Source organism: Musca autumnalis, unplaced genomic scaffold, assembly GCF_047663935.1.
Source record: "Musca autumnalis isolate F117 unplaced genomic scaffold, ASM4766393v1 scaffold_5, whole genome shotgun sequence".
Taxonomy (NCBI): Eukaryota; Metazoa; Arthropoda; class Insecta; order Diptera; family Muscidae; genus Musca; species Musca autumnalis.
Window position 1 is genome coordinate 44880609 of NW_027412088.1, and position 576716 is coordinate 45457324.

At 36.9% G+C, this 576716-nt stretch overlaps 6 protein-coding genes across 7 annotated transcripts; 2 read left to right on the plus strand and 4 right to left on the minus strand.

Annotated features, from left to right (window-relative positions):
• Window positions 1-26502: 26502 nt before the first annotated feature.
• Hs3st-A (Heparan sulfate 3-O sulfotransferase-A) lies at window positions 26503-320774 on the minus strand. 2 transcript variants are annotated; one of them, XM_073956413.1, is made up of 9 exons: window positions 319773-320774; window positions 307931-308207; window positions 224631-224662; window positions 136872-139227; window positions 91567-92053; window positions 78741-78956; window positions 34710-35191; window positions 27424-27617; window positions 26503-27039 (listed from the first exon to the last, which is right to left on the minus strand). In XM_073956413.1, the coding sequence occupies exons 4-9, from the start codon at window positions 137378-137380 to the stop codon at window positions 26816-26818; spliced, it is 2112 nt and encodes a 703-aa protein (XP_073812514.1). In that variant the 5' UTR covers window positions 137381-139227; window positions 224631-224662; window positions 307931-308207; window positions 319773-320774; the 3' UTR covers window positions 26503-26815. The 2 variants fall into 2 exon arrangements, with proteins under 2 accessions (XP_073812514.1, XP_073812513.1); XM_073956412.1 differs by having other exon boundaries at window positions 27424-27620.
• Window positions 320775-375973: 55199 nt separating this feature from the next.
• On the plus strand, window positions 375974-398357 carry LOC141404857 (probable multidrug resistance-associated protein lethal(2)03659). Its single transcript, XM_073988639.1, has 9 exons — window positions 375974-376544; window positions 383777-383862; window positions 390780-390939; window positions 391019-391394; window positions 391463-392187; window positions 394261-395127; window positions 395189-395652; window positions 396647-397425; window positions 397495-398357. Exons 1-9 carry the CDS (start codon window positions 376468-376470, stop codon window positions 397948-397950), a joined length of 3990 nt encoding a protein of 1329 aa, XP_073844740.1. The 5' UTR covers window positions 375974-376467; the 3' UTR covers window positions 397951-398357.
• Window positions 398358-416286: 17929 nt separating this feature from the next.
• On the plus strand, window positions 416287-464981 carry LOC141405223 (probable multidrug resistance-associated protein lethal(2)03659). Its single transcript, XM_073989316.1, has 9 exons — window positions 416287-416789; window positions 425005-425090; window positions 442190-442349; window positions 442409-442784; window positions 442891-443609; window positions 450595-451458; window positions 451532-451995; window positions 463257-464035; window positions 464105-464981. Exons 1-9 carry the CDS (start codon window positions 416713-416715, stop codon window positions 464558-464560), a joined length of 3981 nt encoding a protein of 1326 aa, XP_073845417.1. The 5' UTR covers window positions 416287-416712; the 3' UTR covers window positions 464561-464981.
• Window positions 464982-476932: 11951 nt separating this feature from the next.
• LOC141386629 (carbonic anhydrase 9-like) lies at window positions 476933-478324 on the minus strand. Its single transcript, XM_073955542.1, has 5 exons — window positions 478253-478324; window positions 478009-478047; window positions 477501-477916; window positions 477195-477434; window positions 476933-477133 (listed from the first exon to the last, which is right to left on the minus strand). Exons 1-5 carry the CDS (start codon window positions 478284-478286, stop codon window positions 476933-476935), a joined length of 930 nt encoding a protein of 309 aa, XP_073811643.1. The 5' UTR covers window positions 478287-478324.
• An 8868-nt stretch (window positions 478325-487192) lies between these two features.
• Window positions 487193-497803, minus strand: LOC141406809 (carbonic anhydrase 1-like). The gene is made up of 5 exons (XM_073992858.1): window positions 497717-497803; window positions 497106-497144; window positions 487838-488253; window positions 487539-487775; window positions 487193-487468 (listed from the first exon to the last, which is right to left on the minus strand). The coding sequence occupies exons 1-5, from the start codon at window positions 497763-497765 to the stop codon at window positions 487277-487279; spliced, it is 933 nt and encodes a 310-aa protein (XP_073848959.1). The 5' UTR covers window positions 497766-497803; the 3' UTR covers window positions 487193-487276.
• A 3223-nt stretch (window positions 497804-501026) lies between these two features.
• LOC141386426 (carbonic anhydrase 6-like) lies at window positions 501027-511989 on the minus strand. Its single transcript, XM_073954886.1, has 5 exons — window positions 511908-511989; window positions 511454-511498; window positions 501605-502020; window positions 501298-501534; window positions 501027-501236 (listed from the first exon to the last, which is right to left on the minus strand). The coding sequence occupies exons 1-5, from the start codon at window positions 511954-511956 to the stop codon at window positions 501039-501041; spliced, it is 945 nt and encodes a 314-aa protein (XP_073810987.1). The 5' UTR covers window positions 511957-511989; the 3' UTR covers window positions 501027-501038.
• Window positions 511990-576716: the final 64727 nt, after the last annotated feature.

The following is a 576716-nucleotide window of genomic DNA, read 5'->3' on the forward strand; positions in this document are numbered from 1 at the left end:
TACTCTTGCCCAGATTCCTTGAAGTGTTCGTAACTCTTGGAACTCCTTCGCGTACTCTTGCCCAGATTCCTTGAAGTGTTCGTAACTCTTGGAACTCCTTCGCGTACTCTTGCCCAGATTCCTTGAAGTGTTCGCAACTCTTGGAACTCGTGTAATCTTGCCCATATTCCTTGAAGTGTCCGCAACTCTTGGAATTCCCTCGCGTACTCTTGCCCAGATTCCTTGAAGTGTTCGTAACTCTTGGAACTCCTTCGCGTACTCTTGCCCAGATTCCTTGAAGTGTTCGTAACTCTTGGAACTCCTTCGCGTACTCTTGCCCAGATTCCTTGAAGTGTTCGCAACTCTTGGAACTCCCTCGCGTACTCTTGCCCAGATTCCTTGAAGTGTTCGCAACTCTTGGAACTCCCTCGCATATTCTTACTCAGATTCCTTGAAGTGTTCGCAACTCTTGGAACTAGTGTACTCTTGCCCAGATTCCTTGAAGTGTTCGCAGCTCTTGGAACTCCCTCGCGTATCCTTGCTCGGACTCCTTGGAGTGTCCGCATCTCTTAGGTCCCCGCGTGACCTTTGCAGGTTCCATGAAGTGTCCTTAACTCTTGGAACCCCCCTTCGCGTGAGTCCTCTTCCCCGCTCGTCCAGTTAGTCAAGTAGTTCGGAGAACTTATCGAGGTCTCCTGCGAAGCCTACAGAAACCTTGCCCACATCCATCGTTTAGCCCATACTTCCACGGCAACCTGTCTGGAGGAGGACCCGACCGGTGGGCGAACTTATCCAGGTCACACAACAGGCCGGTATAGACGGAGAACTTATCCAGGTCTCCCACACAACCAATATTCGGAATCTTCTCGGGTCTCCCATCGAGGCTGGATCACCAGCGGCGGGCGGATAGGTGAACTTAGCCAGGTCACCTCGAACGAGCGGTCGGAATTTCAAACCTTTGTATACACTTAAAAATTTACCTTTGTGCCCTCCTTAAAAGAAAACGAAATAATAAAACAGTGTTGTTTAAAACCCAACAAGAAACCCGTGTTATCACTCTCTCGGTCTTTTCACTTATAAATTTCTGTGACAGACTCTGGACCCCCGCGAGCTATCCCAGCAACCGGAGGGAACTTGTCGTTACAAGCTGTCATAAATAATCATAAATTACCTTCGCCCAAATAAGACAACAATAAATACAGTTTAGTTTTTATTATTTTTTAAATTTTTATTTTATTTATTTTTTTGCTTGGATTTGTTTTTACATTTATTTGAATTTCATGCTTTAGAATTAATCTAAAATTGTATATAATTTTTTCTTTAATTTTTCGACTTCATAGTTGTATTTTCTTTGCTTTCTTTGGTGCCGTTCTTTCCTTGGCCATGTGTTATACAATGATTTTTTCTTTTTTTTGAAAGTTATTACACTGAGAGAAAAAAATAATAGTATAACAATACAATAAAAATAAAAATTCTTTTATTTATAGCTTTCGTTATAGACAGTAAAATTTTGAGTTTCGAATTTACCACAATAATATTGATATGTATCGTTTTATTTCCATTTCGGACGTGATGTGAATTTACGAGATTGAGATTAGTATGTTGTAGTAAATATGGAATAAGTTAGTTAGGTTATGTTGATGTATATATGTATGTAGGTATGTATATAGAGATTAATTTCGTTATCATTTTGCAAGAGAATGATTCTTCAATTTATATAGATTGATATATATAAATATACATATGTATGTATCTATGTTTGTATGACTGTATAAGAGAGAAGAATTAGTTAAGGTACATCAATGTTACAAAGTATTTTATTTTGTTTATTTATTTTTTTTTATTTTTGTAGATTGAATATGAATTTTGTGTTTTTGGTTTGTGATGAGAGATAGGTAGAAAGGAGATAACAATAAAGCGAATAAGGGATTTGAAGAATAGTAAGAATTTTTATCAATAGAAAAAAGGACTGAAAAATAAATTACATTAAAATAAAATTTGAAAATATCTACAAACGAGAAAAGGGAGTATTTAAAAGTTTTTAGTCCATATGTTTTATAAAGGAAACAAAATTAGTAACAAACTATTTTACACATTTTCCATCACCTTTCTCTTTCCATTTTCAATGATATGAATATCTTACAGTTCTCTTTTTGAAGGGATTTATAATAATTTTGTTTTGTTTTTTTGCTTTGATATGTTTTTATGTTTGCATATTTTTTATGTTGTTATTACAACTTTCTTTTCATTGAAAAAAATATAAAAAACATATATATTTTTTATGTTTTGTATTACGGTTCGGTACAAAAGAAAATCATAAAAAATAATATTGATTATTTGTTCGTTGTTTTAAATAATTGGTTGGGTTGGTTTTCAATTGAATTGTTGTTGTATTTTATTGGTTATTTTGTCTTCTTATGATTGCTTAGATTGTTGTTGTTTAGTTTTCGGTATATAATTTGACTATTATTTTGTTTATTTTTTTCCTATCAAAAACACAGATAGTTTACACATTCATGCAACAATCATTGTACATTCATTTATTTGTTATTTTTATTATGTATATTGTTTTTAATTCGGATTTATTTTTATATGAATGTGGGATATGTTAAAAAAAAAAACAAAAAAAAACTTAATATGAAAGTTAGGCTTTTAATTATTAGGATAATTGAAGAAAGAGAAAAACTTTAGTAGTGGAAAAATAATTCGCTAATACTCGTATTTGATGCACAACACACGCTATGTCCGTCCTATTTTGACACAATAGAAATAATTTTAATTATATTAAAATCGGTCCAAATTAGAATATAACTCCCATTTAGCTCCTTTTTATTCGATTTCATGTGTTTGATATTCGAAACATGGTACTAAAATTTTTCTCCACACTTAAATTTTCAAAACGTGGATAAGCGATTTTTTTAGAATTATCCTTATAATTAAAATCCTACACATTTCGGATTTAAAAAATGTATATATCATTTTTCTGTTTTATATGTATGTATATGACATGAATTTCATGTTTACTTAATAATTTATTTAACTCTGCTAAAGCATTGTTTTTGTTTTAGATTTTGGTAAAATTCCAAAATTAATTTTGCAATATTTTTTATTTGTTCAAATCTAAAGTAATTCTGTGTGTGTATTTTTCAATACACTCGCTTCTAAATTTCTAAGACCAATAAGTTTTTCATTATTATTTTTTTTTTAAATTAATGTCTACTTACAATATTTATATATATAAAAACAGCAATATAAAAATGTTTTCTACAAAAATTATAATAAAAAATGTGCAATTATTTTGTTATATTTATTTTTTATTTCACAATATATTTACTATCCATGAAGGTAATAATTGCAAACAATGCAAAAGTATTTTTAAAAAGAAAATTTCTTTAAAGGTGGATATTATAAATTACGGAGTAGAGTTGTAGATACTTTCTAGTTCACTTCAAGTGAACTTGGTCTTTATCTTCGTTCAATCGTTTTTAAGGGGTTATGACCACCGGCAACATTTTACAAAATCGAAAATGATTTTATTGGCTCTTGTTAAAGTATAGGTAGAATAGAATATATTGCAAAAATTTCGAGTCGATCGGACAAAAATTAGTTGAGATATGAGAAAGATAATTCATTGTAATTTGTGTGTAACATCGAAGTTTTCTCAAATAGGGCTTTTGGAATACGGTGTTACAGTGGCCGGATGATCCGAGAAAATTCACTGTGATTTGTATGTGACATCGAAGTTTGAAATGAGGTTTTCTCAAAACGGCATTTTGGAATGCGGTGCCCACTGTAGCTCGAAACCGGATGATCTGATTTTCATTATATTTGATTATATTATATTATGATCTGATTATATTATACACATAAAAAGTTGGTATTAAGGCGAGAGATTTAAAAAAATATATATTCAGTGTTGTTTTGGTTTTACCTTTTTCAAATTTATTTAAAGATAGACTTTTAAGCATGCTGCTTATTGTTATCGCCATCCCACACAAAAAAATCCCCTGAAGGTGCACTGTATCTCATTGGGAAATATTGAAAAATAATAAAAAATAAAATCAGGCTTCAAGTCTTTTGACTTGATGATGATGAATTTATGAAAAAAAAAACTATAAATTTTTTTTTAGCAAAAATCGTAATTTTTACTTGACGGTTCACAACTTTTTTAAATAGACATTTCTTAATTTCACTTAAGTACAATATTATTAGGTTCTTAGTGATCACACAAAAATATATGCTGATCGGTTTATTCCTTTTGGAGCTACAGTGGGCACCGCAAACAGCTTTAGTAAAATCTGTGTTTCGTATTCGGGCATTTTATAGCAGGCCTGCTCAAGGTGCGCACCTGAGCTGTCGGTGTGTGTCAATTTTCTCACACACACAATTTAAAAAGAGAGCTTTTGTTTTTGTTTTGAATATTTTCAAAATTAAAAATCAGTCTCTATTGAACATTCAATGAGGAAGGTTCTGTTTTCGAATTTGTCTATGAATTTATATGCGTACACTGAAAAAATGAATGAAGATACTGAATATGAATTTTTATTTGCCTAAAATTTTTACGGCAAATTAGAGTGTTTGGTTTGTCAACGCACTTTGGTTTGTCACGAACTTGATTTGCAACAAATTATAACATCAACAGTCACATTTGGTCAAAATAAAATAATTATTCTACTCTATATTTTGAAATATAAAATAAAAAAAAACTGTTACGATATTTCTCACAGTATACAGAGAGACAAAGGAAAATTGAAATTTGTGTATTTCAAAACCAACACAATTACAAAATGTGTTTGTATGTGTCTGAGCAGGCCTGTTTTATACCCAATAGAAAATGTCTTTAAGACAACATTGATGACTCGTGCACGACATTTCCAATTCGTTCACGACTCTTTGCAGACAGCCCTTTGGGATCGTTGACGACTTTTTCACACAAGTGTCCCAGTATTCATTCACGACAACTTGGGCGACAAGGTAAGCGAAGCTGTCGTCGACGACGACTTCGAAGACAAAAACCCGTTATTTCGTTGACGACTGCCTTGGAGACACTGTCTTGCTATTTGTCATTGACGACCTTACTAAAGACAATTTGTTTTGTTGTCGTGTGTTAAATTTTATTTTTATTACTTTATAAAAATTCATTATTTTACAACTTTTATCCTACATTAATAACAATTAGTTCTTGAATATTCTCTGATCCACCATTTTTGAACTTATCCACGCCTCATTTTCCCATCACAACCGATGGAGAGGTGACCTCCTTTATTTATGAATTCTGAAAAAACATTATTAATAAATACAATAACCGCTAATATAATCTATAATCTTACCATATACCACTCCCGCATCTTTTAAAACATCTTCAATTTACAGCATTCTTCATAACTTCAACCTACATATATGTATTAAAAGAATGACTTAAATAATTTTCAATGTTCCTTAATATAATTGTTCTTACTTAACGTTCTTTGGTAAAAGGAAAATCTTTAATCATTGACGCGATTTCAGAATTTGATGACTTTATTATCTTACATTTATTACAAAATAAAAATTGTATATTCAAATCAATATGTGAACAATCAATTCATAGCACGCTTTTTTGAAAATTTTTAGGTTTGTTGACATGACACATTGCAAGACATGGTCATGCACCTTGTCGTGCATGACAATTTCATAGATTTCGTTAAAGAATCGTCGACGAAAATGTCATCAACGATTCGATTTTCTATTGGGTAGTTTCGTGCAACAGGAAATAATTTTTGAGAAAAAAATATATTTTTTTCAGTTCATACATTCTTTCAAGAAAATTTTTTTTAATCGATTTGTGCTTGGACTGTTTTTATATTTCAAAGGAAAAAACGTTATTTTAGCTATTAGTAGGCAAAAGTTCATTCATCCGTGCTACAGGAAATCATTTTTGAGAAAAAATTTCGAAATGTCATAACCTTAGTACACACCGTAGAGGAACAAACAACAGAAAAATATTTAACTATTACTGAAGCAAACAAGGTTACAATTGGATATTTTTATTCGTTACGAATATATATATATATATATTTTTTTTTTTGAAAAATATTTCGTCTGCGTATTAAGTGATTAAAAATCGAGTGTATTTGAATTTTTAAAGCAATTTTATATGAAGATCTCAATATTACAAAGATTAGTTTTGTCTATGTTTTCCTTTTTTAATTTTCCTGTTTATACCCTCAGTCTTTATTAGACTATATGTATACACTTTCATACGGGCCAAATGTTCCTCATCGAAATAATTATTTTAGACCTCAAGTTTCAGATAATTGGAAGTCGATTTAGCAATATCGGCCCGGCTGCCTGTATGGCTGGCTGGAGCTCACGATAACTCTCAAAACACGATATTTTGTCCAAACGTAGTTCATTTTCGAAGATAGGTCATATCGGTCCACTCTTGAAGTTACCTCCCCCACAAAAGTTCGAAAATGTTTGGAACAATTGTGTGCTTGATAACTCTTGATGTGAGTAACCAATTTGTCTATACTATGCACATCATGAAATTTCCAACTGGTCGGTTCACTCCTTCGGGTACCTCCCACACAAAATTTCGGAAAAGTTCAATTTAATATCTGCTATCGAATCGCTTTGCTTTTTTTCATATTTCCTGAGAAAATAAATGGTCCGAAAGCTGTAAAAAGCACTACAGCACCATGTGTAATGGCTGGAGCGTACGATAACTCTCGAACGGACCAACCGATTCGGTTCGAAATTTGGCCTTCGTGATATTTTGTTTAAACCTAGTTTAAGTTCGAAGAAGGTTCATATCGGTCGACTCCATCCGGCACCTCCCTCTCAAAAGTAAAAAGAAAAAAATCACTAAAATTGTTCGCACGATTATATTGTTTGGAGCAGTCGATTTGGTCCAAACTTTGGATCTCCTAATATTTTGTCCACATTTAGTTTAACTTTGAAAATGATCCATATGAAAAGTTAAACATTTTTGTATAAGTGCATTTAAGGGTCTTTTCGATGATCCTTTAGAATGTATACCAATGCTACTCCTTGTGGTCCTATTTGCAATATAATGTTTTTCGTGCGCAAATCCATGACGGTGACCTACTAAAATGACAGGTGGGCGCGATCCATTTCCAAAATGGTACCTCCTCCGCAACACTTTTCTGTTTTAATTCAAATCCATATTTTTGTCGGCAAGTTCATACATCCAAAAAAGGCAACAAAATTCATTAGGGAAAATGCCGCTTTTCGATCTATCCGTAGATGAAAGTTTCAATTCATATAGGCTGAGGTTATATCTCTGTCGGAAAAGCCGACTGATACTTATTTCCACGTCCTTTTTTTCCGTTGTTTCTCTTAAAATTAGAAATAAAATCGCGATAACTTTTTTCCGCAACAACCAAAAAATAGGCTCGCAAGCCTATATTGATGTAGCACAAAAAAAAAATTTAAATCTTTTGGCAAAAATATGCATCATAATTACTTTGAGAGTTTCAGCCGGACAAGTACGCTTTGCCCCTGTGACCTCTATGTAAGCGGATCTTTGTTTACTGAATAGTATCCTTGTATTGTTTTCTTTTCCACTGTTGGCCACCAAAAGAGTGACTCATAAGTGAGTATTAGCCTAAGTATGCTGGTGTACATCAATAACACCATTTAAGTATTTGGCTTGATGTCAGTTATCTGGTTTTACCCCTAGAGTGTGGTCAAAGTGTCCAGTGATTTCAGGGCACCGTTCATTAAGTTACTTCGCAGGGACGAAAACAAACCAAAGACAAGTACAACCACATCTTCCGCATAAGCAACCATTCCAATTCCAATGTAGTCAGGCTTGGCTAGGATTTTGTTGATAACAAATAGCGAAAGCAGTGGTAAAATCACCCCATTCTGTGGACTTCTTAGATTTCGCTGCATTCTGAATCCACGGCGAAGTTACCTAGAGCATGTTCAATTGCTGAGGCACTGAAGGTGGCTAAGGTGACTTCAATGTTTATTGATTGTTGGTAATATGAGTTTGGTCTTTGGTGGTTCTTTCGGTGCAACTGGGGAAGTGCGTCGTTAGAATAATTTCAAGAGATTCGGCAAATTTTTCTTCTCTTTACATTAGTTGCATTTAGATGACCTTTTGTAATTACTTTATTCAGTATGGTTGGATCTCGGGTGCTATCTAGCTATCCACCGAATTCAATACAGGATTGTTCCTTTGGAGAGTCTGTGCCTCTTTTGTACTGCTTAAGCTTATCATTGTATGTCTGCCAGGATCCGCTTTGGAAGCGGCATTGAGAGTTCGGACATCCTCTTATTTTTAAAAAGCTGTATCTAAGGATTTCTATAGAATGGATAAAGTTTCTTCTATATATGCTCTTGTGTCATCTCAAACTCTCAAACTTTTAACAGTTCGTTGTTTTAGTGTTGCGGAAGCATTTAATGTTAAAAAAATAATCTTTAATATATATATTTTTAAATAGGTATGTATAACTATCTGAGGATATGTCTTGAAAACGTCAAGTTGTTTCCAAAAAAGTTTTTTAACTAACATATGACATTTGAAAGGGAATAATTTTTATGAATAAAGATCAAATGTCGTTCGTTGGTAATTGCATCAGTTGAAAACGACTGGATCGATTTAGATATGTTTTTTAAATGTTCGCTATAGATCAACTTAGGTTTTCAAGGAAAAAAAATTTGACCACGCCTGTTTTTTTTTAAATTTCAATTTTTTTTAGAAAAACTACTGAAACGATTTTCTGAAATTGTTATGAAATGTACAGAGATGAAATTAGGCTACTTATTTTGTTGAATTTCGGAGGGAGCGGGCAATCTAACCTATACCCTATTTTTTTTTATCTTTATGAATAAAAATCAAATGTCGTTCGTTGGTACGGTCGTTGGTCAGTTGAGAACGGCTGGACCGATTTGGATAATTTTTTGAAATGTTCGTCATAACCAAACGTAGGTTTTTATGGAAAGAAATTTTGACCACGCCCACTTTTTAAAATATGTTACATCTACAAATCTGCTAAACCTATTTTGAAATTTTCAGGGAATGTACAGGGATGGCCAACGGTGTATATAGGCTGCATATTTTGTTGCTTATTAAAAAACGCTACATTTGCAATATAAGCATTGTATCTGTTTAAAAATTTACGAATTAATCTAGAATCTAGGTACTTCTTTGGGACCTAAAGACACGATCACGCCTACTTTTTATACCCTCCACCATAATATGGAGGGTATAATTAAATTTGTCATTCCGTTTGCAACACATCGAAATATCCATCGGAGACCCTATAAAGTGTATGTATTCTTGATCAGAGTAAAATTCTAAGTCGATATAACCATGTCCGTCTGTCCGCCGGTCCATCCGTCTGCTGAAATTTGGTACTTAGTTTTCGTTGGGGGTATACAACCTTCCCCCAGACTTTTGTTGATATAGGTCAACAGTAAGAACGCTACCTCCCGATGTTCGGTATTTTGAAGGCTGTGGCCTCAATATTGCTCCGAAATGACTAAAATTTAGTATTTAGTCTTCGCTGGGGGTATAACATATTCTCCCAGAATTTTGTCGCTATAGGTCCACGCCTTCATATAGCCCCCATAGAACGGTACCTCCCGATTTTCGGTATTTTGAAAGTTGTAGCCTCAATATTCAACCGAAATGGCTAAAATTTGGTATTTAGTCTTCATTTGGAGCATAAAACTTTACCCCAGAATTTTGTTGGAATAGGTCCATGCCTTCATATAGCCCCCACAAAACGGTACCTCCCTATTTTCGGTATCTTGGAGGTTCAGGCCTCAATATTCCACCGAAATGGCTGAAATTTGGTATTTAGTCTTCATTTGGAGTATAAACTTTTCGCCCAGAAATTTGTTGGTATAGGTCCACGCCTTCATTTAGCCCCCATAGAACGGTACCTCCCCATTATCGGTATTTTGAAGATTGTGGCCTCAATATTCCTCCGAAATGGCAAAAATTTTATATTTAGTTTTCGTTGGAGGTATTCACCTTTCTCCTCTTATTTTGTCGGTATAGGTCCACGTCTTCATATAGCCCCCATTAAACGGTACCTCCCGATTTTCAATATTTTGAAGGTTGTGGCCTCAATATTCCTCCGAAATGAATAAAATTGGTGTGTTGTCATCATTTGGGATATACAACTTCCCACTTGAAAATTGTGGGTATAGGTCCACGGCTTTATATAGCCTCCATAGAACGGTACTTCCCAAATTTCGGTAATTTGAAGGTTGTTGCCTCAATATTCCACCGAATTGGCTGAAATTTGGTGTTTAAGTCTGCATTTGGCGTATTAAACTTACCATATGATATTTATCGTTATAGGTCCTTGCCTTATATAGACCCCATAGAACGACGGTACCTCCCGATTTTCGTAATTCTAAAGGTTGTGACGTCAATATCCCACCGAAATGACTGATTGTTTTATTTAGTCTTCCAAAGGGATATAGAGTATTCCTGAAAAGAATTATTAGTAAATATACACGACTTTATTTATCCCCCATAGAAGCATAACTCTTAATTTTTGGTATTTTTTAGGTTTTAGTCACATTATCTTACCGAAATATCGGCAATTGGGTAATTAGTCTTCTTTGAGTCTAAAAACTGTCCGCAGGCATTTGTCGGTATAGATCGACGAAATTTGGTAATTAGTCTTCTTCATAAACGAAAGGAAACTAAATGTTCCATTTTACTTGAATATAACACGTGGTGGAGGGTATAACAAGTTCGATATGTTATATCTACAATACTACTGAACCGATTTCCATGAGATTTGCAGCTAATGCTCAAGGTTCGCCGTTGTAATGTTAATTTTATGAATTTCGAAGGAGGTAGGGTACCTTTTCCACGCCTTTCTTTTAAACGCTATTTCTATATGCCCTACTTCTGACTATATCGGTATCAGCAATATGGCCTGTTTCTCTAAGACGATTCGAATTCAAATTCGTTCGAATTAATACCAAACTCTTGTTGGAAATGTTTGTTTGATGGAAAATAAAAACAATTCCAATATTTTAAAAAAACAAACAGAAGTTTGATAGTAGTTCGAACGAATCTGTATTCGAATCGTCTTAGTGAAACAAACGATAATTTTGGGAGAAAATAGGGTTGTGTCTCCGACCCTAGGTACATATTTGGAGCCAAAATACCGGAACACGCCCACTGTTTTAAATATTTTGCATCTTGAAAACTGATGACCACGCCCACTCTTTTCAATACATTATCTTTCCAAAACTACTGAACCTAATTTCATGAAATATTTAGAAAATCTTTAGGAATATTTGTTTGACAATGGACACGAAGAAATGAGGTAGAAAATACCGTTTTTTTGGAGTTGTAAAGCATAAAGTCCTTAAAAAGTTGTTATTAAAACTCAATACTAAAGGCCAGCAACGCGGGCAAGAGTCTGCTAGTCTGAAAATAAAATTCTAATTTCATAAATCAAGATAACTCGCACACTAATAAACATATCTTGTAGGAGTTTTGAAGGGGCATTTCATTCGTAAAAATTAAGTCTTTAAAAATGCCGTTTTCATGGTAAGCCTTTTTTCGATAAGTTTATATTTTTTTTAAATTCTTCGACAAACAACTAGATTATATTTATAAAAATCCATTAATCTTTTCCGTAAACGTCAATTTGAAACAATTTTAAAATTAAACATTAAAACAAAAATTTGTTTTGCATTGTTTGCACCTTCACAGCGTAGTTTTTTTTCATTCTTTTTTGTTTAATTTTCTAATTTAAGGCAGTGCAGTATACTAAAATAAATAACAAAAAAACATGAGGAAGGAAAAATTTAATTTTTCTCCAAAATAACAAAAAATTTGTGATTTAATTTTATCTTTTGCTTTTTTTAAGTCATCCATAATTTTCTAATAAATTTTACATAAAGAGGCAAATAGTTTTTAAGGACCAAAAATGTATTTTCTTTAATTTAAAATTTAAAATATGTTTTTTTATGTTCTTATATAAAGCTTAGTTAGACTAAAAGAGTAAACCGATATGTATGTTATTTTTTTCCTTTCTTAATATATAGCTCATTTCAAAAGAAAATATATATGTATGTATGTTTTGTAAAGTTATGCCTTAAATAACTAGAAAAAATCTTTTACGTTGGAATAACCCAACTGATATGTATCGATTTCTTTGGTTGTTTGCCGTTTTGCCGTTTTGGGGGAGGGTAAGGGAATTTGATGGGGGACATTTGTTGTTCTCAAAATGGTGGTAACTAACGGCCGTAGACCCACCATTCTTGTTTCTTTATTTATTTTCTTACTAATAATTGATATGTTTAGTTTTGAGTTTGGTTTGTTTGGTTGGTTTGTGGCCACTATTTCTAGGTGTTGTTAGTAACTTTATTTAGTTTGTATATTTATCTGCTAGAATCTTTTGTGTATATCATAAGTTAGCAATAATTCTATGACTAATTATATGCCTAAGTTGTAATGCTTTCTAAATATAATTAAACTAATAGCTGTTGTTGTTTTATGCCCCACCAAGGGGCGTATCTACAACAGTTTTTGTTTTATTCTGCACTCATTTATTCAGCCGTTTATTTATTTTGTGTTTTTTAACAGTTATTTTTTTTCGGTATTTTTATTTAAGCATATGGAACATTTTAAAAATGTTGTTGTTTGGTTTTTGTTTGCTACTCTTTTCATTTTCTTTTTTAATTTAAATTTTAACTTAAATTCTAAAAAAATCACATTGAGTTGCTTAATTTTTTTTTTAATTTCTCTTGACTTTTTTATTTATAATTTTATTTCTCTTTCTTAACATATAGTTAAATTTGTTTTCATTAACATATTTTTGTGTCATGTCTTTAGTTGATATGTTTCGGTTTCAAATAATTGTTTTTGGGCGATTTTATACTCTTAAAAAAAATATTGCTTCTTGAATTTCGCATCGTTTTTTTGAATGTTCTTATTTTTTTGGAAGTAAATAATTAATGAAACATTATTTAATATTTACCACACCAATACAAACAAATAAATAAGACAATTAATTAAAAACAAAAAATAAAAAAATAAAAATAATAATAAAGGCTTTATATGTATTTGAAACACCAAAAGAATCCATTTTGAAGTTATGTGTCCTTTTCCCTAGTGGCGAAGTTCAAATCTACCGGGGAAAGTTCCGAAACACTATATATATGTATGTGATATATATAGAAACACCCTATAATGTTTTAAATCTTAAAATTACTCCCAGGCAACTACTCCGAAAATATAATCTATCTATATTTCCCTATTTTTCATTTCATCGCTTTTTAGGAAAATTATTGAGAAGTAAGTCTCGAATGAATATACCCTCAGCCCTTAGGTTATCGAAGGTACATACATTTTCGTGCGATCAAAAATATGCCTCATTAAAATAATTGTTTTAGACCCCAAGGATGTTTGGATGAAATCTATCCCACCGTGTTTGTTTGTCTGCCGCACGATACCTGTCGAACGGATCAACCTCGTAGCGTAATATCCAAACTCTCCACTCCTTCGGGTTCTTCTCTAGCAAAGACTCTACCGAACATATACTATATCGGATCAATCCTTGTCTCAGAGATCGTTTTGAAAATTTTTGCAGCATGTTGTCTGCGTAGGTCCACTTTTCCTGAGATAATGACCCTAAAGCTCTGAAAATCTCTGCCGGCATCAACTTAACTTACTGATGAGCACGATAACTAGCGAATTGAATATCCAATTTGGCAGCAACTACACATCATAAAATTTCTTCCAAACGAACATCAAATTTCGAAAAGATCTACATCGGACAACATAATAGTTCAACATTTTACATTAAATGCAGCATAAGGACGGTTCGAGGATCTTTTTGAAAATTGTACAGAAGTTGGGGATGAAAGACACATTGCAAAGCCCAGGATTTATCTTGGTCCCTCTTTCATCTCAAGTGGACACTGACCACCCCGTGGTGTCACCTGGGGAGCTACTTTTAACACTCGTTAAGGGTAGTGAGCTAACATGTGCCACACGTTCACTCATAAGAACAAATTTGGGTTTAGGCATCGGGTTAGTAACCCTCCCCTGGAAAAAAAACAATGAAAAGAAAAACAAACCCCTCTAAAGTTGACGAAGCCAGCAAACGTTTTAAGAACCATGATCTGCTAATCTGCACCTGGAATGTTCGCCCTCTTTACTGAGAAGGTGCAGTCTACGCTTTGGCAGATGTACTTGAAAAGTACAAGGCCGACATTACTGCCATACAGGAAATACGATGGATTGGGAAAGGCGTCACAACAACAACTAAAGGTGAGGTACTGTATTATAGCTGCCATGACACAAAGCACGAGTTTGGTTGCGGATTTGTAGTTAGTCGGAGATTAAAACATATGGTCTCCAGCTTCACACCAGTGAAAGAAAAACTCGCCACAATTGGATTTAAAGCAAAGTTCTTCAACATCAACTTTATTTGCGCTCATGCTCCCACTGAAGACAAGGACGAAGGCTGATAGTCTTTGCAGCTGCAAAAAACATGGTAGTTAGCAGTACCAGATTTTAGCATCTCGATATTCATAAGGGCAGCTGGCTGTGTCCAGATCAAAGAACAAGTAATCAAATTAATCATGTTGTGATAGATGGAAGACATTAATCGAGCGTTTGGATGTACGATCGTTCCGAGGAGCAAACATAGACTCGGACCACTACCTTGTTGCAGCAAAGGTACGTACCCGTCTAAACGTTGCAAATAAAGCACGAAGAGGTACAACGGGGAAGTTGGACATCGAAAGGCTGCAAACACAACAGATAGCCACAGCATATTTCACTCAACTAGCCCAATTGCTTAATGAAAGCACTCCTCGTCCCGATAACATATCAGCACAATGGCAAAATATTGTCCATTCCATGCAAACATCCGCAAAATCCATATTTGGATACAAGAGACCTCCACCAAGGAACGCGTGGTATGGCCAGGAGTGGCGTGCTACTACCGAAGAGAAAATCGAGATGTACAGGAGGCAGAATGAAGTCCGAAATTTCTACCAAAGAGTGAAACATCAAACTGATGGATTTGGTACAGGCACATCCTCCTGTAGAGACCAGCAAGTAAATTTGGTAACTGATACAGATAGTGTGGGATATGGAAGGTACATTTTTCCAAACTGTTGGTATCCGATAGTAGCGAAGACGGCGAAGATACCACAGATCCAATCCCAGAAGATGGTATTGAACGTATACCGCCCAGCCAACATGAGCTAAAGACAGCAATAGACCGGCTGAAGAATAATTAGGCAGCAGGAGCCGATGGCTTACCAGCCGAGATGTTCAAAACCTGCACCATCAGGCAGGAAGAACGAGTACGCGACGATTGAAACCTGAGCATCCTGTGCCCTGTCCACAAGAAAGGAGATCAGACTGTATGCTCTAACTATAGGGGCATAAGTCGTCTCCCTATTGCCTACAAGATCGTGTCAGGGATATTGTGCGAACGACCAAAGCCTATGGTCAACGAGATAATTGGACCATACCAATGCGGCTTTAGACCTGGCAAATCCACCATTGGCCAGATATTCACCCTGCGGCAAATCCTGGAGAAGACCCAAGAGTTGCAGATCGACACCTACCACTTTTTGTCGATTATAAAGCAGCCTCCGACAGAGCCCCACGTTCAAAGGTATTCCAAGCCATGTCTGAATTTGGTAACCCCGCAAAGCTCATTCGGCTTTGTAGTATGACATTAACTGATACTCGGACCTCAGTTAAAATAGGAAAGAACCTCTCCGAAGTGTTTAGTACCAAAAAAGGTTTAAGACAAGGAGACGGCCTCACGTGTGACTTATTCAACATTCTGCTGGAAAAGGTCAAAAGAAGTGGCACGATACACACAAACAGCCATACATTACTTGCATATGCCGATGACATTGACATCGAGGGTCGTTCGGTAAAGGAAGTAACTGATACCTTTGCAAATGTCGAAAGGGAATCTGCTAAAGTGGGTCTGGCGGTAAACGATGAGAAGACCAAGCTGATGGTGTCGACGCGCAATGCGTCCATAGAGATCGGACTCTTGACGTTGGTTCCTATAATTTTGAGGTAGTAAAAGACTTCGCCTATATCTGCACCTCCATAAACACAATAAAAAACATTCGTTGCGAAATAAAAAGAAAAATTGTATTGGCCAGCATATGCTACTTCGGCTTATGTAAGTAACCACATCTCGTCAAAAAAAAAAAATAAATAAATAAATAACGCTTTACAAAACACTGATACTACCCGAGCTGATGTATGGTTCCGAAGCCTGGGTACTTGCGCAAGCAGACAAGGCAGTGTTTGGTGTGTTTGAGAGAGAAAAATTCTTCGAAAGATCTATGGGCCAATCTGCATCATTATAGTTAAACGTATCGAGATGCAGCGATTGCGTTGGCTATGCCATATAATAAGAATGAGCGATGATGAATCCGCAAAAAAAAGGCGTATAAATACGTCCCACATGGCGGTGCACGCAGAATTGGCAGGCCTAATCTTAGATGGAGCAAACAAGTGGATAAAGTGATGAAAAGGTGCGGTATTCTAGAAAGCGAAGCAACAGACAGAGAGAATTGGAGATCCTTTCTTAGTTCGGCTTACGGAACAAATGTTCTGTAATGCGCCAGTTAAGTAAGTAAGTACTCCTTGTGTACATCTATATAATATTCCGATTCTTTTGGTCGAATTAAAAAAAATCTGCGGCTTAATTCGGGACCAATTCGTACTGGGTGGCTGCAGTGCGCTAAAACCATTCGAGTTTGCCTTGGCAGCTTGTGTTTTTCCTTTGCGATGGCTGGGGGTAGTCTCCGAGTACTGTATATCTTTGGACTGCCTGCACAATTGCATCAATGTGAAAACCACACAATACCGACTGATAGGGTCGTTGATCTAGAGATTCTTGTTTATATCTAGTCTGTCTTGTATGCTAGCCTCTCGTGTATACCATCCACAATATATTTTAGGACTGCTTGCACAACTACATAAGTGCGAATGCTATCCTAGCCTGCCACATAAAGTCGTTTATACCTCTCTCTCTAGTTTATGAAGATCTTTATGCAGTAACACCCAAGCAACATTTTGTTGTACTGATGAACCTCTGAAATTGTCGCTGGTGGTTTTCAGCTGATATTCTTGTGCTGCGATGGATGGCGGGCGTCTCCGACTACAGCATCAACAATATGCCTGCTTAACTCAATCTGTGCGAATGCCTGCCTGATAGGCTCGTTATCTAGATGCTTTCCGTTTATACTTTTGGACCCCTCTCTAGATAGATCATGAAGATCTTTCCTGACGTGCCTAAGTGGGGGAAGCCTGTCCCCCATATTGTGGTAGGGATGCTCGATAACACCTAAGCCGTTACTGTATCGACAACATATAGTTGTCCTGATGCAACTGAAATCTTCGTCTCTTCATTAAGATGTTCCACTGGTGGCACTCTTCTACCGCCATCAGGTCGGCATTTTGGCAGTTTGAACATTCATCAACTGCGTACCGCTAACATTTGCATATCACTCTGACAAAGCATAGCTTACCACAACATACCAGCCTATTGCTTCACAAGAGGTGAACATGGTTACCTTTTCGCTGCAGCCAACGAATTGAGGCTCTATTTCTACATCTCATATTATCATAAATAGCTATGGCTTACGCGAATGACTTAAACATGCTACCGAACGGTACACCCACGATCGCAGGCGAGTAAGTGGTCGTTATTAGGACGCCATCGACCAATTTGTTCAGGGATTTCCTCAAATCAACCGTCCATGTAGTTAAAAGTGTGGCGGTTGATATATGTAGCTTCGGATTTTTTCATATTGCTCAGAAGGAAGAACTGTACTAAGCCAGCTATGTAGATGTTTAAGCTATCAGGTATGTCATGAAAGATATCACCTAACGCCATGATCGCACACTTTTCCGCATACATTACGATCTCTATTCCGACCGAAGGGTGTGGTAATTCAAAAAAGCTGAGGTTAAACAGTTCCGGAGATATCACCTCGCCTTGGGTAACTCCACGTATCACTCTACGGGTTTTGGAATTATCATTTCTGAATTCTGCAGACGACTGGCGTCCACACAGCAAGTTTATTAACGAGGTCGAAAGTTTTCGATAAGTATAGGGGCACCATAACTGCTCGGTCGCACGTCCTGCTCCGGTTCACTCCACGACTGATATGTGTGGATATGGGGTGTAATGCTGATGGTGGGAAACTGATTCTCATCTAGGGCAGGAGCATTGCCTCAGGAATTTCGCTACTGTTAATAGGAGGGAAATCGGTCTGTACGATCTCGCTGGCTTCCTTGCCTGGCTTTAGTAGCGGGACCATTCTGCCAACTTTTCGGCTTGCGGTACAATATGAGTGGTTAAAGATAAATTTAAGACACTTGAGTAGGTTGTTCCTGCTTCTGAGATTATCGGAAATAGCCTATGACAAATAGCTGATGACCCAATCTTGGTGTAGTAAGTGGTCGTAATCAACCGTTACCATCAACCAAAATGTTCGGAGGAGCCTCATTCCAAGTAGCGAACAGTGTGGCGTTAGATGTCACTTCGGATGTATTCATATTCCTGGAAAAAAAATTTACTAAGTCCACTATGTATTTCCAACAAGAGCCAACATGACTCTTCTGTCACAAGGCCAGTTCTGTTCAGTCCTCGACTGGTATTTGTGGCATTAATGCTGCTGTGCTACTATGCATTTTGCGGAATCTATGCTGATGTTGGGCAACTAGGAAACAGATTCTCGAGAATCTTCCCTATTGGCGAAATCGGCCTGTACGATTCGCATTTGCTGTCAGTCTTTCCTGGCTATAGTAGCACCATTGTGATTCCGTGTGGCGCTAACTGTTTGGATGATTTCGCGTTTCGTAAATCGTAAACTGTGGTGACTCCTTGACTGAGACTGCTCTTATACGACATTGCATATTCCTCCACACTCTGTCACTCTCCGGTGGCTCTATAACCTGCCGGTTAAAATAAAATTCCCGCCCCTTCGGCTTCGTTACTCTGACTTAGTTTAATGTAAAAGTAGTTCTATCATCAGGGAGCCACCGTGGTGAAGTGGTAATTACGATCACCTTGCAATCCCCGAGCAGAACATCAACATTTTCAGCAATGGCAAATCCTCTCAGTGTAATATAGGTGACATTTCCTGAGTATTTCAGCCATGAAAAACGTCACTACAAGTGGTGTCGCAAGGCGTTCGGACTCGGCGATATAAAATAGGTCCCATATCAGTCAATATGAGGCAATATAAATGGGCGTGCACCCATTGATATGAGAGAAGTCTCCCTTGTCCCTTCGGGGATGTTGTGGCAATATATGTATGTGTGTATGTAGTTCTATCATCCTTCTTTCCCGGATTCGAGAGCGATTGAAGGGTTGGTAATCTCTAGAGTTGTGCCAAAGGAACTATATGGAACTATCTAGTTCACTTCGCAGTTCCAATGGCCCACATTTTTTCTTTGAACAAACTGCGTATACTTACTATCGCACGTTATATTTCATGATGTTACTCATACGTTTTGGAACTAGTACAAGGAACTAGGAACTAGATTACCCAACTCTAGTAATCTCCTATTATCTTCGTAGGAGCGACTTAGTTCACCATGCAAGATGTCTAGCTATCATTTTGCTGGGCCAGCGCCAGTCATTGCCTAGGACAAAATGCAAAAGCTCATGGAGAGCGTTAATTGTTTTCCAAAAGCGAACTAATATCAGGCATGGTCTAGCTATTCAACGGCGGTATGTACACTAGGGTTATGACTTTTTTACCACCTCGTATCCCTGTATGATATTTTGATGAGTTTTTACCTAAGATTGCATAAAACCTTAATTAAAAAGTGATTCGATAAAAAAAGCTTCCGCGCAAAAAGCTTTTAAATTTTTTATTTTTCAGGACTTTTGAAAATATTTTAAAATCACTGTAAGCAAATATTTAACTGAAAACAAGATATAGGGCCACACGACATAACAAAAAGGCCACTCATTCGTGCAACAAAAAATCCTTTTTTAGGAAAAAAATTCATTTCATAGAATTTTTTTTAAAGTGATTTGTGCGGAACCTTTTTTATAATAAAATGGAATTAATGTTATTTTAGGCATCAATTTCAGAAAACATTTCAAAAAGTCATTACCCTAATGTACACATTAAGCACCTGTATCTCGACAGTCCCACACTTTACTGCTACCTACATCACATGCCATGTTTGGATCAGTAGAGTCAAGCCCAAACGAGTTAGGTCTGTACTGGACAGATTGGTGTACTAGAAGGGTAAGTCCTCTTCCTCCGTTTCTTGTACAATCCTTGCGCAAAACGTTGTAACCGCGCAAAGTTGCAAGCTACATGTGATGTCAATTTCGCTGACATTGTTGCAGAGACCGTTGCAATTAAATTGCATTTCCGGGGCGCTGAACTACAATAAAAATTCTGCGTATTTTTGCTGTTTGGGAGGCTACGAGGGTGCTTAGTATTTCAACGACAAATTTGCAGACATGATGGTGGATATCCTAAGCCCCAATAAGCAGCAACATAACTCCTATTGCAGTTGTTCTGAATGTGGCTAAGATAGTAGTCTTGAAAGTGCACCCATTCTCTGTATCCATTACACCTTACCGATGTTGAACTGTGGTGGATGCGGATATGGCAAATGGAAAATATCAATGACCAGGGCTTGTTTTCAATCTCAGCACACCAACCAACACTAACATATGAACACTTTAGTGCACACATCGATTAACTCCACTTTTTTAAAAATCTTAAATTTAAGTGTCAGGGCATTGATATAGTCGTAACTTTATATATTAAAAACAACTTTCATGAATAATAAATTGCAAATAAACAATGGCAAATATACAGATATACAATGGCAAGCATAAATTTCATCATCGCTTTTCTCAACTTTTCGTTTTATGGAGTTAATCGATGTGTGCCCTAGGCGGCTCATATAATTGTAGAAGTCACTGGTCGAAGATTCCTCCAATGCTATCCGGTGCATAGAACACGGCCACCGTGGGATTGACTTATTTGGTGCAAACAAATGGGTTAGTAGGTTGGATTTTAACCATAAGGGCATAAAAATATGTTGCTGCCATTGGAAAATAACAATAAGAATTGTTCGCATTTTTTTCATATAAAAGGTCCCAATGTGGTTGGAAAAGAAACATTTTGAGGAAACAGTTAAAATCAGAAAAGTTGAAATGCCCATGGGACATAAACTATGAACCCAACAATGTGGGTCTTTCTTAATATCGGTATAATTGATTGGTGCTGGTTATTCTCTTTGTTTATTTTCAACCCTTCTTCGACTTTACATCTTTAATCTGTCCATATAATCTCATGACAATTATAACATTTTAATACTATGATTTTTCGTTTCGTTTTTTTTATCGTAATTCTTCAAATATCAGTAACACGACGGAAGAGTTTCTTCAAACCGATCCCTTCCCAATTGCATTGAATGCCACAGGAAATTTTTCACACAACTTAATTAAAAAAATATTATTTATGTATGCATATCTCTGTTGTTATTTAAAATATAAATTAATCAAGTAAAAATGTGTCATATGAAAAAATCAACAACAACAATAACAGCAACAAAATTATAAAGATAAAATCAATATTAAATTTCAATTTCTTTTTGAATGTGGTAAATATTTTTTTTTTTGTGAAACTGATTTTGTTATTAAAAATGTTTTCTATGATGGCATGATTCTGATATGAATTCATGGAGATATGAATCTGTATTTAATCTTACTCATATATGTATTCCCACACACATACTCATTCACTCAAATGCATTCATACATACGACAAAAAACATATGAATAAACACAACATTCATCCATTCAAATTAATATCTTTACTGACAATCGCAAACACACATTTATGCACATACATACAATCACATTCACCGCAAACTCATTTATTCAGATAGTATTTTGTTGACATTGATAAACTCGAATGAACTTTTCAAATAGTAGAGTAAAAGAAGACAACAAAAAACAATGAAACAAAATAAAAAAATTTAATTAAAAAATAAAATAGTACATTGTTCTGCAGTTGAGATGTCCCTTACAAATAAACAAGAAAAAAAAATAATAATTGGAAAATAAGACTATGAGGAATTTTCTTGTGCAAACAAATATTCCCATTATAAAATGGGATTTTTCTCATTTCATTGGACGGGTAGGGCAACACAATGTAACATAATTTTATTTATAAATAACTCAGATTCAAATTATGAATGCGACAAAAAAATATAATAAAATAAAATATTATTTAAAGTATACCATATATAATTCGCACCCTGAAAAATTTTAAAGCTCAATAATTCGTAATAAATTATAGGTCGCTTAAAGCTGACTTTTTCGACTGAAATGGTGCCCAAGTCTAATGAATAAAAGGCATAGGCTGTTCGATGCCCATAAGATTGAATCTCTTTCTTAATTCTATTCGATAGAACCTGCAACCCGGTTAAGATACTGCAGGAGCCTTAAATGACTATGGGACGGCTCATTTCAGATCATCTTACATTCAACTAGTTTCTTCTCCATAATTTATGGGTTGGGAACAATGTGAAATACAATACATGTATAAAATAAGTCATATTTCAGATTAAATACCGACGCATTTGGAAAAATATGTTATGAATGGGGTGACGCAGGAGGTGGAAGATACCAAACAACTGTCCTAACTGGTCTCAACATGGCAAAGCCCAGGATTTACATATATTGGTCCATCCTTCATGTCAAGTGGACACTGACATCTCCGTGGTTTTATCTGGGGAGTTGGCTTTAACACCCTGCAAAGGTAGTGGCTAATATAACATATTATGTAATCTATAACCTTAGCTAACCTAACCCATTAGAACGATAAAAACTTGGGTTGGGCTGGTAACCCACTCCGTCAAAGGACAACTTACTATGAAAAATAAAAAAACTAAAAAAAGAATAAGAACAAAGTTGTCGACCCCCGCAAACGATTTAAGGGCCATGATCTGCGAATCTGCACTTTGAATATCCGGACTCTCTATAGAGTAGGTGCAGTTTGGGTACTGGCGGATGTACTTGGTAAGTACAAAGCTGAAGTTATCTCCTTACGGGAAGTGCGATGGAATCGGGCAGACGTAATGACAACAAACGATTACGCACTGTATAATAGCTGCCATGAAACGAAACATGGACTAGGTATTGGATTTATGGTAAATCGGAGATTTCATAATTTCTTCTCCAGATTCACTCTGGTTAAGAATTGCAACAATCCGTATAATAGCAAAGTTTTTAACACCAATCTCATCTGCGCGCATGTTCTGACCGAAAAGAAAGACAACGGAATGAGGCTGATCGATTTTGCAGTGGAAAAATAACATGGTATCGAGCAGCACCAGGTTCCAACACCTCGACATACACTAGGTCACGTTGATATCCCCAGGTTCCATACACGGAAGACATTCTTCCAGTATTTTAGACGTCCGATCGATTCGAGGAGCGAACATCGATTCGGACCATCTCCTTGTAACAGCCAAGGTACACACTCGTCTTGATGTTGCGGCAAAAGTGCGATCTAACAAACACAGGACAGAGCTGGATGTCAAGAAGCTGCAAACACTACAGATAGGACAAGTATATTCCTCTTAACTGACTCACATGCTGCAGGAAGACACTCCTTGTCCAGATAATTTGGATGCACAGTGGCAAAGAATAGCTCACTCTCTTCAAACTGTCTCACAATCTTTACTTGGGTATCGGAAACTACAACCTAAAAATTTGTGGTACGATCAGGAATGTCGTAAGGCTACTGAAGAGAAAAAAACGGCATACAGAGTTACACTGCATTCCGAAGAAACACGAAGCGACAGAAGAAAGAGCAAAAAAAAACGCTCAACTGACCCAGACGCTGGAAGACGGCACTCCTTGTCCCGATAATGTGCAAGTGCTATTGGGCTCGAGAGTTATCGTGAACACCAGCCACTACACTTCCTGGCCGTAGGGGGTTTTTACAGTTTTCGGGTCATTTTTCCAGGAAGTATGGACTTGCCACTGAAAAAACTTGTACCATCGTAATATGGGCCTTGAGTGCAACCTGCTCCAGGAAAGTCAAAACGATTCGAGGGGAGGTCCTAACCTGCCCTTTTCCGATATTTGGCGTGGCAGGTACCCGAAGGAATTGACATTTATAGTCCATATTATAACCTGATCTATGCCTGGTACAAATATTACGATGTTCAAATCAGTTACTGCCTTTGAGAGTTATCGTGCGCTAAAATGAAAAATTTTGCAGTTTTGTTGGGGAGGTACCCTAGGAGTGGGCAGATAAGGCCCATCATAGAACATTATTTAAGTTTGCGTAAAATATTACTATTGCCAAATTTTGGGTCGAATTATTTTATCGTTTAGAGTGTTATCGTGCTCTACATCCACTACACATGGTGCCTTAGCGGATTTTTACAGCTTTCGGGCCATTTTTGCAAGAAGTATAAACTTGCCCCTGAAAAAATTTGTACCGTCTTAATGGAGGCAGCGAACACAAGTTGTTATAATAAAAATAAAAACGATTCGAGAGGAGTTCTTAAAGTGAAGTTTTCTGAAATTTTGTGTGGTAGCTACCCGAAGGAGTGGATCAATATAGTCCATACTCGAAACCAATCTATATCTGGAAGAAATAATAGGATGTACCAAATTTGGGCCAAATCGATTGCTCCCTTTCAGAGTTATCGTTCACACGATTTTATAGACAATTTTGAATTTTTGTCGGGGAGGTACCTGAAGCAGTGGACCGTTATGGTCCATCTTCATACTTAAACTAATTTTGAGCAAAATATTACGAAGTGCAAAATTTGTTTTGAATCGGTTGATCGGTTCGATAGTTATTGTGCGCACATGGCTAAATTGACTCCAAATTGTCTGATACGAATTTCGTCCAAACATACTTGGGGTCTAAAACAGTTATTTCGATGAGGCACACTTTTTCGTCGTATCAAAGTGTTATACCCTCGTTAGCCTAAAGGCTGAGGGTATAAAAAGATCAAACATCAATAATAAACCATAAAAATACAAAAAAATATTTTTTGTTAAATTTTTTAAACATTTTTTTCAAAATATTTAAAATTTGTTAAAAAATTAAAAAAAACTCATGTAAAAACTCAAAAAACACAGCATGTAATTTAAATAAATTTAATAAAGTGTTAAACGGACGGGTACAAAAATATACATGGCCTGAAATAGAACACTCTCTGGCATCTTTCTGTGAAACCGAAACATTGTTCCATGCTGTTACCTAAAAGTTCTAGTCAACTAAAATTAAAATTCCAATAAAATTTTGTACCTGAAGAAAAATGAAATAGCTCACTGCGTGTAAACGCTACGATAAGTTATTGAAACGGTTCTTAAAGACAACAATCCTACCTACCTAACAAAAACATTGAACACACATCCGTTATAGTTACCGAGAAATTGCTTTTTATTTCTCCAGAAATTTGCAGAAATGACGTATTTTCCAAAATTGTGGAAAAATATGGTCGTCTTTAGGAGCACGTCACGCCCACACCTTTACGATTGCGTTGATTGGGTCATGTCAATAGGATGGATAAAGATGCCCTCGCTAGAAGGAAAGTCCTTCTCAATATAGCTGGCAAAATATCGATATTCATAACATTAGATATTTTCGATATTTCATTTCAAAAAATCTATATTTCATTTCAATTTGACATAACCATTAATTTGGAAATAATGCCGAAAATGTCTATTATTTTGTTGACATTTTGCACAAGTACTTCACAGAAATATAAAGGAGAAAAAACAATTGCTCTTATTTAATAAAAATACACAAAATACAATTGATTTTCCGAAAAATTTGTACGTGTGACTACGGACTTACTTTCTCACATCCACAATACCGAAAAGCCGCGTAATTACTATGCATTTCATTAGATTTTAAGTTAGCTGTGTTTAATCCGATTATATCGACAAACAAAACTATTTGTTGATATTGAATTTTTAAAAAAATTTCGATAGTTTCCATCGATGTTTTGTTCTATTTCTCAAGGGAAGGTCAAAACTTCGATGGAAAGACCGAGTGGAAGATCATGCCTCAAAGCATGGCAGTTTAGAATATAAATCCATCTAAGTAAGTAAGATTGGACTTTTGAACAAATATTCTTTCTGTGACATTCCTAAAAATCTAGTTACTCAAAAATGTGTTACATTGTGTTACCTGTATAGGAATTCTGTAACTTTTATCGATTCAAAAGTTGTTAAAATTGCTTTTGTTATTGTAACAACTACAAAACAAACAAATGAAATTGTTGTAAAATAAACAATGAGTAAAGTGGTTAAAAAGTTACAGAATAGGCCCACTGGGCATAAAGTAATAATCAAATCAAACGAAAAACTAAAAAAAATTATTTCAATTCTCCAAAATAATGTTTTCAATCATTTTAACTGCATTTATATATCTTTACATACGGCACTGCAATTATTCAACACACACACCCACAAATTATGCATTTCATACAAAAAATCAAATAAAATCAATATTAACTTTTATATAATACAAAAAACTGTAATTAATATTAACTTAAATTATACACTGTACAGTCTGAGTTAAACTCAATTTGTCATTTCACCCCATTTCATCTATCTTTTTACAAATGTTCACTTTAACTTTGCAATACAATACAGTGAAATGTCTAACTACAGAACAGAATTGATTTACATACACAACTTACACATTATTAGCTGCGAAATAATTTTTACACGCACACATTTACCATTTGATTTTGTTGTATTTATACATCAAGCAAGACATCAAGTCTTAACTTCGTGCCTTCGTCTATTCTCGGAATCACTTAATTTTATTCTTCGGGCCAGCCCAAATCTTCACCAACCAATTCATAGAACCGTTGATTATGTTCAGCAAAGAATTTACGTAATTTTGATATGACAACCGGATCGACATGAGGATGTTTTCGCCCCTTGGTTTCACGTAAACATCGATCACCGCTATCATAGCGCAAGCAATAGAATCCTTTCGTTTCGTTGAAGTAAAAATGATTGTTTGTGATGCGATGTTCAATGCCTGAATGAGAAGAAAAAACATTAAAAAATAAATTGAATTTAATTATATACAAATGAGATTATTAAAGTAGGAAATCAAAACAAAATATTTTCAGTTCACTCCACACTACTGTAATATGTGGAAACGAAAACATTTCATAAATTTTTAGCACCCTGTTTTAGCGATATTTGTAAATCGCAATCGAATTGGCAGAAATTTTATTCGTTCAATTATTCATATTATTTGATTTTTTTCGATTCTGTGACAATCTATATATATTTGCAATATTTTCGCATGCATAAAAGCTTTCGGTTATGTTGCAAGAATAACCATGTCGCTGCAATTTTGAATTGTACACTTTAAAGCTTCAAACGTAAATTTTAAATTCAACATTTCTTTACTTACCCAAAAATGTTTCAATTTTCTTTAGCTGCGATACCGGGTCATCTATCAAACGATCACCATTGACAACCAATATCTGTTCTCTAGGGAAGACTTCCAGCCAACGATGTAAATGTAAATGATACATGGATATGGTTAAGGGTCGATAGGATTCGTTAACTGTGCCATTGGGAAAAATGGCCAACTCTTCAAAGGATCTGCTGGAAAAGAGACATGAAACAAAAGTTGTTTCCGTTGAAAAACAATATTTAAAGTGAAACAAGGCATACGCATAACAAACATAAATAAAAAAGGGCTATATTCAGGTGGAGTCGATCATATGATACCCAACACAAAAATCACTGAGCAACGAAAGGAAAGGAAAACGAACCCCTCTGAAGTGGACCACCCCCGCAAACGTTTTAAGGACTGTGAATGTTCGCACTCTTTATAGAGAAGGTGCAGTTTACGCATTAGCAGATGTACTTGAAAAATACAAGGCCGACATTACTGCCATACAGGAAATAAGATGGATTGGGAAAGAAGTCACAACAACACCTATAGGTGACGCACTGTATTATAGCTGCCATGACGTAAAGCATGAGTTTGGTTGCGGATTTGTAGTTGGTCGGAGATTAAAACATCTGGTCTCTAGCTCCACCCCTGTGAATTAAAGACTCGCTGCAATTCGATTAAAAGCAAAATTCTTCAACATCAGCTTTATTTGCGCTCATGCTTCCCCTGAAGACAAGGACGAACAGACCAAAGATATATTTTAGGAGCGCCTAGAAGAAACTTATGACCGTTGCCCTGCCCATGACATTAAAATTATTCTTGGCGATTTTAACACCAAAATTGGAAATGAGAACTATGAGACTATGAGGAGCAAACATAGATTCGGACCACTACCTTGTTGCAGCAAACGTTGCAAATAAAGCACAAACAAATACATCGGTAAGCTACAAACACAACAGATAGCCACAGCATATTCCACTCAAGCAGCCCAATTGCTTAATGAAAGCACTCCTCGTCCCGATATCATATCAGCACAATGGCAAAATATTGCTCACTCCATGCAAACAGCCGCAAAATCCACACTTGTTTACCAGAGACCTCCACCAAGGAACCCATGGTATGACCAGGAGTGTCTTGCTGCTAAAAAAAAAAACATTGTTCCACAACATCCCATACGGGACAAGGGAGACTTCTCTCATATCAATGAGTGCACCCCGATTCATATTAAGCTCAATGATATGGGACCTACTGTTTATCGCCGAGTCCGAACGGCGTGCCTTAAGACACCACTTGTAGAGAAGTTTTTCAAGGCTGAAATACTCAGGAAATGTCGCCAACATTACTGAGGGGTATTTTGCCACCGTTGAAAAATGTTTGATGTTGCCTGGCCGGGGAATCGAACCACTGACCTTCTGCGTGCAAGGCGGGCGTGCATACCATTGCACCACGGTGGCACCCAGTGTCTTGCTGCTACCGAAGAGAAAAATGCGGCATATAGGGATACTCTACCATCAGTAGCAACGAGAGAGGTATCTGGAGAAAAGGAGAGGAGAAACGTCTTTTCCGCAGGAAAAAGAGAGAAATGGAAAGGCGGGAGTGTGAAAAAATCGAGATGTACAGGAACCGAAATGAAGTCCGAAAGTTCTACCAAAGAGTGAGTGGTAATTGATACAGATAGCGTGCTCAGGATATGGAAAGAACATTTTTCCAAACTATTGGTATCCGATAGCAGCGAAGACGGCGAAGATACCACAGATCCAATACCAGAAGATGGTATTGAATGTATACCGGCCCGGTCTAGATGACGTAAAGAAAGCAATAAATCGGCTGAAGAATAATAAGGCAGCAGGAGCTGATGGCCTACCAGCCGAGCTGTTCAAAACCGGAGGTGACACGCTGATAAGGTGTATGCATCAGCTAGTTACCACTATCTGGCAGGAAGAACGCGTACCCGACGATTGGAACGTGAGCATCCTATGTCCAGTCCATAAGAAAGGAGATAAGGCTGTGTGTTCCAATTACAGGGGCATAAGTCTGCTGCCTATTGCCTTTAAGATAGTATCTAGCATATTGTGTGAGAGACTAAAGCCTATGATCAATGAAATTATTGGACCCTATCAGTGCGGCTTTAGACCGGGCAAATCCACTATTGACCAGATATTTACCTTGAGACAAATCCTGGAAAAGACCCAAGAAATGCAGATCGGCATCTTACATCTTTTCGTCGTTTATAAAGCAGCCTTCGACAGCCCTATACGTTCAAAGGTGTTCCAAGCCATGTCTGTTTTTGGTCTTCCTGCAAAGCTCATTCGGCTTTGATACTCGGTCCTCAGTTAAAATAAGAAAGAACCTATCCGAAGGGTTTATTACCAAAAGAGGTTTCAGACAAGGAGACGGCTTGTCGTGTGATCTCTTCAACATCTTGCTGGAAAAGGTCATACGATACGCGAAGGTCAAAAGAAGTGGAACAATATACACGAACAGCCATATGTTACTTGCTGATGCCGACGACATTGACATCATGGGTCGATCGGTAAAGGAAGTAACTGACACCTTTGCTAAAGTGGAAGGGGAATCTGCTGGGTCTGGCGGTAAACGGGGAGAATACCAAGTTGATAGTGTCAACGAGCAATGCGTCTATAGAGATCAGGCCAACTGTTGATGTTGGTTTCTATAATTTTGAGGTAGTAAAGGACTTCGTCTACCTCGGCACCGCCGTAAACACAACCAACAACATCAGTTGTGAAATACGAAGAAGAATAGTGTTGGTCAACAGATGCTACTTCAGGCTGAGTAAGCAGTTTAGAAATAAAGCCACATCTCGTCAAACAAAAACAACGCTTCACAAAACACTGATACTACCCGTGCTGATGTATGGTTCAGAAGCCTGTGTACTTGCGCAAGCAGACAAGGAAGTGCTTGGTGTGTTTGAGAGAAAAATTCTTCGAAAGATCTATGGACCAATCTGCGTTGTAGATGAATATCGACGTCGTATAAACCACGAGCTGTATCTGCCATACAACGATATCAGTATAGATAAACGTATCGAGATTGCGTAACGATTGCGTTGGCAGGGCCATATCATAAGAATGAGCGATGATGAACCCGCTAAAAAGGCGTATAAATACGTGCCACATGACGGTGTACGCTGAATTGGCAGGCCTTACAAACGAGTGGATGAAGATATGAAAAGGTGCCGTATTCCAGAAAGCGAACCAGTAAACAGAGAGAGTTGGAGATCTTTTCTTAGTTTGGTTTATGGAACTAATGTTCTGTAATGGGCCAGCTAAGTAAGTAAGTATTTATTTTGTTATACCCTCAGCATTTATGCCAACGAGGGTTTATACACTTTCATACGGGAAAAATGTGCCTCATCGAAATAATGGTTTTAGACCCCAATTATATTTGGACGATATACGTTTCAGACAATTTGGAGTTGACTTAGCCATATCCGTCCGTCTGTCCGTCTGGTTTTCCTTATATTTTGTCCAAACTTATTTTAAGTTCGAAGATGGGTTATATCAGTCCACTCCTTCCGGTACCTCCCCAACAAAAGTCCGAAAATGTGCGCACGATCACTCTTGAAGAAGTAACGGATTTGGTCTATACTCAGCACGTCGTGAAATTTCTACCAGACTTAGATGAGGTTCCAATATGCACTCATTAGATCCAGTCCTTCGGGTACCTCCCACACAAAATTTCGTAAAAGTTCAGATTAGGACCTGCTCTCGAATCGTTTTGATTTTTGTTGTAACAACTTGTATTCACTGCCCCAGGGGCAAGCTCATACTTCCTGAGAAAATAGCCTGAAAGTTGCAAAAAGCCCCAATAACACCGTGTGTAGTGGTTGAAGCGCAATATAACTCTCGAACGGATCTGCCGATGCGGTCCAAAATTTAGCCTTCGTGATATTTTGTCCAAAATTAGTCGAATACAAACCATATTTGTCCACTCCTTCAGGTACCTCAACCATAAAAAGTTCAAAAATGTTCGGAAAAATTGTGCGCACGAAAACTTTTGAAAGGAGTGACCTATTTGGTCTGTACTTTACACATCCTAATATATCTAATATTATATCTACTATATGTGTCCACTCCTTCGGGTACCTCCCACACAAAATTTCGGATAAGTTTTGCTTTAAGACCTGTTCTCGATCTCTTTGATTTTTGTTGTAACAACTTATATTCACTGCCCTCCATACAAAGGTACAAGTTTCATCAGGGGCAAATCCATACTTCCTGAGAAAATAGACTGAAAGATACAAAAAAACCCCTATGACACCGTGTGTAGTGGTTGGAGCGCAAGATAACTCTCGAACAGATCAACCGATTTGGTCCAAAATTTGGCCTTCGTAATAGTTTGTCCAAACATAGTTTAAGTTTGAAGATAAGCCATATTGGTCCACGCCTTCATGTACCTCCCCCACAAAAGTTCAGAAATATTCGGAAAAAAATTCGCACGATAACACTTGAAGGAGTGACCGGTTTGGTCCATACTTTATACATCCTAATATATCTATCAGATATAGATCAAGTTCGAATATGGACGATATTTGTCCACTCCTTCGGGTACCTATCATACAAAATTTCGGATACAAGACCTGCTCTCCAATCACTTTGATTTTTGTTGAAGCTACTTTCATTCGCTACATCATTTACGACGGCAAAAGTTTTTTCAGGGGCAAGTCCATACTTCTTGAGAAAACAGCTCGAAAGGTGTAGCAAACCGATCAATCGATTTGGTCCAAAATTTGGCCTTCGTCATTTTTTGTCCAAACTTAATTTCAGTTCGAAGATAGGCAATACCGGTCCACAACTTGCGATACTTCCCCCGAATATTTAAAAAATATCACTCAAATGGTATGCCCGATATCTCTTGAACAAATTTGGTGCAAACTTTGGATCTCTTAATATTTTGTCCAAATTTAGTTTAAGTTCTAAAATGGAGGTACCTGAGTTCAACATTTGTGTCTAGGTTCAGTTTAGGTCTGTTCGAAGATCCTTTGGAAATGTATTCCGATGCTGTTCATGGTGGTCTTGTTTACAGAGATATTATATTTTCCGTGGACAAGTCCATGCTTCTTGGCATACTGGTCCAAAAGTTATACGATGACCCACTGAAATGACTAATGAGAGCGATATCTATCGAAAAGATATGACTCCCAAAATAAGATCCACTTCCATAATGGACTATGTCGGTCAAAGGTACTTCCTCTGCAACACTTTTGAACTTTCATATACATACATACATACATATGTATACATACATACATACATACATATGTATATTTCTATATAATTTTTATACCCTCCACCATATTATGGACGGTATAATTAAATTTGTCATTCCGTTTGTAACACATCAAAATATTCATCGGAGACCCTATAAAGAATATATATATTCTTGATCAGGGTAAAATTCTAAGTCGATCTAACCATGTCCGTCTGTCCGCCCGTCTGTTGAAATCAAGATACACCTCACAATTTTTAAGATAGAGCTTTGTAATTTAGTATAGAAGTTTCTATTACTCCTAGGATGTTTGGTATTGCAAACGGGCTATATATGTCCACGCCTTCATATAGCCCCCATAGAACGGTACCACCCGAGTTTCAGTATTTTGAAGGTTTTGGCCTCATTACCACACCGACATGGCTGAAATTTGGTACATAGTCTTTTTTGGCAGTATAACATTTCCCCCCAGAATTTTGTCGGTATCGGTCCACGCCTTAATATAGCCCCCATAGAACGGTACCACCCGATTTTCGGTATTTTGAAGGATTTAGCTTCATTATCACACCAAAATGGTTGATACTTATTCTTCGTTGGGGGTATAAAACTTTCCCCCAGAAGTTTGTCGGTATCCGTCAACGCCTTCATATATCCCCTATAGAACGGCACCTCCCGATTTTCGGCATTTTGAAGGTTGTGGCCTCAATATTCCACCGAAATGGCTGAATATTGGTATAGAAACTTTGTTGAGGGTATAAAATTTTCCCCTTTAAATTTGTCGGTATAGGTCCACGCCTTCCTATATTACCCATAGGACGGTACCTCCCGATTTTCGGTATTTTGAAGGTTGTGGCCTCAATATTCCTCCGAAATGGTTGTAATTTCGTATTTAGTCTTTGTCGGTATAGGTCCACGCCTTCATATAGTCCCCATTGAACGGTACCTCCCGATTTTCGGTATTTTGAAGGTTGTGGCCTCAAAATTCCTCCGAAATGGCTGCAATTTGGTATTAAGTCTTCGTTGGTGATATAAAACTGTTACCCAGAAATTTGTCGGTACAGGTCCACGCCTTCATATTGCTCCCATTTTCGACGGTATAGGTCCACGTTTCGATATAGTCCCCTTAGAGCGTTACCTCCCGATTTTCGTAATACTGAAGGTTGCGACGTCAATATCCCACAGAAATGACTGAAATTCGTTATTTAGTCTTCCAAGGGGTTGTAGAATATTCCAGAAGAGTATTATCAGTATACCCACGTCTTTCTATATCGCCATAGAAGCGTACATCTTGATTTTTGGTATTTTCTAAGTTTTAGCTACTTTTTCTTACCGAAATACAGGAAATTTGGTATTTAGTCTTCTTTGAGTCTAAAAACTTCCCGCCAGAAATTTGTCGGCAGAAATATATCGATCTCATTGTTTTACCGTAATTGCTGAAATTTAGTATTAAGTCTGCTTCATACACGGAAGAAACTAATTATGCCATTTTACGTCATTACAACTCGTGGTGGAGGGTATAACAAGCTCGGCCCGGCCGAACTTAACTCCGTTCATAGTTGTTTCTTTTTAAAACTGTGACTTTTTATACATTATTTCATTCAGTTCTTCTTTTATTAAAGTCTGTTATGAATTTTTTTGAAATTTTAATGCACATATGTGTCTGTTGTTGCTTTTGTGTTTGGTATTTCTATGTTATTGGTGCTCGCTTCCTTACGGTAGCGTAAAAACAAACCACACGTATTCTCTCTTTATTTCTGATTAACCATTGCTTAGCAATGTGGACATTTGTTATGTGTGGGAATGATTGCAAACAAATATAAGTTTGCTGCAGAATATGTTTGGGACATATGTTAGGGAAGCCTTTTTTCTCCGTGTACATATTAACACGTTTTTCTTCAATTTGAAATTCAATATTTAGAAATTGCAATTCCGCTCCTGGTGTAGTGTAACATAAAATCGGCCCCGCCAAACTATTACCACTTTCTTACGTGTCTCATAGACTCAAATGAATACCATATTTTTTCAATATCAAACGAATTAAAAGTAAATACCTGCATACGACTTACTTTGATAAAATTTGAGCAGCTGCCGATGCTGGATTTGGTGTTGTCGTTTCATACTGGCGCATTGAATGTGAATTTTTATTATAGTTTGCCTTTAGACTGCCACCACCTGAACCGTAAATATAACGTCCTCCTCCACTACCGGCGGCGGGGCCTCCACCGCCTCCTATGGAATTGTCGTATATTTGCGATGAAGAGTAACCGGCATTTAATTTGTTATAGAGCAGTGACGATGAGTGCGAGGACAATTTACCCGCATTTGCTGTTACCGGTGATGATGCTGAAGATGAGTGTTGTGGCTGCTGCTGTTGTTGTTCTTGTTGCTGATGCGGCTGTTGGTTTTCATTGGCGTTGGCCAGTGGTAATGTGGCCGTTGCAGCATGACTACGTAATTGCGTATAATCAGAAATGGCTCTTGTCACAGGCTCTCGGACAATTAACAAAAGTTTTATGCTTGCATTCATGGCTCGTACACGTTCTGGCACCTGCAAAACAAAAAATTGCCAACAGATAGACATGAGCATAAGAGATAGACGCAGAATGGAAAAAAAACTCAACACGACACGACAACATCAGACAATGAAGCAATACAAATGGAAATTTAAACATAATTTATCCAATATTCGTTTAAAACACACATCTACATACTAACATACATACATCGGTACTCACACATACACACATTTATTGGACAATATGTTCACGGGGCATTCACACGTGGATTCGAGGATATACTCAAAACCACACACACACACAAATGTTATTTTGCAGTAGTAAGCACAACTGTGGCATTAGCAATTGCACGTTGATGCCACAAACTTCAATTATAGCGGTAATAAATATTGGAGAAGATAAAGAAGTAAAGATTACTGTATTTTAGGGAAAGTGCTGAAGTTTGTAGAAACAATGAACGAAAAGTAAATTTAATTGGTGGTTTTCGTGGCAAAGTACCCCTAATACCTCTCATAAAAGATAGTTCGCCAAATCCCCTCTCTTTTTTGCCCCTCGCTACCCTATCAACCCCCTTTTTCTCTTTACTGTCCTAGTTTCCAGGAAAATTATTTGTCCTGAAGACATACGATTAAGGAATTCACAATCACAATTCTGGGTTAACACTAGTCACGGTGCGCCGGAACTAACACTAAATGGAAGGTGCCTACACCTGGGAAGTTATTGCTACTGAAACTACAATGTTCATAGATGAGAAAAATAAAAAAAATAAAAAAAACAAACAAAAATAAATCGCGGTCAAAGTCCCATTTCGATAGGACTTGCCGTTTCCAAGCAAAATCCTTATAACCCAAAAAACATAAAACGGTGAACTTTGACGGCGATTTATGTAAAAATCCTTCCAGCGATTCTTCTTGTTTTCTTGATTTTTCTCATCTATGAACATTGCTGTTTCAGAGTCCGCAAAAACTTCCCCAAGTTAGTTAAGGCGCTCAGTACATGACATTGTTTTATAAGGAGGCGATGCAGTCAGTCCATTTTCCCAATTTGAACTTCCATATCTCAAAAACGGTAAAACCTATGAAAATATCATACAGGCCAATCTTGTAGAGAATTTTCACTGCTACAACAGTTAATTTAGTCTCATTTCGATAGGATTTGCGATTTCGGAAAAAAAACGCGAAAATCTAAAAAAACGTCTTAAATGTAAACTTTGACCGCCATTTATTTGAAAAGCTCTCCGCCAATTTTTATACCCTTCCCCATAGTATGGAGGGTATATTAAGTTTGTTTTTCTGTTTGTAACACATTGAACTAATCATTTGCGACCATATAAAGTGTCTATATTCTTGATCAGGATAAAATTTTAAGACGATGTAGCTGTGTCCGTCTGTCCATCTATCCGTCTGTTGTAATCACTCTAGCGTTCGCAATAATTGAGGTAGAGCGCTATATTTTTGCACCCGATTGTCTTTTTTCCATAGGCAGGTCAAGTTGGAAGATGGGCTATGTCGGTCGGACCACCTTTTGGCATAGCCCCCACACAACGGTACCTCGCGATTTTTGGTATTTTGAGGATTTTAGATATATTTTTTGACCGAACTACCTGTAATTTCACGTTTGGGGTTCCCAGTGGTCACAAAATATCTCCACTTAATACCGTCAACATAGTTACATATTTTGGTATAGCCCCCATATAACGGTTGCTCCCGATTTTCGGTATTTTGAGGATTTCAGCTAAAAATTTTTGACCGAACTACCTGTAATTTGACAGTTGAGGTTCCTAGTAATCACAAAGCATTTCCACAAAAAACTATCAACATAGGTCCATGTTTTGGTAAAGCCCCAATATAACGGATCCTCCCGATTTTCGGTATTTTAACTACATTTTCTAACCAAACTACCTGCAATTGAACATTTGAGGTTACCAGTGGTCACAAAACATCTCCACCAAAAACTGTCAACATAGTTCCATGTTTTGGTATAGCCCCCATATAACGGTACCCCGCGATTTTCGGCATTTTGAGGATTTTAGCTACATTTTTTGACCAAACTACCTGCACTTCAGCATTTATGATTCACAGCGGTCACAAAATATCTCCACCAAAACTGCCAACATAGGTCCGTGTTTTGGTATAGTCCCGATATATAGGTACCTCCCGATTTTCGGTATTTTGAGGATTTTAGCTACAGTTTTTGACCGAACTACCTGTAATTTGACAGTTGAGGTTCCCAGTGGTCACAAAACATCTCCACCAAAAACTGTTATCATAGGTCCATGTTTTGGTAAAGCCCCAATATAACGGTACCTCCCGATTTTCGGTACTTTGTGGATTTTAGCTACATTTTTTGACCAAACTACCTGCACTTGAGCATTTATGATTCACAACGGTCACAAAATATCTCCACCAAAAACTGCCAACATAGGTCCGTGTTTTGGTATAGCCCCGATATAAAGGTACCTCCCGATTTTCGGTATTTTGAGGATTTTAGCTACAGTTTTTGACCGAACTACCTGTAATTTGACAGTTGAGGTTCCCAGTGGTCACAAAACATCTCCACCAAAAACTGTTAACATAGGTCCATGTTTTGGTAAAGCCCCAATATAACGGTACCTCCCGATTTTCGGTATTTTGTGGATTTTAGCTACATTTTTTGACCAAACTACCTGCAATTGAACATTTGATGTTCCCAGTGTTTGTGTAAACCCCCCCTATATAATTTGTCAACATACATAGGTCCATGTTTTGGTATAGCCCCAATATAACCGTACCTCCCCATTTTCGCTATTTTTGACCGAACTATCTGTAATTCGAGAAACTGTCAACATAGGTCCATGTCCTCTCGATTTCAGTTTTTTTGGATTTTAGCTACAATTTTTGACCCAAGAATATGCAATTCTTCACTAAAAACATAGGTTCACACTTTGATATAGCCCCATATAAGGTTCTCAGTGGTCACAAAATATCTCCGCCTAAAGTAGTGGACAGGAAAGAAAATAATTATTCTCTTCAGAATATTTTATGGTGGAGGGTATAAAAAGTGCGACCCGGTCGAACTAAACACTTGTTTGCTTGTTTTTTTTTTTGTGATTTTTCTCATCTATGAACATTGTAGGTTTAGAATCCGCAAAAACTTCCCAGGTGGAAACCCCCTTTCATTTAAAGTTAGTTGAGGCGAAAATATATATATCGTATCATATCTCCGCCTAGTGCCAAACTAGGCAATAGAATGTAGAATCAGTTAACAAACATGCCGACGAAGTCAACCCCAAGGCGGCCGGTTATATGCACCGGGTTGACTCAGAGGAATATATAGGCATATTTGCTGCTTGTTGCGGCAGAACATATTCCTGGGTATCTTTGTTGTCGGTAGGGCCTTCTTGCCTGCCTTAACACGTTCGCGGACGCAAGCAAATTCAGAGAGGTGAAAAAAATGACACCCAATTATTTTCGAAATTAGTTTTTTTGCTTTTATTTATTAATTATTGATTATAATTATTATTTTTTATTTATTATAGAATGTACCTTGTTGAAATAAATCGTATTATGTATATTAATAACCAAAACTTAAGATTGTATACAAGTAAATTAACAAAAAATGGCTGACAATGTGAATGCTATGGCATTCACGTCATTTTGCATCGGAATGCTATAGCATTCACGTCCGCGAACGTGTTAAACATCGGTCTGTCTAGTACAGACCTATCTCGCTTATGCTTCACTCTAATGAGCCGTAAAGTATGGGACTGCCGATGTAAAGGTGCTTAAAGTGTATATACCGTAGCTGAATAGTTGGACACTGCGTTGTATGTCTGATATTACTCCGTCTTTGGAGGGCAATCTGGTGCTAGGGGATTTCAATGCTCATTCCATCCCATGTAATGTGCAGAGGGGTACAGCGCTTGCGAGCAAATTTATAGCTTCACATTTGCACGACGAACAAAGAGGATCCAACGAGGAAAAGAGGAGATCACCACAGCTAGCCTAACATCGCTATTGTGGTGTCATGGCAACCCGTAATTTCCTTAGGCTCAGAACATCTTTCTATCATCGTCTTCGTTTACAGACCACTCGACTTCAAAACTGCTGCCTTCCGAACTTTCTAAACCACGGAAGCGTTGATTTGTAAGGCTTCCCAGAATTTACCAATCACAGCTTCAGAGAGCTGCCCAATTATATATAACTGATGGTCGAAATAAATTTTACTGAATTTCTCAGATTTTAATGAACCCTTAGGCCCAAAATTTAGGGAACTTATTCTTGAAGTCAACAGGCTAGTAGACGAACAAAAGCGAAACCCGTGGATAGACCACCTGTAGTAAGTAAATTGTAGTAAGTAAGTTGTAGGCAACGGTTAAATCACTCTCGAATCTGGGAAAGAACAATGATGGAACGGCAGTTACTTTCAATGTGGTTACAGATCCAAAGAGTTGCGAATGTTATTTTAAGCGGCAATTTATAGAGCACCCTAAGAGTAATAGGGAAAAGAGGAGAGTGATAGTGCCCTATAAGAGCCCCTATGCTGAGGAGGCCACTACAATTGATGATGAATGATGTTGCAGATGTCATCCGAAATAAGAAATCATCCAAAGGGTTGGGTCCACACGGAATCTCAATGGTAATACTTAAGCACATGGATGAGCCCAAAATTGAGTAATTGACAAGTACCCTCAAATTATCCTTAGCTACCCATATTGTCCAGAAGTATGGAAAATTAACAGGGTGGTGCCACTAATGAAACCAGCCAAGGATGACATAAGGGGCGAATCGTACAGGCCGATCTCCCTTCTATAACCAACAGCGAAGTTTCTAGAAGCACTACCCCTCTCCATGATGAAAATTAGTTTCCCAATTGCCAATATTTCAAGCCATATACGGTGCGCCTGGACTTACTTAAAATGAAAACCGCTTACACCTGGGAAGTTTTGTGGATTCTGAAACAGCAGTGTTCATAGATGAGAAAAAACCAAAAACAAGAAAAAATCGGTGGAGGGATTTTTAATTAAATCGCGGTTAAAGTTCAAATTTTTATGTTTTTTAGGTTTTCAGGATTTTGCTTGGAAGCGGCAAGTCATATCGAAATGCGACTGTAACAGTGAAAATTCTCTACAACATTTTCTTTAGTCTTATTTCGCCCTCCGGCGATTTTTTTGTTTTTTTTTTTCGATTTTTCTCATCTGTGAACATTGTAGTTTCTGAACCCGCAAGAACTTCCTAAGTGTAAGCACCCTTCATTTAAAGTTAGTTCAGGCGCACCTTGCATACCCACACATATCCCTCCCGGACTGAAACAGAACATACAGTGGGATCGAGGCCTTCTATACTCACAACCATACCAAGCTGTTTGAGGACATGGAGAAGATTTACCTCCAGCCGTGCTTTAAACTTTGGATATTGAACTACGTGTGGGTCACCAGTCGTTTGTTAATTTAAAAAAAGGCGAAGTCTATGGAATTTTTTAACATCTACCTTTCTGAAATTACACACCCTAAAGACGACATAGAGATAGTAAGGTATGCGGATGATTGTACGATCTCGGCGTTGGGTCCTATCGCCGATGACATATGTAGTAGGTTTTTCTATTCTTCTATCTGAGATATATGAAAATATCCGCAGCTAAATCCATTGCCACACTGAAATGCTTTAAACTTTGGATATTGAACTACGTGTAGGTCACCAGTCGTTTGTTAAATTAAAAAAGGCGAAGTCTATGGAATTTTTTAACATCTACCTTTCTGAAATTCCACACCCTAAAGATGACATAGAGATAGTAAGGTTGCGGATGATTGTACGATCTTGGCGTTGGGTCCTATCGCCGATGACATATGTATGTAGTAGGTTTTTCTATTCTTCTATCTGAGATATATGAAAATATCCGCAGCTAAATCCATTGCCACACTGAAATGAGGCTCCCCCTAAACATGTTGGTGACGGTGTCCTGATCCCGAATACAAACTAACCCAAAGTATTGGGTATAATGTTCGATGAAATGATTAAGCCATCCACAGATATTTGCAAAAAGATCAAATTTGGAACAAGGTCTTCAAGTCGCAGTCTCGCAGAACTTGGGATGCACAAACCACCTTCACCTCTTACAAAGCAATAAACCGGTCTGTGATAAGCTATGCGGCGCTAATGTGTTATGCAAATGCTAGCGCTACACAGTAGTGGACTATTTTAAACTGCCAGAATGTAGCCCTAAGGACTGCAACTAGGTGCCTTATTATCCTGTTTGCCATGGATGCCAAGGCAAACGGGAGTGGTTTTAGCCACATCAATTCTTATTGGGCTAGAATTGATAGCATGATACCTAACACATTTCTTGTACAACACGCAGCATTTGTTAAAGTGTCCAACTAAACCCACTCACCTGTCTCCTGATTTTTTTGAACACAGAAAGTCCGGGTTGTAGAATTTTTGAATCTGTACACAAAGGAACATTTCTCGGTATAGGTATAGGATACTGGTCCACGTTTTCATACTTCCTTAGTTGGTCCTCTACAGAACATTTGAGTTATAAGCCGAACTAAGAAAAGATTTCCATTTCTCCCTATTTTTTCTCTACATAACTGTTGTATACGTTTCTTCTAGGCGCTCGTAAAATAATTTTTTGGTATGCTAGATCTTGTCTTCAGTGGCAGCATGAGCGAAAATGAAACTGAAGTTGAAGCTGGAGACCAGATATTTTAGCCTCCGACTACATTGCTTGGTATATTTCATTCCTTATGTCAGCCTTCTTTTATTTGTTATCATTTCTTCTTATTTGTTAAATAGCAGCATCTCAACTGCTTTACACGTCCTTTAAGATTTTCTTTCTTACCAATTCCCAGTCGAATATGTTGCAATATTTCTGAGGTTAGCAATCAGGACGTGAGTTTACCTTGCCTTGGCTAACACACAATAAGTCTTCGAAGTAAATAAAGCAGAGCAACACATCAACAGAGCAACTCAAGCAACACATAAAAATTATTATTTCATTCTTTTTAGCCAAGTAACAAAAAGGAAACCCATTCATTATTTAAACTACGGACATTTAATTAAATTCCTATTCAACTTTCAAACCCCATTTATTTATTACGTGAAAACAAGAACTAAAATAAAACACCAGAGGCAGAGAGCCGGAGAGAGAGGGAGGAGAAAAAACATGCTTAATTGCATTACTTTCGCCTCAATTTGTTGCAGGCCAAACAGGATCAGTGATGGTGGGTCCTATAATGGTAATGGCTATTGCATCTACAACACAGCACAGAGAATTGCACCAAATCAACAACGACAACAACACCGGCCATAGACAAAAACCCCCTATAGAGTTAAACAGTCGTTATGGATGAGAACGGATGTAAGTTGGCTAGATGTGATTATTTGCTAGGAGTTCATTCGGCAAGAGTGGCTGCCGCACAACACAAAGCCGTCCGTGGCATTAATATGAAAGGACACAAAATTGTTATCAGACACAAAAAGCCTGAAATTATATGTACGTACTCCTCCTATAATTGTTCGATGGAGTGAATGAAAGAGAGGACATTGTTTGTAGTTAGGCCAGTTACCCATTGCATATTGCAAATATCTCAACCATGACAAAGGCTGTAAAAGTAACCAAAACCAACTGCATCTATGTCGGTTTTGCTTTACAACAGGGCACAGTAATAAAGTGACTGTCATTATGCATTTACTTCGATTCTTAAATAGCATTTCTACCATGGGGGCATGATGGCCATTGCCATTGAGACCATTTACTCGATGCCATAGGAACGTTTCGTCGAACAATTATGTATATTGGTTGTATACAACGTCAGCTTCCACTTGGAAAAATACTGATAAAATGTTTATTCATGCAATAAAAAATCAAGTAAATATCAGTTTCAGGATAATAACTTCAAGGAGCCTTAGACCAATAAACGTGGATTTTTTAAAGAATATTTTTCACGGACGCTTAGACGAACAACCGTGGTTTTTTAAAAAATATTTTTAAACGACCCTTAGACCAACAACATGGATATTTTAAAGAATATTTTTAAAGGACCCTAAACCAACAAACGTGGATTTTTTAAAGAATATTTTTCAACGAACTTAGACAAACACACGTGGATTTTTTAAAGAATATTTTTCAACAACCCATAGAGTAACAAACGTGGATTTTTTAAAGAATATTTTTCAACGACCCATGGAGCAACAAACGTGGATTTTTTAAAGAATATTTTTCAACGACCCATAGAGCAACCAACGTGGATTTTTTAAAGAATATTTTTCAACGACCCATAGAGCAACAAACGTGGATTTTTTAAAGAATATTTTTCAACGACCCATAGAGCAACAAACGTGGATTTTTTAAAGAATATTTTTCAACGACCCATAGAGCAACAAACGTGGATTTTTTAAAGAATATTTTTCAACGACCCATAGAGCAACAAACGTGGATTTTTTAAAAAATATTTTTCAACGACCCATAGAGAAACAAACGTAGATTTTTAAAGAATATTTTTCAACGACCCATAGAGCAACAAACGTGGATTTTTTTAAAGAATATTTTTCAACGACCCATAGAGCAACAAACGTGGATTTTTTAAAGAATATTTTTCAACGACCCATAGAGCAACAAACGTGGATTTTTTAAAGAATATATTTCAACGACCCTTAGACCAACAAACGTGGATTTTTTAAAGAATATTTTTCAACGACCCTTAGACCAACAAACGTGGATTTTTTAAAGAATATTTTTCAACGACCCATAGAGCAACAAACGTGGATTTTTTAAAGAATATATTTCAACGACCCTTAGACCAACAAACGTGGATTTTTTAAAGAATATTTTTCAACGACCCTTAGACCAACAAACGTGGATTTTTTAAAGAATATTTTTCAACGACCCTTAGACCAACAAACGTGGATTTTTTAAAGAATATTTTTCAACGACCCTTAGACCAACAAACGTGGATTTTTTAAAGAATATTTTTCAACGACCCATAGAGCAACAAACGTGGATTTTTTAAAGAATATATTTCAACGACCCTTAGACCAACAAACGTGGATTTTTTAAAGAATATTTTTCAACGACCCTTAGACCAACAAACGTGGATTTTTTAAAGAATATTTTTCAACGACCCATAGAGCAACAAACGTGGATTTTTTAAAGAATATATTTCAACGACCCTTAGACCAACAAACGTGGATTTTTTAAAGAATATTTTTCAACGACCCTTAGACCAACAAACGTGGATTTTTTAAAGAATATTTTTCAACGACCCTTAGACCAACAAACGTGGATTTTTTAAAGAATATTTTTCAACGAACTTAGACAAACACACGTGGATTTTTTAAAGAATATTTTTCAACAACCCATAGAGCAACAAACGTGGATTTTTTAAAGAATATTTTTCAACGACCCATGGAGCAACAAACGTGGATTTTTTAAAGAATATTTTTCAACGACCCATAGAGCAACCAACGTGGATTTTTTAAAGAATATTTTTCAACGACCCATAGAGCAACAAACGTGGATTTTTTAAAGAATATTTTTCAACGACCCATAGAGCAACAAACGTGGATTTTTTAAAGAATATTTTTCAACGACCCATAGAGCAACAAACGTGGATTTTTTAAAGAATATTTTTCAACGACCCATAGAGCAACAAACGTGGATTTTTTAAAAAATATTTTTCAACGACCCATAGAGAAACAAACGTAGATTTTTAAAGAATATTTTTCAACGACCCATAGAGCAACAAACGTGGATTTTTTAAAGAATATTTTTCAACGACCCATAGAGCAACAAACGTGGATTTTTTAGAGAATATTTTTCAACGACCCATAGAGCAACAGACGTAGATTTTTTAAAGAATATTTTTCTACGACCAATAAAGCAACTAACGTGGATTTTTTAAAGAATATTTTTCAACGGCCCATAGAGCAACTAACGTGGATTTTTTAAAGAATGTTTTCAACAACCCATAGAGCAGCAGACGTGGATTTTTTAAAGAATATTTTTCTGCGACCAATAAAGCAACAAACGTGGATTTTTTAAAGAATACTTTTCAACGACCCATAGAGCAACAAACGTGGATTTTTTAAAGAATATTTTCAACGACCCATAGAGCAACAAACGTGGATTTTTTTAAAGAATATTTTCAACGACCCATAGAGCAACAAACGTGGATTTTTTAAAGAATATTTTTCAACGGCCCATAGAGCAACAAACGTGGATTTTTTAAAGAATACTTTTCAACGACCCATAGAGCAACAAACGTGGATTTTTTAAAAAATATTTTTCAACGACCCATAGAGCAACAAACATGGATTTTTTAAGGAATATTTTTCAACGACCCATAGAGCAACAAACGTGGATTTTTTAAAGAATACTTTTCAACGACCCATAGAGCAACAAACGTGGATTTTTTTAAAGAATATTTTCAACGACCCATAGAGCAACAAACGTGGATTTTTTAAAGAATATTTTTCAACGGCCTATAGAGCAACTAACGTGGATTTTTTAAAGAATACTTTTCAACGACCTATAGAGCAACAAACGTGGATTTTTTTAAAGAATATTTTTCAACGGCCCATAGAGCAACAAACGTGGATTTTTTAAAGAATATTTTTCAACGGCCCATAAAGCAACTAACGTGGATTTTTTAAAGAATGTTTTTCAACAACCCATAGAGCAACAAACGTGGATTTTTTAAAGAATACTTTTCAACGACCCATAGAGCAACAAACGTGGATTTTTTTAAAGAATATTTTTCAACGGCCCATAGAGCAACAAACGTGGATTTTTTAAAGAATATTTTTCAACGGCCCATAGAGCAACTAACGTGGATTTTTTAAAGAATGTTTTTCAACAACCCATAGAGCAACAGACGTGGATTTTTTAAAGAATATTTTTCTGCGACCAATAAAGCAACAAACGCGGATTTTTTAAAGAATATTTTTCAACGACCCATAGTGAAACAAAGTGGATTTTTAAAGAATATTTTTCAACGACCCATAGAGCAACAAACGTGGATTTTTTTGAGAATATTTTTCAACGAACCATAGAGCAACAAACGTGGATTTTTTAAAGAATATTTTTCTACGACCCATAGAGCAACAAACGTGGATTTTTTTGAGAATATTTTTCAACGACCCATAGAGCAACAGACGTGGATTTTTTAAAGAATATTTTTCAACGAACCATAGAGCAACAAACGTGGATTTTTTAAAGAATATTTTTCAACGACCCATAGAGCAACAAACGTGGATTTTTTAAAGAATATTTTTCAACGACCCATAGAGAAACAAAGTGGATTTTTAAAGAATATTTTTCAACGACCCATAGAGCAACAAACGTGGATTTTTTAAAGAATATTTTTCAACTACCGATAGAGCAACAAACGTGGATTTTTAAAGAATATTTTTCAACGACCCATAGAGCAACAAACGTGGATTTTTTAAAGAATATTTTTCAACGACCCATAGAGAAACAAAGTGGATTTTTAAAGAATATTTTTCAACGACCCATAGAGCAACAAACGTGGATTTTTTAAAGAATATTTTTCAACGACCGATAGAGCAACAAACGTGGATTTTTTAAAGAATATTTTTCAACGACCCATAGAGCAACAAACGTGGATTTTTTAAAGAATATTTTTCAACGAACCATAGAGCAACAAACGTGGATTTTTTAAAGAATATTTTTCAACGAACATAGAGCAACAAACGTGGATTTTTTAAAGAATATTTTTCAACGACCGATAGAGCAAGAAACGTGGATTTTTTAAAGAATATTTTTCAACGACCCATAGAGCAACAAACGTGGATTTTTTAAAGAATATTTTTCAACGACCCATAGAGCAACAAACGTGGAATTTTTAAAGAATATTTTTCAACGACCCATAGAGCAACAAACGTGGAGCAACAAACGTGGATTTTTTAAAGAATATTTTTCAACGAACCATAGAGCAACAAACGTGGATTTTTTAAAGAATATTTTTCAACGACCGATAGAGCAACAAACGTGGATTTTTTAAAGAATATTTTTCAACGACCCATAGAGCAACAAACGTGGATTTTTTAAAGAATATTTTTCAACGAACCATAGAGCAACAAACGTGGATTTTTTAAAGAATATTTTTCAACGACCCATAGAGAAACAAAGTGGATTTTTAAAGAATATTTTTCAACGACCCATAGAGCAACAAACGTGGAGCAACAAACGTGGATTTTTTAAAGAATATTTTTCAACGAACCATAGAGCAACAAACGTGGATTTTTTAAAGAATATTTTTCAACGACCGATAGAGCAACAAACGTGGATTTTTTAAAGAATATTTTTCAACGACCCATAGAGAAACAAAGTGGATTTTTAAAGAATATTTTTCAACGACCCATAGAGCAACAAACGTGGATTTTTTAAAGAATATTTTTCAACGACCGATAGAGCAACAAACGTGGATTTTTTAAAGAATATTTTTCAACGACCCATAGAGCAACAAACGTGGATTTTTTAAAGAATATTTTTCAACGACCCATAGAGCAACAAACGTGGAATTTTTAAAGAATATTTTTCAACGACCCATAGAGCAACAAACGTGGAGCAACAAACGTGGATTTTTTAAAGAATATTTTTCAACGACCCATAGAGCAACAAACGTGGAATTTTTAAAGAATATTTTTCAACGACCCATAGAGCAACAAACGTGGAATTTTTAAAGAATATTTTTCAACGACCCATAGAGCAACAAACGTGGAGCAACAAACGTGGATTTTTTAAAGAATATTTTTCAACGAACCATAGAGCAACAAACGTGGATTTTTTAAAGAATATTTTTCAACGACCGATAGAGCAACAAACGTGGATTTTTTAAAGAATATTTTTCAACGACCCATAGAGCAACAAACGTGGATTTTTTAAAGAATATTTTTCAACGAACCATAGAGCAACAAACGTGGATTTTTTAAAGAATATTTTTCAACGACCCATAGAGAAACAAAGTGGATTTTTAAAGAATATTTTTCAACGACCCATAGAGCAACAAACGTGGAGCAACAAACGTGGATTTTTTAAAGAATATTTTTCAACGAACCATAGAGCAACAAACGTGGATTTTTTAAAGAATATTTTTCAACGACCGATAGAGCAACAAACGTGGATTTTTTAAAGAATATTTTTCAACGACCCATAGAGAAACAAAGTGGATTTTTAAAGAATATTTTTCAACGACCCATAGAGCAACAAACGTGGATTTTTTAAAGAATATTTTTCAACGACCGATAGAGCAACAAACGTGGATTTTTTAAAGAATATTTTTCAACGACCCATAGAGCAACAAACGTGGATTTTTTAAAGAATATTTTTCAACGACCCATAGAGCAACAAACGTGGAATTTTTAAAGAATATTTTTCAACGACCCATAGAGCAACAAACGTGGAGCAACAAACGTGGATTTTTTAAAGAATATTTTTCAACGACCCATAGAGCAACAAACGTGGAATTTTTAAAGAATATTTTTCAACGACCCATAGAGCAACAAACGTGGAATTTTTAAAGAATATTTTTCAACGACCCATAGAGCAACAAACGTGGAGCAACAAACGTGGATTTTTTAAAGAATATTTTTCAACGAACCATAGAGCAACAAACGTGGATTTTTTAAAGAATATTTTTCAACGACCGATAGAGCAACAAACGTGGATTTTTTAAAGAATATTTTTCAACGACCCATAGAGCAACAAACGTGGATTTTTTAAAGAATATTTTTCAACGACCGATAGAGCAACAAACGTGGATTTTTTAAAGAATATTTTTTAACGACCCATAGGGCAACAAACGTGGATTTTTTAAAGAATATTTTTCAACGACCCATAGAGCAACAAACGTGGATTTTTTAAAGAATATTTTTCAACGACCCATAGAGCAACAAACGTTGATTTTAAAGAATATTTTTCAACGAACCATAGAGCAACAAACGTGGATTTTTAAAGAATATTTTTCAACGACCCATAGAGCAACAAACGTGGATTTTTTAAAGAATATTTTTCAACGAACCATAGAGCAACAAACGTGGATTTTTTAAAGAATATTTTTCAACGACCCATAGAGCAACAAACGTGGATTTTTTAAAGAATATTTTTCAACGACCCATAGAGCAACAAACGTGGATTTTTTAAAGAATATTTTTCAACGACCCATAGAGCAACAAACGTGGATTTTAAAGAATATTTTTCAACGACCCATAGAGCAACAAACGTGGATTTTAAAGAATATTTTTCAACGACCCATAGAGCAACAAACGTGGATTTTTAAAGAATATTTTTCAACGACCCATAGAGCAACAAACGTGGATTTTAAAGAATATTTTTCAACGACCCATAGAGCAACAAACGTGGATTTTAAAGAATATTTTTCAACGACCCATAGAGCAACAAACGTGGATTTTAAAGAATATTTTTCAACGACCCATAGAGCAACAAACGTGGATTTTAAAGAATATTTTTCAACGACCCATAGAGCAACAAACGTGGATTTTAAAGAATATTTTTCAACGACCCATAGAGCAACAAACGTGGATTTTTAAAGAATATTTTTCAACGACCCATAGAGCAACAAACGTGGATTTTTTAAAGAATATTTTTCAACGACCCATAGAGCAACAAACGTGGATTTTTAAAGAATATTTTTCAACGACCCATAGAGCAACAAACGTGGATTTTTAAAGAATATTTTTCAACGACCCATAGAGCAACAAACGTGGATTTTTTAAAGAATATTTTTCAACGACCCATAGAGCAACAAACGTGGATTTTTAAAGAATATTTTTCAACGACCCATAGAGCAACAAACGTGGATTTTTTAAAGAATATTTTTCAACGACCCATAGAGCAACAAACGTGGATTTTAAAGAATATTTTTCAACGACCCATAGAGCAACAAACGTGGATTTTTAAAGAATATTTTTCAACGACCCATAGAGCAACAAACGTGGATTTTTTAAAGAATATTTTTCAACGACCCATAGAGCAACAAACGTGGATTTTTAAAGAATATTTTTCAACGAACCATAGAGCAGCAAACGTGGATTTTTTAAAGAATATTTTTCAACGAACCATAGAGCAACAAACGTGGATTTTTTAAAGAATATTTTTCAACGACCCATAGAGCAACAAACGTGGATTTTTTAAAGAATATTTTTCAACGACCCATAGAGCAACAAACGTGGATTTTTTAAAGAATATTTTTCAACGACCCATAGAGCAACAAACGTGGATTTTTTAAAGAATATTTTTCAACGACCCATAGAGCAACAAACGTGGATTTTTTAAAGAATATTTTTCAACGACCCATAGAGCAACAAACGTGGATTTTTTAAAGAATATTTTTCAACGACCCATAGAGCAACAAACGTGGATTTTTTAAAGAATATTTTTCAACGACCCATAGAGCAACAAACGTGGATTTTTTAAAGAATATTTTTCAACGACCCATAGAGCAACAAACGTGGATTTTTTAAAGAATATTTTTCAACGACACATAGAGCAACAAACGTGGATTTTTTAAAGAATATTTTTCAACGACCCATAGAGCAACAAACGTGGATTTTTTAAAGAATATTTTTCAACGACCCATAGAGCAACAAACGTGGATTTTTTAAAGAATATTTTTCAACGACCCATAGAGCAACAAACGTGGATTTTTTAAAGAATATTTTTTCGACGACCCATAAAAAAGAATGTTTAAAAGAATATTTTTCAACCATCCTTATTCCAACAAACGTGAACTTTTAAAAGAATATTTTTCAACGACCCATAGAGCAACAAACGTGGATTTTTTAAAGAATATTTTTTCGACGACCCATAAAAAAGAGTATTTAAAAGAATATTTTTCAACCATCCTTAGTCCAACAAACGTGAACTTTTAAAAGAATATGTTTCAACGATCCTTAGACCAACAAACCTGAATTTTTTTAAAGAATATTTTTCGACGACCCATAGACCAACAAACGTAGATTTTTTAAAGAATATTTTTTAAAGATCAATAAACAAATATTCGAATTTTGTTACTACTCGATTTTTTAAATATTTAAGTCTTGTTGACTCCCATACAATAGCTTGTTTAAAGATTGTTCTCTTAGTAGATGGCAGTAATGCGAACAAAGTGGATTTTTAAAGAATATTTTTCAACGACCCATAGAGCAACAAACGTGGATTTTTTAAAGAATATTTTTCAACGACCCATAGAGCAACAAACGTGGATTTTTTAAAGAATATTTTTCAACGACCGATAGAGCAACAAACGTGGATTTTTTAAAGAATATTTTTCAACGACCCATAGAGCAACAAACGTGGATTTTTTAAAGAATATTTTTCAACGACCCATAGAGCAACAAACGTGGATTTTTAAAGAATATTTTTCAACGACCCATAGAGCAACAAACGTGGATTTTTTAAAGAATATTTTTCAACGAACCATAGAGCAACAAACGTGGATTTTTTAAAGAATATTTTTCAACGACCCATAGAGCAACAAACGTGGATTTTTAAAGAATATTTTTCAACGACCCATAGAGCAACAAACGTGGATTTTTAAAGAATATTTTTCAACGACCCATGGAGCAACAAACGTGGATTTTTTAAAGAATATTTTTCAACGACCCATAGAGAAACAAACGTGGATTTTTTAAAGAATATTTTTCAACGAACCATAGAGCAACAAACGTGGTTTTTTTAAAGAATATTTTTCAACGACCCATAGAGCAACAAACGTGGATTTTTTAAAGAATATTTTTCAACGACCGATAGAGCAACAAACGTGGATTTTTTAAAGAATATTTTTCAACGACCCATAGAGCAACAACCGTGGATTTTTTAAAGAATATTTTTCAACGACCCATAGAGCAACAAACGTGGATTTTTTAAAGAATATTTTTCAACGAACCATAGAGCAACAAACGTGGATTTTTTAAAGAATATTTTTCAACGACCGATAGAGCAACAAACGTGGATTTTTTAAAGAATATTTTTCAACGACCCATAGAGCAACAAACGTGGATTTTTTAAAGAATATTTTTCAACGACCCATAGAGCAACAAACGTGGATTTTTAAAGAATATTTTTCAACGACCCATAGAGCAACAAACGTGGATTTTTTAAAGAATATTTTTCAACGACCCATAGAGCAACAAACGTGGATTTTTTAAAGAATATTTTTCAACGACCCATAGAGCAACAAACGTGGATTTTTAAATAATATTTTTCAACGACCCATAGAGCAACAAACGTGGATTTTTAAAGAATATTTTTCAACGACCCATAGAGCAACAAACGTGGATTTTTTAAAGAATATTTTTCAACGAACCATAGAGCAACAAACGTGGATTTTTTAAAGAATATTTTTCAACGACCCATAGAGCAACAAACGTGGATTTTTTAAAGAATATTTTTCAACGACCCATAGAGCAACAAACGTGGATTTTTTAAAGAATATTTTTCAACGACCCATAGAGCAACAAACGTGGATTTTTTAAAGAATATTTTTCAACGACCCATAAAAAAGAATATTTAAAAGAATATTTTTCAACCATCCTTAGTCCAACAAACGTGAACTTTTAAAAGAATATGTTTCAACGATCCTTAGACCAACAAACCTGATTTTTTTTTAAAGAATATTTTTCGACGACCCATAGACCAACAAACGTAGATTTTTTAAAGAATATTTTTTAAAGATCAATAAACAAAAATTCGAATTTTGTTACTACTCGATTTTTTAAATATTTAAGTCTTGTTGACTCCCATACAATAGCTTGTTTAAAAATTGTTCTCTTAGTAGATGGTAGTAATGCCCTGCACGATTTTAGGCCTGTTTTATTTTCGTTTAGAATAAATTAATATGCCACCGTGGTGCAATGGTATGCACACCCGCCTTGCACGCTAAAGGTCGTGGTGTCGATTCCCCGGCCAGTCAACATCAAACACTTTTCAACGATGGCAAAATACCCCTCAGTAATGTTGGCGACATTTTCTGAGTATTTCAGCCTTGTACAACTTCTCTACAAGTGGTGTCTTAGAAACGCCGTTCGGACTCGGCGATAAACAGTAAGTTCCATATCATTGACCTAATATGAATCGGGGTGCACTCATTGATATGAGAGAAGTCTCCCCTGTCCCGCCTGGGATGTTTGTGGAACAAATATTATTATTATTATTATTATTATGCTTTAAATTATGACATCTAACATAGCCTTCTTGACTTTTATTCCCCAATGTGGCACCATCCCCTCTATTGTATTTTCAAGGTTTAATTTCTCTGTCCATTATAACTCACTTTTTTGTTTACCGAAATTAGGTCATATTGACCAATCATTAACTGATTAGTATCTACTAAATTTTGCATAAAATAACTCACAGCTGAATAAACAAATACATACATAAGGGAATAAAGGGTTTTAATTAATTTACAAAATGCATCACGAACGTCATAGAATTTCATCGATGGTCATCAAATTTCAATTTGCTAAAACCATACAAACCCGGCATATAGACATGTTTATTCTACTTGATTACGGCATAAACACTGCGCTCAGTTTTTATGATAAAAAAATACACACACACAAAAAAATAAAAACATAATATCCAATCATATATTCTGAAATGTAATTGCAAGAACAACCAACTGCTACATATATCAATATTTTTCCATCTAAAAAACAATTATAAATCCATTTTTTCACCATTTGCTGGCAGCAATTCTAAATAAAAACGAATTCCAAAAACAAAACAAAAATGCAATGATAATAACATTCAAATGGAGGGATAAAAATCTAATTGACGGAGTATTTGTGTAACAGCTATTGGCTAGTTAAGTATGAAACACCTAAATATATAGAGAGATAGAGAGTGGGTATTAGGGACATGCATTTTTTACCTTTTTTCTCAAAAATCATTTCCTGTAGCAAGAATGCATGAACTTTTGCCTATTAATGACTAAAATAAGGTTTATTACATTTAAGTATTAAAAAAATTCACGCACAAACAGATTTGAAAAAATTATGAAAAAAAAAAATCTAAAATTTGGTCCAAACCAAGAGTTGTTATATTTTGTACAAAATTAAATCAATTTCGAAAATGATGATGATATGTAAAGTTTGGACCACATCGGAAACTCCCTTTTAGAGTTATTTTAGAGTTATCTTGCGCACTAGCAATAATAACTGTATAAGGGAGTAACCGATTTGGTTGATGCGTGGCACATTATTCCAAACTTACATCAAATTCGATGATGAGCTATATCGGTCCACTCCCTTTGGTACCTCCCCACAAAAGTTCACATATTTTTCTGTTAACATTTCTTTAGGATAGTTCTCGATGTTATTACAACAGTATACTTCTTTTCTTATAGCTACAAATCAGAATTACGATTATATTTTTATTCTCTCAGCCTTATGTCTAATTTAACGCTAACTTTAGATTTCACGTGCGTCTGTGGTAATCACTCTAGCATCCAAATACATTGAGATATGTCTTTATGTTTCTTTTGTTTGCGGGTAAATCAAGTTTGAAGATCTAACATATGGACCCATGTTTTTCAATAGCTCCCGTATAACTGCACCGACCGACTTCAAGTATTTTGAATTTTTAGCTACGTTTTTTTACCGAATTAGGTGTAATTTGCTATTTAGGGTTATTGAGGGTCAAAAAACGTTCCACAAAAAACATTTGGACATAGACATGTCGAGTTTTAATCAAAAATTTCCTCACAAATTGGATGTCGTTTGGCATTTTGTGGTCAAAACCCTTCTCTACCAAAAAATTGTGCACACGTTTGATATAGCTTTCATAAAACCACCGGATTTCACGTATTTTAAAATTTTATAGACGTTTTCGTTTCAAAAAAAGAAAAAACTTCTCCATCAAAACTTATGGTCATAGATCCAGGGTTTGTAATAGCCTCCATATATGGGTACCGCCCGATTTCTGGTATTTTGAAGTTTTACTGACATTTTCGGCCCAGATTGGAAATTATTTGGTATTTAGTTTTTTTGACCACAACTTCTCCACCAAAAATTATGGACATAGGTCCACGTTTTGGTAACTCCCATTTCATGGATGATATTGGATGATTTTTCGCGAATTAATATTTTGACAAATTTATTTGTAGACCAATTTTCGTCACTCATTGCAACTTTCATTAAAATCGGGTATATTAAGCGTTTTTGGTGCATCAAATACATGAAATCGGACGAAAATATATATGGGAGCTATATCTAAATCTGAACCGATTTCAATATAATTTGAAAAATTTATTTCTAGACCCAATTCCGTCACACATTCCGAATTTCATTGAAATTGGACATACATAGCGTGTTTAATACATACAATACATGAAATCGGCCGAAAATATATATAGGCGCTATATCCAAATCTGAACCGATTTCAATTCTAGAATAATTTAGACCGACTTATTTCTAGACCAAATTCCTGCACACATCCAAAATATGGAGACATTATCTGTTACCATTCTATAGATACTTGCATAAAAAACCTAAATTTTTTGGAGGTACCTCCGATTCTGATGCTATATCTCCGGATCAACGCGGAATTTCAGAAATTTTTATGTAGTGATATACTCTGAAAATTTCAGGAAGATCGGTTCAACGGTTTTTGAGTTAATAAACTTCAAACAAACAAACGTACAAACATTTGTCTACTTTATATATATTGATTTATTACATATTATTTCCAATATTTCAAAATTACAATGAATTTCATCTTCAGAGATTTTTCTGTCGATTACTCTTTAATAAAACCAGAAGAAAACGTCATAGAAACCCACAGCAATTGTATTTTGGGAAGTACTTTCAATAGATGCACATTTCTAGAAATGTGAATTTTTCCTGCTTCTGTAAAGGACCTTGTGACGACAAACGAAATCTAAAAACTGATAGGAAACAGGTTCTTCTTCGTCAAAATCTCAACAAGTACCACTCGACTTTGCGGACAGTAATATACCTTGAGCCTGTGTGAATTGACAGATCGAATAGCGGCTACACAGCCAAAATCCTTAAACCCAAAAACTATGCATTAGGAGATTTTCAGAAATTTGTAGCCATTTTCGGACGTATGAACTTGCAAACAATATATGGATTTGTATCATTGATCACAAGTGTTGCGGAGGAGGTATGGGGAAATGGACCGGACATAGTTCATTTTTGGAGTAGATCTTATTTTGGGAGTCATTCCTTTTAAAAGATATTACGCCCACCAGTCATTTCAGTTCGCCACAGTACAATTTTCACCTTTTGACTCTTATCTCAGGAAATATGGACTTGCCCACGAAAAACTTAATACCGCTCTAAACTGCACTTAAACAACTATTTTGAAGGTTTGTGGCCCATTTTCGAGCAAAAACTAAGTTTGGAAAAAATATTACTAAATCCAAAGTTTGGACCAAATCTGCTGCTCCGTTCAAGAAAACTCGCGCATATCACTTTAGCTAAAATGGGGGTAAAATACCAGAAGTAGTACACCGAAAAGCACAATCTTCGAATTTTGTATATATAAGGCTCGCTGAAATATTGCGATAAACAAAGTTTGGACCAACGCAGTATACGGTTCGAAAGTTGTCGTGTGCACTAGCCACTACACATGATTGCCTTAGGCGTTCTTTACAGATTTCGGGTCATTATCTCTGGAAGTATAGACTTGCCTCTGAAAAACTTGTACGGTAGTAATAGAAGCCCCGAGAACACTTGTTGCAAAAAAGCAAAGCGTTTCCAGAGAGTTTTTTATTTATTAATTTATTTATTTCATATTTTTACGTATAACTAATTATTAGTATAAAGGAAGTGAAGCTATGACCATTGAGTTCTTAAGCTTATTCAGAGAGGTCTTAAACTGCACTTCGCTGAAAATGTTTGAAATACTCTGCGGAAGTTTAGAAAGAGTAGATAGATCAAAATATCACGAAGGCCAAATTTTGGACCGAATCGGTTGATCTGTTTGATAATTATCGTGCCCCCAGGCGGCTACCCAGACGAACGGACATAGCTAAATCGACTCCAAGTTTTCTGAAACAGATTTCTTTCAAACACACTTTGGCCCTAAATCCATTATTTCGATGAGGCACATTTTGGCTAAAGGCTGAGAGTATAAAATATGTAGATTGGGAAAAATTGTGTTTATGGATTTTTGCTAAAAGAATGTATACATGTATAGGGCTTGGATTGGGCGACATAATTTCATTTTAAACTAAGTTAAGACTGGATTCCAGAGATTCCCTTGATCCTGATAAATTTATGAGAAGATCCAGAATTTCTATAAGTGAAGTCCGACGATTGGACGCCAAAATTAGTCTATTGACAGATGCACGATGTGGCGACAGAATTTGTCATTTACATAACCGCGATTAGGTGCTAGAATTTCTTGATGGACAGACTAACTATTGCTCAGCATTAGTTCTCGGCCTTCAGAAATTCTTTGCGATATGTAGACATCGGATTTTTGCATATTTTTGAAAATTATAATGTTAAGATATTTTCTAAATGTTTAATGTTATGATATTTCTAAGGTTTACCATTGTATTCGCTTTCTTTTGGCCTTACCGAAGTGATATCACTGAATTTCATAATATTTACTGTAGTTGTGAATTATTTGATAACTGATACACCCAAAAATATATGGCATTATTAACATATTTATTGTTTTAACCATATATTAACTGTGACATATTGTCAAAAAAGTTCTAAAAACAAGATAAAATTGGCCAAGAAGTCTTACGTCATATGAACTAAAATATAGTATTGAAAATTATTTCATCAGTAGAATAAGTCAAAAATAAGGTTTACATCTTTGCTAAATAAGACATTTTCGCTAACATGAACTTTCAAAATTTTGGTCGGGCAGGCTAAGTTGGAATATGGGCTATATCGGTCCACGTTCTGGTATAGACCCCATATTACTCGTACATTACCTCCAGATTTTACATATGAGTTTGGTTGCGGATTTGTAGCTAGTCGGAGACTAAAACATCTGGTATCCAGCTTCACCCCAGTGAATTAAAGACTTGCTGCAATTCGAATAAAAGCTAAATTCTGCCACTGACGTACAGACCAAAGATATATTTTACGAGCGCTTAGAAGAACCATATGACCGTTTCACTGCCCATGACATTAAAATTTTAATGCCAAAATTGGAAAGGAAAATATCTTTGGCCCAACAGTTGGGAATTTCAGTCTCCACAGTGAAACATCTGGCTGATAGACTTTGCAGCTGCAAAAACATGGTAGTTAGCAGTACCAGATTTAATCATCTCGATATTCATAAGGGCACCTGGCTGTCTCCAGATCAACAAGTAATCCAATTGATCATGTTGTGATAGATGGAAGACATCAAGCGTGTTGGATGTACGATCGTTCCGAGACGCAAACATTGATTCGGACCACTACCTTGTTGCACCAAAGGTACGTACCCGTCTAAACGTTGTAAATAAAGCACGAACAGACACAACGCGGAAGTTGGACATCGATAGGCTGCAAACACAACAGATAGCCACAGCATATTCCACTCAACTAGCCCAATTGCTTAATGATAGCACTCCTTGTCCCGATAACATAACAACACAATGGCAAAATATTGCCCACTCCATGCAAACAGCCGCAAAATCCATACTTGGATACCAGAGACCTCCACAAAGGAATTCATGGTATGACCAGGAGTGTCGTGCTGCTACCGAAGAAAAAAATGCGGCATATAGAGCTTCTTTACATTCAGTAGCAACGCGTAGCGCACGAGAGAGATATCGGGAGAAAGGAGAGAAGAGAAACGTCTTTTTCGTAAGAAAAAGAGAGAAATGGAAAAGCGAAGAATGAAGTCCGAAAATTCTACCAAAGAGTGAAACATCAAACAGATGGCTTTGGTAAAGGCATAGCCTCCTGTAGAGACCAGCAAGGTAATCTGGTAACAGATACAGATAGCGTGCTCAGGATATGGAAGGAACATTTCTCCAATCTGCTGGTATCCAATAGTATCGAAGACGATGATACCACAGATCCAATCCCAGAAGATGGTATGGAATGTATACCGCCCAGCCAAGATGAGGTAAAACCAGCAATCAACCGGCTGAAGAATAATAAAGCAGCAGGAGCCGATGGCTTACCAGCCGAGCTGTTTAAAACCGGAGGCTGATAAGGCGTATGCATCAGCTAGTTAGCACCATCTGGCGTACCCGACGATTGGAAACTGAGATAAGACTGTATGCTCCAACTATAGGGGCATAAGTCTTCTCCCTATTGCTTATAAGATAGTGTCAGGGATATTGTGCGAACGACTAAAGCTAATGGTCAACGAAAATATTGGACCATACCAATATGGCTTTAGACCTGGCAAGTCCACCATTGACCAGATATTTACCCTGCGGCAAATCCTGGAGAATACCCAAGAGATGCAGATCGACACATATCACCTATTTGTCGATTATAAAGCAGCATTCGACAGTCCCCTCCGATCAAAGGTATTCCATGCAATGTCTGAATTTGGTATCTCCGCAAAGCTCCTCCGGCTTTGTAAGATGACTTTAACTGATACTAGGTCCTCAGTTAAAATTGGAAAGAACCTCTCCGAACAGTTCGGTACCAAAAGAGGTTTCAGACAAGGAGACAGTCTTTCGTGTGACCTATTCAACATTTTGCTGGAAAAGGTAATACGAGATGCAAATGTCAAAAGAAATGGCACAATGGCACATAAAAGAAATAGTCACATGTTACTTGCTTATGCTGATGACATAGACATCATGGGACGATCAGTAAAGGAAGTAACTGATACCTTTAGGAAGGTCGAAGCAAATCTGCGAAAGTGGGTCTGGCGGTAAACGGCGAAAAGGCCAAATTGATGGAGTCGACGCGCAAAGCGTCCATAGAGGTCGGACAAACTGTGGAAGTTGGTACCTATAATTTTGAGGTAGTTAAAGTCGTCGGCTACCTCGGCACTGCCATAAACACAACAAACAACATAATTGTGAAATAACAAGAAGAATTGTATTGGCCAACAGATGCTACTATGGCTTAAGTAAGCAATTTAAAAACAAAGTCACATCTCGTCAAACAAAAATAACACTATACACAACGCTGATACTACCAGTGCTAGTGTATGGCTCCGAAGCATGGGTACTTGCCCAAGCAGATAAGGCAGTGCTTGATGTGTTTGAGAAGTAAATTCTTAGAGGTAGTTTACACTATCTATCAATGTCATATAACACGAAATAAAAACATTCCATATCTACCCACGCAGGCAATGTGGAGACGTAATTTTATTACAATTTTGCTGGTGTGGACGCACAAAGTAAATGCCGTAAGAAAAATCCCCAATATTGCACGTATTAGCGATTATATAATGATGGAAAGTGTCATGTCATATGACATTTACATATAGTGTAAACTAGCCCTTAGAAAGATCTACGGGCCGATTTGCGTTGACGGTGAATATCGACGTCGTATGAACCACGAGCTATAGTAGCTATACAAATACATGAATATAGTTAAACGTATCGAGATGCAACGATTGCGTTGGCTAGGCCATATCATGAGAATGAGCGATGATGAACCCGCTAAAAAGGCGTATGAATACATGCCACATGGCGGTGCACGCAGAATCGGCAGGCCTAAGCTTCGATGGAACACACAAGTGGATGAAGAAATGAAAAGGCGCGATATTCCAGAAGGCGAAGCGAAAAACAGAGAGAATTGGAGATCTTTTCTTAGTTCGGTCTATGGAAGAAATGTTCTGTAATTGGCCAGCTAAGTAAGTATGTCTCGGATTTGCCATAAATCCAACACCTAGCTAATTTTTCATGGCAGTTATAATGCAGTGATCTTTATATCGGCCTGATTCCATCGCACTTTCTGTAAAGCGATAATGTCAGATCATTGTCCATAGAACATTTGCGGGGGCCGTCAACTTAACGGGGTTCATTTTTCTCTTTCTTAGTCGACGTTCAACGCAAGTTGTTACCTTTCTTATGGATAAAAGCGCGGCACATGTTTGATTACTGCCTTTAACGGGTGTTGAAAGTTGTTCCCCAGGTGACAACACGGGAACATCAGTATTCACATGAGATGAAAAAGAGGGACCACACAAATCCTGGTCTTTGATATTTTCATGAACCGTTTCTTGATATCTTCGTCTCCCCTCTTTTCAGGAAAATATTTGTTAGAATAAAAAGTATTCCGAATTCAAATACTGGGGCAAATGAAAACGATTTCAAACAATATCATTGCTCTGTTCCAAAACCTGCAAGAATTTAATATTTTTTATTTAATATTTCAAAACTAGTAACTTTTCCCTTCTGTAGATTTTGAGTGAGTCATAAAGTTGAATTGAGTATTTGTTGTGTTTTTGGTGACCCTATATATAAGCTATTGTTTTATTACAGCTGTATATTTTTATTTCACTCTTTAACCTCGACAAGAGTAAGAGTGCCAACAACCGGATATCCGTTGGTGGTTGTTGCTATTATTTGTTGTGCCCTTTGTTGTTTTCATAAAATTGTATTTACAGAAAATAGAAAATAGAAATGTTGAAAATATTTCACGACATTTGTGTGGGTGTGTGTTTGAGCTGTGCTGGTGCCAAAACCTGTAGAATTTGGTTTATACTTGGCATCCGGTGGATTTCAATTGAAATTGATTGTTATAAAATACTAACACTGACATTTAATTGTTAATTAGTAGAGGGTTTATTATGTGGATATTTGTGACAATTAGTAGCATTATTGGCAACATTGTAAACTTAATGGGATTATAAAGTAGCTAAATTCTAGTTAAATTAGGCTTTTAACAACTATTCGAAGCTAGAGTTATTGAATATGAAATTATGATAAGGGTTATACTGGGGGAATTTTCAAAATGCAACAATGGTGGTGATGTGGAAGGGTTGCTGTTTAAAAAATAAACAAATAAATGCAAATCAATGATAATGAACTCAGTTTTTTGTTAACTTTCAAAAATGAATTTCCCCTAGGGTGGCCTAGGGTAAAACACACAGAATCTGGTATATAACTCATAATATGATAACCAAGTAAATACTAACCCTTCACTGATGTGATATGGTATGCATGGAATTAAGTCATAAATCTTCAATATTGACATTATTAATATTTATTGAATGGCATGGAAACACACACACACTTGCATTCATATTCAATGCACCCAATATGCGTGATAGCCACAAGAGTTTGGACAAACCAAACAACGAACCAACCAGCTTTAAGGATAAAATTATCTAAAAAAAACGAGCAAAGCAAACATGGCAGACAAATCGTTACAAAGTCCGTCCTTTCGGGCCATAACCAATTTTGGTGAGTAAAATACCGCAGGGATGGATATATGTGGTGTTGTGCTATCGATGAACCACAAATGCCACACATCACATGGTGGCTAATAGCGACACAAAGTGTGATGTTGATTCGCTGATGATACCAAACCAACCACCCACAAAACACATTGTCGAAAAGGTGTAGAGTTGATTTTATTTTTCACTTCTTCTACTGTTTCTTGTTTTTCTCTTCCCTGCATCATGCCAACAATGAATGAAACAAGAAAAAAAAACGAAAATTGACTGCAGTCTTGTGAAAAATTTATTGCAAATATTCTTTTAAATTGACACTATCAATAAGGATTTCCAAGTTCGTAAATGAAATTGATATAAAAAGGACATGAGAGAGTGGGAGGTTTTACTACTTGATGATGATCTCATAATTTCTAAATTCTATTGCCAGACATATGAAATTGATACATGAAAAACATATAAAAAACTAAGCAATTGAAAAAAAATTGTATTTCGAAAGGATATTTGGAAATTGGGATGATGAACATCATTTATAGGGATATATGTATATGGGGATTTCGGACACTTCTTCAAAATAAGGTTTCAATCAATTACTAAAGTTTTATGTCCTAATAAATAACTCGAATATACAATTTTCGAATGATTTGTGGTATAAATACTAGTTACCAAGCTTAGCCTTCGTCCATCCACTAAAAATGACATTCTAATATGCCTGATGATCGGATTTAACCACCCGTGAAACGTAGCATAATGGTTGAATGTGTGGGACTTCGTGGGATTCCTAATTTTTAATGTACCTCTTATGTCTAAACAGCTCAACTCGAAAGAGAATTAATTAAAATATTACTTTAAAATAACCTTCGCCTTAATAAGGCAACACAAAAAAATTATTTTTTTAAACATTTGTTTTGTGGTTTTATTTAGGAAAAAGGCGTCGTTTTTCGATTGTGAAAATAGATTAGCAATTATCTACAATAAACGGACAATACACTAACTAAATTGATGATCAAATAACTACAATTAGGGAATTATACGACAGGGCATCCGAGCCGAATAATCTACCAACTATTAAAGTGATATTTTCTTCCGAAGAAGATTTTTTAAACACGAAAGGGGATTTGAATTTGAAATGTGCAATGGCTAAACCTATCGCGGGCACAAAACAAACTTCATTCAGTAATACCCAATAATGTTGGTACAATAATTGCTGAATCTTTCTGAAATTCGCAAAATGAAGATTTTTTAATATGTTTAAGATAAATTTATAAATAAAACAACAACAAAAATATAAATAAATGCAACGTATTAGTTTTTGCTAAAATAACATAGATTGCACAGTGGTATATAGAAAAATCTTTATTGACATATTTTAAAAAATTTAGAATAAATAGACATTTTTCGAACCCCACTACCAAATAGGACTTAAAATAGTTGTAATTAATCCTAGTTTAATGCAAAAAAATATCAAGAAAATCGAATAGTACAATCATTGATAAAAATTGATTTTAAATATTAAATCGCGAAAATTGCATCCAAGCCCACTGTGCAAATTTTTTGTTTAATTTTTATTAGATAGCTAATAAAAAATAATAAAAAAAGAAAAAGATTTTTTCTATTTGGACCAGTATTAAAGAAGTTGTGAGTATTTCTTTGCATATATGTACACGGTGCTCTTGAATCAAATTTAAATAGAAGGTGCTTACACCTGGGAAGTTTTTGTGGATTCTGAAACTACAATGTTCATAGATGAGAAAAATCAAAAAACAAAAAAAAAAAATCGCCGGAGCGCTTTTTAAATAAATCGCGATTCAAGTTGACATTTTTAGGGGTGGTTCAGGTTTTTGCGATTTTGCTTGAAAACCGCAAGTCCTATCAAAATGGTAATAAAGAAAATGATGTAGCTATCAAAATTCTCTACAAGATTGACCTTATTGATATTTTCGTAGGTTTTACAACTTTTGAGATATAGACGTTGAAATTGGCACAATTCAAATTCAATTCAATTCTGTATCGTCTCATTATAAAACAATGTCATGACTGCAATTTCCCAACGTAAACTTATATATCTAAAAAAATGGTACAACCTAGGAAAAAATTCATAAGCCAGCCTTGTAGAGAATTTTCATAGCTATACAATTTTCTCAGGTCCCATGCCGATAAGACTTGCCGTATTCAAGCAAAATCGCGAAACCCTAACAAAAAAACCTAAAAATGTAAACTGAGCTTCTTTATCTCAAAAATGGTACAGCCTGAGAACAAATAATAAACGTAAATCCTGTAGAGAATTTTCACAGCTACAACATTTTATTTAGCTCTATTTCGATAGGACTTGCGGTTTCCAAGCAAAATCGTGAAAAGTTAAAAAAACCTAAAAATGTGAATTTTGACCGCTATTTATTTAAAAATCCCTACAGCGATTTCAAAGAAATACATAACACACTTTAATAAAAGAAAAACTAATTGAAATAATTTGTAAATAATCACACTTTTAAAAAGGAAAAATATATAGAAACGTAGTTGAACGCTTCTCCTTAGTTGTGAAATAAAACAAATTGTCCTCATAGTTGAAATCATCAGCGGGGAATCGGCATCTAGAATCAAATGATTATGTATGTAATGTATTAAATAAATACCCAGCAAAATGTTCGATGCCAAAGATGTCATTCAATCATGGGTGAAAGTGATCTGGCATGTCATCTTTTTAGCATCTTCATCCATGAATTTTATATGAGCGTGGACCCCAAAAGATTCTATTCATTTTTGGATCCAAAGCATGTCATTTACACCTATGCTTTCACATGTCATTTTCACCAATGCGTTGGCATGTCATTTCCATCAATGCTTTGGCATGTCATTTTCACCAACCCTTTGCAATGACATAATCTTTAGGACGAGAGTTTTAACAAGTTTGGTTTTGATTTCGGGTCTCCGACAACATCAAGTCTATTGAAAATAATTAATCTTATATATTTAGAAAAAATGGGTATAAATAAAAACACAAAATTCATATATTGGATAGATGGAATGGGTTCAAATGCTGATGAAAAGATCGGATCTTTCACGACATCCTTTGCATGGGTTCAAATGCTAATGAAAAGATCGGATCTTTCACGACTTTCTTTAAACCAATGCAAAAGATGCCATGAAATCACGTCATCGCATTGAACCCCTTCCTTCACATTTTGCTGGGTATGGATATGACATATTTCAAATATACATAAGTATGAATGTAATTACCAATATTAAATGCGATTTCTTCTTTGCCCAATAAAATAATTCCATTTAACTTTCCGATTCAATTATAAAATATATTGGGTATTTAATTTACTAAAAAGCACAATTTCTTTAAGAAAACACAAAACACTGATTTATATAACACTGAAAAATATATAATTCATATCATTTCTTCTTTTCTTCTTCGCCTGCTAAGTTGGTTAACAACAACAAAACAAGAAAAGCACGAGTTTGTCGCACACATGCCACCAAAGCCCCCTTCTTCGCTTCTACGTCTTCTATTATACAATACACACAACTCTTCATTATAAAACAGCATTCTACAGCCGCGAGAGCACTGTTATTACTCTCGTTGACAAACATCCTCTCTACACCCATGAAAAAAATGTTCTAACATAAAAAATATGTTTTACCCAAACATATCAAATTGAGATATGTTACAAAATGTTGCAAGCATATATTTGTTTGCAACCGGTCCCAAACACATATTTGTTTGGATCCAAACATATTTCTAACATAAATTTTTCTGCGTGTACATATAATCACTTTCAGAGTCGATTTATGCATGTCTGTTTCTCTCTCCGTCTGTCCATGTATTTTTGTTCCCAACGTACAGCATTTTTGTCCGATTCAGCAGAACATTGGCTAATATATTTATTTATCCGTAGGAAGACGCTATTGCTTCTGGGGAAAACGGGTTAGATTTGGATATAGCTCCCATATATGTATATATTTTCGGCCGATTTGACGTATTTGCTGCACCAAACACGCTATATACGTCCGATTTTTACGACATTTAGAGTGTTTGTCTGAATTCGCTCTAGAAGTAAGTGTTCCAAATTATATCGAAATCGGTTCAGATTTGGATATAGCTCCCATATATATTTTTCACGTATTTACTGCACCGAACACGCTATACATGTTTGATTTCGATGAAATTTGGAATGTGTGACTGAATTCGGTCTAGAAATAAGTGTGCCAAATTTTATCGAAATCGGTTAATATTTGGATATAGCTCCCATTTATATTTCATGTCTGTTCCTCTCTCCGTCTGTCCATGTATTTTTGTTCCCAACGTACAGGTCGCATTTTTGTCCGATTCAGCAGAACATTGGCTAATATATTTTTTTATCCGTAGGAAGACGCTATTGCTTCTGGGGAAAACGGGTTAGATTTGGATATACCTCCCATATATGTATAAATTTTCGGCCGATTTGACGTATTTGCTGCACCAAACACCCTATATACGTCCGATTTTGACGACATTTGGAGTGCTTGTCCGAATTCGGTCTAGAAATAAGTGTGCCAAATTATATCGAAATCGGTTCAGATTTGGATATAGCTCCCATATATATTTTTCACGTATTTACTGCACCGAACACGCTATATATGTTTGATTTCTATGAAATTTGGAATGTGTGACTGAATTCGGTCTAGAAATAAGTGTGCCAAATTTTATCGAAATCGGTTAATATTTGGATATAGCTCCCATTTATATTTTCGCCCGATTTCACGTATTTGTTTCACCAAATACGTCCAATTTTCATGAAATTCGGAATGTGTGACGGAATTTTGTCTAGTAATAAGTGATATAGAAATCAGTTTAAATTGATATATATCTCCTAAATTTTACATATTCACATTGGTGTAGGGTATAATATAGTCGGCCCCGCCCGACTATGATCCTTTCCTTACTGTTTTTTTGTGATGATAAACTCTTTTTATTTATTTATTGTTCTTACAGAAGAACGTGGTAAAACATTTTTAAAGGGCACCAAAGACTCCCTTTGTCAATCCAGGAATCATAAGAACAAGGACATTGACTCTGAGGTTCCATAACTTCCACAACTATATTCGGTTCACAGCCACCTAATATATATATACTGGATATTTTACACCCCACAATCTATGGACGCACTGGACAGAACTCACCTACTCTTCTATGCAAAAGCGCCCAATTGTCGGCTATGAAATAATGACATGGATTATTGTTGTAATGCAAATTTAATTATTGAGTCAAACACCTGTGCTTGCAACTTATATATTGAACACTTTTTAAATTCAATATATAAACCAATGGTTAGCTGAGAATATCCATAGAAAAACTATGCATTTATTTGTATGTGTGTACACATACATACGAGTGAGAATATGTTTTCAAACCCAGTCATACATGTATTTGTAAGCACACACATACATATAACATACATAGATCCATATATGCTTTGGCGGTATGAACAATTATTGCTCATTAATTAATTAGCTAATTGAGATGAAATTTTTAGTTTTGTTTTTCTCTCGCTTTGAAAACTAACTGAATGAGCAACGAACGACACATTCATCCATTCATAACCAGACGAAGCTTAACATTTGCCACAAAGCGAATGAAATTATAGCAAGCAGACACATTGAACTTGCAATCATTCACGATAACATACAAACATACATGCACACACACACACACACATACCCACTTGCGTTAACAATTATTTATACCATTTTACTGGTGAATAGCGATAATTATTGCAATGAAGTTGCTTTGATTTGAAGTTGAATAGTTCGTGGCTTTTGCAGAAAGGCTGGAAAAGGACTTTTAAAGTTGTTCAAAATGATAATGAAGTGGGTTAGTCTTTTCATATATAGTAATTCATAATATGGAATTATTATTTATGTGCAATAATTCGGTTAGTTTTGTAGTTGAGGCAAATTGTAGGTCATAGCTTTCTCTATCCTTTGGACTGATTTTTTGGATACCATCATAACTTATGGGATTTTTTGTAAACCCGCATGCGGGTATACATACATGAAACAATTTTCCACGGACCCATGAAACGGAGTTCGTTGGAGACCTCAGGGAAAAGTTCGGCGTGTTGCACCAGGTAAAACGAGAAGAGGGTTGTTTGATGCATATCTGCAAACCACTATTCGTGGAACGATGTTAAATAAAACGAGACGCATTCAAAGAGACTCATGATTAATTAAGTTTTGGTGAAAATTAGATTTAGAAAGAATATTGCTGACGAACGGTATGAAAGATACCAAGCAACGGCCTGACCGTCTTTAACTTGACAAAGCCAATAACTTGTCTTGATACCTCTTTCATCCCAAGTGGACATCGACCATATTCGTGGTGTCCCCTGGGAGCGGCCTTTAACACCCGTTAAAGGTAGTGAGCTAACGATAAAAACTTGGGTTGGACTACCTTCACCTCACACCTTCAAACTATGAAAACAGACAAAGAAATCACTACAAAATGTTGACGAACCCCGCAAACGTGGCACCTGGAATTTTCTTACTTTTTATATGGAAAGTGTAGTTTATTCACTGACTGATGTACTTGAAAGATAAGGGCCGATATTTTTACCATACAGGAAATACAATAGACTGGTAAAGGTGTCATAACAACACATAAATCTAACGCACTGTGTTATAGCTGCCATGGCAAAAAAATATGAGTTTGATTGCGGAATTGTAGTTAATTGGAGGTAAAAATATCTGGTCTCCAGATACACCCCCTGAATTAAAAACTTGACATAATTCGGATAAAAGCTAAATTTTTTAACATCCGTTTTATTTGCGCTCATGCTCCTACTAAAGACAAGGTCGAGCAGACCAAATACATATATTACGAGCGCTTAGAAGAAACATTTCACTAATGTCCAGCCTATGACATTACATTTATTCCAGGCGATTTTAAAGCCAAAATTGGAAAGGAGACCCAACAGTCGGGAAATTCTGTCTAAACAGTGAAATATCTGACAATGGAATGGGGCTAATAGACTTCCCAGCAATAAAGAACATGGTAATTAAGAATTTCGACATTCATAAGGGAACCTGCTTGTCATACATACATATCTTCCCAAATATCAATGCCGACTTATATTGGCTCAATTACATATGACATACTTTTTATCGCCTAGTCCGAACGGCGTGTCTTATGACATACCTTGTAGAGAGGTTTTTCATTCCTTAAATATACAGGAAATGTAAGCAAACATTTCGCTGAGGGGATGTACCACCGCCGAAAATTTGGATGTTATGGTTAGAGATTGAATCGCAAACATTCTGAATGCAAGACGAACGTGATTAACACTACACCACGGTGGCACCAGGCTGTATACAGACAAAAAAAAAACAAGAAATCAAATTGGTCACGTTGTAATAGATGGAAGATATTTATTGAGCGTGTTGCAGCAATGGTACCTGCCCGATTGAGCACAGCAAATAAGGTACGATGTTAGACATCGGTAAACTGCAATCACAACATAGCCACAGCATATTCTACTGAACTGGCCCATTTGCTTAATCAAAGCACTTCAGAATTGTCGAAGAATGCGGCAGTAGCAACGTGTATCATCGCACTACAGAGTTATCGGTAGAAATAAAGACGAGAGAAACCTGTTTTCTACCAAAGAGTAAAACATCAAACTGAATCTGGTAACAGATAGAAATAATGTGAATTTTTCTAAACTGCTACTATCCAATACTATCGAAGACGACAAATATGTAGTACTAGCCGAACCGGTCCGCATTGCTGGCCCTTGAAGCAGTTTTATGTTACCTTAAGTCAGCGATTGTATTTTTATTGCATCTTCAGATTTGTTTGTGTCGATATGCAATTTTAATATACCGCCAAAAAGCTGATGACTTGAGGCATGCATTTATTTTATCTGCTGGAATAGTATAACTGGAATTGTTTGTCTGAAATCTAACGGTGAATTGCTTCTTAAATTATTTTGTACCATTGCAAATTCGTTGCAGATGATAACTTATATTTAATATTGCATATGTGCCATTCACTCACATGAATGTTCAGTGGCTTAAGGGCCAACTGTGTCGTCCTTCCACCTTCTTATAATGTACATCTTATATACCTGATGAAGCTATAGCTATCGATATGTTGCCTTCTAATATAAATACTTGCTTTCCAATAAGACCAAAGCTTCGCTATGCATAACATCTGGTATTTCCATTGATTTGTAACATATTTAAGAAAGTAGGAGTGGTCGGGTCTTATGGTTTGTACATTTTACACATATAGCGCATTTAAAAAAATAGGACGCAGAGTATAACCAGCACCTCCGAAATTTAACAAAATTTATAGCATTTTTTCACCAAGAATAATCCCCGTACATCATCAGAAAATTACATGGAAATCGGTTTAGGAGTTTTGAATTCCACACAATATATAGTTTATTTTCACCGAGCACCAGGGGACATATATGCAGCCTATTTTCACCAGAATTATCCCGGTACATTCCCTGAAATTTGTAGGAAAATTGGCTCAGAAGTTTCAGAAATAGAAATTGGGCGTGGTCGGGTCTTAAGTTCCCAAAATGAGTACCTAGGGTCGGAGAATCGAATGGTGGAAGTTCGGAGCAGGGTGGTTCGTTGCAGAGTTGTTCGGAGCGGGGTGGATGGGTGGGCGTGGTTCGGAGAGTGGAAATTCCGAGCGGGGTGGATCGGAGGGTGGAAGTTCAATGCGGGTTGGTTCCGAGGGTGGAAGTTCGAAACTTGGTGAATCGGAGGGTGGAAGTCCGCAGCAGGGTGGAAGGTCGAAGGAGGATGGATCGGAAGGTGGAAGTTTGGGCGGGGTGGTTCGGAGGGTGGAAGTTCGGAGCGGGTTGGTTCGGAGAGTGCAGGGTGGTTCGGAACGGGGTGGTTCAGAGGGTGATTGTTCGGAAGAATTAGTTCAATCACTCGTTTCATTTTTGCTTAAATATCAGTTTTATTACATCAGACATAGTGGAGGTACCAAACCCCTCCGAAATTCAACCCAAAGTATAGCCTATTTTAACCACGGGTCCTCCCTGTACATTCTCTGAAATTTTCAGGAAAATCGGTTCAGTAGTTTTGGGTATGTAACGTATTTAAAAAGTGGGCGTGATAAAATAGGGTTTTTATAAAAATAGGGCATGGGGAGGTACACGCCTTCTCCGAAATTAAAAAAAAAATGTATAGCCTATTTTCACCACGGGTGTTTCCTGTACATTCTAGAGTTGGGTAATCTAGTTCCTAGTTCCTTGTACTAGTTCCAAAACGTATGACTAACATCATGAAATGTAACGTGTGTTGTTAAGTATACGCAGTTTGTTCAAAGAAAAAATGTGGGCCATTGGAACTGCGAAGTGAACGAGATAGTTCCATATAGTTCCTTTGGCACAACTCTAGTACATTCCCTGAAATTTTCAAGAAAATCGGTTCAGCCGTTTTTGAGTCTATACGGAACATACAAACATACATACATTGTCTTTTAGATATTAGATATCATTTTTAAAGACATAGGCATAGGCATAAAACCCAAGTCGGTGCGCACATTTTACCGAAAGAATTATCGAAATCGGTCCAGCCGTTCTCTACTGATGTCATTACCAACGAACGACATTTGATTTTTATTTATATAGATATTCCAGTCTCAGAAGATGATATTGAATGAATACCGCCCGGACAAGAGGGGATCGACAGCAATAAAACGGCTGAACGGTAATACAATGGCAGGAGCCGATGACTTACCAGCCGAGCTATTCAAAATCGGAGACTACACACTGAAAAGGTATATGTATCAGCTAGTTAGTATCATCTGGCAGTAAGAACGCGTACCCGATGATTGGAATTTGAACATCCTATATACCGTCCACAAGAAACGAGATAAGACTCTGTGCTTAAACTAGTAGGTAGTATCTGGGATATTGAGTGAACGACTAAAGCCTATTGTCAATAAAATATATAAATTATAAAGAAGCTTTCGACAATCTTATACCGCCAAAAGTATTCAAAGTCATGTCTGAATTTTGTATACCCGCCAAGCTCATTTGACTTTGTAAGATGACATGAACTGAAACACGGTCCTCAGTTTAAATGTGAAAAAAAATCTCTCTGAACAGTTTAGTACGAAAAGAATCTGCTGGAGGAGGCAATGGAAGTCAAAAACAAGTAAAAAATCATTAAATTCGCCCTAGCCAAACTCCATTATAAAATATTTATATTTAAAATGGAATAATTAGTTTCCTTTCCTGTCCACAATATTAGGTGCAAACATTTTTCGATCATACATACCCCTAATGCCTAAATTATCCCTATACATTGGGATATATCAAAGTATGGACCTACAATTTTTGGCAAAAAAGTTTGGTGACTGCAGGGAAACTCAAACTTCAAATAACGGGTATTTTCTTAAAACAATGTAGCGTAGACCCTCAAAATAACGAAAAATGTATATGCTTTTTGGTAAAGATTTTTTGCGACCACTGTGAACCTCAAATGTGAAATTATAGTCCAAAAACTTAGCTTAAATCCTCAAAATACCGAAAATTGGGTAGTACCGTTATTTGGGGGCTGTACCAGAACATAGACGATTTTTTGTGGAGATTTTTCGTGATCACAGAGAACCTAAAAAGTCAAATTACAGCTAGTTCGGTAAAAAATTGTAGCTAAAATCATTAAAATACCGAAAATTGGGAGGTACCGTTATATGGAGGCTATACCAAAATAAGCTAATAAGCTGGTTATAGCTTTGTGTTGCTGAGCAGATTATTTTAAGAAACCATGAGCGTATTCTCCCCTCTTTCCCCTCTTGAGGGTGTAAACTGTAAGAATTGTTTTATGCTTTTAATACAAAATGCCATGAACAAGTACCGATTACCTTAAGATGCAACAAGTAAAGTATCAGTCGGCTTTGACGACAGATATATACCCTCAGCCTATGTGAATTAAAACTTTCATCTATGGACAGGGTCTTTTCAGAATTTTGTGGCCCTTTTTGGACATTTGAACTTGCCAACAAAAATTTGAATTAGGATTAAGGTTCTGAAGTGTTGTGGAGGAGGTACTTAAAGAAATGGACCGACATAGCCCATAATGGAAGTTGATCTTAGTTTGGCAGTCATATCTTTTCAATAGATATCGCGCCCACTAGTCATTTCAGTGGGTCATAGTATAACTTTTGGATCGGTGTGTCAGGAAGTATTTTTTTAAATATTTGGGGTAGTACCGGAAGTTGTGGACCGGTATTGCACATCTTCGAATTGAAACTAAGTTTGGACAAAATATGACGAAGGCCAAATTTTTGACCAAATCGGTTCGAGAGCCATCGTGCTCTCATGTCACATATGGTGCCACAGGGTTTTTTACACCTTTTAAGCTGTTTTCTTAAGAAGTATGGACTTGCTCCTGAAAAAAATTTTACCGTCGTATTTGAGGCATCGAATGAAAGTTACTTCAACAAAAATGAAAGTGATTCGAAAGCTGGTCTTAAAGTGAACTTATCCTAAATTTTGTGTTCGAACTTCATATATATCTGGTAGATATATTAGGATGTGTAAAGTATGGACCAAATCGGTCACTCCCTTCAAGAGTTATCGTCCGCACAATTTTTCCGAGAACACCTTTTGTGGAGGAGGTACCTGAAGGAGTGGACCGATATGACTTATCTTGGAACTTAAACAAAGTTCGAACTATATATTACGAAGACCAAATTTTGGACCAAATCGGCAGATCCGATCGAGACTTATCTTGCGCTCCAACGACATCACAAGGTGGCATAGCGGTTTTTTGCAACTTTCAGGCTACTATTTCAGGAAATATGGACTTGCCCCTGATGAAACTTGTACCGCCGTAAGGGGGCAGTACACACAAGTTGTTACAATAAAAATCAAAGCGATCGGAGAGCAGCTCCTAAACTCAACTTTTCCGAAATTTTGTGTGGGATGTGCCCGAAGGAGTTGGCCGATAAAGTCCATATTGTAACTTCTTCTAATTCTGGTAGAAATTTCACCAGGTGCAAAGTATGGACTAAATCGGTTTCTCCCTTCAAGAGTAATCGTGCCCACAAATTTTCCGAACATTTTCGAACTTTTATGGGGGAGGTACCGGAAGGTGTGGACCGATTTAACCCATCTTCGAAATTAAACTAAGTTTGTACAAAATATTACCAATTCCACATTTTGGACGTAATCGGTTCACCCGTTCGAGAGTTATCGTGAGCTTCAGTCAGACAGACAGACGGACGGACATGGCTAAATCAACTCCAAATTGTCTGAAACGGATTTCGTCCAATGAGGCACATTTTACCCGTATGAAGTGTATATACCGAGAGTATAGCATAATGCTAAGGGTATAAAAATAGACATGGGGAAACGAACCAATCTCTCCAAAACAACATAAAAACAAAATTGGTAGAATTTTTAATATTGTTCTTATAGCGTTCTTCGTGAAAGACTCGCATCATCCACGTAAGTCATATTTGGAATAAGAATACCTGACCTTTTTATTGATGCCAATTATGTTAATGTACGTGGGCAGATAACAGAGTTAATATACATATCTGTTGAAACCATAGTCTAGGGCAGCTTCAGTCTGCAACCCACCATTGAAAGTCTGGCACTGGATGGCAGCATATATTAATACTGGATAATCTTAAACCCATGATCTTTTTTTGAAAATTATTCCCGAAGTGGGCACTGGTGGGCATCATGACTAAAACCTTAGATTCAATTTAAGTAGATGATCGAATTGACATTACAAAATACACTAAGAAAACCAGAATTCCACAACCCGTTAAAACACTTTTTTTAATTGAGGTATTACCCATTTCTTCAAAATCCATTAAAAAATATTAATTTCGCGATATTTTGAATATATTTACTTGCACGTAAATTGTAAGTTGTACTCACAACAAAAAATATTAGTCAAATGTTCCGATTTTAGAGCTATTCTAAAGATGAACGCTTCCGAATGAAACAAAAACTAATATATTTTTAAAAAGTTCCATGTCGGAGTTGCCGGATGTTGTACCAAAAATTTGACATTAAGTTTTTTTATGTTGACGATTTTTGGTGGAGAAGTTTTGTGACCACAGAGAACGTTAAACGTCAAATTACAGTTCGGCCAAAAAATTTTACTAAAACCCTCAAAATGCCGAGAATCGGGAGTTACCGTCATATGTGCGCTATACCATAACATGGACCTGTGTTGACGATTTTTGGTGGAGATATTTCGTGACAACTGATAACCTCAAATGTCACATTACAGCTAGTTCGGTTAAAAATTGTACCTAAAATCCTCAAGATGCTGAAAATATGGAGCTATAAAAAACATGGATATAGACTCATATTTCAATAATTTCAGCGTCCTATCTCAATTTTAGTGGATGCTAGAGTGTTTTACCACAGCCGGATGGTGGCAAATGATTCAATACGTTACAAACTGAAAAACAAATTGAATATACCCTCCATGCTATGGTGGAGTGTATAAAAAATGACGATGATATTGACATCATGGGTCGATCAGTAAACTAAGTAAAAACGTGGGAAGAGAACCTGCTAAAGTGGATCTGACAGTAAACGGCTAAGAGACCAAGTTGATGCTATCGGCGCGCAATGCGTCCATAGAACTCGGACCAACTGCGGAAATCTGCGTCGACACCGCCATAAACACAACAAAAAACATCAGTTGCGAGATAAGAAGAATGGTATTGGCCAACAGATGCTACTTTGCCTTAAGTAAGCAATTTAAGAACAAAGCCACATCTCGTCAAAAAATAATAGTTTACAAAACCTCCATACTACCCAGGCTAATGTATGGTTCCCAAGCCTTGGTACTTGCGCAAGCAGGTAAGTTAGTGCTTGTTGTGTTTGAGAGAAAAATTCTTCGAAAGATGTATGAACCAATATGCGTTGATGGTGAATATCGAAGCCGTATGAACCACGATGTGTATCGGTTACACAATGACTTTAGTATAGTTAAACGTATCGAGGTACAACGAGTGCGTTTTCTAGACCATGTTGTAAGAATGAGCGACTATAAACCTGCTATAAATCGTATAAATACGGGCCTCATGGTGGTACTCGAAGCACTGGATCGCCAAGGTTTCAATGTAACTAATACATTCAATATAGAAAGCTTTGGAAAGCAAAAATCAAGGCTATCCCAATTGCATGACAGGCAAGGCGAGGCTATTTCGAAATGACATTTTTTAGACATTTTTTGTATATTTTACTCACAAATCACGTTTTGTCCGTTGGGGCCCCGAGTAATCGTGTCGAGATGCATTTCTGACTACGTCCCTGGGCTGTTGAATGCACATATAAAACATTTTTCAGCCTTTTCTTGCAATTGCTCGCCATAAAGTCCAAATTACATCATGCATTTTTATACCCCCCACCATATGGAGGGTATAATTAAATTTGCCATTCCGTTTGTAACACATCGAAATATTCGTCGGAGACCCTATAAAGTATATATATTATTGATCAGCATAAAATTCTATGTCGATTTAACCATGTCCGTTTGTCCGTCCGTCCGTCCGTCTGTTGTTATCAAGATACAGCTCGCAATTTTTAAGATAGAGCTTTGTAATTTGTATAGAAGTTTCTATTACTCCTAGGATGTTTGGTATTGCAAATGGGCTATATCGGTTCACGTTTTGGTATAGCCCCCATAGAACCGACTTGGCTGAAATTTGGTACTTAGTCTTCGTTGGACGTGTTGAACTTTTCCCCAGAATTTTGTCGGTATAAGTCCACGCCTTCAGAACGCCCATAGAACGGTACCTCCCGATTTTCGGTATTTTGAAGGCTGTGGCCACAATAATCCACTGAAATGGCTGAAATTTGGTATTTAGTCTTTATTTATGTTATAAAACTTTCCTCCAGAATTTTATCGGTATAGGTCCACGCCCTCATATAGCCCCCATAGAACGGTACCTCCGGATTTCCTGTATTTTGCAGTTTGTGGCATCAATATTCCACCGAAATTGTTGAAATTTGTTATGAAGTCCATATGAAATTGTCGGTATAGGTCCAAGCCTTCATGTAGCCCCCATAGAACAATACCTCCCGATTTTCGGTATTTTGAAGGTTGTGGCCTCAATATTCTTCGGAAAGGGCTGGAATTTCTTCCTTGGGGGTATAAAACTTTCCCTTAGAACTTTCTCAGTACAAGTCCACGCCTTCATATATCCCCCATAGAACGGTACCTCCCGATTTTCAGTGTTTTGAAGGTCACCATAATCCACCGAATATTGAACTTTTGTCCAAGCCTCCATATAGCCCCATATAACGGTACCTCCCGATTTTCGATATTTTGATGGTTGTGGTCTAAATATTCCACCGAAATGGCTAAAATTTTGTATTTAGTCTTCGTTGGGGGTAAAAAACTTTCTACTTGAAATTTTAGGTATAGGTCCTTACCCTCATATTGCCCTTATAGAACGGTACATCTCGTTGTGGCCACAAACCTTCAAAATACCGAAAATCATACACAGAAATGGCTGAAATTTGGTATTTGTCCTCATTGGAGGTAAAAACCATCGCGACTGCAATTCGTCGGAATAGTTCCACTTCTCCATATAGCTCCCATAGAACCGTACCTTCCGATTTTCGTAATTCTGAGGGTTATCACGTCAATTTCCCATAGAAATGACCGAAATTTGTTATTTAGTCTTCCATGGTGTTATAAAAAATCAATAAGAGAATTATCAGTAAAGGTCCACGTTCTTCGATATCCCCGATAGGAGCGTACCTTTTGATTTTCGGTATTTTGAAGGTATTAGCCACATTATCTTCTCAAAACATCGGAAGTTTGGTATTTAGTCTTCCTTTAGTCTAAAAATTTCCGCCAGAAATTTGTCGATTTAGATCGAAATTTTATTATAGCCCTCATAGAATGGTACCTTCCGTATTTCGGTATTTTGAAATTGAGTCTTTTTGGTATTTAGTATTTTTCATAAACGAAAAGAAACTAATTGTTCCATTTTACTTCAATACAACTCGTGGTGGAGGGTAGAACAAGTTCGGCTCGGCCGAACTTAACGCCGTTCTTGCTTGTTTAAATTGAAATAATATAGGGCAACGTTACACCTATCTCATTACACCTATCTCATGTATTTGATAAACAACAACGATATACATATGTTTATTCACAACCACACACATTTCCACATTCAAAAACGTACTCACTTACAAGTGTGAAATAAACACTTTGTAATTATCTGTTTTCAGATTCACACCAATATCTGTTATTTTATTATTATTATTTACTTACCTCAGGCGATACAAAATAACTGGGAGATTTTTCTATTGTAATTTGACCGCGAAATGAATGGGGCATTTTTTTACGATACCATTCCAGACCTTTCATATAGTTTTCATCACGATCGAAGAAATGAACTTCTCCGCCAGCTTTCTGAATGCGCGGATGTAAATACAACATTTCTAGTAAAGCTCGAGTACCGCATTTTCGTATGCCAATGATGAGAGCCTGAAAAAAGAAGCGATTTATTAGAAGAAATTAGTACATATTGTATTATTACATTATTATAGTACATATTATATTATTAGTGTATGCTGTCAATAAGCATTGAGCTATAAATAAAATCGAATTGCCCTCTTTGATATGAAAAAGTAGTCTCTTGTCCCTCCAGGGATATTCATGGGAAATATTTAGTAAGTGCTTTCACTATGTCAAATACATTTTTATCCAAAACAGGGCATCTCCAATATTTTGTATTATTTTTGCCAAAAACTAATACACAATTTCCACACAAAACCTCAAAATCGTAAAAAATCATCTCTTTCTTATAATATGCGGTCTTATTATAGGTATGTCTATATTGTAAAGTCCAATTTTTCTCTTTAATTGCACCCTTAGCATACACCTTTATTCCCATATTCGCCCACTGTAATTGACATTTGATTGTTGTCCATGCTAATTTCTTCACCTACTTCAAACTCTACTCAAACCAAGCGAAATTAGGAAAGGTAGAGAAAATTAAATTGCAAATTATAGCAATTATTTTTTGTGAAATAAAAGTCCATTGTCCTTTTTGTTGTTGTCGTCACAGCCGTCCATTGGCCGCCATTCATTTCTTTCTGTTTTCTATTGCCCACATTTTCTTCGTTTACTGTTTTACATCTACCTTTACCTGCGGAGAAGTATTTCTTGATTTGTTTTCGCATAAAACTTCCATTAATTTTGATGCTCATTATCCTGACATTAGACTAATGAAGAGGTGGAGTCAAAGCAAGAAAAAAAACCGACATTATTTCATTGACCAAAAACAAGGGTTCTCCAGTTTCTTTTTTTTTCTTCTTTGTTATATGGTGCTACGGTTTGCCGGACAATTTCATTAAATTTGTAGCAACACAACTAATTACAATGACAATGTTTGTGTATGGCATAGCAAAAGTTACAATGACTTTTTCAAGTTTGACCAGAGGGTGAACAAATGTAACACTGAAGTGATTCGAGTACGAAGTGTAAAGGAATGTCCAAAAAGGGATTCTAATTAATTAATGGTCTTGAATTGCAGGCAAAATGTTGCATTGGGAATGAAATGAATGAATTTATGAAGTGGTTTTGAAAGTTGAAAGTTAAAGCCAAGGTTTCTAATATTCAAAGTAGTTAAAAATTCCAGTTAGCGCCACCTTGAAGTAATATTTATACCCTCAGCGTTTATGCTATCGAGGGTATATACACTTTGATACGACCAAAAATGTGCCTTATCGAAATAATGGTTTTAGACTACATCATAGATGAACAAGATGAGCACTCGCCTTTACGTTTTCGTACGATTCCCCATACAAATACTCTCTTCTTGTTCATGATTGGGCTACATGTATATTTGGACGAAATCGAACGCAGATAACTCTCGAACGGAATAACCGATTTGGCTTTCGTAATATTTTGTCCAAACTTAGTTTAAATTCGAAGATGGGCCAAGTGGTCCAAAATTTGGCTTTCGTAATATTTTGTAAAAACTTAGTTTAAGTTCGAAGATGGGCCATGTGGATACAGCGCACGATAACTCTCCAACGGATAAACCAATTCGATCCAAAATTTGGTAGTCGTAATAATTTGGAAAAACTTAAATCAAGTTCTAAGATGGGCCATATCGGTCCACTCTTTTGGGTACCTCCCCGAAAACAGTTCAAAACTTTTGCTAAGGTAGTCCATACGTTGCACATCGTGATATTTTTACGAGAAGGGTACCTTACTTTACTTAGCTGGCCTATTAAAGAACATTTGTTCCATAGACTGAACTAAGAAAAGATCTCCAATTCTTTCTGTTTAGTGCTTCGCTTTCTGGAATACCGTGCCTTGTCATCTCTTCATCCACTTGTATGCTCCATCGAAGCTTAGGCCTGCCGATTCTGCGGGCACCGCCATGTGGCATGTATTCATACGCCTTTTTAGCGGGCTCATCATCGCTCATTCTTATGATATGGCCTAGCCAACGCAATCGTTGCATCTCGATACGTTTAACTATATTCATGTCTTTGTATAGCTTATATAGCTCGTGGTTCATACGACGTCGATATTCACCGTCAATGCAAATCTGCCCGTAGATCTTTCGAAGAATTTTCCTCTAAAACACACCAAGCACTGCCTTATCTGCTTGCGCAAGTACCCATGCTTCGGAGCCATACATTAGCACGGGTAGTATCAGAGTTTTGTATAGTGTTATTTTTGTTTGACGAGATGTGGCATTGTTTTTAAATTGCTTACTTAAACCATAGTAGCATCTGTTGGCCAATACAATTCTTCTCCCTATTTCACAACTGATATTGCTTGTTGTGTTTATGGCAGTGCCGAGGTAGACGAAGTCTTTAACTACCTCAAAATTTTAGGTACCAACTTTCACAGTTGGCCCGAGCTCTATGGACGCTTTGCGCGTCGACACCATCAATTTGGTCTTTTCGCAGTTTACTGCCAGACCCACTTTCGCAGATTCTGCTTCGACCTTCCTAAAGGTATCAGTTACTTCATTTACTGATCGTCGCATGATGTCTAGGTCATCAGCATAAGCAAGTAACATGTGGCTATTGGTGTAAATTGTGTCATTTCTTTTGACATTTGCATCTCGTATTACCTTTTACAGCAAAATGTTGAATAGGTCACACGAAAGGCTGTCTCCTTGTCTGAAACCTCTTTTGGTACTGAACTGTTCGGAGAGGTTCTTTCCAATTTGAGTTAAAGTCATCTTACAAAGCCGGATGAGCTTTGCGGGGATACCAAATTCAGACATTGCATGGAATACCTTTGATCGGAGGGTACTGTCGAATGCTGCTTTATAATCCACAAAAAGGTCATATGTGTCGATCTGCATCTCTTGGGTCTTCTCCAGGATATGCCGCAAGGTAAATATCTGGTCAATGGTGGACTTGCCAGGTCTAAACCCACATTGGTATGGTCCAATTATTTCGTTGACCATTTTCACAATATCCCTGACACTATCTTGTAGGCAATAGGGAGAAGACTTATGCCCCTATAGTTGGAGCATACAGTCTTATCTCCTTTCTTGTGGACGTCGGGTAGGCGTTCTTCCTGCCAGATGGTGCTAACTATCTGATGCATACACCTTATCAGCGCATCGCCTCCGGTTTTAAACAGCTCGGCTGGTAAGCCATCGGCTCCTGCTGCTTTATTATTCTTCAGCCAGTTAATTGCTGCTTTTACCTCTTCTTGGCCGGGCGGTATACATCCTATACCATCTTCTGGGATTGGATCTGTGGTATCATCGTCTTCGCTACTATTAGATACCAGCAGATTGGAGAAATGTTCCTTCCATATCCTGAGCACGCTGTCTGTATCTGTTACCAGATTACCTTGCTGGTCTCTACAGGAGGATGTGCCGGTAGCAAAGCCATCTGTTTGATGTTTCTCTCTTTGGACTTCATTCTGGCTGCTGTACATCTAGATTTTTTCACACTCCCGCTTTTTCATTTCTCTCTTTTTCTTGCGGAAAAAACGTTTCTCTTCTCTCCTTTTCTCCCGATATCTCTCTTGTGCGCTACGTGTTGCTACTGATTGTAAAGTAGCTCTATATGCCGAAGAGAAAAATGCGGCATATAGAGCTACTTTACAATCAGTAGCAACACGTAGCGCACAAGAGAGATATCGGGAGAAAAGGTCATACCATGAATTCCTTTGTGGAGGTCTCTGGTATCCAAGAAAGAATTTTGCATGGGCAATATTTTGCCATTGTGTTGTTATGTTATCGGGACAAGGAGTGCTCTCATTAAGCAATTGGGCTAGTTGAGTGGAATATGCTGTTGCTATTTGTTGTGTTTGCAGCCTATCGATGTCCAACTTCCGCGTTGTGTCTGTTCATGCTTTATTTGCAACGTTTAGACGGGTACGTACCTTTGCTGCAACAAGGTAGTGGTCCGAATCAATGTTTGAGCCTCGGAACGATCGTACATCCAACACGCTACATGAATGACTTCAATCTATCACAACATGATCAATTTGATTACTTGTTCTTTGATCTGGGGACAGCCAGGTGCCCGTATGAATATCGAGATGATTAAATCTGGTACTTCTAACTACCATGTTTTTTGCAGCAGCAAAGTCTATCAGCTTCATACCATTGTCAGATTTTTCACTGTGGAGACTGAAATTCCCGACTGTTGGACCAAAGATATTCTCCTTTCCAATTTTGGCATTAAAATCGTCTAGAATAATTTTAATGTCATGGGCAGGGAAACGGTCATATGTTTCTTCTAAGCGCTCGTAAAATATATCTTTGGTCTGAACTCAAACTCATGCTTTACGTCATGGCAGCTATAATACAGTGCGTCACCTTTAGGTGTTGTTGTGACCCCTTTCCCAATCCATCGTATTTCCTGTATGGCAGTAATATCGGCCTTGTACTTTTCAAGTACGTCTGCCAATGCGAAGACTGCACCTTCTCTATAAAGAGTGAGAACATTCCAGGTGCAGATTGGCAGATCATGGTTCGGGGTACGTCACCTTTAGAGGGGTTCGTTTTTGTTTTCTTTCGTTTTTTCATAGTAGGCTGTTTTTTCTAGGGTAGGGTTACTAACCCGACGCCCAAACCCAAGTTTTTATGGGTGAACGCGCGACACATGTTAGCTCACTGTCTTTAACGGGTGTTAAAGGCAGTTCACCAGGTGACACCACGGGGAGGTCAGTGTCCACTTGAGATGAAAGAGGGACCACGATAAATCCTGGGCTTTGCCATGTTAAAACCGGTCAGGACCGTTCCTTGGTATCTTCCATCCCCTACATCACCCACGAGAAGGGTACCTCCCACACAAAATTTCGGAAAAGTTTAGTTTAGGACCTCTTCTCGAATCGTTTTGATTTTTTTTGCAACAGATTGCACTCAAGGCCCATATTGCGATGGTAAAAGCTTTTTGAGTGGCTCTGAAGAAACCCTACGGCCAGCAAGTGTAATGGCTGGAGCGCACGAAAACTCTCGAACCGAATACTGCGTTTGTTCACACTTTGCGTTTCTTTGAATATTAGATACAATTCGAAGGTGGTGCTTATAGGACCACTTCTTCCGTACCTCCACTATAAGAATTCAAAAATATTTCCTAACATGGTACGCGCGATATCCCGAAAAGGGAGCAACCGATTTGGTCCAAACCTTGAATCTGGATATATTGTGTCCAAACTTAGTTTATGTTCAAGAGTGGTACTTATCGGTCTACTGCTTGGGCTACCACCCACACAAATGTTTTCGCTTGTTGAACATTAAGGGTCTGTTCGAGAATGCTTTGGAAATTTTTACCAAAGGCAAGTCCATGTTTGGTGACCAACTGACATGAGTGGTGGGCGTGATATCTATCGAGAGGAATGTCTCTCAAAATAGGACCCACTTCTATTCATTTAGGTACTTCTTCTCCAAAAATTTTGAGCTTTAATCAAAATCCATATCTTAGTCGGCATACATACGTTTCCATTATAAAAGCTGGGGGTATATCTCAGTCGGCAAAGCCGACAGATTCTTTTTTACTTGTTACAAAAACATACAAATATAAAGGTGGGACAACTCATTTTTCAAAAATTTTCAACAGTTGGAGTTAACATATGTATATATAATAACAAGATACAACTCGCAATTTTTAAGACAGCGCTTAGAAGTTTACATTACTCCCAGTATGTTTGGTATAGAAAATGGGCTATATCGGTTCACGTTTTGATATAGCCCACCTCCGGATTTTCGGTATTTTGAAGGTTTTAGCATCATTATCCGACCGATATGGCTGGAATTTGATACTTAGACTTCGATGGGGCTTCAAATCTTTCCATCCGAAATTTTTCGGTATAGATCCACATCTTCATATAGCTACCATATAACGGTACCTCCAGATTTTCTGTATTTTCAAGGATTTGGCCTCAATATCCCACCGGTATTTGGTATTTAGTATAATGGTATAATAGTATATATAATATATAATATATAATATATAATATATAATATATATATAATAGTATATTAGTATAATAGTATATGGGAGTATAAAATTTTCCACCTGAAATTTGTCAACATATAGCACCCATAGACGGGCCCTCTCGATTTTTAGAATTTTGAATTTGTGACCTCAGTATACCACTGTAGAGAATTTTCACTGCTACAGCACTTTCTTTAATCCCATTTCGATAGGGCTTCCGGTTTCGAAGCAAAATCGTGAAAACCTAAAAAATCCCTGAAAATGTGAACTTGGTCCGCGATTTATTTAAAAATCCCTCTGGTTTTTACACCCTCCACCATAGTATGGAGGGTATATAAAGTTTGTCATTCCGTTTGTAGCACAACGAACTAATCATTTGCGACCCTATGAAGTATATATATATTCTTGATCAGGATAAAATTCTAAAACGATCTTGCCATATCCGTCTGTCCGTCCGTCCGTCTGTTGTAATCACTCTAGCGTTCGCAATAAGTGAGATAGAGTGCTGAAATTTAGCACCCGAGGGTCTTTTTTTCATATGCAGGTCAAGTTCGAAGATGGGCTATATCGGTCCACTCTTTGGTATAGCCCCCATATAACGGTACCTCCCGATTTGAGGTATTTTCACGTTCTTCGCCACATTTGCAGACCGAATTAGCTATAATTTGGCATTTATGGTTCCGGCAGGCCAAACAACATATCTACAAAAAATTGTGTAGATAGGTCTAAATTTTGGTATAGCCCCCATATAACGGTACCACCCGATTTGAGGTATTTTCACGTTTTTTGCCACATTTGCAGACCGAGTTAGCTATAAGTTGGCATTTAGGGTTCCTGGAGGCCAAGAAACATATCTACAAAAAAGTATGTATACAGGTCCAAGTTTTGATATAGCCCCCATATAACGGTACCTCCCGATTTGAGGTATTTTGAGTTTTTACGCCACATTTGAAGACCGAATTAGATATAATTTGGCATTATGGATACATGGAGGTCAAAAAACATATCTACAAAAAAATATTGATATAGGTCCAAGTTTTGGTATAGCCCTCATATAACGGTTCCTAGCGATTTGAGGTATTTTGGTGTTTTTCGCTACATTTTCAGACCGGATTAGATACAGTTTGGCATTTAGGGTCTCTGTAGGTCAAAAAACATTTTATCAAAAATTCCACGTCCACGTTTTGGTATAGCCCCCGTATAAAGATACCGCCTGTTTTCAGGTACTTTAAAGTTTTTATTTACTTTTTATACCCTCCACCATAGTATGGAGGGTATATTAAGTTTGTCATTCCGTTTGTAACACATCGAACTAATCATTTGCGACCCTATAAAGTATATATATTCTTGATCAGGATAAAATTCTGTGACGATCCATCCATGCCCGTCTGTTGTAATCACTCTAGCGTCCGCAATAATTGAGAGAAAATTTTACACCGGAGTGTCTTTATATCCTCCACCATATAGAGGGTACAATTAAATTATTATTTATCAGCATAAAATTCTATGTCGATTTGACCCTGTCCGTCTGTCCGTCCTTCTGTCTGTTGAAATCAAGATACAGCTCGCAATGTTAAAGATAGAGTCAAAATTTGGTACAGAAGTTTTTATTACTTGCAGGATGGTTGGTATTGAAAATGGGATATATCGGTCCATGTTTTGATATAGCCCCAATAGAACGGTACCTCCCGATTTTCGGTATTTTTAAGGTTTTAGCTTCATTATCCTATCCTGGCTGAAATTTGGTACGTAGTCTTCCCCCGAAATTTTTTCGGTATCCGTCTACACCTTCAGATAGCCCCCATAGAACGGTACCTCCCGATTTTCGGTATTTTAAACGTTGTGGCCTGAATATTCCACCGAAATGGCTGAAATTTGGTATTTAGACTTCGTTGGGGTTACTCAAACTTCCCCTTTACATTTGTCGATATAGGTCCACGCCTTCATATAGCCCCCATGGGAAGGTACCTACTGATTTTTCATATTTTGAAGGTTGTGTCTTCAATATTCCACCAAAATGGCTGAATTTTGGTATTTAGTCTTCAATGTGATATAAAACTGTTCGCCAGAAATATGTCTATACAGGTCAACGCTTTTATATTGCCCCATTTCTGACTAAAAATCGTCGGTATAGGTCCACGTTTCGATATAGCCCTCATAGAACGGTACCTCCGGATTTTCGTAATACTGAAGATTGTGACGTCAATATCCCACCGAAATGGCTGAAATTCGTTATTGCGTCTTCCAAAAGTTATAAAATATTCCAGAAGAGTATTATTAGTATAGGTCCACGTCTTCCTATATCCCCATAGAAGCGTACTTCTTGATTTTCGGTATTTTTTAAGTTTTAGCCACATTCTCTTACCGAAATATAGGAAATTCAGTCTTCTTTGAGTCTAAAAACTTTCCGTCAGAAATTTGTCGGTATAGATCGACGTTTTGAAATAGCCCTCATAGAATGGTGACTCACATTGTTTTACCGAAATTGCTGAAATTTAGTATTAAGTCTTCTTCATACACGAAAGGAAACTAATTATTCCATTTTACTTCAATACAGCTTGTGGTGGCGGGTATAACAAGTTCGGCCCGGCCGAACTTAACGCCGTTCTTACTTGTTTTGATTCGTCTCGTCTATGAACATTGTAGTTTCAGAAACCACAAAAACTTCCTAGGTGTAAGCACCTTTCATTTAAATTTAGTTAAGGGGCAGCGTGTCTTACAAACGTCATTTGAAGCTCCGCGATCGATTTTATTCACAATTTCTTTGCACCAATCGACAAGATCCTTTTTTGAGCAATTGTCAAATTGTGCTGGATCTAACGAGAAAAACCCAGTTTTGCGGCCAGATATTCATGTAATATAAAATGATGATCTATATCACGGTATGTAACATGGTAATTTGGCATTATCTTTCACGCACGGTTTAATTTTGGTATGACACATTGTCCGATTTTAGACGACTCTCACGACCTTCGCTTTTTGGCGAGTGTCGGTCACGATTGAACTCATTAAACCACTTTTTTCACTCTTGCCGCGATTTTTCACGTCGAACACTTGCGAGTAAAGTACTCAAGTAAATTACATTTTTTTCCAAAAAGATTTTTTTCAAGTCACTGCACTATAGGTAATTTGCCCAGTTTTTGAGGCAAAAAGTCGATTTTGCAACTATTAATATAACATAATATTTTTTTAGTTGGCATTGAAAAAAGAAAATGCAAAATTTATTAATATGAATGATATTTTTCAAAATAGCTTCATTATCGCGGTTTAAATTGCAGTCAAAGTGAGAATTTCGAAGAAGAACTAAAAATATATATTGTAAGTCATATTTCAATGTATTTAAAACCGCGGAAAAATAAACCAAATATAAATATATGTAAAATGGAATAGGTTGGCAATTACGAGAGGAATTTATTTGATATATAATATAGCTTAAAAATTTTCGGTAGCGTCCAAAAAACACAAAAAGTCAGAAATAAATATTTTATTTTTCTTAAACTCACTGCATATAGACTTATACTAATTTGGCCATGTTTGGCTGTGATTTTGCCACCTAGAACACATTACTGAAAGTATTCTGCATTGGCATTACTAAGTTTCAAAACCCGATTTTGCCCGTTTTTTATACCCTCCACCATAGTATGGAGGGTATATTAAGTTTGTCATTCCGTTTGTAACACATCAAACTAATCATTTGCGACCCTATAAAGTATATATATTCTTGATCAGGATAAAATTCTAAGACGATCTAGCCATGTCCGTCTGCCCGTCTGTTGTAATCACTCTAGCGTCCGCAATAATTGAGATAGAGTGCTGAAGATGGGCTATATCGGTCCACTCTTTGGTATAGCCCCCATATAACGGTACCTCCGGATTTGAGGTATTTTGACGTTCTTCGCCACATTTGCAGACCGAATTAGCTATAATTTGACACTTAGGGTTCCAAGTGATCGAAAAATTTACATCCCAAAGGTTATGGACATAGGTCCATGTTTTGGTATAGTCACCATATAACGGTACCTCCCGATTTTCGGTATTTTGAGAATTTTAGCCACAATTTTTAACCGAACTATCTGCAATTTGACATTTGAGGTTCTCAGTGGTCATGAAAAATCTCCACGAAACATCGTCAACATAGGTCCATGTTTTGGTATAGCCCCCATATAACGGTACCTGCCGATTTTCGGTATTTTGAGAATTTTAGCTACAATTTTTAAACGAAGTAGCTGTAATTTGCCATTTGAGGTTCTCAGTGGTCACGAAATATCTCCACCAAACATCGTCAACATAGGTCCATGTTTTGGTATAGCCCCCATATAACGGTACCTCCCGATTTTCGGTATTTTGAGAATTTTAACCACAATTTATAACAGAACTATCTGCAATTTGACATTTGAGGTTCTCAGTGGTCATGAAACATCTCCACCAAACATCGTCAACATAGGTCCATGTTTTGGTATAGCCCCCATATAACGGTACCTCCCGATTTTCGGTATTTTGAGCATTTTAGCCACAATTTGTAACCGAACTATCTGCAATTTGACATTTGAGGTTCTCAGTGTTCATGAAACATCTCTACCAAACACCGTCAACATAGGTCCATGTTTTGGTATAGCCCCCATATATCGGTACCTCCCGATTTTCGGTATTTTGAGAATTTTAGCTACAACCTAACTAGCTGTAATTTGTCATTTGAGGTTTTTAGTAGTCATGAAACATCTCCACCAAACATCGTCAACATAGGTTCATGTTTCGGTATATCCTCCATATAACGGTATCTCCCAATTTTCTGTATTTTGAGAATTTTAGCTTCAATTTTTAACCGAACTATCTGTAATGATCGGTATTGCGAGAATTTTAGCTACAATTTTGTCTTTTCAAAAATAATTGGCAATATAGGTCCATGTTTTGGTATATCCCCCCATATAACTGTACCTCCCGATTTTCGGGAATTTTCAGTGGTCACGAAATTTCTTCACTAAAAATCGTCAACATGGGTGCATTTTTGAGAGTCTACATTGTTTTGATAAAACTACCCTCAATTTGACTCTTGAAGCTCACAGCAGCTATAAAACTTTTCCGCCAAAAAAATTTAAAGATAGGTTGACTCTTTGATATAGCCCCGTAGGTGGTACCTTACACCTAGCTGAATACATTTTTTTAGATTAGATTAGATAACACTGTGCAACAAAATGGAGGTGAAAGTCTGGGGCACGGAAAATTCCTCTTGGGGAAGAAAGGCCTTGGTGAGTATATTATGAACCCCGAAGGACAGATCCGCCGTGAGTCGAACTTCCGCGTTATGGCGTGATGAAATTTTTGTTAGAGACCCTGTGGGCCATCAGGAATTAGCGTTATATCTTTGTTCGCTGTTGCTTAAGTGCTCTACAAAAACAACAAACAAAGATATAATGCTAATTCATGATGGCTTACAGGGTCTCTTGCAAAAACATAATCACGCCATAACGCGGAAGTTCGACTCACGACGCATCTGTCCTTCGAGGTTTTTAATATACACACACCAAGGAATTATCTCTGCCCCAACATTTGTGTTCACAGTGCAATTTAAGCAATAGTGGGAGGCAGTTGGTGTATATCCATTGTCGAAAAGTTTTTCCACCTAAAATTGTGAAAGGACCCTAATTATTCCATTTTAATTAAGACTATTTTATGGTGAAGCGTATAAAAGGTTCGACCCGGCCGAACTTAACGACTTTTTACTTGTTGACATTTATGAGATTTTATTAGATTACTGCTCAATAAAAAGTCTTAAAATAGCGGAAGTTTGGCTTGAGGAAATAAATAAAAAATAAAAAAATATTGTTGTTTACAATTTAATTGGAAGTAAAATAATTAATGGCGACAAATTATTCGGTATATCCCTGGTTTTCTATAAACGGCGCGGCAGTAGTAAGCGTTATTTCATCTCTCTCTTACATATTAATCATTGGTACGGTTTAAAGGAGTACTAAACTCGTCCCGTGATCGTTTTCGAAAGTTTTTTTTTTGTATAATAAAACTAATGAAAATGACATTGGAAAAAGTAGCTTTGTTCGTTATATACCTAGTTACTTATAACCGTTGTTCGTTATATCGGAATTTATCTGTAAAAATCGTTGTTTCATCTTAATTTTACACATAAATAATTTAAAATGTTTAAAAATGCTTTAATTCCGCTTTTATTAATTTTTGTCTCAAAAACAGGGCAAATTACCTATAGTACACTGTAAAGAACACAACACGTGGTTGTACGTCCCACGTTTAGGTTAAAAACTATCAAACTTTCCAAAAAAGAAAATCAAATGGCGCCTGACAACACTCAGTGTTGCCTAGGCCCGAAAGTTATCCTGCATCCCTCGTAAAGAGCGTATAATTCATGTAATTAGATATTTTTTCAATTTTCATACGCCACCTTCCACTATTTAATAAATTTTTGTGATTTAATTAAACTGCATAAATAATAACAAATTCCAACCATGCTTAAAGGCAATTTCAATGAGTAAACATAAGCTCTTGGGTATTTCTTTGAAATTTCCCAGAACACAAATCGCAGCATTAAGCCGATAGCTTATGTTAACAATCGATACGAGGTAACTTTTAGTTTATTGAAACAATATGTCTCTCTGTCGTACAACAATTACAACAACACATTTACATTAACTTACCTGTGGCAAACGACGACTTGTTTTGGGAAAATGTACACGATTGGAGGGGAACACCATTGGATGACTTATTTGTTGATTGGGCGTTGATAAGGACGACGATGATGACGAAGAAGATGATGATGCCGCCGCCGCCGAAGATAATGATGATATATCACCCGCATGCTTGTTATTGTGCCCGTAATCCTCGGGCAAATGATTATAGCGATTACCAGTGCCAACTCCACTGACTGCCCCCACACCTGGCGGCATGCCACTAATACCATTGGAATTGATTAAAGCCAAACGACGATGTTCATGCACCGCCTGGGCCGCTTGAATATTATAAACCGCACTGTCGTACAGAACATGAAATGTCAAAAATAATGATATCAACATAACGGTAAGAAAGGCTACGGCTAATTTAGGACGGGAAACACCAACGACCAGTATACAGTCATTGTGTGAGGTATCGGGGCCCACCGGCCTCATAGCGGATTTGGGTAACCATCTGCAAGAAAAACGAAAAAACAAAAATAAAACGAAATTAAATTTTCATCAAGTGGAACAAGAGCAGCAAACACACAAAATTTAATAACAACAGCAATACCAATTGAAATTAATGATATTTTCAAAGAAATAACGAAAAAAGTAACAACAAGAAAAACATGTTTTGTTATGCACAGGAATGCGACGACAAGTACGATGATTACCACCATCGTAGTGAAATAAATTAAAGTTAAATAAATTTCATTTTTTATTGGGCATTGCGGTGTGTGCATGACGTGACAAATTGTTATTTTAATGGATTTTATTGTTTTTTCTCTGTTTTATTTTGATATTTTATTTTATGATATTTATTTGGGAGGACTATGAGTTCCACAGACTAGTTAATAAATATAAATATGTTTGATGGGTGGTTGGAGAAAATCTCTTTGGAAAATGATTTCGTCTATTCTTCATATTACTGATACAAACTAAACAAAAACGTTTTTTTAATATTGACAGAATATGACACCTGAATATACACTGTTTTCCAATTTCACTAAAATGTAGCAACACTTGAATGTCCATAGAGCACAAGAGATATATCCGCTGAAAAATATTTTGATTTTTAAATTGAATTTATATATTTTTATTTTATTATACCTCCATAAATACCATAGCCGGCCAGTATGATATGCAGTAGCATAAAGGTGTTTTTTCGATATGTGTACATTAGGCCGGGGCGATTTCAAAACCTTAATGGGCCCTTCGCATTTCTGATTCCTGGGATTGAACTGAGCAAAAAAAGTCCACTAGACCATATGTCTACGTTGAAAATCGAGCCTCCCGATTTTGACTTGAAGTTTTTTATTAACGTTTCTTAGATATTTTGGCATATAACAGCCAAACCATTAAGATTTGCCATCCAACACAACACTTTGTGAAAAAAGAAGATATTCCCGTTTAAATTTGAAAATGTAAGAAACACAGATTTTCACTACTTTTACCGTTATAAAACAATAAACGAAGTGACCCAAACGAACCAAAGGTATTTTTGTTGTCTATGGACCCCGACGCGATAGGATTTTGTAACGGAACGCTTGAATATTTTTCTGGTCAACTTTTGTAGCACAGTGCCATTTATCGATATTTGTCGAAAAATTTGCGCAGTCTCAAGTCCAAAAGCGGCTGAAGGAGCATTCCAATACTTTTGCGATGTACTAGAGAGTTCTTAATTATTGTGTTGGCTACAATCTTGTACTATGTATTGGATCGCAAGTCTTAATGGTTTGGCTATTATATGCCAAAATATGCAAAAAAAGTGGATAAAAAACTTTAAGTCCAAATCAGGAGACTCTATTTTCACGGTAGATATAAGGTACAGTGGACTTTTTGTCTCAGTACAATCCCAGGAATCAGAATCACGAAGCGCCCGTTAAGGTTTTTTCCTTCCATACAAATCGCTCCGCCTTAATGTGCATACATTCATATCGTCACCATAAATGCCCGAAGACGTAACCGACATGAAAATCGAAATTCGTTTTTTGACGTAACCTGATACATAAAGCTTAAATACAAGCTCTGGCAAAATTTCAAGCTTCTACGTTCAAAAACAATGGTCCTATTCAAGAAATGGCATTTCGGAAAATGGGATAATATTGCAGATTTTGTTGTAACGGAGGATCTCAAAACTAAGGACTTCGGCGGTTTTGGTTTCACTACTTATTCCCCTTTGTATATGATCTATAATATCTCATATACTCGCCTTCATAAGATTAATATTCTGTAAAACAGTTTTAAATTTTATAAAGTTTTTTGCTTTTCCTGTAAAGTTTTGGTTTTGTGGGTTAAGTCTTCGGGCATTTATGGTGACGATATATAGTTTACTGTCCCTTATATATATTTAACTGTCCCTGATATAGTTAACTGTCCCTTAAAACTCAAAAAATTTATCGAAGCAAGTAAAGTATTTCAAGGTCCAATGTTGAAATGTCAAGTTTTTAAAAAGTCGTGTTATCGCACGTGGTGGCAGCATCAATTGTCCGCCAATGGTATCATTTAAAAAATATATTTCGAGACAAGGGTTGCCCGATAACTTTCTGACCTAACATTGAAACCGCGAATATTTCCTGTAGTCTCCAGTATGATTTAGCCACTTTTTCATGTCCTCAAACCAATTGTTGAAGCACTTTTTCCACTCCTATTGAGACATCTTCTGACTACGAAAACTGTTAACCACGCCTTTTTTCTTGATATACGGGAATCATATGATGTCATTGGATACCAAGTTAGGGTTGTGCGGCGAATGACCCTTCAATTCCACTTTTTGTCCGGTCAAAAAGCACTGAGGCTTCAGGCAATTAACCGTCCAACGTTGCTCAAGCCATATAATCAGCACATGGTCAGTTTTGCAGAAGAAACAGGTGACAATTTGCTTAGAAATGATTCTTCCATTAAAAACTTTCTTTGGATTTGGCTCATTTTCGAAGATCCCCACGGTCGATTGCTGTTTTGTTTGGGACTCATGCGCATAGATCCAAGATTCGTCGCCAGTGATGATCTCATAAACGTCGTTGCAAGCACCGCGATCGTATTTATTCACCTTATCTTTGCACAAATCGACAAGAGCCTTTTTTGGGCGATTGTCAAAATGTGCTGGATCCATGGCACAATAATACAGGTGCAGCGGCAAAAACAGCTGATCTTCATTCCAGTTGTCAAAATGCATTATTGTGAATAAAATCGCATACAAAATGTAAACAAGCAATTCAAGGTAATGCATCATTGTGAGAAAATTTGACGTTTTGCATGATTTGATGTAACATCTTCTTGTTCCACCATGACTGGATCTAACGGTGGAAGAAATGCCAAAGGATGCCTCAATCTCACGGTATGCAATATGGCGATCTAGCATTATCCGTTCACCCACGGCACAACAGCAAAAACTGGCGACACTCACCACCTTCGTTTTTAGCGAGTATCGGTCACGATTGAATTCATTAAACTAGTTTTTCATGGATGGTCCTTTATCGACACACAAAGATTTAATTTGATCGACGCACCCTTGCTGTAATTATCTACGTCGTAGTTTGTGAAAAATGATCGGACGAAAATGTTAATAAAGTAATTCCATTTTGCTTTGTACAGTAATTTTGTCAAGTCTCTGTAAACAACACAATACCTGGTCGTATGTCAAACTGCCCTGAGTGCATTTAGGCTAAAAACTGTCAAACTTTAAAAAAAATGTCAAATGCCTCGCAAAACGCAGTCTTGCTTAGGCCAGAAAGTTATCGAGCAGCCCTCGTAAGTCAACAACAATTCAAGAGCTAAAAGTGAAGATAAATACATACATTACTGAGTAGGAGGAGTAGGACTTGCATTCCTTATACACCATTATGTATACCACATACCTATTTCGCTTGAACTTGATTTATGGGGGTAGAAGAAAAGTGCATGGTCTGGTATATAACGGGCTATCCAAGTAGATGTACACCTTTTTTCGACAGGATAAAATTCTGAGTATAACCTTGTCCGTCTGTCCGTCTGTTGTAAACACTCTAGTGTCCAAAATAATTGAGCTAGAGCGCTCTATTTTAGCACCCGAATGTATTTTCTCTATATATACAACATAGGTCAAGTTCTAAGATTGGCTATATCGGCCCACGTTTTGGTATAGTCCCGATTTTTGGTATTTTGGGGATTTTAGCTATATTTTTTGACCTGTAATCTGACGTTTTGGGTTCCCAGTGGTCAAAAAACTATTTCTGTAAAATTTTTAAAGGTAGGTCGAGGTTTTGTTCTAGCACCCTAGGTTCACAGTGGTTACAAAATATCTCCACCAAAAACGTCAGCATAGGTCAATGTTTTGGTATAACCCCCATATAACGGTTCCTCCCGATTTTCGGTGTTTTAAGGTTCCGTGGTCACAAAACATTTCCTCAAAAAATTGTTCACATAGGTTTACCTACCTGTTATTTGACGTTTGGGGTTCCCAGTGGTCAAAAAACTACTTCACTAAAATTTTAAAGATTGATCCAGGTTTTGGAATAGCCCCCATATAACGGTACGTTCCGATTTTCGGTATTTTGTAGATTTTAGCTAAATTTTTTGACCAAACTAATTTAATAGTTAAGGTTCTCAGTGCTCACAAAAACGTCTCCACCAAAAATCGTCAACATAGGTGCATGCTTTGGTATAGCCCCCATATAACGGTACCTCCCGATTTTCTGTATTTTGAGGAGTTTAGCTAAAATTTTTAACCAAACTAGCTGTATTATTACATTTGAGGTTCTCAGTGGTCATAAAATTTCTCCACAAAAATCGTCAACATAGTTCCATGTTTTGGTATAGCCCCTATATAACGGTACCTCCCGATTTTCGGCATTTTGATGATTTAAGCTACAATTTTTAACCGAACTACCTGTAATTTGACAAAGAATATCCTTCAAAAATTGTCAACATAGGACCATGTTTTGGTTTAGCCCCCATATAACGGTATCTCCCGATTTTCGGTATTTTGAAGATTTTAGCTACAACTTTTAACCGAACTAGCTGTTATTTGACATTTGAAGTTCTCTGTGGTCATTTAACTTAGCCCCACCTAAAATTGTGAAAGGAAACTTATTATTTCATTTTAATTAAGACTATTTTATGGTGGAGGGTATAAAAAGTTCGGCCCGGCTAAACTTAACGTTTTTTTTACTTTTTTATTTTGATATTTGTAGGAGATTTTGGCAGTTAGAGCCGTAGCAAAATAAAACACATGAAAAGTTTCTTAAAAATTTACAAAATGAATGGGGGCAATTTTATTTGTTTTCAAAATTATAATTAAATATAATTTGTCAATAATTTGCTCCCTTTTGGGACACTTAATTAATATTATAAAATGTTTAATTTAAACGATTATAATATAAACGCGATTGGGGCTGGTTTAAAATTAATTATTAAAAAATTCGATTTAGGTTAATTTGCAGCGCGGCAGAAATAAAATTGTTTTTAATGTTGACGATCGATATGTTCGCAGCAAGGCAGATAATAATCGTAACTAATAACAATCGATCAAGCAAAGGTATTTGGCGGCATCATATATATATATATATATATACTTGTTCCACAACATCCCATAGGGACAAGGGAGACTTCTCTCATATCAATGAGTGCACCCCGATTCATATTAGCTCAATGATATGGGACCTACAGTTTATCGCCGAGTCCGAACGGCGTGTCTAAGACACCACTTTTGTAGAGAAGTTTTACATGGCTGAAATACTCAGGAAATGTCGCCAACATTACTGAGGGGTATTTTGCCACCGTTGAAAAGTGTTTTGATGTTGCCTGGCCGGGGAATCGAACCCACGACCTTAGGTGTGCAAGGCGGGCGTGCATACCATTGCACCACGGTGGCATCATATTCATACATATTTGTTTACATATGTACATACATAAAGCAGAATTGTTTTCTTACTGTCTCTGTTGGCGTAGCTACCACTGATCGCTGATTCGTTGGTTGATGTACATACATGCATTAGAAAGCGCATCAACAACAACAACACTACGCAACAGAGTCAGTAATGCAGATCAAAGTACTTACGCACATATGATGGCCTTGAAATCGACGGACACGATTAAAAAGGGAATGGGCAAAATATTAAAATATTAGGCATTACAAGGAATTAGGGATGCCAGTTATAGAAATATAATACATATGTGGGGAACATTATAATTTAAGGGGAAAAGTAACAAAGTTAATAGATTATGAGGGAGAAATACATATTAATAGTTTTTAGCAATAACAATTAAAAATACATAATAATTTGTTCTCCAACAATATTTATTTAGGTATTTCATCGTGAAAACGTTTACAAATAGTTCAACTTCAGATTCAAGACCTGTCATTTCACACAAAAAAGTGTTCGCGTAGTTCATCCACCGGTGGAATCATCATACCATATTTCTTTAAAAGTGATTTCGGTGGCGACCATTATCGTGCCATGATAGCCGACAATTTAATGCCTGAAAATTAAGCTCCTGATCTCGGCGACAGTTGGTGTCAACAAGACGGCGACAGTTGGTGTCAACAAGACGGCGACAGTTGGTGTCAACAAGACGGCGCCACTTCCACAACATGACATCAATCAGTGGAGAACACTTCGGTGAACATGACTCGATGGCTAACAAGGCGAACTGTTCAAAACAGGAGGCGCGACGCTGATAAGGTGTATGCATCAGCTAGTTGGCAACATCCTACAGTAGAAATGATTACTCGACGATTGGAACCTGAGCATCCATACTGTGTCCCGTCCATAAGAATGGAAATAATATTTTGTGCTCTAATTATATGGGCATAAGTCTACTCCCTATTGCTTATAAGATAGTGTCAGGGATATTATGCGAACGATTTAATCCTATGGGCAACGATACAATTTGGCCATACCAATGCGACTTACCATATTTTTCTCCATTACAGAGCAGCCTTCGATAGCCCCTCGCGCTCAAAGTTATTCCAAGTCATATCTGAATTTGATATTCCGGCAAAGCTCATTCGACTATGTAAGATTACTTTAACTGATACCCGGTTCTCAGTTAAAACAGGAAAAAATCTTTCCCAACAGTTTAGTACCAAAAGAGGTTTCAGTTACTGGCCTAGGCATCTTGGGTCGATCAGTAAAAAAAGTAACTCCTACTTTTTTCTTAAAGGTTAATTAAGATTTGTTTTGACGTCTTTCCCTAAAAACTGGAATATATACTTGCGAAAGTTGCATGGTGCGCACAGGTTGCATGACGGCACAAACAGAACGTAAAGGCCAAGACGTTGAAGAAGTAAACAAGTGGAAGTAGAGAGGAGTGGAGATATTTTCTTAGTTCAGTTCATGTAATTCGAGGAATGGAAGGTATAATTAAATTTGTCATTCTGTTTGTAACACATCGTCGTAGACCCTATTAAGCATATGGGGATTTCTAAGTGAAATCGGACACTTTTTCAAGATGAGGTTTTTGATTTCCTTTATTTTTTACTGTGGCGATGCTGCTGATTAACAAAACATTTTAGTATATTTTCAAAATTTTTTTTTGATTAACGGTTCCAGAGATATCGCGCCTTGAAAAAGTCAAATTCTGTAAAAACTACATGCAAAGAAATACTCATAACTTCTTTAATATTGGTCCAAATGGAACCATCTTTTTTTATTTGTTTGTTTTTTTATCAGCTATCGAAAGAAATATTTAAAAGAAAAATACACCGTGGGCTTCAATGCAATTTTGGGGATTTAATATTTAAAATCAATTTTTAAACATATTTGCACCCTTCGATTTTTTCAAAAAAAATTTATGTTAAACTACGTTCAATTACAAAATTTTTAAGCCCTATGTGGTAATGGGATTCGGAAGATTACTATTTTTCTGAATTTTTTAAAATTTGTCAATACAATTTTTCCTTTATACCTTTGTCCAAAATTTATTATTTTATTAAAAAAATTAAAAGTTTCATTTATAAATATTTGTTTTTATTTTATATTTATGAATATATCTCAAACATATTAAAAACTGCGTCATTTTTCGATTTTGAAAATGCATCAGCGAAAATTCCACTAAAGTCCACTGTGGATTTTTTTCTATTTTTTATGATAAATATATAATATATAATGATAAATATGTACTCTTAGCTTCAAAAATACAGGAAATACAAATTTTGGACAAAGGTATTAAGGAAAAATTGTATTGACAAATTTTAAAAAATTCAGAAAAAATAGTAATCGTCCGAATCCCATTACCACATAGGGCTTTAAATTTTTGTAATTGAACGTAGTTTACCATAATTTTTTTTTGAAAAAATCGAAGGGTGCAATCATGTTTAAAAATTTATTTTGAATATTAAATCTTAAACTGCACTTCTTTGATTTTTGAAATACTCTGTGGAAGGTTACCGAAAGAGTGGATCGATATGGTCCATCTTGGAAGTTGATTAAAATATCAAAATATCACGAAGGCCAAATTTTAGACCGAATCGGTTGATCGGTTCGAATTATCGTGTTCCCCAGACAGCCACCCAGATGGACGAACATAGCTAAGTCGACTCCAAGTTTTCTGAAACAGATTACTTCCAAACACACTTTGGCCATAAAACCATTATTTCGTTGAGACACATTTTGACTAAAGACTGAGAGTATAAAAGAATGTATACGTGTATAGACCTTGGATTGGGCGCCAGAATTTCATTTTAAAAGAATTCAAGACATGTTGCCAGAGTTTTCCTTGATCCTGATTCATTTATGAGAAGAACCACGAAAGGAAACCCGAATTTCTATAAGAGAAGCCAAACTCCAAAATAAGTTTATTAGCAGATGCACGATTGGGGACAGAATTTGTCATTTACATACCCGCTATTGGTTGCTAGAATTTCGTGATGGACATCCTCACTATTGCTCAGCACTAGTTCTCTATCAAGAAAACCACTATCGGCCTTCAGAAATTCTTTGTGGTAAGATCTACGATTGGACACCAACATATCTTTAGGGAAATAACTACAATTGGGTTCTTTATGATAATAACAACGATTGAACACCTGAATTTTCTAAATTGAAAAATTTACCATATTCTGACACCGCAGCGTGATAAAATACCAAAGAAAGAAGACACGTGTCTTTGCATTTTTTCCTTTATTTACATAACTCCTAAATTCTACCTGTAAATATAAAAAAAAACTAGTGGATAACGCCATGATATCCAAACGTTCCCTCTGCATAAATCAATTCTCTACTAATCCCATTTTCCTTCCATAAATAATAATATAATAATTGTTCCACAAACATCCCTCAAGGGACAAGGGAGATTTCTCTCAGAGAAGAAGTCCTTCCATAAATTACTCAATAAAATTGGAATTGAAAATTGAAGCCGCGATTTTGGACTTTTGTGAAGTAGGAAACAAAGGAAAGGTCCTCAACATTCCATGTAATCAAAAAAATTAAATGTTAAGATATTTCTAAGGCTTTCCGATTGTATACTCTTTCTTTTGGTCTTACCGAAGTGATGTCACTTAATTACTTAACATTCACCGTAGTTGTGAGTTATTATAATATATATATATATATAAATGATACACCCAAAATATATATGAGATTATTAATATATACATTGTTTTGAACATATATTAACTCTGATATATTGACACCAAAGTTCTGAAAACGAGGGGAAATTGGCCAAGAAGTCTTACGTCAATTTAATTAAAAATAGTAATGAAAATTATTTCATCGGTAATATAAGTCTAACATAATCTTTAAATCATTGCTAAATAAGAAATTTTCGCTAACATGAATTTTCAAAATTTTGGTCAGGTGGGCCCCCCCCAAAATGAAATCCTGGCTACGTCCCTGTATCAGATATAGATCAGGTTCGAACGTAGACTATATTTGTCCACTCCTTCGGATACCTCCCACACAAAATTTCGGATAAGTTCACTTTAAGACCTGCTCACTTTGATTTCTTTGAATCAACTTGCATTCGCTGATCCATTACGACTATGAAAGTTTTTTTGGGGGTAAGTCCATACTACGGCACCATTAGTAGTTGCTGGACTTCCGATACCGATCCTTTTCGTTGTGGTCCTATTTACAGCGATATTATGTTTTCCGCGGACAAGTCCATACTTCCTGGCGTACTGATCAAAAAGTTATACGATGACCTACTCAAATGACTAGTGGGCGCGATATCTATCGAAAATATAAGATGTCCAGTGCTATGTTATGTTTACTGATGACTACATTTCTTATCTGTTAAATAATATAACTTAAATATTTTTAGATTTGAAATGAACTATTTTACTATACACCGTTTTGTTTAACGATTATGTTCTAATTGTTGTAATTTTTTGTAAGGCTGAGATGAGATTTTTATAACTACCCATAAGAGGTAGATATGCGGTATTTGCGTAACAGCCTTTCCCGCATAACTGCCTCATTTTTTTGGACTTTTGTGAGAGGAAGTTAACCGGGGTGCAGTGTATATTTCCGTCCAAAGTATGGGCACAGAATTTACTTTACTTTAATCTTCGACGGCTACGATCAATCAATTATAATAATAAAGCCTTCCATTCTTTAAAAAAAAATCGGCTCCGTCTAAACTAATAGAGTTATTTGCCACATTTTACAAATTCTCACACAGCACAATTTTCCCATTCTGCATGTGGACAAATTTTGCATTTATTTTTCTTAGGCTTTTATTTTGTAGTTCATTTTATGCAAATACAAATGTGTTTGTGTGTGTACAAAACAAAAACTCAAACAAAACAAATGCCTCAGATTCTTTGCATAACATCTACAAAAGGAAAAAAAAATCAAAAGCATTTGCCTGTATCTTTTCTAGTCTAAAAGTAAATTTGTCGGAATATCTATGCTGCATAATATTGTACTCGTTGACAGTTTGGTTTCTGGCATATCACTTCAAATCTGATCTAGTGTTGGAATAATATGGGGCATAGCCTTAGAAGATTATCTGTAAATTTATACAAAACTAAAAACATGACAAACAGCAACATCTTACCAAATGTTATCCTTTTATCTTTGTTGTGATGCTGTGACATGCCGTATAAACAAACAACCGGAGGAGAAGTTAAATGTTTCAAAGAAGCCATGGGGGCAGTCACAGGCGGACATGTGTGTATGTATATAAGGCAAGATAATTTTAGCAAGAAACATGACACATTTTCTAGTTATTTATGTAAAGAAGTGTTAAGTTATGAGATGTTAGTTGTACAAGTCAGCGTAATGTTAAAAAATATATGTCACTCAAGATAGTTTGTCAAATGCGTGTGGACGGGCTTCTCTTTAAATGGAAAATATATTTTACACAAATATCTACTCTTCTGTTTGGTCGAATATATAAATTATGCACAGTGGTGTAAAGCTAAGCCATCATTAATTTATAATCTCATGTTTTTAAATAGTGGGATAACTTTAAGGCGCTCTCAGTGGGATATTAGAGTTTTTAAAAATTTTATTATTATGACATCGTACTATGTTTGGAAGTTCTACCTAACTCGTCTATAACAAGCGGGATATCAATATTTGTATGTACTTGGTCATGGAAGATAATAAATTAATTCACAACATAAATGTTGCCCTAGTCCTCAAAAGAATTTTAATACGCCCTCATTAAGCATTGCCATTTACGGCAATTTTTTAATATCCACGTCTTTTTATTTCGGTCTCAGAAAATTACTTTATGACTCAAATGTAAACAATCATCATTTATAAAACATCTTAACAAAGTTTCCCTAAGAAAAGTTAACTTCTTTTAAATTTTGTGTTCTCTTTGGATTACAAAAACAAAAGACCCCAACATCCCATGTATGTACTTTAGGGTTATGACTTTTTGACGTTTTTTCAAAATTGATTTCTTGTAGCGGGAATAAATGAACCTTTGCCTATTAACGACTAAAATGACGTTTATTCTATTTAGGTATTAAAAAGTTCTTTTTAGAAGAAATACGATGAAATGATTTTTTTTTTCAAAAAATTTGACGAATAAATGAATTATCTTTTCCTATTATTGACTATAATAACTTTTATTCCATTTAAATATTGAACAAGTACATGGTCGTTAAGTTCGGCCGAACTGTTTATACCCTCCACCATAAAATACTCTTAACTAAAATGGAATAATTAGTTTCCTTTCCTGTCCACAATTTTAGGTGCAAAAATGGTTCAAAAGGACGACCCAAATGCCTAAATTATATAACCTAATCTAAAAATGTGTTCAATCAGGTGGTACCTTTATATGGGGGCTTTATCAAAGTGTGGACCTAGGTTGAACATTATTATTTACACTGAGAATTTCAAATGTCAAATTACAGCTTGTTCGGTTAAAAATTAGCTTTGACGAAACCGAAATACCTTGGTATAATTCTTGACAGAACCCTATCTTTCAAACAGCATCTAGAAAAATCGGCCCAAAAACTGAAGACAAGAAACAATTTAATCCAGAAACTCGCTGGAACAACTTGGGGAGCATCCACCAGCTGCGGCAGCTGAGCTGCCTTTGTACGTCTGCTCTGGCCCTGGTGTATCCGACTGCTGGAAATGGTTCTCCGATCTGGCTGAATAGCCCTCACGTAAGACGCATCGACACACAATTGAACACCTCCATGAGAATCATATATTTAAGAAGAAGACAATCTCGGCTCCAAGAGTATACAAAAATAGTGGAAAACCCCAGTATCCCCCTTAATCAAGACTTATCGATAAACTACGCATCGAGACTCAAGTCAAGAAAACCACCATTGCTGTTAGCTAAGCAACTCCATATCGAGAATTATAATATACAACAAGAATGGTCGATGCGGTGGAATGATTGCGGCCGCAGCAGTCCTCTATTTAATCCTGATAACCGGACAACAGAATTCAACCTTCCCAGAAAAACATGGTGCAACCTAAACCGTTTACGTACTTCCACAGCCAAAACATCAGAGTCTCTAACAAGGTGGGGCCTTTCCGATGACGCTAGCTGTGTATGTGGTGCCCCTTCCCAGACTATAGAACACATTATCCACACCTGCCCTATCCTTTCATTCCCAGGACGCATTGAGGAAATCCAATCCCTTACACAAGAAGCAATATCCTGGCTCAATTCATTAAATCTTTAAAATCTATATATCTGCTAAAAAAATTATATAATATATAATTTGTATTAACTCTGTACATATCTTCGAAAAATCCATACGCTAAATAAAATAAATAAATAGACCGAACTAAGAACAGATCTCCAATTCTCTCTGTTTAGTGCTTCGCTTTTTGGAATACCGCGCCTTATCATATCTTCATCCACTTGTTTGCGCCATTTATTCTTTGGCCTGCCAATTCTGCGTGCACCGCCATGTGGCTCGAATTTATACGCATTTTTAGCGGGTTCATCATCGCTCATTCTTATTATATGGCCTAGCCAACGCAATCGCTGCATCTCGATACGTTTAACTATATTGATGTCGTTGTACAACAGATACAGCTCGTGGTTCTTTCGAAGAAATTTTCTCTCAAACACGCCAAGCACTGCCTTATCTGCTTGCGCAAGTACCCAGGCTTCGGAACCATACATCAGCACGGGTAGTATCAATGTTTTGTAAAGCGTTATTTTTGTTTGACGAGTTGTGGCTTTGTTTTTAAAGTGCTTACATAAGCCAAAGTAGCATCTGTTGGCCAATACAATTCTTCTTTTTATTTCGCAACTGATGTTGTTTGTTGTGTTTACGGCGGTGCCGAGGTATACAAAGTCTTTTGCTAGCTCAAAATTATAGGAACCAACTTCAACAGTTGGTCCGATCTCAATGGACGCATTGCGCGTCGACACCATCAGCTTGGTCTTCTCACCGTTTACCGCCAGACCCACTTTAGCAGATTCTCCTTCGACCTTCATAAAGGCGTCGGTTACTTCTTTTACTGATCGGCTATTGGTGTAGATTGTGCCACTTCTTTTGACGTTTACCTCTCGCATAACCTTTTCTAGCAGGATGTTCAAAAGATCACACGAAAGGCTGTCTCTTTGCCTAAAACCTCTTTTGGTACAAAACTCTTCGGAGAAGTTCTTTCCTATTTTAACTGAAGAGCTTGTGTCAGAGTCATTTCACAAAGCCGAATGAGCTTTGCGGGGATACCAAATTCAGACATTGCTTGGAATACCTTTGAACGTAGCGGGCTGTCGAAGGCTGCTTTATAATCGCAAAAGGTGGTAGGTGTCGATCTGCATCTGTTGTGTCTTCCCCAGGATTTGCCGCAGGGTAAATATCTGGTCAATAGTGGACTTGCCAGGTCTAAAGCTGCGTTGGAGTAGACCAATTATTTCGTTGACCATGGGATTTAGTCTTTCGCACAATATTCCTGACACTATCTTGTAGGCGATAGGGAGAAGACTTACGCCCCTATAGTATAAAGCCTTATCTGCTTTCTTATGGACGGGACACAGGATGTTCAGGTTTCAATCATCGGGTACGCGTTCTTCCTGCCAGGTGGTGCTAACTAGCTGATGAATACACCTTATCAGCTTGTCGCCTCCGGTTTTAAACTGCTCGGCTGGTAGGCCATCAGCTCCTGCTGCCTTATTATCCTTCAGCCGGTTTATTGATGGCTTTAACTCATCTTGGCGGGGGGTATACTTCATTCTGTCTCCTGTACATCTCGATTTGTTCACACTCCCGCTTTTCCATCTCTCTCTCTCCTTTTCCCCCGATACTTCTCTCGAGCGCTACGCGTTGCTACTGATTGTAAAGTAGCCCTATATGCCGTATTTTTCTCTTCGGTAGCAGCACGTCACTCCTTGTCATACCATGGATTGCTTAGTGGAGGTCTCTGGTATCCAAGTACTGATTTTGCGGCTGTTTGCATGGAGTGGACAATGTTTTGCTATTGTCCTGATATGCTATCGCGACGAGTAGTGCTTTGATTAAGCAGTTGGCCAGTTGAGTGGAATATGGTGTGGCTACCTGTTGTGATTGCAGTTTACCGATGCCTAACTTCCGTGTTGTGTCTGTTCGCACTTTGTTTGCTACGTATAATCTGGTACGTACCTTTGCTGCAACAAGGTAGTGGTCCGAGTCTATCTTTGCACCTCGGAACGATCGTACATCCAACACGCTTGATGCATGTCTTCCATCTATCACAACGTGATCAATTTGATTTCTTGTTCTTTGATCTGGCGACAGCCAGGTGCCCTTATGAATATCGAGATGCTTAAATCTGGTACTGCTAACTACCATGTTTTTTGCAGCTGCAAAGTCTATCAGCCTCATACCATTGTCACATGTTTTACTGTGGAGGCTGAATTTCCCGACTGTTGTGCCAAAGATATTCTCCTTTCCAATTTTGGCATTAAAATCGCCTAGTATAATTTGAATGTCATGGGCAGGGCAACGGTCATAAGTTTCTTCTATGCGCTCGTAAAATATATTTTCGGTCTGTTCGTCCTTGTCTTCAGTGGGAGCATGAGCGCAAATAAAGCTGATATTGAAGAATTTAGCTTTAAATCGAATTGCAGCAAGTCTTTCATTCACTGGGGTGAATCTGGAGACCAGATGTTTATACCTCCGACCAACTACAAATCCGTAACCAAACTGATGCTTTGTGTCATGGCAGCTATAAAACAGTGCGTTACCTTTAGGTGTTGTTGTGACGCCTTTCCCAATCCATCGTATTTCCTGTATGGCGGTAATGTCGGCCTTGTACTTTTCATGTTCATCTGCCAATGCGTAAACTGCAACTTCTCTATAAAGAGTGCGAACATTCCAGGTGCAGATACGCAGATCATGGTACTTAAAACGTTTGCGGGGTTCGTAAAAATTTTAGATAAAGCCCTCAATATACCGAAAATCTTGAGGTACAGTTATATGGGAGCTATAACAAAAAATTAAACGATATTGACGATTTTTAGTGGATGTGACCACTAAGAACCTCAAATGTCAAATTACAAATAACGGTTAAAAATAGAAGCTAAAATCTTCAAAATACCGAAAATCGGGGAGTATGGTTATATGAGGGCTATTCCAAAACATGTATCTATATTGACGATTTTTGGTGGATAAGTTTCGGGATCACTGAGAACCTCAAATGTCAAATTACAGCAAGTTCGGTCAACAAATTTAGGTAAAATTCCAAAAATACCTTAAATCGGGAGGTACCGTTATATGGGGGCTATGCCAAAACCTGAACCTATCTTGATAATTTTTTGTATAGATGTTTTTTGGACTGGAAAAATCAAATGTAAATTTTGAGATAATTAGGTCAGAAAATGTAGCTAAGGCTAAATCGGGAGGTGCCGTTGTATGGGGGCTATACCATAACGAGGATCCATCTTGAAAATTTTTAGTGGAGAAATTGTTTTACAATTAGGAACCTCAAACTTCAAATTTCAGCTAGTTCGGTACACTCGGGTGCAAAATGATAGCATTCTATCACACTTATTGCGGATGTTAGCGTGATTACAACAGACGGACGGACATGGCTAGATCGTCTTAGAATTTTATCCTGATCAAGAATATACATACATATGTATGTACTTTATGTGGTCGCAAATGATTAGTTCGAAGTGTTACAAACAGAAAAACAAATTTAATATACCCATCATGGTATAGGGTATACAAATTTGTCTTTCTCAAAAAATTATTACTTGTTGCACGAATGAACGGCCTTTTGGCTATTATTGACTCTAACAACTTTTATTCCATTTAAATATTGAAAAAGGTTCCGCTTTGGTGTCCGTTTAGTTCAAATCTGGTAACTTTGCACACTTTTAAGATTTGGATGACAATACATGAATATGAAACCAACACCAATATGGATCCATTTTTTCCTACCGCCCGGGCGGTAGGGCGCGCCCAATAGAACAGTACCACCCGAATTCAGGTAATTTGAGAGTTTTGTCTTCGTTTTTAGCCCGAATTGGCTCTAACTTGGCATTTGGAGTTCAAGATGGTCCAGGAATTTCCCCACTAAAAATTGTGGACATAGGTCAAGGTTTAGTATAGTCTTCATATAGCGGTACCACCCGATTTACTTCAAATCTAGTAACTAATTTTTAACACAGTTGCAGTTGACCAATGGAACTGAAACTTTGCACACTTTTCAGATTTGGATGACAATACATGAATATGAAACCAAAACCAATATCGGTCTATTATTTCATATAGCCCCCAAATAGCGGTACAGCAGATTTAAGGTGTTTTGAGGATTTTGTCTTCATTATACCCTCAGCATTTATGCTAACGTATGTCTGTCTGGCTGGTGCGCATGAAAAAATAAACTCAATAAATATATTCTTCCACATGATGGAATCACTCAAATAAAACGCTTTCATTTAAATTAAAAATGTTGGCAAAATGAAACGGCAAGCGTTTTATTTGAGAGATTCCATCATGTGGAAGAATATACTTATTGAGGCTAAGCGACAAATTATTTTCTAGTTTTAAGTGCATTTATAAATAAAACACTGAAACTTAATTTTTTAATTATCTTTTACTTTATAGCTTTTTTATAACATCACCTAAAAACTCATCAAAACATGATACAGGGATATGATGTTGTAAAAAAGTCATACCCCTAATGTACACACATATAACACTTTGTCACAATATGTATGACATTTCTTTATACCGAGTGCGACATAACTCTCTTTGCTCCATTATATTCATTCATCACTTCAAAGTAAATGACTTCATTTTCTTTAAGTCAACACTTCATTCAAAATGTTAAAGATATGAATTTCCATTTAAAAGAAAAAACAAAAGGGGGCAAAGGGGAAAACGTTGCATAATTCTTCTTCCCTTGGGTCATTATTTACTGAAAGTGGGTTTTAAGGTTGTCATGCATATACAAATCCACTGACCCATTTCTTACAACGTTGCAACTGTCGTGACGTTAATGCTTTTATAATAGCCAACATGCATGTCTTTAAATTTAGAGGCTAATAAAAATGGTATGTTAAGCTGCAAGTAAAATTTTTTAAGATTTTGAATCGTAAAAAAATCTCTTAAAATTTTATATGCTTTCGTTTTGTTTTTGTAAATAAAAATTGGATTAAGCAGAATGTGGAGCGGTATATTGAGTATTTTGGACTATAAAAAATGGTTCATAAAATATTTCAAAGGAAGTGTAGCCATGGCTAACCGTACGTAGCTGATTGTATTTCCATTTTTCAAATTTATTGCCACAAAGTTTTGAATAAATTAAAATCCAAACTTTTTGGTGTACCTCATAATTTGGGTTTCATAATCAACAACAAATAGACTAAATTTCGAAACGGTCCGAATACGAAAATCAAAGGTGAATATGTAGTTCGTTTTGCTTACAGTTTTTTATACCCTCCACTATAAAATGGAGGGTATATTAACTTTGTCATTCCGTTTGTTCATTGTTACGTCCATCCGTCTGCTGATGTCTTGATACAGCTTACAATGCTTAAGATAAAACTTAATAATTATTCCCTCAGCCTCCTTGCTAACGAGAGTATGTACACTTTTATACAACCAAAATCTGTCTCATCGAAATAATGTTTTTAGACCTCAAGTTTTTTTTTGGAGAAATCAGAAAATTTGAAGTCCATTTGTCGGTCCGTCTGTCTTGCTGGCTCGACCGCACGATAACTCTCGAACGGATCAATCGATTCCATCCAAAATTTGGCCTTCGTAATATTTTGTCCAAACTTAGTTTAAGTACGAAGATAGGCCATAACGGTCCACTCCTTCAGGTACCGTCCACACAAAAATTTAAAACTTTTCATTAAAATGGTGCTCACGATAACTCTCGACCGATTTGGTCCATACTTTGTACATCGTAATATTTCTATCGGACATAGATCAGGTTCGTAATGGACTATATCGTTCCACTTCTTCGGGCACCTCCAGCACAAAATTTCAAAAAAGTGCAGTTTAGGAACTACTCTCGAATCGCTCTGTTTTTATACCATCAACATTTAGGCTTAAGAGGGTATGTACACTTTGATAAAACCAAAAATGTGTCTCTTCGAAATAATATATATTTGGACTAAATCAGTTTCAGACAGTTTGGAGTCGAAGTTCGTCCGTCTGTCTGGCTTTTGAACGGATCAATCTATTCGAAGCAAATTTTGCACTTCTTAATATATTCCTCAAAGTTGTTTTAAGCTCGAAGATGTGCCATATCGGTCCTCTCCTTCAGGTACCTCCCACACAAAAGTTCAAAAATTTAATTAAAATGGAGCGCACGTATGGTGATATTACATTGAGGTACAGATTGGGTTCGAATATGGACTATATGGGTCCATTACATTGGGTACCTCCTTCACAAAATTCGGAAAAGTGACGTTTTAAGAGCTACTCGTACTCTCGGATCATTTTGAAATTTTTCGGCAGATTGCCCTGGCGGCCCGCTTTACGACGGTACATTTTTTTTGGGTGGCACATCCATACTTCCTGATATAATGGCCTAAAAGCTCCAAGAAACCCTGACGGCAATAACTTAAATTGCAAATCCGCAAGATAACTCGCGGAAGGAGTTTCTGATTGGTCCAAACTTTGCACATAGTATTATTTCATATAGTCCCGTCCTTCGGGTACCTTCCACACAAAATTTGGGAAAAGTGAAGTTTAACAGCTCATCTCGGACCGTTTTGAATTTTTTCCAAATCTCCTCTTGCTGGCACTATTACCACGAAGTAATTTTTTTCGGGTGCAAGTCCATACTTTCTGACTTTCATACTTTCTCAAAAAAATTCTACCGGTACCAACTAAATTGGGTAGTACAAAAAATAACCTTCGAATGGTGAAATCAGATTGGTTCAATCGTTGTATACATATTGTATTATATCTTACAGCCCCGAATTATGTATATCTGAATATCGACTACATCGGATCAGTTTTTCTGGTACCTCTAACACAATTTTTAAAAAGAGTGCAGTTTGAGGACTCGTCTGGGATAGTTTTAACATTTTTGGCAGCGACCCTAGTTACGACGGTACATTTTTTCGGGGGCAAATCCACATTTCCTGTGAAATTGGCGGAGGATATATTTCTGTCGACACAGCTGACTGATACTTTCTTGCTATTTTTTGCAACAACTTGTATTGTAAAAACCCTAGGACCACCATATGAAGTGGCTGATGCGCATGATAACAATTTCGTCCAAACCTTGGATCTCGTAATATTTTGTCCAAACTTAATTTAAGTTCAAAATGGGATACATCGGCCCACTTCTTAGGGTACCTCCCTTCAAAAGTTCAATATGTTTGTTTATATTTTGGAAATCTTTAGAGAAGGTACTTCTTGTGGTCCTGTTTACAGCGATGTTATATTTTTCGTGGCCAAGTCCATGCTTTCGGATATAATGTTCAAAAGTTCTAAATTATACGGTGACCAACTATAATAACTGGAGCGATTTCTATCGAAAGGAATGACTTCCAAAATAAGACCCACTTCCATAGTGGACTATGTCGGCCCATACCTTCAGGTACTTCCTCCGCAACATTTTGAACGTTATTCCAAGTTTATATGATCAAAACCTACTAATTATGTACGTTATTTTTCAGGAAAAAACGAGTTTTTATTTACACAGGCTGGGGGTATATCTCTGTCGGCAAAGATGACTGGAACTTTTTTTTATATTTTTGGTACATACGTTTCTATCACCCCTTTGATGTCTGGTATTTTGAAAGTCTTAAGGCCTGGATTCATGTGTAAGCTGTCTCGCCTACTTGCCTTGCTTGTCTGCTTCTTTTCTGACATAACTAAAATAAAAGAATAAAGAAGGCCAAGCCAATTTCGAACTGGGTTGCCCTTTTCTTTTTATTCCTTTATCAGAAGCAAGCAAGGCAATCAGGCGTGGCTGCTTATGTACTCAGGCTGTTAGCCTCTTTATCGCATCAAAGTTTTGGAATTTTTAAGGTATGCTCACCCGCCTTGTACTCAGAAGGTCTGCGGTGGTGTCATAAGACACGATAAACCGTAGGTCCCATATCATTGAGCTAACATGAATCGGGGTGCACCCATTGGTATGAGAGAAGTCTCCCTTGTCCCTTCTGGGATGTTTATGGAACAATAATTGTAATCTACAGAAATTTGTCCTATAAGCCGAACTAAGAAATAAATTCCATTCCTCCCTATTTGTTGCTTTACCTTTTCTATTTGGCGCGCACAGTGTCACGACCGTGGCCAAAAATGGTAAAAACTAAATACTTCGTTGAACAAATTTATTAATGGGGAGTGATAGAAAACATATTAATTAAGAAGAATCTGAATTTTGGTACTGATACGTGAAGTAGTTTTTGCTATATGAGGATTTAAATCCGACAATTTTAGTTAATACGTATTTTTGTGTTTTTTTTTTCTAAAATTAATAAATTATATTATGCGTTAATATTTAAAATTTAAAAGTAACGGTGGCTGCAAAATTGGTTCCTAAGTTCTCTTGGGATGTAATAAACTTGGCTACACTTTTGTTTGCATGTAAATATTAATCATATGGTGTTTACATTTACCCAAACATGTATTACTAAGATTATTAATTTTCTGAAGCAAATTTTAAATTGAGTGGAGTGGGAAAAAAATTGTATAAAAAGGTATATCGATGCTTTTGCTTTACTCGTATGAGTAGTAAAAAGTGAGTACTTTAAATATATAAAGGTCCCAGCTGCAGAGGTTTGCAGACGAATGTGTCATTTCTCTTTTTCAGAGACCACCTCACTGAGATGATACCCCCTTTTTAACAAATCGTTTTGTGGTGTTGGCTATAGAGCGAAAACGAATGAACCGATCATCATATATTTTTGTGTGCTTATTAAGTACCTAATAATCTTGATTTAAAAGGAGAGAATTTTAAAAATATCACTTTTTAAAAAAATTGTGAACAGAGATAATCAAAATTCGATTTTTTACAAATTGACCGTTTTTTGACCACTAATCGGTCAAAAAAATATTTAAAGGAAATTTCTCATATACAAAGACAAGAGTTTGATATATTCAATATGCTCACAAAAAATATGAAGACTTAACACCAAATTTCAGTCATATCGGGTGGATATTGGGGTCACAACACTCAAAATACCGAAAATGAGGAGGCACGGTTCTATGGGGGCTATAGGAAGACGAGGACCTATACCGACATATTTCTGGTGGAAGGTTATAAGTCCCCCAACGGAGACTTTATACCAATTTTCAGCCATTTCGGTGTGATAATCAGGCTAAAACCTCCAAAATACCGAAAATCGGGAGGCTATATGAAGGCGTGGACCTATACAGACAAATTTCAAGGTGAAGGTATAATGCCTTCTACGAAGACTAAATACCAAATTTCAGCAATTTCGGTCTAATAATGAGGCTAAAATCTTCAAAATACCGATAATCGGGAGGTACCGTTGTATGGGGGCTATATTAAAACGTGGACCCAAGCCCACAATTCCCTGTTGGAATGTTTGATAACTCTGCCGAAGACTAACCACAAAATTTGAATACTTTCGGTTGGTCATTGTGTCTAAAACATTCAAAATACCGAAAATCGGGAGGTACGGTTCCATGGGGGCTATATCAAAACGTTGACCGACCAACCCAATTTTTTGTCCTGAAGATTGTAAGTCAATAATAGGAGCGTGTACCAAAATTGATGCACCTACGACAACTCCTTCTATTTTTGGCCACAGTTAATATGAAATCGCGACATTGTGGCGCGTATCACGATCGTGATACTAAGCGCATCTAGACTTTAGTTGTTGTTAGGTATCTCGATTGTGACACGCGCCCATTTCTAATCGTGTTTTTCGTTTCCGTCTTCCACTTGTTGACTCCATCGAAGCCTTAAACGTTCAGTTCTGCATGTACCGCCATGCGGCCACCTTTTTAGTGGGTTCATCATCGCCTTGTCTTATGGCATGGCCTAGCCAACGCAGCCGTTATATCTCAATATGTTTAACTATGCCGATGCCGTTGTATAGACGATAAACTCGTGGTTCATACGACGTCCATATTCACCGCCAAAGCGCTGCCATATCTGATTGCGCAAGTACCCAGGCTTCGGAAACATACATTACACGGATTGTTAAATGTGGTTTTGTTTTTAAGTTGTTTACTTAAGCTTAAATATCATCTGTTGGTCAATACTATGCTTCTCATATCACATCAGATGTCGTTTGTTGTGTTTATGGTGGTGCCGAGGTAGACGAACTAACTACATTGAAATCATGGGTACGGTTGGCCAGAGTTCTGTGGAAGCGTTTCGTCGATACCATCAGCCTGGTCTTGCCGCTCCTTACTGCCAGACTCACTAAAGCAGATTCTCTTCGACTTTTTAAAGGTATCAATTACTTATTTTACTAATAAACCATGATGTCGACATTCGCAAAAAATATGTGACTGTTGGTGTATTTTGTGTTATTTCGTTTATACTTTGCATCTCGCAAGTCACACTTGACGCTGTCTCCTTGTCTAAAGCCTCTTTTGGTACTAAACTGTTCGGAGAGGTTCTTTCCTATTTTACTTGAATCACTTAACGTCAGAATCAGTTAACGTAGTCTCACAAACCCGAATGAGATTTTTAGGTATACCAAATTCAGACATGACTTGAAAAACTTTGGACTGTCGAAGACTGCTTTATAATCGTCAAAAAAGTTTTTAGGTGTCGACCTGCATCTCTTGGGTCTTCTCCAGGATTAGCGCGCAGGGTAAATATCTGGTCAATGGTGGGCTTGTCAGGTTGGAAGCTGCATAGGTATGGTCCAATTAATTCGTTGAACTTTAGTCGTTCGCACAATATCTCTGTCACTATCTTATAGGCAGTAAGGAGCAGACTTATGTCTCTATTGCTAAAGCATACAGTCTTATCTCCTTTATTGTGGAAGGGGCACTGGATGCTAACTAGCTGATGCATACACCTTGTCAGCGTACCGCCTTCGGTTTTGAACTGCTCGGCTGGTAAGCCATCTGTTCCTGATGCCTTTTTATGCCCTCTAATATAGTATGGAGGGTATATTAAGTTTGTTTTTCCGTTTGTTACGCGTTGAAGTAATCATTTGCGACCATATAAATTGCATATATTCTTGATCAGGTTAAAAATCTGAGTCCATCTGCGCATGTCCCATCTTCCGTCTAGCCTCCACCAAAATTTATATAGGACGCTGAAATTTTTGAAAAAATAGTATTTTCTTTGCAAGCATGTGAAGTTCGAAGATGGGCTATATTGATCCACGTTTTCGTGTAGGGTATAAAACCTTTTATATTATATTTCATGGTGGAGGGTATAAAACCTTTTTCTTTCTGTTAGAAAGAAAGTGCCACAATTTGTTGTGGCAAATTACAGAAAATTTGGGCCAAAAATGAAACTAATTGATATAATTTCTGACCTCTAAGAACCCCAAATTAGAGCAAATTCGCTCTGAAAATATAGCTAGCCCGGCTGAACTTATCGTTATTTATTTGCTTGTTGTTTATATTTTTGGAACAATTGGCTACTGAACCAATGATCAGCAGCCCATGAGTAAAAAATTAATTCAGGCATCAGAATAAATGCAAAAAGAGCTAGAATTGCACGATATTTTCAGTTTGTATTGCTGATGTTAGGAATCTGTTCTTAAACTGCACTTAAGTAAAATTTTTGAAATTTTGTGAGGGCATTCCGAAGATGTTTTCCAATATAGACTTATTGGAACTTGATGTAGTTTTGAAGGAAATTTTACGATGCAATGCAATGCTTTGGATAAATCGGAAGTTTTCGTGCTCAATAGCCATGCATAGAGCTTTTGGGACATTCTCTCAGGAAGTATGAACTTGCCCCCATAAAAATAGTAACGTCGTGTAAGAGGACGCAAGCACAACCTGCTGCATCATGACGATCTATTTAAAGTCCTTAAACTGCACTGGTGGCAAACATTTTTGAAAATTTTTAAGGGATATACACGAAGGCGTGGACCGATATAGTCCATATTGAAACCTAATCTGTGTCTGGAGAAAATATTGCGACATGCACAGTTTACTGCCCACGAGAGTCATCGGACGCACCATTTTACCTAAACTTTTTGAACTTTTATGGGCGAGGTACCCGAAGGAGAGGATCGATATGGCCAAACTTCGAACTTGATTTAAGTTCGGACAAAATATTACCAGAACCAAATTGTGGATCCAATCGGTTAATCCATTCCAGATTTATCGTGAGTTCTATCTAGCCGGACAGGCAGACAGAAGGGCGGACATGGCTATATCGACTCTAAAGTGTCTGAGACTATTTTGGTCCAAACATACTTATAATAAAAACCTTTACACACCCTTCACTAACGCTGTAGAGTGCAATAAAAGACTAAAATACTTCCAAGCCAAACATCATCGTGAAGGTATGTCATTAAAAGCATTTTCAAATGTGTTAATGTCCCTCACTCTCACCAGTTATTTTGCGTTTTATGCTGTTGTTACTGCAGCTGCTGCTGTTGTTGCTGATGTTGTCGTTGTTAATTTCCTACATTGAAAATAACACTTTAAGGCGACACCAGCTAAAGTCGCTACACTCCTTATAGCGTGTCATTAAGAAAGGAGTTATGTGTGTGAGCATAGAATAACTAGACAACCAACCGACCAACCCTTTCTTCTTTATCATTAAACATCAAGCATTTATAAAAATAGTCCACACACACACTGAGGAGGAAATGCCGGTAATAGTGACAGCCTATTTTCAGCATGGCAAACGGTTGAGCTGCACTTAAAAAATAATATGAAGTAATAAACTGTGCCACTTCCTTCAAAAATGGCTATGGCATGACACAGTGAATGAAATGTGTGACTCCAAACTGAAGGCATACAAACACACTATTTGCTACTTGAGGTATTTCTTCCCGACTGGGATACCAAGGAATGAATATGTGGCCATAAGCACTTTGTGGTGTAGAGAGTGTGTCATGTTTTGTCATGCTCTTTTTTGTTTGGTTCTTTTTATTTTGTTGAGTTAAGTGACAGTTTTACCATAGACCACATTTACTTCAGTTATTTTTTTTATTTTGCTTCGAGTATTTTCATCGTCTTTAACAACCTGCTTTCATGTTACACTACTCAAAATTGTTGACTGACATTCCTGATACTCCCTTTTTTGCCGTCGTCGTTTCAAAGGAAAAGCAAATGTAGGGGAATATAAAAGTGTAGCATGTTATTCAAGTGTAATTATGGGGAATATGTAGGATTGAATCCTTAGGAGAAGAACAAAGTGGACATTTTTCATTAAAATATGACACAAACAAGTCGACTGTCAAGCAGTGAAACACTCGAGGAAAAGACATACTTGCAAGGAAAACGTCTTTTTAATATGTCACTTAAGATATTTCCGTTAAATGATGTTTTCTTTTCCGACAGGAGAACAAGGAAGTTAGGAAGAAGTAAGGAAAAACCTAGATATTTTAATGATTCACCGTGGTTCTATAGTTATTATGCCAGCCATGTATATGGAATCGTTGTGAGTTGAGAACTTGTACAAGACAACATCATGCCAACACTTTTTATACCCTCCACCATAGCATGGATGGTATATTAACTTTATTTTTCTGTTTGTAACAAAAATATTATTCTACACTACTTGTTTTTTTTGTGGACTGAATAACTACTGAAATGGAATAAAACGATTGGAAATGTTTGATTCTTTTTACAGATTTTAAAGTCATTCAAAACTAAACATTAACCACATTCTTCCAACAGTATTCGCCCATGTAATGGTGCACATTGGGTGACGTAGGGGATCAATGATACCAAGCAACGGTCTTGACCGGCTTTAACATGGCAAAGCCCAGGATTTATCTTGGTCCCTCTTTCATCTCAAGTGGACACTGACCTCCCCGTGGTGTCACCTGGGGAACTGCCTTTAACACCCGTTAAAGGTAGTGAGCTAACATGTGCCGCGCGTTCACCCATAAGTACGTTAAAAACTTGGGTTTGGGCGTCGGGTTAGTAATCCTCCCCTAGAAAAACATCCTACTATGAAAAAACGAGAGAAAAGAAAAACAAACCCCTCTAAAGTTGACGAACCCCGCAAACGTTTTAAGGACCATGATCTGCGAATCTGCACCTGGAATGTTCGCACTCTTTATAGAGAAGGTGCAGTCTTCGCATTGGCAGACGTACTTGAAAAGTACAAGGCCGATATTACTGCCATACTGGAAATACGATGGATTGGGAAAGGCGTCACAACAACACCTAAAGGTGACGCACTGTATTATAGCTGCCATGACGTAAAGCATGAGTTTGGTTGCGGATTTGTAGTTAGTCGGAGACTAAAACATCTGGTATCCAGCTTCACCCCAGTGAATGAAAGACTTGCTGCAATTCTAATAAAAGCTAAATTCTTCCACATCAGCTTTATTTGCGCTCACGCTCCCACTGAAGAAAAGGACGAACAGACCAAAGATATATTTTACGAGCGCTTAGAAGAAACATATGACCATTGCCCTGCCCATGACATTAAAATCATTCTAGGCGATTTTAATGCCAAAAATTGGAAAGGAGAATATCTTTGGCCCAACAGTCGGGAAATTCAGTCTCCACAGTGAAACATCTGACAATGGTATGAGGCTGATAGACTTTACAGCTGCAAAAAACATGGTAGTTAGCAGTACCAGATTTAATCATCTCGATATTCAAAGGGCACCTGGCTGTCTCCAGATCAAAGAACAAGTAATCAAATTGATCATGTTGTAATAGATGGAAGACATTCATCCAGCGTGTTGGATGTACGATCGTTCCGAGGCGCAAACATTGATTCGGACCACTACCTTGTTGCAGCAAAGGTACGTACCCGTCTAAACGTTGCAAATAAAGCACAAACAGACACAACGCGGAAGTTGGACATCGATAGGCTGCAAACACAACAGATAGCCACAGCATATTCCACTCAACTAGCCCAATTGCTTAACGCGAGCACTCCTTGTCCCGATAACATAACAACACAACGACAACATATTGCCCACTCCATGCAAACAGCCGCAAAATCCATACTTGGATTCCAGAGACCTCCACAAAGGAATTCATGGTATGACCAGGAGTAGAGCTACTAATAGAGCTACTTTACAATCAGTAGCAACGCGTAGCGCACGAGAGAGATATCGGGAGAAAAGGAGAGAAGAGAAACGTCTTTTCCGCAAGAAAAAGAGAGAAATGGAAAAGCGGGAGTGTGAAAAAATCGAGATGTACAGGAGCCAGAATGAAGTCCGAAAATTCTACCAAAGAGTGAAACATCAAACAGATGGCTTTGGTACAGGCACATCCTCCTGTAGAGACCAGCAAGGTAATCTGGTAACAGATACAGATAGCGTGCTCTGGATATGGAAGGAACATTTCTCCAATCTGCTGGTATCCAATAGTAGCGAAGACGATGATACCACACATCCAATCCCAGAAGATGGTATAGAATGTATACCGCCCGGCCAAGATGAGGTAAAAACAGCAATCAACCGGCTGAAGAATAATAAAACAGCAGGAGCCGATGACGTACCAGCCGAGCTGTTTAAAACCGGAGGCGACGCGCTGATAAGGTGTATGCATCAGCTAGTTAGCACCATCTGGCAGGAAGAACGAAGAAATTCAGTCTCCACAGTGAAACATCTGACAATGGTATGAGGCTGATAGACTTTACAGCTGCAAAAAACATGGTAGTTAGCAGTACCAGATTTAATCATCTCGATATTCAAAGGGCACCTGGCTGTCTCCAGATCAAAGAACAAGTAATCAAATTGATCATGTTGTAATAGATGGAAGACATTCATCCAGCGTGTTGGATGTACGATCGTTCCGAGGCGCAAACATTGATTCGGACCACTACCTTGTTGCAGCAAAGGTACGTACCCGTCTAAACGTTGCAAATAAAGCACAAACAGACACAACGCGGAAGTTGGACATCGATAGGCTGCAAACACAACAGATAGCCACAGCATATTCCACTCAACTAGCCCAATTGCTTAACGCGAGCACTCCTTGTCCCGATAACATAACAACACAACGACAACATATTGCCCACTCCATGCAAACAGCCGCAAAATCCATACTTGGATTCCAGAGACCTCCACAAAGGAATTCATGGTATGACCAGGAGTAGAGCTACTAATAGAGCTACTTTACAATCAGTAGCAACGCGTAGCGCACGAGAGAGATATCGGGAGAAAAGGAGAGAAGAGAAACGTCTTTTCCGCAAGAAAAAGAGAGAAATGGAAAAGCGGGAGTGTGAAAAAATCGAGATGTACAGGAGCCAGAATGAAGTCCGAAAATTCTACCAAAGAGTGAAACATCAAACAGATGGCTTTGGTACAGGCACATCCTCCTGTAGAGACCAGCAAGGTAATCTGGTAACAGATACAGATAGCGTGCTCTGGATATGGAAGGAACATTTCTCCAATCTGCTGGTATCCAATAGTAGCGAAGACGATGATACCACACATCCAATCCCAGAAGATGGTATAGAATGTATACCGCCCGGCCAAGATGAGGTAAAAACAGCAATCAACCGGCTGAAGAATAATAAAACAGCAGGAGCCGATGACTTACCAGCCGAGCTGTTTAAAACCGGAGGCGACGCGCTGATAAGGTGTATTCATCAGCTAGTTAGCACCATCTGGCAGGAAGAACGAGTACCCGACGATTGGAACCTGAGCATCCTATGTCCCTTCCACAAGAAAGGAGATAAGACTGTATGCTCTAACTATAGGGGCATAAGTCTACTCCCTATTGCCTACAAGATCGTGTCAGGGATATTGTGCGAACGACTAAAGCCTATGGTCAACGAAATAATTGGACCATACCAATGTGGCTTTAGACCTGGCAAGTCCACCATTGACCAGATATTTACCCTGTGGCAAATCCTGGAGAAGACCCAAGAGATGCAGATCGACACCTACCACCTTTTTGTCGATTATAAAGCAGCCTTCGACAGCCCGCTGCGTTCAAAGGTATTCCAAGCCATGTCTGAATTTGGTATTCTCGCAAAGCTCATCCGGCTTTGTAAAATGACTTTAACTGACACGAGGTCCTCAGTTAAAATAGGAAAGAACCTCTCCGAAGAGTTTGGTACTAAAAGAGGTTTCAGACAAGGAGGCAGCCTTTCGTGTGACCTCTTCAACATCCTGCTAGAAAAGGTTATACGAGAGGCAAACGTCAAAAGAAGTGGCACAATCTACACCAATAGTCACATGTTACTTGCTTATGCTGATGATATAGACATCATGGGACGATCAGTAAAGGAAGTAACTGATACCTTTAGGAAGGTCGAAGCAGAATCTACGAAAGTGGGTCTGGCGGTAAACGGCGAAAAGACCAAACTGATGGTGTCGACGCGCAAATCGTCCATAGAGCTCGGACCAACTGTGGAAGTTGGTATATACAATTTTGAGGTAGTTAAAGACTTCGTCTACCTCGGCACTGCCATAAACACAACAAACAACATCAGTTGTAAAATAAGAAGAAGAATTGTATTCGCCAACAGATGCTACTATGGTCTAAGTAAGCAATTTAAAAACAAAGCCACATCTCGTCAAACAAAAATAACACTATACAAAACGCTGATATTACCCGTGCTAATGTATGGCTCCGAAGCATGGGTACTTGCGCAAGCAAATAAGGCAGTGCTTGGTGTGTTTGAGAGGAAAATTCTTCGAAAAATCTACGGGACGAATATCGACGTCGTATGAACCACGAGCTCTATCAGCTATACAAAGACATGAATATAGTTAAACGTATCGAGATGCAACGATTGCGTTGGCTAGGCCATATCATGAGAATGAGCGATGATGAACCCGCTAAAAAGGCGTATGAATACATGCCACATGGCGGTGCACGCAGAATCGGCAGGCCTAAGCTTCGATGGAGCATACAAGTGGATGAAGAAATGAACAGGCGCGACATTCCAAAAAGTCAAGCGAAAAACAGAGAGGAATGGAGGCCTTTTCTTAGTTCGGTCTATGGAACAAATGTTCTGTGATGGGCCAACTAAGTAAGTAAGTAATGGTGCACATTTCAAGTTTACTCCTAAATACAGCTGACTCCTAAATACAGGTTTTCCACCAGACCAATATCTCCTTGAAATAAACAATTTTCCCCAAGTGTAGAAAACAATGTTCTGTAATGCCTTCATAAACAAAACAATTTTCATTTTGTTAGGCATAAATGTTGGAGCGTTGTAAAAGTAATTATTGTAAAACGTTTACAGTTTAAGTTGTTGCGTTTGTAGCAACAAAAAATGTAACACAAGGAAACAATAACACAAACAAGGCACGAAATATTATGTCGCACACACACTAAAACATATACGCACGCTTTTAAAACAGTGTGCCAATCTTTGGGTACATATTTCACTTGTTCAACCACATTCGCTGCCAAAAGAAAAGGGCAAGTGTATTTTTGTAAGGGTAATTTTGCACCAAGTATATATTTCATAATAAGTTCGACAAAAAACAACCTCGGTTATAATAACACCGGTTGTTATTGCCACTTATATTGGGTGCTGGAAAAATCGAAAGAAAAAACTGAAACGCTTCCATTAAAGCCCTTAATAACATTGTGTGTGAATAAAGGTGAATTATCGCACTACAAGGGGTCGTCAAATTATGGTGTGAATGCAGTCACCATTTTACAAGACGAGAACGCTTGCACAACATAACCTCCCAAACTAATAGTTTAAGAAATGGTTGTGGCCGGCGACGACGACAACAATATGCTTGACCTAGTTTTCTTTATTTTTCCATTTTTTTTTTTGGTTAAATCCTACAAAACTATGCTGCAAGTTGTAATATGTATTGGGGTGTGGTTATCAATGTCAAGGAATAGGGGAGAGTGAGTGAAAAGGCTGAAAAAACACAATGTAAACTAGTTGCTACTACCTTTAACGATAACGGCAAATCCGGACAGATCGAATGTATTTAAGGTCTCTTTAGAATTTTGTGTCCCTTTTTAGACATTTGAACTTGCTGACAAAAACGTGGATTAGGAATTAACTGCACTAATACACAAATATTGAACTTTTGTAGGGCAGATACCCTTAGGGAGGACAGATATTGTCCATTTTAGAAGTTAAACTAAATTTTCATAAAATATTAGGAGATCCAAAGTTTGGACCAAATTGGTTGCAACATTCAAGTGATATCGTCCTAGCATTTTAGTGATTTTTTTTTAAATATTGGGGAGAAGTACCGATAGTTGTGGACCGGTATTGCCCATGAATCTATGTTTGGATATAATATGACGAAGACCAAATGTTGGACCAAATCGGTTGAACAGTTCAAGAGTTATCATGCTCACCGACCGCCACATATCGTGACATAGGGGTTTTTTACACCTTTTGGGCTGCTTTCCCAAGAAATATGGACTTGCCCCTGAAAAAACTTTTACCATCGTTATGGAGGTAGCGAATGCAAATCGCTTCAACAAAAATCAAAGTGATTCGATAGCAGGTCTTAAAGTGAACTTATCCGAAATTTTGTGTGAGAGGTACCAGAAGGAGTAGACAAATATAGTCCATATTCGAACGTGATCTATATCTGGTACATATATTAGGATGTGCAAAGTAAACATTACATCGGTCACTCCCTTCAAGAGTTATCGTGCGCAAAATTGTTTCGAATATTTTTGAAGTTTTGTGGGGGAGGTACCTGAAGGATTGGACCGATACAGCCCATCTTCAAATTTAAACTATGTTTTGATAAAATATTACGAAGGCCAAATTTTGGACCGAATCGACAGATCCATTCGAGAGTTATCTTGCGCTCCAACCACTACACAAGGTGTCATAGGGGCTTTTTGCACCATTCCGGTCATTTTCTCAGGAAGTATGGACTTGCCCCTGTTGAAACTTGAAAAAAAAGAAGATATGTCCGTTAAAAATTGAAAATGTAAGAAACACAGATTTTCACTATTTTACCTTTATAAAATAATCAAACGAAGTGACCCAAACGAACCAAAGGTATTTTCGTTGTCCATGGATCCCAACACGATAGAATTTTGTAACAGAACGCTTGAATATTTTTCTGGTCAACTTTTGTGGCACAGTGTCTTTTATCGATATTTTCCGAAAAATGTGCACTTTCCCAAGGCCAAAACTGCCTGAAGGAGATTTCCAATACTTATTCAATGTACTAGAGAGTTCTTAATTATTGTGTTGGTTAAACGTTTGGTCTTTCTGTTGGATCGCAAATCTCAATGGTTAGCTGTTATGTGTCAAAAACTCCAAAAACGTCAATAAAAAACTTCAAGTCAAAATCGGGAGGCTCGATTTTCATCGTAGACATATGGTCCAGTGCACTTTTTTTCTCAGTTCAATCCTAGGAATCAGATACGCGAAGGACCCATTAAGGTTTTTAAATCGCTCCGGCCTAGTAGACATATATTGTCTGGATTTTTTGAGAGGCATGCTTTGTATCTGTAGAAATGTTTTGTACCTTAAGCGAAGAATAAATAACAAATTTCAGTTATTCCCGTTGACTAATGTGCCTCTAACTATGGGCTATGTGAAGACGTAGGCCTATTCGGACACATTTTTCGTAGAAAGTTTTATACCCTCAACGAAGACCAAATTTCAGCCATTTTACTGGGATATTGGAACCAAAGTCTTCAAAATTCCGAAAATTGGGCCATATGAAGACGTGAAGCAACACCGAAAATGTTCAGGGGGAAGTTTTTTAACCCCAACGAAGACCAAATTTCAGTCGTTTCGGTGGGTTATGACGTCACAACCTTCAAAATACCAAATTGGGAGGTACTATTTTATGGGGGGGCTATTTGAAAATATTGAAATATGCTGATAATTCTCTGCTGGAATATTTTATACACCCATGGAATACTTATTACCAAATTTCAATCATTTCATAATTTGAGGCCACAACTTTCAAAATAACGAAAATGAGGCGTACCGTTCTATGAGCCTATATGAAGACGTTGACTTTGACCGACAAATTTCATGTTGTAAGTTTTATACCTCCAACAAAGACCAAATACCACATTTCAGCCATTTCGGTGGGATATTGTGGCACACAAGCTTCAAAATACCCAAAATCGGAAGGTAACGTTCAATGAGGGCTATATAAAAACGAGGCCTTTGCCGAAAAATTTCTGGTGCAAAGTAGTATACCCACAACGAAGGGTAAATACCAAATTTCAGCTATTTGAGTTTGATAATGAAACCACAACCTTCAAAATACCGAAAATCGGAAGGTACAGTTCTATGGGGGCTATATGTGGGCCTGCACCAACAATTTTCAGCTGCAAAGTAGTTTACCCACAACGAACGGTTGAATATTGGGGCCAAAGCCTTCAAAATGCCGAAAATCCGGAGATACCCTTCTATGGGGGCTGTATAAAAGCGTGGATTATGTATACCGAGAAGTTTCTAGCGCAAAGATATATACCCACAACGAAGACTATGCACCAAATTTCAGCCATTTCGGTGGGATAATTAGGTCATAACCATGAAAATACCGAAAAATCTGGAAGTACAATTCTACGGGGGCTATTTGAAAACGTGGACCTATACCGAAAACTGTGGAAGCGGAAAGTTTTATATACCCAACGAAGGATAAATGTTAAATTTCAGCCATTTCGGTGGGATATTGAGGCCACAACCTTGTAAATACCGAAAACCCGGAGGTATGAAAACGCGGACCTATACCGACAAATTTCAGGTGCAAAGTTTGTACGCCAAACGAAGACTAAATACCAAATTTCAGCCATTTCGGAGGGACATTGATGCAACAGCCTTTAATATACCGAGTATCGGGAGGTACTGTTTTATGGGGACTATATTAAAACGTGAACCTATAACGACAAATTCCAGGTGGAAAGTTTAAAACCCCAACGAAGACTAAATACCAAATTTTCATCTATTTCGGTGTGTTAATGATGCTTCTGTCTTCTATGGAGGCTGTATGAAGGCGTGAACCTATAGCGACAAATTTCTTGTGGAAAATTTTATGGATATAGGGTATGGGTGCACTTCCGATGCTGCTCTGGTCTTAGCGATCTCCATGACTACTGCGATAAGAGTTATGTCGATACATGCTGTTCCCACTGTGTCTCCGAAAGTAGCGTCTTACACCAAATGTTGTTGTTCCGCGACCCGGGAATACATCGTTCCTGCAATTGAGTTGCAACAGTCTTCTCAACTAAGTCTGCGAAATTGTAGACTTTATGAGCCGTTGCGATGGTAACAAAGTTTTGGCTACCGGTCTGATAAATTATGTGTCCTAACAACCCGTGGGTGCCACCGTGGTGCAATGGTATGCACACCCGCCATGCACACAAAAGGTCGTGGGTTCGATTCCCGGCCAAGCAACATCAAAAATTTCAACGGTGGAAAAATACCCCTCAGTAATGTTGGCGACATTTCCTGAGTATTTCAGCCATGTAAAACTTCTCTACAAGTGGTGTCTTAGGACACGCCGTTCGGACTCGGCAATAAACAGTAGGTCCCATATCATTGAGCCAAAATGAATCGGGGTGCACTCATTGGTATGAGAGAAGTCTCCCTTGTCCCGTATGGGATGTTTGTGGAATAATTATAATTATTATTATAACATCCCGTCATTTCCCTTGGCTCCGTCCGACTCCCTACTATCGTCAACGTTAACGAACCATTCATTACCTCTGACTGAGCTTTTCCAAACCACGCAAGAGCTATGTGGCAAGGGTTGAGCAAATGTTCCAATTAGCGTTTCTTGATCGAATACCCGAAATTATATCAATCAAGGCGAAGAGAGTAGCAACTGAGGGTGATAAGCTTCGTCTTAAGAACCCTGAAGACCAAAGAGTTCGGGAACATGCTCTTGATTGCTGGTAAGCAGATGTGGAAAAAGTGGATTGACCAACTGAAGCAATGAAACATTGGCACAGGATTAATATAATTGTGGACAACGGTAAAATCACTCTCGAATTGTTGAGAAAAGGATGATAGAACGTCTGCTACTTTCAACGGCGTGACAGTGACTGATCCGCTATTAGCTGGAGTCGGATCCTATCGTCTATGACATTGGTGAATTTGTGCACTAAGAAATATAAAAAATCCTCGGCTCAAACCGCTACCACCCCGTTCACTTGTTGAACGGTTGAAATGAGAACCGACCACTTACTACGCCAAGATATTGGATGTAACGTTCGATTGAATGTTTATGTCGCCCACAGCTATTTCCTACAAGATTAGAATTAGGAACAAGGACAATGCAACCTTGTTGACTCTTACAAAGCAGTATGCCGCTTTGTTTTAAGCTGTGCGTCGCCAGTGTTGTGTGCAAATGTTAGTGCTACAGGGTGGAAACATATTCATGCCAGAATGCCACCCTGAGGACTGCTTCTTTGCGGCACCAGTGAACCATCTGCGTCAAGAGGCGAAGATTTTACCAGTGTATCAGCAGAAAAAGATGCTGATAATGAAGTACTTGCTTGGGTGTTATCGCCGCAAGTGTCCTAGCAATAATCTAGTGGACAGGCTTTCCACGCTCAGACACGTCGGGTGAGTTCATCATGATCTAGTAATGCATCCAAAGGTATAAAGGAGAACACTTAAATTGAGCCCGAATTTATAGCACGATACCCAGCACATACCCAACATATGGACGGAGACCGCAGGGCACGATGCTGAAATTTTGAATGTCGAAGAACCCCAAACCAGATAACTGAACAGATATAAATACAAACGAACATATTTGCGTTGCTACAACAACGCAGTGTAGACTAATTAAGTCCATGAATAGGGTTTTGGGTAGGGAAATCCCGCACCGGGAGTTCCCGGGAATTCTCGGTTTTTTGGTTACGGGATTTTCCCGGGAAACAAAATTTTAATTCTCGGGAAATATCCTTTTACATTTATCGCACCTAATATTGAATTAATGAATAAACTATGCACGTCACTTTTATACAATAGAATCAGAATTCGAATAGTTTTTACAGAATCAATAAATTACAAAATATTTGGAAATAACTTCAATCTACAAAAGTGTTTTCAGGGAAAATGTGATAAGAGCCGCACCAAAACATTGACTATAAGGACGGATTTTTATTCTGTTTTATTTAAGTGCGAAATAATATTTTCTAAAGAGGGCCCGGATTGCTGGCTTGTGTGCACAATACCTTTCGAACGAAGCCACTGGTCAGGTCAAAAATTTGGCATTCGAGATTTTTTTCAAACTTAGTTTATGTTCGAAGATGGACCATATCGGTGGTCCACTATTTCCGGTACCTTACCCACAAAAGTTCAACAATTAACGCTAAAATGGTGCGCACGATAACTCTCGAAGGGAATAACCGAATCGGTTATAATTTTGCATATGGTAATATTAGTTCCAGGCATAGAACGGGTTTGACACAAAATTCGAAAAAAGTGAAGTTTTAGAGCTCCTCTCAGATCGATTAGCAATTTTTTCAGCAATTTGACCTTACGGCCCCCTTTACGACGGTAAAAATTTTGTCGGGGACAAGTCCATACTTCCTGGCATAATATCTTAAAAGCTCCAAGAAACCTTGACGGCAACAACTAAAATGGAAAATTGGCAAGATAACTCCCGCAGGAAGTTTCTGATTGGTCCAAACATTATGGACTATATCGTACCAGCCCTCTTTCCAAAAATTTATACTTTAAGGCCCAGTTACGACGGCACAACTTTTGTTGGGAGGGCAGGTCCCCTCTTTCTGAGGTAAAGGCACAAAAATCTCAAAAAAAAAAACCAGCCGATACCAACTACATTGAGTAGTACGTAAGATAACCGTCGAAGGGAGAAATATCCCACACTCCCTCTTTTAAATGTTTGGCAACATGTTTTCTGTGTGGCCCTAATTAAAACAGTACAATTTTTTTAGGGCAAATCTATTGGCTCAAAACTCAAAAAGACCCTGGAAACGTCAAAAGTATTGTGTTTGCTTCTTTTCTTTAGGTCCGAGGCTGAGGGTATATCTCGATCGACACAGCTGACTGATACTTTCTCACTTGTTTCAAGCAATCTTAAGCATAAGAATAAAGCATACGATTTTCGAGGTCCATAAAATTGGAATTTCAGATCAAAAACTTCATTGTTTGAGCCAAATCACTTTCCATAGAGCGATATCATTAGCTTTGAATAATGGAAATGGTCAGTGTGTGCAAAAACCGGGCAACATGGTGCATTTTTCCATATTTTTTCGTTTTTAATCGATAGAGCGAAAACATGCCATTTTTTAACCCGCAACACTTTGAAAATATTGAATTACATATATGTTACTATCATCTATCTTACTATCTATCTATCTATCTATCTATCTATCTATCTATCTATCTATCTATCTATCTATCTATCTATCTATCTATCTATCTATCTATCTATCTATCTATCTATCTATCTATCTATCTATCTATCTATCTATCTATCTATCTATCTATCTATCTATCTATCTATCTATCTATCTATCTATCTATCTATCTATCTATCTATCTATCTATCTATCTATCTATCTATCTATCTATCTATCTATCTATCTATCTATCTATCTATCTATCTATCTATCTATCTATCTATCTATCTATCTATCTATCTCTCACGTCAGTCATTATACCCTAAGCCTTTATGCTAACGTCTGGTTGGCAGGAACTCACGATAACTCTCAAACGGATCAACCACTTCGATCCAAAATTTGACCTTCGTAATATTTTGGCCAAACTTGGTTTAAATTAAAATATGGACTATTTCCGCCCACTACTTCGGGTAGCTCCTACACAAAACTATGGTAAAGTGTAGTTTAAGAACTGCTCTGAAATCGCTTTGTTTTTTATTGCAGCAACTTGTATTCGATGTCCCCATTACGTTTTAAGGGGCAAGTCGATACATCTTGAGAAAATGCCCTGAAATCTTACAAAAAACTCAACGGCCAGCAAAGCTCGAAGATGGTACTTATCGCCCCACTCCTTCCGTTACCTCCCCCATTAAAGTTCAAAAATCTTCGCTAACATGGTATGCGGGGTATTTCATTAACGGAAACCGATTTGGTTTAAACTTTGATTTCGTATTATTTTATCCAAATTTAATTTAATTTCGAAAATGTGTCATATTGACCCACTTCTTAGGGTACATCCCTTACAAAATTTCAACATATTTGAAGTGCAGTTTAAGGTCTGCTCGCTGTTCCTTTCAAAGTTTTTAGAGAAAGTACTCCTTGTGGCCCTGTTTTCGTGGGCACGTCCATCTCCTCCTGACATAACAGTCCAAAAGCTCTAAATTAAAGGATGACCAATTGAAACGAATAGTGGGCGGGATATCTATCAAAATGAATGACTCCCCAAATAAGACCCACATCCAAAATGTCGTAAGGCACCTCCTCCTCAACACATTTGAGCTTTAATCCAAATTCATAAGTACAAAATTATGTCGGCAAAGCCAACTGATTCTTTTTTATTTGTTGTGTAACACCGGCCACTACTCTCCCATATATGCCCCTTTATATGTATATTTTGGGCAGCAAGGGTCTCAACATATGCAATGAGGCACATTTCTGATCGTGACAAAGAGTATACAAATACCCTCTGAAGCCATAATTTATTTAATTTACTTAAGCAATTCATAATGGATTATGTTAATTTTTAGCATTTATTTGCCAAACATACCTAGCTCCAGCATCATAAAATTTCGCGAAAAGCCGCAAAATACCCTGGAGCCTTTTTGCGTAATGTAAACAATAATTACAATAAATTCACATGAAAAATAAGCATTGTTTGTAAACTTCGTGTTCATCTAGGCGCCTAAGACTACAACTGGGTGTTTTGTTTTCTGTCAAACAAACTTAATTTCCCTCTCTCTCTCACACACACAATCTTAAAGAACGTTTATTTGATTTTACCATCAATGGCATTTCACTTTCATTCATGTGGCAATTTAAAAATAATAACAATAAAAATAAACTTAATTACCGCAACACATGCCAACAGAATGGTTCAGCAATAGAGACTCACTTCGTTTGAGAGGCATTGCCACCAGCCAGCCAGCGTCAATTTAATATGCACAACATTGCGGATTGTAAAGTTAAACAAACCGTTACAATGTGATGAGATGGAAGTTTTCGATATGGTTTCGATTTAGAAGTAATATCCCGCGATGTGTGTGTGTAGTTACGTGGGAGAAAGGCTAAATAATTTACAAGGTACTTGGCGGAACTTGTAATGTTGGTGGTATTACGATATACACTTATCCATGTTTAAATTGGTATTTGTTTTGTGCAGAATAAAGAATTAAGCATCTGTAATTGAATGCTGCTGCCAGTGTGAGTAAACACGATGTAAAACAATACAACAAATAGATGCACCAAGTTCCAATGGGAACTGGCGAAACCTTTTACATTTTCCGCCATAAGAAAAGAATTCAAGTTTTTTAATTTGAAGTTGCAGATAACAAATGGCGGGAATGTCTTGGAAAAGTGATTTCAAATTAGGTCTATCCTTTGGCTCCAGCATGGTTCCCATACACTCTAACCTGAGATCATTTTTTTGATAAGCTGTCTGGTACAAACTTCAAGAAACTACGAACGAAATATTGAAGTCCATAACAAGGAATTTCCTCATAGATTTTATGGCATTCTGGATCGATAAGAGTGTCCCAAAATTCCAGTAGCTGATCGAAGGGCAACATGAAATTTAACAGACAAGAAAATCAAAGTATGATGGTGACCCAGTTCACATACAGGACATGTGTAGGATGTTATCATGTCAATTCAAGCGCCATAAAACCTGAGGCGGCTAAAACCACTCGTGTTTGCCTTTTGAGCTGACGGTATTTTGCTGTAGTGGACGGGGTGGTTTCCGAGTACAAAATTCACCATAGAGACCGGCGCGTGTCACGATCGTGACACCTTACAACACGAACTAAGAACTTTAGTGACAACAAAGTAGTAGCCACTTTAGTTGTTTGGTTTCATGATCGTGAAACGCCCCCATCTCCAATACACACTATATGTCGTTCTACAACATCAGTGCAAATGCTATTCAAGCCTGCCTGAGAAGCTTGTTGATAAAGAAGTTTCCGTTTATACTTTAGAGTATCGGCAATAGAAGTACCCTTTCTTTCAGAAAGAGTCTACAGAAGCACCCTTTCTTTCAGAAAGGGTCTATAGAAGCATCATTTCTTTCAGAGAGGGTCTTTTCTGAAAGAAATGGTCTATAGAAGCACCCTTACTTTCAGGAAGGGTCTATAGAAGCACCCTTACTTTCAGGAAGGGTCTATAGAAGCACCCTTTCTTTCAGGAAGGGTCTATAGAAGCACCCTTTCTTTCAGGAAGGGTCTATAAAAGCACCGTTTCTTTCAGAGGGGTCTTTGGAAGCACCATTTCTTTCAGAGAGGTATTATAGAAGTACCCCTTCTTTCAGGAAGGGTCTATAGAAGCACCCTTTCCTTCAGGAAGGGTCTATAGAAGCACCCTTTCCTTCAGGAAGGGCTTATAGAAGCACCCTTTCCTTTAGGAAGGGTCTATAGAAGCACCCTTTCCTTCAGGAAGGGTCTATAGAAGCACCCTTTCCTTCAGGAAGGGTCTATAGAAGCACCCTTTCCTTCAGGAAGGGTCTATAGAAGCACCCTTTCCTTTAGGAAGGGTCTATAGAAGCACCCTTTCCTTCAGGAAGGGTCTATAGAACCACCCTTTCCTTCAGGAAGGGTCTATAGAAGCACCCTTTCCTTCAGGAAGGGTCTATAGAAGCACCCTTTCCTCCACAATCCGTGTAAAAGCAGAGATAGTTGAACAGGATATAATTTACGAGCGCCTAGAGAGAGCATATGACCGCTACCCTGGTCAAGATATTAAGATTGTTCTAGGAGATTTTAATGCTGAAATTGGGTTGGAAATATATCTTTGGTCCCATGGTCTGAAAGTTCAGCCTTCATGAGGTAACATCCGACAAAGGAATGAAGCTGATCGATTTTGCAGCGGCAAAAAGCATGGTAGTGAGCAGTACTAGGTTCCAACACCTCGACATACACAAGACCACGTAGATATACCCAGATGGGAAAACAAGAAACCAGATTGATCATGTTGTGATAGACGGGCGACATTCGTCCAGTGTGTAAGATGTCCGATCGATTCGAGGAGCGAACATCGATTCGGACCATTTCCTTGTAGCAGCAAAGTTGCGGCAAAAGTGCGATCTAACCCAGGACGGAAGCAGGATGTCGAGAATCTGCAAACACAACAGATAGCACAAGCCTATTTCGCTCAACTGACTCACATGCTGGAAGACGACACTGCTTGTCCCGATAATGTGTAAGCGCAGTGGCAAAGAATAGCCCACTCACTTCAAACTGCCGCAAAATCTGTGCTTGGGTACCGAAAACCACCACCTAAAAATCTATGGTACGATCAGGAGTGTCGTTAGGCTACTGAAGAAAAGAACGCGGCTTACAGAGCAACCCTGCATTCAGTAGCAACACTAAGTGTGAAAGAAAAATATAGCGAAAAGAGGAGAGAGGAGAAGCGTATTTTCAGAAGAAAAGAGATAGAGCAAGAAAAACGTGAGCGAGAGAAACTCAAGATGTTCAGGAGTCGGAATGAAGTCCGAAAATTTGACCAGAGTGTAAAACACCAGACTGAAGGCATATTCTCCTGCAAAGATAATGAAGGGAATCTGGTAACTGATACAGATAGCGTACTGAGGATCTGGAAGGAGCATTTAATGAAGCTCTTAATATCGAATATGGGCGGCGATGAAGATACACCAGAACCAATCGCAAACGACGACGTTGAATATCTTCCACCCAACCAAAGCGAGGTCATGACAGCAATTAATCGTCAGAAAAACAATAAAGCAGCAGGAGCTGATGGGCTGCCCGCCGAACTGTTCAAGACCGGTGGCGAAATGCTGATAAGGAGTATGCATAAGTTAATTACCGAAATTTGCCAGGAAGAAAGCATACCCGATGATTGAAACCTCAGCCCCCTATGTCCCGTACACAAGAAAGGAGACAAGACGGTGTGTACAAACAACAGAGGCATAAGTCTGTTACCAATCGCATACAAAGTGCTGCCGAGCGTACTGTGTGAACGTTTAAAACCCATGGTCAATAACATAATCGGGTCATACCAATGCGGTTTTAGACCTGGTAAATCGACAATTGACCAAATCTTCAGACGGCGCCAAATACTGGAGGAGACCCACGAAAGACAGATCGACACATACCATCTGTTCGTCGACTGTAAGGACGCCTTCGACAACCCAATGCGATCAAAGGTGTTCCAAGCCTGAGTTTGATATCCCTGCAAAACTTATACGATTATGCAGGATGACATTTGCTAATATAAGATCAGCTGATAAAGTAGGAAAGAACCTCTCGGAACCTTTTGAAACAAACCGAGGTTTAAGACAAGGTGGAAAACGTCATACGAGAAGCGAATGTATATATCGATAGAGATAAAAATAGCACTATGTACAATAAGGATATAATGATACTGGTGTAACGTGACAAATTGATCACGTACATAAAACCAACAACAGCGACGCCCACTACCACAACAACAATACAACCGGCCAACAGAGAACAACAAGGCTCCCCTACCCAACAGCGTCACAACCTGTCACTGTTGGGTTCTCTTGCATTTCTGTGGGATGTGTGTGTTACAGTGCAATTTCAGGCAAGCGCCATCATAACAACTGCAGAGTAATTCTCAATTGCTCTGTGAGACTGTACACATTAATATTCCAGTTTCGTTGGGGAAAGACAGGCTTGTTACTGCAGGGAGCCAGCCATACGGGGTTGAGTACAGTTGTGTGTTCGTGGTCCACCAACCGACACGAAAGTGTAGAGAGGTTGGGAAGAATTTTTGGGAGCTACCGCTTTGCGCGGTGGCTAATACATTCACTCCACCTTCGGGTGTTGTTACACTCCACCTTCGGGTGTTGTTCCATTCCAACTCCGAGTGTTGTTCCACTCCACCTTCGGGCGTTGTTCCACTCCACCTCCGGGTGTTGTTCCACTCCACCTTCGGGTGTTGTTCCACTCCACCTCCGGGTGTTGTTCCACTCCACCTTCAGGTTTTGTTCCACTCCACCTTCGGGTGTTGTTCCACTCCACCTTCGGGTGTTGTTCCACTCCACCTTCGGGTGTTGTTGTACTCCACCGGATTATCCCGATTATCTTAAAATCGCCTACTACTGAACTGCGAATCACCGAGTACCCGATCATCATCAAATCATTTACTACGATTCCCGAAGCCGGTCTTTCTTCCGCCAATTACTGAACACCGAGTCATCCAGCTCCAGGGCATCTGCGAATGGCCACTCCACCAGTAATATATCTCGTACGATGCTTCCAACCACAAATACTGAATCCAAGTTTGCCGATTCCCCAGTCAGTTACCCGATCTACCAGTTGCTATTTAAAACCTTCGTATCGTATTTGAACATCAGTAGATTATAAATTAGTTTTACATCAGTAAATATCCGATTTAACCCCCCAGGAAAGGGAGAATACTTGTCTTATTATTCCGTAAGGTTTAGTGGGCCCTTATGGCGACCCTGGACACGACTAAGTCTACCCCAGCCTACGACAAAACCACGTTACACTGGCCTACGCAGACAATATTGATATAATAGGTCGATCAACTCGATCCATAACAGCCACCTTCGCGAAAATTGAAAAAGAGTCTGCCAAAGTGGGTCTGACAGCCAACGGCGATGAGACCAAATTTATGATATCAACACGCAAGATGTCCAGTAGACTCGGACCAACTGTTCATGTTCAGAATTACAATTTAGAGGTTGTAAATGACTTTATCTACCTCGGCACCGATATCAATAAAGCTAACAACATCGGTTATGAAATCTAGAGAATAATAATATTGACCAACAGATGCTATTTTGGTCTAAGTAAACAGTTCAAAAGCAAAACCACCTCTCGTCAGACCAAACTTACACTCTACCAGACGTTGATACTACCCGTACTTATGTATGGATCTGAAGCATGGGTCTTTCGAAAACAGATGAGTCAGAACTTGGCGTTTTTGAGAGAAAAATTCTTCGAAAGATTTATGGACCAATATGCGTTGACGGTGAATACCGGCGTCTTATGAATCACCAGCTGTTCTTACCGACCGACTTCGATATAGTAAAATGTATCAAACTTTGTACAACGATTGCTTTGGCTGGGCCACGTCAGCAGGATGGATAGTGATGCCCCCGCTAGAAATGCATTTGAATACGAACAAAACTCCGATTGAAAGACCAAGTTGAAGAAGATATAACAAAACATGGCATCCAAAATTGGAGAAGTAAAGTAAAAGATCGGTGCGTTTGGAAATCTATTCTCAGTTCGGCTTATGGAACAAGACGTTGTGTTTAGTATAACAGCCATCTAAGTAAGTAAGTATCTATTACTTCCTTTTTTTTTAAATCAAAATTTAACATTTTACTTACAAAATATCCAAGGGTAATTTCACCGAACATTCGCCGCGCATAATTGAGGCTGCTGTTGATGATGATGAAGACGCGGTTGCTGTATTTGTTGTTGAGCTGCTGTTGTTGTTGCTGTTATGATGTTGTTGGTGGTGGTTTGTTGTGCCGTAGTTGGTGATGGAGGAGGTTGGGCCGCTACCAGAGTAACGTTGTTGATGATGGAAACTATGGCCAACAGATGATAGTGAAGTCGTAGCTGATGATCCCGCTGTTTGTGGTTCCTGTTGCAATAGATGCTGATGTTCATGCTGATGCTGTTGTTGATGATGGTTGTGGTGGTGGCTATGATGATGATGCTGGTTACTGTAGTATTGGCGGTTATGATGTGATTGGGTTGCTGGAGATTGTGCCTGTTCCTGGTGCAGCTGTTGCTGTGTTGGCTGTTGATCCAATGAAGTGTAATGATGACTGCTATTGTCGGCAACAAATGTCGCACTATTGCTGCTAGTACGTCTTTTGGCAGCTGTCATTAAGGTGGCCGGAGAAAACCAAAATTCTTAGTGAAAAGAATTGGTTTCTTTTTGGGAGAGGAGAAAAGATGGAAGAAAAAGGTGGGAGACGAAATAGACGTTTTGGTTGCCAGGTGCAAAGAAGTTAGTTAATAAAATTTGTCAGAATATGAAAAATTTGGAATAGTTGGAGAAAATAATCCTTTTGCAAATAGTTGCAATTTCTTGTGGATATCTTTCGCTGATTGGTTATAATGTGTGCGTGTGTATGCGAGTAATAATTTTGAAAATTTCTATCGTTCTAATAAAATATCGTTTTCATTTGCAATTTCCGGTTTCCGCGACAGTTGATACCGACATCAATTCCGGCCTTGGCTTTATTCTTCTTGTCAATTGTTTAGCAGTGTTTAAATTCAATATCCGTTTCGTGTTACAATAACAGTATAAATGGCCAGCCGGTCAGTTCATGTGAGTTTGAGCCAAAGAGGACAGCAGCAGAGAATTTAAGTGCAGAAACAGGGTATCAGGATTTGATATGATTTGATCATCAATTCAATGCATTTCCGTTGGAAAACATCACCATCAGCAGCAGCACCATGTGTTGCCGAAATTGTGGACATGTTACAATGCACGAGTAACCTTGACACGACCCCGTGCCCAACAACCCTGACAGAGGATGCAATGACAACGATGATGATGGTGGTTGTGGTGATATTTGACTGGCCAATGTCCAAATCTGTGTGGATGGCTCACTTGTGGTGGCTATGGCCAGAATATTCACACTGTTGCCGTATTTTGAAGTTGCCAATAGTCGTATTTGTCGTTTCCGTCAACTATTTCCGGTTGCAAGAAAATTGCATTATAGCCCAGCTGTGCCAGTAGTGTCAGGTAGTAAGCAGTAACCTGCTGCTTTAGATGTAATTTTCTTTCTTCCTTCCTTTTTTTGTTTATGCACCGCCTATGGTTTCAGCTGTCTGTTGTTTTTCTGCTTCAAAGAAAAGCTGTTGCATGTCGAACTGTTGTTGTTGTTACTGTGCTGTTAAGGTAATGGCTTGCCTTTATTGTTCAATCCAGCTGCAATTACCAATAAATTGTTTGTCTTTCAAAGGCAATGTTGAGGAAACTGTTTTAGAGCTCTCTTCTGCTTGTCTCTGCCCCCCTATTTAATACTTTTTCCTTTCTTCTTTGCTTGCTTGCTTACTTCCTTCCTTTGTATTGACGTTACGCTAAAAGTTGGACAAAGCCTTAACAAGGTATTGATGTTGGTGTTGAGCTCCAACTGTTTGTAGTGCCAGTGGCACGTTGTATCCTTTTATGTAGATGGCTTCCTTGCCATAAACATGTTAATTTTTTTCTAGTTAAAGTTGTTGCTTTTTGTTGTTGTTGCCTTTTCAAATTGTAATTACAGTTTGCTTTGTCGGAGTATTATTTTCTCATAGTAAAATGTCTGTGTTCCCCCCTCATCAGCATAATGCCACCACTACTACAGTAACCTTGCCCGACCTCAATGGTTTTGCGTTGGCCTTTTCATGTCTTCTCCCTTTGGTATTTTCATTATTTCCGCTTTGACATTAAAGACCATGTCTAAAATTTGTTCTTTCATCTAAATGTGTAGAGACTGTTGTGCTTATGTTTTTGTTGTTGTAATTTTCGTTTTTTGTTCCACTGATATGTATTCTTTGCACACGGGGAGGGATGGTTTTTCGACTTAAAATTCTAAAGTTGATGGCACAAGTTTTGATATGTTTTGAGTTAGTTTATCTTAAATTAGATTTGATATGACAAAGGATAATTTTGTTTAGTTTTGTTCTCTGCTACATTTCCCAAAAAAATATGGTTGGAGGTTGTGTTCGGCTGGATATTGTAATCTGAAAATGAAAAACAATAAAATAAATTATTATTTTATATGAAGAAATAATGCAAATAAAAAGAATTGGAATCGGCTAATCGTTATCGTTGTCCCGATTGTTATTTTTTAAGTTTTATTTGTTGTTTGTTTCGAAAAACTCGGAAGTTGACTTTACCTCGGCTTTGGGACTAACCCCCAGTTTTTGTAACTATTTTTTGTTCGTTCGTCTATATTCGTAATAATTTGGGCATGCATTTCTCAGCGCATAGATGACATACAGACCTAATTTTTCGTAGACACATTTTATATATAGTTAAGAATTCCTCATTCAAAAATCAGCGTTCCACATTTGCGCTAAGGCGAGTAAATCGATTTACAAAATTTGAGAATTCGTGAGAGAACAATAATTTTTTTTACAAAAACAGGGGGTAACAGCCTGTTTTTGTAAAAAGTTTTTGCAAATTCGTTCGTCGATTTCATGAACCAAGACACAATTTGGTTTTCATAGTCCTTGACGTTTGTATTCGTGTGACAAATAAATTAAGACCAGTACACACATTGTCAGTTTTGAATGTCGATATTTCGCAATTATCGATTAGTGTCCAACCGTCCAGCAACCACAAAACATTTTGTGATTGTATGATGAATGTCAACAAGTAAAAAGTCGTTAAGTTCGGCCGGGCCGAACTTTTTATACCCTCCACCATAAAATAGTCTTAATTAAAATGGAATAATTAGGGTCCTTTCACAATTTTAGGTGGAACAACTTTTCAACAATGGATAGACTCCTACTGCCTCCCACTATTGCTTAAATTACACTGTGAGCACAAATGTTTTGGGGCAGAGATATTTCCTTTTGAAGATGAAAGCCCTTGGTGTGTGTATATTAAAAAACCCGAAGGACAGATGCGCCGTGAGTCGAACTTCCGCGTTATGGCGTGATGAACGTTTTACAAGAGACCCTGTAAGCCATCATGAATTAGCATTATATCTTTGTTTGTTGTTTTTGTAGAGCACTTAAGCAACAGTGAACAAAAATTTCATCGCGCCATAACGCGGAAGTTCGACTCACGGCGGATCTGTCCTTCGGGGTTCGTAATATACTCACCAAGGCCTTTCTTCCCCAAAAGGAATTTTCCGTGCCCCAGACTTTCACCTCCATTTTGTTGCACAGTGTTATCTAATCTAATCTAAAAAAATGTGTTCAGCTAGGTGAAAGGTACCACTAACGGGGCTATATCAAAGAGTCAACCTATCTTTAAATTTTGTTGGCGGAAAAGTTTTATAGCTGCAGGGAACTTCAAGAGTCAAATTGAGGGTAGTTTCATCAAAACAATGTAGACCCGCAAAAAATGGACTAATGTTGACGAATTTTAGTGAAGAAATTTCATGACCACTGAAAATTACCGAAAATCGGGAGGTACAGTTATATGGGGGGATATCAAAACATGGACCTATATTGACGATTATTTTTGAATAGACAAAATTGTAGCTAAAATTCTCAAAATACCGATCATTACAGCAAGTTCGGTTAAAAATTTCAGCTAAAATTCTCAAAATACCGAAAATCGGGATATACCGTTATATGGGGGCTATACCAAAACATGGACCTGTGTTGACGATGTTTCGTTGGAGATGTTTTATGACCACTGAGAACTTTAAATGTCAAATTACAGCTATTTCGGTAAAAACTGTAGCTAAAATTCTCAAAATACCGAAAATCGGGGGTACCGTTATATGGGGGCTATACCAAAACATGGACCTATGTTGACGATGTTTGGTGGAGATGTTTCATGACTACTGAGAACCTCAAATGGCAAATTACAGCTTGTTCGGTTAAAAATTGTAGCTAAAATTCTCAAAATACCGAAAATCGGGAGGTACCGATATATGGGGGCTATACCAAAACATGGACCTATGTTCAAGATGTTTCGTGGAGATGCTTCATGACCACTGAGAACCTCAAATGTCAAATTACAGCTAGTTCGGTTAAAAATTGTAACTAAAATGCTCAAAATACCGAAAATCGGGAGGTACGGTTATAAGGGGGCCATACCGAAAAATAGACCTATGTTGACGATGTTTGGTGGAGATGTTTCATGACCACTGAGAACCTTAAATGTCAAATTGCAGATAGTTCGGTTACAAATTGTGACTAAAATTCTCAAAATACCGAAAATCGGAGGTACCGTTATATGGGGGCTATACCAAAACGTGGACCTATGTTGACGATGTTTGGTGGAGATGTTTCATGACCACACAATTGCAGATAGTTCGGTTAAAAATTGTGGCTAAAATTCTCAAAATACCGAAAATCGGGAGGTACCGTTATATGGGGACTATGCCAAAACATAGACCTATGCCCATATCCTTTGGGATATAAGTTTGTTGATCACTAGGAACCCTAAGTGCCAAATTATAGCTAATTCGGTCTGCAAATGTGGCGAAAAACGTCAAAATACCTCAAATCCGGAGGTACCGTTATATGGGGGCTATACCAAATAGTGGACCGATATAGCCCATCTTCGAACTTGACCTGCCTATGGAAAAAAACCGTCGGGTGCAAAATGTCAGCACTCTATCTCAATTATTGCGGACTAGATCGTCTTAGAATTTTATCCTGATCAAGAATATATATACTTTATAGGGTCGCAAATGATTAGTTCGATGTGTTACAAACGGAATGACAAACTTAATATACCCTCCATACTATGGTGGAGGGTATAAAAATGAACGGCCACACTAGCAAGCAACAACAAAGCTGTCATTCAAAACTGACAATGTGTACCCAGCTTAAAAGCTTTTCATTTTCGTAATTATTTTGGTTTTCGTTGCCGATCGATAGCACAACAACTGCGCTGCAAGCCATCTCAACACATATTAGTCGAGGTTTAAATCAGAGCAAGTCGTGCGATAGAACAGTGATAGTGGCGCTTGATTTATCAAACCCCTTTGATACTGTCAACCACTCCACGCTGTTTGAAGTCATCGAGCAGACTACGCTTCGACCAAGTTTGAAACGGTGGATAATAAATTATATGTGTGGACGACGGTTGTACGTAGAATTTAGGATCAAGAAGTCCAAGAACCGTAGAGTGAAACAGGAAGTTGTCCAAGGTGGGGTGATATTCCCTGATGATATTTGTGAAAGGCTGAACACATTTTTTCTGATCTTACCACATTTTTCCACGCGAGGATTATAAAAATCAGTCAATAAATCTACGGCCACTCTGTTCACCACCTGGGCTGCAGAGTTGAGAACAAGTGAGTTGAATGTCATGGTCAATGGTAGCAGAATTCGGACCGCAGACCCAGGCAAGCCAGGGGGTCTTCGTGATCTAGAAAGAGACATCCAATGCTACAAGAGATAACCCCTAGATTAACAAGCCTATCGTGTGAATGCGGTCCTCGGAGAACATCCATCATCTATCGCAGCTGAGGAGCGTCAGCTGTCAAGACAAACCAGAGTAGTTTTGGCTCAATACGTTCGGTGTGGAGCAGCCGTCTAAATTCCTATAGGGCAAAGATTGATGACACCGTGCAAAACATCTGCCCAGCATGCGGCACAGGCACCTTTTCAACTGCCCTACTAACCTATTAACAAACTTCAGTATGTAGCTTTGTGGTTACAAAACCATCCAAATAGCCACATTCTTACAACTGATAGACCCAGAGTCAGATTAAGCAGAAAAATGAACATACAAACATATAAATTGCTGTTACAACAACAACAAACTGCAATTATGGAAGTAAACTTTTAGATGATAATTAAATAAGAGTGATTTCATAAATTCCTTTGAATTAATAAAAAACATGAAATCATATTTCAATACAGCATTTTCCATTTTCCGAAAAAGACGTGAAAATTTCATGTAAAATCATTGGTGAAAATCACATGTCAAACCATTGCACGATGGGGCCGATTACTGAAAGATAGGTTTTTTGGTTGTGGGCATTTCAAGTTCGAAGATGGACTATATCGGTCCACATTTTGTTATAGCCCCCCATGTAATAGTTACTCTCGATTTCAGGTATTTTCACAGCAAAAATTCGGATTCGTTAGTCATTATGCAACCATTTAAAAATGTAATGTAGAAAGTTAAATCTACTTACTTAACTACTTACTAAGTAATAAGAACAGTGGCTCAGCGCCTGTGTGTCCGACTATAAATCCTAGGGTTGTGTGTTTAACGCTCTCTGTCGTCAAGCTAATTTTCTAATTATTTTCTCCTTTGAATCGAGCTTAATTATCGTTTATTTTTGCAAATGAAAAAGGAAAGACGAACATTCGAACCCACACAACCACCACTATGTGACATACATGTTTCGCTCAATGCATGTTTCGCCTTTGGTAGAAGCTCTTCAGACATATCGGCTGTGGAGCGGCTTCTCTGTCATCGAACTTTTCTTATTTCGCATGTAATTTTTTGTTTTTACAACAACAATGGGTATTTGCCCATTTAGTTGTGCTCTTTTGCGGTGCTTTTTTTTCAATTTCAAAAATGGCCCTAATACAGAAAGGCCCCAAACTAGGAATTTTGGTACCAAAAAAAAAATATTACATTTATGCCCCAAAATTTCATTGGGGCAATATCACCCCAAAACACCGACAATACAATGAGGCATCAAATTATCCATTTACGCCCCAAACTGTTTATTCACTTAAATTTGGGAGTAAATGAAGCAATAAATTTCGGGTGTATTTGCAAAAAGTATTTTTAAAAATCTTCATACAATAGTTTGTAATAAGTTACTAATTGATGGCTATACTTTTTATACCCACAGCATTTATGCTAACGAGGGTATATACACTTTCATACGGGCAAAATGTGCCTCATCGAAATAATGGTTTTAGACCCCAAGTATGTTTGGACGAAATGTGTTTCAGACAATTTGGAGTCGATTTAGCAATGTCCGTCCGTCTGTCTGTCTGGCTGGTGCGCACGATAAATCTCGAACCGATCTGCCGATTTGGTCCAAAATTTGGCTTTCGCTCCACTCCTTCAGGTACCTCCCTCACAAAAGTTCAAAAATGTTCGGAAAAATTGTGCACACGATAACTCTTGATGGGAGTGACCGATTTGGTCCATACTTTACACATCCTAAAATATCTACCAGATATAGATCAGGTTCGAATATGGACTTTATTCGACCACTCCTTCGTCTACCTCCTACACAAAATTTCGAAAAAGTTCACTTTAAGACCTGCTCTCGAATCACTTTGATTTTTGTTGAAGCAAATTGCATTCCCTGACCCCCTTTACGATGGTACAATTTTTTTTCAGGAGCAAATAAATACTTCCTGAGAAAACAGCCCAAAAGCTGTAAAAAATCCCTATGGCACCGTATATAGTGGCTGGAGAGCACTGGTCAACCGATTTGGGCCTTCGACATATTTTGTCCAAACTTAGTTTCAGTTCGATGATGGGCTATACAGGTCCACCACTTCCAATACTTCCCCCCAAAATTTAAACAAGTAAGAAAAGCGTTAAGTTCGGTCGGGCCGAACTTTTTTTACCCTCCACCACAAATTTCAGCCATTTCGGTGGATTAATGTGGCATCAACCTTCAAAATACCGAAATTCGGAAGGTACCGTTCTATGGGGGCTATATGATGGCGTGGACCTATACCTACAAATTTCTGGGGGAAAGTTTTATATGCCTAAAGAAGACTAAATACCAAATTTCAGCCATCTCGGTGTGATAATGAGGCTAAAGCGTTCCAAATACCGAAAATCGGGAGATATTGTATTATGGGGGCTATATCAACACGTGGACCTATATAAACATTTTATGGTAGAAATGTTTCTTAGCCTTTGGAAACACAAAATACAAAGTTACAACCGATTCTTTGGTCAAATGGGTCTAATACATTCAAAATATATTAAAATGACGCGTACTTTATAAGGGGCCTTATATGGGGGCTATACCAAAACGTGGACCTATATAACCCAACTTTGGTAGGACTGTTTTCTGGCCTCTGAAGACACAAAATATCAAATTACAACCAATTCTGTGGTCAAATGGGTCTAATACATTCAAAATATATTAAAATGACGCGTACTTTATAAGGGGCCTTATATGGGGGCTATACCAAAACGTGGACCTATATAACCCAACTTTGGTAGGAATATTTTTTGGCCTCTGGAGACACAAAGTACCAAATTACAACCAATTCGGTGGTAAAACGGGCCAAATATCTTAAAAATTCCTTAAAACGACGACGCGTCACGTGTCATTTTGTATGGGGGATATACGAACGCGTGGACCTACGTGGACCCGCTTTCAATACCAAAAGTCCTACGTAAATATAACATATTTTCCCAAAATTTCATCAACCTACGTCAATCCGTTCGGACGCTAGAGTGATTTCCACAGACGGACAGACAGACAGACGGACGGACGGACATTGCTATATCGATGTAGAATTGCACGCTGATCAAGAATATATATATTTTGTGGGGTTTACAATGATTATTTCGAGTAGTTACAAACGTAGTGACAAACTTAATATACCCACATCCTATGGTGGAGGGTATACAAATTTCAATAAAATGGTATGCACGATACACTTTCTTGAACGGCGTAACTAATTTGGTCCAAACTTTGGATCTTCTAATATTTTGTCCGAATTTAGTTTAACTCCCAAAAAGAACCCAAATTGGTCCTCTCCTTAAGGTATCTTCCCTGCAAAAGTTCAAAATTTTTGTTTAAGTGCAGTTTAGGGTCTGTTTGAAGATCATTTGGAAATTTATACCGATGCTATTCGTTGTGGTCCTGTTTACAGCGGTATTATGTTTTCTGTGGCAAGTTCATGCTTCCTTGGCTACTGGTCCAATTGTTATACGATGACCCACTGAAATGACTAGGGGTGCGATATCTATCGAAATGATAAGATTCCCAAAATATGATCCACTTTCATAATGTACATGTCGGTCCATTTCTTTAAGTAATCCAAATGTTTGTCTGAAAGTTCAAATGTTCAAGATGGGTCTCAAAATTCTGAAAATACCCTAAATATATTCGATCTGTCCGTAGCTGAAATTTTCAATTCACATAGGCTGGGGGTATATCTCTAATACTTTTTTTCTTGTTATAATTTTAACATAATTAAACCGCTTCTACTCTCTAATTATACCATCCACCATAATGTGGAGGGTATATTTAAATTTGTCATTCCGTTTGTAACACATCGAAATATAGGGTCTCCTATAAAGTATATATATTCTTGATCATGGTAAAATTCTAACTCGATATAACCATGTCCGTCTTTGTGTCCTTCTGTTGAAATCAAGATACAGCTCGTAATTTTTAAAATAGAGCTTTGAAATTTGTTATAGAAGTTTCTATTACTCCTAGGATGTTTGGTATTACAAATGGGCAACATCGGTCCACGTTTTGATATAGCTGAAACTTTGTTTTTTTCGACACCAAACGCACTGTAGTTGTTTGGTTTAAACCAATTAACAATTGGTAGTTAACTAACAACAATTGTTGCGGCAGTGGTAGTTGTTGTGTGTGTTGTGGTTTGTTGATAAAGTCTCAATGTGATGGTGAGACGATGGTGGGGGTTGTGCCGTGGTTTTTGGATGGTGGGACGATGAGACCGTACAAAAGAAAACGAGAACAAAGTAGAGAGCTTTTACCAAACAAGAGAGGAAATGTGAGAGAATGTAGGGAAAAATAAAAAAGTGATTTTGGATATCATGAATATCGTACATATTTTTGAAAAAATAGTGCCTTTCGGATGGATATAAGAAAGTGCACAAGAGTCTTATGTGAGGTACCTGTACAGTATGAAAAAACTACATCACGAACGAAAATATGTAAAAATTCTTGAAATATTTTTTTCTGTGTAGAAGTTTCTATTACTCCTAGGATGTTTGGTATTGCAAATGGGCTACATGGTTGAAGGTTTTATTTTCGTTATCACACCGAAATGGCTGAAATTTGGTACCTAACCTTCGTTAGGAATATAACATTTTCCCCCAGAACTTTGTTGGTATGGGTCCACGCCTTCATATAGCCCCAAGAAACCTCCCGATTTCAGGTATTTTGAAGGTTGTAGCCTCAATATTTCTTCGATATTGCTGAAATTTGGTATTTAGTCTGCATTTGAGTTATAAAACTTTCATTTTTAATTTATCGGTATAGGTCCACGCCTTCATATAGACCCCGTAGAACGGTACCTCCCGATTTTCCTTTCTTGAAACAGAAATGGCTGAGATTTGGTATTTACTCTACGTTGGAAGTAAAACCCTTTCCGACTGAATTTCGGTATAGGTCCACGTTTCGATATAGCCCCCATAGAACGGTACCTCCCGATTTTCATAATTGTGAAGGATTTGACGTTATTATCCCACCGAAATGACTGAAATTTGTTATTTTGTCTTTAAGGGGGTTATAAAATGTTGCAGAAAAGAATTACCAGTAAAGGTCCACGTCTTCCTATACCCCCCATAGAAGCGTACCTCGTGATTTACGGTATTTTTTAGGTTTTAACCACATTACGAGGGCGGTTCGGAAACTTCTTAGCCTATCAAGAAAGAGAATAGTTAGTTTTTCAAATATATTTTTATTTTTCAATATATAATTTCCTGAAACTTCAATAAACTAAGTTCAACGCTTTTCTAGCAATTCTATCCCTTGATTAAAATAGTTTTCCTCAAGGTCTTCAAAATAGTGGTTTACAACTGTAATTGCATCTTCATTTGAGGTAAAACGCTTGCCAGCAAGGATTTTTTTAGATTTGGGAACAAGTAAAAGTCACTGGGAGCTAAATCAGGAGAATAAGGTGGGTGGTCAAGCAACACGTACTTTAATTCGTTGATTTTAGCCATTGTTAAAACTCTTGTGCGCTGGTGCGTTGTCTTGATGAAAAATTATTTTTTTGTGTTGTAAGCCAGGACGTTTTTCTCGAATTTGTACATTTAATTGATCCAAAAGGTTGCAATAGTACTCTGAATTTATTGTTTTACCCTTTTGCAGATAGTCAATCAATAAAATACCTTTGAAGTCCCAAAAAACCGTTGCCATAACCTTACCAGCCGATTGAATTGTTTTTGCCTTCTTTGGGGCACTTCCTCCAGCTTCAGTCCATTGTCTCATCAACAGTTATGAAACGATCCAAACAAGCTTGAGAAATGTTCATTCTTATGCGTTTTTGATCGTCTGTTAGCAAATGCGGCACCCAGCTTGCAGAAAGCTTTTTCATCTGTAGTTCTTCATGCAATATTAAATGGACTCGATCATTTGGGATGCCCATGATATTAGCAATTTCACGCACTTTTATTCGTCGATCAGTTAATACCATATCATGCACTTTGGCTACAATTTCTGTTGTTGTTGCTGTTTTTGGACGTCCACTACGTGGTTCATCTTCAATGCTTGTACGACCACGTTTAAATTCATCAACCCATGTTGCATATGAAGGAGCACTTTCACCTAACACATTCACTATATCATTATGTATTTCTTGTCCCGATAAACCTTTTTTATGTAAATATTTAATGACAGCACGCATTTCTAATTTTTCCATTGTAAAAAAATTGCGGATGCGTCTTTTTTGAACACCTGTTTCTATGTGAAGGAGTTGCCAGATCGAAACAAAATTTAACATGTGTTCATAACAGAGATGGAAGTTTCCAAAACACTTAACTTTTTTCTGTTTATACCGCGCTTTTTGTGCTAGGCTAAGAAGTTTCCGAACTGCCCCCGTAAAATGGTATGCACTATACACTTTCTTGAACGGCGTAACTAATTTGGTCCAAACTTTGGATCTTCTAATATTTTGTCCGAGTTTAGTTTAATTCCCAAAAATTACCCAAATTGGTCCTCTCCTTAAGGTACCTTCCCTGCAAAAGTTCAAAATTTTTGTTTAAGTGCAGTTTAGGGTCTGTTCGCAGATCCTTTGGAAATGTATACCGATGCTATTCGTTGTGGTCCTGTTTACAGCGGTATTATGTTTTCTGTGGACAAGTTCATGCTTCCTGGCCTACTGGTCCAATTGTTATACGATGACCCACTGAAATGACTAGGGGTGCGATATCTATCGAAATGATAAGACTCCCAAAATATGATCCACTTTCATAATGGACATGTCGGTCCATTCCTTTAAGTAATCCAAATGTTTGTCTGAAAGTTCAAATGTTCAAGAAGGGTTTCAAAATTCTGAAAATACCCTAAATATATTCGATCTGTCCGTAGCTGATATTTGTTGTTGTTTTCCATATACTTATTTTGGGGCCTATATACCTTTCGGGGCCTTAATATCACACTTTAATTTGTATGACGTTGCTCATACGCTTTTGAACTAGAACAGTGAACTAGGTTGTTCCATTGCCCAACTCTACTTTCATAGTTGATTTAATTTACATTATAGGAAGAAAAAATCCTTTTAGTAGCAACTCTAAATTTTTTTAGCTTCGAAAAAGGATAGACATCTGTTGTTCCATTGTTTTATTTATCATAATAATTTCAAATGACTGTGGTAACGTCTGCCTGTCCGTCGTTCTGCCTCACAGGTCAAAGATTTGTTATGGAATAGATGAAATGTCCTTAAGCACGTACCAAAACAAAAAGAATAGTATTCAGATGTACAATATAACACATACAAACAGCATGGTATACATTTACGAAATACCTGGATTTGTAGGTATAAACCCAACAAACCAAGCCATGGAAGTTCGATCGTCGTGAGACTGAAAGAAGTACTGCTCGTAAAGTTCTTGCACAGAGATGTTGAATGGACATCTAGTAATTACAAACTGATTATTTTTGAACTCTGAATTTGGTTTCATTTTCCTATATATCTCTGAATTTAGATGTGTTACGAAAATATGATGTGTTTGTTCTTTATAAAGAAGTCAAAGAAAAATAATAAATTTTTTTTTTCTGGAAAAAAACTATCCAAATTTTTGTTTGTTGGTTAATACATATGTATGTCTATATATGTTGTGTTGTTGTTTTTGAGAGAATTGTATTATTTGTTTTGAGAAAATAACACATAGACAATTGAATAGTGGCAAATCACAGTAGCAGTTGGAAAGACATAGAAAGACATAGAATGGAGCAGTATAATATTACCTCAGGAGGTACATTATGGATGTCTGTAAGTCAATCTTTGAGCAATGTCTGTAACACAATTTGTTTTGGGTTTCTCGCAGAAAATGTATGTGGGCAATGCAAATAAGAATTTTAGTACTAGTATAACTGGTACTAGGAAAAATGGGATTCAAGCACCAATTATCCTTTGCCTTCTATCCTTTGCATTTCCTACATTAGATTATCGGTTCCAATGAATGACATCTTAAATTAAAATAATAAAAAATTAAGTTTAAGATTGAGTTATTTACAACAATTCAATTTAAATATTTTCCTAACTATTGGTAAACTTTTTCTGTACCGCCTCATATGTAGTTTCGTTGTAATGGAAAATCAACAAAAGACAGAATTGCAATCAGTTTTCATTTCATTCATGCAGAGAACGAAAAAAACAAAAATGCCACAATAAAACCACGTTTGTAATGTGAAGACAAAATGCGGAAAACAAAATGGAAATGAGAAAACACAAACACATATGGAGGACCGAAAAACACTATGACGAGAAAGACAATAACAGAGTTCATTCACATTGGATTTTCATGTGGTTTATAATTTAAGTCAATTTCATTACTATTGTGGTCTGTAAAGTCTATCAGCTAGGAATTGAATTTCATTTCCCAAATTAAAAAGGTTATTACAGGAAAAATAAAATAAATACTTAGATCATATTTTGCAAAGAGTTAGCCAGATATCAGTACTTAATTTCTGTGCAAAATATATCATGATTTGAAGTGCTGTAGTGCACCATACGACCTCCGCTGGACCTCCGACCAACCACCTCCGCACTTCGAAACTACCTCCTTTGTACTCTGACCACCCTCCTCCGAACTTTGGAACTACCTCCACTGGACCACCGACCACCCTCCTCCGAACTTCGAAATTACCTCGTCTGGACCTCTGACCACCCTCCTCCAAACTTCGGAACTACCTCCTCTGGACCTCCGACCACCCATCTCCGAACTTCGGAACTACCTCGTCTGGATCTGCGACCACCCTCCTCCGAACATCGGAACTACCTCCTTCGGACCTCCGACCACCCTCCTCCGAACTTTGGAACTACCTCCTCTGGACATCCTACCGTCCTCCTCCGAACTTCGGAACTACCTCCTCTGGACCGCCTATCACCCATCTTCGAACTTCGGGATAGCCTCCTCTGAACCTCCGCACAACTTGCTCTTTTCACATTCAGTCCACAGGAACATTAAAACCTGTGCGCTACTACACACGCAAAAACACACAAACGGCAAAAAAATATGTTTCACTCGATTTTACTCTACGAATAAACTCGTACTCCATTTCGAGTATTTTCACTCGCACTCTTATTTTATACGAGACCAAAAATACATATCTATTAAATTTTTAATGGCGGCCGACGTTAGGAACCATTTAGAAACTGGCATGTTCTAATAGTCGGCATACCTATGCCGACTATTGGAACAACTGTGATTTTATTGTTCCTATTGTCGGCATACCATAAATACGAAGAATTCGCATTTTTTATAAACATTTATCACTTCTGCCTTATTAGTTTTAATAATATATAATATGGCAGTCACTTATTTCAAAACAAGATATGAATTAATAGGTTTTTTACTTATTTTACTTTTATTTATAAACTAACAAATTTCTTAAAAAATGCACTTCAACACGTGTTGACAAATCAGTATCGTTAGAAACGACTGTAAATGCTAAAATACCGTTCCCAGGACCATGACAAATTGTATAGAGGGAGAAGGGAGTATATTTTATGTAAATGTAATCTTATTTGACTATACAAATAACGGTATTCTTATTTATTCGTGTTTATATACAAATGTGGCCGAATACTGCAACCGGCCGACAATAGGAGCGTTTACCCTATGTTCTAACTATTAAAAAAGGTAAAACGCCAATAAACAAACCATAAAAATAAAAAAAATTAAAAAAAGAAAATTTGGAATTTTTTTAAATTTTTTCAAACGTTTTTTAAATTTTTTCTTTAAATAAAAAAATACCCCTTAGGTTTTCATAGAACTCATATAACTTCTATAAAAACTCATACATTTAAATAAATGTCCATTTGTGTAAAAAGCTATCATTTCAAAATTTTAAAAAAGTTTTAAACGGACTGTACGGGACGGTACAAAAGTATATATGGACACTCTCCGGCATCTTTCTGTGAAAACAGTAAAAGTTCGAGTCCACTAAATATGAAATTTCAGTAAAATTTAGTACCTGAGGAAAAATGAAATAGGTCACTTCGTATAAAACAACGGTAATTTATTATTATTATATTTATTATTATTATTAAAGAAAACTATCCTTCCTATCTACCTACAAAAAACAATGAACACAACATCTCTTATAGTTTCCGCAAAATAAATATTTCTTTCTCCAAAAATTTGAAAAAATAGGATATTTTCCAAACAACAACAACATTGTTGTTTTTAGGAGCATGCCACGCCCACACCCTCCAATATTTTGACTTATTTTTTTGGTTTCATTGGTTTCAATATGTTTACTATCGAATCCCATATAGAAATTACCAATTGGTGGCGACAAAAAATTGGGATTTTGGTCAGGAAAATCCATTCCTGAACCACTGTGCGGCGGTGCCGGGGTAGACGAATTATTCAACTACATACATATTTAACTACTACAATTAAAGGAACCAACTTCCACAGTTGGTCCGAGCTCTATGGACGCATTGCGCATCGACACCAGCCTAAATATCTGGTCAATGGTGAATCTAAAGGCTCATTGTTATGGCCCAATTATTTCGTTGAACATAGGCTTAAGTCGTTCGCACAATATCCCTGACACTCTCTTGTAGGCAATAGGGAGAAGACTTTTGCCCCTATAGTTAGAGTATGTAGAGTATTGAGTGCCAACGTGGTGCAATGGTATGCACACCCTCCTTGCACGCAGAAGGTCATGGGTTCGATTCCCCTGCTAGGCAACATCAAATTTTCAATGGTGGCAAATACCCCTCAGTAATGTTGGCGACATTTCCTGAGTATTTCAGCCATGTACAACTTCTCTAAAAGTAGTGTCTTAGGACATGCTGTTCGAACTCGGCGATAAACTGTAGGTCTCATTGATACTAATATGAATCGGGGCGCATCATTGATATGAGAGAAGTCTCCCTTGCCCCGCCTGGGATGTTTGTGGAAAAATTATTATTAGTATAGTTAGAGTATACAGTTTTATCTCCTTTCTTGTGGACATGGTACAAGAGGCCTAAGTTCAAATCGCCAGGTACGAGTTTTTCCTGTCAGATGGGGCTAACTAGCTGATGCATACACCTTATCAGCTTATCGCTTCCTGTTTTGAACAGTTCGGCTGATAGGTTATCGGCTTCTTCTGCCTTATTTTTCTTCAGCCAGTTTATTGCTGTCTTTTCCTCATCCTGGCCGGGCGGTGTACATTCCATACCATCTTTCGGGATTGGATCTATGGTCTCTTCGTCGTCTTCGGTATTATTGGATACCAAAAATTTGGAAAAATACTGTTAACATATCCTATACTGTATCAGTTACCAAATTACCTTGCTAGTCTCTACAGTAAGATGTGCCTATACCGAAGCCATCGGTTGAATGTCTCACTCTTTGGTAGAACTCATTCTGATTCCTGTACTTCTCATTTTTTCACACTTCCGCTTTTCCATTTCTCTCCTTTTCCTGCGTAAAAACGTTTTTCCTCTCTCCTTTTCTGCCGATACCTCTACCGTGCGCTACGCGTTAATACAGGTTGCAGAGTAGCCCTATATGCCGCATTTTTCTCTTCGGTGGCAGCACGACACTCCTGGTCATACCATGGATTCCTTGGTTGTGGTAACTGTTATAAGTATGAATTTTGTGACTGTTTGCATGGTGTTGGCAATATTTTGACATTGTGCTGATACGTTAGCTAGACGAGGCGTGCTTTGATTAAGCAATTGGGTCAGTTGAGTGGAATATGCTGTGGTTATCTTTTGCGAGTGCGAACATTTGAGGTGCAGATTCGCAGATAATGGTCCTTAAAACGTTGGCGGAGGTCGTTAACTTTGGAGGAGTTTGATTCATACCAGAAATTCAGTTTAAATACAAAGTAATTGTATTGGTATGAATCAACCACTATAATTTAGCTATTTATTAACCGAAATAATAGCTTATTCGGAAGATATTATTCACCCCTTTAAAAGGAAAAGGGATCAATAGAAATCCGTAGTGAAAAAGAAGATATGCCCGTTTAAAATTGAAAATAAAAGACCCAGATTTTCACTACTTTTACCGTTATAAAATAATAAAACGAAGTGACACAACCAAACCATAAGTATTTTTGTTGTCCATGGACCCGAACACGATAGAATTTTTTAACAGAACGCTTGAATATATTTCTGGTCAACTTTTGTAGCACAATGTCATTTATCGATATTTTCCGACAAATGTGCACTTTATCAAAGCCAAAACTGCCTGAAGGAGCATTCCAATACTTTTGCGATGTACTAGAGGGTTCTTAATTATTGTGTTGGCTACAATTTTGGTTTATGCCAAAATATCCAAAAAAACGCCAATAAAAAACTTTAAGTCAAAGTCGGGAGGCTCGATTTCGGCGGTAGACATATGGTCCAGTGGACTTTTTTCTCAATTCAATCCCAGGAATCAGAAACGCGAAGGGCCCATTAAGGTTTTCAAATCGCCCCGGCCTAGTGAGCATGTTAGTTCACTACCTCTAAGGGATGTTAAAGGCAGCCCCCAAGTAACACCACGGGAGGTCAGTGTCCACTTGAAATGAAAAAGGGACCAAGATAAATCTTGGGCTTTGCCATGTTAAAGCCGGTCAGAACCGTTGCTTGGTATCTTTCATCCCCTACGTTATCCAAAACAAAAATACTTGGCTTCACTTCATGTGCTTGTTGTTTTTGACGCGTAAAACGACACTCAATGGAGCGAATGTGTGTGTCGTGTTATAACTCCCTCGGAGGCTATATTCTTCTTGATTACTTCAAAAATACAACAAATACAATTTTTGCACAGTGGTATATAGAAACAAATTTCTTGAAAAATCTTTATAAATAAAAATCAAATGTCGTTCGTTGGTAATGGCATCAGTTGAGAACGGCTGAACCGATTTGGATAATTGTTTTTGTGGAATGTTCGCCATAACTCAACTTAGGTTTTCACAAAAACTAATGAACCGAGTTTTCTGAAATTGTCAGGGAATGTACAGGGATGACCCACGGTGAAAATAGGCTACAAATTAAGTTTCGGAGAACGCGGGATAATTTCCCTATACACTATTTCTTAAAAAATGCTATATCTTTATAATTAAAAATCAAATGCCGTTCGCTGGTAATGGCATCAGTTGAGAACAGTTGGACCGATTTGGATAATTCTTCTTGTGAAATGTTCGCCATAACCCGATTTAAGTTTTTGTGCAAAGAAACTTTGACCAAGACCACTGTTTTCAATTTTAAATTGTAATCTGTTCTACAAAAACTACTGAACTGATTTTCCTGAAATTGTCAGGGAATGTACAGGGATGACCCACGGTGAAAATAGGCTACAAATTTAGTTTCGGAGAGGGCGGAGTACTTCCCCTATACCCTATTCTTAAAAATGCTATATTTAAAATAATTACGAATGTATCGGTTTTGAAATTAATTTGCGAGACAATTACATTGTAAAACAAAATCGAACTTTTTTTAAAATTACAAGAAACCCCGCACAGATTATGAAAGAGGACCGAAAAAAAGAAGACACGTGTATCGGCGTTTTGAAAGTTTACGTCGTGAAGTAACCTAAATAGGCGTGGCAAGTTCAGCCCATTTGTACAGGTTTTGAAATATTCGACATCAGATTCCTTGGAATCCTTGCATTTTAGGTATAAAGTGCTATATACTATAGAATATTTCTTCTTTTAACACCTTTCGTCTAGAACTAAATTTCATGTTACTTTCATGCATCAAATCGAAAAACGAACAAAACAAATTTATTCAAAAAATATTTGGGTGTTTTGTTGGCAACCTTGATGTATATATTTTCTTGATATATATTGCAAATACATATTTCATTTATTCGGCGAATTAATTTGATGGAGATTATTTTGGTCTTTGACGTCTTGTATCTAGAATGAAGTTTTGTGGGACAAAACTTAATAAACTCAGATAAAGTACAACATTAACCCTAAAACGTGATTTTACTTTTGGCAGATTCCTGGCGTTTAGGTACGATTTAGAGTTTTGGTGTATTCGGGGACCTATAGTAAAATTTTATGACAAATAATTTTGTGGAATATTTTAATCTGATACGATCACTTTTTAAAGGAGTTTTTAAACGTTTTTGAAAAAATTTTTTTTTCATAAAAAGATACCCCGCATTGTTGTCAGTAATATTGCCAAAGACACTTTATACCTAAAATGCAAGAATTCCAAGGAATCTGATGTCGAATATTTCAAAACCTGTACAAATGGGCTGAACTTGCCACGCCTATTTAGGTTACTTCACGACGTAAACTTTCAAAACGTCGATACACGTGTCTTCTTTTTTTGGTCCTCTTTCATAATCTGGTCGAATTATCTTGTAATTATTTTTTGTGTTGTACAGTGTTATGGTTGTGTCTCCGACCTTACCTACTTTTTTAGGACCCAAAGACTTGACCACGTCCACTTTTTAAAATATGCTACATCTACAAAACTACGGAACCAATTTCCCTGAAATTTTCAGGGAATATACAGGGATGGCCTCCGATGGAAATAGGATGCCATTTGCCATATTAAAAAAACGCCGTATCTTTATTTTATGAAAGCAAAATTTTACCGCGCTCACTTTTTTAAATTTTCACCTCAATTTAAATTCTCAATTTAAAGTTTTTCTGCAAAAACTTCTGAACCGATTTTCCTAAAATTGTCAGGGAATGTACAGGGATGGCCCCCGAAAACAGGCTACATATTATAGTGAATTCCAGATGGGGCGGGGTACTTTCCCTATGCGATATTTAAAAAACGCTATATTTGCAAAAGTTACGCATGTATCGGTTTATAAATTTGGGGATTAATTTACAATTTAGGTACTTCTTTGGGGCCTGAAGACCCGAACACGCCTGTGTTTTTAAATGTTATATCTCCCATACTACTCAACCGATTTCGATCAAAATTGCAGGAAAAGCTCAATGTTTTCCGTTGTTATGCATATTTTATGAATTTAAGAGGAGGTGTGGTACCTTCCCCACGCCTTTCTTTTAAACGCTATATGTATGTATAAGCCAAACTTATGATTATATCGGTTTCAGCATAAATTTTGGGAGGAAGTGAGTTTATGTGTACCCTAGGTACATATTTGGAGCCAAAATAACGGACCACGCCCACTTTTTTTAATATGTTATATCTTGAAAACTGGTGACAACACCTTCTCTTTTCAATACATTATTTTTCCAAAAATACTGAACCTAATTTCATGCAATTTTCAGAAAATGTTCAGCAATGTCCCGTGATCCAAAATGCTATATATTTGTAAACGAATTTCAGGGGCCTATTGTTTTACAATCGCTATATTTGTTAAAGTTATGAGTGCATCGGACTGCAAATTAATTTTCCAGACAACCCCCCCGATCAAGAAAAACTATATATTTACAAATTTCCTTAAATGGGGAGGTTCAAAGGTCCATGGCTGATGGCTAAATTAAAAATGAGGTAGAAAATACCTATTTTTGAATTATCAAGAATAAAGTCCATAAAATGTTGTTATTAAAACGCGTTCCGGGGTCTGCTAGTTTTAAATAATTAATAAAAACCAGTATTTACTCTAATTGGTCTTAAAATTTTTGTAATTGATCGTAGTTTAATATAAAAAATTTCAAGAGAATTTCAATCAATAAATTACATTGATAAAAATTGATTTTAACTATTAAAAAGTGCATCCAAGCCCACTGTGTTAAGTTTTTTCTATTTTTAATTAAATAAAAAAAATAAAAAAAAATCTATTCGGACCAACATCAAACCATTTATGAGTATTTCTTTGCATATAGTTTTCATAGAATTCGAATTTTTCAAAGGGCGGAATCTATGCAACAGTTAGCCAAACAATATCTGAAAATGTACTTAAATGTTTTGTTGGAGAGCAGCTTCATCACGGCATAAATAAAGGAAATTAAAAACTACTTTTCTCCAAAATGTTCGATTTCACTCAGAATTCCCCACATGTACTTTGTAGGGTCTTAGTTGATTACTTCGGGTAGTTGCAAACGGAATTTCACAATTAATATTTTACTTGTTATATGATGGAAGTTATAAAATATACTTTTCAATTTAATATGTTTTATACCCTCCACCATAGAATGGGGGGTATATTAAGTTTGTCACTACTCGAAATAATCATTGTAGACCCCACAAAGTATATATATTCTTGATCAGCGTGCAATTCTACATCGATATAGCCATGTCGGTCCGTCTGTCCTTCTGTGGAAATCACTCTAGCGTCCGAACGGATTGACGTAGGTTGATAAAATTTTGGGAAAATATATTATATGTACGTAGCACTTTTGGTATTGAAAGCGGGCTATGTAGGTACACGCTTTCGTATAGCCCCCATACAAAATGACGCGTGACGCGTCGTCGTTTTAAGGAATTTTTAAGATATTTGTCCCATTTTACCGAATTGGTTGTAATTTGGTACTTTGTGTCTCCAGATGCCAAAAAACATTCCTACCAAAGTTGGGTTATATAGGTCCACGTTTTGGTATAGCCCCCATATAAGGTCCCATATTAAGTACGCGTCATTTTAATACATTTTGAATGTATTAGACCCATTTGACCACAGAATTGGTTGTAATTTGGTATTTTGTGTCTTCAGAGGCCAGAAAACATTCCTACCAAAGTTGGGTTATATAGGTCCACGTTTTGGTATAGCCTCATTAGAAGATTTTAGCCTCATTATCACACCGAGATGGCTGAAATTTGGTATTTAGTCTTCTTAAGGCGCATAAAACTTTCCCCCAGAAATTTGTAGGTATAGGTCCACGCCATCATATAGCCCCCATAGAACGGTACCTTCCGAATTTCGGTATTTTGAAGGTTGTGGCCACATTAATCTACCGAAATGGCTGAAATTTGTGGTGGAGGGTATAAAAAGTTCGGCCCGACCGAACTTAACGCTTTTCTTACTTGTCTTTGCTTATGACCTCTTCCTTGTTGTGTCTACATTCATAACCACTGTAATTTAATTTGACCTGGTTTTTTCGAATAAAAATTTGTCAACAACATATATAAAGAAATATTCTTTGTGTTTACTGTTAATTAAAAATAAACATTTTTTGTTGTTGCCTATAATAGTACACAAATAACACAACACCTACATGCAAACAAACAAACACAAATTCTCTTCTATCTCTGTTTAATTTTACATTTGCACAAATATTTGAGAATAGCAACAATAACAATGATAACAACAAAGGCAACGTTGAGAACGTCAAGCTGTCTGGTATGTCATTTTTTGGCATCATTTCTCGTCTTGCAGTTTATTTTTATATGTACGTATGTTTGTATGTATGTGTTTCCACCAAAAAAACATCATGACAACGACGTCGTCCATTGAGACACAGTGTGTCTACCGTAGAAAGAAACACTTTGTCATTTCTATTACAACACCATAATATCTTGGGCAGCACCGATGATGCTATAAAAAGAATATTTGGTGATTTTTTGAATTGGGAAATTTTAAAAATATTAAAAAAATGATGATTTATACTTTCCATCTTGAAATACATATTAGTTCATTTTCCTTCCTGTCTACAATTTTAAGTGGATGTATTTTGTGACCATGGAAATCCAAATGTCTTTATGAGGTCAGAAAATGTAACAAAAATTTTTTTTCGATCTGGCGCAACCTTTGTATAGGGGCTGTATCCAAGTGTGAACCGACGTTGACAATTTTGTGGTGGAGAAATTTTGTGACCACTGGAAACCTCCAATGTGAAATTCCAGATAGTTCGGTCAACACATGTAGCTAAAATCCTGACAATTGGCAATTTTGTTGGAGAAGGTTTGTGATCACTGGGAACTTCAAATATCAAATAACAGGTTGATCGGTCAACAAGTAGCTAACTTTCTCAAAGTACTTAAAATCAGGTGGTACCGTTATATGGGGCTATACCAAAACATGGACCTACATATATTGAGAAATTTCAGTGGATATGTGCTGTGACCGCAAGGAACCTCGAATGTCTAGTTCGGTTCAAAATTGTGTGTAAATCCTCAAAATAACGAAAATCGGGAGGTACTGTTATACATATGGGATCTATACCAAACATGAACTTATATAGACGATTTTTGGTGGAGATGTTTTGCGACCACTGAGAACCTGATATTTGAAATTACAGAAAGTTCGGCCCAAAAGTGTAGCTAAAATCCGAAAATATCAACATCGGGAGGTACCGTTATATGGGGGCTATACCAAAACTTGGACCTGTGATGAAAATTTTTGGTAGTGATATTTTGTGAACACTGGGAACACAAATGTGAATTTACAGGTACTTCGGTCCAAAAGTGTAGATAAAATCCGTAACCTACCGAAAATCGGGGAGGTACCGTTATATGGGGACTAACAAAACATTGACCTATATTGGTGGACCTATGTTGAAATATGTTCATATTGATATTTTGTGACCACTGGGAACCTCAAATGTAAAATTACAGGTAGTTTGGTCCTCAACATATCCTCGAACATATCCCTAAAATACCGAAAATCGGGAGGTACCGTTATATGGGGGCTATACCAAAACATGGATCTATGTTGAAAATTGTTGATCGATATGTTTTGTCACCACTAGGAACCTCAAATGTGAAATTACAGGTAGTTCGGTCAAAAAGTGCAGCTAAAATCCGCAAAATACCGAAAATCCGGAGGTACCGTTACATAGGGGATATACAAAACATGGACCCAAACGTGCGCCGATGTAGTCCATCTTCTTTCCACCTGAAACTTGTCGGTATAGGTCTTCGTCTTAGGACGATACCTTCTGATTTTCGGAATTTTGAATGTTGTGGCCTTAACATCCCACCGAAGTGGATGAAATTTACTATTTAGTGTTAGTTAGGGGTGCAAAACTTTCCACTTGAAATTTGTCAGCATAGGGGTACGTCTTGTTATAGCCCCCATAGAACGTTACCTCCCGATTTTCGGCATTTCCAAGGCTATAGGCCCATTAAAACACCGAAATGGTTGAAATTTCGTATTTAGTCGTCGTTGGCCGTATAAAACTTTCCACCAGAAATTTGTCGGTATATGTCCTCGTCTTCATATAGCCCCCATAGAACGGTAACTTCCTATTTTCAGTATGTACTTTGAAGATTTTTGCCTTAATATCTGACCGAAACATCTGGAGTTTGGCATTTAGGCTTTGTTGGGGGTAACAACTTTCCACATGGAACTTTTCGGTACTAACCCCGGTAGAACTGCCCCTCACAAGTTACGGTACTTTTATTTTTTTTTTTTTGAAGATTAAATTTGGTATTAAGTCTTCGTTGGGTCATAAAACTTTCATCCAGAAATTTGTCGGTATAGACCCGTGTCTTCATATAGCCCCCATAGAACGGTACCTTCCGATTTTCGATGTTTTGAAAGTTTTAGCCACATGATTCAACCGGAATAACTGAAATTTGGTATTTAGTCCCCGCTAAAGGTACAAGCCATTTATACATGAACAAAACATCCCTTGCAAAAAATCAGGCAGTAGCCACCATTTAAGATTTTTTGAAGATTTTAATCACATTTTTCTAATGATTTGGTCGTTAATTGTGTTCCCAGAAAATAGAAAACTTTCGTAAACGAAATGTAAATAGTTATGCGTATTTACTTTAACAAACTTCGTGGTACAGGGTACAAAAATTCTGCCCGCCCGAACTTAACGCCGTTCTTACTTGTTATTATTTTAAGATTATTTTTTTAATATGAAGTTAATTCTTATTCGCCCCAAAAATTGAGTTTTTGAAGAGAATTTATTAGTCTTTTTAAAAACACAAAACTGGTGATGGAATAATTCCGAAATTCGAAATAACTCTAGCTAAGATAGTTGAGTGCTTCAAGGTATTTTCCTGCTTATACATCCGTTTTCTAATTTATTTCTTTTTTCAGAATTTCATTGGTCTATCCCAGAACTGCAAGAATGTACTAATTTGTAATATTTTTTTTTATTTTATAAAGGAAGAAATTGTATCGTAGCAAAAATTTGTTCTGAAACAAAATATGAACTCTATTACCTTTTATTTTTATGCCACATTTTCAATTAACCACTTTGTGTTGCAGCACCACCACATGTGTCTGTCACCAGCATGTATATTTGCACGTTTTTCCTTTATGTTCGTCTTTTCTTTTTTATTTCCAACTACACTTGCATATTGCATCTGTGCTCTCTTTCTCTTATGTGGCAGCCGAACTGTCTGCTTTCACATAAGATTGGCCCACAAATAGACAAAATTGGCAATAGGCCAAAAAATTCTTTTGTGGCATATTTTAGCATTTGCTTCTACAACTTCCCAATTGTCTGGTCTATTTTTGTCCCAAGCATACGCCAGAGTGGAGGGGAAATAAACATCACAGAAATGCATCCGTAGCAAAGAATGCATGAAATTGCGTTACCACATAAAACTGTGCAGACAGACAACCAATAAAATAATTGAAGTTGACCTAATGTGCATTATAAATCGATCAGCAGTAATAATTTAATAATAATATGATTTATTAAAAACAATAAACTAATTAAAAAATAAAATAAACAAACTTAGTAATATAATTAAATCAATTTAAATTAAATTTATTATTCCCTACACCCCTATGTGACGAGGGTGTTATACGTTGTTTTTGGCTCCAATATCATCATCATCCACCTTCAAATAGACCAAATTGAATTTATCAAGGAGCAGAAGCGTTCTGTCATAAAACTGTACCTCCCGATTTTCGATACATTGAAGGTTGTGGCCGCGATATTCATCTGACATTTTTTTAATTAGTCTTCGTTGGTGGTATAAAACTTTCCCCCACGACTTCATATAGCGCCCTTAGAAAGGTACCCCAAGAATCGGTATTTTGAAAGGTAGCCATACTGTTTTACAGAAATTTCTGGAATTTGGTATTTAGTCTTCTTCATAAACGAAATGAAACTAATTGTTCAGTTTTACTTTAATACAACTCGTGGTGGAGGGTATAACAAGTCCGGCTGGGCCGAACTTAGCACCGTTCTTACTTTTTTTTGTTAAACTGCGTGTAATTACAAAAATTGTAAGTCCTGTTTGATAAATAAATAAAATTTTTTTCTAAATTTTTTTTTAAAATTGGTCAATAAAGTTTTTCTCTTATACCAGTGTGAATCATTTTATATTTTAAAAATCGTAATTTAATAAAAAAAAAATTGCTAAAAATTTATTATAAATATTAAATCGTGAAAATTTCATCCAATCCCACTGTACAAAATTTTGTTCTATTTTTTTACTAGATAGCTGATAAAACAGCAAAAACTACGAAAAAAGTTTTTTTTTTCTATTTGGACCAATATTAAAGTAGTTCTGGGTATTTCTTTGAATATAGTTTTTACAGAATTCGACTTTTTCAAGGCACGATATCTCTGAAATCGTTAGTCAAAAAGATCTAGAAATATACTGAAATGTATTGCTGATGAGCAGCATCAACACAGCAACAAATTAAGGAAATGTAACGTGGTTTTATGGGGTGCCAACGTGGTGCAATGATATGTACACCCGCCTTGCAAGCTGAAGGTCGTGGGTTCGATTCCCCGGCCAGGCAAACACCAAAATTTTCAACGTTGGCAAAATACCCCTCAGTAATGTTGGCGACATTTTCTGAGTATTTTCGCCATGTAAAACTTCTCTACACGTGGTGTCTTAGGACACGCCGTTCGGAATCGACGTAAACTGTAGGTCCCATTGAGCTAATATGAATCGGGGTGCACTCATTCATATGAGAGAAGTCTCCCTTGTCCCGTATAGGATGTTTGTGGAACAATAATTATAACGTGGTTTTATCGTAGGCTGGGGTAGACTTAGTCGTGTCCAGGGTCGCCATAAGGGCCCACAAAATCGGATATTTATTGATGTAAAATTAATTTATAATATACTGATGTTTAAATACGATAAGAGGATAATTGGCTGGGGGTTCGGTTGTAGGCGATTTGAAGATAATAGGGAACTCGATGATTCGCTGTTCGGTAGTAGGCGATTTGAAGATAATCGGGAGCTCGGTGATTCGTGTTGCAGATGTTCGGCCACTCGGTGTTCGTATGTTTTCGGGCACTCGGTGATTTGTGTTGTAGATGTTCGGTGTTTTTATGTGTTCGGCCACTCGGTGATTCGGTGCTCGGAGTTCGGCCACTCGGTGTTTGTATGTGTTCGGCCACTTGATGTTCATCGACTACTCAGTGATTCTTGTTATAGATGTTCGGCCACTCGGTGTTCGTATGCTTGCTCGGGCCCTCGGCTCTCGTGTTGTAGGGGTTAGGCTACTCGGTGATTCAGTGTTAGATCTTAGTTAACCTCTACAGTATACTACGAGTACTGACTAGTAGAACAACACCCGGAGGTGGAGTGGAACAACACCCGAAGGTGAAGTGGAACAACACCCGAAGGTGAGGGAATGCATTAGCCACCGCGCAAAAGGGTCACTTTTAAAAATACTTCCCAACATCTCTAAACTCCCGTGTCGGTTAGCGGAGTACGAACACGCAACTGTACTCAAGCCCGTATCACTGGCTCCCTGCAGTAGCAAGCCTGACCTTTCCCCAACAAACTGGATTATATGTGTGCAGTTGCACAAAGCGATTGAGAATTACACCGCAGTCGTATTCTGTCGAGCACCTCCAATCGCACTGTAACACACTCCTCACTAGGTAATGCATGTACACCCAACAGTGTGTATTGGTCGACTGGCTGTGACGCTGTTGGGTAGTTTGGGCCTTGTTGTTGGTTGGCTAGTTGTGATGTGGGGCGTTGCTGTTGTTGGAATTATGTACGTGATCATCTTGTAACGTTACAGAAATCAAAAATTACTTTTTGAAAAAGTGTCCGATTACACTCAGAAATCCTCATATATACTTTATAGGGTCGCAAGTGATTATTTCAATGCATTACAAACGGAAGAATAAACTAAATGTACTTAATACACTATGGTGAAGCCTTTAAAAAAGTAAAATATCACAAAACCCAAACAAAAAGGAATCTGTTGACTTTGCCTATAGTTAAGAACCCTGAGCCTATAACTGCACAAGAAAAAATAAAATGAATGGTGCACGTAAATATACTATAAAAATATCACCAATTTGAAAAGTTAATATAGTCTTTTAAATGACAAAGATGTTTTGAACGTTTCTAGCGTTCTTTTTAGGAGTTTGTGTGGTAGATATCGTATACAGTGGACCTTATTATTCAACTGACAAACCCAATAAACATAGCCACAGTTAAAACAGGCTTTTGTATATTTCAAATAACCACTGTAGTATATGTAAACATATCGTAGCAAACTTCTTTTCAATATTAAAGTACTCGAACATATTTCGCTGGAATTTCGAGTTAAGTTAATTTGCAATATGACTTGTTTTTGCCACTGGCTGTGCATGTATTGTGCGCATTCTTATTCGAGGAATCCGAACTCTTTGAAAAAGTGTGGTGGTGCAGTTATAAGTGGAAAATGTTATTAACTCGTTTCTTTGTTCTTCGAATTTCTTTCTCTTCCACCCCAATCAGGTTACAATTAGCAAATCCTGGAAAAAGAACACACCCTCACACTTTAAAATCGCTTGTGTAAATTTAAGGAATTCAAGAGGGTATTAAATTTTCTTTATTTACAACACTACACCTTAAACTAATTTTACAATAGGACCTTAAATAATAGCCATCAATTCGCCATTGCTTAGCCATGTTATTGTTGTAGACATTTTATTTATAATTTTTAAAAGTCAACTTTAGGACCATACAGCAAATTTCTCATTTTGTTTGTTTGTTTAATTTGCTGGATGGGCTTATTGACCTGTTTCTCGGCGGCACAGGGAACTGATGAAATTATTTGGTGACAACTGAAATTATAGTCTTCCCTACTTCCACTCGCAACTAATCAATATCCACTGTAAAACATTTTGCCGTTATTCAAATGTTTGAACACAACAAAATATGGACTCGAGCTGAAATAAACATAAAGATGATTTTTAAAAATATTCAAAATTCAGTGTGTAGAATTGTAACAGTAAACTTATTGATTTTCTAACAAACTCTTGAAAAAACAATGAAATGTTCAGCTAATTTTTTTAATAAAAATCAAATCAAATGTCGTCGGTTGGTAATTGCATCAATTGAGAACGACTGGACCGATTATGAAATGTTCGTCATAACCCAACAACTTCACCACGCTTACTTTTCCCAATTTCGATATTTTTCTACAAACACTACTGATCCGATTTTTCTGAAGTTGTCAGGGAATGGATGACCCCCGGTGAAAGTATGATACATATTTTGTTGAATTTAACAACGTATCGGTTTGAAAATTCATTTGCGAGACATTTTTGATTGTGTCTCCGACCTTACGTACTTATTTGGGTACCAAAGGCTTGACCACGCCCACTTTATAAAATATGTTAAATCTACAAAACTACTGAACCGATTTTCCAGAAATTTTCAGGGAATGTATAGGGATGATCCCCGATGAAATGTATTGGTTCGAAAATTTACGAATTACTCTAGCATCTGGGTACTTCTTTGGCGCCTAGAGAACCTACCACGCCTGCTTATTTATACCCTCCACCATAATATGGGGGTATAATTAAATGTGTCATTCCGTTTGTAATACATCGAAATATTAATGGGAGACCCTATAAAGTATATATAAAGTATATATTCTTGATCAGGGTAAACTTTTTAAGATAGAATTTTCTACTTTGGTATTGAAGTTTTTATTACTCCTAGGATGTTTGGTATTGCAAATGGGCTATATCGGTCCACGTTTTAATATAGACCCCATAGAACGGTACAACCCGCTTTTCGGTATTTTGAAGGTTTTACAATCGTTATCACACCAAATTGGCTGAAATTTGGTACTTAGTCTTCGCAGACGGTATAAAACTTTCCCCCAAAAATTTGTCGGTATAGGTCCACGCCTTCATATAGCCCCTATAGAACGGTACTTCCCGATTTTCGGTATTTTGAAGGTTTTAGCCTCATTATCACACCGAAATGGCTGAAATTTGGTACTTAGTCTTCGTTGGCGGTATAAAACTTTCTCCCAGAAGTTTGTCGGTAAAGGTCCACGCCTTCATATACCCCCATAGAACGGTACTTCCCGATTTTCGGTATTTTGAAGCTTGTGGCCACAATAAACCACCGAAACGGCTGAAACTTGATATTTCGTCTTCATTTTGGGGTATACAACTTTCCCTCGAAACTTCTCGGTACAGGTCCGTGCCTTAGTATAACCCCCATTGAACTGTACCTCCCTTTTTCCGGTATTTTGAAGGTTGTGGCATCAATATTCCACCGAAATGGCTGAAATTTGGTATTTGGTCTTCACTTGGGGTAATAAAAGTTCCATATGAAATTTGGCGGAATAGGTCCACACCCTTCTATAGCACCCTTAGAACGGTATCACCCGATTTTCGGTATTTTGAAGGTTATAGCCTCATTATCACATCGAAACCGTGAAATTTGGTACTTAGTTTCGTTGGGGGAATAAAACTTTCTCAGCATTTCTGACAGAAATTGGTCGATTTCCGTAATTCTGAAGTTTGTGATGACAATATGCCATCGAAAGACTGAAATTTGTTATTTAGTCTTCCATGGGGTTATCAAATATTTCAGATGGGAATTATCAGTATATTTCCGCGGGAACCTATAACCCCCATAGAAGCGTACCTCTTGATTTTCGGTATTTAGAAGGTTTTAAGAAAATCGGACATTTCGTATTTAGTCTTCTTTGAGTCTAAAAACTTTCCACCAGTAATTTGTAGGAATAGAACGCTACCTCTAGAATTTCGGTCTTTTCAAGTTTTACCGAACTTGCTTAAATTTCATATTTAACCTTCTTTATAAACGAAAGGAAACTTATTGTTCCATTTTACTTTAATACAACTCGTGCTGGAGGGTAAAACAAATTCGGCCTGGCCGAATTTAATGCCGTTCTTACTTGTTTTAATATGTAATATTTCCTAAACTACTAAACCGATTTCCATGAAATTACCTGCAAATGCTCAAGGTTTGCCGTGATAATGTATATTTTGTGAATTTCGGAGGAGGTGGGGTGCCTTCCCCAAACGCAATATGTATATGCCAAACTTATGATTATATCGGTTTCAGCATTAATTCTGGGAGGCAATGAGGTTGTGTCTCCGACCCAAGGTACATATTTGGAGCCAAAATCCCGGACCACGCCAACTTTTTAAATATGTTAATCTTTAAAACTGACGACCACACCCACTCTTTTAAATACACTATTTTTCCAAAACTACTGAACCTAATTTCATGAAATTTTCAGTATTAACCCGTGGTTTAAAATGCTATATATTAGTTGACGGATTTCGAGGGCATATTGTTTTAAAATCACTATCGGCCTGCAAATTAATTTTTAAGAAGACAGTGGTTAAGTCCGATCAACAGGCATATAAGAATGTTATTCTAGTGGGTAAACGAAGGCTAAGCTTGGAAACTAGCATGTATAACACAAATCATTCGAAAATTGTATATTCGAATTATTTAGTTATTTTAATGTCAGTTATTTAATTCCAAACTTTTCCTATAGTCCGACTTGGATGGCAAACCTATTTTTCAATGCTTTATTATTATGGCAACTGCTTCCACCTTTATTAGTATTTGTCCTTCTGTATCAGAAGATTTGATCATCAATATTTGTCATCGGAAGCTTTGACAAGTTGACGGTGGCTTAGAACGCTAAGACGCCGGCAACCGTGTCACTTGGTTGTCGGAGACCCAGGTTCGAATTCCAGCCTGGCTCATGCTGAAATAATTTTTCGTTTTGCCTTATTATTTCATGAAAAAAATCTGACAGAATAAACCCAGTGGAAACGCCTTTAAGCAATCATTAAAGCCGGTAAGCCGTGTTACAAAAGAATTGATGATTTTCCACTGATTTAAATCTAGACATTTTAAGTTTTATACACCAAGAAGTTAGCTGGCTACCAAGGGTCATTATAATATGTATTTATCACTGTCGCTGTTACGACAACAACAATTGCAACAGACACAATTCTGATTAAATTTTAAACAAACTTTTGGCAAAGTATTTTTTCCATTAAAAATATTCTTTTTTTTTCATTATAATTGAATTTTTGTTACTACTCTCAACTACTTAATGTCTGGACCAGACTCCCATTGACCTTGTTAATGGTTCCCTTCTGCATATACTACATATATATACATACATATATACAGAGTCTACCATTAGTGGGGTTGATTAAAGTTGATTTTGTATTCCATTCAATGTTTGTTCCCAGTGAATAGCAGCGCCACAGTCAACAATCTCCTTGCCTGTTTTACAGTAACATTTTGAAGTCATTGACATTTTAGATGACACGCGCTGTGCTTGGGATTCTCTTTTGTCTGTGTGCGGTAAAGCAAACAAAAGCATAAAGTAATGCAATAATTTGTTTTTGGCCTTTCTCTTCTTTTGTTTAGTCGATGTTGTTTTAGGCCCAACAACATTTTGGTTACGAGCCTTGATTAAAATCCTATTAAATTGAATTGCCATTATTTGATAATGTCCCTCCTGTCTGATAAAGACAATTCAATAAGAATTGATTGTTCCAACTTAGACACGAGTATACTTTAACGTAATTGTGTTGTGGTTCATGGTGGCGTATAACGCATTTTGATTTGTTGCGTCACATATTAACCATACGTTGAGTGGTACCATATGTGTGAGAATTCTTTGGAGAAAGTTAAAGATGAGTATTTTTGCGTACACTACACATTACCATAATACTACCAAATATGAAGGTTGTAGGTTTGTATGATTCTTATCAATATATATATAAAAGAACACAAATTATTAAATTACTGACTAAACAACGCCCAGAAGAAACCCCTAAACCTAGATCCCTGACATTAGTAATGTGGATCAATGCTGGCGCGTAACTGCGAGATAAGAGTCACTCTTGGTGCTTAAGGAAGATGAACGAAACAATTTTGGAAAATTCGCCAGCTATTTGTAGAAAAAAAATCGCCGGAGGGATTTTCAAAAAATCGCGGTCTAAGTTCAAATTTTTAGGGCTTTCTTAGGTTTTCACGATTTTGCTCGGAAACCGCAAGTTCTATCGAAATGGGATTAGAGCAAATATTGTAGCAATGAAAATTCTATACAAGATTGGCCTGAATGTTATTTTCGTAGGTCTTACCATTTTTGAGATATAGAAAGAAGATCAAATTGGGACAATGCACTGACTCTATCGTCTTCTTACAGAACAATGTCATGAAGGGTGAACCTTAACTAACTTTACGTGAAAACCGCTACACCTGGGAAGTTTTTGCGGATTCCGAGACAGCAATGTTCATAGATGAGAAAAATCCAAAAGCAAGAAAAAATCGCTAGAGGGATTTCCGAATAAATCGCGGTCAAAGTTCACATTTTTAGGTTTATTTTAGGTTTTCAGGATTTTGCTTGGAAGCGGTAAGCCGTTTCGCAATGGGACTGAAGAAAATGGTGTAGGAGTGAAAATCATCTATAACATTTTCTTTAGTCCTATATCGAAAGGACTTGCCGTTTCCAAGAAATATCCTGAAAACTTAAAATAAACCTAAAAATGTGAACTTTGGCCGCGATTTATTCCGAAATCCCTCTAGCGATTTTTTTGCTTTTGAATTTTTTTCATCTATGAACATTGCTGTCTCAGAATCCGCAAAAACTTCCCAGGTGTAAGCGGTTTTCACGTAAAGTTAGTTAAGGCGCACCATGTATGACATTGTTTTATTAGGAAGTGATAGTCAACGTATTGACCCGATTTGAACTTCTATATCTCAAAAATGGTAAGACCTACGAAAATAACATTAAGGTCAATCTTGTAGAGAATTTTCACTGCTACAACATTTGCTCCAATCGCACTTCGATACAACTTGCGGTTTCGGAGCAAAATCGTGAAAACATAATAAAGCCCTAAAAATTTGAACTTTGACCGCGATTTATTTGAAAATCCCTCTGGCGATTTTTTTCGTTTTTTTAATTTTTTCTCATCTATGAACATTGTTGTTTCAGAATCCGCAAAAACTTCCCAGGTGTAAGCACCTTTCATTTAAAATTAGTTAACGCGCACCGTGCCAATGCTTCGTGAACACCAGTCTGTAAAACAGATTTATTCTCATTGAATGCAGCACAAGTTGACAATCGCTCAAAAGGAAGGATCGCTTCAGAAATGGAGGTGGGGGATTAGCATTCCTATTGCACCAGTCTGTCCAGTACAGACCTATCTCGCTTGAGCCTGTCTCTAATGACGCGTACATGGAATGTATCGGGGTAGCAGTCAGGTGTGGAACTGCCGAGATAGAACTGCTGAACGTACATCCCGCCGAGAAATAGCTGTATCTCAGATTACGAGCCTGATATTAACCCGGTTTTGGAAGGTCATCGTCTGGTCCTGGGGTACTTTAATGCGCATCATGAGTTGTGGCATTCGGCCCTCGGAAACGACCAGAGAGGTACTGCGCTGGTTGAGCAGATTGATAGCTCTACGTTTTGCACGGTCAATGAGGACGCCCCTACCAGAATTAGAGAAGAGAGTCACAGTTCGCCAGACATAACCATCGTGTCACCTGGTCTGACAAATGACGTCACCTTGCAACCCGTCATTTCCCTTGGATCAGACCATCTCCCCATAATTGTCTCCATTAGCAGACCACCCGATTTCATCACCTCTGAGCGCCGCACGTTTGCCAATCATAGGAAAGCTGATTGGCCGAGTTTCAGAGAGTTCACGAATCACCGCTTCATAGAACTGCCCAAATACTTCTGATGTTCGGGTAGCGTAAAAGACTTTCCGAGACATTATCACTGCTGCAGCCGATCGCCATATCCCTGCAGGTCGATTAACCAAAGTAAGACCAAACTTCCCAGCAGAGGCGACGGGATTAGCAAATGAGCGCGAGCCGACCCCAATGACCCAAGAGTCAGGGAGCTGACACTGGAAGTTAACAGGCTGGTCCGCGAACATAAGCGGAACAAGTGGTTAAATCATCTGAAGAGTTGCAACAATGGAGCCGAAATAATTTAATTGTGGGCAACGGTTAAGTCACTCTCGAGCCCTGGAAAGATGGAAGAAAGTGCCTAAGTCACGTTTGGCGACGTTACGTTGACTGACCCGAAGAGGTGCTGAAGTTATTTCAATCGACAGTTTGTCTAGCACCCCGAGAGTGACAGGGCGAAGAGGAGAGTATTACGTCGCATCAGATCTCTTCCTGCCGAGGATGAACCACCACAGCTTACAATGGATGATGTTGCGAATGCCATCAGGAACGCTAAGTATCCAAAGCGTTGGGCCCTGCTGGAATTTCTATGGTACTGCTGGAACAGTAGTCTCGAAAATGGGCAGGGTGGTCCCACTACGGAAGCCATGGAAGAATGCCAGCATATGTAAATCGTACAGGCCGATTTCGCTTTTGTCGCCCGTAGAAAAGACCCTTGAGGCCTTAGTCCTTCCCACTATTAGGAATAGTTATCAAGTTGCCAATCATCAACATGGATTCCGTAAGCAGCACAGCACGACAACAGCACTGCACGCCATCTCCACGTGTATTTTTCAAGGACTCAACCAGAGACTGTCGTGTGATAGAACAGTGATGGTGGCGCTTGACTTATAAAAAGCCTTTGATACAGTCAGGCACTCCACGCTGTTTGCGGACATTGAGCAGACAACCTTCAGGCCAAGCTTGAAACGTTGGATAGTCAACTATATGTGTGGACGACAGTCGTACGTGGATTTCAGGAACAAGAAGTCCAAACCCCGTAGAGTGTTCCCCAAGGTGGGCCACATGAGATAACCAAACTGACATGAGGTTTCTTTCTCACTAATTTTCTTTAATTCTTAAAATCATAAAAATGTCGTACATGGTTTTTATACCCTCAGCATTTATGCTAACGAGGGTACATTCACTTTCATACGGGACGAAATGTGTTTCAGACAATTTGGAGTTGATTTTGCCATGTTCGTCCGTCTGGCTGGAGCGCACGATAACACTCGAACGGATCAACCGATTCAGTCCAAAATATGGATTTCGTAATATTTTGTCCAAACTTAGTTTAAGTTCGAAGATGGGTTATATCGGTCCACTCCTTCCGGTACCTCCCTCACAAAAGTTCGCAAATCTTCGGAAAATATGTGCGCCCGATAACTCTGGAAGGGATTAACCGATTTGGTCCATGCTTTGCACATCGTGAAATTTCTACCAGACTTAGATAAGGCTCCAATATGGACTCAATCGGTCCACTCCTTCGAGTACCTCCCACACAAAATTTCGGAAAAGTTCCGTTTAGGGCCTGCTCTCGAATAGTCATAATTTTTATACCTTCAGCATTTATGCTAACGAGGGTATATACACTTTCATACAGGTAAAATGTGCCTCATCGAAATAATGGTTTTAGACCCCAAGTATATTTGGACGAAATGTGTTTCAGACAATTTTGAGTCGATTGAGCAATGTCCGTCGGTCTGTCTGGCTGGCTGGAGCGCACGATAACTCTCGAACGGATAAACCGATTCGGTTCAAATTTTGGCTTTCGTAATATTTTACCCAATCTTAGTTCAAGTTCGAAGATGGGCTATATCCGTACATCCCCCACAAAAGCTCGAAAATGTTCGGAAAATTTGTGCTCTTGAAGGGAGTAACCGATTTGGTCCATACTTTGCCCATCGTGAAATGTGTACCAGACTTAGATAAGGTTTTAATATGGACTCAATTGGTCCACTCCTACGGGTACCTCCCACACAAAATTTCGGAAAAGTTCAGATTAGGGCCATCTCTCGAATCGCTTTGATTTTTGTTTTAGCAACTTGTATTCACTACCCTTTATACGACGGTAAAAGTTTCATCAGGTGCAAGTCCACACTTCCTGAGAAAATAGCCTGGAAGTTGCAAAAACGCCTATGACACCGTGTGAGGTGGTTGGAGCGCAAGATAACTCTCGAACGGATCTGCCGATTCGGTCCAAAATTTGGCCTTAGTAATATTTTGTCCAAACATAGTTTATGTCTGAAGATAATCCATATCGGTAAACTCCTTCAGGTACCTCCCCCACAAAAGTTCAAAAATGTTCGGAAAAATTGTTCGTACGGTAACTCTTGAAGGAAGTGGCCGAATTTGTCTATACTCCACACATCCTAATATATCTACCAGATATAGATCAGGCTCAAATATGGACTATGTTTGTTCACTCTATCCTGTACCTCCCACACAAAATTTTGGATAAGTCCACTTTAAGAAGCAACTTGCATTCGCTGCCTCAATTGCGATTGTTAACGTTTTTTAGGGGCAAGTACATACTTCTTGAGCCAACAGCCCGAAGAGTGTAAAAACCACTTATGGCACCATATGTTGTGGTTGGAGATCCACTTTCATAACGGTCAATGTCGATCCATTCCTTTTAGTATCTCCTCCGCAAAACTTTTGATCTTTAATCCTAATGAACATTTTTGTCGTATCAAACGCCCAACATTTTGAAAACCCCCTAAATACATACGTATTTTGGGAAAAAAATTTTTTTCAATATACACAGGCTGAGGGTATATCTCTGTCGGCAAAGCCGACTGATACTTTTTTACTTGTTGTAGTTGCAACTTGTGTTCGCTGTCCTCTATATGACGATGCAAGTTTAATCAGGGGCAAGTCCATACTTCCTGAGAAAATAGCCTGAAAGGTGCACAAAAAACCCCTATAACACCGAGTGTAGTGGTTGGAGCGCAAGATAACTCTCGAACGGATCTGCCGATTCGGTCAAAAATTTGGCCTTCGTAATATTTTGTTCATACCAAGTTTAAGTTCGAAGATGAACAATATCGGTCCACTCCCTCACAAAAGTTCAAAAATGTTCGGAAAATTGTGCGCACAATAATTTTTGAAGAAAGTGACCGATATGCTTCATGCTTTACACATCCAAATATATCTACCAGATATATTTCAGGTTCGAATATGAACTTTATTTGTTTTTTAGGGACAGGTCCATACTTCTTGAAAAACAGCCCGAAAGTTGTAAAAAACCCTATGGACCATATGTAGTGGTTGGAGAGCACGATAGCTTTCGAACTGATCAACCGATTGATCCAATATTTGGCCTTCGTCATATTTAGTCCAAACTTCAGTTTCAGTTCGAAGATGGACAATTCCGGTCCACAACTGCCGGTACTTCCCCCCAATATTTAAAAAAATTTCACTAAAATGGTATGCACTATGTCTCTTGAACGGGTCAACCAATTTGGTCCAATCTTTGGATCACCTAACATTTTGTCCAAATTTAGTTATACTTCTAAAATGGCCCATATTAGGGATAGGTAAGTCGACTTTCGGTTAATCGATTAATCGACTTTTTGCAGTAAAAAATCTACAAATCGTAGTCGACTTTTGTCTGGAGGGAAAATCGCATAATCGATTATCTTGTGATCGATTTTCGAGTTTGCTCATAGATAGTTGACTTAGCGATTTTACACTCGAAAATCGACAAATAGAGAATTATAATCGATTTTCTGCGGTATTAAAAAGCAGAGCTCCGAATACTCGACTAAATTTGCTCGAATTCCCCTCGCGAATGAAACTCTTCTCTACTTCGAGTTGAGGGGGAAACTTGCCCCCTCCCCAACACCAAACAACAACTTATCCCACCCCAAAATAAACCTGCCCCACAACCACCAAAAATATTTCACAAAAAAAAAAAAAAAATACCATCTCCCCCCAAATTTTCACTCGCGAGTGAATCGGAGCTCTGTTAAAAAGTCGTAAGTCGGGTTTTAATACAACTGAAATAATCGCAAGACCGAAAAAACGCATTTTTAGTTTTAGACCAAAATCGTAAGATCGATTATTGCTTTTTATTACCTATACCTAGCCCATATTGGTTCTCTCCCTAGGATACCTCCCCCACAAAATTCAACATTTGTGTCCAAGTGAGTTTAGGGTCTGTTCAAAAATAAGATTCACTTCCATAATGGACTATGTCGGTCCATTCCTTTAAGCATCTCCTCTGCATCACTTTTGAAATTTAATCCTAATCCATATTTTCGTCGGTAAGTTCAAATCTCCAAAAAGTGTTTCAATCCACATTGGCTGAGGGTATATCTCTGTCGGCAAAGCCGGCTGATTTTTTTAGTGGTTGTAATGTTATTGTGTCTTGGACTTCAAATTTGTTCAATGTATTTTGCAATATTGTATAGGGGTCCTTGGTCTCCATAGCTGTTGTTGGTCCAATAATCTTTCCCATATTTGATGTTGTTTCCGCGCTGGATAATATACTCGTAGTGGATTAATATTCTCAATTCAAACTCCAGAAAAATTGTCCCACTCCTGCTAAGAACCACCAGTTATAAATAGTATTAGTTTTATTTGCCAAGCTTTTTGAACTCCACCAATAACAATTCATTTCTAACCAACGACATTGTCCAGCCCTTTCATATTCACCCCCAACGCAACAATACCCATCAAGTATTTCTTTAAATAAATATCTATTTCTAACAAAAATGAATGTTCCATTTAAAAGACAAAAGAAACGAGATTGTAATATTGCCTTCAGCAAACAAGAACAAAACAAAAACAAAAGGGACCAACCAATTTGGTAAACGTCTCCCCTATTTTCCATTAAATGAGATTTTCCCCCATTGAAGTCGACAACATCCAGACATATCCGTTTGATGCCAAAGGGTATTCGTTTTATTCCGAGAATGAGAAAATTAACCCAAAAACAAGAACAAAAGCCAGAAGTAAAGACAACGACATGTAAAACAAAATGGTTGTCGAAATATGTTCGACGACTGACGGCGACTACCTCTTTTCTAACACAAAAATGCGTTTTGTATACACATTAGACCCAAGGGGGCGAAATGTTAAATAAACAACTTTTCAAAAAAGGAAAAATCGACACAAACTAAAAGATACAAATCTACTTTACATTTCAATGTTTGGACCATGACATCGTGTTAGCAGCAATATACGAGCGTGTATCAGGTTAAGGCAATTCTTGACAGTAAAACTTTAAATGACATGGGTGGTTGTTATATTTAACTTTTAAGACAGACTTTTATTCCCACCCACTTACTGTCAATTTCTAAAATAACCCCAAGAATAAAAAAATCACGAATTTTAGGAATATAAAAATCTCTTGTTTGAAATTGATACAGACAAATTTATCTTGAAATCATTAGAAAATTGTTGAAATTAAACAACATGTCTCATGTTAAAATGTCTCAAGGGGTTTGTAAAATTAAAATGGCGTCTAATGAGCAGAATAGATCATGATAGCATTTGGTTAAGTTGAATGGATGTGAAATTGCAATGTTAGTAACGACAGTCAATACAAGGACTTCTCATCATATTATGTTTGACCTTGCAACTGAAACTTTAAGTGACACCGTTACCATAACCTTCAAGTATCATAATAAACTGCTGTTGATTTATTTGTATACCGTAATTCATGATAACCGAAGCAAAATAGATATGCGTATAAGGGGGAAATAGCAAAGAATTGCCACAGATATAACATTTTGTGGAGAAGTAGGGTTCGTCATTAGAAGTAATGTTCTGAAAGTCATCATTAATCACGTATGTAAATTATTCGGGGTCAAAAAGAATTTGTGGATGTTCCAACTTTTTTTTTGGATTTTATCAAAAATTGCTGAATTAAAGGTGTTAGATTTAACAACTAAGAACGGAGTTAAGTTTGGCCGGGCCGAACTTTTTATACCCTCCAACGTGAGATGTCACGGTGCGCCTGCATTAACTTTAAATCAAAGGAACTTACAGCTGAGAAGTTTTTGCGGATTCTGAAACTACAATGTTCATAGATGAGAAAAATCAAAAAATGCCGTAGGAGTTTTAAATAAATCGCGGCCAAATGCTTTTCAGGATTTTGCTTGGAAACCGCAAGTCCCATCGAAATGTGTCAAAAGAAAACATTATTTTCACCATTATTCAACATTTTTTAACCTCGTTTCAGTAGGGCTTGCGGTTTCCAAGCAACATCCTGAAACCCTAAACCAGTAAGCAAAGGCTATAGTCGGAGCCGACCATGTGATACCCTACATCACTACCCCTGGGAATTAGCTTTCTTCTCTTCTTCTTTTCCGTTTAACTCCTTGAGGAGCATAGGTCCTTAAGAGGTTTCTGAAACACTGTCTGAACATGAAGTGCTCCCTCCCAGACACGTGGAGCTTGCCGCAGTTGCGGGAGGATTTGGTATGTGCCTGTGACCTCCTGGGAGATTAAAATTTCTTCTCGTTATTTCTTTCATGTTTTTGGTGACAACATTTGTCAGGATTTCTTCTTTGCTTGTGCGCACAAGGAAGAGCTCGTCTAAGCACGAGCGTAAACTTCTTGGAAGCCTGTGGGCGCCACCGTTGACCTATATGGGCTCATCCGCTGCCGTCCCTACTGCATTGTCCGCCATAACAACGCAAATATCTGTAGACCCTATTCCTCAAATACTTTGAGTTGGCTCTAACAGATATGTTGGTAGTGTTGCAGGTATTTCTTCCATGCATCGGGTTAGGGTTATACCGCCCATGATCGGTCGCCAGAGCCTCGTTTGCGTGAACAGAGGGCACCAAGTCTCAAGTGGACAGTGGGTGAGGTTGACGTTTGAAGAGGATTGGCTATGTGAACAAATACATTATTCGTGTTTCGCATCACTCTTCCGATAGTCCTTTCAGCAAATAAAAATTCTTTTATGGAACACATAAACTTATTGTAAGAAATAACTTTGTGGATTCTGCCACCTTATCTTATCAATAGACATCGGATTTTGCATATTTGCATATTTTTTATTAATAAAGATCCGAAAATTCTGATTGGACCAAAATTCGTTTTGAAGAAAACTGAATGCAATGACAGGCTCATATTTTTTAATTTTTTGCATATTTGCATATTTTGCATATGCACAAAATATGCAAAAAATATGCAAAATATGCAAAAAATATGCAAAATATGCAACTAATTTTTTTGACAAAAATCGTCAAATTAAAATTGGAAAGTCATCAAAAAGTGTTCTAAATTAAGTTTATTGCCTTTAAACGTCGATTTCTTAGCAGATTATCATGTTATTAATTATTATTCCGCCACAGCAATAAATCTGGACTAAACATGACGATTTTTAGGTTATGGGCGAATCGTGGGCGCTATGAATTTTATATTATGTATTTGAATACAGGACTAGATAGTAGACACCCTGAGCATATCCGGAATGCCATATGAAGCTCCTATGACTTCCCCCGATGACGTAATTACAGCTTAAAGTACTCAAAATATGCAATTTTTACAAGATGCATCGTATGTTTTCTATATTTTTTGATATATAAATCCGATGTATACTTATCAAGCTAAAAAAATAATATAATAATTGTTCTATATATATCCCAGAAGGGACATGGGAGACTTCTCTCATATCAATGAGTGCACCCCGATTCATATTGGCTCAATGATACCTACACAGTTTATCGCCGAGTTTATTGAACACTAATTAAAACTATAACAAGTATATTTATTTAGTTTGTCACTACGTTTGTAACTACTCGAAATAATAATTGTAGACCCCACAAAGTATATATATTCTTGATCAGCGTGCAATTCTACATCGATATAGCAATGTCCGTCCGCCTGTCCGTCTGTCTGTCTGTCCGTCTGTGGAAATCACTCTAGCGTCCGACCGGATTGACGTAGGTGGATGAAATTTTGGGAAAATCTATTATTTGAACGTAGGACTTTTGGTATTGAAAGTGTGCTATGACGCGTGACGCGTCGTCGTTTTAAGGAATTTTTAAGATATTTGTCCCATTTTACCACCGAATTGGTTGTAATTTGGTATTTTGTGTCACCAGAGGCCAAAAAACATTCCTACCAAAGTTGGTCCACGTTTTGGTATAGCCCCCATATAACGCCCCATATAAAGTACGCGTCATTTTAATATATTTTGAATGTATTAGTCCCATTTGACAACAGAATCGGTTGCAACTTTGTATTTTGTGTTTCCAGAGGCTAAGAAACATTTCGACCATAAAATGTTTATATAGGTCCACGTTTTGCCCCCATAGGACGATATCTCCCGATTTTCGGTATTTTGAAGGTTTTGGCCACATTATCACACCGAGATGGCTGAAATTTGGTATTTAGTCTTCGTTGGGGATATAAAACTTCCCCCTCAGAAATTTGTAGGTATAGGTCCGCGCCATCATATAGCCCTAATAGAACGGTAACTTCCGATTTTCGGTATTTTGAAGGTTGTGGCCACATTAATCCACCGAAATGGCTGAAATTTGTGGTGGAGTGTATAAAAAGTTCGGCCCGACCGAACTTAACGCTTTTCCCACTTATTTTATCACACTAGCCTACGAAGAACAGAATATCGCTGTAAACAGGGCCACTAAGAAAACCTTCGGTAAAAATGTCCAAAAGATCCTCGAACCACACAAAAATGTTGAACGTTTGTGTAATTGGTACAACAAGGATTGGACAGATAGGGCCCAAATTTGACCATAAACTAAGTTTTGAATATATTTAGAGATCCAAAGTTTGGACCAAATCGGTTGCTCCGTCTATGGGAAATCCCGTGTAGCCTTTTAGCAAATATTTTCGAGCTTTTGTGGGAGAGGTACCGGACGGAGTGGACCTATAAGCACCACCTTCGAATTTCATCTAATATTCGAAGAACTATTACGATATCCAAATAGTGGATGAACGCATTATTCGGTTCGAGTTCTCCAGCAACTACATATGGTGCCATAGGCGTTTTTTACAACTATCGGGCTGTTTTTTCAAGAAGTATGGACTTGCCCCGGAAAAAACTTTTACTGTCGTAATTGAGGCAGTGAATGCAAATTGCTTCACCAAAAATCAAAGTTATTCGAGAGCAGGTCTTAAGGTGAATTTATCAAAAATTTTGTGTGGGAGGTACCCGAAGGAGTGGATAAATATAGTACACATTTGAACCTGATATATATCTGGTAGATACATTATGATGTGTAAAGTATGGGCCAAATCGGTCATTCCCACCGTGCGCACAATTTTTCCGAAAAATTTTGAACTTATGTGGGGGAGGTACCTGAAGGAGTGGATCGATACGGCTTATCTTCGAACTTAAACTATGTTTGCACAAAATATTACGAAGACCACATTTGAACCGAATCGCAGATCCGTTCGAGAATTATCTTGCGCTCCAACCACTACACACGGTGTCATAGGGGTGTTTTGTACCTTTCAGGCTATTTTCCCAGGAGGTATGGACTTGCCCCTGATGAAACTTATACCGTCGTATGGGGGGCAGTGAATACAAGTTGCTACAAAAAAAAAAAAAACATAAAGCGAATCGAGAGTAGGTATTAAACGAACTTTTGCAAAATTTTGTGTGGGCGATACCCGAAGGAGTGGATCGATTTAGTCCATATTGAAACCTCATCTAACTCTGGTAGAAATTTTACGAATTGCAAAGTATGGACCAAATCGGTTACATCCTTCAAGAGTTATCGGGCGCACACATTTTTCGAACATTTCCGGAAGTGAGCCGATATAATTCATCTTCGAACTTACACTAAGTTTGGACAAAGTATTACGAAAGTCAAATTTTGGACCGAATCGGTTGATCCGTTCTAGAGTTATCATGCGCTCCAGCCAGACAGACAGACGGACGGAAATGGCTAAATCAACTCCAAATTGTCTGAAACGGATTTCGTCCAAACATACTTGGGGTCTAAAACCATTATTTCGATGAGGCACATTTTGCCATTATGAAAGTGTATATGGCAAATAACAAAATTCCTTTGCAATTCCATTTGAAAAAAATTAAAAAAAATTTTCGCGAGCACATCTACGATTTTTGGTATAAAGTTATAGGAAAAAAATCTGGTTTCAAATCTGCTCGCGTTCACGAAATTGGCCGATGCGCGCAAAAGTTATAGCGGATTTTATCCTCATATAAAGAAAAAATATTTTAAAATTTCTTATTTTTTGTATTGAGAAAATGTAAGCAAATATCAGTAACAGCACTTGATATCCATCCGTAGATGCACCAAAATTTCCAAAATGTGTTTTTATTTTCGCGGAAAATCAAAAAAATTAAAAAATCTGGCAATAAATTTAAATTATACTAACTCAGAGTCCGTATAAACCTCTAAAAAACTAAATTGAAAATACATACAGAAACTAGACAACGCGTAAAAAATGTGAAACCAAAATTATAAACATTGGCTTTATAAATTGCATATTATAACAACAACAAAAGAGAAACAACTCATTGTTGGAAAATATTGTTACAAATATATTTTTTGGTTTGTTTCGAAAAATTAGAAAAAAATATTTGAGAGTTATCCAACTATTTCGCTAAAATCTAATACATAAATTAAAGTATTCTGCTAAAATTTTATCAAAATATATGGTTTACCATCGTGAAAGCTTAACTGCTTACTGTGATAACTTATAAGGATAGGAAATTAAGAGTAATATTGAAATTACTTTCATTTAAAAGATATGAAAATTAAAAAGCCTGTAATTCGCGAATTAGTTAAAGTCGGTTGTTGCGCATCCGATTTTGGATAAAGCGAATCAATCTCTTTCAATATTTATGCATATTTCGATGTTTCACTCAGCGGCCATTGTGTGCCGCCAGTTGCATCATGCACTGCAAAAAACCTTAAAGTTGGTAAAAGTCGCGCAATGTGCATACGATTTTGATGCGCATCCGGTTTTATCAGCGCCCATCAAAAATACTTCAATATACACCTATTTCAAATAGATTCTTCAAAAATCGCGGATGTGCCTCCACATTAAATTTTTGGCGAAATACCCATATTACTCGCGTATCTCTGTTTTTTATGACACGTGTTTTCGCAAATATTATAATCGCGAGTAAAGGATTCCATTTATGTAAAAAATTTTAAAGAAAATCGCGGTTTAGTACGCGGATTTGTCAAAATATATTTTTGCTGATTTTCCGATTTTCAAGGTATCTATATCCGCGGTTTTAGTAGATGGATTCGATCGCGGAAGGCTCCATTAAAACCGTCGCGTAAAAAAACTAAATTCACGCGAGTTTCAATGGAAATGGAATGACAGTTGTAAATTTTACACGCAAAAAATAGGTTTTGTAAGAAGAATCACGCATCAAATTTTGGCCTTTCGACTCCAATTACTAGGATACTGTAGGGAGCACACTCATGAGATATGCACCAAACGACGTAAAATCACGAGTTCTATAATCATGTTATGAGTTTGGAATATTATCTTCTTGCGCGTCCGGATTATTAAAAAAATTCAAAAAACCCCAAAATTCCGGCTTCAAAATGTCAGCATCAATTTTAGGTGGATGCAGTGGATATATCGAAAAATCATACACTGCTATCTTATTGCCCATGGAGTATTCTGTGATTCATTCTTTGGGAAAAGGTCAATAAAATGTAAGGTTAAGCCAGAAATCACATGGGAACATAAAAAAACTTGTTGGCTTCAACCCATTTTTACCCATTTTTCTACATTGATGCCAACACAGCTTCCACGAAAATTAATTTTAATGGTCGACGTTATGGGATCCCTCCTAAAACACTTCATTTTAAAGAATTGTAGTCATACTTTATGGAATATGTTAACAGTTCGCGAATTCTGAAAGGGTGAAACTCGGATTCATCGATTGCAAAACATTTTTGTTATTTACCATATACCCGTTAGAATAAATGCTGAGGGTATATCTCATTATACTCTAGCAGACACATTATCGCAATTTGTAGAAAATTTAAATCTTTATATTTTTAATACAAAAGTAATGATACATTTCACCCACTAAATAATATCAGATCATCATCCAAAATTGTAGGCACCTCCTTCGACTTAAACTCGCACATCGTGCAAAACTTTGTGACTACTACGCTATAATTGCGAGCTCCAGCGTGCTTCTGATTACACTACAAACATATAAGTGGACATATCAAGCTGTAACTCTGAGCACGTAAATCAACATAATTGGCAACAATGGAAAGGTCAAGAGTTGGCCTTCCAAATATTATTTACGTGGGTGGAATGTGTCTTTTAGGAATAATGATATAAGCTGTATATTAAAAATTTTCACAATTTTCACACAGAAGATGTGGTCCATTTAACCCTCCAAATATTATTTGACCACTATCTCAAAATGTAAGCTCCTTCTTTGTCATATACTCTTACTTTTTTTAACATTTCTAGGGGGACGGACTATTATTGCGACCTGCAGAGCGGCTACAAAGTCGGCTGAAACTTAAGTTTTTGGTCCATTTCACCCCCAAAATAATTCACGATCATTATTAATAATATATCTATTCAAGTCTGAACCCGACCTCCATGCAAAATTACGTGACGATCGGTCCATAATTGCGGCCTGGAGTTTGACGGACGGACACCCATCTCAAAATCGCTTTATCTCGTCTAGATATGAAGATTGGTATACCACATTGGGGGTCAAGAACCGATATTTCGAGGTATTACATGATTTTTTTTAAAACAAACCCTTTTCACTTAGAGGTGTAGGGTATACAAACCCTAAAAATATGGTCTTTAATGTCTGGGGAGGCACATGCTTTCTCACCACCTTCAGCGCACTGCCATTTAAAAGCCTATTAAATGTATGTATGTATCTGAAAAGGGTTAGTTACATGAAATGAACTGCACGAATTTTAATCGCTTAACAAAGCTTACATTCTATTCTTTGTTTTATATATGTATATTTTAAAGGAGTATTTTAGATTTCCTTCCATGATATCACCTCTGTTAATTGCCCTTTACTTTTCACAAAAAATATTAGATCAATATCTACAACGGATTTTTTGAGAACATATTTGTTTTTAAAATTTCTTTACACATCTTGTTTTCAGTGAAATTGTGTATGGAAATTTGTTACACAATGAACATATGTATGTATGTCATTTATGAGAAATAATTGTAAGTATCCAACAGGACTCAAGGGAAATCACAATACAAAAAGATGAAATTAAAAATAAAATCGATTCGAAATATGACAATAGAGATAGAAAGACATGTACATTACACAACAAAATATATTGAAAAGAGTTTTTTTTATAGCCATTTGGAAAGTTATCGCAGCAGTTTGCATGTCACCGAGTAATTTGTAAACTACCAAATCATTTTTAGGTATTTATCGGAATCAATGGCCGTCATGTAAATATGACATATTTACGTACATACCTACATATTTGTATGGTTATTTCAAAATCCAGTTTAATTTTTGTTTATGAGAACATGAATGTCTGTCTGATTGATGGCAGAGTGTGAGGGAAGTTTTTAAAGAAGACATTTTCCCAAAAGTTTGCGTAAGATTCTTAGAACGTGGACAAGTCCAATATTAATGTTGGTATCTCTCGTATTTGAAGTAGATACAAATCTTCTTTATTAGAAATCAATTTCAGGCAGTTGACCGTCGTGTCGAGTGACATGTAGAGATCAAATGCTATCAGTATTGCCTGTTCGGGGTGTGGTCGCTTATTTATACAATTCGCAATATTTGTAACTACAAATCTTCGGAAAAGTTCTTGTCTCCCTTGTAGTCACGTTGATGTGGAGGAAATATGAAAATAACGGCACCGACGAGTACCATTCCTGAAGGAGTGGACCGATTTGGCTTATCTTCGGACCGAAACAGCAGATCCGTTCGAGAGTTATCTTGCGTCCACTACACCAAATCGGTTACTCTTTTCAAGCGTTATCGTGAGCACAGATTTTCCGAAAATTTTCGAACTTTTGTGGCGAAGTACCGGAAGGTGTGGACCGATATAACCAATATTCGAACATAAACTAAGTTTGTCTGAAACAGACTTCGTCGAAACATACTTGGGGATTAAAACTACTATTTCGATGAGGCACATTTTGCCCGTATGAAAGTGTGTATAACCTCGTTAGCATAAATGCTGAGGGTATAATGAAGATTTTTTTCCTTATCTATGTAGCGAAAATCATTGATGTAGAACCAAAAACAGTTTTGGATTTCATATACCCTCAGCATTTATGCTAACGAGGTTATACACACTTTCATACGGGCAAAATGTGCCTCATCGAAATAATGGTTTTAGACCCCAAGTATGTTTTGACGAAATTTGTTTCAGACAATTTGGAGTCGATTTAGCAATGTCCGTTTGTCTGTCTGACTGGTGTGCACGATAACTCTCGAACGGATTGGTCCAAAGTTTGCACATCGTGAAATTTCTACCAAACTAAGATTAGGTTCCAATATGAACTCAATCGGTCCACGCCTTCTGGCACCTCCCACACAAAATTTCGGAAAAGTTCAGTTTAGGACCTGCTCTCGAATCGTTTTGATTTTTGTTGTTGCATCTTTTATTAACGGCCCCACATACTCCGGTACAAGTTTCATCAGGGGCAAAACCCTACTTTTTGAGAAAATAGCCTGAAAGTTTCAAAAAACCCCTATGACACCGTGTGTAGTGGTTGGAGCGCAAGATCTGCCCATTCGATCCAAAATTTGGCCGTCGTAATATTTTGTCCAAACTTAGTTAAGGTTCGAAGATAAGCCATATCGGTTCACTCCTTCAGGTACCTCCCCCACAAAAGTTCAAAAATGTTCGGAAAAATTGTTGACACGATAACTCTTGAAGGGACGGACCGATTTGGTACATACTTTACGCATCCTAATATTTCTACCAGATATAGATCAGGTTTGAATATGGACTATATCAGGGACGTAGCCAGGATTTCATTTCGGGGGGGGAGGGGGGGGGGGGGGCACCTGACCAAAATTTTGAAAGTTCATGTTAGCGAAAATGTCATATTTAGCAAAGATGCAAACCTTATTTTAGACTTATTCTTCTGATAAAATAATTTTCAATACTATTTTTTAGTTCATATGGCGCAAGACTTCTTGGCCATTTTTATCTTTTAGAATTTTTTTGACAATATGTCACAGTTAATGTATGATCAAAACAATGAATATATTAATAATGCCATATATTTTGTCGGTGGATCATTTATCAAATAATTCACAACTACAGTGAATGTTATGAAATTCAGTGATATCACTTCGGTAAGGCCAAAAGAAAGCGAATACAATGGAAATCCTTAGAAATATCATAACATTTAATTTTCAAATATCTTAACATTACAATTTTCAAAAAATATGCAAAATTCCGATGTACATATCATAAAGAATTTCTGAAGGCCGAGAACCAATGCTGAGCAATAGTTAGCCTATCCATCAAGAAATTCTAGCACCTAATCGCGGTTATGTAAATGACAAATTCTGTCGCCAAATCGTGCATCTGTCAATAGACTAATTTTGGCGTCCAATCGTCGGACTTCACTTATAGAAATTCTGGATCTTCTCATAAATTTATCAGGAACAAGGGAAACTCTGGAATCCAGTCTTAACTTCTTTTAAAATGAAATTATGTCGCCCAATCCAAGGTCTATACATGTATACATTCTTTTAGCAAAAATCCATAAACACAATTTTTCCCTATCTAAATTTGTTATACTCTCAGCCTTTACCCAAAATGTGTCTCATCGAAATAATGGCATTAGGGCCAAAGTGTGTTTGGAAGAAATCTGTTTCAGAAAACTTGGAGTCGACTTAGCTATGTCCGTTCGTCTGGGTAGCCGCCTGGGGAGCACGATTATTTCTCAAACAGATCAACCGATTCGGTTCAAAATTTTGCCTTCGTGATATTTTGATCAATCTACTCTTTCGGCAAACTTCCGCAGAGTATTTCAAAAATTTTCAGTGAAGTGCAGTTTAAGACCTCTATGGATAAGCTGTGTAAGCTTAAGACCTCAATGGTCATGGCTTCCCTACCCTTATGCTAATAATTAGTAATAAGTAAATATAAAATGAATTAATAAATAAAAAACTCTCTGGAAACGCTTTGCTTTTTTGCAACAAGTGTTCTCGGGGCTCCTATTACTACCGTACAAGTTTTTCAGAGGCAAGTATATACTTCCAGGGAAAATGGCCCGAAAGCTGTAAAGAACACCTAAGGCAATCATGTGTATTGGCTAGTGTACACGACAACTTTCGAACTGGATACTGCGTTGGTCCAAACTTTGATTATCGCAATATTTCAGCGAGCCTTATATATACAAAATTCGAAGATGGTGCCTTTCGGTCTACTTCTTCTGGTATTTTCCCACCAAATTTCAAGAATTTTAACTAAAGTGGTATGCGCGAGTTTTCATGAACGGAGCAACAGATTTGGTCCAAACTTTGGATTTAGTAATATTTTTTCCAAACTTAGTTTTTGCTCGAAAATGGGCCATGCTGGGGTACCTCCCTCACAAACCTTAAAAATAGTTGTTTAAGTGCAGTTTAGTTTTTCGTGGGCAAGTCCATATTTCCTGACTAAGAGTCAAAAGTTGAAAATTATACTGTGGCGAACTGAAATGACTGGTGGGCGCTATATCTTTTAAAAGGAATTACTCCCAAAATAAGATCTACTCCAAAAATGAACTATGTCGGTCCGGTCCATTTCTCCATACCTCCTCTGCAACACTTGTGATCAATGATACAAATCCATATTTTGTTTGCAAGTTCATACGTCCGAAATGGCTATAAATTTCTGAAAAGCTCCTAATGCATAGTTTTTGGGTTTAAGGATTTTGGCTGTGTAGCGGCTATTCGATCTGTCTATGGATGAAAGTTTCAATTCACACAGGATCAGGGTATATTCCTGTCCGCAAAGTCGAGTGGTACTTGTTCAGATTTTGACGAAGAAGAACCTGTTTCCGGTCAGTTTTTAGATTTCGTTTGTCGTCACAAGGTCCTTTACCGAAGCAGGAAAAATTAACATTTCTAGAAATGTGCATGTGAAAATACTTCCCAAAATACAATTGCTGTGGGTTTCTATGACGTTTTCTTCTGATGTTATTCAAAGAGTAAATCGGTATAAAATTGTCTAGAATTGAAATCGGTTCAGATTTGGATATAGTGCCTATATATATTTTCGGCCGATTTCGTGTATTTTATGCATTAAACACGCTATGTATGTCCAATTTCAATGAAATTTGGAATGTGTGACGGAATTGGGTCTGGAAATAAATTTTTCAAATTATATTGAAATCGGTTCAGATTTGGATATAGCTCCCATATATATTTTCCTCCGATTTCATGTATTTGATGCACCAAACACGCTTTATATACCCGATTTTAATGCAAGTTGCAAAGAGTGACGAAAATTGGCCTACAAATAAATTTGTCAAAATATATTTTACCTTATTCGGGGTAGCGAAGCACACCAGGGTCAGCTAATAAAATACAAACATTGACCTCAAGCTTAATAATCTTAACATTCGAAAGGTCGAACAAAACATAAAAATTCGACAGAAAAATCCTTTTGTCCAATAGACATTTACGACACTGTGGTGGAACAGAAATTATATCATATTGCAAATTTCAAACATAATAAAGAATTTGTAATTGTTATGAATTTCAAAATAGTTCATTATAAAAACGTGTTAGAGAAAATATACAAACAATTAAAACCACAAAGATTAAGCAACAGTTTTACATTTTATTGTTGAATTGCTCTTATAAAAACTTCAAAAACAAAATGGTGCAAAATTTTTTTTTCAATAAATACAAATAAACGTATTGTTCTGAACTCAGTAACACCGTCAGCCTAAAATTCCGATTAAACGCTTAAACAACACCCTAAAACTTAACAAGATCTATGCATAAAATTGCTCAAAAAGCCTAACTTGTTCATTATTTTTATATTTTCAAATATGTTGAACAATAAGTATACCAATGTAGTTAAATAATTCTATGTAATGCTTCCAACTACTTTAAATATTTCTTGAACAATTTTAAACAGTTTAAAATTTTACTCACAAATTAAAAAATGTGTAACATAAGCTAATATGTCTACGTCGGTGGACTATATTTGCCCATTTCTTCGGGTACCTCCCAAACAAAATTTCGGATAAGTTCACTTTAAGACCTGCTCTTGACTAACTTTGATTTCTGTTGATTTATTGCAATCACTGTCTCAATTACAACGGTAAAAGTTTTTTCAGTGGCAAGTCCACACTTCTTGGGAAAACAGCCCGAAAGTTGTAAAAAACCCCTTTGGCACCATATGTAGTAGTTGGAGAGCACAATAACTATCGAACTGATAGACCGATTTGATCCAAAATTTGGCCTTCGTCATATTTTGTCCAAACTTAGTTTAACTTGAAAAATGACCCACATTGGTCATCTCCTTAGGATACCTCCCCCACAAAAGTTCAACATTTGTGTCCAAGTGCAGTTTAGGGTCTATTCGGAGATCCTTTGCAAAGTTATACCGATGATGTATAGCCATATCATGTTTTCCGTGGACAAGTCCGTGCTTCCTGGCATACTGGTCCGTGTAGATATAGACTGATACTTTTTTACTTGTTTTTTTTTTTTTTTTTTGACCCAACTACCTGTTTCTTGACATTTGAGGTTCCCTGCACTAAAACTTGTCAACATAGGTCCATGTTTTGGTATAGGCCCCATATTATGGTACCTCCCGATTTTCGGTGTTCTGAGGGTTTTTGCTACGTTTTTGACTACTTTAGGGGGTGTCATTGTGTGAGTGCTATGTTTTTTCAATTATTAGAATTGTGTTTGTGAGAAATTTTTACACACACAATTACAAATGGGAGCCCCATTGCTGTTATATTTTTTTTTTATGAAGTGGACTTCAAAAAGATATCCAGACAACATAAACATAATGTGGACTTGTCCTTTCACATATTTTTTGGGGATTTAATGATATGATGGAAATTTCCATCTGTATGCAAAGAAGGGGTTATTACTTGTAAATATGTAAGACCTACCCCTTTTTGCAATTATATCTGAGATTTCTCATAATGTTAAATAATAAACTTCCAATAGATTAAAGTTTCCCCAAATTCCCAGAAGTTAAAACAAATCAATAAATTGTCATATTGTTATATACTACATTGTATAGCACTCATGTTAAAAACTCCAATATTTTACAATATCAGCTAAAGCATAACAAAGCTCTTCGTGGAATTCTGCAACATTAAATCTATAGGAGAATTTCATTAAAAATAAAAGCCAAGGGCAGAAAAGAAGAGAAAAGAAAGAATAACAAGGAACGGAAGATATGGCAACAATTTATTGCAGTTCCCTTTCGCAAAACCCTAACATAAATTGCCGGGATATCAAGTAAGCCGTAGAGTCAGTCATACATACAAACAGGCAGCCATGCATTCATCCATCGATCCATCCATCCATCCATTGGTAGTGAAGTATTGGCATCATGTGTTTATAAACATCACTGCTATTCCTGGATATCTACTATTCCCTACATTCCATCCAAGTTCCATATGAGTGTGTATATATTTTCCAACTATTGACTGAATCCTGTCTCAATGTAGCAACATTGAATAGTTGGCCTTTGTTTGTTATGTGAGTGGGTCTTATTAAAAAACGAGAGGGAAAAAATAATAAAATGTTGAAACACAAACAAAGCATACAAACATTACTATGTCGAAGGTAGAATGTGTATGTGTGTTGTATTTGTGTGTAGTAATATTTGCACACAACCACACCAAATGCACCGTTAACTGTCGGCACAGCTTTTCATTGTTGCAGGCACCTTTGGCGCCAATAGTAAACGCCCCCACTTGTCTAGTAAACATGCCGCCCGGCAATAATAAAAACAATGCATCTATACTTTTTTACAACATTCACAACAACAAAAAAGTGGTCCTTTGTATGCATTGCTATTTTATGGAGAATTGTATGTATACATGTACACATTTACTTATGTATGTTGGTGTGTGTTTTATTTTCGTTTGCTTTGTATTTTGCATACATTTACATATCGCAGACAGGGTTTTTCCAGCATTATTATGATAGAAATATGGAAATTTAATAGACATGGCGTTATAACATCGGAAACAAAGTATAATCTTGTTGTACCATTTGAGGATGATGAGATCCACGTACTTTCCAAGAAGACACGATCACTAGCGAAAGATATTAACTTTGAAATTTTAATAGCTTTTTAAACATTCTTCTTGAAAAAATTGACTAAGTCCATCTTAGGACTTGATCTAAATTTTTGTACTCTCAGCCTTTGGGCTAATGAGGGTATATCTGAGATACTGTGATGCGAAGAAAATATCCCTTATCGAAATAATGGTTTTAAACCTCAAGTATATTTAAACGTAATCCGTTTCCGAAAATTTGGAGTTCATATAGCCATGTCCGCCTGTCTGGCAGGCTGGATCAAGGATTTGGTCTAATTGGGTTTTGTAATATTTCCTTCGGGTACCTCCACACAAAATTTCAAAATTTTAAGAACAAGTCCACTTTAGGAACAGTTCTCGGATCGTCATGAAGTTTTTCAGCAGGTTGCTTTTACGGTATATACGAAGTGAGTATACGATTTTCGGTATTTTGAGGGTTTTAGCAACATTTTTTGACTTAACTACCAGTAATTTGATATTTGAGATTCCCTGCAGTCACGAAACTTCTCCACCAAAGATTAGGTCCATGTTTTGGTATGGCTCCCATAGTACGGTACCTCCCGATATTCGGTGTTTTGAGGGGTTTAACTACATTTTTCAACTAAACTACCCTTAATTTGGCATTTGAATTTCCGAGTGGTCACTAAATTTTTACACCAACAATTCTCTACATACTACATATGTCCATGATGTGTTATAACCCCCACATTACGATATCTGCCGATTATAGGTATTTTGAACACTTTGGCTAAATTTTTTGAGCGAACTAGCTGTTATTTGACATTAGCGGTTCTCAGTGGTCACAAAAATTCTCCATGTCCAAAAAATGTCAATATATTGAACTACCCGTAGTTTGGCATTTGAGGTTCCATGCAGTCACGAAACTTCTACACCAAGAATTTTCAACATAGGTTAATATTTTTCCCATAACTCTCATAGGACGGTACCTCCCGATTTTAGGTATTCCTAGGTTTTTAGCTACATTTTTCGACCGAACTACATGTCATTTGATATTTGAGGTTTCCAGAGGTCTGCAATAAAAGTTGTCAGCATATGTAGATCCATCGGATTTCCAAACGTACATCAAGTTTCGAAAAGTTCTATATTGGAAAACGTATTCGTGGGTCCACACTCAAAATTCGACATTTTTGCTTAAGTGCCGCTTAAGCGAAGCTCGAGGGTAATTTTCACATTTTTAAAGAAAATACTTCTTTTGGTCCTGCTTACAGCAATATTAATTTTTCGTTGACAGGGCCACGCTTCCTGATATAGTGGTCCAAATGCTCTAAAACGTGATTGATATTGGTACAGCCTTTGCGTTGGTAATATTTCTTTCACACTTACATTGAAATCGTTTACCCAAACTTACGTCATATTTGAAGATGCACTATATCGGCCCACTTCTTCCACTTCATAAAAACGAAAAGTGCAAATATGCAGGAAGTTTCTATGGAAATTGGTAAAAAAAATCCTTCCCTTTTTCTGAAATGATAAGGTACACAGCCCAACTCGATCTTACTCACAATTATTTTCATCACTTATTGTAAAAATTGACATTAAAACTTATCGACAATTATTAAAATACGCGCACTTCATTGGCAACACTGAACATTTTAAATTCGTTTCACATACCTTTCATTACCATTATTTTCGATATTATAACATTTTAATAAACAACTTAAATATTGAGAAAAAACATTTTTCCACATAGGATCCCTTTGACCTGCTTTTATACCCCTTTATTAAACAAGAAACGTATATATTTTTATTAGAGTTGGGTAATCTAGTTACTAGTTCCTTGTACTAGTTCCAAAACGTATGAGTAACATTATGAAATGTAAGGTGTGATATTAAGTATACGCAGTTTGTTCAAAGGGAAAATGTGGGTCATTGGAACTGCGAAGTGAACTAGAAAGTTCCATATAGTTCCTTTGGCACAACTCTAATTTTTATATAACTACAGGCACTGGGATCCTATAAATAACATTTGACACAATTTAGGGTAAATTGATAAATTTTTTTTTTCAATTTTTAACCAAGTATCAGTCGGCTTTGCCGACAGAGATATACCCTCAGCCTGTGTATGTTGAAAAAAATTTTTCCCAAAATACGTTTTAACAATTTTGGGCGTTGGAACCGACAAAAATGTTGATTAGGATTAAATATCAAAAGTTTTGCGGAGGAGATACTAAAAGGGATGGATCGACATTGATCGTTATGGAAGTGGATCTCCAGCCACAACATATGGTGCCATAGGGGGTTTTTACACTCTTCGGGCTGTTTGCTCAAGAAGTATGGACTCGCCCCTAAAAAAACTTTTACCATCGTAATTGAGGCTGCGAATGAAAGTTGCTTCAACAAAAATCAAAGGGATTCGATATTAGGTGTTAAAGTGAACTTATCCGAAATTTTGTGTGGGAGGTACCGGATGGATTGTACAAATATAGTCCATATTTTAACCTGCTCTATATCTGCTAGATATATTAGAATGTGTAAAGTATATACCAATTCGGCCACTCCCTTCAAGAGTTACCGTACGAACAATTTTTCCGAACATTTTGGAACTTTTGTGGGGGAGGTACCCGAAGGAGTGGACCGATATGGCTTATCTTCAAACTAAAACTATGTTTGGACAAAATATTACTAAGGCCATATTTTGGACCGAATCGGCAGATCCGTACGAGAGTTATTTTGCGCTCCAACGACCTCACACGGTGTCATAGGGGTTTTTTGCAACTTTCATGCTATTTTCTCAGGAAGTATGGACTTGCCCCTGATGAAACTTGTACTGTCGTATGGAGGGCAGTGAATACAAGCTGCTAAAACAAAAATCAAAGCGATTCGAGAGATGGCCCTAAACTGAACTTTTCCGAAATTTTGTGTGGGAGGTACCCGAAGGAGTGGACCTATTGAGACCATATTGGAACCTCACATTACTCTGGTAGAAAGTTTACGCTATACAAAGTATGGACCAAATCGGTCACTCCCTTGAAGAGTTATCGTGCGCACAAACTTTCCGAACATTTTCGAACTTTTGTGGGGGAGGTACCGGAAGGAGTCGACCGATGTAGCTCATCTTCGAACTTAAACTAAGTTTGGACAAAATATTACGAAAGCCAAAATTTGAACCGAATCGGTTCATCCGTTCGAGAGTTATCGTGCGCTCCAGCCAGCAGGACAGACAGACAGACAGACGGACGGACATGGCTAGATCGACTCCAAATTGTCTGAAACACATTTGGTCCAAACATACTTGGGGTCTAAAACCATTATTTCGATGAGGCACATTTTCATCGTATCAAAGTGTATATGGTAATATTCAAAAAAGTTTTACAATCGTTGAAGTTGAGGTTCACCATTTAATAAGTCGCGAACTGTTAATATATTTTATAAAATATGAATACATTTATATATATTGAAGTGTTTTAGCTACGATCTCATAATATGGACCATAACAAATAATTTTCGTGGAAGCTGCGCTGGTGGTAATATAAAAAAATGGGAAAACTGTGTTGAAGTTTACAAGTTTTTTTGTGTTCTTTCTTGATTTCTGGCCAAACCACGGAAAATTCAAACCTATGCTCAAAGAAAGAACTAAAGAATACCCCTTAGGCAATATGGTTTTAGTGTATGACTTTTCGATATATACACTGTATCACCCTAAAATCGATGCTGACATTTTCAAGTTTTGATTTCAGTGTTTTTCGAATTTTTCTTATAATTAGATGGTGCAACTAGATAATAATCGAAACTAGTTTATAGGATTGTAGAACTCGCGATTCCACGTCGTTCGATGTATATCTCATGAGTGTGCTCCGTACAGCTTCCTAGTAATAGAAGTCCAAAGGCGAAAATTTGGTCCGTAAATTTTCTGAAAAAACCTATTTTTTGGCTTTAAAATTTACAACTGTCGTACAGGTACCCCTGAACCCCGCGTGATTTTAGTTTTTATACGTGCGGGATCTAATGAGCTCTTCCGCGGTCAAATCCATCCACTAAAACGCCGGATATAGATACCTTGAAAGTAGGAAAATCTGCAAAAATATATTTTGACAATTCCGCGAATTGAACCGCGATTTTCTTTGATTATTTTTACATAAATGTAATCCTTTATACGCGATTATTATATTTGCCAAAAAGGTGTGTCACAAATTACAAAGATTCAGGAGTAATATCCCTAGTTATCCCAAATTAGAATGCGGTGGCACATCCGCAGTTCTTGACGAATCTGTCGAAAATAATTTATATTGACGTATTTTTAATAGGGGGCCATTGAAATCGGATGCACCTTATAATCATATGCACATCGCGTAATTTTTACCCGCTTGAAAGTTTTTTGAATAGTAAGATGCAACTGATGGCACACTTTGGCCGCTGAATGAAACATGGGAAAATCCATGCATATTGATAGACATGGACTCCCTGTATCCGAAAAGCACATGCACCCCAACTGATTTCAACGGATTCGCGAATTACACGCGAATTTAATTTGTGTGTTTTTTCTTTGGTTGTAATTTCAATATTACTCTCTACTTCTTATTTCTATTGCTTATCACAGAAAGCAAATATACTTTCACGATGACTAATTACTTTTCTCGTAGAAGTTTAAGCAAAATACTTCAGGATTTGGATCGAAATTTAGCGAAATAATAGAATAACTCCCAACATTTATTTTTCAAATTTTTCGTATTTAACCAAAAATATATTTTTGAAAAAATTTCCAACAATAAGTTTCCGTTCTTTGTTGTTGCTGTAATATGCAAGTAATAAACGCGATCTTTATAATTTTGGTCTCACATTTTTCTAGGCGTTGTCTAGATTCTGTACGTATTTTTAAATTATTTTTTTAGAGATTTTTTGGACTTTGATTTAGAGTAAATAAAATTTATTCCAAGATTTCATCAATATTTTTTGATTTACCGCGAAAATAAACATAAATTTAGCAACTATTTTAGCATCTACGGATAGATATCACATTCTGCTAACGATTCATATATACATGTTCTTATTACAACTCAATAGGAATTTTTAAATATTTTTTCTTTACAAGAGAGTAAAACCGCATATAACTTTTGAGTGCAGCATCCAATTTTGTGAACGCGAACAGATTCGAAACCACGATTTTTTTCTTAACCCATGTACCAAAAATGGCGGATGTGCTCGCCAAAAAAGTTTTTAATTTTTTTTTTCTATGTTATTGTAAAGGAAATTTGAAATTTACCATATACCCTCCTTAGCCTAAAGGCTGAGGGTATAAAAACACAAAATTTAATTTTTTAAGTTGTTTTGCCTATTAGGGCGAAGTTCATTTTTTTAATATTCTTTTTAATTAATTTCTCGTTCGAGTCGAGCTTAATGACCAATGAAGCAAGTGAAAAAGGAAAGCCGAAGATTGGAACCCACACAGCCACCACTATGTGACATGCATGTTTCGCCTTTGGTAGAGGCTCTTTATAGAGACTCATGTCACATAGTGGTGGTTGTGTAGGTTCGTTTCACTTGCATCATTGGTCATTAAGCTCGACTCTAAGGAGAAATTAATTTAAAATAATTTTTTTAACAATTGTTTTGTTGTCTTATTTAGGGATTTATCTTAAACATTTAAAAAAAAATTAAAAAATTTTGAAAATGATTTAGCAATTAGTGTACCAGCATTAGTTAGGTAATAAAGTTTTTTTTTCTGTGCTCGCGATAAGTTTAGATATTGTATATTTGAAATTCAAATACTTTTCGTATTTAAAAAATCATCTTCTGAAAAAATATGACTCTAATATTTGGTAGAATGTTCGGCTCGGATGCCCACTCATATAATTCCCAAGCTGTATTTATTTGATCATCGATTTAGTTAGTTTATTGTTCGGCCGCTACAATAATTGCTAATCTTCAAAAAATCAAAAAAAAAATACGAAGTTTTTAAGATGTTAAAGATGAATTCCTAAAAACATAACAAAAAACAAAAGTTAATAAATGTAATTTTGTACTTTTTTTGCTCAAATAACAAATGTTTCACACTGGTATAAAGGAACAATTGTATTGACAAATTTTAAAAAACAAGTAAAAAGTATCAGTCGGCTTTGCCGACAGAGATATACATACCCTCAGCCTATATGAATCGAAACTTTCATCTACGTATAGAATTGGCTCTTTTTTGGACATTTGAACTTGCCGACAAAAATATGGATTAGGACTAAAGTTCAAATTGTTGCGGAAGAGGTACATGAAAGAATGGACCGACATAGTTGATCTTATTTTTTGGGTCATATCTTTCCAATTGATATAGCGCCCACAAGTCACTTTAGTGGGTCATAGTATATCTTTTGGATCAGTATGCCAGGAAGCTTGGACTTGTCCAAGGAAGCATAATGTCGCTGTAAACGGGACCACAACGAACAGCATCGGTATACAGTTACCAAGGATCTTCGAACAGACCCTAAACTGCACTTAGACATAAATGTTGAACTTTTGTGGGGGAGGTACTCTAAGGAGACGACCGATATGAACCTTTTCAGAAGTTAAACTAAATTTGAACAAAATATTTGGAAATCAAAAGTATGGACCAAATTGGTTGCCCCGTTCAAGATATATCGTACATACAATTTTAGTGACATTTTTTTAAATATTGGGGGAAATAGCGAAATTGTCCTTCTTCGAACTGAAACTAAGTTTGGACAAAATATGACGAAGACCAAATTTTGGACCAAATCGGTTGATCCGATCCAGAGTTATCTTGCGCCCAACCACTATACATGGTGCCATAGGGGTTTTCTGCACATTACAGGCTATTTTCTCAAGAAGTATGGACTTGCCCCTGAAAAAGCTCTTGCAGTCGTAAAACAGGCAGCGTATACAAGTTGCTTCAACAGAAATCAAAGCGATTCGAGAGCGGGTCTTAAAGTCAAGTTATCCGAAATTTTGTGTGGGGGTACCAGAAGGAGTGGACAAATACAGTTAATATTCAAACCTGATCTTTATGTGGTTGACATATTAGTGTGTGTTAAGTATGGACCAAATCGGTCAGCCCATTCAAGAGTTATCGTGCGCACAATTTCTCCGAACATTTTTGAACTTCTGTGGGGTAGGTACCTGAAGGAACTTCGAACTTAAACTATGTTTGGACAAAATATTACGAAAGCCAAATTTTGGACCGAATCCGTTGATCCGTTCGAGATTTATCGTGCGCTCCAACCAGCCAGACAGACAGACGGACGGACATTGCTAAATCGACTCCAAATTGTCTGAAACGGATTTCGTCCAAACATACTTGGGGTCTAAAACCATTATTTCGATGAGGCACATTTTGCTCTTATGAAAGTGTATATACCTTCGTTAGCATAAATGCTGAGGGATTTATTAAGAAACAAGTAAAAAAGTATCAGTCGGCTTTGCCGACAGAGATATACCCTCAGCCTGTGTATATTGAAACAATTTTTTTTCCAAAAAACGCATGTATTTAGGGAGTTTTAAAAATTTTGTGCGTTTGAACTGACAAAAATGTTGATTAGGATTTAATATCAAAAGTTTTGCGGAGGAGATACTAAAAATAATGGATCTCCAGCCACTACATATGGTACCATAGGGGTTTTTAGACCTTCAGGGATGTTTGCTCAAGAAGTATGAACTTGCCCCTGAAACAACTTTTACCATCGCAATTGAGGCAGCGAATGCAAGTTGCTTCAACAAAAATCAAAGTGATTCGAAAGCAGGTCTTAAAGTGAACATGTATCCGAAATTATGAGTGGGAGGTACCGGATGGAGTGGACAAATATAGTCAATATTTGAACCTGATCTATATCTGGTAGATATATTAGGATGTGTAAAGTATGGACCAATTCGGCCACTCTCTTCAAGGGTTATCGTACGCACAATTTTTCCGAACATTTTTGAACTTTTGTGGGGGAGGTACCTGAAGGAGTGGACCGATATGGCTTATCTTCGAACTTAAACTATGTTTGTACAAAATATTACTAAGGCCAAACTTTGGACCGAATCGGCAGACCTGTTCGAGAGTTATTTTGCCCTCCAACCTCCTCACACGGTGTCATAGGGGTTTTTGCAACTTTCAGGCTGTTTTCTCAGGAAGTATGGACTTGCCCCTGATGAAACTTATACCGTCGTATGGAGGGCAGTGAATACAAGTTGCTAAATCAAAAATCAAAGCGATTCGAGAGATGTTCCTAAACTGAACTTTTCCAAAATTTTGTGTGGGAGGTACCCGACGGAATGGACCGATTGAGTCCATATTAAAACCTGATCTAAGTCTGGTACACGCTCCACGATGGGCAAAGTATGGACCAAATCGGTTACACCCTTCAAGAGTTATCGTGCGGACAAATTTTCCGAACATTTTCGAACTTTTGTGGGGGAGGTACCGGAAGGAGTGGACCGATATAGCTCATCTTCGAACTTAAACTAAGTTTGGACAAAATATTACGAAAGCCAAAATTTGAACCGAATCGGTTCATCCCTTCGAGAGTTATCGTGCGCTCCAGCCAGCCAGACAGACAGACAGACAGACGGACGGACATTGCTCAATCGACTCCAAATTGTCTGAAACACATTTCGTCCAAACATACTTGGGGTCTAAAACCATTATTTCGATGAGGCACATTTTGCCCGTATGAAAGTGTATATACCCTTCATAGCCTAAAGGCTGGGGGTATAAATATAGTAATCATTTGAATCCCACTACCAAATAGGACAAACAAATTTCAATAAAATCGAAAAGTACAATCATTCTTAAAAATTAATTTTAAATATTAAATCGCGAAAATTACATTCAAGCCCACTGTGCAATTTTTTTTCTATTTTTTATTAAATAGCAGATATAGCAGCAAAACATACAATTTTCAAATTGGACCAATATTAAAAAATTATTAGTATTTCTCTGCATACATATATGTAGTTTTTACAGAATTCTATTTTTTCAAGGCGCGATATCTCTGGAACCATTAGTCAAAAAATCTAAAAATGTACTGAAATGTTTTGCGGATGAGCAGCATCACCACAGCAAAAAATAAAGGAAATCAAAAACCTCATTTTCAAAAGTGTCAGATTTCACCCAGAAATCCGCATATACTTGATATGGCCACAAATGATTAGTTCGATGTGTTAGAAGCGTAAAAGCAAACACCATACTATGGTGGAGGGAATAAAAATGTATGCTTAAAAACAGGCTGAGAACTATTCGCGGATAAATTTTAAACTTTATTTTGGTTGGTTCTCGCAATACCCATTACAAAAGTGCTGTGGATACGGATACGGACGTTGCCAAAACATAAAAAATATACTTTATCCGGCATGACACTCTGTGGACCAATGTCATCATCATTTTGAATCATTCCTTTCCAATAGTTTTCCCTTTTATCATTTTTTTTTTACATATTACATTTAATGGTATAACCTAACTGCTTATACGAATTATTGTTGTTTTATTTGCAAGCTTATTTTTCAATATTGTTTTCAATCTGGTTAGCCTTTTTTGTTGTGTTTTTGTTGTGTCTATGTGGCCAAAATAAATACGATAACAAAGGCAATAGCAGCGACAACATCAATTCCAAAGTTTTCGTTACAATGGTAAAGGCTAAGCGGAAAGGGTAGAAGGATAAACGCCCCTTTTAACCATCAAAATATGTAATGTTAACATTGACAAGAAAAATAAAACAACAACAACATCAACAAAAATGCTAAGTACTAACAGTAAATACTAACAACAACGACGACAACAATAATACAAATACACAAACAACACATTCTGGCAACGTAACAATGTGCCTTTTTTTCAAAATAAAACTAAAGATGGGAGAGGTGGTAGGGGTATCCGTCATAAGTGGAGGTGGAAATATGACTAACGAACAACAAAAAAATGTTATGGTTACAAAAGCATAACACAAGTGTTTGCCTTGGGCTAAGGACATCAATATTGATAAATCAGTCCTTGGTATGTTACTAACTGACTGACACGCACACACACATACACACAGTCAAACACCCACTTAAGTTTCACAAACTACCGAATAACACACACACAACATACGAACAGCTAAATGTGGAAAATTTCCACAGTCAACATGAATAAAGGAATTGTTTGTCTGTGAGTGGGAAAAAGATTTAGACCCCAGACGATGGTTATTTTGTCGGTTATTAAGGCGTGTTGAGGTGGTTTTGGTAGTCAGTTTTTTTATTATTCCAAACAAATTTGTACGTCGATTCCATTGAACTGTACAAAATGGCTAACATTTTAGGCGCCAAAGGCGAAATTAAATTCCACTAACATTTAATTTTTAAAAAACAGAAAAGAAGAACATCGAGACCAACAGACAATACGACATATAGGTCATAAATAATTGGTTTGGTAAGGATAAATTTAGTATTCCCGTCTAGAAACACTATTTTAATATTTTAATAATTCATGGGTCATTTACTTAATTTTTTACACCATCTGCATTTAGGATAACAAGGGCATATATACACTTTGAAAGGATCAAAATATGTCACAACGGAATGAAGGTATTGGTCCCCCATGGACATGGATTCGTCACCTCTCTTACAAATTTCAATTTTTTGCAAAAGTGCAGTTTCAGAACATGCCTCAGATAGTATGGATTTTTTAGCAGGTAGCGCTACCAGCCCTTATTACTATGGTACAGAACATATTCCAGTGTGTCCCCAACTTCGTTGTAGGATTTATCGTCTTCATCCATAAGTCACCAAATCAGCAACAACCGCAGCAGATTACACCCCATATCGTTGTTCAGGTCGGGAAATGTATTACACCTACAATTTAATTGTATCGGTCTCCGAAACAAAGTCAGCAAAATTGTAGACTTTATGAGACGAAGAAACATTATGGTCGCCGATATAGAGGAAACAAAGATCACATTCACCTTGTATCTTTTAACGTTGCGATGGTTACCATGTTTTCCTGTCCAGTACCGACTTATCTCGCTTGAGCTAGACCCTAGTGGCAGATACATGGAATGTATGAATGTAGCAGTAAAGCATACCACCGATGAATATTTGTATCCTGCGTGATATGCCCGATATTAGTTCACTTTTGGAGGGCAATAATCGTCTGGTGATAAGGAATTCAGTGTTCATCATGATCTTTGGCATTCAGTCCTAGACAATGGAGTACAGCGCTGGTCGAGTTAATTAGCGGGATCAGCTTCGTCTTACGAAACGTTGGATTATGACATATATGTTGGACGCCTTTCGTTTCGGGATTTCAGAAATAAGAAGTCGAAGACCCTCGAAGAAAAACAGGGAGTTCCCCAAGCTTAGTGATATCTCAGAAACCGTTTCACATATACCTTTCAAAAATTCCATCCCATCCAGGCAGCATTCAAATCGTAATGTATGGGAATGATTGTACGATCTTGGCGTCGAGAAAATGTTAAAGCAACGCTGTTGAAGAACTGCAACAAGGTGCCTCCATATAACACCAGTAAACCATCTATATGAGGAGGTTAAAATTTTACCGGTGCATCAGTAAAAGCGAAGGTCGTACAGAAATAAGGCCCCATGAAATAACACCTAAACTGAAAATGAAAATAGGACCAAAACAGGTATTCGAAAACAACCACAAAACTTTTGTAAATCGAAGTAAATCGAACATTTGAAAATCAAATTTGGGTCTAAATGATATTGGTGTCTAATTGCATTTTTCATTGAGGCCTTTTTGCACATGTTTAGGGCCCAAATGCAACAGAGAAAATAAATTGGGGTGAATTTTCGAAAGTTATTATGAAGAAAACGAACAAAGATTAGGGAAATTTCACACATTTTATTAAGAACAAAATAACTCCCAAAATTCGATGGAAGTATGTCCGTGAAGCAAAGCTAACTAAAAAACGCGGACATAACTCCCAACGATTTTTTCTTCATTTTTTTTGCGAAATTTTCCATTATTTTCTATTGATCCAAGAACTGTTATAAATTTTAGAGAAGAAGTTAGAATTGTACATTTGGGAAGGCTTAAGTGCCAAACAATACCGAAGTCTCCACAAAATCTTCCAGATTTCATACAAGTATTTAAAAATGAAATTATATCTGAATACGTCAGTAGCAGTTCGGAGAAATTTTATTAGACTACGGTATTTGACGAAGACAGTTCGTATATAGAGTATATTAATTATTAAAATTAAAAAACAAAAACAAATAAATATGTGTTTTAATTTTTTACAAAAACTCTGTATTTTTTAAAATAGCAACAACATTTTTGTAACAAATCGCGCAGTTTTTTTCAAAAATATGTACCCCTGCGGCTTTTCTCGGCTTTAAAAAATTATTTGCAACTTTTTAAAAAAACTTTGTATTTTCTAAAATTGTGAAAATATTTTTGTAAAAAATCATGCGATTCTGTCAAAAAAGTTTTTTGCAATTTTTTAGAAAAACTTTGAATTTAGTAAAGCTGTGAAAAATTTTTTAAAAAAATCTCGCGATTTTTTCAAAAAATTTTTCGCCTGTGGCGCATTTTTATAGAAGTATTTGCAATTTTTAGAAAAACTTTATATTTAGTAAAACTGTATTTTCGCCTGCGCCGCTTTTTGGATTAATAAAAATAACTTGCAATTGTTTAGAAAAACTTTGTATTTTATAAAATTGTGAAAATATTTTTGTACAAAATCGCGCGATTTTGTCACCTGTACTGCTTTTCGGTTTTATAAATGTAATTTGCAATTTTTTAGAAAAGCTTTGTATTTAGTAAAATTGTGAAAATATGTTTGTAAAAAAATTGCGCGATTTTTTCAAAAATATTTTCGCCTATTGCGCTTTTCGGTTTTATAAAATTATTTGCAATTTTTAGAAAAACTTTGTTAGAAAAACTTAAATTGTGAAAATATTTTCGTACAAAATTGTGCGGTTTTTCAAAATAATTTTAGAAATATTTGCATATTTGTACAAAAACTTTGTACTTTCTAAAAATGTTTAATAAATATTTTTCCTCTGCTACTCTCCAAATCAATTCAAACAGAATCAGAGAAAGGAGGGTAGAAGTGGTTTCAATATGTTAAAATTATAAAAAAGTATAGCCATCAATTAGTAAGTTATTACAAACTATTATATGTATATCTTAAAAAATCCTTTTTGCAAATACAGCCCAAATTTGTTGCTGCATTTACACCCCAAATTTAAGCTAATAAATATTTTGGGGTGTAAATGGATAGTTTGGGGCCTAATTGTATTTTCGGTGTTTGGGATTATATTGCATTTGCCAAATGCACCCCAATTTCAAACATGCATTTTGGCCCCAGTGAAATTTTGGGGCATAAGTGTAATATTTTTTGGGGCCAAATTTCCTAGTTTGGGGCCTTTTTCAAATTGAAAAAAACACCCCAAAAATTATGGTCCATTTTCATTTCCGTTTGGGGTGTTATTTCATGGGGCCTTATTTCTGTAGGCCAAAGCGAAGACCTTATCGCAGTGACCATCTCTGCCGTACTCTTGTGGTATGGTTTTCAAGTAAGGTTTGAGTTTATGACGAAGAAGAAGCTTGCAATACAACAGATGATCAGATATTATTTAGCGGTTTAAATGGACCAAAACTTTTGTGTAAAAATTGGGAAATTTTTTGATATATATCTTATATCTCTATTCGTGGAAGGCATATTTCGCCCACGCGAGTTATACTTGGAAGACGATGTGTTGACCTTTCCATTGAGGTCAATTATGTTGATATACGAGGTCAGATAACAGAGTTATAGCCTAGTATATAGAGGGACCCCACAGTTTTAATTGTGTGTAGTGTAACCATAATAACGCGAGATGTCTTAGTTATTTATTTATTTATTTATTTTTTTTTTTTTTTTTTTGATGCTATCCCAATTTAATGGGTGGTATTTATCATAACTTTTGTAGGAAAAATATCTATATAAAGATTTCGGTCCATATATTAATTTCGTGACCGGTTACATAACGGAAGCACTGTCTAATACGAGTATATATGTAAATGGTTTTTTATTGTTTTTGTTTGTTTGCAAAGAACTACATTTAAAACTATTGCCAGGGATAGTGTTGTAGGGTATCACATGGGCGGCCCTGTCAGACTATAGATATAATATCATTATTTTCATAATATATCACTACGGGCGTATGATTGCTGGCATATCGTATACGTCTACACTAGAGTGGTTTTAACTCCAAGGGAAAAAATTGACATCGGATTTTTTTATGCGGCATACCCCTAAATTGTTTAGTTTTGTTTGGCCTCAAAGTTCCCATAGTAATTTGTATGGGGCCAAAGTTGAATTTTCACGAAATTGCTCTAAAGGCCACATTTATTGTCCAATCGAAGAAAAAATTTTACCAGTTTATTTCTGTGGCTAAACATGTAATCCTAAAGAAATGGTGAAAATCTGCTGGATTTTAGGGCTATATTATAGTGTCCCAATTTAGAACTGGCAAAATATCGATAGCACTATCTATATTTTATTTTTATACCCTCAGCATTTATGCTAACGAGGGTATATACACTTTCATACGGGCAAAATGTGCCTAATCGAAATAATGGCTTTAGACCCCAAGTATGTTTGGACGAACTCCGTTTCAGGCAAATAGGAGTCGATTTAGCAATGTCCGTCCGTCTGTCTGTCTGGCTGGTGCGCACGATAAATCTTGGACGGATCAAGCGATTCAAACCAAATTTTGGGTATCGTAATATTTTGCCTAAACTTAGTTTAAGTTCGAAAATAAGCCACATCGGTGCACATCTTCGCGTACCTCCCCCACAAAAACCCCACAATAACTCTTGAAGGGAGTAACCGCTTTGGTCCATACTTTGCGCATCGTGAAATTTCTACCAGACTTAGATAAGGTTCTAATATGGACCCAATCGGTCCACTCCTTCGGGTTCCTCCCACACAAAATTTCGGAAAAGTTCAGTTTAGGACCTGCTCTCTAATTGCATTGATTTTTGTTGTAACAACTTGTATTCACTGCCCCCCATACGACGGTATAAGTTTCATTAGGGGCAAGGGCCTGAGAAAATAGCCTGAAAGGTGCAAGAAACCCCTATGACACCGTGTGTAGTAGTTGGAGCGCAAGATAACTCTCGAACGGATCCGCCGATTCGGTCCATAATTAGGCATTCGTAGTATTTTGTCCAAACTTAGTTTAAGTTCAAAAATAAGCCATATCAGTCCACCCCATCAGGTATCTCCCCCACAAAAGTTCGAAAATGTTCGGAAAACTTCTGCGGACGATAACTCTCTAAAGGCATTAAACGATTTGGTCCATACTTTTCATATCGTAATATCTCTACGGGAAAAAGATCAGGTACGAAAATGGACTATGTCAATCCGCTCCTTCGAGTACCCACCACACAAAATTTGAGAGAAGTGCAGTTTAATGTCTGTTCTCAAATCGTTTTGCTTCTTTTTGTAACAACTTGTGTTCCCTGTCCAAAATTTGGCCTTCGAATCCCATTAATTTTTGTTATAACAACATGTATTCGTTTTCCCCATTACGACGGTACAAGTTTTTTCGGGGGCAAGTCCTTACTTCTTGAGGTAACGACCCAAAAGCTGCTGGCACCAACTAAACTGAGTAGTACGCAAGATAACCCTCGAAGGGAGAAACTGATTTGATCCAAACGTTGTACACGCAGAGAAAAAATATGTTTGATCCAACAATATTCCAAGAGCAAAATATATATTGTTAACATATTGTTGGATTCCTTATGTAGTATTGTCAATCCAGCAATCGTTATTGTCACACTGAACTATACTATGTGTTCTACTTATAAATATGTATTGTCTCTTCGACACTATAACGTTTTGGACCAAACATGTAATTACGATAGTTTTGGTTAGAGGTAACAATATTTATTGTTGCATTTCACAATAGTTTTGGTCAAAATAGACAATAAATATTGTTAGAACTTACAATAGTTTTGGTCAGAAGTAACAATATTTATTGTTGCAATTCACAATAGTTTTGGTCAAAATGGACAATAAATATTGTTAGAACTTACAATAGTTTTAGTCAGAAGTAACAATATTTATTGTTGCAATTCACAATAGTTTTGGTCAAAATGGACAATAAATATTGTTAGAACTTACAATAGTTTTGGTCCGAAGTAACAATATTTATTGTTGTAATTCACAATGGGTTTGGTCAAAATGGACAATAAATATTGTTAGAACTTACAATAGTTTCGGTCAAAAGTAACAATATTTATATTTGCAATTCACAATAGTTTTAGTCAAAATGGACAATAAATACTGTTAGAACTTACAATAGTTTCGGTCAGAAGTAACAATGTTTATTGTTGCAATACGAAATAGTTGGAATAAAAATTGTATACCTACCTTTTTAATGTGTTACATTTAAATAAAATATAAAAAGTTTGATTTTATTATTTATTTCATATATGATTTTTTAAAAAAAATTAAATAACACTGATTTGAGATAATTTTAATTTCTATTGACGCTTACTTTATTTAGTTTAATAAAGATTCGTCTCTTGATGTGCAAATAAAGCATGTTGGTAAACTATTTCTTGTGATTTATTCGGTCAGGAAAATTGCGAAGTCGTTAGTTGAATTTGAAGCTAAATTAGAAAAAGAGAATGTGTTAGAAATATCGCTTAGTAAAAGGACAAAAAGAAGAAGATACTTACCAATTAATTTTATACCCAAAACAAAATCGGTTGAAGAAATGTATTGTTGCACCAAATTACTGAATATAAATGGTTTTAGAGAGTATTCTCATTAAAAAATTCCACTTCAGCTGTCGGTGATTAGTTTTATGTTTTCTTAACTAAATTTAAAAAGTCTGCAGCAAAACAATCCTTAACCCGCTAATTTAAAAAATAGCATCATGAAGTTAGTTAAAAACAGACACACAAAACTACGCAATAAAATACAAGTGCCAGCAGTATTCGTTTCTTTGGTTCTCATTGAGCATACGATGCAAAAATTATTAGACTGTTGTCACGCGCTCTTCATATTTTAAATTAAAATAGAATTCCGACAATTCGTTCACAAAAGCACAAATTAAAAAAAAAAATATATTTCTAATGTCTCTTCGTATAATAAGTTTCAACCAACTTTTTTGTTTTTAGCCCTCCACAAAACACACACACATAACAACTTACATACGATAGTAGAAGAAGAGATTCAAAAGAGGTGGTGTCGAACAACAATGAAAAATAGTTTTGGCCAAATGGACCATAAATATTGTTAGAATTCAGAACAGTTGGGGTAAAATTAACTATATTTACAATAGTTTTGGTCAAAACTACAAACGCGTGTTGTAAACATTATTTAGTATAAAAAGAACCCAAAAGGGATAGAAGTTTTCAAGAAAATTTAATTTATTGTATCAAAGGTGTATGAATTATCGGAATTCATCTTTAATATCGCCAATTCTGCTTCAACCACCACTTTTATATTTAGCGCTTCACAAAAACACATGAGAAAACAAAAAAACTACATTGCATTTTAAAAGTAGATAACGCGATAAAGAATGAAAACACCGACAGTTTTAAAATAATAAAGAATTCAATAGATTTAATAATGTATGACACTTTTATTTTTAGATTTTTTGCATTATTGTGTTTGACAGCCTGTTCATGTATGTCGATAAGAAAATGAATGCGCAAGAAAAACTACCAAATTTGAGTGTGTTTTTCAAATTTGTTTTTTGTTTTGAAGTAAAAGCAAAGGCAATAATATTTCAAAAACTAAAGTTTGGGTGTGTTTCATGCGCACACATTTTCGTTTCGAAATACATAAACTGGGGGTGAATGTTGTTTTTATAAGTTTATAATCACTAATGTTTTACTTTTTTTGATCCACTTTCTTCGACTGTTAAACAAAAACTAATTAGCGACAAAGAATGCACAAACACAAATAACTTCACCGGCTGCCACACATAAACTAAAGAGAGCAAACCAAGAATGCAGCTACTAGAATTCAGAGCAAATACTCAACAAGTTAACGGGAGAGAGTATAGTCAAAAATATGTATTTTTGAACAAATAATAGCAATTTTCAATTCAAAATTGTGTATCTACTGAAAAAAACAAAATAACAATACGTATTTAAAACTGCAACAAAAGTTAATTTTTTAAATGACAATATGTTTTGTAAAAAGTCTAGATTATGATAGTTCCTACCAATCGGTATTGTTAATGATTTTTACAATATTGCGGAATTTCGCAAGTTGTTTTTGTTTTTTATGTTTGGAGCAAAAGATTGTATTTTTGGATTTGCAAACAATGCATGAACAAAACAAATAAAATGTTGGAACAAAATTTTATATTTTTGTTCCAACAAAAGCGAAAAATATTTTTTCTCTGCGTGTACATCGTGTTGTGTAGACGTCAGAAGTATTGTGTGTTACTTCTTTTCTTTAGGTTCAAAGCTGTAAGAGTAAAACTGAAAAAACAGCAAAAGAACAACTCCAAAATCAACTCAAATCAAAATCGCTGTCTTTCCATTTTCACTTGCATCATTTGTCATTCAGTGTAACGAGAAATTAATTAAAATTAATATGAAAAATTATCTAAGAGGCAAAACTTTCAAATAAAAAATAAAATCAGCTGGAGCCAGGCTGGGGTTTGAACCCACGTCCTTAAGAAACACATGGAAAAAAGTGTTGTCATGGCGTGCTAGTGTTCAGAGCCAAACTCATAACTTTAAAATACTACGCTATGCGTTTGTCATGAAAGACGTACAATGACTGAACAAATTGCATTTGAAAAAGGAAAAGTTAGATGATAGCGAAGCCACTCCACAGCCGACATGTCTGAATAGCCTTTACCAAAGGCAAAACATGTCATATAGTGGTGATTGTGTAGGTTCGAATCGTCGGCTTTTTCTTTTTCACTTATATCATTGGTCATTAAGCTCGACTCTAACGAGAAATTAATTAAAATCAAAATTGTTTGTATCAATCAGAATTAAATAGTCTTCAGTTATTCTTATTTTTATATTTTTCATACCATACAATGACACTACGAAGCAATTTTTCGTTTGTTTTGTTCATTTAATTTGTAAAATAATAGTGCGTTTATGTTATCAAGGAACATTTTTTAACACTTTTTCTCATACAATGTCTGTTCCAGAGCCGGAAAGAAGCGACTAATTTTACTTCGATAAAATTTTTTCCTTTATGTTATTGAAAAAATAGTAGATTGTTGCCTTTCTGGAATAGACCATAAATTTGAAATGTTTTATGTGCCGTTTCCACGGTACGTTGTTCTGAGCCAAAACAGGGTAAATGTCAAAAATGACCATGAAAACGCGACAAAATCGATTAGTTTTCAATGAGAGCCGTACCTAAAATGTTCTAAGCGATATTTTTGCAGAACATCTCGAAGTTGAAAAACGTCATCTTGTGGTACTTTTATAGCGGTTCTTAAAATAAGGCACGAAAAGGACAATTAAGGAAGCGAGTTAGAAGGTCGAAAAGCTCCACGAAAATAATCCTCATTCGATTTGACTGAAGACATGTCATCTTATAAATAAGTTAAAACAACAGTTAACAATAATCTAACGCTAATTTCAGATGCCTTACGGGGTCTTCTGTAGAAATTTCATCACGCCATAACTCGGAAGTTCGACTCACGGCGGATCTGTCCTTTGGATTTCTTAATATACTCAACAAGGGCTTTTATCCCCAAAAAAGAATTATCTCTGCCCAGATTTTCACCTATATTTTGTGTCACAGTGTAATTAATAAAAAAGAAAAACTTTCCTTTAGAAACCGATTATTAACAAACTAAGATAACTCTTGCAAAAAAATGTACTAACTTTGACCAAAAAATATGTTCCCAATATACTACGTGTCCTCGTGCTATCTCAAAAAACCAAAAAATATTTAACAAACATAACAAAGTAATCGTAGTGAGGACTATTCAAACAATTTCATTTAAACACAAAAAATACTCTTCCATAACACACACACACTCAACAGCAAACCAAATACAATTTAAAGTTTTGTGACAGTTACTAACAATCTAAAACTAAAAACGAAGAACAAAATTGGGTTACCTTGTGGACAAAGTTTAATTAAATTAAGCGGATAGAAGTAAAAGGTACAAAGGAGAGCACAATGGATGATAATAACTTTACTTGGCATTTTCGTTTAACAAAGAACAATCCCTTTGGGTTGTGGTGAAGAAAACAAAAAATAACAAAATTTGCACTATTATCTTTGGAAATTTAATTAGAATATATTTTCGTTGTAAATAGGTTTAGATAAAATATTTCTTTTGTCAAAAGTGTAAAAATAACAGAAATATCAAGGAAAGATGCCTTAGTCTGCATCCAATCACAAAGCCACAACAAAAGTGGTTCTTGCTTCATGGAATTATTTACTAAATATCCTGAAATAAGTACTTGTGTACAATTTATTTTAGGAAAACACTTGATGCATTATAACATATAATATGCTCCCAAATTATATTCCTCATTAATGCACATATTTCTTTTTACCACTTTTCTTTAACAAAACTTTTCTCCTCACACATCAACTGCAGATTCTTCTTCCTTGCCACACACGCTCCATTGCAACATTTGTAGTTTAGCGGTAAACAAAGAAAAAAACTTTTCTAATGAATTTATCACACACACACACACACAAACACCGCCATATTCGCTTTTGTCTTAATTTATTTAAATTGAAATTTCAGCACAGGTGGAAAGTGGCGAAACGGCTCACTGGAGTGAACTAAATTTCATTAAAAATACAAACAACAGCAGAGGCAGCAGCTTCTGCAACACAAATGGCAAAATTGCATCACACTTATACATCTCTTGCAGCACAAGAGGCTGTTGCAAAACTTCCTTAACAACTTTGCCAACCCATGAAACATTTCCGAAAATGTATTGTTGCCCATAGAGGCCAACAATTATCTAGGCTTTCAGGTACAGGTAAACTCCAACGAAGCAAACAAACAAAAACGGGAACGCTGTTTTTGATGTCAAAACTTTTTTTCACGGATAAAACATGGATATGGTACAGATGCTGGATACTGGATGCTGGTTTAAAATATGCTGCTATACCATACCTGCATATGTATGTATACAAAAATATGTTAGTGTGAAGTATTAGTACTTGAATAGATTATCCTTCATGCTTAAATTCCCACATGGAGGAAAGAAAACCCTTCGTACTCTGCTTGTAACGGTATTCAAAAGTGTATCCTCGCTTCACGCTAAAGTCTTTAACACAAACTACACTTGTTATGGCTTCATAAATTAGATAAAGTGATTTATTTTCCAGATAATGTAATAGCGTGAGTTTAGAAGATTAGAAGAAGTGCAAAAGGGTTGGTTGCCTTTTTAAACAAGCTAAGAAGTAATTAATCTAATTGTGCTGTCATAATGGTATGCTAAAAAGAATTTTTATGGTCAGCAACAAGATTGCAACAATGTGAACTTTTGAATAAGTTGTTTAAATGTATTCAAATACATACTTCAATATGACATGATGCAATTCCAGATATAAAAGTCAAGAGAGTAAAATGTATGTTCACTATTGGTAGATGAAACCAGGGTTTCAGAGTCGGAGTCTATGTTAGTTATACTAGAACCTATGCAAATATTACACACGGTGCTCTTGAAACAATTTTAAATGGAAGGTGCTTACACCTCGGAAGTTTTTGCGGATTCTGAGACTACAATGTTCATAGATGAGAACAATCAAAAAACAAAAAAATCGCCGGAGCGCTTTTTAAATAAATCGCGATTTAAGTTGACATTTTTAGGGGTTGTTTAGGTTTTCACGATTTTGCTTAGAAACCGCATTTCCTATCAAAATGGGACTAAAACAAATATTGTAGCTATGAAAATTCTCTACAAGATCGACCTTTATGGTATTTTCGTAGTTTTTACCATTTTTGAGATATAGAAGTTCAACTTGAGACAATGCACTGACTGTATCGCCCCCTTATAAAACAATGTCATGTAGGGTGCGCCTTAACTAACTTTTGATGAAAAACGCTTACACAGGGAAAGTTTTTGTGAATTCTGAATCAGCAGTCTTCATAGATGAGAAAAATCCAAAAACAAGAAAAAATCGCTGTAGGGATTTTTAAATAAATCGCGGTCAAAATTCACATTTTTAGGTGTTTTTTAGGTTTTTACGATTTTGCATGAAAACTGCAAGTCCAATCGAAATGGAGCTAAAGAAAATGTTGTAGCTGTCAAAATACTCTAGAGGATTGACTTTATGATTTTTTCCCAGCTTGTACCATTTTTGCGATAAGGAAGCTCAGTTTACATTTTTAGTTTTTTTTGTTAGGGTTTCGCGAATTTGCTTGAATACGGTATGTCGTATCGACATGTGACCTGAGAAAATCTTAAAGCTGTGAAAAATCTCTACAAGACTGGCTTAAGTAACTTATCCTTAGTTGTAAAATTTTTTTAGATATATAAGTTTAAGTTGGGAATTTGCAGTTATGACATTGTTTTATAAGAGGGCGATACAGAATTGAATTGAATTTGTATTGTCCCAATTTGAACTTCTATATCTCAAAAACGGTAAAACCGACGAGAATATCATAAAGGTCAATCTTGTAGAGAATTTTCATATCTACAATATTTGTTTTAGTCCCATTTTGATAGGAAATGTGGTTTCTAAGCAAAATCGCGAAAACCTAAACAACCCCTGAAAATGTCAACTTAAATCGCGATTTATTTAAAAAGGGCTCCGGCGATTTTTTTTTGTTTTTTGATTGTTCTCATCTATAAACATTGTAGTTTCAGAATCCGCAAAAATTTCCGAGGTGTAAGCACCTTCCATTTAAAATTGTTTCAAGAACACCGTGTACACTGTGCAACAAAATGGAGGTGTAAGTCTGGGGCACGGAAAATTCCTCTTGGGGAAGAAAGGCCTTTGTGAGCATATTAAGAACCTCGAAGGACAGATCCGCTGTAAGTCAAACTTCCGCGTTATGGCGTGATAAAGTTTTTGCTAGAGACCCTGTAAGCCATCAGGAATTAGCGTTATATCTTTGTCCACTGTTGTTTTAGCTTATTTTTGAGATGACATTTATTCAGTCAAATCGAATGAGGGTTATTTTCGCAGAGCACTTCGACCGTCTAACTCGCTCCCTTCAATGTCCTTTTCGAAATGTTCTGCAAAAATGTCGCTCAGAAAATTTTAGGTACGTGTCTCGTGGCCGGTTTGTGTATTTACCCTGTTTTTGTTCAGAAAAGACTATGTTTTGTCTTTTCGTCAGTTTTTTTCTATGACTATGAAAACGCGAAAAAATCGATTAGTTGTGAATGAGAGTCGTACCTAAAATTTTCTGAGCGTCATTTTTTCAGAACATTTCGAAGCTGAAAAATGTCATCTTGTGGTACTTTTATAGCAGTTCTTAAAGTAAAGGACGAAAAGGACATTGAAGGAAGCGAGTAAGAAGGTCGAAATACTCAACGACAAGTAAAAAAGTATCAGTCGGCTTTGCCGACAGAGATATATATACCCTCAGCCTGTATATATTGAAACAATTTCCATTAGGATTATAGACCAAAAGTTTAGCGGAGGAGATACTAAAAGGAATGGATCTACATTGACCATTATGGAAGTGGATCTTCAGCCACTACAAATGGTGCCATAGGTGGTTTTTACAGCCTTCGGGATGTTTGCTCAAGAAGTATGGTCTTGCCCCTGAAAAAACGTTTACCATCGTAATTGAGGCAGCGAATGCAAGTTGCTTCAACAAAAATCAAAGTGAACTTTTCCGAAATTTTGTGTGGGAGGTACCGAATGCATTGGACAAATATAGTCAATATTTGAACCTGATCTATACCTAATAGATATATTATAATGTGTAAAATATGGACCAATTAACCCCTTCAAGAGTTACCGTATGAACAAATTTTCCGAACATTCTTGAACTTTTGTGGGGGAGGTACCTAAAGGAGTGGACCGATATGGCTTGTCTTCAAACTTAGACTATGTTTGGACAAAATATTACTAAGCAAAAATTTTGGACCGAATCGGCAGATCCGTTCTAGAGTTATCTTGCGCTCCAACCACCTCACACGGTGTCATAGGGGTTTTTTGCAACTTTCAGGCTATTTTCTCAGGAAGTATGGACTTGCCCATAATGAAACTTGTACCGTCGTTTGGGGGGCAGTGAGTATAAGTTACTACAACAAAAATCACAGTGATTCGAGAGTTGGCCCAAAATTTTGTGGTGGAGGTACCCGAAAAGGTGGGCCGATTGAGTCTATATTAAAACATTATCTAAGTCTAGTACACATTTTACGATGGGCGAAGTATGGACCAAATCGGTAACTCCCTTCAAGAGTTATCGTGCGCACAAATTTTCCGAACATTTTCGAACTTTTGTGGGGGAGGTACCGGAAGGAGTGGACCGATATAGCCCATCTTCGAACTTAAACTAAGTTAGGACAAAATATTACGAAAGCCAAGATTTGAACCGAATCGGTTCATCCGTTAGAGAGTTATCGTGCGCACCAGCCAGCCAGACAGACAGACGGACGGGCATTGCTCAATCGACTCCAAATTGTCTGAAACACATTTCGTCCAAACATACTTGGGGTCTAAAACCATTATTTCGATGAAGCACATTTTGCCCGTATGAAAGTGTATATACCCTCGTTAGCATAAATGCTGAGGGTATAACAATAACTCGGTGTAGTTCCACGCCTTCATTGAGCCCTCATAGAACGGTACCTCCTGATTTTCGTTATTTTCAGGTTTGTGGCATCAAAATTCCACCGAAATTGTTGAAATTTGTCATTTAGTCTTCAGTTGGTGTATAAAACTTTCCATATGAAATTTGTCGGTATAGGTCCACGCCTTCATATAGCCCCCATAGAACAATACATCCAGATTTTCTGTATTTTGAAAGTTTTGGCCTCAATATTCCTCCGAAATGACTGAAATTTGGTACTTAGTCTTCGTTAGAGGTGTAAAACTTTCCATATGAAATTTGTCGATATAGGTCCACGCCTTCATATGGCCCCCATACAAAGGTTCCTCCCAATTTTAAGGTTATGGCCTCGATATTCCTCCGACATTTTCGGTACCGGTTCACGCCTTAATATAGTCCCCATAGAAGGCTACCTGCCGATTTTCGGTATTTTACATCAATAATCCATCGAAATGGCTGAAATTTGGTATTACGTCTTCGTTAGGGGTATTCAACTTTCCCCATAGAACGGTATCCCAATTTCCGATATTTTGAAGGTTGTGGCCTCAATATTCCACCGAAATGGCTGAAAGAAGGTAATAAGTCTTCGTTGGGGGTACAAAACTTTCAACCTGAAATTGTTACGTATAAGGCCACACCTTCATTTTGCCTCCATAGAACTGTACCTCCCGATTTTCGGTATTTTGAAGATTGTGGCTTCAATATTCCACCGAAATGGCTGAAATTTGGTATTTAGCCTTTGTTGGTAGTATAAAGCTTTCCCCCCGAAATTTGTCCATAGGTGTGGACCTGACCTTCATATAGCCCCCATAGAACAGCACCTCCCACGTTTCGGTATTTTGAAAGTTAGCCACATTGTTATACCGAAATTGCTGGAATTTGGTATTTTGTCTTTTTCATAAACGAAAGAAAACTAATTGTTCAGTTTCACTTAAATAAAACTCGCGGTGGAGGATATAACAAGTTCGGCCGGGTCTAACTGAACGCCATTCCTACTTGGTTTTAGGTTGATAAATGATTTTTGACAACGATAGGGTTCCCGCTTATTTTATAATAAAGAGCTGTGTGTATGGTGCAATAAAATACGTAGTAGCGACGAGCCCCCATAAAGCAGTACCTCCTGATTTTCAGTATTTTGAAGGTTGTGGCCACAGCAACCCATCGAAATGTCTGAAATTTGTCGACATAGGTCCACGTTTCGATATAGCCCCCATAGAACGGTACCTTCCGATGTTCGTAATTCTGAGGATTCTGACGTCACTATCCCCACGAAATGACTAAAATGTTTATACCCTCAGTATTTATGCTAACGAGGGTATATATACTTTCATACGGGCAAAATGTGCCTCATCGAAATAATGTGTTTCAGACAATTTGGATTCGATTTAGCAATGTCCGTCCGTCTGCCTGTCTGTCTGGCTGGTTGGTGCGAACGATAACTTGGTAAAATATGGGATTTTTGTTTAAGTATTCTATTAAAAGTGGACCACCGTTATATGGTACAAAAACTAATTGTGGGTGTTTTCTTCGGAGTATGAAGAACATTTTAATGCTGAAAACTGAACAAAAATTGGTATTTACAAATATTATAGCGCTAAAACTAAATTGTATGTGTCAGTTGCAAATGTTTTGTCCGATACTGTATCTGACAGATATAGATCGAGTTCGAATGTGGACTATATTTGTCCACTAATTCCACACAAAAGTTCGGATAAGTTCACTTTAAGATCTGCTCTCGAATCACTTTGATTTTTGTTGAAGCAACTTGCATTCTCTGCCTCAATTATGACGGTAAAAGTTTTTTCAAGGGCAAGTCCATACTTATTGAGAAAACACCACCATATGTAGTAGCTGGAGAGCACTATAACTCTCGAACTGATCAACCGATTTGGCCCAAAATTTGGAATTCGTCATAATTTGCGGAAGCTTAGTTTTAGTTAGAGGATGAGCAATACCGGTCCACAACTTCCGGTACTTCCCCCAATATTTAAAGCATGTCACTAAAATAGTATATCGATATATCTTGAACGGTGCAATCAAGTTCGGACCAACTTTATATCTCCTAATATTTTGTCCAGATATAATTTAACTTCTAAAATGGCCCATATCGGTCCTCACCTTAGGGTACCTCCACCGAAGAACCTTTAAAAATGTACACTGATGCTGTTCGTTGTGGTCCTGTTTGAAGCGATATTATGTTTTCCGTGGACAAGCCCATTCTTCCTGGCATAATGATCCAAAATGTTTACGATGACCCACTGAAATGACTATATGATATATGATATGACTCCCAAAATAAAATTCACTTCCACAATGGACCAAGTCGCTCCATTCCTTTAAGTACCTCCTCCGCAACACTTTTAAGCTTTAATCCTAATCCATATTTTTTCGCAAGTTTAAATGTCCAAAAAGGGCTACAAAATTCTGAAAATATCCTAAATACATTCGATTTGTCCGTAGAAAGTTTAAATTCATATAAGCTGAGGATATATCTCTGTCGGCAAAGCCGACTGATACTTTTTCATTGTTTATTCAGTCTTCCATAGGGTTATAAAATATTCCAGAAGAGAATTATCAGTATAGGCCCACGTCATCCTATATCCCCCAGTTAAGCGTACCTCTTGATTTTCGGTATTTTAAAGGCTTTAGCCACATTATCTTACCGAAATATCGGAAGTTTTGTATTTAGTCTTCTTTGAGTCTAAATACTTTCCGCCAGCAATTTGTCGAAGTTTCGATATAGCCCTTATGGAACGGTGCCCCCCCCCGAATTTCCGTACTTTGAAATTACTGAAATTTGGTATTTAGTCTTCTTCGTAAACGAAAAGAAGCTAATAGTTCAATTTTACTTCAAAACAACTCGTGGTGGAGGGTACCACAAGTTCGGCTCAGCGGAACTTAACGCTGTTCTTACTTGTTTTACTTTACTTTTATAGCCACAGAAATGAACTGTACTTCCCGATTTTCGGTGCTTTGTAGATATTAGCAAAATGTCGAAGAGAAGTAATTCCCACGGGAATTTATGGGTTGTCAAGTCACGTTATTTTTCACAACAGATGTTACGATGGATATGTCAGGCGAATTATGACAGTCTCCAATAATACTGGTATATGTATCTCTTTGGAACAAACGGTTATCGCCTTCCAACACTGACCTCATGTCAGGCGAATAACTCGAGACACAGCTTTTAATCGGCGGGATAATCGTGGTTCCACACTTGTTGGCTACCCCTGTTCACCTATCAGCAACACCCTCCCTAAGAAGTACATTACACCGGCAAACATCCTAGATCAGGTGGTCCGAGCCCATCATCCTCGGCCTGAGGCAATCCACGCTTCAAAGCATTTTACAACCGAAGACAGACGGGTGCGCCATATGTTACACAGGCAACGAACAGTCCAACATACACGACACTCAAGGAGCCAGATTCTGCACGCAGAAAAATATAATATATATAATAATATAAAATATATATTGGATCCAAACAAATATATGTTTGGGACTGGTTGCAAAGAAATATATGTTTGGTTGCAAACAAATATATGTTTGCAACATTTTGTAACATATCTCAATTTTATTTGTTTCGGTTCCAACATATTTTTTATGTTAGAATATATTTGTTATGGGTCAAGAGAGGATTTTTGCCAAAGAGCGTAACAACAGGGCTATAGCTAATTTTATAATAAAGAGCTGTGTGTATGGTGCAATAGAAGACATAGAAGCTAAGACGGGAGGGTGAAAAAGTTTGTTTTTGCTTTTGTGGTGTGTATGCGATCTACGGCCAAACTGCTGTGTTCTGTTCTTTGTTGTTGCTATTTATTCATCAACAAGCAGTCATTTTTTCTGTAACAGCTAACAAACATAGCAAGCGAAGAGGAAAAGAAAAAAATCGTATGAATTAGTTTTGTTCTTTGTGCGAGAAAGATATTTTTCTTCAGTTTCCCCAAGGCAGTCGTTGACGCTACAGGTCGCAATTTTGATCGGATCGTCACGAAATTTCGGATGTTGATGGGGTCCCGGAGGGGAAGAAGCCTATTGAATTTGGGTATGGTCGGATAATATTTAGGGGTCAAAATGGGCAAAAAACGTATGTGGATAAAAAGACAACGTTTTCTTCCAAAGCGAATATCTCAGCTTCTGTATGGGGTATACCAAAAGTACAACCTAACAATGAAAGTAGAAAATATCACCTTTCTAATGATATAAAGTAGGTTCTCGTAGGTGATCAAACAACGAAGATGTTACAATAGTCGCAAATAAAACCCAAATTTTCAGTTTTGCGATTTTAATTACATTCCATTTATCCATTTTTTTGGAAATCACGCTACAGGTCGCAATTTTGATCGGATAGTCACGAAATTATGAGGGACGGGGGTCTCGCAGAGGTAGAAGCCTATTGATTTTGGTGATGGTCGGATAATATTTAGGGGCCGGAATGGCCAAAAAACTTTTTTGGATAAAAAGACAACGAAATATCCCAGCTTCTATAAGGGGTATACCAAAAGCAAAACCTGACAATTAAGGTAGAAAATATCACCTTTCTAATGATTTTAAGCAGGTTCCCGTAGGTGATCAAACAACCAAGATATCACAATAGTCGCTAATAAAACCCAACCTTTAAATTTTGCGATTTTAATAATAATGACGGATATCACACCTTTGGTTGGGGACCATCTAAAGGCAAAGCCTGACTGAGGAAGTAGAAAATCCCATCTTTAAAATTATGCAAAGTAGGTTGGCGTAGGTGTTAATATTTTAATATTTTATTAAAACAACTTTAATTTATTAGTGGGAAAAAATTGGCGATGTTTACCAAGGGGTAAGGCAGGGAATATTATAGTTTCAGATCTCGCCACAGATCTTCATCAGTTCCCTTATTTCTTGTTTTTCAACAAGAAACTTTTTATACCCAAGTGTCAATTGCTAGCTCAAATAGATACGTGCGCAAAGAAACACTCTGATCGAGAATTTCTTTGGCACTACCTAAACTCTAGCAACTTCACTTGCAAACAAATCCAAATTTTTCCCACTGCTATGCGTTCGTCGATTCTCGATTTTCCCACTAATAAATTAAAGTTGTTTTAATAAAATATTAAAACAACGACTATGGGATTAAGCCTGACTATTTTGAAAAACAAAATAGAAGTCGTCATCCCAAACAAAAAACGCCAACCCTCCTAATTGTGAGACCGGGCACCGTCAAAATGTTGTTTATTGCTGTAGTATGCAATACCAACAAACTAGTTATGTGCTTTTTCGTCGAGAATCGACGAACGCATAGCAGTGGGAAAAATTTGGATTTGTTTGCAAGTGAAGTTGCTAGAGTTTAGGTAGTGCCAAAGAAATTCTCGATCAGAGTGTTTCTTTGCGCACGTATCTATTTGAGCTAGCAATTGACACTTGGGTATAAAAAGTTTCTTGTTGAAAAACAAGAAATAAGGGAACTGATGAAGATCTGTGGCGAGATCTGAAACTATAGTATTCCCTGCCTTACCCCTTGGTAAACATCGCCAATTTTTTCCCACTAATAAATTAAAGTTGTTTTAATAAAATATTAAAACAACGACTATGGGATTAAGCCCGACTATTTTGAAAAACAAAATAGAAGTCGTCATCCCAAACAAAAAACGCCAACCCTCCTTATCCTTTTTTCTACTTTTTCTGCAATCACACTACAGGTCGGAATTTTGATCGGATCATCACGAAATTTTCTCACAGAGATAGAAGCATATTGATGTCGGTGATGTCGATAGTAGTCAAATATCAAATTAAAAATTATTAATTATGTTGGTTCAGTTCGCATTAAGTCATTTGGTATAAAAGCCAGATAGGTGAAAACTTTCGTATCTCCCTAAAATAAATGTTTTCGAGTGAAAAGATAATGCACAGAGGTAGTGATGTAGAGTATCACATCGTCGGCCCCGTACCGACTATAACCTTTTCTCACTTGTTTTTTACTAAATCCCGAATCAAAGTAAATCCAGCCATGTGGAAGAGTAACGACAGATATGCATTACAGTGACAATAACGACCATGTAATAACCGGAGTTTTTTTTTTTTTTTTGGAAAATTAATAAAAAAGTTTTGTACTAAAACGTGAATGAGTAAATCAAACAACTAGTCAAATGGCAATGGTAGGTCAAGTATGTGTGTATTCGGCTGCACTTACGACAGTAAGAAAAGTCATTTCCAAAATATATACGATATACAAAAACTTCTTTGCCATACATATTATAGACATCATGAAGGTGTGGAAATCAGCAGTGAGAGTGAAGGTCACACATTGCGAACATGCACAGAACGCGCACACACTCACCAGCATTTTGCTTGCCTTACAAATTTCATATTATTTTGTTTTTGGTAACTTTTCGAATTCACATCAAGGAGAGAGATAAACACACTATTCCGTTTTGTAAAATATCAAGGATATTTCATTTTGTTTGTGTTTAAGTTCAAATGAGCACAGCACACACATACACAATGAATGCCCCCACCCACCTGCTCTTAGACATGTTTAACTCACACATTTATGTGACCGACTAGTTGTAGTTTTCTTTCATCTTCCACCTTCAACTTCTTTATTCGTACGTATGTATTTATTCTATAACGTCTCATTGACTTTGTTTTTGTCTGGCACTTTTGTTGTATTCATACTTAGATACAGACATACGACCATACATATGTATGTCTGAGTCCAAATGCCATGGCGTGTGACTGGGTGTGGGCATAGTTTGGTCAAAACTTTAGCTTTTATATAATTCGTTGAGTTGTTTTGTGTGTTCCTCTATAGATGCCCACGTAGTTGTTGTAGATTCGCTACTTTGTTCATTTTGCTTATTGTTGTTGGCGGATTTTGTGCTATGCCTTTTCAATGACTATTAACATTTTCTCTTCTTTGCTTTCAATGCTTCCGTTTCCTTTTCAAATAAAAAAAAAAATTGTTTAAAGGTAAGCGGAACTGAGTCAAAAGAGGAGCAAAGTCTAGAGAAGTATACCTTTAGGGTAGGATGTGTATTGTTTGTTGTTGCTGGTATGGTTAGATGGGAGGGTGTGATAAAGGTCATGGCTGAGCATAGAATAACTTTACAGTTTGAAAAATAAAATACGATTTCTAAGAATAAATACTATAATTCGTATTAAAACTCTTTGCGTAGATAATGTGAACCTAATGCCAGTAAAGGGTTTATATTTTTGTATTACAAATATAAATTAACATTTCACAATTAATAGACGAAAATTTGATAAAAGCGTTATTTTCCAACTTTCTCAGAAAAACTACTTATTACAAAACTCTTTACTAACCAATTATTTAACTAATGGGTTAGTTTATAGTGTGTATTTTTGCTGTGTTTACATAGGTTTGATCCCAAAAACGAAGTTGTATCATGGAAACAAGTTATTTTAAATTACAATCCATAAATGGCGATCTCATGACTTTCTATGGACTGTCTAAAAATCAATGGATGTACTCCTTTTTCTGGAACCAGAGTTCAAGGCATTTGATATAGATTCATAAAAAAAAAATAATATAAACTTACCCGTCAAATTAGTTACAAATCCCAGATATTTTCTGCAAAACAAAAGAAAAGCATTTTAAAATAAGAATTTATTAAGAACAAGTAAACAAGTGTTGGTCGGCTTTGTTGGCCTGTGTGAATTTAAACCATTCATCTACTGACAATATCGATCCAGATTTTGTGGCCCTTTTTGGAGGTATGAACTTGCCGACAAACAAGTAAAAGGGGGGGTTTTCAGAATGTTGGGCGATGAACCGACAAAAGTATGGATAGAATTTAAGCTCAAAAATTTGCGGAGATATCGATAGATAGGGCTTTTTATCACTAACGTACTAAAACATAATATCGCTGTAAATAGGGCCAATAGGAAAACCTTCGGTAAAAATGTCCAAAGGATACTCGAACCACACAAAAATGTTGAATATTTCTGTTGGTTGGACCACAAGGATTGGACAGATAGGGCCCAAATTTGAACATAAACTAAGTTTCGACAATATTTAGAGATCCATGTTTGCCCCAAATTGGTTGCTACGTCTATGAGAAATCGGGCGTACCACTTTCGCAAATATTTTCGAACTTTTGTGAGGAAGGTACGGGAAGGAGTGGACCTATAAGCACCACCTTCGAATTTCATCTAATATTCAAATATTACAATATCCAAAGTGTGGGCGAACGCAGTATTCTGTTCGAGCTCTCCAGTTCTACATATGGTGCAATAGGGGTTTTTTACAACTTTCGCGCTGTTTTCTCAAGATGTATGGACTTGCCCCTGAAAAAATTTTTACTGCCGTTATTGAGGCGGCGAATGCAAGATGCTTCAACAAAAATCAGAGTGATCCGAGAGCAGGTCTTAAAGTGAACTTAGCCGAAACTTTGTGTGGGAGTTACCCGAAGGAATGCACAAATATAGTCCATATTCGAACCTGATCTATATTTGGTAGAAATATTAGGATGGGTAAAGTATGGACCAAATCGATCACTCCCATCAAGAGGTATCGTGCGCACAATTTTTCCGTACATTTTTGAACTTTTGGGGGGAAGGTACCTGCAGGAGTGGGCTGATGTGGTATATCTTCGAACTTAAACTAAGTTTGCACAAAATATTGCGAAGGCCACATTTTGGACCGAATCGAGAGTTATCTTGCGCTCCAACTACTACGCACGGTGTCATAGGGGTTTTTTTTGTAACTTTCAGGCTATTTTCTCAGGAAGTATGGACTTTCCCCCCATGAAACTTATACCGTCGTATGGGGGACAGTTAATACAAGTTGCTACAACAAAAATCAAAGCGATTCGAGAGCAGCCCCTGGATTCATGTTCTATGAAAATTTAAAACGAAAACTATTTTCAATAAGTGACGACGGTAGTGATGCTACTCTAGTTTTAAGTAAATATGTTTGATTGTTTTTACGTGATTATTGCCAATTATTGATCGATTTCCTGATGAAGCAATTCATGAAAATTGCGAAATATTGAATAAAATAAAACAAAAATGAATACATGAAATTGACCTCGAGCTTGATTAAATAAATAATTTCTAAAATAAGTATAAAGGTCGAATAAAACCAAAAAAATCATGAAAACTATTTTCTTTATAATTTTTTTCTTTTGACAGGTTTCTCCTTTATAAAAGTTTTCATTTCATATTTTCATAGAAACAGAACTTTTCCGAAATTTCGATGAGGCACAAGTCTTCGTATAGAGGACAACAAGATCTTCGTATAGAAGACCACAAGGTCTTCGCATAGAAGAACACAAGATCTTCGTATAGAAGACCACAATGTCTTCGTATAGAAGACCAAAAGGTGTTCGTATAGAAGACCAAAAGGTGTTCGTATAGAAGACCAAAAGGTGTTCGTATAGAAGACCAAAAAGTGTTCGTATAGAAGACCACAAGGTCTTCGTATAGAAGACCACAAGGTCTTCGTATAGAAGACCACAATGTCTTCGTATAGAAGACCACAAGGTCTTCGTATTGAAGACCACAAGGTCTTTTTATAGAAGACCACAAGGTCTTCGTATAGAAGACTATAAGGTCTTCGTATTGAAGACCACAAGGTCTTTTTATAGAAGACCACAAGGTCTTCGTATAGAAGACTATAAGGTCTTCGTATAGAAGACCATAAGGTCTTCGTATAGAAGACCATAAGGTCTTCGTATAGAAGACCATAAGGTCTTCGTATAGAAGACCACAAGGTCTTCATATAGAAGACCACAAGATCTTCGTATAGAAGACCAGAAAGTCTTCGTATAGAAGACCACAAGGTCTTCGTATAGAAGACCACAAGGTCTTCATATAGAAGACCACAAGATCTTCGTATAGAAGACCAGAAAGTCTTCGTATAGAAGACCACAAGGTCTTCGTATAGAAGACCAGAAAGTCTTCGTATAGAAGACCACAAGGTCTTCGTATAGAAGACCACAAGGTCTTCGTATAGAAGACCACAAGGTCTTCGTATAGAAGACCACAAGGTCTTCGTATAGAAGACCACAAGGTCTTCGTGTAGAAGACCACAAGGTCTTCGTGTAGAAGACCACAAGGTCTTCGTATAGAACACCACAAGGTCTACGTATAGAAGACCACAAGTTCTTCGTATAGAAGACCACAAGGTCTTCCTATAGAAGACCACAAGGTCTTCATATAGAAGACCACAAGGTATTCATATAGAAGACCACACGGTCTTCGTATAGAAGACAACACGGTCTTCGTATAGAAGACCACAAGGTCTTCGTATAGAATACCACAAGGTCTTCATATAGAAGACCACAAGGTCTTCATATAGAAGGTCACACGGTCTTCGTATGGAAGACCATAAGGTCTTCCTAAAGAAGACCACAAGGTTTTCCTAATGAAGACCACCAGGTCATCGTATAGAAGCCAGCAAGGTCTTCGTATAGAAGACCACACGGTCTTCGTATAGAAGACCACAAGTTCTTCGTATAGAAGTCCACAAGGTCTTCCTATAGAAGACCACAAGGTCTTCCTATAGAATACCACAAGGTCTTCATATAGAAGACCACACGGTCTTCGTATAGAAGACCACACGGTCTTCGTATAGAAGACCACACGGTCTTCGTATAGAAGACCACAAGGTCTTCGTATAGAAGACCACAAGGGGTTCATATAGAAGGTCACACGGTCTTCGTATGGAAGACCACAAGGTCTTCCTAAAGAAGACCACAAGGTATTCCTAATGAAGACCACAAGGTCTTCGTATAGAAGACCACAAGGTCTTCATAGAGAAGACCACAAGGTCTTCGTATAGAAGCCAACAAGGTTTTTGTATAGAAGACCACAAGGTCTTCGTATGGAACACCACAAGGTCTTCCTATAGAAGACCACAAGGTCTTCGTATAGAACACCACAAGGTCTTCCTATAGAAGACCACAAGATCTTCATATAGAAGACTACACGGTCTTCGTATAGAACACCACAAGGTCTACGTATAGAAGACCACAAGTTCTTCGTATAGAAGACCACAACGTCTTCCTATAGAAGACCACAAGGTCTTCCTATAGAAGACCACAAGGTCTTCATATAGAAGACCACACGGTCTTCATATAGAAGACCACAAGGTCTTCCTAAAGAAGACCACAAGGTCTTCCTAAAGAAGACCACAAGGTTTTTCTAATGAAGACCACCAGGTCTTCGTATAGAAGACCACAAGTTCTTCGTATAGACGACCACAACGTCTTCCTATAGAAGACCACAAGGTCTTCCTATAGAAGACCACAAGGTTTTCATATAGAAGACCACACGGTCTTCGTATAGAAGACCACAAGGTCTTCCTATAGAAGACCATAAGGTCTTCCTATAGAAGACCACAAGGTCTTCATATAGAAGACCACACGGTCTTCGTATAGAAGACCACAAGGTCTTCCTAAAGAAGACCACAAGGTCTTCCTAAAGAAGACCACAAGGTTTTCCTAATGAAGACCACCAGGTCTTCGTATAGAAGACCACAAGGTCTTCATATAGAAGACCACAAGGTCTTCATATAGAAGACCACACGGTCTTCGTATAGAAGACCACAAGGTCTTCGTATAGAAGACCACAAGGTCTTCATATAGAAGGTCACACGGTCTTCGTATGGAAGACCACAAGGTCTTCCTAAAGAAGACCACAAGGTCTTCCTAAAGAAGACCACAAGGTCTTCCTAAAGAAGACCACAAGGTTTTCCTAATGAAGACCACCAGGTCTTCGTATAGAAGACCACAAGGTCTTCATATAGAAGACCACAAGGTCTTCCTATAGGAGACCACAAGGTCTTCATATAGAAGACCACACGGTCTTCGTATAGAAGACCACAAGGTCTTCGTATAGAAGACCACAAGGTCTTCATATAGAAGGTCACACGGTCTTCGTATGGAAGACCACAAGGTCTTCCTAAAGAAGACCACAAGGTTTTCCTAATGAAGACCACCAGGTCTTCGTATAGAAGACCACCAGGTCTTCGTATAGAAGACCACCAGGTCTTCGTATAGAAGACCACCAGGTCTTCGTATAGAAGACCACAAGGTCTTCGTATAGAAGACGACGACAAGGTCTTCGTATAGAAGACCACAAGGTCTTCGTAGAGAGGACCACAAGGTCTTCGTACAGAAGACCACAAGGTCTTCGTACAGAAGAACACAAGGTCTTCGTATAGAAGACCACAAGGTCTTCGTTTAGAAGATGGCCTCAAGGTCATCGTATAGAAGAAGGCCACAAAGTCTTCGTATAGAAGACAAGAAGGTCTTCGTTTAGAAGACGGCCACAAGGTCTTCGTATAGAATACGACCACAAGGCCTTTGTATAGAAGATGACGACAAGGTCTTTGTATAGAAGACGACCTCAAGGTCTTCGTATAGAAGACGACCAAAAGGTATTCATATAGAAGACGCCCATAAGGTCTTCGTATAGAAGATGACCACAAATTCTTCGTACAGAAGACGACCATAAGGTCTTCGTATAGAAGACGACCATAAGGTCTTCGTATAGAAGACGACCATAAGGTCTTCGTGTAGAACACGACCACAAGGTCTTTGTATAGAAGACCACAAGTTCTTCGTATAGAAGACCACAAGGTTTTCGTATAGAAAGCCACAAGGTCTTCGTATAGAAGACCACAAGGTCTCCGTTTAGAAGACCACAAGGTCTTCTTATAGAAGACGACCACAAGGTCTTCGTATAGCAGACCACAAAGTCTTCGTTTAGAAGACCACAAGGTCTTCGTATAGAAAACCACAAGGTATTCGTATAGAAGACTATATGGTCTTCGTATAGAAGACCACAAGGTTTTCGTATAGAAGACCATATGGTCTTCGTATTATGAACACAAGGTCTTCGTATAGAAGACGACCACAAGGTCTTCGTATAGAAGATCACAAGGTCTTCGTATAGAAGACCACAATATAAACAGAAGCTTGCAAGCTACCCTTATAAAAACATAGCACAGTTATAGAGGTTTACAATAGGGAACACCACAAGACCAGACCTTGTCGTCTTCTATAATGGAACACAAGATCTTCCTATGGTCTTCTTTAAGAGAATACCACATAGGTCTTCTCACAGTAGGTCTCATGTTTCCTGGTAAAAGACCAAATAGCCCAAAAGGACTTCGTTTAGAAGATCACAATGTCTTCTTATAGAAGACAACAATTTCTTTTTATGGAAGACCATTCATTATTCATCATGATGAATATTTCATTGTCACATCAAACTTAAATTCCTAGGAAACAAAATACATTAAAATTCCAAATTCAATGAAACTTCTAGCTTCATTAATTACTTTACCATTGATCTTCATTTCATGCAAATATTCGATGAAAATTAGTGCGATAGACAAACGAGAAACAAGTTCGTTTTTTTAATTTAGTTATTCATCGTGTAATTGAAACTTTAATTTCCGTTGCAATTGTACACTTCAATAAAGTCACATTCACACACATTATCACGCTACAGTCTCTCTCAGACTTCCTCGAGTAACGACGACGTAGTAGAGACAACATTTCCATTTCAAGTTAATTAAGGTAAAATACATTTGTCTTTGTGTGAATGGAGATGGAGATGTGGATGGGGATAATGTGGAGGTTCCTTATTGGTGATGAAGATGATGGTGAACATACTGAACCGATAAAATTCATTACAGATGACTCGATTATGTTTGTTTTTGTTTCCAATTTCGTTAGCATAATGAAAGTTGATACCATTGAGAGACGACAACGACGACGTCTTTAGTATGCAAGAGCAACAGCAAGGGAAAAACGGAAATTGTTATTGTCACACAGCAGATAAATGATATTATTTTCTGGAATTTTATAAGCGTACATTACGAAGTTTGCTAACTCAATTAGTTTAGTAATTACAACGAGAGGATATTGGTAGCGATATATGGCAATTTGGAAATAAACTTATAAAAATAATGTATGTTTATTATGGTGGTCATTTTGGAAATAATTTAGATTTTTGTATTACAAATGTTTGTCATTTACAGCCACAATGCTCATTTTCCTTTTGCATTTACTTTTCCATTTCAAGGAGCCAATAATTTTGTGTAAAAAATTATAGTATTACGGGATTGTTGTTATTAACCTCTATTCAAAATTCATTGTGAACCTTCACTGTTCCATAATTTTTCCATTTGTTTCTCACCCACTCAAAAACATGCCAGAACTCAATTAGCATGAGTATATATTACCCAAAATTGTTTTGTAGTTAATCATAAATATTTGACCTCACCACCAGTCATTTGCCATTTATCCTTGAAATTGTTAATGAAACTATGATGGAGTGCGAATGATATTTATTTCCATTATTTTTTTGATGGGAGTCGTGGCTTTAATAATGAATTTCCTTTTTTTAGTTTGTTTCCTGTCTCAATGCCAACAAATATTTGTAAAAGTAATTTCGCGTGAGGACGTTTGTTTGTTGTTGTTGTCGTTAAAAGGACAATGTTAGTGGAAACCAATTATTTTACAATTAACTTTGATATACATTTAATGGTTGCCAAATATAATTTATTGTTTGATTGATACTTCTGGAAACTTAAGTAATTTGGAGAGATTTCAAAGAGGTCATTATCTTCAAGTACAAAGAAACTGAAAGAAATGTTTTTGATATGAATTTCGAAAAATAAATTTCGTGTCACTAAGCAAAAAGTAAAATTGATCAGCTCTGATGTGTGAGAAGTCTCCCCTTGTTACCTCTGGTATGATAGAAGAACTTCAGGGTCACGTAGATGCATAAGCTACGAATGAAAATTACAATTTATATAATTCTAATCAAGACAAAGGGCTATGTGTAAAATTATATAAGATCAATATCTTTTCACCTTTTTTCGCGCAAGGCATAAACAAATATCCCCCACTAAATCTACGGTCACTCGTTACACCACATGGACTGCGAAGATGAGCACAGTGTTGCAGTTTAAGGATTTTCTTAGGGTCATAGATGGATGGTATTACACACAGTTTTGATCGTATGGTTTTATACCTTGTGACTTCTTCCTTTGGGCCTACGTGAAAGATAAGGTTTGCATAAACAAACCAGTATCGATTCAAGACATCAAAGATGGCATTCGTAAGTCTATCGACAACATAGGGCTGTCACTTTGCGATTAGGTTATGTAAAATTTCATGAAAAGGATATAATCGTGGCAGATATTTTTTTATTACTATCGGCATACCTTCCTCTTATTATGAAATAAACATCCGATCATGGAACAATTAGTTTCCATTCGTGTATTAAAGTACAAAGCATGGTAGAATAATGTATAAGGTAAGCCACAGCTAATAGCTGATTAAATTTTTATACCCTACACCACTATGTGGGGAGGGTATTATAAGTTGGTTTTGGCCAAAAAGTTTGTAACGCATCGAAATAATGGTCGTAGACCCATACTTATATATACCAAAATAAATGTCTCGACGAGCTGAGTCGATCTGGCTATGTGTGTCCGTCCGTCAGTCCGTCCGTCCGTCTGTCCGTCTGTCCATCTAAACCTTGTAATCACGCTACAGGTCGCAATTTTGATCGGATCGTCACAAAATTTTGGATGTTGATGGGGGTCCCGGAGGGGAAGAAGCCTATTGATTTTGGTGATGGTCGGATAATATTTAGGGGTCGGAATGGGCAAAAAAACTTATGTGGATAAAAAGACTTTTTTCCAAAGCGAATATTTCAGCTTCTATACGGGGTATACCAAAAGCAAAACCTGACAATAAAAGTAGAAAATATCACCTTTCTAATGATGTAAAGTAGGTTCTCGTAGGTGATCAAACAACGGAGATATCACAATAGTCGCAAATAAAACCCAAATTTTCATTTTTGCGATTTTAATTATAATGACGAATATCACAGCTTTGGTTGGGGACTTTCCAAAAGCAAAACCTGGCTGTGAAAGTAGAAGATCCCATCTTTACAATGGTGTAAACTAGGTCGGCGTAGGTGACCAAATAACGGAGATATCGCAATAGTCGGTAATACATCCCATTTTTCCACTTTTTTGGAAATCACGCTACAGGTCTCAATTTTGATCGGATCGTCACGAAATTTTGAGGGTTAATGGGGGTCACACAGATGAAGAAGCTTACTGAGTTTGGTGATGGTCGGATAATATTTAGGGGTCGTAATGGGCAAAAAAACTTATTTGGACAAAAAGACAACGTTTTTTCCTAAGCGAATATCTCAGCTTCAATATGGGGTATACCAAAAGCAGAACCTAGCCATGAAAGTAGAAAATATCACCTTTCTAATGATGTAAAGTGGGTTCTCGTAGGTGATCAAACAACGAATATATCGCAATAGCCGCTAATAGAACCCAACTTTTTTATTTTTGCGATTTTAATAATAATGACGAATATCATAGCTTCGGTTGGGGATCTTCCATAAACAAAGTCTGACTATGATTATCCAGGGTTCGGAATGTGACAAAAAAAACTTATTTGGAGAAAATGCCAACGTTTTATTTCAAAATGAATATCTCTCTTCTGTAAGAAGTATATCGAAAGCAAAACCTGGCAAGGAAAGTAGAAAATATCACCTTTACAACGATGTGAAGTAGGTTGTCATAGGTGGTCAAACAACAAAGATATCGCAATAGTCGGTAATGCATCCCTTTTTTCATTTTTGTGCAATCACACTACGAAATTTTGATCGGATCCTCACGAAATTTTGGGGGTTGAAGGGGGTCTAACAGGGAAAGAAGCCTATTGATGGTTGGCATACATCTGGGCATACATTTGGGTTGTACTGTCGATGCACTTAAATGCGTTCCAAAAAAAATTGACCTGTGTTAATGAAGACATTCAGAGCAAAGGCGCTAAGCTATCCCAATTTTAATGTTTTGAATTTTATTAGTCAAAAGGTTATGAACAGGGGTAGTGGTGTAGGGTATCACATAGTCGGCCCCGTCCCGACTATAGCCTTGGCTCACTTGTTTTCTTGTTATGGCCTATTCTGTCAAAAGCAGGGTTGACATCTTTTACTGTTGTTAACATTATGCAATTATAAAGGTAGATGCATTGGTGAATTGTTACAAACACTATATCTTACTTACTTACTTAGCTGGCCCATTGCAGAACATTTGTTCCATAGACCGAACTAAGAATAGATCTCCAATTCTCTCTGTTTAGTGCTTCGCTTTTTGGAATACCGCGAATTGTCATCTCTTCATCCACTTGTTTGCGCCATCTATTATTTGGCCTGCCAATTCTGCGTGCACCGCCATGTGGCTCGAATTTATACGCCTTTTTAGCGGGTTCATCATCGCTCATTCTTATTATATGGCCTAGCCAACGTTTAACTATATTGATATCGTTGTATAGCTGATACAGCTCGTGGTTCATACGACGTCGATATTCACCGTCAACGCAGATCGGTCCGTAGATCTTTCGAAGAGTTTTTCTCTCAAACGCGCCAAGCACTGCCTTATCTGCTTGCGCAAGTACCCAGGCATCGGAACCAGGGCACGGGTAGTATCAGTGTTTTGTAAAGCGTTATTTTTGTTTGACGAAATGTGGCTTTGTTTTTAAATTGCTTATTTAGACCATAGTGGCATCTGTTGGCCAATACAATTCTTCTTTTTATTTCACAACTGTTGTTGTTGGTTGTGTTTATGGCAGTGCCGAGGTAGGTATAGGTACCAACTTCCACAGTTGGTCCGAGCTCTATGGACGCTTTGCGCGTCGACACCATCAACTTGGTCTTCTCACCGTTTACCGCCAGACCCACTTTAGCAGATTCTACTTCGACCTTCATAAAGGTATCAGTTACTTCTTTTACTGATCGTCCCATGATGTCATCAGCATAAGCAAGTAACATGTGGCAGTTAATGTCATTCTACAAAGCCAGAGGTGCTTTGCAGGGATACCAAATTCAGATATGGCTTGGAATACCCTTGAACGTAGGGGGCTGTCGAAGGCTCTTTTGTAATCAACAAAAAGGAGGTAGGTATCGATCTGCATCTCTTGGGTCTTCTCCAGGATTTGCCGCAGGGTAAATATCTGGTCAATGGATGACTTGCTAGGTCTAAAGCCGCATTGATATGGTCCAATTATTTCGTTGACAATGGGCTTTAGTCGATCGCACAATATCCCTGACACTATCTTGTAGGCGATAGGATGACTTATGCCCCTAAAGTTGGAGCATAAAGTCTTATCTCCTTTCTTATGGACGGAACATAGGATGCTCAGGTTCCAATCGTCGGGTACGCGTTATTCCTGCCAGATGGAGTTAACTAGCTGATGCATACACCTTATCAGAGTGTCGCCTCCGGTTTTAAACAGCTCGGCTGGTAGGCCATCAGCTCCTGCTGCCTTATTAGCTTTATTGCTGACTTTACCTCTTCTTGGCCGGGTGGTATACACTCAATACCATCTTCTGGGATTGGATCTGTGGTATCTTCGTCGACTTCGTTACTATTGGATACCAACAGTTTGGAGAAATGTTATTTCCATATCCTGAGCACACTATCAGTATCAGTTACCAAATTACCTTGCTGGTCTCTACAGGAGGATGTGCCTGTACCAAAGCCATCTGTTTGATGTTTCACTCTTTGGTAGAATTTTCGGACTTCATTCTGACTCCTGTACATCTCGATTTTTTCACACTCCCGCTTTTCCATTTCTCTATTTTTCTTGCGCAAAAGACGTTTCTCTTCTCTCATTTTCTCCTGATAACTCTCTCGTGCGCTACGCGTTGCTAGTGATTGTAGATTAGCCCATTTTTCTCTTCGGTAGCAGCACGACACTCCTGGTCATACAATGGATTCCTTGGTGGAGGTCTCTGGTATCCAAGTATGGATTTTGAGGCTGTTTGCATGGAGTAGGCAATATTTTGCCATTGTGCTGATATGTTATCGGGACGAGAAGTGCTTTCATTAAGCAATTGGGCAAATTGAGTGGAATATGCTGTGGCTATCTGTTGTGTTTGCAGCTTACCGATGTCCAACTTCCGCGTTGTAACTGTTCGTGCTTTATTTGCAACGTTTAGACGGGTACGTACTTTTGCTGCAACAAGGTAGTAGTCCGAATATATGTTTGCTCCTCGGAACGATCGTACATCCAACACACTCGATGAATGTCTTTCATCTATCACAACGTGATCAATTTGATTACATGTTCTTTGATCTGAAGACAGCCAGGTGCACTTATAAATATCGATACGCTTAAATCTGGTACTGCTAACTACCATGTTTTTTGCAGCTGCAAAGTCTATTAGCCTCATACCATTGTCAGATGTTTCACGGTGGAGACTGAATTTCCCGACTGTTGGGCCAAAGATATTCTCCTTTCCAATTTTGGCATAAAAAAGGCCTAGAATAATTTTAATGTCTTGGGCAGGGCAACGGTCATAAGTTTCTTCTAAGCGCTCGTAAAATATATCTTTGGTATGTTCGTCCTTGTCTTCAGTGGGAGCATGGGCGCAAATAAAGCTGATGTTGAAGAATTTTGCTTTTAATTGATTTGCATCGAGCCTTCCATTCACTGGGGTGAAGCTGGAGACCAGATGTTTTAACCTCCGACCAACTACAAATCCGCAACCATACTCATGCTTTGTGTCATGGCAGCTATAATACAATGCGTGACATTTAGGTGTTGTTGTGATGCATTTTCCAATCCATCGTATTCCCTGTATGGCAGTAATGTCGGCCCCGTACTTTTCAAGTACATCTGTCAATGCGTAAACTGCACCTTCTCTATATAGAGTGCGAACATTCCAAGTGCAGATTCGCAGATCATGGTCCTTAAAACGTTTTCGGGGTACGTCAACTTTAGAGGGATTTGTTTTTCTTTTCTTTCGTTTTTTCATAGTGGGCTGCTTTTTCAAGGGGAGGGTTACTAACCCGACGCCCAAACCCAAGTTTTTAACGTTCTTATGTATGAACGCGCGGTACATGTTAGCTCACTACCTTTAACTGGTGTTAAAGGCAGCTCCCCAAGTGACAGCAAGGGGAGGTCAGTGTCCACTTGAGATGAAAGGGGGACCAAGACAAATCCTGGGCTTTGCCATGTTAAAGCCAGTCAGGACCGTTCCTTGGTATCTTCCATCCCCTACGTCACTCTTAACGTGAACTTATCCGAAGTTTTGTGTGAGAGGTATCCTAAGGATTGGACAAATATAGTCTATATTCGAACCTGATCTATATCTGGTACGTATTTTAGGAGGGGTAAAGTATGAACCAAAACGGTCAACCCCATCAAGAGTTATCGTGCGCACAATTTTTGCGAATATTTTGGAACTTTTGTGGGGGAGGTACCTGAAGCAGTGGACCGATATGGCTTATCTTCAAATTTTAACTTAGTTTGAACCAAATATTACGAAGGAAACATTTTGGAGCGGATCGACAGATACGTTCGAGAGTTATCTTGCGCTCCAGCCAGACAGACAGACGGACGGACATGGCCAAATCAAATCCAAATTGTTTGAAACGGATTTCGTACAAACATACTTGGGGTCTAAAACCATTATTTCAATAAGACACATTTTGCCCGTATGAAAGTGTATATACCGTCGTTAGCATAAATGCTGAGGGTATTAAAACGATTCTGAACCACTGCACGATGGGGCCGATGGCAGGTTTTTGAGGCAAAAAGTCATTTTTTCAAGTCGGCGATTGAAATCAAATAATAACGGAATTATATTCTTAACATTTCAAACCTCCAAAACCAAAAAATTACAATCTGGCAACGACCCACGGCGATATGCCAAGCTGTCAAAGATGTCATAATTATGATTCCGTTTATTTCTGACATTCAGTCGTAAGGCCGCCATCAGACCATCTGCTTTTTCACATGTATGAATCAGCTGTTCTGTATATTAGTATACCCAAAGTGACAACATACATATGAAAAAGCAGATGGTCTGATGGCCGCCTAATTAAACAATTTAAGTATTTTGGCGCCAAAACCTGATCTGTTGACATTATCTATTTTTTTAAAAAATGGAAAATACGGGTAATGGTATGTAAATTAAGATTATTATTAAAAGTGTAAATGTAATATTAGATGTGGTCAATAATTTGTTGTGTCAGTAAGTGATAGTTTTTGATGTAGTCTGTGGTATCGTCCATGTGTTCTTTGGAGTAGAACTTTCGGCTTCAGGGTGCTTTCTCGTAAAAATATGTATCTGGTGAAAGGTGACAATGTCGGCTAACAGATTTTGAAAAAAAATTTTTGCGTATACTTGCGAATAAAAAAATTATCAACTTCCAGATTTCGTAAAACTTAAAAATTTGGATATTTTTAATTTTTGGTTGGAAAATCAGCGAAAACCTAAACACCTTATAGAATGGATTTCTGCAAAATTTAATCGAGGTGTCAAAGACAACTTCATGACCGAAGTTAGAAAGCAAATTTAAAATATTTGTGCACGCCTTAACCAAAAATGGATAAAAAATTGGAGGTCAAAAAGTCGTGTATTACAATTTGAAAGCTTATGGTTAGCTAGCGACACAGTATTTACGCTAGAACAAGGTAATGATAAAAAGAAGAGAGGGCGCCCTAATGTGGATTATAGTGAAGGAAGAAAACTTGCTTCGGAAGTCTGCTATGAACACGGCAACAATACCAAACCCTTGATTCATGCCGCCTCTGTTTCGGCCAATTTGTCAAAAGAAAAATATTTAAACTATGTTCTCAATGAAGTTTGGTATCAACCAACTAAATTGAGAAAACAATTAACTTCGACAGAGAAATTTTATGAACGATATATCCAAATCTGAACCGATTTCAATATGATGTCTCAATAATGTTTTCTAGACCAAATTCCGTCACACACTTTAAATTTCATCACAATTGGACATATATAGCGTGATTGCTGCACGAAATACCTAAAATCGGGTGAAAATATATATGGGAGCTATATCCAAATCTGAACCGATTTCGATATAATTTGGCATACTTTTTTTCTAGACGTAATTTTGACACACATTTTAAATTTCATCGAAATTGGACAGAATTTGCGTGTTTGTTGCACCAAATACCTAAAATCGGGTGAAAATATATATGGGAGCTATATCCATATCTGAACCGATTTCAATATAATTTAGCAAACATATTTCTAGACCAAATCCTGTCACACGTTTCAATTTTTTTCGAAATTGGACAGAAATTGCTTGTTTGTTGCACGAAATACCTCAAATCGGGCGAAAATATATAAGGGAGCTATATCCAAATCTGAACCGATTTCAAAATAACTTGGCAAACTTATTTCCAGTCCGAATTCCGCCACATATTCCAAATATCATCATAATTGGACAGAATTTTCGTGTTTGGTCCATCAATTACTCGAAATCGGTCGAACATATATATGAGAGCTATATCTATATATGAACCGATATCAACCAAATTTGGCAGATTAGCTTCTAGGCCGATTATAAACATCTGCACGAAATTTTGAAGGTCTAGCTTGCCCCTGTGATTGTTTGCCTCAAAAACATGTCATCGGCCCCATCGTGCACTGTGGGACCGTCTCTCCGTCCCTTAGTGGTTCAGAATCTTTTTTCCTGGTCATGGTTTTATTGATTTAGAATTTTTTGATTGTTTTTAGGTTTACCTTAACGTCCAGAATTTTGCATTATGTTGAAGTTCATGCTAAAACGCACAGCCAAGGCCCATCGTTGCTGTTGTTATCGCCATATTGTTTTTTTTTTAACTTTAGAGGCTCGTTTGTAGCATTATTGTTTCTATTCCTTCCTTCTCTCGACTTAGACTACCTTATCTTTTGGCAATTTAGCCAGAAATTATTGTACTTAAGTAATTTAATGTTTTCCTAATGAATTCATTTAAGTTTAAGACATAATTGCTCATTTAATGAACATATTCTGTACCTACCAACCTAACTTAGCACAAGCAGGCAGTCATTCATTCATGTTTAAGATTTGCCAACTCTTAGACAACAATTAAAATGTTTCATTCAAACCGCAACAATTAACTGATGGTACAGTGTTTAGCTAACTACATTTATACTTACATATGAGAGTTTATATGTTTGTGTTGCTGTCTGTCCGTCTGTCTGTCGGTTGTATGAGAAAATAAATCCGTACCGGTTGTGTAAAGATACCAAATGTGGTGCTCATGAAAATGCCAAAAGTTAAACAACAATAAAGGACCTAGGAAACAACAAAAAACACACACAAAAAATAACAAACAAACAACGATTATTTTTCATCAGCAACCACAAAATGTAATTAAAAATAATAGTCAACAATTTATATTTAACATTCTATGAAGAAAACACATTGTAGAACATCCAGACACACTACAGAAAAATATGTGCATGTATGTGTGTTAAATGTTAAAGTATTGCGTTGCATGCCACCACAGGAGCTAAGGTTTCCAACTGTGTTGGTGTGTTTAAAGAAACCCACACTGGGAATTCTTACAGTCTTCAATGTGGTGATAGATGTTGTCACAAACACAAGATACACCAAACTGGCTGACTTCTGAACCCGATGATGGCAAGGGGCTTTCTTGGGTGGTTCTTCCAGAGTCCATCCGTTGTGTGTAGGTGCCTGCCTGCCTGTTGATATAATGAAATTGCTTAATATCCGTTTTTGCTTAGAACATCAACATCAAGTAGGGCAGGCAAACATTCAAACTGTAGCAAATACATTAATGCATCCTGACAGTGAGTCTTTCAACCGTGGTCGTTTGTGGTAGTTGCGCCAAAGTGCCAGCCACCCAACCGGCCACAACAACTGTTATAATAGTAGTCAAATTGCTATTACAACTGTTAGTGGTTTCGTCCAACGCCAAAGATAAGCCACTCAAGTGATGACAATTTCTTAGTCCGAATGTAAGAAACAATAAAACACAAAACAATTTGTTACGGTGATGGCGTAACTATTAGTCATAGACATTTGCCCCCAGCTACCACCAACAAAGGCAATGTGTTCTTTCTCCCCACCTCCATTCAATGGATGAGTATTGCTTTTATTGACCAATGGTCATTTGTTTTTTGTGGTGTAATCATGAAAGTCTTCGAAATGACGTAAAAATTTAGTTTAGACGGAAATAGGTAAAACAGAAAATGTGACGACAAAGAAAACCCGAGAAAAAGACAACGTTAATGACCTTAATGGGTTTTTATTGCTTTCATCAAATCTAAGCAAGAAAAAAATCAACCAAAATAAAAACATATTCCATCAATTGTTTGAGAAGACTAGTCAGATCACTTGTATTTGGAGTCAACTGGACGGCCACGGTGGTACAATAGTAAGCAAGGCCACCTTACTCCCAGTAGTTCACGGATTGGATTTTCCGGCCAGACAATCACCAGATTATATGATCAACGGTACGCCGCACAATGTTCCCTGGTTAAAACCCCAATATATATACATATGTATATTAGGTCGGGGCGATTTGTGTGGAAGGAAAAAAAAAACTTAATGGGCCCTTCGCGTTTCTGGTTCCTGTCCACTAGACCATATATCTACGGTGAACTTAATTTTCTTGATTTTCACTACTTTTGCTGTTATAAAACAATAAACAAACCGGGTGACGTAGGGGATGGAAGATACCAAGCAACGGTCCTGAACGTTTTTAACATGGCAAAGCCCAGGATTTATCTTTGTCCCTCTTTCATCTCAAGTGGACACTGACCTCCCCGTGGTGTCACCTGGGGAACTGCCTTTAACACCCATTAAAGGTAGTGAGCTAACATGTTCTGCGCGTTCACCCAAAAGAACGTTAAAAACTTGGGTTTGGACGTCGGGCTAGTAACCCTCCCCTAGAAAAAAACAGCCTACTATGAAAAAACGAAAGAAAAGAAAAACAAACCCCTCTAAAGTTGAGGAACCCCGCAAACGTTTTAAGGGCCATGATCTGCGAATCTGCACCTGGAATGCTCGCACTCTTTATAGAGAAGGTGCAGTCTTCGCATTGGCAGACGTACTTGAAAAGTACAAGGCCGATACTACTGCCATACAGGAAATACGATGGATTGGGAAAGGCGTCACAACAACACCTAAAGGTGACGCACTGTATCATAGTTGCCATGACGTAAAGTATGAGTTTGGTTGCGGATTCGTAGGTAGTCGGAGGCTAAAACATCTGGTATCAAGCTTCACCCCAGTGAATGAAAGACTTGCTGCAATTCGAATAAAAGCTAAATTCTTCAACATCAGCCTTATTTGCGCTCATGCTCCCACTGAAGAAAAGGACGAACAGACCAAAGGTATATTTTACGAGCGCTTAGAAGAAACATATGACCGTTGCCCTGCCCATGACATTAAAATCATTCTAGGCGATTTTAATGCCAAAATTGGAAAGGAGAATATCTTTGGCCCAACAGTCGGGAAATTCAGTCTCCACAGTGAAACATCTGACAATGGTATGAGGCTGATAGACTTTGCAGCTGCAAAATGCATGGTAGTTAGCAGTTCCAGATTTAATCATCCCGATATTCATAAGAGCACCTGGCTGTCTCCAGATCAGAAAACGAGAAATCAAATTGATCATGTTGTGATAGATGGAAGACATTCATCGAGCGTGTTGGATGTACGATCGTTCCTTGTTGCAGCAAAGGTACGCACCCGCTTAAACGTAGCAAACAAAGTACGAACAGATACAACACGGTAAGCTGCAATCACAACAGATAGCCACAGCATATTCCACTCAACTAGCCCAATTGCTTAATCAAAGCACTCCTCATCCCGATAACATATCAGCGCAATGGCAAAGCATTGCCCACTCCATGCAAACAGCCGCAAAATCCATACTTGGGTACCAGAGACCTCCACCAAGGATTCCATGGTATGATCAAGAGTGTCGTGCTGCCACCGAAGAGAAAAATGCGGCATATAGGGCTACTTTACAATCCGTAGCAACGCGTAGCGCACGAGAGGGATACAGGGAGAAAAGGAGAGAGGAGAAACGTCTTTTCCGCAGGAAAGAGAGAGAGAGAGATGGAAAAGCGGGAGTGTGAAAAAATCAAGATGTACAGGAACCAGATTGAAGTCCGAAAATTCTACCAAAGAGTCAAGCATCAAACTGATGGCTTTGGTACAGGCACATCCTCCTGTAGAGACCAGCAAGGTAATTTGGTAACTGATACGGATAGTGTACTCAGGATATGGAAAGAAAATTTTTCAAAACTGTTAGTATCCAATAGAAGCGAAGACGACGAAGATACCACAGTCCCAATCCCAGAAGATGGTATTGAATGTATACCGCCCAGCTAAGATGAGGTAAAGACAGCAAAAATAAATCGGCTGAAGAATAATAAGGCAGCAGGAGCCGATGGCTTAACAGCCGTGCTGCTCAAAACCGGAGGCGACACGCTGATAAGGTGTATTCATCAGCTAGTTAGCACCATCTGGCAGGAAGAACGAGTACCCGACGATTGGAACCTGAGTATCCTGTGCCCCGTCCACAAGAAGGGGATAAGACTGTATGCTCCAACTATAGGGGCATAAGTCTACTCCCTGTTGCCTACAAGATCGTGTCAGGGATATTGTGCGAACGAATAAACGAATAAAGCCTATGGTCAGCGAGATAATTGGACCATACCAATGCGGCTTTAGACCTGGCAAGTCCACCATTGACCAGATATTTACCCTGCGGCAAATCCTGGAGAAGACCCAAGAGATGCAGATCGACACCTACCACCTTTCAGTCGATTATAAGGCAGCCTTCGACAGCCCGCTACGCTCAAAGTTATTCCAAGCCATATCTGAATTTGGTATCCCCGCAAAGCTCATGCGGCTTTGTAAAATGACTTTAACTGACACGAGGTCCTCAGTAAAAATAGGAAAGAACCTCTCCAAAGAGTTTGGTACCAAAAGAGGTTTCAGACAAGGAGACAGCCTTTCGTGTGATCTCTTCAACATCCTGCTGGAAAAGGTTATACTAGAGGCAAAAGTCAAAAGAAGTGGCACATTCTACACCAATAGTCACATGTTACTTGCCTATGCTGATGATATAGACATCATGGGCCGATCAGTAAAAGAAGTAACTGATACCTTTATGAAGTTCGAAGGAGAATCTGCTAATGTGGGTCTGGCGGTAAACGGTTAGAAGACCAAGTTGATGGTGTCGACGCGCAATGTGTCCATTGAGCTCGGACCGACTGTGGAAGTTGGTTCCTATAATATTGAGGTAGTAAAAGACCCCCGTAAACACAACAAACGACAGCAGTTGTGAAATAAAAAGAAGAATTGTATTGGCCAACAAATGCTACTTTGGTTTAAGTAAGCAGTTTAAAAACAAAGCCACATATCGTCAAACAAAAATAACGATCTACAAAACACTGATACTACCCGTGCTGATGTATGGCTCCGAAGCCTGGGTACTTGCACAAGCAGACAAGGCAGTGCTTGGTGTGTTTCAGAGGAAAATTCTTCGAAAGATCTACGGACCAATCTGCGTTGACGGTGAATATCGACGTCGCATGAACCACGAGCTGTATCTGCTATACAACGACATCAATATTGTTAAACGTATCGAGATGCAGTGATTGCGTTGGCTAGGCCATATCATAAGAATGAGCGGTGATAAACCCGCTAAAAAGGCGTATAAATACGGACCGCTTGGCGGTGCACGCAGAATTGGCAGGCCAAGGAATAGATGGCGCAAACAAGTGGATGATGAGATGAAAAGGCGCGGTATTCCAGAGTGCGAAGAAACAAATAGAGAGAAATGGAAATCTTTTCTTAGTTCGGCCTATGGAACAAATATTCTGTAATGGGCCAGCTAAGTAAGTAAGTAGACCCAAACGAACCAAAGGTATTTTCGTTGTCCATGGACCCCATCACGATGGCATTTTGTAACAGAACGCATGAATATATTTCTGGTAAACTTTTGGCCTCAAGGCAAAAACTGCCTGAAGGAGCATTCGAATTCTGTTGGCTACAATTGCGGTCTTTGTGTTGGATCGCAAATCTCAAAGGTTGGCTGTTATATGCCAAAATATCAAAAAACGTCAATAAAAAACCTCAAGTAAAAATCGGGAGTCTGGATTTTCACCGTAGACATATGGTCTATTGGACTTTTTTACTCAGTTTAATCCCAGGAATTAGAAACGCGAAGGGTCCATTCCACACAAATCACAACGGCCTAATGTATATACAGCTCTTGAGTCAAAACGAAAAATCCTTTTGTTAGCTCCCTAAGTTGCAGTGTGATAATAAAATGGCCAAACATTTTACACAAATGTAATTGAGAATATTTATTGCTGTAGATTTCCAAGAAAATCTCAAAGTATAGGCATCAATTTCACTTAATGCAGATATTAATTATGAGAATTCTACATATTTATTTACATATGTAAGTTCATATGTTGTTATTACTTCAATTATTACCATATTAAATTACTTTATTCATTTCATAATTCCTTGAAATCGAATTAAATATTTCTACCTGGTCTTTTCAAGCCATTTTGCAATTAAAGTTGTTTTCATAGAAAAACAAAAGCACTAAGGGAACAAAAGAAAACACAAACACACAAAACCCACTATTACTAATGGTAAGAGAAAAGGAAAATATCAAAAACTACCACTCACAATTACGTGTTACAGAAAAACGGCAAACAAACATTGCCACTAACAACAGTTCAACAGTTACAGAAAGAGTTTTTAAATACCAAGGACAAAATCTTGATTTGAAATCTTCAAATGTCATTAAAGCTGAAGGTTATCTTCACTTTTTTCAGTTACTATTTTCCTTTCGAATTTTTGCAATCGTCATTTTAGAGATTTGGCTTCTAAATAGCATTACATCAACCAACAAAAAAACAACAGCAACAAAAGAAGAGTAACAACAAAATGCTAATGTTACCGTGTGTTGGTGTATGGGTGGTTGTTGTATATCATTCACAATGATGTACATATGTACATATCTTAGTTTCGAAGTAAGATGTGTTTTTACAATCATTCTCATCACCATCATCGTTGTCAGGGTTGAACAGTGGTTTTAAAAGGGGAATATTTAAAGAATTTTAATTGGTTATGTTTGGGTTTAACTCCTGTATATTTTTAGTATTTTTCATATCAACAAACTACATCAGAATTAAAGACTTGATTTCAGTTAGGAATAAGTAGCGGTTTATAACGTGCCCATTACTTACTTACTTAGTTGGCCCATTACAGAACATTTGTTCCATAGACCGAACTAAGAAAAGATCTCCATTCCTCTCTGTTTTTCGCTTGACTTTTTGAATACCGCGCCTTTTCATTTCTTCATCCACTTGTATACTCCATCGAAGCTTAGGCCTGCCGATTCTGCGTGCACCGCCATGTGGCATGTATTCATACGCCTTTTTAGCGGGTTCATCATCGCTCATTCTCATGATATGGCCTAGCCAACGCAATCGTTGCATCTCGATACGTTTAACTATATTCATGTCTTTGTATAGCTTATAAAGCTCGTTGTTCATACGACGTCGATATTCACCGTCAACGCAAATCCACCCGTAGATATTTCGAAGAATTTTCCTCTCAAACACACCAAGCACTGCCTTATCTGTTTGCGAAAGTACCCATGATTCGGAGCCATACATTAGCACGGGTAGTATCAGCGTTTTGTATAGTGTTATTTTTGTTTGACGAGATGTGGCTTTGTTTTTAAATTGGTTACTTAAACCAAATGTGTTCTTCTTTGACACAGCCGTGCCGAAGTTTTTCGGCAATTTACACACATACGACCCGAATGCATAGAAAGAGCGTACGAAAAAGAGATAATGTTTTGATTTGTTTTTGTTTTGTAGCGTGCGTGCATAAAAACACACTAACACAAAGTCATAAGTTGCCAATAGTTTGAATACATTCACATTTTGGGCTGTTCTCTTTTTGGTCATGTCTGACTTAAACCATAGTAGCATCTGTTGGCCAATACAATTCTTCTTCTTATTTCACAACTGATGTTGTTTGTTGTGTTTATGGCAGTGCCGAGGTAGACGAAGTCTTTAACTACCTCAAAATTGTAGGTACCAACTTCCACAGTTGGTCCGAGCTCTATGGACGTTTTGCGCGTCGACACCATCAATTTGGTCTTTTCGCCGTTTACCGCCAGATCCACTTTCGCAGATTCTGCTTCGACCTTCCTAAAGGTATCAGTTACATCCTTTACTGATCGTCCCATGATGTCAATGTCATCAGCATAAGCAAGTAACATGTGGCTATTGGTGTAAATTGTGCCATTTCTTTTGACATTTGCATCTCGTATTACCTTTTCCAGCAAAATGTTGAATAGGTCACACGAAAGGCTGTCTCCTTGTCTGAAACCTCTTTTGGTACAAAATTCTTCGGAGAGGTTCTTTCCAATTTTAACTGAGGACCTAGTATCAGTTAAAGTCCTCTTACAAAGCCAGATGAGCTTTGCGGGGATACAAAATTCAGACATTGCATGGAATACCTTTGATCGAAGGGGACTGTCGAATGCTGCTTTATAATCGACAAAAAGGTGATATGTGTCGATCTGCATCTCTTGGGTCTTCTCTAGGATTTGCCGCAGGGTAAATATCTGGTCAATGGTGGACTTGCCAGGTCTAAAGCCACATTGGTATGGTCCAATTATTTCGTTGACCGTTGGCTTTAGTCGTTCGCACAATATCCCTGACACTATCTTATAGGCAAGAGGAAGAAGACTTATGCCCCTATAGTTGGAGCATACAGTCTTATCTCCTTTCTTGTGGACGGGACATAGGATGCTCAGGTTCCAGATGGTGCTAAGTAACTGATGCATACACCTTATCAGCGCTTCGCCTCCGGTTTTGAACAGCTCGGCTGGTAAGCCATCGGCTCCTGCTGTTTTATTATTCTTCAGCCGGTTGATTGCTGTTTTTACCTCATCTTGGCCGGGCGGTATACATTCTATACCATCTTCTGGGATTGGATCTGTGGTATCATCATCTTCGCTACTATTGGATACCAGCAGATTGGAGAAATGTTTCTTCCATATCCTGAGCACGCTATCTGTATTTGTTACCAGATTACCTTGCTGGTCTCTACAGGAGGATGTGTCTGTACCAAAGCCATCTGTTTGATGTTTCACTCTTTGGTAGAATTTTCGCACTTCATTCTGGCTTCTGTACATCTCGATTTTTTACACTCCCGCTTTTCCATTTCTTTCTTTTTTTTGCGAAAAAGACGATTCTCTTCTCTCCTTTTCTCCCGATATCTCACTCGTGCGCTACGCGTTGCTACTGATTGTAAAGTAGGTCTATATGCCTCATTTTTGTCTTCGGTAGCAGCACGACACTCCTGGTCATACCATGAATTCCTTTGTGGAGGTCTCTGGAATCCAAGAATGGATTTTGTGGCTGTTTGCATGGAGTGGGCAATATGTTGCCATTGTGTTGTTATGTTATCGGGACAAGGAGTGCTCGCCTTAAGCAATTGGGCTAGTTGAGTGGAATATGCTGTGGCTATCTGTTGTGTTTGCAGCCTATCAATGTCCAACTTCCGCGTTGTGTCTGTTCGTGCTTTATTTGCAACGTTTAGACGGGTACGTACCTTTGCTCCAACAAGGTAGTGGTCCGAATCAATGTTTGCGCCTCCGAACGATCGTACATCCAACACGCTGGATGAATGTCTTCCATCTATTACAACATGATCAATTCGATTACTTGTTCTTTGATCTGGAGACAGCCAGGTGCCCTTATGAATATCGAGATGATTAAATCTGGTACTGCTAACTACCATGTTTTTTGCAGCTGCAAAGTCTATCAGTCTCATACCATTGTCAGATGTTTCACTGTGGAGACTGAATTTCCCGACTGTTGGGCCAAAGATATTGTCCTTTCCAATTTTGGCATTAAAATCGCCTAGAATGATTTTAATGTCATGTGCAGGGCAACGGTCATATGTTTCTTCTAAGCGCTCGTAAAATATATCTTTGGTCTGTTCGTCCTTTTCTTCAGAGGGAGCATGAACGCAAATAAAGCTGATGTTGAAGAATTTAGCTTTTATTCGAATTGCAGCAAGTCTTTCATTCACTGGGGTGAAGCTGGATACCAGATGTTTTAGTCTCCGACTAACTACGAATCCGCAACCAAACTCGTGCTTTACGTCATGGCAGCTATAATACGTTGCGTCACCTTTAGGTGTTGTTGTGACATCTTTCCCAGTCCATCGTATTTCCTGTATGGCAGTAATGTCGGCCTTGTACTTTTCAAGTACATCTGCCAGCGCGTAAACTGCACCTTCTCTATAAAGAGTGCGAACATTCCAGGTGCAGAGTCGCAGATCATGGTCCTTAAAACGTTTGCGGGGTTCGTCAACTTTAGAGGGGTTTGTTTTTCTTTTCTTTCGTTTTTTCATAGTAGTATGTTTTTTTCTAGGGGAGGGTTACTAACCCGACCCCCAAACCCAAGTTTTTAACGTTCTTATGACTGAACGCGCGGCACATGTTAGCTCACTACCTTTAACGGGTGTTAAAGGCAGTTCCCCAGGTGACACCACGGGGAGGTCAGTGTCCACTTGAGATGAAAGAGGGACCAAGATAAATCCTGGGCTTTGCCATGTTAAAGCCGGTCAAGACCGTTGCTTGGTATCATTCATCCCCTACACAAATCAATTAATAAAGAAGAGTCGTCAGAGAAATTTTTTTCCCTTCGATATTCATACATTCATACATTATTCCAAAATCGTTCAGAAATCTTTACGAAGATTCGGAAGGTTCCTCAGATTTTCATACGACATTATCCGGAAGAAAAATTTCGCTTTCCGAATTTCCCAAAGATTTTCTTCCGATTTCTGGCCGAAATCTATCCGATTTCGCTCCGACAATTCGTTCTGAAATTATGTCAACCACTTCATACAACTTAAGATATCGTTACGATTTCGGATCCGACATCGGACGTAGCGTCCGAATTTTGTTCCGATTTCGTTACGATGTCGGTACGATTTGTTTGCCGAGATACTTTAAAAAACAGGCGTGGTCGCGTCTTTACGGGCCAAAGAAGTACATTGATTGTAGATTAATCTGTACATTTTTAAACCGATACATGTGTAATTTTTGCAAATATATCGTTTTTAAAAATATTGCATAGGGGAGGTGCCCGCCTTCTCTGGAATTCAATAAAATATGGTCGGGGGCCATCCTTGTACATTCCCTGACAATTTCAGGTTCAATAGTTTTTGCAGAAAAAATTTAAATTAAATATTGAAAGAAGTAAAAATGTATCAGTCGGCTTTGCCGACAGAGATATACCCCCAGCCTGTGTGGATTGAAGTACATTTTTCCCAAAAAACTTATGTATTTAGGAGGGTTTTCAAAATGTTTGGGCGTATGAACCGACAAAAGTAAAATAGGATTAAAGCTCAAACATTTGCGGGGATATCGATGGATAGGGCTTCTTTGTGACAGGGCCACTAGGACAACCTTTGGTAAAAATGTCGAAAGGATCCTCGAACAGACCCTTAACCACACAAAAATGTTGAACATTTGTGTAAGTGGTAGCACAAGGACTGGACAGATAGGGCACACATTTGAACATAAACTAAGTTTTGACAATATTTACAGATTTAAAGTTTGGACCGAATCGGTTGCAAAGTCTATGAGACATCGTGCGTACCATTATAGCGAATATTTTCGAACTTTTTTGGTGGAGGTACAGGAAGGAGTAGACCTATTAGCACCACCTTCGAATTTCATCTAATATTCAAAGAAATATTACAATATCCAAAGGGTGGACGAACGCAGTATTCGGTTCGAGCTCTCCAGCCACTACATATGGTGCCATAGGCGGTTTTTTTTTTACAAATTTCGGGCTATTTTCTCAAGAAGTATGGACTTGCCCCTAAAAAAACTTTTACTATCGCAATTGAGGCAACGAATACAAGTTGCTGCAACAAAAATCAAAGTGATTCGCGAGCAGTTCTTAAAGTGAATTTATCCAAAATTTTGTGTGGGAGGTACCCGAAGGAGTGAGCAAATATAGTCCATATTCGAAACTGATCTATACCTAGTCGATTTATTAGGATGTGTAAACTATGGACCAAATCGGTTACCCCCATCAAGAGTTATCGTGCGCACAATTTTTCCGAACATTTTTGAACTTTTGTGGTGGAGGTACCTGAAGGAGTGGACCGATATAGCTTATCTTCAAACTTGAGCTAAGTTTGCACAAAATATTACGAAGGCCACATTTTGGACCGAATCTACAGATCCGTTGGAGAGTTATCTTGCGCTCCAACCACTACACCCGGTGTCATAGGGGTTATTTGTACCTTTCAGGTTATTTTTATACCCTCAGCCTTTGGGCTAAAGAGGGTATTTACACTTTGATACGACCAAAAATGTGCCTCATCGAAATAATAGTTTTAGACCCCAAGTATGTTTGTACGATATCCGTTTCAGACAATTTTGAGTAGATCTAGCAATGTCCGTCCGTCTGTCTGTCCGCCTGTCTGTCTGTCTGGTGCGCACGATAACTCCCGAACGGATCAATCGATTCCGTTAAGATTTTGGGTATCAAAATATTTTGTCCAGATTTGACTTAAGTTCGAAGATGGGCCATATAGGTCCACTCCTTCCGGTACCTCCCCCACGAAAGTTCGAAAATGTTCGGAAAATTTCTGCGCACGATAACTCTTGAAGGGAGTAACCGATTTGGTCCATACTTTGCCAATCGTGAAATGTGTACCAGACTTAGATAAGGATTCAATATGGAATCAATCGGTCCACTCCTTCGGATACGTCCCACACACAATTTCGGAAAAGTTCAGTTTAGGGCCATCTCTCGAAACGCTTTGATTTTTATTTTAGCAACTTGTATTCACTGCCCTCCATACGACGATACAAGTTTCATGGGGGGCAAGTCCATACTTCCTGAGAAAATAGCCTGAAAAGTGACAAAAACCCCTATGACACCGTGTGAGTGGTTGGAGCGCAAGATAACTCTCGAACGGATCTGCCGATTCGGTCCAAAATTTGGCCTTAGTAATATTTTATCCAAACACTGTTTAAGTCTGAAGATAAGGCATATCGGTCCACTTCTTCCTTCCCCAACAAAAGTTCAAAAATGTTCGGAAAAATTGTTCGTACCGTAACTTTTGAAGGGAGTGGCCAAATTGGTCTATACTTTACACATCCTAATACATCTACCAGATATAGATCAGGTTCAAATATGTACGATATTGGTACACTCCATCCGGTAACTCCCACACAAAATTTCGGATAAGTTCACTTTAAGACCTGATATCGAATCACTTTGATTTTTGTTGAAGCAACTTGCATTCGCTGCCTCAATTACGATGGTGAAAGTTTTTCTAGGGGCAAGTCCATATTTCTTAAACAAACAGCCCGAAGAGTTGCAAAACCACCCCCCCCCATGGCACCACATGTTGTGGCTGGAGATCCACTTCCATAACGGTAAATGTCGATCCATTCCTCTTAGTATCACCTACGCAAAACTTTTGATCTTTAATTCTAATCAACAAAATTTTTAAAAACATACGTATTTTGGGAAAGAATTGTTTCAATATATACAGGCTGAGGGTATATCTCTGTCGGCAAAGCCGACTGATACTTTTTTACTTGTTTTTGTAGAAATAATACGATGTGAAAAGTATGGACCAAATTGGTTACTCCCATCAAGAGTTATCGTGCGCACAAATTTTCCGAACATTTTCAAACTTTTGTGGGGGAGGTACCGGAAAGAGTGGACCGATATGGCCCATCTTCGAAATTAAACTAAGTTTGGACAAAATATTACGAAGGCCAAACTTTGGACTAAATCGGTTCATCCGTTCGTGAGCTATCGTGCGAACCAGCCAGCCAGACAGACAGACAGGCGGACGGGTATTGCTAAATCGACTCCAAATTGTCTGAAACACATTTCGTCCAAACATACTTGGGGTCTAAAACCATTATTTCTTTAGCATAAATGGTATAAAAAAACCTTAAACTTTAAATGTTCCAAATTTTGTGTGGGAGATACCCTAAGGAGTGGTACGATGTACGATGTACGTTCCATATTTGGACGTAATCCAAGTATGTACGCGAGTGCTATGTTAGGCACAACCAAGTTTAGTTAGTGCCGGCAGATTTTTTGGAGCTCCAGGGCTATTATCTCAAAAAGCACTGTCCCCGAAAAAGAATACACCGCCAAGGAAAAGCATACAAAGTCAAAATTTCGATTTTTAACAAAAAATGTGCCGTTTATTGACCATTAATCAGTCAAAAAAATTTTAAGGAAATTTCTCTTATTTGAAGGTACCTCCCCGACAAATGTTCAAAAATTGTCGTAAAACTTGTGCGCACGATAATTCTAAGGGAATAGGGAATAACCGATTTGGTCCATACTTTGCACATCGTGTAATTTCTACCAAACTTAGATGAGGTTCCAATATGCACTCAATCGGTCCACTCCTTCAGGTACCTCCCACACAAAATTTCGGAAAAGTTCAGTTTAGGACCTGGTCTCGAATCGCTTTGATTTTTGTTTACGCAAGTTGTATTCGCTGTCCTCTATACGACGCTGTATGTTTCATTAGGGGCAAGTCCATACTTCCTGAGAAAATAGCCTGAAAGTTACAAAAAACCCTATGACACCGTGTGTAGTGGTTGGAGAGCAAGATAACTCTCGAACGGATCTGCCGATTCGGTCCAAAATTTGGCTTTCGTATTATTTTGTCCAAACTTAGTTCAAGTTCAAAGATGGATTATATCGATCCACTCCCTCCGGTACCTCCCCCACAAAAGTTCGAAAATGTTCGGAAAATTTGTGCGTACGATAACTCTTGAAGGGAGTAACCGATTTGGTCCATACTTTGCACATTATGAAATTTCTACCTGACTTAGATGAGGTTCCAATATGGACTCAATCGGTAAACTCCTTCGAGTACCTCCCACACAAAATTTCGGAAAAGTTCAGTTTAGGACCTGCTCTCGAATCGCCTTGGTTTTTGTTGTAACATCTTGTATTCACTGTACCCTATACGAAGGTACAAGTTTCCTCAAGGGCAAGTCCATACTTCCTGAAAAAATAGCCTGAAAGTTGAAAACCAAACCCTATGACACCACGTTTATGGGTGGATGCGCAAAATAATTCTCGAACGGAAATGGCGATTCCGGCCAAAATTTGGCCTTCGTAATATTGTTTCCAAACATATTTTGAGTTCGTAGATAAGCCATATCGGTATACTCCTTCAGGTACCTACCCCACAAAAGTTAAAAAATATTCGGAAAAATTGTGCGCACGATAACTCTTGATGGGAGTGACCGATTTGGTCCATACATTACACATTCTCATAATATCTACCAGATATAGATCAGGTTCGAATATGGACTATATTTGTCCACTCCATCCCGTACCTCCCACACAAAATTTTGGATAAGTTCACTTTAAAACCTGCTATTGAATCACTTTGAATCACATTTTTGTTGAAGCAACTTACATTCGCTGCCTCAATTACGATGGTAAAAGTTGTTTCAGGGGCAAGTCCATACTTCTTGAGAAAACAGCCCGAAGGGTGTAAAAACCCCCTATGGCACCCCCATGGTCTATGTCGGACCATTCCTTTAAGTACGTTTTCCGCAAAATTTTTGAACTTTAATCCTAAATTTTGAAACCCCCTAAATACATAAGTTTTTTTTTTGAAAAAAGTGTTTCAATTTGCACAGGCTGAGGGTATATTTCTAGCCGACTGATACTTTTTTACTTGTTAATTCAAATGTAAGCGTTTTATTTGAGAGATTCCATCACGAAAAAAAGTTTAAGGTACATTTATAAATAAAACACTGTAACTTAACTTTTTTTAACTATTTTTTTATTTTTAACTTTTCAGTAATTAAATTTGCTGACCACTGAGAACGTCATAACAAAATTATAACCAATTTAGGCCGAAAATGTAAATAAATCATTAAAATATCAGAATTTGGGTGGCTGTATGGAGGCTATACCAACACCTTGACCAGCCAATTCGGCCTAAAAATGAAGATAGTATTCTTAAGTTACTTTAAATCAGGTGGTACCGCTATATGGGGGCTATAAGAAAAAATAAATCCATATTAGTTTTGGTTTCATATTCATGTATTGTCATGCAAATCTAAAAAGTTTGCAAAGTTTTAGTTCGATTGGTCAAGTGCAACTGTGTGGAAAATGAGTTACTAGATTTTAACTAACAAAACAAGTTAAATAAAACACTGTAAAAATTATCCACCCGCAAAACACTGTACTTCGCGCGTGTGTCCCAAAAGTAATACCATCGAATGACTTGTTGTGACTATATTTAGAAAAAGGAAATGATTGTTATTTTTCCGGATTCTTCTAAAAACAGGGGAAGTTTTTTCTGTGTATTGTGTATTACGTGTATGGACCATAAATAACATGGTATCTATGACATTGTTATACGAACAGAATGCGAACGAACAATGAAATTTAGAAAAACAACATCATCAGCGACCAGAACAATAGCAACAACAAGACCAACAAAATTGAATAAAAATCGAATTACAACAACAACTAAACATTTATTTGTGAACAACAAAATCCTACTTTTGTAACACACAGATTTTACAATTGTTCGCCTACGCACATCCATGCACAAAAACATACCCACAAAACAATAGAATCGATACAAACACCCATGGATAATAATATGATACGCATTCAGTTACTCCATGTGTTTGTTGCCTGGAAAAGGGTGGGGGGGGGGGGGACAAATACACGCTTAATGATGGTTAGGTAGGGAAAGCAAAAAAAAAAAATCAAAAAAACTTGATACACATACACGTGTCATTTGTATTTAAAAAGGCATTTAGATGAAATACCAGCATAAATCCTTAGTGTTGTGTAATGTAACAATTTTTATGATGAGATTTATTTGCCTCCTATTCCTTCGTCTTTTTTGCTGCTTCTTCCTTTTGTCCACTTTCCTTTGCCTTCTATTGTTCGGCTAACAAATACTCCAGAACAGTTGCTTTGGCAATAAAATGCTTAAAGTAAATCCCAGGATTATGGCACTTAGTAAAGTTAATGTGCCAAACATTTTTTCAATAGAAACATCTGGAACATTTAGGATTTAGTATTGCTGTACTAATATGACTATATAAAAATATAATAAAGGAAATAATGAGGAATAACTTCCGTATAGAAGTTATGTTCATGCATATAAAAACCATCCATAATAAGGCATAGTCATCCCTTTTCGAAGAAGAATATATTACATTTTTAATTATAGCTAAACTTGTTGTTCATACGCCGATATTGATAGTGAACGCAGATGGATCCGTAGATATTTCAAAACTCTAGGTAAAAACTCCGATTCATACATCAGGAAAACTTTGGCCACCAATAAATGCAATTTTTATACCCTCCATCGTACTTCCAGCATGCTGGAAGGAAGGTCTCTACCTATTACATCATGATCAATGTGGCTTTTTGTTACACTCTCCACCATAGTATGGAGGGTATATTATGTTTGTTTTTCGGTTTGTAAAGCTTTGAAATAATCATTTGCGGGTCGCAAAGTATATATTCTTGATCAGGGTATTTCTGAGTGGATTTGTCCGTCTGTTGTACTTACTCAGGTGGACGCAATAATTGAGCTTGAACGCTATATTTTATACACTCTGTATTTTTCAATAGGTCAAGTTCGAATATGGGCTATATCGGCCCACGTTGAGGATTTTTGCTTTTGGATAAAGTTACATTTTTTGACCGAACTACCGGTACTATGACATTCCTAGTTCAGAGAACTTATCCACTAAAAATTGTCTACATAGGATTTTAGCAAAAAATTTTTAACCGAACTAGCTGTAATTTGACATTTGAAAGCTTCTACACCAAGAACTGTTAATATATTTTGTAATTTTATATCTGAAGTTACCAGTAGGCATAAGCGGAACAAGTGGTTAAATCATTTGAAGAGTTGCAACATAGGAGCCGAAATAAGTGAATTTTGGGCAACGGTTAAGTCACTTTCGAACCCTGGAAAGAAGGAAGATAGGACCTGAGACCGATCCGAAGAGGTGTGCAAGGTGTTTTAATTGACCGTTTGTGCAGCATTCATGGAGTGACATGGCGAAGTGAAGGTTACTACGTAGCATTAGATCTCTCCCTGCCGGGGATGAATCACCACAATTTACAATGGATGATGATACCAATGTCATAAGAAATGCTAAATAAACCCTAGCGTTTGGCCCTGATGGCATCTTCTCACTAAAGTTGTCAACCTGTCTATTGCCACTCACATCGTTCTCGAAGTCTGGAAAATGGGCAGGGACATTTCCGCCATTTTTATACCCTCAGCATTTATGCTAACGAGGGTATATACACTTTCATACGGGCAAAATGTGCCTCATCGAAATAATGGTTTTAGACCCCAAGTATGTTTGGACGAAATCCGTTTCAGACAATTTGTCCGTCAGTCTGTCTGTCTGGTGCGAACGACAACTCTCGAACAGATGAAGCGATTGGGTACAAAAATGGCTTTCGCAATATTTTGTCCAAACATAGTTTAAGTTCGAAGATGGGTAATATCGGTCCACTCCTTCCGGTACCCCCCCCCCCCCCACAAAAGTTAAAAAATGTTCGGAAAATTTGTGAGCACGATAACTCTTGAAGGGAGTAACCGATTTGGTCCATACTTTGCACATCGGGAAATTTCTACCAAACTTAGATGAGGATCCAATATGGACTCAATCGGTCCACTCCTTCGGTTAAGTTCAGTTTTGGACCTGCTCTCGAATCGTTTTTATTTTTGTTGTAACAACATGTATTCACGGCCCCCCATACGACGGTACAAGCTTCATCATGGGCAACAAAATACTTCCTGAGAATATAGCCAAAAAGGTTCAAAAACCCCTATGGCACCGTATGTAGCTGTTAGAGCGCAAGATTACTCTCGAACGTCTCTGCCGATTCGGTCCGAAATTTGGCCTTTATAATATTTTGTCCTTACTTAGTTTATGTTCGAAGATAGGCCATATCGGGCCTTTTATTCAGGTACTTCCCCTACAAAAGTTCAAAAGTTCACGATAACTCTTGAAGGGAGGGACCGATTTGGTCCATACCTTACACATCCTAATATATCTACCAGATATAGATCAGGCTCGAATATGGACTATATTTGTCCTTTCCTTCGGGTACCTTCCACACAAAATTTCAGATAAGTTCACTTTAAGACCTGCTCTTGACTAACTTTGATTTCTGTTGAAGCAAGTTGCAATCGCTGTCTCAATTACTACAGTAAAAGATTTTTCAGTGGCAAGTTCATACCTCTTGGGAAAACAGCCCGCAAGTTGTAAAAACCCCTATGGCTCCATATGTAGTAGCTCCAGAGCATGAATTCTCTCGAACTGATCAACCGATTTGATCCAAAATTTGGCCTTCGTCATATTTTGACCAAACATAGTTTAACTACTAAAATTGTCATATGGGTCCTCCCCTTAGGATACCTCCCCCACAAAAGTTCAACATTTGTGTCCAAGTGCAGTTTAGGGTCTGTTCGAAGATCCTTTGGAAATGTATATCGATTATGTTCTTAGTGGTCCTGTTTACAGCCATATTATGTTTTCCGTGGACAAGTCCATTCTTCCTGGTATACTGGTTCAAAAGTTGTACGATAACCCACTAAAATAACTAGTGGGCGCGATATCTATCGAAAAGCTATGACTTCCAAAATAAGATCCACTTCCGTAATGCACTATGTCGGTCCATTCCCTCATCCCCAACACTTTATAACTTTAATCATAATCCACATATTTGTCGGCAAGTTCAAATGTCCAAAAAGGTCCACAAAATTCTGAAAAGACCATAAATACATTCATTTGTCAATAGATGAAAGTTCCAATTCACCTAGGCTGAGGGTATATCTCTGTCGGCAAAGCCGACTGATACTTTTTTACTTGTTATTTCTAAATTAATGCTGATGACAAATTAACGATAATATCTGCAGCTATAGATTTTTTAAAGGAAATATCGAAAATATCTAATGTTGGGAATATCGATAGTTTACCAGCTCTAGATCTGTCCGGACCTGTTTAACCCATAACTCCTCAAGTCGGCATTGAGATTGTAACGTATGCAGATGATTGATCTTAATTGATTTTACCGACGTTTTCCACACGAGATATATACAAAAATATCAGCCTCTAAAACTACGGCCACCCTGTTTATCACATGGACGACTGAGGTGAGAACAGCGTTGAATATAATGGTCGATGTTAGTAGAATTCCGACCACAAACTACCCCAAAAATTCTAGGGGTCACATTCGAAAGCATGTATACAGCTACCTGCGATAAGTTTAGATGTAGAAACAACACCCTCAAATCCCCAGTAGCACTTGGGGTGCAGATACATACAACGTACATGTGGTCCGCGAATATACATATGTATGTAAATGCATCGCGATGGAAAAAATATTCAAATCTGTCATAAAGCCGCCTTTATAACTTCAACGGGGTGCCTCCTCATGTCTTCAGTGGAACATCTACATGAGAAGACAACAATTCTTCCATTATAGGAAAACAATGGGATACTTTCGTAGCAGTGCTTGCTCTGGTGCTAACGTGAGAGCCTTCCTAATCACCATATGGTGGATAGGACCCCCAATATCAACAAGCCTATCAAACATTTTTTTATAGCATTCACAAGGACGCAGTCGCAGATGCCACAAACAATTTTAGTGTACCCCAAGAAAACATTACACTATACGTGGTCGAAGTGACCACATCCGTTGTCAATAGTGTATCAACATTACTTATGGTCTAAATGAGCACGCCGTTGTCACTTTGGCAACGAGATGGTGTCAACGGTTTCGAGAATTGACAACGTACCGTCCTTAAAGTGATCACATTTGAGGTCGAAATATTAAAAATTGGGCAAGCCTGTGCTCATTTTGACACCACTAGTGGTCAGATTGAAAAAAAATGACAACAGCCGTGGCCAAAAAAAAAAAAAATCATTGAATCAGATATCGGTTTTCCTAGCCAAAACACAATTTTTTTGTCGTCACCGATTGTTAGTTTCTTATTGGATTCGATTTTAGGCATATTGATACTTGGGAAACCACAAAATTAGGTCAAAATGTTGGAAGGTGTGGGCGTGGCGTGCTCCTAAAGACGACCATTTCTCGCAATTTTGGAAAATACGTCATTTTTGCAAATTTGTGGAGAAACAATAGCTATTTCTGGGAATCTACACCAGATATTGTGTTCATTGTATTTTCTTTAGGTAATTTGGAGTGTTGTCTTAAGTAACAATTTCAGTAAACAAGTACAAAAGTTTCAGTCGGCTTTGTGAGCAGAGATATACCCATTCCCATTTGAATTTAAACTTTCATCTCCGTACACATCAAATGTATTTAGGGTATTTTAAGAATTTTGTGGCCCTTTCATGACATTTTGAGATTGCCGACAAAAATGTGTATTAGGATTAAAGTTCAAAAGTGTTGCGTAGGATGTACTAAAAGGAATGGACCGACTTGGTCCTCGATAGATGTCGCGTCCAACAAGTCATTTCCGTGGGTCATCGTATAGCTTTTGAACCAGTATGCCAGAAACCATGGACTTGTCCACAGAAAACATAACATCGCTTAAAAAAGGACCACAACGAACAACAGACCCTATACTGCACTTAAACACAAATGTTGCACTTTTGTGGGAGAGGCACCCTAAGGAAAGACCCTATATTGGCCATTTTAGAAGTTAAACTAAATTTGGACAAAATATTAGGAGTTCCAAAATTTGCACCAAATTGGTTGCCGCGATCAATAAATATCCTACATACCATTTTAGTGACTTTTTTAAGTATTGGACAAAAACTAAGTTTGGACAAAAGATTACGAAGGCCAAATTTTGGATCAAATCGGTTGATCAGTTCGAGTGCCATAGGGGGTTTTTACAGCTTTTGCCCTGATTCCTCAAGAAGTATGGACTTGCACCTGAAAAAACTTTGACCGTCGTAATTGAGGCAGCGAATGAAAGTTGCTTCAACAAAAATCAAAGTGAATCGAGAGAAGGTCTTAAAGTGAACTTATCCAAAATTTTGTGTGGGAGGTACGAGATGGAGTGGACAAATATAGTCCATATTCGAATCCGATCTATGTCTGCTAGATATATTAGGATGTGTAAAGTATGGACCAAATCGTTCACTCCCTTCAAGAGTTATCGTGCGCAAAAATTTTGCGAACATTTTTGAACTTTTTAGGGAGGTACCTGAAGGAGTGGACCGATACGGCTTAAACTAAGTTCGGACAAAATATTACAAATTTTGGAACGCTCCAGCCACTACACACGGTGTCATAAGGGTTTTTTTGCACCTTTCAGACTATTTTCTCAGGAAGTATTGACTTGACCCTGACGAAACATGGGCCGTCGTATAAGGGACAGTGATTACAAGATGTTACAACAAAATTCAAAGCCATTCGAAAGCAGGTCCAAAACTGAACTTTTACTTTGTGTGGTCTAGAACCCCATCTAAGTCTGGTAGAAATTCCACGATGTGCAAAGTATGGACCAAATCGGCTACTCCTTTCAAGAGTTATTGTGCGCACAAATTTTCCGAACATTTTCAAAGATTTGTGGGGGAGGTAGCGGAAGTAGTGAACCGATATAACCCATCTTCGAACTTAAATTAAGTTTGGACAAAATGTTACGAAAGCCAAATTTTTAACCAAATCTGTTAATCCGTTCGAGGGTTATCGTGCGCACCAGCCAGCCAGACGGACTGACGGACATGGCTATATCAAATCAATTGTCTAAAAATGATTTCGTCCAAACATACTTGGCGTCTACAACCATGAGGTACATTTTGCCGTATGAAAGTGTATATGGTAATATTCAAAACAGTTTTACTATCGTTGAAGTTGAGGTTCACCATTTAATAAGTCGCGAACTATTAATATATTTTATAAAATATGAATACATTTATATTAATTGAAGTGTTTTAGCCACGATCTCATAATATGGACCATAACAAATAATGTTCGTGGAAGCTGCGTTGGTGGTAATATAAAAAAATGGGAAAAATGTTTTGAAGTAAACAAGTTTTTTGTGTTCTTTCAAACCACGCAAAACTCAAACCTGTGCTCAAAGAGAGAATTAAAGAATACCCCTTAGGCAACATGGTTCTAGTGTATGACTTTTTGATATATACACTGCATCCCCCTAAAATCGATGCTGACATTTTGAAGTTTTGATTTCAGTATTTTTCGAATTTTTCTTATAATTAGAGGGTGCAACTAGATAATAATCCAAACTAGTTTATAGGATTGTAGAACTCGTGATTCCACGTCGTTCGATGTATATCTCATGAGTGTGCTCCGTACAGCTTCCTAGTAATAGGAGTCCAAAGGCGAAAATTTGGTGCGTAAATTTTAGAAGAAAAAAATTTATTTTTTGGCATTAAAATTTACAACTGTCGTACAGGTACCCCTGAACACCGCGTGATTTATTATACCGGATCTAATGAGCTCTTCCGCGGTCGAATCCATCCACTAAAACGCCGGACATAGATACCTTGAAAGTAGGAAAATCTGCAAAAATATATTTTGACAATTCCGCGAATTGAACCGCGATTTCCTTTGATTATTTTTGCATAAATGTAATCCTTTATACGCGATTATAATATTTGCCAAAAAGGTGTGTCACAAATTACAACGATTCAGGAGTAATATCCCTATTTATCCCAAAATAGAATGTGGTGGCACATCCGCAGTTCTTGACGAATCTGTCTAAAATAATATATATTGACGTACACGCAGAGAAAAAATATTTTTCGCTTTTGTTGGAACAAAAATATATGTTTTGGTTCCAAAAATGTATTTGTTTTGTTCAAACATTGTAATCCAAATCCAAAAATACCATCTTTTGTTCCAAACATAGAAAACAAAAACAACTTTCGAATTTCCGCAATATTGTTAAAATCGTTAACAATACCGATTGTAGGAACTATCATAATCTAATTTTGTTTACAAAAAGTATTGTCAATACAGAAAACCAGCCCAGAAATTTTTGATTTGAGTGCATATACTTCTCATATACACTTTTCGCATAACTTGGATATAAATGTCGCGTATAATATTGCAATCATTGATGAACACAATACATGGTTTGCTGCATTGGCTGACAACAAAGACAAACAAAAAGCCACAAGAACCCACACAACATAAGGAATAATTAAACACCATAACAAACACGAAAAGGAAAGAAGAATGAAACAAAACAGAAACAAATAAAAACAAGGGTCTCACAAGTACATACACACAAAAACAAAGGTAAAGGCAGCATGTCATACAAACACACCACAACTCACCAAAATTGTTTTTCGAATTTTCGAAGAAAAGAGAGAAATATTGTTCAGTTGACACAAACTATTTTTGGATTTACAATACTACATGAGGAATCCAACAATATGTTAACAATACATATTTTGCTCTTGGAATATTGTTGGATCAAATATATTTTTTTCTCTGCGTGTATTTTTAATAGGGGGCCATTGAAATCGGATGCACCTTATAATCATATGCACATCGCGTAATTTTTGCCCACTTGATGGTTTTTTGAATAGTAAGATGCAACTGATGGCACACTTTGGCCGCTGAATAAAACATGGGAAAATCCATGCATATTGATAGACATGGACTCCTTGTATCCGAAAAGCACATGCACCTCAACTGATTTAAACGGATTCGCGAATTACACGCTTTTTAATTTTTGTGTTTTTTCTTTGGTTGTAATTTTATTATTACGCTCTACTACTTATTTCTATTGCTTATCGCAAAAATCAAATATACTTTCACGATGACATATTATTTTCCTTGTAATAGTTTTAGCAAAATACTTCAGGTTTTGTATGGAAAATTATCGAAATAGTAGAATAACTCCCAAAAATATTTGTCCAATTTTTTGAAATAAATTTCAACAATAAGTTTTCGTCTTTTGTTGTTGCTGTAATATGCATGCAATGAACCCAATCTTTATAATTTTGTCTATGCGTTGTCTAGATTCTGTACGTATTTTTAATTTATATTTTAGAGATTTTTATGGACTCTGAATTAGAATAAATAAAATTTACCCCAAGATTTCTTCATTATTTTTTATTTTCCGCGAAAATAAAAATAAATTTTGCAAATATTTTAGCATCTACGGATAGATATCAAATTCTGTTAACGATTTATGTATACATTTTTTTATTACAACCCAAACGGAATTTTTAAATATTTCTTCTTTATAAGGAAACAAAACTCCTATAACTTTTGGGTGGAGCATCCAATTTTGTGAACGCGAACATATTTGAAACCACAATTTTTTTTTTCTTAACGTAAGTAGCAAAAATCGCGTATGTGCTCGCAAAAAAAATTTAATTTTTTTCAATGGTATTGAAAAGGAAATTTGAAATTTACCATCTACGTATGTACACTTTGATACGAAAAATGTCTGTCGGCCTGGCTTGTGCACACTATAACTCTCGAATAGTTCAACCGATTCGAACCAAATTTTGGGTATCGTAATATTTTGTCCAAACTTAGTTTAAGTTCGAAGATGGGCCATATCGGTCCACTCCTTCTGGTACCTCCACCACAAAAGTTCAAAATTTTTCTGTAAAATGGTCTGACCGATAACTCTCGAAGGGAGCAATCGATATGGTCAAAACTTTGCACATCGTATTATTCCTTCCAGATATAGATCTGGTTCGAGTATGAACTATATCTGTCCACTCCTTCGGGTACCTCCCGCACAAAATTCGGATAAAGTGAAGTTTAAGGGCTTCTCTCGGATGGTTTTGCAATTTTTTTCAGTTAGTTTTCCTTGCGACTCCTTTTATGACGGTACAATTTTTTTTCTTGCGGAAGTCTATACTTCCTGAGATATTGGCCTAAAAGCTCCAAGAAACCCTGACAGCACCAACCAAAATGGCAAATCCGCAAGATAATCCTCGCAGGGAATTTCTGATTGGTGCAGGCTTTGCACATCGTATTATTTCATCCAGTCCAGTATGGGATTGAAATATAGGCTATATCGGTCCACTCCTTCGGGTACCTCCCACACAAAATTCGGATAAAGTGAAGTTAAGGAGCTCCTCTCGCATCTTTTTGACTCTTTTTCAGTAGATTGTTGGAGCGGCCTCATTTACAATGGTACATTTTGTTCCGGAGTAAGTCAATACTTCCTAAGATAATGGCCCAAAAGCTTCAAAACCCTGTCGGATATTGTACAAGATAACTCTAAAACTTTTTCAAAAATTTCTTTCAAACTTATTTTAACATAATTTAATATTTTGAGTTCATTATAAGGAAGTTTGGTTGCCAAAAATGTTTGGTATATGTCAATGAATTGGTATAATCCCACGTACCTTCAGATTTTAAAGCAAACTCGTGATATAAAATCAATATATTTTATATACGGCATAATTATTGTGTTTGGTTTGGTTTTGTTGTTTTTTTCTTGGTCAGTGGCTGAGGGTATTTCTCCGTCAGCACAACTGACTGATACCTACTTACTTGTTAAAACATGAATTTTTATAAGTGTTATATGAGTTTTATGAAAACCCAAGCAGTATATTTATACCCTATACCACAATGTGGAAAAGGGTATAATAAGTTTGTTTTCCCAAAAATTCATGTAACGCCGCGAAATATTCGTCGTAGACCCCTCATGTGGTATACCAAACTTCATATCTCGACGAGATAAAGCGATTTAGCGATGTGTGTCCGTCCGTCCGTCCGTCCGTCTGTCCGTCCATTAAAAATTGTAATCAAGCTAGAGGCCGCAATTATGGACCGATTGTCACGAAATTTAGTATGGAGGTCGGGTTTGGACCAGAATAGAACTGATTAGTTTTTGGCGATGATCGTGAAATGTTAAAGGGATGAAATGGACCAAAAACAAAATTTTTGCTCGATTTTGTAGCCGCTCTGTAGGTCGCAATAATAGTCCGATCGGCGCGAAATTTTAAACGTAGTTTTGGTTTGAGATGAAGAAGTAGCGTGCAAGTCAACGGTATGATCGGATAATATTTAGCGGGTTAAATTGATCAAAACTTTTGTGTGAAAATTGGTAAAATTTCTAATGCACATCTTATAACTTTATCCCAAGAAGACGCGTTTAGTGGTATAGGGTATCACATGGTCGGCCCCGTCCGACTATAGTCTGTTCTTACTTGTTTTTGTTTTAATTTTGTAAAAAATTTGAACTTAACAAAAAGTATGAAAACTCAAAAACACTCATATTTTGATGCAGGAATTCCTCTGCAAATAATAGACCTAATTTGAATTATAAAAAAATCTCTGTCCGTTCAGAGTTTGTGAATAGCTAGAAGACAAAGACTGATTTTTATAACATCTATTCTTCAAACATTATTGCAAAATTGCAGTTATAAATTTTTTTATAGTGGAGTGCATAAAAAGTAAGGTCCGGCCAAATTTAACGATTTCTTACTTGTTTTTATATAACAGCCATTCTGGTATAAGAGTACTCATCCGCCTAATCAGTTTGCCGTGCACACTGATTACCCGCGTTTGATTCTCAGGTGAGACAACATCAAATTTTAAGCTGTGGGGATTTTAGTCTTCAGTATAATGATGGCTGCTGTCGGTCATGTACATTTTCTAACTTCGATTCGGCGTTTTGTCTGCTTAAAAAATAAACTATTATATCAAAAGGCTTAAAACAGAATTAATTTCAACTCATAAATAAGGGAGAATTTTTTCTTGTCACTTGGGGGAAGTTCGTACAAATATTATTTAGCAAAAACATCCACACATAATTTTCAAAGAAATATTTCCAAAAATATCCAATGCTTCTGAGCCGTATAAAAAGTCTGATTACAAAATTCAATCGCTTTTTATTTTATATTCAATACACTTTACAATTTTATTATATTATAAAATATATTCACATTTCGATATAAATAATAATAAACAAAAGATATCAATTAGATAATCGAGATAATTGCATGTCTCCTTGAAAACAGTTGAACATTTGATTTCGGACGTCATTACATGATTGTGCGGAGGAACTATTCAAGTATGCGTGTACATTAACACTGTAACCAATATTGCAATACATTGTCGAAAGACATACATACACTGCCTGCCCTGTATTGGTGTGTGTAAATATAATGACGTTGAATCTTTCTGTGTGTGTGTGTGTGCAGAATGCAAAAGAGTTCAAGGATACTTTTACGTTACGCAAAATGTTAAAAACCAAGACAAAAACATATCAAGTATACACACCCATACATACATTTACACTGCACATGACATTCATACATACTATAAACTAACGAGTACAAAAACTACAACGTCACCGAAATGCATTTCGTCGTTCTTTTCTATCTATCCACCGCTTTAGCTTACATTGCCTTTCATCTCACATTCCGACATACACATTACAAACACAGGATGCTGACAGCTCTTTAACTTTATCTCTGCTAACTGTTTCGTTGATAAACTTTGACTTTACTCCATCCATTCATATGCCCACCGCATACATTTGCAGTGTCCAATTACTGTCACTGCCACAATTCAGAGCTACACCAACTAGGTTTTTCACACCCCCATACACATACAAACAAAAGTGGAAAAAAGTTTTTGTGTGTGAGTGGGTGCATGGGAAAAAATCAATTCATTCGATGGTTTTTATTAGAAAATATTATACGCAAAAAAACACAGTCATAATGTTGACCATAATATAATGTTTCCTTAAATATATATTCTGTCTAATAAAGAAATTAAAAAAAATCCGCTGTCTAAATAATACCTTTAAAGGTCTTCTATCCATAGATGACACTAAAGCTGTCTTCGTATATCGATGTTCTTCAAAACGATTTCTGTAGAAAGTATTTTGGCTTTACAAAACTTGGACTTATAGAAGGCTTGTAGAAGACTTACACAAAATATTTTGCTTTTGGAAGATCTGCAAACGTTTTCTGGCTATGGAAGGGCTGCAAACGTTCTTTCGCATATAGAAGACCTTTAGAAAGCCTTCAGCCATAGAAAAAATACTAAAATTCCAAAAGGTATCAAAACAAGTAAAAAAGTATCAGTCAGCTTTGCCGACAGAGATATACCCTCAGCCTGTGCAAATTAAAACACTTTTTTTCACAAAAAACTTATGTATTTAGGGGGTTTCAAAATTTTGGTCGTATGAACCGACAAAAATGTTGATTAAAGGAATGGACCGACATAGACCATGGGGGTGCCATAGGGGTTTTTACACCCTTCGGGCTGTTTTCTCAAGAAGTATGGACTTGCCCCTGGAACAACTTTTACCATCGTAATTGAGGCAGCGAATGTAAGTTGCTTCAACAAAAATCAAAGTGATTCAATAGCAGGTCTTAAAGTGAACTTATCCAACATTTTGTGTGGGAGGTACGGGATGGAGTGGACAAATATAATCCATATTCGAACCTGATCTATACCTGGTAGATATTATGAGAATTTGTAAAGTATGGACCAAATCGGTCATTCCCATCAAGGGTTATCGTGCGCACAATTTTTCCGAATATTTTTTACCTTTTGTGGGGTAGGTACCTGAAGGAGTGGACCGATATGGCTTATCTACTTAAAATAAGTAACTTAAAGTAAGTTTGGAAACAATGTTACGAAGGCCAAATTTTGGCCGGAATCGGCATTTCCGTTCGAGAATTATCTTGCGCTTCCACCCAAAACATGGTTTATTTTTCAACTTTCAGGCTATTTTTTCAGGAAGTATGGACTTGCCCCTGAGGAAACTTGTACCTTCGTATAGGGGACAGTGAATACAATATGCTACAACAAAAACCAAGGCGATTCGAGAGCAGGTCCTAAACTGAACTTTTCCGAAATTTTGTGTGGGGGGTACTCGAAGGAGTTTACCGATTGAGTCCATATTGGAACCTCATCTAAGTCTGGTAGAAATTTCATAATATACAAAGTATGGACCAAATCGGTTACACCCTTCAAGAGTTATCGTACGCACAAATTTTCCGAACATTTTCGAACTTTTGTGGGGGAGGTACCGGAAGGAGTGGACCGATATAATCCATCTTTGAACTTGAACTAAGTTTAGACAAAATATTACGAAAGCAAATTTTGGACCGAATCGGCAGATCCGTTCGAGAGTTATCTTGCGCTCCAACCACTACACACGGTGTCATAGGGTTTTTTGTAACTTTCAAGCTAATTTCTCAGGAAGTATGGGCTTGCCCCTAATAAAACTTACAGCGTCGTATAGAGGACAGCGAATACAACTTGTGTAAACAAAAATCAAAGCGATTCGAGACCAGGTCCTAAACTGAACTTTTCCGAAATTTTGTGTGGGAGGTACCCGAAGGAGGGGACCGATTGAGTCCATATTGGAACCTCATCTAAGTTTGGTAGGAATTACACGCTGTGCAAAGTATGGACCAAATCGGTTATTCCCTACAAGAGTTATCGTGCGCACAAATTTTGCGACAATTTTTGAACATTTGTGGGGGAGGTACCTGAAGGAGTGGACCTATATGGCCCATCTTCGAACTTAAATCGAATCTGGACAAAATATTTCGATACCCAAAATTTGAACCGAATCGATTGATCCGTTCGAGAGTTATCGTGCGCACCAGCCTGCCAGACAGACAGACAGACAGACGGACGGACATTGCTAGATCTACTCAAAATTGTCTGAAACGGATATAGTACAAACATACTTGGGGTCTAAAACCATTATTTCGTAGAGGCACATTTTTGGTCGTATCAAAGTGTAAATACCCTCTTTAGCCTAAAGGCTGAGGGTATAACTACAGGAGACCTGAGGAAAGTCTTCTGCTTGCAGAAGAAATTGGGAGGTTTTCTGCCTTCAGAACGTCTTCTGCCTATAGAAGAGTCTTCGGCCTATAGAATACCTTCAAACGGTATCCAGCCCATATAAGTCCTGCAGAAGGTCTTATACATATAGAAGACCTGCAAAATGTCTTCTGCCTATGGACGACCTGCAGAATGTCCTCTGCCTATAGACGACCTGCATAATATCTTCAGCCTATAGATGACCTCCAAAAGGTATCTAGCCTGTAGAACACCAGGCGGAGGTATTTTGCCTATAAAATACCATTCAAGATCTTCCTCATATAAAAGACCAGCAGAGGGTCTTCTGTCTTGCAGTTGCATCTTGCAGTCTTCTGCTTACCAAAAAAGTAGGGAGGTCTTTCTTATACCGAGGAAGGTTATCTGTTTAAAACAAAACAAGTAAGAACGTCGTTAAGTTCGGTCAGGCCGAACTTGTTATACCCTCCACTACGTGTTGTATTGAAGTAAAATGGAAAATTAGTTTCCTTTCATTTATGAAGAAGATTATATACCAAATTTCAGCAAGTTCGGTAAAACAATGTGGCCAACCCTCAAATAACCGATATTCGAGAGGTACAGTTCCTTGGGGCTATATCAAAACATCGATCTATACCTACAAATTTCTGGCGGAAAGTTTTTAGACTCAAAGAAGACTAAATACCAAATGTCTGATATTCCGGTAATACCTTAAAAATACCGAACATCAAGAGATACGATTCTATGGAGGATATAGAAACCCGCGGACCAATACCGATAATTCCTTCTGGAATATTTGATAACCCCATGGAAGACTAAGTAACAAATGCCAGTCTTTCCGTGGGATATTATTTACGTCACAACCATCAGAATTACGAAAATCGGTAGGGGCTTATCGAAACGTGGGGCTATATGAAGGCGTGGACCTATACCAAAAACTTCATATGGAACGTTTAATTCCCCAAATTCCAAATTTCAGCCTTTTCGGTGTTATATTGAGGCCACATCCTTCAAAATACCGGAAATAGGGACGTACCGTTCCATGAGGCTATACTAAGGCGTGCACCTATACCGACAAATTTCTGTGGGGAAGTTTTATACCCCCAACGAAGACAAAATACCAAATTTCAGCCATTTTGGAAGAATATTGAGGCCACAATCTTCAAAATACCGAAAATCGGGAGGTACCGTTCTATGGGACTATCTGAAGGCGTGGACCTACGAATTTTGGGGGGAGAGTTTTGTACCGCTAACGAAGACTAAGTACCAAATTTCATCCATTTCGGTGTTATATTGAGGCCACATCCTTCAAAATACCGGATATAGGGTGGTACCGTTCCATGAGGCTATACTAAGGCGTGGACCTATACCGACAAATTTCTGGGAGAACGTTTTATACTCCCAACGAAAACTAAGCACCAAATTTAGCCCTTTCGGTGTGACAATAAGGCCAAAACCTTTAAAATATCGATAATCGGGTGGTATCGTTCTATGGGGGCTATATGAAGGCGTGAACCTGTTCCGACAAATTTCTTATGGAACGTTTAGTTCCCCAAATGAAGACCAAATACCAAATTTCAGCAATTTTTGTGGAATATTGAGGCCATCACCTTAAAAATACCGGAAATAGGGAGGTGCCGTTCTATGGGGGCTATCCTAAGGCGTGGACCTATACCGACAAATTTCATATAGAACGTTTAGTACTCCAAATGAAGACCAAATACCGAATTTCAGCCATTTCGGTGTAATATTGAGGCTACATCCTTCAAAATACCGGAAAAAGGGAGGTACCGTTCCATGAGGGCTATACTAAGGCGTGGACCTATACCGACAAATTTCTGGGAGAACGTTTTATACTCCCAACGAAAACTACGCACCAAACTTCAGCCCTTTCGGTGTGACAATGAGGCCAAAACCTTTAAAATATCGATAATCGGGTGGTATCGTTCTATGGGTGCTCTATGAAGGCGTGAACCTGTTCCGACAAATTTCTTATGGAACGTTTAGTTCCCCAAATGAAGACCAAATACCAAATTTCAGCAATTTTTGTGGAATATTGAGGCCATCACCTTAAAAATACCGAATTTCAGCCATTTCGGTGTAATATTGAGGCTACATCCTTCAAAATACCGGAAAAAGGGAGGTACCGTTCCATGAGGGCTATACTAAGGCGTGGACCTATACCGACAAATTTCTGGGAGAACGTTTTATACGTTTTATCCCAAAGAAAACTAAGTACCAAATTTCAGTCATGTCGGCGTAATAGTGAGGCTAAAATCTTTAAAATTCCGAAAATCTGGTGGTTTTTGTGAGGTTTTTGGGGGAAAGTTGTATACCTCCAACGAAGACAAAATACTAAATTTAAGCCATTCTGAAGAATATTGAGGCCACAACTTTCAAAATACCGAAAATCGGGAGGTTCGTTCTATGGGGCTATACTAAGGCGTAGACCTATTAGGACGAGTTTTTGGGGGAAAGTTTTATACCCCCAACGAAAACAAAATACCAAATTTCAGCCATTTCTTAAGAATATTGAGGCCACAACCTTCAAAATACCCAAAATCGGGAGGTACCGTTCTATGGGGGCTATCTGAAGGCGTTGACTTATACCGACGAATTTCGGGGGGAAAGTTTTATATCCCCAATGAAGACATAGTACCAAATTTTATCCATTTCGGTGTGATATTGAGGCTAAAACCTTCAAAATACCGAAAATCGGCTGGTACCGTTCTATGGGGGCTGTATCAAAACGTGGACCGATAGAGCCCATTTGCAATACCAAACATTCTAGGAGTAATAGAAATTTCTATACCAAATTACAGAGCTATATCTTAAAAATTGCGAGCTGTATATTGATTTCAACAGGCGGACGGACGGACGGACAGATAGACATGGTTATATCGACTTAGAATTTTACCCTGATCAAGAATATACATACTTTATAGAGTCTCCGACGAATATTTCAATGTATTACAAATGGAATGACAAATTTTATTATACCCTTAAAATTATGGAGGAGGGTATAATTACTGAGGTCTTCTGTCTGTACAACTTTGCAAAGGTCTTCAGAAGACCTTTAGAAGCTCTTTTTTCTATAGCAGACCTGTAGAACATCTTATGTCTATGGATGAAATGCAGAATGTCTTCTGCCTACTGGAGACCTCCAGAAGGTACTCCGCATATGGAAGCCATGCTGGTTTATAGAAAAATAAGGAGGTATTCGGTCTATAGAAGAGGTTTGGAAGGTCTTCTGCCTGTATAAGACAGCTTTGGAAAAGCTGTAGAACTTCTTCTGTATATAGAAAAACTTCAGAACGGGCGATAGGGGATTTGCAGTTTGTTCTGCCTATAGAAGACTTCCAAAAGGCATCCCACCACCCACAGAGGACCAGGAGAAGGTCTCCTGTATACAGACTACCTGCAGCTGTTTATGGAAAGTCTGGGATAGAGACTCCGCTTATAGAAAAAATAGGAAAGGTTTCTCTCTATATAATATCTTTGGAAGGTCACTTGCTTGTAGATGAGACCTTCTGTCTATAGAAGAAATGCCTTCTCTTTATATAAGACCTTCAATAGGTATCCGGCATATTGAAGACCTGCAGGTGGCTTCTGGTTGACAGAAGACTGCAGAATGATGCAGAAGATCTTCTGTCGATAGAACGCTTTTGTCTTCTCCTTATAAAAGACCTGCAAGAATACCTGCAGAACTTCTTATGTCTATAGAAGACTTGCATAACCGAAGACTTGCGGCCGATAGAATACATTTGGAAGGTCTTCTGCTTGTAGAAGATCTGAAGAATCTCTGCTGTCTACTTAAAACCCCCTAAAGGTATACCGCCTATAGAAGACCTTCCAAAGGTCTACTACAAATAAGTGACTGCAAGGGATTTCTGCATGTAGAAAACCTGCAGCTGAACTTTGGAAGGTCTATAGAAGACCTACATAACGTCTTCTGTCTATAGAGGAAAGGTATCCCACTTAAAGACGACTTGCAGAAGTTATTTTGTCAGTATAAGACCTGCAGCTGATTTTCTGTTTATAAAATACCTGAGGAAGGTCTTCTGGCTACGAATAAAATTAGAGAGGTTTCCTGAAAGTAGAAGACCTACAGCAAATTTTCTGTTCATAGAAGCCCTGAGGAAGGTATTCTGCTTATAGCAAAAATTAGTAGTTTTATACCAACAGAAGACCTGCAGAACGTCTTCTGTCTATAGAAGACCTGTAGAATGTCTTCCGTCTATAGAATACCTTCAAACTGTGTCCCGCATATGGAGGATTTCCAGGTGGTTTTCGCTACCTCCAAATTTGGTGCCTATAGAAGACCTCCAAAAAGTATCTCTCCTATAGAAGACCTGCGGGGGTCTTCAGCCTGTATAATAACTTCCAAAAGTCTTCCATATATAGAAACCTGCTAAAGGTCTTTTGTCTGTAGAATACCTTCAGTTGATTTTCTGTTTATAGTAGACCTGAGGAAGGAAAATATTAGGGAACTTTTCTGCCAATAGAAGACCCGCAAAAGGTCTTCTGGGTACGGAGGACTTGCAAAAGTTCCTACGCAGGTGGTTTTCGGCCTGCAAAAGGTCTTTTATCTGTAGAATACCTTCAGTTGATTTTCTGTTTATAGTAGACCTTAGGAAGGAAAATATTAGGGAAGTTTTCTGCCAATAGAAGACCCGCAAAAAGTCTTCTGGGTAAGGAGGACTTGCAAAAGTTCCTACGCAGGTGGTTTTCGGCCTGCAAAAGGTCTTTTGTCTGTAGAATACCTGCAGCTGATTTTCTGTTTATACACAAATATATAGAAACCTGTTAAAGGTCTTTTGTCTGTAGAATACCTTCAGTTGATTTTCTGTTTATAGTAGACCTGCGGAAGGAAAATATTAGGGAAGTTTTCTGCCAATAGAAGACCCGCAAAAGGTCTTCTGGGTACGGAGGACTTGCAAAAGTTCCTACGCAGGTGGTTTTCGGCCTGCAAAAGGTCTTTCGTCTGTAGAATACCTGCAGCTGATTTTCTGTTTATACACAAAAATTGTGAGATCTTTTGTCCGCAGAAAACCTACAGAAGTTCTTCTGTCTATAGAAGACCTCCAAAAGGGCCTATAGAACCTTTTTGTATATAGAAAAGATGTATCTCGCATAAGGAAACCCTGCAAAAGATCTTCTGTCTACAGCTGACATTATGTTTCACAGGCCTTCTGCTTATAAAAAATTAGGAAAATTTTCTGCCTGTAAAAGGCCTGCCTAACGTTAAATTTTAAAACAAAAGCATAGGTCTTCTGCATAAGGTCGTCCGTCTAGAAGACATCTTGTGCCCATAGAAGGCCTGAATAATGGCCAGAAAAAACTGCTGAATATAGTCTACCTATAATACCTTAGAAGACAAGCAAAAGTAACAGAAGTCGTGCAGAAGGTCTCCCTCTTATTGCGGTCTATAAAGACCCTCAAGACGTCTTCTACTTATGAACCTGCAGAAGTCTTTTAATCTATAACAGACCTGTGTACGCTCTTCTGCAAATGTTCAGACCATCAGTAGGCTTTCTATCTACATAAGACCTGCAGACATTCTTCAGGCTATAAAAAACCAACAGATGGTCTTTTTGTCTATAGAAAACATGCAGCACGTATTCTGTCTATATAAGACCAGCAGAAGGTCTTCTTTTTATAGAAGACCATCACTCGGTCTTCTGTAGAAGGTCATCTGTCGAGAAGACATGGAGAACTTATTATAGATTTTAGATACATATGTATGGACACAACTTCCTCTCAGATACCTCGCATATTACTTGCTGACATTCGAACAAGAAAAGGCTTAACATTTTTGTAATGCTTGTCAGAAATGTCTGAGTTATAAATTTGCGCCGCAGGAGAAACGGGCAAATGTGGTTAGAGGGTGTCTAAAAAACAAACCAATATTAAATCTTTTTATGGCATTTCATTCTCTCTCCGAAGCAGTGAAACACGCAAACACACACACATACAGCAGAATATTCTCACTAACTGAAAATAACCGGATATAAATGTAAGAGAATATCCACAAAGAAACACGAATGAGAGAACCTCAGAGAGCGGGGAAAAAACTCCCAAGTTTGGTGGCATTTACGAAATGCGCTCTAAAATGGAAACCAACAAAATATGAAAGCAACAAAACGAAAATCAAGGATAAAAGGGACGACGAATACCATACACAAACCGAAAACGAAATACAAAACCAAAAGAAAACACGCACATTTAGCCTTGAAATTCACACAATTTTCACTTGCCTTTCTTCATTCCGTGTATCATGTCATGGATGGATGTCAGATGGAAATAAAAAGTCAACCCACTAACCAACACGACCGACACGACACACAGAAGCGAAAAACGGAAATCAAATGAAATGTTTGTCTAGCTCAACCAAACCAAAAAAATAAAAAAAGTAAGTGAGTAAACATTCATAAAAAACAAGCCAAATACAGCTTTATACGAAAGAGGAAACACGAAAAATACATTATCTGAAAAAAAAGATGGCAAAATGAAACGATTTTTTTGGTAGTTCTTCTTGTCAGGACACACAAGGGCCATTATATCATTCGCATTACCTTGTCACTTTTGGGGATAGAAATCAATGACTAACCAACGAAAAATGAAAAACAAACGTGCTTGAAAAAAGGTGGTATCCATCATCATGGTGGTGGTACCTCCACAAACTCTTTCCATGCGTAGTTGGCGTTTTGATTTGTTTGGTTGCCATCAAAATGATTGGGCGCCAAAATGTATTCCCAATTTATTATCACAGTCTGTTAAGGCAATAATCTTCTTTTTTTTTGCGAAAATTCAACAAACCATAATTGAAAGCAAATCATGAGTAGAGGAGGTTGTGGTAAATTTCTTTGTAAAGCAAAAAAAAAAAATTAAAAGATTTTCAGTGTTTACTTTCCATTGGAATCTTTGTTAAGGTCTTTATCAGTGGTTATTGGTCAAAAAAGTCTGTGTATGTGTTGTGTGTTTATGTATGTATCTACCGTGTGAATGTTATTTTTGTTTACTTTCCTTTATCCAAATCTTCTGTTATGCTTTTCATGCCGCTTTTGTTGTTTTAGGAACATTTCAAGGTATAAGCAGATTTTGATACATTTCAAAAGCCGAACTATTAAGGGCCTAAACCTGGCAACATGTAAATGTAGGATTTTGTGAGAATCAGAAGAGTACGGGAAATTTAAATACGGTCAGAAGCGTCCGTAAACAGTAATAACACTGATGAAACAAATGAAAACATTGGATGTTTCATTCCTTCCTTCGAAGTTTTTTTTCCATCAGCTCTTTTTTTCTAAGATATAGCTCAGAACCTTTTTTTGCGATTTTTACCCAGATTTTCGACATCCTTGGTCACCACGAATATTTTATGGGTGTTTTATAACCTACACCATACATAATATGGAGGGTATAATTAAATTTGTCATTCCGTTTGTAACACAACGAAATATTCATCGGAGACCCTATAAAGTATCAGGGAAAAATTCCAAGTCGATATAACCATGTCCATCTGTCTGTCCGTCCGTCCGTCCGCCTGTTTAAATCAATATACAGCTCGCAATTTTTAAGAAAGAGCTTTGTAATTTGGTTTAGAAGTTTCTATTACTCCTAGGATGTTTGGTATTGCAAGTGGGTTATATCGGTCCACGTTTTGATATAGCCCCCATAGAATGGTACCACCCGATTTTCGGTATTTTGAAAGTTTAAGCTTCATTATCACACCGAAATGGCTGAAATTTGGTACTTGGTATTCGTTGGAGGTATAAAACTTTCCCCCAGATGTTTGTCGGTATAGGTCCACGCCTTCATATAGCCCCCATGGAACGTTACCACCAAATTTTCGGTATTTTAAAGGGTTTTAGCTTCATTATCACACCGAAATGGCTGAAATTTGGTACTTAGTCTTCGTTGGGGGTATTAAACTTTCCATATGAAATTTGTCGGTATAGGTTCACGCCTTCATATAGCCCACATAGAACAATACCTCCCGATTTTCGGTATTTTGAGGGTTTGTGGCCACAACCTTCAAAACCCCGATAATCAGCCACCGAAATGGCCGAAATTTGGTATTTAGTCTACGTTGGAGGTAAAAACCGTTCCGACCGAAATTCGTCGATATAGCTTCACGTTTTGGTAATTCTGAGGGTTGTGACGTCAATATCCCACCTGTCTAAAAACTTTCCCCAGAAACTTGTCGGTATAGATCGAAGTTTTGATATAGCCCCCATAGAAATGTACCTCCCGAATTTCGGTATTTTTAAATTGCTGAAATTTGTTCTTAGGCTTCTTCATAAACGAAAGGAAACTAATTGTTCCATTTTACATCAATACAGTTCGTGGTGGAGGGTATAACAAGTTCTGCACTTAACTCCGTTCTTTCTTGTTAAAACATGAATTTGTTAAGGACATGTCGTGTGATCGACCCAAACTGGGAAGAGAAGTGTACTACGTTGGATTAGATCTTTTCTGGCCGAGAAGGACTCACCACAATTTGCAATGGATGATACCATTAGGGACGCGTTGGGCGCTGATGATATCTTCATGGTAATGCTGAAAAATCTGGATGGACTGGGGGAGTTTAGTAACTCACCAAAGTTCTCAACCTTTCGCTACCCACCCACATCGTGAACGAAGTCTAGAAAAGGTGAGGTGTATACCACTACTGAAGCTAGACAAGGATATCTATAAAGGTGAAACTTACCGCAATCACTGTTGAGACTTAATTCTTCTCCAGGGTCAGCTGTGGATATCCAGTTGCACTCCACTCTGTTCGAGGACATCGAGCAGACTATCCTCCGGCCTGGAATTTAGAAACAAGAAGTCGAAGCCCCGTAGAGTGAAACAGGGAGTTCCCCAAGCTGTAGTGGTATCTCCGGAACTAACTTCTAGCTTTCCTGTATTCAATATTCTCCTGATGGAATTGTGTTGATTAAACAAACTTGGCTTCGGACACCTTCCCAAAGTCATTTGTGTATTGAACTCTTATTTAATCGATCTTTTCACCTTTTTTGCGCAAGGAATATGATACACAGGGGAACAGAGAGTTCCCCGAGTTGGAATGATATCTCCAGAACTAACCTCTACATTTCCGGTATTTCAGCTCCTCCACATGGGATTGTGTTGAATAAACGACCTTTCCAATGGCATTTGTGTACTGAACTCCTCTTGGATAGGAATATGAAAATATCCATCTAGAGTGGGCGTAGCATTCTGTTCACCACATGAAAATAAACACGGAGTTTCCAGGAGTAATTCTAGAGTATATTTATATTGACAGCGCAATGCACAGCTATTTGTTTCAAGCTGAGATGACTCCTCCTGTCATCAGTGGATCTCGTTGCCCTACTTGCTCGGTTTTTACTGTGAGAATCATACTAATCACCATATGGTGGATAGGACCCCCACCCCCAATCATGTCAGGAGAAATCTGCATGACCTAGAGAGAGAGAGAAAGAAGTCCAACGATACAATAGTGAAACCCTAGATCAGCGTTTTGGCTTAACTATGTTTGGGATGGTGTAGCCGTCTAAATTCCTTTAGGGTAAGTCTTGATGACACCGTGCAAAACATCTGCTCAGCATGCAGTACAAGCTTGAACAACAAACTTCACATTTCCAACTGCCCTGCCAAATATACTCAACTAATTCCAGCAATAAGAAAGCTGTTACAAACAATCGAAGCCGTCGCATTCCCGGACATATCATATGCTGTAACTATAAATACAGATGAACACAATAACTTACATATTGAGAATATAAAATTCCTTCCCAACGTACGTCAATTTCCAATAAGTTTGTGGCCTCAATATACCAACGAAATGACTGAGATTTGGCATTAAGTCTTCGTTGGGGGTATGAAACTTTCCACCTGAAATGTCTCGATATAACTCCACGTCTTCGTATAGCCCCCATAGAACGGTACCTCCGGATTTCTGGTATTTTAAAGGTTGTGGCCCCATCATCCCTACGAAATGCCTGAAAGTTGGTATTAAGTTTTCCTTGGGGGTATAAAACATTCCACCGGAAACTTCTCGGTATAGGTCCACGTCTTCGTATAGCCCCCATAAAACGGTACCACTGGATTTCTGATATTTTAAAGGTTGTGGCCTTAATATCCCTACGAAATGACTGAAATTTGGTATTAAGTCTTCCTTGGGGGTATACAATTTTCCACTTGAAATTTCTCGGTATAAGTCCACGTCTTCGTATAGCCCCCATAGAACGGTACCTCCGGATTTCTGGTATTTTTAAGGTTGTGGCCTCATCATCCCTACGAAATGGCTGACATTTGGTATTAAGTCTTCCTTGGGGGTATAAAACTTTCCACCGGAATTTTCTCGGTACAGGTCCACGTACCTCCCTATTTCCGGTATTTTGAAGGTTGTGGCCTCAATATCCCTCCAAAATGGCTTAAATTTTATATTAAGTCTTCCTGGGAGTATACAACTCTCCACCTGAAGTTTGTCGGTATAGATCCACGTCTTCGTACAGCCCTCATAGAACGGTGCCTCCGGATTTCTGGTATTTTGAAGGTTGTGGCCTCAATATGCCACCGAAATGACTAAGATTTGAAATTTAGTCTTTTTTGGGGGTATACAATTTTCCACCTCAAATTTGTCGGTATAGGTCCACGTCTTCATATAGCACCCATAGAACGGTACCTCCGGATTCCTGGTATTTTGCAGTTTGTGGTCTCAATGTGCCACCGAAATGGCTGAGATTGGTCATTTAGTCTTCGCTTAAGGGTATACAACATTCCAACTGAAATTTGTTGGTATAGGTCCACGTCTTCGTATAGCCCCCACAGAACGATACCTCCGGATTTCGGGTATTTTAAAGGTTGTGGCCCCATCATCCCTACGAAATGCCTGAAAGTTGGTATTAAGTTTTCCTTGGGGGTATAAAACTTTCCACCGGAAACTTCTCGGTATAGGTCCACGTCTTCATATAGCCCCCATAGAACGGTACCTTCCTATTTCCGGCATTTTCAAGGTTGCGGCCTCAATATCCTTCCGAAATGGCTGAAATTTTATATTAAGTCTTCCTTGAGGGTATGTAAGATTCCACCTGAAATTTGTCGGCATATGTCCACCTCTTCATATAGCGGTACCTCCCCATTACCGGTATTTAGAAGGTTGTGGCCGCAATATCCCTACGAAATGGCTGAAATATGGTATTAAGTCTTCCTTGGGGGTATAAAACTTTCCACTTAAACGTCTGACATTTGGTATTAAGTCTTCCTTGAGGGTATATAAGTTTCCACCTGAAATTTGTCGGTATATGTCCATGTCTTCATATAGCGGTACCTCCCCATTACCGGTATTTAGAAGGAAATAATTCAATTCTTTGTGAATTTCAGCTTAAACAATCATTCCTAGAAACTTCTTATGTTCTAAAAAGTTGTTCACTTTAATCTTAGGTACATTTTTATAGTTGACGGTATCCTTAAATATTGGACGGTTTAGTATCTATGGACCAGAATCTGAGAAAACAATACAAAAAACAAATATTTTCAAAAGTTTTTCGCTATTTTCAACATTATGAAGCGTTCATAGACAGTTCGTATATTCCAGAAAGTTGTTAACTGATATTATTGCTACATTAATGTGGTTAATTCTTTTCTTGAATTTTCAACGGTTTAGTATCTATGGAGCAGAAACTGATAAAAGAGGATACAAATCGCAGTAGTATTGCTATTTTGGCCATTAAGAACAGTTTCTAAAAAGTTCGTATGTTCTAGAAAATTTTTCATTGAGATCTGAGGAACTTTTTGCTAGTTGGTTGTTTGCTTCAATTTTGATCGGTTTGATATCTGCAGATTAAGTTCCGAGAAAAAAAATATAGGGGAAATTTGACCTTGACGGACCTTGAAGATGAGGCTGAATGGATTTTATGTGTTCACAATTATTATTCATTAAGTCGAGAGCTACAACTTTGCCTGATAAAATGATCCCTTTTGACATCAAGGCCTCAGGTCTTTGGGGGCTTATAACAGCGAAAGTGGAAGTGATAGGAAAAGCGACAGTACACTTGTCTTCTTATTTTTGGTCTTCCATCACGCTGCGGTGTCAGAATATGGTTAATAATTTTCGCGTTTGCATAGTGTAATAGTCTAATTTCAAATATATAAGCACTGAAAAAAAAAACATTTTATTGAACATACAAAAATACTTTAAAATATTCCAAAATATATAAATTCAGCACCAAAAAACCTAGTTCAACTTTTGGCCATAACTGCCAAAACCGAAAATTTCCGAAAAAAGTCTAAACAGTTTTGAAATCTACAGACCCTTAGCTTCAATCTGGTATTGGTGGCGATTCTTGCATATGCTTGGAAAGTAACTAAAACTTAAACTTTTTAATTTATTTTAAATATTTTCATTTTTTCCAATATTATAACCAAAATACTTGGCAATCCTTACCATTTAGAGGAATTGTTATAAGTAGAAATGTAAAGCTAAGGAAATCTACTACATGATTCAACTTAAGTTAAGGCGTGAATGATAGTCCACTGTTTCAGAAATTCGCTTTTAAACTAACTATTTTTTTCTGGTTTTCAAATGCAGCTTTTTTTCCAAAATTGGTCAAATTTGTAAGGCTTTTTCTCCTTAAAAACCTCGAAAAATGGAAAAACAAAGTTGAGTTTGGATAAATTTGGAATGTTTAGAAGCGATTGGCATCTTTAAATTCTCAAAATGACATGTATTTTTTGTTGTTGTAGTTGTAGCAACGCATGTATGTTCGTGTATTATTATAGTTATCAAGTTCCTCTGCATCCAGACTCAAGAGTTCCGCAACCGCTCGCTGCGGTAACACCCAAGCAGGTACTGCATCGACAACATCTTACTGTGCTGACGCACCGGCAAAACCTTCGCCTCCTCATGAAGATGGTCCACTGTTGTCATGAAGAGGCACCTTGTTGCAGTCCTCAGGGCGGCATTCTGTCAGGTTTGAATCTTCTTCCACTGCGATGCGATAAACTTTGCAGACCACGCTGGCGCCGCATAGCTTACCACAGACAGGCCTATTGCATTGTAGGTGGTCATGAAGGTTTCTTTATCAGCACCCCAAGTGCTGCCGGCCAGTGACTTGAGAACCTTGTTCCTACTTCTGATCTTATTGCAAATAGCTGTGGCATGCGCGGACGACTTGAACATGCTATCGAACGTTACACCCAGTGTTTTGGGGTAGTTAGTGGTCGGAATCAGTGCACCATCGACCAATATGTTCAGTGGGAGCCTCATTTCAGCCGTCCATGTGGTGAACAGCGTGCCTGTGGATTTAGCGGCGGATATTTTCATATTCCTGAGATGGAAGAACTGCACTAGGTCAGCTATGTAGACATTTAACCTATCACATATGTCATCGACGATAGGACCCGACGCCAACATCGTACAATCATCCGCATACATCACTATCTCTATGCCGTCTGGAGGGTGTGGAATTTCATAAAGGTAGAGGTTAAACAGTTCCGGAGATATCAGCCCTCCTCGGGGAACTCCCTGTTTCACTCTACGGGTTTTGGACTTCTTGTTTCTGAATTCTACAAACGACTGGCGTCCACACATAAAGTTGATTACCCAACGTTTCAAACATGACTGGAGATTAGTTTTCTCTATATCCTCAAACAGCTTGGCATGGTTGACGGTATCGAAGGCCATCGATAGGTCAAGAGCCACCATGACTGTTCGGTGGCACGGCCTTTTCTGGTTCAGTCTTCTACTGATATGTATGGATATGGCGTCTAATGCTGTTGTAGTACTATGCATTTTCCGAAATCCATGTTAATGTTGGGCAACTGGAAAACACCTTCTCATCGTGGGGAGGAGTAGAGCCTCTAGGATCTTTGGCGACAGGAGTGAAATCGGCCTGCACGATTCACCTCTGCTGTCATCCCTGCCAGGCTTCAGTAGCAGGACCACCCTGCCAACTTTCCAGGCATCTGGTACAACATGGGTGGCTAACGATAGGTTGAAAACACTTGTTAAATACTCAACTCCAGGTTCATCCAGCTGCTTAAGCATTACCATCGATATTCGGTGCGGGCCCAACGCTTTGGATGATTTAGCCTTTCGGATGGCATCTGCAACATCGCTCATCGTAAATTGTGGTGGTACCTCCTCGGCTGGAAGAGTTCTTCTTATACGGCGTAGCACACTTCTCTACGCCCTATCACTCTCGGGGTGCTCTATGAACTGCAGGTTAAAAAAACACGCGCACCTCTTTGGGTCAGTTACTGTCACGCCGTTGAAAGTAACAGCCGTTCTGTCATCCTTCTTTTCCGGACTCAAAAGTGATTTATCCGTTGCCCACAATTTACTTATTCCTGCACCAATGTTGCATTGCTTTAGATGGCCTAGCCACTTTTTCCGCTTATGTTCGCCTACTAGCCTGTTGACTTCGATAGTATGTTCTCTAACTCTTGACTTTTCGGGGTTCGTACGACGAAGCTCATCACGTACATTTGCTAGTCCCGTCGCCTATGCTGGGAAATTTGGTCTTATTTCGGGTATTCGACCAGCAGGTATGTAGCGAGGGGCTGCTTTAGTGATGATATCTCGGAAAGTTCTCTCAGCTACCCGAGGATCTTTCCCATGGTTCAGAAAGTACGGCGTTCAGAGGTTATGAAGTCGGGTGGTCTGTTTACGGAGACGATGATAGGGAGGTGGTCCGAACTAAGGGAAATTATGGATTGCCAGGATGCCTCATTTATCAGGTCTGGTGCCACAATGGTGATATCTGTTGAGCTGTGGCAGATTCCTCTAATCCTCGTAGGAGCGTCTTCATTCACCGCGCAAAACGTGGAGCTATCGATTTGTCTGCCAGCGCTGTACCCCTCTGATCATTACCTAGGACGGAATGCCAAAGCTCATGATGAGCATTGCAGTCCCCTAGCACCAGACGGTTATCGCCCTCTAACAGCAAACTAATATTGGGCATATAACGCCGGGCACAGCTATTCATCGGCGGTATGTACACATTAAGCAGCTCTACCTCGGCAGTACCACACTTTACGGCTACCCCCATACACACCATGTACTGGAAAGACTGGTGTATTAGGAAGGCAAGTCTTCCTCCTCCGCTTCTTGTGCGATCATTCCCCAAAACGTTGTAACCATCACAACGTAAGCTACAGGTGGCGGTGAGCTTTGTTTCCTGGATCGCGGAGACCATGATTTTTTTCCGACTCATAAAGTCCACAATTTCACTGACCTTATTGCGGATACCGTTGCAATTGAATTGCAGGAATGATGCATTTCCGGGCCGTTGAACAACAACATGTGGTGTTAGATGCTGCATTTGTTGTTGTTGCGGAGACTGCGGGGGCGTCTCGTATTCCGACGACGACGACGTAGAAGACGGACTGGGTAATGTGCTGACGCAGCAAGCAGCAACATACCTGTCGCTGTAATCCCGGGTGCTACTAAGGCCAGAGCACCCACGAAAATGCACCCACTCCATACATCCATTACATCTCACCATACTGGCCCGGGGTTCATTTCTATTCCGGCACGGACCAGAAGAGCTCAGAACAGGCATTCCGGGATAAATTGCCGCTCCCATGGTGAAAAAAATACACGAACACAAACACATAATTGTTGAGGCGACGGCCCCTGGTCGAAGATTCCTCCGAGTCAATCCGGTGCAAAAAACCGGCCGTCGCGGGTTTTTTTAATTTTTGTCTATGGGCGCATCCACTGTGCAATGGCTGTAACCAATGTGCTATGTGGCGTATGCAAATATGTATACATATACGCCACATGGTTCCAATGTTAAAAGTATGTACCTCAATGTGTTCTATAACAAGAAAAATAATATTCAATTATTCTAAAGAAAAGAAACGCGATAGAAATCCGTTGTGAATAAAATAAGTTATGGCCGTTTAAAGTTGAAAATCCACAAACAAATTTGACAGCAATTTGACCGAACTTACATATGCAAACGCCGCAAATTTGACAGCAATTTGACCGAACTTACATATGCAAACGCCGCGATACGGGTCTTTTAATTTATCCTCTATTTTCACCCGCTACTCGCAGAATGAACTTAATTTTGCTAAACTAAAACTGTTTCGCAGTGTAATCACAGACCCTTTTAAGATTTTTCATAAACGAGAACTTTTTAGGAACTGGGCATCATTAACTTGACTGCCATTGACTTAGTTTTTTAAATCTATAAAACGAAAACCCCCTGTTAAAGACTTCAATGATCTTCTTAATTCCCACAAAAAAACTGAACATGCTTCTATTTTCCTTTCTCCAATATCTTATCATATCCCCATCTTATACCTCAATGTGTTCTTAGTCGTCTGCTTTTCCTTCGTGTCCTTCACATCCTGTCCGGTAAGTGTCTAAGTTTAGATTGATGAGTGTCTTTCAATGTGTATATACTGGCATTGTGTGTGTTAGTGTGCGGGAGTTTGAGAGTTGCCTTTAAATGTATAGGAATTTAACATTTGTTTCTTTAGGTCTAAACTAAATATTTTTGTTGCCTCTGCCATTGGGCTTTTTTGTTGGTTTGTAAAAAACAATCTCTAGACGACAAGTATTTTGAGGGTTTTATTTTGATTTGTGTTAGTATGTGTGTGATTACAATATTAAACAGGATTTGTTACGATTTGTGGGTGAGTTTATTTCTCTTACTCTTTAATTTGCACTTGTTTCGGGGTTTTTTGTTGCTGTTTTTTTATACAAGAACAAAAATGACAGAAAATTTTAAACGATTGTTGACTTTTAAGATTTGCGCACAACAACTGGGTCAGGCTGTTGTGGTTGATTGAAATCAAGTGAGTTTGTGCGTTTGTGTGTGCTTTTGTATGACAGCGTTGAAATGTTTCTGTGTGGTTATTTTTTATTAATTTTTTTTTCGTCCTATGATGTTTGTTTCTTTTTACTGACTGTTGACGTTGTCCTATAAATACACTTTGCTAAATATGTTTTATTTTACGCAAATAAACAAAACTGTTTATTTCATTCAACACTTGTCAGCAACATCATCACCACAGTATCGCCGATGTTGTACAGATTTTAGGCCACAATGAGCTTGTTGCAAATTAAGCTTATGTATTTTTTGCAAACTAGCAAACAATTGAATTGAATTGTATCGTTATACCGGGATATAGGGATAGCCCGATTCTATTTTTAGATAGAAAAAAATTAGATATCGTCAAGTAAAATTATCTGTGGGCAACGTTACTCGAAAAAGATATACCACAATGGACACATGAGAACTCGACCTTCTGTGTGAAAGCATGTCACGGTGCGCCTTAACCAACTTTAAATGAAAACAGCTTACACCTGGGGAATCCGAAACTACAATGTTCATAGATGAGGAAAATCAAAAAACTTAAAAATCGCCGGAGCCTTTTTAAATAAATCCAGGTCAAAATTCACATTTTTAACCAGAGTGAATTAAAGATTTCCTATGGAAATCACTATTCAGCCAGGCTGACTTGAAGATTTCCTATGGAAATCACTATTCAGCCAGGCTGAATTGAAGATTTCCTATGGAAATCACTGTTCAGCCAGGCCGAATAGAGGATTTCTTATGGAAATCACTATTCAGCATGGCTGAATTGAAGATTTCCTATGGAAATCACTATTCGGCCAGGCTGAATTGAATATTTCCTATGGAAATCACTATTCAGCCAGGCCGAATAGAAGATTTCCTATGGAAATCACTATTCAGCCAGGCCGAATAGAAGATTTCCTATGGAAATCACTATTCATTGAAGATTTCCTATGGAAATCACTATTCAGCCTATGGAAATCTATATTAAGCCAGGCTGAATTGAAGATTTCCTATGGAAATCACTATTCAGCCAGGCTGAATTGAAGATTTCCTATGGAAATCACTGTTCAGCCAGGCCGAATAGAGGATTTCTTATGGAAATCACTATTCAGCATGGCTGAATTGAAGATTTCCTATGGAAATCACAATTCAGCCAGGCTGAATTGAAGATTTCCTATGGAAATCACTATTCGGCCAGGCTGAATTGAATATTTCCTATGGAAATCACTATTCAGCCAGGCCGAATAGAAGATTTCCTATGGAAATCACTATTCATTGAAGATTTCCTATGGAAATCACTATTCAGCCTATGGAAATCTATATTAAGCCAGGCTGAATTGCAGATTTCCTATGGAGATTACTATTCAGCCAGGCTGAATTGAAGATTTCCTATGGAAATCACTGTTCAGCCAGGCTGAATTGATGATTTCCTATGGAAATCACTATTCAGCAAGGCTGAATTGCAGATTTCCTATGGAAATCACTATTCAGTGAAGATTTCCTATGGAAATCACTATTCAGCCTATGGAAATCTATATTAAGCCAGGCTGAATTGAAGATTTCCTATGGAAATCACTATTCAGCCAGGCTGAATTGATTTCCTATGGAAATCACTATTCAGCCAGGCCGAATAGAAGATTTCCTATGGAAATCACTATTCAGCCAGGCCGAATAGAAGATTTCCTATGGAAATCACTATTCAGCAAGGCTGAATTGCAGATTTCCTATGGAGATCACTATTCAGCCAGGCCGAATAGAAGATTTCCTATGGAGATCACTATTCAGCCAAGCCGAATAGAAGATTTCCTATGGAAATCACTATTCAGCCAGGCTGAATTGAAGATTTCCTATGGAAATCACTATTCAGCCAGGCTGAATTGATGATTTCCTATGGAAATCACTATTCAGCCAGGCCGAATAGAAGATTTCCTATGGAAATCACTATTCAGCTAAGCTGAATAGAAGATTTCTTATGGAAATCACTATTCAGCCTGGCTGAATTGAAGATTTCCTATGGAAATCACTATTCAGCCAGACTGAATTGAATATTTCCTATGGAAATCACTATTCAGCCAGGCCGAATAGAGGATTTATTATGGAAATCACTATTCAGCCTGGCTGAATTGAAGATTTCCTACGGAAATCACTATTCAGCCAGACTGAATTGAAGATTTCCTAAGGAAATCAACAATTACGCCAGACTGAATTGAAGATTTCCTATGGAAATCACTATTCAGCCAGGCTGAATTGAAGATTTCCTATGACAATCACTATTCAGCCAGGCTGAATTGAAGATTCCCAATGGAAATCACTATTCAGCCAAGTTGAATTGAAAATTTCCTATGGAAATCACTACTCAGTCAGACTGAATTGAAGATTTCTTATGGAAATCACTATTAAGCCAGGCTGAATTGATGATTTCCTATGGAAATTACTATTCAGCCAGGCTTAATTTATGATTTCCTATGGAAATTACTATTCAGCCAGGCTTAATTGATGATTTCCTACGGAAATCACTATTCAGCCAGGCTTAATTGATGATTTCCTACGGAAATCACTATTCAGCCAGGCTTAATTGATGATTTCAAATGGAAATCACTATTCAGCAAGGCTGAATTGAAGATTTCTTATGGAAATCACTATTCAGTCTGGCTGAATTGATGATTTCCTATGGAAATTACTATTCAGCCAGGCTTAATTGAAGATTTCCTATGTAAATCACTATTCAGCCAGGCTGAATAGAAGATTTCCTATGGAAATCACTATTCAGCCAGGCTGAATAGAAGATTTCTTATGGAAATCACTATTCAGCCTGGCTGAATTGATGATTTCCTATGGAAATTACTATTCAGGCAGGCTTAATTGAAGATTTCCTATGGAAATCACTATTCATAGAAGATTTCTTATGGAAATCACTATTCAGCCTGGCTGAATAGAAGATTTCCTATGGAAATCATCAATTAAGCCTGGCTGAATAGTGATTTCCGTAGGAAATCATCAATTGAGCCTGGCTGAATAGTGATTGCCGTAGGAAATCATCAATTAAGACTGGCTGAATAGTAATTTCCATAGGAAATCATCAATTCAGCCAGGCTGAATAGTGATTTCCATAAGAAATCTTCTATTCAGCCTGGCTGAATAGTGATTTCCATAGGAAATCTTCAATTAAGCCTGGCTGAATAGTAATTTCCATAGGAAATCATCAATTCAGCCAGGCTGAATAGTGATTTCCATAAGAAATCTTCAATTCAGCCTTGCTGAATAGTGATTTCCATTTGAAATCTTCAATTCAGCCTGGCTGAATAGTGATTTCCGTAGGAAATCATCAATTAACCCTGGCTGAATAGTGATTTCCAGGCTTAATTGAAGATCCTATGGAAATCCGTAGGAAATCATCAATTAAGCCTGGCTGAATAGTGATTGCCGTAGGTAATCTTCTATTCAGCCAGGCTGAATTGAAGATTTCAAATGGAAATCACTATTCAGCAAGGCTGAATTGAAGATTTCTTATGGAAATCACTATTCAGCCTGGCTGAATTGATGATTTCCTATGGAAATTACTATTCAGCCAGGCTTAATTGAAGATTTCCTATGGAAATCACTATTCAGCCAGGCTGAATAGAAGATTTCTTATGGAAATCACTATTCAGCCTGGCTGAATTGATGATTTCCTATGGAAATTACTATTCAGCCAGTCTTAATTGATGATTTCCTACGGCAATCACTATTCAGCCAGGCTTAATTGATGATTTCCATAGGAAATCTTCAATTAAGCCTGGCTGAATAGTAGTTTCCATAGGAAATCATCAATTCAGCCAGGCTGAATAGAAGATTTCCTATGGAAATCATCAATTAAGCCTGGCTGAATAGTGATTTCCGTAGGAAATCATCAATTAAGCCTGGCTGAATAGTGATTGCCGTAGGAAATCATCAATTAAGACTGGCTGAATAGTAATTTCCATAGGAAATCATCAATTCAGCCAGGCTGAATTGAAGATTTCCTATGGAAGTCACTATTCAGCCAGACTGAATTGAAGATTTCCTATGGAAATTACTATTCTGCCAGGCTGAATTGAAGATTTCGTATGGAAATCACTATTCAGCCAGACTGAATTGAAGATTTCCTATGGAAATCTTTATTCAGCCGGGCTGAATTGAAGATTTCCTATGGAAATCACTATTTGTGTTATTTTTTTTCTCTTCTATGATTATTGTAGTTTCAGAATCCGCAAAAACTTCCCAGGTGTAAGTACCTTTTATTTAAATTCAGTTCAGGAGCACCGTGATATCTAATGCAATCTCTATTTTTCAACAAATTATTGCATTTTGTGCAGTATGAGTATACTTTTTGATATTGCTCATACGCCACATATGTAATGTAATGTATCAGCCACCCAAATAAGCAATATTTTGGTTTTGAATAATAATGTTAATATTATTATTACTATTGATCCAAATTCTTTATTAATTACACAAATAATTATTTCTTAAATTGAAACATTTTTTCCTTGTTCCAAAATTATTTCTATTGAAATACACAGGCAATAATAATCATCATCATCTTAAGTTTGCAAACATTCGCAATGGCAAGTGGTCTGGACAAATGTGAAAATGGCTGGTATTTTGCCAAAAATGAAATGAATGAAAACAAATAATTTGCACATTTCAGCAATTAATTTACAAATATTCCTCAATGAAGTGAAAACAAATTGCTTGCCAAATAAGTGCATTAACAATGTTGTGCTCGAACATGAGGATGTAATGAACAAAAAAAAAATAAAGAATCAGTTTTGGAATTCCAAAAATAATTCCTTGAATTTTGCTACTGATATTTCTTCATGAAATTGGCTCGCAACAGAATTGGTCAATAAGACTTCTTGTCAATGGCAGATTCTATACATACCCAACACCACTCTTTTACCCTCATTAATACATAGGGTTTGGCTCAAAAGTTTGTAACATGTCGCAATAATGGTCATTGAACCACCTTATATTAAACCAAAATGAATGCAGCGAGGAAGAAGGTCAGTCTGAATATGTGTGCCTTTTCGTAGGAAGAAGATTGGTGAAGATCGGGTTCACATCTTTCTACATGGTTTTTACAAGGACGTGGTACATTTTCTGAGTGTTTTTGGTATAAAAATACAAAATCTGTAGAATTAAAAAGTGAAATAAAATTTCCTTATCACGCTTTAACGCGTTGGAATTATATATAAACATGTAAAAATTCATTGAATTCCACATAGCAAGTAATAAAAGTATCAGTCGTCCTTGCCGACAGAGTTATAGCCTCAGCCTGTGGATTGATACACCTTTTTCAAAAAAAAAAAAATAATAAACGTATGTATTTAGGGGGTCTTCAAATGGGGGACGTATGAACTTGCCGACAAAGATATGGATTAGGATAAAATCACAAAAGTTTTGCGGGGGAGGTACCTAAAGGAATGGACCGGTATAGTCCATTTTGAAAGTGTGTCTTATTTTGGGAGTCATTCCTCAAGATAGCACCATTATATCAAAAAATATGGATTTGCCCACGAAAAACATCATATCGCTGTAAACAGGGCTACTAGGATTACCTTCGATAAAATTTTTCAAAGGATTCTCGCACAGACTTAACCGGACTTAAACAAAAAACATTTAACCAAACGATAGTCGCATAGCGGTTGATGTGTAGGACATCGCTGCATATCATTTATAAATAACTAGCAAAGTGCCCGCTACTTCGTATGCGTTAAATATACAAAACAAATAAACAATATATAATATAGAATTGTGGAAACATTTTGTGTACTAATACGTACCACTTTAGTTCGATTTTCGTCACGCCTACACATCAAGAGCAATCCACATTTTTTGAGATATTTTAATTGAGGTTTTCAGCGCAAATACGGCCTAACCCAACAACCGCCATGTACATGTAAATACATAAATACGAACCTCCTCCTATTATTTCAAAATTCCCTTTACATAATAACAAATTGTACCAAATCCTGTGCCATTGACAACTTTTCGTATATTTATGGCACATATTTCTTAAATCGGACGTTATAAGCAAATGATAACAGTAATCTTAATTCCAAATCTCACGAATCCAGATCTATCCGTACATCCAATACAAAATGGTACCATACATGGAACCATTTCGTACCCCTAAGTGTACCTAATTCCACATTTTAGGATTCGAGCGCTATAATTTCACCCAAATCCTAATTGTACAAAATCTAGTACTTTTTGTAAGCATAAGTACGCAATTCCAAAACTAAGTACGCATTTCCAAAACTAACCCCAACCGTAATATTAACTCCAAAATTCAAGATTCCAGCTCTAACCGTTCGCTCAAATCCAAGTTGTGCCAAATTTACTACCGTTTAGTACTTTTCGTACATATAAGTACGAATTTCAAAAACTTCCTCAATCCTACATCCCAACAGTAATCTTAATTCCAAACTTCAAGATTCCAGCTCTAGCCGTTCGCTCAAATCCAAATTGAACCAAATTTAGTACTTTTCGTACTCATAAGTACGAATTTCCAAAACTTCTTTCATATCTCAATCCTACACTCCAACAGTAATATTAATTCAAAATTTCTTGATTTCAGCTCTACCCGTTCGCTCAAATCCAAGTTGTACCAAATTAAGTACCGTTTAGTAGTTTTCGTACATATAAGTACGAATTTCCAAAACTTCCTCAATCCTACACCCCAACAGTAATCTTAATTCCAAACTTCAAGATTCCAGCTCTAGCCGTTCGCTTAAATCCAAATTGTACCAAATTTAGTACTTTTCGTACTCATAAGTACGAATTTCAAAAACTACTTCCATATCTCAATCCTACACTCCTACAGTAATCTTAATTCCAAATTTCTTGATTCCAACTCTATCCATTCGCTCAAATCCAAATTTAGTACAATTTAGTAATTTTCCTACCCATAACTAAAAATTTCCAAAATTTTATCAATCCTACAATTCAACAGGTATTTTAATTCCAAACTTGAGGATGGCAGCTACATCAGATCACCGAAATCCAAATTGTACCAAATTTAGTACCATTAAGTACTTTTCGTACCCATAAGTACAAATTTTTAAAACTACCACAGTGCTATGTTCAAACAATAAGCATAATTCCGAATTTCAGGATTCCAGATATATCCGATAACTCAAATCCAAATTTGGTACCATTTAGTACTATTCGTATCCATAGTGCGAATTTCTAAACCCACCTCTATCAACACTCCAACATCAATTTTAATTCCGAATTTCACGATTCCAAATGTATCCTATCACTGAAATCCAAATTGTACCAAATTTAGTACTATTTAGTACTTTTCGTACCCATAACTACAAATTTCCAAAACTTTATCAATCCTACACTCTAACAGTACTCCTTATTCCAAATCTCGGGTTTCCAGCTATATCCGTTCACCAAAATGCAAACTGTACCAAATTTGGTACCATTTAGTACTTTCGTACCCATGAGTACGAATTTCTACAACTACCTCAATCCTACACGCCAACAGTAATCTTAATTCCAAATTTCGGGATTACAGCTGCATCCGATCACAGTAGTCCAAATTGTACCAAATTTGATACCATTTAGTACTTTTCGTATCCAAAGTACGAATTTGCAAACCTCCCTCTTTCAACACTCCAACAGCAATTTTAATTCCGAATTTCACAATTCCAAATGTATCCCATCATTGAAATCTAAATTGTACCAAATTTAGTACTTTTCCTACCCATAACTAAAAATTTCCAAAACTTTATCAATCCTACACTCCAATAGTACTCCTTATTCCAAATCTCGGAATTTCAGCTATATCCGTTCACCCAAATCCAAATTGTACCAAATTTGGTACTATTTAGTACTATTCGTACCCAAGAGTACGAATAACCACAACTACCTCAATCCTACACGCCAACAGTAATCTTAATTCCAAATTTCAGAATTACAGCTGCATCAGATTACCGTAATCAAAATTGTACCAAATTTAGTACAATTTAGTACTTTTTTCCCATAGGTCCGAATTTCCAAACCTACCTCTATCCAGAACTTCAAAAGTAATCTTAATTTCGAATTTGAGGATTCCAAATGTATCTGATCACCCAAATCCAAATTGTACCAAATTTGGTACCATTTAGTACTTTTCGTTGCCATAAGTACGAATTTCCAAAAGTATCCCAATCCCACACTCCAATAGTAATCTTAATTCCAAATTTCACTATTCCAGCTCTATCCGATCACTTAAATTCATATTGTACCAAATTTGGTACCATTTAGTACTTTTCGTACCCAAAAGTACGAATTTCCAAAATACCTGTATCCTACACCCCGACTGTTATCCTAATTCTAAATTTCAGAATTCCAGCTGCATCCGTTCCCCCAAATCCAAATTGTACCTTATTTGGTACTATTTAGTACCTTTCGTACCCATATGTACGAATTTCGAAAACTACCTCCATATCTCAAACCTATGCTCCAACAGTAATAGTAATTCCAAATTTCAGAATTCCAACATTATAGGTTTGCCCAAATCCAAATTGTACCAAATTTAGTACCATTTAGTACTATTCGTACACATGACTACACGTTTTCAAAACCACCTCCTTTATCAACTCATCTTCTAAACCTTGATTTTCATTCCAAATTTCAAGATTTTAGATCTATCCGTTCACGTAATACCAAATAGTACTAAATTTAGTAACTTTTAGTACTTTTCGTACACTTATAGTTCGAATTTCCAAAAACCATTTGGTACACCTTTCTAACTCTCCATCAGTGAACCTCATTCCAAATTTCAGAATTCTAGCTCTTCGCGTTTGCCTAATACAAAGGGTACCATATTTAGTACCTTTTAGTACTTTTAGTACAGTTCTATTTCGAATTTCCAAAAATCCAGCCTTATCTGACACCTTCTTACCAAGAGTGACCCTCACCCAAAATTTCAAGATTCTAGCTTTAGCCGTTTAGTCTGGGCGTTGATTATCAGTCAGTCAGTCAGTGAGTCAGTGAATCAGTGAGTCAGTGAGTCATCATTACTGAACTCTTTTATAAGTATAGATAATAAAAAAATGTTGACCATTTGTGTGGATGGTAACCTAAGGAATGGACTGATTGGGACCACGTTTAATCATAAACTAAGTTTGGACAAAATATTTGGAGATCCAAAGTTTGGACAAAATTGGTTGCTACGTTTATGAAATATTGCGCTTAACGTTGTAGTGAATATTTTTGAAATCTTGTTGGGGAGTTACCGGAAGGAGTGGACCTATAAGCACCATCTTCAAATTTCATCTAATATTCGAAGAAATATATGCATATAGTAGCAAAGTGTGGACCAACGCAGTATTCGGTTCGGGAGTTGTCGTGCACAGCAGTCACTACACATGCTGGCCGTAGGGGTTTTTTACAGTTTTCGGGTCATTTTGCCTCTGAAAAACCTTCTACCATCTTAATAGGGGCCTTGTGTGCAACCTGTTGCTAAAAAAATCCAAACGATTCGAGAGGGGGTCCAAAGCTGAACTTTTCCGAAATTTGGTGACGGAGGTATCCGAAAGAGTTGACATATATAGTCCATATTTTAACCTAATATGTGTAACGTAGAAATATTACGATGTCCAACGTATGGATCAAATCCGTTACTGTCGCGCGCAACATTTTAGCAAAAATGCTTGAACTATTGTGGTGGAGATACTCAAAGGAGTGGACGGATATGGCCCATCTTAATACTTGAACTAGGGCTAATTATTAAGAAAGCCACATTTTTGACCAAATCGGTTAATCCGTTCGATTAACCAACACATGGAGCCATAGCGGGTTTCTACAGCGGGTTACTACTTCCCCTGAAAAAACTTTCACCGTCGTAATGGAAGCAGCGAATACAAGATATTAGAACAAAAAACAAAGGGATTCGAGAAGAGGTTTTAAACTGCACTTTTCCGAAAGTTCCTCCTGCATTTTGTATATAGAAGGTCTCCTTTAGAGGATTCTTTCTGTCTCTCTTGTCTACGAAATATATTTATAGGCTCTTCTCCGTAATATTCTTTGAAAGTTTTCTGCCAATAGGAGCAGCCACATTTCAGACCTGGACCAACCTAAATCTGCGACGAAGTCCACTTGGGATTAGCCTTAGGCTGATATAATCCCAAACATCACTAAGCTTAGCTTTGGTTATTTTTCCAGGAATCCTTTTGAGAATATATATTTCAAAACATGGACCTGTACCGACGATTCTCTGCGGAAGTGTTTAATTCCCAGACGAAGACGTTATACCAAATCTCACCTATTTCGGTTGGATGATGTGGTTAGGCCCTTATAAATTCCAAAAATCGAGAGATACCGTTCTATGGGGGCTATATAATAAAACGTGGATCTATATCCACAATTTTTTGGGGAAAAGTTTTTAATCACTGAGAACCATAAATACCAAGTTACTGACACTCTAAGCTGAAACTGTTGATAAAATAAGTAAAAAAGTATCAGTGGGCTTTGCCGACCGAGATATACCATCACCTTTACGGATTTTGTGGACCGGTTTGGACGTACGAACTTGCCGACAAAAGTATATATTTCGGAGTTGGTATCTGAATGAAAGCATCGGCATGGTCCATTTTGGAAGGGATCTTTATTTGGGAGTCATTTCTTTTCGTTAGATAATGCGTCCTCCAGCCATTTTAGCTGGTCACCGTATAACTTAGAGGTTTTGGACCACTACGACAGGAAGCATGGACTTGTCCACGAAAAACATAATAACACTATAAACTCGACTAGAAGGTATAGCATCGGAATAAATTGTCAAAGGATATTCGAACAGACCGTAAACTGCACTTAAACATATGTTGAACTTTTGGTGGTGAGGTACCCTAAGGAGAAGACCGATATGCAAAATTTTCGAAGTTAAACTACATTTGGACAAAATATTAAGAGATTCAAAGTTTGGACCAAATCGGTTGCTCCGTTCCACAGGTATAGCCCGTACCAATTTAGCGAAAGTTTGGAACTTTTGTGGGAGAGGTACCCGAAGGCGTAGACTGATATGGCTTATCTTAGAACTTATACTAAGTTCGGTCAAAATATTACAAAGCCCACATTTTGGATCAAATCGGCTGATCCGTTCGAGAGTTATCGTGCGCTCCAGCCAATATACATACATGGTGTCAAAGGGATGTTTTACAACTTTCGGGCCATTTTCTTAGGAAGTATAGACTTGCTCCTGCAAAAGCTTGTACTATAGTAATGGCTGCGGCGAATACAGGTGGCTGCAACAAAAATCAAAGCAATTTGAGGTCAGGTCTTAAACTGAATTTTTCCGAAATTTTGTGTGCAAAGTATGGACCACCTTGGTTACAACCTTCGAGAGTTATTGTCCGCACCATTTTAGCAAAAATATGTGAACTTTTTTGGAGGAGGTATCGGAAGGTATGGACCTACATTTTCCATCTTCCAATTTAAACAAAGTTTGGCAAAATATAACGAAGGCCAAATATGGAATCGAATTGACTGATCCGTTCGAGCGAGATAATAGGAGTTGCTTGCAGCTTTCGGGCTATTTTCTTAGGAAGTACGGACTTGCCACTGAAAACAAAACATGTTTCGCCGTAGCGAACCGATATGTCCCATTTTAGAACTTGATTTAAGACTACGCAAAATACTACGACTGCCAAATATTGGACCGAATCGGTTTAGTGGTTCGAGAGTTATTATGGAATGCATACATGCATGTTTTTACAACTTTTTGACAACTTTCTCAGGAAGTATGAACTTGGCCCTGAAAAAACTTGTACCGTCGTAATGGGGCAGCGAATACAAGATGCTACAACAAAAAACAAAATGATTCGAGAGGAGGTCTTAAACTGCACTTTTCCGAAATTTTGTGTGGTGTTAAACGAAGGAGTGTACCGATAAAGTCAATATTCAAACTTGATCTATATCTGCTAGAAATATTACGATGTGCAACGTATGGATCAAATCGGTTAGTCCCTTCAAGAGTTATCGTTTGCATAATTTTTGCGGTAATTTTTGAACTTTTGTGGAGGTTGACCGAATTGGCCCATTTTCGAACTTAAACTAAGTTTGGACGAAATAGTACGAAAACCAAATTTTGAAACAAATCGGTTAATCCGTTCGAGAAATATAGTGCGCCCCATCCAGCCAGACCGACAGACGCCGCACAGTGGTTCAGAAATCGATTTCCTGGCCTAAACCCAAATTTTTGTCGTCACCGATTGTAAATTTCAATATGGGATTCGATAGTAAACATATTGAACCTAAGGAAAGCAACAAATTAGATCAAAATATTGGAAGGTGTGGGCGTTGCTTCCTCCTAAAGACGAAATTTTTTTTCCCAATTTTGGAAAATACGCAATTTTGGCAAATATCTGGAGAAGGAAGGAGCTATTTCTCAGAAACTATAACAGATATTTTGTTCATTGTTTTTTCTTAGGTATCCTACCTACCTTTTGCCTTTAAGAGTAGTTTTAATAAATAAACGTGGCGAGTCAACTTGTAGCTCTTGCTCTGGTCGGTTGTATATTCGAACGTTCAAAGTCGTAGTCTGTTCAGGCGCACTAACTTTTGTTAAAAAAAAAACAAAAGTGTCTCTTCTATTTCAATAATAGTAATCTCGCACATACTCCACTAATCAAGTGAAAAGTCAAAAGTAAAAATGCCCCGCGCTGCCAAATCTTTGGCACGCCAGAAGGGGCGAACAACTTTCAAAAAACCTAAGCTCCATTCAACCTCTTTCACCTTAGGGTCATCAACTGGAGCGACTACAACAAGGTACAATAGATTTAGCGATCTATCCAGTATTGTAGATATGGACGATAATCCAGAATCAAACATCAATTCTGCGGAAGTTCCATCAAAACCTCCGCCAATTGTCGCGGACAACAGTGTATCACTACTTGAGATAAAACATTTACTAGGAAATGATTGCCTATACAAACGTACATCAATTGGTACCAAAGTGTTTCCCCTAAACAAGGAAAAATATGATTTTTACATAAACTCGTTGAATACAGCAAATATTCCGTTCCACACTTTTAATTCTAAGGAAGATAAACTCTACACCACATTTATTTATGGCCTGCCAAGGGTCTCAACCGATGACATTATTGAAGAACTCAAAGCCTCTAATTTGGCTCCTGTATCTGTAACTGAAGTTATTACTAAACATAGCACCAAGCATGACGCTATATATAAAGCTCAATTCTTACGAAGATCATTTACTCCAAGTTCACTAAAAAGTGTAACAACGTTATGTGGTATAATCATAACATGGAGAAAACAGACACCGAAGAAAAGTAATAAACCCACGCAATGCTGGAATTGCCTAATGTTTGGACACGGCGGACAGCACTGCAAACGTAAGCCGGCATGTATGACATGTGCCAATTGCCATCCAACAAAAGACTGCCCATTTACGCAGAACAACAAAAAACCAGCAGCATTCACCTGTTTTAACTGCAGAGAGAATGGATTAGAGAGAATAGATCATTCGGCAAATGACATAAATTGTCCCATGCGCTCCCACTACCTAGAGATCAGAGCTAAGGCAACAGCCTCAACATCATCAAGGCATGTAAGGCCACGTGGTAGCAGCACTAACAACAACAATACAACTACATTCACCCCCACCTCTAGAATAGTAGAACCAAGATCAATGCATAGGCAAAATGATAACAAAACATACTCTAGAACGTTAAGAAATGAGAGCAGTGGTCTTTTCAACATTGACGAGCTCTTTAATATTTTTTCATCTGCTCTTGATGAATTGAGTCTGTGTACGACCAAAGTACAACAGATTCGTGTTGTTATGTCTCTTTTAAAATATGCACATGACATCCGATAATTCATCATTTAACTTGCTTCATTGGAATGCCAATGGCATTACTTCTCAATCTCACCAGATTCAACTAGAACAACTATTAACATCCAATAACATCAGTATTGCTAGTTTGAACGAAACATTTCTTAAAGAAATCCACAAACCTTTCTTCGAGAATTATTTTCTCTACCGTAACGATCGAAACAGTGGAAGAGGGGGTGGTGTCGCTCTTCTTGTTCACAAATCTCTTAAACACAAGTTACTACCGATTGCTAAAACATCACACATTGAGAACCTCTCCGTGGAAATTTCTCTTAACAAAACAAATGTATTGGTGACAACAGCATACTCTCCCAAGTATACTTCTCAATTTACAAGAGATATAAAAATTTTAACACCATGTAACAGAGATTTTATAATTCTTGGAGATTTTAATGCAAAACACCAGGCATGGAATTGTTACAGCCGCAACTCTTCAGGTGCATCTCTGAATGATTTAAATCAATCAGGTAACTTTTTATATATTACCCACCCAATCATACACTATATCCGCACCAAGCAAACAGAAGGCCATCTACAGTCGACATCGTGCTTAGCAATATTACTATGCCCATCAGCTTAGTGACATTAGATAATGAAATTCCATCTGACCATCTACCCATTATGTGTTCTGTACGCTGTTCAACTGTTCATAATACTGAGCGACGATACTTTTCATATAGTAATACTAATTGGAACACCTTTCGAAGAATTTTGGACAATAGAATCACTTTATCAACTGAAAGATATACCACCAAGCAATCGATTGATAATGAGATTGAAGAATTTAAAAATCTTCTTATTATGGCCCGCAATTCCGCCACGCCTACGTTCTCAATAAACAAAAAAAGATACAGTCTCCCCCAAAATATCGTTCAGCTTATAGGCCAAAGGAAAATGTATAAAAGAAAAGAACAACGAGCCAGTTGCATGCAACAAAAGCTATTTTACAAAAACTGCTCTAATTTCTTAGCTCGAGCTATTGACATTAGAATTAAAGAGACCCAAAATGAAAAATGGACAAATCTTCTGCAGAGATTAAGACCTGGTGATAAAAAGTTTTGGAAATTAAGCCGTTCCCTACGAGGGAAAGGTAAAAATGTTATATCCCATTTAGTGCACAATAACTCCAAGTTAATAACAAGTCACGAAAAGGCAGAACTACTTGCTAACACTTTTTCGAAATCTCATGTTCTGACGTCAGAATACACTCATCCGATAGATTCTGTAGTTGAAGCCAAAATAAGGAATGTAAAAAGCGAACCCCCGAACATAGATGAAGCAGTTTTCGTTACTAATGCTGAAATCACTGCAATACTAGTCAAATTAAAATCATCCAAAGCTCCAGGATTTGATGGAATTTCAAATATACTTCTAAAAAACTTATCTAAGAAAGCAATTAAGTTATTATGTGTGATATTCAATAGCTGTCTTCACTTAAATTACTTTCCAATAATATTCAAAAAGGCCAAAGTAATTCCTATAGTTAAACCAAACAAACGAGTCCACGATCCCAACAGCTACAGACCTATAAGTCTGCTAAGTAACATCGGCAAGATGTTTGAAAAAGTCATTTTCACCCGATTAAACCAATTTGCTTCAGATCATAATATAATATCCGAAAAACAGTTTGGTTTTAAAAAAGAACACAACACAGTCCTTCAAGTCAGCAGAATCAAAAACATTATTAATAGGAATAAACAAGTCCGTAAGTCCACAGGTTTAGTGTTGCTAGACATTGAAAAGGCGTTCGATACTGTCTGGCACGACGGTCTTCTCTATAAACTTGTAGCTGTGAACACACCAAAATACATACGCAATATAATATCGAATTATCTCGAAAACAGAACATTTGCAGTTTCAATAGGCAATTGTACATCTTCGTTCAAAAATATACCAGCAGGATTACCACAAGGATCTATTTTATCTCCGATCCTGTATTCTATATATATATCCGATTTCAAACCCCCCAGAGGCATTGATGTTGCATACTACGCTGATGACACGGCTCTTATATCATCCAGCAAACTCACAAATGCTTTAATTAAAAAAATGGAACAAAGTCTTTCAGCATGCAATAAATATTTCCGGAAATGGAAAATAAAGATCAATCATTCAAAAACTCAAACAATAATCTTCCCATGGAATAAATCACCAAAGAGAGCTCCAAATAGAATGGTAATGTTTGACAATACCTCAATTGAAATTAGAGATGAAATCAAATACCTTGGTGTTACTTTAGACAAAAAACTAACTTACCGCAACCATATCAATCTTTCATGTGAAAAGGCCATCAAATCATTTAGATCACTGTGGCCTTTGTTAAACAAAAGATCTTCACTCTCTCAGCAAAATAAAAACCTAATTTACAAATGTGTGATTAGACCTATACTAACATTTGCTTCTCCAATATGGTATAAGGCGGCTAAAACCCACATAAAAAAGTTGCAGGTAGTCCAGAACAAATGCTTAAAGATGATAAACAAGAAACATTGGCGTTATCCCACAAGATTGCTACACTCGGACACGGGTTACGAATACATTATGGAATTCATTAGCCGATTAAATGATAATTACTTCAATAAAATTGCAAACTCCTCTTATGAAATACTAAGAGAATGTATCGAAATAACTTAACACATACAAAGAAATTCACCAAACCTAAAAAAATGTCATAGATTATTATTCACAAGAATAATAAATCTATGTTCTTTTTTTTTCTTCTAATGTTTGAAATTCCTAACTTATATTCAAATAAGGTTTTTTTTATCCTTTTTACCTTAAACCAAAATCATAATAAATTGTAATCGGTTTTGCAAATATATAAGGAAATAGTCATAAATGCTGAAATATCATATTGATAAAATCTCATACTACTGTAACATATCTATATTTTAAGATGTAATTTTTTTGATGGATAATAAATATTATAAATAAAAAAAAAAAAAAATAAATAAATAAACGTGGCGTTTCGAATTTGGTGGATTTTAATGTGTCTGAAAGTGTTACTGTCAAACAAAATGAAAATATCTCTATCCGTTCAAAAGTTACAGAGTTTTGGCCAGGAAAAAACGATTCTGAACCACTGTGCGCCGGAAATTGCTAAATCGACTCCAAATTGTCTGAAACGGATTTCGTCCAAACATACTTGGGGTCTATTATTTCGATGATACACATTTTGCCTTTATGAAAGTGTATATGGTAAAAACCAAAAATGTTTTACAATCGATGAATCCGAGTTTCACCCATTCAGAATTCGCGAACTGTTAACATAGAATATAGTTAACATAGATATATAGTATGACTGAAATTGTTAAAAATTGAGTGTTTCAGAAGGGATCCCATAATTTCGACCATTAAAATTAATTTTCGTGGAAGCTGTGTTGGCGTCAATGTAGAAAAATGGGGTGAAGCCAACACGTTTTTTAAGTTCACTTCCGATTTCTGGCTTAACCTTACATTTTATAGACATATGTCCAAAGAAAGACGCAAAGAATACTCCATGAGCAACATAATACTAGTGTATGATCCACGATATATCCACTGCATCCACCTAAAATTGATGCTGACATTTTGATGCCGGAATTTCGGGATTTTTCGAATTTTTTTAATAATCCGGACCCGCAACTAGATAATACTCAAAACTCATAATAGGATTATAGAACTTGCTATTTTACATCGTTTTATATATCTCAGGAGTGTGTTTCATACAGCAACCTAGTAATTGGAGCCTAAAAACTAAAATTTGAAGCGTGAATTTTGTTTAAAAAAAAAACTATTTTTTGAGTGTAAAATTGGATTTCCTTTGAACCACGCGTAAATTTATTTTTTTTACGCGACGGATCTAGTGAGCTCTTCCTCGACCAAAGCCATCCACTAAAACTGAGGATATAGATACATTGAAAATAGGAAACTCAGCAAAAATATATTTTGACACATCCGCGTACTAAACCGCGATTTTCATTGACATAACATTTAACATTTTACGTAAATGGAATCGCGATTATAATATTTGCGAAAACGCGTGTCATAAATTACAGAGATACGCGAGTAATATGGGTATCTTACGCAAAATAGAATGTAGAGACTCATCCACGGTTCTTGAAGAATCTTTTTGAAATAGGTATATATTGAAGTATTGTTGATGGGTGCTACTGAAACCGGATGCGCATCAAAATCGTATGAACATTGCGCGAATTTTACCCACTTTTTGCATTGTGTGATGCAACTGGCGGCACACTTTGGCAGCTGAGTGAAACATCGAAATATGCATAGATATTGAAAGAAATTGATTCGCTGGATCCAAAAGCGGATGCGCATCAACTGATTTTAACTACTTCGCGAATAATAGGCTTTTTAATTGTCACATTTTTTGAATGATTGTAATTTTAATATTACCCTTAATTTCCTATTCTTATAAGTGATCACAGTAAGCAAATAAGCTTTAACGAAGGTAAACCATATTTCTGGATAAAGTTTTACAGTACACATTAATTAATTTATGGGATTTTAGCGAAATAGTTGGAGAACTCCCAAATATTTTTTTCTAATTGTTCGAATCAAACCAAAAAATATATTTCCACTAGTATTTTCCAACAATAAGTTTTTTCTCTTTTGTTGTTGCTATAATATGCAATTTATGTACCCAATCTCTATAAATTCGGTTTCATATTTTTCTACTCATTGCACTATAGGTAATTTGGCCTGTTTTTTAGGCAAAAATTAATAGCGGTGGATATGTGGGCTTTTTATACATTTTTAATGCTTATATGCAAAAGTAAGATAAAACAAAGAACTATACCGTAAAATTCGGATATAGCGAACATCGGTTATAAGAAACTACATTTATAGCGAACAAAGTTTTGTGTTTCCATGGATTTTTTTAACATTTGTACACACATTCAACATCTTAAGACGACCACGATTATAACAAACAAAAATTTTTACCCCGCGAGTAGAATTTTTACAATTTGTTAGGATTTTCAGACCCGCATTTAAACACAAGCGCATAGCGACGAATTTAAGCACTGTTTCAAATATTTTAGCATAAGATATATAAAAGTATGTTTTAATAATAATTTTACAGACGAACACGTTTATAACGAACGCCGGATATGAGAACAAATTTTCTTTTTCCTACCCCCTATTCTCATTTACCTATTTTATTCGTTCCAACCCAATGAAGGCGGTTAAAACAAAAGAAAAACGGTTACAATAAACTAAAGATTTTTATAAACATTGCTATGTTTAAAATATTGATTCGTGAAAAGATCTTTATAAATATTATTTTTTTTAAAGGACCAAATAAATCACGCTATCATGATTCCTAGTAAATACATATTACGGCTATAATTAACAAAAATGTTGACCACAACACGTCTGTACATTTTTAGAACACATGGTGAATATTTCTTTACAGAAAATGTATTCTTAGTTAAAATCGGATGATTTTTTATGTTTAATATTTCCTTCACCAAACAAAAAAATTAAAAAAAATATATTTTTTTCTGCGAGGAGGGCACCCCAAAAAAAGTGATATAACTCAAAAAACGCAAAAAATCGCAACTTGGTAATTATGTAGTTGATTCAAACCCCTTTGCTGAAGATATTCCCGGTGGCAGAATTTCGGTCAAAGTTCGGACAATTTTGTAAAAGTCTATAATATAAAACTATAATTTTGTAAAAAAAAAATCTTAGGTGGTATTCTATATGACGATTTCTTCTGCTGTAACAAACACTTTGAAGAAAATTATTTCTTAAAACAGAAAGTACACACCGCCACCATTTCACTGAAAATCATATCTTCGTATTTGATTATTAAAAAACTCTTACAAATTGCGTTTAAATTCTGCTCTGAATTTTAATCTTTTTTAAAATTTTTTATTTTGTCTTCGAAATTTTGATTTTAACTTCGAATTATACCGTGAGTTTTTAATATTTTTGAAAACAAATTGCACATCCATAGAATTTGACATGTTCTTTCTTCGAATCAAATTAGAAAACTCGCGTTATTAAAAGTTCAAAAATAGACTTTTTGCCTAAAAACCTGTCCAAATTACCCATAGTGCATTGTCTAGATTCCGCACATATTTTTTAATTTTTTTTTTTTGAGGGTTTGTACGGACTCTGGGACAGGATAATTTGGATTTACTTCAAAATCTTACATCTGGCAATAAAAAGATCCAAATTGCAACCAACCCGGTGGTCAACTGGAGCTAATACCTTCGTCGCGTTATATGGGGAGCTATACCAAAACTTGGATCTACATAGCCCATTTTCAGTACAAAAATGTCTACAGACCTAACAATACCTTTGACAAACATTTTATTTACCTACTTCAATTCCTTCGGACGCTAGATATTTTACGAGCCCTAACACAATTAATTCATACACAGAGCATATTCCAACAAAGTGCTATTAAAGTATGTATATTAGGGCGGCCCAAAAAACAATTTTTGTTTATTTTGGAGTTCCTACCTTATATATGAAGTTTTACGGCGATCGGTAAACGTTAACCCTTGCCAACCTAACGATCTTTGTTTTCATAGTAATTTGTATGGGGCCAAAGGTTCATTTTCTCGAAAATTCTCTAAAGGCCGCAATTATAGTCCAATCGACGGAAAAACCCTAGAAGTTCATTCTTGTGGCTAAAAAACAATTTCTACGAAAAATTATGACGATCGGTTAAAGATAACCCGTGACCCCTGGTCGCCCTTTATTTTTCATAGTATTTTGTATGGGGCCAAAGGCAAATTTTCAGAAAATCGATCTACAGGCCACAATTATTTTTTAATCGATGAAAAACATTTACCAGTTCATTGTTGTGACTAAAAAAACAATCCAACAAAAATTTACGAAAATCTATTCTCTTTAGACATACATTTGATGTTAATTAAGTTTCATATTAAATAGTGAAAAATCGGATTGACAAACCTAGTATACCCTCTATTAAGCGGTGGAGGTTATAAAAAGAAATCTGCCTTTAGAAAGTCTCTTATAAGTTTAGATGATGGCGACTAAGAACTAATAAGCCATCCAGGTGAAACGCTTATGTCTTATACATATGTGTATAAAGACTAAAAGCTAGGCGTTATAACCAGAATTAGGCCTTATTTATTCGATGCAATTGCAATATTTATTCCATATATTGGCACATCGTTTTAGAAAGGATTGCCTCTCTTTTCAATCCCCATTGGATTATAACAAAATATATCTTTCAGTCTTTTAATGTATGACGATAACATATATTTAAGTTACAATTTTTGTGAAAGGTTTATGTAATTTTTAACTCTTTTGAGATGAGCTTAACAGCCGATAAGATTTCCTGCAATTGAAAAAGGTTTAGCCAAAGTGAAATTGCCAACCACACAAGCTGCAATTACTTACGGAAACTTTAAAACATTTCAACTATTTTGCATTCCATTCGAATAAACCGAAAACGAATCCACCACCAACTAAATTTGCAGTTGGTAGCTAAAAATGTATACCATTAAAAACTTACCTTTAATTTGCACTCCTCCAAAGTGTTTAATTAGGAAATGAGAACATTTCGAAGATGTAATGATTTCACATGGAGTGCTGTTGACGTCGACTGTGTGCGGCGGTGTGGTGTTGCAAGCTACTGCTGCACAACAGCACTTGGTTTGGTTCGCTTCAGTTTGTTGTGTTGTTTAAACGTTTATAATAAACACGGTTCACACACGCACATTATGAAGGCCGGTGTGCCTCCGTATTGACCCACTTTCGTGGCATAAGTACCAAGAACAGCAACAAACATTCTGCAATTGAGAAAATAAAAAAAGAGTTAGTAAAGAGAAGCAAAAAAACAACATATAAAACGAAATGTTTTCCATTGAAAGAAACTTCAATGCGATGCGAAGAAGAATAATGCATCAAGAAGGAGCAAAAGAAGAACAATAACAACACCAACACCAGCACATAATATCAAAGGAATATGTTTTGTTTTTATTTTCTAAAAAGAAAATACAACAAGGATTGAATGGAACACAGTGTATGCTACATATGTACATAGTGCCACTAGTTCACACGCACCCACACACACACCAAAGAATTCGATACTCGTTGGCGCTTTCACAATGTAGAGTTCAACATAAAATCTGTGAGTATTTCACTTCTATGTAGATTCAATTGAGTGTATAAGTGCGTGTGTGCGTGCATTTGCATACTCATATGTAAATACATGCATATGGATGTATGTATGTTTGTATGTATGTATGTTTGCACATACCGCCATTCATGTAAATATAATGATTTAAGGTAGAAAGCATACGTCCATCAAAATCAGTTGCTGTTTTATTTTTTTGCTCTTTTGTTCTTTTGTGTAAATATCCATATATTTCATACATATTTTACATTGTTTGCTGTTGTTGTTGTTGTTTTTTTTTTCTGGCTGACATTTCTACAGTGTGCACTTCAACAATGACATGGCATATTTATCAATAACTGAAGCATAATTTCACTCACAAGAGTTCATTGTGATTCGTTCGTGAAGTGGTACAATGAGGCATTGAATTGGATTTTATCGGACCAATGCATTGGTAATGTGGTCTTCATGCCAGCACTTTGCAATTGTAATTAAAACATGGAGTCGTAGGACGAATTTTGTGATGATGCTATGCCGTGCCACATTTTCTGATGGACATAGCTTCCAAATCAATTGTAAATATATTATTTTCTGGCTATTTTTGTTCTCAAAAACATCGCTTAAGGGACAAGGGAGTCTTCTCTCATATCAATGAGGACACCCGGTTTATATTAGCTTAATGATATGGGACATAATGTTCATAGCCGAGTGGGATAGGCGTATCTTACGTCACCACTTGTAGAGAAGTTTTACATGGCTGAAATTTTGAGGAAATGTCGTCTACATTACGCTGAGGGATATTTTTGCCACCATTGAAAATGTGATGTTGTCTGGCCTCGTAACCACAATGGGACATAGAGAGTGCAAGGCTGGTGTGCTTAGTAGACAGTTACGTTTTGCGCATATCAGACTTTACCGAGTTTTAGTACTTTGCACACTGTCAGATGTACTTAAAAAGTGCATACCTAATATTACCAACTTACAGATAGGGCGATCGAATCGGCCTGACGTAATGCGCACACATTATAGCCATCATAAAGCGGGGCATAGGCTAGGTGTTGGATTTGTGATAGATCGGAGAAAATTGAAGAATTGTCACAATCCACAGACAAGAAAATGCCTTTACCTTCTGTGTTAACAGGGGTCCCAACCCCAACTGATGAGAAAGATTAAGATATCGAGGATATATTCTACGAGCGCCTAGAGAAAGCATATGACCGCTGTCCATGTCATGGCATAAGGATAGTTCTAGCAAATTTGAATGTTAAAATTGAGAGGGAAATATTTTTGTAGAAAATTTAGATGCTGAAAAACCTCATCTTGTGGTACTTTCACTACGGTTCACGAAATAAAGGACGAAAAGGACATGGAAGGCATAGAATTAGAAGAATGAAATGTTCTACAAAAAAATTCGCCAATCGATTTAACACGTTCGCGGACGCAAGCAAATTCAGAGACGTGAAAAAAATGACACCCAATTATTGTCGAAATTAGTTTTTTTGTTTTTATTTATTAATAATTGATTATTATTATTATTTTTTATTTATTATAGAATGTATCTTGTTGAAATAAATCGTATTATGTATATTAATCACCAAATCTTAAGATTGTATACAAGTAAATGAACAAAAATTGACTGACAATGTGAATGCTATAGCATTTACGTCGTTTTGCATCGGAATGCTATAGCATTCACGTCCGCGAACGTGTTAACTGAAGACATGTCACCTCAAAATGAACGCCAAACAGAGATATGGAGCTATTTTCCCAAGTACTATAGGGAAAAAATCAAAAACTTCATCGCGCTATATCTCATAAACTTGACCTATGGCGAAAATTTCCTTTTGGCTACTTCACAGTGTATTTCCTTCACCAAACAAAAAGTAAAAAAAAATATTTTTCTGCAAGGAGGGCACCTTATTATTTTATTATTTCTTAGGCCCATACCTATATACGGACGCATACCCAGGGCGTGTGTGGTGAAAAAAGTAGAACACATGTATTCTTATTAATACTACCGAAATACGTCGAACGCACGAAATGGAAAGTTAAACTTTTTCAACTTTGACAGAACGTACATACGTACATTGTTTTTACCCATACTCATAAATAAAATTTGATTGGAAAATGGTAAGCAAATTTTTTTATGGAAAATATTTGATTTTTATCAATTTGTATCTTATTACAGATGGAAAACGGCTTACGAAAATCTTGTTGAATGCGTACGGAACCAGCCACACTTATGGGATAAAAGGAATTTTCTGTACAAGGACATACATTTTAAGGAGAGGACATGGGAAACAATTTCGATTGAATTAAGTAGCACAGGTTAGATGACATTGAAGTTCAAGGATCCTTTGGTTATCGGTGGTATGGCCCACGATTTATGAGGCCACAATACAACAGGATAAAAGTTATGTGTCCTATCTGTTGCGAATGTTTTGGATTTCACTAAATCACCGTTATGAAACCAAAGGATCCTAAAATATATCTAATTTCTAATTGTTCTGAATTAATTATATTTATCTTGCAGCATTGCAGTGCAAGACAATGTGGAAGACTTTACGCGATAAATATAGAAGAGAGCTTAATGCAAATAATAGGCCATCACGATCGGGTGCAACTTCTAGAAAACAATGGCCTCTAATGGAGACAATGAGTTTCCTTCAATCCTCGATGGAGGAGGGAAGGTGCGTTTATGTTTTATGTTAATATACAAACAAACTCTAAGGTGAATTTATGTGTTTAGCACAACATCCAATATTGATGAATCTAGCAGTGATATTGAGAACACACATGACACAGGTAAACAATGTATTTGTGTGTATATCCATATGTTTGAATTGGTTGCACTCAATTTCAGATACATCCAGACGTCGTTGCAAGAGAAAAGCGAATGACGATCTTCTGTCCGATGTACTCAAATGTATGAAGAGAAAGTATGAAGATGTATCACAACAACAGACTGAATTTAAAAGTTTTTTTTGATCTGTTGCGAAGCAACATGCTGGAGCTCCCGAAACCACTATGGATTCAAACACAAATGGAAATATTAAACCTTGTTTATAACAAAAAGCAGAATGTTAGTGAATAACTGTTTTATGAGAGATTTTATTAATAATAAAGAACATCACACATTTTTTAAAACGAGATGTACAAAATACAATGTATATTTTTACTGGACTATTAAAAATTGGGCAACAGTTAGAAAAGAATAGCTAGTAGTTTACATGTTTTATCGTAAATATTTATTTTGTTAAGTAGTATATGCAAAACAAACTTTAACATCATTTAAATATTCACACAAAAAGTTGCGATTTGATATGGCTGTGCGGGTTGAGTTATTTGATAATGCGGTATCCACTGGTTGAATACTTGTGATTGAAGAATTAATTTCTATAGATCCATCAAGTCGTGTTTACCGCAGATAATTGTGTAATATCACTGTCGCCAAAACAACCTAATTAGAATATAAATAATTAGTGAACAGATGCACTTCTGTTTAATTGGTGATTACTTTTGTTGCATTTTTCGGTGAAAATCCTATTGATGTTTGAAGTACCCTCCATTTTGACGACAATATTCCAAAGGCTATTTCAATTCTCACTCTCGCTCCACAAATAATATTATTGAACTTAAGCATTTGATCATTATTCACCATGGGGTAGGATTTAATAATATTATTTGAGAGAGGAAAAGCGGCGTCTCCAACCAAATAATATGGAAAGTACACATGGGAACCCGGGAGCTTGCTTGGTGGAGGGAAATTGAAGGTTCCATTTATTATATGTTGACCAAAGGAAGTGTTGCGGAAAACTCCCCCATCACTTATACTACCACAGTTTCCTACATCAACTAAAGTGAAACAATATTCAGCATCGCAGGCTGCCATTAACACCTCCAAGAGAAAAAATACAAATATTTTTAATCAATAATGGCTTTATTCCTGCATGCACTACTTACGATGCTGTGGTACTTTTTATAATTATAAAATTGTGAGCCAGAATTTGGGGGACAACGAATTCGTATGTGTTTCCCATCAACGGCACCTACACAATTCGGAAGCCCACATATCCTATAGAACCCTGCTGAAATATCCAGCCAATGATTTGCAGACGGTGGTGCTAGATAAAACTCCTTTAAAACCTCCCACAACACTTCACATGTATTTAATATTATTGACCTTGCAGTCTCCAATCCAATACGGAACTTCATACATAGTGTGTGCAAAGTACAACCATGCGCTAGAAAGCTATATATTTGAAATTTTTGAAAAATATCAAAAAACTGAGAAAAAGTCAGGGGTATTTGTCCGAAACGATTATCTGCTATATATAGAACAAAAATGTTCATAGCTATCAAGACGGTGCAAAATCAAAAGGACATAATACCCTGACCGACAAATTTATCTTACTAGAGCGTTATATAGAGGCGGTTCTCAGCCTCGATAGGTTTTCTATGATACGGGTTTTTCTGCAGAGAGAACCCGACCAGGTTATACAAAGCCTTGAACATTTCTTGATTGATTGGATTGATTTTTCGAAGAGGAGTAAAACCCATATTCTTCTCTGGTCCTAAAAAGCTTCTTGTTAGGTCCTCGGAATCTTGAATGGCTCAATATATGTTGTATTACAACTATATCTTCAATATCTTCTAATATTTCTTCTTCCATAATGGCATAACTTTTTTTTTAATTGTGACAATTTGATTTAACGTATTTTGGTAATACGTGCGTACAAAAAGCTTTGTCATGGTAAAAAGTTGAATATATTTGTACGCCCAGTCGTTAGTTAGGTATAGCTGTTAAAACAGAAAACACGTTCATTCCATTGAATATCTTATCTATGTATTTGATTATTATCAAAATCTTTTATTTATTTGGTTTTCTAAATATTGATTTTAACTTCGAATTATACCGCGAGTTTTGAGTATGCTTGAAAACAAATTGCACATCCTTAGAATTTTGCATATTTTTTCGAATTAAATTAGAAAACTCGCATGAATAAAAGCGCAAAAATCAACTTTTTGCCTAAAAACCTGTCCAAGTTACATATAGTGCATGAGAGCTATTCCAAAAACTTAGATCGATGTCCATAATTATAGCTAATTCGGTCTAAAAATGTAGTTAAAAAATTCATAATACCTGAAATGGGACGGTCGCGTTATATGGGAGCTATATCAAAACGTGGACCCATGTCCACAACTTTTGGCGGAGACGTTTGTTGGCCACTGAAGAACCTAAATGCTAAATCACACCCGAATTTAGGACTAAAATATAGATAACTTCCAAATACAGTCGAAATTCGATTATCCGGGAATCGATTATGCGTAAACCTCCATTATCCGGGAAAGGAAAACATAGATAGATTAATCCATAATTAAATAAACTTTCATAAATAATTGGCCTTCGTCCTAAAAAGACAATAATAAAAATAAAAATTCACAGCAGAGCCCGGCTGCCCCGGCTGAGGTTTGAACCTGGGTCCTCTCCAACAAATAGACAATGTTGTCGAGGTCCTAGCGCTCTAGGCCACAGCCAATCTATCATCATAACTACTGAAAAAGTAGGCATTGCAATTCATAAAGGAAAACCCCCTTTGATTGTACGTGTGTATGTATTGAGAAATTGATTTCTAGACAAGACACTAGGGTGACTTGATAAAGAAAAATACTTCATATCTACACATTTGTAAAAATGTTTGTATAAATAGAAGGTATCAAAATCAGCCTTTGTCTTCTAGCCATCAATTAACATTCAAAATACCCCTGACGAGCTTTGGCAACCACCAAGCGAAACGGTCCGTAGGGTAATTGGTTGAATGTGTGTTGTGGTATAACGCTAGAATTCATTTTTCAATACAAAACTCCTTAGGCCATGTTAGCTCGATTAATCCATAATTAAATAAACATAGATCATTAGGTTCATTTTATACCGATTAACCATGAAAATCTTTATGATCCAGGATTATAAGTCATTCGACAAAAGTTCAATGAACAAAAACAATGCACAAATGAATTAACGTCCATGTGAAAAACAGAAAACAGACCAATCATGCGCTGACAAACGAAAGGCGGCCATCTATGGACTTAGATGTCGAATAGATGATTTTAGCTACAATTTGTATGGGTGCTATACCAAAACACGGACCTATATTGACACTTTTCTGTGGAGAATTGCTGTGACCACTATGAACCTCAACTGTAACATTACAGTTAGTTAGGCTAAAAATGGTAGCTAATACCCCAAAAAAAACCAAAATCGGGAGGTACTATCATATGGGGTCTATACCAAAACATGGACCTATATCGACAATTTTTAGAGGAGAATTGTTCTAAACACAAGGAAGCTTAAATGTCAAATTACAGCTAGTTAAAATCATCTAAATACCGAAAATCAGAAAGTACCGTTATATGTTGGTTGTGCCAAAACATGGATAATTGATCATTTTTGGGAGAGATGTTTTGTTACTGCTGGAAACCTCTACGTAAAATCTACGTATGTTCGGTAAAAAAAAATAGCTAAAATCATCAAAATACCTAAAACTCAGGCTCAAACATATAGCGTTCTAGCTTAAAATTTTGTAGACGGCACACCATGGTACAATCATTACAAGGTAGGACATAGCAAACAGCTGGTTACAATTTTTTTATTGGTTTGCTTATCCTTTCAAAGCAGCATAGACAAATTTTATATGGGGATTTCTGAGTGAATTCGGACACTTTTTTAAAACTAGGTTTTTGATTTCCTTTACTTGTTGTTGTGGTGATGCTTCTCATCAACCAAACATGTCAGTATATTTTCAGATTTTTTTTTGACCAACGGCTCCAGAGATATCGCGCCTTGAAAAAGTCGAATTCTGTAAAAACTATATGCAAAGAAATACTCATAACTTCTTTAATATTGGTCCAAATTGAAAATAAAATCTTTTTTGTTTATCAGCTATTTAATAAAAAATATAAAAAAATTTAACAGTGGGCTTGAATGCAATTTTCGTGAATAAGACATTAACTATATCTCCAACAGTTAAATATCTGGGGGTTATCCTAGATAGGAAACTCAAATGGAAAGACCATATCCAGGAAAGGGCTGCCAAAGCACACAGATGTTGGTCAACTTGTAGAAGGGCTATAGGCTCAAAATGGGGTTTTAATCCTAGAATGATACACTGGCTATACAGAAGCGTAATAAGACCGATTCTTGCTTACGCATCTGTTGTATGGTGGACAGCTATGGACAAAAAGTACAATGTGGAAACATTGCAAAAAGTCCAAAGAATGTGTTGCCTAGGCATTAGCGGGGCGATGAGGACTACACCAACTAGGGCTTTAGAGACAATTCTATTTGTCAAACCCGATAGAAATACAGGTAAGGTTTGAAGCAGCCATCGCGGCTATAAGACTGAAAGCGATGAGCGAGTGGATCGAAAGAGACCACCAAACATACCACCAATGCATATTACGGTTCACAACGGGTGAATCTATAAATCAAATAGTATCGGACTGGATACCAGAATCAAGTGAAGTAGCTCTGTGTGAAGTTCTAATACCGGACAGAGATATGTGGATCGACGGAACCCTTGCACAGATTCCCGCTGGAAGCTGCGGGTTTACGGACGGGGCTGTGTTAGGGGGGAGAACGGGACTGGGTCTTTATATCGTAGACACGGAAACGAGGATCTCCCTTCGTCTGCCGGATTATAACACGGTCCTCCAGGCCGAAATCCGAGCGATCACAGAATGTCTGAACTGGTTTAAAACAAATACAAGGCCACTCACAGTTAACATCCTTACGGATAGTAAAGCACCAATTAGAGCTATAACAAGTAAGGCAACAATATCGAAAACTATCTTAGAGTGTAAAAATGCAATTAACGACTATTCCCATTATGGCTCGGTAAACATTATATGGGTGCCAGGACACATAGGGATTACGGGAAACGAAGTAGCAAACTCCTTAGCAAAACAAGCCAGGGAGCTACCTACAGTAAGTCTAGACAATGCCAAACCTTTAAAGGCGGCGCGTATAGAACTAAAAGCTTGGGCAAAGAATGCTCATGTACCCCTATGGAATAACCAGGAAAAGGGAAAAACTATAAAAATCCTATGGGGAAACCCAGACCAGGACAAAACAAGTGACCTCCTAGTGATGAGTAAAAAGGATATCAGTAGACTGATCGGTGTCCTCACAGGGCATCTAGGACTACAAGCGCATCTGCACAGGATAGGCTGTGCAGAGAATAGTGAATGCAGGGCATGTGGCGAGGACAACGAAACTTTGGAACACTATCTCTGCCACTGTCAGGCTTTCACAAACTTGAGAACTCAACTAATGGAAAACGACATAATTACAGGACTCGACCATATCAAGGACATCGGGTTCAAAAACTTGAGGGACTACGTCAATGGGACGGAACTCCTAAACTAACAACAACTTCCAGGACACATAAAATTAGAGCGCACAACAGGCCTCTTCTGGCTTCAGTGTATGCCCTTTCTTTTTAAGGACATGTGGTGATCTTGAATCACCCCTCTTTTCAACCTAACCTAACCTAATTAGAACTTATATATCTCAATAACGGTAAAAACTACGAAAATATCATTAAAGTCAATCTGGTAGAGAATTTTCATAGCTACAATATTTTGTATATTTTGTGTAGTTCTATTTCAATAGGGCTTGCGGTTCCCAAGCAAAATCGGGAAAACCTAAAAAAGCCTTAAAAATGTCAACTTGAATCGCGATTTATTTAAAAAGTGCTCCGGCGACTTTTTGTTTTTTGATCTTTCTCATGCATGAGCATTATAGTTTCAGAATCTGCAAAAACTTTCCATGTGTAAGTACCTTCCATTTAAATTTGGTTCAAGAGCACATGTGTAAATTGACACTTACATATATCACGATATCTTAAGAATGGTGACTCCTATTTAAACGTCATAAAGATTATTCTTGTAGACAATTTTTAAGCCTACAACTTTTACTTTGGTCGATAGGTCTTACAGGTTTTTAAAATGTTTCTAAGCAAGTAAAAAAGACCCTCAACTATAAAAATGTGTTGAACATTTATATGAGTGGTACCCTAAGTATTGGTTCCATAGGGCCTAAATTTGAACATAAGCTAAGCTTGGACAAACAAATTTCGAGATCGAAAATTTGGACCAAATCGGTTGCTACGTTTGGGAGATATTGCGCTTATCATTTTAGCAAATATTTTCAAACATTTTTGGGGGAGGTAAATATATTAGGATGTGTAAAGTATGGACCAAATCGATCACTCCCATCCAGTGTTATAGTGCGCACAATTTTTCCGAATATTTTTGAACTTTTTTGGGGGAGGTACCTGAAGGTTTGGACCGATATGGCTTATCTTCGAACTTAAACTAAGTTTATTACGAAGGCCACATTGTGGACCGACTCAGTAGATCCGTTCGAGAGTTATCATGCGCTCCAACCACTACACACGGTGTCATAGGGGGTTTTTTGCACCTTTAAGGCTAGTTTCTCAGGAAGTGTGGACTTGCCCCTGATGAAACTTGTACCGTCGTATGGGGGGCAGTGAGAGCAGGTCCTAAACTGAAATTTTGTGTTGGAGGTACCCGAAGGGGTAGACCGATTGTGTCCATATTTGAACCTCATATTACTCTGGTAGAAAGTTTACGCTATACAAAGTATGGACCAAATCGGTGCGCACAAACTCTCTGAACATTTTCGAACTTTTGTGGGGGAGGTACCGGAAGGAGTGTACCGATGTAGCTGATCTTCGAACTTAAACTAAGTTTGGGCAAAATATTACGAAAGCCAAAATTTGAACCGAATCGGTTCATCTGTTCGAGAGTTATCGTGCGCTCCAGCCAGCAGGACAGACAGACAGACGGACGGACATGACTAGATCGACTCCAAATTGTCTGAAACACATTTCGTCCAAACATACTTGGGGTCTAAAACCATTATTTCGATGAGGCACATTTTCATCGTATCAAAGTGTATATACCCTCTTTAGCCTAAAGGCTGAGTGTATAAAAACTGAATAAAATCTTCAAAAAATGGCTTTTGACCTGAATAACTTCCTTTGCGTACATGGGATTGAGGGGGGATTTTAGGAGGTTACTTATAATGACTAGCTTTCCACCAAAATTTAGCTTTGTGGGAATTTTTGGTATTTCCCCGTTATACTCATGTCTATTTTGACTGGACTATATATGAACACGCTAACTTACGAATTGAGTATTTGGGCAAAAAGCGTATATCAAGTTCCACGAAAAGCTATATGAGAAAACACCTTCGGGTACCTCCCTCAAAAAAGTTAAGAATGTTCGCTTCAGTTCAGTTTAAGGACTGTCCAAGGAATTTTTAGCAAATGCAGTTATTGTGCTTCTGTTTACAGCGGTGTTATGTTTTTTTGTTGAGGTACCGGAAGGAGTGTGCTGGGACGTCTTTCTGGAAACCAGTAATATTAATTACACTGAGTTACATGAAAATTATTCAGGGTTTTGGTGTACCAATTCGGTTTTGTTGGAGTCTATGGGAGACGAAAATACCTTTGATTTCTTTAGGTCACTTCATTTTTATATCCTCCATCAGAGTATGAAGGCTACCTTAGGTTTATTTTTCCATTAAATAATCATTTTATATATAATTCGATTAAATAATTTTAAATTACAGCATTATTTATTGTAACATAATTAACCAGTAATATTTTTATTTTTACACAAAATGCATTTTCCTGGGAAATTACAGTAATTACACAAAGGGAAATGTAATTCAAAAGGATTCCATGAAAACATTTTCACATTTATTTTCATTTCATGTTCTTAGAAATACATTGACATAGGCGAAATAACGTGTGGGGAGGTTGGGGCAAAATGTTAAAGGACTTTTCTTTATCCTCTATTATGTTTGCTGGATTTACTGTTGCTGTATGTCCTTTGTGCAATTTACTTTTTATTTCACACTTTTTTTTCGTTTACTTCAAGGCGAAAAATAGCATAACGGCTTAAAGTATGCCAAATGGTGGAAGGGAGAACGACATTTCATTACAACGTTTTGCTCGTTACTTTTATGCCACACGTTGCTATTGTGGTTCTTCTTGTTATTATTTTTCTTTTTTGCTCTCTTTCTGATTCTTTTGAATCCTTTTTGTGGCAGTGTCCTTAATACATCTATTATATGTGTGATGCAGGTGTGGGTGTGTGTTGGTTGTTACGTTTACGTTTGTGCGTATTTTTTTTACTGGGATTTACTTACATACACTACACACAACGCTGGTTGTTTTGACTTTTTGTTTTGCTTGGATCTTTGTTTGTTAGTTGGTTGTTAATGCTTTTGTAGTCGTTGTTAAAATATTGTTGATGTGCGGGCGTCTGTGTATACATTCATATGTATGTCATAATACACTTTCTCTTTTGGCCTTAACTTGTGTCAAAGCATATTAAACACAACAAAAACAATACATTTTATTTTCCCACCAACTCTTTGTGAAGGCATGCAGGCAGAGGCGGACACAATCACACACTACGGAGTATTGTCACTACTACTATGAATTATATACTCATTGACACACATACACCGAGCTTCAAACACGTCGTCGTATAGAACAAAGACAATTCTGCTTACGCATACACACACATTTGCAAATTTATTAGGAAAACGTAACAAACGTAACGAACGCAACGGACAAAGGATAATAACAATGAACGCGAAGAAGACGAAATGAACGAAGGAAAATAATGACAACGATTACCGATAAAAATAAGTAAAATAAGTTTGAAGACAAAATTTTTATTTATTAGAATTTGTTAAAACACTTGTCAATAAATATTGCAATCAGCTGGTCTTAATTGCCAAATTATTTAATGTATAAGCAAAACATGTAGTATATTTTTAGGCGCCTCCAGAAGATTATCAAAACTTTCACTTTCCTTTAAAATTCTTTAGAATTTTGTTTTCACTGCGTTTCGCATTATATATATTTTTTATTGTTGTTTTCTTTTCATTTTCTATTATTCTTTTTGCGCTGCTTTGTGGAAAATAATATTATTCTTTTTTAGTGAATTGGCTTTTTTTATTTCCTTTTATTTTAGCTTTATGTAAAATGATTATGATTTAACACACACACACTGACACTCAAACTGCAGATTTAGAAAATTTAGTCCATTCGTCCGCGTTAGACATCCGCCAACCGAGAAAGTTTGTGCTTAAAAGAGTTGCTTGCCAGTTGCAGACAAGTCGGTATCCCCTTATGCCATTAGACAAGAGGTGCTCTCATTTATTTGCTCTCAGCCACACCAACACTCACTTACATGGATGGACATTAACAAAAAATTGTGGCGCGCTCGCTCTTATTTGGGATTTTTTTCGTCTTTTTCGGGGGAAATTTCTCATTTGGGGCCATTTGCAAACATCTGTTTACATTTGCCTTTAGTGCAACATTTGTTTATGTGCGCCCACATTCCCACACAAACGGCACAAGCTATGAACGAACATACATCATACTGCCCACTCTTCTTCTTCTTCTTATTGTACAATGTAAAGGAATTTATTTAGGGCGCATGTCCCTCTCCCACAGCCATTGTTGAGAGTCAGTGCTAAAATTTAGTACTGACTCACCTGTATACACTGGCGTTAATGTTACTGTTAAATGTCGACATCTCATGGCGTATTCTTTCTTTATTTCCTTTAGCAGAGAAAGTTGTTCTTTCTGAACATAGGGGTCTTTTTTTGCTTCCAATCCAAAACATTTGCCAAACAAAATAAACCTGTTAAGCAAATTGTGTTGATTTTCATTACATTGTAAGCATGTACTAATGGATTAGGGTGGATTGGTTTAATGTTGCAATAATGCCCTCAGTCTTATGGGCAAAGAGGGTATTATATCCACTTAGATAAGATCACAGTGTGACGTAGGGGATGAAAGATACCAAGCAACGGCCCTGACCGGCTTTAACATGTAAAGCTCAGGACTTATCATGGTCCCGTGGTGTCACCTGGGGAGCTGCGTATAACACCTGTTAAATGCAGCGAGCTAACATGTGCTGAGCGTTCACTTATAAGAACGTTGAAAACTTGGGTTTGTGCGTCGGATAAGTAACCCTCACCTAGAAAAAGCAGTCTACTATTAAAAAACGAAAAAGAAACACAAACCCCTCTAAAACCCCGGAAACGTTTTAGGGACCATGATCCTGGAATGTCCGAACTCTTTATGATTGCGGTTTTATAGTTAGTCGGAGGTTAAAACATCTGGCCTTCAGATTCACTCCTGTGTGACTTCCAATAATTGACATAAAAGCTAAATTTTTCAAACTACGCTCATGCATTTTACTAGCGCTTAGAAAAAAAAAAACATATCGTCTGCTACGCAAGAAAAGATCGTAAGTCAATTTTTAGACATTTTTCAAGAGGAAGAAAAAACATTCTAACAGTTGATCAAATTTCATCGCGTTTGGGAGATAATTGGTTATTTTGACTTACGACCTTTTCCTAGTATAGTTTTGAATTTTTGTTGGAACTTCAATTTACGGATTTTTATACCCTCAGCCTTTAGGCTAAAAAGGGTATATACACTTTGATACGACCAAAAATGTGCCTCATAGAAATATTGGTTTTAGACCCCAAGTATGTTTGTACGATATCCGTTTCAGACAATTTTGAGTAGATCTAGCAATGTCAGTCCGTCTGTCTGTCTTGCTGGCTGGTGCGCACGATAACTCTCGAACGGATCAATCGATTCGGTTCAAATTTTGGGTACCGAAATATTTTGTCCAGATTTGATTTAAGTTCGAAGATGGGCAATAAGGTCCACTCCTTCAGTTACCTCCCCCACAAATGTTCAAAAATTGTCGCAAAACTTGTGCGCACGAAGGGAGTAATCAAATTGAACCAAACTTAGCGTATGGTAATACTACCTCTAGGTATACATCAGGTTCGAATATGGATTATATCGGTCCACTCCTTCAGGTAACTTCCACACAAAATTTGAAATAAGTGGAGTTTAGTGACACCTCACGAATCGTTATGAAATTGTAATAGGATGTTCGTGCGGCTCCGTTACGTCATTGTAATTTTTTTTCAAGGGCAAGTCCATAGTTCCCGAGATAATGGCGCATAACCTCAAAAAAATGCTGCACTATGTCGCGAGTTCAAATAAACGGTGGCCAAATATAAAAGGAGTTGGCGTTGGCAGATGAATTTTGGTATAAATACTTATAGTTCACTGACAAGGTCGAGAGCAAAAAATTGGGAAGGTCGGACAACGTTTTGGGATAGTCCCCATGCAACGGTACTTCTTAATGTTTCGGCATTTTGAATATTTTAGCCAAACTTATCAACCAAATTGGTTGAATTTTGAGATGCGGGGTTTTCACTTTACAAAAAACTTTTCCGATAAAAATTATGGACATAGGTCCTCGTTTTGATATAGACCCCACATTACGGTACCTCCCGATTTTCGGAATTTTGAAGATTTTACATATGTTTCACGCCCAAATACGCTGAAATTTTGCATTGAGGGTTCCCAATGGACCAAAAAACTTTTCTGATAAAAATTATGTACATGGGTTCAAGTTTTGATATAGCTCCAATAGAACGGTATCGCCCGATTTTCGTTATTTTCAAGGTTTTAGCCACATTAAACAACCAATGTAGCTGATATTTGGTATTTAGTCTTCGCCAGGTCTTGCGAAATATTTTTACAGAGAATTGTTGGTATTGGTTCACGTTTTAATATAACCTCCGTGGAACGATACCGCCCAATTTTCGGGGTTTTAATGTTTTAGCCACATTATCCACCCAAAATTACAGAAATTTGGTGTTCAGTCTTCATATATTTTTGTGAGTTTGTTGAATACATCAAAATTTTGTCTTCAAAAAAAAGAGAATTTTCCTTAAAATTTTTTTGACCGATTAATGGTCAATAAACGGCACATTTTTTATTAAAAATCGAAATTTTGACTTTGTATTATTTTCCTTGACGTTGTATTCTTTTTCGGGGACAAGTCCACACTTTTTGAGATAATGGAGCTCCAAAAAATCTGCCGGCACTAACTAAACTTGGTTGTGCCTAACATAACACTCGCGTACATACTTGGATTACGTCCAGACATGGAACGTACATCGTACCACTTCTTAGGGTATCTCCCACACAAAATTTGGAACATGTAAAGTTTAAGGTTTTTTTATACCCTCAGCATTTATGATAACGAGGATATATACAATTTCATACGGACAAAATGTGCCTCATCGAAATAATGGTTTTAGACCCCAAGTATGTTTGGACGAAATATGTTTCAGACAATTTGGAGTCGATTTAGCAATGTCCGTCCGTCTGTCTGTCTGTCGTTGGAGCGCAAGATAACTCTCGAACGGATTTGCCGATTTGATCCAAAATTTGGCCTTCATAATATTTTGTCTTAGTTTAAGTTCGAAGGTGGGCCATATCGTTTCACTCCTTCAGGTACCTCCCCCACAAAAGTTCAAAAATGTTCGCAAAAATTGTGCTCCCAACAACTCTTGAAGGGAAGGACCGATTTGGTCCATACTTTACGCATCCTAATATATCTACCAGATATGTATATATCAGGTTCGAATATTTGTCCACTCCTTCGGGTACCTCCCACACAAAATTTCGGATAAGTTCACTTTAAGACCTGCTCTTGACTAACTTTGATTTCTGTTGAAGCAACTTGCAATCGCTGCCTCAATAACGACGGTAAAAGTTTTTTTCAGTGGGAAGTCCATATAATATAACCCACTGAAATGACTAGTGGGCGCGATATCTATCGAAAAGATATGACTCTCAAAATAAGATCCACTTTCGTGCACTAAGTCGGTCCATTCCCTCCTCCGCAAAACTTTTGAACTATAATCTTAATCCACATTTTTATCGGCAAGTTCAAATGTCCAAAAAGTGCCACAAATTTTTTAAGAGAACGTGTCCGTAGATTAAAGTTTAAATTCATATAGGCTGAGGGTATATCTCTGTCGGCAAAGCCGACTGATACTTTTTTATTTGTTTAATTCCGTTTCGCTTAAGGACCAGATTATTAGATTCTTAATAATCGCACAAAAACATATGCTGATCAGTTTATTCGTTTTCGATCTAGTGGGCACGGCAAACTACTTAAGTAAATTCCAGTATTATAATATGCAATGTTTGGACGAACGCAGTATCCAATTCGAAAGTTGCCGGGCGCACCAGCCAAAACACATTGTGGCTGTAGGATTTTTTACAGCTTTAGGGCTTTTCTCTCAGGAAGTATGGACTTGCCCCTGATTAAACTTGAACCTCGGTAATCGAAGCGCCAAGAACAACCTGCTACAAAAAAATCAACGCGATTCTACAGCAGGAATTAAACTGCGCTTTTCCCAAATGTTGTATGGTACACGAAGCAGTTTACCGATATAGTCCATACTTGAACCTCACCTATGTATGTCGTGTACAAATATTACGTTTGTGAAGTATGGAAAAATTGATTATTAACTTCGAGAGTTATCATGTGTACAATATTAGCGAAAAGTTTTGAACTCTTGTCGGGGATGTGTCCGAAGCAGTGGACCAATGGGCCATCTTCGAACTTAAACAAAAATAAATATTGGGCTCAATCATTTCGAGAGTTATCGTGCGCTAAAGCCAGACTGACGAATGTACATTGCTAAATCGACTCCGAATTGTCTCAAAGGGATTTCGTCCAAACATACTTTGGGTCTAAAATCATTATTTGATGAGGCACATTTTGCAAATGAATGTCTAAACACAAACATCCCAGAAGGGACTAAGGAGACGTCTCTCATATCAATGAGTGCACCTTGATTCATATTAGCTCAATGATATGGGACCAACAGTTTATCGCCGAGTCCGAACGGCGTGTCCTAAGACACCACTTATAGAGAAGTTGTACATGGCTGAAATACTAAGGAAGTGTCGCCAACATTACTGAGGGGTCGCGAAGTTTTGCAGTATTCGAATCGTCTGCGTGTACCAGGCCATAAATATCTACATCCTTTGAAAAGTTACGGAATGTAGGCTAGGAAAAAACGATTCTAAATTACAGTGCCTAGTACCATTATCGCAACTACGCTATGGATAAATTGGAAGATATTTGCATTTCAATATCACGAACGAAATTAGGAGGATTCATCTGATCATTGAAGGATTAAAATAAATTGCAGTTCTTTAATTACATCTGTTTTTACCTTCGTTCAACAATTTGGAGAAAAGTTCTATTGAATTTAAAAATGATTTAGAAAAAAAAAACATTTTTCCAAAGTGTCGATGTAAATTGCTCTGCTTTATGTGTAACGGCTCCTAAAAATATATGCTTCAATCATTTAAAACTTTTGGGAATATTCGATTTTTTCTATTGAAAGTTTCTCCATTAAGAGAAAAAAAGGAAAAACATGACAGTGAAAAAAGTGAGAAACCTAAATTGGAAATGAAAACGAAAAAAGTTATTTTTTCGTGTGGGTTGTTGTTGATGCTCCATGGTTGTTGTTGCTCCTTATTTGAATACAATAAATATGGAAATGTGCTCTTTTGAATGTATGTCTATCCGACATACATACATACGTACGTATGTATGAGTGAAACACAATTGTAAAAAAATCGACAATAGAAAAATAAATATACACCAACGCACATTATGTAAAACAATGTATTTACGTACCAACAAAAGAAAGGCACTTAAGAGCCTGCGATACCAATCGCAAAAACCAAAATTAACAAAGACAATATTTCTTGGAATAAATGTTGTTGGTACCCACACAGGAACAGCTAAAAGGTAACAATAACAACATTTTGGGTTAAACGCTCCAATAAATTAAAAGGAAACACTTTTATATATGCAGGAGGATGCAATTAAAGGGAAGATCATGAACATGATAAACCTAAACAAATAGAATACGAAACTCCTACGCATAAGGTTAGAATACATATGTCGTGTATGGATGGCACGTGGAACTACTTACATGTGTTGAGTAATTTGTGGAAACGTAAATTGACAAATTTTAACACAACGTATTTTTTCAAAGAGATGGGCAAATTATTTCATGTCTAATTTTAATCTATGGGGTAAATGATACCAATGACCATGGCTGGCTTTAACATGACAAAGCTCAGAACTTATCTTGGTATCTTTTTCATCTCAAGGGAACACTGACCTCTCTGTGGTTTCACCTAGGCAGCAGCCTTTAACACCCGTTGAAGATAGTGAGCGAATACCCATAATATCATATAAACCCTGGGATGGGCGATGAGTTAGTAACTCATCCCTCCAAACCATCGTACTATGAAAATACAAAACCCCTTTAAAGTTGACGAACGCCACAAACGTTTTAAGGACCATGACCTGCGAATCACATTGGCAAATGTACTCGTAAAGTACATAGGGAACTAGAAATGTTTCTGGCCTTGGCCATTTGACTTTTTTTGAAAGTTTGTTTTGTTTTTGGTTGAAGTTTCAATCTCATTTGATTGTTTTTATGACTGGAGTGTTACCCCCAATGGCTTAAACTTTATCATTACCCTCTATTACAGAGAGTAATGTTTTTCAAAACGAACTGACAGTGTGGCAAAATTTTACAGATCTATCAATTGGCTTCTCAGCTTTTGAAATGATGCCTTTTGAAAGTTTGACAGTTTTTACAATGACTTGAAAAAATCACTTTGCAAAAAAAAATTAATTTACTTGTGAACCCTTTCGTCCGATCATTTATCACAACTTTCGACGTGGATAGTCACGACAAGAGTGCATCGATCAAATTAAGTCTTTGTATGTCGATAAAGGACCATTCTATAGCACTATGAAAATTGGTTTAATGAATTCAATCGTGGCCGACACTCGTCAAATGAACGAAAGAAATTAAGCCGTGCTTGAACGTATAATGCAAGATCGTCATGAGATAGAGGCATCCTTGGATATTTCTTCCATCAACTAAATTTTTATATTGTAACAAGCAAAAAACATCAGTCTGCTTTGCAGACAGAATGAATTTTATGTGAATTTTAACTTTCGTCTACGGATAGATCGAATGTATTAGGGTCTTTTTCAGAATTTTGTGGCCCTTTTTGGACATTTGAACTTGCCGAAAAAATTTGGATCAGGATTGAAGTTCAAAAGTGTAGCGGAGAAGGTTCTTGAAGGAATGGGCCGACATAGTCCATTATGGAAGTGGATCTTATTTTGGGAGTCATATCTTTTTGATAGATATCGCGCTCACTAGTCATTTCAGTGGGTCATCGTACAACTTTTGGACCAGTATTGTAGGAAGCATCGACTAGTCCACGGAAACCATAATATTGCTTTAAACACGACTACAACGAACAGCATCGGTATAGATTTCCAAAGGATCTTCGAACAGACCCTAAACTGCACATAGACACAAGTGTTGAACTTTTGTGAGGGAGGTTCCTTAAGGAGAGAACCGATATGGGCCATTTTAGAAGTTAAACTAAATTTGGACAAAATATTAGGAGATCCAATGTTTGGACCAACTTGGTTGCCCCGTTCAAGTGATATTGTGCATACCATTTTAGTGAAATTTTTAGTTGTTGGGGGAAGTACCGGAATCTGTGGACCGGTATTGATCATCTTCGAACTGAAACTAAGTTAGGAAAAAATATGACGAAGGCCAAATTTTGAACCAAATCGGTTGATCAGTTCGAGAGTTATCGTGCTCTCCATCCACTACATATGGTGCCATAGGGGTATTTTGCACCTTTTGGGCTGTTTTCTCAAGAAGTTGGACTTGCCCCTGAAAAAAAAAAACTTTTATCATCGTAATTGAGGCAGCGAATGGAAGTTGCTTCAACAAAAATCAAAGTGATTCGAGAGCAGGTCTTAAAGTGAACTTATCCGAAATTTTCTTTGGAAGAGTGGAAAAATATAGTCGATATTCTATTATCTCAGGAAGTATGGATTTGCCCCTGATGAAACTTGTACCGTCCTATGTGGGGCAGTGAATACAAGCTTTTATAAAAAATTCAATGCTGTTCGAGAGCAGGTCCTAAGCTAAACTTTTCCGAAATTTTGTGTGGAAGTTTCCCGAAGGGGTGGACCGATTGAGTCCATATTGGAACCTCATCTCGTAGAAATTTCACGATGTACAAAGTATGGACCAAATCTTTTACTCCCTTCAAGAGTCATCGTGCGCAAAATTTTCCGAATATTTTCGAAATTTTGCTGATTGGGGGGAGGGGATGTGGGAGTTGTTTTCCGGAAGGGTTGAAGCTTCAAACGACGTTTACAAGATTGACGAATCTTAAATCTATGCGTATGAGCCCGAAACAAAACATCAATCGACAGTGGGGATCTTCGAAGGCAAGCCAAATCCCACGAAAATTGTTGATGGAAGAAGCACATCGAAGCAAATGGTCGCCTGTCACGGTGCTCTTGAGTCAAATTTAAATGGAAGGTGCTTACACCTGGGAAGTTTTTGCGGAAATCAAAAAACTAAAAAAATCGCCGGAGCGCTTTTTAAATAAATCGCGATTCAAGTTGACATTTGTAGGGGTTGTTTAGATTTTCACGATTTTGCTTAGAAACGGCAAGTCGTATCAAAACGAGATTGAAGAAAATGTTGTAGCTATAAAAATTCTCTACAAGAGTAACCTTTACGGTATTTTGGTAGGTTTTACCATTTTTGAGATATTGAAGTTCAAATTGGGACAATGCACTGACTTTATCGCCCCCTTATAAAACAATGTCATGAACTTAAGTAACTTTTAATGAAAACAGCTTACACAGGGGAAGTTTTTATGAATTCTGCAACAGCAATGTTCATATATGAGAAAAATCCAAAAACAAGGAAAAATCGCTGTAGGGATTTTTAAATAAATCGCGGTCAAAATTCAAATTTTTAGGTGTTTTTTAGGTTTTCACGATTTTGCTTGGAAACCGCCAGTCCAATCGAAATGGAGCTAAAAAAAATGTTGTGGCTGTGAAAATTCTCCACAGGATTGACATTTATGATTTGTTCTCAGGCTGTACAATTTTTGAGATAAAGAAGCTCAGTTTACTTTTTTAGTTTTTTTTGTTAGGTTTTCGCGATTTTGCTTGAATACGACAAGTCTTATCGTCATGGGACCTGAGAAAATCTTATAGCTGTGAAAATTCTCTACAAGACTGGCTTATGTAATTTTTTATAGGTTGTGCCATTTTTTAGATATATAAGTTTAAGTTGGGAAATTGCAGTCATGACATTGTTTTATAAGGAGACGATACAGAATTGAATTAAATTTGAATTGTCCCAATTTCAACTTCTATATCTCAAATGTTGTAAAACCTACGAAAATATCATTAAGGTTAATCTTGTAGACAATTTTGATAGCTACAACATTTTCTTTATTCCCATTTTGATAGGACTTGCGGTTTCCAAGCAAAATCGCAAAAACCTAAACAACCCCTAAAAATGTCAACTTGAATCACGATTTATTTAAAAAGCGCTACGGCGATTTTTTTAGTTTTTTTATTTTTCTCATCTATGAACATTGTAGCTTCAGAATCCGCAAAAACTTCCCAGGTGAAAGCACCTTCCATTTAAATTTGATTCAAGAGCACCGTGCTGTTTCTTCGACTTAACTGACCATGTGGCTACTATACGGCTTTAGGAACGTAGGACGGTTAATTCTGACGTCTCCGGACAAATCATTGTTCACCATGACAATGTGAGCTATCACACATGGATTCAAACCAGCGCCTTTTTGATCGGACAAAACGTGGAATTGATGGGTCATCCGCCGTACATCCCTGACTTGGAACCCAATGACCTCATTTGATTTCAGAGTGGAAAAAGTGCTTGAACTATTGGTTTGAACGCAAGAAAAAGTGTATAAATCATGCTGGAGACTACTTAAGAAACCAATAAAACTATGTTTGATGGTAAATATTCAGCATATTCCATTCATTATTAGGCCAGAAACTTTTCTAGTTCCAAGGCCGATATTACTGCAATACAGGAAATACGATGGATTGGGAAAGGCATCACAATAAAACCTAAAGGTGACGCACTGTCTTATAGCTGCCATGACACAAAGCATGTGTTTGGTTGCGGATTTGTAGTGGGTCGGAGGTTAAAGCACCTGGTCTCTAGTTTCACCCCAGTGAATGAAAGGCTTGCTACAATACGGATAAAAGCAAAATTCTTCAACATTAGTTTTATTTCCGCTCATGCTCCAACCGAAGACAAGGACGAACAGAATGAAGATATATTCTACGAGGGCTTAGAAGAAACATACGAATATTGTCCTGCCTATGACATTAAAATTATTCTAAGCGATTTTAATGCCAAAATTTGAAGGGAGAATAGTTTTGGCCCAATAGTCGGGAAATTCAGTCCTAGATCTGGTAAACCATTGATATTCCCAACATTAGATATTTTCTATATTTCATTTAAAAAAATCGATAGCTATCGATATTATCGTTAACTAGTCACCGCCATTAAATTGGAAATAAAAATGGCGGAATTATCTATATGCTTTTGTTGACATTTTGCACAAGTACTTCACAGAAATATTAAGGAGAAAAACAAATGTGTTTTTTTAAATAAAAAGACACAAAAATACAATTTATTTTTTCGAAAAAGTTGTAAGTGTGACTACGGACTTATTTTCTCACATAGTCAAAACCGAAAAGTCGCGTAATTTCTATTCATTTCAATAGATTTTAAGTTAGGGGTTTTTAGTTTAATAATATCGATAGACAAAACTATCTATTATATTTTAAAAAAATAATCGAATCTCCACAGAGGTAGTTAGCAGTACCAGATTTAAGCATCTCGATATTCATAAGGGCACCTGGGTTTCACCAAACCAGAAAACAAAAAACCAAGTTGATCACGTTGTGATAGATGAAAGAATTCATCGAGCGTACTGAATGTGTGATCGTTCCGAGAAACAAAGAGCTGGAAAAAAGAGGGAAATGGAAGAGGGGAGTGTGACGAAATCGTTATGTACAGGAACTAGAATGAAGTCCAAAAATTCTAACAACGAGTGAAACATCAAACTGATGGCTTTGATACAGGTACATCCTCCTGTAGAGACAAGAAAGGAAATTTGGGGTGAAAATTTCTTTTTGGGGATGAAAGCCCTTGATAAGTATATTCAGCACCCCAAATGGCAGATCCGCCGTGAGTCGAACTTTTGAGTTATGGCGTGATGATTTTTTCACTGAAGACCATCCGAAATTAGCGTTATATCTTTGTTCGCTGTTGTTTTGGCTCATTTTTGGTATGACATGTCTACAGTCAAATCTAATGAGGATCTTTTTCGTAGAACCTTTCGACCTTCTAACTCGTTTCCTTCCATGTCTTTTTCGTCCTTTAATTCAATAACCGCAATAAGGTACCACGAAAACGCGACAATATCGATTAGTTGTCTATGAGAGCCGTACCTAAAATTTTCTGAGCGACATTTTTGCAGAACATGTGAAAGCTGAAAATGTCATTTTGTGGTACTTTTATTGCGGTTATTGAATTAAAGGACGAGAAGGACGAGTTAGAAGGTCGAAATGTTCTACGAAAAAGTTCCTCAATAGATTTGATTGAAGACATGTCATATTAAAAATAAGCCAAAACAACAGCGAACAAAGATATAACGCTAATTTCTGATGGCTTATAAGGTCTTCAGTGAAAAATTCTTTCGTTCTGAATATACCCATCAAGGAATTTTCCGCCCCCAAAAGGAATTTTCCGATCTGTTCAAAACCGAAAGCGACATGCTGAGAAGGTGTATGTATTACCTGGTTAGCACCATCTAGAAGGAGTGACGCGTAAAATTAGTTTAACTTTTAAAATGGCTCATATCGGTCCTCTCCTTAGTGTAGATCGCCCATAAAAGTTCAACATTTGTGTCTAAGTACAGTTTAGGGTCTGTTCGAAGATCCTTTGGAAATGCTGCTGCGAAAATGCTTTGGAAATGCCGATGCTGTTCGTTGTGGCCCTGTTACAGCAATATTATGTTTTCCGTGGAGAAGTCCATGCTTCCTGGCATACTGGTCCAAAAGTTATACGATGACCCACTGAAATGGCTAGCGTTTGCGATATCTGTCGAAAAGATATGACTCCCAAAATAAGATCCACTTCCATAATGGACTATGGTGGTCCATAATGGACTATGCCCGTTCCGCAATACTTTTAAACTTTGATCCTAATCCACATTTTTGTCGCAAGTCCAAATATCCAAAATGGGCCACACAATTCTAAAAAGACCCTAAATATATTCGATCTGTCCGTAGATAACAGTTTCAATTGGCATGGGCTGAAGGTATATCTTTGTCGGCAAAGCCGACTGACACTTTTTTCCTTGTTTTGTAGCAATTTGGAACTTTTCTTCCATTTAGACAGTACAAGCTTTTTCTTTTTTTAGACTTGACCCATACTTCCTGAGAAAATGGTCCGAAAGTTGTAAAAAATCCCTATGGCACCATGTATAGCGGCTGGAGCGCACGATAAATCTCGAACGGATAAGTCAAATCGATATACAATGTGGACTTCAGTCTCTTTGATTTTTGTTGTAACAACTTGTATTCGCTTTCCCTATTACGACGGTACGTGTTTTTTCAGGGGCAAGTCCTTACTTCTTGAGATAACAGCCCAAAAGCTCCAAAAAGCCTGCAGAGACCAACTAAATTTGGTAGTAGCTAAGATAACCCTCGAAAGGGAGGAATCGATTTGGTACAAACGTTGTTCATCGTTTATTTAGACGTCAAAAGTATTGTGTTTTACTTCTTTTCTTTTTGTTGTTGCCTGGCCGGGGAATCGAACCCACGACCTTCAGCGTGCAAGGAGGGTGTGCATACCATTGTACCACGTTTGCACCTGTGAACTTTACGACTACTTTGAACACCAACGTACACAGAAATTCATTTCGGGGGCACTAAACCAAATATGACTTTTGGAAGCAAAATGTTCAAAAAGTATATACAAACTTTTCATTTAGGGGGACCGGGCCCCCATGGCCCCCCTCCCTACGTACGTCCCTGACTTTGAATTTTATGACTACTTTTTTTCGCTAATTCACCGAAAAATATCGTTAAGTACCTAAATTATAATAATTTAAATTTAACCGATTTTTCTCGGTAACTCAAAAAATTAATTAGAAAATCGCACTACTGAGCTGTTGCTAGGTATTATCCTTTTACATATTCTCCTTTTATATTTCGGCATTGAGATAACCTAAAACAACTTTATTGTCAAGTCCAGACAACCATAATATGCCCACCCTAGGCGCTTAACTTGCTCGTCCTTATTTTGACCGAGACATGTGCACCAAATATACATATGTTGTAGAATAAAGAATTTATGTGGATTGTCGCTATTTCATTGTGGAGATGAAATGTCTCCGACTTACTATAAACCCTTAGCTAGCACGTGTTTAATTTCATGGCAGCAATAATACAGAATCGCATTTAGGTGTCGATTTGAAGCCTTTCTAATTGCATCGTATTTCCTGTAAGGCATAGTATTTCCAAGTACAGTCTGTGAGTAAATTTCACCTACTTAGTGTTTTGCAGGTGCAAATTCGCAGCGGGACCCATTCTTTTTTAACACCTGTCCTGACAGCTCAACCCAATTTGTCATGGGGCCACTGCAAGTGCAAATTCACACCGTGTCTTTAAACGATTGCGGGACCCATTATTTTTTAACACCTGTCACCTGACACCTCAAAACAATTTGTCATTGGTCCTTTGAGCCAACCGCAACATGACTCTGTGGGATAATAGTGACTAGAGAAACACATTTATTAGTTTCCTACAAACTAATAAATCGCTGATTGGCTTTATTGTAACCCATTTGGGCCATAACAATACACACAGATAAACTATCGACAATTGTTAATTGTTTAGCAAATAATGAGAAATGAATTCATTAAATTTATCAACAGATGCAAATAAGTTAAACCATTTTAATGTTGTCATCAGACATTTAAGTAATGAGCTCTTAATTTTTACATAATAAATGTAAAAAAAAATTAAATTATTTTCACAATATAATAAGCATACAAATATAAAATATAAATTATGTTCATAAAGAGATAGGAAAAAGTAATAATAAATGATATAGATTTGGTCAAAATGTGTGCTTACATACACACATACATATTTATATTTCGTGGAAATCATTTGGTTAAATGATATACATGTATGTATATATTACAAAGTTACTGGGAAAGCAACATACATGTATGTTGATGAGGTGCTACCTTGGGAACAGAGAAGCCGAGATTCATTACGTTCACCTTACATATGACTAGGCACAACAATTTAATAGCCCTTTGTGGAATTAGGTATTTTACTTATGATATATGCAAACATATTTTCATACACATATGTATATGTATGTATGTTTATTTTTATATGACGGACTCACATTTGTACTTACTACAACATTTATCAAAAATCATGAAATGTGTGCATGTATGTATGTATAATATATCATATGTATATGTATGTATATAATATATGTATGTTCCTGTTTGTTCATTTGTAAATGCTTATATTTATGTAGGCTGGTACAATAAGCAATCAATAAATTTATGCAAATAAATGAGCTTAAATTGTAAATTATGCATTTCATCGAAAGGTTTATAAAATTCTACCGTTAACATTACTCTTTCACATTGAATGAATTTACATTCATTTATATGTATACATATATCAATGTATGTATGTATATAACATTTAAAACAAAATGTATTTAATACATGTTACTATGTATTTAATTCGATGGTTTCAGCGCTAAAGCAAATGTTTAATACTTTATAACAATTTAGCAGATTCCACATAATATAAGTAAACACGGCGTTAAGTTCGGCCGGTCAGCACATTTTACCGTCTTATGGGCCATGAAGACGTGGAAGTTTTATACCCCCGACGAAGAATAAATGCCACATTTCAGCCATTTCGGTTGGATATTCAACAACCAAAATTCGGGAGGAGCCATTCTATGAAGGCTATATGAGGTACCGTTCTATGTAAGGGGGCTCAAAATACCGTGAATCGGATGTAGGGATGGCGATCCCGAAATCCCGGATTTTTTGGGATTAACCAAATCTCAAATATGTAAAGTCTGTTCGATAACTTTGCAATTAAAAAGGTGCCTAATTACGACATTCGATTTGATCGAGTATTTGCTCGAGAATGAAAAAAATCAAACTAAGAAAACCTATTCGCGCCATTTACATTGTTTTTGTTACAGATGCATTAGCAATTTGTTACAACAATGTCAAAAATGTTTACAAAAATAAATTATTTCGTACAGTTTTCTAGCACAACTTCATTCCGAAATTATTACCCAAAGTATTATTCAACAATTTCAAAAAAAAATTACATTTTTCTACCCTACACCACAATGTGGAAACGGTATTATAAGTTTGTTTTCGAAAAATGCATGTAACACCGCGAAATATTCGTCGCAGAACCCCCAATGTGGTATACCAAAATTCTGCCCGTCCATAAAAAATTGTACGCACGCTACAGACCGTAATTATGGACCAATCTTCACGAAATTTTTATGGAGGTCGGGTTCAGACCAGAATAGACCCCTATTTTTGGCGATGATCGTGAAATATTTAGGGGGTGAAATGGACCAAAAACAAACATTTTATCCAATTTTGTAGCGGCTCTGTAGGTGGCAATGGTGGTCTGATCGGCGCAACATTTTATCTAAGGTTTGGGTTTACGACAGAGAAGTAGCTTGCAATTGGACCTATACCGACATATTTCAGATGGAAAGTTTTATACAACCAACGAAGACTAAATACCAAATTTCATCCATTTCCGTGGGATATTGTGGCCACAACCTTCAAAAACCGCAAATCGGAGGTACCGTCCAATAGGGACTACGTGAAGACGTGGACCTATACCGACAAATTGCTGGTGTAAAGTTTTATACCCCAACGAAGAATAAATGACAAATTGAAGCCATTTCGGTTGGATATTAAAGCCATAACCTTCAAAATACCGATAATCGGGAGGTACCGCTCTGTGGGTCTATATAAAAACGTGGACCTATACCAGCAAATTTCAGGTGGGAAAATTTATAAGCCCAAAGAAGACTAAACCTCAAAACACTGAATATGGGGGCTATATGGAAAACGTAGACCTATACCGAAAAATTTCAGGTGGAAAATTTTATACCCCAACGTAGACCAAATATCAAATTTCTGTCATTTCGGTTGGATATTGAGGCCACAATTTTCAAAACACTGAAAATTGAAAGGTACCATACTATGGGGGTTATATGGAAAACGTGGACCTGTACCGAAAAATTTCAGTTAGAAAGTTTTATACCCCAACGTAGGCTAAGTATCAAATTTCAGACTTTTCGGTGGCACATTGAAGCCACAACCTTCAAAATACCGAAAATCGGGAGGTACCCTTCTACGTGGGCTATTTCATAACGTGAATCGATGTTCGATACCAAATATTTTAGGAGTAATATGTACTTCTATACCAAATTATAAAGCTCTACCTCAAATAATGCGACCTTTATCTTGATTTCAATAGACAGACGGACTTACGGACATGGTTATTGCGACTAATAATTGTATGCTGATCAAGAATATATCTACTTTATAGGGTATCCGTCGAATATTTCGGTGCGTTACAAATGGAATGTTAGATTTAATTATACCCTCCATAAGGGAGGTTATAAAAAACTTCAAAGTAAAGACATCGATTGTTAATAAAACCCGTTAATGCCTAAAACTATACTACAATAAATATGACAAAAAACATTTCGTAAAAGTTTAACCTTACATTTTCCGTGTAAGACAAACCTTCGGACATAGAGATTGAGATTTTCATCTATGGGCCACATGTATATCACCCTATAGCGGTCACCTTTTCCCTTTTCTCCAAAAATGATATATTTGGAGGCATTTCAGAATTTTGGGTTTTTGAAACTGGCATGCCTTTTTTGACAAATGTGGACCTTTGCCGATATATTTGATAGGATATTTCCTACCCAAAGGAAACTTTATATCCTCTAAACCCTCTTCGCTTGGAAGACGCGGCAATTACTAAAAAAAAAACTTCACTAGAGAGGTTGGTGTTTTTACGGTTTTTAAAGCCTAAGTGGCATTTATGGTATGGTTCTCGAAAAAAATATACCGTAATAATTGGACCTGCGTTGACTATCTGCTGTAAAAATTTCAAAACGCTGCGCGAGCTGACCTTAATCCGCACTTTTTCAAATTTTGAAATTTTGTATGAGAGTTACCCAAATAAACGGCGGGTTCTTCGACACCAGACTGACCAGGCTGCCACATCAGTAGTGCGATTCTTTAACTCATTTTTTGAGTTACCGACAAATGTCGGTAAAATTATAATGCTTATAATTTCGGTAATTAACGATGTTTTTCGGTAGATTAACGACGAATAAAAAACAATCGTAAAGTTCTACCGATAGCATGAGTGCTGTCAACTTTTCTATGAACTTTTAATTTAATTTTACCGAGTTTTGTCGGTAACTCAACAAGCAACGAAATGCCTACTCCGGATTATTTTGGTCCGTGCCGGGGCGTAGGAAAACCTAGTAGCAATATGGATGTGATCGGTTTGTAACATTCGCATCCACCACACTATAGCATCGGTGAGATGCAATCGTTGCCGGGAATGGGTGCATCTTAGGGATTGCTCTGGACTCGTCCATGTGAAAGACTACGACAGACACCATGTTGTTGCGTGAATGCAGCCTCCAGCCAACCGTCATCAAAGTACGAAACTCTCATCAATCCCCATAACACAATATCTGAAACTGCATAATTTTTGCAATTTAGTTATAAAGGACTCCGAGAAAAGATCGAGGAAATAGTGGACTTTATGAGTCGAAATAATATCATGATCGCGACAGTGCAGGACACCAAGCACAACAACAACAGTAGTTGCACCTGTCTGTTATATACAGACCAATCTCGCTTGAGCCTGACTCTTATGATCCGTACATTGCATATATGGGGCTAACAATCAGGTGTGGAACTACCGAGGTAGAGTTGGTAAACGTATATATCCCGCTGTAGTTTAGGTTATATACCCAACATTAATCCGCTTTGGTAAGGCCATAATCGATTTGTCTTAGGGAACTTTTATGCTCATCTTGAGTAGTGGCATTGGATCCTCGGAAATGATCAGAGGGATATTGTGCTGGCGGAGTAAATAGATAACTTCACGTTTTGCACGGTCAATAATGACGTCCTACAAGAATAGGCGAGAGTCTCAAAGTTTCCCTGATAGAGTGTCAAAGTTTCCCTGGTCTGACAAATGGCGTCACCTGTAGACGCATCGTTTCTCTTGGGTCAGACCGTCTCTCAATAATTATCACCATCAGCAGAGCGCCCGATCCCATAACCTCTGAAAAGAGCACTTTCAGAAATTGTGGAAAGCTGATTGGCCGAATTTCAGAGAGATCACCGATTCATAGATCTGCCCAACCCAAGGACATTTCCAGAAATCATCACTGCTCTAACCGATCTCTATATACCTGCTGTTCGAATACCAGAAATGAGACAGAATTTCCAAACAAACTCAGCGGGCTTAGAAAATGAGCGTGATGAACTTTGTCGAGCCAACCCTAGCTACCCAGAGTTGGGGAGCTGATACTCGAAGTTAACAGGTTGGTCGGTGAGTATAAACGGAACAGGATTAAGTGAATTATGGGCAACGGTTAACCTGGGAGGAAGATAGGTAGGACCAGGACAGGACCGTCAAATATGGGACGTTACGCTGACTGATACGATGAAATGCGCAAGGTTTTAATCAACATTTTATCGAGCAACTCGAGAGTGACATGGCGGAAACAAGTAATACGTCGCAGTTCATCACTTCCTGCCGTTGAGGAAACACCACATATTATAATGGATGATGTTGCGAATGTCATCAGAACGTTCAAAGCGTTGGACCCTGGTGAAATCTCTGTGGAAATACTGAAACGGCAGTAGACACCGACATCGAGCCAGAAGTGTGGAAAATGTTCAGGGTGGTCCCGCTACTGAAGTCTAGCAAGGATGGATTTCGCTTTTGTACCCCTAGCAAAAATTCTTGAACCTTCATTCCTCCCCACCGTCAGAAACAGTTGCTAATCATCAGCATGTGTTACGTAAGCAGCACAGCACGACAACAGCGCTACACGCTATCTCTACACATATTCGTCGAGAACTCATCCAGAACAAGCAGTGCTATAGGACAGTGTTCGGGGCCCTTGACTTATCAAAAACATTTTATACTGTGAAGCACTCCACGCTGTTTGAGGACATTGAGTGGACTACCTCCGAAAGAGTTTTAAACGTTGGATAATATGTGTATGTACGTAAGTAGCAAGTAGCCCAAAGCCCTGTACAGTGAAACAGGGAGTTCCTTAAGGTGGGTTGATATATCCGCAACGGTTTAACCTCTACCTCTTCCATCCCCCAGACGGCTTTTATACGTATGCGTAACGATACGTATGAGGATGATTTACGATCTAGGCTCCGAGTAACTTTTCTGATGTCATTTGTGAAGGGCTGAACTCATATTTGTCATTCTATTCACCAGACAGACTACGAAGATGAGCACTGTGCTGAATTTGTTGATTGATGATAGACGAATTCCGACAGTTAGTCGGACCCACAATTCGAAGGGTTACATTCGACTGCATGTTCACGTCGTCCGCGAATGCCACAGGTATCTGCGACAAGCTGATATGTAGGAACACAGTCCTTAAGTCCCTAGCCCGTAGCACATGTGGTTCAGATAAATGAATTTTGTTGACCATATATAACGCGATAGGCCGGTCTGTGCAAGTGTGCGACGCAAGTGTGGTCCTCGAATATAAGTGAAACGCGAAAATATTCACACCTGTCAGAATGCCGTCATCAACTATGAGGAGACAAAGACTATTCCAGTGCAGCAAAAAATTGCATGCTCTCGTTGCAAGTGGATGTTACCGTTAAGGTCACTCTAATCAATATATGGAGAATAGAACCTCCGGACCCAGGCATGTGACGAGGGATCTTCATGATGAAGAACGAGAGGTCCACCGTTAAATAACATTAACACCGGGGCAGACGAAGATGCCATAAACAGATATTGTGTGAATGCGTTTCTTGGACTACGTCCCCATATATCACAGCAGGGGAGCGGCAGCTACCACTAAAAAATTTGAGTAGTTTTGGCTCCACTACGTTCGGGATGCTGCAGTCGTCTTAATTCCTACAGGGCAACTATTGATGATACCGCGCGGGCCTGTGCCCGCACCTTTTCAACTCCCCTGCCAAATCTGCTCATTCACTTCAGTAGTTTTGTGGTTGCAACCCATCGAATCAGCCACATTCCTAGAACTGGAGATAGACCCAGGGTCAAATTAAACAGCACACGTAAGAACGGCATTAAGTTCGGCCAGCCGTACTTCTTATACCCTCCACCACGAGTTGTATTGAAGTAAAATTTAACAATTAGTTTCCTTTCCTTTACTGACAAATTTCTGGCGGAAAGTTTTCAGACTCCAATAAGACCAAATACCAAACTTCCGATATTTCGGTAAGATAATGTGGTTAAAACCTAACAAATACCGAGAGGTATGCCTCTATGCAGATATATGAAGACGTGGACCTATACTGATAATTCTCTTTCGGAACATTTTATAACCCCATGGGAGACTGAATCACAAATTTCAGTCATTTCGGGGTTCTGTGGGGGCTATATCGAAACGTGGACCTATACCAACAATTTTCAGTCGGAAAGGTTGTTCCTCCAACGTAGACTAAATACCAAATTTTAGCTATTTCGGTGGGTTGTTGTGGCCACAACTTTCAAAGTATCGAAATTCGGGATGTACCGCTCTAAATACCAAGACTAAATACCAAATTTCAGCCATTTCGGTGGAATATTGAAGCCACAATCTTCAAAATACCGAAAATCAGGAGGTACCGTTCTATAGGTGTAACATGAAGGCGTGGACCCATACCTAAAAATTTCAGGTTGAATGTTTTGTACCCCCAACGAACAGCAAATGCCAAATTTCGAAGACCAAATGCTAAATACCAAAATTCAGCCATTTCCGTGCAATTAGTTACCGCTTTCTGGGGGGCTATATTAAGGCGTGTACTTGTACCGACAAATTTCTTGGGGAAAATTGTTTACCCCCAACGAAGACTAAATATTAAATATCAGCCATTTTGGAGGAATATTGAGGCAACAACTTTCAAAATACGGAAAATCGGGAGGTACCGTTCTGTGGAGGCGTGGACATATACCGACAAAATTATGGTGGAAAGTTATATATATACCCCCAACGAAAACTAAATTGGAGGGTATAAAAAATAAACTTGCAAACACCAAAGCTCATTGGCTAGACACGTCGCCTGTTAAGTTAAATTGTTGGTACCAACAAAATCATAAAAAAAATCACGAAATCGTTTTATTGCTCTCCAAAACTGTCTACGTATGACGCTTTCTATGAAAATCTCAGAAATATTACACTTTCAGAACAGCTAACAAACAAATAAATTAAATGTGAATATTTTTGTATTACATCATTAAAGAGAGAATATTTACTCAGACTGAATGTGTAAATTTAGGTGTAAATATAGATAAACCTTATCGCCAAGATTTCCTAAAACCATAAAAAAAAACAAACGGCAACAGTTTTAACTTTCTTCATTTCACAAATGTGCGACACAGTCACATCAAATCTTAAAAATTGCCCCTAACTTACCATGTTTTCATGAATTTGCTGCAATCCCAGAGCTCAGATATGCCACTTTATTTGATTACCATCAAAAGACATTCATGGGTACAAAGTTAATGGCATTATTTTGGGGAAATGGAAATGTTTAGGCAAATGGAGATGGGATTTTTTGTAAATTAAATAAAATGAATTTTATTTCTGGTACTAAGTGTATCTATCCTGCCCCTTGTCAATGTTTGTGCGTCGGATGGGGTTAATGAACAGTTGAATATTTATTCATACATTTTTATTATGTAGAAATTTGCAATGTTTACCCATTTCATTCATAGCTAAGTATCTTTGCATTCTGTTATTCTCTCTATGATTTAGTTTGAAATAAAGTTTTGTTTTAGTTTTCATTTGAACAACTTTGTAAATTGACTTGAGGTAAATTTTCTGCAAGTCACAGTAGTAGCAAAAGTTATTTAAACATTTTATTTTATTTATTTGTTTCTTTTTTTTCATTCATCTTATCTCTTATTGTGACAGTTTATGACATATTAAGATACCATAAAAATACAATCCCAGACATGTAATTAAAATGTACAATATTTTATTTTTAATGTGAGTGATGCGAATAAAAAACTAGTAAACATCGGTTAAGCCGTTCTTGCCGACTACAGCATACTCTGAGTGCACGGCAGTAAAGTACCTTAAACAAATATTTTACTCCTGGCGTCTAAAAAAAATATATCAATTTTAAATCAAGGCTTTCTATTTCTACGAAGGAGTCTGCATTTTCATGTACATAAGTTCATTTTAAAAGATACACCATTGCCGTTCTATGATTTTTATAGAGATCGTCCGAGAATGGGCCTTCTTGGGGCGGCATTGAAATGCCAATCACACAATCGAAATCCATTTTTTCTGGTAGTATGAAGTAGTATGAACTTGTTCGAACACTATAAGGTTTTTTCGGAATTTTAGGACCTTTATTTTGACAGATGTGGATGTTCAGATAATAAATAAATACATAATAAATATAAATAAATATAATAACAAATAAAAAATAAATGAATAAATAAATAAATTATTTATAAATAATTAATTAATTAAATAAATAAATATATAAATAAATAAATCAATAAATAAATAAATAAATAAATAAATAAATAAATAAATAAATAAATAAATAAATAAATAAATAAATAAATAAATAAATAAATAAATAAATAAATAAATAAATAAATAAATAAATAAATAAATAAATAAATAAATAAATAAATAAATAAGTAAATAAATATATAAATAAATGAATAAATAAATAAATAAATAAATAAATAAATAAATAAATAAATAAATAAATAAATAAATAAATAAATAAATAAATAAATAAATAAATAAATAAATAAATAAATAAATAAATAAATAAATAAATAAACAAATAAATAAATAAATAAATAAATAAATAAATAAATAAATAAATAAATATATAAATAAAAATAAATTAATAAATAAATAAATAAATAAATAAATAAAATAAATAAAGAAAGAAATAAATAAAGAAATAAATAAATAAATAAATAAATAAAAAAAAACTAAATAAATAAATAAATAAATAAATAAATAAATAAATAAATAAATAAATAAATAAATAAATAAATAAATAAATAAATAAATAAATAAATAAATAAATAAATAAATAAACAAATAAATAAATAAATAAATAAATAAATAAATAAATAAATAAATAAATAAATAAATAAATAAATAAATAAATAAATAAATAAATAAATAAATAAATAAATAAATAAATAAATAAATAAATAAATAAATAAATAAATAAATAAATAAACAAATAAATAAATAAATAAATAAATAAATAAATAAATAAATAAATAAATAAATAAATAAAAAAATAAATAAATAAATAAATAAATAAATAAATAAATAAATAAATAAATAAATAAATAAATAAATAAATAAATAAATAAATAAATAAATAAATAAATAAATAAATAAATAAATAAATAAATAAATAAATAAATAAATAAATAAATAAATAAATAAATAAATAAATAAATAAATAAATAAATAAATAAATAAATAAATAAATAAATAAATAAATAAATAAAAGTTAAGAGTTTTTATTCGTAATATCGAAATAAAAAAAGCACTCCGTCAACAGACGGAAAATTAATTACACCGTTTTTAAATTTCACAAGTTTATTTAAAATTACAAAAAGGATTTTTAATTTCACAATCAGTATATGAATCACAATTATTTCACAATCAGTATATTAAGTATAAAATTAGAACTAAACACGCACGACTCCCGAACAACACTGCCGTTTCCAAATTCTCCTTCTTAGCTTTAAGTCTCCATATCTTGGCAGCGACGCCGTTATTACTCTACCAAATATGTTTCCCACAGGTGAATTATGTTGACAATGCAACTCGTGTTAAAGTTGAGTGCCTGTGGGAACATATCATGTTGCATTTTCGCAATACTCCGTAATTGCTTACTCGGCAACACGTGTAGCAGAAAAGTATCGCAAGACAGTGGCTCGTGAAGACTGCAGTGTGTTAACTCCTCCCCCTTTAAAGATCTGCGTCCCGCAGATTCGGATTTGAGGACGAAGTTTGTTGTAGTATTCGCAGGTTGAGTTTAGGGAGGTCGGTCTTTGTTGTCAATTTCCTCCAGATTATGAAAATTAGGCCCATTAATAGGAACAGGGCCAATGATCCAGATGTCATAAACCATGAAGTTTTTTCCTTTAGGTACCCCAATAACTGTATATTTGTTGAAGCCATTTCATGGATGAGATTAAGGTTTACTGACAGGCTCTTCTTTGTGATGGTGGTAAGTACAGGTGGGAGAACTTGCACTCCTGAACTAGCTATACTCCAATATAATTTATTGTCGATCGTCAAGGATTCATTTTCCATTTGTAAAATGAAGGAGCCATCTAGGTGATGGGACGTTCCGTTAGACCAAATGCTACCATTAAAGTTGTCCAGGAATAATGTGTCTTCTTTGAGTAGTTCTATCCTTGATTCCCCACCAGTTACATAGCGGCAAGCTGTTTGACCATCCTTCAAAAGTCGTGGTAAGCAATCGTCCTCTGGCAACAGATCAAGCATTTCCTTGTTGCAAACCATGGCTGTGCTTAAACGTAGACAATTGCCCTTGATACCATAGGTTTCGTCCTTGTTCATCAGTATGGTTTTATAATTTAGATCCACTTTCTGGCCCTTTTTTAAGACTGCTCGTACGATCAGGTGGTTGAATTTGGTTTCCTCTACTTTTGGCATCGACAGTATGTAGAGCAGGGTAGTACCATTGGTGTAAATAGAAGGTTCGCTATATTCAATGGCTTCAATAAAATTACTATAAGGAAGAACTTCTATTTCACCTATTAATTGATTTATCTCTTCTCTGTTCAATAGGTTGCTATTTACAACTTTAGCCTTGGCCATTTGGCAAGCTAAGACTAATTCGCCCACTTCATCCTTCAGAATCATAACCTTGTGTTGTAACTCTTGTGAAAACTTGGCCTGAATGCTGTGTCCCAGAATATCATTTGTTGTAGTAACAGCTCCATTAAGGGTTCGCAAGATCTCTTGAGTTTTCATGGAAATTTCGGAGTTGATTTTGTATTGCTGGTTGTTATTAGAAATAATTGTGTCTTGACTTCGCAGAATCTCATCCCAATCTGATGCATCAGGCGAGCCAGCTATCCATTTCCACGCGGAACCGATCCAGTTAATTGAGCGTTTAAATCTCTCGACTTTAGGTCCCTTTAGTTCATCAAGTTGAATTTGAATTCTTTCCAGGTGAAAGTTGATAACATCCTTGATGCCGGTAGTCTCATTCATCTTATCGTTTTCGTCCTTTAATCGATTTAATATATTCTCATAACGTTTTAAGTCGATGTTATGAATTAATTTGAAGTGTCCATTGATCATCCAGCCATAGTCATCACGAATAGTTAGAAGAGGAGAGTCCAGATTAAATACGACATATGCTTGTGCGGTTGCACAGAGGCATAACCTAAGAAATAATTATAGTCTAATGGCTTAAGTCTATCGTATCAATTAAAACATAAAAGTGTTCAAAAGAGGAAAATGTTACGTTACGTAAATAAATCTTATTTCATAGAAAAATTTAAACACATTAAAGTATGAAAATTATAGCAAATTATTCGAATAATAATGTATTCTAATCCTTCTAATTCTAATCCCTCAATAACAATATTAAATTTTACTGTTGGAACTCCAATATATTCGTAAGGCTACAAATTTAAGAATATAAATTGGTGTAAATTTTTGAAAATGAATCAGAAATTACATTTAGTAATTGTTTGGTATTTGATGTTTCAAATCTAATTATTCAATAATGTATTTTAATATTGAAATGTAATAAAGAAAAATTAGCCTTTCACAATTTATATTGTAAGAGAAATTATCAAATGTTTCTATTTTAATGTGTTAGTAGTTAGTTAATTGGAGTGAGAGGATTTCGGGAAGGCGGAAAAGTTTCTATATGAGCGGGATATTTGTTAGTAAGGGTTAGTAGGCTTTTTCCTTTTTTTTTTATTTTGACCCTTTGGGTTCCTTTTTGTTTTGTTTTTATCTGTGATCCAATGGGTTCTTTTTGTTTGTAATATTTTGTGTTTTTGACCCAATGGGTTCCTTTTATTTTTAATATTTTATATTTGTGACCCAATGGGTTCCTTTTATTTGTAATATTTTGTATTTTTGACCCAATGGGTTCCTTTTATATTTTGTATTGTGACCCAATGGGTTCCTTTTATTTGTAATATTTTGTATTTTTGACCCAATGGGTTCCTTTTATTTTTAATATTTTATATTTGTGACCCAATGGGTTCCTTTTATTTGTAATATTTTGTATTTTTTGACCCAATGGGTTCCTTTTATTTTTAATATTTTATATTTGTTGACCCAATGGGTTCCTTTTATTTGTTTTTTTCTTTTTGAGGTATGTCACCGTACTTCCAACAAAGCATGACTAAATGTACAATGTCACTACCTATGCCTCTCAACCTTATGCCATTGCTGAGCTGCCAGGGCATTGACATTGTCATTACTTGCAGAGGCTTTTAGTTCACTTTCGGGTGCAGTTCCAATTGTTTGTATAAGAATTTCTTTATCTTTCGATTTTGTTCTTCATACATTTTTATGTAAAATAATGTGAATTCATAAAATTTTAACATGGAAAGGATTCTAAGGATTTAACTTTCAAGAATTTGATATCGTTTGATATGAGCGTTGCTTAGCATGTTTCTCGAACTTGCCATGGGGAGATCGTAGTATTCCGTTTTAGTCGAGGACAGGCATGCCTTCCCCAACCTACTAAGGTACGATTTATCTCGCTTACAGGCATGCTCTTGTTAAGCTAAGCAACCTCGATCGAAATTTCTGTTAGTTTTTTTTTTTTTTTTTTTTTTTTAGCTAGAAGAGCTTGGCAGAATTTCGTTTCTAATGTGATTTTAATGAATTCTTCGACCACTTTCGGTTGACACAGTAACCTTATTATCTTTTAAAATCCTTTCTTTTACGTAAAGAGGTTTCTGTTTACCCTTCCTCTGTCTGTAAGCTACATAGACTGTTTGCCCTTTTTTGAATTTTTTTGGGCTTTTGCGGTTAGCATTATGCCGCTCTAGCTGAAGTTTTTGTACTCTTTTCAATTCCGTGGAGAGGTCGTTATTGATTTTTTGCTTGAAGTTTAAGAGCTTCTGAAAGTTGATCCTTTCGGATCTATTAAAAAATACGTCATTCGGTTTTCTCTTAGTGGTTGTATGTACTGTGTCATTGTATCGATCCACTGCAATATTTAACAGCTCTCTTAGCTTGAGGTCTTTATACTCAGCGTTTAGACAACGATAAATTTCCAAGACTGTTGAATGGAATCTTTCTACCTGACCGTTCACTTCACTGCGTTGCGTTGGTGTGCGGTACAGCTGGATTCCCAAAATTTTAATGAAATTTTGAATTATAGGACTCAGAAAAGCACTTTCATTATCTGTAACTAAAACTTTTGGAGCCGTGAAATAATGCAGTAGTTTTATAATTTTTTCACGCAAATGCAACGTCGATCGATTTTTAATATGGAAGAGTTTGGCAAATTTGGAAAATTTGTCTAAACATGAAATGAATTTTTCGCCCTGAATTTCAAAAATGTCTATATGAAGGATTTCGCAGGGGTATGACGGTATCGGGGTGGCTTGTAACAAAGGCACGGATGGATGCCTGTCGTATTTATTTAGCTTGCAAATTTCACACGTTGCCACGAATTTCCGGATCAGGCTGCTCATTCTGGGGAAATAATATTTTTCCAAAATTTGCTGCCTGTTTTCAGCAATATTTCGGTGAGCTCTTTTATGTTCTTTGGCAATTATCTCAAGAATATTGTCAATGTTCCTTAGATCCTCAACAGTTCTCTGTGTAATTCTTACTTTGTATTTTGAAAAATGATCACGAAACACTTCTTGAAGAATTGATAGTTTTTCCTCTGGCATTTTAATTCCATTAAGTATGTTTGGTCTGAGTTTTTCTTTCAGTATTTTTGTCAGCTCTTCCCTGCAAAGACTATTGACGGGGATATAGTGGCGTGTGTATCCAGGATGCGGTTCTTCATAGGCGTATGTACTTCCGCTAAAGATCAGTTGGTTTCGAAAGACGTTAATGGGGGCTTCCACGTGTGGTATAAATTCTGAACTATCTTCTTCTGCGCTATGCATTGTTGCTACAGTATCACTGTCCCTTGGTTCGTTGTCATTTGCCTGATTCTCGTCGCGACCCTCGAGTGCCGATTCTGTTGCTGAATCGCTCGGAACTCCTTCCGAAGCGGTTTCGGTTCTTGAGTCGGCACCCTCGCTAGCAGTATCTGTTCCTGAAGTTAGATGGTTGATTTGGGTTTTCAGACGTGATAATGCGTCAGCCACGTGATTTGATTTACCTGGCTTGTAAATCAATTCGTGGCTATATTCCTCAATGCGAGCCTTCCATCTTTTCAATTTCGCGTTGAAATTCCGGTTACCCAAAGCATAGGTAAGCGGTTGATGGTCTGTATAAATTTTAATCTTTTTTGCGCCGTAAAGATAGTTTCGGAGGTTGTCAAGTGCCCAAACGATAGCAAAAATTTACCTTAAATTTGATATAGCTTGAGATTTCTTTTAACAAATTTGTATTAACAAATATTTCCTTAATGCGGATAAAAGAATAAAAAGTATTTCGAATGCGAGATAAGCAAACAATCGGTAGCAAAAATAATATTAAAAACCTTTTTTCTAAAAATTCATTACTTAAAACATTAGCGGTCTTGTAAGAATGACTCGCCTTACCTCCAACAACATATAGAGGTAGAATAGTAGTATGTTAAAACAGTCGGCAATAGTTATGAATATAACGTTTTTATTTATATTTCGTGGAAAAACTCAATTTGACTTATGTATCTTTAATTGGAGAACCAATTGGAGTTCGGGAGTGGATCGTGATAGTCTGAATCTTAATATAAACTCATTAAATAAGTGTCATTGGAATAGAAGTGTTAAATTAGTGTCATTGAAAAAATAATTCCTTTCCGTCTACTCTCTGAGACATGCCTGCGACCCCACTATTGAGCGTATTCAGGGCTTGAGTGTTTTGCCCATTCATTTGCTCAATACTGCCCAGGCGTACCTCTACGCTCCGGATATTACTTATTAGGGCGTTTACAGCACCCGACAATTCAGTAACTGACTTCTTTAAATCTTCCATTGTAATAGTACTTACGTGAAAATTAAGAGTTTCATATGCAGGATATTTTTCTTTTTTTCTTTTTTTTAAATATTTTTAATATTTTTTCAATATTTTTATTTTTAAAAATTTTCACCCTCTTTTAATTTTGAATATTTTCACCTTTTCAATATTTTATTTTTTAAATATATTTAATTTTTTCAATATTTTTAAATATTTTCAATATTTTTATTTTGATTATTTTCACTTTCTCAATATTTTATTTTTTAAATATTTTAAACTTTTCCAATATTTTTATATCTTAAATATTTTCAAAAAAAAAAAAAAAATTATTTTAAGTATTCTCACTTTTTCAATATATTGTTTCTTCAATGTTTTTTTAATATTTTTAAGTTTTCTTCAATTTTTCTTTTTATTTTTTAAGGACCTTTTGCAGGGTCCCTGCTCGGGCGCCAGTTAAGAGTTTTTATTCGTAATATCGAAATAAAAAAAGCACTCCGTCAACAGACGGAAAATTAATTACACCGTTTTTAAATTTCACAAGTTTATTTAAAACTACAAAAAGGATTTTTAATTTCACAATCAGTATATGAATCACAATTATTTCACAATCAGTATATTAAGTATAAAATTAGAACTAAACACGCACGACTCCCGAACAACACTGCCGTTTCCAAATTCTCCTTCTTAGCTTTAAGTCTCCATATCTTGGCAGCGACGCCGTTATTACTCTACCAAATATGTTTCCCACAGGTGAATTATGTTGACAATGCAACTCGTGTTAAAGTTGAGTGCCTGTGGGAACATATCATGTTGCATTTTCGCAATACTCCGTAATTGCTTACTCGGCAACACGTGTAGCAGAAAAGTATCGCAAGACAGTGGCTCGTGAAGACTGCAGTGTGTTAACTTAAATAAATAAATAAATAAATAAATAAATAAATAAATAAATAAATAAATAAATAAATAAATAAATAAATAAATAAATAAATAAATAAATAAATAAATAAATAAATAAATAAATAAATAAATAAATAAATAAATAAATAAATAAATAAATAAATAAATAAATAAATAAATAAATAAATAAATAAATAAATAAATAAATAAATAAATAAATAAATAAATAAATAAATAAATAAATAAATAAATAAATAAATAAATAAATAAATAAATAAATAAATAAATAAATAAATAAATAAATATATAAATTAATTAATTAATTAATAAAATAAAATAAAATAAAATAAAACAAGTAAAAAAGTATCAGTCAGCTTTGCCGACAGAGATATCCCCTTAGCCAGTGTATATAGAACAAATTTTTCCCAAAAAAAGGTTAAATACTTCCTTTTTTGGGGTTTTAAAAATTTTGGGCGTATGAACCGACAAAAAAAGTTTTGCGGAGGAGATACTTAAAGGAATGGATCGACATTGACCATTATGGAAGTTGATCTGTACATATGGTGCCATAGGGGCTTTTTACAACCTTCGAGCTGTTTGCTCAAGAAGCATGGACTTGCCATGGAAAAAATTTTACCATCATAATTGAGGCAGCGAATGCAAGTTGCTTCAACAAAAATCAAAGTGATTCGATTGCAGGTCTTAAAGTGAACTTATCCGAAATTTTGTGTGGGTGGTAAGGGATGGACTGGACAAACAAACATTTGAACCTGATCTATATCTGGTAGATATATTAGGATGTGTAAAGTATGGACCAAATTGGTCCCTCCTTTCAAGAGTTATCGTACGCACAATTTTTCGGACTTTTTTTTGAACTTTTGTGGGGGGCTGGTAACTGAAGTAGTGAACCGATATGGCTTATCTTCGAACATAAACTATGTTTGGACAAAATATTATGAAGGCCAAATTTTGGACCGAATCAGCTGATCCGTTCGAGAGTTATCTTGCGTTCCAACCACTACACACGGTGTCATAGGGGTTTTTTTGCAACTTTCAGGCCATTTTCTGAGAAGGTATGGACTTGCCCCTGATGAAACTTGTAGCGTCGTATGGGGTACAGTCAATACAAGTTTCTACAACAAAAATCAAAGCGATTCGAGAGCAGGTCCTAAACTGAACTTTTCCGAAATTTTATGTGGGAGGTACACGAAGGAGTTGACCGATTGAATCCAAATTCAAAGACATAAATACAACAAGATAAGACATTTCTTTTGCTATCATTCTTCAGTGAATGGCTTTTGAATTTAACATAATGTTATGTTACGATATGGTGATATAACATTTTTTTCTTTTATACATTTTTACGTATTTAACCGAATTTACCGATCCAATTGACATGGAATTATTCTTGAATAGATCCTTGAATATATAAATTTCGTTTCTGATACCTTTACAAGAAATGTTCCTCCTTGGTTGCGATTTTGAATTAACTGCAACCTGTTAAGGGTAATGTTTCTATACAAAGTATCGTAAACATTTTTTTGTTGCATGCATTTTGTCAGGTCTTTATTACTTTATGTCTTTGCCAAATTGTAACTTCATCTAAGTCTGGTAGATATTTCACGATGTGCAAAGTATGGACCAAAGCGTTTACTTCCTTCAAGAGTTATCGTGCGCACAAATTTTCCGAACATTTTCGAACTTTTGTGGGGGAGGTAACCGTATGAGTTGACCGATATGGCCCATCTTCGAACTTAAACTAAGTTTGGGCAAAATATTACGAAGTGCAAAATTGGGTTCTAATCGGTTCATCCCTTCGAGAGTTATCGTGCGCACTAGCCAGACAGACGGACGGACATTGCTTAATCGACTCCAAATTGTCTGAAACGGATTTCGTCCAAACATACTTGGGGTCTAAAACCATTATTTCGATTAGGCACATTTTGCCCGTAAGAAAGTGTATATGTATACCCTCGTTAGCATAAATGCTGAGGGTATAATAAAATAAAATAAAACAAGTGAGAAAAGGCTATAGTCGGTACGGGGCCGACTATGTGATACCCTACACCACTACTTCTGTACATTATCTTTTCACTCGAAAACATTTCTTTTAGGGAGATACGAAAGTTTTCACTTATCTGACTTTTATACCAAATGACTTAAGGCGAACTGAACCAAAATAATTCATATTTAATTTCGTGATGATCCGATCAAAATTCCGACCTGTAGTGTGATTGCACAAAAAGTGAAAAAAGGGATGTATTACCGACTATTGCGATATCTCTATTATTTTACCACCTACGCCAACTTTCTTTGCATAATTTTAAAGATCGGATTTTCTACTTTCTCAGTCAGGCTTTGCTTTTAGATGGTCCCCAACCAAAGGTGTGATATCCGTCATTATTATTAAAATCGCAAAAATTAAAAATTGGATTTTATTTGCGACTATTGTGATATCTTGTTTGTTTGATCACCTACAGGAACCTACTTTACATCATTAGAAAGGTGATATTTTCTACATTCATTGTCAGGTTTTGCTGAGATATTCGCTTTGGAAAAAACCTTGTCTTTTTATCCAAATAAGTTTTTTGCCCCTAAATATTATGCGACCATAACCAAAATCAACAGGCTTTTTCATCTGTGAAATCCCCATTAACCCTCAAAATTTCGTGACGATCCGATCAAAACTGATGTAGCGTGATTTCCAAAAAAATGAAAAATGAGATGTATTACCAATTATTGCGATATCTCCGTTGATATCTCCGTTATTTGGTCACCTACGCCGGCCTAGTTTGCATCATTGAAAAGATGGGATCTTCTACTTTCATAGTCAAGCTTTGCTTTTGGAAAGTCTCCAACCAAAGCTGTGATATTCGTCATTATAATTAAAATCGCAAAAATGAAAAGTTGGGTTTTATTTGCGACTATTGCGATATCTTCGATGTGTGATCTGCTAAGAGAACCTGCTTAACATCATTACAAAGGTGATATTTTGTACTTTCATTGTCAGGTTCTGCTTTTGGTATACTCCTTATAGAATCTGAGATATTCGCTTTGGAAAAAAACGTTGTCTATTTATCCAAAAAAAGTTTTTTGCCCATTCCGGCCCTAAATATTATCCGACCATCCCCAAAATCAATAGGCTTCTTCCTCTGTGAGACCCCCATTAACCCTCATAATTTCGTGACTATCCGATCAAAATTGCGACCTGTAGCGTGATTTCCAATAAAATGGATAAATGGGATGTATTACCGACTATTGCGATATCTCCGTTATTTGGTCACCTACGCCGACCTAGTTTTCATGATTTAAAGATGGAATCTTCTACTTTCATGGGCAGGCTTTGCTTTAGGAAAGTCTCCAACCAAAGCTGTGATATTCGTCATTATAATTAAAATCGCAAAACGGAAAATTTGGGTTCTATTTGCGACTATTGTGATATCTTCGTTGTTTGATCACCTACGAGAACCTACTTTACATCATTAGAAAGGTGATATTTTTTACTTTCATTGTCAGGTTGTACTTTTGGTATACCCCATACAGAAGCTGAGATATTCGCTTTGGAAGTAAACGTTGTCTTTTTATCAACATAAGTTTTATGCCCATTCCCGCCCCTAAATATTATCCGACCATCACCAAAATCAATAGGCTTCTTCCCCTCCAGGACCCCCAACAACATCCGAAATTCCGTGACGATCCGATCAATATTGCGACCTGTAGCGTGATTACAAGGTTTAGATGGACAGACGGACAGACGGACAGACGGACGGACAGACGGACGGACGGACTGACGGACGGACACACATAGCCAGATCAACTTAGCTCGTCGAGACATTCATTTTGGTATATATATGTATATATACATGGGTCTACGACCATTATTTCGATGCGTTACAAACTTTTTGGCCAAAACCAACTTATAATACCCTCCCCACATAGTGGTGTAGGGTATAAAAATAAAATAAAATAAAATAGAATAAAATAAAATAAAATAAAATAAAATAAAATAAAATAAAATAAAATAAAATAAAATAATGTCGTTTGTTGGTAATGGCATCAGTTGAGAACAGCTATATAATATAATTTTGTTTTTGAAATGTTCGTCATAACCAAACTTAGGTTTTCATTCAAACAAAATCTAACCACGCCCACTTTTACGCCCACATGTTTTCAATTTTAATATATTTTACAAAAACTACTGAACTGATTTTCCTGAAATTGTGATGGAATATACAGGGATGTCCCACTCTGAAAATAGGCTATATATTTTGTTGAATTTCGGAAGGGGCGAGGTACTTCCCCTATACCCTATTTCTTTAAAAATGCTATATCTATATAAATAAAAATCAAATGTCGTTCTTTGGTAATGGCATCAGTTGAGAACGGCTCAGGTTTTTATGCAAAGAATTCTTCAACTTTAATCTTTTCTACAAAAACTACTGAACTGATTTTCCTGAAATTGTCATGGAATGTACAGGGATGGTCCCAGTCTAGGCTACAAATTTTGTTGTTGTTTAAATATGTTATATTTAAAATAATTACGAATGTATCGGTTTGGAAATTAATTTTCGAGACAACTGTGTTTGTGCCTCCGACCTTTTTTAAACCACTTTTTAAAATATATTACATCTACAAAACATCTGTACTGTGATACATATCAATAGATACCCACATGATTTCTTAATTGTTTTACCTAATTTAAAGAGTTTTTAAAATAGCAGTTAAATTTTGCAACCGAATTGCTTGTAAATAGGAAATGTTTATTTTTAAACTCTTAAATTCCTGAAAAGTTTTTTAAACACTTCTATATTTTGCATTTTAAGTTTACTCTAATCATTGTTAATTTATACAAAATTGTTTGTTTAATTAGTTTTATAGCAAACAGTGGCATTTCAGTTGAAGCAAATAAATTCAAATATGCCTGAGAGCATCATTTTGACAAGAACAACAACAACAACTTAAATGGACGTGTTCTGTTTATAAATTAACTATCTCCTATAAAGTTTTGCATATCTACCTTTATTACTTCATGAAGCTTAAAGCCCTAAAGCGTCATTTCATCCCACCCTCCACTTACCTCCTCCTTATTTTCATAATTCATGATTATGGCTATATCATGAATTTATGCAATAGTATTGTTTAAAAAATTAACTTATCTATTTATTAAATTAAATTCATCATTTAGAAAAATTACGAGCCATTAACTGAATCAACTTACTCTTGTTATCGGTTGAATTTTAAAGAGCCAAAAATAAACTAATTTGTTATTTTTGAAAATATTAGTGAAACAAAGGGACAATTATCCTACAATATGGTTAAATGTGACATTTAACTTTAGCATAATGGAAGAATGGGTGCTACCATAGTACAATGGTTAGATTATTTGCCTTGTCCACTAAACACCTGACTTAGAGTCCCAGGCAGGACATCGTATTTTTAAACGGCAGTTTAATCCTTAAGTGAGCTTTTAACTGCTTCTGCCGTCAAAAGTTCCTTCCGGAAGGTCTCTAGAATATCTTTAAGTTAAAATAAAATCTAAAATTTTTATATCCTATACAACTTTGCGATACCCGACATCACTTTTTGCGTACATTAATAATTAATAATATGGACATAATTCTCTAAAGGGGATAATTTAAAAATTTGCCGCGTCACAACAAATATTATTGATCTTCCCGTGGTGTCTCCTGGGAAACTGTCTTTCAGTGTTTTACAGCTACCATGATATAAAGCACGAGCTTGTTTGCGGATTTGTGATAGTCGGAGGTCAAAACATTTGGATAAAAGCTAAATTCTTTTGTCGTTATTCTAGGCGATTTTAGCGCCAACATGGGAAAAAAGCATAAATTTGGACCAACAATTTCCAAAATGCAAAATCTGACAAAGAAATGAGAGGGACAGTCTTCGCAGCGACAAAAAAGTGGTAGTTACCAGCTCCAGAGGGTGACGTAGGGGATGAATGATACCAAGCGACGGTCTTGACCGGCTTTAACATGGCAAATCCCAGGATTTATCTTGGTCCCTATTTCATCTCAAGTGGACACTGACCTCCCCGTGGTGTCACCTGGGGAACTGCCTTTAACACCCGTTAAAGGTAGTGAGCTAACATGTGCCGCGCGTTCACCCATAAGAACGTTAAAAACTTGGGTTTGGGCGTCGGGTTAGTAACCCCCCCTAGAAAAAACATCCTACTATAAAAAAAACGAAAGAAAAGAAAAACACACCCCTCTAAAGTTGACGAACCCCGCAAACGTTTTAAGGACCATGATCTGCGAATCTGCACCTGGAATGTTCGCACTCTTTATAGAGAAGGTGCAGTCTTCGCATTGGCAGACGTACTTGAAAAGTACAAGGCCGATATTACTGCCATACAGGAAATACGATGGATTGGGAAAGGCGTCACAACAACACCTAAAGGTGACGCACTGTATTATAGCTGCCATGACGTAAAGCATGAGTTTAGTTGCGGATTCATAGTTAGTCGGAGACTAAAACATCTGGTATCCAGCTTCACTCCAGTGAATGAAAGACTTGCTGCAATTCGAATAAAAGCTAAATTCTTCAACATCAGCTTTATTTGCGCTCATGCTCCCACTGAAGAAAAGGACGAACAGACCAAAGATATATTTTACGAGCGCTTAGAAGAAACATATGACCGTTGCCCTGCCCATGACATTAAAATCATTCTAGCCGATTTTAATGCCAAAATTGGAAAGGAGAATATCTTTGGCCCAACAGTCGGGAAATTCAGTCTCCACAGTGAAACATCTGACAATGGTATGAGACTGATAGACTTTGCAGCTGCAAAAAACATGGTAGTTAGCAGTAGCAGATTTAATCATCTCGATATTCATAAGGGCACCTGGCTGTCTCCAGATCAAAGAACAAGTAATCAAATTGATCATGTTGTAATAGATGGAAGACATTCATCCAGCGTTTTGGATGTACGATCGTTCCGAGGCGCAAACATTGATTCGGACCACTACCTTCTTGCAGCAAACGTACGTGCCCGTCTAAACGTTGCAAATAAAGCACGAACAGACACAACGCGGAAGTTGGACATCGATAGGCTGCAAACACAACAGATAGCCACAGCATATTCCACTCAACTAGCCCAATTGCTTAACGCGAGCACTCCTTGTCCCGATAACATAACAACACAATGGCAACATATTGCCCACTCCATGCAAACAGCCGCAAAATCCATACTTGGATTCCAGAGACCTCCACAAAGGAATTCATGGTATGACCAGGAGTGTCGTGCTGCTACCGAAGAGAAAAATGCGGCATATAGAGCTACTTTACAATCAGTAGCAACGCGTAGCGCACGAGAGAGATATCGGGAGAAAAGGAGAGAAGAGAAACGTCTTTTCCGCAAGAAAAAGAGAGAAATGGAAAAGCGGGAGTGTGAAAAAATCGAGATGTACAGGAGCCAGAATGAAGTCCGAAAATTCTACCAAAGAGTGAAACATCAAACAGATGGCTTTGGTACTGGCACATCCTCCTGTAGAGACCAGCAAGATAATCTGGTAACAGATACGGATAGCGTGCTCAGGATATGGAAGGAACATTTCTCCAATCTGCTGGTATCCAATAGTAGCGAAGACGATGATACCACAGATCCAATCCCAGAAGATGGTATAGAACGTATACCGCCCGGCCAAGATGAGGTAAAAACAGCAATCAACCGGCTGACGAATAATAAAGCTGCAGGAGCCGATGGCTTACCAGCCGAGCTGTTTAAAACCGGAGGCAACGCGCTGATAAGGTGTATGCATCAGCTAGTTAGCACCATCTGGCAGGAAGAACGCGTACCCGACGATTGGAACCTGAGCATCCTATGTCCCGTCCACAAGAAAGGAGATAAGACTGTATACTCCAACTATAGGGGCATAAGTCTTCTCCCTATTGCCTATAAGATAGTGTCAGGGATATTGTGCGAACGACTAAAGCCAATGGTCAACGAAATAATTGGACCATACCAATGTGGCTTTAGACCTGGCAAGTCCACCATTGACCAGATATTTACCCTGCGGCAAATCCTAGAGAAGACCCAAGAGATGCAGATCGACACATTTCACCTTTTTGTCGATTATAAAGCAGCATTCGACAGTCCCCTCCGATCAAAGGTATTCCACGCAATGTCTGAATTTGGTATCCCCGCAAAGCTCATCCGGCTTTGTAAGATGACTTTAACTGATACTAGGTCCTCAGTTAAAATTGGAAAGAACCTCTCCGAAGAATTTTGTACCAAACGAGGTTTCAGACAAGGAGACAGCCTTTCGTGTGACCTATTCAACATTTTGCTGGAAAATGTAATACGAGATGCAAATGTCAAAAGAAATGGCACAATTTACACCAATAGCTACATGTTACTTGCCTATGCTGATGACATAGACATCATGGGACGATCAGTAAAGGAAGTAACTGATACCTTTAGGAAGGTCGAAGCAGAATCTGCGAAAGTGGGTCTGGCGGTAAGCGGCGAAAAGACCAAATTGATGGTGTCGACGCGCAAAGCGTCCATAGAGCTCGGACCAACTGTGGAAGTTGGTACCTACAATTTTGAGGTGGTTAAAGACTTCGTCTACCTCGGCACTGCCATAAACACAACAAACAACATCAGTTGTGAAATAAGAAGAAGAATTGTATTGGCCAACAGATGCTACTATTGCCTAAGTAAGCAATTTAAAAACAAAGCCACATCTCGTCAAACAAAAATAACACTATACAAAACGCTGATATTACCCGTGCTAATGTATGGCTCCGAAGCATGGGTACTTGCGCAAGCAGATAAGGCAGTGCTTGGTGTGTTTGAGAGGAAAATTCTTCGAAAGATCTACGGGCCGATTTGCGTTGACGGTGAATATCGACGTGGTATGAACCACGAGCTATATAAGTACGGTGACCAACCGTACTCTATTATAGAGTACAGTACTCTATTTAAGGCGTACGTACTCTATTTTTTTAACGTACTCTATTTGTCCTTTATTTTCAGTGGACGTACTATATGTCCACTATTTTTGAATTGTTTTACGAATACATGTGAATACACACATACGAAATCATTTATTATACCCTACACCACTAGTTGGGGAAATAATGGTCGTAGACCCATACTTATATATATACTTATATATAAAAAAATTGTCTCGACGAGCTGAGTCGATCTGGCACACGGACGGACACACATGTCCGTCTGTCCATCTAAACCTTGTAATCACGCTACAGGTAGCAATTTTGATCGGATCGTCGCGAAATTTTGGAAGTTGATGGGGGTCCCGGAGGGGAAAAAGCCTATTGATTTTGGCGATGGTCGGATAATAATCAGGGCAAAAAACTTATTTGGGAAAAAATCAAAGTTTTATTCTTATGCGAATATCTCCGCTTCTTGTAGGGGTATTCCAAAAGCCAACGAAAGAGGGAAAAATCATCTTTATAATGATGCAAAATAGGTTGGCGTTGGCGGTCAAACATCGGGGATATCGCAATAGTTCCTAATTTAGCCCAATTTTCAATTCATGGAATTTTAACTGTAAAGGCGAATATCACGGTTTGGGCTGGTTCCGTATCGTCAGTTGCTTTGCAGTCATGTATGAAACTAGGTGTTTTTAGGTCGAGTTTCATACAAGATTAATTTTATGAAATAGCAGTAGTGGGGAACTCGAACAAGGAACCCCAAGTTTCATGCACTACTGCAAAGCAACTGACGATACGGAATACAGGGGTTTTTTTACAGAATTCGACTTTTTCAAGGCACGTTATCTCTGGAGCCATAATAGAGGAAATAAATGATATCAAAAACCTCATTTTGAAGAAGTACCCGTTTTCTCTCAGAAATCCCCATATGTACTCTATTTTCATCCAAAAATATTGGTCACCGTATATATAAGCTATACAAAGACATGAATATAGTTAAACGTATCGAGATGCAACGATTGCGTTGGCTAGGCCATATCATGAGAATGAGCGATGATGAACCCGCTAAAAAGGCGTATGAATACATGCCACATGGCGATGCACGCAGAATCGGCAGGCCTAAGCTTCGATGGAGCATACAAGTGGATGAAGAAATGAAAAGGCGCGGTATTCCAAAAAGTCAAGCGAAAAACAGAGAGGAATGGAGATCTTTTCTTAGTTCGGTCTATGGAACAAATGTTCTGTAATGGGCCAACTAAGTAAGTAAGTACCAGCTCCAGATTTAATTAACAGGTGAAATCGAAGTTAAGTTCGGCCGGGCCGAACATTGTATACCCTCCACCACAAATTATTTTGGAACCAGATTTCTGCGAAAATCAGACGATACTGTTCTGCACTGCCTAACTAAAACAGACCGTTCTGTGCAAAAATATGTTATAGCTCAAACGGAAATTAAATAATATGTGTGATAATAATGTGGCTAAAACCTTCAAATACTGAAAATGGGGAGGTACCGTTCTGTGGGGTACACCAATTTCTGCGGGAATATTTAATCCCCCAATGAAGACTTTATACCAAATTTCTGCTAGTTAGGTTAAGACCTTAAAAATTCCCAAAATTGAAAATGACTAGGCACTATATAAAAACGTTGACCCGCTCCGACAAGTTTCTGCAGAAAAGTTTTTTTAGCCCAAACGAGACTAATTACTAAATTTGAGGCAACTCGACGGGATAATGAGGCTAAAACCTTAAAAGTTCCAAACATTGGAAGATAGCGCCCTATGGAGGCTATAACAAACGTGAATCTGTGTCCACAATTCATGGTGGAGAACTTTTTAACCACTGAGAAGCATCAATGCTAAATTACCGTCATTTTAAGACGAAACTGTAGAAAAAACGTAAAACTACCTGAAATCAGGTGGTATCGTTATATCGCTCATTTAGTCAAAGAGTGACATAACTCAAAAAATGCGTTTTCTGAATTAGCAATTTCTATTTTTTCTGCGACTTCAAATCATGCTTGATCTGGCATGGAAATTTATCACTGGCATCTGGCTACCCGTTTGCAAAATAGGGTCCAAGTAGTTTTTTTTTTTATTTTTTGGATAATAATCTTTTTAAATTGAGAAGTTAAACTTCGATCGCCAACTTACAACGCGTTTTTCTCGAAACTGCGTAACTTAAATAAATGAGCGATATGGCGGCTATGTGTCACAACGTGGTAAAAATGTTTTTTAGTTTTCGGAAACACAAAATACCAACTTACGTTGGTTAAATGAGGCTAATACCTTGAAATTTTCTTTGTATTGGGGGTATACCATAAATTGGACCTATATAACCCATTTTCAATACCAAAAGTTCTACGGACTTACAATACTGGTTAACATTTTATCCACCCACTTCAATCCGTTCGGGCACTATAGTGCCACAGATGGACGCAACACGGAAGTTGATCGCCGGAAAGCTGAAATCACAACTGATAACAGCAGCTTATTCCACTCAATTTTACTCCTCGTTCCGATACCATATGAGCGCAGTGACTAAGTACATATTACACCATACATATTACATACCGGACTTTATACATCTAAAACCATAGAAAAAATGGAGTAAATTGGCCCCAAAAGATTTTTCGTTTTCTCATCCTGCTGACCTTTTTAAGGACATTCAAATTTCAAATGTCAACATTTTTCAAAAAAAAGCATTTTAAGTACTAGTACTCATTGTGCTATGATGGTGTTGGTGTCATATTAAAGAGGAGAATATTTGCTTTATATAATAATACTCATTTATTACATTCCAGGATAACAAGGACATCAAACATTTCCTTAAAAAAATTAAATAATAAAAATTCCTTTGAAATATCCAGCATTTTTTTTTCAAAAAAATATATGTTAATATCCTTTATGTAGTGCAACACTTCCCGAAATTTCAATATCCTAGCTTTGTAAGTTATTTTTATACCCTCAGCATTTATGCTAACGAGGGTATAAACACTTTCATATGGGCAAAATGTGCCTAATCGAAATAATGGTTTTAGACCCAAAGTATGTTTCTACGAAATGCGTTTCAAACAATTTGGAGTTGATTTAGCCATGTCCGTCCTTCTGTCTGTCTGGCTGACTGGAGCGCACGATAACTCTCGAACGGATCAACCGATTCGGTCCAAAACTTGACTTTCGTAATATTTTGTCCAAACTTAGTTTAAGTTCGAAGATGGCTTACATCGGTCCACTCCTTCCGGTACCTCCCCCACAAAAGTTCGAAAATGTTCGGAAAATTTGTGCGCACGATAACTCTTGAAAGGAGTAACCAATTTGGTCCATACTTTGCACATCGTGAAATTTCTACCAGACCAAGATGAAGTTCCAATACGGACTCAATCGATCCACTCCTTCGGGCACCTCCCACACAAAATTTCGGAGAAGTTCAGTTTAAGAGCTGCTCTCGAATCGCTTTGATTTTTATTGTAGCAACTTGTATTCACAGCCCCCCATACGACGGTACAAATTTTATCAGGGGCAAGTCCATACTTCCTGAGAAAATAGCCTGAAAGGTGAAAAAAAAACTCCTATAACACCGTGTGTAGTGGTCGGAGCGCAAGATAACTCTCGAACGGATCTTGATTCGGTCCAAAATCTGGCCTTCGTAATATTTCTCCAAGCTTAGTTTAAGTTCGAAGATTAGCCATATCGGTCCACTCCTTCAGGTATCTCCCCCACAAAAGTTCATAAATGTTCGGAGAAATTGTGCGCGCGATAACTCTTGATGGGTATGACCGATTTGGTCCATACTTTGCACATCGTGAAATTTCTACCAAACCAGGATGAAGTTTCAATACGGACTCAATCGATCCACTCCTTCGGGCACCTCCCACACAAAATTTCGGAGAACTTCAGTTTAAGAGCTGCTCTCGAATCGCTTAGATTTTTATTGTAGCAACATGTATTCACAGCCCCCCATACAACGGTACAAGTTTTATCAGGGGCAAGTCCATACTTCCTGAGAAGATAGCCTGAAAGGTTCAAAAAAATCCCTATGACACCGTGTGTAGTGGTAGGAGGACAAGATAACTCTCGAACGGATCTGCCGATTCGGTCCAAAATTTGCCTTCGCTATATTTTGTCCAAGCTTAGTTTAAGTTCTAAAATTAGCCACATCGGTCCACTCCTTCAGGTACCTCCCCCACAAAAGTTCAAAAATGTTTAGAAAATTGTGTGCACGATAACTCTTGATGGGAGTGGCCGATTTGGTCCATATTTTGCACATCCTAATATATCTACAAGATATAAGTCAGGCTCCAATATGAACTCTATCGATCCACTACTTCGGCTACCTCCCACACAAAATTTTGGATAAATTCACTTTAAGACCTGTTCTCGAATCACTTTGATTTTTGTTGAAGCAACTTGCATTCGCTTGGGGCCACCGTGGTGCAATGGTTAGCACGTCCGCCTTGCACTCAGAAGGTCTGCGGTTCGAATCCCAGGCCAAGCAACATCAAATTTTCAACGGTGGCAAAATTCCCCCTCAGTAATGCTGGCGACATTTCCTGAGTATTTAAGCCATGAAAAACTTCTCTACAAGTGGTGTCGTAAGACACGCCGTTCGGACTCGGCAATAAAAAGTAGGTCCCATATCATTGAGCCAATATGAATCGGCGTGCACTCATTGATATGAGAGAAGTCTCCCTTGTCCCATCTAGGATGTTTGTGGAACAATTATTATTTACTTACATTCGCTGCCTCAATTGCGACAGTAAAGGTTTTTTTCAGGGGCAAGTCCATACTTCTTGAGAAAACAGCCCGAAAGTTGTAAAAACCCCCTATGGCACCATATATATTGGCTGAAGAGCTCGAACTGAATACTGCGTTCGTCCTCACTTTGTATATCGTAAAATTTCTTCGAATATTAGATGAAATTCGAGGGTGGTGCTAATAGGTCCACTCCTTCTGGTACCTCCCCCACAGAAGTTCGAAAATATTAGATAAAATGGTACGCGCGATATCTCATAGACGTAGCAACCAATTTGGTTCAATCTTTGGATCTCTAAATGTTGTCGAAACTTTGTTTATGTTCAAATTTGGGCCCTATCTGTCCAATCCGTGGGGTACCACCCACACAAATGTTCAACATTTGTGTGTGTTTTTAAGGGTCTGTTCGAGGATCCTTATGGCATATTTATCTAAGGTTTTCCTAGTGACCCTGTTTACAGCGATATTATGTTTTTCGTAGGATAGTATGTTAAAAAACACCTATGTATCGATATCCCCCCAAATTTTTGAGCTTCTGAAAACCTTCCTTAATACATAAGTTTTTTTTTTTTTTTTGGAAAAACATTATTTCAATCCGCAGAGGCTGAGGGTATATCTCTGTCGGCAAAGCCGACTGATACTTTATTGATAACAACAAACTATTAGTTTTATTTAAAAGACGCGAAGGTAGTCTTCGTTGATAAAAAAATTAAAAATGTGCAATATTTGCAGCGCAGAATTCTTGTGGAACTGTGTAAAAATCCTTGATATTTGTGAACAAAATAAAACGTAATCTCTATTTAAGGTCCTCAAGAGGATATTAATTAGCTTTTATGACAGTTATAGTACATATAAAAACCAAAACGGAAATTGAGGTTCTTCTACTATTTATTATACCCTATAGCACAATGTGGAAAAGGGTATTATAAGTTTGTTTTGGTAAAAATTCATGTAACACCGCGAAATATTCGTCGGAGACCCCCAATGTGGTATACCAATCTTCATATCTCGACGAGATAAAGCGATTTTGAGATGTGTGTCCGTCCGTCCGTCCGTCTGTCCATTATAAATTGTAAACACGCTCCAGGCCGCAATTATGGACCGATCGTCACGAAATTTTGCATGGAGGTCGGGTTCAGATCAGAATAGATCCCTATTCTTATTGGTGATGATCGTGAAATATTTAGCGGATGAAATGGACCAAAAACAAAATATTTATGCAATTTTCTAGCGGCTCTGTAGGTCTCAATAATAGTCCGATCAACGCGTAATTTTAAATAAGGTAAGAGTATATCACAAAGGAGAAGCTTGCAATTTGAGATGACGATCGGATAATATTTAGAGGGTTAAATGGACCAAAACTTTTGTGTGAAAATTGTGAAAATTTTTAATATACAGCTTATATCTTAATTCCTGGAAGTGACATTCCGGACAAGTGAGATATACTTGAAAGTGGAACGCTTGACCTTTCAATTGGTGCCAATTATGTTGGTGTGCATGATCAGATAACAGAGTTGCAGCCTAATATATTCGGTTATTTGTTTGTAGTGTAATAATAAACTCGCTAGAAGTCGCAATTATACACCAATAGTCACGAAATTTTGCACCGAGTAAGAGTATAGGTCGAAAAAGATGCCTACAATTTTGAATTATGATCTGATGTTCTTTAGCGGGTGAAATGGACCATTACTTTTGTATGAAAAATATAAAAATTTTATTTTTGGTCGATAATTTAATTCCTTGAGGACATATATATTTCGCAAAGTAGCCTACATATGGGAAAAAACTACTGACCTTTCCTCTGATGTAAATTGCAATAAAGTGTTTGCTAGATAACGGGCCTACTGGGTTCTGTGTAGAGAACCAAATTTTTATCCCATGCCACATATTGTCACTCCAAAAGTTTATGTAACACCACGAAATATTCGTCCTTGACCCCTTATTTGGTATGCCAAAATTCATATCTCGACGAGATAAAGCGATTTAGCGATGTGTGTCCGTCCATTACAAATTGTAAACAAGCTTAAGGCCGCAATTATGGACCGATTGTAACGAATTTTTTAAGGAGGTTGGGTTAGGGCCAGAATAGAAATGATTAGTTTTTGGTGATGATCGTGAAATGTTCAGGGGATGAAATGGACCAAAAACAAAATTTTAAGCAATTTTGTAGCGGCTCTGTAGGTCAAAATAATAACCCGCAAAATTTTAAACAAAGTTTGAGTTTATGATGAAGATGAAGCGTACAAACCAACGTGAAGATCAGATAATACTTAGCGGGTTAAATGGACTGAAACTTTTGTGTGAAATGGGTAAAATTTCAATAACGTAGCGGTTAAACAACGGAAGTAGTAGCACTACATAAGTGGGTTTTCTAACATTTTAGTTTGAGTGAACTAAATTTTCCTTTCCTGCTACAAAAATGTCTTTGTCATGCTACATAACTTTTTGGTTTTAGTCATAAGTATTATACATTACATCTCTGATATTTGATAATTCAATTTTCACAATCATTGAAAAGAAGTTCCGTGGAGAGCGATTGTCCAGGGATAGTGGTATAGGGTATCCCATGGTCGGCTCCGTCCGACTATAGACTTTTCTTACTTGTTTTTGTTGGGAATTTTCAACAATTTGTGAGAAAATTATCTCAAAAGGAAAGTTCTTATGTGTAATAATTAAGGATTATTACAATTTTCAAAAGGAAAATGGCCCCAAAAGTACGGGTTTCCTTCAATAATTTTGGACGAAATTCGTTTCAGACAATTTGGTGTCGATTTAGCCATGTCCGTCCGTCTATCTGACTCGAACGAATCAACCGATTCGAACCAAGACGGGCCTTATCGGTACTCTCCTTTGGGTACCTCCCCCACAAAAGTTCAAAATTTGTCTGTAAAATGGTGTAAACGATAACTCTCGAAGGTAGCAATCGATCTGGTCCACACTTTGCACATCGTATTATTATTTCTTCCAAATATAGATTGGGTTCGAATATGGACTATATTGGTCCACTCCTTCCGGTACCTCATCATATTATTATATCCAGTCATATAACAGGTTGGAATATGGGCTATATCGGTCCACTTCTTCGGGTACCTCCCACACAAAATTCGAAATAAAGTGAAGTTTAAGAGCGCCTCTCGCATCGTTTTGATTCTTTTCCAGTAGGTTGTTCTAGCGGTCTCATTTTCAAAGAAACAATCTTTTTCCGAAGTAAGTCAATACTTCCTGAGATAATGGTCCAAGCGCCAAAACCCTACCGGCACATACTAAAATGGCTATTGTGCAAGATAACTGTAAAACTTTTTCAAAAATTTCTTTCAAACTTAGTTTAACATATTTCGAGTCATTTATAAAGAATATTGGTTACTAAAAATGTATGGTATATGTTAATGATTTGGTATAGCCCCACATTGCGGTATATACAGATTTTAAAGCAAACTCATGATACAAAGTCAATATATTTTATATACGGCATAATTATTGTGTTTGGTTTTGTTTTTTTTTTTTTTTTTTTTGGGTCTGTTGCTGATACTTTCTCACTTGTTTTAATAAGTTATAATGCTTTTTATCCCCAATACATTTAGATTTCAAAGTTGCATACTAACTTTTGCGACAGATTGTATATATGTTGGGTGCAACATATGTTCGAGCATATGTTAAAGTGGCCTTGTTTTCCTCCGTGTAATATATTGCATTTCGGCGATAATCGGAATAAGCAAATTATACGTTGGGAGCACGCTAGCATAACAAATCCGGTCTCAAAATAAAAAATTTAAACAATCATTAATACAATTTCAATCCACCTCTATCCTTAATAAAAACTCCTTATATTTCTATGAACATTTTTTAATAATTTCTTTAATATTCAAAACTTGATTAATCCAGGGTTTGTACTAACACGGCATATTTAAATAAGTTTAAGACAATTTGGCTTTTCACTGACACAAACAATCAGAAAACAAACAAAAACACGGACAATGTTCCCTCAAGACTGCTGGCATATCTTTTTTGGAAATATTCTCACGATTTTACCAAATTAAATGGCAACATGAAATAAAAGTATCTCTAAGATACACTTGGAAATCTCGTTCACACATACCCACACACACACACTTTTCACTTGGCTTTCTCATGGAAATACTCGTAGATGCTGCATAGATGAGCATAATGATGAAGAAGTCTTCATCCTTCTTGCCTAGAGAATAATGTTGGCGCAAAACATTAAAAACTTTAGCCACGTACAATATTTGTTGCCATATTCAAAGTTTTATTTAGGACTTTCGTATTAGAAGATTCGGAACATTTTTGGGGTCACAAAGATGAAACGAAAAAAAAATTGCATCCCAAAAAGAGAAAGTCAAAGAAATGAATAATGCCAAGGGATATAGAAAAACGATGGCATGCAATGTAAAAAAATGAAAGAAATCTTCAGGGTTAAATATGGATTATGTGTATATAGGCCACATATTTTTTTCAGTGGACTGTCATTGGTGTCAATAGGCTGCAGAGATGTATTTATGAATGTATGAATATTGGTACTGGTTGTCACAACCAATACGAGTACGTTACATGTGTACTTTTGATTTATATTTACAAAGTATCGCACGGTTTTATTGGGTGTGCAAAAGATAATATTATATGTATACCCAGTCACTTCCTGCTTTTTAAATCACTACCACCTATTTCAATGGATTAATTGCTTTCCTAGCTTTGGACACAAATCTCTGTATTCAACATTTTGTTATCACCAAAAACCAAAAGAGAGAAAACCTCTTTCGCCGAACATTGACACCTGTAGATAAGATTTCACACATAATTATTACGACTAAAAATGACTATAGTTATGACATTGACAATTTAAAAAATAAGAGATAAGTGAAATAATTACAACAACCATTGTTTTGATAAATGACAGATATAGTGATAAGACATGAACTCTATTTTAGTTGAGTGTATTTTTGACATTGGGCCAACAGAAAAATGAACAACCTTCCATTTCATTGACATTCAGCAGAAAATATTAAATGAAAAAGAATTTCTAATCTAACAGCAGAGCTTATCACGCCTAGATAACAACGTTAGTTGAATGTTAGATAAAATAAAAGTTTTTCGAATATTGCTAAAATGAAATGTGCTGTGAAAAAGTTCAATGTGATACGTCATCCAAGCTGATTATAGCCGGTACGGCTAGATTATATAAAATTTTGTACGATATTTCCTTTGCAGTGGAATCTTCAATTCTTAATATGTGTATATCATCATGACTTGCCCAACATAATCGAATAGGGTATATATGAATTATTATATGATATGGATTGATTAAAATTATTAAAAAAAAAACAATACGAATTAACTAGTCATCATACCAATGAGACTTTGATGTTTTCTACCCATTCAGAATCCGAAATATGTAAATTGTTACAGTCATTCCATTTGGATGATGGAGGAATGTACCAAAGTATGAACTATATGGATGAATTTCTTCGTGGAGTTTTTCTACCCATTGAGAATTCGAAAATTCAAGTTAAAGTTTCCACAGTAGAAAAATCCTTTAAAAGACTTCACATCGAGGTGTTTCGTAATACCTTCCAATGTGAGAACCAGCAATACCTCTTCTACGGGGGCTATATTAAAACGTACATCTATACCCACAATTCACTGCAGGCATGTTTTATACCCATATAGAATACTAAATACCAAATTTCAGTCATTTCGGTAGGATAATTTTCTGAAACCTTAAAAATCGGGAGGTACCTCTCAATAGTGGCTATATCAAAAAGTGGAGCTATACCTACAATTCTCTGCAGGAATGTTATATATTCCCAACGAAGACTATTTTACCCATTTTTGTAGGATTTCAATTTATTAACAATATTCTGACCAGGGTTTCCAGACGGATTTTTTTCACGACTCCGGCTCCGACTCCGAGGTCAATTTCCTATACCACTAAAATTAATACAATTTGCACAAATGTTTAACTTTTTCCTATATTTGACTCATATAGGCTAATTTATTGGCTTTTAGAAAGGGCATTAGTACTCAACTACGGAAAATAAATATGAAGTAACATTCATATCTATATTATTTCTACTGAATCTTACATAAAACAAGTAAGAAAAGCGTTAAGTTCGGCCGGGCCGAACTTTTTATACCCTCCACCTCGAACTGTATTGAAGTGAATAGGAACAATTAGTTTAATTTCGTTTTATTACAGAGTAGTACATACATATACTCAACTGATAATACTCCCATCAAAACAGCTCATATGGGGCGACATTTTTAAACGGGCATATCTTATTTTTTCCACAACGGATTTCTTTTGATCCTTCTTCCTTTTAAAGGGGTGAATAATATCTTTTGAATAAGCTATTATTGTTTTAAATCGTTTAACAAATAACTAAATTATAGTGGTTTAAGTCTGAAAAATGCCACAAAAAAACTTTAACTGAATTTCTCACAATTTTCAAAATAAATATTGAACAAAACAAAAAAAAAACATTATATTTTTTAAAATTATGAGAATTTCGAAATTCTTGTGGGCTTTTTCAGACTTAAACCACTATAACTTAGCGATTTGTTAACCGATTTAAAACAATAATAGCTTATTCAAAAGATATTATTCACCCCTTTAAAAGGAAGAAGGATCAAAAGAAATCCGTTGTGGAAAAATTAGGATATGCCCGTTTAAATTTGAAAATATAAGAAAGCCAGATTTTCACTACTTTTACCGTTATAAAAAATAAAACGAAGTGACCCAAACGAACTAAAGGCATTGTCGTTCTCCATGGATCCCAACACGATGGAATTTTGCCTTAGAACGCTCGAATATTTTTCTGGTCAACTTTTGTAGCACAGTGCCATTTATCGACATTTTCCGAAAAGTTTGCACCTTCTCAAGATCAAAACTGCCTGAAAAAGCGTTCCAATGCTTTTGCGATGTATTAGAGAGATCTTAATTACTGCCTCGGCAACAATTTTTGTCATTGTGTTGGCTCGAAAATCTCAATGGTTTCGCTGTTATATGCCAAGATGTCAAAAAAACGTAGATAACAAAATTAAAGTCAAAATCGGGAGGCTCTATTTTCATGGTAGACATATGGTCCAGCAGACTTTTTAGCTCAGTTCAATCCCAGGAATCAGAAACGCGAAGGGCCCATTAAGGTTTTCAAATCGCCCCGGCCTAATCGATATATTGCCTAATACTTGCATTCCAATAAGACCAAAGCATAACATCTAGTATTTCCATTGATTTGTAACATATTTTAGAAAGTGGGAATGGTCGGGTCTTATGGTTTGTAAAATTATTATCTGAAAATGACATTGAAATCGGTTCAGAAGTTTTAGAGACATAACATATTTAAAAAAGTGGGCGTGGTCGGGTCTTAAAGCGACAAATAAGTGCCTCGGGTCGGAGACACAACCACCATTGTCTATCGAATTAATATTCAAACCGGCGAAATTCAACAATATATATATATAACTTATTTTCACCAGGTGTCATATATGCAGCCTATTTTCACCAGGATTATCCCAGTGAATTCCCTGAAATTTGTAGGAAAATCGGCTCAGAAGTTTCAGAGATATAACACATTAAAAAAGTGGGCGTGGTCAGGTCTTGAGGAGTACCTAGGGTCGGAGACACAGCGACCATTGCCTCGCAAAATAACTTCCTCACTGATACGTGAGAGTTTTTAAAAAATAGGGCATTGGGGTGGTACCCCACCCCCTCCGAAATTAAAAAAATATATATAAAATATAAAATATATATAATATTTTCAGCACAGAAGCAGGGTGGTTCGGAGGAGGATAGTTCGGAGGGTGGAAGTTCGAAGCAGGGTGAATCGGAGGGTGGAAGTTCGGAGCAGGGTGGAAGTTTGCAGCGGAGTGCTTCGCAGGGTGGAAGTTAGGAATGGGGTGGTTCGGAGGGTGGAAGTTCGAAGCAAAGTGGTTCGGAAGGTGGAAGTTTGGAGTGGGGTGGATCGGAGGGTGGACGTTCGGAGCGTGGTGGTTCGGAGGGTGGAAGTTCGGAAGAATTAAAGAAATATAGGGCATTGGGGTGGTACCCCACCCCCTCCGAAATTAAAAAAATATATATAAAATATAAAATATATATAATATTTTTAGCACAGAAGCAGGGTGGTTCGGAGCAGGATAGTTCGGAGGGTGGAAGTTCGAAGCAGGGTGAATCGGAGGGTGGAAGTTCGGAGCAGGGTGGAAGTTCGCAGCGGAGTGCTTCGCAGGGTGGAAGTTAGGAATGGGGTGGTTCGGAGGGTGGAAGTTCGAAGCAAAGTGGTTCGGAAGGTGGAAGTTTGGAGTGGGGTGGATCGGACGGTGGACGTTCGGAGCGTGGTGGTTCGGAGGGTGGAAGTTCGGAAAACTTAATTTAATCGTTCGTTTCAGTTTTTCTAAAACAGCGTTAAAAAATCAAGCGTAGGGGAGGTGCCCCTCCGAAATTCAACAAAATGTATAGCCTATTTTTACCACGGGTCCTCCTTGCGCATTCTCAAATTGTCTTTTATACATCAAATGATTATTTCGATGTTATAGGAAAAGAAAAACAATCTTAATATATGAAATGTTTTAATTATACCCTACACCGCTATGTGGAAAGGGTATTATAAGTTTGTTTTGGTAAAAATTCATGTAACACCGCGAAATATTCGTCGGAGACCCCCAATGTGGAATACCAAACTTCATATCTCGGCGAGATAAAGCGATTTTGAGATGTGTGTCCGTTCGTCCGTGTGTCCGTCTGTCCATTATAAATTGTAATCAAACTACAGGCCGCAATTATGGACCGATCGTCGGTTTCACATCAGAATAGATCGATATTTTAATTGGTGATGAACGTGAAATATTTAGCGGGTGAAATGGACCAAAACATAATTTTTATCCGTTTTCTAACTGCTCTGTAGGTCGCAATAATAGTCCGATCGCCTCGAAATTTTAAATGAGTTAAGAGTATATGACAAAGATGAAGCTTGCAATTTGAGATGACGATCAGATAATATTAAGAGGTTTAAATGGACCACAACTTTTGTGTGAAAATTGTGGAAACTTTTAATATACACCTTATATCTTTGTTCCTAGAAGAGACATTCCGGGCACGTAAGCTATACTTGGAAGAGGAACGAGGTAAAAGTTTAGGTAGAAGAAGATGCTTACAATTTTGGATGGTGATCTGATATTATTTAGCGGGTGAAATGGACCATTACTTTGAAAAATATAAAAAAAATAGCCTTGGCTTACTTGTTTTTTTTTTTTAATATGAAAATAAAAAACCATAAAAAATCAAATTTTGAACTTTGACCTTGAATTCTTCAGTATCTTCTGAATCGATTTTCATATGCCTGTTGAGGTGCTTAACCACGATTGGACACAATAATACACTCACCCTATTGAGGCAAACATAAAACTAAAGTATTTTGCAAATTTTCGGTGCTTTTTAAATCTCTATCTTGGGAACCACTGCACACTGGTCCCAACCTGCGACAAAAATCGAAAGATCGATATCAGCAAATCTCTGCGACAATTCAGCAAATTGTCTCTAAACATATCATATTTTAATATTCCAGCACTGTTTTTGTAATTTATAACGGTATTTAACAAAACAAAACACAAGAAATTGACATTAACGTATGATCTCTTAAAAGCTTTAAAAACATAAGTAAGGTTGTGACTTCTTACAAGGCAAGTAAGTCAAAATTGAAAGGATAAATTTATTTTTTGTTTCGAAATGGAAGTTTTGGTACAAGGTTTTCTAATTACTTTTACATAAAAATTTTTACACATTATTTGCATAAAATGTACTAGAAATCACATTTTTTATAATACTTTTTTGTTGATTTTTTTCCAAGTCCTAAACATTGAAGTTGAGTTTTACTAACTTCGCCATCCTTCGCCACTCTCCAAATTTTTTGAAGAATGTTCTAAATAGTGTCAAGTTTACAAAAAAATTGGTTCCAACTGCATATATTTGCATTTCCGTGTGTGACATAAAAAATACTGACGATTCCTCTGGTCGTTTCAGGGTATATGCCGTATTACTGTATTCTCAGTTACTTCTTTGTTTTAATTGTTTGTTTTGTTTTTTTTTTTTTTAAGATTTAGACATTTTTGTTTTGGAATCTACTTATGAGTGTATTTTTTTATATTTGTATATTTTTGATATATGTATGATACTACATAAAATATGAAAAACAAGTAAAAATGTAAAGTTCGGTCTCACCGAACCTTATTATATCCCCTACCATGAAATATTCTGACATCAAATGGAATAATTTGTTTCCTCCCTACCCACGATTCTATTCGGAGAAGTTTTTTGAACACTAAAAACCCCAAATAGCAAATTACAACCAATTCGAACCGAAAATGTAGATAAAAGCCTCAAAATAACTGAAATATGGAGGTACCTAATATGAGGGCTATACCGAAACCTGGACCTAAGACCACCATTTTTGGTTTTTGATCATTGATAACTCCAAGTGACAAATTTCAACCAATTCGGGCCAAAAATGTTGATAAAATCTTCAAAATACCTGAAATCGGGAGGTACCGTAATATGAGGGCTATACCGAAACCTGGACCTAAGAGCACAATTTTTGGCGCAGAAGGTTTTTGATCATTGGGAACCCCAAATACCAAAGTACATCCAGTTAGGGCTGAAAATGTATATAAAAGCTTAAAATACCTGAAATCGGGTGGTACCGCTACATGGGGGCTATAGAAAAAATTGGACCCATATTGATGATTTTTTTGGCTAAAGTATTTTTTACTTATTTTTAGCATATACTGGAAAAATCAGATTGATCCGACGATTATAAATATTTTTGTCTCACCTTCCCATACAAGTGGGACCACTGTGCACTGTGAAGTTATTTATCAACTGCGAAAACATTATTTTATGATAAAAATAGGCAACACCTAACATGCCCGATATTATGAATATCATTCTAATGGAACGAAATATTGAGTATGACGAACAGTAAAACTAGAAACGATTGACATTTCACATATAAAACAATATGCTAGCATGAACATACATACATACATATACATACGAGTATATGTATGTTTGTATGTATATACGTTGTAACACGTGACAATAATAATATTATAATTATTATTAGAAACTTAACAAAAATACGTTTTGATTATTATAATTGAGAATTAGTCAAACCAGTTTAGAACTGAGCTTTTAAAATCTCTCTCTATTTCTCCCCAATAAGCGAGATCACTTCGGTTTGTTTGTTTGTTTGTTTATAAATAGAAAATCATGCTTTTATGAATATTCAAACATACACATATCAAATATTCTTGCACATAATTTATACAGTCTAACACCAAACAATCGTACTAATCACTAACTCAGGCAGACTTGCACATTTTTTGCTTAGTCATTTCGGATCATTAAAAACAACAACAACATCACATAAAATAAACCCCAGATAGGGGCAAACGCGCGTCATATGTTAACAATTAAATAATTTCCATACTACAATCGATAGAGGCGCTCGCTAGCTTGTTCGGTAATCACCCAACGAAGAAGAATTATTCGGTTTTTTTCGCACACCTTGAAATTTTGTAGTGAGAATTGTTATCACAATAGAAGTCGGATTGGGGCGAGGGAGAACGTTATCATTTAAGATAACCGCTAGTTTATAATCCGAGGTGGTTTTGCATTTTTTTGGTAGTGTCACAATTCAGTTAGCTTAGGGAAGTGGTTGGGTTAAGTTTAAGAAACGCAACGTCGAAAACCCGATTGTCAAGAATCAACAAGTGAAACAAGAAGTGTTCAATTGTGAAAGTGTGCCAAGACTCCAACGCTGCGTTGTGAGAGTTGTGTGAAAAAAAACGGAGAAGGAAATCTTAAAGTTTAAATGTGTTGGATAAATTAGAAAAAATATATATTATAGAGAATACATGATACACACATATTAAAAATTATACCGAATTAGTAAAAATAAAAAGTTAATAAAATGCAATCATTTAAAGCAGATGAACTGCCGCCAAATCCGCGGGAGTCCTCAAATCCTTTGTCGACAATGATGTTTTGGTGAGTTGATATTTTAATGATTGTACAATTATTTATGGCAATACTATGTATAATTTTCAAGATAATCAAGAACACCGATAATAAAAAAGTTTCGTTTCTCAAATTAAATACGTATTTCGTGACATACAAGGAAATTAAAAATTATATTTTGTGCAGAGATAAAATTAAAACAAATATACATATACATACATATACTTTACGAATTTAATAAACTCAGCATGAGTAGTGTTTTTTTAATAGTGAAATGCAATAGGGATATGAACTTTTAAATACGGTCTATACGAACGAAATGTATCAAAATTTCCAAATTGTAGCAGACAATATACATATACAATATATGTATGTCATTGTGAACTGAATTATATTTATGTACTTATATGTATGTATGAACACAAGCAAAATATTATTAGTCGGTTTTGCCAACAGAAGTATAGACACAACCTATAAGAGTAAAACAATAAAAACAAAACAAAAATACGAGGGTATATAAAAAAGTTTCTGGCCTAACAATGAAAACGCGATTTGCAGTTTGCTTTTTTTCGGGCTCATACGCATAGTTCCATGTTTCGTCTCCTGCATCCATCTTCTGAAGCACTGTGTTCGTATTTTTTCGAAAGTTCTTGTGCCGATCAACACGGAATCCAACGAGAACAACTCCATTTTTGCCGCCAGGAGTTACAAATGCAAAAACAATTGTTAGTAGGTGGAATAAATGCCCAAGGAAGCATCTATCTCACGCTATATAGCATGGCGATCTTGCACTATCACGCACGTCTTAATTTTTTTGGACGACCCTTACGATCTTCGTTTTTAACGGGTGTCGGCCACGACTGAATTCACTGAACCAATTTTTCTTAGAGCTATAGGATGGTCCTTTATGACATACAAAGATATAACTAGATTGATGCACTCTTGCCGTTATTATCTACGCAGAAAGTTGTGAAAAATGATCGGACGAAAATGTTCACAAGTAAATTCCTTTTTTTTGCAAACTGTCCTGAGTACGTTTAGACTAAAAACTGTAAACTTTCCCAAAAAATGTCAAATGACGTCTTGCAACACTGCGTGTTGCCTAGACCAGAAGCTTTTTAGTTTCCCTCCTACCACATGTATTGGATTTAACGGACAGGCTACGTGAATTTTTTACAAAAATTGATTGATATAATTAATTTTCGAACTTATTAAGAATTTTGGTAAATTAATTAAGCATTGCACAGTTGTCCTACTTGTATGGAAAGGAGTTCCAAAAATAGTTCAAATTGAGTTAACGCTTCGAAATTTTAAACTTAGTTTTATAAAGAGCACAAAAGGGAGAAAAACAAATTTAATGGATGTAGGTCCACATTTGGGTGTAGCCCCCATATAAATGTACCCCCCGATTTTTTATATTTTGACGATTTTAGCCAAAATTTCCAGTCGATTTGGCTGTAATTTTGCATTTTGTGTTCTGAGGGAACAACATACCACCTTGCAAGAAATGTTCAATATATGTCAACGTTTAGGTATAGCTTCCACATAAACGAACCTCCCTATATTCGGTATTTTGAAGATTTTTGCCAGATTTTCTAACCGAGTTGCCTTTAATTTTGTATTTTGACTTCGGAGGGAAGACCATACGTCCGTGTAAAAAATGTTCAATGTAGGTCCAAGTTTAGGTATAGCTCCCATATAAATGTACCTCCCGATATTCGGTATTTTGACGATTTTAGCCAAATTTTCCAACCGATTTATCTATAATTTTGCATTTTAAGTTCTGAGGGAACACCATACCTCCTTGCACAAAATGTTCAATATAGGTCCACGTTTCGGTATAGCTCACATTTAAACGTACCTGCCGACAACTATAACACCCAGTTTATGTATTTCGAAACGAAAATGTGTGCGCATGAAAGACACCCAAACTTTAGTTTTTGAAATATTATTTCATTTGCTTTTGCTTCAAAGCAAAAAACAAATTTAAAATACACACTCAAATTTGGTAGTTTTTCTTCCGCATTCGTTTTCTTATCGACATACATAAACGGGCCCTAAGTTTCATTTTTGAATTGTACATTTACCTCTAAAGTTTTTTATAATTTTACTCATAAGCTACGAATGCTTTTCGAATCTTTTTTTCGTTTTTAAGGTACCATATACAAATCTCATGAAAAAAAAAATAGATCAATATATTGGAACTTGTGGATGAAAATTTTTTCCCAATTTTGGGAAGTACATCAGTTTTGCAAATTTCTGGAGAAAGAAATAGGTTTTTCTCGGAAACTATAACATATATTGTGTTCATTGTTGTTTTGTTGATGCCTTTAAGAGCCGTTTTAAATTATTATCATGGCGTTTACACGAAGTGAGCTAATTTATTTTACCTCAGGTACTACATTTTTGTGAAATTACAAATTTAGTGTACAAGAACTTTTAGGGAACAGCATGGAACAGAGAAAAATATGAAAAAAATCAACATTTTAACTTTGACCTTGAATTCCTATGCAGCTACTAGATCGAATTTGGTCCTTTTCGATACATCGGAAAGCTAAAAGGGTTATCTGTAGAACAAAAAAGTTATAAATATATATCTATTCGTTCAAAAGTGCAGCGGTAATATGCTATGTTAAGTCAAAGAAGTTGTGATTTGTTTGTAGTGCCTTAAAACTACAAATATATCCGCAAATCATACGTAGTTTATGAGTGAAATTATAATAAATTGAATAATGGTTATAGAAGCCAAGTATGTTTGGACGAAATCCGTTTCAGACAATTTGGAGTCGATTTAGCAATGTCCGTCCGTCTGTCTGGCGCTCATAATAGTATGTCCAAACTTAGTTTAAGTTCATATCGGTCCACTCCTTCCTGTACCTCCCCCACAAATATTCAAAAATGTTCGCTAAAATGCGATAACTCTTGTAGGGAGTAACAGAATTGGTCATAACTTTGCATATGGTAATATTACTTCCAGGCATAGATCGGGTTCGAATATTGACTATATCGGTCCACTCCTTCGTTTTGAATTTTTTTCATCAGGTTGTCCAAGTACATATTTCCCAGAGAAATTGGCCCAAAACTCAAAAAACCCTATAGACGTGAGAAGTATTTTGTTTGCTACTTTTCTTTAGGTCTTTAGTTGGGGGGGTACCTTCTACATAAAGTTGGGGGAAAATTTAGTTTAAGGACTCGTCTTGCATCTATTTATTATTATCTTTTTTTTTTTTGCAGAAGGTTACCTTGAAAATTTTTTCCGTTGGCAGTCCATACGTCCTGAGATAATGGCCTAAAAGCTCAGTGGTTAATTTGGACTACAAAATTTTTTCTCCAGAAATTTTTTAAGCAGGTCAACATTTCGATATAACGCACAAAAAACGGTATTCACCCTTAGATCTTTCGAAGAATTTTTCTCTCAAACACGCCAAACACTGCCTTATCTGATTGCACAAGTACCCAGGCTTCGGAGCCATACATTAGCACGGGTAGTATCAGTGTTTTGTAATGTTTTACTTTTGTGTGACGAGATATGGCTTTGTTTTTAAACAGCTTACTTAAGCTAAAATAGCAACTGTTGACCAATACAATTCATCTTCGTTTTCAAAATTGATGTTGTTTGTTATGTTTATTACGGTGCCGAGGTAGTCGAAGTCTTTAACTACCTCACAATTATAGGAAACAACTTCCACAGTTGGTCCGAGTTCTTTGGACGCATAGCGCGTCGACACCATCAAGTTGGTCTTATCGCCGTTTACCGCCAGACCACTTTTGCAGATTTTTCTTCAACTTTCTTAAAGGTATCAGTTGCTTCCCCTACTGATCGTCCCATGTTGTCTATAGCATTAGCATAAACAAGTAACATGTGGCTATTGGTGTGAATTGTGCCATTTATTTAAACATCTGCATCTCGTATAACCTTTTCCAGGAAAATGTTGAATAAGTCAGACGAAAGGATGTCTCCATGTGAAACCTCTTTTGGTACTAAACTCTTCGAAGAGGTTCTTTCCTATTTTAACTGAGGACCAAGTATCAGTTAATGCAATTTTATAAAGCCGAATAAGCTTTGCGGGGATATTAAATTCATACATGTCTAGAAATCCCTTTGAACGTAAGGGACTGTCGAAGACAGCATTATAATCAACAAAAAGGTGATAGGTGTCGATCTGCACCTCATGGGTCTCCTCCAGTATTTGCTGGCCAAGGGTGGAATTTCCAGGCCTAAAGCCGCATTTGTATGGCCAAATTAGTTCGTTGACCGTAGGGTTTAGTCTTTCGCACAATATCCCTGACACCATCCTGTAGGAAATAGGGAGAAGACTTACGTCCATATAGTTAGAGCACACAGTCGTATGACCCTTTTTGTGGACGGGACACAGGATGCACAGCTTCCAATCATCGGGTACGCGTTCTTCCTGCCAGATGGTGATAAATAGTTTACGCATTCACCTTATAAGCGTGTCGCCTCCTGCTGCCTTATTATTCTTTAGCCGATTTATTGTTGTTTTTACCTCATCTTGGCCGAGCGGTATACATTCAATACCATCTTCTGAGATTGGATCTGTTGCATTCTTCGTCGTCTTCCAAATTGGAAAAATGCTCTTTCCATATTCCGAGCACACTATCTGTATCAGTTACCAAATTACCTTGTTGGTCCCTACAGGAGGATGTGCCTGTACCAATGCCATCAGCTTGATGTTTCACTCTTTCGTAGAATTTTTGGACTTCATATTGACTCCTGTACATCTCGATTTTGTCACACTCCCGCTTTCAATTTCTCTCTATTTCCTGTGGAAAAGACATTTCTCTTTTCTCCTTTTCTCCCGATACCTATCTCGTGTGCTAAGCGTAGCTACTGATTGTAGAGTAACCCCATTTGTCGAATTTTTCTCTTCGGTAGCACCACGACACTCTTGGTCATACCGTGGTTTTCTTGGTGGAGATCTCTGGTTTTATGTATGGATTTTGCGTTTGTTTGCATGGAGGTGGCATTATTTTGCTCTTGTGCTAATATGTTATCAGGACGAGGAGTGCTTTGATTAAGCAATTGGGCCAGTTGAGTGGAATATGCTGTGGTTAACTGTTGTGATTGCAGCTTACCTATGTCCAACTTCTGTGTGGTGTCTGTTCTTACTTTATTTGCTACGTTTAATCGGTTACGTATCTTTGTTGCAACAAGGTAATGGTTCGAGTCTATGTTTGCTCCTCGGAACGAACGTATATCCAAAACGCTCGATAAGTGTCTTCCTTCTATCACAAAGCGATCAATTTGATTTCTTGTTCTTTGATCTGGAGACAGGCAGGTGACCTTACGAATGTCAAGATGCTTAAATCTGGTGCTTCTAACTACTTTTTTTTTTGCCGCTGTGAAGTTTATCAGCCTTCTTCCATTGTCAGATGTTTCACCAAAGATATTCTCCTTTCCAATTTTTCCATTAAAATCGTATAGAATAATTTTAATGTCGTGGGCAGGCCAGCGGTCACATTGTTTTCTAAGCATTCGTAGAATATTTCTTTGGTCTGTTCGTCCTTGTCTTCGGTTGGAGCATGGACGCAAAAATGCTAATGTTGAAGAACTTCCTAAATAAAGCAAAAAAAAAAAAAAAAATCTTAAAAAAATGTAAATTTTAATTTTTTGGTAAAATAACAAATGTTTCACACTGGTTGGTACAAAGGAAAACAATAAGAAAAAATAATAATTATTCGAATCCCACTACCAAAGAGGACTTAAATTTTTTGTAATTAATCGTAGTTTAATACAAAAGAATCAAGAAAATCGAAGAGTGCAATCATAAAAAAAAATTTGTTTTTAAATATTCAATTGCGAAAATTGAATCCAAGACCACTGTGCATTTGTTTCTATTTTTTATTAGATAACTGATAAAAAATAAAAAATACAAACAGGATTTTTCATAAATAATGGCCTCCATCCTAAAAAGACAATAACACTGTGCAACATTTTTAAGGTAATCTTGTGCAAACAATTCGAACTGAAGATTTTTTGAAAGTACAGACCCAAACGACAAGAAACCCTAGTTGGGTTTTGTTGTGTCAGATCCAGCTCGGATTTTATGGTCCCATCTAAACATGGTTAAATATTAAGTTTTTAAAGAAATTCGGGGCTATATCTCTGAAACCAATGCGAATCTTCTTCTGACCTCTGAACCAAATTTGTAGATAAGGACAAGAATAAAATGTTTGGAGAAATAATGAACTCGAAGAACTACATTTATTGCCTCAAATTTCAAAATATATGCGAAAATTCCACAATCTTTATACATTTCGCACCGTATCTCCAAAACCGTTAATTTTTCTGAATATTTTCTTTTGGAAAAATATTCCCTGGAATGTAATACACAACTCTTCAGAACATATCATTGTTGTTAAATGCCTCTATCCCGTTGTTTTCAGTACATTTTTCAACGACGATTTAATAAAAATGTCAATAATGTTGTGAAATACGAAATGCGAGAATAAACTGTTGGTGTGAACTGCGTTTGAAATACGTGTTGTAAAAGATATGATCCCAAATACCGCTGAAACAACATGAAGTAAGCATTTTAGAGTTTCAGAATATTCTAAGGAATTGTTGAGACCTTCATTTGGAAGATTTTTGCAAAAGGTTACTTGGTTCAACTCCCAGTAGTTTAGCCGATACTGATCAGAATGTCAGCAATTATGTAAAATTTTCTTTATTTTATAGGTTCTGATGCTCTAGATGGAATTTTTCGTATATGATTTTTTTAAGAGAAAAGGTCTACTAGTTTAGGGATACAATATTGCTAAAGACAGCAAGGCCAAATTCCTATTCGTTTCTGAGATAAAGGCCTGATAAGTGCAAAAAAGTGTAGATTTAGCCCGGTTTAGATGAGGCCATAAAATCCGAATTAGATCTGACAGGACAAAACCTTACTAGGGTTTTTGTAGTCTAAATATCTACTTTGTTGATGAGCAGCATCAACACTGTAAAATATAAAGGAAATCAAAAACCACTTTTTCAAAAAGTGTCCAATTTCCCTCAGAAATCCCCAGTTAGAAATACATTAATGATTAATCGGACAACTTATTTCAAATGAAAAAGTGATTCAAAACATATTAAAATCAATGCCACATTCTCCCATCTACTGGGCATTGTGGTTTCTGATGATAAGCATAATTCAAGTACAAAGTTCAGTGTTTAAAACAGAACCTTATTTTAATTTAACATTATTTTAGTAAACATAACTAATATTTTAACAACTATTTTTATTTCTTCATCATTTCAGTTTCACAATGCCGACATTTTTCAAGGGTCGCAAAAAGGTACTCGATGAAACAGATCTTTTTCGGGCCCTTAAAGAACACAAATCTGGTAAGCATTTCTTAACAGTTATTCAATGTTCAAAATCGATAAGCGATAGAAAATAAATCAAGTTTTTTCAATCGGTTTCTTATATTCTACAATCTACAATTAATGTGTATTACGTGAACGTTATAAATATTCTTACATTTTTGTTTTTGCTTTTTTGCGGTTTGAACAAAATAATATTATCTTTCTTCCGATTGAAAACAATTGAATAGCTTTTATTTTCAATCAATTTACAACAAAAAAGCAAGTCATCAAAGCGTAGTAAACGAAAAAAATTTTAAAACGTGGTAATGTGAACTGATAATTGGTTCAGTCACCATATTAGCAGGCAGCGTATGAAAAAGAAGGCCATGCGTTGTTATCTTTATTAAAAGAAAAGTGAAAATAATTACTCAAATTTATGCAGTCATGTTTAAACACATGTGTGTAGTTGTTGTTGTTGATAAGATTGTTTGACTTTTTATCGTATTAAATTTCAAGTGTTACCGTGAATATGGCATCAACTAGGTAGATTTTTTAAATTTAATATTGTGACAGTCATGGTTATTTATTAACTTATGGGTTTTCAATTGGTACTTAAAAATCAACTTTTAGTACAGTATTTAAAACACTAGAACCTAAAGCAATAATCGATGCAATACAATATTTTAGACTTTAACGGTGGCATTCACACTTTGAAACGATAAAATATATGTCTCATCGAAATAATGGATTTGGATGCCGCACAATGGTTCAAGAATCGATTTTCCTGGCCAAAAATCAAAATTTTGTTTTGTCAAAGATATTTAATTTCTATGTGGGATTCGATAGCAAACATATTGAAACTAAGGAAACCAAAAAATTAGGTCAAAATATTAGAAGGTATGGGCGTGACGTGCCCCTAAAGACGAAAATTTTCCCCATTTTTGAGAAATACGTAATTTTTGCAAATTTCTGGAGAAAGACGTTGTAGCTATTTTTTAGAAACTATAAAACATATTGTTTTTTGTAAGGTAAGTAAGATTGTGGCCTTTGAAAATCGTTTAGCGTTTGCACCACATGAGCTATTTTATTTTTCCTCAGGTACTAAGTTATATGAAATTCCAAATTTAGTGGACTAGAACTTTTCTAGAACAACATGGGAAAATGTTCTGTTTTCACAAAAAGATGCCCGAGAGTCTCCTCTTTTAGCCCATATATACATTTGTACCCGTCCCGTTCCGTTCGTTTAACACATTTTTCAATTTATTGAAATGACATGGGTAAAAATTTGTGTTTTCTATACTGTTTTCCATAGGAATCACAGCTTTTTGACACAAATTAACATTTTTTGGAGTATATGAGTTTTTATACGAGTTATATAAGTTTTATGAAAACCCAATTTTTGAAAAAATTTAAATTTGCTTGTGATTTTTTTAAATATTTGAAATTTTTTTTTCGATTTTTTTTTGTTTTTTTTCGTAATTTTATTGTTTATTTATTTATTAGGAATACGAGTATGCAATAAAAACCACAAAACACTCATATTTTGATGAAAAATAGTTTAAAAAACCAGACCGAATTTGACCGCTTATAATTCAACTGGAAGCTGATTGTGTTATCTGTCCAACATGAATTAAAATATCTATATCCGTTCAAAAGTTACAGAATTTTAACCAGGAAAAAACTATTCTGAACCACTGTATGCCGGCATTTTTAAAGTTCACAAAAAAGGTGTTTTCATCCTCAATTTGGTCGTCCTGCGTACGATAACCAAGCCTGTTAAGACGCTATCCATTTCATCTAATTTTGAATTGATTTATCTCTCTTCGTATTTTGCGCTATAACAAGCAGTATTAGTTTGTGTTTCTGTTTGTAACACATCGAACTAATAATGTGTGATCATATAACGTATATAAGTTATTGATCAGGATAAAATTCTAAGACGATTTGCCATGTCCGTCTGTTGCAATCACTCTAGCGTCCGTAAAAATTGGCATCGAACACTAAAATGCTGCACCCTCTTTTTTCCATAGAGAGGTGGGCAATATAGCCCCCATAAAACAGTACCTCCCGATTTAAGGTATTTTGAGAATTTTAGCTACATTTACTTTCAAAATTGGCTCCAATTTGGCACTTGTAGTTTCAAGCGATCAAAAAACTTCTGCGCCAAGAATGGTAGAGATAGGTCCACGTTTTGGCATAGGCCTTATATAACGATAACTCCCGATTTATGGTATTTTGGGGACTTAATTAAATTTTTTGACCGAACTGGCTGCAATTTGACACTTGTGGTTCTCAGTGGTTCCAAAACTTCTCCACAATAAAACGTTAACAAAGGTCCACGTTGTGGTATAGCCTCCATATAACGGTCCACAGTGACCAAGTAATGTGTCTGATAGGTACGATAATTTTCAAAAGGAGTGCATCGCAATATATCTTTCACACTTAAATTAGGTGCAAATATGCCCAATATCAGTCTTCTTCTTAAGGTACCTTCCACACAAAATTTCAAAATTGTTCGCTACTGGCTTTTACGTCAAATACGAAGATGGAATACATCGGTCTAATTTTTGCGATACCTCCCCCACAAAGAGTCACACATTTTATCTTAAGAAGAGGTTGAAACCTGTTTTGGGGATAAGTTTTGGACTTTCTTTCGGCATTATATTCGGTATTATCTAAAAATAAATAATTGAAAAAAATTAAGTTACAGTGTTTTATTTATAAATACAATAAAACTGGAAAATAATTTGTCCCTTAGCCACAATAAGTATATTCTTCTTCATGATGGAAGCTCTCAAATAATACGCTTGCCATTTAATTTTGTTACCATTTTTAATTTAATTCTTGAGAACCACGGTGTAATATTTAAACTTCTAAAATTCTCCATATAAAGCGTACAATACTTAGTAATCCTTCGCCCGATGACATTGTGGACTTCCATCGGTATCGCTTCGGGTCACCTTGTAAAGCGAAAAACCCAGGTTAGAATGTAACTATAGACTTTGCTTGGTGGTAAAGGACCAACAATAGCTCCGTTTCTTTACGTGCAAGAACCTTCAAGTTTTAAAATTTTTTACTCGAAAAGCGTTCCTTTACTTCAAACATCATACAATTCATATGGGAGCGGTTTAAAACTTTTACTACTTTTGCCGGTTTTACCATTTTCAAAAGTAAAGGAACAGACCAAATATCAATATATAAGTGATGAAATCATTTATCCCTAACAGCATATGAACCGATTTTACTGTGTGTTTCTATGGATCTTAGAATGTCAGCTGAGATCCAGCTAATTCATTATATTCAATCGATGTTAGCATTGAGATTTTGAAAATGCGTGACAGTGCGACTGCGACAACGTTATCCGCTCCGCTGATATGACGTACGTACATATGTCCGATGAAAATTGAGAAAAGTTATCGAGTCTAGGTCTAGCCTTATCGAGATTTCTTTAGATCGCAAACGTTAACATTTTGTTATTTGTGAAGATTATAAATGTGCGGCCTTCGGTAATACTTGACCACTAAATAAGCAGCAACCAGTTCGCTATAATATGTACCGTATTTCTTATAGATGCTGTTGCGGCAGAATTCCACCAACGGCCACGTCAGAAGCGTAGATAATCACACAGAAGGGCTAGTGCTTAGAAAGATGTGACATATTCGTAGCATTGGATATGGCGAACCTTCTCCTTCGACAAGTTGGCCAAATACTGAAACTGATTTTTGACGCAACACGAAGTTTTCAGATTTATTAGTAGACCATATTCTTCCAGTCGAGTATTTTTTTTTTGGTGGGACTAAATATTGTTCCTCATTTTCGGATGCAAGCAAAATATATCGAGGTATGGGAAACAAAATTCTAGATCACGAAACACTTCCTGCATGAATCTGCGAAGTATTTATCCCGCATTACATTACCCAAATACCATGTCTTCCTGATAGACTAGTCATTGCAAAGCAAGAATTCCAACAGAAGATGGACCAAGGAATGTGGCGAGCTTCCAACAGCTGCTGCTTTGAGGTTATAACAAAGGATCTTGCAGTGCCTGTTGAGTTTATTTTGCTAGTTGAGGCTACATAGTTCTTGTTTTGCTCCATATGGCTTTAAGCATTAAATAGGGTTTAAATAATGACCGCTCATACGATATATGTGATTTCTGTAAAAAAATCATATCTAGCAGGTAGTCAACGACAAAACACATATCGATAAAAATCACTTTCTTTTCCCTCTCAAAGTGAATGTAAAAAAGTAGAAAAGTCATAACCCTAGTATGTACTCCTCTAAAGCCAGTCACTCTGTACAGAAGGTGGACTGAAGGCACGGGGTCCTTATAGATGGCTGACTGAAGATAGGGGTCGTAATATAGATCGCTTATAGATGGCGGGTTGCAGGCAGCCTGTTTTTATAGAAGCGGACTGAATGCAGTCATTCTTTATACAAGGTGGACGGGAGACACGGAGTCTTTAAAGATGACTGATGAAGCAAGGGAGTCTTTATGGATGTCGTGAAGGCAATAAGCCTTAAGTACAACGAACTGAAGACTGAGGACCTCCTAAAGGTTTTCTATGGATAGTAGGCATACTAAAGGTCTTCTGTGGATAGGCGACCTTCTAATGGTTTTCTATAGGTAGAATGCCTCCTATAGATCTTCTATGGGTAGAAGACCCCTAAATGATTTTTTATGGGTAGGAGAACTCCAAAAGTCTTCTATAGCTAGCTAGAAGACACCCGGTCTTCTATGTCTAGAAGACCACTAATTGATCTTCTGTGGTCAGAAGAAGTCTAAGTGGTCTTCGATGGATAGAAGACCTCTTCTATCCATAGAAAACCTTATGGAGGCCATCTACTTTCACCGCATTGTGCACTAAATAAAATACTTTCTATTGGTCTTCTATGAACTGAAGTCCTTCTAAGGATCTTCTTATGGACTTCTATGGCTATTGGTAGAAGACCCCCTAAAGGTCTTCCATGGATAGAAGACCAATCTCTGGATAGAAGACCTCATAATGGTCTTCTATGTATAGAACACCTCCTTAAGATCTTCTATAGCGTAGAAATCCTAAAGTTCTTCTATGGATAGAATGCCTCCTAAAGGCCTTCTATAAATATACGACTTCCTAAAGGTATTCTATGGATAGAAGACATATAGGTAGAAGACCATCTAACTGTCTTATATATAGAATATCTCCATACCTCCGAAGCTCCGGTTTTCTTTTGATAGAAGACTTCCTAATAGTCTTCTATAGATAGAAGAGCTACTAAATGGTCTTCTATGGCTAGAAGACCCATAAAATATCTCCTGTTCGACTTCTGTTAGTTGTTTACGTCAATTTAGTCAATGGACAATCCATATTCCATAAAAACTGACATTTTGTTCTTTCTTCGGAACGGAGTGACGTAGCTCCCTGACAACTACCCTGAGTACGACCCTGTTGTCAGCAATGAATTCGTTTTAAATAGATTTTTAATTGAACACCACGGTGCTTTGAATCAAATTTAAATGTAAGGTGCTTACACCTGAGAAGTTTTTGCGGATTCTGAAACTACAATGTTCATAGATGAGAAAAATCAAAAAACAAATAAATAAATTGCGATTCAAGTTGACATTTTTAGGGGTTGTTTAGGTTTTTACGATTTTGCTTGGAAACCGCAAGTCCTATCAAAATAGGAATAAAAAATGTTGTAGCTATCAAAATTCTCTACAAGATTGACCTTAATGATATTTTTGTAGGATTTGCAACTTTTGAGATATAGATGTTGAAATTGGGACAATTCAAATTCAATTATGTATCGTCTCCTTATAAAACAATGTCATGACTGCAATTTCCCGCCGTAAACTTATATATCTAAAAAACTGGTACAACTTAGGAACAATTACATAAGCCAGTCTTGTAATGAATTTTCACAGCTATAAGATTTTCTGAGGTCCCATGCCGATAAGACTTGCCGTATTCAAGTAAAATCGCGAAACCCTAACAAAAAAACCTAAAAATGTAAACTGAGCTTCTTTATCTCAAAAATGGTACAGCTGAGAACAAATCATAAACGTCAATCCTGTAGAGAATTTTCACAGCTACAACATTTTCTTTAGCTCCATTTCAATTGGTCTAGCGGTTTCCAAGCAAAATCGTGAAACCCTAAAAAACACCTAAAAGTGTGAATTTTGATCGCGATTTATTTAAAAATTCCTACAGCGAGGTAAGTCTTGTAGAGAATTTTCATAGCTACAACATTTTCTTCAGTCTCATTCTGATAGGACTTGCGCTTTCTAAGCAAAATCGTGAAAACCTAAACAACTCCTAAAAATGTCAACTTGAATCGCGATTTATTATTTCGCTCCGACGATTTTTTTTTGATTTTTCTCATCTATAAACATTGTAGTTTCAGAATCCGCAAAAACTTCCCAGGTGTAAATTTGATTCAAGAGCACCGTGACACATTTTTGGGTGCTATTCAAATGATACGAATACAACAGATATGATAAATTGTAGGAGCAATCATATTCTAAGAACAAAATAATGCATTTTAAAAATCTGAAAATATGTACAGTTCGTGCAACAATATATTTTGTATCATTATGGTTGCTGACACAAAATATATGGTTGAAACAACAATATATATTTTCAGATTTTTTAAATACACTATTTTGTTCATAAAATATGATTCCTCCTGCAATATTTCTTCTCTGCGTGTAACAGAAGCATTAAAATGCAAAGAAGTGGCGGTTAAATGTAACGGGATATTTCTAGGTTATGTAGTTTTTCAGACTTATTCTACGCCTATTCTACCAACAATTAGTAGTGTTGTCCGGGATATTGTAATTTTAAGTTATTGTAAAAATAATAGTACTATTAAAGTGATCGCAGTATAAGTCCTTCCGCATTTTAGGTCTCCTATATACAAAATTTATTCAGCATTGAATTATATTCATTTTCTCTATTCTATTTTCCTCACAGATCTCATGGGCAACAAACTGAGTGAAGCATGGCAGAATGAAGTGGAGAAAAGTCGTGTCACAGGAAAAGATCCCAGTCTGATTAAGGCCACAGTTAAAGTTTTCGGTTGGCGTTATATGTTACTGGGTATATTGATGTTTTGTTTTGAAATTTTCTTCAGGTAAGTTAAATAATAGAAACATAGTTTGGAGCTTAGAAACCATTCAATTAACCAACCATTTTTCTTGTTTATATTGCAGATGTTCGCAACCATTATTTTTGGGTGCCCTTGTCTCATTTTATGCCGATCCCGAAACAGATAAATCCGACCAATCCAAAGCTCTGCTATATGCCATTGGAGTTATTGTGGCAAGTGCGGGAACAGTGTTATTTATGCATCCCAACATGTTGGGCATTGTTCACATGGGCATGAAAATACGTGTCGCCATATGCAGCATGATTTATCGCAAGGCATTGCGTTTAAGTAAGAGTGCCATGGTCAACACCACATCGGGTCAAATGGTAAATTTGATTTCAAATGATGTCGGACGTTTGGATACATCGGTGTTGCATATGCATTTCGTGTGGATTGGACCTTTGGAAATATTTTTGGTTACTTATTTTATTTATCAAGAGGTAATGTAAACATTTGGAGGTTTATGTACAACAAAGAGGTAATTTAATTTGCTTCATTCTCCTTTCAGATTGGCGCCTGTTCCTTTATTGGTATTGCTGTGATGCTATTGTTCGTTCCCATACAAGGCTACATGGGCAAGAAAACATCGATTTATCGCTTGCGCACTGCCCTCTGTACCGATGAACGTGTCCGCCTAATGAACGAAATTGTTTCCGGCATTCAGGTGATCAAAATGTATGCCTGGGAAATACCATTCGGTAAAATGGTCGACTACATACGACGCAAGGAGATGAAAGCCATTCGTTATACCAACTACCTGCGTGGTATGATCATTTCATTTGTCATGTTCATATCGAGAATTTCAATATTTACCAGCTTGGTGACATATGTTTTGCTGGGTTATTTCCTTACCGCCGAAAAAGCCTTCGTGGTCACAGCTTTCTATAATATTTTGCGCATGACAATGACTGCATATTTCCCCATGGCTGTGGCTCAAGTTGCCGAAACACTGGTATCCTTCAAAAGAATACAGAAATTCATGCTTTTGGATGAAGTAGATGCGTCAGAAAAACCCGTCGCCAATGGTAAAATGATCCCGGCAATTATCAGTGAAAATGGTAAAAGTGTGGAAATTAGATCCGATCCCAGTAACGAGCTGGGTATTGTTTTGAAGAATGTAACTGCCAAATGGAATCCAGAAGCTACGGAAAATAATTTGAATAACGTTTCGTTGGAATTCAAGCAGAAACAATTGATTGCTGTTATTGGTCCAGTGGGTTCGGGAAAATCAACGTAAGTTTTTCAAAGAAATTGATTAACAAAAGGGGAAATTGAATTTTAAATTGAGCAAATAGGTTTGTTTTGCCATGTATGGGGGTTATGTACATAAACAATTCAAATTCAATTCGAATTAAAGTTTCCATTGGAAAACTTCAATTCAGGCAGGCTGAATTCAAGTTTCCATTGGAAATCGTCTATTCAGCTAGGCTGAATTCAAGTTTCCATAGGAAAACTCCACTTCAGTCAGGTTGAATTCAAGTTTCCATAGGAAAACTTCAATTCAGCCTGGCTGAATTCAAGTTTCCATAGTAAAACTTTAATTCAGCCTGGCTGAATTCAAGTTTCCAAGGGAAAACTTCAATTCAGCTTGGCTAAATTCAAGTTTCCATAGGAAAACTTAATCAAGCCTGGCTGAATTCAAGTTTCCATAGGAAAACTTCAATTCAGCCTGGCTGAATTCAAATTTCCATAGGAAAACTTCAATTCAGCCTGGCTGAATTCAAGTTTCCATAGGAAAACTTCAATTCAGCCTGGCTGAATTCAAGTTTCTATAGGAAAACTTCAAGTTTCCATAGGAAAACTTCAATTCAGTCAGGTTGAATTCAAGTTTCCATAGGAAAACTTCAATTCAGCCTGGCTGAATTCAAGAAAACTTCAATTCAGCTCGGCTGAATTCAAGTTTCCATTGGAAATCGTCAATTTAGCCAGGCTGAATTCAAGTTTCCATTGGAAATCGTCAATTCAGCTAGGCTGATTTCAAGTTTTCATGGGAAAACTCCAATTCAGTCAGGTTGAATTCAAGTTTCCATAGGAAAATTTCAATTCAGCCTGGCTGAATTCAAGTTTCCATAGGAAAACTTCAATTCAGCCTGGCTGAATACAAGTTTCCATAGGAAAACTTCAAATCAGCCTGGCTGAATTCAAGTTTCCATAGGAAAACTTCAAATCAGCCTGGCTGAATTCAAGTTTCCATAGGAAAACTTCAATTCAGCCTGGCTGAATTCAAGTTTCCATAGGCCAACTTCAATTCAGCTCGGCTGAATTCAAGTTTCCATAGTAAAACTTCAATTCAGCCTGGCTGAATTCAAGTTTCATTGGAAGACTTCATTCCAACCTGGCTGAATTCAAGTTTCCATAGGAAAACTTCAATTCAGACTGGCTGAATTCAAGTTTCCATAGTAAAACTTCAATTCACACTGGCTGAATTCAAGTTTCCATAGGAAAACTTCAAGTTTCCATAGGAAAACTTCAATTCAGCCTGGCTGAATTCAAGTTTCCATAGGAAAACTTCAAGATTCCATAGGAAAACTTCAATTCAGCCTGGCTGAATTCCATAGGAAAACTTCATTTCAGCCTGGCTGAATTCAAGTTTCCAAAGGAAAACTTCAATTCCGCCAGGCTGAATTCAAGTTTCCGTAGGAAAACTTCAATTCCGCTAGGCTGAATTCAAGTTTCCGTAGGAAAACTTCAAGTTTCCATAGGAAAACTTCAATTCAGCCTGGCTGAATTCAAGTTTCAATAGGAAAACTTCAATTCAGCCTGGCTGAATTCAAGTTTCAATAGGAAAACTTCAATTCAGCCTGGCTGAATTCAAGTTTCCATAGGAAAACTTCAATTCAGCCTGGCTGAATTCAAGTTTCCAAAGGAAAACTTCAATTCCACCTGGCTGAATTCAAGTTTCCATAGGTAAACTTCAATTCAGCCTGGCTGAATTCAGGTTTCCATAGGAAAACGTCAATTCAGCCTGGCTGAATTCATTTTTCCATAGGAAAACGTCAATTCAGCCTTGCTGAATTCATGTTTCCATAGGAAAACGTCAATTCAGCCTTGCTGAATTCACGTTTCCATGGAAAAACTTCAGAGTTTAGCTACCTTAGTGATTACCTACTGCCACTTAACTGACCGAATTAGCTGAGATTACACAAAATTGTGTAAATTAATAATTTCATAAAAGTTCAGAAAACGTCGTCCCGGGCGGATTAAATGCATTTTTTTGTTGATTTTGTCCGCTTTCGACTTGTTTAAATTTAATTTCCTCCCATTCAAAACAATTTAAAATAATACGAATTATTTGGTATCTTTCAGTTTAATACAAACCATTCTGGGAGAACTACAACCATCTTCGGGTTCGGTCACAGTCAATGGAACTGTGTCGTATGCCTCGCAAGAACCCTGGCTTTTCACTGGAACTGTGCGACAGAATATTCTCTTTGGACAACCTATGGACAAGAAACGTTACAACTTAACCGTAAAGAAGTGTGCTCTCGAAAGAGATTTTGAACTTCTGCCCTATGGCGATAAAACCATTGTGGGAGAACGTGGTGCCTCATTGTCGGGAGGACAAAAGGCTCGCATTAATTTAGCTCGTGCTGTATATCGTCAGGCAGATATTTATCTTCTCGACGATCCTCTCTCCGCTGTGGATACCCATGTGGGACGTCATCTTTTCGATCAATGTATGCGTCAATATTTAAGAGATCGTACCGTTATCCTGGTAACACATCAGCTGCAATTTTTGGAACAGGCAGATTGTATTGTAATCTTAGACAAGGGAGAATTACGTGCAGTGGGCACATATGAATCAATGCGTCAAAGTGGTTTTGATTATGCCAAACTATTGCTACACAAAGGTGATGAGGATGACGAGGACAATGATGGTACAGAGGAAACAGATGGTAAAGTAGATGACGATAGAGATAAGCAGAAAATGAAACGCCAAAACAGCAGACAAAGGCAAATTAGTGTTACCTCCGTTGCCTCAACAGTGGAATCTCTGCAAGCCGATGCACCCAAACAAGTTGAAGAGAACCGTGAGATGGGTAAAATCAGTTTTAAGCTTTACAAAAAATACTTCGGCAGCAGCGGCAGCTATGTTATTTTGTTCTTTATGATATTCTTCTGTGTTGGTGCTCAGATATTGGGTTCTGGAGGTGATTTCTTCTTGTCATATTGGTAAGTGGGGAATTATGATTTTGATTTATACGATTTTGATGTATATAATCTTTTGTTATAGGGTAAACAAAAACGAAAAACAACACTATGAAATTGATACCCGTGCCGAAATACAAACCGATCCAGTAGATATTTATATTTTCTCTGCCATTAATGTGGCAGTTATATTCTTCGCCCTGATGCGTGGTATTATGTTCTTCAATATGGCCTCGAAATCATCCACCCGCCTACATAACAACATGTTTGTCAGTGTCACCCGTGCCAGCATGTACTTCTTTAATACAAATCCGGCCGGTCGTATTCTAAATCGTTTCTCCAAGGATATGGGTCAAGTTGATGAAATATTGCCACAAGTATTGCTCGATGTTATACAAATCTCTTTGTCTTTGCTGGGTATTGTGGTCGTGCTGTCCATCGTCAATCCCTGGTATATTTTGGCCACGGTTATTATGGTTATCATCTTCTACTTTATCAGATCGTTCTATTTGAAGACATCGCGTGATGTTAAGCGTTTGGAAGCAGTGAGTAAGTATCGGAATTACAAGTTTCCATAAAAAATCTTCAATTCACCGTGGCTAAATTCAAGTTTTCATATGAAATCTTCAATTCAGCCTGGCTGAATTCAAGTTTCCAAAGAAAATCTTCAATTCAGCCTGGCTGAATTCAAGTTTTCAAAAGAAAATCTTCAATTCAGCCTGGCTGAATTCAAGTTTCCATAGGAAATCTTCAATTCAGCCTGGCTTAATTCAAGTTTCCATGGGAAATATTCAATTCAACCTGGCTGAATTCAAGTTTCCCTAGGAAATCCTCAATTCAGCCGGGCTTAATTGAAGTTTCCATAGGAAATCTTCAATTCAGTTTCCATAGGAAATTTTCAATTCAGCCTGGCAGAATTCAAGTTTCCATAGGAAATCTTCAATTCAGGCTGGCTGAATGCAAGTTTCCATAGGAAATCTTCAATTCAGGCTGGCTGAATGCAAGTTTCCATAGGAAATCTTCAATTCAGTCTGGCTGAATGCAAGTTTCCATAGGAAATCTTCAATTCAGTCTGGCTGAATGCAAGTTTCCATAGGAAATCTTCAATTCAGCTTGGCTGAATTCAAGTTTCCATAGGAAATCTTCAATTCAGCTTGGCTGAATTCAAGTTTCCATAGGAAATCTTCAATTCAGACTGGCTGAATTCAAGTTTCCATAGGAAATCTTCAATTCAGCTTGGCTGAATTCAAGTTGCCATAGGAAATCTTCAATTCAGCCTGGCTGAATTCATGTTTCCATAGGAAATCTTCAATTCAGCCTGGCTGAATTCAAGTTTCCATAGGAAATTTTCAATTCAGCCTGGCTGAATTCATGTTTCCATAGGAAATCTTCAATTGAAATTTCTTGGTTATATAACCCCGTGGTTATATCCCGGAAATACTGCTGATCCGTTTTCGATTAAGTTAGTTTAAATGTTTGCAAATACACCTGAGCCTTTTCTCCTGTGTTCTAAATTTTTATTTTCCTTTTTCTTTGTTTACAGCTCGTTCTCCTATTTACACTCACTTGGGAGCATCGTTAAACGGCCTCTCCACCATACGCGCCTTCAAGGCGCAAGATATTCTTATCCAGGAATTCGATAACTATCAAGATTTACACAGTTCCGGTTTCTACATGTTCTTGACGACAAGTCGTGCCTTCGGCTATTGGCTGGATGGTATTTGTGTGATTTATATTGCCGTTATTACCCTAAGTTTCCTACTATTTGCACCGGAAAATGGTGGTGATGTTGGTTTGGCCATTACCCAAGCCATGGGTTTGACTGGCATGGTACAATATGGTATGAGACAATCGGCTGAATTGGAAAATATGATGACATCTATAGAACGTGTTGTGGAATATGAATCTATTGAACCTGAGGGTGAATTGGAATCGGAACCCAATAAGAAACCACCAAAATCGTGGCCAGAAAAGGGTGCAATTGTCTTTGATGATTTGAGCTTGCGTTATGCTCCCGATCCCAAGTCAGATTATGTTTTGAAATCGTTAAATTTCGTTATACAATCATGTGAGAAAGTGGGTATTGTGGGTAGGACAGGGGCGGGCAAGTCATCACTGATTAATGCCCTGTTCCGTTTGTCATTCAATGATGGCTCCATTGTCATCGATAAAAGAGATACCCAGGATATGGGCTTACATGATTTGAGATCGAAAATTTCTATTATTCCCCAAGAGCCGGTGCTGTTTTCGGGTAGCATGCGTTACAACTTGGATCCATTTGATGAATATTCCGATGCCAAATTGTGGGAGGCTTTGGAGGAGGTAAGAACTTAATATTTATTTTAATTCAAAATAATAATTTAAATTAATAACTTTTCTTGTTTCCTTTAGGTAAAACTCAAACAAGTTGTTGCCGACATGCCCAATGGCCTGCATGCCAAAATCACCGAAGGTGGCACCAATTTCAGTGTGGGCCAACGTCAATTGGTGTGCTTGGCCCGTGCAATTCTCCGTGAAAATCGTATACTTGTTATGGATGAAGCCACAGCCAATGTTGATCCTCAAACCGATGCTCTCATTCAAACCACCATCCGTCATAAATTCCAAGACTGTACCGTACTCACAATTGCCCATCGTCTGCACACCGTTATGGACTCCGACAAAGTTTTGGTTATGGATGCTGGTCGTGCCGTTGAATTTGGTACACCCTATGAATTGCTTACCGAACCAAAGGTGGGCGTATTCCTTGGTATGGTCAAACAGACTGGTCAAGCTACTTATGAGAATTTATTGAAAGTAGCTCAAAATGCATTTGAGAATCGGTTGCACGTGAAAAAGGATCAATAGAATGTAAATTAAGACTTAAGTAAAGACCATTAATTAATAGGAACAAATGCACGAAGACACTTTAAAGTGAGCAATTCTAAGTCTACCCAATACATAAAAATAAGTATTATTTGTTGATGGATTTTTCCTTCCAGAACTTCCTTTGCCAGTTTTGAGAAATAATAATTAACTAATATTAATTTTTAGCATAAGTAGTACAAAATAAACTTAAAAAAAGTTCAGTTCTAATGAACGCCAAAAATGTTTATCAAAAAAATATTTGTATGTATGTAATATGTATGTGTGCGAAATATATGTTTGGAAACACATTAGCTGTGTGTACGATTGTCCATTTGACTGTTTTTGTAAATAATTTAAAATGTATAAATGTAAGATACTTATTTAAATAAATTTAAATCAAATACTAATTTTATTTGTTTGAATTAATTCTCTTTCGAATGGAGCTGTTATGACCTATGAGGTCCACCGAAGTCCAACAAATTCATCCATTATGCTACGTTTCACGGGAGGTTAGTTCCGATCATCAGACATATTAGAATGTTATTTTAGTTGGTGGACGAGGGCTAATCTTGGAAACAAGCATTTATACGTAAATCATTCGAAAATTGTATAAAAAGAATTTATTCCAATTATTTAACTCCAAACTTTTCCTTTAGTCCAACTTGGCTGGAAGCCGTATTTTTGAATGCTATTATTTAATTTATTTAATTGAGTTCAGGATAGATCTGAACACATCTGAGCCTGAAGATGTTTAAACGGCAAATATCTACAGCCGGACAGGGACAACTCAACACGTGGTCGTATGTGAAACTATCCAGAGTACGCTTAGGCTAAAAACTGTCAAACTTTGCCTGCCGATTCTGCGTGCACCGCCACGTGGCATGTATTCATACGCCTTTTTAGCGGGCTCATTTGTTTTTTAATTGCTTACTTAAACCATAGTAGCATATGTTGGTGAATACAATTCTTCTTCTTATTTCGCAACTGATGTTGTTTCTTATGTTTATGGCAGTGCAGAGGTAGACGAAGTATTTAACTACCTCAAAATTGTAGGTACCAACTTCCACAGTTGGTCCGAGCTCTATGGACGCTTTACGCGTCGACACCATCAATTTGGTCTTTTCGCCGTTTACCGCCAGACCCACTTTCGCAGATTCTGCTTCGACCTTCCTAAAGGTATCAGTTACTTCCTTTACTGATCGTCCCATGATGTCTATGTCATCAGCATAAGCAAGTTACATGTGGCTATTGGTGTAAATCGTGCCATTTCTTTTGACATTTGCATCTCGTATTACCTTTTCCAGCAAAATGTTGAATAGGTCACACGAAAGGCTGTCTCCTTGTCTGAAACCTCTTTTGGTACAAAATTCTTCGGAGAGGTTCTTTCCATTTGTAACTGAGGACCTAGTATCAGTTAAAGTCATCTTACAAAGCCGGATGAACTTTGCGGGGATACCAAAGTCAGACATTGTATGGAATACCTTTGATCGGAGGGGACCGTCAAATGCAGCTTTATAATCGACAAAAAGGTGATATGTGTCGATCTGCATCTCTTGGGTCTTCTCTAGGATTTGCCGCAGGGTAAATATCTGGTCAATGGTGGACTTGCCAGGTCTAAAGCCACATTGCTATGGTCCAATTATTTCGTCGATCATTGGCATTAGTCGTTCGCACAATATCCCTGACACTATCTTATAGGCAATAGGGAGAAGACTTATCCCCCTATAGTTGGAGCATACAGTCTTATCTCCTTGCTTACATAGCATGCTTAGATTCCAATCTTCGGGTGCGCGTTCTTCCTGCCAGATGGTGCTAAGTAGCTGATGCATACACCTTATCAGCGCGTCGCCTCCTGTTTTAAACAGCTCGGCTGGTAAGCCATCGGCTCCTGCTGCTTTATTATTCTTCAGCCGGTTGATTGCTGTTTTTACCTCATCTTGGTCGGGTTGTAGACATTCATCACCATCTTCTGGCATTGGATCTGTGGTATCATCGTCTTCGCTACTATTGGATACCAGCAGATTGGAGAAATGTTCCTTCCATATCCTGAGCACGCTATCTGTATCTGTTACCAGATTACCTTGCTGGCCTCTACAGGAGGATGTGCTGTACCAAAGACATATGTTTGCTGTTTCAGTCTTTGGTAGAATTTTCGGACTTCATTCTGGCTCCTGTACATCTCGATTTTTTCACACTCCCGCTTTTCTATTTCTCTCTTTTTCTTGCGGAAAAGACGTTTCTCTTCTCTCCTTTTCTCCCGATATCTCTCTCGTGCGCTACGCGTTGCTACTGATTGTAAAGTGGCTCTATATGCCGCATTTTCCATGGTCATACCATGAATTCCTTTGTGGAGGCCTCTGGAATCCAAGTATGGATTTTGCGGCTGTTTGCATGGAGTGGGCAATATTTTGCCATTGTGTTGTTATGTTATCGGGATGAGGAGTGCTCGCGTTAATCTATTGGGCTAGTTGAGTGGAATATGCTGTGGCTATATGTTGTGTTTGCAGCCTATCGATGCCCAACTTCCGCGTTGTGTCTGTTCGTGCCTTATTTGAAACGTTTAGACGGGTACGTACCTTTGCTGCAACAAGGTAAAGGTCGAATCAATGTTTGCGCCTCGGAACGATTGTACATCCAACACGCTGGATGAATGTCTTCCATCTATCACAACATGATCAATTTGATTACTTGTTCTTTGATCTGGATCGAGATGATTAAATCTGGTACTGCTAACTACCATGTTTTTGCAGCTGCAAAGTCTATCAGCCTCATACCATTGTCAGATGTTTCACTGTGTAGACTGAATTTTCCGACTGTTGGGCCAAAGATATTCTCCTTTCCAATTTTGGCAGGGCAACGGTCATATGTTTCTTCTAAGCGCTCGTAAAATACAACTTTGGTCTGTTCGTCCTTTTCTTCAGTGGAAGCATGAGCGCAAATAAAGCTGATGTTGAAGAATTTAGCTTTTATTCGAATTGCAACAAATCTTTCAATCACTGGGGTGAAGCTGGATACCAGATGTTTTAGTCTGCGACTAACTACGAATCCGCAACCAAACGCATGCTTTACGTCATAGCAGCTATAATACAGTGCGTCACCTTTAGGTGTTGTTGTTACGCATTTCCCAATCTATCGTATTTCCTGTATGGCAGTAATATTGGTCTTGTACTTTTCAAATACGTCTGCCAATGCGCCTTCTGCCTTCTCTATAAAGAGTGCGAACATTCCAGGTGCAGATTCGCAGATCATGGTCCTTAAAACGTTTGCAGGGTTCGTCAACTTTAGAGGGGTTTGTTTTTCTTTTTTCGTTTTTTCATAGTAGGCTTTTTTTCTAGGGGAGGGTTACTAACTCGACGCCCAAACCCAAGTTTTTAATGTTCTTATGGGTGAACGCGCGGCACATGTTAGCTCACTACCATTAACGGGTGTTAAAGGCAGTTCCCCAGATGACACCACGGGAGGTCAGTGTCCACTTGAGATGAAAGAGGAACCAAGATAAATCCTGGGCTTTGCCATGTTAAAACCGGTCAGGACCGTTCCTTGGTATCTTCCATCCCCTACGTCACCCGGACTGAAGCATTAAATTGATTTTTTCTCGAAACAGGCAAATGACGTATAGAAAATTTAAGCATGACACCGACGACATAAAGACTCGATATATTCCATATTCTAACATGGTACATGACTTGATAAAACAATACGATGTACAAAGTCTGCACCAATTAGAAACTCCCTGCGAGAATATTGCGGATTTGCCATTTTGTTTGGTACTGTCATTGTTTTTTTAGTTTTTAGGCCAATATCTGAGAAAGAATGGACTTGCACAAGAAAAAAATTGTACCGTCGTAAAGGGAGCAACAAGGACAACCTACTGCAAAAAAAATTTCAAAACTATTCGAGAGGAGCTCGTAAACTTCACTTGATCCCAAAGGAGTGGACCGATACAGTACATACACGAACCCAATATATATCTGGAAGGAATAACACGATGAACAAAGTTTGGAGAGTTTTCTTTCATAACATTTAAGAAAAAAATTGAACTTTTGTTTGGGCAAAATATTACGATACCCAAAATTTGGTTCGAATCGGTTGATTCGTTCGAGAGTTATCGTGTGTACCAGCCAGCCAGACAGAAGGACGGACATGGCTAAATCGACTCCAAATTGTCTGAAACAACCGTTATTTCGATAAAGCACATTTTTGGTCGTGTCAATGTTTATGTACTAGGCCGGGGCGATTTGTGTGGAAGAAAAAACCTTAATGCGCCCTTCGCGTTTCTGATTCCTGGGTTTGAACTGAGCAAAAAAGTCCACTGTCTACGCTAAAAATCGAGCCTCCCGATTCAGACTTGAAGTTTTTTATTTGGATATTTTGACATATAACAGCTAAACCATTGATATTTGCTATCTAACACAATAACAAATACCAAAATTGTAGCCAACAAAATAATTAATAGCTCTCTAGTACATCGCAAAAGTATTGGAATGCTCCTTCAGTCAGTTTAAACCTTGAGAAAGTGCATATTTTTTGGAAAATATCGATATATAACACTGTGCTACAAAAGTTGACCAGAAAAATATTCAAGCGTTCTTTTACAAATTCTGTCGTGTTAGGATCTATGGACAACGAAAATACCTTTGGTTTGTTTGGGCCACTTCGTTTTATTATTTTATAATGGTAAAATTAGTGAAAATATCAACCATTCATACAAACCGCCATTCTAATTTCCTCTCTATCAGTTCCCCCAAACCCAATTATAATACTTTTCATATAAAAACATAAGCCCGAATTTGCGAAACCTTTTTACGTAAATTTGTGGTCCGTATTTCTTGAAACACGTCCATATAACAACTTTACAAACCATTACTTAGCCTAACTCAAAAAATACATATTCCAGCTCTGTTCCTACACCCAACCACAAATTGAGTACCATTTAGTAATGTTCGTATACTATGGTACGTATTTCGACAACCACATATCTCAACCCTACGCTGTCATTAACACAAAATAATAATAGTAATCTTCACTTCCAAAATGTATCAAATTTAGTTCCCTTTAATACTTTTGGTACCCATAAGTTCGAATTTCCAAAACTTCCTCAATCCTACAGGCCAACAGTAATCATAAATCAAATCCAAAATCAAAACCAACCAAATCCAAATTGTACCAAATTTAGTAACATTTAGTACTTTTCGTATCCATAAGTACTATTTTCCAAAACCACTTGAATCCTACACTTCGACAATAATCTTAATTTCAAATTTCAGGATTCTGGATCTATCCGTTCGCTCAAGTCCAAATTGCACCAAATTTAGTACTTTACGTATCCATAAGTACGAATTTCCCAAACTACCTCAATTTTACACTCCAACGATAATCTTTATTCCAAATTTTAGGATTCCAGCTCAATTGTTTCACCCAAATACAAATTGTGCAAAATTTAGTACCATTTAGTACTTTCCGTACCCATTATTACGATTTTCCAGGTCTATCCGTTGACCCAAATCCAAATTCCAAACCCATTTCCTTATATTAACACCACTTCCCAACCTTGATTCCCATACCAAATTTCAAGATATACAATTCAAAAGACGTTCAAAATACACAATTTGTACCAAATTTTGTAACTTTTAGTACTTTTCGTACACTAATATGTATAGCCCCATATAACAGCACCTCCCGATTTTAAGTATTTTAATATATTAGGTAACTAGTATGGCTGTTTAGCTAAACAAATTTAACCGATCTAGCTGTAATTCTACACTTAAGGTTCTCAGTGGTCACGAAAGTTCGGCTAACTTCCGTATCGCCAGTTGCTTTGTGTTATTCAAACTTCGTCAAATATTTCTTCAAACTTTTTCACGTTCATACATTGTTCTTCGAAAATGCAACTAAATGTATCAGAAATAAAAATGACAAATATTAGCTTTTTACCTGCGTTATAAATGCTTATTTTGTCGTTTTGAAACACGTAGCTTTGCAGTTGTTAAGTACAACGCCGTTGAGAAACATAATACTTCGCAGATTTTCAGTCATTTGTAAAGTAAGTAACGATACGGAAGTCAGCGTTGTCCACCCAAATCATCAACATAGATCTCTGTTTTGGTATAACCCCCATATAACGAGACATTCAGAATTTTGGTATCTTGTCCATTTTACCTAAAAATTTTAAGCGATCTAGCTGTAATTCGACACTTAAAGTTCCCAGTGGTCACGAAAGTTCTCCAGTAAAAATCGTCAACATAGATTTATGTTTTGGTATAGCCCCCCTACGGGTGCCACCGTGGTGCAATGGTAAGTACACCCGCCTTGGCAGAATACCCCTCAGTAATGTTGGCGACATTTCCTGAGTATTTCAGCCATGTAAAACTTTTCTATAAAGTGGTGTCGTAAGACACGCCGTTCGGACGGCGATAAACAGTAGGTTCCATATCATTGAGCTAATATGAATCGGGGTGCACTCATTGATATGAGAGAAGTCTCCCCTGTCCCGTCTGGGATGTTTGTGGAACAACTATTATAGCCCCCCTATATAACGGTGCCTCCCGAATTTCGGGATTTTGAAGATTTTAGCTAAAATTTTTAACCGATCCAGCTGTTATTTGATATTTTAGGTTCTATGTGGTCACTAAACTTCTCCACCAAAAATCTTCAACATAGGTCCCCATATAACGGTACCTCCCGACTTTCGGTATTTTGGGGAGTTTAGCTAAAATTTTTAGCCGAACTAGTTGTAATTTGATATTTGAGGTTCTATGCGGTCGCTAAACTTCTCCACTGAAAAATCGTCAACATAGGTCCCTGTTTTGGTATAACCCCCATATAACGGTATCTCCCATCTTTCGGTATTTTAAGGATTTTAGCAGCAATTTTTAACTGATCTAGCTGTTGTTTAACATTTGAGGTTGTCTGTTGTCAAGAATGTTCTCCACGGAAAATCGTCAACACAAATCCATGTTTTAGTAAAGGATTGAGAATTTTAGCTAAAACTTTTAACAGATCTAGCTGTAATTTGATACTTATACCCTAAACCACAATGTGGAAAAGGGTATTATAAGTTTGGTTTGGTAAAAATTCATGTAACACCGCGAAATATTCGTCGGAGACCCCCAATGTGGTATACCAATCTTCATATCTCGACGAGATAAAGCGATTTTGAGATGTGTGTCCGTCCGTCCGTCTGTCCATTATAAATTGTAAACACGCTCCAGGCCGCAATTATGGACCGATCGGAGGTCGGGTTCAGATCAGAATAGATCCCTATTCTTATTGGTGATGATCGTGAAATATTTTGCGGGTGAAATGGACCAAAAACATAATATTTATCCAATTTTCTAGCGGCTCTGTAGGTCTCAATAATAGTCCGATCAACGCGTAATTTTAAATAAGGTAAGAGTATATCACAAAGGAGAAGCTTGCAATTTGAGATGGCGATCGGATAATATTTAGAGGATTAAATGGATTAAAACTTTTGTATGAAAATTGTGAAAATTTTTAATATACAGCTTATATCTTAATTCCTGGAAGTGACATTCCGGACAAGTGAGATATACTTGAAATATACTTGAACGCTTGACCTTTCAATTGATGCCAATTATATTGGTGTGCATGATCAGATAACAGAGTTACAACCTAATATATTCCGTTATTTGTTTGTAGTGTAATAATAAACTCGCTAGAAGTCGCAATTATATCGCACCGGGTAAGAGTATAGGTCGAAAAGATGCCTACAATTTTGAATGATGATCTGATAATCTTTAGCGGGTGAAATGGACCACTAAATTTGTATGAAAAATATAAAAATTTTATTTTTGGTCGATATTTTAATTCCTTGAGGACATATATGTTTCGCAAAGTAGCATACATATGGAAAAAAACTACTGGCCTTTCCTCTGATGTAAATTGCAATAAAGTGTTTGCTAGATAACGGGCCTACTGCCTAATATATAATGGGTTCTGTGTAGAGAACCACATTTGTATCCCATGCTACATATTGTCTATCCAAAAGTTTATGTAACACCACGAAATATTCGTCCTAGACCCCTTATTTGGTATGCCAAAATTCATATTTTGACGAGATAAAGCGATTTAGCGATGTGTGTCCGTCCATTAAAAATTGTAAACAAGCTTATTGCGGACCGATTGTAACGATTTTTTTAAGGTGGTTGGGTTCGGGCCAGAATATAAATGATTAGTTTTTGGTGATGATCGTGAAATGTTCAGGGTATGAAATGGACCAAAAACAAAATTTAACCAATTTTGTAGCGGCTCTGTAGGTCAAAATAATAACCCGCAAAATTTTAAACAAAGGTTGAGTTTATGATGAAGAAGAAGCGTACAAACCAACGTGAAAATCAGATAATACTTAGCGGGTTAAATGGACTGAAACTTTTGTGAGAAATTGGTAAATATTTCAATAACGTAGCGGTTAAACAACGGAAGTAGTAGTACTACATAAGTGGGTTTCATTAAATTTTAGTTTGTGTGAACTAAATTTTCCTTTCGTTGTCATGCAAGATAACTTTTTGATTTTGGTCATAAGTATTAAACATTACATCCTGATATTTGATAATTAAATTTTCACAATCATTGACAGCGATTGTCCAGGGATAGTGGTTGTGGTGTGCGCCTCTTAAGGGGTTAAACACAAAATTAATAAGAAGACGAATAAAACGATTTATATTACAAAACAGCTGTTGTGTAGATAAATTTGCTAAACGTCAAAGAGGGGAAATAAAAGAGACTAGTAAAACGACGAAGGACAGAGAAATTTCCTATGAGGAAGATTGATCAAAATCGGCCTTTTTTGATGATACTTACTGAGAAGATTGGATGTGTGGCTCCAACGATTGGAAAAAAAAGACAGATTAAAATTGTGAATCTGTGAATCTCTTTATTGAAATAAAATTTATCCCTTATAATAGGGTTCAAACACATGAAAGCAAAGTACAAAAACTAAAAGAATCAAAATTTATCCTGAAAAGAAAAATTATTAAAATATAGTAAAATTGTACATAAAATAAAATACATACATAAATTATTGTAACAAACTGAAACTTACTTACTTACTTTACTTAGCTGGCCCATTACAGAGCATTTGTTCTATAGGCCGAACTAAGAAGAGATCTCCATTCCTCTCTATTTGTTGCTTTGCACACTGGAATACCGCGCCTTGTCATCTCATCATCCACTTGTTTGCGCCATCTATTCCTTGGCCTGCCAATTCTGCGTGCACCGCCATGTGGCATGTATTCATACGCCTTTTTAGCGGGTTCATCATCGCTCATTCTTATGATATGGCCTAGCCAACGCAATCGCTGCATCTCGATACGTTTAACAATATTCATGTCGTTGTATAGCAGATACAGCTCGTGGTTCATGCGACGTCGATATTCACCGTCAACGCAGATTGGTCCATAGATCTTTCGAAGAATTTTTCTCTCAAACACACCAAGCACTGCCATGTCTGCTTGCGCAAGTACCCAGGCTTCGGAGCCATACATCAGCACGGGTAGTATCAGTGTTTTGTAGAGCGTTATTTTTGTTTGACGAGATGTGGCCTTGTTTTTAAACTGCTTACTTAATCCAAAGTAGCATCTGTTGGCCAATACAATTCTTCTTTTTATTTCACAACTGATGTCGTTTGTTGTGTTGACGGAGGTGCCGAGGTAGACGAAGTCTTTTACTACCTCAATATTATAGGAACCAACTTCCACAGTCGGTCCGAGCTCAATGGACGCATTGCGCGTCGACACCATCAACTTGGTCTTCTCACCGTTTACCGCCAGACCCACTTTAGCAGATTCTCCTTCGACCTTTATAAAGGTATCAGTTACTTCTTTTACTGATCGACCCATGATGTCTATATCATCAGCATAAGCAAGTAACATGTGACTATTGGTGTAGATTGTGCCACTTCTTTTGACGTTTGCCTCTCGTATAACCTTTTCTAGCAGGATGTTGAAGAGGTCACACGAAAGGCTGTCTCCTTGTCTGAAACCTCTTTTGGTACCAAACTCTTCGGAGAGGTTCTTTCCTATTTTAACTGAGGACCTCGTGTCAGTTAAAGTCATTTTACAAAGCCGGATGAGCTTTGCGGGAATACCAAATTCAGACATGGCTTGGAATACCTTTGAGCGCAGCGGACTGTCGAAGGCTGCTTTATAATCGACAAAAAGGTGGTAGGTGTCGATCTGCATCTCTTGGGTCTTCTCCAGGATTTGCCGCAGGGTAAATATCTGGTCAATGGTGGACTTGCCAGGTCTAAAGCCGCATTGGTATGGTCCAATAATCTCGTTGACCATTGGCTTTAGTCGTTCGCACAATATCCCTGACACGATCTTGTAGGCAATAGGGAGTAGACTTATGCCCCTATAGTTAGAGCATACAGTCTTATCTCCCTTCTTGTGGACGGGGCACAGGATACTCAGGTTCCAATCGTCGGGTACTCGTTCTTCCTGCCAGATGGTGCTAACTAGCTGATGAATACACCTTATCAGCGTGTCGCCTCCGGTTTTGAACAGCTCGGCTGGTAAGCCATCGGCCCCTGCTGCCTTATTATTCTTCAGCCGATTTATTGCTGTCTTTACCTCATCTTGGCTGGGCGGTATACATTCAATACCATCTTCTGGGATTGGGACTGTGGTATCTTCGTCGTCTTCGCTACTATTGGATACCAACAGATTTGAAAAATGTTCTTTCCATATCCTGAGTACACTATCTGTATCAGTTACCAAATTACCTTGCTGGTCTCTACAGGAGGATGTGCCTGTACCAAAGCCATCAGTTTGATGCTTGACTCTTTGGTAGAATTTTCGGACTTCATTCTGGCTCCTGTACATCTCGATTTTTTCACACTCCCGCTTTTCCATCTCTCTCTTTTTCCTGCGGAAAAGACGTTTCTCCCCTCTCATTTTCTCCCTGTATCTCTCTCGTGCGCTACGCGTTGCTACAGATTGTAAAGTAGCCTTATATGCCGCATTTTTCTGTTCGGTGGCAGCACGACACTCCTCATCATACCATGGATTCCTTGGTGGAGGTCTCTGGTATCCAAGTATGGATTTTGCGGCTGTTTGCATGGAGTGGGCAATGCTTTGCCATTGCGCTGATATGTTATCGGGATGAGGAGGGCTTTGATTAAGCAATTGGGCTAGTTGAGTGGAATATGCTGTGGCTATCTGTTGTGATTGCAGCTTACCGATGTCTAACTTTCGTGTTGTGTCTGTTCGTACTTTGTTTGCTACGTTTAAGCGGGTGCGTACCTTTGCTGCAACAAGGTAGTGGTCCGAATCAATGTTTGCGCCTCGGAACGATCGTACATCCAACACGCTCGATGAATGTCTTCCATCTATCACAACATGATCAATTTGGTTTCTTGTTTTCTGATCTGGAGACAGCCAGGTGCCCTTATGAATATCGAGATGATTAAATCTGGTACTGCTAACTACCATGTTTTTTGCAGCTGCAAAGTCTATCAGTCTCATACCATTGTCAGATGTTTCACTGTGGAGACTGAATTTCCCGACTGTTGGGCCAAAGATATTCTCCTTTCCAATTTTGGCATTAAAATCGCCTAGAATGATTTTAATGTCATGGGCAGGGCAACGGTCATATGTTTCTTCTAAGCGCTCGTAAAATATATCTTTGGTCTGTTCATCCTTTTCTTCAGTGGGAGCATGAGCGCAGATAAAGCTGATGTTAAAGAATTTAGCTTTTATTCGAATTGCAGCAAGTCTTTCATTCACTGGAGTGAAGCTGGATACAAGATGTTTTAGTCTCCGACTAACTACGAATCCACAACCAAACTCATGCTTTACGTCATGGCAGCTATAATACAGTGCGTCACCTTTAGGTGTTGTTGTGACGCCTTTCCCAATCCATCGTATTTCCTGTATGGCAGTAATATCGGTCTTGTACTTTTCAAGTACGTCTGCCAATGCGAAGACTGCACCTTCTCTATAAAGAGTGCGAACATTCCAGGTGCAGATTCGCAGATCATGGTCCTTAAAACGTTTGCGGGGTTCGTCAACTTTAGAGGGGTTTGTTTTTCTTTTCTTTCGTTTTTTCATAGTAGGCTGTTTTTTCTAGGGGAGGGTTACTAACCCGACGCCCAAACCCAAGTTTTTAACGTTCTTATGGGTGAACGCGCGGCACATGTTAGCTCACTACCTTTAACGGGTGTTAAAGGCAGTTCCCCAGGTGACACCACGGGGAGGTCAGTGTCCACTTGGGATGAATGAGGGACCAAGATAAATCCTGGGCTTTGCCATGTTAAAACCGGTCAGGACCGTTCCTTGGTATCTTCCATCCCCTACGTCACCCAAACTGAAACTTAAACCAAACAAATTTTAACGAAATAACAAACTGAAACTTAAACCAAACAAACTTTAACAAAAATTGAGAACAAAAGTCAAAAGAAAAAAAGTGATTAAAAATATCATTTTAAACCCAAATATATCGCCAAAATAAATTACATCGTGGAGCCATACTCATCACAACTCCAATCCACCGAGGGAGGCGCTGTAATTACGGCATGTCCATCCAGGCTTGCCTTTGGTATCTTTCCCATTTAACTTTTACGACAACCGAACTCGGACAGACAAACGCTCGTAATTAGATTCCGGGGAGGAAACATGAAAAGATAAGAAAATAGAAGAAATATATTAGAAGAGAAGGGTTAACAAGTGAGTAGTTATCGTTTTACTTACCGTGTTCCTCATTGGGTGAAGTGAACAGAACCTGTGGTTGAGCTCAAGCTAGGGTCAGTGATTACATCGCGATTCGCCATACAGTGCAGGCGTTTTCCACTCCATTTGTTGTCTTTTCTGAATCTATAAAGAAAAAAAAAAAACAAAAAAAACTTAAATCTATGTATGAAATAATATTTTGCAATTTACATGTTCAAGACCTGGAATATAATTAACCGCCAATACTTACCTTACGAACACATACTTACCTTACGAATACATACTTACCTTACGAATACTTTTACCTTGGGAAGAGCCATTGGTCCATAGATAAGGCGTCCGACATCATCCTCAGTCTGTTGCGGTGTATCCATCCTGCACGTTGCCACTAGAACCTGTAGAAGAAACAAAAAGCATTTAATCTGGCAGATACCATTAATTATTCACTCCAATCCTACATGCAGAATGTTAGAATTTTCTTAAAAAGGCCGAAAATTATTAGAATTGTCACTATATTGTATTTTCTTTGTTTATATTAATTACATAACTTACCCGAAATTAGTTGATGTCTGTCCAAATGAAATAATTTGTATTGAAATAACAACAAATAAAACTATTTATAACGTGAAATGAAGTGAAAAGTGTTCTGTAATGGCTAACTAAACGAGTAAAAGGTAAGGAAACGTAGACGAACAGCAGGTGGCGGGAATTAGGGGTATTCTATATATTATGGAGATCTTGAATACCATGGTGGGGTGGGATTTCTCCGGCACTATAAACAACCAATCGGTGCCATAAAACCAATCGAATCCATATTCCAAATTATATATTCGTTTAGACTATACCTTATACGACGGTTAAGTACATTATCTTGATTTATTTGGATTGGCTTAATCCAGTGTAGTCTGAACATACTGTAAGAGTATATGACATGATTTGTCGTTTTTTTTTGTTCTATCATCCATAGCTGGCAATAGATTTGATTTTTTTGTCCTCTCTGTCGAGAATCTGTTCACCTGCAAGAACTGCGGCCCCGCAGGCTGAGCTAAAGCCAGGGCAAATGCCACCTTGCCAGCGACGGCGGTGAACTGTTTCTAACTCCAGACGACAGAGGTCCCTAGGACAGGACATGGTATAGGGTATCCTATGGTCGGCTCCGTCCGACTATAGACTTTTCTTACTTGTTGAGATCTATATTTTGGTATAGCCCCCATATAACTGTACTTCTCGATGTTTGGTATTTTGAGGGTTTTAGCTATTAACCAACTAGCTGTAATTTAACATTTGAGGTTTTCTGTGGTCGCGAAACTTTTCCACCAAAAATCGCCAACACAGGTCCCAGTTTTGGTATAGACCCCATATAACGGTAGCTCCCGATTTTCGGTATTTTGAGGGTTTTAGCTACAAGTTTTAACCGAACTAAATCTAATTCGATATTTGAGGTTCACAGTGGTCACGAAACTTCTTCACAGAAAATCGTCAACACAGACCACTGTTTTGGTATAGTTCCCATATAACGGTACCTCCCGATTTTCAATATTTTACGAATCTTAGCGAAATTTGTTGACGGAACTACCCGTAATTTGACATTAGAGAACCTGCAGTTACAAAAGTTTTCCACTAAAAATTGTCTAGGTAGGTCCGCATAAAACGTACCACCTGGTTGAACACATTTTTTAGACTAGATTAGATTGGTTGAACACATTTTTTAGACTAGATTAGATTGGTCGAAAACATTTTGCAATTAAATTGTAGACAGGAAGGAAAGGTAATTACTTATTCCATTTTAGTTCGTTCATAAAATATCTTAAGAAAAACATTGGGTTCATTGAACCCATATGGTTCACAGAGACATTTCATATCGAAAGCTGTTTGTTTTTGCTTTTACCTAAAGCCCAGCAGAAAACAAATGTAAAATAACATGTAGTTTAAAATCAAAAATAATTCTGGTTTGTGTTGCCCTAAGTTGGGCACTGATACAGAATTCGTAACATGTTCGTTTAAATCAAACCCGTTCGTGGGTATTGATTTGGTTACGAAGTTTTTCGGCAAATCACACACACGCGACCCGAACGCAAAGTAAGAGAGCAAATGTTTTGATTTTTTACTTCAGTCTTGTACTGAATTTCATGCAAGCAGGTTGATGTCGCTTTATTTGTTTATTTTTGGGTACACAGAAAAGATTTTGCAGTTGTACAGCAAATATGTTGAGGGAAGAACTTGAAAATGATTTTTGTTTTGTATTAATATTTTTAATGACGCAGAATGCCTCGTCTGCAATGCAACAATAAAAAATGTATGTATCCTTAGAAAGTCTTAAAAAATCATTTTTATATACAATTTGTTTTTTCTCTCAAAAAAATTAACATATGAAGAAAAATGCTTTTCAAATTATGAAGTAATTTATATTATTTTTAATTTAAGTCATACAAGGCGAACGCGCCAACTATATATTTTTCATTTCACACTCAATATGAAAAACATCACCCTGTTCTGTCAGTGTAATTTTACCCACACATAAACAATTTAAGCGCTCGCTCTTCTTGGTCGAGTTAATAACTCTTTTGAGTAATTTTGATCAATAAGCACATGATGAGCATAAAGTAAATAATGTCTGGAGAAAAAACGGCTCTCCTCTATCTTCCAAACATGAAAACAAAATATGTCGTTATGGATATTTTTATTTTGACTCACTCAATTCACTCTTACGAAAATCCTAAAAATAAAAAAAATATACGAGTTACTTATTTACCAAAAATAATGTTTTAGTTGATATGACAACACTATATATTCATGAAATTTACAACAGGCCCCACATTACAAAAAAGAAACACTAGTAAAAAAGCGTTAAGTTCGGCCGGGCCGAACACAACTAAAACAATTTTTTTTTCTTTCCTGTACACAATTTTAGGCGGAGATATTTTGTGACCACTCATACCTAAATAAGTTAAAAAAATTCATATAAAAATGTCTTCAATCGTTCGGCACCTTTAATCGGGCGACATCATAGTGTGGACCTAGAATGAAAACTGTTTGTGGAGAAGTAGAATTACATATAGTTTGGTCCAAAATTGTAGATAAAATCCCCAAAATACCAAAAATCGGGAGGTACTGTTATATGGGCGTTATACCACAACATATACCTGTGTTGACAGTTTTTGGTAGAGATGTTTTGTGATCAGTAAGAACCTAAAACGTAAAATTACAGGTATTTCGATTGAAAATTGTATCTAAAATCCTCCAAACACCGACAATTGGAAGGTTTGGGGCTATGCCCAAAACATGGGTGTGTGCTGACAATTTTTTGGTAGAGCAGGTTTGCGACCACTGGGAACCCTAAACGTCAAAGTATAGGTAGTTCGGTCAAAAAAAAAAATAGCAAAAATCCTTAAAATACCGAAAAGCGGGAGGCGCTGTTAAATGTGGGCTGTACCAAAACGTGGACCTATGTGACAGTTCTGTGGGAGGTGTATTGAGACCGCTGGGAACCTCAAATGTTAAATTAAAGGTAGTTCGGTAAAGAATTGTAGCTAAAATCCTCCAAATGCCGAAAATTGGGAGGTACTCTTATATGGGGGCTATGCCAAAACATGGGCCTGTGTTGACGGTTTTTGGTGGAGATGTTAAATTATAGCTATTTTGTCGAAAAATGTAACTAAAATCCTCAAAATACGGAAAATCGGGAGGTACCGATATATAGAGGCTAAACCAAAACCTGGACCTATGTTGAACATTTTTTGTAGAGTAGTCAAATTACAGGCAGTTCGGTCAAAAAATGGAGCAAAAAAATACCGAAAATCGGGAGGTACCGATATATAGAGGCTAAACCAAAACCTGGACCTATGTTGAACATTTTTTGTAGAGTAGTCAAATTACAGGCAGTTCGGTCAAAAATGGAGCAAAAATCCTCAAAATACCGCAAATCGGGAGGCACCGTTTTATGGGAGCTGTACCAAAACGTGGACTTATGTTGACAGTTTTGGGAAATTTTGACCGCTGGGAACCTTAAATTACAGGTAGTTTGGTTAAAAATTTTAGCTTAAATCCTCTAAACACCGAAAATTTGGAGGTACCTTTATATGGGGGATATGCCAAAACATGGGCCTATGTTGACGGTTTTTGGTGGAGATGTGTTGTGACCACTAGGAACCTCAAACGTTAAATTACGGATACTTTGGGCGAAAAATGTAACTAAAATCTTCAAAATACCGAAAATCCGGAGATACCGATATATGGGGGCTATACCAAAACATGGACCTATATTTAAAACTCTTGGTGGAGAAGCGTTGTGCTCAATAGAAGCTTCAAATGTCCAATTACAACAAGTTCGATCAAGAAATAAAGCTAATATTCTCAAAATACCGAAAATCGGGAGGTACCGTTGCATGGGGGTTTTACATAAACATGGGCCTATGTTGACAGTTTTTGGTTTAGTAGTGTTGTGAACCGTAAAAACCTTAAACGTAAAATTACAGTTAGTTCGGTTAAAAATTTTAGGTAAAACCCTCATAGTATCGAAAATCGGAAAGTACCGTTATATGGGTGCTATACCTAAACATGGACCGATAACGCCTCTAGCTAGAGTGATTACAACAGACGGACATGCATAGATCGACTCAGAATTTAACCCTGATCGAGAGTATATCGCTCATTTACTCAAAGAGTGGCATAACTCAAAAAATGCGGTTTTGAAGTTAGCAAGTTATATTTTTTCTTACACTTCTATTTTATCTTGTGTTAAATGTTCATGTTGATATCTCTAAAACTCAATGAGTTATAGCTTATTTTCTAGGAGTTTGGCATAAATCATCAAAAAAAGTTTTTTAAGTTTGCACAGAAATTTAGCAGTGATATCTGGCTAACTGTTTGGAAAATATGGTCCAAATAGTTGTTTTAGTTTTTGTGTAATAAAATTTTTAAGTTGGGAAGTCAAATTTCAATAGCCAGCCTAAAACGCGTTTTTCTCGCAACTTTATTTTTGGTGATGTGTCAGTCTTTGAGTAAATGAGCGATATGTACTTTATACGGCCGCAAACAATTTTTTCAATGCAATAGAAACGGAAAAACAAACTTAATATACCCTCCATAGTATGGTGGAATGTATAAAAACGAATAAATTGTTTTCGAAGTTGAGTTAGATGGCCAGCTAGCGTCAAGATCAATTTGTGTGACATCTGTTAGGAGAAAACAAATGAAAGCTTTTTTGGTCTATAAACTACTCATTAGTCTATGGTAAAAAAATTAAAGAGAGTATAAAGCTCACACTCTCTGTTTCGCTCTTGGCCAAAATAACTACAATATGAATTAAAATTTGTTAATGCAGAGATGTCCAAAATAAATTAGAGAGAGAATTTGCTGTAGAACAATGTGTCTCTGTTAGACAGCGGCTGAGTAAGTTTAGTTTGTTGTTGCGAAAACATATATGGCCTAACAACAACTAAGGTAATGGGTACGCATGTTTACAAAACATCACAAAACACTTCTTAATTTATACAACTCAACTTATTTTAATTGCGTAGCACCTAGTATAACGAACCCGCGCCCATTGTACTATTGTATTTAACAAAAACAACACACTTAATAAATACGTCATATGTGTCGTATTTGTGTTATGGCTGCTTATGGCAAGTCAAATTTAAACAATAACATCATTCCCATACAGTCATTAGCAATTGAGTGTGGTAAATGGAGAGCAAAGAACAAATCTATGCACACATTGAAATCGACTCTGAGAATTTCCTTATCTTGGCATACAAAAATCGACATTGGTAGGCATTATAATCTTAGATAAGTGCGAGCGAATTCCATGATCCAAGGTGGTTTTTGATCATTTCGGTAAAAATCTCCAATTCAGTTGGCCAAGGGAAGTGTTTCGGTGAAGAGTAACAGCGAAAATAGCGGTCGCGGAAAGTAGAACGTTGTGAAATACACGAGTGCCATATCGTCTCCAGCGATTGGAGTAAAAGCAGAGAAGAACAAGAAAGTGAAATTTAAATGTAATCGGTTCATCGGTTCCAAAGAACAAAATAGTATAAATAAAATTAACATATTAATAAGTAGAATATAAATTTTCAAAATGCAATCGTTTAAATCTGACGAATTGCCGGAAAATCCGCGCGAATCATCTAATCCGTTGTCGACAATGATGTTTTGGTGAGTTTTTTTTTTCGCCGATATCTTATCGTTTATAAGGAACTTTATTTTGATAAAATAAGTGCTTAATGTATATTCGATAATCAGGAAACGATAACAGTTTTAATTAATGTGAAGTATTTGTTGTTAACATGAAAATAAGCCGCCCTACATATGGAAAGTTCATATCGAATGTACTTGTTGAATGATTATAGATAATAGATAATGATTATACAAAGATTTGTGTCTAAATAAAGAATAAAACAAGTTGAGAGTTCCTCTTCAACGTATAAATTACTTGGCTATGTCTTTTTCTTGAAGATGTGTTGTGGAAGGTCAATAGTATACGACTAAATTGATTGGGCGCCATTGTTATATTTGGTTGGTAAACCTCGACTAGGCCGACTATATGTATAATGACATACAACGAACAACAAGTAAAAAGAAACAGCCCAATACCCAGCATACCCTCAGCCTACGACTAAAGGGTGATCCAACTAAAGGTTCCTACATTTTTTAAGAAAACACACAACAAATTCTAATAGAATGGGAAATTTTTCTTATTATTTTAAAGAACATTCCATTTTTTTACGTTTATGTCTATCAAATATTGGCCGCGTCTACGTCTTACGAATTGTTCGAATATTTCGACTGGTAACTGACGAATGACACGCCTGATTTTTTGCCCCAAGGTCTGAATTGAAATGGGGTTGTCCGCAAACACGTTAAACTTTACATATCCCCATAGGAAAATGTCTAACAGTGTGATATCACATGATCTTGGTGGCCAATCGACAGTCCCAAAACCTGAAATTTTCTGTTCATCGAAGTATTCTTTTAATAAATCCATTGATTGATGTCATGTGGAGAAGAATCGTTGTCTTGTTGAAACCAAAATGTAGTCGAGATAACGAGCTTCATTTTCAAGTATCGTATGACGGCTTTCATGGTTGTCGTTGAAGGTTAAGTTCTCACCGAGATAAATTTTGAAGAAATATGAACTGATGGTTCTACCAGCGGACAAACCCCACGAAACCGTTGTTTTCTCAATTGTAAGTCTTTCTACGATAATATGCCAAATAATAGTAAACAAAAATGACATGATACCATGACACGTCTCACACGTGATCAGTCAAAAAAGGCAATTTAAAAAAGTACCTCTAGTTGGATCACCCTTTTTAAAAATAAAATAAAAAAAAATAAAAAAACAATAAATACTTGTTAAGTTCGGGCCAAACTTTTTATACCTTCCACAATAAAATATTCTGAACTACAATGGAATAATTAGTTTCCTCTCCTGTTCACAATTGTAGATGGAGAAGTTTTTCGACCAGTGATGATACCACTATGAATCTCAAATGCCAAATTACAGCTAGTTCTTTTACAAACATTAGCTGAAATCCTCAAAAAACAGGGAAAATCGAGAGGGCCTATACCAAACTTGGACCTATATTAACAATTTTTGCTGGAGAAATGTTGTGACCACTGGGAACCTCAAATGTCAAACGACAAGTAGTTCGCTTACAATTGGAGCTAAAATCCTCAAAATACCGAAAATCGGGAGTTATAGTTATATGGGAGCTATACCAAAACGTGGACCTATGTTGGCAATTTTCGGTGGAGAAATTTTCTGAACACTAAAAACCACAAATGTCAAATAGATGGTATTTCGGTAAAAAAAAAAACAATTGCTAAAATTCTCAAAATACGGAAAATCGCGGGGTACCGTGGTACGGGGGATATATCAAAATATGATCCTATGTTGGGAATTTTTGGTGGAGAAATTGTTTAAACTCTGAGAACGTCAAATTCGAAACTGCGGGTTGTTCGGTCAAAAATATAGCCAAAATCCTCAATAAACCAAAAATCGAGAGGTGGTGTTTTATTGGGGCTACATCAAAACATGGACGTATGTATGTTAACAATTTTTGAGGGAAAGGTTATTCTGGCCACAGGAAACCTCAAATTTCAAACTACAAAAACCTCAAAAATACCGAAAACTGGGATGTACCGTTATAGGGGGTTATACCAAAACATGTAGGTCCATGTTTTGGTGTGATGATAATTTTCCGTAGCCGAAATTCGGGAGATACCATTATATGGGAGCTATACCAAAAGAAGGGCCTACGTTGACAAAATTTGGTGGAGAAATTTAATGACAACTGGGACCTCAAATATAAATTACAAGTAGTTCGGTAAAAATGTAACTAAAGTCCTCAAAAAATGTGAAACCAGGCTTTACCATAATGTGGGGTCTATATCGAAACATTGGCCGATATAGCCATTTTAGAATGGAAGAAAGACACTCGGGTGCAAAAATATTGAGTTCTAGCAAAATTATTGTGGATTTTAAAGTGATTATAACACACGGACAGACGGAAAGAATATATCGCACCTGTTCAACAAAAGGGTAGTAACTCAAAATTTTGAAATTTTCACTTTTCATCAAAAAACGAGACAATAATCAACTCCACCTACTATAAAAATCTCCCACGGTTTTATCTACTCTTTCATCACAAAATACCATTAAGTCATCTTCATGTCTTCAGAGTAACTTCTGTGTATCAACAAAATAGACGAATTTCTAGTTGCGCCTACGCGTTTCAGGCATTTACATCGCCATTTTTTTTTCAATAAAAGAGTAGTATTTCGAATTGTTCCATCTTTTTGTTATCAAGCGCCACCCATTTTTCAGTTAATATTAATAGTTTTTGCTTCTACTGAAAAATAGGAAATTTTGAGTTACTACCCTTTTGTTGAACAGGTGCGATATGTACATACTTTATTGGGACGCAAATGATTATTGCAATGCGTCACTTTGGCGAAGGGCATAAAAAACAATAACAGAAGTGGTGATATTAAAAATCAATAGCATTATTGCATGTGCAAACATAAGTTTTAGGAGTAAATTTTTAGGAGTTTCTGGGATAGGTGATTATGTTTATGACACCTATCCCACAATTTCTACAGTCTACACAAAAAAACTTAATGCTCCCCATATTGCCGTATGATTCTTATAGGAGTTTAAAGGAATAAATATATATATTAGGCCGTGGTGATTTGTATGGAAGGACAAACACCTTATTGGGCTCTTCGCGTTTCTGATTCCTGGTATGGACTAATATACCATATATCTACGGTGAAAATGGAGCCTCACAATTTTGAATTACAGTTTTTTATCCACAAGGCCAAAACTGCCTGAAGCAGCGTTCCAGTGCTTTTGTTCTTAATTATTGTCTTGGCTACAATTTTTGTCTTAGTGTTGGATCGAAAATCTCAATGGTTTGACTGTTATCTGCCAAAATATCAAAAAAAACTTGGATAAAAACTTCAAAATTGGGAGGATCGTTTTTTGCTCAGTACAATCTCATGAATCGGGAACGCGAAGGGTTTAAGTTCGGTCCCTCTCCTCTCAAAAGTTCAAAACTTTTCGTTCAAAATGGTGCGCACGATATCTCTTAAAGGCAATAACTGATTTGGTACATACCTTTGACCTATTAATATTTCTTCGAGACATAGATCAGATTAGAATATGGGCTATATATGTCAACTCCTTCAGACACCTCCCACACCAAATTTCGGAAAGTGCAGGTTAGGACCTCCTCTCTAATAGTTTTGAGTTTTCTAGCAACAGGTTGCACTCCAGGCTCGTATTACGATGCTACAAGTTTTTTTCAGTGGCAATTTCATACTTCTTGAGAAAATGACCAGAAAACTGTAAAACCCTCCTACGGCCAGCATGTGTAGTGGCTGGTGCGCACGACAACTCCCGAACCGAATACTGCATTGGACCACGTTTTGCATATCGTAATATTTCTTTGAATATTAGAAGATGGTGCTTATATGTTCGAAAATATTAGCTAAAATGGTAAGCGCAATATCTCATAAACGGAACAAACGATTTGGTCCAACTTTGGATCTCGAAATATTTTGTCCAAACTTATTTTATGTTCAAAAGTGGGCCCTATCGGTCCTTTTCTTAGGGTACCAACCACACAAATGATCATCATCATGCGTTTAAGGGTCTGTGAGAGAATCCTTTGGAAAATTTTACCGAAGGTACTCCTGTTTACAGCGATATATGATATTTTTCGTGGGCAAGTCCATGTTCCCTGATATAATGGTTTTATCGAGATTAATGACTCGGCCCATTGCTTTATGTACCTTGCCCGCAAAACTTTTGAGATTTTACCCTAATTCATATCTTTGTCGGCAAGTTCATGTGGTGTGACGTAGGGGATGGAAGATACCAAGGAACGGTCCTGTCCGGTTTTAACATGGCAAAGCCCAGGATTTATCTTGGTCCCTCTTTCATCTCAAGTGGACACTGACCTCCCCGTGGTGTCACCTAAGGAACTGCCTTTAACACCCGTTAAAGGTAGTGAGCTAACATGTGCCGCGCGTTCACCCATAAGAACGTTAAAAAATTGGGTTTGGGTGTCGGATTAGTAACCCTCCCCTAGAAAAAACAGCCTACTATGAAAAAACGAAAGAAAAGAAAAACAAACCCCTCTAAAGTTGACGAACCCCGCAAACGTTTTAAGGACCATGATCTGCGAATCTGCACCTGGAATGTTCGCACTCTTTATAGAGAAGGTGCAGTCTTCGGATGTACGATCGTTCCGAAGCGTAAACATTGATTCGGACCACTACCTTGTTGCAGCAAAGGTACGCACCCGCTCACACGTAGCAAACAAGGTATGAGCAGACACAACACGAAAGTTAGACATCGGTAAGCTGCAATCACAACAGATAGCCACAGCATATTCCACTCAACTAGTCCAATTGCTTAATCAAAGCACTCCTCATCCAGATAACATATCAGCGCAATGGCAAGCATTGCCCACTCCATGCAAACAGCCGCAAAATCCATACATGGATACCAGTGACCTCCACCAAGGAATCCATGGTATGATCAGGAGTGTCATGCTGCCACCGAAAAGAAAAATATGGCATATAGGGCTACATTTAGAGTTGGGCAATCTCGTTCAATTGAAAGATCCGGATCACTATCTCGTTCAATGGACACCGGTAATTTCTTTGAAAGAACTGCGTATACTTAATTTCACACGTTGGTTTTTATTATGTTACTCATTCGTCTTTGAACGAGGACCGTGATCCGGATCGTTCAATTGAACGAGATTGCCCAACTCTAGCTACTTTACAATCCGTAGCAACGCGTAGCGCACGAGAGAGATATAGGGAGAAAAGTCTTTTCTGCAGGAAAAAGAGAGAGATGGAAAAGCGGGAGTGTGAAAAAATCGAGATGCACAGGAGCCAGAGCCAAAGAGTCAAGCATCAAACTGACGGCTTTGGTACAGGCACATCCTCCTGTAGAGACCATCAAGGTAATTTGGTAACTGATACAGATAGTGTACTCAGGATATGGAAAGAACATTTTTCAAAACTGTTGGTATCAAATAGCAGCGAAGACGACGAAGATACCCCAGTGCTAATTCCAGAAGATGGTATTGAATGTATACCGCCCAGCCAAGATGAGGTAAAGACAGCAATAAATCGGCTGAAGAATAATAAGGCTGCAGGAGCCGATGGCTTACCAGCCGAGCTGTTCAAAACCGGAGGCGACACGCTGATAAGGTGTGTTCATCAGCTAGTTAGCACCATCTGGCAGGAAGAACGAGTACCCGACGATTGGAACCTGAGTATCCTGTGCCCCGTCCATAAGAAAGGAGATAATACTGTATGCTCTAACTATAGGGACATAAGTCTACTTCCTATTGCCTACAAGATCGTGTCAGGGATATTGTGCGAACGACTAAAGCCTATGGTCAACGAGATAATTGGACCATACCAATGCGGCTTTAGACCTGGCAAGTCCATCATTGACCAGATATTTACCCTGTGGCAAATACTGGAGAAGACCCAATAGATGCAGATCGACACCTACCACCTTTTTGTCGATTATAAAGCAGCCTTCGACAGCCCGCTGTGTTCAAAGGTATTCCAAGCCATATCTAAATTTGGTATCCCCACAATGCTCATCCGGCTTTGTAAAATGACTTTAACTGACACGAGGTCCTCAGTTAAACTAGGGAAGAACCTCTCCGAAGAGTTTGGTACCAAAAGAGGTTTCAGGCAAGGAGACAGCCTTTCGTGTGATCTCTTCAACATCCTGCTGGAAAATGTTATACGAGAGGCAAACGTCAAAAGAAGTGGCACAATCTACACCAATAGTCACATTTATGCTGATGATATAGACATCATGGGCCGATCCGTAAAAGAAGTAACTGATACCTTTATGAAGGTCGAAGGAGAATCTGCTAAAGTGGGTCTGGCGGTAAACGGTGAGAAGACCAAGTTGATGGTGTATACGCGCAATGCGTCCAATGAGCTCGGACCGACTGTGGAAGTTGGTTCCTATAATATTGAGGTAGTAAAAGACTTCGTCTACCCCGGCACCTCCGTAAACACAAGAAACGACATCAGTTGTGAAATAAAAAGAAGAATTGTTTTGGTCAACAGATGCTACTTTGGTTTAAGTAAGCAGTTTAAAAACAAAGCCACATCTCGTCAAACAAAAATAACGCTCTACAAAACACTGATACTACCCGTGCATGGCTCCGAAGCCTGGGTACTTGCGCAAGCAGACATGGCAGTGCTTCGTGTGTTTGAGAGAAAAATTTTTCGAAAGATCTACGGACCAATCTGCGTTGACGGTGAATATCGACGTCGCATGAACCACGAGCTGTATCTGCTATACAACTACATCAATATTGTTAAACGTATCGAGATGCCGCGATTGCGTTGGCTAGGCCATATCATAAGAATGAGCGATGATGAACCTGCTAAAAATTCGTATAAATACGGACCGCTTGGCGGTGCACGCAGAATTGGCAGACCAAGGAATAGATGGCGCAAACAAGTGGATGATGAGATGAAAAGGCGCGGTATTACAGAGTGCAAAGCAACAAATAGAGAGAAATAGAGATCTTTTCTTAGTTCGGCCTATGGAACAAATGTTCTGTAATGGGCCAGCTAAGTAAGTAAGTCGGCAAGTTCATACGCCCAAAATTCTGAAGACCCCCTGTGTATCAATTCACACAGGCTGAGGGTATAACTCTGTCGGCAAATCCGACTGATATTTTTATACCCTACACCACACTGTGTAAGAGGTATTATGTATTGGTTCATTTGTATGTAACATAAAAAAGGATACCAAATTGACCCATAGTTCCTTTTGGGGATATACATATAATCACTTTCTGAGTCGATTTATGCATGTCCGTCCGTTCGTCTCTCCGTCTGTCCATGTATTTTTGTTTGCAACGTACAAGTCACATTTTTTGTCCGATTCAGCTGAAAATTGGGTAATATATTTTTCTAGCCATAGGAAGAACGCTATTGCTTTTGGTTAAAATCGGTTCAGATTTCGATATAGCTCCCATGTACATATATTTTTGGCCAATTTGACGTATTTGCTGCACCAAACACGCTATATACGTCAGATTTTGATGCAATTTGGAATATGTGACTGAATTCGGTCTAAAAATCAAAGTGCCCCGCCCGACTATGATCCTTTCCTTACTGGTGTTACTTGTTCTTCTTATAAAACGCTTCTTCTATCTACTTTTCTTCTTGTATTTTCCTGCAGTCTTTAGCACTTCTTGTTGCTGGGTGGTTCCCAACGTGCAAAATTTGTATTTTTGCAAGTAAAGTATAAAAAATTGTTTTTGAGATGTTTTCATCTGGTACTGCGTACTACCGTGTTTTTTGCCGCAGCGAATTCTGTCACTCTCATACATTTGTCGAACGTTATTCAAAAGATATTTCGTCTCCAAATTGTAGTAGTAAAATCCCCTGGAAAAATCTTAATATTAGGCCCTGGACAGTGGCCGTATACTACCTCTGGGTGCTCGTAAAATATATCTTTGGTCTGTTAATCTTTCTCATCGTTTTGACATGGCCTGTTGTTAAAGAACTTTGGTTCTATTTTTTTCAACCTCTGGAGTGAATGCGGATACAAGATATTTCATACATTCAACTGTCAACATTCATTCATGCATCCAACACCCAGCTCGTGTATTAATATCGCTATCGCATTGTGTGGTTTTTTAACTGGTTCACTTGATATGTGGCTTATTTTTGAATATTTATAAAAATACAAAAAAATACATTTGACCCCAAAATTTTTTCGATGGCAATACCTACCTAAATATTATGATATTATGTACGAGAACAATAATGCATTAATAAATATCTTAATTTTATATTTCAGTTTTACCATGCCAACATTCTTCAAAGGACGCAAAAAGGTATTAGATGAATCTGATCTTTTTCGGGCTCTTAAAGAACACAAATCTGGTAAGTGGGTTTATATGTATGTATGTATATGTTCATAGTTTTTATTTTTCATATTTCCATGTTTTCCGTAATTAATGGGGGTGTTTAATGATTTCTTCCCACCTATAATGAATAGGAAGTATGTACTAATCAAACTCAAACACATGTTCAAAGCAATATCGATTTAATCAATATAAGCCTTTAGAAGGCCGTTGGTGTTTGTTATCTTAATAACAGTTTTGAAAAAAGTTCCTCAAACATGTGCTGCTGATAAGATTGTTTAATACTACTCTTTTTCTCTACCATAAACATTTTAATTACAGATTGCTTTATAACGGTAACAAGTTCTGTGATCTACATGTTTGCGTTTCAAATTTAAACTTTAAAATTATGGCAAGCCGTAATAGATATTTATTTATTTAATTGCCACTTGAAATAAAAGATAATTCAGAAAAGTGTGCATTAGGTTTTTGAACCTACACCAATTTTTTTAGACGAAAACCGCACTTTTATTTTTCGTCACATAGATAATATGTATGTTGAATGGATACTGATAATACCTGTTTATAACCTACAGCCACTTTACAGGGAGCGAATATTGAGTTTTTGAGTGTTTTTTGTGGAGAGGTAGAGGTTAAGAAGTTCCGGAGAAATCACCGCACCTTGGGGAACTCCCTGTTTCAGTCTACGGGGCTTGAACTTCGTGTTCCTGAATTCTACGTACGATGGCGACCACATATACAACTAATTATCCATCGTTCCAAACTTGGCCGGAGGGTTACCTGCTCGATGTCCTCAAACAGCAAGAAGTGCTTGACAGTATCGAGGCCCAACGCTGTGGATGATTTAGCGTTCCTGATGACATTCGTCTCATTATCCATTGTAAATTGTGCTGGTTCTTCTTCGGCAGGAAGTGATCTAATGCGATGTAGTACTCTTCTCTTCGCCCTATCACTCCAGGAGGGCTCGGCCAACTTAAATAACTTGCGTATCTTTTCGGATCAGTTTGAGGTTTTATCTTCCTTCTTTCCAGGGTTAGAGATTGTCCACAATTTATTTATCCCGGCTTCAATGTTACAACACTTCAGATGATTTGGCCACTTGTTGCGCTCATGCTCATCGACCAGCCTGTTAACATCCAGTGTCAGCTCCCTGACTCCTCTGCCCCTAGGGTTGGCACGACAAAGCTCAACACGTTTATTTACTAATCCCGTCGCCTCTGCTGGGAAGTTTGGTCTCACTTCGCGTACTCGATCAACAGGTATATGGCGAGCGACTACAGCAGTGATGATGTCACGGAACGTCCTCTCTACTACCTGAACATCAGAAATGTTGGGCAAATCTCTGAATTGGTGGCCAGCAGAGAAAATAATCATGAATTCCTAAGCTCACGTGCATAGGCATATGTGTTGCTTGCGCTGACGCCGCTTGTGTGCGTATAGTTTTTGAGTAAAACTAATGGTGGTTGTTGTGTGTTCTGCTGCTAATAGCGTAAGCAGCAATGTCATGGCCATCAGGGGATTAGTAAACTCTCAGAAACGCGGCCAATTAGCTTTCCCATGATTGCTGAAATTCCATGTAATCGAGTGGTCTGCTGATTGAGGCAATTATGAGGAGATGGTCTGATTCAAGAGAAAGGACGGGTTGCCAAGTAACGTCATTTGTAAGACCAGGTTTGAGGCAATTATGAGGAGATGGTCTGATTCAAGAGAAAGGACGGGTTGCCAAGTAACGTCATTTGTAAGACCAGGTGATGGTTATGTCTCGCGAACTATGACATTCTCCGCTAATTCTGGTATGGGTGTCCCCATTGACCGTTATAGGGGTATCATTGACCAAAACATAGAGCTATCAATCTGCTCAGACAGCACTATACCCCTGTCGTCTTTTGCGAGAACTGAATGCCACAACTAATGATGAGCATTAAAGTCCCACAAGACCAGACGGTTATGACCTTGAAAAAGTGGGCTAATGTTGGGCCTATAACATGGAGTAAAGCTATTGCCTAAAGGAACGTATACACTCAGCAGCTCAACCTCGACAGTGTCATACTGACTGCTACCCCCAAATATTCAATGTAATATATAATATAATTGTTCCACAAACATTCCAGGCGGGACAAGGGAGACTTCTCTCATATAAGTGAGTGCACCCTGATTCATATTAGCTCAGTGAACTGGGACCTACAGTTTATCGCCGAGTCCGAACAGCGTGTTCTAAGACACCACTTGTAGAGAATTTCTACATGGCTAAAATACTCCGGAAATGTCGCCAACATTCTGAGGGGTATTTTGCCACCGTTGAAAATGTTTGGTGTTGCATGGCCTGGGAAAAATATTTGATGTTGCCTGGCCTGGCCTGGGAATCGAACCCACGACTTTCTACGTGTAAGGCGGGCGTGCATACCACTGAACAACGGTGACACCCAGTTTGACATATGACCATGTGCTGGGTTGTTTACAATGACATGAAAAAATCACTTTGCAAAGAAATGGAATTTGCTTGTGAACATATTCTTCCAATATTTTTTCATAACTTTCGACGTGGATAATCACGGCAAGGGTGCATCGATCAGACTAAATATTTTTATGTCGATAAAGGACCATCCTAGAGGACTATGAAAATCTGGTTCAATGAATTCAATTGTGGCGGAAGGTCGTGAGGGTCGTCCAAAAACGGCCGTTGTGCTAGAACAAAATTAAGCCGTGCGTGAACGGATTATTCAAGATCACCATGTTAAATACGAGAGATAGAGGCATCCTTGGGCATTTCTTCCACCAACTAAGATTTGATATTGTATGAATACCTGGCGGCCAAAATGGAATTTTCTCGCTGGATCCATCAAAATTGGTCAATCGCTCAAAAAATGTCTCTTTGTTCAAAGAAATTGTGAAAAAAACGCTCGCGGTGCTTCAAACGACATTTGTAAGATCGTCACAGAAGGCGAATCTTGGATCTATGCTTAGGAGCCCGAAACAAAAAAGAAATCGACCGTTTGGAAAAGCGAGCCAAATCCAACGAAAGTTATTCATGGAAGAAGACCTTCGAAGCAAATGGTCGACTGTTTCTTCGATAAAACTGACCGTGTGGCGACTATACGGCTTGAGAAATTTAGGACCGTTAATTCTGAGTGTTACACTAAAATTTGTTTGCCTGAAGTCTCCTGAGGAATTCGAAAATCGAAAAAGAGAAGACGAATCGTTCTGCATCATGGCAATGGGAGCTCTCACTCATCGATTCAAATAAGCGCCTGTTTGGCCGGACAAAACGTAGCATTGACGGGTCATGCGCCGTACAGCCCTGACTGGGGATCCAATGACTTTATTTTATTGCAGCACATCAAGAAAAAAGGCCTTGTCAACGATTTTCGTCGGGGAAGATGCTGTAAAGGCGTTCAAAACCCATATTTTGGAGGTGACTCAATCATGCCACTGAAAACAACCCAACAGATGGTCGCATGCCAAACTGTCCTGAGTACGCTTAGGCTAAAAACTGTCAAACATTCAAAAAAAATTTTTCAAAAGACACCTGGCGACACTGTGTGTTGCCTAGGCCAGAAGGTTTGCGAAGGTGTGCTGCTCCCAACCCAGAAAACCGATACAAATACGAACATATGTACACTGAGGTGGCCGCCACTGGCCGGACCACGGGTGTTGTGTGATTCCGGGTCAATCCGCCGTGGGATTGGTCGATACGGCGAATTTGGTCTTATCACCGTTTACTGCCAGACCCACTTAAGCAGATTCTATTTCAGGTATCGCTTATTTCTTTCATTGATCGACCCATGCCATTTTTTTAACATTTGCATCTCGTATGACTTTTTCCAGCAAAATGCTCATATATCTTGTGGTACAAAACTGTTCGTAGATGACCTGTTAAATGAGGACCTTTTGTCAGTTAATATCAATACTTGGAATACCTTTTAAGATATGGGACTGTCGAATACTGTTTTATAATCTAAAAGTAAAAGAGAATTAAATTCGACCGAGCCTAACTTTTTAATACCTTCTCCCAAAAATATTCTGAACTTAAATATTATAAATAGTTTACTTTTTGTTCTGAAAGTACCTATGCTCATAATTTGGGGTGGGAAAGTTTTCTAACCCCCCACCATACCATTGCACAGTTGTCCCAATTCAAATTTTTTTGGCCAAAATTATTTAATACAACATAATGTATACTTTTCGTTTATAAATAGATTAATATTTATTATAATAATATTAATATTTATTGCAAATCCGTTAAAACGTTTCTGCAATCATAAGGTACAATATAGTACTATTTATTAGGTTTTTAGATATGCAAAGGCATACAAAATGTTAGGATACAAAATGTGATGTTTTAGTACAAACATGAGTTGTAAAACAAAATAAAATGCGGTAATCATAATTCAAAATTTACTCTTTTTATAAAAGTATGACTTAAAACAGGCTTAAGAAGGTTGTTTTATACTATTAAGTAAAGAAAATAAAAGAACTCTATTAAGTTTTAAATTAGTTAATTATTGAATATATGTAGATATTTCGTTTTCCAGAACTATATTTTCATCGCCATATTCTTCTTCGAATTCTTCATCTGTGGTTTCATCACAATCAGTATCATTCGCGGGCCGTAATTCATCGTTTAGTTCACAAACTAACAATTCGATTACTTCAGATGGCAGGTTTAACCGCTTTCTTTCTTGTAAGCGGGCGTTTAGGCGTATAGATGATATAAGTGGATCAGATGTATCCAATGCTCTATTAAATACGTCTGTGAGATTATTGACACGACTACTGTTTCTAGCGTGTAATAATCTGTCATTTTTATATAATTTGTTTCTGCATTCAGCAGCATCCTCTCCAAAACATCCAACTGGCAACACAACATTCTGCATTATTTGCTTAGAATGAATCAAGACCTTGTGCACTGTTGGTGTCATCGCTACCCAAGGATAATGGCCCTGAATATATTTAGCTGTTTCGAAACAGTATTTTTCAAATTTTTCCAAATCAAGGGGAAATTGACATGTTAAACATACAAGAATTATATGAAGGCGGTAAACAAGCTCTTCTTTAATTCCGATAATTTGAGCAAACTTCTGGTAACTACCAAAAGCACGACGGGATGTGTTACCATCATTAGTGGAACCAAAACCACCAACTTTGGGAACGTCAACGCGAATTCCAAACTCTGTCCAGAAGTCGTTTTGAATTTTTTGCTTCCTTTTAGAAACATTTTCTTTGTCTTCTTGCCCTCTAACCTGCCATTTTTGTACTTCACATTTGTACCCCAAATGTAATAAAAATTCGAAAAATCGAATACGACAGTGAAGTGGGCTCATTCCATGTTTAAGGTTGTTTTCTTTCGCAACAAATTTTTCTGAACTGTAGTCCTTGATTTTTATAAAATCACTTGATGTGGCACCACATATAGGACATGCAAGATTTGAGTTAGTTCCAGTTAAGACATTTAAAACCTTTCCATCGATTAGAGTAAGAAACAATCTAAATTTTATTTCGATTGTCATTGATCCTTCGATTTGAAAAGTCACGTTTGTCAATTTTTCAATTTCCTCATTCAACAAGTAAAAAAGTATCAGTTGGCTTTGCCGACAGAGATATACCCTCAGCCTGTGTATGTTGAAACAATTTTTTTTTCCAAAAAACGCTTGTATTTAGGGATTTTTAAAAATTTTGGTCGTTTGAACTGACAAAAATGTTGATTAGGATTTAATATCAAAAGTTTTGCGGAGGAGATACTAAAAAGAATGGATCTCCAGCCACTACATATGGTACCATAGGGGTTTTTTAGAACTTCAGGGATGTTTGCTCAAGAAGTATGAACTTGCCCCTGAAACAACTTTTACCATCGCAATTGAGGCAGCAATGCAAGTTGCTTCAACAAAAATCAAAGTAATTCGAAAGCAGGTCTTAAAGTGAACATGTATCCGAAATTTTGAGTGGGAGGTACCGGATGGAGTGGACAAATATAGTCCATATTTGAACCTGATCTATATCTGGTAGATATATTAGGATGTGTAAAGTATGGACCAATTCGGCCACTCTCTTCAAGAGTTATCGTACGCACAATTTTTCCGAACATTTTTGAACTTTTGTGGGGGAGGTACCTGAAGGAGTGGACCGATATGGCTTATCTTCGAACTTAAACTATGTTTGGACAAAATATTACTAAGGCCAAACTTTGGACCGAATCGGCAGACCTGTTCGAGAGTTATTTTGCCCTCCAACCTCCTCACACGGTGTCATAGGGGTTTTTGGCAACTTTCAGGCTATTTTCTCAGGAAGTATGGACTTGCCCCTGATGAAACTTATACCGTCGTATGGAGGGCAGTGAATACAAGTTGCTAAAGCAAAAATCAAAGCGATTCGAGAGATGTTTCTAAACAGAACTTTTCCAAAATTTTGTGTGGGAGGTACCCGACGGAGTGGACCGATTGAGTCCATATTAAAACCTGATCTAAGTCTGGTACACGCTCCACGATGGGCAAAGTATGGACCAAATCGGTTACACCCTTCAAGAGTTATCGTGCGTACAAATTTTCCGAACATTTTCGAACTTTTGTGGGGGAGGTACCGGAAGGAGAGGACCGATATAGCTCATCTTCGAACTTAAACTAAGTTTGGACAAAATATTACGAAAGCCAAAATTTGAACCGAATCGGTTCATCCCTTCGAGAGTTATCGTGCGCTCCAGCCAGCCAGACAGACAGACGGACGGACATTGATCAATCGACTCCAAATTGTCTGAAACACATTTCGTCCAAACATACTTGGGGTCTAAAACCATTATTTCGATGAGGCACATTTTGCCCGTATGAAAGTGTATATACCCATCATAGCCTAAAGGCTGAGGGTATAAAAAAGAATTTTCCTTTAAAATAACTTCTTTTGTTTCTTTAACAAATTCCAATTTTATGGGTCTACAAAATCGAGTAGATTGTGGGGTGATATTGCACCATAATGGTCGGTTTTTGGAGTCTGTGAGTCTTAATGGTATAACAGTTGTTGCTAAAAGACTTGAATCATTTGTATTTGGGTCGGAAACCCCTTGTTTATATTGAGCTTGACCAGTACTACTGTCAAATCCATAGCTCAATATTAACTCCGCAGAAATTGATTTGCTTTTATCCGTATTTATTGCAGCTACAATGACATCTTTTTGCATTTCAACTATTCTTGCTGCAGTATGATCTAATAGATTTTGTAGAGGAACTTTGGCCACACTTTCCCGAATATGTACATTTTTGGGTCTACATACGTTTTTCTCAGCGAGCAGACGTTTATAAGATGGGTATATATCACAATTTCTTTGCTTATTTTCCCTGCGTATGTTGCAGTACTGGCGTTTTGAAAAATTATTTTCCAGGAAAAATGCAAGTGCTTCTGCTGCTGAAAGTTTAACTGGATCACTTGATGTAGTGCACAGCTTCCTTATCTTTGAAAGTCTAGTGGGGCTTTCCGTCGTTTTTTTGAGAATATGAGCCAAATCTTTGTTTCCCGTTTTCTTGGCGGAAACGCAAGCGGCTTTAAGTAGTAAAGTAGTATCGTGATCTTTTGAGATGGAAAGTTCGGCTGCCTCCCTTCTCTTACTTCGGTCAGACATTTCTGAAAATGCGACACGGGGGCGCCCCGCTTTTGAGCACCTTGGTTTTTGACATTCTGTTTTATATTTTTTGAAATATATTCCAGAAGCAAACCATTGTGCATTTTTTTGTTCGAAATCCTTAAAATATCTTCTACTTTCTTCCCATTTTCTCTTCAAAGTGAGGCAAAAAATTCGTGCTCCTTTTTTTAAATATTTTAAATACTCCTTTGACGGATTGTTTTCACTACAGTTTTGTAGTACATAGTTTAAGATGTTTTTTTGTTTCTTAGCAATTGTGCCATGTTGCCTCCAAATTTTAAACAAATCTTCGTTTCTGAAGAAGAGGTCGTCTAAAAAATACAAAAATAGAGTGTAGAACCACAATTGTCAAAGTATAGAGACAAGCAAAATTTGATTAAAACGATTATTGATTAAACGATATATATAAATATTATAAAATTACTTACCTTCAGCTTCCCGAATCATAATATTTTTCGTTTCACTTTTATATATTCATTCAATCACAACACGCAACAAAAAATATATATTTTACAGTAAACAGTCTGATTTATTTTTATACAAAAAAGTGATAACTTTGACACTGCGCCTACTAAAGGCAATTAACGCTTTTTAGCAAAACCAATTATTTTCAAAAAAAAATAATGTTGGCCAAAAATCGGGGCAACTGTGCGACGTTTTTATACTAAAATTGATTACTAGGTTAATCAAATGTCCCAAAATATCAATTGAAATGTATTTTCGCCAAAAACAGCGAAAATTAATTAAATAGTGAGGCGCCGTTGTGGGAGGTCTTAACCAAAATATTTGGTACAAACAGTTTATACTTTCCATGAAGTCAAAATGCAAAGTTAGAGCCGAATCGGTTAAATAATATCGCTAAAATCTTTAAAATATCTTAAATCGGACGGTACGGCTATGTCACAGTGTGGGCCAATTTTCAAAAAATGTTGCAGAAATGTTTTTTATACTATTAAAACCTTAAATATCAATTTTAAGAAAAATCGGATGAAACTTTGTCTTTATCCAAAATTTTCAGTTCAATACTATATACAATAAAAACATCAATTTATAAAAAATTTCACTCAACTTAAAGTAGAAAAATACATTTTTTCTAAAAAAGGCAAAATAAGGCAAAATATTTCATCTGAATATGATAGTACATACCCCTGCCAGCTTCCAAAAATTTTTTGGAGGAGACGATATTTTTACATTTTTTCTAAAGTTTAAGAAGATTTCAAAAATATTTGTAAAAAATAATTTTCAATATACACACAAACTTTTATCTCCCTACCCAGATATTACAACTTTCTTCGTTCTTTCTTTATATATTATGAAAGCACTTATTATCAGCTTCCAGATTCATAATAACTTTGGTCTGAATTTCGTATACCCATTCGACCACACAGCACATCAAAAAGTATATATTTTACAGCACACAGTCTGTTCTATTTTTTATACAAAAAAAATTTCAACTTTAGCATTACACCAACGAGCGGCTATTAATGGTATTTAGAAAAACCAATTATTTTCGGATGGTTTGAAGTGTTTTTTATTATTCCGCGCAAAAAAATTATAAAAATATGAAACTTCAAAAAAATAATTTTGGCCAAAAATTTTGTGATTGCGACAACTGTGCATTGGTATCGAAAACGATATCGTTTTCGAATGTTCTCGCTAGTTTAGATAGATATTTTGTTCCAGAACGACACACGACAATGAATTGAAAACGATTCATTCGTCGCTCAGTTTGTGGCAGGAAAACCTTCGATTTCGAATATCGGCAATAATATTATTAGCGAATGAATGGCGATAGTTTCTACGATAATGGCGAAAAACATTTTTTGTGGAGTTTCTTAATGTTTCTGTTATGTACCTTTTCCGTTTTTATTTCCTTGTTATGTTTGCGACTCGATATATAACTGTTGATAAAGATTGTTGTCTTGTGTTTGGCAACATACCCATACATATATTGTCTTTATTAACACTTATTGTTTATATTATACATACATACGTAGAATTTATATCGAAATTTTTTGAAAAAAGCAAATGGGAATTTTTTACAAACAACATAAAATTATTTTTTGAAACAAAAAAATAAAGTAAAAAATGTTTCTAGAAAAAATTTTCTTGTGAAGAAAAAACGTTTACCAAATGTTCGAAAATGTATAGTTTTCGAACTTTTGACAAACAAAAGAACAATTTACTTGTGTACACACGAAAAACATTTGCCAAACATTCGACAGTGATAGTCGTTTTCGAAAGTTGTGTCGCACGTTCGAATAATATCAGCAACTGGTATGGGGGGCACTAGGAATCCCAAATTCAAATTTTAAATTACCTGAACACTACTATATGGGGCCATACCAAAACGTAGATCTATGATCGCAAATTATGGTGGCGAAGACAACATCCAATTTGAGCCGAAAATGTGAAATCGGGTGGTAACGTTATCTTAGGGCTATTACAAAAACGACTTGTGTTCAAATTATAACTAATTCAGTCAGAAAATGTAGCTAAACAAGTAAAACAGTATTATACCCTAGACAGACGGCTGCGTTAATTTGCATTAACTGTCTTAATTCAAATTAATTCGAGCATTATACACATTCTTAATGCACAAAATCAAAGGAAATTTAAACTGAATTTAGCAATTTCAATATGGCAATGCTGTTGAAAATCAATTGTCTTTTGTCAAATTTCCATGTTTAAGAAAATAAAAATGGAAAGCAAATCAGCAATTTTCGCGTTTCTTCAAAATAAGTAGTGGTCTTTCGCGAGTAGAATAGCAGCTAATCGTTTTTCAGGCCTTCTAACAAATCTCTTTTTTAAATTTTTATTTTCACAAAAAATTTAATTACCCAACATACCTATTCTATCGAAAATTATATCTTCCTCAAATGTTTTTTAAAGTTTTGCAATATTTTTATAATATTAAAAAGACTCAAAAATATCGCGAATAAATTACATTTATTTTTGCTTCATCGTGGTGAAAAGATCAAAGGTATAAAGTGTATTTGTTTCGCATATTTTGGCGAACTTTTGTAAAGCTTTATGAAATGGTCTGCTGGGTACAAACAAACAACACAAACAGCTGTTTCATAAATGCAGGTACTATCGTCTGTCAGGGTGAAAAATTAATTCAAATTAGGACATTTTTAATGCAAATTAACTCTGCCGTCTGTCTAGGGTATTAGTCTACTTTTCGGACAGAGATATGGTAATATTCAAAAATGTTTTACAATCGTTGAAGTTGAGGTTCACCATTTAATAAGTCGCGAACTGTCGATATATTTTATATAATATGAATATATTTATATTTATTGAAGTGTTTTAGCCGGGGTCGCATAAAATTAACCATAACAAATAATTTGTGTGGAAGCTGTGTTGGTGGTAATATTAAAAAATGGGTAAAAATGTGTTGAAGTTTACAAGTTTTTTTGTGTTCTTTCTTGATTGCTGGTCAAACCACGGAAAATTCAAACCTGAGCTCAAAGGAAGAATTGAAGAATACCCCTTGGGCAACATGGTTCTAATAAATGATTTTTCGATATATACACTGCATCCCCCTAAAATCGATGCTGACATTTTGAAGTTTTGAAATCTGGGTTTTTTTGAAATTTTCTTATAATTGGAGGGCGCAACCAGATAATTTCCCAAACTATTTATTGGATTGTAGAACTCGTGATTCCACGTCGTTTGATGTATATCTCATGAGTGTGCTTCATACAGCTCCCTAGTAATAAGAGTCCAAAGTCGAAATTTTGGTGTGTACATTTTCTATAAAAACCTATTTTTTGGCTTCAAAATTTACAACTGTGGCTCAGGTACCCTTGAACCCCGCGTGATTTTAGTTTTTTTACGCGCCGGATCTAATGAACCCTTCCGCGTTCAAACCCATCCACTAAAACGGCGGTTATAGATACCTTGAAAGTAGGAAATTCTGCAAAATTATATTTTGATGATTCCGCGCATTGAACCGCGATTTTCTTTGGTTATTTTTACATAAATGGAATCCTTCATACGCGATTATATTATTTTCTAAAACCGGGTGGCATAAATTACCGAGATTCTGGAGTAATATTCGTATTTCGTATAAAATATAATTTGGTAGCACATCCGCGGTTCTTGACGAATTTGTTTAAAATTTGTTATAATGACGTATTTTTTATAGGCGGTCACAGAAATCGGATGCGCCTTATAATCTTATGTACATCGCGGTATTTTTACCCACATAAAGGTTTTTTGAACAGTAAGATGCAGCTGATGGCACACTTTGGTCGCTGAATGAAAAGTGGAAAAATCGCTACATATTGATAGAGATGCACTCGCTGTATCTGAAAAGCGCATGCGCCTTAACTGATTTTAACGAATTCGCGAGTTATACGTTTTTTAACTTTTATGTTTTTTCTTTGGTTGTAATTTCAATATTACTTTCTATTTCATAATCCTATTGTTTATCAAAGTAGGCAAATATACTTTCCTGTTTGTCATCGCATTTTCCTTGAAGAAGTTTCAGCGAAGTCCGTCAGTCCTTGCATCGAAATTTAGCGAAATAGTAGAATAACTCCCAAAAATGTTTTTTCTATTTTTCGTATTAAACAAAAAAATATATTTTTGAAATAATATTCCAACAATAAGTTTTCGTCTTTTGTTGTCGCTGTAATATGGCAGTTATAAATCCTATCGTTAATATTTTGGTCTCATATTTTTCTACGTGTTGTCTAGAATCTGTACGTATTTTTAATTTATTTTTTCGAGTTTTATTTGGGCTCTAAATTAGAATAAATTAAATTTACTCCAAGATTTTTTCAGTATTTCTCGATTTTCCGCGAAAATAGAAATACATTTAGTAAATTTTTAGGCATCTACGGATAGATATTAAATGCTGTTAACGCTTTATATATACATTTTCTTATTACAGCAAAAATGGAATTTTTAAATATTTGTTCTTTATAAGGGAATAAAACCCCCCATAACTTGGAGCGCAGCATCCAATTTTGTGAACGCGAACAGATTTGAAATCACGACTTTTTTCTTAATCTATGTTCCAAAAACTGCGGATGTGCTCGCAAAAATTTTTTTAACATTTCTTCCAATGGAATTGCAAAAGAAATTTGAAATTTACCATATACACTCACCATGTGTGAATTAAGGCGTCTATGAACAAATCAATTACCGGTTATAAATAACACTGTGACACAAAATGGAACTCAAAGTCTGGGGGGTGTAAAATTTCTTTTGAATATGAAAGCCCTTGATGAGTATACTAGGAACCCAAAAGGAAATTTTCGCCATAGGTGAAGTTTCTGAGATATCGCGCGATGAAGTTTTTGATTTTTTCCCTATAATACTTGGGAAAATAGATCCATATCTCTGTTTGGCGTTGTTGTAGCTTCGTTTTGAGGTGACATGTCTTCAGTGAAATCGATTGGCGAATCTTTTTGTAGAACATTACATTCTTCTAACTCAATGCCTTTCATGTCCTTTTCGTCCTTTATTTCTTGAACCGTAGTGAAAGTACCACAAGATGAGATTTTTCAGCATCCAAATATTCTACAAAAATGTTGCTCAGAAGATTTTAGGTACGGTTCCCTTTGACAACTAATCGATTTTGTCCCGTTTTCAATGTCCTTTTTGACATTTAATCGGTTTTGGTTCAGAAATAAACTATGTTTTGTTTTTCTGTATATGTATACCGTTAAAAAGCTTATAGAGTTGTCAATCAAATTAAATTAATTCACTTCTGAAAACTTTGTTAGTTGCAATTCTGGAACAAAAAAAAACCGTTTTCTTAAACCGTTTTTAAGGAAAAATATCAATACGCGCAAATATGGAGATCAAAGGCTGGGTGGCGAAAAATGCTTTTTGGCGATGAAATTCGATGAATATAACATTACGAACCCGGAAGGACAGTTAAGCCGTAGGTCAAACTTCTGAGTTATAGCGAAATGAATTCCTTCTTGACAAACTATACTTACCTACATGACAAAAACCCTAACGAAATTTGATCGCGCCATAACTCCGAAGTTTGACCTACGGCATAACTGTCCTTCCGGGTTCGTAATGTTATCTTCATCGAATTTCGTCGCCAAAAAGCATTTTTCGCCCCCCAGCCTTTGATCTCCATATTTGCGCGTATTGATATTTTTCCTTAAAAACGGTTAAGGAAAACGGTTTTTTTGTTCTGGAATTGCAACTAACAAAGTTTTCAGAAGCGAATTAATTTAATTTGATTGACAACTCTATAAGCTTTTTAACGGTATACATATAAGTTTAATTGGTTACTTAAAACCGGTTCAAAAATCGGTTTTAATGTCGGAATATCCGGTTCCAAAATTGAGATAACCGGATCTATCCTCCAAGAAAATTTGTTATTAACGTGTTTATCATTACAATAGCTATTTGTGGTAAATATTTCAGAAGCACCCCAGATATCTACATAAGCAATAACCAATAGTTATGTGTACATACCAATAAATACCCAATGACGAATATACAGAAAAACAAAACATAGTTTATTTCTGAACCAAAACCGATTAAATGTCAAAAAGGACATTGAAAACGGGACAAAATCGATTAGTTGTCAAAGGGAACCGTACCTAAAATCTTCTGAGCAACATTTTTGTAGAATATTGGGATGCTGAAAAATCTCATCTTGTGGTACTTTCACTACGGTTCAAGAAATAAAGGACGAAAAGGACACGAAAGGCATTGAGTTAGAAGAATGTGATGTTCTACAAAAAGATTCGCCAATCGATTTCACTGAAGACATGTCACCTCAAAACGAAGCTACAACAACGCCAAACAGAGATATGGAGCTATTTTCCCAAGTATTATAGGGAAAAAATCAAAAATTTCATCGCGCGATATCTCAGAAACTTGACCTATGGCGAAAATTTCCTTTTGGGTACTTAGTATACTCATCAAGGGCTTTCATTTCCAAAAAAAATTTTCCACCCCCCAAAAATGCTGCTGCACAGTGTAATATAAATAATGGCTTTATTTGATAAAGGCGTGTTGAATAGGTAGTTGTGTCACACCAGCTGTTCGAGTATGAAGTGTCAAATCCCTTTTCAACACAATTATGTTTGTTGTAATTTCCCCAACAACATAAAGAAAATGTTGACCTGTTAAATTTGAGACTTTCTTGGTTATTTATCTTAACGATTGTGGACGCTCCGCATACATGCTTACCTTTTGCTAATAAATTTGATTTGGATTAAATTGCGCTTGTTGAACTTTTGCGGATTTTATTTTGGGAACCATTCTATTCTTATTTATTGCGCAAGCCAAGGTATACCTTCGGTAAAAATTTCAAAACAGCTCTTAAACTACACTTAAGCGAAAGGTTGAACATTGTGAGGGAGATAAACGAAGATGTTGTCCGATATATACCCACTGTGAGGTTGACATTTAAAAGAAATTTTACGATGTACAACGTTTCGGTCAAATCGGATACTCATTTCGAAAGTCATCTTTCTCATCAGTCATTGAAATTAGTGCTGACCGGGTTTTTTACAACTTTTGGGTCATATCGGCTTACTTATTGGGTTACCACTCACATACATGTTCAACATTTTTGTTTAAGTGCGTTTATGTGTCTGTTCGAGGATCCTTCGAACCCAAAATAAGACCCACTTGCAAAATGGATTATGTCGATACATTCCTTTAGGTGTCTCCCCCACAAAACTTTCGAGCTTTAATACAAATCCATATTTTTGTTGGCAAGTAAATACCGCAAAAAACCTAAAAACCACCTTACACAGGCTGAGCGTATATCTCTGTCCGCAAAGTCGACTGATACTTTTTTACAAAGCAACATAGAAAATAGCAAAATATAAAATACCACCTTTACAATGATTGGCGTAGATGGTCAAGGAGCGGAGATATCGCAATAGTCGGTAATACATCCCATTTTTTTGTAATCACGATACAGATCGCAATTTTCATCGGATCGACCCGAAATGTGGTGGTTAATGGTGGTCCAAGATAGGATGAAGCCTATTGAGTTTGGTGATGGTCGGATAATATTCAGGTGTTGGAATAGAAAAAAAAATTATGTGGAGAAAATTCAACGTTTATTCATAGGCGAATATCTCGGCGTCTAGTATATTGATGCACTGTAGGATGGCGTAGGTGGTTAAACAACGGAGATATCGGAAACGTCGGTAATGCATCCTATTTTTCATTTTTTGTTAACACGATACTGGTCGGAATTTTTATTGGATAATCACGAAAATTTGGGGGTTGATGGGGGTCCCAGAGAGGGAGAAACGTTTGGTGATGGTCAAATAATATTCAGAGGTCGGTATGGTCAAAAAACTTTTGTTCAGAAAACTCAACGTTTTATTCTTATGCGAATATCTCCACTTCTAGTAGAAGAATTGCAAACGGAAAAACCATTTTTTTATTTATTATGTAGCATACAACGTTGGAATTCCTGTGGCTGATGTTGATGACAAACTTAGTGTGGCAGTGGCACGCAGATACACAGCCTTATTAGCTCGCCGCGCACTGGACGAAACCATTGATCTAGCGGCGCGAAAGTCAAAAAATCAAAGTATAAAATTGCGTAATGTTTTCCATTGTATCGATTACAGACACTCTGCTGACTAAAATTTTGTTTTCACTTTTTTGTTGTTGTAAATATTCACTCAGTTATTAACTGTCAAGTGCAAGACATTTTTGGTGGATTTTTGGTGGAGAAGATGTATAACCAAAAAGAGCCTTCTATACCACAATTCAGCTTATTTGATCTGAAAATGTGTACAAAATCCTCAAAATACCGAATATTGGGAGGTACCGTTATATGGGGGCAATATCAAAACGTAGACCTACGTCCATAATTTTTGGTGGAGAATGTTTGTGTCCACTGGGAACCTTAAATACCAAATTACACCTAATTTGGTCGGAAAATGTAGCTTTGAACCCCCTGAAAATCGGGAGGTACCTAAAAAAGGGGCCTATATCCAAACGTGGAAATATGTCCACCATTTTTTGTAAAAAAGTTTAGTGGCCACTAGAAACCTTAAGTACCAAACTACAACTAATTTGGAAGGAACCGATGGCTTAAATCCTCAAAATACGAATTTTCAGGAGGTACCGTTATATGGGGGCTATACCAAAATATTAGCCGGTGTTGTTCATATTTAGTCCGTTATTACCCACGGACATAAACTGAGTTTGTGCAAAATTTCAGAAAGATATCTCTATCGTTTCCAAGTTATTAATTTCGCGCGGCTAGATCAGTGATTTCGACCACTGTGCGCCGGTGGGTTTGGGTTCATCTACTGCCATGTTTGCTACAGGTTGGAAATTTTATTAGATAATCACGAAATGTTGGTGGTTAATGGGGGCCCCAAGGGATGAACCATATTAAGTTTGTTAATAGTCTGATTATATTCCCTAAAAGAAATGGTTACCAGTGAAAAGCTTATGTAGGGCATCACATAATCGGCGCCGTCCCGACTATAGCCTTTGTTCACCTGTTTATCTCTAATTTATACTTGCAGATCTCATGGGTCACAAGCTGAGTCAAGCATGGGAAGAAGAACTTGCAAAAAGCCGCCTCAAAGGTAAAGAACCCAGTTTGGTCAAGGCCACAATAAAGGTTTTTGGTTTGCATTATATGATATTGGGTCTATTGATGTTCTGTTTTGAGATATTTTTAAGGTAAACTAAACGATAGAAGAAGCATAAGAAACAGAATTAAAAAATATGATTTCTTGCAGATGTTCTCAGCCACTATTTTTGGGTGCCCTTGTTTCCTATTATGCCGATCCAGAAACAGACAAAACCGATCAATCAAAAGCATTTCTATATGCTTTGGGCGTTATATTGACCAGTGCCGGTAGTGTTCTGCTTATGCATCCCAATATGTTGGGTATTGTCCATTCAGGAATGAAAATACGTGTGGCCATCTGTAGTATGATATATCGTAAAGCTTTGCGTTTAAGTAAAAGTGCCATGGGAAATACCACATCAGGTCAAATGGTTAATTTGATTTCGAATGATGTCGGGCGTTTGGATACATCGGTGTTGCATATGCATTTCATATGGATTGGACCCTTGGAAATATTTTTGGTTACATATTTTATGTATAAAGAGGTAAGAAATGGGTGGATGATTAGGACAGTATTCTTACTGTTTGTTAAAAAATTGAGATTTGACCTGACCTTTACAAATAATTTTCAAATTTGTCCTTCGCTTTCAGATTGGCCCCAGTGCACTGATTGGTGTTGCCGTAATGTTGTTATTTGTTCCCATCCAAGGCTATATGGGTAAGAAAACTTCTGTGCTACGTTTGCGTACAGCTCTTTGCACCGATGAACGTGTACGCCTTATGAACGAAATCCTCTCCGGCATTCAGGTTATCAAAATGTATGCCTGGGAAATACCATTCGGTAAAATGGTCGACTATGCACGACGCAAAGAAATGAAAGCTATACGCTACGTAAACTATATTCGTGGTGTTATGGGTTCATTCATCATGTTTATATCGAGAATTTCCATCTTTAGCAGTTTGGTTGGTTATGTTTTGTTGGGACATTTTCTTACCGCCGAAAAGGCTTTTGTCGTGACAGCTTTCTATGGCCTTTTGAGAATTACAATGACTGTTTATTTCCCCATGGCTGTAGCACAAGTTGCCGAGACATTGGTCTCATTCCGAAGAATACAGAAATTTATGCTTTTAGACGAAGTGAAATTAGCGGAGAAAGCCAAACAGAACATGATTCCAGCTATTATCAGCGAAAATGGTAAAAGTGTGGAAATGAAAGCCACACCCACGAAGGAAACTGGTGTAGTAATGACGAATGTTACGGCCAAATGGAATCCCGAAGCTGTGGAAAATAATTTAGAAAATGTTTCACTGGAATTTAAACCTAAACAATTGATTGCTGTCATTGGAACTGTGGGTTCGGGAAAATCAACGTAAGTAGCAAAAATATTATTTTAGAAATTAATAAGCTCAGAAAGTAATTCAAGTAGAATTGACTTGAAAAATTGAATTTTAAACATTGAATGATTGGTGATCACTGTGCTACAAATGGCTAGTAGTTTGTGCGATGTACCCGAAGAACTGGACCGATAAATAGTACGTGGCTTAAAAGGTAATTTAGTTGGTCATTTTTTAAATCTTTCCGACCGTTATGTCAGGCAGCATGGACTTGCTGTCGAAAATCATTATATCGCTCTAAAAAGGACAATAAGTATCTTCGGTAAAAATTTGTAAATTATCCTCGAACAGCCCTTAAACTACACCTAAGCAACAATGTTGAACTCTTCTGAAGGAGGTACCTCAAGATGTTTTCCATTTTAAATTTTACTACGTGTTAAGTTTCAGCCAAATTGAATAGCCCATCCGTAAGTAAATGTTTTCTTCAGTTGTTGTTGTAATATTATTTTCATTTTACGTTTGTAAGTTAATTTTCTGCTTAATCAGGCTCTGGGTCTATCTCCAGGAATGTGGCCACTTCGATGGGATGTAACCACTAATCTACTGCAGTTAGATGATTAAGTTTGGCAGAGTAGTTGAATAGGTGAAGTATACTTACGGTGACCAATCGTACTCTATTATAGAGAACAGTACTCTATTTTAGGTGTCCGTACTCTATTTTTCCAACGTACTCTATTTGTCCTCTATTTTCATCATATGTACTCTATGTCCTCTATTTTTTTATTTGTTTTACAAATACATGTGAATACAAAGGTAATACAATGAAATCCGAGAAACCTAGGCAGAAATTTAACCAAATATTGCCGTTGTTGAAATGAAATCAGCCGTTTCAAATCACTGTTTATTGATTTAAAAACTTTTGCACGCGCTCAAACCAATTACTGAAACACCTCCAAAACGTGGTTATTGAACGTGTCAACAGCATGTTCTGTCGATTGCTGTTTTGTTTCGGGCTTATACGCATCGTATATGGTTTACACAGCGATCGTAATTTTTTGAAATTTCGGTACGGAATCCATCGATAAGAAACCTTTTTTACGACAAGGTTTTCATGCAGTATGGGATGAATTAGCGGCAAGTGTCACAGACATAACTATCGTGTCACCTGGTCGTACAAATGATGTAGTTTCTCTTGGACGTTCAAAGTTTGCCGTAAAATATATTGAATGTTTGGTGGAGAGCGGGAAGGATAGAGCTCCTCTACAATTAATTTCACAAAAACTCAATATACTTTACGGAAAACCTTTTACGTGTGACTACCAAAGTTTCGGAGTCGAGCCATTTTTGTTTCGACTCCGATTCCGGAGTCGACTCCGAGGATAATTTCTAACAGCACTCAATGAATAAAATATACACAATATGTTGGCCATTTTCTGCGATGTTCCTTGAAAATAACTTTTGTCGAATATAATACTACTACAAAACTTCCTTGTTTAAAACTTCTACAATTATAATAAGAATACAAGATCACCGAAATTTGAAACTCTGTGTAAGAGGTTCTGAAGTGGGCAGGCTTTCGATCGGGAATATGAGCAGTTTAAGATCATTATCTTCTTGGAATACCATTGATCATAATCTTGATAAAGAATGTGTTTGATCTAAAACAAATATTCCAAAATATTTATACATTTCTTATCGTATATTGAGAAATCGAGCCAGCTTGCAAATTCACGCTTAAGTTGAAACTCTAATTCGATTGTAATAGAATTTTAAGTTTGCGTTAGAGTATTAATTGGACCAATAAAGTTCTTGAAATTCGTGTTTGTTAAATGTTAAAAAAAATTGTGTCCCGGAGTTGGAGCCAAGTTATTTTTTCGACTCAGTCTCTGACTACAGCATAATTGCTCAACTCCAACTATTGACTACTAACTATAGGATGTTGCTTCATCGCGTGGTCATCACGTAGAAAATTGTGAAAAATGGTCGGACGAAAATGTTCACAAGTAACTTCCAAATTTTTTTTGCAAGTTAATTCTTCAAGACCTATAAAAAACGCAATACGTGGTACGTCAAACCGCACTGAGTACGCTTATGCTAGAAAATGTTAATCTTTTCAATGGAAATGGTAAATGGCGCTGGCATTGTTGTCAAACCCAGAAACTTATGTAGTAGCCCTCGTATGTGTACTCTATTTTCATTCAAAAATATTGGTCACCGAAAGTATACTGCAATTGGTGTTATCCGAGGACCACATTCACACGATTGTTGTTTATGGAATCTGCGGTTGCATACGTGTGAATGCTAGTTAAACCTGCTTGACGGGCTTGTTGATGTAGTGGTTCTCACTTATCACTTTGGACACCTCTTTCTAGATCCTGGAGATCCATTGCGTTGTACTTATATTAGCGGACCGAGCTATCGCAATATATGTAGTCAAAAAAGTCTCTTTTTCTGCACCCCCACATCCCAGCTTGTCGCAGATAGCTGTGGTATACGCGGACGACATAAACATGCCGCCGAATGTGACCCCTAGAATTTAGCGGTAGTTTGTGGTTGTAATTCTGCTATCATGACATTGAACTCTGTTCTCATCTCTGCTGTCCATGTCGCGAACAGGGTGACCGTAAATCTAGTGGCGAATATTTGCATATTCCTCGCGTGGAAAAAGGTGGTAAGATCAGTCAAATAAGAGTTCAGACTTTCACAAATGACATCTGAGAAATTACCTAACGGAAGGTCGTACAATCATCCGCATGCGTTATGATCTCAATGCCGTCTGGAGGGTGCGGAGTAAGGGCACCTTGGGGAACTTCCTGTTTCATTTTCGGTGCTTGGACTTTTTCACGAATTCCACGTACCACTGGCGTCCACACATATAATTGTTTATCCAACGTGTCAAACTGGACCGTAGGTTTATCGGTTCGATATCCTCAAATAGTGTTTTGTGCTTGATAGTATCAACATTTTTTGATAAGTCAAGCGCCATAATTTTTGATAAGTCAAGCGCCACCATGCTCTAGTGGAGTCCTCGACTAATATGTCTGAAGATGGAGTACAGCGCTGGTGTCGTGCTGTGCTGCTTACAGAACCCATGCTGAAGATCTGCAACTGGATAGTTATTTCTGACGCTGGGAAGTACAAAAACCTCAAGGGTCTTTGCTATGAGCGTCAAAAGCGAAATCGCTCTGTATAAATTACCTTTGCGGGGACCACCCTACCCATTGTACAGACTTCGGAAACGATGTGGGTGGCTAGCGACAGGTTGAGAACTTTTAGTAAAATACTCTACTCCCGGCGCATCCAGCTGTATCAGCATTACCATGGATATTTCACCAAGGCCCAACGATTTGGATGATTTAGCGTTACTGGTTGTTCATTCTCGGCAGGAAGAGATCTGATGCGACGTAGTACTCTTCTCTTTGCCCTGTCACTCCCGGGGTGATCCACAAACTGTTGAGTGAAATAACTTGGGCGCCTCTTCTGATCAGTCAACGTAACGTAGCCAAACGTGACGGAGATCCTATCTTCCTTCTTTCCAGGGTTTATTCCGGCTTCAATGTTGCAACTGTTCAGATGATCACTCTCCGTCAATTCTGGCAGGGCGTCCTCATTGCCCGTTCTTCCACGATAAGTAGGTTATGACCTTCCAAAAATTTTCGAGGCAAGAGAAGACCACTTGAGGCCTTTTAAAGACAAGAGAAAATGTCTCGAAGTCTTCTAGAGCCAACAAAATACTTCTTGAGATGTTCTATATTCAACGATATACTTCTTGAGGTCTTCTGGAGACAACAGACGGCCTCTTGAGGGCATTTGATAACTTCTAAAGACAACAGAAGGTCATTTGAGGTCTCCTGAAATAGAAAACAGAAAACCCCATTTGGTCATCTAAACTTTAGACCTTCAAAAGGCAAGTGAAGAACTCTGACATCTTGTAGAGCAAAATAAGGTACTTGAGATCTTCTAAAAGAAACATAATGCCTCTTGAAGACTTCAAGAGCCAACAGAAGGTTGAGGTTATTGGATGTATTCTATAGACAACAGAAGACTTTTTGAGGCATTATGTAAACTCTTGACATCCTCTAGACACAAAATAAAGTACTTGAGATCTCCTAACACCAACAAAATACCTCTTGAAGTCTTCTAGAGCCAACAGAAGGTTGAGGTCATTTGATGCTTTCAATGGACAACAGAAGACTTTTTGTCGCTTTCTGTAAGCAGCAGAAGAACTTTCGAGGTCTTCTAGAGACAGCAGAAGGCCACTTTATGCCTTGTATATACCATTTGAAGCGTTCTATGGACAGGAGAAGAGCGTTCGTAATATTCTAGGTGGTCATTACAGAAGGTCATTTGAGGTGTTTTAGAGGCAACAAGACGTCACTTAAGGTGTCCTAGGGGCAACAAAAGACCAATTGAAATCTTCTATAGACAACAGAAGACCACTTGAGGTCTTCAATATACAAGGGAAGGTCCTGCAGTACAGTTATTTATAGGGTCATCCCCCGCATTTGTAATTTGGCCTATTGTGCGTATCAGATTTTCTCTAGACTCGTATTTGCAGCTCATACATTTCCCATTTCTCTTCCACTCCGAGGTTTTGGTGCCTTTTTCCGTCGGTCTGTCTGCCTGGATAACTCTCGAAGAGAGTAATCGATTTCTTCCATACTTTACATATTCTAACATTTCTACCAGACATAGATCAGGATAAGGACTACTTGAGTCCACTTTCTCGGTTACCTCCCACACAAAATTTTAAAATGTTTCGGTCAAGAGCAGTTTAAGACCTTAATGACCTTTTTGCAACAGCTTGTCCTTGCTGCAAAAAACTGCCTACTAAAGTCTAAATCATATGCAGTGGCTGCTGCGTAAGATACCTTTCGGAATAACGATTTTAAACCCGAAGTATGTTTGTTTGGATGAAATCCATTTCAGACAGCTTGGAGTCGGCATAGCCGTATTGCCACATAAGTTTAAATTTTTCGCTTAAATGGTGCGCACAAAACTCTCGTAGGGAGTAATCGATTTGGCCCAGGCTGTGCATATATCAGGTTCGAATATGGACGATATCTGTGTTCTCCTTAGCGTATTTCCCATAAAAATTTTCAAAAATTGTCGCCCAAATGTAGTTTAAGGAAATTTCTTGGTTTGTTTGGAATTTTTTATGGCAGGTTGTCCTCGCGGCACAATTTTTTTGGGGACAAGTGCATACATCCTGAGATAATGTTCTAGGGGCTGCAGCACCAACTGAAATTTCTGATGAGCACGATTTTTACGAATTGAATATTTAGGCTGAAACTTTACACATATTTAACATTCTTCCATAATTATATCAAGTTCCAAAACGGACTATACCGTACAACACCATCGGGTACCTCCTTGACAAATGTTCAAAATTTTCGCTTAAGGGCTGCTCGAGCATCGATTTGAAATTATTACCTAAGGTAATACTTATGATCCTTTTAACGGTTATATAATGATCCAGAAGCTTTAAAAATCCTACGTTGACCAACAAAAATGGTCGGTGAGTGCGAAAGGTCAACACTTTCGCACTTCCTCCACAAAAGATAAGCACTTTTGCGCTTTTATCTAAATCACATAAATTTGCAAAATGTGTACATTTATTCAGAACGTCCACATTCGTTAAAATAAATTCACACAGATTGAGGGTATATCTCTGCCGGAAAAGTGGAGCTGAGGGTATATCTCTGCCCTGGTTTTAGTTTGAGAAAAATGTTACGCTCGGGGTCATGTTAGTTGGTCATCGCAGGATTTTAGAGCTTTCGTGCCATTATATCAGGAAGTATGGACTTGCCCGAGCAACGTCATATCGTTGTAAACAGGACCACATGGACTAATGTGACCTTACCCTTAGTCATATTATTAATTTTTCTACATTTTGTCCTTTCGGTGGCACGTAAGTGTAGGTAAAAGTTCACTCCGTTAACGTCCACCCAACATTGCTTTTAATCTTTTTCAAATGGTAAAAAAAACGTTCGAAAAATATCTCTTTTATTTTTATACCCTCAGCATTTATGCTAACGAGGGTATATACACTTTCCTACGGGCACAATGTCCCTCATCGAAATAGTGGTTTTAGACCTTAAATATGTTTGGACGAAACCCGTTTCAGACAATTTGGAGTCGATTTTGCCCTGTCCGTCCATCCGTCTGTCTGGCTGGAGCGCAACGGATTAACCGATTGGTTTCGTAATAATTTGTCCATCTCCTATCAAAGTTCAAAAATGTTCACACGAGTGCACCGATTCGGCCAATACTGTGCATATCGTGGATACCTCCCACACAAAATTTCGGATTAATTAATTCCTGTTCTAGAATAGATTTTATTTTTTGTAACAACTTCTATTCGCTGCCCCCATTACGACGGTATAAGTTTCTTCAAGGGCAAGCCCATCCTTAAAAACCCTTATGGCTCCATGGCACCGGTCGACTCCTTAGGGTAAATTTCAAAAAAAAAGTTCAACATGTTCATTCATGTTTTTAAAGTGCTCGAAGTTTTCGAAGATCCTTTGGAAATGTATACCGATGCTACTCGTTGTGGTCCTGTTTACAGCGATATTACATTTTTCGTGGACAAGCCCATGCTTCCTGACATAGTCATCTAAAAGCTCTCAGTTATACGGTGTCCTACTGAAATAACTACTGGGCGCGAAATATATCGGAAAGAAATTATTTCCAAAATGGACTCTGTCGATCAATTCCTTCGAGATGCTTCTCCGCAACATTTTTGAGCATTAATCCTAATCCACATTTTTGTCGGCAAGATCTAATGTCCAAAAAGGTTACCAAAATTCTGAAACCCTCCTTAATACATAGTTTTTGGAAAAGGATTTTGGTTTTGTAGCCGATATTCGATCTGTCCTTCGATGAAAGTTTCAATACAAATAAGCTCTCTGTCGGCAAAGACGACTGACACTTTTTTGCTTGTTTTTTCTGATTTTTTTTTTTTTTTTTTTTTGTACGTCTATTTAATAAAATTTTATAAAAAAAATCCTCTTTTTTCAGTTTAATACAAACCATTTTAGGAGAACTACAACCATCATCGGGTTCCATCACAGTCAATGGAACTGTATCGTATGCCTCACAAGAACCCTGGCTTTTCACCGGCACGGTACGACAAAATATTCTCTTTGGACAACCAATGGACAAGAAACGTTATAACCTGACCGTGAAGAAGTGTGCTCTCGAAAGAGATTTTGAACTTCTACCCTATGGCGATAAAACCATTGTGGGAGAACGTGGCGCCTCATTGTCGGGAGGACAAAAAGCTCGCATTAATTTAGCTCGTGCGGTATATCGTCAGGCAGATATTTATCTTCTCGACGATCCTCTATCCGCTGTGGATACCCATGTGGGACGTCATCTTTTCGATCAATGTATGCGTCAATATTTAAGAGATCGTACAGTTATTCTGGTAACACATCAGCTACAATTTCTAGAACAGGCGGATTGTATTGTAATTCTGGACAAGGGACAAGTACGGGCTGTGGGCACATATGAATCAATGCGTCAAAGTGGTTTTGATTATGCCAAATTATTGCTGCATAATGGCGATGAAGATGAAAAGGAAGATGCCGAAGAGTTAGATGATAGAATCGATGACGATAGGGATAAGCAGAAAATAAAACGTCAAAACAGTAAAAAACATCGACAAATTAGTGTTACTTCTGTTGCTTCAACCGTGGAATCTGTGGAAGAAGTGGCACCCAAACAAGTGGAGGAATCAAGGGAACAGGGAAAGATTAGTTTCCAACTGTACAAAAAATACTTTGGCAGTAGCGGTAGTTCCGTTGTCCTGGCCCTAATGATATTGTTTTGTGTTGGAGCTCAGATTCTGGGTTCGGGTGGTGATTATTTCCTCTCTTATTGGTAAGAAATGTTGCAAAAGGGAACTTTTTATTTTTTTTCTAATTTCAATTTGTTTTTTTTTAATTTTTTCTAGGGTCAATAAAAATGAAAAGAAATTCATTGAAATCGATGCCCGAGTGGAACTGCAAACCGATCCTGTAGATATCTACATATTTACTGCCCTTAATGTGGCCATTATAATTTTTGCCTTGCTTCGCAGTTTTATGTTTTTCAATTTGGCTTCAAAATCATCGACACGCCTACATAATGACATGTTTGTAAGTGTCACTCGGGCCAGCATGTATTTCTTTAACACAAACCCAGCGGGACGTATTCTCAATCGTTTCTCCAAAGATATGGGTCAAGTCGATGAAATATTGCCGCAAGTCATGATGGATGTTATACAAATATTTTTGGCCCTTTTTGGTATTGTCGTTGTATTGGCCATTGTCAATCCATGGTACATCTTGGCTACAGTTGTAATGTTTACTGTTTTCTACTTTTTGAGATCGTTCTATTTGAAGACATCACGCGATGTTAAACGTTTGGAAGCCGTGAGTAAGTATGATAACGATTAGATCCTATAATTTTTAGATAATTGATAATTCAAAATGAAAATGTATCTTAAGTTGGCCCATAGTCGCCTGACAATAACCCATATAACACTGGTTCTACGACACCTCATTGGTTCTAATTTTTCGTATATTGGTTGCTGCATACATATCGGCCTTTTTGTAGAAAATTTACTTCTGTTGAAACTGAGGTATGGGGTATTGTAACTCGCGAATTGTTGTAATATACCATAACTTTTGAACGCATTTAGGTAAAATAAACTGTTTTAGCCCGATTCACCGATGGATTTCTTAAAATTATAATTTGAGCGGAAGCTGTGGTCATATTAATGTAAAAAAATAGGAAAAAATCGTTGAAGGAAACGAGTTTTTTTAAGTCAATTTTCAATTAGTGGCTTTACAATACAATGTAGAGTATAATGTTCAAAGAAGAAGTTAAAGAATACACTTCAGAGATGAAGTTTCTAATGTATGATTTTTTAATATAACCACTGCATCAATCTCAAACGGATGCTGACATTTTGAAGACTGAAAAATTGGGTTTTTTGAATTTTTGCTCTAATCGGGACGCGCAACTGTACTCGTTTAAAAACTGATTATGAGATTGTAGTACTCGCGATTACGCATTTTTTGATGTATAACTCGGGCGTGTAGCCTTCAAAGGCTCACAACAATCTCAGCTTAAAGTCGAAATTTTTGTGCGTAAATTTTTCTAAAAAACCAGTTTTTTGGATTCAAAATATACAAATGCCATTCGATTTCAGTGGAAACCCGCGTGAATTTAGTTTTTTTACGTTCTGAATCTAACAAGCCTTTGCGCGTCTAAATCCATCCACTAGATCGGCGGATATGATACCCCTCAAATTTCGAAAATCTGCAAAAAATATTTTTGAAAATATCGCGTATTTAGACGCGTTTTAGATGTGTTATTCCTACTTAGATAAATGGAGCGAAACGCATATTTAAAATGTGCGAAAACAGATATTGAAAAACGTTCGCGAATCCGGAGATATAATAGATTTTTTCTAAAAACTGAGTGCGATGCTACATCCACGGTTCTTGATGGATCGCATTGAAATGACATAGGATGATGTATTTTTTAATGGTGATCATTGAAATCGGATGCGCATAAAATGCAAATGTACTTCGTGGAAATTATGGGCATTTTACTGTTTTTTGCACCCTAACATGCAACTGATGCTACATCGTGGTCGCCAAATGGAATTTCACAAAGTGTATATCAAATAAGAAGGATTGATTCGTTGTTTTGGAAAATCGGATGCGCATCTTGTGATTTCCACTATTACGCGGTTTCTATGCGTTTCAAATGTTGTAATATTCAATATAACATTATTTTAATGTTATGCCACAATTGGAATTCCTTGTGATTTAATATAATGTTCTAAAAATATTCGCCAATAGGAAAACTATAAGTGAAAAAGTTGTTGCAACGTAATATCTTCATTTTTGCGTGAAATTTGGACGAAAATGACGAAGAACTCAATCACTTTTTCTTCAAACTTTTCTATAAAACCATAAAAAAATAAAATTAGAATAACATAAGCTCTGTTCCAGAACTAAAAAGTTTTTACAATTTTTACCACTTTTACACATTTTGCGTTCCCGTACACAAAATTTATATGAAAATCGTTTACGACTTTTACAACTTTTACGACTTTTACCACTTTATAAAGTACGGGAACAGGCCAATAATTTTTATTTTTTATACCCTACACTACTATGTAGAAAGGGTATTATAAGTTTGTTTTGGGAAAAATTCATGTAACACCGCGAAATATTCGTCGGAGACCCCCAATGTGGTATACCAATCTTCATATCTCGGCGAGATAAAGCGATTTTGAGATGTGTGTCCGTCCGTCCGTCCGTCCGTCCGTCCGTCCGTGTGTCCGTCTGTCCATTATAAATTGTAATCAAACTCCAGGCCGCAATTATGGACCGATCGTCACGAAATTTGGTATGGGGGTCGGTTTCACATCAGAATAGATCGCTATTTTAATTGGTGATGATCGTGAAATATTTAGCGGGTGAAATGGACCAAAAACATAATTTTTATCCGATTTTGTAGTTGCTCTGTAGGTCGCAATAATAGTCCGATAGCCTCGACATTTTAAATTAGATAAGAGTATATGACAAAGAAGAAGCTTGCGATTTGAGATGGTGATCATATGATATTTAGAGGGTTAAATGGACCACAACTTTTGTGTGAAAATTGTGAATTTTTTTTTTAAACAGCTTATATCTTTTTTCCTGAAAGACACATTCCCCACACGTGAGTTACATTTGGAAGACGATCTCTTGACCTTTCAGTTGATGTTAATTTTGTTGATGTACGTGATCAGATAACAGAGGTACAGCCTAATATATCCAGTTTTTTGTTTGTAGTGTAATTATAAACCCGCTAGAGGTCGCAATTATAGCTCAATAGTCACGAAAATTTGCACGAGGTAAGAGTTTAGGTTGAAGAAAATGCCTATAATTTTGCATGATGATCTGATATTATTTGGCGGTTGACATAGACCATTACCTTTGGATGAAAAACATACAAATTTTTTTGTTGGTCCATATTTTCATTTCTGGAGGGCATATACTGGCAAAGTAGCCTACATATGGAAAAATAACTACGGATCTTTCCCCTGATGCAAACTGCAATAATTTGTCTGCTAGATAACGCACCTACTGCCTGTTATATAATGTGTTTTGTGTAGAGAACCACAATTTCCTCCCATGCTACAAATTGTCTCTATCATGACAGAGAAATTTTCAGTTCTGTTGTCAAATTGGATTTTAATACAAATATTGCAGCATGGGGTCGCCTCGCCACCTATTTTATACCTCAGGATTTAGGGTAAAGGGGATACAAACAAAATACGACCAAAGATGTGTCTCATCGAAATATTGGTTTCAGACCCCAAGTATATTTGGACGAAATTCGTTTCAGACAATTTGGAGTCTATTTAGCGCTGTCCGTTCATCTGTCTCTTTTAATGTCTAGCTTGCTGGTGCGCACGATAACCCTCGTACGGGTCTACCGATTAGAACCAAATTCTATACTTCGTAATATTTTGCCCAAACTTTGTTTAAGTTCGAATGTAGGCTATGTCGGTCCACACCTCCCCCAAAAAATTTCAAAAATGTTTTCGAAAAGTTGTGTGAACGATAACTGGCGAAGTGAGCAATCGATTTGCTCCAAACTTTCCATATATTATTATTCCTTCTAGATATAGATCGGATAAGACTATATAGGTCCTATGGGTACCTCCCACACAAAATTCGGAAACGGGAAATTGAGGAGACCTCTCGAATCGTTTTGAATTTTTTTCAGTAGATTGTACTTGCGCCGCAAATCCGCAAGTTAAGTCTCAAGGGGATTTTCTGATTGGTCGAAACTTTACACATCGTATTATTTCATCCAGTCATGTGTCCGTTAGGAATATGGACTATATCGGTCCGTCCTTCGAGTACCTCCCACACAAATTTTGGGAAAAGTGCAGTTGGAGGACCCGTATCGGATCTATTTGATTATTTTTATTATTTTTTTTTTTGAGAAGCTTCTTTTTTCGTTCCCTATTCTGGTCCATTTCCCTTGGTAAGTCATACCTCCTGAGATAATAGTCCAGAAGTTCCAAAAACCCCTGCCAGCTCTAACTAAAATTAAAAATCTGAAAAAAATAATTCTCAAATATTTCCAAAACTCAGAATTTATCTTACTAACATTGATTTGGTATAGCCCCATATTACGATACCTACAGATTCCACGTATTTTGAAGCAAATTCGTGTTACAAAATAAATATATTTTTATACGGCAGAAGCTGAGGGTACATCACCGTTAGCGCAGCTGACTTATACTATCTTCTTTGCTGTGTAATTGAATATGAATAATTTTGGGATTTATAAATTTGCTTGCATGCAAAATTTTTGAAATCCTATTCATTGTTATTTATTTCTACCGGTATAAAATATATTTAAGATATCACAATATATGCCCACAATGAACTATCTAGGCATATGTGAGGTACAAGTGCACAATTTTGGACGATAGATCTTCAATAAACTCGCAATTTTCCCAATTAACAAATATACCGAATTGCGTGGTATATATATGTATTTATTTTAGGTGTATTCCAAAAAGGAATCTGATATTCAAAGACAATTTGAAGATGTAGCAGGTGGGGCTAATCAATGTGAATTTTCCAATTTTCGAACATTTTTTAGAAATGATAAATTATACATATATTTTTCCACAAACATCCCAGTAAAGAAAAGGGGGCTTCTCTTATATCAATGGATTCATATGATGTTATCTATATGTGACCTAGTTTTTATCGCCGAGTCCGAACGGCGTGTCTTAAGACTTGTAGAGACGTTTTTCATGTCTGAAATACTCAGGAAATATCACCAACATTACTACGGGATATTTTGCCACCGTAGACAATTTGATGGGAATCGAATCAGCGTGCAAGGCGGTTGCACATAGCTAATTCCTACAGGTTGTGGTGTAGGGTATCACATGGTCGGCCCCGTCCGACTATAGCCTTTGCTTACTTGTTTCGTCATATTTTCATTGTATCTTTGCAAATAACACGAATACTATAGCTCCAAACTTCACGACTTAGGTTTCATTTTATTCCTCACAATGTCTGGATGCTGCTATAGTTTTTTTTATATATTTTTTTAGTAAGTATAAGCGCTATTGTTTCAAAAATATGTTTGTAAATACGTGAAATTATTTAACAAATTTAATTTTTCGCGAATCCATTGAAAGTTTTTGAATTTTTTTTTTTTGCATATTCTCAAAAGGTGCGAATTCAGTTAACGATAATTGAATTTAACAGCTTACTATATTAAGCCGCGATTTTTTAGAATTTTTTCTAATTAGCATAATTAAAACGGTCATATCTTTTGCGCGCAAGGATCAAAGTTGGTAACGAAAACAGATTTGAAATGACGATTTTTTTCTTAATCTATGTACCAAAAATCATAGATGTAGTATCAAAATTTTTTTTTTGATTTTTTTGAAATGGAAAAGACGATTTTAGACATTTTTGCTGATATGTACTATTATAATCGTAATAATTATTTTTGTTTGTGACGGAATGGGTCACATGTTACTTTTCCAACCTCAACAAAACGTACATCGCTAGTGCAATAAACCACGGTCCACAACGTACTGAGGAAAAATCGCATATAGAAGACCATGAAGTTTTCTTATAGAAACCCATGATGACTTTTTACAGAAGACCGTGTGGTCTTCTTATATAAGACCTTGAGGACTTCTTATAAAAGATTTTGAGGTCTTTTTCAAGAAGATTATGAGGCCTTCTTCTAGAAGATCTTTAGGTCTTCTTCTAGAAGATCTTGAGGTCTTCTTATATGTAGAATATCTTGAGGCATTCTAATGGAACACCTTGAGGTCTTCTTATAGAAACGTTGAATACTTCTTATAGAACACCTTGAGGTCTTTTATAGAAGTTCTTAAGGTTTTTTTATAGAACACTTTTCTAGAGAAAACTTATAAAAGCCCTTGAGGCCTTCTTCTAGAAGACCTTGAGTACTTCTTATAGAATACCTTGAGGTCTTCTTCTAGAAGATCTTGAGGTCTTCTTCTAGAGATTGAGGTCTTCTTCTGAAATATCTTGAAGCCTGCTTATAGGAGATCTTGCGGCCTTCTTACAGAACACCTAGACATTGAGTTCTTCGTATATAAGTCAGGGTGTTCTTCGTATAAAAGACAGTGAGTTCTTCGTATAGAAGTCCTGAGGTTTTCCTTCTGAAGACCCTGAAGTCATCTTATAGAAGACCTTAAGGTCATCTTATAGTAGACCTTGGGGTCTTCTTATAGAACACCTAGAGGTCTTCATATAGAAACCCTTGAGGTCTTCTTACAGAAGGTCTTGAGGCCTTCTTATAGAAGATCTTGAGGTCTTCTTATAGAAGATCTTGAGCTCTCTTATAGAAGACCTTGAGCTCTTCTTAAAGAAGACCTGAGGTCTCCTTATAGAAGACCCTGAGGTCTCCTTACAGAAGACCTTGAGATCTTCTTATAGAACACCTACCTGAAGACCCTGAAGTCATCTTATAGAAGACCTTGAGGTCATCTTATAGTAGACCTTGGGGTCTTCTTATAGAAAACCTAGAGGTCTTCATATAGAAACCCTTGAGGTCTTCTTATAGAACACCTACCTGAAGACCCTGAAGTCATCTTATAGAAGACCTTGAGGTCATCTTATAGTAGACCTTGGGGTCTTCTTATAGAAAACCTAGAGGTCTTCATATAGAAACCCTTGAGGTCTTCTTACAGAAGGTCTTGAGGCCTTCTTATAGAAGATCTTGAGGTCTTCTTATAGAAGATCTTTAGCTCTCTTATAGAAGACCTTGAGCTCTTCTTAAAGAAGACCTTGAGTTCTTCTTATAGAAGACCTTGAGGTCTTCTTGTAGAAGACCCTGAGGTCTCCTTATAGAAGATCCTGAGGTCTCCTTATAGAAGACCCTGAGGTCTCCTTACAGAAGACCTTGAGGTCTTCTTATAGAACACCTACAGGTCTTCTTATAGAACACCTTGAGGCCTTCTTATAGAACACCTTGAGATCTTTTTATAGAAGATCTTGAGGTCAATTGTAGAAGATATTGAGTTCTTCTAATAGAAGACCTTGAAGTCTTCGTATAGAAAACCTTGAAGTCTTCGTATAGAAGACCTGGAATTCTTCGTACAGAAGACTTTGAATTCTTCGTATAGAAGACCTTGAGGTCTACCATCAGAAGGTCTTGAGGCCTTCTTATAGAACACTTAGAGGTCTTTTTATAGATACCCTTGAGGTCTTCTTACAGAAGATCTTGAGGCCTTCTTATAGAAGATCTTGAGGTCTTCTTATAGAAGATCTTTAGCTCTCTTATAGAAGACCTTGAGGTCTTCTTATAGAAGATCTTGAGCTCTCTTATAGAAGACCTTGAGCTCTTCTTAAAGAAGACCTGAGGTCTCCTTATAGAAGACCCTGAGGTCTCCTTACAGAAGACCTTGAGATCTTCTTATAGAACACCTACCTGAAGACCCTGAAGTCATCTTATAGAAGACCTTGAGGTCATCTTATAGTAGACCTTGGGGTCTTCTTATAGAAAACCTAGAGGTCTTCATATAGAAACCCTTGAGGTCTTCTTATAGAACACCTACCTGAAGACCCTGAAGTCATCTTATAGAAGACCTTGAGGTCATCTTATAGTAGACCTTGGGGTCTTCTTATAGAAAACCTAGAGGTCTTCATATAGAAACCCTTGAGGTCTTCTTACAGAAGGTCTTGAGGCCTTCTTATAGAAGATCTTGAGGTCTTCTTATAGAAGATCTTTAGCTCTCTTATAGAAGACCTTGAGCTCTTCTTAAAGAAGACCTTGAGTTCTTCTTATAGAAGACCTTGAGGTCTTCTTGTAGAAGACCCTGAGGTCTCCTTATAGAAGATCCTGAGGTCTCCTTATAGAAGACCCTGAGGTCTCCTTACAGAAGACCTTGAGGTCTTCTTATAGAACACCTACAGGTCTTCTTATAGAACACCTTGAGGCCTTCTTATAGAACACCTTGAGATCTTTTTATAGAAGATCTTGAGGTCTATTTGTAGAAGATATTGAGTTCTTCTAATAGAAGACCTTGAAGTCTTCGTATAGAAAACCTTGAAGTCTTCGTATAGAAGACCTGGAATTCTTCGTACAGAAGACTTTGAATTCTTCGTATAGAAGACCTTGAGGTCTACCATCAGAAGGTCTTGAGGCCTTCTTATAGAACACTTAGAGGTCTTTTTATAGATACCCTTGAGGTCTTCTTACAGAAGATCTTCTTACAGAAGGTCTTGAGGTCTTCTTACAGAAGGTCTTGAGGTCTTCTTATAGAAGATCTTGAGGTCTTCTTATAGAAGATCTTGAGTTCTTCTTATAGAAGATCTTGAGTTCTTCTTATAGAAGACCTTGGGGTCTTCTTATAGAAGATCTTGAGGTCTTCTTCTAGAAGACCTTGAGGACTTCTTATGGAAAACCTTGAGGTATTTTTATAGAAGATATTGAGTTCTCCTTGAGGTCTTCTTATAGAAGACCTTGAGGTCTTCTTATAGAACTCCTTGAGGTCTTCTTTAGAACACCTTAAGGCCTTCTTACAGAAGGTCGTGAGGTCTTCTTATAGAAGACTTTGAGGTCTTCTTATAGAAGACTTTGAGGTCTTCTTATAGAAGACTTTGAGGTCTTCTTATAGAAAATCTTGAGGTCTTTTTATAGAAGATATTGAGTTCTCCTTGAGGTCTACTTATATAAGACCTTGAGGTCTTCTTATAAAAGAACTTGAGGTCTTCTTATAGAAGACCTTGAGGTCTTCTTATAGAGGACCTCAGGAAATCTTCTTATAGAGGACCGTAGGAGGTCCTATTAGAGCGAACCTCAGGAGGTTTCTTATAGAGGACCTCAGGAAGTCTTCTTATATAAGATTTATAATGTCTTTTTATAGAAGACTTTGAGTTCTTCTATTAGAAGACCTTTATGTCATCTAATAGAAGACCATAAGGTCTTCTCAATGGAGAATATGAAGTCGTCTTATAGAAGACTTTAAGGTCTTCTTATAAATTACCTTTAGGTCTTCTTACAGAGGTTCTTCTTATAAATTACCTTTAAGTCTTCTTACAGAGGTTCTTCTTATAGAAGACCTTGAGGCCTTCTTATAGAAGACCTTGAGGTCTTCTTATAGATGACCTTGCGGTCTTCTTATATAAGACGATGAGGCCTTCTTAAATAAGAACATGAAGTCTTCTTATAGATGAACGTGAAGTCTCCATATAGAAGACCACGAGGTCTTCTTATGGAAGACCATAAGGACTACTTATAGAAGACCGTGAAGTCTTCTTATATAAGGCATGAGGTCTTCTTATAGAGGACCGTTGGAGGTCTTATTAGAGCGAACCTCAGGAGTTTTTTTTATAGAGGACCTCAGTTAGTAGCCTTATACTTATAAGATCATAAAGTTTTTTTATAGAAGATCTTTAGGTCTTCTTATAAAAGACCTTCAGGTCTTCTTCTAGAAGACCATGAATTCTTCTTATAGAAGACCGTGAAGTCTTCTTATATAAGACCATGAGGTCTTCTTTCAGAGGACCTCAGGAAATCTTCTTATAGAGGACCGTAGGAGGTCTTATTAGAACGAACCTCAGGAGGTTTCTTATAGAGGATCTCAGGGGGTATTTTTTATAGGACCTCAGGAGGTCTTCTTATCGAAGATCACGATATCTCCTAATAGAAGACCATGAGGTCTTTTAATAGAAGACAATGAGATCTTCTTATAGAAAACCTTGGGGTCTTCTTAGAGAAGTTCATGAGGCCTTCTTATAGAGGACCTCTGGAGGTCTTCGTATAGAATACATGAGGTCTTATAGAATTCCATGAATGAATGAACGACCATGAAGTTTTCTTATAAAGAACCATGAAGTCTTCTTATAGAAGACCATGAGTTCTGTTTATAGAGGACCATGAGGGTTTCTTGTAGTAGGTCATGAAGCTCTCTGAATGAGGCCGCCAGTCTTCTTAGGAAAGACAAGGAGGTATTTTTAGGAAAGAAAATGGGTTCTTCTTACCGAATACCACTTGGTCCACTTAGAACAAGAAGTGGAATATTTGTACAGTGAAATGAGAACTAGTACAGCGGAATCTGTCTAACCTTTATCTCCTGTATTTCAATCCCTCCAGATATATGCAACTGAATCTGTGGTTATACTATCACATAGCCTGTGAATATGAAATTTCCACTGAGGGTCCTTGTTGGCGGTAGAACAATCCCAAGTACTTATTTCTTCATTATACTTGGGGCTGAGTAATAGGAACAATACCCTAGAATACGTTGCAATTGCAGTACAGAAACAAATTTATATAATGCAAAGCGATAGATCAATCTGTTGTGAGTTTTGTGGCGCAGGTGTGGCAAGGATGTTCAGACCTGTAACAGGATTCTTTCTTATGACTCCTGTGAATCATTTACATGAAAAAACTAAGATTCTTTCCGCATGTCAGCAACCAGCAACAATTTTTTTGCATCATCAACTATCCAAAGGGTGCCACCGTGGTGCAAAGGTATGCACACCCGCCTTGCACACATACGGTCGTGGGTTTGATTCCCCGGCCATGCAACATCAAAACGCTTTTCAACGGTGGCAAATTAACCCTCAGTAATGTTTGCGACATTTCCTGAGTATTTCAGCCATGTAAAACTTCTCTACAAAACTGGTGTCACGCCGTTCGGACTCGGCGATAAACTGTAGGTCCCATATTATTGAGCTAATATGAATCGGGGTGCACTCATTGATATGAGAGAAGTCTCCCTTGTCCCTTATGGGATGTTTGTGAAACAATTATTATCAACTATCCAAATGTGTCAGAAAGAATCTTCGTGATCTAGAAAGGGAGGTAAAAAAATAAACTTTTTTAAGCTCGTGTGGAACGACAGGCCGCTTTTCGATATGTCGCTATGTGGTAGGTCGCTTCTTCCCATATTTTAGCACAATAACCTGCATTTTACTATTTCTATTTGGGTGTAACCGTGGAAGTCATCCTTATTACTGGAAACTACCCAGACGTGTCATTAGGAATCTTCATGGTCTAGAGGGAAAAGGAGAAGAAACACTTAAATCAACAAACATGTCAGAGAGGCCTAAATGTAATTTCCACAGATGCAATCGCTGATGTCATTTGAGAAAATGTGCATTTATCATCGCTTGAGAATGTTATCTGTCTCAAAAGAGCAGATTAGTTTTGTTGTTTTGAATGGTATAGTCGTCGTTATTCCTACAAGATAAAGAATGACTACGGTGTGCAAAACTTCTGACCAGCATGTTGGGCATGTCTTCTGGTTTTAGGTGCCGAATCAAACTTGCTCAACTAACTCCAGAAGCTTTAGAGTCACATCCCTTCGAAACAGTCTAATTCCAAGGACAGAAGATTGATCCGCAACCATATTAAACCCTGCTACAGCAACAACAAAAAACGTTGTTTACACCTTTCTCAGATTGTAAAGAATGTACAATGGTTATTCATTACTGTAACAGTTTTTTCATCGGTGTTTAGATTTTTTCGTATAAATTTTAGTTGTAAATCTTCGAAATGCGTTTAGTGTGAGAACTTTTGGACTTTTCAGTCGTTATTTTAGACGTTTTCTTAATTACACATATTCCCTTTAAAAATTTCTCATACCTTTGTGTATTCCATCTTTTCAGCACGTTCGCCAATTTACACCCATCTGGGAGCATCATTAAATGGTCTGGCCACTATTCGTGCATTCCAAGCTCAAGATATTCTTATCCAGGAATTTGACAACTATCAAGATTTGCACAGTTCCGGTTTCTATATGTTTTTGACAACAAGTCGTGCCTTCGGCTATTGGCTAGATTGTTGTTGCGTACTTTACATAGCCATTATTACACTAAGCTTCCTGCTGTTTTCACCGGAAAATGGTGGTGATGTTGGTTTGGCCATTACCCAGGCAATGGGTCTGACTGGTATGGTCCAATGGGGTATGAGACAATCGGCTGAGTTGGAAAATACAATGACATCGGTGGAACGTGTTGTGGAATATGAATCAATCGAACCTGAAGGAGAGCTGGAATCCAAGTCAAATAAAAAACCACCAAAATCCTGGCCAGAAGAGGGTAAAATTGCTTTTGAAGATTTAAGTTTACGTTATGCACCCGATCCCAAGTCAGATTATGTTTTAAAATCGCTAAATTTCGTTATACAATCATGTGAAAAAGTGGGTATTGTGGGTAGGACAGGGGCGGGCAAGTCATCACTGATTAATGCCCTGTTCCGTTTGTCATTTAATGATGGCTCAATTGTCATTGATAAAAGAGATACCCAGGAACTGGGTTTGCACGATTTGAGATCGAAGATATCTATTATTCCGCAAGAGCCGGTGCTATTTTCGGGTAGCATGCGTTACAACTTGGATCCGTTTGATGAATATTCTGATGCCAAATTGTGGGAGGCTTTGGAGGAGGTAGATATCAATATTTATTTTATTTTAAAATAATAATAATTAAAATGTATTATTTTTATTTTCCTTTAGGTAAAACTTAAACAAGTTGTTGCCGACATGCCCAATGGCCTGCATGCCAAAATCTCCGAAGGTGGCACCAATTTCAGTGTTGGCCAGCGTCAATTGGTGTGCTTGGCCCGTGCAATTCTCCGTGAAAATCGCATACTTGTTATGGACGAAGCCACTGCCAATGTCGACCCTCAAACCGATGCTCTCATTCAAACCACCATCCGCCATAAATTCCAAAACTGTACCGTACTCACAATCGCCCATCGTCTGCACACTGTTATGGATTCCGATAAAGTTTTGGTTATGGATGCTGGTCGTGCCATTGAATTTGGTACACCCTATGAATTGCTAACCCAATCAAAGGTGGGCACATTCCTCGGCATGGTAAAGCAGACAGGTCAAGCTACCTTTGAGAATTTATTTAAAATTGCCCAAAAGGCACACGAAGATAATTTGCATGCGAAAAAGGACCAGTAGTTAATAGTAACAGTAACTAAGTAACCAACCACTGCCATCACCAACAGTCTGAATTGAAAACAGAGGGCAACGAAACGAAATGCTATTTTAAGATTAGTAATGGGAGCGAATGCAAAAATGGACCATTATGCGAACAAAGGCAAATGTAAAATGTACATAAAAAACAAAACGATAACAGTTTTTTGTTTGTTTTCCCTCCATTTTTACTGCCAAATTTTGCATTTGAACATCTAGTTTCCCTTCACTCCCTGGTTATGTTGTGTAAAATAATAAATAAATTCACTTAATTTTTTGAGATTAAATAAAAAACAGCCAAAAGTTCAACAGTTCAGTTATAATGAACTAAACGTAATTGTACATATATACATACATATATACATGCTAAACAACCATTGTACAAATAAATGTTTGCTTTATTAAATCGTTCTTTTATTGTAGTTCACTAAATTTGGAACTTGAAATGAAATCGGACTGTGCTCATTGATATGTAGGAGGGCGACCTGGCTAGACCAAAACGTAAATCTATGTTGACAATTTCTGTGAAGTTTTGTGAGCACGGAGAAATTTTGTGAGGTCAAAAATGTAGCTACAATCCTCAAAATATCTAAAATCGGGAGGTACTGTTCTATGGGGGGCTACACTACCTACCTAACCTAAGTTGACAATTGAATTGACCGAACTACCTGTAATTTAACAATTGATGTTCCTAGTGGTCACAAAACATCTCCAACAAAAAATTTCAATATAGGTCCATGTTTTGGCATATGACGGCGCCTTCCGATTTAAGGTGTTTTGAGGAGTATAGCTACATGTTTTGACCGAACTATTTGTAATTTGACATTTGAAGTTTTCAGAGGCCACAAGGAATATCCACCAAAAATGTTCAACCTAAGTCCATGTTTTGGTATAGCCCCCATATAACGGCACCTCCTGATTTTCGATATTTTGGGGATTTCAGCTACATTTTTTGGGCCACCCTGTAATTTCACATTTGAGCTTCCCAGTGATCACAAAACATCTCCAACAAAAATCGTCGACATAGGTCTATGTTTTGCTATAGCCCCCATATAACGGTACTTCCCGATTTTCCGTATTTTTCGGGCTTTAGCATCAATTTTTAACCGAACTAACCAAACCGTCTACATACACGCAGAAAAATTTATGTTAGAAATCTGTTTGGATCCAAACAAATATATGTTTGGGACCGGTTGCAAACAAATATATGTTTGGGTCCAAACAAATATATGTTTGCAACATTTTGTAACATATCTCAATTTGATATGTTTGGGTAAAACATATTTTTTATGTTAGAACATTTTTTTATGGGTGGAGAGAAGGTGTTTGTCAACGAGAGTAATAACAGTGCTCTCGCGGCTGTGGAATGCTGTTTTATAATGAAGAGTTGTGTGTATTGTATAATAGAAGACGTAGAAGCGAAGAAGGGGGCTTTGGTGGCATGTATGCGTCAAACTCGAGTGTTTCTTGTTTTGTTGTTAACCAACGAAGAAGAAAAGAAGAAATGATATGAATTATATTTTTTTCTTTCTTCAGTGTTTTAGTTGCCTTTGTGGAGTCAAGACGATAAAGTGAGTGAATAAATCAGTGTTTTGTGTTTTCTTAAAGAAATTGTGTTTTAGTAAATTAAATGCGCAATACATTTTATAATTGAATCGGAAAGTTGAATGGAATTATTTTATTGGACAAGGAAGAAATCGCATTTAATATTGGTAATTACATACTCGTACATACTTATGTATATTTGAAATATGGCATATCCATATTTATTTATTACATTACATGATCATTTGATTCTAGATGCCGATTCCCCGCTGATGATTTCAACTATGAGGACAATTTGTTTTATTTCACAACTAAGGAGAAGCGTTCAACTACGTTTCTATATATTTTTCCTTTTTAAAAGTGTGACTATTTACAAATTATTTCAATCAGTTTTTCTTTTATTAAAGTGTGTTATGTATTTCTTTGGAATTTTGTATGTACCTATGTGTTTGTTGTTCTTTTTCCTTTCAATAAAAAACCACAACATTTGTGTGTATACTATAGAGATAGCCAGTGAGTTCATACTAAGAGCAAGTGAGCACACATTTTAAAGTGTTTTACATTGAATTTTACGCTCCCTTGCTCTCAGTAAGCGCCCACTGGTGCATGTGTTTGTTTTTTTTTGTGCCTTTTGGGTTTGTATTTTTTTGCACCCAAACATAAAATTGTTTCCACCAAAACATATCTTTGTTTGCACCCAAACATATATATCTTTGCACCCAAACATAAATATCTATGCACCCAAACATATATATGTTTGCACCCAAACATATATTATGTTTGGGACTGTTGCAAACATATATATGTTTGCTGCAAAATATGTTTGGGATATATATGTTTGGGACATATGTTAGAGAGGCCGTTTTTTTGCGTGTAGGTAGGTCCATGTTTTGATATAGCCCCCATATAAGGGTACCTTCTGATTTTCTTTATTTTGAGTATTTTAGCTAAAGTTTGAAGTAAACGCATTGAAGTAATCATCTGCAATCATACATATAAGGTATATGGGCAAAACTGCCAATTATTTCATATTCCATTTCCAAAAAATTGATTTTTTTCTTTTCGCGCTACATTAACGATTTTTGGTACATAGGTTAAGAAAAAATTCCCCAGTACAAATCCGCTCGCGATCAAATTTTTGGTTGTTGCGGACAAATGTTATCGCGGTTTTACTTCTGCTTTTAAGAACAAATTATTATAAACACGCTAATTACAAAAAATTGACAAAATTTTAAATGTAATCCGAATTTTTTGAAAATATAGCTCCATAAACCCGTCAAAAATTACAAAAAAGTAACAGTTTTAAATAAATACTTCACGGGGAATCAAATGAGACCAAACTTATAATCATCGGGATAGTAGTTAGGATATTATAGCCAAAATACGCACATATTTGTGTTACAAAAAACTAATTTTGGTTTGGAATAATAGTTTTCACACGCATTCTAGAGTCGAAAATATTGGAAAAGTTCTATAAGAGTACTTCTTTTATTTTTCTTGAAACTCCCAAGAAAATGGGTGGATTTTGCTTTATCTACATTCACATAGAAGGTTTCCCATTGAGGAAAGTTATCGGGTTGTTGAAATAAATCATTAGACTTCTTAAACGGAAACAGAGTTCAAATAAACCGCTTTAACTTATATGCATTATTAAAATATGTGTAAATCGCGTAATTATCAAAACCGTTTTGTCCGCATGTGATTTTCATGTACAGCAAGACCATATCTTTTAATTTGTATATATTTTTCGAAATATAATTTGGACGCTAAGATGTAGCATCGGCTGCATCTTAGCATTAAAAAAGCCTATAAAACATCGCTAATAAGTTCATACAATTTCGTTCCGCATCCGGTTTTAGTGTCACCATGAAAATCTGTATCGATATATACCTATTTCAAGGCAATCAGTCAAGAACCGTGGATGTAGCATCACACTCTATTTTTGGGATAAAATGAATGTAGTTCCCTTATCAGTGAAGTTTTTAAATCTCTGTTTCCGCAAAAAGGAAGATCCTGCACTAGTTTTTTCATAGCAGTGCAAGCGGCCGACAGAATAGTGATAAAATGCGCGATATTTTCAAAAACAATATTAGGTGATTTTCCTACCTTGGAATTTCTCGTATCTCGCGTTTTAGTAGATGGAATTTCACGAGTATTGATTTATTAGATCCGCAACGTAAAAATCAAAAATTTGCATTCAAGTACGAGTAAATCGAATGCCAATTGTACAAATTAGACCCGAAAATTATGATTTTTAGAAATTTGTTCGCACAAAATTTTCGTATTTGGATACAGATTTCTCTGAAGCTGTGTAGGCTACATTCACGACACATATATCAAATAAATCAGAATCGTGAGTTCTTCATTCCTATATATGATTTTTTGAAAAACCTGTTTGCGGAACGAAATTATAAGAAAATTTCAAAAAACACTTAAAATCTGGCTTCAAAATGTCAGCATCATTTAATGGTAGACGCAGATCAAATATTGAAAAGTTATACATTGGTGGGATGATCCTTATTTAGTTGCCTTCTACTTTTACTTTAACGGGAAAATTGTGAAAAGTGTGATTTAATCACAAATCGAGAGAAAACAAAAAAGACACGTTGGCTTCAACCCATTTTTACCCATTTTTTAACATAAATATAGCCACAGCTTCCACGCAAATTAACTTTGAAACCCAATATTTTTTGCCAAGTCTAAAAACATTTCATTTTATCCCGCCCACTCCGAAATTATAAAAATATATATATGGGGATTTCTGAGCGAAATCGGACACTTTTTCAAAATGAGGAATTTGATTTTCTTTATTTTTTGTTGTAGTAATGCTGCTCATCAGCAAAACATTTCAGTATATTTTCAGATTTTTTTTTACCAATGGCTCCAGAGATATCGCGCCTTGAAAAAGTCGAGTTCAGTAAAAACTATATGCAAAGAAATACTCATAACTTCTTCAATATTGGTCCAATTTGATAAAATCTTTATTTGCATGTTTTGTTGTTTTATCAGTTTAATAAAAAATAGAAACAAATTTTGCACAGGGGGCTTGGATGCAATTTTCGCGACTTAATATTTAAAATCAATTTTAACAATGATTGATTTTCTTGAAATTTTTTTATATTAAACTACGATCAATTACAACAATATTAAGTACCAGCATTAGTGCGTATTACGTTTTATTTTTTGCCCGTGATAGGTTTAACCATCGCATATTTCAAATTCTAATCCTCTTTCGTATTTAAATAATCATCTTCTGAAGGATATATCACTATAATATTTGGTAGATTATTTGGCTCGATGCCCATTCATATAATTCCCAAGCTGTAGTTTTTTGATCATCAATTTAGTTAGCTTATTGTCCAGCTAGTAAAAGAAAACCATTTTCGAAATAGAACAAGTAAAAAAGCATTAAGTTCGGCCGGGCCGAACTTTTCATACCCTCCACCATAAAATATTCTGAACTAAAATGGAATAATTAGTTTTCATTCCTGTTCCCAACTTTAAGTGGGTACGTTAAAATGTCAGATAATGTACATAAAATGCTTCATTCGGGAGACCCTTTTTTATGGTGCCTATATCTAACTATGTATGTTGAAAATTTTTGGTGGGCTAGAAATTGGGAGGTAGGTGTTATAATAAAAAATGTTGACAGTTTTTGAGCCTTTAATGTCAAATAACTCCTAATTCGGTTAAAAATTTTAGCTAGAATCCTCAAAATACCGAAAATCGGTAATATTATAACTAATTCGGTCTAGAAATGTGACTTAAAACGTCAAAATACCTGAAATCGGGCGGTAACGTTATTTGGGGGCTATTCCAAAACATGGACCTATGTCCACTAGTTATATAAGTTTATTGACACTTAAGAACCCTAAATGTCAATTTATAGTTAAATCGGTCTGAAAATGTAGATAAAAACGTCGAAATACCGTAAATCGGGGGTACCGTTCTATGGGGGCTATACCAAAACGTGGACCTATCTCCACAACTTTTGTTATATAAGTTTATTGATACTTAAGAACCCAAAATGTCAAATTATAGCTAAATCGGTCTGAAAATGTAACTAAAAGCGTCAAAATACCATTAATCAGCGGGCACCGTTATATGGGGGCTATACCAAAACGTGGACCTATGTCCACAAGTTTTATTATATAAGTTTACTGACATTTAAGAACCCTAAATGTCAAATTATAGCTACATCGGTCCGAAAATGTAGCTAAAAACGTCAAAATACCGTAAGTCGGGGGTACCGTTCAATGGGAGCTATACCAAAACGTGGACCTATATCCACAACTTTTGATATATAAGTTTATTGACACTTAAGAACCCTAAATGTCAATTTATAGTTAAATCGGTCTGAAAATGTAGATAAAAACGTCGAAATACCGTAAATCGGGGGTACCGTTCTATGGGGGCTATACCAAAACGTGGACCTATCTCCACAACTTTTGTTATATAAGTTTATTGATACTTAAGAACCCAAAATGTCAAATTATAGCTAAATCGGTCTGAAAATGTAACTAAAAGCGTCAAAATACCATTAATCAGCGGGCACCGTTATATGGGGGCTATACCAAAACGTGGACCTATGTCCACAAGTTTTATTATATAAGTTTACTGACATTTAAGAACCCTAAATGTCAAATTATAGCTACATCGGTCCGAAAATGTAGCTAAAAACGTCAAAATACCGTAAGTCGGGGGTACCGTTCAATGGGAGCTATACCAAAACGTGGACCTATATCCACAACTTTTGATATATAAGTTTATTGATACTTAAGAACCCTAAATGTCAAATTATAGCTAAATCGGTCTGAAAATGTAGCTAAAACCTTCAAAATACCGTAAATCGGGGGGTAGCGTTATATGGTGGCTATACCAAAACGTGGACCATTGTCCACAACTTTTGTTATATAAGTTTATTGACATTTAAGAACCCTAACTGTCAAATTATAGCTACATCGGTCTGAAAATGTAGCTAAAAACGTCAAAATACCGCAAATCGGGGGGTACCGTTATATTGGGGCTATACCAAAACTTGGACCGATATAGCCCATCTTCGAACTTGATCTTCCGACGGCTAAAAAAATGGTATTTCCCAATTTTCAGCGAAATCGGTCAACAAATGCGACCTGTATGTTGCGAACGGACGGACGGACATGCATAAATCGACTCAGAAAGTGATTCTATGTATATCCCTAGAAGGAACTATGGGTCTATCTCGCTTCCTTTTGTATGTTACATACAAATGCACTGACACATAATACCCCTTACCACATAGTGGTATAGGGTATAAAAATGACGAAGTTTTTAAGATGTTTAAGATAAATTCCCAAATAAATGTTGAAAAATTTAATTATTTATTTGTTTTGGTAAAATAACAAATGTTTCACACTGGTATAAAGGAAAAATTGTATGGACAAATTTTAAAAAATTAAGAAAAATTAGTATTCATTCGAATCCCACTACCAAATAGGACTTAAAATTTTTGAATTTAATCGTAGTTTAATATAAAACCAGTAAGGAAAGGATCAAAGTCGGGCGGGGCCGACTATATGATACCCTACACCACTGTGAATATGTAAAATATAAATCGGAGCTATATCCAGATCTAAACCGATTTTGATATAATTTGGCACATTTATTTCCAGACCGAATTCAGTCACACATTCCAAATATCATTGAAATCCGACTTATATAGCGTGTTTGGAGCAGCAAATAAGCGAAATCGGCCGAAAATATATATGGGTGCTATATCCAAATCTGAACCGATTTCGATATAATTTGGCACATTTATTTCTATACCAAATTCAGTCAAACATTCCAAATTTCATTAAAATCGGACGTATATAGCGTGATTGGTACATCGCATACGTGAAATCGGGCGAACATATATATGGGAGCTATATCCAAATCTGAACCGATTTCGATATAATTGGCACATTTATTTTTAGACCAAATTCAGTCACACATTCCAAATTTCATCGAAATCGGAAATATATAGCGTGTTTGGTACAGAAAATACGTGAAATCGGCCGAAAATATATATGGGAGCTATATCCAAATCTGAACCGATTTCTATATAATTTGGCACACTTATTTCTATACCAAATTCAGTCAAACATTCCAAATTTCATTAAAATCGGACGTATATAGCGTGATTGGTACATCGCATACGTGAAATCGGGCGAACATATATATGGGAGCTATATCCAAATCTGAACCGATTTCGATATAATTTGGCACATTTATTTTTAGACCAAATTCAGTCACACATTCCAAATTTCAACTAAATCGGACATATATAGCGTGTGTGTTACAGAAAATACGTGAAATCGGCCGAAAATATATATGGGGGCTATACCAAAACTTGGACCGATATAGCCCATCTTCGAACTTGATCTTCCGACGGCTAAAAAAATGGTATTCCCCAATTTTCAGCGAAATCGGTCAACAAATGCGACCTGTATGTTGCGAACGGACGGACGGACGGACGGACGGACATGCATAAATCGACTCAGAAAGTGATTCTATGTATATCCCTAGAAGGAACTATGGGTCTATCTCGCTTCCTTTTGTATGTTACATACAAATGCACTAACGCATAATACCCCTTACCACATAGTGGTGTAGGGTATAAAAATTTCAAGAAAATCGAAGGGGCCAATCATTGTTAAAACTTGAGTTTAAATATTAAATCGCGAAAATTGCGTCTAAGCCTACTGTGCAAATTGTTTTTCTATTTTTAATTAAATAGCTGATAAAACAACAAAACGTACAAAAAATATTTTTTCAAATCGGACCAATATTAAAGAAATTATATGATTATTTTTTTTTTTTGCATATAGTTTGTACAGAAATCGACTTTTTCAAGGCGCGATATCTCTGGGCAGTTTGTCAAAAAATCTGAAAATATAGTGAAATTTTGCGGTTTAAGGATTGTTTGGCTGTAGGCTTTTCAAAAAATCTGATGTTCTGATTTAAATTTCTTTATTTTTCAATATTTCGATTGGAACCTCCAATCATCTTCAGGGAACTAAAAAAGATTATTAAAAATTAATAAATTTGCATTGATATTATTTCTTAATTGTTTTATTTGAAAGAGAGTTGTGGTAAGTTTGCTGCCAACTACTTTCTTCAACTAAAACTTGTCGCGTTTGTATTTTTTCACAGTGTGTCGGTACATTTGAGCGCAGTTATCTGTGTCTGTTTTGTAATTTAATCTAATACCGTTGGGAGTATTGATGATATGTAACATTTCAAGAGTGTAGCGTTTATGGTAGTTACTCTCTTGAGTCAATATTTTGATATTATTGAAATCAGGGGTGTGTTGTGTTAATGCACAGTGGACTGCAAGTGCCGTCGCTTTATCTCGTCGACGAATACTTCGCGATGTTACACGAATATTGGACAAAACAAACTTATAATACCCTTTCCACATTGTTTAGTGAAGTATAAAACTTTTATGTTAAAAAACCAGGAAAAATACAAAACTGTACAAGGAAAAGATCGAAAGTCCAAAGACATCCAATTATCTCCCAAACCCGACGGAATTTGATCAAACAAAGTACAGATATTGTAGCGGAAAAAATTAAAGAAGAATACAGCTTTTACCACCATAGTAAAATCTTTAATACAGAATGCGGTGGAATGTTTTTCCTTCCTCCTGAAAAATTTCTAAAAATTGACTTACGACCTTTTCGTACGTAGCAGACGATGTATTCTTTATCAGGATAAAACTCTGAGTCGACATAGTCATGTCCGTCTGTTGTAATCACTATAGCATCCACAATAATTGAGCTACAACGCTATATGTTTGCACTCGAGTGTCTTTTTTTCCATAGGCTGGTTAAATTCGAAGATGGGCTCTATCGGCATAGCTCCCATATGACGGTACCTCCCGATTTTAGCTGATTTGAGGAGTTTAGCTACATATGGAGTGGAGGAGTTCCCAGTTATCACACAATTTCTCCACCAAAAATTGCCAACATATCGCTCATTTACTCAAAGAGTGGCATAACTCAAAAAATGGGACGTTGTAGTTAGTAATTTCTATTTTTTCTACGACTTTTACTTTACCTTGTGTCAAATTTTCAGGTTGATATCTCTAAAACGCAACAAGTTACAGCTTATTTTCTAGGCGTTTAGCATAAATCATAATAAAAGTTTTTTGAGTATATGAAGCACTAAAACACTTCAAATCATGCTTGATCTGGCACAGAAATTTAGCACTTTTATCTGGCTAGCACTTTAAAAAAGATGGTCCATGTAGTTATTTTATTTTTTGTGTACTAACCTTTTTCAGTTGGGAAGTCAAAATTCAATCTACAATTTAAATCGAGTTTTTCTCGAAACTTGATTTTTATACCCTACACCACTATGTGAGGAGGGTATTATACGTTGGTTTTGGCCAAAAAGTTTGTAACGCATCGAAATAATGGTCGTAGACCTATACTTATATATACCAAAATAAATGTCTCGACGAGCTGAGTCGATCTGGCTATGTGTGTCCGTCGGTCTGTCCATCTAAGCCTTGTAATCACGCTACAGGTCGTAATTTTGATCGGATCGTCACCAAATTTTGGGTGTTCATGGGGGTTTTGGTGATGGTCGGATAATATTTATGGGTCGGAATGGGCAAAAAACTTATTTGGAGAAAAAGTCAACGTTTTACTTCAAAGAGAATATCTCCGCTTCTGTAAGGGGTATATCAAAAGCTAATGCAAGTAGAAAATATCGCATTTGCAACGATGTAAAGTAGGTTGTCGTAGGTGGTCAAACAACGAAGATATCGCAATAGCCGCTAATAGAACACAACTTTTCATTTTTGCGATTTTAATAATAATGACGAATACACTATGCAACACTGAAAATGCAAACAACTTCTAGTGTGCATTTTTTGATAGTACATATTTACTACAAAACCCCTAGTACGGTTTTGTCCTGTCAGATCCAGTTCGTATTTTATGGCCGCATCTAAACCGGGCTAAAATTACACTTTTTTGCATTTATCGGGCCTTTATCTCAGAAACGATTAGGAATTTGGCTAGCCCTGAACTAGTAGAACATATCCTTTGAACAGACCATATAGGAAAAACTCCATCTAGGGCATCAAAATCTATAAAATATAGAAAATTTTACATAATTGCTAATATTCTGGTCAGTATCGGCTAAACTATTGGGAGTTGAACCAAGTAACCTTTTGCAAAAATCTTCCAAATAATGTTCTCAACAATTCTTTAGAACATTCTGAAACTCTAAAATGCTTACTTCATGTTGTTTCAGCGGTATTTTGTATAATATCTTTTACAACACGTATTTCAAACACAGTTCACACCAACAGTTTATTCTCGCATTTCCAATTTCACTACATTATTGACATTTTTGTTAAATGGTCGTTGAAAATTTTACTGAAAATAGAGGCATGGAGGCATTTTACAACAATGACATGTTCTGAAGAGTTGTGTATTACATTCCAGGGAATATTTTTGCAAAAGAAAATATTCAGAAAATATTAACGGTTTTGGAGATACGGTGTGAAATGTATAAAAATTGTGGAATTTTTACATATATTTTGAAATTTGAGGCAATAAATGTAGTTTTTCGAGTTCATTATTTCTTCAAATATTTTATTCTTGTTCTTATCTACAAATTTGCTTCAGAGGTCAGAGGAAGATTCGCATTGGTTTCAGAGATATAGCCCTGAATTTCTTTAAAAACTCAATATTTAACCAGGTTTAGATGGGGCCATAAAATCCGAGCTGGATCTGACACAACAAAACCCAACCTGGATTTCTTGTCGTTTGGGTCTGTATTTTCAAAAAATCCTCAGTTCGAATTGTTTGCACAAGATCACCTTAAAAATGTTGCACAGTGATATGACAGCTTTGGTTGGAAACCTTCCAAAAACAAAGTCTGACGATGAAAGTAGAAAAGCCCGTCTTTACAATGATGCAAAGTAGGTTGGCGTAGGTATTTGGCCACCTATCGGAGATATTGCAATAGTCGTTAATACATCCCATTTTTCCATTTCATGGTACAACCAGGTGTGCCTTAAGATTACTAAAGGTATGAACGTAGCATACAGGGCAACCCTGCAGTCAGTCGGAAGAAGTGTCGAGAAGTGAAGCATATTTTCTGTAGAAAAAGAAAGAACTTGAAAACGTGAAAGTACGAAATTCTAGATGTACAGCGGCCAAAATAAAGTCCGACATAAGGTTATGGTGCAGAAGCATTATCCTGCAAAGATGATGAAGGGAATCTGTTAACTGATACACATAGCGTATTGAACATGAGGGTAGCAATGAAAATATCTCAGAACCAATCCCAAACAATAAATATAACAGTATACCACATTTGGCAAATTAAACGGCTAAAGAGCAGAAGAAACAGAACCAAATGGACTACCAGCCAGACAGTTTACGACCGGTGAACAGTGATTCAGATGCGTATTTTCCTTGTCAAAACTCTGTAACTTTTGAACGGATGCATCAAGCACCAAATTCGGACCAGAAGTTGCAGAGCAATTCAAGGCCAATGTTAAAATTTTGAGTTTTTTAAAATTTTCAGTTATTAAAATGTTCCAATCTAACCACAAAAATACAAAAAAAAAATATTAAAAAATTTTAAAAAATTTTTATTTTAAAATTTAAAAAATCAAAACAAAAATTAAAATTTGTTCAAAAATTAAAAAATACACCTTGGGTTTTGTAAAAAATATACATATTTACATATATCCCCCATTGTCCATAAAATTGATAAAAGTATTTTTCTAGAGCCACAAAATATTTTTTTCAAAGCGAATCTATTTAATTATTTCAAAAAACTAATTTGTCGCAAAATCAAAAGCAGTAGTAAATTACTGCAATTTCTGAGATTTTTAATTTCCATAGCATCATTGGATGCATAAGGGTTTGATTTAATGACTATACCATTTGGTGGTGGTCCATGCCTTTCTGCAATCTTCATTAGAGGTATACCATCATCAGTTTCTATATACTGGATTTGTTCAACCTGGATGAAGGTAAAATAGAAAATTAATAAATTCCATTTTTCAAATAAGGTAAATACTCACAAATTCAACATCAATTTCAAGGGGAGTGAAGAAATCAAAATATATTACATCTCTAAAGCAACGATTTTCCAAGGTATTAGCATGATATGTATAGAATGTGGATAAATTTGTTTGCAGAATCGCCTCAAATAATAAAGGAATATCTTTCAGGGGAATCGATGCATAGTCATAGTCCATTCTTACCATGTATAAGTATTGAGTAAGTGTTTTAAAAAATTGCGAATTGGGATTTTCAACAACCTAAATGTTGTTTGTTTTCAAAATCAAAATTCGGGTGAATGAAAATCTCTGAGAATGTCAACTCACCTTAAAGGGAAAGGCAAGTACCATAGCGCCATATTTTCTATATGATGCTCTGCGTAGGTGTGGATGTTTTGTATTGTAAAAGGCTAAATGAAACTCAGCAGGAAATGATATGCCGTCAAGATTATGATCTTCATTAAAATGTTCATTACCATACCAATACATATTAGAAAGGCTATAGTTGCCGAATTCATCCACTGGACCTCCATAAACTGTCGGAATATTTTCTTTCTTATATTCCAAATTAATTTCAAGATGTTGTTGATAATGACGTAATCCTGCTTTTATGGGCAACTTATCAAAATTCACAAATGAAAATGATTCAAAGCGTCGTTCTTGAATTTGAATAGTTTTCTCGTTCAAAGGCATTTTATGCTTTCCATAGCAATTATCGTGCGGGGTGCTTTCTTTAGTAGCAGCTTAATACATATAGAAATTTTGAAAATGATTATTTTTAAACAAATAAATTAGTGTGTTTTTTGTCAAATGTTTTGGTTGTTTGAAAACTTACTTCCTGCAGAGTTTTTAATGTACGCCAAAAGCATGACACCTAAAAGAGATTAGTTGTAGTATTATAATTTATTATGGGTATTTATAATTTATATAAAACTTTTAGGAAACGAGAGAACACATAAGATTGAGGCTTATAAATTCGAAAAAAACTGAAAGACCCTGTTCGTTTTTTGGTTTTTTATGTAGTTGGGCCTTTATATGGTTGTATTCTTTGTAATATTACAGTGTATGCATATAATTACTTTGAATGAATAACGCTTTCCATATACTTATCATTTCTTGCCGTTGAATATTTATCCAACATCACCGTCCAATACTACATTAATCACCATGGACATGAAATTGTTAAATCCTTTTAGCTTGGCTTGTTGGATAGGATTAATTATTTATGTGGAAATATAACAATTACTTAAATATTACATTTACAAGTGGGAGCACTTTCGAACATTTGCGTAGGCTTTTTTTGAGGTAAATATATAAAAATAAATATATATTTGAAAATTTAACATTGCTGAAGCCATGATTTACCCTTTTAGAACACTTGACTTGTGATTGTATGTTATACAAATTAAATATTTTTGAATAAAATGAAATGTTTTCGGACGCGGCAAAAAATATTGCGTGGAAGGTGTGACTATATTTATCGTCGGTGTCATGCTTAAGTGTTCCATACGCCATTTTTACATTTTGAGATAAAGATACCTTGCAAGGTTTTCAACCATGCTCTTTCAGATTTTTTGGTCGGTTTTTCTCTATCTTTTATAGTTTCTGAGATATTCAATGCTTTGTGAACCAAAAAATCTTGTCGTTTTGTTCCATATCCATAAAGCCTGGCGTATGGAACAAAACAACTTTGAACTTTTTAGTTCCATATCCATGTCGTTTGGCGTATGGAACAAAAAGAGACAAAAACGAATTGTTCCGCACCAAAAATGATGGCGTTTGGAACAAAAAATTGCTCATTTTTGCCAAGTTACAGAAAAGTGTGGCGTATGGAACAAATTGTACTTGGTTTAAAAACTGAAGAATAATAGTTTCTAAATCCAAATTTTTTTGAGTATTGTATTGTTAATTGAAAATGAATATTTATCAATCGTTTAAACCAAAAATCCCTAGTTTAAAGACAAAATTTTGATGTAAGTTCACAAAAATATACGCAAAAACGTCCATTCGACTTGAAACTAACCGACTACAAAAATGGTATTATAAGAAAATCGCGTTTAAATGTTTTATGTTACCTTAGAAATGCAAAATATCAATCCGTTTTGTCCGATCGAAATTTTTACCACAAAAAAATAGTGATAAGTGGAGAAGGTCCCTTAAATAAATGTTAAGGAAACCTATAATAATGGTCCATATTGTATTTATATGAGAAAAATAAATGTTTCATTTAAAGTCCTGATTTTTAAACTCCACCGTAGCACTTCATATAAGGGAGGTGGAACACGATTGATAAAAAGTGTTTTGGTTTAAATGTGACAAAACGTGTTCCATGTGACACAAACTGCCAAAAACATGAAAAAAAGATTCCATGGAACAATTCAGCAACTTTTTGCAATTATAAAAATTGGCCATAACTTCTAGACTATCACAGATATCTGACTAAAATAAACTACTGATATATTCTATGAGTTTAGTTAAGTAGAACTGAGCTCTTAAAGTATTGGATTATTGCACCATTTTTATCCTGTATGACCTTAAACATTAACTTGAGTTTTTCTCGAATCAGGCAAATGGCGTATGGAACACTTAAGCATGACACCGACGTTATGTTAAGCAAGTAAGAACGACGTTAAGTTCGGCCGGGTCGAACTGGTTGTACCCTCCACCACGAGTTGTATTGAAGTAAAATGGAACAGTTGGTTTTCTTTCGTTTATGAAGAAGACTAAATACCAAATTTCACTAATATCAGAATACCGAAATTCGGGAGGCACCGTTCTATGGGGGCTATATAAAACTTAGATCTATACCGACAAATTTCTGGCGGAAAGTTTTTAGACTCAAAGAAGACCAAACACAACCTTCCGATATTTCGTTAAGATAATGTGGCTAAAACCTTCAAAATACCGAAAATATAGAGGTACGCTTCTATGGGGATATAGGAAGACAGGGACCTATACTGATAATTCTTTTCTGTTATATTTGATAACCCCTAAACTAAATAAAAAATATCAGTCATTTCGGTGAGGTGAGGCCGCAAACTTCAAATATCAAATATCGAAGATTGGGATATACCGTTTTAAGGGGCAATATGAAGGCGTGGACCTATACCGACAAATTTAAAGGGAAAAGTTGAATACCACCAAAGAAAACTAAGTACCACATTTCAGCCATTTCGATGGATTATTGTGGTCACAACCTTCAAAATACCGGAAATCCGGAGGTACCGTTCTATGGGGGCTGTATAAAGGCATGTACCTATACCGAGAAAATTCTCGGGAAAAGTTTTATACTCCCAACGAAGAGTAAGTAAAAAATTTCAGCCATTTCGGAGGAATATTAATGACACAAATTTCAAAATATCGGAAATCCGGAGAAGGCACGGACCGACAAATTTCATATGGAAAATTTTATTACCCAAATAAAGAATAAATACCAAATTTTAGCCATTGCAGTTGATTATTGTGGTCACAGCCTTCAACATACCGAAAATCGGGAGGAACCGTTCTATAGGGGCTATATGAAACCGTGGACATACACCGACAAAATTCTGGGGAAAGTTTTGTACCCCCAACGAAGACTATGTACCAAATTTCAGCCATTTATGTGTGATAATGAAGCTAAAACCTTCGGCGAGAAACATTGACTGAATTAACCCTAGGAACTGACATACATGTGTGTATCATGAATGATCATAACAAATTTAGTTAGGATATGGCTAGTAGTTCGATTTCAAGGGTTAATTCAGTCAATTTTATCTGAGCAGGAGTAGCTGTCATCATTATAGTATTTAGACGATGCCAAAATTATGGATGTTAGGACTCGTATGTCAGATATATATTCACTGGACAATAGCCGTAGACTATCCCCGAATTTTCACATACAATATGAGGAACCTACGACTTATTCTGATGACTTTATTTTAGTTTATAGTACTAAAATACGTAATTTTACAAAGTCCGATCTGGATTGTCAATATTTTCCCTATATATATTCACCATAGATATTTCAAAAACAGTTTGGATCGAGCACACATAATCTTCTGAAAGAATTTATTATGAAAAAACATCAGTAAAATATATTTTGTGACCGCAGATAACGAAAATGTGAATAAAAACGGTAGAATATTGTCCTAAATCATATATAAAAAACAAAAGCTTCGGGAGATGTTAAATATTATAGCTACAAATTTCATTTGTTCAGAGACTCACAATGAAATTTGATTTGGAATATTTCTTCTTTTGACACAATCCCCAAAAAATGAAGTATTTTAGGAGATTTTGACTCAGTATGGAATACATTTTAATTAAGAGTCTAAAAGTTTAACAAATAATTTCTACCTAGTTTTTAACGTCATTTTCTTAACAAAGTGTTTTACTTAGATATATAGTTTGTTCTGGGACTTATAGTGAAATTTTGTGTAGAATGTTTCTTCTTTTAACAACTTTCTTCTAAAACTAAACTTCATTTAACTTTTTTGCATCAACCCGAAAAGAGAACAAAACAAATTTATTCAAAAAAAAAAATATTTGGGTGTTTTGTTCGCAAATTTGATGTATATATTTTCTTGATATATATTGTAAATACATATTTCATTTGTTCGGCGACTTATATTGAAATTTGGTGGAGAATATTTTTGTCTTTTACGTCTTGTGGGACAAAACTTAATAAATTCAGATAAAGTACAACATTAACCCTAAAATGTGATTTTACTTTTGGCAGATTCCTGGCGTTTAGGTACGATTTAGAGTTTTGGTGTATTCGGGGACCTATAGTAAAATTTTATGACAAATAATTTTGTAGTATATTTTGATCTGATACGATCTCATTTTAAAGGGGCTTTTAAACGTTTTTGAAAAAATGGACCAAAAAAGATACCTCGCATTGTTGTCAGTAATACTGCCACTTAATACCTAAAATGCAAGGATTCCAAGGAATCTGATGTCGAATATTTCAAAACCTGTAGAAATGGGCGGAACTTGCCACACCTATTTAGGTTACTTCTCGACGTAAACTTTCAAAACGCCGATACACGTGTCTTCTTTTTTTCGGTCCTCTTTCATAATCTGGCCGAATTATCTTGTAATGTTTTTGTGTTGTACAGTGTAATTATTTCTGCAACGTCTGCCATACAGAATTTTCGTATTTTGGGTCGAGCAGATATATACAGTGTTTTAATGCTGTGGAGGATATAAACAGTTCGGCCCGAATATAACGCCTTTGCTTCTTCTTTAAAGTTCATATCCAGATATCACACACTAACATCAGTCCCATTTAAAAAGATTTGTATTATTAAGTTTTCAATTGAGATTATTTTTGGCCACGAGGACTGATTCTGACAAAAAGATGTATCTGAAAAAAATTTTAATGTTATTAGCATACCATCAATTATTAATTGAAATAAATACCCCCAAAAAAGAAGAATAACTAGAATACGAGATTAGACTTTATCGAATATTTTCAATCAAAAATTATCTACGGCTTCCTTCTTCAAAGCTGTTTATTCTGTTTGCCTTATTAAAGAGAATTAATTCAAATAATCGTTTATGTCAGAAAAACACCAAAACATTATATTTTAAAAGATGTGATATATAAAATTCAGAAAATTACACTATGTGTCTGTTGTTGCTTTTGTTTTTGCTTTCAATAAACCACCACCATTTATAGAAATGTGTATATGTTAGAGATAGCCAGTGAGCGCTTATTGAGGGCAAGTGCGCATAAATTTCAATGTGTTTTACATTGAAATTTAAGCTCAGTAAGCGCCCACTAGTGCTGTGATTGCTTTTTTTTGTGTCTTTCGAATTTGTATTTGTTTGCACCCAAACATATAATTTGTTTGCTCCCAAACATATATTTATTTGCAGAACCCAAACATATATTATGTTTGGGACTGATTGCGAACAAATATATGTTTGCTGCAAAAAATGTTTGGGACATATGTTAGAGAGGCCTTTTTCCTCCGTGCAGCAACAGCCACATGTTACTTATGTTGATGACATTGACATCATGGGACGATCAGCAAAGGAAGTAACTGATACCTTTAAGAAGGTCGAAGGAGAATCAGCAAAAGTGGGCCTGGCAGTAAACGGCGAAAAGACAAAGTTCATGGTGTCGACGAGCAATGCGTCCATAGAGCTAGTTCCTATAATTTTGAGGACAAGACTTCGTCTACCTCGGCACCTCCATAAACACAACAAACAAAATCAGTTGTGAAATAAAGAGAAGAATTGTGTTGGCCAACAGATGCTACTTTGGCTTAAGTAAGTAGTTTAAAAACATAGCCACATCTCATCAAACAAAAACAACGCTTTATAAAACACTGATACTACCTGTGCTAATGTATGGTTCCGAAGCCTGGGTACTTGCGCAAGCAGATAAGGCAGTGCTTGGTGCGTTTAAGAGAAAAATTCTTCGAAAAATCTACGGACCAATTTGCGTTGACGGTGAATATCGACGTCGTATTAACCACGAGTTGCGTTGGCTAGGCCATACCATACGAATGAGCGATGATGAACCCGCTAAAAAGGCGTTTAAATACGGGCCGCATGGCGGTACATACAGAACTGGCAGGCCAAGGCTTCAATAGAGCGAACAAGTGGAAAAAGAGATGAAAATACGCTGTATTCCAAAAAGCGAAGCAACAAACAGAGAGAATTGGAGATATTTTCTTAGTTCGGCTTATGGAGTATAGTAAATAAGTATGAGGTATTTTCAGCTTCCCAGTGCATCAAAAAGGATCAAGTTCGATCTAGTAGTTGAAGAGGAATTCAAGGGAAAAATTAAAATTTTGAGTTTTTCTTTCATATTTTTTTTTTAATATAAAATTTGTTTAAATATGAAAAAATGCTTTTTGGTTGTTCATAAAACTCATATATTAAAAATGACAATTTGTTTAAACAAGCTATAATTAACATAGGAAACGGTATGGAAAAAACATATATTTTTACCCAATAAATTTAAAAAGGTGTTAAACCTACGAAACGGACAAGAACAAAAGTATACACGGGCAGAAAGAGGATACTTTCAGGTATCATTCTGCGAAAACGAAACACAATTCCATGCTGTTCCCTAAAATTTCTTCTCCAGTTAAGTTGAAATTTCACTAAAATGTAGTACCTGATAAAAAATAAAATAACACGCTTCGTGTTTCCGCGAAACAGCAAAAATTACGTATTTTCCAAAATTTGGAAAAATTGTCGTCTTTAGGAGCCCAGACGTTCCAATATTTTGACTTAATTTCTTTTTTGATTTCCTTAGTTTCAATGTGTTTATTTAGAATCCCATATAAAAAAACAACAATCTGTGACAACAAAAAATGGGGGTTTCGATTTCTGAACCACCGTGCGACGTTTCAATTTTTTTCGAGCGCAAGTCCATACTTCCTGAGATAATGGCCTAAAATCTCCAAGAAACCCTAACAGCATCAATTAAAATGTCAATACCGCACCATAACTCTCGCATGGACTTTCTTTTTTGTCCAAATATTGGACATCGTATTATTCCTAGCAGATATAGATCGAGTTCGAATATAAACTATATCGGTCTACTCCTCCCACACAAAATTTGGGAAAAGTGCAGTTTGAGCGCTCGTATCGGATCGTTTTGATGTTTTCCTTTTGTCAACGCGTTGTCCTTGCGGCCCACTTTACGACTGTGGTAATGACGAAAGTCGCCACTCTTATTTTCGTCAACACCAGGCCCGATCAGATAGTATACTCAGCGATTCCACTGAGTTGTCTTTGTATTTGTTTTTCTCCCTCACGTACACTATGCGTGAACAAAAACAAACAAAAAACATTATTTGGTTGTTGCTTTTTTCACTCATACATTCACACATGCATTTGTTTTGTTTGTATTCCTACGGTCGGATGTTAACCGTTAAGTTCACTGACTGATCAACTCAAGGCCACACATGAGCTAACAACTGGTAATAGGTGACACCTATTACCACGGTTATGCCGCACGACTTGAAAGTAGTGTCGAATGTGACCCCTAAAATTTTGGGGCAGTTTTAGGTCGGAATTCTGCTACCGTCGACCACTACATTCAATTCTCTTCCAAACTGAGTTGTCAATGTGGTTAACAGAGTGGCTGTAGATTTTGTGGCGGAAATCTGCATAAGATAAGGTAAGATTCGTTAAATAGGAGTTCAGTCTCTCACAGATGTCATCAGAGAAGGTACCTGACGCCAGCATAGTGCAATCATCCGCATACATTACGATCTCGATGCCGTCTGGAGGGGGCAGGAATACAGGAGAGGTAGAGGTTAAACAGTTCTGAAGATATCAACCCACCTTGGGGAACTCCCTGTTTCAGTCTACGGGGTTTGCACTTCTTGTGCCTGAATTCCACGTACGACTGGCGTCCACACATATGTAAAGTTGACTATCCAACGTTTTATGCTTGGCCAGAGGGTTGTCTGCTCATTGTCCTCAAACAGCGTGGAGTGCCTGACTGTATCAAAGGCTTTTGATAAGTCAAGCGCCACAATCACTGTTCTATCACACGGCGGTCTCTGGTAGAGTTGTACAATCTCGTTCAATTTAACGATCTGGATCACTGTCCTCGTTCACAGACGAAGGAGTAACGTCATAAAAACCAACGTGTGAAATTAAGTATACGCAGTTTTATCAAAGAAATTACCGGTGTCCATTGAACAAGATAGTGATCCGGAGATGGCGTGCAGCGCTGTTGTCGGCAACTTTATAGCTATTCCAGATACTGGGGAGGACTAAGGCCTCAAGGGTCTTTGCTGTGGGTGACAAAAGCGATATCGGCCTGTACGATCCACTTTTGCTGGCATCCTTGCCTGGCTTCCGTAGCGGGACCACCCTGCCCATTTTCCAGACTTCGAAAACAATGTGGATGGCTAGCGACAAGTTGAGAACTTTAGTGAGATACTCCACTCCCGGCTCTTCCAGCTGCTTCAGCATTACCATGGCCAGGGCCCAACGCTTTGGATGATTTAGCGTTCCTGATGGCATTCGCAACATCATCCATTGTAAACTGTGGTGGTTCATCCTCGACAGGAAGAGATCTGATGCGACGTAATACTCTTCTCTTCGCCCTGTCACTCTCGGGGTGCTCGACAAACTGTCGATTGAGATAACTTGCGCAACTCTTTGAGTCAGTCAACGTAACGTCGCCAAACGTGATTGAGCTCCTATCTTCCCTTCTTCCAGGGTTCGAGAGTGACTTAACCGTTGTCCACAATTCACTTATTCCGGCTCCAATATTGCAACTCTTCAGATGATTTAAATACTTGTCCTGCTCGCCGACCAGCCTGTTAACTTCCAGTGTCAGCTCCCTGATTCTGGGGTTATTGGGGTTGGCTCGACAAAGCTCATCATGCTCATTTGTTAATCCCGTCGCCTCTGCTGGGAAGTTTGGTCTTACTTCGCGTATTCGACCAGCAGGGATATGGCGAACGGCTGCAGCAGTGATGATGTCTTGGAACGTCCTTTCCGCTACCCGAACATCTGAAGGATTGGGCAGTTCTCTGAGGCGGTGATTGGTGAACTCTCTGAAACTCGGCCAATCAGCTTTTTGAAGAACGTGCAGCGTTCAGAGGTGATGAAATCGGGTGGTCTGCTAATGGTGATATATGTCAATGATTTGGTATAGCCCCACAATACGTTACGGTACATATTCCACGTATTTTGAAGCAAACTCGATATACATAATCAATATATTTTATATACGGTATAATTATTGGGTTTGAACAGCTGACTGATACTTTCTTACTTCTTATTATTACATTATTATTCCCGCAACCAGATTTTGCTTATAACCTGATGATTCTAACTAGTGATACTGAACAGGTCAAAACCACGGGGATATTGCGACTTTGTCATGTTTAAGATGACCGGAGCCGTTGCTTAGAATCTTTAAATGTCAACGTCATTTGAAATATGATATGTTCGTTCGCTTATAATCCCTTCAATTACTTGTGTACTTACGCTGCAAACTGTATTTGACATTAGAAAACTTAAATGTAAATTTTTAAATTATTCTCATTTTTATTCAATGCATAGGAATCCAAAACCTAGACGTGCAAATTTTAAATTAATTCCTATATTTTGATATGATACGGTTTGTAGTTTCACTGACCGCAACGAGTTAAATGAATTATTAAGGTGATGAAAAAAATTGGCATTCCTGACATCATGTTCCAACGGGGAACACCATTACTTCCAAATGATTTTATAACCGGTCCTTGTGGGGTGTAATGTTTGTTTAGCTTTTCCATCAATGGGGTGCCGTCACTAGCCTCGAGATATCCCATTTGTTGGACCTGTAAAAACGAAATTAATATAAAAAATATAAAGACTCGAACTCATTAAGCGAAAAGAAAATGAACATACAAAATCAACTCCGATTTCCAGAGGTGCCATAAACTCGAACCACAAAACATCATTTAGACATACCGTACTATATGTGGTTCCATGGTAACTATAATAATCGCCAAGCTTCCCCTTTAAAATATCTGCCACTGAGGGCAGCGTATCAAAAGGAAGAAAGTCGAACGTATCCGGCATCCTTAGGTTTTGTAACAGTTGTACAATTTCAATAAAAAATGGCAATTCTGTAGTTCGAACAACCTAAAATTTCTGAAAGTTATGAATTTGTTCATAGAAAATGATTAAGATAATTTTGTAACTACCTTAAAACTAAAAGCCAATGCAATAATAGTGGACCCTTTTTCGCCAGCCACATCCAAAGATTCGTATTTAGTATCGTAAAATATTAAATGTAACGCCACTGGAAACTTTATAGCCCCCAAATCATTTTGTGGTTGCGATTTTTCAAGCCAATGCCAATAAATACGAGCCAAAGTAAAATTTCCATATTCTTTGAGGGGACCACCATATATAATGGGTACTCTACCGTCTTCGTATGAAAATTCCACAAACAGATTGTCCTCTGAATTTTTCAATTCTGCAGCGGACAGTATCACATCGAAATTGTCAAATGCAAAAGGTTCCCAGGATTTTTCTCGAATTTCCAAATTTGTTTCATTTAAAGGCATCTGATGTTTTCCAATACATTTTCTACTTGTTGATGGATATGTTGATACTTCTGATAATAAAAGAGACAGGCAATTTTATAGACCACCTATATAAGTAAACTCAAAACAAGGAACATATTATCCATTTGCTGTACTGATACGTATGAGTGTTGTCACAACGTATACGCTACCAAGATCGCAAATAAAATTAATTTCTTTAAAATTATTATGTAACAAGTAAAAAAGTATCAGTCGGCTTTGGCTACAGAGATATACCCTTAGCCTGTGTGGATTGAAATATTTTTTCCGAAAAAAACTTATGTATTTAGGGGGGTTTTCTAAATATTGGGCGTATGAACCGACAAAAGCTCAAAAATTTGCGGGAATAAAGAAAGATAGGGTTTTTATCAGACTAGCCTACGAAAAACATAATAATGCTGTAAACAGAGCCACTAGGAAAAACTTCGGTAAATATGTCCAAAGGATCCTCGAATATACCCTTAACCGCACAAAAATGTTGAACATTTGTGTGGGTGGTACCATAAGGATTGGACAGATAGGGCCCAAATTTGAACGTAAACTAAGTTTCGACAATATTTAGTTTGGACCAAATCGGTTGCTAATATCCAAAGTGTGGACGAACGCAGTATTCGGTTCAAGCTCTCCACCCAGTACATATGGTGCCATAGGGGTTTTTTACAACTTTCGGGCTGTTTTCTCAAGAAGTATGGACTTGTCCCTGAAAAAAAACTTTTGAGGCAGCGAGTGAAAGTTGCTTCAACAAAAATCAAAATGATTCAAGAACAGGTCTTAAGGTGAACTTATCCGAAAATTTGTGTGGGAGAGGACAAATATAGTCCATATTCGAACCTGATCTATATCTGGTAGATATATTAGGATGTGTAAAGTATGGACCAAATCGGTCACTCCCTTCAAGAGTTATCGTGCGCACAATTTTTCCGAACATTTTTGAACTTTTGTGGGGGAGGTACCTGAAGGAGTGGACCGATATGGCTTATCTTCGAACTTAAACTTAGTTTGGACAAAATATTATGAAGGCCACATCTTGAACCGAATCGAGAGTTATCTTGCGCTCCAACCACCACACACGGTGTCAGAGCGGTTTTTTGTGCATTTCAGGCTATTTTCTCAGGAAGTATGGACTTGCCCCTGATAAAACTTATAGCGTCGTATGGGTGCAGTAAAATACAAGTTGCTACAACAAAAATCAAAGCGATTCGATAGCAGGTCCTAAACTGAACTTTTCCGAAATTTTGTGTGGGAGGTAGCCGAAGGAGTGGAGCGATTGAGTCCATATTGGAACCTCATCTAAGTCCGGTAGAAATTTCACGATGTGCAAAGTATGGACCAAATTGGTTACTTCCTTTAAGAGTTATCGCGCAAAAATTTTCCGAACTTTTTCGGGGGAGGTACCCGACGGAGTGAACCGATATAACCCATTTTCAAACTTAAACTAAGTTTGGACAAAATATTACTAAGGCCAAATTGTGGACCGAATCGGTTGATCTGTTCGAGAGTTATCGTGCGCTCCAGCCAGCCAGACAGACAGACGGACGGACATGGCTAAATTAACTCCAAATTGTCTGAAACACATTTCGTCCAAACATACTTGGGGTCTAAAACCATTATTTCGATGAGGCACATTTTGCCCGTATGAAAGTGTACACTGTACATACCCTCGTTAGCATAAATGCTGAGGGTATAAAGAAAGAGTGCACAAACTAACTGGAAAACCCCCATAATTTCAATCAGCTAGGAAACGAAATAAGCAAAAATACGGGGGGGACTAGAAAAGCTTATAATGAAAACGCGAATATTTATCATCAGAAATGGTTTTATTGTTTTTCCAATTATTCTCCAACAATTGTTGAAGCACTTTTTCACTCCCATTGAGAGAACTCCAAAACATGGTTTTTCAATACTTCAGCAGCATTTTCCGGCGAAGAAAATCGTTGACCACGCTTTCTATACCTTCAGCATTTATGCGAGGGTATATATAGATGAGGCAAAATGGTTTTAGACCCCAAGTATGGTTGGACGAAATCCGTTTCAGACAATTTGGAGTTGATTTAGACATGTCCGTCTGTCTGTCTGGCTGGAGCGCACGATAATACTCGAATGGATCAACCGATCCGGTCCAAATTTGTTGCTTTCGTAATATTTTGTCCAAACTTAAAGTTCAAAGATGGGCTCTATCGATCCACCCCCCGGTACCTCCCCCACAAAAGTTCGAAAATGTTCGGAAAATTTGTGCGCATCATAACTCTTGAACGGAGGAAACGATTTGATCCAAACTTTGCACATCGAGATACTTCTACCAGACTTAGATGAGGTTCCAATATGGACTCAATCGGTCCACTCCTTCGGGTACCTCCCACACAAAATTTCCGATAAGTTCAGATTAGGACCTGTTCTCGAATCGCTTTGATTTTTGTTGCAACAACTTGTATTCACTGCCCCTTATACGATGGTACAAGTTTCATCAGGGGCAAATCCATACTTCCTGAGAAAAAAGCCTGAAAGATGCAAAAATGGTGCCGATTCGGTCCAAAATTTGGCCTTAAAAGTTTTTTAAAGGCAAGTCCATACTTTTTCAGAAAACAGCCCGAAAGGTGTAAACACCCCTATGGCACCATATGTAGTGGCTGGAGAGCACGATAACTCTCGAAATGATCAACCGAGTTGGTAAAAAATTGGGCCTTCCGTCATACATTGACTAAACTTTAGTTTCAGTTCGAAGAGATGAGCAATACCGGTCCACAGCTTTCGGTACTTCTCCCAATATTTAAAAAATGACACTAAAATGGTATGCACTATGTCCCTTGAACGGCTTAACCAATTTGGTCTAAATTTTGGATCCCCTAACATTTTGTCCAAATTTAGTTAAACTTCTAAAATGGCCCATATTGGTCCTCTCCCCCACAAAAGTTCAACATTTGTGTCCAAGTGCAGTTTAGGGTATGTTCGTAACTCCGTTTACAGCGATATTATGTTTTCCGTGGACAAGTCCGTGCTTCCTAACATACTGGTCCAAAAGTTGTACGATGACCCACTGAAATGACTAGTGGGCGCGATATCTTTGGAAAAGATATGACTCCCAAAATAAGATCCACTTCGATAATGGACTATGTATGTCCATTCCTTTAAGTACCTCCTCCGCAACACTTTTGAACTTTAATCCTAATCCACATTTTTGGCGGCAAGTTCAAATGCCCAAAAAGTGTTTCAATTCACATGGACAAATCTGTCGGTAAAGGCGACCAATACTTTTTTACTTTTTTACTTGTTTTTTTTTTTTTTTGCTTCGTGAGCGAGATTGAAAACAAGTCATTGGGTGCCAAGTCAGGGCTGCACCGCGAATGAATCGTCATTTTCACGTTTTGTCCGATCAAAAAAGGCTTGTTGAATCTATGTGTGAGAGCTCGCATTGTAAGGATGCAGAATGCTTCGTCTCCTCTTGTTCGTTTTTCGAATTTCTCCAAACCTTCAGATGTACCACTCAGACTTGACCTCCCACGTTGCTCAAGCGGTAAAGTCGCCAGTTTTTGTCACTTTTGCCGAAGAAACATGCGACCATTTGCTTCAAAGTGCCTCTTTCACATGATTCGTCACCTGTGTCAATCTTATAGACGTCTTTGGAAGCATCGCGATCGTATTTTTCAAAATTTCTTTGTACCAATCGATAAGAGCATCTTTTGAGCGATTGTCAAACGAGAACAAACCTTTTTGCGGTGTTCATGCAATATCGAATGTATGCTGGTGGAGGAAATGATATATAGCATGACGATCTTGAATTATCAGGACGGCCTTCACGACGTTTGTCACAAAAGTAGTTTTTCACAATGCCATAGAATGTCCTTCACTGCCACACGTCGAAAGTTGGGAAAAATTATCCGTCGAAAATGATCACAAGTAAAATCCATTTTTTTTTTTTGGCAAATTGGCCTAGGCCTGAATCTTTTCAGGCAGCCCTCGTATTTTGCGAAACATTGCCTTCTTTTTTAATGTCGTATTGTTTTGAGAGTCACATATTTTGACCGAACTAGCGGAAATGGGCCATTTGAGGTTTGCAGCAGCCGTGAAACTTCTCCACCAATAATTGTCAACATACATAGGCACATGTATTGGTATAGACCCCATATAACGGGACCTCCCTATTGTCGGAATTTTGACGATTTTAGGTACAATTTTCAAACGAACTAGCTGTAATTTAACATTTGAAGGTCCCAGTAGTCACAAAACTTACCCACCAACAATTGTCTACGCAGGTACATGTTTTAGTATAGCCCCATATAATGGTACCTCCCGATTTATGGTGTTTTGCTACATTTTATGACCTATCAACTTGTAGTTTATTTCGGGTTCCAAGTGGTCGCAACATTTCTCCTCTAAAAATTGTCCACATAGGTCCATGTAGTGGTATAGACCCAGTCTCACCTGATTTTAGGTATTTGAAGGTTTTAAAAACATTTTTGACGGAACTACCTCTGTTTTTTATTTTTTATTATTTATTTATTTATTTATTTATTTATTTTTTTTTTTTTTTTTTGTTAATTTGAGGATTTCTGCAGTCAAGAAACTTCTCCACCAAAAATTTCAGTATGGCTCCATGTTATGGTATAGCCCTCATATAACAGTACCTCCCGCACGGTGCTATTGAAGCAACATTAAGGAAGGAGCTTACACCTAGGAAGATGTTGCGGATTCTGAAACTACAATGTTCATAGATGAGAAAAATCAAAAAACAAAAAAAAATCGCCGAAGCGCTTTTTAAATACATCGCGATTTAAGTTGACATTTTTAGGGGTTTTTAGGTTTTTCACGATTTTGCTTGGAACCGGCAAGTCATATCGAAATGGGATTAGAGAAAATGTTGTAGCAGTGACAATTTTCTACAAAATTTACTTTTATGAGATTGTCCTGGGTTTTAAAATCTTTGAGATATAGAAGTTCACATTGGGAAAATGCACTGACTGTATCGCCTCCTTATAAAAACATGTCAGGCACGGTGCGCCTTAACTAACTTTAAATGAAAACCGCTTACACCTGAGAAGTTTTTGCCGATTCTAAAACAGCAATGTCCGTAGATGAGAAAAATCCGAAAACAAGAAAAAATCACTGGAGAAATATTTAAGTAAATCGCGGTCAAAGTTCCCATTTTTAGGTTTACGCGATTTTGCTTGGAAACCTTAAGTCCTATCGAAATAGGGCTAAAGAAAATATAGTTGCTGTGAAAATTCTCTAGAGGATTGACTTATATCATTTGTTCCTAGGTTTTACCACTTTGGAGACATAGAAGTTCAGATAACATTTTAAGGTTTTTTTTTTGTTAGGCTTTCGCGATTTTGCTTGACAACGGCAAATCTTATCGAAATGGGACTAGAGAAAATCTTTTAAATGTAGAAATGCTATACAAAGTCATTGGGTTCCAAGCCAGAGATGTACGGCGGCGTTTTGTCCATTAAAAAGAGAGCTGGTTTGAATCGATGCGTGAGAGCTCGCATTGTCATGGTGCACAATGATTCGTCTTCTCTTGTTCGTTTTTCGAATTTCTCAGGAGACTTCAGAATTAACCTTCCTACATTACTTAAGCCGTGTAGTAGCCACTTGGTCAATAAAGTCGAAGAAACAGGTGACCATTTGCTTCGAAGTGCTTTTTTCATGAACAATTTTGTTAGATTTGACTCGCCTCCGAATATCCCCACCGTCGATTGCAGTTTTGTTTCGGGCTCATACGCATAGATCCAAGATCCGTCGATCTTATAAACGTCGTTTGAAGCCCCACGATCGTATTTGTTCATAATTTCTTTGCAAAAACCGACAAGAGCCTTTTTTGAGCGATTGTCAAAACCTCACCTTTGCGGTCAGCTGTTCATGTTAGTTGCTGAAAGAAATAAGCAAGGATGCCTTTTTCTCAAGGTATATAACATGGCAAGCTTGCATTATCGGTATTATCCGTTTACGCAAGGCATAATTTTTTTCTGGCTCAACGACCGTTTTTGGACGGCCCTCACGAACGTCGTTTTTAGGCGAGTGTCGGTCACGATTGAATTCACTAAACCAGGTTTTCATAGAGCTATAGAATGTTTTTTATCGACATACAAAGAGTTAATTTGATTGATGCATCACTTGTCGTGATTATCCGAATTGATTGTTGAGTAAAATGATCGGACGAAAATCTTCACAAGTAAATTCCATTTTTTCTGCAAGCCAACAAAAATTTGGTAAGCACATGTCATTACTTCATGCATTACCGAGTAATGAGTGCTCATTACACTTCGTATTATCAGGCAGAACATACATATATAGTGGTTTACGCATAACTAATTACTTCCTTACTTAATACTTACTTAATAAGTAATGAGTACGGTGGCACAGAGCTAGAGTGTCCGACTACAAATCCTAGGGTTGTGTGTTCAAGGCTCACCGTCGGAATGGGAGATTTTTGTCCACAAGACACACAAACAAATCAGCCAGCTGTGCTGACGGAGATATACCCTCAGCCATAGACAAAAAACAAGTAAAAAAGTATCAGTCGGCTTTGCCGACAGAGATATACCATTAGCCCATGTGAATTGAAACACTATTTGGACAGTTGAACTTGCCCACAAAAATTGGGATTAGGATTAAATTTCAAACGTGTTGCGGAGGAGGTACTTAAAGCAATGGACCGACATAGTCCATTATCGAAGTGGATCATATTTTAGGGAGTCATATCTTTTCGATAGATATCGCTCCCACTAGTCATTTCAGTTGGTCATCCTATAACTTTTGGACCAGTATGCCAGGAAGCATGGACTTGTCCACGGAAAACAGGACCATATCGAACAGCATCGGTATGCACTTTCAAAGGATTTTCGAACAGACCTCAAATTGCACTTGGACACAAATGTTGAACTTTTGTTTGGGAGGTATCCTAAGGAGAGGACCGATATCGGCCATTTTAGAAGTTTAACTAAATTTGGACAAAATGTTAGGAGATCCAAATTAGGACCAAATTGGTTGACCCGTTTCAGAGACATAGTGCATACCATTTTAGTGACATTTTTTAAATATTGGGGGAAGTACCGGAAGCTGTGGACCGGTATTGCCCATCTTCGAACTAAAACTGAAGTTTGGACAAAATATGACGAAGGCCACATTTTGAATCAAATCGGTTGATGGGTTCTAGAGTTATCGTGCTCTCCAGCCACTACATAAGGGTTTTTATACCTTTCGGCCTGTTTTCTCAAGAAGTATGGACTTTTCCCTATTTTTACCGTCGTAATTGAGGCAGCGAATGCAAGTTGCTTCAACAAAAATCAAAGCAATTCGGAAGTAGGTATTAAAGTGAACTTTTCCGAAATTATGTGTCTGAGGTACCCGATTGAGTCCATATTGAAACTTTACTCCCTTCAAGAGTTATCGTGCACACAAATTTTCCGAACATTTGTGGGGGAGGTACCCGAAGGAGTGGACCGATTGAGTCTTTATTGGAACCTCATCTAAGTCTGGCAGAAATTTCACGATGTGCAAAGTATGGACCATGTCGGTTACTTCCTTCAAGAGTTATCGTGCGCACAAAATTTCCGAACATTTTCGAACTTTTGTTTTGTTCAATATTTATTTTGAAAATTGTGAGAAATTCAGTTATAGTTTTTTTGTGGGATTTTTCAGACTTAAACCACTATAACATAGCCATTTGTTAGCCGATTTAAGAAAATAATAACTTGTTCTAAAGATATTATTCACCCCTTTAAAAGAAAGAAGAATCAATAGAAATTCGTTGTGAAAAAAGAAGATATGCCCGTTTAAATTTGAAAATATAAGAACCCCAGATTTTCACTACTTTTACCGTCATAAAAAAATAAAACGAGGTGACACAAACGAACTAAAGGCATTGTCGTTGTCCATGGATCCCAACACGATAGAATTTTGCATCAGAATGCTTGAATATTTTTCTGGTTAACTTTTGTAGCACAGTGCCATTTACCGAGTTTGCACCTTCACAAGGCCAAAACTGCCTGAAGGAACTTTCCAAAGCTTTTGCGATGTATTAGAGAATTCTTCATTACTGTCTTGGCTACAGTTTTTGTCCTGTGTTTGATCGAAAATCTCAATGGTTTGGCTGTTATATGCCAAAATGTCTAAAAAACGTTGATAAAAAACTTAAAGTCAAAATCGGGAGGCTCGATTTTCACCGTAGACCTTTGCTCTAGTGAACTTTTTTGCTCAGTTCAATCCCAAGAATCAGAAACGCGAAGGACCCATTAAGGTTTTTTTCCTTCCATACAAATCGCCCCGGCCTAATATATATGTATGGGTCTACGACCCTTATTGCGATGTGTTACAAACTTTTTGGCCAAAACCAACTTATAATACCCTCCCCACATAAGGGTGTAGGGTATAACAAAACGACGGCTATTGTAAAAAACCCGATTGTCTTGTTTTCATAGGCAAGTCAAGTCCAAAGATTGGCTTTATATCGGCCCACGTTATGATATAGTCCCCATATAACGGAACCGCCCGATTGCATTTATTTTGAGGATTTTAGCTACATTTTTACCGATCTATCTGTAGTTTTACATTTGAGAATCCCAGTGGTAACAAAATGTCTCCACAAAAAAAATTGTCAGTATCTCGAAGTGAACGTATGAGAAAAACATAATCATCAATTAAGTTCTCCATTGTCCAAGGGTATGAAATAAGGGAACCTTACGTTTTACTTACTAATTCAGGTACATTTCGTTTAGCCTTACACCACTTAAGATGAAAAAGAAAACAATATACATGGGTGTTGGACATTGCAAATTTAAAGACGGTCAGAACCCTTCGGTGATGCCTTTCGTCCGTTACTTCACAAAACCAATATATATTTGGAATTTCTAAAATTTTTGTATTTTAAATACTTATGTACATTTACCACAAAATGAATTACTGATCCGAAATATGAAAATCAGACCTGCAAAAAGAAAAAGGTAAAATGTATACTATTTGAATTAAAAATATCGAAATTTAATATCTCTTATTTACTGAAAGGGCGTCATATCTCCAAAATCATATACAAAACAGTCTTAATAAAGTTATATCCATTCTTATAAGTTTTCTTTTGTTATTGTTTGGGTTTTACGACTTTCTTAGCATTAACTTTTAGCGTAAAAATGGTTTTGTTAAAGCCTCCAAATTTGCTTGTTTTGCCATTCAAAATTCATCCGAAGGCAAAAGAAAACACAAAATAATGACACATAGTGTTAATATACATTTCATGCACCATGTAAAACAAATTTTCACATTTTCATGCTAGGGGAGGCTCCTCTCATATCACAGAATATAGCTCGATTTTATTTCAGATCAATGATATGGGATATGTTTCTCATCGCCGAGATATGTATAAACAAATTTTATATGGTTGATATCTTTAGGAAACCGAAACCAAGATTACTTTTAGAAGTTTAACTACTATTGACAAATGTTATATTGTTGTATTGCTACTTATAATAATTAATTATTCTATAGTTATAGTTGCTAACTTACATATTACTTGAAGTATTTTGAAAACATTAAACTTTTCACATTTATTCATATTTCTAACCGATTAAAAGTGAAATGAATGAATGTTAAAGAAGACTGAAGTTTAAATAACCATGTCATTGGCAATGGAATGCACACAAAATGTACCAACTAAATTATTAAAGCATTCTGTAACAACAAAAGCTTTAACATTTATTAAATATTAATTTGTGCATTTGTAATATTTGAACTGCGAAATATGACTATGTCAGCAGGTAAATACTCTCAGCCTATGACTGTACAACAAAAAACACAATAACATTAGTGGTTAACCTATATATCCTATGAGCAAATCTATAGTTTTAAAAGTAAATAGCATTTTCGTAGGTTCTGAGATAGGTATCAAGAACAGTCAGCCTAAATATTCCACTGACATAAACCTTCAATGCAATTTACAATTTATTTATATACTTCAGGAATACAACTTGGTTGGGGTTCTTGTATAATTCGGTCAATACTCGTACCAAGAGAAGTAAGACAAATTAAGTTATAGTGTTGTAAGGCCAGATGTGGGAACTTTAAATATAAAACAACTTGTATTCTCCGTCCATACTTCCTGAGAAATTAGCCTGAAAGTTGCAAAAAATCACTATGACACCGTGTATAGTGATTGGAGCTGAAGATAACTCTCGAATGAAACTGCCGATTCGGTCCAAAATTTGGCCTTCGTAATATTTTGTCCAAACTTAGTTTAAGTTCTCAGATAAGCCATAACGGTCCACTCCTTCCGGTACCTCCCCCACAAAAGTTCGAAAATGTTAGGAAAATTAGTGCGAACGATAACTCTTGAAGGGAGTAACCGATTTAGTCCATACTTTGCAAATCGTGAAATTTCTACCAGACTTAGAAAAGGTTCCAATATGGACTCAATCGATTCACTCCTTCGTGTACCTCCCATACAAAATTTCGGAAAAGTTCAGTTTAGGACCTGCTCTCGAATTGCTTTGATTTTTGTTTTAGCAACTTGTGTTCACTGTCCTGTATACGACGGTACTAGTTTCATCTGGTCCATACTTCCTGAGATAATAGCCTGAAATTGGTCCATACTTTACACATTCTTATTATCTACCACATGTAAATCAAGTTTGAATATAAACTATATTTGTCCACTCTTTCGAATACCTCCAACAATTTCGGATAAGTTCAATATAAGACCTGCTCTCGAATCACTTTGATTTCTGTTGAAGCAACTTGAATTTGCTGCCTCAATTACGATAAAAGCTTTTTCAGGGGCAAACCCATACGTCTTGAGAAAACCGCCCAAACGGTTAAAAACCCCTATGACTGGATACCTCTATAATTCTCGAACTGATTAACCGAGTTGGTCCAAAATTTGGCATTCGTCATATTTTGTCCAAACTTAGTTTCAGTTCGAAGATGGGCAACAACTTCCGGTATTTCCCTCCAATATTTAGAAAATATCACTAAATTGGTATGCACGATAACTCTTGAAGGGGGCAACCAATTTGGTAAAAACTCTGGATCTCCTTATATTTTGTCAAAAATTTAGTTTAACTCCTAAAATGGCCGATATCTATGTTCTCCATATGGTACCTCTCCCACAAAAAGTCAAAAATTGTGTCGATCTGTCCGTGGATGAAAGTTTCAATTCACATAGGTTGAGGGTATATCTTTGTGTCAGCAAAGCCGACTGATACTTTTTAACTTGTTTTTTTTTTTTTTAAGTTTGACAGTTTTTAGCCTAAGCGTAAACTGTCCTGAGTTTGACATGCGACCATGTGCTGGGTTGTTTTCAATGGATTGATTGAGACACCACCAAAACATAGTTTTTGAACGCTTTTACAGCATCTTCTGGCGACGAAAATCGTTGACCACGCTTTTTTTCTTGATGTGCTGCAATCAAATGAAGTCATTGGATCCCCAGTCAGGGCTATATGGCGCATGACCCATCAATTCCACATTTTGTCCGGTCAAACAGGCGCTGGTTTGAATCGATGTGTGAGAGCTCTCATTGTCATGATGAAAAACGATTTGTCTTCTCTTGTTCGTTTTTTGAATTTCTCCGGAGACTTCAGGCCAACAAATTGTAGTGTAACACTTAAAATTAACCGTCCTATTTTTCTCAAGCCGTATAGTCGCTACACGGTCAGTTTTGTAGAAGAAACAGGCGACCATTTGCTTCGAAGTTCTTCTTCCACGAACAACTTTCGTTGGATTTGGTCGATTCCTGTTTTGTTTCGGGCTCCTAAGCATAGATCCAAGATTCGTCTGTGACGATCTTATAAATGTCGTTTGAAACACCGCGATTGTTTTTGTTCACAATTTCTTTGCACCAATCCACAAGAGCCTTTATTTGAGCGATTGACCAAGTTTGCTGGATCCAGTCAGAAAAATCGATTTTTGCCGCCAGGTGGTCATGCAATGTCAAACCTTAGTTGGTCGAAGAAATGCCCAAAGATGCCTATATCTCACGGTATATGATATTGCGATCTTGTATTATACGTTCACGCAAGGCTTAGTTTTTTTTTTCTGGGATACCCTCAGGACCTTCGTTGTTTTGCGAGTTTTGGCCAAGATTGATTTCATTAAAACAGTTTATCATAGCAATATAGGATGGCCCTTTATCGAAATGCAAAGATTTATTTTGATCGATGCACTCTTGCCGTAATTTTCCATGTCAAAAATTGTGAAAAATTATAGGGCGAAAATGTCACAAGTAAATTCCTTTTTTTTTTTGCAAAGTGATTTTTTCAAGTCACTGTAACCAACCCAACACATGGGACTGGATTCCTTTTCTATGAAAATTGGAAATGAACAATATTTCCTTTAAATTTTTTTTCATTTGACATTGTTTTTCCTTTATAAAAGTCTTCATTTCACTTCTTCATAGAAACAAAATTGAGCCCCAGGCCCCCTATTCTGTAACTTTTTAACAACTTCACTCATTGTTTTTTTTACAACAATTTCATTTGTTTGTTTTGTAGTTGTTGCAAAAACAAAAGAAATTTAAACAATATCGAAAGTTGTTAAAAGTTACAGAATAGGCCTACTGGTCGTATGTCAAACTGTCAAAAAATTTCAAATGACTTCTGGCGAAACTGCCCTAACCAGTGTAGCCATAATAACTACAACAGAGTGTTCTACGTCTTCTTACAATTCCAGACAATTCACAATAGTTCATAAAAATTGATACAAGTGAAGCAGATCAATACTTATAACAGCGAGATCCTGACAGCCTTAGAAATGGACCGTTCCATACATTCCTTATATCTCACCTCACGGACCAAAAGAGTACAGAGAAGGCATTTCCGGATATGAATTTTTATTAATAAACTTCACCTAACATAACTATTAATAGCAAACAAATAATTTGCGATACAGTTTCAATATTGGAGTGACGAGGAGGGCCGCTATTGAGGATAAGAGCTGATTTTATGACAGGTTCATTCGGAGGCTTGTAATGGCTGAGTGTTTTCATCAATTGTCCACCAGATTGATTTTCCAAATATTCCATTTGCTGTGCCTGTAAAACCAGTAGAAAAATTAAAAAAAAAATAACTACAAATTCTAAAAATCATACTTACAAATACCATTCCAACTTCAATGGGCGATACGAAATCAAACCAAATAATATCAAGTATGCACTGATTAGTCAGGCTTGAACTATGATAAGTATAAAACTCTGTAAGATTCCCTTTGCAAATGTTACCCAACAAAGTCAACGCATTCTTGGGAAGCAAAATGCTGTCACCCGCTTCCCTCACCATGGGTAAATGTTGTGCAATTACTTGAAAAATATCCAAGGTAGGCTTTTGGACAACCTAATGTTAACATTTTACAAAGGAAGTTAAAATATGCTTAAAAAACGAAATTAATATTTACATTAATTACCTTTAAAGGAAATGTCAGACCAATAATACCATTTGGTTTATTAGTTGCTCTATCAAAACGTCTATGTTTGATATTAAAAAATATCAACTGTAGTTCAGCGGGTAGTTTGGTATCGCCAAAATCATTCTTTGGTTCAGTTTTTTCAAGCCAATGCCAAGTCACGTGTTCAAGACCATAATTGCCAAATGTTTTGAGAGGTCCCCCATAAACAATTGGTCGTTCCTCAGCCGTATACGTAGTTTCAATAATCAGCATGTCTACAGTATTTGACATCTTTAGTTCTATCGGTTCTTCATCGAAACGTTCAAAAGCAAAAGGTTCAAAGTGACGCTTTTGAATTTCTAAACTATTTTCATCAAAAGGTCTGCTGTGTTTACCATAACATTCATTGCCCTTAGTATCAGATTCAATTAGTCCTTACAGCAAATAAAAAATGAGTTATTAATGCTAATAGAAATGATAAATATATTGTACATATTGAACACATTCAAATAATCCGCACTTTCACCAATGTCATTTGGTCAAATTTCAGAAAATAACTCAATTTTTAATTACCGACAAAAAACGGAAAAATTAAAACGCAAAATTATGATGGGAAAAATAGTAATAAAAGTCGGCAACACTGTGCGACACGAAAATTATTAACCATATTCTGACACCGCAGCGGAATAGAAGACCAAAAGTAAGACGACACATGTCCCGGCGTTTTCCCTATCACTTTAAATTTCGCGGTTTTGGGCCCCTAAAGACCTGAGGCCTTGATGTCAAAAGGGACCATTTTGGCAGGTAATTACCGAAATTATAAGCATTTTAATTTTACTATTTTTTCGGTATCTGTTTCATCCCACTACAGTTTCAGTATTGAAATCTATGTTGCATTTTGTTGAAGTCGGAGACGGGTATTTTCACGAAATTTTGCAAAACAATCTTTATTTCATTCTAATATGAACATTTATTTTATAAGAACATGTAAAGTGTTTGACAATGTCTGTCCTACGGGCTCTGCTCTAAACGAGGGAAATCAATTGTGATATGACCAGTCTAGGTAGGTACCCCTCTACCTCACCTACCTGTGGCAAACCTTGAGTTTCCACAGAAAAAATGACTTTAGATGGCAAGAAGAAAAAAGTTACTGCCCAGGGCCTAAATAATTCAGTAACAGCGGGGACAAGTGATCTGCCTGCGAGTCACGTCTGTTTTATGGGTACCTTGGCAACTGTAATCGAAGGTACACACAAATTAAAGGAAACAAGTAAGAACTGTGTCAGTTCTGTCGCGCCGAACTCCCTCCACCGCGAACTGTACTAAAGTGAATAGGAATAATTAGTATACTTTCGTTTATGACATAACTAAGCTCTTCCTCTTATTCCTTGCAGGAGTAGAATATCTTAACTGATAATACTCCCAAAAAAAACGATAAGGTGTGGCGTCATCGCTGGGGCGTCGTCGTTGGGATATTGTAGTCTCAATCTACAAAATACCGAAAATCGAAAAGTACCGTCCTATTGGGGCTATATTAAGACTAGGTCCACGTCCTACAAATTTCACAACCTTCAAAATACCGAATATTGGGAGGTACCGTCCTATTGGGGCTATATGAAGGTGTGGACCTATACCGACATATTTCAAGGGGAAAGTTGTATACCCTTAACAAAAACCAAATAACCAATTCCAGCCATTTAGGTGGAATATTGTTGTCACAACCTTCAAAACACCAAAAATTGGGGCTATATGAAAAGTTTAATACCTTCGACGAAGCCTGAAAACGAAATTTCTGCCATTTCGTTGGGATATCGAGGTCACAAACTTCAAAATACCGAAAATTGGGAGGTACTGCTCTACGGGGGATATATGAAGGCGTATATCAATACCTACAAATTTCAGGTGGAAAGTTTTACACCTACAACGAAGACTAAATACCTAATTTCGCCCATTTCGATGGGAAATTGAGGTCATAACCTTCAAAATACCGATATCGGAAGGTACCGCTCTACGGGGGCTATATGAAGGCGTAGATCTGTTCCTACAAATTTCAGATGAAAAGTTGTACACCTACAACGAAGATAAATACCTAACTTCAGCCATTTCGATGGGATATTGAGGTCATAACCTTCAAAATACCGAAATCGGAAGGTACCGCTCTACGGGGGCTATATGAAAACGTGGACCTATACCGACAAATTTCAGGTGAAAAGTTTTATACCCCAACGAAACTAAATAACAAATTCCAGCCATTTCAGTGGCATAAAGAAGCTAAAACCTTCAAAATACCGAAAATCGGGAGGTACCGTCATATGGGGGCTACAACAAAACGTGGTCCGATATAGCTCATTTTCAGTGCCAAACATCCTAGGAGTAACATAAACTTCTGTACTAAATTACAAAGCTCTATCTTAAAAATTGCATCCTCTCTTGATAGAGCAGACACACGGACAGGCAAACCGACATAGTGATATCGATTTTTATGCTGATCAAGAATTTTATACTTTATAGGGTCTCCGACGAATACTTCAATGGGTTATAAACGGAATGACACGTTTTATTATACCCATCATATTAAGGTGGAGGGTATAAAAAGGGAGGAAGGAGACAGGAAAGCTTAGATACAGATTTAACTTGACACAACCATCAGAGACTGGGAGTGACCCCGACTCCGAATCCAACAGCAACAGCAAAATAAACACCACCGTTGTTAAAAACACTAAATATAGGAAGGGGCTTAACTACGGAAGTGTAAGAAGAACCAGGCGTGGTTAAATAGAGAACAGCTTGGAGCTTCAAATTTCTCCCTTCACTTTAACGGAGGCTGCAAAAAGGATAAGAAAAAGAGTTTCCCACCAGCACATGTCCTGAGTAAACCTCGAAAAGAACCACCAGGAGAAAACTGTCCGGAGTATCCTTTGACCGAGGTCGACAAGGGGAGCACGGACATGAAGAGGCTGAAAACGCGAATATTTATCTCATGATCCATCATGATTTATACAATTGTTCATGCGCCCAAACCAATTCTTGAAGCATTGTTGTTTTCCACTCCGATTCAGACACCTCCAAAACATGGTTTTTGGGCGCTTCAACAGCATATTCTGGTGACGAAAATCAGTGACCACGCCTTTTTTCCTTGATGTGCTGGAATCAAATGAAGTCATTGGGTTCCAAGTCTGGGCTGTACGGCGGATGAAGCATCAATTCCACTTTTTGTCCTGCCAAAATAGCGCTGGTTTGAATCGATGAGTGAGAGTTCTCATTGTCATGGTGCACAATGATTCGTTTTCTCTTATTCGTATTTCGACTTTCTCAGGAGACTTCAGGCAAACAAATTGTAGTTTACCACTCAGAATTAACTGTTCTACGTGATGGTGTGATTAGCCGAAGAAACAGTCGAGCACATGCTTCGAAGTGCTTCTTCCATGATGAACTTTCGTTGGATTTGGCTCGCCTTCAAAAACCCACAGGGTCGTTTTGTTTCGGGCTCATACACATATATCCAAGATTCGTCTGTGACGATCTTATAAACGTCGTGTCTCTATCTCACGGTATATAACATGGCGATCTTGCATTATCCGTTCACGCACGGCTTACTTTTTTGCTGGTACACGGCCGAATTTGGACGATCCTCACAACCTTCGCTTTTAGCTATGTAGTGTCATCCACGATTGAATTCATAAAACCAGTTCCACTTCTTTGCAAAGTGATTTTCGTATGTCAAACTGTCCTGATTAGGCTAAAAACTATCAAAAACTTTTCTAGCCTAGGCCAGAAACTTTTCTAATTCCCCTCGTATAGCACTGAAGGTAGTTCAGCCACGACCATTGTCACCGAGAACATTGATTGATCGCCATTTGACATGAGATAGAGGCATCCTTGGCCATTTCTTCCACCAGCATACATTTGATATTGCATGAACACCTGCCCCCAAAAACAGGTTTGTTCGTGGTGGATGCCGTGTCGATTTGTGCAAAGAAATTAAAAAAAACAGTAAGGAAAGGATCAAAGTCGGGCAGGGCCGACTATATGACACCCTACACCACTGTGAATGTGTAAAATATAAATCGAAGCTATATCCAGATCTTAACCGATTTTGATATAATTTGGCACATTTATTTCCAGACCGAATTCAGTCACACATTCCAAATATCATTGAAATCGGACTTATATAGCTCGTTTGGTGAAATCGGCCGAAAATATATATGGGAGCTATATCCAAATCTGAACCTATTTCGATATAATTTAACACATTTATTTCTAGACCGAATTCAGTCACACATTCCAAATTTCATCGAAATCGGAAATATATAGCGTGTTTGGTACAGAAAATACGTGAAATCGGCCGAAAATATATGTGGGTGCTATATCCAAATCGGAACCGATTTCGATATAATTTGGCACACTTATTTCTAGACCGAATTCAGTCAAACATTCCAAATTTCATCAAAATCGGAAATATATTGTAGACAAAATTCAGTCACACATTCAAAGTTTTATCAAAATTGGACGTATATAGCGTGTATGGTGCAGCAAATACGTGAAATCGGGCGAAAATATATATGGGAGCTATATCCAAATCTGAACCGATTTTCACCAAAAGCAATAGCGTTCTTATTATGGCTAAAAAAGTTGTAGTCCCCAATTTTCAGCTGAATCGGACAAAAAATTCGACCTGTATGTTGCGAACAAAAATACATGGACAGACGGACAGACAGACGGACGGACACGCATAAATCGACTCAGAAAGTGATTATATGTATATCCCCAAAAGGAACTGTGGGTCTATTTCGTTTCCTTTTGTATGTTACATACAAATGCACAAATACATAATACCCCTTAACACTGTGTGGTGTAGAGTATAAAAACTGAGAAATTCCGGCTTCAAAATGTCAGCATCAATTTTAGGTGGATGCAGTTGATATATCGAACAATTACACACTAGTATCATGTAGCCCATGGAGTATTCTGTGATTCTTTCTTTGGGTATAGGTATATAAAATGTAAAATTAAGCCAGAAAACGGAAGGGAACATAAAAAACTGGTTGCCTTTAACCCATTTTTCTGCATTGAAGCCAACACGACTTCCACGAAAAATAATTTTAACGGTCGACATTATGGGATCCCTCCTAAAACACTTCAGTTTAAAGTATTTCAATCATACTATATAGAATATGTAAACAGTTCGCGAATTCTGAATAGGTGAAACTCGAATTCATCGATTGTAAAACATTTTTGGTTTTTACTATATACCCTTATTAGGGTGGGGCGATTTGTGTGGAAGCAAAAAAACCTTAATGAGCCCTTCGCGTTTCTGATTTCTGGGATTGAACTGAGCAAAAAAGTCCACTGGACCATATATCTACCGTGAAAATCGAGCCTCCCGATTTTGACTTTAAGTTTTTTATTGACGTTTTTTTGATATTTTGGCATATAACAGCCAAACCATTGAGATTTTCGATCCAACACAAAGACAAAAATTGTAGCCAAGACAGTAATTGAAAACTCTTTAATACATCGCAAAAGCATTGGAACGCTCCTTCAGGCAGTTTTGGCCTTAAGAATGTGCAAACTTTTTGGAAAATGTTGATAAATGACATTGTGCTACAAAATTTGACCCGAAAAATATTCAAGTGTTCTGATGCAAACCCAGCAAAAAGTTTGCCTCCAAAGAGGCAGTTAAATGATATGTACAAGTGATCTGGAAGTGCATCAAATTATGCATTTTCACTCATGATTTTTACAAGAGCGTGACTACGGAAAGAGGCACTCCATTGCACTGCATTTTAACTGACCCTTTGGCACTGCATTTTAACTGACCCTCTGGCACTGCATTTTAACTGACCCTTTGGCATTGCATTTTAACTAACCCTTTGGGGTAGAATAGGGGGCAGTCCAAAGCACGTGTTTTGATACAGGCATTCTGCGGAAATTGTGCAAGCCATTACAAAATATGTCAGAACAAATAAAATGCATTATTTGTGTAAAACAAAAATATTAAGAACTTTATTACATTAACACAAATTATGAAAATTCTCCATTGAATTCAATCGCAAACATGCGTGTTTCCTCCGCTCTCCATTTGTTCCAAGCTGAAAAGTTTTTGTTTCATTTGCTAAATGGGTTGTCTTCCCATCACCAGTTAAGATTTCGACATGTACTCCAACAGCACTCCATTCGGAAATTTTCTTCTCTTGAGTTACCGGAAAAATGTTCACAAATGAAATATTATTCAGTTTGTATTAACAAATGTTTGAAAATATTAACACGCTTATCTCTTATTGGAAAATTTATGTCGCTGCCTGTAGAGATGTACAAACTGATTTATGTACATGTAGGGATCTCTAACAACTGCTAATAATATGTAGCGAACGGAGTGCCTTTTTCACGACTCCGTTTGGACTGCATTCGGATGCTGCTAAATTGTGAGGAATTGGAGTGCCTTTTTCACGACTCCGCTGAACTGCATCCGGATGTTGTTAAAATGTGACAAGTGGATGTGATTCTTTGGATTGCATCCAAATGCAGTTAAAATGTGAGGACTGGAGTGCCTTTTTCACGACTCCGTTGGAACTGCATCAAAACATGCCGTGACAGAACTAGTCCACATTGCACTACTTCCAATTTATTTTGCTGGGAAATTATATCGTGTTGGGATCCAAGGACAACGACAATGCCTTTATTTCGTTTGGGTCACTTCGTTTTATTTTTTTATAACGGTAAAAGTAGTGAAAATCTGGGTTTCTTACATTTTCAAATTTAAACGTGCATATTTCATTTTTTCCACTACGGATTTCTTTTGATCCTTCTTCCTTTTAAAGGGGTGAATAATGTCTTTTGAATAAGCTATTATTGTTTTAAATCGCTTAACAAATGGCTAAGTTATAGTGGTTTATGTCTGAAAAACCCCACAAAAAACCTATAAAGGAATTTTTCATAATTTTCAAACTAAATATTGAACTTAACAAAAAAACATTATATTTTTGAAAATTATGAGAAATTCAGTTATAGTTTTTTTTCAGGGGGTTTTCAGGCTTAAACCACTATAACTTAGCCATTTGTTAACCGATTTAAACAAATAATAATTTGTTCTAAAGATATTATTCATCCCTTTAAAAGGAAGAAGGATCACTAGAAATCCGTTATAAAAAAAAGAAGATATGTCCGTTTAAATTTGAAAATGTAAGAAAACCAGATTTTCACTTTTTTTACCGTAATAAAAAAGTAAAACGAAGTGACCTAAACGAACTAAAGGCATTGTCGTTGTCCATGGATCCCAACACGATATTATTTTGCATCAGAACACTTAAATATTTTTCGTGTCAAATTTTATAGCACAATGTCATTTATCGACATTTTCCGAAAAGTTTGCACATTCTTAAGGTCAAAACTGCCTGAAGGAGCGTTCCAATGCTTTTGCGATGTATTAGAGAGTTTTCAATTACTGTCTTGGCTACAATGTTTGTCTTTGTGTTGGATCGAAAATCTCAATGGGTTGGCTGTTATATGCCAAAATATCCAAAAACGTCAATAAAAAACTTAAAGTCAAAATCGGGAGGCTCGATTTTCACGGTAGATATATGGTCCAGTGGACTTTTTTGCTCAGTTCAATCCCAGGAATAAGAAACGCGAAGGGCCCATGAAGGTTTTCAAATCGCCCCTACCTAACCCTTATGAAAGTGTATATGAAGAAAAGACAAAATTTTTTAGTTTTCCATAAAAAAAAATTAAAAATTTTTTTTAAGCTACATGAAAGATTTTTGGTACATAGATTGGGAAAAAATCCCATTCTTAAATCTGTTCGAGATACTAATTTTGGTTGTTGCGCGCAAAAGTTATGGCGGTTTCAATTCTGATAAAAAGAAAAAAATCTTTAAAAGACTCTAATCATTATATTGAGAAACTCTCTTAATTAGGGGCTCCCTACGTAATATATGATTACTGAGGCCCCATAACATTAGTGAAAAAGTTTTAAGTTTTCGCGGAAATTGAGAAAGAGTTAAAAAATTGGTACTTTGCAACTTGTTTTAATAAAATTCAAGCTGTTTACGCATCCTAAAGATATTTAAAAATATATATTCGTAATCTAAACATCGCGAAGATTCAAACGAAACCAAAACTATACAAATCCGTTTAGCGGTTTGCATATTATAGCAAAAAACAAAAATATATTGAGGAAATTTATAAAATTTTTGTAAGAGAAAATATTTATTAAAATTTATTTTGTGAGTTAGTTCAACAAAATTTAAGAAAAGTAGGTCGGACTTTTTCTTCTATTTTAGTTAAATTTCACGCAATAAATCACATTTTTTATTCTAATCACTTCTCGAAAACACGCTAACATCTAGCAGAAGATATGGATATCTTTCAAATAAATGTTGGGTTCCTTTAAATGGGGTATAATCTTGAAATAAAATTGTATCGGGTAATGTTCATTTTGAAATGCGTGTAAATCGCGAAATCCTCAAAATCACTTGATGCGCATGCGGTTTACCAATACAGCGAATTCTTCTCTTTTAATTTGTACACATTTGCCAGGATTTACTTTGGCCGCTAAAATGTAGCATCGTCTGCAGTTTAGTGTGCAACAAACTGTATAACGCTTATATTTTGCACAAAGTGCATACACTTTTTATGCGCATCCGATTTCACTATCAACCGTGAAAAAATACATCGATCTAAACATATTTCAATAAAATCCATTAAGAACCGTGGATGTAGCATCACACAGTATTTTTTGGATAAATCGGATACAGCTCCCATGCCACTAAATTTTTCAAACCGCTGTTTTCGCACAAACGCGAGTGATGATTCACTTTCTTCATTGAAATGGAAACGATCCACATAAAACGCGAATTAGTCAGCGATATTTTGAAAAACATTTTTCGCAAATTTTTCAATTTTTGCAGTAGCCATTTCCGCCGTTCTAGTAGAAGGATTTTTACGATCTGTGATTCATATGATCCGGATCGTCGAAAAACTAAAATATCGCGGGGTACCAGCACACTCAAAACGATATTGTAAATACTGTACCCAAAAAATAGATTTTTTAGAAAAAATATCGACCTAAATTTTGGCCTTTGGCAGTAGATTACTCTGCTGCTGTGTGGGCTGCATACTCAATATACATATCAGATTATGCGAAATCGCGAGTTCTTTAATCCTATAATTGGTTTTTCGAAATATCCGAATGCGCGTCCCAGTTACATAAAAAAAACACCTGAAATCCGGCTTCAAAATGTCAGCATCCGTAAAAGGAGGATGCAGTGGAAATTTTGGAAAGTGATACATTAGAAGTGTAATCTTCATTTTGTATTCTCCTACTTTTACTTTGGACAGATGTCCATCATTTGAATGGTTTAATCAGAAATCGAATAGCAATGTAAAAAAACCTGTTTAGCTTCAACGTGTTTTTACCTATGTTTTTTCCTTTACGCGGTCGTAACTACCACGTAAATTAAATTTGTTTGCTAAATTTTTGAGTTTTGTACAAGAACATCTAAATTAATCCAGCAATAGTCATAGTTACTGGTAAACTACAATAGTTCGCGTATTATCATAGTGCAAACCTTGGCTTCATGGAAACTAAAAAATTTTGACTTTTCCTCATATACCATCATTCTTACTCCACCAAAGTCTCAAATCTTCATCAAAAATGTATTGATGATTCGATTAAGATGCACGTAAACACATAGCCAAATTTAATCCGCTGCTCGAGACATTCATTTTGGTACATGTAATGATGTATGGAACGATGTATTGCAAACTTTTGAAAACGACAGGTCTTGGACATTGCCTACCGTCCGCTATTTCATATGTATAACAAAATACATTTGGAATTTTTATAATAATAAAATAATTATGTACCTTTACTACCAAATGTATTACCGATCCGAAACATAAAAATCAGACCTGCAATAAGAAAAATGTATATTACGTGTATGAAAAATATCATGATTTAATAGTCAATAGTTCACTTGCCGTTGTTTTATTAAAACAACTAATTTATCAATGTAGAAAATTCTTCTACTTCACTTGTTTTTTGTTTTCGGATATGCTCCGTCGAATTTATATTTCAATAAGTTCTTCAACAAACAACATTGTTATACTCAAAACTGAAGCAGTAGGACATTTCAAACCATGGTTATTCTATGTACAAGATATTCCATATATTTTTTATAAGTAATTATTATTATATTTTGAAATTGCGAATTCATATTTCAATTAACAACTTGAAATGCGTTTTCTGCAAAAACGCAATTTTCGAGATATGGCACACTTTCAGTAAATTGGCGATACAAGTAAACTACAACAAACTTACATATTACTTTAAGTATGCTTAACACTTTCAATTTTTCAAATTCGTTCATGTTTCTAACCGATTATACGTGCAATGATTCAATGCATAAAACTGTTTTTGAAATTTAACTACAATACCATTGGCATGACCATAAAATATTGCAAAATAAATTATTAAAGCATTTTGTAATAACAAAAGCTCTTACATATATTAAATGTTAATTGGTGCATTTAGAAATAGTTAAACAAAGAAATATGGAAACAATGACAATAGTAGTGGACCTAACTGTAATATGCACAGTAGAGCTGGCAAACTATCGATAGCTCGACTATCGTTTTGATTGCTGTCGTAAAACAAAGGTTATCTGTCCCGAAACTCTTAAAACATAATTGCTTTTGAGACCGATATAAACGAAGCTTTGAGACAGCGATCAAAACGATAGTCGAACTATCGATAGTTTACCAGCTTTAATGCACAGTCCACACAGAGTACCATACATTGTTCTTATATTGAAGGATGCCATTTATGCGAAGTTTTGTTGGAACATTCGGGCCATTATCGGGAGAATTATGGAGAATAAAATTACCACTAAATAAGACAAAGACCACTAAAAACTTTAATGCGAAAGAATTGGTGGCCCTAAATATTTGGACATTTCGGGTATCAAGTCTTAAAAATCATTGGCTTTCACTAGAAAAAAAATTGATAATGTTCATCATAACGATTTAATATTTCAACACGATCAGGGGAGATACCTCAAAAAATGGACAGGCATAATCTTTCTTAAAACAGCATCTAATTTTGGAGATCATTCCTTTCCATAGCGATCGTGGCAGCCGTTGCAATCAGAATCACAAGGACTAACTTCGATTAAAATGTTAAACAATTCTCGAACTAAGGGCTGATGTTCCATAACATCCCTGAAGGACAAGGTAAAACAAGGAAAAACAGAAAATTTTTTTTAATTATACCAGATTTGGTCCATACTTTGCACATCCTGAAATTTCTATCAAACTTAGATGAGGTTCCAATCGGTCTTCGCCTTCGGGTACATCCCACCCAAAAATTCGGAAAAGTTCAGTTTAGGACCTGCTCTCGAATCTCTTTGATTTTTGTGTAGAAACTTATATTCACTGCCCCGCTTACGACGGTACATGTCGGATTAGGCGCAAGTCTGAAAGTTGCAAAAAACCCCTCTGACACCGTGTGTAGTGGTTGGAGCGCAAGATAACTCTCGAACGGATCTGCCTTTACGGTCCAAAATTTGGACTTCGTAATATTTTGTCCAAACATAGTTCAAGTTCGAACATAAGCCATATCGGTCCACTCCTTCAGGTACCTCCTCCACAAAAGTTCAAAAATGTTCGGAAAACTTGTGGCCACGACAACTCTTGAAGGGAGTGACCAATTTGGTCCATACTTTACACATCTTAATACATATACCAGATATAGATCAGGTTCGAATATGGACTATGCTTGTCCACTCCTTCGGGTACTTCCCCCACACAAAATTTCGGATATGTTCACTTTAAGACCTGCTCTCGAATCACTTTGATTTTTGTTGAAGCAACTTGTATTCGCTGCAATTACCACGGTGAACGTTTTTTCATGGGAAAGTCCATACTTCTTGAGAAAACAGCCTGAGAAGTGTAAAAAACACCTATGGCACCATATTTTGGGGCTGGAGGGCACGGTAACTTTCGAACTGATCAACTGATCTTAAACAAATTTGGTTCAAACTTTGGATCATCTAATACTTCGTCAAAATTTTTTGAACTTCTAAAATGGAGTTACCTTAGGGTACCTCCCCCACAAAAGTTCAACATTTGTGTCGAAGTTCAGTTTAAGGTTTGTACAAAAATCCTTTGGAAATGTTTACTGATGCTGTTCGTTGTGGTCCTGTTTACAGCGATATTATGTTTTCCGTGGACAGTTCCATGCTTCCTGGCATACTGGTTCAAAAGTTATACGATGACTTACTGAAATTTTTAGTGGGCGCGATATCTATTGAAAAGGAATGACTCCCAAAATAATATCCACTTCCATAATGGACTATGTCGGTCCATTCCTTTAAGTACCTTCTTTGCAACACTTTTGAACTTTAATCCTAATCCACATTTTCGTCGGCAAGTCACACTTGAAATCGGGTGGTACCACTATATGGGTGGCTATACCAAAACCTGGACCTATGTCAACAATTTTTGGTGTAGAAGTTTCTGTACCATTGGGGACTCCAAATGTCAAATTACAGCCTATTTGGGTTAAAAACGAAGATAAAATCCTTAAAACACTTGAAATCAGGTGGTACCGCTATATGGGGGCTATACCAAAACCTGTACCTATGTCCATAATTTTTAGTGAGGAAGTTTCTGTACCAATGGGGGTCCCATTGCCAAGTTACAGCCAATTCGGCCTAAAAATGAAGATAAAATTCTTCATAATACTTGAAATCGGGTGGTACCGCTATAAGGGAGCTATACCAAAACCTGGACCAATGTTCACAATTTTTGGTGGGAACATGTCTGTACCAATGGGGGTCCCATTGCCAAGTTACAGCCAATTCGACCTGAAAATTAAGATAAAATCCTCACAATACTTGAAATCGTGTGGTACCGCTATAAGGGGGCTATAACAAAACCTGGACCAATGTTCACAATTTTTGATGGGGAAATGTCTGTATCATTGGAAACCATAAATGCCAAATAGCAGCTAATTCGGGCACAAATGAAGATAAAATTCTCACAAATACCTGAAATCGGGTGGTACCGCTATACGGTGGCTGTAGGAAAAAATGGGCCCATATTCATGTATTGTCATCCAAATCTGAAAAGTGTGCAAAGTTTCAGTTCGATTGGTCAACAGCAACTGTGTTAAAAATGAGTTACTGGATTTGAACTAAATCGGGTGGTACCGCTATATGGGTGCTATAGGAAAAAATGGACCAATATTGGTTTTGATTTCATATTCATGTATTGTCATCCAAATATGAAAAGTGTGCAAAGTTTTAGTCCGATTGGTAAACTGTAACTATTTATTTTATTTATTTCAAATATTTATTATAATAAAAAATTACAATAAAATTATATAAAAAATAGCACTAGCATCTAAGGCTATCGGCTAACTGTAACTATTTCAAAATTGAGTTACCAGATTTGAAATGCAAGTTAAATAAAACACCGTTAAAACACCGTAAAATGGACCAATCTTTGTTTTAATTTCATATCCATGTATTGTCATCCAAATCTGAAAAGTGTGCAAAGTTTTAGTCCGATTGGTCAACTGCAACTGTTGTCACTCTCTTTGACAAAAATCCTCTCTCTCTACCCATAAAAAATATTTTGGTACCCAAACAATTAAAATTGAGATATGTTACAAAATGTTGCAAACATATATTTGTTTGGACCCAAAAATATTATGTTTGGATCCAAACATATATTTGTTTGCAACCTGTCTCACACATAAACTTGTTTGGATCCAAACATATACTTTTCTGCGTGTATGTATGTTTTTTTTTAAATTCTATTGAATCCTTAAAGACATTTTTTCATATACATATAACTAACAAATCAATACTATAGCATACATATATGTTCATTGTAAATGTATGTATGTACGATTTGTTTTTGTTTTTCATCAAACTAAATTGTTTCGAATTACAGCCAAGAATCTAGCATGGATGCAAGTCAATATTTACCCTCTTGAAGCAATCTTTCTAATAAATCATAACAAAATGTGACTTGGTGCTCTCTCAATATCTTTGCTTGCATTGGTGGATGGTTGGATGGATGGATGCATCAGCTTTATAATGTTTTCATATGGAACAAACAATGAATCGTTTGGATGTGATGAGACTCGAGCAACAACTACAACTGATGGATATCTTTAGTTAGCACTTGTTTCCATTGGCCGGTATTTGACAGCAAAGGAGTGAGTGAATTTTTGTTTGTAATCATAATTCAATATTTATTGTATCAATGATAAAATATTACACAACACAGGCACAAGTACATGATGACGATGATGATGCCAATAGTGATGATGATGGCGCCGATGACGATGATGTAAAATATAAACTTAAATGCAATACATGCAAGTATGTGTACCATATTTCATTGTATTAACAACATATTGTCTTTTCAAAAAAGTGTATTTTCTTTCATTCTTCCTTCATCCGTTACACATCCGCTGGATGGTACTGGCGTTAAAGCTAACACCTATCAATTCAATGAAACAAACAACAAATCAATTTTTAAAAGAAACCATAGAAACCCAAAATTCAATGTTGCAAACTGCATTCACTTTTCACTATCTTTCATGAAGTAATCATTCCCTTGTAATTTAATATCATTTCAATTTATTTTCCTTTATTACACTGTGCGACAACAACAAAAATGACAAGGAAAACTGAATAGATTATGGAAGTTGAGCTAAAAATATTAGACACGTTTATCGCCGTTTTTAAAGTTGACATCGGAAAGTAACCAAAGGCGGGGCAAGTTCCGCCAATTTCTAGATTTTTCAAAATATTCGAGTTAAGATATCTTGGAATCCTTGCATTTTAGGTGATAGTGTCTTTGGAAACCCTATAGAGGAGGATGTGGGGAATATTTTGGTTAAAAATTTTAACCAACATTCGGTTCAACAAAGGGGTATTTTTGGTTCTTTTTTCGAAAACCTTTCAAAAACTCCTTTAAAATGTTATCATATCAAATCCAAATATTCTACAAAATTGTTCGCCATAAAATTTTACTATAGGTCTAAGAATACACCAAATCTGTAAATCTTATCTAATCGCCAGGAATCTTTAAAAAAGAAAAACTCGTTTTAGGGTTAAAGTCGGACTAAACCTAAATTTATTCAACATAATTTTAGAGAGATAACGTCAAAGACAAAAATATTCTTCGTCAAATTTCACTATAGGTCGCCAAAAAATAAAATGTCTATTTACATTATATATCATGGAAATATCAGTAATAAACCATATACCTAGGTATAATATTTTCTCAAGAAAATTAGATTACAAATTTATGCATTTTAGGATGAAATTATTTGTTTTAATTTTGAACTGTTAATTTTACATAATTTAATACTAGATCAAAATCTAACAAAATCCTTCACTTTTTTGACATACTGTTAAAAAAAGAAATGTTCCAAATCAAATTTCAATATGAGTCTCTGAATAAAGGAAATCTGTAGCCATAACATATAACATTCTTAGCAGCCTTGTTATACCCTACACCACTATGTGGGGAGGGTATTATAAGTTGGTTTTGGCCAAAAAGTTTGTAACGCATCGAAATAATGGTCGTAGACCCATACTTATATATACCAAAATGAATGTCTCGACGAGCTGAGTCGATCTGGCTATGTGTGTCCGTCCGTCAGTCCGTCCGTCCGTCCGTCTGTCCGTCTGTCCGTCTGTCCATCTAAACCTTGTAATCACGCTACAGGTCGCAATTTTGATCGGATCGTCACGAAATTTTGGATGTTGATGGGGTTCCCGGAGGGGAAGAAGCCTATTGATTTTGGTGATGGTCGGATAATATTTAGGAGTCGGAATGGGCAAAAAACGTATGTGGATAAAAAGACAACGTTATTTTCCAAAGCGAGTATCTCAGCTTCTATACAGGGTATACCAAAAGCAAAACCTGACATTAAAAGCAGAAAATATCACCTTTCTAATGATGTAAAGTAGGTTCTCGTAGGTGATCAAACAACGAAGATATCACAATAGTCGCAAATAAAACCCAAATTTTCATTTTTGCGATTTTAATTATAATGACGAATATCACAGCTTTGGTTGGAGACTTTCCAAAAGCAAAGCCTGGCTATGAAAGTAGAAGATCCCATCTTTAAAATGATGTGAACTAGGTCGGCGTAGGTGACCAAATAACGGAGATATCGCAATAGTCGGTAATACATCCCATTTTTCCACTTTTTTGGAAATCACGCTACAGGTCTCAATTTTGATCGGATCGTCACGAAATTTTGAGGGATAATGGGGGTCACACAGATGAAGAAGCCTATTGATTTTGGTGATGGTCGGATAATATTTAGAGGTCGTAATGGGCAAAAAACTTATTTGGAGAAAAAGACAACGTTTTTTTCCTAAGCGAATATATCAGCTTCAATATGGGGTATACCAAAAGCAGAACCTGACCATGAAAGTAGAAAATATCGCCTTGCTAATGGTGTAAAGTAGCTTCTCGTAGGTGATCAAACAACGAATATATCGCAATAGCCGCTAATAGAACCCAACTTCTTATCTTTGCGATTTTAATAATAATGACGAATATCACAGCTTCGGTTGGGGATCTTCCAAAAACAAAGTCTGACAATGAAAGTAGAAAATCCCATCTTTACAGTGATGCAAAGTAGGTTGGCGTAGGTGGCCACATAACGGAGATATCACAAACGTCGGCAATACATCCCATTTTTTCATTTTTTTTTGTAATCACGCTACAGGTCGCAATTTTGATCGGATCGCCACGAAATTTTGGGGGCTAATGGGGTCCTACAGAGAAAGAAGCCTATTGGTTTTGGTGATGGTCGGATAATATTCAGGGGTCGGAATGGGCAAAAAACTTATTTGGAGAAAAAGTCAACGTTTTATTTCAAAGCGAATATCTCCGCTTATAAAAGGGGTATGTCAAAAGCAAAACCTGCTAATGAAAGTAGAAAATATCACCTTTGCAACGATGTTACGTAGGTTGTCGTAGGTGGTCAAACAACAGAGATATCGCAATAGTCGGTAATGCATCCCTTTTTCCATTTTTGTGCAATCACACTACGAAATTTTGATCGGATCCTTACGAAATCTTGGGGGTTGATAAGGGTCTAACAGAGAAAGAAGCCTATTGATGGTTGGCATACATTCTACTTTTCCATTTTTTATTAAGGTTGTACTGTCGATGCACTTAAATGCGTTTCAAAAAATTTACCTGTGTTAATGAAGACATTCAGAGCAAAGGCGCTAAGCTATCCCAATTTTAATATTTTGAATTTTATTAGTCAAAAGCTTATGAACAGGGGTAGTGGTGTAGGGTATCACATAGTCGGCCCCGACCCGACTATAGCCTTGGCTCACTTGTTTTTGATATAGTGTTTAGAGCCATATTTTAAAATTTTTTCCAGATTGTCGTTGTGATTGGACACTTTAAATGCATACAGAAGATGTAGTGCGCTCCACATAAATAGAAAAAGACTTAATACCAAATTTCAGCAATTTCGGTAAAACAATATCGCTAACCTTCAAAATACCCGAATTCGGAAGGTACCGTTCTATGGGGGCTATATCAAAACTTCGATGTATACCAACAAATTTATGGCGTAAAGTTTTTAAACTCAAAGAAGACTAAATACCAAATTTACGATATTTCAGTAGGATAATGTGGTTAAAACCTAAAAAATAACGTAAATCACGAGGTACGCTTCTATGGGGGCTATAGGAAGACGTGGACCTATACTGATAATTCTTTTCTGGAACATTTTATAACCCCATGAAAGACTAAATAACAAATTTCAATTATTTCGGTGGGATATTAACGTCACATCCTTCACAATTACGAAAATCGGGAGGCACCATTCTATGGGGGCTATATCGAAACGTAGACCTACTACGGTGCCTCCCGACGAAATTCAGTCGGAAAGGGTTTTACTTCCAACGTAGAGTAAATACCAAATCTCAGCCATTTCTGTTTGTTGTTGTGGCCACAACCCCTTAAAAAAGGAAATTCGGGAGGTACCGTTATATGGGGGCTATATGAAGGCGTAGACCTATACCGACAAATTTCATATGGAAAGTTTTATAACTCAAATGAGTACTAAATACCAAATTTCAGCAATATCGGAGAAATATTGAGGCCACAACTTTCAAACTATCGGAAATCGGGAGGTACAGTTCGTTGGGGCTATATGAAGGCGTGAACTCATACCAAAAAATCTGGGGGATATTTTTCCCAACGAAGGCTAAGTACCAAATTTCAGTCATTTCGGTGTGATAACGAAGCTAAAACCTTCAAAATACCGAAAATCGGGTGGTACCGTTCTATGGGTCTGTATTAAGGCGTTGGCCTGTACCAACAAATTTCGGTGGGAAAGTTTTATTACCCGAACAAAGACTAAATACCAAATTTCAGCCACTTTGGATGAATATTGAGGTCGCAACATTCAAAATACCGACAAATTTAGAGGGGAAAGAGAATACCCCTAACGAAGACTAAATACCAAATTTCAGCCATTTCAATTGATTATTGTGACCATAACCTTCAAAATACCGAAAATCGGGAGGTACCGTTCTATGGGGGCTATATGAAGGCGTGGATCCATTCCAACAAAATTCAAGGAGAAAGACAGACGGACGGGCGGACGGACATGGTTATATCGACTTAGAATTTTACCCTGATCAAGAATATATATACTTTATAGGGTCTCCGATGAATATTTCTATGTGTTACAAACGGAATGTAAAAACTTAATTTAAGTTGGAAGATAGGCTATATCGGTTCACTCCTTCCGATACCTCCCCCACAAAAGTTCAAAAATAATTCTAGAAGGGAATGGGGCAATATTTTACGTATGGTAATATTACTTCCAGGCATAGATTGGGTTCGAATATGGATAAGAGGATGAGTCTACTGCTTCACAAAATTCGGAAAAAGAAAAGTTTAAGAGCTCCTCTCGGATCGGTTTGAATTTGTTTCAGGTCAGGTTTCAGATCAGGTTGTCCTTGCGGCCCCGTTTACGACGGTACAGTTTTTTCGTGGGACAAGTCCATACTTCCTGAGCTAACGGCCTAAAAGCTCCAAGAAACCCTGTCGACTCCAACGAAAATGGCAAATGTGCAAGATAACTCTCGCAAGGAGCTTCTAATTGGTCCAAACTTTTGCACATTGTATTATTTCATCCAGTCATATATCAGGGAGAAATATGGACTATAGCGGTCCCATCCTTCAGGTACCTTACACACAAAGTTTTATAAAAGTGCAGTTTGAGGACACGTCTCGGATCTATTCGAATTTTTTTGAAGAATGTTGTTTTCTCTGTCTCGATTCTTTTTGGTAAGTCCATACTTTCTGATATAATGGCCCAAAAGCTCATAAAACCCCTGCCGGCACATACTAAAATAGCTAGTGTACAAGATAACTGTCAAACTTTTTGAAAAATTTCTTCCAAACTTAGTTTTACGTAATTTAATATTTCCAGTTTTGATTACACTGTACACCAAAATTGAACTTTTTTAAAATTACAAGAAACCCTGCATAGTCTATGAAAGAGGACCGAAAAAAAGGAGACACGTGTATCGGCGTTTTGAAAGTTTACGTCGGGAAGTACCACAAATGTCGGTGAAGTTTCCCCTAATTCACTGTGGTTCCGCACGTAGACAAAAATCGAAAAACTTATGTCGACAAATTTGATTGCGATTGAAATAAGTATTCTCTAAACACATTAAATTCGTATTATTATTTGCTGATTTACAGCGGCAATAAGCCAAGTTAAATCGAAGAAGTTGAGATTTGTAAGTGGTGCCTTAAAAACGAAAAAAAGATCCGCAAAGCCTTCGTAGCTTATGAGTGAAATTATAAGAAAATTAAGTGGTAAATATACAATTTCCAAAATGAAACTTATAGTTGATGGTATTTACAACATTCTTACGAAAAACAAATTCAATATTCTTTTTCTTATTTTTAAGGAACTTAAAGGTATCTTGAAAGATAACTTGAAACTTAGTTTTAGACAAATAGTACCAAAAGAAGAAAAATTCTACACAAAATTCACAATATTTTATTACAAGTCTCAGAATAAACTACTTATCTAGATATAATACTTTTTATGAAAATAACACTAGAAATTTATATATTAAAGGTAGAAATTATTTGTTTACAGTTTTTAATGTTACGGAGCTAAAATCTCCCTAAATACTTCAATTCTTGCACATAGTGTCAAAAGAAAAAATATTCCAAATTAAATTTCACTATGATTCTCTGAACAGAAGCAATTTGTAACCATAACATATATAATATCTTTAGCAGCCCTGGTTTTTAATATATAGTTTAAGGCCACGTTTTACGAGTTTTGTCCAGATTTCCCTTATCTTTGGACATTAGAAATATTTTATTTTTGTCTTTGACGTCATCCATCTAGAATGATGTTTTGTGGGACAACATGGTATAAAAATAAATAAGTTACAACTTTAACCCTAAAACGTGTTTTTGATTTTTACATATACTGGGCGTTCAGTTAAGATCTAGAGTTCTAATTTATTCTAGGACCTATAGTAAAATTTTATGCAAACATTTTTGTATAATATCCGAGCAAATTTTATGGAAGTGGTTCCATCAGATGCCATGATTTCACTGGATCTTTCAAATGAAGTCGTGGAAGATCCGATCTTTTCATCAGCATTTGAACCAATTCAAAAGAAGTCGTGATAGATCCGATCTTTTCATCAGCATTTGAACCCATTCCATCGATCCAATAGAGATGAATTTTGTGTATTTATTTATACACATGTACATATATTTTCTTTTACTAATCTAAGATTTATTAAGGTTATGTAAGATTTATTACGCTAGGAAGTCCTAATCATTAAGCAAAAAATAGAGTCGGACTGCAATCTTTGGTATTATAAAAGTTTTCTTGCCTGCTTTAGAGAGCCCTGCTCTACATGTCAATTTGTAGATCCATACAAAACAAAACAGTGTACATTTCCAAAATGTTCGTAAAATAAAATTCACGATATAGTAATTTGCAGTTAGAGCCATGTCGAAATCTGTACTGGTGATGGGAACTGACAAACCTTTTGTAAGATGAATCAATTAATCAATCAGTTACGGAGGAATTAAACTATGTTGCGAGTAGCGGCGGTGCTTAAACTGCAACAGCTGGACGGCCGAATGTCAAGTATCTCAATTAAGTTTTCAACCTGTCGCTAGCCACACACATCGTTCCCGAAGTCTGGAAAATATACAGCTACTGAAGCCTATCAAGGATGCCAGCAAAGGTGAATCGTGCAGACCAATTTCGCTTTTGTCGACCGTAGCAAAGGCCCTTGAGGCTTTAGTCCTCCCAAGCATCAGAAATAACTGTCTAGTTGCCGATCAATATCATGGGATCCGCAAGCAGCACAACAACTGCGCTGCACGCCATCTCCACACATATTAGTCGAGGACTCAATCAAAGTAAGTCGTGCGATAGACCAGTGATAGTAACACTTTGAGGCTGTCAAGCACTCCACGCTGTTTGAGTTTATCGAGCAGATTACGCTCCGGCCAAGTTTGAAACGTTGGATAATTAGGATCAAGATGTCCGAGACCCGTAGAGTGAAACCTGGAGTTGTCCGAGGTGATATTGCAGGAACTGTCTAGCCTATAACGTATGAGGATGATTGTACGATCTTGGTGTCAGGTGCCTTCCCTGATGACATTTGTGAATGGCTGAACTCATTATCACCCTGAACTCTTACCACCCTTTTCCACGCGAGGAATATACAAATATCAGCCAATAAATCTACGGCCACTGTGTTCACCACTTGGGCGGCAGAGTTGAGAACAATAGAGTTGAATGCCATGGTCGATGGGAGCAGAACCAGGATCAAAAAGCCTATCAAGTAGGTTTAAGAAGTATTAACATGAAGGCAGTCGCAGATCCAATAAACAACTATCTATCGTCTGCATGCGGTCCTCGGAGAATATCCACCATTTATCTCAGCTGAGGAGCGTCAGCTGTCAGGACAAAGCAGAGTATTTTTGGCTCACTACGCTCGGGATGGTGTTGCCGTCTAAATTTCTATAGGGCAAGGTTTCATGACACAAAATATCTGCTCAGCATCAAATCTACAAACAAACTTCAATATGTACTGTTACAACAACAAACTGCAATTATAATTTTGATGATAATTAAATTATAGTTATTTCATAAATTGCTTTGAATACATAGAAAAGCCATGAAAATCATATTTCAATACAGCATTTTCCGAACAAGACGTGAAAAATTCATGCCAAAGGGTTGGTGAAAATGACATGCCAAAGATTAGCGAAAATGCTATTCTAGGGAATTAGTTAAGATGACATGCCAAAGTATTAGTAATAGATGCCATGCCAAAGAATTGTTGAAGATGCCATTCCACCGAGTTAGTGAAGATGACATGCTTAGGATCTGAAAATGTATTGCATCTTTTGGAGGTCACGCTCTTGTGAAAAAAATTAGTGATGATGCTAAAAAAATGACATTCCATTTCACTTGCACCCATTCTTGAATAGCATCGATCACATTTTAAAGAGGATTTAAAACGTTTCTGGAAAAAGGAACCAACAAGACCCCTTTAATGACTCGCTTGTGGGTTACGTTTTTTAATTAAAATACTCCTCGCGTTGTGGGCAGTAATATTGCCAAAGACACTATATGCCTAAAACGCAAGGATTCCAAGTAATCCTAACTCGAATATTTCCAAAAATTTAGAATTAGAGGCAAATTCCCCGACGCATTTGGGGCACTTCCCAACGTAAACTTTAAAAAAGCCGATAAACGTGTCTTCTATTTTTCGGTCCTCTTTCATACCCGATTTTTCTGTAATTATTTTTTGTGTTGTACAGTGTTACAAACTATTGTTGGTATATGACAATTATTTGGCATATCCACGCTTTTTGAATCAAACTCGTAATACAAAATCAATATATTTTATATACCGATTGTATTTACTTATTATATTATAATAATTATATATTATATATAATTAAATTTGTCATTCCGTTTGTAACACATCGAAATGTTCATCGGATACCCTATAAAGTATATATATTCTTGATCAGGGTAAAATTCTAAGTCGATTTGACTATGTCCGTCTGTCCGTCCGTCCGTCTGTAGAAATCAAGATACAGCTCGAAATTTTTAAGATAATAATTTGGTATAGAAGTTTCTATTACTCCTAGGGAGTTTGGTATTGCAGATGGGCTATATCGGTCCACGTTCTGATATAGCCCCCATAGGACGGTACCACCCGATTTTCGTTATTTTGAAAGATTTAGCCTCATTATCACACCGAAATGGTTGAAATTTGGTACTTAGTCTTCGTTGTGAGTGTAAAACGTTCCCCCAGAAACTTGTCGGTACAGGTCCACGCCTTAGTATAGCCCCCATAGAACGGTACCTCCCTATTTCCGATATTTTGAAGGTTGTGGCCTCAATATTCCACCGAAATGGCTGAAATTTGGTATTTGGTGTTCATTTGGGGTACTAAACGATCCATATGAAATACGGTATAGGTCCACGCCTTTATAAGGCCCCCATAGAACGGTGCCACCCGATTTGTGGTATTTTGAAGGTTTTAGCCTCATTATCACACCGAAATTTATTTATTTATTTATTTATGAATTCCTGCACAACAAGATTAACATCTTATAATTTAAAGTGCAGGACTACAATTACAAAACATATCCATCTTAATTTAATATAAAAGTTTAACTTTAAAATAATTAAATGGTTACAATTGCAAAGTTTTAAAATAATTATCTTATCAATTGTGGATGGAAAGAATAGCAAAATTACATACATATATAATTTTATTTCAAAGATTCCTGTTTCACAAAATACATATAAAGTTTTTTCTTGAAAATATACACATTGCTGACAGTTTGTAGGTCATAAGGTAGTGTGTTCCAGAGACGTACGGTTCCGATAAAAAAATGCCAATCCGATACTTTGCTTCGGCGTTTGAGAGTATTTATCCTCTTTCCACGTTTAGATCTTGAAAATTGTAGTCTATTAAACAGATATGGTGGTTTCCGCTTGTAAATAATATTATGCAAATACAAAATAGCTTTAGTATGTAGAAAAGAGTTAAAACTAATTCCATAAAGAAGGCGCGAGTATTCGGAAATGTGCTGGGTTCTGCTCCGTCCAAAAACATAACGAGTAATACTATTAAAGCATATATTGAGTTTTTGCCTACTATCGGAATCACAATTGCTATAAAGTTCACAGCCATATATAAGACCAGGTACTAGAAATGTTTTAGCCAATAAACGTCGCATGTTAAAGGGGGTGAAAGAGTGCGTTAGCCATAAAGAGCGTAATTTTGAATAGGTTTGGCCAACAACCTGATTAAAATGTTTTGACCAATTAAGTGTGGAATTAAAAGTTACCCCAAGATTTTTTGCATGCGATACTATTTCAATTTTTTGCTTGTTCACAAATATATTTATGTTTTCGGATTGAGGTGTTATTTTCTTCTGTATAATGAGACATTTGGATTTAGTAGGGTTCAAAAGAAGACCGTTTGCACTAGCCCACTTACAAACTCTGTCGAGATCAACGTTTAATTTATGAATGGATCTATCTAAATCGTTTAAGTTGGTGCTTAAGAAGATTTGCACGTCATCGGCGTACAAATGCACATTACTGTGAATCAGCTGTTTGGGTAGATCATTTGCATAAATACTAAAAAGTAGAGGTCCAATAATTGATCCTTGTGGGACACCCCTACATACAGGCAAAGGTTTGGATATGGAGTTTTGGGCGTACACTGATTGTGAGCGGTTGGACAAGTAAGACTTAATAAGATTTGTCGATGTGTTGGAGAAATTGAAAAATCATCGGAGCTTTAGATAAAGCTGATCGTGATCGACTGTATCAAACGCTTTCGAATGGTCTAAAAGGACGAGAAAGCATGCCTTTTTCTCGTCAATATCAGTCCTCAGTGATTCAGATACTTCCAATAACGCGCTTATGCAGCTATGATCTGCTCGGAATCCCGACTGCACTGCAGATAACATCGAGTTCCGGTGAAGGTATTCTGACATTTGAATGTGAATTAGTTTCTCGAAGATTTTCGATAAATAGGGTAGAATTGCAATGGGACGGTACTCAGAGTTTGATTTTGGAACAGGAAGGATTTTTGCGTGTTTCCAATGTATTGGGAAAGTGCTCGAGGTCAAAATGCTGTTGAAGAGAAATGTGAGGTAGGGTAAAAGTCGCGGCAGTAGAATGCGAATGAATTTTGGATCAATACCGTCAGAACCGATGGCATTAGACTTAACCTTTATAAAACTTCTAACGACTTCATCATGGGTGACGCATCGAAACTCAAAGTCCCCTTCGTTAGATTCGTCTCCGCTAGTTACAGCATTGTCGTAAAATGAAGGACTTGCCGGAATGAATGGTGTATTAATGAATGTGTTGTTAAGCTCATCCGCATTGTCCTGTTTAGATACGGCAGCTCTAGGCTTACCAACGCCAATTTCATTAATGACTCTCCACCTGCTTTTGGTGTCTACTGCTTGATTGAATTTAGTTGTGTAATATTCAGTTTTAGCGAGATTTATAAGTTTGTTAACTCTACTTCTGGCTGAACGAAATTCGTCATGGAGTTCGAGTGTTTTGTAACGTTTCCACCGGTTATATGCTCTATCTCTATCGGCAATATACGTTTTGATATCTGAGTTAAACCAAGGCTTATTAGTACCATCGACACGTTTTGTTTTTATAGGGACAGTCTCATTATAAAGAAAAAGAATATTTTGCTGGATGAAATCTGATTGTTGGTCAACCGAGTTTAAATTGTAAATTTCATTCCAGTTAATGTACAGCCATTTCTCTTCCAAGGCACTGTAGTCCAGTCTATTATAATTGCGAAATGAATAGGTTTGTTCAGGCTGTGGTACATTGACGTTATAAGTAAGGAAAATAAGGTCATGTTTGGAAAAACAAGACGCAGAGATCTGGTCGTATAAAAGAATATTGTTCTGATTGTTTACAAAGAATAGGTCCAAGAGTGTGTTTGTGGTTGGGGAGAAGTGAGTGGGTAAGGTATTATTCACAGTATGTAGTCCTAACGACAGCATATTGTCAGACAGAGTGGAATCTACGAGTATGTTAGAATTGAAGTCACCGGTTATTACTACTTCGTGATAGCCCAACGTTACTACTTCAAGAATGTCATGAAGTTTAGCAAGATCGATATTATTGTTTGGTCTATATATACAACCGATTAACATTTTACTATTGTTCGATTTAACTTCAATGAATACATGCTCAATTTCATCGCCTACTATGGATCTGGTGTGGAATCTAGCATTAATGTTGTTTTTGGTTAAAATTGCAACACCCCCGCCACGTTGCTCTCTATCCGATCGAAATATAGAATATCCCTTTAGATTCACTAAGGAGTCAGGAATAGAAGAACTGAGCCAGGTTTCCGATACGCACACTATATCAATTCCCGAGTTTTCGAAGAGATATTTGAATTCGTCAATCTTATTCATAAGACTCTGCGAATTAATATGGCAGATTTTTAACCCTTTTCTTTGCTTAGCAAGGATTCTAACTAAGTTATTAGTGACGTCTGTGGAATTATTGTGTAATCTACCCGATTGCATCATAATTACATTTTCTTGAGATAAAGCAGTCAGCATTGTGTATAATTAAGAATATGAATAAACAAATTGTTCTCCTTGTGTTGGAAACTAAAGAGATATGATTGATTTTAGGGTAAGTTGGAATTGAGATATGCAAAAGTGAGCAATAAATGTTAACTAAAAAATTAAAATAGATAAAAAATAAGGACAATATTAAATGAAATAAGAGTATAATGTAGATAATGTTATGGAAACAACATGATAGTGGTGAGGTTTTACTTTTGATTCTGCGGGAACTTGGATTGTAGATTTCCTGATTCGCGAAATTGATCAATGATTGTTGGATGATAAACACATACCGGATCATTACTGTTGAGCGCTTTGATATAAACGAGGCCTCGAAACGTATATGCTGATTTTATCAATCCTTGCTGAAGTTTGGTACATAGTCTTCGTTGGGGGTATAAAACTTTATCCCAGAATTTTGTCGGTATAGGTCCACGACTTCATATATCCCCCATAGAACGGTACTTCCTAATTTTCGGTATTTTGAAGGTTGTGGCCACAGCAACCCACCGAAATGCCTGAAATTTGGTATTAAGTCTTTGTTGCAAGTAAAACCCTTTCTGAATGAAATTCGTCGTATAGTCCCACGTTTCGATATATGCCCCATAAAACGATAACTCCCGATATATCCGAAATTTGGTATTTAGTCTTCTTTGAGTCTAAAAACTTTCGGCCACAAATTTGTAGGTATAGATCGACGTTTTGATATAGCCTCATAGAACGGTACCTCCAGAATTTCGGTATTTTGAAGGTTAGCCACATTGTTTTACCGAACTTGGCGAAATTTGGTATTTAGTCTTCTTTATAAACGATAGGGAACTAATTGCTCCATATCACTTCAATACAATTCGTGGTGGAGGGTATAACAAGTTTGGCCTGGCCGAACTTACCGCAGTTCTTACTTGCTTTTAATTGTATTTAATTATTTTCTTTAGGTCCGCGTATGTGGGTATATCTCCATCTTTGTAAATTATGTTCTTTTTTCTTGGGGAGTTTTTTGTGCTGTACATGTGTTATATCTGGTGTAAAAGATAATTCCTTTAATCCTCTTATAGAGTAATCCATCGCCGTGTTCATCTGACGAATTAGACATTTTCCGTAGCCATATTTATTGCAAACTGTCCAACAGTTGTTCTCTTGGCACCAGTTAGTGTTTTTATTTGTGTAGTTTTCTTAGCTTAATAAAATTATTAAACCTGCACACTTCACATTTATTATTCACCCTTCAACAACCTTCATTAAATATGTATGTATGGCTGTATGTACGTATGAATTCAAATTTGTAAGCAATGTTTCTGTTTACATTCACCAGCTATTGTGACTGACTTGCTGCATGAAATGCATTGTTGGTTGGGCATTTTGCCCGGTTGCATTGTCTTCTGTTTTTAGCGACCATGACATTGCCGTCATTCCCATGCCACCACACCAAAAGAAGAAGCGACAAGATCCACACACACACAAGCAAATTCTGCTGGTAAATGTCATGACCCGTCAACAGCATAAATCCAATGAGACATTGGCAGCGTTTGTGTCTGTGAATATTGCAATAATGCAAATAACATTATTGTTGGTATTTACGGTTGGTGCAGTATGTGCATGTATGTTTGTTCATATGTATTTTTTTCATGTTATATATTATCCCTTGTTTTAACCTTGCTTTGATAATGTGTTTTATGTTGTGGTAATGTCCTAGACTTTGTTAATTCTTTTTTCCTGTCGTTGCCATAATATTATGACAATGGTGAATAATTTATCATAAACATTGTTAGTTATATAGTGGGAGGAATGTAAAAAAAAACTTGGATATTATTGGTTTAAGGTGCCCAAGTTTTAATCATGCATTTTTTAAACATATATTTGGGGGGACTTTAAAGGGATTTGGAGTTGTCTGGCTATGTACATATGTATGAAGGCTATACCAAACCGTGGGCCTATATAGTCCATTTTCAATACCAAAAGTTATACGGACCTACAATAGATTTCACCTACGATACTTATCACATATTTATCAATGTGTCCATAGTGCCAGATAAAATATTTTTTGCAAATAATTATTTCCACCTAAAAAAATTGCCCAAAAATCCCTGACTGCTAAATTTAGCTTTCATTAAATGAATCCTTTCCTTTCCAAAATTAAGCATTAATTTATATTTCCCGCCTACTGTCCTGTCCTTGGGTAGTGTATATTTCCTGTTTATTGTCCTTGTCATTGTTTACTTTACACGATTGCTGTCCCAAAGTAAGCATTGGTAATGAATGACATTTGTCTCCTCGTATTTGTCACATTGTACAGCTGATGTCTCTGACTTTTTGTTTTTCCGTTACAATTCCGTTATAATGTTATAAATGACGCAATGGTCCATTTACATTGTCTGATGTCGTAAACTGCAGGAAATGCCAATTAAAATGGTGGTGAATGATGGCGAGACAATACTGCAGTACTTCAACAAAATTGAATGTCTGGCATTAATGTGCGAAAAATTGTTGGTAGATGAAAAGAATTATTCTCTGTACTTATGATAGACTTCGACAAGAGCTACCAGCAGGGTTCTGGGATTATAGATTTGTATGAACATATATAATAACATATTTCATATTTTCTAGCGAAATTTATCTAAAATAAGTTTTACTTACTTTGGCAATTTTTGCCTTTATAAATTTGTCAAAAAAATCAAAAATATTAGATTCTTGCAGGTTCTTGAACAGATCATATATAAGTATAATCTAAATAGTGGATAAAAAAAGCGATAGAAAAAATATGGAAAATTATATTCGGATAATACGCCCAGGGTGGAGAACTACTCCTAATAGCACATCGCTCATACTCGACATTGCCAAACTAAGAAAAGATCTCCAATTCTCTCTGTTTGTTGCTTCGCTTTGTATTTCCATCTCTTTTTCCATTTGTTTGCTCCATCGAAGCCCAGGATTTATCTTGGTCCCTCTTTCATCTCAAGTGGACACTGACCTCCCCGTAGTGTCACCTGGGGAGCTCCCTTTAACATCCGTTGAAGGTAGTGAGCTAACATGTGCCGCGCGTTCACCCATAACGACGTTAAAAACTTGGGTTGGGCGTTGGGCTAGTAACGCACCCCGTCAATACACCGCCTACTATGAAAAAACAAAGAAAAAGAAGAAAAACAAACCCCTCTAAAGTTGACGAACCCCGCAAACGTTTTAAGGACATGATCTGCGAATCTGCACCTGGGATGTCAGGACTCTCTACAGAACAGGTGCAATTTGCGCACTAGCGGATATGCTTGGCAAGTACAAAGCTGATATTATCGCCTTACAGGAAGTGCGATGAAACCGGGCAGACGTAAAAATAACAAACTATTACGCACTGTATTATAGCTGCCATGAAACGAAACATGAGCTACGTGTTGGATTTATGGTAAATAGGAGGCTTAAAGATGAACAGACAAAGAATATATTCTACGAGCGCCTAGAGAGAGCATATGACCGCTGCCCTGGCCATGACATTAAGATTGTTCTAGGAGATTTTAATGCTAAAATTGGGAGAGAAAATATCTTTGGTCCCACGATCGGAAAGTTCACCCTCCATGAGATAACATCCGACAACGGAATGAGGCTGATCGATTTTGCAGCAGCATAAAACATGGTACTGAGCAGTACCAGATTCCAACACCTCGACATACACAAGACCACGTGGATATCCCCAGATCGGAAAACAAGAAACCAGATTGATCATGTTGTGATAGACGGAAGACACTCGTCCAGTGTGTTAGATGTCCGATCGATTCGAGGAGCGAACATCGATTCGGACCATTTCCTTGTAGCAGCAAAGGTACGCACTCGCCTTAATGTTGCGGCAAAAGTGCGATCTAACACAGGACGGAAGCTGGATGTCGAGAAGCTGCAAACACAACATATAGCACAAGCCTATTCCGCTCAACTGACTCACATGCTGGATGACGGAACTGCTTATCCCGATAATGTGGAAGCGCGGTGGCAAAGAATAGCCCACTCACTTCAAACTGCCGCAAAATCTGTGCTTGGGTACCAAAAACCACCACCTAAAAATCTATGGTACGATCAGGAGTGCCGTAAGGCTACTGAAGAAAAGAACGCGACATATAGAGCAGCCCTGCATTCAGTAGCAACACGGAGCGCGAAAGAAAAATATCCGGAGAAGAGGAGAGATGAGAAGCGTATATTCAGAAGAAAAAAGAAAGAGCAAGAAAAACGTGAGCGTGAGAAACTCGAGATGTTCAGGAGTCAGAATGAAGTCCGCAAATTTTACCAGAGTGTAAAACACCAGACTGAAGGGTATGGTGCAGGCACATTCTCCTGCAAAGATGACCAAGGGAATCTGGTAACTGATACAGATAGCGTACTGAGGATCTCGAAGGAGCACTTTATAAAGCTTTTGGTATCGAATATGGATGGCGATGAAGATACCACAGAACCAATCGCAAACGACGACGTTGAATGTCTTCGACCTGGCCAAAGCGAGGTCATGACAGCAATTAATCGGCTGAAAAACAATAAAGCAGCAGGAGCTGATGCCCGCCGAACTGTTCAAGACCGGTGGCGAAATGCTGATAAGGAGTATGCATCAGTTAATTACCGAAATTTGGCAGGAAGAGAGCATACCCAACGATTGGAACCTCAGCCTCTTGTGTCGCGTACACAAGAAAGGAGACAAGACGGTGTGTACAAACTGTCGAGTGTGCTGTGTGAACGTTTAAAACCCATGGTCAATATCATAATCGGGTCATACCAATGCGGTTTTAGACCTGGTAAATCGACAATTGACCAAATCTTCACACTGCGCCAAATATTGGAGAAGACCCACGAAAGACAGATCGACACATACCACCTGTTCGTCGACTATAAAGCCGCCTTCGACAGCCCAATTAGATCAAAGGTGTTTCAAGCCATGTCTGAGTTTGGTATCCCTGCAAAACTTATACGAATATGCAGGATGCCATTGGCTAATACGAGATCAGCTGTTAAAGTGGGAAAGAACCTCTCGGAACCTTTTGAAACGAAACGAGGTTTCAGGCAAGGTGACAGCCTATCGTGTGACCTATTTAACATTCTATTGGAAAAGGTCATACGAGAATCGAATGTATATACCGATAGAGATAAAAATAGCACTATATACAATAAGGATATAATGTTACTGGCCTAAGCAAACGATATTGATATAATAGGTCGATCAACTCGATCCGTAACAGCGAAAATTGAAAAAGAGTCTGCCAAATTGGGTCTGGCAGTCAACGGCGATAAGACAAAGTTTATGGTAACAACACACAAGACGTCCAGTAGACTCGGACCAACTGTTGATGTTCAGAACTACAATTTTGAGGTAGTAAATGACTTTATTTACCTCGGCACCGCCATAAATAAAACGAACAACATCAGTTTTAAAATCAAAAGAAGAATAATATTGGCCAACATATGCTACTTTGGTCTAAGTTAACAGTTTAAAAGTAAAACCACCTCTCGTCAAACAAAACTTACGCTCTACCAGACACTGATACCACCCGTACTTATGTATGGATCTGAAGCATGGGTACTTGCGAAAGCAGATGAGGCAGAACTTGGTGTGTTTGAGAGAAAAATTCTCCGAAAGATTTATGGACCAATATGCGTTGACGGTGAATACCGACGTCTTATGAACCACGAGCTATACCAGCCGACCCACATCGATATAGTAAAACGTATCGAACTACAACGATTGCGTTGGCTTGGCCATGTCAGCAGGATGGACTCGACGGTATACGCCCCAAGGGAAGGCCTAAACTCCTATGGAAGGACCAAGTTGAAGAAGATATCACAAAACATGGCATTCAAAATTGGAGAAGTAAAGTAAAGTAGCCAAAGTAGCATCTGTTGGCCAACACAATTCTTCTCTTTATTTTACAACTGATGTTGTTTGTTGTGTTTATAACGGTGCCGAAGTAGACGAACTCTTTTACTACCTCAAAATTATGAACCCAACTTTCTTTGTTGGTCCTAGCTCTATGGACGCATTGCGCGTCGACACCACCAACTTTGTTTTTTCGCCGTTTACTGACAGACCCACTTTTGCTGATTCTCCTTCGACCTTCTTAAAGGTATCAGTTACTTCCTTTAGTGATCGTCCCATGATGTCAATGTCAGCATAAAGGTGGTAGGTGTCGATCTGCATCTCTTGGGTATCTCCAAGATTTGCCGCAGGGTAAATATCTGGTCAATGGTGGACTTGCCAGGTCTAAAGCCGCATTGGTATAGTCCAATTATTTCATTGATCACAGGCTTTAGTCGGTCGCATAATATCCCTGACACTATCTTGTAGGCAATAGGGAGAAGACTTATGCTTCTATAGTTAGAGCATAGGATACTCAGGTTCCAATCGTCGGGTACTCGTTCCTCTTTCCACATGGTGCTATCTAGCTGATGACTACACCTTATTAGCGTGTCGCCCCCGGTTTTGAACAGCTCCGCTGGTAAGCCATCGGCTCCTGCTGCCTTATTATTCTTCAGCCGACTTATTGCTGTCTTTAGCTCATCTTGGCTGGGCGGTATACATATATTCAATGCCATCTTCTAGGACTGGATCTGTGGTATCTTCGCCGTCTTCGCTACTATCGGATACCAACCGTTTGGAGAAATGTTATTTTCATATCCTGACCACACTATCTGTATCAGTTACCAAAGTAATTGCTGGTCTCTACAGGAGGATGTGCCTGTACCAAAGCCAACAGTTTGATGTTTTACTCTTTGGTAGAACTTTTGGACTTGATTCTGGTTCCCGTACATCTCGATTTTTTCACACTCTGGCTTTTCTATTTCTCTCTTTTTCCTGTGGAAAATGCGTTTCTCTTCTCTCCTTTTCTGAAGATACCTCTCTCGTGCGCTATGCGTTGCTACTGATTTTAGAGTAGCCCTATATGCCGCATTTTTCTCTTCGGTAGCAGCACGACACTCCTTGTCATACCATGGATTCCTCGCTGGAGGTCTCCGGTATCCAACTATGGATTTTGGCTGTTTGCATGGAATGGGCAATACGTTGCCATTGTGCTGATAAATTATCGGGATGAGGAGTGATTTGATTAAGCAATTAGTCCAGTTGAGTGGAATATGCTGTGGCCATCTGTTGCGATTGCAGCTTGCCGATGTCCAATTTCCGATTTGTGTCTGTTCGTACCTTATTTGCTATATTTAATCTGGTACGCACCTTTGCTGCAACAAGGTGGTGGTCCGACTCTATGTTGGCTCCTCGGAACCATCGCACATCCAACACGCTCGATGAATATCTTCCATCTATCACAACGTTATCAATTTGATTTCTTGGTTTCTAATCCGGAGACAGCCAGGTGCCATTATGAATGTGGAGATTCTTAAATCTGGTGCTGTTAACACCAGTTTTTTTGCATCGGAGCTGCCGACCTACCTCGCTTGGGCCTGACATGGAATGTATGGGGGTAGCAATGAAGTATGATACTGAGGTAGAGCTGCTTAATATGAACATACCACTGATGAATAGCTGAGTAATATGTCCGATATTATTTCGCTTTTAGAGGGCTATAACCGTCTGGTGCTAGGAGAATTTAATGCTGATCATGAGCTTTGTGATTCGGACCTAGGTAAAGACCAGAGGGGTGCAACGCTGGCCGAAAAAATTGATAGCTCCAAGGCGAATGAAGACTCTCCTACGAGGATTATGGCACCAGGTCTGATAAATGACGTATCCTGGCAACCCATTTTCTATGGCTCAGGATCTGAGGGAACGGTTAGCTGAGAGAACTTTCCGGGACACAATCACTGTGGCAGCCGTGACAGCAACTGACCCAAAGAAGTGTGTGTGTTATAATTGCACAATCTTAGCGTCGGGTCCTATCGTTGATGACATATGTGATAGATAGCTGACCTAATGCAGTTCTTCCATCTGAGGAATATGAAAATATCCGCCGCTAAATCTACTGCCACACTGTTGACCACTTGGACAGCTGAAATGAGGCTCCCACTAAAATTATTGGTCGATGGTGTACTGATTCCGACAACTAAATACCCCAAAATATTGAATGTAACGTTCGATAGCATTTTTAAGTCGTCCGCGCAGCCACAGCTATTTGCGATAAAATCAGAAGTAGGAACAAGGTCTTCAAGTCGCTGACCGGCAGCACTTGGAGTGCATGTTGCTTGTTGACCTCTTACAAAGTAATGGGCCGGTCTGTGGTAAGCTCTGCGGCGCCAGCGTGATATGCAAATATTAGCGCTACGCAGTTTAAGAATATTCAAACCTGCCAGAATGCCGCCAAGAGGACTGCAACAGGGTGCCTATTCATGACACCAATGGACCATCCTTATGAGGAAACGAAGATTTAACCGATGCATCAGCACAACAGAATGTTGTCGACGTATTACATGCTTGGGTGTTATCGCCGTGAGTTTGGGGTTCCTATGCTTTGATAGGGCAATTCGCCAAGTTCGCTGGAATATGCTAAGGATATCTGATAACAGATTTTCGATGTCCAAGTTACATATTGTGTCAGTTCGTACCTTATTTGCAACGGTCCTTTTGGGAATGTCGAGATGTTTAATTCTGGTACTGCTAACTACCATGGTTATTTCATTGCAAGGACTAAATTTTCCTGACTGTTGGGTCAAAGATATTCTCCATTCCTATTTTGAGAATAAAAGCGGCAAAAATAATTTTATTTTTTATTTTTGCCTTATTAAGGCGAAGGCTATTTATAGTGATATTTAATTAATTTTCTTTCGAGTTGAGATGTTAGGCCTTTAGAGATACATTGAAAAATTAGGAGTCTACCGAAGTCCCACGCATCCAACCATTACACTACGTTTCACGGGTGGTAAATCCGATCTTCAGGTGTATTAGGATGTTGTTTTTGTGGCAGACGAAGGCAAAGCTTGGTAACTGGTATATATATCGAACTTCATTAGATAAATGTATATGCGAAATTATGTCAGTTAATTGAAACTCCAAACTTATGGTAAGTTTTATTCCTACATCATTAGTAATTGCTCTTCTATATCAGAAGATTTTATTTTTTGATCATCAATTATTGTCTACTAAAGTTTTGACAAGTTGATGGTGGCTTAGAACGCTAATTAAAAATAAAATAAAATAATTTTAATTCCGAAAAAGGTCAGAGTTTCTGTCTTCGTCGAGGTACAAGCGCAGAGAAAACTTAATTTAGCCTCGGAATTGTAGGCAGTCTTTCATCCTACGTGTTGAAACTGGAAGTTAGATTTTTTAACCTCCTGTATATTTTTGGTTATAGCCCTAAAGCGCAGTACACAATGTCAGTTTTGACTGTATCTTTTTTGCAGTTATCGATAACTGTCCACGATTCTTAACATATTTTGTGGTTACATGAGGCACTGAGTCTGAGGGTACAATTGCTTTAAAAATATTTTATTATTTAACATTGGTAATGTTCGTGATAATCCCACATACATCTTTATTTAAAAAATAAATAAATTCCTCCTAGATTTGCATAAAAGTTCGGCAATTTAATAAATTCCACTCTTACTAAAAATTGATTTCATTCACTTTCTCAAAATAAATGAAATGTCAGAAATGTCGTGCTTTTATGCATGCACGATGCATGCATGCTTCTTTCATGCATCATTTAACCATTTAATATTCGCGTGTAAATCGCCCAAAAAAAGTCAATGCAACAGCGACAACAACAACCAAAAATTGCATCCTGCAATGAAATATTTGCATATTAACACGCTTGTCGTTATGTCGTGCCATTATTTAAACGACCATCGTCATGGTTTGGCATTCACAACTGTGGCTGTGAAGCTACTCCAACTGTGAAGCGGCCAAAAAAATAATCATGAAATTATTTACACAATTCATTATGGCAAATTTACATGTGCCGGGACAATTTAATTTTCTTGACTTTTCGCTCTATTCTTTTCCCAAGAAGGAACAACAAAAACAAAATTATTTTAAAAAGAAAAGGAAGGAAGTATAAAATGAAAGCAACAAGTTGCGTCAAGTAATAGGTCTAGTGTGGCGTTATTAATAAAAAAAATACATTCTAACATCTTTGTTGGTAATACCAGGGATATACTAAGGGGGTACTACATGGACATATGTATGCACCTCTTCAATTTAGCATACAACGACTTTCGATATCTTTGATCATTGGAGTCTTTGTCCTCCCGCTCTGTGTATTCAGTCAATAGAGTTGTTTGGAACCACAAGGAATCTCAATGGCAATCCTTAAGAAATTTGGTGATACCGAGGTTGAGTAATTATGAAATATCCTCAATCGTTCGTTAGGTACTCATTGGACCAATATCTTGGAAATTTGGCTAGAAGGTCCCGCTACTAAAGCCAGCCAGAAAAAGAGTTGACAAACTATCGATGATCCTACCATCGGTTTGATCCCTTGTTCATATCCTACATATGCAGGAGGATGATGCTATGGCTTCAAAGACCGCCTGCTGAATCACTGATTTCATTGAATTCCCTATCGATAATCGACTGACGTCTTGGATGCACTTGGAGTTCTTACGGAAGTGTCCAGAAACTGACCTACCCTCCATGTGTAATGGTTGGGCCGACAGGGCATATAACGCTCCAGCAAGAACTTTCTGGTCAACTGCACATATTATGCCTGAATGGCAGCACCCTGGATATAATTTATACAGGACATTTTTAATAATTCTAGACCTCTGGACAGGTAACCCAATCCTGTCGCACCATGCTCACCATTACCAAGGGCTTTGTATGATTTGGAAATGAAGATTTATTGGGATTGTCGGATGGAATTATGTACTTTCGGACTGAAAAACTAGAAGAAATAGTAATCGGGCTACTAGCATGGACACAAATAAAGAGTTAAACGGGCTAGAAACCATGGCGGAGTGCTAGGCTTAGAATTGAGAAAAGTAGTAAAATAACTTGCTGCACTACTAGCAGGGAATTTTATTAAGTTACTACGGGATAGAAAACTGGACCGAAAGCTAGGCTAGACATAGCATCCCTGCTCGTGTGGAACTTGGAACGTTCCGGACGGTATATAGGAATGTTGATGCTGAAGAATTTTTTAATCATGGTAGTCGTCGGAAAACGAAACACCCCCTCAGCCTCCCCAAAAACAACAACAACAAACGCATCTTCTCTCACCACATATTGTTCAGCGAAGAACCCCGGACGAAATACACCCTCAGTCTTCCCAACAACAACAAAAGCAGCTTCTACCGCCACATATTTTTCAGACCATGGATCTGTTTCGTTTGCCAGATCCGCATCAACCATACGTTGAGATGTAATGGATGTGTGGAATGGGATCACTACCAAGGCATCTTAGGTCTTAGTCGCCTCCAGGACTAACGATTTATGCTGCTGTGTGCTGCCTAGGATATTTCCCAGTGTGTCCCCAACTTCGTTGTAGTCGGAAAACGAAACACTCTCTCAGTCTCCCCAACAACACCAAACGAAGCTTCTACCAGCAAATATTGTTTAGAGCCCCGAAAATGCATTATTTCTGGTTTTAAATTGCAACGACCTCGGCAACAAAATCAGCGAAATCGTAGACTTTAAGAGTCGATCGCTTCGATTAAGGAAACAAACTCACAGTCAAGTCATGTAAATGAATAATACAAGAAGTGGAGGCGGGGCACTTGCTTTCCCAATACACCAGTATAGACACATCTCGCTTGAATTTGACTCCAGTGACCCATACATTGAATGTATGAGGGTAGTAGTAAAGTGTGGTACTGCCGAGGTAGGGCTGCTTAATGTGACCATACCACCGGTGAATAGCTGTGTCCCGCGATATAAGCCAGATATTAGTTCGCTTTTATAGGACAGTAACCGTCTGCTTCTAGGAGACCTTAATACTCATGCTGAGTTTTGGCATTCCGCCCTAGGCCATGACCAGAGGGATACAGCTTTGACCGAGGGAATTTATACCCCCACATTTTGTTCGGTGAATAAAAACGCTTCTACGAGGATAAGAGGGTATTGCCACAGCTAGCCAGGCATCGCCATTGTAGCATCATGATGGCTCAGACCATCATCCGATCCGTAAGAAGCCCACCCGACTTCATAACCTCTGCCCGCCGTACTTTTCTGAAACTTGAAAAGGCTGATTGGCAAGGGTTGAAGAAACTTAGCAATCACCGCTTCTTAGAGCTGACCATTCCCCCAGATCCTCGGGTAGCATAGAGAATTTTCGGGTACATCATTACTGCAGCAGCCGCTCGGGACGACAGGACTAGCAAATGAGCGTGATGACCTTCGTCGTAAGATCATTGGAGACCCATGATTATGAGAAATTACTCTTGAAGTCAACAGGCTAGTTGGTGATCACAAAAGGAAAATTCGGCTAGACCACCTAAAACAATGCAACGTTCGTACAGTTCCCTCTTCCATTTAGCAAATAACAAATGGGCAACGGCTAAATCACTCTTGAATTCGGAAATCCTTCTTTTCCGGCTGTAAATTTCAACGGTGTGACAGTAACTGATGAGATGCGCTTATTATTTTAACCGACAATTTATAGTCTACCCCAAGAGTGATAGGGCGAAGAGGAGTATGCTTCAAAAAAAAACATTGTTCCACAACATCCCATACGGGACAAGGGAGACTTCTCTCATATCAATGAGTGCACCCCGATTCATATTTAACTAGTGTCCCGAATTTATCCTTAGCCACCCATATTGTGCCACAAGCCTGGAACATTGGCAGGGTGGTCCCGCTAATGAAGCAAGGCGAGGATGCCAGCGGAGGTTAATCGTAACGGCCGATCTTCCTTTTGTCGCTAGTGGCAAATATACTAGAGGCACTATTCCTCCCCATGATGATTAACAGTGTTTCGGTTGCCCAACATCAGCATAGATTTCGGAAAATGCACAGCACCACAACAGTATTTCACGCCATATCAACACATAGACAACAGAGCAAACCGTGCGACCGAATAGTTATGTTCGATCTTGACATATCGAAGGCTTTAGATACCTTCAATCATGCCAAGCTGTTGGAGGATATAGAGAAGTCTTCCCTCCAACCGTGTTTGAAGCGTTGAATAATCAACTACAGTCGTTTGTAGAATTCAAAAATAAGAAGCCCCAGACCCATAGACTATAACTGAGAGTTCTCCAAGGAACTGTTTAACCTCTAAATTTCTGAAATCCCAAAAGTTTAAGACGGAATAGAGATCGTAATGTATGCTGATGATTGTTCAATCTTTTCGTCAGGTTATATCATCGATGACTTATGTGATAGGTCAATATCTACATAGCTGAATTAGCGCAGTTCTGTTCACTACCTAGAGGGCTGAGATGAGGTTCCCCCTGAAGATATTGGTAGAATGTACCTTGATTCCGGCCACTAACTACCTCCAAGATATTGGGTGTAATCCTCCATAGCGTGTTTAAGTTATCCGCCCAGTCTGCAGCTATTTGCAACTAGATCAGAAGTAGGAACAAGGTGCTCAAATAGCCGGCCGGCAACACTTGGTGCTGACAAAGAAACCTTGTTGATCTCTTATAAAAGAATAGAACGGTGGTATATGGTAAGCTATGCGGCTGTGATATGCAAATGTTAACGTTACGCAATGGCAGAATGCCGACCTGAGGACTGCAAAAGATTTTACATTACATTTACATTACATTTTACATTTTTTTTACAGGAGATGTTGTCGATGCAGCATCTGCTTAGGTGTTATCGCCGTGAGCATCCCTGCCACAATCTAGTGGACAGACTTCGCCCACCCAGACACGTAAGGACAGATAGGGCGGACTTGAATAGCATTTATACTGGATGCAGTTGCGCATACAATACAAAGGTAAAGTGTAAATGCCGTACTCGGAGACCATACCTCATCCATCGCAGCAGAAGTACGCCAGCTGTCAAGGCAAACCTGAGTAGTTTTAGCCCAGTTAAGATCTGGACAATGCATTCGCTATAATTCATATTGGGCCCAGAAATATGGCACGATACCCAATACATGCACTGCATGAGGATTGGGACGGCATGGCACGCAGTACTTGTTTAACAGCTAAACCGACTCACCTGTCTCCTGATTCTTTGTAGACGCAGCCAGTCCAGTTTGCAATTTTTGAACCTGGATACAATGGAACCAGAACCGTATAACTGAATAAAATATATGTACGAACGAACATATTTACTTTGCAACAACAACATTAAGTCTGATGTTTATTGGAAAACATGCTTGTACATTTGCTTCGATTAATGATTGTGGCCCTAGCACTTAGACCCCAAGCCCCCATCAGTCCAGTTGTGGACGTGCTATGAGCTAGTATGTCATTGCTTTTATGACATTTAAAACTTTTTATACGTTTTCTACAGGTATGTGGAGGTTAAGCTTTTATATTCGTCATTCCGTTTGTAACACATCGAAAAATTCGTCGGAGACCCTATAAAGATTATATATTCTTGGTCAGCATAACATTCTAAGTCGACATAACTATGTCCGTCTATCCATCCGTCTGTATAACTGTTGAAATCAAGACACAGCTCAAACAATTTTGCGATAGATCTTTATAATTTGGTACAGAAGTTTCTATTTGGTATTGAAAATAGACAATATCGGTCCACGATTTCATTAACTGCCGATTTTTAATATTTTCAAGGTTTTAGCCACATTATCTCACCGAAATGGCTGAAATTTGGATTTAGCCTCCGTTGGAGCTAAAAAACTTTCCTCCAAAAATTTGTCAGTTGAGATCTATGTTTTGATATAGTCCCCATAGAGCGGAACCTACCGATTTTTGCGTATTTTGTAGATTTAGTATTGTCTTACCAAAAGGGCTGAAATTTTACATTTGGTCTTATTTGGAGCCGCAAAACTTTCCCCAAGGAATTTGTCAATAGAAGGCCCCATAAGGCGATAAAATCGACCGTCAATTTCTTTATAAACTGCACCTTATATGTGAACACTCTTTATTCAACACCCCATGACCATAAAACAATTGCGGTATCGTCAAAATTACGGTATTGTTAATGAGCCTTTTTTCGTTATTGTTCATCACGGTGTGAAGTTTTTGCAGATTCTGAAACTACAATGCTCATAGATGAGAAATATCAAGAAACAAAAAAAATCGCCGGAGGGATTTTCAAATAAATCGCGATTTAAGTTCACATTTTTAGGGGTTCTTTGAGTTTTCATGATTTTGCTTGGAATCCGCAAGCCCTATGTAAATGGGCCCAAAGAAAATGTTGGAGCTGTGAAAATTCGCCACAAGATTGAACTTCATGATATTTTCGGAGGTATTGCCGTTTTTGCGATATAGAAGTTGAAATTGAGACAATGCACTGACTGTATCGCCTCCTTATAAAAGAATATCATGCTCAGTGCGCCTTAACTATCTTTTGATGAAAACCGCTTACACATGGGAAGATTTCGCGGATTCTGAAACAGCAATGTTCATAGATAAGAAAAATAAAAGATACAGAAAAATCGCGGGAGGGATTTTTAAATAAATCGCGATAAAAATTCACAATTTTAGGGTTCTTTTAGGTTTTCACGATTTCATTTTTCTAAAGAAAATGTTGTAGCTGTGAAAATTCTCTACAAGACTGACCTTTAGGTTTTTCGTATGTTTTACCATTTTTGAGATATAGAGGTTCAGTTCAATTTTTTAGGTTTTTTTTATGTCTTCAAGATTTTGCTTGGAAACCGCAAGTCATATCAAAATGGGACTAAAGAAAATGTTGAAGCTTAGAAAATTCTCTACATGATTGGATGATTTATTTTTTCCTAGGTTGTACCATTTCAATTTGAACTTCTATATCTCAAAAACGGTAAAACCTACGATTTATTTGAAAATACCTCCGGCGATTTTTTTGGTTCTTGATATTTCTCGTCTACGAGTATTGTAGTTTCAGAATGTGCAAAAATTTCCCAGGTGTAAGCACCTTCCATTTAAAATTAGTTAAGACGCACCGTGTCATAGTACGTAGTATGGTTTAGAAATGTGGCGTGCAAACACTATGGGCCATTATTGCATTTGTTCTTTTACTACCTGATGGATTTGAAAATGCAAAATAAACTAATTTGGAGGCATTAAAAATATATTTTTCACATTGAAAGTTAATGACTTGAAGCTCCTCCTTGAAATTCAATCATTACTTTTAACTTTAAGTTAACCGGAACGCTATAAATCTGTTCGGTAAATCAAAACTATAACAAAAGAAGTCTTATAATAATGGGGGATAGACACCATTACATAAAACTTCACACAGCAGAGCTTAGTAGTGAGTTAAGTCCCTCCAATGAAACCATTGATCCAGGCAAGGCACGCTTACGCTCTCTCCCACATCAGTTGAATTTTGGCAGACTGCGTTTTTGATCTGCAGCAGTGGATACTAGGCCGGGGCGATTTGTATGGAAGAAAACAAATGTTAACGGGCGCCTGGAGTTTCTGATTCATGGGATTATACTGAGCAAAAAAGTCGACTAGACCATATGTCTAAAGTGAAAATCGAGACCCCGGATTTTGACTTGAAGTTTTTTTATCCAGGTTTTTTGGATATTTTGGCATATAACAGCCAAACCATTGAGATTTTCGATTCAACACAAAGAGAAAAATTATAGCCAAGACAACAGTTAAGAACTCTCTAATACATCTCAAAAGCATTGGAATGCTCCTTCAGGCAGTTTTGGCCTTGAGAAAGTGGAATTTTTTGGGAAAATGTCGATAAATGGCACTGTGTGGAACTCAAAGTCAATGGGTGGAAAATTCCTTTTGGAAATGAAAGCCCATGGTGAGTGTACTAATAACCCAATAATGTCTCCGGTCCCGACCATTACGGATAATCGATGTTCGACTGTATTACAATTTCTACCTTTGGTATAACCTACTGTTTTACACTCTGCCATAGTGTATATGGTAATATTCAAAAAAGTTTTACAATCGTTGAAGTTGAGGTTCACCATTTAATAAGTCGCGAACTGTTGATATATTTTATAAAATATGGATACATTTATATTAATTGAAGTGTTTTAGCCATGATCTCATAATATGGACCATAACAATTAATTTTCGTGGAAGCTGCGTTGGTGGTAATATAAAAAAAATGGGAAAAATGTGTTGAAGTAATCAAGTTTTTTTGTGTTCTTTCTTGATTTCTGGCCAAACCACGCAAAATTCAAACCTGTGCTCAAAGAAAGAACTAAAGAATACCCCTTGGGAAACATGGTTCTAGTGCATGCCTTTTCGATATATACACTACATCCCACTAAAATCGATGCTGACATTTTGAAGTTTTGATTTCAGTGTTTTTCGAATTTTTCTTATAATTATATGGTGCAACTGGATAATATTTTCAAACTAGTTACAGGATTGTAGAACTCGCGATTCCACGTCGTTCGATGTATATCTCATGAGTGTGCTCCCTACAGCTTCCTAGTAATAGGAGCCCAAAGGCCAAAATTTGGTGCGTAAATTTTCTGAAAAAACCTATTTTTTGGCTTTAAAATTTACAACTGTCGTACAGGTACCCCTGAACCCCGCGTGATTTTAGTTTTTTTACGTGCCGGATCTAATAAGACCTTTCGCGTTCGAATCCATCCACTAAAACGCCGGATATATATACCTTGAAAGTAGGAAATTCTGCAAAAATATATTTTGACAATTCCGCGAATTGAACCGCGCTTTTCTTTGTTTATTTTTACATAAATGTAATCCTTTATACGCGATTATAATATTTGCCAAAAAGAGGTGTCACAAATTACAAAGATTCGGGAGTAATATCCCTATTTATCCCAAAATAGGATGTGGTGGCACATCCGCAGTTCTTGACGAATCTGTCTAAAATCATTTATATTGACGTATTTTTAATAGGCGGCCATTGAAATCGGATGCACCTTATAATCATATGCACATCGCGCAATTTTTGCCCACTTGAATGTTTTTTGAATAGTAAGATGCAACTGATGGTACACTTCGGCCGCTGAATGAAACATGGGAAAATCCATGCATATTGATAGACATGGACTCCCTGCATCCGAAAAGCACATGCACCTCAACTGATTTAAACGGATTCGCGAATTACACACTCTTTAAATTTTGTGTTTTTTCTTTGATTGTGATTTCAATATTACTCTGTACTTCTTATTTCTATTGCTTATCACAGAAAGCAAATATACTTTCACGATGACTAATTACTTTTTTCGTAGAAGTTTAAGCAAAATACTTCAGGATTTGGATGGAAATTTAGCGAAATATTGGAATAACTACCAACATTTATTTTTCAAATTTTTCGTATTTAACCAAAAATATATTTTTGAAATAATTTCCAACAATAAGTTTCCGTTCTTTGTTGTTGCTGTAATATGCAAGTTATAAGCGCGATCTTTATAATTTTGGTCTCACATTTTTCTACGCGTTGTCTAGATTCTGAACGTATTTTTAAATTATTTTTTTAGAGATTTTTTGGCCTCTGATTTAGAATAAATAAAATTTATTCCAAGATTTCTTCAATATTTTTTTATTTTCCGCGAAAATAAAAATAAATTTAGCAAATATTTTAGCATCTACGGATAGATATCAAATGCTGCTAACGATTCATATATACATATTCTTATTACAACACAATAGGAATTTTTAAATATTTTTTCTTTACAAGAGATTAAAACCGCATATAACTTTTGAGTGCAGCATCCAATTTTGTGAACGCGAACAGATTTGAAACCACGATTTTTTTCGTAACCCATGTACCAAAAATGGCGGATGTGCTCGCCAAAAAAGTTTTTCATTTTTTTCTATGTAATTGTAAAGGAAATTTGTAATTTACCATATACCTTTAACTTGTTTCCTTATTTATTTAAAAATTAATTACATACACTTTTTTTCTTTTTTATAGTAATTATTACTTCGCTTCCCTTCATTTACTTCAATCAGAAAGAACACAACTACTGATGCATTTCTTTTGCAATTTCATTTCTTCTGCAACAACAAATTTTCAATTTAACATTAATAATATAATTTACAGTAGTTATATTACATTTCATACTGACTACCTACCAGTCAACCATACAGCCAGCCAGCCAGCCACCATCACCAAAAGCAATACAAGTTCTGCGACAACCAACTTTGAGGCAATAGCGAAAAAGTAGAAACTTTCAAAAAATAAACAAATTGAATGTCGATAGTGTCAAAGTTTTAAATTGAATTTTGCCCCCTTTTCGCTGAAAGAAACACAAGAAATGCCACAACGAATAGTAAATTTAAAACATTGATTGCTATAACCGAATCAAAAGTTAATAATTGACAACAGTACGGGAAACTGGATGATGTCGTCATGGATGGCAAACTTTTATTGAAGTTCTGAGTAAGAATTCTTGGTAAAATATTTGTGCCATTAATAAAAAATCTTGTGGAAAGTTTGAGATTGCGCTATAATTTAATTAACTCATAAAGTGTTATAATGTTAAGAATATTCGCTTTATAGCTGTCATCGGTATGATTGATTGCTTCATTTATAAATATTTAAATGTGGTCACAAAACTGACTATACTTCATCCCTTAATTAAAAATTAAAATGTGCCCTAATATAAACTTAACCTCAGAGTACTATGTCTCTGTATAACGCATGTAGCTCGTGGCTTTAATTTTGAACACATCTTGTGAAACCACATTCTGTTCCGCTAATTTTGTTAATAGAGTTAATTTAAAATTTCTTGTTAAGAAAAAGTTCAATTAACTTTAATTTTTGTATCATATATTTTTTTTCTAAATAGCAGAACGAATGCATAATACGAAAAAATGCCAAATTAGTTTAAACCATACTTCACTTCATTCTCGTTTTGCTTTACCAAACAAATTCATATTCATTCACAACATAACTTTTTTATTGAAATGATGCATAACAAACTTATGATTTTCATAGAAACATAAAATAAAATAAATACAATTTCTCGTATCCTTTTATAAAAGACTATAAGCAATTATGTGCTATTAACCAAAAAATGAAACTAAATGCGTACGCATATGAAGTTATATGGGTCATTGCATTGAATTTCTAGTTATGAATTTCACTGAGAAGAATAACATGGAACAGCATGACCTGATGAGTAACAATTGAACTATTTATTGTAGAGTCCAAGCGACGCACATTGATTCAGAATCGTTTTTTTGTTTTTGCTGGCAAAATATCAATTTGTAGAGGGGATATTTAGAATATGTCATCCTACCCTCCACCATAATTGTTATTCGGATTCAGGGCAGTATATATTTAAGTGATAATCATTTTAGCAGTCCAAGTGGTGAAGAGTAAATTTAGCGGGGGATATTTCATAAAATAGAAGGTATAGTAAACTAGGTCATGCCGTTTGTAACACATGGAAATATTCGTCGGAGACCCTATAAAGTTTATGGGAAATTCTGAGTGAAATCGGACACTTTTACAAAAAGTGGTATATGATTTTCTTTATTTTTTACTATGGTGATGCTGCTCAGCAGCAAAACATTTCAGCATATTTTCAGATTTTTTTTACTAAATGCTTCTGAGGTACTCCTTCAAAAAGTCGAATTCTGTAAAAACTATGTACAAAGAAATAACCATAACGTTTTTAGTATCGGTCCAAATTGAAAAAAATCGGTTGTTTTGTATATTTTGTTTTCTTATCAGCGTTATTATTTTGATTTGAAATATCTAAACTGATGTTCAAATAACTACAGCTCGGGAATTATATGACTGTCATCCGAGCCACTTGCAAAAAATCATCGGTCATTAAGCTCGACTCTAACGAGAAATTAATTAAAAGTTAACAAATTTAATTTTTTATTTTTTGGTAAAAAAACAAATGTTTCACACTGCACAATGGTGGCATTTACATGGGAAAGGAAGTGTGAAAAAATAGATGATATATCGAACTGAACTTTTTATCAATGGGCCCTGGTAGCCTTAAACATCCTAGCAACAATATCCTAGGTCTAAGTTCTCGAGTGGTTCCCACGTAACGTAAGTATTTTACTGTTCAAAACAAATTATTCAGCCGAATTTTCTACACAAAAAAATTACAGCTTTTTAGGAATTGTAAGTCTTGCCAATGTTCAAATTTCTGTATTTCATGAACGCTTTTCATAAAGCAAAAAAATACTGATTTCTTCTGAGAGATTAAAAAAATTTTGGCGAGTTGTTTTGTTTTTATTGACTAACAACCACCACATACCAGTTAAATCAAATCAGAGGGGACGAAAGATACCAGGGAACGATCTTGATAGGCTTTAACTTGGCAAAGCCCAGGATCTATCTTGGTCACTCTTTCATCTCAAGTGGACACTGACCTCCCCGTGGTGTCACCTGGGGAGCTACCTTTAACACCCGGTAAAGGTAGCGACCTAACATGTGCCGCGCGTTCGCCCATATGAACGTTAAAAACTTGGGTTTGGGCGTCGGGTTAGTGTGCCTCCCCTAGAAAAAAGCAGAATACTATGAAAAAACGAAAGAAAAGAAAAACAAACCCCTCTAAAGTTGACGACCCCCGTGAACGCTTTAACGACCATGATCTGCGAATCTGCACATAGAATGTTCGCACATTTTACTTGAAAAGTACAAGGCCGACATTACTGCCATACAGGAAATACGATGGATTGGGAAAAGCGCCACAACAACACCTATAGGTGACGCACTGTGTTATAGCTGCCGTGACACAAAGCATGAGTTTGGCTGCGGATTTGTAGTTAGTCGGAAGTTAAAACATCTGGTCTCCAGCTTCACTCCAGTGAATGAAAGACTTGATACAATACGGATAAAAGCAAAATTCTTCAACATCAGCTTTATTTGCGCTCATGCTCCAACCGAAGACAAAGACGAACAGACCAAAGATATATTATATGAGCGCTTAGAAAAAAAAAACATACGACCGTTGTCCTGCCCAAGGCATTAAAATTATTCTAAGCGATTTTAATGCCAAAATTGGTGAGGAGAATTACTTTGGGAAATTCAGTCTCCACTGTGAAACATCTGACAACGGACTGAGGCTGATAGCACTCACTGTCGCGACAACATATCAGCACAATGGCAAAGTATCGTCCACTTCAGGCAAATAGCTGCAAAATCCATACTTGGCTACCAGAGACCTCCACAAAGAAATCCATGGTATGACCAGAAGTGACGTGCTGCTACCGAAGAGCAAAATTCAGCATATAGGGCTACTTTACAATCGTTGCGCGTAGCGCACGATAAAGGTATCGGGAGAAAAGAAGAGAGGAGAAACGTCATTTCCGCAGGAAGAATAGAGAAGTGGAAAGGTGGAGTGTGAAAAAAATGGAGATGCACAGTAGTCAGAATGAAGTTAGAAAGTTCTACCAAAGAGTGAACCATCAAACTGACGGCTTTGGTACAGGCACATCCTCCTGTAGAGACCAGCATGGTAATTTCGTAACTGATATCGGCAGTGTGGAGAAATCACTTTTTCAAACTGTTGGTATCCAATAGTAGCGAAGAGGGAGTAGAGGCTAGTTAGCACCATCTGGCAGGAAGAACGCGTACTCGATGATTGGAACCTGAGCATCCTGAGTCCCGTTCACAAGAAAAGAGATATGACTGCATGCTCTAGCTTAAGGGGCATACATATTCTCCCTATTTTCCTACAAGAAAGTGTATGCGATATTGTGCGAACGACTAAAGCCTATGGTCAACGAAATAATTGGAACATACCAATGCGGCTTTAGACCTGGATATTTAACATTGATCAGATATTTATCATGCGGCAAATCCTGGACAAGACCCAAAAGATTCAGATCGACACCTATCATCTTTTTGTCGATTATAAAGCAGCATGTCTGAAGTTGGTATCTCCGCAAAACTCATTCGGCATTGTAAAATGTCATTAACCTCATTTAAAATAGGAAAGAACCTCTCCAAAGAATTTGGTACCAAAAGAGCTTTCAGACAAGGAGACAGGCAGCCTTTCGTGTTACTTATTCAACATTCTCCTGGAAAAGGAGAATTTGCACCAACAGCCACATGTTACTTGTACTGCTGACGATACAGACATCATAAGAAGATCAGTAAGGGAAGTAACTGACACATTTATGAAGGTCTAAGGAGAATCTGCTAAAGTGGGTCTGGCGGTAAAAGGCAAGAAGACCAAGTTGATGATGTCGACGCCCAATGCGTCCATAGAGCTCGGATCAACTGTTGAAGTTGGTTCCTATAATTTTGAGGTAGTAGAAGACTTCGGCTACTTCGGTACCGCCGTAAACACAACAAACAACATCAGTTGTGATATAAGAAGAATTTTATTGACCAACAGATGCTATTTTGGCTTAAGTAAGAAGTGCTGATGTATGGTTCCGAAGCCTGGGTACTTGCGCAAGCAGACAAGGCAGTGTTTGGTGTGTTTGAGAGAAAAATTCTTCAAAGTATCCACGGACCAATCTGCGTTGACGGTGAATGTTGACGTCGCACAGTGTTGCTGCAGTGGACAAAAATTTAAAAATGTTTAAGTTTTTATGTTTAAGTTTCTTTCTTAGAGTAAACACATCAGATACGCCAAATCTGAAAGAATTTTGTCGATATGTGCATCCATAATAAAGTTATAGCTATTCAAATATGAAAACTTTTCCCATCTTTAAAAAAACTATTTAAGATCATTTTTTTGATAATATTAAAAGTTTTGGATGGGGATTTGATGGGTGGCCTATAAATATAAAATTTTAGTACAATAAGTTGACATCAACTGGACATGAGCAAAGTACAGTTGTCAAGAAATAAAAATTTAAATTTGATAAAAATAAAATAAATGTTTAATATTTCGTAGTGTAGATTTTTTGATTGCCACCTACTGCCACCTTGGCTGGTGGTTTCCGTTAATTGGACATCTCTTACGAAGCGAAATGTGTAACAACTTTCTGCCTATCCCTGCAACCTTCTGAGATCTATCCAAACTTTCATGAATGGTCAATTTAATATTAATGAAAAATTATACCCTTTATTTTATTTAATGACTATGTTGCAACTTCTTTTTAAACCAGAGAGAGTTAACCTAGGTTGACGAATTTCTGTTCAAGTGCTTATGAGGAGGACACAGAAATTAAAAATTCAAATGTTGGTCCGTATCGGTTTAGATTTGGATATAGTCCCCATATACACGTAGAGAAAAAAATATGTTTGATCCAACAATATTCCAAGAGCAAAATATGTATTGTTAACATATTGTTGGATTCCTTATGTAGTATTGTGAATCCAACAATCGTTTTTGTTAAATCCAAAAATAGTTTGCGTCAACTGAACAATATTTCTCTGTATTCTTCGAAAAATTTTTTCTCTTCTCTCGGTATTCGATGCCGTGTTGAAAAAATAATTTTGGTGAGTTGTGGTTTTTGGATGACATGCTGCCTTTATCTTTGTTTTTGTGTGTATGTATACCAACAATGAGACTCTTGTTTTTATTTGTTTCTGTTTTGTTTCATTCTTCTTTCCTTTTCATGTTTGTTATGGTGTTTAATTATTCCTTATGTTGTGGTGGCTCTGCTTGTGGCTTTTTGTTTGTCTTTGTTGTCAGCTAAGGTAGCAAACCATGTATTGCGTTCATCAATGCACGTAATATTATACGCGATATTTATATCAAAGTTGTGTGGAAAGTGTATATGAGAAGTACATACACTCAAATCAAAAAAATTAGTATCTGGTTTTCAGGGCTGACAATATGTTTTGTAAAAAATTTAGATAATGATTGTTCCTACAATCGGTATTGTTAACGATTTTTACAATATTGCGGAAATTCGAAAGTTGTTTTTGTTTTCTATGTTCGGAACAAAAGATGGTATTTTTGGATTACAATGTTTGTACATAACAAACACATTATTGGAACCAAAATAGATGTTTTTGTTCCAACAAAACCGAAAAATATTTTTCTCTGCGTATATGTATTTCGCCGATTTTGCTATAACACGTTCAATTTTAATTAAATAGCCGATATTTACCTAGGCCCCTGATCAGTTTTACCGATTTTTACAAAAATCGGCTCAGGTTTGGATATAGCTCACACACAACCACCATTATGTGACATGTTTCGTTGTTGGTAGCAGATCATCAGACATACATATTAAAATGGTTTTCTCCCTAAAAGCGAAATTTCAAATGAATAAAAATCTGCTTGAACTTGAGGTTTGAACCCAAGTCCTTAGAAAACATATGGTGGTTGTGTGGGTTCCAATCTTCGGCTTTCCTTTTTCACTTGCAAAAAATCATCGGTCATCATTATACCCTTCACCATATGGAGGGTATAATTAAATTTGTCATTCCGTTTGTAACACATAGAAATATTAGTCGGAGACCCTATAAAGTATATATATTATTGATCAGCATAAAATTCTATGTCGATTTGACCATGTCCGTCTGTCCGGTTGGTATTGAAAATGGGATATATCGGTCCACGTTTTGATATAGCCCCCATAGAACGGTACCTCCAGATTTTCGGTATTTTTAAGGTTTTAGCTTCATTATCCTACCAAAATGGCTGAAATTTGGTACATAGTCTTCTTTAGGGGTATAAAACTTTCCCCCAGAATTTTGTCGGTATCGGTCCACATCTTCATATAGCCCCCATAGAGCGGTACCTCCCGATTTTCGGTATTTTTAAGGGTTTACTTTATTATCCTACCAAAATGGCTGAAAGTTGGTATGTAGTCTTCTTTAGGGGTATAAAACCTTCTCCCAGAATTTTGTCGGTATCGGTCCACACCTTCATATAGCCCCCATAGAACGGTACCTCCCGATTTTCGGTATTTTGAAGGTTTTAGTTTCATTATCCTACCAAAATGGCTGAAATTTGGTACGTAGTCTTCTTTAGGGGTATAAAACTTTTCCTCAGAATTTTGTCGGTATCGGTTCACACCTTCATATAGCCCCCATAGAACGGTACCTCCCGATTTTCGGTATTTTGAAGGGTTTAGCTTCATTATCACACCGAAATGGCTGAAACTTGGTACTTAGTCTACGTTGGTGGTATAAAACATTAACGCAGAACTTTGTCGGTATCGGTCCATGCCATCATATAGCACCCATAGAACGGTACCTCCCGATTTTCGCTATTTTGAACGTTCTGGCCTCAATATTCCACCGAAATAGCTGAAATTTGGTATTTAGACTTCATTGGGGGTACTCAAACTTCGCCTTTAAATTTGTGTTTGTATAGGTCCACGCCTTCATATAGCCGCCATGGAAAGGTACCTCCCGATTTTTCGTATTTTGAAGGTTGTGTCTTCAATATTCCACCAAATTGGCTGAAATTTGGTATTTAGTCTTCAATGTGATATAAAACTGTTCGCCAGAAATATGTCTGTACAGGTCCACGCTTTCATATTACCCCATTTCTCACTAAAATTCGTCGGTATAGGTCCACGTTTCAATATAGCCCCCATAGAACGGTACCTCCCGATTTTCTTAATACTGAAGATTGTGACGTCAATATCCAACCGAAATGGCTGAAATTTGTTATTTCGTCTTCCAAGAGTTATAAAATATTCCAGAAGAGTATTATCAGTATAGGTCCACGTCTTCCTATATCCCCATAGAAGCGTACTTCTTGATTTTCGGTATTTTTTAAGTTTTAGCCACCTTCTCTTACCGAAATATAGGAAATTTGGTATTTAGTCTTCTATGAGCCTAAAAACTTTCCGTCAGAAATTTGTGGGTATAGATCGACGTTTTGAAATAGCCCCCATAGAATGGTGCCTCACATTGTTTTACCGAAATTGCTGAAATATAGTATTAAGTCTTCTTCATACACGAAAGGCAACTAATTATTCCATTTTACTTCAATACAACTTGTGGTGGAGGGTATAACAAGTTCAGCCCGGCCGAACTTAACGCCGTTCTTACTTGTCCTATTATAAAATTGTTTACTGTAAATCAGGACAACGTGTTTATGTGTAGTAATAAAGAAAAGAAAATGATAAAAAAAATCATTTAAATTGATTTCCATTTTTTACAATAAAATATGTCGAATATGCTGAATAAAAACATAAGTCCGAAGCCCATACCTATTTTTACTTGTGTGTTTAACTTGTTTCCAATAAAATACTGTTTTCTTAAAGCCCCATATCCTTAGCATGTTAAATTTGAGTTTTTTTTACGAGAATTTTTCAGAGTTCCTGTTTTTGTTGTTTTTATTTACTTTTGACTTTAATGGAAAACGAGTGTATTTTTTCTCTACGCTCCTCTTATTTTATTACAGTTGAACTGTATGCGTTTTCATAAATTGCAATTTTTGTTTTTGTAGCGTAGTTATTTTTTTTTTTTTTCTTTTATTCCCGTTTTCTGGCAAAAGTTGATGTTTTTTGTTTTTGTAAAAACGATGCAGTTGTAAACAACATTTGAAGTCGGTAGATGGTTGTTTGGATGGTTGGATGGATGGATAGATGAGTAAGTGGATGTTTACATGAGTATATATGTATGTGTCTGTAGCCCAACAAGCTGTTGAGCAGGAAGGCAAGCACAGCAGTCAGGCTATGTACTTAACAACAGCAGCAGCCGAATGCCTTCGAGGACTGTGAAATGTAAAACATGAAGAAAAAAGCAAAATAAATGAAGAAGTAACAACGGCAACAACCGACAATACCAACTTCATAGTGAAAGAAAACCTCTGTTAGAAGTGAATGAACTTTCCAATTTATGAAGAAAACAAAAACAGTTGTTGCTCTCGGTATTTACACTGAAACGCAACGCAATACAACTCAACAAATTACATGCGTTGCTTGGAGATGATATTTCATGGGACCTAAAAAAATGCCATTAAGTTGAAGCGCGATGTAAAAAATGATGGCTTGCAATTTGCGTTTTGGTTGACTTTCAGGATAAATATTGACTAACAAAAAACTGAAACAAGTGGGAGTTTTTATCTATAAGGCTGAGATCAGAGATGGACTGTCAAATGATTTGTGGTACACATACAGATGTAAAATACTCTTTCGATGTATAACACATGTGGGTATTCTCTTTCTGAAAATTATACTATACATATATTCTCAGATTATATGCATAAATTCCATTGATGGTGTTATAATTTTATACATCACTGTAACGGGTTACAGGTTTTTGCAAATCCTGAAAACAAGCACATTCCCTAAAGTTGTTTATTTAAAAAACATACAAATACATGCATACATATGTATAGAGATGCAATGATGTGCCTAAATAGAAAACACTTAACATATATCGTCCATTTGTATTCCGCACACCACTTGAAGTCAAATACTTGATGTAAACAAAAGCAATCCAATTTCATTCATCTGCTTCATTCATGCATGCAGCACTCAATACTCCGCTGTGTATATAGGTTAAATGCTTGTTCAACAGACCAACGGAAAGGTATAATTATTAAGAAAAAAATTTAAAGACCATCCAGTGGTCAGTCCAAAGAATCACTATTTCGATTCTGAGTATGTATTTAAAAGACTTGAGACAGGACCATTGAACGGTTGTTCGGATAACTTTTTGAAAATTACTTCATTACGCATTTAGCTTATTCCTGAAATATGTGGCCTAATTTCGTCTATGGAAAACAAGTAAGAACTGCGTTAAGTTCGGTCGGGTCAAACATTTATACCCTCAACCACACTGAATTGAAACAAATATGAACTAGTAGTGACTACTAAGCTCTTCATCTACGTTAAGTCTAATTCCTTGGAGGAGAAAAATATTTTAACTGATGATAATCACTTTGTACTGAAAATTTTCTGTGTGCACATTTTCTGCCTTTATGAAGAACTATGAAGAACTATACCCAAAAATTGTTCGTGGAAAGTTTTATATCACCAACGAAGATGAAACACAAAATTTAATCCATTTCGATGGATATTGACGACACAGCCTTCAAAATACCGAAGATCGGCAGGTACAGTTCCTTCAAAATACCGAAAATCGGGAGGTAACATTCTACGGGAGCTATATGAAGACGTGGACTTACACCGACAAATTTCAGGTTAAAGTTTTGTAACGCCAACGAAGACAAAATAAAACGCTTTAGCCATATCGGTGGTATACTGGGGTAAAACTTTTGGAAATAACGAAAATCGTTCTGTGGGGGCTGTATGAAGACGTGGACCTATACCAACAAATTTCAGGTAGAAAGTTTTACAAAAACAACAAAGACTAAGTATCAAATTTCAGCCATTTCGATAGGATATTGAGATCACAACTTCAAAATACCGAAAATCGGGAGGTACCGTTCTATGGGGGCTATATGAAAACGTGGAACTAAATCGACAAATTTCAGGTGAAAAGTTTTATACACCCAACGAAGGGCCTTAAACGTTAAAAATACTGAAAATCGGAAGGTACCGTTCTATGGGGGCAATATCAGAACGTTTACGGATATAGTTCGTTTTCAATATCTAACATCCTAGGAGTAACAGAAACTTCAATACCAAATTATAAAGCTCTATCTGAACAAGTACAAAAAGTTTTTGTCGACTTTGCCGACAGAGATATACCCTCAGCCTATGTAAATTGAATTTTTTATCTACGGTCAGATCGAATGTATTTATGGTCTTTTCATTATTTGGTGACCTTTTTTTATACCCTCAGCATTTATGCTAACGTGGGTATATACACTTTCATACGTGCAAAATGTGCCTCATCGAAATAATGGTTTTAGACCCCAAGTATGTTTGGACGAAATGTGTTTCAGACAATTTTGAGTCGATTGAGCAATGTCCGTCTGTCTGTCTGGCTGGCTGGAGCGCACGATAACTCGAACGGATCAACCGATTCGGTCCAAAATTTGGCTTTCATAATATTTTGTCCATACTTAGTTTAAGTTCGAAGATGGGTTATATCGGTCCACTTCTTCCGGTACCTCCCCCACAAAAGTTCGAAAATGTTCGGAAAACTTGTACGTACGATAACTCTTGAAGGGAGTAACCGATTTTGTTCATACTTTGCAAATCGTAAAATGTCTACCAGACTTAGATGTGGTTCCAATATGGACCCAATCGGTCTACTCCTTCTGGTACCTCCCACACAAAATTTCGGACAAGTTCAGTTTAGGACCTGCTCTCGAATCGCTTTGATTTTTGTTTCAGCAACTTGTATTCACCGCCCCCTACACGACGGTAAAAGCTTCAGCAGGGGCAAGTCCATACTTCCTGAGAAAATAGCCTGAAAGTTGCAAAAAAAAACCCGTGTGAGGTGGTTGGAGCGCAAGCTAACTCTCAAACGGATCTGCGGATTCGGTCCAAAATTTGGTTTTAGTAATATTTTGTCCAAACATAGTTTAAGTTCGAAGATAAGCCATATCGGTCTACTCCCTCAGGTACCTCCCCCACAAACGTTCAAAAATGTTCAGAAAAATTGTTCGTACGATAACTCTTGAAACTGGTCCATACTTCACACTTCCTAATATATCTACCTGATAGAGATCAGGTTAAAATATGGACTTGTCATCATCTTGTACCTCCCACACATAATTTCGGATAAGTTCACTTTAATAATCAATTTGATTTTTGTTGAAGCCCCTTGCATTCGCTGCCTCAATTATGATGGTAAAAGTTTTTTCAGGGACAAGTCCATACTTCATGAGCAAACAGCCCGAAAGGTGTAAAACCCCCTATGGCACCATATGTAGTAACTGGAGACACACTTCCTTAATGCTCAACCCATTCCTTTAAGTATCTCCTCCGCCAAACTTTTGATCTTTAATCCTAATCAACATTTCTGTCGGTTCATACGCCCAAAATTTTTAAAACCACCTAAATACACAGGTTTTTTGGGAAAAACAATTGTTCCAATATTCACAGGCTGAGGGCATATCTCTGTCGGCAAAGCCGAATGATACTTTTTTACTTGTTGGACATTGATCTTCGCGACGAAAATATGGATTAGGATTAAAGTTCAAAAGTGTTGCAGAGGAGGTACTTAAAGGCATGGACCGACATAGTATATTATGGAAGTGGATCATATTCACATCTTTTCGATAGATATCGCACTCACTAGTCATTTAAGTGGGTCATCGTATAACTACTTATGGACCAGTATGCCAGGAAGCATGGACTTGTCCACGGATATCATAATACCACTGTAAGCAGGACAACAACGAACAGTATCGGTATACATTTCTAAAGGATCTTCGAACAGACCTTTAACTGCACTTAGACACAAATGTTGAACTTTTTAGGAGATTCAAAGTTTGGACCAAATTTGTTCAAGAGATATCGTGCATACCATTTAAGTGAAATTTTTTAAATATTCGGGGAAGGTACCGAATGTCGTGGACCGGTATTGCCTATCTTCGAGCTGAAAGTATGACAGAACATGATGAAGGCCAAATTTTGGACCAAATTGGTTAGTTCGAGACTTATCGTGCTCTCCAGCCACTACATATGGTGCCATAGGGGTTTGTTTACACTTTTTGGGCTGTTTTCTCAAGAAGTATGGACTTGCCCCTGAAAAAACTTTTGCCGTCGTAATTGAGTGAGCGAATGCAAGTTGCTTCAAAAAAATCAAAGTTATTCGGGAGCAGGTATAAAAGTGAACTTATACGACATTTTGTGTGATAGGTCCCGAAGGAGTGGACAAACATAGTCCATACTCGAACCGGATCTATATCTGGTAGATATATTAGGATGTGTAAAGTATGGACTAAATCGGTCGGAACATTTTTCCGAACATTTTGAACATTGGTGGGGAAGGTACCTGAAGGAGTGGACCGATATGGCTTATGTTTGAACTTAAACTATGTTTGGACAAAATGTTATAATTGTTCCACAAACATCCCTGATGAGACAAGGGGGACTTCTGCCACCGTGGTGCAATGGTATACGCACCCGTCATGCACGCTGAAGGTCGGCCAAGCAACATCAAACAACTTTCAACGGTGGCAACATAGCCCTCAGTATTGTTGGCGACATTTCCTGAGTAATTCAGCCATGTAAAACGGCTCTACAAGTGGTGTCTTAGACACGCCGTTCGCACTCGGCGAAGTCTCCCTTGGACAAAATATTACGAAGGCCAAATTTTGGACCAAATCGGTGAATACGTTCGAAAGTTATCTTATGCTTCAACCACTACATACGGTGTCATAGGGGTTTTTTTTGCATCTTTCAGGCTATTTTCTAAGGAAGTATGGACTTGCCCCTAATATGACATGTACCGTTGTAAGCGGGGCAGTGAATACAAGTTGTTGCAAGAAAAATCAAAGAGATTCGAGAACAGTCCTAAACTAAACTTTTCCAAAATTTTGTGTGGGAGATACCCGAAGGAGTGAACCGATTGAGCCCATACTAGAACCTCATCTAAGTCTGGTAGAAATTTCACGATGTGCAAAGTATGGACCAAATCTGTTACTCCCTTCAAGAGTTATAGTGCGTACAAATTTTCAGAACATTTCCTAACTTTTGTGTGGGAGGTACCGGAAGGAGTCGACCGATATTACCCATTTTCAAACTTAAACTACGTTTGGACAAAATATTACGAAAGCCAAATTTTAGACCAAATCGCTTCATCCGTCCGACAGTTATCGTGCTCACCAGCCAGCCGGACAGACGGACATTGCTAAATCGACTCCAAATTGTCTGAGACGGATTTCGTCCAAACATACTTGGGGTCTAAAACCATTATTTCGATGAGGCACATTTTGCCCGTATGAAAGTGTATATACCCACCCTCGTTAGCGTAAATGCTGAGGGTATAAAAATTGGGAGTTGTATCTTGATTTCAATATACGAACGGACGGACAGACGGACATAGCTATTTCGGCTATGAATTTCATATACTTTATAGGGTCTCCGACGAATATTTCGATGTATTACAAACGGAATTACAAATTTAATTATACCCTCTATATCATCATTGGTGGAGGATATACAAAATTTTTCTCGTCAAAGACCAGATAACTACGGACAATCCCAGCAAAAATCCTCATTACACACCTCCTTTCCCATCCATTATTTTAACAAGGGCATGTCGCGCGAAATATCTGGTTATTTTGTAACCACTGAAATAAGTAGTCAGAATCTACTCAGTATCTACTTATTTCAGTGGATACCACCTACCTATATCAGTGGTTACAAAATAACCAGATATTTCGCGCGACATTTGTTAAAATAATGGGTGGGAAAGGAGGTTTGTAATGAGAATTTTTGCTGGGATGTTACACCTAGTGCAAAAGTTACAAATTCGAGACTGGACGCTCTATGTGACGCAATTTAGACGCAGAGTAAAGAATTGCTCGATCACCTTAGGGAGAGAGCGACTCTAAATCTGCTTTGGGAAAGTTCTCCCGTGAGCAAATGGGAGAACTTCTGTCGGACTCTGATATGGAAAACACAGTCTGTTTGATTGAGACGGGATCAATCAAACAGAGAAGTGTCCTCCTCATTTCCTCTAGGAACCAAGCAGGGAGCCAATCCAACTTCCGACAGACCTGTCCTTCTAAAGCAGGACGCTTTTACAGGTGAGGCTGTATATGAAGAGATGGATCATTCTCCTACATACCCAACCATGAAGAGTAGTAAATCAGGGAAAGAAAGGAGCATATAATAGATATACAGCGAGCGGTGTTATACTGCTGCAAGTGCGTGGACAAAACCCCCAGGAGCTATCTCGCAGGCAAAATTCCGAATGATAAGGTAGAAGCTTCGTTTAGTGAGCTGCTTCGAGAGGAAAATCCCTCGAACGAATTCCGTTCTCTGTTCTGGAGTTTGTAACCAATCTAAAAACTACTATGATAACACCGGTTCCAGTCAAGTCCGAAAAGCTTGTGGTCTCAAACTGTCCAGATCCCTTACTGGTGTCCATGGTGTCTGCGGCAGGGTCAGCTTGACTACATCGGCCGCTATGAGGCAGACACAGACGAATTCACAAAAGGTATCACCGAGTGTGACACGTCCGCCTGCGAGTGCCACTAAAGCTGCTGGGGAACGAGGAGCTTTAATGGTCTTGGAGCTCCAAATTTAAAGAAATCTGGAAAACTGCATACTCGGGGTGTTTATTGCCCCCGAGAATCCAATACCTCGGTATATGGTGGAACTAGTTCGTGGCGTAAGTCTTGTGGCTGAAACGACTGACGCTCCATCAACCATAATGCATGTTAGGAGTCCGAAAACGGAGGAGACGAAAAGAGTGCGGGCTTCTGAGGAAACACAACCAGGTGCTAAGAGGATGGTGAAACGTCAGTAGGTGGACGCTCGCCAGACATTAAAAGGAGTCCAACTTGGGATACCCTAAAAGGTATCCAGGACCAAAAACCCCCAAAACTTCTGGTGAGAAGCCACATGAGCCACTCAGACCTGCCATGAAAATCGCCCCAGATGACCTTCTGGTAACAATCATTGATAAGACTAATCCTGAAAGCAGGATCCGTAAGGATTATTGGCTGCTGGTGGAGAATCTCCTGTGGAAGGTCATAACTTGTGCTAAGAGGATGGTATAACATTCGTAAAACAGTCGATCGGCTTTGTACGTGAAAGTGGCCTCTCGCCAGACAGGTAAAAGCACCCAACTTGAAAAGATAGCTCCGCCCAAAAGCCTTCTGGTAGTAATCCACTCAGACCTAGGAGGATGAGCGCTCGAGATGACCTTTCATTAGAAATCATTGATAAGTCTGATCCTGAAGGCAATATCAGTGAGGATCATTGAAGATGTGGGCAACAGGAAGACCCGTTTTGAGAGAGCAGCTATTTTCAGTGGTTTCAAAGTCATAAAATGCTCGGATAAGGAATCGAAAGATTTCCTTATCGCTGATCGCGATCTCTACTTCGAAATCCCACGAAGAGTTGCAGCCAGAACATGGATGCCTCCTTCTGACTAGGAAATGGCAGAGGAGCTGATCCGGAAGCAGGAAAAATTACTCACAAAACTACTCTACCAAGAATTTGTAACATAGGTCCCTGTTTCGGTATAGCCCCCATATAACGGTACATCCCATTTTTTTTATTTTGAGGGTTTTAGCTAAATTTTTTACGGAACTACCTATAATCCAACATTTGAGGTTCCCATCGCTCATAAAATATCTCCACTAAAAATTGTCAACATAGTCCATGTTTTGGTATAGGCTTTATATAAGTTTTTAGTTTAGTTTAGTTTTTTAAACTTTATTTTTTCATAAACGTTGCAAAATTGATACTTATATTAAGAAAACTAATTAATTCTGAAAAAAAGCCAAGCATGATTCTTGTGAAACGTCCGCTCGTCTAGCCTTTATATAATGGTGCCTCCAATTTTCGTTGTTTTTTGGGATTTCTGTGGTTGGTTTGAGGTTTCCGTGGTCCCAAATTATCTTAACGCTTTTTTAGTAGTTTTATTCTCAACTCCTCTTCGATAATGGCCTGGCTGTTCCAAAAAACCCCACATTCTTGCTATATAAGACGGATTATAGTATCTGTTAAATTATAAGGCCCACAGTTTATCATACCCCATAAATTTACACTGGAAACTTCCACAACTTTTTGTCACTTACGAAAATTCTATTTATTTTAAAATTAGGGATTCCACATTTAGGTCGACCGTTACAATTTTTCGTTCAGCCATTCTAATTTCAATTTTACAAACTTATGATCTGAGCTAAAAACTGCAATTTATATTATTCACAAAAAAATATATACATACATACGAGTATATAGTTGTTATATCAAAAGTTGTTACATCAGGGTAAACAACAAGTGAAACAAGGATTTGTAACATTCACCACGACATACAGCAGCTGTCCACCTAAAAAAAGTAAAAGACCATTAATTTGGCTATGAACGTGGCGTTGTGAATGATGCTTTACTGCAACTGGCAAGTAATTTAAGTTCAGACGTCAACATGAATAGCAGAATTAAGAGTGTCAGCGAGAGGAGAGTAGATATATGAATTGGAAAGTGTGCAAAGCAAAGACAAAATATAATGGAAAATAACTTCATAAAGCATACAATTTTAATTTTGTTTATTTGAGTCAAAAGTAACAGAAAAGAATACAGTAAGATAGATGGAGTCAAGTAGAAGTCAATAAAATATATCCAAAAATTTTTGTTACAATTCCAACTTTAATGGAATTGATGTCCTTATAGACAGAGTTTGGTCGGCGGTAGCAAACTGTTATACTGCTTAAAATTTTTTCCAGTTCTTAATTCTGAGAGATCAGAGAACTTCTATACAAAAAAATTATTGACATAGCTCTAAGTATCGATATAGCCTCCAAAAAGGTATCACTTAGTATAAGATATTTTGAAGGTTTTAGTCCCAATTTTACACCAATTCGTCGATGTTAGAAAACATTAATGGCAAACATAATTATCTTGGGAACTACCCTGTCAAAGTATTATGGTGGTTCTTGAAAACTCGGAGTAAAAGTAATTCAAAATTATTATTTCTTTAACAAAGGCTATACAAATAGTTACTTGAATGCAGAAATTAAGTTGAAATAGTTTTGGGCCTAAAATTGTGGGTTACGACCCCAGCAAAATAAATTGGAAGTAGTGCAATGTGGACTAGTTCTGTCACGGCATGTTTTGATGCAGTTCAACCGGAGTCGTGAAAAAGGCACTCCAGTCCTCACATTTTAACCGCATTTGGATGCAATCCAAAGAATCACATCCACTTGTCACATTTTAACAACATCCGGATGCTGTTCAACGGAGTCGTGAAAAAGGCACTCCAATTCCTCACAACTTAACAGCATCCGGATGCAGTCCAAACGGAGTCGTGAAAAAGGCACTCCGTTCGCTGCATTTTATTAGCAGTTGTTAGAGATCCCTACATGTACATAAATCAGGTTGTACATCTCTACAGGCAGCGGCATACATTTTCCAAAAAGAGATAAGCGTGTTAACATTTCCAAACATTTGTTAATACAAACTAAATAATATTTAATATTTAAATAATATTTAATTTGTGAACATTTTTCCGGCAACTCACGAGAAGAAAATTTCCGAATGGAGTGCTGTTGGAGAACATGTCGAAATCTTAACTGGTGATGGGAAGACAACCCATTTAGCAAATGAAGCAAAAACAGTTCAGCTTGGAACAAATGCAAGCGGACGGAACACGCATGTTTGCGATTGAATTCAATGGAGAATTTTCATAATTTGTGTTAATGTAATAAAGTTGTTAATATTTTTGTTTTACACAAATAATAAATGCATTTTATTTGTTCTGGCATATTTTGTAATGGCTTGCACAATTTCCGCAGAATGCCTGTATCAAAACACGTGCTTTGGACTGCCTCCTATTCTACCCCAAAGGGTTAGTTAAAATGCAATGCCAAAGGGTCAGTTAAAATGCAGTGCCAGAGCGTCAGTTAAAATGCAGTGCCAGAGCGTCAGTTAAAATGCAGTGCCAAAGGGTCAGTTAAAATGCAGTGCAATGAAGTGCCTCTTTCAGTAGTCACGCTCTTGTAAAAATCATGAGTGAAAATGCATAATTTGATGCACTTCCATATCACTTGTACATATCATTTAACTGCCTCTTTGGAGGCAAACTTTTTTCTGGGACCATAGTCCAATAGTAAGGCTATATCGTATAGAATTGGAAAAAATTAAACATTTTTCAACATGGAAAGCTGATCGAAGACATCGACAAGGCTTCCGTTCTGTCATGCATCGGAGGTCATAGAAGGGATTTCCCTCCAGTCGTATTTGAAAGCAAGAAAGTAGATTAATTCAGTGAGTTCCCAAAAAATCTATGTCGTTCAAAATATTGATATCTGTCAAATAATACTTTTAAAAAAATCCACGTCGTTCAAAAAATTGACGTCCCTTAATTAAAATTTGTACAAAAATCGACGTTGGTCAAAAAATTCACGTAGCTGAAATAATATTTAAACAAATCAACGTCGTTGAAAAAATATTTTTAAAAAATCAACGTCGTTCCAAAAATATTTGTAAAAAATCCACGTCATTCAAAAAATATTTTTAAAAATCCACGTCGTTGAAGAAATATTTTTAAAAATCCACGTCGTTGAAAAATATTTTTAAAAAATCCACGTCGTTCTAAAAATATTTGTAAAAAATCCACGTCATTCAAAAAATATTTTTAAAAAATCAACGTCGTTCAGAAAAAATATTTATAAAAACCACGTCGTTCAGAAAATATATTTAAAAAATCAACGTCGTTCAGAAAATATATTTAAAAAATCCACGTCGTTCAGAAAATATATTTAAAAAATCCACGTCGTTCAAAAAATATTTTTAAAAAATCCACATCGTTCAAAAAATATTTTTAAAAAATGCACGTCATTCAAAAAATATTTTTAAAAAATCCACGTCGTTCAAAAAATATGTTTAAAAAATCCACGTCGTTCAAAAAATATTTTTAAAAAATCCACGTCGTTCAAAAAATATTTTTAAAAAATACACGTCGTTCAAAATATGTTTTTAAAAAATCCACGTCGTTTACAAAATATTTTTAAAAAATCCACGTCGTTTACAAAATATTTCTAAAAAATCCACGTCGTTCAAAAAATATTTTTAAAAAATTCACGTCGTTCAAAAAATATTTTTAAAACTCCACGTCGTTCAAAAAATATTTTTAAAAAATCCACGTCGTTCAAAAAATATTTTTAAAAAATCCACGTCGTTCAAAAAATATTTTTAAAAATCCACGTCGTTCAAAAAATATTTTTAAAAATCCACGTCGTTCAAAAAATATTTTTAAAAAATCCACGTCGTTCAAAAAATATTTTTAAAAAATCCACGTCGTTCAAAAAATATTTTTAATAAAATCCACGTCGTTCAAAAAATATTTTTAAAAAATCCACGTTATTCAAAAAATATTTTTAAAAAATCCACGTTATTCAAAAAATACTTTTAAAAAAAAACACGTCGTTCAAAAATTATTTTTAAAAAATCCACGTTATTCAAAAAATATTTTTAAAAAATCCACGTTATTCAAAAAATATTTTTAAAAAAACACGTCGTTCAAAAAATATTTTTAAAAAATCCACGTCGTTCAAAAAATATTTTCAAAAAATCCACGTCGTTCAAAAAATATTTTCAAAAAATCCACGTCGTTCAAAAAATATTTTTAAAAAATCCACGTCGTTCAAAAAATATTTTTAAAAAATCCACGTAGTTCAAAAAATATTTTTAAAAAATTCACGTCGTTCAAAAAATATTTTTAAAAAATTAACGTCGTTCAAAAAATATCTTGAAAAAACCACGTCGTAATAAAAATATTTTTAAAAAATCCACGTCGTAATAAAAATATTTTTAAAAAATCCACGTCGTTCAAAAACTATTTTTAAAAAATCCACGTTATTCAAAAAATATTTTTAAAAAATCCACCTCGTTCAAAAAATATTTTTAAAAAATCCACGTCGTTCAAAAAATATTTTTAATAAAATCCACGTCGTTCAAAAAATATTTTAAAAAAATCCACGTCGTCCAAACAAATGCTTTTACAAAAAATCCACGTCGTTCAACAAATATTTTTAAAAAATCCACGTCGTTCAAAAAATATTTTTAAAAAATCCACGTCGTTCAAAAAATATTTTTAAGAAATCCACGTCGTTCAAAAAATATTTTCAAAAAATTACGTCGTTGAAAACTTATGTTTAAAAACCCTACGTCGTTCAAAAAATATTTTTAAGAAATCCACGTTGTTCAAATATGTTTTTAAAAAATACACGTCGTTCAAAAAATAGTTTTAAAAAATCCACTTCGTTCGAAAATGTTTTGAACAAGTACACATCGTCTAAAAAAAATTTTTGCAAAATACACGTCTTTCAAAAATAATTTTAAAAATCAACCTCTTTCCGAAAATAATTTTAAAAGTCAACGTCTTTTCAAAAATATTTTTAAAAGTCAACGTCTTTTCAAAAATATTTTTAAAAAATCCACGTCGTTCAAAAAATATTTTTAAAAAATCCACGTCGTTCAAAAAATATTTTTACAAAATCCACGTCCTTCAAAAAATATTTTTAAAAAATCCAAGTCGTTCAAAAAAATATTTTTAAGAAATCCAAGTCGTTCAAAAAAATATTATTAAAAAAAACCACGTCCTTCAAAAAATATTTTTAAAAAATCCACGTCATTCAAAATATATATTTAAAAAATCCACGTCTTTCGAATCCACATGTTGTTCAAAAAATATTTTTAAAAAATCCAAGTCGTTCAAAAAATATTTTTAAAAAGTCCACGTTGTTCAAAAAATATTTTTAAAAAATCCACGTTGTTCAAAAAATATTTATAAAAAATCCACGTCGTTGGCAAATATTTTTAAAAATCTACGTCGTTCAAAAAATGTTCTTAAAAAATCCACATTGTTCAAAATATATATTTATAAAAAATCCACATCGTTAAAAAATTGTTTTTAAAAAATCCATGTCGTTCAAAAATATTTTTAAAAAATTCACGTCGTTCAAAAAATATTTTTAAAAAATCCACATGGTTCAAAAATATTTTTAAAAATCCACGTCGTTCAAAAAATATTTTTAAAAAAATAACGTCTTTCTTTTAAATCGTCGTTCAAAAAGTATTTCTAAAAAATCCACATCGTTCAAAAAATATTTTTGAAAAATCCACATCGTTCAAAAAATATTTTTGAAAAATCCACATCGTTCAAAAAATATTTTTGAAAAATTCACATCGTTCAAAAAATAATTTTGAAAAATCCATGTCGTTCAAAAAGTATTTTTAAAAAATCTACGTCGTTAAACCAATATTTTTACAAAATCCTCGTCGTTCAAAAAATATTTAAAAAACACGCCATTCAAAAAATATTTTTAAAAAATCCACGTCGTTCAAAAAATATTTTTAAAAAATCCACGTCGTTCAAAGAATATTTTTGTAAAAAAATCCAAGTCGTTCAAAAAATATTTTTGTAAAAAATCCAGGTCCTTCAAAATATTTTTAAAAAATCCACGTCGTTAAAAAAAACATTTTTAAAAAATTCACGTCATTTAAAAAATATTAAAAAAACACCGTCGCGCAAGAAAAACTTTTAAAACTTTTAAAAAATCCACATCGTTAAAAATATTAAAAAAAAAATCCACGTTGTTCAAAAAATATTTTTAAAAAATCCAAGTCGCTCAAAAAATATATTTAAAAGATCTACGTCGTTCAAAAAATATTTTTAAAAAATCCACGTTGTTCAAAAAATATTTTTAAAAATTCCACGTCGTGCAAAAATATTTTTAAAAAATCCTCGTCGTTCAAAAAATTTTATTAAAAATTTCACGTCGTTCAAGAAATATTTTTAAATAATCCACGTCGTTCAAAGAATATTTTATAAAAATACATGTCGTTCAAAAAATATTTTTAAAAAATTTACGTCGTTCAAATAATAATTTTAAAAAGTTCACAACGCGTCGTCCACCATGTACAAGGTTTGGACCAAATTGTGTATTCCGTTCGAAAAGTATCGTGTTAATTAGCCAACCAGACAGGCAGACGTATGAACGGACATGGCTAGATCGACTGCAAATTGTCTGGAACGGATTTGGTATTAACATGCGAGGTTTTTAAATCCCAGAAAAGCCACAGTTCGGCATATACCATTTATCTATGCATGTATGTATGCTGATAATATAAGCCGTTCTGACTAAAAAAAATATATATATATACAAAACCATTCCCGACCACAACAACAAGTCTATTTCGTTCATTTAAAAATGTACCTATCATATGTTATGTTTGCTCGTAATTGAAATATTTATTAATATCTCCTTCACTATATTTAATTTCACTTTGCTTAAATCACGGCACCGTACTTTATGCAAACAAACACGTGGATTAATAGACAGATACAGAATTATACACATACTGGTGTCAGTGTGTTTGTATGTAGAATAGATTGCTGTTGTATACGCGCTTCCATGTGTATACACGTTTTTATTTACAGACCATTAAATCCTTTCACAAACCGTTTCATTGGTGTTGGCAAAGCGTTTGTAGTTCTTGTTGTTATTGCTATTTACCCATCACACACACACACAAAACACTCACCAACCAACAGAATATTTGCCTACACACATGCATATATTCAAAATCCATAGACATATTCAAAAACTTAGGCGGAGGTGGTATAGGCCAAAGAAATAAAAAAAATCCACCCACAAAGAGTCTTTGAAAAATGTTAGCACTCTGAGCATAAAAAGATTCACATTTTGTGAAATAAACATTTTTCTGGGTTTATGGGTCAAATTTCAACAATATTTACATAGCGACAGCATCGGCAACACTACAGCCGCCGCTAAAGTTCACCATAATCTGAATAGACCATAGGCCTATTGCAAAATTTGTTTGTTGTTTTTTTTCGATGTTGTTGTTGTTGCTTATAAGCTAAAGCTTAACATCGCTAGTCAGGCTAAAATACCGAAGAGATGGGAAGCAAACATAACTGCGGATAAAAGCCAAACAAAAAATCAACAATGAGTTGTGTTAAAGGATATTTCAGACAAACACACACAAAAACGATGCCTAAACAGTTTTTTGACCAAAGTCCATAAACAAATTTCAAAACGCGGGTGAGTTTGACTTGTGGTTATATGTTGGTACGTATGTATGTACATATATCAATTCATGGAATCCGCACCAAACCACATCTAGGCATCATGGTGTTGATGGTTGGTTTGTCGTGCTGATGGCGGCGATATTAAGGCAAAACCCACAAAAAAATCGATGCATGTCAAATTGGATTTTCTCTATTAAAAGTCATTAAATCACCTCACGTGACCTAAAGTATTGTTGACCTTTCAAGAGTGCGACCATCAACAATAATAATAATGGCAGTAATGTACCTTCAAGTTTTGTCATGTTTATTAAGTATTTATTGTTATTGTTGGAATAATAAGTGGTCCTCAAGGGCTAAATACTTATCGAAAATTATTGGCCTTTAGGGACTTAGCAAAGGAAGTAAAATGAGAAATCTGGACAAAAATGGCTCTTAGGAAATGTCATGTCAACATGATTTATTTGGAAAATATTGGATTATTGTATGGTGGCCCTGTGGCTAAAGATGGTTGTGTCAAAAATGTGCCTCATCGAAATAATGGTGGTGAAACCAAAACCATTTTAGACAATTTCAAGTCGTTTCAGTGATGACCGTTCATTTGCCTGGCAGGCTAATCTGCACGATAGCACTCGCTTGGAGAGCGAATTTGTCCAAACCTTTATTACAAAATAAATCTTCCAAACATAAATCGTGTTCAAAAATGTAGCACTCCTTGTGACACCTTTCCCACAAACTTTCAAAGCAAACTTCTGAATCGAACTGTCAACTGTTATGTAAAAGCTATACCACAACGGTCTCATATGGTCTGATATGTTCGATCTTAGAACTTCAACTTAGTTTGGAAGAATTATAAGACATGTACAAAATTTGGATCAAGTTAGTTGATCCATTCGATACTACGTATACAGCGAGCCAGACATACGGGCATACATGGGTAAATTGGCTTATTTTTTACAGTAAAAACTTTTGATGACTTTTCGACTTTTTATACCCTCAGTAATTAATGCCACGGTGCGCCTTAACTAACTTTAAATGAAAGCTGCTTACACCTGGGAAGTTTCTGCGGATTCTGAAACTACAATGTTCATAGAAGAGAAAAATCGAAAAACAAATCGACGCACAGTGGTCGAAATCACTGATCTAGCGGCACGAAATTAATAGCTTGGAAACGAATGGATATATGGTAAATTTCAAAATTCCTTTACAATTCCATCGAAAAAAAATTATAAAAATTTTTTACAAGCACATTTACGATTTTTGGTACATGGGTTAAGAAAAAAATCGTGGTTACAAATCTGTTCGCGTTCACAAAATTGGATGCTGCGCCCAAAAGTTGTGGGGGGTTTTATTCCCTTATAAAGAAAAAATATTTAAAAATTCCCTTTGTGTTGTAATACCAAAATGTATATATAAATCGGTAACAACATTTAATATCTATCCGTAGACGCCTAAATATTTGCTAAATTTACTTTCATTTTCGCGGAAAATCAAAAAATAATAAAGGAATCTTGGAGTAAATTTTATTTATTCTAACTCAGAGTCCATAAAAATCTCTAAAAAAATAAATTAAAAATACGTACAGAATCTAGACAATGTCCAGAAAAATGTGAGACTAAAATTTTATAGATTAGGATTTTAAATTGCATATTGCAGCAACAACAAAAGACAAAAGTTTATTGTTGGAACATTATTTCAAGAATATATTTTTTGGTTTAATACGAAAAATTTGAGAACATTTTTTGGGAGTTATTCTACTATTTCGCTAAATTTCCAAACAAAACCTGAATTATTTTGCTAAAACCTCTTCAAGGAAAATAGTTTATCATCGTGAAAGTATATTTGCTTAGGGTGATAAGCAATAGAATTAGGAAATAAAGACTGATATTGATATTACAATCAAAGAAAAAACATAAAAGTTAAAAATCGTATAACGCGCGAAATAGTTAAAATCAGTTGAGGCGCATGTGCTTTTCGCATAGAGCGAGTGCATTTTTATCAATATGTTTGCATTTTTCCATGTTTCATTCAGCGACCAAAGTGTGCCATCAGTTGCATCTTACTACACAAAAATGCTTCATGTGGGTAAAAATAACGCGATGTTCATATGATTATAAGGCGCACCCGATTTCAGTGACCCCCTGTTAAAAATACGTCAATAAGACAAATTTTATACAGATTCGTCAAGAACCGCGGATGTGCTACCTGATTCTATTTTTGGTTAAATACTAATACTACTCCCGAATCTCTGTAATTTATGACACACCTTTTTGACAAATATTATAATCGCGTATAAAGGATTCCATTTATGTAAAAAATTTTAAGGGAAATCGCGGTTTAGTATGCGGATTAGTCAAAATAAAATTTTGCTTATTTTCCTATTTTCCGGGTATCTATATCAGCGGTTTTAGTGGATGGATTCGATCGCGGTAGGGCTCATTAAATCCGGCGCGGAAAAAAACTAAAATCACGCGGGGTTCAAGGGTACCGGAGTCACAGTTGTAAATTTTGAAGCCAAAATATAGGTTTGTAAAGAAAATGTACGCACCAAAAATTCGACTTTGGACTCCTATTAATAGGGAGCTGTACGGAGCACACTCATGAGATACACATCAAACGACGTGGAATCACGAGTTCTACAATCCAATAAATAGTTTAGGTCATTATCTGGTTGCGCCCTCCAATTATGAGAAAAATTCAAAAAACCCCGATTTCAAAACTTCAAAATGTCAGCATCGATTTAAGGGGGATGCACTGTATATATCAAGAAGTCATGCATTAGAACCATGTTGCCCAAGGGTTATTCTTCAATTCTTCCTTTGAGCTCAGGTCTGAATTTTCCCTGGTTTGACCAGAAATCAAGAAAAAACACAAAAAAACTTGTTAACTTCAACACATTTTTACCCATTTTTTTATATTACCACCAACACAGCTTCCACGAAAATTATTTGTTATGGTCCATATTATGAGATCGTGGCTAAAACACTTCAGTTAATCTATATATATAAAAGAGTATTGAGGTGAGTGATTGACTGACTGACTGATTGACTGACTGATTCATCAGCGCCCAGACGGAACCGCTGAAGCTAGAAAGTTGAAATTTTGGGTGTAGGTTGCTGTTGGTGTGTAGGGGTGAGATAAGGCTGCGTTTTTGGAAATTCGACCTAGAAGTGTACGAAAAGTACTAAAAGGTACTAAATATGGTACCCTTTGTATTAGACAAACGGTAAGAGAGCTAGAGAGATGTACCAACGGGTTTTTGGAAATTCGAACTACAAGGGTACGAAAAGTACTAAATGGTACTAAATTTAGTACAATTTGGATTTGTGCGAACGGACAGAGCTGGAATCCTGAAATTTGTAATTAGGGTAACTTGTGGAGAGTAACAAAGAAAGGTTTTTGGAAATTCGAACTATAAGTGCACGAATAGTACTAAATGGTACTAAATTTAGTACAATTTGGATTTGGGTGAACGGATAGAGCTGGAATACAGGCATTTGGAATGAGGGTCACTGATGAAGAGTAATAATGAAAGGTTTTTGGAAATTCGATCTGTAAGGGTACGAAAATTACTAAATGGTACTAAATTTAGTACAATTTTGATTTGGGTGAACGGATTGAGCTGGAATACAGACATTTGGAATGAGGGTCACTGATGAAGAGTAACAATGAAAGGTTTTTGTAAATTCGAACTATAAAGGTACGAAAAGTACTAAATGGTACTAAATTTAGTACAATTTGGGTTTGGGTGAACGAATAGAGGTGGAATCCTGAAATTTGGAATGAAGGTCACTGATGGAGAGTAAAAAAGAAAGGTTTTTGGAAATTCGAACCATAAGTGCACGCAAAGTATTAAATGGTACTAAATTTAGTACAATTCGGATTTGGGTGAACGGATAGAGCTGGAATCCTGAAATTTGGAATGAGGATCACTGATGAAGAGTAAAAATGAAAAGTTTTTGGAATTCGAACTATAAGTATACGAAAAGTAATAAATGGTACTAAATTTAGTACAATTTGGGTTTGGGTGAACGAATAGAGCTGGAATCCTGAAATTTGGAATGAAGGTCACTGATGAAGAGTAAAAAAGAAAGGTTTTTGGAAATTCGAATTACAAGGGTACGAAAAGTACTAAATGGTACTAAATTTAGTACAATTTTGATTTGGGTGAACGGATTGAGCTGGAATACAGACATTTGGAATGAGGGTCACTGATGAAGAGTAACAATGAAAGGTTTTTGGAAATTCGAACTATAAGGGTATGAAAAGTACTAAATGGTTCTAAATTTAGTACAATTTGGATTTGGGTGAGCGGATGGAGCTAGAATCCTGAAATTTTAAATTAGGGTCAGTGGGGGAGAGTAAGAAAGAAAGGTTTTTGGAAATTCGAATTATAAGTGCACGAAAAGTTCTAAATGGTACTAAATTTAGTACAATTTGGATTTGGGTGAACGGATTGAGCTGGAATCCTGAAATTTGTAATGAGAGTCACTGATGGAGAGTAACAAAGAAAGGTTTTTAGAAATTAGAACTAAAAGTGCACGAAAAGTACTAAATGGTACTAAATTTAGTACAATTTGGATTTGGGTGAACGGATAGAGCTGGAATCCTGAAATATGGAATGAGGATCACTGATGAAGAATAAAAATGAAAGGTTTTTGGAATTCGAACTATAAGTGTACGAAAAGTAATAAATGGTAGTAAATTTAGTACAATTTGGGTTTGGGTGAACGGATAGAGCTGGAATCTTGAAATTTGGAATGAAGGTCACTGATGGAGAGTAAAAAAGAAAGGTTTTTGGAAATTCGAATTAAAATTATACGAAAAATACTAAATGGTACTAAATATAGTACAATTTGGGTATGGGCTCACGAATAGGGCCGGAATCCTGAAATTTGGAATGGGGGTCACTGATGAAGAGTAAGAAAGATGTACCAAAGGTCGAAAAGTCCTAAATGGTAGTGAGTTTAGTATGATTTGGAAGAGCTGGAATCCTGAATTTTGAAATTATGCTTACTGTTGGAATATAGAATTGAGATATGGAGGTAGCTTTGGAAAATCGTACTAATGTGCACGAAGTAGTACTAAATGGTACGAAATTCGCTATAATTTGTATTTGCGTGAACAGATTATTGTTGGAGTGTAGGATTGAGGTAGTTTTGGAAATTCGTACTTATGGAAAAGTGCTAAATGAAACTACATTGGCTATAATTTGGGTTTAGGTGAACGGATAGAGCTGAGATATGAAAGTACATTTTGGAAAATCGTTTACGAAAGGTGCTAAATGGTACAAAATTTGGTACCTTTTGGTATTTGCTATATGGTATAGAATTTTGTACAATTTGTAATTTTGTAAAGGGTAGAACTGGAATTTTGAAATTCGGTATTAGATTAGCAATTGGTGTTTAGAGTGGAGGTAGGGAGGAGGTTTTGAAAATTCGTACTTATTTATACAAAAACTACTAAATAGTCCTCAAATGGGTTTCAGGGGAACTGGAAAACTGAATTGGGGTTAGGATATATGTTGAATATAAGGAAGTAATTTTTGAAACGTTTACCTTTGTGTAGGAAAAATTGGGTAACATGTTGATACCAAAACCATTTTAAATAGTTAAGGTACTAAATTTGGTGTTGGGTGTAGGAACAAAAATACGCTATTTGTACAAAAAATACGAAATTGAAAAATATTTGTTATGAAGATCGCTCTAAAGTTTGAGACAAAGTTCTGAGTTTGAAAAATTGTACTGAATATTGCCCCATTGATTTGATGTTAACGCCAAGGAGTTTCTAAATAATGTACTGAAATTAAGTAGTCAAACGTGAAGCATCTTTTCAAAAAATATTTTTTGTTCTGACCGCTTTGGTATGTAAATTTGAAAACGTGGTCCAATGCGACAATTCTGATATTAAAAAATCCTAAATTGAAATGCCTTCAAAAAATTTTCCGTTATATACTGTTGACATACCGGTGCACATTAAGTAAAATTTTTTGTAAAGAAGTTTTCTAACCTTTCATGCCACAAATTCCGAATTTCGGTTGGAAAATGTGCAGAAGAAACGTGG

Coding starts and splice junctions, on each gene's coding strand:
- Hs3st-A (XM_073956412.1), bottom strand. CDS start 137,380: ATGACAGCTGCCAAAAGACGTACTAGCAGCAATAGTGCGACATTTGTT. Junction 78,957..91,566: donor CAAGTCGTCGTTTGCCACAG/GTAAGTTAATGT, acceptor TTCTTTTTTCAG/GCTCTCATCATTGGCATACG. Junction 27,621..34,709: donor GCTGCTCAAATTTTATCAAA/GTAAGTCGTATG, acceptor TCTCTTTTCCAG/CAGATCCTTTGAAGAGTTGG.
- LOC141404857 (XM_073988639.1), top strand. CDS start 376,468: ATGCAATCATTTAAAGCAGATGAACTGCCGCCAAATCCGCGGGAGTCC. Junction 391,395..391,462: donor CTTATTTTATTTATCAAGAG/GTAATGTAAACA, acceptor TTCTCCTTTCAG/ATTGGCGCCTGTTCCTTTAT. Junction 395,128..395,188: donor GATTTCTTCTTGTCATATTG/GTAAGTGGGGAA, acceptor CTTTTGTTATAG/GGTAAACAAAAACGAAAAAC.
- LOC141405223 (XM_073989316.1), top strand. CDS start 416,713: ATGCAATCGTTTAAATCTGACGAATTGCCGGAAAATCCGCGCGAATCA. Junction 425,091..442,189: donor TCTTAAAGAACACAAATCTG/GTAAGTGGGTTT, acceptor TTATACTTGCAG/ATCTCATGGGTCACAAGCTG. Junction 464,036..464,104: donor TGTGGGAGGCTTTGGAGGAG/GTAGATATCAAT, acceptor ATTTTCCTTTAG/GTAAAACTTAAACAAGTTGT.
- LOC141386629 (XM_073955542.1), bottom strand. CDS start 478,286: ATGATAAGTATATGGAAAGCGTTATTCATTCAAA. Junction 477,435..477,500: donor TACTTGCCTTTCCCTTTAAG/GTGAGTTGACAT, acceptor AACAACATTTAG/GTTGTTGAAAATCCCAATTC. Junction 477,134..477,194: donor TTGAAATTGATGTTGAATTT/GTGAGTATTTAC, acceptor ACCTTCATCCAG/GTTGAACAAATCCAGTATAT.
- LOC141406809 (XM_073992858.1), bottom strand. CDS start 497,765: ATGAATAAATGTGAAAAGTTTAATGTTTTCAAAATACTTCAAGTAATA. Junction 488,254..497,105: donor GATCAGTAATTCATTTTGTG/GTAAATGTACAT, acceptor TTTTATTATCAG/AAGTATCAACATATCCATCA. Junction 487,469..487,538: donor TGGAAATCGGAGTTGATTTT/GTATGTTCATTT, acceptor TCGTTTTTACAG/GTCCAACAAATGGGATATCT.
- LOC141386426 (XM_073954886.1), bottom strand. CDS start 511,956: ATGAACGAATTTGAAAAATTGAAAGTGTTAAGCATACTTAAAGTAATA. Junction 511,499..511,907: donor AAGCATACTTAAAGTAATAT/GTAAGTTTGTTG, acceptor TTCTTATTGCAG/GTCTGATTTTTATGTTTCGG. Junction 501,535..501,604: donor GTCTGACATTTCCTTTAAAG/GTAATTAATGTA, acceptor TGTTAACATTAG/GTTGTCCAAAAGCCTACCTT.